General features: G+C 40.9%; 10 protein-coding genes and 1 long non-coding RNA gene across 19 annotated transcripts; 3 read left to right on the forward strand and 8 right to left on the reverse strand.

Moving 5' to 3' along the window:
- Positions 1-474: 474 nt before the first annotated feature.
- TSGA10 (testis specific 10) lies at positions 475-15,622 on the reverse strand. Its single transcript, XM_058825602.1, is given in 15 exon segments — positions 475-538; positions 1,371-1,475; positions 1,800-2,002; positions 6,556-6,623; positions 6,626-6,724; positions 7,300-7,414; positions 9,352-9,451; positions 10,844-10,877; positions 10,880-10,994; positions 13,432-13,509; positions 13,697-13,876; positions 14,222-14,277; positions 14,280-14,372; positions 14,635-14,764; positions 15,611-15,622. Coding segments are annotated over 15 exon segments (1,452 nt in total).
- Positions 15,623-22,380: 6,758 nt separating this feature from the next.
- On the forward strand, positions 22,381-23,733 carry LIPT1 (lipoyltransferase 1). The gene has a single exon (XM_058800357.1). It carries the CDS (start codon positions 22,525-22,527, stop codon positions 23,641-23,643), a length of 1,119 nt encoding a protein of 372 aa, XP_058656340.1. The 5' UTR covers positions 22,381-22,524; the 3' UTR covers positions 23,644-23,733.
- A 1,291-nt stretch (positions 23,734-25,024) lies between these two features.
- On the reverse strand, positions 25,025-29,934 carry MITD1 (microtubule interacting and trafficking domain containing 1). The gene is made up of 7 exons (XM_058825203.1): positions 29,697-29,934; positions 29,443-29,538; positions 28,234-28,370; positions 28,065-28,151; positions 27,344-27,459; positions 26,975-27,035; positions 25,025-26,884 (listed from the first exon to the last, which is right to left on the reverse strand). The coding sequence occupies exons 1-7, from the start codon at positions 29,848-29,850 to the stop codon at positions 26,789-26,791; spliced, it is 747 nt and encodes a 248-aa protein (XP_058681186.1). The 5' UTR covers positions 29,851-29,934; the 3' UTR covers positions 25,025-26,788.
- On the forward strand, positions 29,930-32,346 carry MRPL30 (mitochondrial ribosomal protein L30). The gene is made up of 5 exons (XM_058825204.1): positions 29,930-30,068; positions 30,501-30,581; positions 31,056-31,202; positions 31,999-32,072; positions 32,164-32,346. Exons 1-5 carry the CDS (start codon positions 30,018-30,020, stop codon positions 32,294-32,296), a joined length of 486 nt encoding a protein of 161 aa, XP_058681187.1. The 5' UTR covers positions 29,930-30,017; the 3' UTR covers positions 32,297-32,346.
- A 3,464-nt stretch (positions 32,347-35,810) lies between these two features.
- On the reverse strand, positions 35,811-39,354 carry LOC131572427 (lysozyme g-like). The gene is given in 6 exon segments (XM_058825603.1): positions 35,811-35,899; positions 35,902-35,942; positions 36,718-36,755; positions 37,793-37,960; positions 38,585-38,661; positions 39,348-39,354. Coding segments are annotated over 6 exon segments (420 nt in total).
- A 7,023-nt stretch (positions 39,355-46,377) lies between these two features.
- LOC131554544 (lysozyme g-like) lies at positions 46,378-52,597 on the reverse strand. 2 transcript variants are annotated; one of them, XM_058800021.1, is made up of 6 exons: positions 52,537-52,597; positions 51,240-51,314; positions 50,349-50,438; positions 48,585-48,784; positions 48,227-48,365; positions 46,378-47,470 (listed from the first exon to the last, which is right to left on the reverse strand). In XM_058800021.1, the coding sequence occupies exons 2-6, from the start codon at positions 51,280-51,282 to the stop codon at positions 47,340-47,342; spliced, it is 603 nt and encodes a 200-aa protein (XP_058656004.1). In that variant the 5' UTR covers positions 51,283-51,314; positions 52,537-52,597; the 3' UTR covers positions 46,378-47,339. The 2 variants fall into 2 exon arrangements, with proteins under 2 accessions (XP_058656004.1, XP_058656005.1); XM_058800022.1 differs by lacking the exon at positions 52,537-52,597 and having other exon boundaries at positions 48,585-48,781; positions 51,240-51,311.
- A 7,569-nt stretch (positions 52,598-60,166) lies between these two features.
- On the reverse strand, positions 60,167-70,878 carry TXNDC9 (thioredoxin domain containing 9). 5 transcript variants are annotated; one of them, XM_058824700.1, is made up of 5 exons: positions 70,860-70,878; positions 68,325-68,541; positions 66,045-66,163; positions 63,922-64,176; positions 60,167-61,703 (listed from the first exon to the last, which is right to left on the reverse strand). In XM_058824700.1, the coding sequence occupies exons 2-5, from the start codon at positions 68,511-68,513 to the stop codon at positions 61,586-61,588; spliced, it is 681 nt and encodes a 226-aa protein (XP_058680683.1). In that variant the 5' UTR covers positions 68,514-68,541; positions 70,860-70,878; the 3' UTR covers positions 60,167-61,585. The 5 variants fall into 5 exon arrangements, with proteins under 5 accessions (XP_058680683.1, XP_058680684.1, XP_058680680.1 ...); XM_058824701.1 differs by lacking the exon at positions 70,860-70,878 and adding an exon at positions 70,199-70,414; XM_058824697.1 differs by lacking the exon at positions 70,860-70,878 and adding an exon at positions 70,082-70,209.
- Positions 70,879-72,398: 1,520 nt separating this feature from the next.
- On the forward strand, positions 72,399-108,231 carry EIF5B (eukaryotic translation initiation factor 5B). Its single transcript, XM_058824696.1, has 24 exons — positions 72,399-72,503; positions 85,274-85,399; positions 85,491-85,578; positions 85,943-86,579; positions 87,044-87,264; positions 87,437-87,587; positions 89,212-89,310; positions 90,207-90,299; positions 91,770-91,853; positions 94,038-94,333; positions 94,953-95,060; positions 95,174-95,284; positions 96,130-96,197; positions 97,346-97,487; positions 99,035-99,166; positions 99,851-100,033; positions 100,160-100,321; positions 101,882-102,013; positions 103,305-103,436; positions 103,546-103,622; positions 103,707-103,871; positions 104,848-104,986; positions 105,512-105,673; positions 106,515-108,231. The coding sequence occupies exons 1-24, from the start codon at positions 72,469-72,471 to the stop codon at positions 106,620-106,622; spliced, it is 3,651 nt and encodes a 1,216-aa protein (XP_058680679.1). The 5' UTR covers positions 72,399-72,468; the 3' UTR covers positions 106,623-108,231.
- Positions 108,232-110,372: 2,141 nt separating this feature from the next.
- Positions 110,373-165,064, reverse strand: REV1 (REV1 DNA directed polymerase). Of its 4 annotated transcripts, none has more exons than XM_058824691.1 (23): positions 164,847-165,064; positions 151,395-151,461; positions 150,497-150,629; positions 148,586-148,754; positions 142,820-142,969; positions 140,017-140,729; positions 138,111-138,218; positions 136,484-136,600; positions 131,711-131,840; positions 130,627-130,755; positions 129,813-129,967; positions 128,780-128,899; positions 127,133-127,353; positions 126,007-126,179; positions 123,212-123,314; positions 121,515-121,671; positions 120,932-121,134; positions 118,925-119,158; positions 114,841-114,949; positions 113,593-113,804; positions 113,267-113,426; positions 112,303-112,405; positions 110,373-110,754 (listed from the first exon to the last, which is right to left on the reverse strand). In XM_058824691.1, the coding sequence occupies exons 2-23, from the start codon at positions 151,449-151,451 to the stop codon at positions 110,643-110,645; spliced, it is 3,768 nt and encodes a 1,255-aa protein (XP_058680674.1). In that variant the 5' UTR covers positions 151,452-151,461; positions 164,847-165,064; the 3' UTR covers positions 110,373-110,642. The 4 variants fall into 4 exon arrangements, with proteins under 4 accessions (XP_058680674.1, XP_058680676.1, XP_058680675.1 ...); XM_058824693.1 differs by lacking the exon at positions 164,847-165,064 and adding an exon at positions 149,619-149,676 and having other exon boundaries at positions 151,395-151,443; XM_058824692.1 differs by lacking the exon at positions 150,497-150,629 and having other exon boundaries at positions 164,847-165,058.
- Positions 165,065-193,821: 28,757 nt separating this feature from the next.
- On the reverse strand, positions 193,822-460,277 carry AFF3 (ALF transcription elongation factor 3). Its single transcript, XM_058825605.1, has 21 exons — positions 460,207-460,277; positions 459,236-459,356; positions 454,273-455,121; positions 360,413-360,457; positions 319,581-319,667; positions 314,160-314,196; positions 308,376-308,427; positions 278,463-278,514; positions 264,102-264,142; positions 235,849-236,014; positions 227,678-228,706; positions 226,297-226,421; positions 222,639-222,840; positions 219,981-220,108; positions 207,083-207,146; positions 204,330-204,466; positions 202,167-202,238; positions 199,725-199,818; positions 195,762-195,811; positions 195,422-195,636; positions 193,822-193,967 (listed from the first exon to the last, which is right to left on the reverse strand). Exons 1-21 carry the CDS (start codon positions 460,275-460,277, stop codon positions 193,846-193,848), a joined length of 3,759 nt encoding a protein of 1,252 aa, XP_058681588.1. The 3' UTR covers positions 193,822-193,845.
- LOC131572214 (uncharacterized) lies at positions 439,878-442,620 on the reverse strand. The gene is made up of 3 exons (XR_009276005.1): positions 442,478-442,620; positions 442,329-442,392; positions 439,878-440,097 (listed from the first exon to the last, which is right to left on the reverse strand). It is a non-coding gene; the product is annotated as an uncharacterized LOC131572214 (long non-coding RNA).
- Positions 460,278-555,162: the final 94,885 nt, after the last annotated feature.

Here is a 555,162-nt window from a genome sequence, read left to right on the forward strand (position 1 = left end):
CACAGCAAGCCCAACAGTCCCTGTGCTTGGTCACCAGAGCCAGGGCAGGACAATAATTAAATCCTGCTGTTTCCACAGAAGTCCAAACTGCTTCTGCAGTCAGAGAGATGGGAGGGATGGGCAGGTGCTTTTCCTGGCTGGTAAAGAAAAAGCCAGACTGATGGATGAAGCTTCCTGGTATCACTGTTTTGGTGCCTATTCAAGGTCTGACAATGTTGGCACTTCCACCTCCTAATTTCAGGCATTATTTCATTCTGCACCAAGGCAGTGAATAAGTAGGACTAGTCCAGCCACTGTTATAAAAAGGATAGCACATTCCCTCTTCAAACTAACAACAAACCATTCACTACTCACAGCTGTTGCTTCCATTATCTGCTAACATGATAATATTAATGATAGTATTTTTCTTATATGGCAAATTTTCTGGTTTTCACTTGCCAGTGGCCAAAAAATACTTTGGCTCTGAGAAGCTGCTTAATTTCTTCCCATGAAGAAGATGATCTTCCCAGAGATGTCTTCTTCAGACCCTTCATCCTTACTTATGAGAGAACAGAATATCAACAATTTACTAGTTAAATGAGATACCCCATTCTCAGACCTGTGCTATAATCACATCACTCTGCTTCTTTTAGCTTGCTGTTTTACATATCCAAAATAATACCCAAAACTGTAATATTTTATCCTCAATACATCCATGAAATAGAGAAGTATTGTTTTTTCAAAGATAAGAAGACTATCTTATCTTGGTAAGACACCAAGACTACACGGATAAATTAATGCATGAAGCAGGACAGGGACCATTCTCTGCTGCTGTGGCCAAGTCTTGTGAAATAGTTCCTACATGTTGTTAAACTCTCTTCTTGCAAAATTTAAAAAAAAAAAATATATATATATATAATTGTCATACTGTCATTTGGGAATCACCCATATTCAAGTAGTACCTGGGAAAATGGGGTTGGTACAGGCAAAAATCATTCCAGAGGTGCAGAGAACTAGTAGGATATAGAGCACCTGTATAAATGACTATTCACCTGGATTTTCACTATAAATCAAGGCAGGCATCAGTATATATGAGTGAAGAGAGATGGAAAGTGACCTGCCTCATCCTAAACCAGGCTATTCCAGAGGGTAATCTCACTGTCTCATTCTGTTGGCTACACATGCAACCTACATAACTAATTTAGACAGCATGTGTAACAGCTGAACAGACTAAATTTAGTGACATGAATAGTCTCTGAACACATAGGAGATGTAGAGCAGTGTCAACCCAAACTTTGTTGTTTATCTGACTAATTAGCCTGAGTCTGAGTACTATACTGCATTTCACCCCAATTAGCTGCAGGAAGCACAATACAAAAACATATACTTGCCTATCAGAGTGCTCAGTCCCCAGCTGTGCTTTGCTGATATCCAGTTCTGACTCTAACTGAGCTGCTCTGTTTCTGAGGTGAGTAAAATCTTGATTCTGCACAGCACTCTGAAGCCCATACACATTAATTAGATAGCATCTGTAATTCTCCAAGCATGCAGCCACATGCAATTATTCAAAATCAAAAGGGCAGCTATATTATGCAAATGAGATTAGGAACATTTTTTTGGAGCAAAATATAAAACTATGAAGAAGAGTTTATTAGGGTTTAACTGAGGAAATCCAAAGGAGGTTCTTGGTATCTTCTGCTATTAATATAGTCAAGGCACATTGGCCATTTGAAAACGCAGCTAGACATAAAACTACCTCTGTTTAAATATGCTTGGAAGTTATGAGAAAAACTGCAATAATCTCCTGGTCATTTACTCACAGATTATTTTCTACTAAAGCAAGCTGTTCCTTGTGAACCTGAATTTCAGAGACTTTCCCTTGGTTTGCTCTCTGTGACTGAAATTCCTTCTCACAATTGGACACAAGAGAAGATTCCAGGTTTTTCATAGATGCTTTTTCATTTCCCAGTTGTTTTCTCAGCAGTTCTGTTTCAGAATGGTTTGATTCACACTTGCTCTGCAGAAAAACAAAGATTTTAATGTTTCAGCAGTATGTCTATCAAGCTTACTGGCATTCTAGTGGGGTAATCTTTAAAAAAACGATAATAATTAAAAGAGGAAGTCTGGGATCAATGACAAAATTCATTTTCACTGCAAGATGGGTGGTTAGTTTTATATTTATATTTTATATTTTCCCAGTCAAAATCTTCTGTGAGATTTATAAAATAATCCAATGTACATACCTTAATATAAATACACTTGATACAAATGAGAAAACACTATGAAATAGACAGATCAATGGATTCTGTAGACAGAATCATTAATGAAGAAGAAGGAAGTTTCACATTTTGTTGAGGCAAGAAGCTATTGATTAACTGTTTGCACACAGGAAATAACATGTGATACTACAAACTGGTACCAGCATCACCAGCAGTGTGAGATTACACTTATTTTACTTACAGGAGCATCAAGAATAAACTGGGAGAAAAGGGAAAATGAATAAAATCAAATCAAAGAGATTAAATATCTATATATCTTTGAGGAACCTAAAAAAGAATACCCAAAAAACCTAGTATATTTTACTGTAGAGGGAACAATGGACATACCTGAGACATAGTTACAAACACACATTAAAAAATAATTCCAGAGGCTGAGAATCAGGAAATCAGTATTGGGTCAGCTATAGAGACAAAGAAAACTGCCTGTTTCAATCTTAGTATAAGTAAACTGGATGGTATTTTCTCTTCATCTTTTCATGTATGCATTATAGTCTGACTAACTGAGTCTGGGGTGCTGCAACACTTTTATCTGTATTTTACTCAAGCCTAGTTTACATTAAGCACAATAATGCTCAGCCAAAGGCCATGGGAAATCTATGAACTGGGACATCTTAACAAACTCTCCACCTCTGCAGCACATTTCTCAGAAATTTCAGAAGATAATCATTTGTGTGTTCAAAGGAGGAAGAACTAAGATCATAGGCCAACAGAAGGGAGGAAAAAAAGAAATAAGAAAGATATAGGCAAGAAAAAAGCATTTGTCACTTATCAAAACAAAAGTCTTTTTTTTTCTTTTTACCAAACTAAACTGAAAGGTTTCTTCATTCTGAAAGATCCCATTTTCTATGTCACTCAAAAATCTACTTCCTTTGCAGAGAAACAGTTTTGATATTCTACATTTGCATTTCAGAAAATAAGAACACTGAAAACTGTAGACAGAAGAAGATACAGGAAAATAAACAGTATTAGAAACATTGAGAGAACAACATTATTCAGAATCAGGTTTAGTTTCCACTTCTGAATATAAATATGTTGAAATCTAATAATGTAGATTTTGTGCTGGAATACTGTGTAAAGCAAGAGCCTTATCTGAAGGTTATACATGGCTAATGAAAGACTACTGGTTGAAGATACAGAAAAATTACTGAAAATTTCCCAACTTCTGACTTTTCTCACACTCTCCAACTGCATTTCTGCAGTTTTCTTTCCTGAAACTGCTGCTGTTCTCCACAGTCCCAGCAATCCCCTTCACAGAAGGATCCAGGGAGGCTTAGCCATATTAGATCTCATAAAGTTTCAGATAAATGTCTTATGCTGGAACTCTTTCATATCAAGAGAATCATAGAGGATTTCACAAGGATACAAAAAACATCAGACACATTTGGCTGGAATGCATAACCAACTGCAAACAGCAGCTTTACCCACTCTGCTTCCAAAAGGCAAAAGGTTTAAAGAGACTGCTGGAAGTCTGTAAAGAACAAGAAATTATCTCAGCTGGAGCAGAGGATGGACAGGTCAGCAATAGCATCATACTGAAAATACCTGAATAATCTGAGTGTGTATGAACAACTTTTCAAAGTTTATCCAAACTGAATTTTAAAAAATGTATCACATAATAATTTTGTAGTTTCTGTAAAAATCAAGGTCAGCAAAAATTGATTTTCAAGGGAAATTAAGAAAATATTAAAAGATATTGGTACTTCCTAAATTAGTCAATCATTTCAAAGTCCACACTTAGTTTCATTGCTAACAAACAGCTTCAGCTATTCTGCTTCCCTAGTGACTAGATGTAAAATCCAAGATCTCTTTCTTGAAAACAACAGTAATTTTTAGCCCTGACTTTTGAGTGTTCATAGTAAAACTCTGCAAAGCAGTGAAGCAGTGTCCCTATCAAAAAGTGTTCAACTCATACCCTTTGAGGAGTAAGCCCCTGAGAAATGCCAAATTAAACATTGAAAAAATTGCAAAAGTGATCATTCATAATCCTAAAGTATATTTCGATTAGTTTAAGTGTAATATTAACATAAACTTATTTTTCTAATATATTTCACATACCCTTTCTACCTTCTCTGCTGTGGAAATTAAATCCGAATTTAATCATTCTTTGATTGCATCTACTTTAATTGCAAAGTTCTGGTGTAGATGTGGCATTTTCAAGTACAGAGACACTCTCCTAATGTATATTTTGAGGCCCTCTGCCCATTTTCACAAAAGAGTTGCTTAAGGCAAAAATAGGAGAATTGTATGCTGCTTCTGTTGTTAAATGATACAACAATGCAATATAAAAGTCTACTAAAAAAATTAATTAAAACAGCTTCCAAAATCCTACAAAATATCTCCATGTAATTGTGGCAAATTTTAAGAGGCTACAGTAATTTATTCTAGAGTAAACTTTAAAGTTATTTCTTTAAATACCTCCTGTATACAAAAATTAGAAGAGTTCTTGCTTCTGACATCAAAATTATCTTCTGGCATTTTAAACTATTCTTAGAATTCTACTCCTTTTGCAGAGTTAATAAGGTTGAAAATTCTGCTATGGACTGCATTTTATTTTCAGATGAGATCCTCTCATTTTAGCAATAAAATCTGGCTTTGTGTGTAGATGATCTGTGGATGCTGAGATTCTGTCAGTCATATTTATACTGCTGTCACCTGTAAATTCAGGCATGACTAAGAGATGAGAGAGTCACATTAAAGTGAAGTCCACAAGGCAGCAGCAGCAGGTCTGACTAAAAGCATTAAGAGTTTCGTACATTTCAAATTAACATAACCTAGATTTTTCCTGTTTGAAAAATGCCTGTACTTTGCCCAGTGACATTCCTGGTCAGCCACTTTCAACTCCTTAAGTTTCAGTGGGTGGCAGAATGAGTGGGGGAGGTTAACAGAGCAAAGTGAGAGGTAAGGCGCTGTGATTTGCTTGAAGGATTTACTAGACATGACATCCAAAGAGATTATTTTATGGGAGCACATCACATTAATTCTAGCTCTGTCTCATCACATAAAAAAAGAGCACAAGGAACACAGAGCACTGCTGAGCACATTAAGATTTTTGAATAAAAACTTCTGTAGATACTTGCCTTGCATGTAACTGTATGAACTGGAATATGACATTTGGAATTGACCCAGTAGGTTGACATAGTGCTCATGAAGAGGCCTATTTATTTCTACACTTAATAGCAGGCATGTGGGAGGGATTAGAATGATAAAATATCTGCTGGTGTCAGGCTTGTTGGACAAACTAGAACCATGTACCAGTTTTATTATATCTTCAAGGAATTCTAAAATCTGCCACACCACCCTCCTGTGCTGTTTTGCTACTGCTGTGTTCTCATCCACTTTATGCACAGCAACAGTTTATTTCCTCTAGAGTATCTAATATTCTTGAGTAGCCTTCTGTGGGATTCACATTCTCTGAACCTGAGAAACAGAGAAAAGAATGATCAAAACAATTCCTATCTCATTTACTGCTCCTGTATTGTTCACAAGTGGAATGCATTGTGGAAGATTGCTTACCTGAAGGGAATTGATGATTGGATTCTGGTGTGAGTGTTTTGATTCACTGACCAACTGAACCTGTGTGTGTTGGGACTGTCAGCTGACAGTCACAAGATGCTGTGCAGTAGAGTGCAGTTGAGTGCTTGGCAGATTCAGTTTAGATGGAATGCAATATAATACAGAATAAGATAGTATAATAAATTAATTAATTAGCCTGCTGATAAGATTGAGTCCTCTTCATCATTCCTCCAGGATGCTGGACAAAAATTATCACCGATAGCCCTCAGCAGCTTATGTGATGTTCAGTAAGCACAGATGATCTGCAACAAAAACTGGAGAGCCCCCAAACCATGTTTATATGCTCACAATGTATTTCCAAAGCCAAGCTATGAATTTTTCTTAAAATTCTTCAGATCTTCAAGTGGGAAGAGGCTCTTTGGGACATCTAAAGCAGTGGAAAGAAGGCTAAGGAGCTCAAAGCCAAAAGAGCAGGGACAGGAACGTGACAGATGACAAAGTACTTCATATGATTCAGGTATGCTGAGTGGAGTTGTGTATGACTTTATGCCTTCAGTGATTCCAAACCACAAGAGCATTTAATTTTTTTATTTTCCTTGAATTTTTTTTATATTTTTTTTTCCCAAATGTGACTAGTTGAATTCTAATCATATAATTATATAAAGTAAAATGCATACATTCATGGTGGAAAACCTCCCTGAAATAGAAGTGGCATTAAACATAATTTTTAAATATTACCAGACCATTTCAAAGGTGAACTATGGAAAGAATGATTTCAACTCACTTGCTCCATCTGTGTTTCAAGGGACTCTATTTTCCCTTTCCAACTGTGGCTCTCAGACTGCACTGATCACTGCCAGTCTAACAGGAAAAGCCTGTTTCTGCTTCATGGCATTTTGCTTCCCAAATTTCTCCTTGATCACAGGCTTTGTGATAAGAGCTCACAGTTCTCTCTCCAAACACATAAAGCTTATTTATTTAATAATTTACAGTAAGCTCCAAAAAATAGGGATATTTATAGACCTACAGATATGGTATTGGATATACTCTTTCCACTGAAAATTCTGCCATTTGGTGAAAATATTGAGAGACTCCTCATAAACCAGAGTTTTGTCCAAGATGAGCACATTTTAATGATGAATAGACATCTGTTAAGAATGGTTAGGTTAACATTAGACATACAAGGTATAGCAATATACTGCAGTAATATTTTTTATTATTTTATAGGATTAAAATAAAGAGTTCCAAGTTCATCTATCATTTCCTGTCTGATTTTTTAAGCTCAATACACACACACGTGTGTGTGCTTTATAAATATATATATATATATATATATATATATATATGTATAAAATCACAATGAAATATTCTACATCAATTTTGCACCGCAAAAGCAATAATGAAAATGTGTCCAAACTACTAAAACCAAATTAAGGGAATGCAAATGAGTTTTGGTTTGGAAGCTAATTCTTCTATAGAGATATCTAAAAATTTAATTTTTTGGTAAAAACAGTTTTAATTTGTATACTCATTTTAGACTTCAGCACATGCTTCATCCTGAAAATATCTCTGTTTGAACTCTGGGCTTTCAACTTCATATTATCAAGCTCAGTTTGGTACTTTGCTAGTTTTTTATATAGTACCTATGAAGAAAAGTTTTTTCCATAAGTATTAGGTATACTGCTTGTACCTTAAAAAATAATAATTAGTGTGTATCTAAGGTCTGTGGCTTTATTAACTGGTGTTTAAAGGCTATATGAAATGTAAATTATGTGTATTTTTATAAACCAAATTTTTCATTTGTGAAAAATATTTTTTACTTATAAATAATGCTAAATCTTCTTATAAAGAAGAAAAATGTCTGTAAAGGAATGTAACAGTTGAAAATAAAAAAAAAGATGGTTTATTTAGCATCTAGATTGTCATTAAAAAAACAGCCTGTCCCATTTAACAAGTAGAGCTCAATCAATTCCATTTCTTTTTACATTACAGTTTTTTAAAAGCCTATATTTTTAAAAGTAGAAGACAGATAAAAATTAAGTAATTTAATTATTATGTAATTGCTGACACAGTAATTAATCAAGTGGTTATCTCCCAATCAGGAGAAATAAAGCCACAAGTATTGGGAGAACAGACACAGAACTTCTGAGAACTATTGCTTGAAAAAGTGAACAGAAGAAGGGAAAAGAGCTGCAGAAAGGCTGTCTTCAACTGCACAGTTCAGAAATTTCTTCCGTGCAAAATTGCTAGGAGAATTCAGCTGTAAGAACTGGGGGAAGGTGTGGTAGTGTGGGGAAGGCCCTATGGAGAAACTCCCATTCCTGTTGCAAAAATGCTGTGAGTTACTGAGAAAGGTGTTCTGGAAACTTTCCAGTAAACCCCAGCAAAGAATAATACTTTAAATGTTGGAGTATCACTTCAATTAATGGAAGGGCCTGGAGGAATCAATACATATTCCAGAGGCAATTCTACTAAAAAGTACTTCATCCTATGATACCAAGATTTTTTTGTTTCCCACTGCTTCAACAGGTATCCAAGTATTGCAAAGAAAACCGTGAACCTTTCAGGAGTAGCTGGGAGCACAGGAAGCTGCATTTTGTACCAGCTGACATCATCCTTATAAAGTGTGATTCCAAGAGAAGGTGAAGTTGTCATTCCCTGATGAACCTTTGGCAGTCAAACCCACTACCAACCTCACCTTTTCCAGGAGGGCACTTAAGACAAAAAATTAGTATGTTTGGGAGAAAAGTTATTTAGAATGCAAGTGGTCTCACCTAAACTTTGGTCTCACCTAAGAATTAAACACTTGATCTAAATCCATTAGCTATACTACCTCTATAATGAAGGGAGAGAGGTAAAATTAATCACTTTAAAAACTGGGGTGGGATATCCTGGAGGACTTTTCTTCACTTAAAAGTGACCCTTAATGACTTAGAAGTTCTATACACCTGACATCAGGTACAGGTAATTTGCTCCTTTAAAACTGAGTAGCATTTCTAGAGGAAGAGAAAGTCAAGTGAGCAGTAGAGCAAGTGCACAGATCAAGTACCAAAAACCCAAATGAAGGCAAGAAGCTGAAGAAAAAGAAGAAAACTCAAATCACCTAGAGAAGTAATGAACTCCTACAGGTATTAAGATACATTTCTTGCTGCCTGGAAAACACATCAGTGCAGGAGTATTGTGTGTGCATGAGATGACACTAGAAATATTTTAACTACTTTCACCAGGAACTGCACAGAGATAAATAACACAGTAGATAATGTAAGGCTGTATTATAAACCACTATTTCAAGTATCTTCTATCCAAAAGTAACTCTTGAAGAAACATAAATACGTGTTGTCACTGAAACTTACACTTGCCAGAGCTCTGTCACACAATTTTAAAATGCAAAAAGCTTTCAATAATGAAAGAAAACAAGAGTTTTGCATTCAAAATGTTAAAACTTTCAGTGTATATTTATTTATTTGCATTCAATGCCTTTTCTTTCAACCCATAAAATAATGACTGTAGAATATGAAAATTAGCCTATTGAATTTTATTATAAAAATTGGATCTGTCACTCGCCAGTTTTTTAATCTAAATGCATCATTTTCTCTTGGCTAAGTTGCATTTCAATTTTTTTCTTCACAAGGCTTCACTGAATCTCTGAAACACTAAGTTCTGTCTTTTCATTCAATAAACTGGAAAAGCAGAAGCATTAAACAGGAGAATTCAGACGCTGATGTACTATTTTTTTTCTTTTAGAAAAGTCACTAAAATTGCAAAAGATAGGAAAAAATTGTGATTTTTCTGTCTATTTCAGACTGTTTGGAATATTTTATTAATGTTAAGTTTAATCTCAGTGTATTAAATTGTGTAAGTGAATAATTGTCTAAAGGATTACAGAAAATTAAGAAGAATTCGTTGCAACAGGTGATTATAAGAAAGTCACAAAAATAATTAAAATAGAAACCATCCCCTGAGACATCTATTTGAATGCCTGACCTGTTTCAAGTTATAACCAAGTGATCTGTTCAAAGGTAGTAATAGTCATGATTCTCGCACTGTTCAACAAACTGAAAAGAATCATCAGTTTGGTTTGGGGATGTAAAGAAAGAGATCTTTCAGTAGCAGCACCTAGTTTTCAACAATTCAACAGTGTTCAGAAATCTGACAATTTATTATAAAGCAGCACTCACTGACATATTTTTTATTCCCTAAAGAGTTTGATCGAGTCTAGGCCCACTATGATTCTGAACGTGACTGGGAGCTCCAGTTGAGCAGCAGACAATAAGCCCTACACAATGATTCAGTTTTACTTCCTCTCATGAAAAGGCTGCAAGAGTAAGAAATGGCTCTTTAAAACTAACAACACATTTGCTAGTTTATGCATGTTTACCTATTTTTATTTTTTTTAAATTTAAAAATTAAAACAAAATTATTCATATGATAGTTACCAAAACCCATCAATCCTCATAGTTTCTAATAGAAAGCTCCTAACCCTAAATTAAATTAATCTTACTTTTTCACTGAAGATGGTTTCCACCATATCATGATATCAATAAGACAAGAACATTTACATATAAATAAGCAATAAAGAAAACAATTTCATTCCAAAATGAATGATGGCTCATAAGCAGCTTTCATAAATTTCTTTGCCTTATAAAAGTTACAGAAACCAGTGAACATAGGTGTGGCAGCAGCTCTCTGGCTACAGAGAGCAGCACACAAGTTTCCCAAGCCTTTCTGGGAAAGGCTGTGAAAAGATCAAAGAATGAGAAACAATTTTTACCTTCCCTTGCTGCACCTGTTGTGAACACGTGGAATGTGTTATGGAGATTTGTTTATCAAAGGGTGGTTTCTTAATAAGCCAATGGTGATGGTGTTTAGATTGGAGGACCAATTAGGTCCAGGTGTATTGTAAATGTCTATAAAAGCAATGGGTTTTTAACATAAATAGAATAATAAAGAAATTGATCAGCCTTCTGAGAATCATGGAGTCAATGCAAATTATTACCGGTCAGGGGCCTACTGTGGCAAGACATAGGCTGGTGTTACTAGTCAAATTAATGCAATTACATACTTTTACTTACCTAAGAGAAGCATATTCAGCTTCCTGTCAACTCACTCAGTTTCAGAATCCAGTACTTTTCTTGTCAATCTTTTCATCTCAGTTTCCAGAGAATCAATGGTGTCTTTCATCAGTGCCACTTTAGACATCTGTTCTAACTGTTCACTATCTAACTACAAATATAATCAAACAGTAACAGCTGGCGAAAATAAAAAGAGCTGATTTATAGAATTTATTTCAATTTTTACTGGTTTTAGCACAAATCTTTTGCTGAAGAAGAAATGTCCAAGTATCTCATTTACTCAACAATCAGTTTACTGAAAATAGTTGGCAAACACCTGAAATGCGACTTTCACATCCTTTGAAGGTAAATTGATTTCCCATCTTTTAGATCTCTGGAAGTATTTTCATTTATTCATATACATTTTTGGTTGGTAACAATGCTCAAGGGCAAAAATGTTTGCCATTGATCAACATTAAAAGTTTTCAGTGCAAATTAACATGAAAGGAAACATTATGAGTGTATGAAGGGAGAAATCATGGTTTGGGACACAACATGACCAATAATGGCTTTAGGTCTCTATAAAGTTACATGCTTATGTCAATAACCAGGTAGAGAAATCACTGTAAAACACTTGCATGAAGCACCATGTAACCACCATGTAAACCATCAGTTACCACCATAAGGCCTTCAGGTCTGTAGCTAAAACAAAGAACAGATCCAAAGCCTCCTTCACAGACTCCAACAAAGCCAGTTTGAAACCTTCAGTCTAAAGAAACCTCTATGTTTTTATTAAAATGCTTACACTTAACATTATTGGATTCAATTCAAAGGATTGTCCTTTCTAAATTATTTGAAACACATATTTTAAAGTACAAAAATTCTCACCTCATCGCTCTCTTCCTTTACCAATTTTTTCAGTACTAATTTCTGTGTTACTACAATCAAAGGTCAGGCCTCTAAAGAGCAAGTCTGTAAGCCTCTGCTATACAGTAGCTTCTTCAGTACTAGTGCCATAAATTTCATGTTGATGTATTGCTCTCAAAGGCTACCAAAAGAACTGGAGAAAAAAGATGATGTACCTAAAACAGGGCTCCCAATATCACTACACGTCACATGTAGGCGTGTGATTAAAGTTAATTTACTACTCAGAGCTATTTCAGCCTACAGTGTATTCTTCATATCAGATGCACTCTATTTAATATTATAAACTGTGGTATTATATTTATAAGCTTGGCAGGATTTTAGAAGGCTGAGGTGAAAAAAGAAGATAAACCAGAATTTATAACCATAAGATCTAGAAGAAAGATATACTGCAGAAATCAATGTTAATTTATTTAAAAATCAAGTTCTACCAAGACTGTAAGTAAATTTAGGATTTATATTCATTATATTAATGTTTCCATTTTCTCTTTTAGTGCCATTTGTTAGCTAACAATTGCACACACAAGTAACTTAACCCCTATTAAATCCGACTTGCCAGAAGAGTGCAATTACATTTAGCTTTGAAGCATCAGGTCTTAGTAATGCACAGTCATAAGATAATTCACATTTAAATAGACTCCAGGTCTCTAGTCTGAACCCCTGCTCAAAGTAGAGCCAGCTCTGAGGTCAGGCTGCTCAGCACTGTGTCCAGTCCACTGTTGAAAATCTCCAAGGCTGGGGACTGCTCAACTGCCCTCATGAGAAGCAAGTATCTCCTTGTATTCAGCCTGAACCCTCCTGGCTTCAGTGGATGCCCATTGTTGCTCATCTTTCCACCAAGCACTGCAGTAAAAAGCCTGTTTATGACTTCTTGATGTCATACCTACTGGCAGGTAGGACTTATGTCCCTCTTAAGCCCCTTCTACTCCAGGTGAAACAAGCCAATCCTCACCTGGATATGATCACTGTGGGTAAATCTGACAAAGCTTGGTACAGGCTTAAAATCACAGAATCACAGAATGGTTTTAGTTGGAAAGGACTTTAAAGACCATCTTGTTCCGCACCCCCTGCAATGGGCAGGGACACCTTCCATCCCATCAGGTTGCTGAGTGCTCCATCCAGACTGGTCTTGAACACTTCCAGGGATGGGGCATCCACAACTTCTCTGGGCAACCTGCTCCTCACCACCCTCACAGTCAAAAATTTCTAACTTGTATCTAATCTAAACCTGTTGTCTTCCAGTTTAAAACCATCCCCCTAGCCCTGTCACTACATGTTCTTGTGAAAACCCCTCCCCAGCTCTCTTGCTGGTCCCCTTTAGGTACAGGAAGGTGCCAAAAGATGTCCCTGAAGTCTTCCCTTCTCCAGGCTGCACAACCCCAACTCTCTCAGCCTGTCTTTGTAGGAGAGGTGCTCCAGCCCACTCTGATCACCTTGTTACCATTATATTGGAGACCCCAGAGCTGGACACAGCTCTCCAGGTGGTGCCTTTCCAGAGCACAGTAGAGGGAAAAGAGTCTTGGTAAATAACATCCACTGCTCTCAGCCTGTTTCCTGACAGCAGTCTGGCTGGTGCTGCAGGATTAACCAATAACATCATCTGTATTATATTTACCATAAATATATATTCCATAAATACATATTTACCATAAATATATATTCCATAAATAATTCTTTTCCCTTACATTGTGAATAGTAGTTTAAAGCTCTTCAATTCTCTGTTCCAAATGAGCCCTTTCATTAAAAGGAGTTTCTTGGGAAATCTTTATCAAATAATAGCAGCAACAAAATCCCTTATAAAACAAGTCTCAACTCACCACAGACTTGTAAAGCAATTAATTTTCAGAACCAGAAGAGAAATCCTGAGCAACTTTAATTACACTGCTAGGTAGTTTTCATGTTTAAAAAACCTGTGGGGTGGGGCTGAGGTGGGATGGGACAGACTCAAACCTGTAACTGCTCCCTGAGGCTATCATGTTCTGTAGGCATCCTTTGGCAATCTGACAGGGCTGTATTCCTTTCTGGCTCCATGTGTCTTAATACAGCTTGAGCTGTCACAGGAGTGATGCTTTTAGGAGTCCTGGGGGATTTTGTAACTTCCTGACAAAGCTGGGAAATCTCCTCCTGTGCCTGTTTCTGAAATCAGTAGAATAACAGAAACAGGAATAGATAATCAATATATTACTGGGTCCTGTGGCTGGCTAGAGCATCCCAGAACTGTGTAATATCGAAGATGAAGAAAACATTTGTGCACAGATTCTTTGATTCAGGAAAGCATTTTTAACTCAAGACAGCACTTAAAAACTTGTATGGAACTGACAGATTCAAATCACAGAATTTCCATAACTTTTAAAAAAATATTTTTTAAACAAATACTTAGCATTCTTTCTTTTTTTCTTTCATATGAAGACAAAAATATATTTTTTTTGCACATTACCTTGTTATTTCAATGAATCACACAAATATAAATAAAACGATCTGTTCATAAACACTGAGAATTTTGTCTCTCTCAGCTGTTAAAACTTTAGCTACCATGAATTTCTGCCATGACATTCATTTATTTTCCATGTTGACTCAAGTTTTTCACATTCTCTCAATATTTTCAAGACTTCTGGATCAGAAACCACTCCTTTAAAGAATATGGTGATATAGTGTTAAAGCAGAGAAACAAAACTTGAAACACTTTCTTATTATATCTGGTTAGAAAACTTCTATTATTGGCCCATTCCCATTTTACACGTCCTTCTGTTCACAATCAACTAGTTTTTCTTCCTGGTAGTTGCAGCTTTAGTAGTTTAACATGAGATATATTCTAAAAAATATATTCTTCATCTTCCAGAGTGACTTCCCAAGCTCAGCCTGGATGGATGATTTTTTTTATGCTGCACAAGTAGAGATATACTTAGGACTTGAGAATGTGTTTCCTAATGCCTACAACAAATTCTCAGTCTCACATTTATGGCAGTCTCTGTCCTTTTCCAGTGACTAAATAAAGGCATCATGCCTCAAGATGGTATCCTTGCTTTATTTCATATTCTCTTTGTGACATAACCTGCATTAGCATCAATGAGAGAGTGCATGCATAGAAATAACACTTTTGTAATTATTGATACTTCAATGTAAAATGGATAAATATGCTCTTTAAAATGAAGATGAAGCATATATCTAATTAAAATAAATATCCATATAATACTTTAAAGTAACTTTTGAATGTCTGTATTTTTCTTTCTTTGTTATATTGCAAATATGCCTGAATGTCCTTCTAATACGTATCTAACAGGAAAGAAAGGGACATAAAAGCAAAATGTTAATTAATTTGAAATATATCTGTTCAAAACCAAGGGTAGATTTCTACTGGAATATCTAATGAATTTTTAAATATGATCGAAAGTAGGCCACCATGTTTGTTTAAGGTCCATGAAAGGTGAATTTCTGCAATGGAAATAAAGTAATGTGCAAGTAAGTATTGCTGAAATCCAGGAAGTCATGTAAGAGCCTAAGACAGATTCTGAAGATCAACTGCAATTCAGAAATCCAAAATTGCACATCAAATCCCATTTGTTTAAGAGCAAACTAATGTAATTTTGAGTCAGTACAAAGAGTAATTTCTAGAAAGTGATTCCTACAATCGATTTTGGCATTCATACTAAATAATCACATCCTAGGAGTACCTCTGATGATAAAGACAGCCTAGATATCTATTACAGTCATCATCACTGCTGACATATCATGTAGATTAGGTGAATCCCATCCTAATATACTGTTCTCTCTGAAAGAGTCACTCAGGTTCTGCAGTTATGTGCATTTCCCTAGTCCTAGGGAAGGGAACAGATCACAGCAATCAGCAATTGGCACCTTCAGTACCTCACTGAGCATCGAGGACTCAAATTTACACACAGAGTTTACACACAGTATTTGCTCACTCACAACACTACCTTTACCAACTAGTGAAAGAGCACTTTTTGGAAAACATTATAATATTTATATATCCTAAAATATACACTTACACTACACTTGCCATTTAGTGGTAAGAATTTACTGCTGTGACACATTTCACCACTGATTTGAAAAGAAATATGGAAGATCCAGGGAAACACAGGCCAGTAACTCTTGCCTTGGTACCTGTCAAGATCATGGAGCAGGTCCACCTGGACACGTGGAAAATAAGGAGGTAATTTGTTGTGTTGTTGTGAGGGTCCCCAGGAAGACGTGAGAGATGAGAATTTGACTCCATGTTCTCAGAAGGCTGGATATGGTATGATATGATATGATATTATTCTAAAACTATACTAAAGAAAGAGAGGATACATCAGAAAGCTAGAAAGGAATGATCATAAAAACCCATGACTGACCACAGAGTCTGACACAGCTGGACTGGGATTGGTCATTAATTAAAAACAATTCACATGAGACCAAAGATGCACCTGTTGGTAAGCAACCTCCAGACCACATTCCAAGCAATCAGATAATTATTGCTTTCATTCTTTTCTGAGGCTTCTCAGGAGAAAAATCCTGGCAAAGGGATTTTTCATAAAATATCACAGTGACAGTAATTGGTGGCAGACAACAGGATTTCACCATGGCAAATCATGCCTGACAAATTTGGTGGCCTTCTACAAGGGGGTTACAGCAGTGGTGTAAATAAGCGGTGAGGAAAAAGCAACTGCTATCATCTACCTGGGCTTGTGCAAGGCATTTGACACTGTCCTGCACAATGTCCTTGTCTCTAATCAGGAGAGACATGGAATTCACAGATGGACCATTCTGTGCATAAAGAATTAGATGGATGGCTGCACTCAAACTGGCCAATGACTCAATGTCCAGGTGGAGACCAGTGATGCTCTTCAGGGGCTGATATTGGGCTGGTGCTGTTTAACATCTGTCAGTGATATGGACACAAGCTGGGAGGAGCATGCATGGAGAGCAGCAGTGGGGAGAAGAACCTAGAGGTGCTGGCGGACAAGAAGTCCAACATGAGCTGGCAATGTGGCCTTGCAGACCAGAAGGCCAACCACACCCCGGGCTGCAGCAAAAGAGGCATGCCCAGCAGAGTGAAGGAGGTGATGCTCCCTCTCTACTCTGCCCTCATGAGACCCCACCTGGAGTGCTGCAGCCAGCTCTGGAGCCCCCAGCTCAAGAAAGACACTGATCTGTTGGGGTAAGTCCTCAGGAGGGCTGTGGTGGCGTTTGCAGGGGTCCCAGGACAAGGGAAGAGATCTTGACTCCATGCTTCAGAAGGCTGATTTGTATTGTTTTATGATATATATTATAATAAAAGAAAATTATATACTAAAACTATATTAAAGATTAGAAGAAAGGATTTCATCAGAAGGCTAGCAAGGAAGGGAATGGAATGATAATAAAATCTTGTGACTGACCAGAGTCCCAACACAGCTGGACCTGTGACTGGTCATCAAGTAGAAACAATTCACATGGACCAATCAAAGATGCACCTGTTGCATTCCACAGCAGCAGATTATTGTTTTTCTTTTTCTCTGAGGCTTCTCAGCTTCTCAGGAGAAAAAATCCTGAAAATATGTCTGTGACAGTGGGCCACTAAGCTGATCAGAGGGCTGGAGCATCTCTCCTCTGAAGATGGGCTGAGAGAGCTGGGATTGTTCAGCCTGGAAAAAGAAGGCTCCAGGGAGACTCCAGTACCTAAATGGAGATTAAAGAAGGCTGGAGAGGGACTTTTCACAAGGGAAAGTAGTGATAGGACAAGGGGGAATGACCTTAACCTGAAGGAGGTTCTTCTTTGGAGGGTGATGAGGAAGAGATCACCTAAAAAGGCTATGGAGTCTCCACATCTGAAGGTATTCAAAATTAGGCTGGATGGAGCTCTGAGCAACCTGGTCTAGTGAAAGGTGTCCCTGTCAATGAAAGGGGAGTTGGAACTAGGTGGTCTTAAAGGTCCCTTCCAACACAAACTATTCTATGACTCTGATTTCCTTGAGACAGGAGCTCTATAGGACAGAAACCAAGCAGCTGTGATTGACACACTGACTTCTGGCTCACTACCAGCACAACAGCTTACCCAAACAGCTTTCCAGTAAGCATGACATCTCTGCACTTTTATTTTCTTTACTCTTGCTTTCCAAGATGATCATATTGTTTCTACAGGTGTATATGACTGAAATTCTATAGGCAAAACAAAATGAGAGGTTAGAAATATTCCTAAAAATAATTTTTGAAAAGATGGATTGTAAAATCTTGTACAAAACTATCAGTAAACCCCTTTTCCCATTAATGCTGATATAAATATTTATGACCATTGCATTCATAGAAATTTTAATTATTTCTCTACTTGATTTCATCCTGGGAGGTTTTTGAATAAATCTTATCTATGAAAATTCAACCTTCTCTATCAGGTTTATGATGTAGAGCACAGTTTCTCAATAAACATTACCAAAGTTAAGGAAAGGTGCTCATATTTATTTCTGATTTTAAGTACAAATGAATACTGAGTGACTGGTTCCTGCTACATCTTTTTGAAGAGCTTTTCTGTTGGAGTTAAGCCAAGCTTCTCCTCAAGTGACACAACACTTTTTCCACATCTTGACAGATAAAAAGATGATTTCCTCAAATAATAATTAAAATTCTTCATAGTTATTTGGGGATGGAAACAGGAGGATGGATCATAAATTGGCACACTCAGACACATGCAATACCACCATTCACTGTTGCTTTGAGTGAAATTCTTTCAAAGAATTTCTTTAAAGCACCTTTAACCCAAAGCTCCTGGGCCCACACATGGAGCATGTGATTAATGCAAAAGCCTCACAAGAGGCAGGGAAAGGCAGCATGAGCAATGCTTACAGGTCACAGGATTTCAGAGACAAAGCCAAGCAGCCAAGTCTTGTCAGTCCCAGCCCCAGGAGAGAGATGGGTATTCTGAAACTGCCACAGCTGATCAGGCGGGACTGACAGTGAACTCAGGGAGCTCAGCTGAACACCTCCACTCTAATTAGGTTCATCTCTTCCAGAAACTAATATCCAAGGAGACACTTGCACAGATGAAAACTTCAGCAATTGCCACACAATCTCTCAGGCCTGACAAGAACAAAGCAAGTGTTAGATAAGACTGACTTAATCTTGTGAAAATAGCTTCCTTTAATTAAACCTTATCTTCTATCCAAAACCCATCTAATTAATGTATCTATCTGTAAGACTATGTGCCAGTTGTATCACCCAGAATAAATATTATTCTTTGCACTATACTTGTTCCTTGACAGTGTCAAACATTAGCTTCACACGTATGATAAGCACCAGTCTGAACTCAATCCTGATTTTTAATGCCAGGATAATATATTACTGGTTTACAAACAACATGAAGTTAAAACATCAGAGTATTACAAGGCTAATTAAGCTTTTCTTTATCCCACCAACAAAATAATTTCAGAGAAATTACTTCTTATGTTTCCTTATATCCCAAGATAGGAGTTCTTATTTACAGTACCTCTGGCTGCACATATCTTCTTGGAATAGCACAGACAGGGAGAAGCAGACTGGTGCCTTCAAAGAAACTGATGCAAAAAGGGTAAAGAGGCCATGTGAACCCTGTGACTCCTATTGCCTGCTCATGGCAAGGATACAAACAGCCCTTGTAAGAGGCTGCTTTAGGTAGTTCCAAAGTCAAGCAGAGAAACCAGACAAAATGTCCTCTCTTTCCTGCTGGCCACTAGCACAGGTTTTATATTCTGGAGACAGTGCAGGGTGAGTTACGGGGTTCTTTGGCAAGCAGCCACTATTAAGCACTCATGGATACAGCTCGCCTTTTCAGACATCAGGAGTGAGAAACACCTCTGAAATAAAATCCCCACCTAAAGCCAGAAAAGAAATTGGAAGATTTTAATTTCCAGACACAGAGCTAGAGAAACAAGTATTTTTCTTTTCCCTTTCCCCATCCTAGATTTCTTGTAAATCTTACTTTCAAATTTTGGCACGGTGGAAGTGGAGGCTCTGTATTATCACATTTATCTCCAAAAGAGATGTGAAAATGGCATCTTATGTTTTCACAACTTTAACAAAATTATTCCTAATGAAAATTCATTTTAGGATTTATTCAATTTATTTTTAATTGAATTTATTCTGGTATGTCTAAGGTATCCTCTAAGGGACATAGGGTGAATTATTTTTCATATCTTAATGCTGGTTAACGTTGTGCAGAGCAGTTGCATTGCTTTTTGAATATCAAACAATGCTTCATTGATCAAAAAAGAAATTAAATTCCTATACAGGATTGTTTTCAAAAGTGAAAATAATATTTGGTGTATTTTACAGATATGTGATTTATACAATAGTAGTTGGGACTTAAAAAAACTTAAATGCCCAATTCAGAAGAGATAAATAAATCATGGTGTGCATTTACAAATTCATACTTTTTGCTGATTGTCAGAATATTTCTATATTCTGACAATATAAATAAATCATGGTGTGCATTTACAAATTCATACTTTTTGCTTATTCTAAGAATATTTCTATCTTGCTGGATTTGTCTTCAACAATAGGAAGGCATTTATTGTTGCATGTGTATTTCATCCTTCAGCTTATCAGAAAGTGACCCATGACATTTTTATCTGTCCACCCAGTATTCTGTTCACTTTACGTTTTTTAGAAAATTATAGTTCTAATTGTGAAAACAGTTTTTGAGTAGAAAAACATAGAAAACATTGCAACATCTCTTGGTAGGTTTTTAGGGACACCCTGTGGCAAAATGACACACTGCAAACGTTCAAGAATCAAGTGCCAAAATGGAGACAAGTGGTCCCACATTTTTGGGTGTTTTAGTAACATCAGTTGTCTCACAAGACATTTCCATACTTCTGACCAGTGCTAGAATGCACAGCTTTGTGTTTGCATTTTGTCAACTGCCTTCAACATTGATTTCCAGCACATTTTTATGGACAAACTCCACATGCTTTTTAACTTTTTTAACCTGTGCATTACAGAATAGCTCACCCCACTGAAAAATGATTACCAGTCTAATTCAGCAAAAAGCTCTGTCCATTTAAAATTGCTTTAAAAAATTCTCTTTTTTTTTTAATGTGGCAGTACAACTTTAAAGGTACTGGCACACACATCTCATCAAGCTCCTTTTAGAGTCTGTTTCTCTCACTAATCACCACCAGCACACATGTTGTGATGGTTTCTTACTTGCCCTATTACACCCACACAGTTCTTTTAAGGCAGAATGGAAGACAAAGGTATGTAATGTACCTTTTAGAAATACACATCCATGAACAAGAGAAATACAGCACATATTTGCCCATAGGGATACTACTGTGCATAAAAAACTTCACCTAGCACTGAACATTCTCCCACGGTGTAAGCTTAAGCACAGACAATAGCTTCTGATGAAGAATTATAGCTAAGGTCTGGCAGACTTTAAGAATGACTTAAATGCAAATCTCAAGACAATCTGCTGCAGGCAATACGTCTAGTCTTTGATCACTTTCCAGCTTGTTAATGAATTATACTATTGACATTTTGCTTCTGTATCTTCATGACCACCACAGAGAGTATATTTCACAAGTCTCTGCAATTGCAGTAACTGTCTCCTTGTGAACTCATAAAAGCTTCTAGCATCCAGAATATCCTGCAGAGAGGAACTGCCCATCTGGGTCTTGCAAGAAAAATAATCCATTTTATGCATTGTACACTGGCCTCTTGTTGCCCTGTAAATATTGTGGGAAATGCCCAAAAGTATCTGAAGCAAAGGTGTGAAGAGGATGAAGTCCGGCTCTTCTTGGAGGCGCGAAACAATAGGATGAGAAACAACAGCCAGAAATTGCTGCATAGGAAGCTCTACCTGAACATGAGGAAGACCTATCCTGCGCAGGTGACCGAGCACTGGAACAGGTTTCGCAGAGAGGGTGTGAAGTTTCCCTTACTGGGAATATTCAAGAACTGTCTGGACACAATCCTGTGCCATGTGCTCTGCGATGACCCTGCTTGAGCGGGAGGCTGGACCACATGTCCCGCTGTGGTCCCTTCCAACCCGACCGGCTCGGTGATTCTGTGATCTGGTCATTCCCGCTCTCCCCAGCTCCATCCCCCGCCCGGTGCCGTGGCTGCGCTGTGACAGGCGGGACCCCGGCGCTCACCGAGCACCAGGCCGCGCTCGCAGCCGGCCCTCAGCCCTCACCGCCGCAGCCCCCGGCTCTCCCCGGCCACCGCCACCGCCCCCAGCCCTCCCCGGCGCACGGCAGGCGCAGCGCCCGCCCCCAGCACCTCTCACCCGGGAAGCGGAAGGCGCTCACGGTGCCGCCGGTTCCAAGGAGTCCCCGGGAGCACGGACGGGCGCTGGAGCCGCTCCGCTCCCCGCCGTGAGTAGCGCAGGGCGCCCGGCGGGGCTGTACGGGCGGAGACGCGGCGTCCGGGGCTGAGGGCACGCTGCGCCGGTAACCCCGTGGAAAAGAAGGCAGAAAACCTTAACAAAGCTGGACTACGCAAAGTGAAATCGAATTAGCAAGGCTGCGTTGAGTGAGGAGATAATATACATTACATTCCGCTTTTTCCTTTGGTCTTTCAGGCACCAGGGAGTGCGAGGAGCAGCTGCTGTGACACCCCCGATGTCCTGCGAGGCTCCCGCCGGGTGTGAGCGGCATCAGCGGGGGAGCGCCGTGCCTGGGAGCTGGCGTGCTGCTGTGGGCAGAGCATGAGTGTCTCATGCCCGCCACCCGCCTTTCAGCTCTGTCACAGGAGGCGGCTGCGCTCCTGCCGCATTCAGCATTAGCAGAGCAGGCATTCCTTCTGTGCACTGTGCAGTTATTAAAAACATGGTGCTCCAGTCGGTAAAGAACTGCCTTTGGCTGCCCTGCGTCCTCAGGACTCCAAAAGCTTGCTTCTGGAGCACAGCTGGTGGTGGCCTCATTATCCAGTCTGTTTCTAATGATGTTTACCAAAATCTAGCCGTGGAAGATTGGATCCATGACCACATGGATTTAGAGAAGCAACAGGTCCTTTTCCTTTGGAGAAATTCCCCTGCCGTGGTAATAGGCAGACATCAGAATCCCTGGCAGGAATGCAACCTCAGGCTGTTGAGGCAAAAAAATATAAAACTAGCCAGGAGAAGAAGTGGAGGAGGAACAGTTTACCATGACTTAGGCAATATCAATTTGACTTTCTTTACAACCAGAAAAAAATATGAACGAATGGAAAACCTGAAGCTTGTTGTGAAGGCTCTGAAAGCCTTGCGACCCCAGTTAGATGTACATGTCACTGACAGGTATGACATCTTGCTAGATAGGCAATATAAAATCTCAGGCACTGCTGCTAAGCTGGGAAGGACAAGTGCTTATCACCACTGTACCTTACTCTGTAATGCAGATAAGTTTGTTTTATCTTCTGTGCTAAAAAGTCCTTTTAAAGGATTAAAGAGCAATGCCACTCCTAGTGTGCCTGCCTTGGTGAAAAATCTCTTTGAAGAGGTTCCTAGTTTAACTTCTGAGATGCTCCTGGATGCCATTGCTAAAGAATATGCTATGCAGCACCAGATAGATCACCATATCACCTTAATAAATCCAGCTGATGAGATTCTGCTTCCTGGAATTAGTGACAAAACTAAAGAACTACAAACCTGGGAATGGGTGTATGGAAAGACACCAAAGTTCAGCATCAGCACATGTCTTAACATGGTCTATAAAGATTCTGTTCTTGACGTTAAAGTAAATATGGATGTAAAGCATGGAAGGATTGAAGTCTGTAACATTGATCTGCCAGAGCAGTGGCTGCCACCAGGACTGTACAGTGAACTGGTCAAGAGTCTTACTGGCAGTAAGTTTTGCCCAAACGAAATCACTGCACTAGTGACAACGTTACTAAGAGTGTGTCCACAAGATGATGAGTTGCACAGCAGGTGGAGTCTACTGTGTGAGAATATGATAAGATTAATGTGACTTGCATTTTGAAAATATAAGTTAAATTTCTGCTGCTTTTTTATTTAATGTATTGAAAACAAAACTAAAACAATCACTAGTAAGAGAAAAATTCAGCTTGTAGAAAACAAACTGTTCAATCTTGTGCTTTTATTTAATATTACAATTAAATTTCACACTGCATGCACCTGATGTTCCTAAACTGTAGGATTGAAACCACTGCTGACAAGACATGGTTGCTGCTTGAACCAGGGAAAATGGTGGGGACATCCCAAACTGGCCGTGTAGCAGAGAAGGTACAAATGGCTGACACAGATGGAATGGGTAGGTGTAAAACTGGTGTTGTGCTGCTGCACTGGATGCCCCAGGCTGCATCCTGCTCCTTGTGGACAGTAGCCCAAAGGCTGTGTCACAGCCCCTGAGGTGTGTGGAGAGGGATGTTCCCTGGTTTCTGATTCAGAGTCCCTTCTTGCAGAGTGCTGTGCCTCTGCTGTACAAGCACTGCAGTGAGGTCAGCTCACTGCTGGGTAGGTGCAGCCTGGGTCAGGGCTTTTGTCCATGCACATGTAAGAGCAGGGGAAAATAGCAAGTTCAGTGTGGGGGTTTGTGTGATGTGGACAGAAGAGGCTAACTGGGAGGCCACACGTGCCTCCTCTGTTCCTGTGCCTGGCACAACGCTGGGAGTCCCTGCTGCCATGGGTACTGCTATCAAAGCTAAACATTTGAAAATGCAAATACAGATCTAGGAGAGTTTCCTTATGTTACCACCTAGCAGATTTTCCCATAAAAGGCAACAATGTGACAGTTTTATTGTTAAATAATAGCTCTATATATAGTAAAATTATGGAAAAAAGGCTCAAGATGTATTTCACTGTTGTTGAAGAAGAAGCGTAATGCAATTTTGATTAGGTCAGAACAGATACCTGAAGGGAGGCTGTGGCCAGGTGAGGTTCAGGCTCTTCTCCCAGGTAACCAGTGACAGGGCAAGAGGACACAACCTCAAGCAGCACCAGGGGAAGTTTAGGCTGGGCATTAGGAAATAACTGTTCACAGAAAGAGTGATTGGGCATTGGAATGGCTGCCCAGGGAGGAGGTGGAGTCACCTTCTCTGGAGGTGTTTAAGAAGACAGGATGTGGCACTCAGTGCCATGCTCTAGGTGACAAGGTGATGCTAGGTCACAAGTTGGACTGGATGATCTCAAAGGTCTTCTCCAGCCTAGTTAATTCTGTGATTCTCTATGTTTGAAATTGCCATACTAGGTTAAAAGACACAAAGCTTCACATATGGGAAATTACTGTATTTACAGTGAGACTTCTCCAGAATGTGGCTGGATCTCTGAGGCATTACACAGCTTGCTTGAATTTCCTGATATTGTGAAGAAATCAAACAGATGACTGAAGCTACAAATAATAAAAAATAACATTTATTCCCATTAAAAATAGGCATATATTAGACACAACTGAATAAAATTCACAAGTGACTAGAAACTTCATATCACAGCAGCAAACCAGGAAGCTCCTATGGAATGTTTGGGGGAATGACTAATAGCACACAGCTCTGTGGCACATATATTATTAATTTTGCTGAGGCAACACTGCAAAGCTGAAACATTATTATGAGAAAGGATAAAGAAGGCAGACCACTGGCTAATTGTGACCCAGAAAACAAGGCAAAGACCAGCTCCATTTCCTATTGATTGCTGTGGAATAGATTTGTTATTAAAAACAAGAGGAAAAGAATAGCAGCATTAGATGACATTAGATGAAATAATAAAGTACATTAAGGGGGAAAAAAAGATAATGGAATACACCAACCATCAAGAAAAATAAATACAGGAAACAAAAAAAAGTTCTAGCAATAAACATGCTACTAGAATATAAAGGCCTATTGTATTACAAGGCAGAAAGTGTAAGGCACGTGTCAGTCCTGAGGCTGAAAACATTTTGATGGGACCTGAAAAAGAGGCCACTGCCTGTTTTTCATGTCAGATTGTATGACTTAGGCAGATTCTTGCTAACAAAGAACCCTTGTATAAGGAAAAAAAAAAAGGCAGCACCTCTGGTAATTCCTTCTGGTTTCCAAAGGCTGAAGGAATGACAAGGGAAGACTTTGTCTTTATTCTAAATATAGCATATTGCTAAGAATTGCAGAATATTTTGAGTTGAGGGACTTATTATATTTTGAGGAACCCACAAGGATCAAGTCCAGCTCTTAAGTGAATGGCCCTTACAGGGATAAAACACATGACCTTGGCATTATTCACACCATTCTCTGACCAACTGAGATACTCAGGGTACCCAACTTCTGAAAAAACTTAAATTTTCTTTTTAGGGGACTCCCTTAGAGGTAGCAAAATACTTACTGCAGTTGAGAGTGGCATGAAAAGCCAGTCATTGAGCTTTAGAGACAGAGAGTAAGACTGAGAGGATCACACATCCTTTCCACACAATGCAAAGGATGGATATCAGGTATTTGGTCATGTATTATGGAATAAAAGAACACACAGGGGTGCCAGGGAAGAGATTACAGCTGTTTGCAGCCTTCCCAGTCCAAAATCCATTATGCAGAGACACATAAGACAACCCTAAAATGACTGTGTACTGAACACTACCACATCCATAGGCAAAGAGCTTGGAAATTGGAATGTGAAAATTGGGATTACTAGTAAAGTCTGGGAAATAAAGTATTACAGGACTGACAAAAACCCTGCAAAAGAATAGTCATGACTAGAATACAGGAATTAAAGGAAATAAATAAGAATGCTTATAAAAGGGGACCTGTGGGAGCCCAGCTTCCAATGACTGTTGGGTGGTCAGTTAAAGATATAAAATCCAAAACAGGCTCAAGAAAAAATCAACAGTAAAAATAGAAATGACAGTATAGAGGCTTTTGAAAGACATTATTGAGGGTCTGTTATGAAATCAAGATAAAATTTAGACATGGATGGTAATTAAGATTACAGAAGTACAATGAAGGAATCACGCAGTTTTGTTTCCTCAGACTGGAAAGTCTCAAACATTCTAAAACATATAGATTTTAAAAGCTGTGCTGCACTAAGTACTTAGAAGAGTTGCTTCTGTGGGCAACCAGCTGGACTCAAGCAGTATGTTTCAGTGTTACATTTTTATGCTTATGAAAACACTTATTAAAAGCAGTCATTTCTGATCACGTTTTCTTTGTGTGTTTAGTAAGAATGACATCCACTGTTGTTTCACGACAAGGTCTCAAGTCAAAGTCACAGTATCCAATGCTGAAAAGACCCTGCAGAAATGAACAGAATTGACATGCTGAGCATATACTCACCATGAAGAGCTCATTTTAACTTAATTAAAGAAGTCAAAGCATCCTTACCTTTGGTTTCTTAAAATAATCAAGACCCCTTCCTATCTTAATCATCCACCCATTGTTGAATCTGTTTGAAAAACGCACAATAAAAAGGTTACATCCACATGATGCACAAGCTCCTTGTTTCAATCACAATTATTTCCTAGTATCACCTACACCTGTGTGAACCACAGAAGACACCATTCTGTATAGAGACAACTATTCACAATTAAAAAATACAGAACTACAGAGGGCTGATTTCATCCAGTGAGGGCCAGTGCCTTTTATTTTGTTAACCACAGCCGTAATTATCTCAAAAGTTAACTATTTAACTTTTAGGGTTAAATAGTTTTGAGTTCAAACAATTGCCATTTGGTCATTTTTTATATCACCCACCTGATTTCTCGATCATGTATTGAGGACGAAAAGTTAATATTCAGTGTTACTCCATAATTTCTCAATGACTGTTTTATTTCTTCCAAGGCACTCATCTGTTGACTCCTCCCACTACCCTATCAAAAGTAAAAATAATGTGATGGGGTTTCATTTTCGTTTTTTTAACTATATATTCTATTTCTGGTCACCATTTCTTAAACTTAAACACCTTTCAACTCAAAACATTTTCAGTATCAAAGTAAACCAAAAGAAAGTAACTTGGATGAAGGCAGATTTACAGTTTCAAAGACAGGATAAAAAGCAGACAGTCTACAGGTATATTTGCTGAAGAATGTGGAGGATGAGCTCACTCTCAGCTCTTTGAAACTTGATATGTACTATTTGAGCCAAAGTAAATGCAGTAATAGTTTAAATAAGTGCAGTGGTAGTTTGAGAGATTTCAGCTCATGAAAGCCTCTAAAATAACAAATACAGCTGTTGGAAGAGCAAAAAAAAACCCTGTCTCAACAGATGCTTTGGTTTTTATGACATTTTCCACAACAAAACTTTCAGAGAAATTTCAACTTAAGATTTAGCTTACTCAGAATTTGTTAACCAGAAAACTCTGGACTTACAAAATTACTTATGTTCAACTATCTAGAAACAAGTCTATTTTTATATCTTGTTTTGCATGTGGCATCATCTGAGTACAGAGAATAGAACTCAAAATCTAGACACTTACCTCATCATAGGAAGTGAGGAGGTGGATTGTTTTCACCTTGCACGGCCCCTTAACTAGCATCTCGCAGAATCGTAGAAAGTTATACAACTGAAAAAGTTTTATTTAATTTAGTAGCTTGGAATTTCTCTAGTGGCTATATCTGTATCAGTTACATCAAATATCTACTTGCCTGATGAACCTGGCGAATGTACGGGTCCTCCACCCAAACTTCAGAAACATTCTCAGTGAGGTACTCGTGGAAAAGCTTTTCATAGCCAAAACCTGTTGCATTTTCTTCTATCCTGATTTGCTTATGGTATTTACTATCTGAAAGGAAAGTAAATCTCTGTTTAAGTAAAGGTCAGGACGTAATTCCCATGTTAAACATCTTGCGCATCAAACATTCATGTAACAACAGACATTTAAAAGCAAACAGGTACCTCGGGTACATCCCAGCTCAGGGAATCACAGAATGGGTCAGGCTGGAAGAGACCACAGCAGGACATCTGGTCCAACCTCCTGCTCAAGCAGGGTCATCCAGAGCACATAGCACAGGATTGTGTCCAGACAGTTCTTGAGTGTTATGAGTAGAAAAGTTGCCCATTTATTTAACAGGTTGCAGAGTTGACAGGTTGGGCCAGTTGCTGCCAGGGTGGCGTTCTAACTGTTTGTTGTTATAATCACCTGTTGTTATTGGTTTTTCGTTAACTTCCTGATGTTGATGGTTGGGAATTCCCCTTTTTTGTTGAGTAACACCCTGCTGCTTCCAGGAGGATGGCACCCGGGATGGTGAAGAGGAGGAGACATCGGGGTTGGCATGCAAATGGAGAAGCCCCTCACCAAACCTAGCAAAAACCCCTAAAAACAACGAGCCAACACGGAATTGAGGGATCGAAGTGATGTCTAGACGTGAGGAACAGAATCCAGTGTCCCTTTTTACCCCTCACCCTAACCTAAAAGACGTTGGCAAGACAGAGGACCTCGAATGTTAAATTGAAAAACTGGGAATCTCCTGGTGCTCTCATGAGGACAGAAGCCCCAGCTCTGCCCACAGACCAGCACACAAAGCTGCACTTTTCCATCCCTCCTCCTCCTCCGTGCCACTCCTGGAAGCAGCGGCGGCGTGAGAGCGACCCGTCGGTTCTTCCCACCCGAGCTGGTTTTTTAATAAAGGCATTAAAAAGGAGAAAGTTCTCCTGCCCTATTTATTTCATTGAGTATCTCCAGAGAGGGAAACTCAACACTCTGAACAATCTGTTCCAGTGCTCGGTGAAGAAGTTCTTCCTCATGCTCAGGCAGAACTTCCCGTGCATCAGTTTCTGCCCCATCCTGGTGATTGGCACCACCAGGAAGGGCCTGCCTCCCTCCTCTCGGTACCCCCCAATTTAGGTATTCATACCTTGTTTCTTAATGTGTTCTTTAATCTCCTCGGCTCTGGTCAGGTACTCGGATATCTTCTGCTGGTAGCGGTGCCTTTTTGCCTCATCAGTCGTGGCTGTGAATCACAGAAAGTCACGGGCCAGCTGAGCACAGGGGCCGGCCCTCCCGAGCCCTGCCCGGCCCGGCTCTCCCGGGAAGAGACCGCCAGGGCTCCAGCACTGCCCGTGTGTCCCCAGGGCCACCCCGAGCCCGGCGGCGGCGCCCGCCCGGTACCTTTCCTCGCCTGCAGCAGGAGGTCGATGCCCTCCTGGTAACACACCAGCGACTCCTGGAACCGGGACGCCTCGTCCAGCTGCACCGCCCGCTTCAGCGTTTCCGCCCCGGCCCGCTCCAGCGCGGCAATGCCATCGTTCCTCGCCCGCGACATGGACAGGGACGGGGACACGAACCGGAGGGCTCCCGACGGGAACGGGACGGGGAGCGGGGACTAGGCGGGGAAACGGAGGGGAGGTGCCGCACCGTTGTCCTTCCGCCCGCCCGGAACTGAAGTGCCGCGGCACCGGTGTCCGGCCGGGACGAAGGCTGCGCACGGCGATGGCGGCGGCGGCGGGCCGGGCGGGCCTGGGGCTTGCGGGCACCGGGAAGGTGAGGGCCTCGGGTTTGTGGGCACCGGGAAGGTGAGGCTCTGGGGCTTGCGGGCACCGGGAAGGTGAGGGCCTCGGGTTTGTGGGCACCGGGAAGGTGAGGCTCTGGGGCTTGCGGGCACCGGGAAGGTGAGGACCTGGGGTGGGGATTGGGGGTGTGAGGGAATCCAGGGGGAACGGGAACCCAGCTGGGGATCTGAGCTGGGGCTGAGATTTGTAGCCTCCGGGACAGTGGGGATCCAGGTGGGGTTCCGGGAAAGGGACACAAGGGGATCTCGTGGGGGTGGATCCAGCTGGGGATCCTGCTCGGGGCCCCGCTGGGAATTCAGCGGGGGATCCAGGTGGGGCTGGGACTCGTGGCTGTGTCATCTGTTCGCAGGTGTTCATAGCTGTAAGGAAAGTGCAGACAAGTTATGCCCTCCTCTCCTTGCAGGTGCTGGGGAACAGCCTGGAGGGGATGGCGTCCCCGGTGTGGGTTCGTTGTCTCTTTACCAGGTCCAATATTCCAGACTCGGTATGTGCTTGACTTGCACTTTATATTTTTTACATTTATAGTTTCAGTTTATTTTTGTTTTAGTTTTATTTATTTTTAATTTTGTCTGGTGCCAGTTGACTCTTTTCCCTAAAAGCATTCTTAAAGCCTGTGGAAAAACTTGCCATCCAGAAGCTGATCACAGGCTCCCTGATAAAATGCATGTGAATTAGGTGTTGTGCTGGTACAGGGTGTTGTCCGTGTATTTCTGTGTCATTCTGTGGCTAAACTCTAGAGTTACTATACTTACCAGCAAACCATTATAGCAATGTGTTTGACTTCATGTTATAAAAGCTAAATATGAGGTCACTTTATTGGTGCTTTGACTGCCTGAAAAGAAAAAGATGTAAGAATTTTTACCAAGGTTGAAGTGTGTTTTGGGCAGTAGTGAACTGCAGTACTGATGACTGGATATTTAGGGATAAAACTTCTGGTTTTGTGAACTTTTTATTCTAGGTATTTCAGCCACGGCCTGGAGATCATGAAAAGTATGGAGGTAACCCTGAGGAGCCCCACAAAATCCATGTTATCACCAGAATAAAAAGTGTCATTGGTCGCCCATATTGGGAAAAGAAGATAATCCGTGATCTGGGGCTGGATAAAGTATGATTGTTGTTTTTTATACTTGTGTATGTCAGAACTGTAGCACTAAGTTGGTGGGTTTTATAAAGACCTCCATTTTGCAGTCACAAACCAGAATTACATGTATAGCAGCCATAAAGCAATCTGAGAAGGTGATGATGTGTTTAAGAGTTGAGGGGAATGTTTGTGGCAAATGTGCTTTTAGTGGGAATTCAGAATATCTCTGTATGGTATTGCGCTGCATTGCATGAGGAGAACTTTGCCCTGAGAATTCTTCTAAAATAATAGAAATATGTTTGTAAATACTTTGAATTCAGGTCTCTGCAGGTCATATTATTCAGAAATTGTAGGAAGGCAAATAAAATTCATTTATCAGTGAAAAGGCTTCCAAATTCAGGATTCTAAAAGTTTGTGTCAAAGATGTGTTTATCTGAGTTTTTCAGACCAACTGCACATTATGCAAAGATTTGTCTAGTCAGTGTTATATTACAGAGAAAAAATGTGTGCTTGATCAATTTAAGATAAAACTGAAGAAAGCAGTTTTGCCCCTAAACTCTTGTATTTACATTTATGGTATTTTTAGCAGTTGGAAGGAAAATGCATTTATAGTGAAGTAAGAATAAAGATGGAATTGTTTTTTTACTGGAATCAAGTTTTGATTGCATATTTTTTATGTCTGATCTTGATGAATGGCACTTCTCTAAACCTTACATTTGCAAATGTGGTCTATTTTTGTTCTGGTAGTGTGCAAAGTTCAGTGAACAAAGATTTGGTATTTGGCAACACATTTGTAAAACTTGTTTTATCCCTTACGTAGGCACATCAGCCAAGACTGCACAAAAATATCCCTTCTGTGAATTCCAGACTGAAAGTTGTTAAACATCTGATAAGGTTTGTTAACTATTTATTTGTTTATTTGGAACATTTAATGTAACTCCCTTCTAGTCACAGGAGTTCACTAAGCAAATTCTTTTGCCTGTAGGATTCAGCCACTGAAGCTCCCCCACGGGCTGCCAACAGAAGAGGAATTGTCCAGCACCTTTCTGACAAGCAGAGGAGAGCTTATCATTAAAAAGCGCCTGAAACCTGTGGAGCAGAAAAAAATTAAGGCATAAGGTGTGCTGGGTGGATTTAGATTTTATAAAATAAATATTTTAAATCCCCAGTTGAGAGTTTGTGTATGAAAAGTAAAAATTCTTACTCTGGTATGAATGGCAAAGGTGGTATTGATGCTTAAAGAAGGATTGCAGGTGTACAGATACAAAATTCAACGTTGTTAATAGTTACCTGAAATATTAAATAATTATAGGCTCTCTGTCTTTGTGTTTTAATTTTGTGGCTAGATTGGTGCAGTTTTTGGCTAACTGTAAGTTCTCTTATTAAAGTTTGACTTTATTGGTAAAGTCAAATAAGCAGAGAGGTGAGTAGAATAGTTCTAGCTAATGATGGTGAGGACATTTCACAGCTAGCAGGAAAGATTTACAGGAATACTGCAGGACTTTCACTGCACAGAGGAGGCAATTGGAATTGGAATTGAAAAGCCCTCTGTTTAGTTGTCACATGAGAATTGGAGAGTGATTTACCATGGTCATCCAGATCTCACTCTGCTTGTTCCCTGTTACCGGGCTTGCAAGGGTTCCTCAGGGTGAGAGAGACAGATGAGAATCTTGACTTCATGATCAGAAGGCTGGATTTATTATTTTATGATATGTAATACATTAAGACTATACTAAAAGGAATAGAGAGAGAAGTTCAGAAGCTGCTATGCCAAGAATAGAAAAGGAATGAATAACAAAGGAGCTCTTTCTGATTCTGTCCCAGAGAGAGCTCGGTCTTTGGCTGGCCCTTAATTGTAAACATGGAACACAGGCCAATCACAGGTGCACCTGTTGCATTCCACAGCAGCAGATAACCATTGTTTGCATTCTCTTTCTGGGGCCTCAGCTTCCCAGAAGAGGGAAAAATCCTAAAGAAAGGATTTTTCACAAAAAATCTGTCCATGACAGTTCCCTAGCAAACAGTCTGTCCTCTGGCTTCTTCTGTAGTTTACAAAGCATGTGAACTCTCCATTTGGGAGTTATTCACCTCTTCATTGCTTTCTAATTTGTCTTTCAGGAAACCTGCTGTGTTCATATGTATCCCCTGATCCTAAGTGTTCAGTAAGAATAGCCTGAGAGCTGCAGTCCATGTGAAAGTTAATGCTTTTCCTTTTCTAGAATGGCAGACGTTAGAAATGTGGAGACACTGAAGAAAACCTCTGATGTGAGTTAGAATTATGGGCTGCAAGCTTATAAAATACTACTGTGTGTGTAATTTTATTTACAGTTTTAAGAACTGTGGCCAAAGTTAGCAAGCTGCTGCTGTATCAAATGATAAAGTAGTTTGCATTCCAGTCAGGATAAATTCTGTAATTTAACACGCCGTGAGCCATTCCCACATTAGACACACTGAAGAGGAGTTAATCTTAATGACTGCATGTTGTGAGAACATGAGAGGGATGCAGTCACTGAGAATTAGTGTTTATCCTTTCTGCCTGCTTGCAGAGAAGAGTAAACACCTGTAGGAGTTCAAAGGGGACAGGGATATAAGAGCTGGAGGCACTGTGCAGAGGGAAGAAGATAGGTGTGCTGGTGTTTGAGGGTTTTTAGAATGAGGGGAGAGATGACTATCTTGATTCTATGTGTCAGAGGCTTGATTTATTATTTTATGATATACATTAAAAGAAAATTAGTACTAAAACTATACTAAAAGAATAGAGAGAGGATTTCATCAGAAGGTTAGAAAAGAATGAATAATAAAATCTTGTGACTGACTAGAGTCTTGACACAGCTGGATTTGTGATTGGTCATCAAATAGAAACAATTTCCATGAGACCAATCAAAGATGCACCTGTTGGTAAATCATCTCTAGACTACATTCTACAGCTATCAGATAGTTATTGTTTACATTTTTTTTCTGAAGCTTCTCAGGAGAAAAATCTTAGTGACAGGATTTTCTTAAAATATCATTAGTAACAGGCTGTGGTAGTGGCACTGAGGAGTGCAATGGCCCCTATGGCCAGGCTGAAGCCAGAAATGAGAATTTGAGCTGAAATAAAATAGCATGGGAGAACTGATAAATTAATAACTTTTCAGATAAATTAATCATTTTTCAAATAAATTAATGTTGCTTTTTTCACTTCCTACCTTTCTTCCAGCATCTGCACAGCATCTTGTGCTGCAGTGTGTTATGACTGCAGTCTCTGCAAGGTGTTGATCATATTCCCACAGGGAGGTACAAGCTGGAGTTTGAGCCCTTTTAAAGGACATGTGTAGTGCATCCAAGGCACAAGGCATTCTTTAGAGAGATGGTGCAAGTACTAGGACACAGAAAATTAGGCAAATGGATCTTGCTGCTTGTGGATAGCAAATAATAAGACTTGTGGCTGGATCGGTGTCCCGGAGCACCAGGGCCAGGCTGGGTCAGCCTGGCTGGGGGCGTTCGGGGTTCACGTCCGTGGCGCTGCAGCCTGGGGAGCTTCCAGCAGAGGGCTCTGCCAGCTCCATCCCACACGCTCTGTGTGCTCTGTGTATGTATGTGAGTGTGGATCTCTGGCTTTGCAGCCTACAGAAGTGCTGCAGGGTATCCCGGAGGGCCTGTGTTAATGAAAAGGCTTGGTACCGTTCACAGCTGAAGAAGTGTCTGATAAACTATGGACACTGCAGGCTCCCACATGGAGAGAAGGCAAAATACATAGTAGCTGTTATTTCTGAGTAAGATGCAGCTGTAAGGGATCTTTACAGAGATGTTTAATTGACAAGCTGACAGTTTCAATGAAAAAGAATTTATTTTTTTTAACTTTTTAATATATGTGTATGTTTGGGTGTTTCTGAAATGGTATTTCCCCTAAGGGCCCCCACTCTCCCACAGTTAGTCTGCTATCCCAAACCTTCTCTGTTTGAGCAGAGATTTGCTCTCAAACCCTAAAACCTGAACCAGCATCATGCACAAACACAGTGTCTGCCCACACCCTTTCAGTAACAGAGCTTTGTAATGCTCCATGTAGATCTTTGTGAAGCACAGGTAAGAAACTTTTTGTGTAGAGAACAAACAGACTGACTTAGGATGATTGCAAAATTCAGATTGGAAAGTACTTTTCTGGTCTCTAGTCCAACCTACTGCTCAACACAGAGCCAGCACTGAGGCCAGATGAGGTTGCTCAGTGGGTGTTGAAAGCCTCTGACAGGGACAGCTCAGCCTCTCTCCAGAGCTGGCACTGCTGTTTTGTTCTGCTGTTAGACGTGTATTTACAGATAAAACATAACGTGGGTAAAATCTTGTTAAGTGGTGTTACAACTTCCTTGCAGCATTAATCTGCTGCTTGAGAAACTACAGGCACAGATGAAAACTCTGGATATTCTCATGATGAAAGATAAAAATTAAAGGCAAAAGGCAAGTTACATTTTGGACTGTTAGCTGTGTTATCTTTTAAGTTTTTTTTAGCCTTAGCTGGAAAAAAACCCATTGCAAGTTTGTTCTTGTTCCTGGCTTGTCCTGCCCCATTCTTATTGTGTCTGGAGAAGAAATTCGGAATGTTTTAAATTAGAAGCAAAGTATGCAATCAGGGCCTCTAATCAACACTCAGAGATCTCAATATCCATTTTTCCTATAAAACCTGGCTCTGACATCGCCATCATTGGCATGGTTGTGTGTTCTGCCAATACCCATTTTGTCGTAGGTCTCACAGTGTTAACTCCTGCATTATAAGATGAGATCCCACCCAGAAAGAAGGTGAAAGAAACATGTAAACAGAGGTGCTACTTCATCAGTAAATAATACTTCAGGGTTGCCAGGATAGGCAACCAGGAAAGGTTACTTTTTGTAGATGGGTATAGAACCATAAAACAAATGGGATGGAGAGAGAAGGAGTAGAGCCCACCTATTGCCAGGCTTGCAAGGGTTCCTCAGGGGTGAAGAGATAGATGAGAATCTTGACTCCGTGATCAGAAGGCTGGATTTATTATTTTATGATATGTAATACATTAAGACTATACTAAAAGGAATAGAGAGAAAAGTTCAGAAGCTGCTATGCTAAGAATAGAAAAGGAATGAAATAATCAAAGGAGCTCTCTCTGATTCTGTCCCAGAGAGAGCTCGGTCTTTGACTGGCCCTTAATTGTAAACATGGAACACGGGCCAATCACAGGTGCACCTGTTGCATTCCACAGCAGCAGATAACCATTGTTTACATTCTCTTTCTGGGGCCTCAGCTTCCCAGAAGAGGGAAAAATCCTAAAGAAAGAATTTTTCACAAAAGATGTCTGTGACACCCACCCTTACTCCTTGCAACTGAAAAATATCATGGTATTTGCCAGGTTTCAAGAAAAACCTGCTAGAAGGCTAATCTTATTCTTCTGTTCCTTTTAGTGCATACTAAGGAATATTATTCCACATGAACACAGGGACTGGGATGTGTTTAGCTTTCTGTAGTGCTTACAGCATTATCATGCTTGACTTTATATATGTGAAGTGTTTCAAAGCTGACAAAACTCAACCTCTGAGGTGCTGTTCCTCTGTCCAAGATGGAGATTTTTTCTGGATTTATCATCCTGTATAAAATCTCTGTCTTGTCCTAGGTGCTCTTCAGTGTCCCATGGCTTGCCAAACTTATGGTATGGTTGCCAGCCTGAAAGTGAGACAGCAACATCACCACACCAGATACTCCAGTACTTATCCAGAGCTCTTTTTTGCTTACAGGCTGCTGGTGTTCATTTTGGTCCTCAGTCTCAGGATTTACCTCTTTTGTTACTCTATGGAGAGGACACAAGCACTTCTCATGGCTCAGGCAAAGCCAGCAGATGTCTGAGGTCCCTTTGGACACAGAAGAGGAATGCCAGCCCTACTTCCTTGTCTGTCAGAGTCTTAAAAAAACAGCACAGCTGCTGTTGAAAAGGTGACAGTATGAAGAAATTACTGCAGGATTACTGCCGCTTCACTGTTTCCAGGTGCAAGGTGACTGCCCCTCTCCTCCCTAGCTGAATCAAGGGTGAGAAAATCCATTTCCTATAGGGATCTCCCCTTAATCCATGAGGTAGTAAAGCACAAGTCTGAGGGGGCTGGAGCTGTTAGAAAAACAGATCCCATGCATGCAGCAAATGTTTAGGGATTTTACAGATAAGGCTACAACTTGGCAAACAAGCTAAGCACAAATGTAGGCATGAATAATGAAGCAAGATCCCCCACAACCGAGTCCCCTGTGGTGCATAAAGTATAATTAACCTGATGGTAGTAATTGCAGCCTACAGCATGCTCAGTTTAAAAAGGTGCTTTTTGAAAAAAAAAACTTATTATTTAAATGTGAAATAAGAACAATTAATCTCTTCAATCCCACAGGAGTGCTGGGAAGCAATCATCAGTGTCACAGTGTAAAAGCAGTCTGCTCATGCACTGATGCTCACTCAGGTCCTTCTCTGGTGCTGGGAGCTGACAGCCTGGTCAGCATGGGCTTTAGCCTGGCCAAAGACTTGGTTGAAAAGGCTTAGGGGGTTGCCTTTCAACAGGGTTCCTGCCACTCTTCTGACTCTGCTTCAAAGGAAGAATGAGATTTATGTTTTTAAGAAGGTTGACCATACCTGTGTTAAGCCAAATGCATTCCCATGGTCACTCAGGCTGTCCTTCAGTTCTGTCCCAGCCCTTGAAAGATCACACCAGCAATCAATCACAGCTGGAGCAAGACCCTCACCATTGCCAGCTTTTGCCATCTTGGCCTGGTATTTCTCCATGTTCTTCTGCTGTCTTCTCTAAGGCAGGAACTTCTACAACATGACATGCATGACTTTGCCTTTCATTTTAGAATCCAAACACAGATTTTCTAAAGGTCATTATGGCTGAGCTGACATTTTGAATCCTTCTGAATCTGTTTAGAGTGAAACAAAGATAGATTTAACTAATTTTACTGAAGGATACCTTAGAAATCAATACATAGATGATATAAAAGACTTTTTTCTTCAGATTCAGAGGGCATTTCTCTAGCATGCAGATTGAAAGTGAGGTGAGTCTTGTTTTAAATCTAAGCCTTTGTGTGCTTTAGTCCCAGATTTAGTCCCTTTGAATTTATGAGTATAGTGGAGAAATGTTCAGAAGTTGATTTTCAGGGAAACTCTCAGTGGAGAGAGAAAAGTAGGTTCAGAGGTTGGATGCACCCAGAAGACTTTTGTTTTTTCTGTGATGGTCTTAAATGTCATCTCAAAGTCAACCCTATTCGCAACATAAACTATGTGCCCAAGTAGGGTCTTATTTGATTGATTGTGAAAATATCTGCTTGCTTGGCACTGACTGAGAGTCAGAGACCAGGATCCATAGGAGGCATGAGCCTGTGCATGGGTGTAAGGGGGGAATGAACAACTGAATTAGTGCCTACCTACACAGCTCACACCATCTGCTTTCACAGTTGTCCCCAAAGCACCAGTTGTGTCAACATTCAGTATGTTCCCATAACACTCTGAACAGCCTAAGAACACGTGCTGGTTTCAGCTGAAACCAGCACAGAGCAGTCTTTACAAGCAGATGTCAGGCCAGTGCAATGTGTGACTCATGCTGTTAAAATGCTTTCAGATCTCTGACTGAAACCCATGGCATCCTTTTGATACTAGTGCAGGTGTTTGTGCTAGCAGATGCAGTCATGGTGTGTATGGCCTGCTCTGGAGGGGATTACCTCTTAGTCATGCTAGCTCATGTGCCTTATGAACTGGTGCTTTGTGCCCAATTCATCTCCCCTAATTACCTAAAACTTAGCTGTCCTGGTCTAAGCTTGTGACTTGGGCTGCCTGCATGGCCAGTGGAGGAGGGCATCTCAAAAAGGCAGGTTTTCTATTCCAAAATTTTTTAAAAGTAAAGAAAAAAAAAACATGAGAGTCAATTGAAATCCTACACTATTTATTGGCTCCAGCTTGCTTTTCCATAGCTACAAGAAAATCAAACAGAAACATCCTTCAATTACACCCATTACAGTTTATCTGACTTGCAGATTGTTTGACTTGCAATTTATCTGCATTTATCTGTTGTCTTAACACAACATTGCAGAAGGGAAAACACACAAACATCAACTGAGAGGAACATTTCATCTAATGGAGTACAGACTTTGGTACAGTGAATCATTTACAAGAATATTAGACAAAGATCACAGACCTGACATGTTTGCTGCAGGATGTCTCCCCACATTCTCAATGCACTTCCTGGAGACAAATGGGCTTTGTATCTGCTGGCAGTGTTCTGGAACAGCTGGCTCAGAGCTCTTCCCACCCCCACTGGTCTTACAAGAAACAGAAACACCTAACAACTTGTGCATCCTCCCAAACACAGCAGGGATTCTGTTCTACAGCAAAAGCACAATTATAATTGTAAAAATGAAATAGCTTTTAATTTAATTTTAAGTCCCATTGCTAGGAGCCATGGAGGAGCCTTGTTTGAAAACGGCTGCTCCCCTTCAGTTCTTGGAAGCAGTAACATGCTGACAATGGGAAAATGGGCTTCTGGCTTTAATGACATTTTTGAAGGCAAAGATCCAGGAACAATAACACGACCAGAGCTGCAACTGCTCAGCATTCGGATATGCAGAGACTACACCAGGCCCCTCTTGCACAGGAACAACAAAGGTCGGCAGCCCCAAATTAGCAGGCGGTGTGGTTTCCAAGCTGCTGTAGCTGTGCAGCAGTCAGGAAACAGCCGCTGGATGGCAGAGCTCCCGCGGCAGAATCCATCCTGACCCGCTTCTCCCCCACGGCAGATTTTGAGGGTGTGAAATGCCGTTTTGCTCTTTCAGCAGCTCTTTTACATTTTTAGCGGGGGAATTCGTCCCGTGTCATGGCACTGAGAGATTCTGTAAGTTTTTGCTGTGCTGTTGATACTTCCCATAGAGAATCAGCTGCACAAAGTCACAGCAGCTCATGCATGGGGCTCTTCAAGTTCACAATTATGACTGAGTGTAAAGAAGGTTGAAAAAGGAAAGTGCATCTGACAGGAAGAAGAATAGAACAGATGTGGCTCAAAACAAGTGACATTTAAAAAAATTCAAAAAGCCCTAAAGGTGATTCACAAACCAGTAATCTCCAAGTGGCCTGTGCTACTATTCCCTTATTTCTGGGGCACAAACATAAAGGATGTACTAGTTTGCTTCTTCTGCATCACAGTAATTGAGGCACTCCCGCCATGACCAACTTTACTCCCTGCCCCTATTCTCTATACAAACCTCCTTTGCCACACCTGGACAGTTTCACCTGAATTCCCTGGGTCTTTATTTACACTCAGCTAGCTCTTCAGCCTCCATCTAGAGCAACCTGACAGCTCTACTACTGAAATATTTTGTGCCTGTGGTAAGTGTAGGACATCCACCTGTAGTATATATAACAAGGGTCACAGTGATCCATTCAATATCAGTATCCATGATCCATTAGCAAGCTCTTTATTGATCACAAGAGTCTCAGGGCAGGGACAATTTGGTTTACCCAGAAGCCAGGCTGCAGGGCACTGGGCCAGATCTAGTACCAGCTACTCTTCACTCTTCTCTCATGTGTCTGGCAGGAAGGAAAAATTGCCTCTGGCAATTAAATGGTTCAGGGAAAACATCTGTGGGATAATCTGGTCCTCTATTATGTCATTTATGGCTCAGGCATGCAGCTGTGCCTTTTTAGAGTTTGTCTTCATTTCTAGAGGAAAGGTACAAAAATATGCTGCCAGGATTTTTATTATTATGACAAGAATCTATAAACCTGGTTTCTGTAACTATGCACACACCCAAACCCCTTTAAAAACTTTGTTAGTTTCTTATCTGAATCAGCTAAGGGGTGGCTGAATAAGCAGGGGATTAATAAAATAAACCTGATTTAAAGGACAAAAATGAGTCAAATTTCTCCTTGCCTGCTTTGGAACAAGAAACCTTTCCAGTTCTTGGAAATTGAGTGTTTGTGGAAGACTGAGGGCTGCAGCAGTAGAGTCTCAGGTCAGCTACATTCTCCCTATGTGGGTTTTTTTCATGTTCTTGAACATTTCTTCTAATTGCTAATTACCTGAATAAGAAGTGGGTAAGAAATGAGTGATCCTAGTTATGCTTTCAGGGGAGAAACCAGGCTGACACAAGCTTCCCAAGGCAATCAAGCCCATTTGAGCTGGGGGAGGTTACCCAGCCCGTGTAAGGAAGGCACAGTGCTCTGGGTGCTGGGAGAAGGTCTGTGTCCTGAGGCTGCAAGATGGCCTCATGGGGAAATGCAGGGATTTATAGATGAGTGAGGCATGTGAGGAGCTGGCAAAACATGGATGAGACGTACAGCATGGAAGGGGCAGGCTGCGCCTGAGCTGTAACATAGACAACCAGTGTCACTGGAAATTGAAGGGCTTTTACAGGAACATTTCCACTAGAAGCAGGTGAAAACTGACAAATACAGAGGAGTATCTAGTTTGAACTCACGTGATCTGCAAGGTGAACAAGGCTGATGTTCAGTTTACCTCTGAAAAAAACATGAGGGGAATAAACAGCACAATCACAATATGTGAGAAAGACAAAATAAACAGAATTCAGTGGCAAGTGCAATATTAAGCAACAAAGCAAAGACAAATTTGCAGGTGTTTTTGTACAGTTGCTAGAGACTTCAAAATCAAGCCAGAACACAAATGCCTGGACCAAATGACAACCCTGACACAGAAGGTGTCTCAGAGTCTCGGTGGAGGCTAGAAAACCAATGAGATGCAGCACTGCCAGCCTCACAGGAACCACTGGGGAGGATGTGGAGGTGTGATGCTGTATGTAGAGGGATGCTCTATGTGAAGGATAAAAATGTTACAGCACAAAAATACAGGAAAAGAAAAGCACCCTAAAAACCTGTGGGTGGAAATCCCAGTTGCTACTGATAAAAATGCTGTAGTAGGACTGTACTATTCTTTTTCAGTTCTGTGACAGTGGTCAGTGAGGCCAGAGGAGCAGTAAATGTGGGATGGTGGCGTGAGTGGGAGCCTGCACACTGGCTGGATCAGTGCCTCATCAGGAGGAGATGCAGAAGCAGAATTTTTGGTTGCAATAAATCCTGGCTTCTAGGAGGAGCTGGTTAAGGAACTGACAGAAACAAATGGTAGAGAGAGGCACAAGGATTTTGTGGAGGCATAGAATGTAAGAAAATAAAGATTGTGCAGAAGGTAGTCTCACACCTGAGGAGTTGCAGCTGTACCAATCACCAAAGATTAGGAACAGGCTTGCCCTTAATAGGTCACAGCTGTGTCCAATAAGATGAGTGCTACAAAAGAGTGGGTTAGTTGGGTGAGAGGAGATCTGGGGTTTTGTTGGTTGTGCTGTGAAGGAGTCAGGGCTGCAATCACCGAGAAGGTATGGGAGCTTCACAATAAGATGACAATAGGATTTTGTTTGAGGGATGTTGGTGGGAAACTACTCTGAGATTGCAATCCTACAATGTGATCTCTTTTAACACTGAAATAGGAAAAAGCAGGCCATGTGCATCCAATCTGGGAGTATTCAGTTTCCAGGAAGGCAATTAAATAACCTAAGGCAAGCATTAGAAACAGTCCAGTCACCCCCAGCTGCAGCACTGTCTCCATGGGGATCCCTAGGACCACAGGCTGGTGCCTGTCCTGGGCAGTGTAAGAGGCTCTGTCCTGGCTAGGAAATCCCAGCCCAGTTTTGGAATGAGTAACAAAGCAGAACAAACACAGTTATTCAGCACTCCCTTCATGTGCTGGTGTTTCCCTTTGTTTTCTGCATATCTTGGAGATAGGCACAGACACGTGGCTCAAACAGATCCAGCTGCAGCATTTGGAATCAGCCATCAGAACAATCTGCTCTCCCACGTAGCTTAGGGCTCTGACCCAACAGGGACTTGGTTTTGACAGTGTTTTCCTGCTGCTTCAGTTACTGCTGAAAGAGGGGGTTTAATTGGTCCCTCTGCCTGGTTTCTATGAAAACCAGTCACTGCAGCTCCAGTCTCCAGGCAGATCCCTGCCTGAGCCACGGAGGGATCAGCCCATGCCACCTGCAGCTTAACAAGTTGATGAGAGAAAAAAATTCCACCTCACACTTGCTCTTTACTGTAGGAAGCACATTTAAATAAATTTCCCAGTAGTAACATCAGTTGTAAAACCAAATCACAGGTCCCCAACAAAGAAGGTTTTTCTTCCCAGTCTGCAATTTGTTTTCCATTTGCTGACTGCTGATTCTGATTCAGCAGTGTTAACTTGGAAAGGTCCTTAAACAACACCTATTTTCCCTCTCTGCAAAACATGACTGCAAAGAGAGCAGGTTTAGATTAGCTATTAGGAAGAAATTCTTTACTGTGAGTGTGGTGAGGCCCTGGAATAAGTTGTCTAGAGAAGCTGTGGATGCCCCATCTTTGGAAGTGTTCAGGGCCAGATTGGATGGAGCCCTGAGCAACCTGCTCTAATGGGAAGTGTTCCTACCTATGGAAGGGGAGTTGGAACTTGGTGATCTTTAAGGTCCTTTCAAACTCAAACCATTTTGTGATTATACATGATGTACAGCAACTTTTACATGTTGGTCTTGAATGTTGTTTAAAAAACCCAGGAAGTGTTACATTACTTCATTATCTTGAAAGTTTTTTTAAGTATCCAACAAATCTGCTGCTAAACTCACTGCTATTTGTCTTACCCTCAAGGGGAATGGAAGCTGGTAGGTCCTTGCCCTTTGTTTCTTTTGTATATTAGAAAATCATAACTATGTGCTTTCTCTCTCTTTTTTTTTTTTTTTTTTTTTTTTTTTTTTTCTGGGTTGAGGGGAAGATCTAATTCCTTATTTCCACAGGCTGTACTTTCCATCAGGGTTTTGATTGTCCTGAGCATATTTTTGTTGGTGCAACAGCCTCAAGCACTGTTGCCAAGCCTCACTGACTGACAGCTGAATAGCTGAGAGAAGAGTTACCCCAGGTGCTTCACACACAGTGCTGTAACAAAGATAACCTCACAAATGAGATATTCCTTCTTTTTGATTTCTTCTGTGTTTGGCATCAACTTTGCTTCCCACCAGGATCCCCAGCCCTTTCTGTGGGATGGTTGCTCACCTCCTACACTGCTGCTTGACCTCATCGAGTGTTTTGCACCTGTGTTTATTGATTCCTGTGTTTGGTTCCTAACAGGTTTTCACAGTTTCTAACCACAAGCACTCATGTTCCCTTTCCATGTAGCCCATGGTTAGATAGCTCACGTCCTCCATTCATTTTCTGACTGCAAATTTCAGAGGCACTGCTGTAGGACAGACTTGTGTATCTCCACTTGGAAATCCCATGAGTTTGGCCAGAAGCTGCTGCTAACCAGTGCTTTTTCCATTTATTTTAAAGCCCTTCACATATGAGGGAAATTCATATTTCTGCTGAAAGCATTATTGACCTCATGATATGGCACAACCATGGTTTCTCTCTTGGCCACTTACCCAGTTAAAGATTTTAATTGATCTGAGATAGTTTTTCCCTGCCAAGCCAGGCTGCCAGCACCCTCCTGACAGCTTCTTGCTGCTGTTGTCCTACAGGATCTCTTGAAGGAACCATTCAATCCTTTAGTCTAGCACCTTCTTCATTGTTTCAGGCAGGTGTCTTGGTCTTTGATTCCCTGGACCTTTTTTTCCCCCTCTGATTTGGTTTTTCTCTTTCCTTTCCTGTGCTTCTGCTTTTTCTGATATGTTACTTGGTAATTTGCTTTGCAAAATGTCTGGTTTTTTGGTTTTTTTTTTTCAATAGGCCATGGGTCAAAAGCGTGACCAAGAGTGCGACTGCAGCTGCTCTGTCTACATCAGGCAGAAAAGGAGCTTCCAGCAACATGGACAGAGGTGACCAGAAAAGATCAGAGAGGAGCAACAATCTGAACTCATAATTTGTCAGGAAACCTTTTGTTAAATCTTAAGGCATCATGCTACTGTTAAACTTTCATTGTTTATTTGCTCCTTCCTACCATTTTATCAAGCTTCACCTAATTTTCTGCAGAGATTTCCTGTATTTGCTGCAAAATGCTGATACCCTAAAACAAAATTTGGAACAAAATATGGAATTTCCATAACTTGGAATTTTAAATAGACTTTAAAATCTAAATAATCCTTTGTGGTGATGCTGCACTACTCAGCAGGCAGGTCTGCAGGCTCTTGGGTGTTGCTACCACAATGTGAAGCAGCAGCTTCATAGCTTCAAATTGGACTCCTGAGGAGCTCAGAGATCTGCAGGGTTGGCAGCACCAATAGTGGTGACAAGGAGCTTCTGGCAGCAACGGGGGATGATGTGAAGGCAACCAAAGAAAGATCCACTCTTGTTCACCCTTGGAACTCAAGCCCCAGCTTTGTACACAAAGTCAGCAATGAGATTCCCTGCCCCATGTGAAATTTATACTGATCTACTAAAAATTCTTTCATAGGCTTTACATAAAAGGTTTATGTAACATAGGTTTACATAACATAATGCACCAAAGGCTTCATCCTGTGAATTTTACATAGGTAATGTTAAGTAGACAACAATGTGATACATGTCATAAGTTTGTGTTACAAAGTAATTATTTTAGTAAAATTCTATTAATATAGTGCAGATTTCATTAAGGACTAATTTCAATATCTGTGTTGCTCAACACTGAACTGTTTATGTTAGTCTTAAAAAAGAAATCAGTGACATTTGCGACAACATAGGGTTCCCTCTGGTCTCCAGAGGTGATAAAATTAATTTGCTTGTAATGTATGTTAATCGTGCAGAGTCCTTGCCTTGATGGTAAGCAGATGAGGGACTGGCAAGACAAGGGGCACAGTGTTAAAAGTGCTCTGCTGGCAAAAGCTGCCTCCAGTCCAGCTCTCATGCTGCCAGTGTTGACCCTGCCTGGCAGCCCAGGCACAGGCACAGCACTGCCGCTTGCTGCCAGGCAAGGGCTGCCAGGAGCATCACTGCTGCATCAGCAATGGTGGCAGCTGGAAGAAAAGTACTCTGACGCCTCCAAAATGGTTATTTGAAAGGCTAAATGTGAACATTCCTATTACCATGTTCACAAGTTTGGGTCAGCAGCCAGACTCAAGCCCAGCTCTTCTGACCTATCCAGTCTGCAACACCATTATCCTCTCTCTGTTCTCAAACTGAGTTTTAGACCCCTTCCAAGAGCAGTGAATGGGGTTATTTACTCAAGCTGTACCCACAGCTACCCACTGAGTCCCATGAAACTGAAAAAAATAAACATTGGGATTTAACATTTATCTTTATTTCTGTCTTATTCTAATTATTATTATCTAATTAATAAATTGGCACCAAGAGACCCATCCACTTTCAAACAGACCAGAGCTCATTCACTTCTATTAGAAACTGGGATTCCTGGCACAGGGACAGATGCTGAAATGCTTTTAAATTTGGAGGAACCTCAGCATAAATATGCCAAAGTTAAACCAGGAAAGGCTGTGGGGTTTTTTACCAAAACTATTGCTGTGATATGGCTCCTGGTGTGGGTACATATGGGGCTGACTCCTGCTCCAAGGGCTGCTCACTGATGGAAAGCTGCTCATTTTGCCTGCTCTGGCATTTGCAGTATTTTCCATATAGATGCCACGATGAGGTCCCCAGCTGCACCATGGCCATGGATTCAGGAGACCAACCAAAGATGTTTAGTATTGTTCCCCTGAAGGTTGGCTACAGGAACACTCAACTACTGCAGAGAAGTCTCTTCATTGCTCCTTAGCCAGCAGCACCAAGGCAAGGAACACAGGCTATTCATGGCCTGCTTTGGCCATGGAGAGGAAAGAAGGTGGATGCAGATGGGAGGAGTGCAGCTGATGCCCAAGGAGACCTGTTTGTGTCCACGTCTGGGAGATGCACAAACAGCCCTGGGGTGCAGCTTTAACAGGAAGAGTCACCTTCCTCACTCAAAATTTAAACATTGCTGATGTGTCCCCATCTGCCTTTCAAAGGCCCTGAGCTGGTGGAATCTCATCCCTGGGGATGTCCTGGAAGTCAGTTCTGAGCTTGCCCATCAGTGAGCAGGGGGCTGGGGTTTGCTGAAGCGAGCAAGGTGACATTGGCAATGCTACCAGCATCGGTCCTGCCAGGAGACCTGAGGAACTGCTCTGGGTACTACAGCACTGGGCTGTAGTGGGTACTACATCACTGCTGGGCCAGTCTGCAGAGGGGAGGCTCCGTGGTGGGGTGGGTTTGAGACCTAGAACCCATTTCTTTTAAAGTACTGGGCTCTCCTAATCACGCTGTTGACGTAGTTGTAGTCGCTGCTGCATGGGTCTGCCTCGTAGACCTGGACGTTGCCCATTCTGGCATGGTAGGTGCAGATTCCCCCTGGAAAGAGTTAAGAAGAAGTTTATGGGCTTGTAAGTAAGAAATAGGGATTTAAGAGCAAAAATTTGTAGCAAAAAACCACCATGCATCTCATCAAACAGGAACTGCTTGACAAAGTGCCAATTGTACATTATTGTTGAAAAGTGACTGATTTTGTAAAATCTTTATTGCTGTAGTGAAGGAGGCCATGACTCTCTCCAAATGCAGGTGGAAATGGAACACTGTTACCAGGAAGGGGTGTAATCAGAGGAAAGGAAGGGCAGCAGCAGAGCAAGGAAGGGAGAGTAAGAAATAGCATAGGGTGAACAAACCAGCACACAGCACAGACTACAAGGAAACCTGGATGCAATCTTCCTGGACACAACAGGTTGCCACAATAACTCTGTTGTGTTGTGATGCCTCAGTTTCTGCATTCTCCAGTGACTTTTCTTTAGTTACTTTCTATCTTATTTATCCATCTAACAGCCATTTCTCGTTGCCAGTCTGCTGGTCTGGTACTGCTTCTGTTCAACTAGAAAACTTTGGTTCTGGTTGTTATTTTGGGGCTTTGGGGGTTTATTTTGTTAGTTTGGGGTTTTTTGTGTTTTTTTTTTTTTTTTTTTTTTTTTTGTTTTGTTTTTTTTTGGTTTTATTTCGTACGAGATGCTGTAAAATCTGCCAGATTGATGCTCCTTTTCCCTCAAAAGTGACACCAACAAGCACACAGCATTCCCATCAGTCGGTCTGTCCCTCCCTAGTACAAAGCCCATTCCGTACCTCTCAGCTGCCGGTCCCAGGACCAGGTAGGATGTCTTGCCCGTACTTCATTAATGGAAAGAACCAGGATATTTGAGCACTGATTTATGTGTTCTTCACTATCCCACGTCACAGAAGGTTGCACTTGCTGCCTGCTGATCTAGGAAAGACAAGCAAGAAAACAGGTTTCCCTCTGAATGCCTCCCCCTCTTCGTTGCCCTCCCAGGCTTTGACTCATTGAATGACCTTATTCAGGACAGCCTTGGATACAGAGGGATGGCAATAAAGTGCTCTTTCAAACACAGAACAGTGATTTGATGCGATAAAGCCTGGGGTGTGCACTACATTGCTATTGCTCATGCTTGTCACCCTGCAGTACCTGCATCAGGCCGTACTTCTGGCGCGCGCGGTCCCAGCCGTTGTCCAGGAGCAGGCCCACGCGGCTCTCCTGGGACATGATGGCACCGATGAGCGCTGGATCCAAGCACAGGTTTCTGGCTACTCTCTTAATTGGGATCTCGTATCTCCTCAGGCGTGGCAGGTCTGCCTCAGCCGTCCTCCGTATCATGGCATATCCTGCTGCATAGGAAAAGGCAGACTTACACACAGCCCTGCCCAAACCCCTGGCTTCCCCGTGAGCAGGTGTGTCAAAGGAGTACTCAAATGTTCAAGAAATCGCATCTACATCAAGTTGGGCAGTAGGGTTTTAGGAACAAGCACAGCTCTATTGGCTCTAACTATGGCCAGGGAGCTGCTGTTCCACTACCCACGGATGGGCAGGAAAACAGGGAGGCTTCTTAGGAGGTGGAATGCATGGTCCTCTTCTTCTGCTGCACCTCTGTTTTGCAGTGTGATGTCATGGTTTGCCTCAGATACCCCAGGTTCCTGCCTGATAATTCCCTGCCAGGTGTGTCAATCATCCCTCCTTTCCACACCCTGACCCCTGCTGAGCGCTGTCTGTCAGTCCTGGCATTCCAGAAGGGCATCAAATGATTGGCAGAATTCAAAAGATGCCTTTCACCCCTGGAGAGACATTGGGCCATCCAGGTGTCATTTGTCTCCTGAGACTTCCCCCCTACCTGGCTGGTGGTCCCTCGTGCCCCTTCCCTCCCCCCCTCTCCCCCGGGTTAAAAGGAACAACAACCATGCACTTCAGAGTCCTGTTGGAGCTGTTATTGCATTCAGAGGCCTGCGTGCCAGGAATAAAGCTCTGGATCGAAACCCTCCATCAGAACCAACTCCTTTCCTTCATCCTCGCCTTAAAGTTCTCTGCCAAGGTAAACCTGAGCTCCTGCATGCCTGGACTTGTCCTAAGCGCCCAGCTGCAGCATCCAGCTAGCCAAAGGTGTCTCTGAGGTGAAACCACCACAGTTGCTGCCTTTTGGTCAAGCAGCAAGGGCCAGACAAGCCCAGGCACATTTCATCTGGCTATATTGGTATTATTCCAATACCTCTGGAGTCAGAGAAGTGAAGTTTCAAAATGGATTTGAAAAAATTGAAGGGTGTGTTACTACAGATTGTCCACATTGCAGTAACAGCTATGTTCTATCTCTAGAAAGTGGGGGCTTTTTAAAAGCAAATTTGGAACAGTTTGGAAACAAGCAAGCAGGTTCATATCTATGCTTGAACTCTCACAGTCAGGTGTCTTCCCTGGAAAAGCCTACATCCAAGAAACATGGAGATATCAGCAGTAGGAACGTGACACAGTCAGCTCTGTGCTCACACCAGGCAGTAACTTCAGGCAAGAAAGAGAGAAACATGAAGCACTGGCCAGCTCAGCCAACATGCCAGCACTCAGGACATGCTCTGTGTATCCTACCCTGGGAGCAGACAAGCCCTGGGGCTTAGTGAGGAGGCTGATGCTAAAGTCCTGGCTGATGAAGAGGCTGTTTTAACTGAAAAGAGGTGGTACTATTTCCTTTTGCTTTGAGGCCAAAGATCTTGATTTGGGACATGAAGTTTGTCCTTCCACTTCCCATCAGGTCTGGAGGCTTCACCTGCTCTTTTGGGAGAGGAAGTGTTGCTTTCTCCCTTTTGGCTGTTTGAATAGCTGCACCACATTTAGTTTGGCAATGGCAGGAGGTAAGGCATCTCTCTGTCAGGTACAAACAAGTTGACAAATCAAGCAGTGAATGATACATACCACAGTCAGAGGCTCTTACAGGTGTACAGGAGATCGTGGGGGCTTGAAGAGCACTTATATCACCATAGCAACTGTAACTCAGGGATGGAGCTGAAATATGAAACAGAAGTGTTTGAACACAGAAGGTCTCAGAGCAGTATTGTTCAAGTCAAGCATGAGAGAGCCCAGGCCTGCAACCCACATCCCCTTGTGCTGGCCCTGCTTGTGTGGGGTCCACTGGTCTCCATCAGTAATGTTATCAAAGAAAGATGGAGAACAGAAATTGGCTCTTTTCTAGTTGAATATTGAAGCAAATGGATGTAATAACTGTTTAGGTGAACATGCACCTGCCCTGTTAGGTCTAGAGGCTGGTGTGGGAGAGGAGAACCAGAGCCTCTGCATTTATTTCAGAGGGCAGTTCTCATCCAATGCCCCTCAGTGTTTGGACCCACTCAGATGATGGCTGGTGGTCACTGAGCACCCTGGCTGGGATTGTCTGCTGTGTCCCTTGATAACCTGGTGAAGAATTAATTCAGGAGAATGCTTGCCTCAGTCTGGGAAAATTTCTCTATTTCCCTAGTAACTGAGGGACAAATAGCCACCATCAAACAGATTGCCACTTTTGTGAGACCATTTCTGAGAAGGCAGAGAGATTGGATAAGGTTAGCTGGGAAAACCAAGAGGAGACATGGCTGTGACTCCCTTGGCTTCAGTCTCATCCTGCAGATGGTCTGCTTTAAAAGGCACATGTGGGCAGCAAGCAGCCTCATACAGCAGCTGAGGACCTTCAGCCACACCAGATCTTACAGGGCCATGCAGGAAGGGAACCTCAGGCCTACTGCACTTCCGCTCCAAGGCCCTTCCACAAACAATTCCCAGTCTGCTTTTGACAGCAACCCAAACCTGTCTTACCAACAAGGGCTGAAAGACCCAGCAACAGCAGTGCAGGGATCATGGTGATGGCTCTCCTCAGCTGTCCCAGGAGACCTGGAAACACATGGTTTGCAAAACATGAAGAAATTACTGATGATTTTCAGCAGCACTCTAGCAAAGTTGGCACACCAAAAGCTTCCACCCTGGGGCACCAGACAGGGATGGCATTAGCTGAAGAGGAGTTGGGCAGCAGAGGAATTTTTTCCATTTAGGGAGGTTGGGACCAGGGTTGGTTCCCTGGACTAGCAGGGGCCTTTTTTAGCCCCTGTCATTTGTCATTGCTTGCTCATACAGCCCCTCCTGAAGGCCCATAGTGTGTCTTTATGATGAGCACATCCACTAACTTTGCTTTAATTTTATAGGTGTTTGAAGTCTAATGTGCTATACAGTGCACACAACCCCTGCCTCCCTGTTCAAAAAGGATTTTTTCTTGGCTCTTGGAAAAACTTGTTATCAAAAATCAAGAACTATGATCCTTAATACTCTGCTAAGAACATGCAAGGCAACTCCAACATTTATCTGGTGAAATAATACTTCTCTGTGTGATACTGGCAGATAACCACTTTACTAATAAATGTGTATATTGTGCCTATTAATAAAATTCCAAAATATCATCAGATGATAGCTATCAAATGCAAAAAAAAAAAATTGACTGCATTTGCCTTGCTGATGAACACATTTAAACTGAGCAGCTTTTATGGCTTACAAATATCTGGGTTTTTTTTTCCCAAGAAGATTTCAAACATAAAATACACACAAATCTTGTAGGCAATTCACACTAATCCTGTTTGGCATTATCAGTTAAACATTAAAACATTAAAACATTATTAGTTTTAATAGCATGTGACCATTTCTCTAGAGTGCATTTCTACTGCAAACCAGATTATATGGATGCAGAAACACAAATAATCCACCAGTATCATTGGAAAGACTCTCTTGTCCTGACTAAGCTTTTTCAGGCCAGCAATGCCCATGGCCAGATCAGGGTACACCCAGTAGCTCTGTTTGAGCTCTAACACTAAGGCTAAGTATTCACAAGCCCAGATAAATACAGTTTGATACAACACCTATGAAATCCATCTGTGTCCCCATTGAAAGCTACAGGATGTAGCTGTTTCCACATGCAGGAATTTTTTTCACTCCACTCCCATCACAAAAACCTCACAGACCTTATACAGAAACACCATTGCAATCACAATATTGGCAAAATGCTAAATCAAAACAAATCAAGGCTTCTGGTTCTAAATAAATATTCTGTAAGTGAATTCAGACTCACCTGTATTCAGTTGTCCTTCCTCTGAGGCAGGTCCCTTGATGACTTTTATATATATACATAGGAAAAGGTATCCACCCTATGGGCTTTGGAATGTTAATTCCTAGCTACTGTGATGACTGTTTTAAAGTACACTAAGTAATATATATTAAGAGCTTAAAACTCCAAAGATTTCCTTCATCCAAAGATTTGCACAAAGGGTGGTTAGTCAGACTCAGGACAACTCTGTGAAAGGAAATAAACACTGTTTTTCCTCCATCAATAAGCACATTGATGCACAATAAATGACTTGCAGAAATTATTGAAGTGAATCAGTGGCAGAGGCCAGGCAAAAAACAGATCCACGTGGAGTCCCCTCCTTGCTTTGCATCTGGACATATTTCTGGAAGGATTGTTTTTGTCTTGGTTCCTCAGTGGTTTCAGATAGGCAAGCTTTTAATTAAGTCTCATACTTAATTAAGTATTATACTTTAATTAAGTACCATATGAATTTTAACAAGGACAATTAAGGAAAATCCTCCCACAGCTTCATTGTTTACAACAAACCCAATTCAGGACAGGCACTTGATTACTTTGAGCAGAGGCAGGGTCTGAGTTTAAGATGTGGGGAGCCAGGAGGTTGCAGCAGAAATTAGGAGGAAGAAACTGGTCTCCCATAAACTGGAGTTAGTGGGGACACACAGAGGGGCTCTGAAAGACTTGCACTTTGCAGCCAAGACACTTTTCACATATCTAAAACATCTGAGTTACTCGGAGAAGGAAAGAGAGTCTGGAAGGCTAGTGCCCTTCAATCCTGTTCTGTTTGCCGCATTTTTCTCTTCCCTGGAATCTGCCCAGCATGCATGGAGGTTAGGAAGGCAAAGATTTTCTTCTGGTTGCTTTCTCTTCATTATTTGATACATCACAAATCCATCTATTGCCATTGCTCTTTTGGGACTGATGTGGCAGGTAGGAAATGCTGTTTTGGCCAGTTACTAAAGAGTATGTTCAAAACCAGGCATTGTTACAGGAGGTTTGGTATAAGGGTTAAGGTGAGTGTTAAATACAGACCTCCTACTGAAACCTTCTCAAGGATTGCAACAAAGCTAGGCAATAATTCTTTGTGCTCATATCTGGTATCTTCTGTGGTATTTCAGACTAGACTATCATGTAATCCTTTTACTGGGGTTTAACATTTTGAACAGCAGAAGGTAAAGTTTGATATAATGTAAGGTGCACATCTTTGTGGTGTTGTCCTGGTCTAACACTTAGAAAATAGAGACATCACATGTACAGTGTGCTTTAATCCTTTCAAAGGCAATGGCTACAGATTAAATGCTGGAGGGAAGGACAAGAAGAAGAAGAAATTTTCTGGGAAAAGCTCATACTGCACAGCTTGATGGCAGCAAACCCAGTAGGGGTTTATTCTTTCACATTACTTTGTCCTCTACAGAACAAGACAGTAATTTTGTATTAGAAAGAGATGTATTCTCTCAAATAGATTATAACAATTTAGTTTTAACATCTAGGTATGCTTTATAAAAACAACATCATGTTAGTGACAAAAAACTAATGCTCCTCTATCACTGAGCCTGTGTTCATGCTGATGACTTGGGACCTTCTTTGAGAAGTAGCCTATAATCTTAGGTAAGATTTATTTCCTAATGTGTTGTCCACTTGCTGATGGTCCTTGAGATAAAGTTTTTAATTGAAATACTGTTTGCTTTTGCTACATATTTTTCTCTTTCATTTGTTACCGTGTAATCACATTTTTCTACATTTCACAGTAGTCACATGAATTCTTAATGCCTTTTCTGCATTGCATTGCTCCTTATATACTCATTGAGTAGTGGATATTATGTTTGAAATGCAAGTTTTTATCTGTGCTGCTATAAGCTCTTAGGTCCCTGGGACAGATTCCTTGTATTCACACAAATTCCACTGTAAGCCCAAATAAGAGGATACTTTTTCAGCACTGTTATGGACTTCTTCTCACTCAAACCCTCTTTATCCACACAAATTTTTCCAGCTGTCTTTTAGAGTAAAAGCCAAAAGCAAGCAGCCTCTATGGAAACATGCTCATATATACTGAATGGAGCAGGGCTCTCAGCTAGTGCATTTGTCCAAGGCACCACCACCTAATGAGAGCTGCATGATGTTAGAAAACACCATCCTCTGCTAAAAGGTCTTTGTGGGGCTGTGTAAACACAGAGCATTGAGTGTAGGTGAGCCACTTAATGAGAGTGGGCTGCATCTGTCACTAGTACAGCACATATTTTCATTTTTATGATAGATTTAATTTGGAAATTTTCATCAGGAGGAATGTCAATACCTGTTCTCCTTGTGCTGGGTTTGGTCAGCACAGTGTGTGACTGGGAGGGAAGGGATGGAAAGTCAAGGAAAGAGGAGGAGTTCACTTATCAAATAGTATCTGCATCTTAAATTTAAGAAGCAGGAAAGGTTCCTGGTATTCATGGGCATCCTGGCATTAAGCTGCAGTCAGTGACCACAGACACACTTTCTCTGTGATCTGTCAATGACACTGTTGGTTACATTCAGGTAAAGGGAGAGCAGAGTGGACAAAAAATGTTACCTGACACAATAGCATTTTCCCCTTACATAAACTAGAAGGGACCACAACTGAGATCTAAAGGACACCAAGGTTCACTACCAACAGTTCTTTCCTACTCACAGATTTTCACTTTATATTTTTCCCCCTCATGCCAAGGGAAGTTTTTTACTTTCGGCTTGATGGAGAAGTGATCAAAATCGAGCATCAGTTTGAAAAGGATTACATGCTGCACATGTTGTTCTCCTTCAGGTTCCAGGTTTTAGCATCACATGTCACTGGGTGGTGAGAATACCATCTAAAATTACTTGGAATGATACTCACATTAATTATTGTCTCCATTGTGAGTTTCAGCTTGTTTCATAACATCGACAGGGAGATGAATTTCCCAGGTTGTTCCTTTTGTCTGGGATGTAATTACAGGTAACACCAGGTATTCTCAGACTTTGTAACTGCTTTATAGGGAAGCTGCCCATCATGCTGACGTAGGTTGGATACCTACCACTAGCTGACCAGTTAAAGATGCATCTGTAGCATCATCTCAGACAAATCCTCTACTGTTGTCCTTCCCAGCTTTTAAAGGGACACACCCAATTTAATAGTTACATTTCCATAGGTTTTTCTTTCTAACATCTAGCATACCTGGAAGTAATCATAGAATCATTTAGGTTGGAAAACACCTCTAAGATCATCGAGTCCAGCCATTAACACAGCACTGCCAATTCTACCACTAAACCACATCCCTAAGTAACACATCTACACATCTTCAAGTCTTCAAACTTGTAAGACATGAGGCTGTCAGTTTTCACTCTATTCAGAAGTAAACACGTGTGGAGTGTCCCAATCTTTTCCTTTACCTTGCCTTTCTGAAGAATGCAGATGAGCATTGCAGTAACATCCACCTCTGCATCTCTCTGGCCTTCACATAAAGTATCTAAGGCCAGAAGTGTTTATGAGGGAGGGAAACAAGTGTTTTCCTTCTGTTCTCTAAAATGAAGTTTGACCACAGGAAAGGTGTCCTAGCAAAAAGATTACTGGATTGGATTCTATGAGAGCTTGTTCACATCCCATCTTAAACACAGATCTATCACCTAAAGCAAAGTAATTTGAAGTTTGAGCCAAGTTAGAGTCCTGCACATGGGTGCAATCCCAAGCACAAATATAGGCAGGGGGATGGATGGATTGAGAGCAGCCCTGAGAAGGACTTGGGGACGTTGGTTGACGAGAAGTTCAACATGACCCAGCCATGGGCACTCACAGACCAGAAAGGCAATTGTGTCTGGCCTGCAGCAAAGTCAGCTGGGGCCAGCTGGCTGAGGGGGGGATTCTGCCCCTCCACTACAGTCTCATAAGATCTGGGCTCCCAGAGGAAGAAGGATGGGCAACTGCTGGAGCAAGTCCAGAGGAGGGTCACCAAGGTGATCAGAGGGCTGGAGCACCTCTCCTAGGAAGACAAGCTAGGATTAGGATTTTTCTGGAAAAGGAAAGACTCTGGAGAGACCTTATAGCACATTCCACTACCTAGAAGGGTCAAACAAGAGAGTTGTGGAGGCACTTTGTACAAGGGTGGGTAGTGATAGGACAAGGGGGAATGGCTTCAAACTGACAGAGGGTAGGTTTGGGTTTGATACAAGGAAAAAAGTCTTTGTGTGAGACACTGAAACAGGTTGCCCAGAGAAGCTGTGGGTGCCCCATCCCTGGAAGTGTTGAAGGCCACACTGTATAGGGTTTTGAGCAGCCTGGTTTCATGGAAGATGTCCCTGCCCATTGGCTTGGAACTAAGTGATGTTTAAGGTCCCTTCCAACCCAAACTATTCTGTGTTTTGATGATAACTATTAAGGACATTTCTGTGTGCCTGGAATTAATGATACAAAGCATTGAAGACTGTTAACATTCTAGAAAACAAACAGGAAACCATTTCAGGCTTTTTCTAGGGTGGTGCACTAACAAAAGAAATAATTAGCAAGGAGGAAGTAGATCAGGAAGGTAATTAATTTTGTTCTGTGTATCAATCATCTGATTTTCATAAAATGTCATCTTGGGAAAAGCCAATCATTACTCTGGATATTACATGTTTTGCAAGGAAGGTAAGTTAATTTTTAAACCTTTTTTATAAGAGTCACATGTTGAAGTCATACCACCAGGCGGATGATGCTTGAATGGGCTGTGCTCCAAAATGCAAATTATATTAACACAGATTCAACACTGAACTGACATAGCTACATGGCAACTAGATCAGGGCTGGCTTAGTTTAGGCACCTCAAGCCATGGCTGTAACAATTAATCAAAACCCAAAAAGTAGCTTTAGAATATGCACCTTATGGGCTCTCTAAAAGTAAATTTTCTTAATTACTTCCTTTCCATCAACAAGCACCCAGTATTTCTCAGTTTAGATGCACTTAAAAATAATTAACCAAATTTGAACAAGGTATTTTTGGGTAGTGCTTTGGGGTGCTATGTACTGCTTTAGCCAGTGTGATGTGTTACCTTAAATTGATGAAGTAGGTATGAACATAAGTTGCCTTCTGTAGCATATGATACAGGAACAGCGCTCTGCACAGGGACAGGGAACAAAGAGCAACTGGCAGACCACAATGTCTTGGATCACCACAACCATATTGAACTGGCTGAATACTGAAGGCTCCCAAGCACGATCCAAAGAACAAAAGATCAGAGTAAATCTTTTTTGTGTCAAATGTGGCGCAACTTATCTCTATTTATCCTTTAAATGTGGCTCAGGAGCAACATACTCCTCAGAGGAGTTCTCAAGCAGACTACTGTAACATCAAGCACCCTCACCTTCTGATTCTTAGAGGCTTTTCTTCAGCTCCAGATCATAACTCTCAAACTGTCACATGCAGCTCTTCTAAAGAGACAGATCAGCCACTCCTGACAGAATTTTCCTTTCAAAAAGTGGGTTACACAGCTATTGTATATGCAATGAGTACAAAAGCCATGTTATTTCTTCAGCAGCTAGTGCTTGTTTGTGTATATATGAGAGATAAAGTGACAACATCCCTCACACTGGGTTGAGAACACCAGCTTTACCCTTATGGGGCAGACAAAGGGATTGTCTTAGAAACTGTACTGGTCAAAGCCCAAATTTCTATACAAATTTCTATACAAATTTCTGTAGAAAAGCCTTCATTTTAGTATTTCTAGGTGGGGGATAGAAAAAAGGGGATTACTTGTAACATAGGACTTGACAACATCAATTATCTTTTGAGTTGGCCTCCCTCCACCCCTGTGACACTTGCAGGTAATCCAGCCTACTAATGGGGTCTGAGAGCAGCTACTCAGTTGATGCTCTCTCCAGAACTTTTCTCATCCTGCCTCTTTCTTGGACCAGACTTCTTCACACTCTCAGATCCCAAAGCTCAGCTCAGCACTTCACTTTGGGGTAGATTTTGCTCTGTTGCTAGAAAAGATTTCTAGCAACAGAGCAAAAGCCAGGATCAGTCAGTGATCAAGGAGTGTCCAGCTGTGTCCACATAATTCAGCATCAAGAGCTGAACAACTGAGATCTTGTTTGGTTATTATTTTTGCCTTCTGGTTTCTTTTATTATTTCATACCAAGCATCAGGCACAGACGTAAGCACTAATCATTTTAAAATTATATGCTGAGTTCAGGCATAAACCCCATCACTTCCCAAACTATACCTGAACATTTCTCATCTCTTTGTTGTCCAACAAGCTTTCATGGCTGACACATGCCAGACCAGGCACCATTTTGTAATTGGTCTAAGCTCAGGAATCTTAGTCAGTCATGTCCTGACATACCTCATCCATCTGTGGTAAGCAATTAATCACATAAAACTTGCATTTCTTCTGCATATTGAGAATCATTAGCATCTCATCAATCAGCCATATCACTACTAGATTGCTGTTGACAAAGTTATCTTTCTGCTTTTCAAGTCTGTACAGCTGACATTTATTTGAGCTGGTGTTCTCTGTATTGTGACACTTGTAGCTTGCTGTCCCAGGTCTTATATCATGGGCAATTCATTAATTTAACCTGCATGGCAAAATCATTAAACTCTACCACAGAAGAGTAATTTGTTCCTCGCTACTCAAACGAGATGAATTTCCCATTTCTTAAAGAACTTCTGGGTTTCAGCAAAAAATAAAATTTTTGGGTTTGTTAATCTCAAAGTAATATGCAGGATGGAAGTGTAACCAAGACGACTGTTCAGTAAAAGATTCAATGTTCATTCAAGACAAAATATACAGAAACAAGAAAAGTTTCCATGGAAGTAAAGACTTGAAGAGAAAATCTGTGAGATTACTATTTTCAAAATAAATCTAAACTTACATTACGAACAGTCTCAACTTCCCTTGCTACCCATGTCCGTGGCAGGGGGGTTGGAACTAGATGATCTCTAGGGTCCCCTGCAACCCAGCCCATTCCCTGAGCCTGATTCTACCCAAGCCACACATTCCTGCAAATTCCTTGTATCAGCACTAGAGTATGTGTGGTCATGTTACAAGCCTGATGAAGGAAGAGGTCCCAGGAAGATTAACCTAGAAAAAAAAATCAGCTTAAAGTGACATGAAAGCAGAGACTCCAAGTAGGATTTGCACTGAGTTTGTAATGAGGCTTTTCACGTGTGGAACTGAGTAACCTCCACCAACGCACCGTGCTGGAATCCTGACAAGCCCACACGTTTCCACACAGCACACAGCTGCATCAGAGGTGATTTTATATTTCCACAGCTTATTCAACACAATTAGGGCTCAGTGATGACTCTTGCTAAGACACTTGTAAAAATACTACTGGAACATTGGTTTCCTGAATTTCATGCAACTGGATGCAGGGGAAAAAAAGGGGCACTTTCTAAAGCATTGTGGATTAAAAAAGTGATCAGTGTGAAGCAAGTCTCCTTTATGCTTCTCCTAGATCAATGGGCAGCTGTGCACATCTTAAGTTGATTGTGTTCTCAAGTGATCCTGTATGTTAGGACAGAACTGTATATCACCTGTTAGAAATCCAGAAAGGGCTCAAACAAACTTTCTGATTGACTTTATTAATAAAGAAATTATTCCACAGCACCTAGATCTTCTTTGAAAGGATACAGCAGTCAACATTAGAATTAAAATAATTTTATTTCAATGTACATGAACAGAAATAAAATATAATTTTTTAAACTTAAAGAGATATATTGCTGGGCTGGCCCAATCACAAGTGTTCTCTACTACAAGGCAGCAAGATTGGCTAGACCCATTTCACTGCTATTTGGACCAACTAGATTCAAAGTACCACCTCAAAAGGATCTTTCAGCACAAAGCAAACAATTTTTCTGAAAATGAAAAAAAAACCCCATCAATGGTTCACCTAGCCAGGAATTTTACATTGTGTCCAAGGAAGATCTCAAAAATTCTGTCCATCACTGAAGAACAGTACACAGTATGCGGCACTATATCTAAGCTTAACGATCAAGGTTTCTCCCAAATACTTTTCTCTATTCTACTCTCTTGTACAAAGCATCTGCTATAAAATCCACACATTGACAACCACAGAATGATACAAACCCATGAACAAGGCTCTTTTCAATATGCTTGTTGCTATGTGCTATTGCCTGCTGGATCAGCTCTGACATGCAGCATTCGTAGATGGTAAAAGGGCATTTCTCTTGGCCATCTATTTCAGAATTCACAGAAGTTATGACTGTTTTTACAACTTACAGTGCAATGCAGTTAATTTATTCAATGGCATGATATGGCACCATAAGAAAAGCAATTATTTGTTAAAATGCACAATTTCTTTACTAATAATTTTGTGATGCTTTACTGATAATGTAAGTAATAATAAATATAAAAAGACAACTGGAAGAGGAACTTATAAAGAACAATCTTTTTTAGAAGTGAATGTTACCTCCTTTAATAATGAAAAACAGAAAAAAAAAACTTGTTAGATTCAATGAAAACAACAGGAAGTAGTTCCTCACACAGCACAGTTAAACTGTGACCTCCTTGCCACATGATGTGGATGCCTGGATACTATGAGGATTTAAAGAGATTTTTCTTCTATTATTTTAAGCAGCAAACACTCTCAGATACGGTGTTCCCCAAGCCACAGATTACTTAAACTAGACTGTGGGGAAACATTGCTATCTGGTCACCCTGTTTGCATTCTTCCTTGTGCATCTCCTTTTAGCCACTGAGACCGGATCCTGGGCCAGAGGGACCTTTGGTCTGACTTCATACAGCAGTTTCTAGGTTACTTCAAAACATTTCATAAACTTATACTTAAGACAAAGGGCTTAAGTTCATCACTTGCTACGTCATTTAGTTAGAAGGACTAAGATTTTCAAATTACAAATGACTTCCAAAAGAGGAAAAAAATACCAAGCTTTTTCCTGCTGTGACTCAGTTGTATAAAACTGTATAGAAAAATGAGAATTATGTGCAGATGTAATGAAAAGCAGTAAGCTTTATAAAAATCATTCTTAGAAATGTACCACGCATAAACAAAAGATGATTTACAAATATATTTAGCGGCTCTTCTAGTCATCATCAGAATCTGAATCATATATCTTTCCTCTGATGGTCTTCTTGTCCAGCTTTGTAAAGCTTGTTCCATATTTCTTTTGACTTTGAAAAGGTGGATCCATCAAGTTTCCACTACAGAAAAAGGGTAAGACAAGTTGATTAAAGCCATATTCATCCAGACAGTAAGCATCATGTCTCATGACCTGTTTCTACAGAAAAACACAGTCTAAGAGAACACAATGCCTACTTGTACCCTAAGCAGCACTGTGGTGTTGCTAGCATAGCACATCCTGGTGAAGATGGCCTGGATAACTGGAGTTAAGACAGGCGTGTGAAAGTAAACAGCACCTCTAAGTGGAGCTGTAAAATGAAAAGGCTTTTCCTGCAAACTGATCATGCTAAAGACGACAGTCTGTCAGAGTAAACCCTAAGTAGGGAATTACAGAGAGACTTTTCAAAACAGGTGAGGAAGCACCAGCACAAAAGAAGCTAAAATGTTGCTAACAAGGACTCTGGAGTCAGAACTGGGGTTTGCCAGAAGGCACCTTGTGCTATCCCTGCTATCTCTTCCCTGCAGGAACTCACACCTCAGAGTGCCCCCATGATCCTGCAGGGGCTCTCTCAGCAGCATGTGCATCCATGGGAATGGGCCTGTGCTCCCTGTTGGAAGCAGCAGGTTTCACATGAAACTGGAGCACCTACTTCTCTTCCAGCAGGGTTGTGCAAGGAGGGGAATCCCCTCTGGCTGCTCAGAAATGGGCGTGCCCGGCTTTTGCTCACATGACCTGTGAGGGGTTTGCATCCAAGTGAGTGAGTGAGCGAGCAATTACAACGGTTGCAACCTTCTGTGATTAGCTATAAAGGGATGTTCAGAAATTTGTAGTTCTTTACAAAATGTTAATACTCTTTTACTGATATTAATCCTAAATATACAGCCCACAGATTGCAACCTAATCACATATGTTAACATACCACTTGAATCCTGATTTTGGGCAAATAATTTGACCTGAACAGTTTTTCCCCTAAACAAAGTATACCCTTTTACCATCTGCTATCCTACAGGTTGAAGGAAAAGAACTATTTCTAAGCTCTCAGGAGGCCTATGCCCTTTTCAGGAACTCCAGAGAGAGGGAAGTGGGAACTGTTTCAGAACAGTTTGGAAATGTGGCTTGCATTGCAAAGCCAGGGTCTGCCAAAAGGAACGAAGAACAAAATTCCCCCACTCCACAAGGAGCTAAGAACAAATTCACAGTACTAGTTGAGTCAAGTAGAAATAACATTATGCCATAAGCCAATGTATCAACATTTAGCAAATTCAGCAGTGCTTGATACAACTCCAGTGAAGGATTTTTCCCATAAAAGGCTGTTGCATCCAAGCTGTCTTTGCATATTTGCTTTTCACTGGACTGGGAAATACCAGTTGTTTTAAAATTGTAAGTTTCAGTCATTTCACCCGAAGTTCAACAGCTACCAAGTCAAATTGACTAGTAGTTTCTTTGGCTTTAAGATACAATACTTCTTGCCAAAAATTTACCTCATTAGACATTTAAATAAAGTCAGGTAATGATATTTAAAATTTAAAGTGCACTAAATACATTCAAAACAATAGAGCAAAATTAACCTAAAACAAGAGATGACATTTGAATCAAATTGGAAAGGAAAGCAGAATTTTGGTAAATAATTCTCTGGTAAAGTTAGGCTATTGTGGTGACAGATATTTTCTACTGCCTTTTGTTCTGTAGTCTTTAACAAGGTACTTATGATGATTATATTGTACTGTTACTCAGTTTATTTACACTTATTTGAATTATTTTCCATTTTCAGTACAGTTTGTTGAAGAAAAAAGTATATTCATATACTTTTGTATATGAATATTCATATTCATATACAGTTTGTTGAAGAAAAAAGTATGTAATACTGACTTAGATGCAGTTTAAGGATGACTTGCTGAGTTTTCTCTAAAGTGGACGAAAAATGCTCAGACTTCACTGCATTGCAACAGTGACATGAAGCATCTATAGATGCTATAGGGTTACATTAGATGCATGACACTGAAGCCACATCAGAGCATCACTGCTACTCCATACACCTCATGAAAAGAACTGGGTTTATTTTTATTACTCTACAAAAAGGACAACTCAACACTCATTACAACATCTCAATCTCTTTGGCAAGTTATTATCTTCTCTCCCTTGATGGAGCACACAGATTAAGTAACTAGATTAAACTCTTAAATGTCTTTTTTAGCATACAACATAATGAAGTTACAACCTTTCAGATTCTCCTGTCTGCAAGTTCATTCTCTTTGTACTTAATCTGAAAACAAAAGAATCACAAACCACTTAATTACCTGTAATTAATTACATCTGCACAGCCTAATCTCCATTCTAAGGTTTCTGTAGTGAAGTCATCAGTGTTACCGAGGTCAGTAAAGCCCACGACGTAGTCCTGTGTTTTCCCATCTTTTATTAGTGCTAGAGTGGGAATTACTTTGATGCGCAGTCTCTCGCACAAGAAAGGAGATTTTTCAGCATTTAATTTCAAGAATTTTGTCTCAATGTGCTTTTTTGCCAATACAGTCAAGTGTTTGTCCATTATTTGGCACCTGTGGAAAAATTAACCCAAAATATATAAAGTGTTAGAATGAATAAGCTGACGAATATGCATTTGAGAGGAAGTTTAAAAGGAGCAGTTTAAAGTTTAAAAGAACTAGCTCTATCATGTTAATACTTAGCATTACCTCTGTAATAGAGAATTTAGTTTCAAGACAAACTATGTTTCAGAGGTAGCTGGATTTAATGACTAATAGTGGAACAGCTTGGAGCACCTCTACTGTATAATTATACCATCCCTTTCTCTAATTTCTTCCTAATTACCTTCCGTACACCTGGAAGCCTCGCCCTCATTTCTGGAGGCCTGCACTTACTGGTGACATTTCTTTCTGTTCTTCCAGTTCAAGCTTCACTGCCTGTCAACTGGAAACATTTCTCTATAGAAGATTTCCTCAGAGAAATGTTACAGTGTTCTGGAGTTTTGCAGTCACTACCTTCACAGCTGAGATGCAGTAACTCAGTGTAAGTAAAAAAAAGTGATTTGCATGGACTGCTTTGCACATTAGTGCTAAAGGCAAAAATACTTGGCTTCTGTTGCCATGGAATAGGAGTGAGCATACAACTACTGTTTCTCAGCCATGGGGCAGGGATGTGAACTGCCCAAAATACTTGTCAGACCACAGAGATGCATGGACTCATCACCTGCAATTTCAGCTTCCTGGATTGCCTTCTCTAAGCAGTTTGGTTTAGCTGCATGAACTCTGTGATGTGACAGTCCTTAAACTTGAGAGGAGAGCTGAACAGATCAAAAAAGCTGGACTGGACAAAGATGAAAGCAACTTGATAAGGTGGCTGGTAAACCCAACACATGAGCTTCAACCTGTTTGTCAGCATGACACACTTTACAAAGCACTTTCTCAGAAGTTCCTTCTCCTGTCTGAGCCTACAGACTTTGCTGATTCAAGAAACAAGAACCCAAACCTGTCATAAGCTGCTTCATCTTCAGTGACAGCCTTTCACTCTCTTGAGTAAAAGCTAGCCAAATACAACTGCTTTAAAGACTTATGAAATGTAGGACATGATGGATACCTCACTGCAAAATCCAGCCTTGACCTCTTGCAATTTCTCACATGGAGGCTGTTTCAGTTTATATTCTATACGCTAGGGAGAACATAACACCTTTGGGGAAAAAAAAACCCCCAAAGAACCAAAACCAGGACAAATGGCTCCTCCTTCAATAAACTACTCTACTTTGCTACTGCATTTTAACAGAACACATTGAGAGACCCAGTGAGAAACAGCCTACAACCCAGAACTTCCAAAATTCTTCCAAGGAAGTGGACATCTTCGTTTGGGTTCCTATTCTGAGTCACCACATATTCTCAGATCTTGGTGTCTCACACTCTAAAAAAAGTGACAGAATCACAAAGGCACAGGCACAAAGGGAAAGCAGCTGCAACTGATCCTTTCAAAGTAAAAGGTTAAATTCTCAAGATGCCTAGACAAGATTTAGGGCATTTTTTCCTGTTTGCCAGAACCACCCAGATCTGGACTAACCAAAGCCATCTTTTTGAAAGGCTGCTCTTGTATGCTCTACATTTACAGACCCAACTGCCTCAAACTAAATTAATAATGAAACACAGCAGTCTCTCAAATACTGTCAAAGAGGTTAAACATCTATGATCTAATCAACTATGTAGCAGAATATGAATTGTTATCCAATCATGTTCAGATTAACTGTAGTGGAAAAATACATTTTAAAAATCAAATGTCTTGAAAAGTGACTGAGATTTATAATGAAGCAAAGTGAATACTTCTAAAAATGCTTGTTCATGAGTGGGATTTGAAAGAACAAAAAACACATCTGTTTTTGTAGACATCTTTAAACAAAAGTTTCTTCAGCACAGCTTATTTACTATACCTGAATGTTGTATCTCTATAGAAATGGCAAACCACATTTTTACTTTCTTTGACTTCTTGGAAAAAGTCTCTCTCACTTGGGATTTCTCTGTATTCTCCATGTCCTTTTGAAAGCCACTCCTTGAAAAACATAAAAGCAAATAATTAGTATGGAGGTTGTTAGTCTATCTGTTGTGCAAACTCTACAGCTTTTAGAAAATGGAAGAGGGGGCCTGCAGGGAAAACCCATTTCATACAGTAGTGGAGAAACAAATTACTTCCTCCTCTTTAGTTGTATTTTAAAAATACACAGATAAGGCCACCTTACTTACTTGTAAACACAAATCTTGTACAGAGCTACATAAAATTCTGCAATGCAGCCTCTTAGTAAGACAAGAGTAGTTCAAAGAATACAACAAAAACTCTTGGCATTTGAAAATTTTTATGTACGCTCAAAGAACTCGTCTAAACTTAGTCAAGTAATTACATGAATTAAATACATTTTTAAATTTTTTTTACTCTATGAAAAAAATCTGTGAGAGAAAAAGCCTACTAACTCATCTGCAATAAATGATGTTTACCTATCAAATATACACTGAAGGGATCTTAACATGAACCAGGCTCACAGAAAATCATGCAGAAAACACATGTGCACCATCAGTCATAACACTGATAGAGAAACAGAATGTCACAAGCTAAAATTTAGAGGTAACTTCAAAAACTGTCTGATTAAGTGTGCAAACACAGTTTCCAAAGAGCTAATCTTCCACATTTTCAACAAACACACTTAAAGGAAAAACCCCACAACCTCTACATTACTAAAAGGTAATTGCAGTGTATTTAAACAAGTACAGACTAATCTACATGATTAGAAGTAGTGCAGTATGACAAAAAGTGACAAAAACTTTAACTTTCCAGTGGGGGAAAAATTTAGATAAATCACTGTTCTTAATCTTGCAGTTTTGTCTTAGGAAGGTGACAGAAAAAAAAGGTTTCCAAGCAAACCAAACATATCCTGTAAGCTAAATTAGGATAGAACAAAGACTCTCCTGAATACTGTATACATTAAAAATTCATGGAAGTATGAGCATATGAAGAAGTCACCATGATGCAAATCAAGAACTCAGTTATCCCTCAACAGTGATTATGCATTAATTCCTCTCTCCACAGATTTATTGTGGAATAGTGTGACAGCACACTCCTTTTACTGAGCAGTATCCTACTCCACATTTGCACTTGAAAGTGTGTGAGAACAGCGACTTAAGCTCAAACACATGAAGAAGTTTTTGCATGAGACCTATCACATGTTCACATCCAAGGACATCTAAGTGTCATGACTTCTGAAAAAGGAGAATGCTAGACTCAAATATAAACTGAACTTCTGAAGACAAGTGAATAGTGTGCCACTTTCTCTACTTCTGTGTTTACAGATCCAAAGCTGCTGGTGCTGCCTGTCCTGCAGCACCCCAGCCATGCCATGACATTTCACTGCATTCCCATTTCAAAGTCTGGCACCAGCTTTAAAGGACTCCATCACAGCCAGGCATCTCCTTTCAGCCAAGCCACTTCTCCCCCACCACAATCAATTTCTTGTTTAGGTTAGCTCAGATGGAATAAGCTGAGAAACCTACAGCTTCCTTACTTGTAATTCAGGTCTCACACCATATGTTACCAAAATTATGGTGTAAGCTATTGCTCAAAAAGAGCTCTCAGGGAGCATAAAGACCTCGTTTGACATGAGGTGTCAGGTCCCAAGGGAGTATTTCCTTCCTGTAGGAGGAAATGAGCAGTCACACAAAGCCAACATTTCATTGGCTCAAAAGGAGTCTGACAAATGATTCCAGCCTAGGAACAAGGAAAAATGCCATTTCACCCTTCTACAAAATACCTTAACAAGGGGGCACATATCACATGCTGTAAGTAAAAATCCAGAAGCTTCAGAAGAAGACACTTCAGAAAGAGCCTAAAGCCTTATGGTTAGGTTGGCTACAGGACTTATGCTTCTAGATAGCAATGTTCAGTGAACAGGGACACACTCAAATCTCTGTATGAAACTCCTTATCCTATCCTTACTGTAACAACCACAGAGGTGCTTCTCTCCTTCTGTTAAAAAACACAAAGCATGCACACATGGACAGACACTTACTTTCCTGGATAATTTAAAATTAATAAACACAGAAGGGAGAGAAAGGGAAAAATCCACAAAACCAACCAAACAACCCCAAAACACTTAGTTCACATATACAATTTCCAAAAATTCTGTTACACTCTACACATCAAGAGTCTATACTACAGAAATTACTTGTTTCTGCTGCTGGCTCTTTTTTAGGGCCTCAAGCCTCCTCTGTTTAAGGCGTTCCAATTCATCTTCATCCATCTGGTCCAGCTTCTGTAGTTCAGCATCCAGATGTTCTTCCACAACCTTGGCTGACTGAAGTATTTCATTCTCCAGAACTTTTTGCAGGATATCCACAGAGGTATCAGCAGCCATCTTTAGCTGGAAAGTGGTCTCTTCAGAGCTGTGGAAACAGCGATAAAAGGAATTAACATACAAGGAATTTACACAAACACTTAATTTAAACTCTGATCTCTCTTTGCTTGCAGTTCACACCACAAAAAACCAAAGTTCTCTGCTATTTGAACACAGGAGTAGTTAGCAGATAGTTCTTTTCTTTATTGCAACCCATTTTGAAGAATACTTTCATGATGAACACAGATGACAAAGATATAAATTAAGTCCTATTATTTCAGCCCCAAAGGCAGTTACTGAAAGTGCACAGGAACCTAAAACTGCTTGTTAATATAAAGAAGAAAAATTCATCAGTTCCAAAAGGACACCCATCCTGAGCCAGATGTGCCTACTTTAATAAATATTCTGAAACAAGATGATTCAGTCGGAGAGCTCCAAGCTGCTGGGAGGAGGTAAAGGATGCCTCAGAACAAGTCTAAGCAACACTCAGTATGTAAGTTTGTACCAGTAGTTCAAATGCAATTACTTTAAGCCCCTCAGGCACATTAACATATATAAATCTGAATTAACACTCCTCTCCTCAGCTACAAGAAAGACAAGGGGCTCAACAGCAAATGCTCTAGGCCAATACACTGCTTTAATTAGTTCCAGAAAATTGCTATTGCAAACAGCAACTTATAGCAGCCAGCAAGAGGATTTAAAAGCCACTACCTAATTGCTGTGTGAAGAAACACAGCCAAATAATTTTCTGTAAAGTTCTCCCTGCCCAAACACATCAAAAGACACAGAACACTAATCAGAGTGCATGAAGACTTGTGACAACACAATCGACTCTTCTCCCCAATAAACTTACAGTGCAGAAAATTATCAGTGCAGTGACTGACAGTCCTGAAACAGTGACAGTGCACAGTCACCCTACTGAGACTCTCAACCTGCTGACCACGGACCTGAGGTGCCGAATTTGCGTTCCAGAGTACTCTTGGCTGTATTTCAAAGCAGGCGGTCTGCCAGCGTCACTGGCTCTGGGAACACCGTGCCCACACAGGCCAGAGAAACGCTTTAGGCACGGACGGGAGAAGCTCGCAGATGAGGGCAGCAGCGCCCGGCCCGCTGCCACGCGTGTCACCGCCACGCTCGCTCTGCCTCCCTCTCCCAAAGCTGCTGCCCACAAAGTCTGTCTGTCCCCCACCCTTTCCTATGTTTCCAGAGGCAATGTGACCTGCCGGCGGCGATCAGAGGCCAGCAGGTCTCCAGGCACGGAGAGACCTGGGGCCAGCTGGGGCGAAGGGAGGCTGCTCCTCCAAGCAATCAGCAGGAAAAGCAGCACTGACCCCTGCCAGCCCCCACTGCAAGCCGAGCTGCCCAGCGCTCTCCCGGCTCCCAAGCCGCGGAACCCGCGTGCCAAGAGGCTTTCCCCACGCAGCCGGGAGCCTCGGCGGTGCCGGCGGGGACGCGGTTCCGCCGCTCGGCCGGGAAGCGGCGCCGGGGTCCCGGACGAGAGGGGCGGCTCACGGCGAGGACACTGCGCAGGCGCCGCGCGCCTTCCTCCGCGGGCTCGCTACATATAGCGCCACAGGCAATGCACGCACCCGGCTCAGGAGGACTCTCCAGGGGCGGGGCGCCGCCCGCCCTGCCCCGGGCTCGGTGCTGGCGGTGTCGCCGCCCGCGGCCGCAACCCCGACCCGCTCCCGGCACCCGCCGCTCACCCTCCGCTTCCTCGCGCGCGCCGGCCGCGCCCCTCCGCCGCTATCGCGAGAGTCAGCGCGGGGCGCACGGCGCGCGCGTGGAACTCCCCCCGACGCGCTGATTGGCCGCCAAAGCGGGCACGCGCACCCGCGGAACTGCCCCCGACGCGCTGACTGGCCGCGGGCCCGCGCCCAGTTGGCGCGCGTGGGCCCCGTGCCGGGTACGTGCGAATGTGTGTGTGCGTGCGTGTGCGTGCGTATGTGTGTGTGTGTGTGTGTGTGTAGGCCGCACCTGCGGGCGGGAGCCGCGGGCTGGGGGGGTCCCACCCTCCGCGCCGCCGCAGCTCCGCCCCGAGGTGTCCCCGCCTCCGCCAGCAGCACCCGCCTGCTGGGGCGCTGCGGTTCCTCTCCCGCCGTGCTTGCGAGGGGCAGGACTTGGCCGCGAGAGGCGGGGCAGCGCACGCCACCTGCCTCAAAGGCAGTTTCCCCTCGCGTAGGTGGCTCGGGTGGCTGCTGAGGGGCCGGTGGCAGCGCCCGCTGCAGCTCTGTGGGGGATTCCTGCTCGGGGGTGGGCGTGAGGCCCCGGCGGGCGTGTGGCGGTCGGGAGCGGCGGGGCCGGGCCCCGGAGCGATGGCGTGAGGTAAGTAACGCTGCGGGGGCTGCGCAGCTCCGGGAGGCTCACCGAGAACCGGGCTGTGCCGGCAGCCGCGGCTCGCCGTCTCTTTGCTTCTTCTGCAAGTGCGCTGGAAGATCCGCTCATACAAATAATGGAACATTAAAGCGTGGGTTTTTTTAGAAAAGAAAACAGCAGCAGCAATAACAACAACAACAAAACCCTCAAATCACCAATCCCCCGAAAAACCCAAAATGCAACACACGTGTTCTGCTTTCTTTTTTCTTGGAAATCTCGCTCCCCGGTACTGAAGTGCGAGGACGGGGAAGGTGCGGTGGGAAGATAAACTCGGCCTTATCTGCAGGAGCATGGGAGGGAGAGGCTGATAAGGAGCTACAGCTGTATAAAGGCAAAGGGAAGTAAGAAGTCAGGGTGTTAGGGAGCGAAGCAATATGGAGGTGGTGATCTTGAGGCTGAAAGGTGTAGAGAACAGTGAGCCTTGCTCTGTCGACCAAAGGAGTTACGGTGGCAGGGTGATGACAATAACAGAACACGTGTAGCTCTCAAAGCCTATTAAATAAATACATGAAATGATGTCTGTGCTGCCTGTGAGCGTTGTTATTTCTGCTCCATCCTGCTTTGCTCCGGAGGAAAGTGGCCACAAGAAGGTGAGGTCGCTCCTGAAGCCCCTCTGCCCCAATACGCAGTGCTTGCTGCCTCGCTTCCTCGCTGTCTCTGCGAACATCGGCCATCTCCTCCTGCCCCGCAGCAGTGGGACCCGGGCCCTCTCCTGTGAGAGAGCGCAGCACCTGCTCCCTGGGCTCCTTGGAGGGGAGTGGGAGGGAAAGCATTGTACACTGAGGAAATCTGGCAGCGGGGAGGGAATTACCGTACTTTAAATGCCTGGAGGAAGCTCCATTAGGTGTCTGCCATAAACTCAGTGCTGCCTCCTAGCCCCCCTGCTAGGTAGAAGGCCAGTCACCTCAGGGGAGACGGTACACTGGTTACACTTCGCCTACGAGGTAGGCGGGGAGGTGCTGGGGGTGACGGACCGGCAGAGCCCCGGGAAGGGCTGCGGGACGTGTCCCGGGCATCTCCCGCACCAAAATGATTCCTTGGTCACTGTACTGCTGACTTGCTCCATGAAAACCTCCCCCTTAGCCTCTTCATTCTCCCACTTTGGCTGAGCTATCCCATTTGCCTCCAGGTAAAACTTTTCAAACGTGTTTATTTTGACTATCAGTCAGGTTTCATGGCCAAACGGGCCACAATCCTGCCCGGACGTCCTGGGGCCCCTGGAAAGGCAGGAGGGCTAGAGGGAAACTACAGACTGGGGGCATCATTTAGACATTTCCCGCGGCTCCTGAGGACCAGGAGGGAAGCTACAAGATTCGGGGCGTCACTCAGACGTTTTCCGGGGGCTGCCCAACGTCCAAAGTGAGGCGAACAAGGCCGGTTTCTCGCGGCCGCTCGGCGTCCGGAGCGCCCGAGAGCAGCCGGGCCGGGCCGGGCCCGTTCCCCCTCCGGCCGCCAGGGGGCGCTGGCGCGCGGAGGCTCGCGGGGCGGGGCTAGGGGCGGGGCAGGCGCGTGCGCGGCGCGCGGCGGTGCCATATGCGCGGGGCGGCGCGCGGGGCGGCGCGCGGTCAGCGCTGAGGGGTCGCGCGCCGGTGCCGCCGCCATGGGCAAGAAGCAGAAGAACCGGAGCGAGGAGAGGTGAGGGATCCGGGGAACCCCCTCCCGTTCCCCCGCCTCGCCGCAGGGACCCCCGCGCCGGGCCGCCCGCGGCGCCGTGACACGGCCCACACGGCGCTGAGTCAGGCGCCGGGCCCGGCCGGGGCTCGCGGCCTCATCGCAGGCGGGGCGCGCCAGGCCCGGCTCGGCCTGGCCGTGCGGGTGTTTGTCCGTGAAGGGGCAGGCAGCTCGATTTCCAGCTAGAAAATAGCTGCTTAGTGCAACTGAAGTGATTCAAATGTGCGTTTCTTAATTACTTTTTATCTCTCACTGGGCGTTAGTGCTATAGATCGTGCTGTGACACTCATATCTACATGTTTCGTGCGCTTGCCTAATAAATGAAAATGTTGGATATTTTAGTGGTTGGTTGATAAGAGAGTCCCCTCTGTCGCTGTATTCGTATCGTCGTGGACAATGCCCCATCTGTGAACTTTTTTGTGTCGAAGAGTTTCCTATGAAGGCAGCTGTATTAACCATATGGAATGCTGATCGAATGACATTGTGTATGTATACACTAGCAGGGGAGAATATATTTTTACTTGTCACTATAGAGTAATAATACAAAGAAACAATAAGTTCAAAGAGTGGTTTTAGTTTTTAATAGTGACAGGTAGTTAAATGAAAACTGATGTCTTGAAACGTGTATGAACTGGAAACTACAACGTTTTTTCTTTGAGACATTAAGTGTTTCTCCTCTGGAAGTTCTCCCCATGACAGCTGTGTCACAAAATACTATTTCATCTTTAAGAACTTATTGCTTAAGCATGTATTGATGATTACTTAAGGCTGTTACTCTGTATCACAGTAGGGTATAAACTGTTTCAGTTTCACCGGTCCTTTCTGGGTAATGACTGTTTTCTCAGTGAGGTATTTTCCTTTCTGTCTGTTTTTCCTGATGCCTTTTGCCGTACCATATGTGCTGCTTTTTAGTATCGTTATCATCTTGTTTCACGGGCTGTATTTGACAGGAATAGCTCTGGTGAGGAGAGAGCAGCTCTGGTGAGGAGGTGAGTTGAGTGTGGCTTGAGAAAGAAGAGGGAAGGGTTGGACATTTGTGCCCTAAAGGAAAGAAGATCTAGTGCCCATCTTTGTACGCAGTTTGGGAGATGCCAAATGCATGGAAAAGCCTGTGGGTACTGAAACTCTGCTTCTTGGGGCTGTTTCAGGGGTAGTGGCTGGTGTGCAGGGAGCACTGTGAGAGTCTTGGTTCCTGCTGGATACTTCGTTCTCTCTTCATTCTCTGTGTGAATTACTGAGCACAGGCCTCTCTGATGTGGGCATGTCGACACAAAATGTCTAAAAATGGAAGCACACCTTAAAGAAAAGGTCAAGAATTTCTTGTTAGAATAGTTGAAATCTTGACAGCCGAATTATTATTACATCAGATCTTAATGTTGCAAAAAAGAAAGAATTCTGGTGCAGTTACAGTAGTTGTGCTCCCTGTTGCCAAGTCCTAAGGTCGGTGGTTTCATCCTGGTGCTGGTGTGAGCTGATACAGAGAGCTGTCAGCATCAGGTGTCCTTCACCGGCTGTGTGTGATTGCTCATGGTTGTGGTTTCATCTTCCTCGCTCTGGGATCCACTTGGGATTGTTTTATGTGCTTGGGGATGTGACTTTGCTCTTCACTGGTTATTCCATGAAGCTCTGTGGTTAGCTACCACCATTGGTTAGCTCCACAGTCCATCCACATAAGAGAAAGGCACTGTGTACTAAATACTATTTCTTTCTTGTTTGTTATCCCTAAGGCCAATTTTGTTCAGGTCTGTGTTTCTTTTAGCCAGCGTCTCTCAAGCTGTGGGGCGTCCTGTGCCGGCTCTGTGGAAGCCATCTCTGTTTGTCACATGTGCCTGTGCCTGCTGTGTCCTGTCTCTTCCCTTCCCAAGGCCACTGCTCCCACACCAGGCCTGCATTTCTCTACACTGCATTATTGTTGTGGCCTTGTGATTCTCTCATTCTGTGCAGTGACTGTTTGTCACTGATGCTATATGAAACTGCTTGCAGCATGCCCAGGTGAACAGCAGTAGCACCAATGGGGCATGGGCACCTGGTTAATGGGAGAAACTGCTGTCACAGCTAAATGAAGGAACAGTTGCAGCAGGTCAGGAGTTCAGCCAAAGTAAGCCTTGACAGGCTTTAGTCCCAGTCTTGCCAGTGCAGTACCCTGCTCAGTAATTGCTCCCAGCAGTGACAGGGCTATGGCAGGGAGAGGGGTGGTGAGGGAGAGTACAAACAGGCATGTGTTTGGGAAAACAGGACAGGATGGATACACTGGCTGTGGTTTGTAGCAGGGGCTTTGAGGGATGGAAGTGAGGATGGACCTGGAAGGCCAGTCATGTTTTGGAGCAGGTGTTACCTGCAGAGGTGACTTTCATTTTCTGGGGGTCTTGGTTCTAGGTGACATCCTTGTGAATGTCACGTTCCCCTGGGAGAGAAGATGCACGGCATGTTTGCATCTGTGGCTTGAATTTGGAGCTCCAAAATCCCCCATCAGTCTCCCCTCCATTTCTGGTGAAGTGAGAGAGGAATGGCCCTGTGTAATCAAAGGCTTCCAGCTGGATTTGCTTGCTGTGTTTTCAGCTCTGTGCCATATAGTGCTGTACTATTTATTCCCTCCTTTTACAGTTATGTTACAGGTACAGTCCTTTATATCCTTGTTGGCTGCAGCTCCCAAAGTGTGTGGCAGCTCACGGGCACAACTTGTAGCGCAGAGGAAGCATGTGGGAAGGTGCAGGTGGTTATGTTTATGCTGTGAATATTTGTTTGAGAATCCATGTGGTGACAGGAAGGAGATTTTCTGCTTGACACACTGAGACAGATTATGTAAGGTACAAGTAATCTTTACTCTGCTTTTCTCCCCTCAGCCCCATTTGACTTCTGTAGTGGAGTTTCCTCGTGCCCTGTTTCTGCTGAGTATGGTAGTGGTCATAGCAATAGGTATTGATGTGTGGGGGGAAATGAGGCTGAGGATGAATTTTGTCTCTATGTACTTACACCTGTTTGTGTAATAACAAAGACCCTGAGTGAGATGATAGCTGTGATGAGCAGGAAAAGAATGAAAGGCAAGACTGTAGCCTGTTATGAAAACACTGCAAATCTATACAACAAATCTATACTATGCCAGCACCTCTGTTATGCCCTTCTGCAGCTCTGTTAGTGGCTCCTGCTGCTGTGCATCTGCCAATGAGAACATATTTATCTAGAATGGTCAAATACATGGTGACTTTGTGGTGTGTTAGGTGCTTTCTAAAGGTGGAGAGTGTCTTGGGTAAAAATAGCTCCTAAGCCTGAATGGGGAAGTTGCTTTAATTGTTTCCTCTTCAAAATTTTTGTGTTTGTGGTGATCACTCATTTTCAAATGAAGTTTCATGGGAAGTATTTCAATAAGAATATGAGAGATCTGAGTTTTCAAGCTTTTCTAATTGAAGAGCAGGCTCTCTGATGTACAGTCTAGCTCCTTTTGGGAGGGCTGTTGTGCTTTGGTTCTTTGATATGGTGTAACGGCAGAAGGTATGTCAAGGTTCCATCCTGCTGTCTTTGAAATTTAGTTAGATTTTTTTTTAATGTTTGTGAAGAAAGGCTGTTATAAACCACAGAACTCTGCTTTGAATCTGATCCTCAAATTGCTGCTGCAGACTTCCTAGTGAGTGTGCTATGTACTCTATGTTACAGATTATTGCTTGCCTAGAATATGGATCTTTCCCTTTGAAGGTGTTAGCTTGTCATGTGTTGGTCCTCTTCTCCCAGCTTTAAGTCACCTTCTTTTTCTCTTAATAGTTTTTCTTAGCTTCCAGTAGGTAGTGTTTAGCTGTGTTTATTCTTCTGCCCTTTAATAATGTGACCTGTTGCCTAGGCATTCCACTCTGATCATTCATGCCTATTGCTTTGGAAATTACAGGTGCTGGCTGTGATTCTGCAGCCCAGAATGAACACAGCTGCTAAAATAAGACTCTTACTGATGCTGTGTATTTTATCTGGTACTGTCTACTTGTCAGTCTGGTTCCTTTTTTATTAGTGTGTTAAGTACAATCTTCTCAATGTTGTGTGGGGAAGTTCTGTGAAGGCTAGAACAGAGTTTGGAAACATTCTGTACACCAGTGTCACTGCAAGTTATCTACTTCTCAAAAATATTTCCGCAAGCAAAGGTTTCTGCAGCTCCATCAAGGACAATAGCTGATAAACCCTTGAAATCCCTGTTTTTCAAATCTCATCTGGAAGATTTTGTACTGAAAGATGGAGTAAAATAATGCAAAATAAATTCACCATTACAGAAATTTGTTGTCCTGTTCTATGCAAATGTGTATTTCTGTTTCCCCCAAACTTAGAGCTTTTCATATTTACAAGAAAATGATATATACTTGTTGGATTTTATTTTAAAGCAAAGCATCATTGTAAACAGTCTATAAGGATCATGAAATATTTGCAGTAAGGGCAGCATAAACCAAAAACCACTGCACTACACTAGGGAGATTGTAAGAAGCAGCTTTTCTTGTGGAAATCTTTATTCTTTTCACTATCTTCATGGTGGCATCTAAATCTCATGTGTAACTACTGTTCATGAAAAGTATGACAATAGTACAGTGCAAGCCATTGGGAATTGCAGAACCTGTTGTTTCAGTTCTCTGAAGACTTCTGAAAGCCTGAAATGTGTTTCTTTAAGTACATGCTGTAAGATGAGGTATTGGTTTTAATTACAGTTCATGTAGGTGAGCATCATTTGCTCTTCAGGATTATGGGCAATGTAAAGTGTAGTTCTGAAGTTGTTTTAAATGGTGTTTTTGTGATATATATTGATTTTATACAGTGAGATATGTGGGATATAGAAGTTTTGAAACACTGAACTTGGTGGTAGTTTCTGTTGTCTTTGCACTTTTCTTAAACAATAAAAAAAACCCCAAAGAACTTGTTCAGGGAAGATGGAATGCTAGTTTTTTACTTAGTGTTTCATATTCCATGCTTTTAGTCATCTTATTCTCTTGAGATACAAACACCTAAACTGAACCATGAAGAGAAGCTTTTTATCTTGAAGTTTTGCTATATCTTTGTTTAAATGGGAATTTTAGGTTGTGGGGTTGTGGTTTGTGCTTTTTTTTTTTTTTTCTTTGATGATTTTCTTTTCTTCCTTTTTTGATTGCTCATTTGGTTTGGTGTTTTCTCCTTTTTTTTTAATCTGGGTTATATAAAAGAGACTTCTTATTTTTCTAGAATCTGTTTGGGTTAAAGATGTAGTTCTCTATCTTTTTCTTCAGAAGGTGGTGCTTAGCTGATAGTTATGCTACTTTTTTTCTCCAGCCAAACTTGAAAGAGAAGGCATGACTCTTTAATATTAATAATGGAATCATTGTCTTGGGAGCTTGAATGAAAAGCAATTACCCTTTTAGTCAGATTTTACTTCCTTGCTCTCTCATGTAATTAGGTGGCTTCACCAGCTTCCTTCACCTATGAAAAATCACCAAGGTGTAGTTCCAAGTGAAACTCAGTTCAGTTGGGCTGCTGGACATGCAAGCCCTGTGGTGTTCCTGCTTCCATTGCAGTGCACTCAGTGCTTTTGGGCCCACAGTACAAACCAGGTGTGTGTTTTCATCTGCTGCCCAAAAAGGGTTTTCTGCATGGACTTGTGGCCACTGGCTTGCCTGAGCTGATAAGAGGGGAAAATGTGGCTGGGAATGGGCAAGGAAGTAAATTCTTCCCTCCCCTACCTTAGTGTGAGGAAGAGGCAAGAGGAGGGTGTCCTGTTTCTGGGGCTGAGATTTTATTTTTATTCTTTAAGCAGCACTGCTGGATTGTGTAGCTGGTACTCACGTGGGCACTCCTTCATTTTCTGGGCTGAGAAAGGAGCACAGTTCTTTCTTTCCTGAATTTCAAACTGTCTCAGTCAAATATAAGTTAAATGTTTTCAGTGGAGGTAAAAACAAAACCAAAAAAAGAAGCTTGTGGTGTTGATGTACTTTGATAGGCCAAAATGAGAAAAAGGCTAGGGCTTTGTTTGGAATAGCCTTGCTGAGCCAGCAGATGCCTGCATTTTTCATTTCATAACCCACTTAAAGAACGAATTGGTGATGTGGGGTTTTGAACAATTAAATGAGTACTTCCAAAATGGCTTATGTTTTGGCACTGGTTAAACCAGGTGCTCTAGAAGAACTTGAACTAGCATTCTGTCTTTCAAACAGTCTTAATACTACAGGTGAAAACAGCTACAAGTACATCATTCAGCATTGGTAACTTGCTGGTTTTGGATAATCTTGTATTTAGAAATGCATCTTATTACTGGGTTTATGGCTCACACATGTGGAGGATGGATAAGGTGCTCTAGGGAAACAAGGATAAAGATCTGTCTAGAGGTATTAGTTTTACTTGGTCTAAAGCAAAACCAAACACATGGAAAGAGATGTGTTTATGTAATGTAATGGTTTAGCTTCTCTTCAGTCTTTTTGAAGGTCAAGGACTTTTTTTCTTAAGCAAAGAAAATTACTTAATGACAGTGATGTTCTTTTGAAGGTGGTTAGAAGAGCTGGTGTAATGCAACTGATGAAATATCTCCAAGGTTGCCTCAGCAAAAATGAGTCTTCTGATTATGCAGGAATGCGGGCAGTGAGCTCGCAGCAGTGATGCAACTTTCCTGCTGTGTCAGCTTGCTGACTCTTCTGCCCCTTGCACATGAAAGTTTAGTTTCTTTGTTTCAGTCTGGTGTTAATTGTACAGTGTTCTCTTATGTTTCAACTTCACCTTAACAAAGACAGCTGAAAACCAATCCTAAGTAAGAGATTTTTAGCATGATTTAAGTTAGCATGCTCACTGTAAGATGAAGGCAAGCATAAGTAATCATATTTGTGTTGCTCAGTGCAATGGATCAGAAAGTGTTTGTAATTTTTTAGTCTGTGTGTACACTTTAGTTTTGCTTTCAGCAGGACAGCGTTATCCTGTCAACTTTGTTTGCAAAGCTGGAAGTTGGATTTCCAGTAGTTTAGTCTCATTTTAAGCTGAATTCTTCCATTTATTTTCCTCAGTTTCATTTACCTAATTTCAATAGAGTCAAATTGATATGAATGAGGGCAGCTCAGCTCCTTTGTATAATCTATTGCTCCACTCTTTCTGTTCCTGAATGGATTAGTAGTTTTTCTTTGCCCTTTATCTCTGTTGCCTGGTCAGGATGCCATCTCTGTCCTGTGTAGCTGCACAGTGCCTGTTTATAATGAAGTTTTTCCTCTCTTTGGGGATATGTCTTGTAGGTACTGTAATAAGTGTACTGGAAGTCCTAACTGTGTGTGGCTTTAAGAAAGCATGGGAGGAAAACATGCATGTTTGCTGGTGGTCTTACTAATGTAATGAGCTTGTCTGTTATTAGAGTCTGTGAAATGCTCTTGGTCAGGCTTTCCTGCACTAGAACCAGCAGGGAAAGCTGGAAGAGCTTGTTTGGCAGGGAAAGGCAATTATGCATTTTAGCTGCAGAAGTTCATTGAGCAAAGTAAATGATAAAAGCTTATTAACTCCTATTTCAATAGCTGTAGTACTGTCTTCCTGCATTTGGCTTTGTTTTCCTGGGCAGTGCTGAGGAGGTCTTTCAGATTTCCATGCCCACATTTGTCTGTTACAGAGATTCTGTTGCAGACAGGATCTGTCCTAGGTATGGCAGGTTCACACTATGAAAATCCCTGATGATGAATATATTAACTATGTCAGTACTTGAAGTAAGTTTTTAACTTCCATGGAAGAGAGAAGTGATAAATAGTTGAAATGTACTTGTAACTGTTCTGATGTACTTTATTAGGGAGCATTGCTATTTTTTGTTATTTGAGAATTGTAGGTTTAAATCTTGATTTGGAACATGACAGCTTCTGTTCTGGTGAGTGGTGCACTGATAAACACCTGTAATATTGTTGACTGAAAGAAATGGTGGAACTTCAGAACTTAAAAATAAATCTTGCTAATTGTGAACAAGTATTAGAAACTGTCAACTTCACTGTGTGAGGGTTTTTTTTAACCGAAATGGGAAAGCATGCCTGTAAAAGACTAGAGTAAACCCTAGAATGCGAAAACTAGGACTAATGTTAATTTCAGTATCTGTAAATCAGAGTTTGTGTTTAGGTCAACTCTGGTATCCAGATGGCTTCCCCAGGGAATTTCTAGGTTCTGGTTGTTGCAGGCTATTGCATCAGAAAAAGAACTCCATCCAAAACTGTGCTTGTTTCTTGTGTTTAAAAAAAAATAAACACCCCCTCAGATAAAATAAACCAAACACCTTAAGGTGTTTTTAGTGTTTTTGGTAGATGTGATGTATTAGCTGAGGGGTTGGTTGGTTTGTTTTTAAAGTGTGTTCCTAGTCTTTAATACTGTTTCCTTGCTGTAACAGCAAAAGAAACACAGCAGAAGTTTTGGCTTTTTTTTCTACAGACTCTGCATCTATCAGTCACAAGATTTTTTTTCCCTTTTCTGACTCAATAGCTTGCAACTGTGTGGGATCTTATAAATAGCAGAGCTACTGGATGTCTTTGTACATCTGACTGAGCAGTGGTAGGTGACAGCTCTTTTATTTCCTAGCTGTTTTATTCTTCCCACTGAAAGAAATTTAATACTTGTAGGCAGGATTTGGAATTGTAGCCTTATTTGTTGTTGAACATTTTTGTTTAACATGAGCAGCTTAGGTTGTGTTTTGGGTATCAATTTGTGTTGCTGGCCTGATCTGATGCTTTGTTTGTATGAGTTAGGTTACTGAATTTCTTCTGTTGCCTAAGTCCATCATAAAAATCTCCAAACACTTACTTGGGATGGTCTGGGAATATTTGATCCTAGCTTTGTACAGAGTGTTGTGTTAGGACAGCTTTTAACTTGTGACCCAGTCAATATTCAGGAATCTGTCCTTAAGTGGATTCTCCCATGTAATACAGGTGTTCATTGGTTTGTGCAGACAACCTGTACTGAAACCCTTTTGGGAAACAGTAGAGTTCTTAATGTAGCTTCTAGGGCATCAAGGGAAATATTTTTTCAGTATAAAGTATGTAAATGTTCCTGTATGCTATTTTAAAGATTTACATTACTGTAATCTTGCTTAAATGACAAAAGGCAGTGAAATTGTGTAGGGAAAATGATGAGCACTTTCTTTTTGATTAGTAATGTAATTCTAAAGAAAAAATATTTTGTTTGATATATGAAATATAGTGATCTCTGTGTACATGTTAATGATTACTGCACTCTCCTTTAATTAATGTGACTTGTATTTTCCCACTGCAGAATTTTGCCCTACCTTAGGCACAGACCTCTGTGGAAAAATGTCTGCAGCCATGTTTTTGAAAACTGCTTGTTTAGGTTTAAGTGAAGTACACACACCTAATTCCTGCTGTAATGTAATGCATTGAAATGCTGCTTTAGCAATATCAAAACTCTTTTTATATCTGGCAACAAAAATAGAGGCTGAAATCAAGTATGTGAATAACAGAGGTGGCTTAGGCTATGTCTCTGAAACAAAGGAAAATCAGGGAAGTGACTCCATCTCTGCAGTGCAGTAGCACTTTTCCAGATCTCCTTGAGCCTCTTATGTTGCGGAAATGTGAGGGGTTTTTTTAAGTGCCAAAGCATTATGGCTTGAATGCTCTAAGGTGGTGAGGCTGTGAAATCTGTGTTTGAAGTCTTCATACAAAAGCAGTTTGAGGTCGAAATTGAAAACCTCATGAGCATTCCAGTCCTTTCAGGTTCCTGAATCAAGCCCTCTTAGAGTTGGACCCTAGTAAAGGCTGAATGGGGACCTTAGGAGATCTTGGAGAAGGAGGCTCCTGAAAGAATGTTTGGGTTTCTGAAATGTGTGTTGGGGGACTGCTTAAAAGCCTTTACAAGAAAAGGTTCTGTGATGTATCTAACCATGCCCATAGGAAATCTGAGTGTAGTGGTTCCTTATAAAAAGAAATAAGAATCTCCCAGGAGTGGAGGGGAGCACCTTCTTGATTTTCTTTTCAGCTTTATTCTGAAATCCTAGTGGAATATTATTAGAGTTTTAAAAGTGAAGGAAATTCAAGATCACTATGGGAATAAACTTATAGTCATGGAAACCAGTGTTTGAGTTCCTTAGGTTTCCAATGATATTCTTGTTAGTTCTTATGAGTTATAGCTATGTCTATAATTGCATGCAGCCTTAATTTTACTTCTTACTTCACTGAGGCTCAAATACTTGAAGCTTGCTCTGTCACTTCTTAGTAAATGAAAGTGTAGTGGAAAGTATAGAGGATTCTTTGGTTGGTTGGTTTGTTTGCTTGGGTTTTTTTTGTTGGTTTGTTTTTGGTCAGAAACCATTGACCATTTTTTCAGAAACTAAACAATGAAAGACAAGTTTGGAAAGGCTTTTGCATTGATGCTGATATTGTGACAGCTGGGCAATCTTTATTATTATTATTATTAGTTCTCAACTGTTTTTGCTGGTGGGTGTTAAAACTTAATGTCTGTCAAATGTTTTTTTCAGTGTTTGAGGTCTTTTTTTCCTTTTAAGAACTTTTCTTCTTGAAAGTTTGGTTGAAGTGAGTTGATTTAACAGCAAATAAAACCTTACCCTCTCAAAGCCTGTACCCTGGAGAACATGAGATACCGCATGAGATGTGACATCTTCTTTGCTTGTGTTTTGTGTTTGGACATAACTTTCTGCTGTACTGCATTGTGAAAAGTCAGCCTTGGTAATTTCCATGTGAAATCTGAGCTGTGTAAAGGCCTGGTGCTTTGGCATCTGAACAACCACATGATTAAGATGCTGTAGTAAGGGGAGCAGTGCAGCCTTGCAGGAAGTAGTAGTAGAGCACATGTTTGGTGCTTTAAATCTGCTTCAGGCTTGGGTATGACCCAGTCTCCTCCATTAACTCTTAGAGGAAAAGGAGGTAAGCAAATGTGCTTAATGAACTTGATACTCAGCAATCAATGCAAAAACAAGTTTGAGGGCCTATGTGTAGGCCTGGATGTAATGTAGTTAGCCTGACGTTAGGGCTTTAATTCTAGGTATAGAAGTGAGTGGCGTTTTTATTTTAGCTGTTAGCCCTAATATATAGCCAGTTAAACTGCTTATAAAAATGGCACTTGAATTGCTTAAGCATCAAATCATCTTAGGGTGAGAATGGCCAAAATGTGTATTTTCTCTTGAGGGAGGCAAGGATTACTTTAGAGAACTTGCATTAACTATTTGAGACAAAATTTCTTTTGACAAATGTATTACAAATGAGCACATGAGGAAGTGTTCCTAGGTGTATTTTAGGTGTGTTTTTTCTTCTCTTGACTAAAAGTGTCTCTGGCAATACAGGTGCTGTACTGTGAGGTACTTTGTTGTGCAGCTTTTTATTTGGTTTGTCCAGTCTACCCAGAAGAAAAGATAAGATTTAAAAATACAAATAATCAATCTTGGCCTTTAAAGAAATTACATACTTTGTTGCTTAATTGTGCTGTTGTCACATGTAGACAATTTTGGTGACTTGCATATTCCCAGTATGTCAGCATTCACTTGCAGAAGAATCCAGCCCTTTCCTTTTTGCAAAGAGAACTGCAACTTAGACTTACTGAATTTTAGAATCTGTAGCTGACTAATGAAATACTTGGTTTTCTTTATTAAGATTTAACTTCTGGATTTATAAATTGGCTCAACTGAAGTTTAGAATTCTGGTAGTTTAGAATTTGCTGATATCTTGAAAGTCCTGAATCTGGAAGAAATTTATTTCTCTTATTTTCTGGATATAGTTTTGGGTATTTGGTGAGTCAGCCTTTGGCTGATTTATCCTGAGTGGCTGCTAATAAATGGGACAGTGAAATTGTAAAACAACAGTTTTCTGTCCAGTTATCTAAGAGGCAGTTAAATGAAATATTAACAGCTTGTTGAATAAATGAGTTTTGAAATTGCAAGTTGTGATAAAAGTAGCATCAGACCAGTTTTGATCTCTGTATCGAAGCTCTAAGTGTGAAGCATGGAGTAAATCAGTCTCCTTTCCTACAATTGTACTGTGAGTGTGATTAGGTAAAATGCCTGTACAAAACCTTCTTTGACTTTCTTTAGACCTCAAAGAGGTAATACTAAGGCAAGTGGTACAAATGATTGCTTACCAACTGCATTGGTATTTTTTATTATATGCTTTAAAGTCTGGCTTGGGGCTGAACTCTGTTCATCTGTGAGACTTCTTTTCTTGAAAGATAATAAAATTTTTTGTCTGATGGCAAGGCACAGGTAACTGTTAATGTGAGTTGGAAGCTGTAGAGAACTTTCACTTATTTGCTGAATAACAATACAGCAGTTTTTTTGTTTGCTAGAGGGTGTTTGAAGGAGCAGATAAATATCTCTTAGTAGGATATCCCCTGGCTGTGAATTTGTGCTTTACTTTTACACTTTGATTGTGATGGCTGCTTTTCTATCAATGACACCTGTGAATTGAAGGGCCAAACAACTTATCTTTTGGAGGACCAAAGGCAAACAGTCTAGTTACATTCTTCCAAGAAGTTACATCAAATTGCACAGCTAAACTTTCAATGCTGAGGTTGCAAGAACAGAATGTGTTTTTTTGTTCCACCTCCCTTCAAGCAGACCACATGTGTGAAGGTTTTTTCCTTCCCTTCCTACTGAGTGGAATAAGGTAACAGTGCATAATCGTTTGTTAAACATGGAGCATTTTTTCCTGCATTGTATATGTTTCAGGATTGATTTTGCACTTTGAAATTTTTATTTTTTTTTATTCAAATGGCTTCTACTTATGTAAACCTAACGTTTGAACTAGTGATAACCCTGCTTTCCTTCTTAATTTCAGTGCAAAAGATGATATTGATATTGATGCCCTTGCTGCTGAGATAGAAGGTGCTGGAGCTGCAAAGGATCAAGAGCCTCAAAAATCCAAAGGCAAAAAGAAAAAAGAGAAGAAGAAACAAGATTTTGAGTAAGTTAGGGTTTTTTTTCCACCTGCCTGATCTTACTCCATTGTCCAAAAACTCAGTTACTTAAGTGCCCTAACTTCTTTCTTATTTTAGTGAAGATGATATCCTGAAGGAGCTGGAGGAACTGTCAATAGAGGCGCAAGGAGGGAAAGTTGACAGGGAACAACCTTCTACAGGAAAGGTGAACACTGAGAGGGAGGTGGGCTTTTTAGTAGGAAATAATTAAAATATGAGATACTTCTGTCCCAGAGAACTTCTGGTGTAGTAGAAATGCTATGTGAAATGTGTGGCTAGCATGGTCTTTTAATTATATTTGATCATATTTTCATAGTAAAAAGTCACAAAAAAAATGTCATGCTGACAACTATTCAAATCCAATCAGAATAAATCTTCCTTGTGGGCTGAAGTATGGTACACTCAGCAGGAGTAGTTATTGCTTTCAAACTTTGTGCTCAATAAGAGAGGTTTTTCTTGATGAATCTCAATGCTTAGTTCATGATGGCAAGTAATTTTCATGGCTGATTATTGAATTGTTTAATTACCAGGTTGAAAATGACCATGAAGAAAGCATATCAAAGCAAGATAAAAAAAGGAAAGGAAAGAATAAAAAAGCCAATCTGGAAAATGACTATGACAGTGAGGAAGTGGAAGATAAAGATAAAAAATCCAAAAAAACTCAGAAAGCAAAACAAGACATGCTTTCTGGCAGCGATGATGATGATCATGAGACACAGCTTAAGAAAAGCAAAGGGAAAACTCAAAAGTCAAATAAAAAACACGATTTGTCAGAAGAAGATGAAACTAACATTAAGAAAAGCAAAGAGCGTGCGGGAGGAGTGTCTGCAGGCGAGAGTGGTGATGAATCAGATGAGGTTTCCCAGTCTAGGAAAGGACAAAAGAAAAACCAAAAGCCAAAGTCTGCTCCTGCTGCAGAGAGTGGGGATGATGAAGAAGAACCTTCATTCAAAGTAAAAACAGTGGCTCAGAAAAAGGCAGAAAAAAAAGAACGTGAAAGAAAAAAACGTGAAGAAGAAAAAGCCAAATTGAGGAAGCAGAAGGAGAAGGAGGAATTAGAAGGTGGTAAAGAACCAGCAAAGCCAAAGGAATCTCTAAAAAAAGCTGAAGAGAAGGCTTCTCCTGAAGTTACAGGGGAGAAAGGAGAGACTGCTGCAGGAACAGAAGGTTTGTAACGTGGTTTCTTAAACTTTAAATTAAATACTATAGTTTTCATAAGGCCAGAGAGATGTCAGGCAGTGAGGTTAGTGTGTTGGTTTATTTTGAATTGTGAGTATTAGAAATTTGGTAGCCTTGTCTGCCTCTGTGTTGGCTCACAGGTGGCTGTGTTGTCTGGCTTGTAGTTTGTTCAGGTATATGAGAAAACAAGCCAAATGGTGAATTCTCATTACAGTATATGATTAGAGTTCTCTATTGCAAGAGTACTTTTTCACTTCCCTGTTATTCTGATACTTTAAGACTTCAGGCCATGACATAAGAGAGTTTAATTGTTTTCATTATTAAATGTTTATGCAGTAGCCAGTGAAAATATTCCTCATTTGATGTTATTTATCATATTTAAAACATAAATTGTACTTAGAGTATCTTTGAAATTTCTGGGGTCTTTGAAAATATGCCTCTTCTTTCTGTAGCTGATGACAATGAGGGGGACAAAAAGAAAAAAGACAAGAAAAAAAAGAAAGGTGAGAAAGAAGAAAAAGAGAAAGAGAAGAAGAAGGGTCCCAGTAAAGCCACAGTGAAAGCCATGCAAGAGGCCTTGGCTAAAATGAAAGAGGAGGAGGAAAGGGCCAAAAGAGAGGAGGAAGAACGCATAAGACGACTGGAAGAACTTGAAGCAAAGCGCAAAGAGGAGGTACCGTATCTCTCACTCCAGTGATAAAATAAGGGAGTAACTTTAATCTCTCTGCTTGCTGGTGCAGTTAGTGAATTAATCCTTAATATGTTCTTGTAAACAGAATGTGCTTGGGCAGCTGTTGTGTAAAGCATGCTTTAGGGTTTCTGCATGTTTATTTCTCTTTGTCTAGGAACGCTTAGAGCAAGAGAGGAAAGAAAGGAAGAAACAGAAGGAAAAAGAGAGGAAGGAGCGTTTGAAGAAAGAGGGAAAGCTTTTAACAAAAGCTCAGCGAGAAGCCAGAGCCAGAGCAGAGGCTACTCTTAAACTACTCCAAGCTCAGGGTAAGCAGTAGAGCTTCATAATTATTAAAACCCAACTGAACCAAAAACCCCAACCAAACTTTATATCCATTATGGCTCTGTGTTTATTTTTTTTCTGTCTGGAGCTAGGAGGGCAAGTACTGAGTGATTCCATCTAAAGCTGCTCTGTTGTCGAGAAAGGCAGTGTGTGCCCTCCCTTCCCCTTTATTTCTTAAGCAAATTTAAGTGCCTGTATTTTTGTCTTACACTTTAGATATACAGCTTTTTAATAAAGCTGGATATCTAAAGTGTAAGACAAAAATAAATAAAGTTTAAAGATGTTACTTTTGGAACTTAGGAAAAAGCACTTAAAGAAGTGGTGTAGTCTAAAGGCCAGGAAAAGCACATGGGCTGTGCTGAAGGTCTTGTTAGACCAGTGATGTGGATCTTGTTGAATTAATACACCTGCTTAGTTAGGCAAGTGCACTGTTTTGCGTCAAGAACAATGGGGAAATCCACGGAGAAGATATGTTTTTCTCTGGGTTTTGCCAGGAGTATGTAAGAGCTTTCCTGCTTTTCTGTCAAATATAATCTGTCTCCATTAGAATGAAGTAAAATTGTCCAATATGTTGTAAGTAAAATGTCCTAAATTGTTCTTGGTAACTGGTTTGTGACTAAAAAAAGAAAGTACTTTGTGGGAGCTGAGTGTATTTGTAGAGTACAGTATCTGACACTTTACTGGTAGGTGGATGTATAAATGTAGGAATCTTCATAGCTTGTAAAATGTTTGGAGCTCTTAAACATACATGAAGGCTATTTCTCCTTGGTTGTTGCTGTAGCTAGTAGTATCTTTCTGTTTGTGCCCCTACAACTGCATTTTTGTCAGATTTGCAATATCAAAAAAAACCTGAAAAAAAATTGAATGTGCAGCAGTAAATCAGTTTTTAATTTGTCTTTGCACCAAACTTCTGGTTTTGATGGAATCCCTTCATATATTACAGCACCCACTTTGTGGTGAGGCAAAGATGAAGCTGGTGAATTGAACCTGGCATTATTTTAATACCTGAAATCATCAGTATTGTACAATTAAAAAACCCTTAAAACCAAAAAACAAACCAAAACCCAAAAGCCTGAACAACCAAAACAAATTGAAAAACACAAACCTTCCCTCACAGCAAGAGGGAAAATGTTATCTGCTGAATAACCTTAAGCATTTAAGAAGAGTTCTGCCTGTGAACTGCTCCAAATTGTCTGAAACTAGGACTATTGGCAGACAGGTTTTAAGTCAATTTTTACATAGCAGACCTTAAATTGTTAATCATGACATTTGTGTTCGTGGCATTTTATGCAGGTTTGTGATAACTTCAAACCTACAGCCGTAGAATCTGATTGCTTCGTTTATTTTTTGTTTCATTGCCATTGCCTTCCTCCAGTTATCTGACTTCTTTTTGAGAGCAGTCAGGAGTATCTGAAGAACTATACTTCTTTCAAGTTTTCTAACTTTTGAATTCAAACTTTTAAAAATGATAAAATATGCATTGAACCTGCTTTCTACTCTTTCTTCCTTCATCTTCCAGTTTTTGAAAACATGTTCTTATTTAAACCAAAGTTTATGTTTATTAATTATCTGGATTTTCTTTTTAACAGGTTTTCCTTTGTTTTGCAGGTGTTGAAGTGCCATCGAAAGACTCTGTGCCAAAGAAGAGGCCAATATATGAAGACAAAAAGAGAAAGAAGCAGCAGCAGCAGCCAGAAAACAAAGAAGGTGTAGTTTGCATATAGGGATACCTAATTGATCAGTCACATTTCTGGAATTATTTCTAAAATAAATCAGCTGATCTTAAGCTAATTTCATTTCGGGGTTTAGATTTTCTAAATGTTGGGGATGTACATGTCGTAAAGGCCTTTTACAAATGTGATGTTGAGTGCTTTGTGTGCATATGTACATCAAATACAAAGTAGTTTAAATAATAGTGACTTATAACTAAGTCTGAGTTTGTCCTAGGATGAAAATACATTGATCCTAGTTTTAGTACTTTTAAATTGGAGACAGTTTGTTTATTTGCTTTCTGGTATATAAAACCAGTTTTCAGCTCCTGGGTGCAAGTTGTTCAGAGCAGTTCAAAGAGCTTGCATCTTTGAAACTTTGGAATTCATTGCACTGGTAGTTGTGGGTTGAATGTGTCAGTTTCTTACTTTTGTGGTTTGTTACTTTCCTCCAGGGGATTACTGTGGCTTTTCTCAAGCCTAACCCTTAGTTTAAAAATTTCAGATGTATTTCTTGCTTAGCTGTTTTTTCTTTTTTTTTTTTTTTTTTTTGACATTAGTTACATGCCTGCTTATCATTTATGGAGTGTTTGTAAAGGATTGAAAATTATGCTTATCTGAGTTGTATCATTAATTTTTTTTCTTTTTTTTTTTAGTTTTCATTTTTAATGGAGCAGTAGGGGAGGTGTGGGTAGTTCACTAATATTACTTTGTTTTCTCTTGTCTTTTAAAGAAAATGAGGAGTTTTTAATGTCAATAGCTGACCTATCTTATAAATGTGTTCAACTGCTTAGAAGGCCAAGTGTTTTCCAAATAAGCTGGAGTGGAACTGTCTGTGTAAGTCAGTCAATTTGCACTTTGAAAGGATGTAGCAACCAACTTCCTGTCTTGCAGTTGCAGAAAGTGTGGAGGTAACTTCCCCAGCTGAAGACGCTGTAGAACTGGAAACACCAGTGAAAGAAGAGGCTCCTCTTCCTGTAGATCCAGGTTGGTGGTGATGCTAATAAATTTCAAACATTTAAGCTTGTGTGTCAGTGCTGCATGATAGTTATTGGACCTTGCTGGATAGGGCTGAATGGCCATCTTTTCTTGAGGCAGTTGCCTTTTCTTTTTTTTTTTTCCTCCTTTCTTCAGGGAGGAATTGATGAAATTTTATGGAGTAAAAGGCATGAAGCTTCAAAATGAGTGTGGTAAAGGTTCCTTATTTTGGGTGAACTCCAGTGTTCAGCTCCAGTGTTCAATTGGCTTGATCAGTTATCTCAAATGAGCACATTCAGTGCCTTATTTGTTCCCTTGACTTTTCACTTGCTTTTACAAGTCTGTTTTGTCAACAGTTAGGTGGAGGTAGGGAGGAAGTATGCTGCTTCTAGAATTGATAGTGCAATATTCACAGTGATTGTACACTTTATGCCACATGTTTTGCTTTCACTGGTGCAGAATGAAGAAATTATGTGTTAACTTGTGAAACTGAGTTATCAGCAAGTTTGCTGATCAGACTGTTGCCCTCATCTTTGCCTATACACAGTACTTGCTTGGTCAAAATCATATTGTACTGGACTTCTTTCTCTGCAAGGAGACTGTTTCAATTTTTACCCTTCTTAAGTCAGACAAATACTGACAAAATGTGCAGCTTTTGAAAGCAAAGCTGAATGTGTCCTGTGATTCTAGCTTGACCTAGAAAAAAAAAAAACCACCACGTTGCAAGATTGCCATTCATGATTGCCATTCTATTGCCTTAAGAGAAGGGCTCACTGGCAGAACATTAGTTCCTAGCTAATATTCTAGCAGTGTGGAACTTATTCTTCATTTCCGAGAGCTGAAATTTATGGCACATGCAGCAAACATATGTTGTATAATGCCTCTTTTGGAGAGGGTTGTATGTTTGCATTTTTCCATTCATGTCTTACTAAGACCTGCAGTCTTTTCATAAATGTAACCAAATTCCTGCTGAATTAGTATGTTTAATGCTTCTGGAATCCATGATGTATTTATGTTAAGGCACCTGGTGTCCTTTTTATAGACAATTTGTATATTCTCACTAGGTAAAATTCTATTGTGACTTATATGCTTGTTTCTCTGCTACTTTGTTACACATGGTGACTGTTAATTGGGCAACTCCTTGCAAGGATCATGATTGTGGTGCAGGTTTGTGTGGCAGGCATTATGCAGGCATTGGCATGATATGCAGACAGGAACCAGATGAGTAGGTTTTCTGTCTCTTCCACAAAAGTTTGTCTAGGCAAAGATGCTAGCACTACATGATTTTTGTGGAGAGAATTGGATATTATTTTTTAAGTATGCAGCATCTTTTTATGGAGTGTGGAGATACTTCAAGAGAATTATGGTAAGAGCAAATTTGTGAGTTGCAGTTGTCAGTATGTCAAAAGAAGGAGCATCTAAAAATGTTATATCTTGCTGGACTGACTTTAACTTCAGTATTTGGTTTCTTGGTTTCAGAAGAAAAGGAGGAAGAAGATGACACAGAAGATGCAGGTCTGGATGACTGGGAAGCTATGGTTAGTGATGAAGATGCAGAGAAAGGTGGGCATGTAAATACCAGATGTATGTTTTTTCTGGTTAAGAGGCTTTGGACGAAGTTTTCTGTTTCTATTGAAAACAATATTTTACTTAGATTTTTCCTCTGCTCTGTTAGATAAATTGTGAGGTAAGTATGATGATAAATACATACAAGAACCTCTTCTCAAAAGCAGAGCTTTCAGAAGCCATGGAAATACTGCTTAAGACAACCCTTTGGAAATACTCTTCTGTGGAGTTAGCATCTAAAATAAATGGGTTGTAATTTTTTTGTCCTTTGTTATGGGAGTAAAAATCCTCTTCTCTAATATGTGCTTAAACCATCTCTGTGAGCTTAGGGAAACCTTTTGCCTGCTATTGTATTTCTCTAGTAACAATTTAAAGCTGTAGTATTTTTATTATGTGAATCTGGCAGCATCTAAGACAGTACCCCTGTGAGAAGTTTTCAAAGAAGTGAGAGAATAAAATGGTGTGAAGGTTAAGTGTGCATGTTATAGTGAATTCTTCACAAGAAGAGGCTGAAAGAATTGGGATTGTTCAGCCTGGAGTAGAGAAGGCTCTGGGGTGACCTAACTGCAGCCTTCCAGTACCTAAAGGGAGCCTGCAGGAAAATGGAGAGATACTATTTACAGGAGCTTGTAGTGACAAGACAAGGAGAAATTGATTCAAACTGAGAGTAGGTTTAGTTGAGGAAGAGCTTCTTTACTGTGAGGGTGGTGAGATGCTGGAAGAGGTTGCCCAGAGAAGCTGTGGATCCCCAACCCTGGAAGTGTTCAAGGCCAGGTTGGAGGGGGTTTTGAGCAACCTGCTGTAGTGGAAGGTGTCCTGCCCTTGGCGGGGAGGCTGTAACTAGGTGGTCTTTGAAGTCCCATTCACCCCAAACTATTCTGTGATTCTGTGATATGCTTCTTTGAGAGACAGGTTTAGAAGAAAGGAAGGAATTGCCAGAACATAAATATTCCTGTGCATGTGTGCCAAAGGCCGTATTCTATTTGTACTCAACAGCAATGTGTATGGGAAACTTGGAGCTGTGCTGCAGTGCAGGAATAACTTTCTTCCATTGGTGGAGGAAAGTATTTCTGTGAGCTGTCCTGAACAGGAGTTGGTTACTGGACTTGGTGCCTCCTTAGTGTCTTAATTGCTTCTTAAAGACTATTTATTCATCAAGTACTTGTTACTTGCCTATACTTCTGACACCTGTGCTTTCAAGTGTAGTACTTGACATACAGATACATACTCCAGAATGGATTTAATTCCAGCACAGTTGTGTTCCTCTGGTGCTTTTAAATTCTAAGGCTGTTAGCCTTCTTGAGTGTTTGTTTTAGTCTGTCACCACTGTCCTGGAGGGGACATAGCACTTCTTACTGCTTGGCTTTGAAGGCTCTGCTGATGTGATACAGAAAAAGAGCCTTCCTGGGAATTAGATTTGGTGTTTTACTAAGCTGATGGACTATGAGTGTAGCAAGGAAATGTTACTAATCTCTAGGAGCAGTGAGCCTGCCAGCAGTGTTGTAAGGAGGACAATCCATGATTTTAAAGTGATCATCAACTTGCCTTTTATGATTTTACAGGTGATTATAAATGGGAAGATTTCAAAGAAAGAAAATTACTTATTGATAATTCTTTTGTTTGTTTATTGAAGATTTTCTATGAAAAATGCTCATCTTCTCTGAATCATCTAAGAAAACCTGAAGATGAGATTTTTTTTTTTTTAAATAGGCATAAAAGAGGCCATTTGTTCTGATTATTATGTCTGCTTAAATGTGCCTTCCTGATCAGTAGTGTACAGAATCCATATAGTAATGATTTGGAGTATTTTGGCTTTATTAAAAAGATGTTGGTGCATTATTCCTTTATGAAGGGCACATGACTTTAAAGAATGTCTGAATGTTTGCAAATAATGGTAAACATAAGTGTGCTGATAATATCGTTCTTCACTCCATCCTAAATTTGCTTTCTTTCTGGATTTGAAACACAAGCCAACAACTCTGAACATGAAATACTTTTTTTTTCTGGTTTTTTTTTTTTTTACATTGGAAGTTGAAAAATGATCTTGACAAGCACTTATTGTAGAGCCAACTCTCAGTCCTCATTCTTCTCTGATAGTCTCTTGCTTTTTGGTGCCATCTGCCCCCAGAAGTGTGAACTTTAATAGAGAATTTTTACTTTACTCTTTCTTTTTTTTAACAGAGAGCAAACCTGTCCATATTGAAGTCAAAGAACAAAATGAAGTGGATGATGAAGAGGAGGAGGAAGAGGAAGAGGAGGAAGAGGAAGAAGAGAGTGAAGAATCTGAAGACAGTGAAGGCAGTGAAGATGAGGATGAAAAGATTTCAGATGAGAGAGAGCCAGACTCCCAAGCTATTGGAAAACAATCTATGGAAAAGAAGCCCAGCAAGGAAATTAGCTCTGATTCTGAGTATGACTCTGAGGATGACCGCACTAAGGAGGAGCGTGCTTATGACAAAGCTAAACGGAGAATTGAGGTATGAAGATACACTTGGATTCTTGTGTTGTATAACAAACAGATTAATTTTCAGTTTATTTTGTCAAATTTGTCAAAATGGTGGTTGTGTCAGGGCTAATATTTAGGCAGGTTCAGAAATTGTATTAATTAAGAAAAAAAATACTTGGTTTTGTGTGAAGATGAAGTATTTGTTTTTAGGTAACTTGACCACAAAGGCGGCAGCTTAAGTGTTGTTCCCCTCCACCTCTATATCCCTGCTGGAAAAAGAGGCTTTTGTTTTTTACAGATAGGTATTTTCAAGTTCTAAAAGATGTGTCTAAAGTGTTCAGTGCTTTCATGGCTGCTGATGTTCTTGGTCTCCTCACCCAAGGTGCTTGTTCAGAATGCACCTTCAGCAAAGCTACTGTTAGTGCTTATAACAACTTTGCCTGCTAGACTGTTAGAAAAACCTACCAAACAAAAATGTAACTGTTAGTTAAAAATTTTTGATTTACCAAAAAAGGGATGACAGACCTTAAATTGCCTTGAAAATATAAGTCCTACAACTAACTCTGTGTTTGTGTGTATGTAATCAGATCAAGAGGTGAACTTGTGGTTTTTGGTTTATACTTACCAATTTGTATGTGTCTTTTACATAGAAACGACGAGCTGAAAACAGCAAAAATATGAACACTGAAAAGCTCAGAGCACCAGTTATCTGTGTCCTGGGGCATGTAGACACAGGCAAGACCAAAATTTTAGATAAGGTAAGGTGTGGGGTGTGAAAGCACTGCCTGTACCTCTTGTTTAAGCATTTATTTCTTTGGTTGAAGACAGAAGGAGAGTGTGCTCAAAAGTTTCTGGTCTTTTTTGTCTTTAGCTCCGCCACACTAATGTGCAGGACGGTGAAGCTGGTGGTATCACTCAGCAGATTGGTGCAACTAATGTTCCTCTTGAAGCTATTAATGAACAAACTAAGATGGTGAAAAATGTAAGTTATAGCACTTCAACAACTGCATCATAACAAATATGAAATGTAGAGTAATAAAGGCCTTGTGAGATTTCTTGGCATGGACAGATACTTCCCCCTGCTCTAATTTTGTGGTCTATTGTTTTTTAATTCCTATCATTCCCCCAGCAAAGGGCAGGCTGTCTCATTTTTCATACATTGGATTTCAGTTAATGCATTGCTGTTTCTTCAGAAAAATATGAAGATACTGTTCACTCTGTTCTGGACAGTGCACATATGTACACAGACTGCTTACTTGTCAGTATTTTGATTGTAAATTGAGACTCTGGAAACTCTTGAGTATATTTTGTGTTGAAAACTTACCTTTTGCTGTGTGTACTGAAATTTGGCCAATTTCTGGTTGATGAATTTTATCATGTTACAGACATAGTAACTGTTCTGTATCATTTGTTTTGGATACTATATCCTATTTTGCTTGCAGAAGCAACTGGCTGTAAAGCCTTGGTGTAGTAATGGCTTTTTCCAAGATTTAACTTAACTCAGTAAGCCTGTAAACTTGAGAGAGGAGAAAATAATCAAGCCAAGGATGGTACATCTCACTACCCTGAAATGGCTTTTCTTCTGTAGGCTGCCTTGTCTTACAGATTTTAGCTTAGCTTGTGGCCAGTTGGCACCTGGAATGTGCTGCATCATTTTTTTAAATGTTGAAATGACTGTTGACTGATTTGGTTTATAGAGGGTCCTGGCCTTAAAATATGTGTCTGGATTTTTGAAGTGCAGACTGTCAGTAATGTTGCCAGCTCTTATTTTGTTCTTTTTTCTTCTTGTGTAATTTCTACAAGATGGCTAATATTTTGAAATGTTAGTTTGACAGAGAGAACATAAAAATTCCAGGCATGCTGATAATCGACACTCCCGGACATGAGTCTTTCAGGTAAGGTTTTCTCACAATGTACTTCTCAGAACTGATGGCAAAAGCATCTGGAGATATTCCTAGCCAAGTGTGGTCTTTGCTTAATCCATTGTTTTAGTTCTCACTTGAAAAAAAGTCCGACAAAACCAACTTCAAGTAGAGGAATTAAGTGGATTTGCTTCATTTGCAGGTGCTTTTTATATCTGGTTAATTGCTGGCCTTTTATAGCTGATTAATTTTCTGCCTTCGTGCCAATTGAGCCATGAATATCTGAAAAAGCATGTAAATAAATAGTTAGTGTAAGAGGAAAGATGGAAGCAGGAAGCTAGCTGGAGGAAAAAAGGTGAGGATTTCAAGTGACCTAAGTAATCAAAAAATTAAAACTTTTTTCCTAGTTTCTCATTCATAGTGTCCCAGTTAAGGTAACAGAGTTTGTAAGATTGGAAGTTACTAATTACCCAAGTCATCAGAGTCTTAGCAGAAATCAAATGCATTCTAGGAACACCAGTGGCATACAGGCAAGCCACTAAATCAGCTTTTAAGGGTAAAACATGACAAGCACAACTGAATTCACTGAGGTGAGATCTTGGATGAAATCTCAAAACAGAAGGATTAAGACTTTGATGTGACATTTTTCAGTAAAAACCTCTGTAAGCATTGAAATGCTGTGTTGTGGAGCACTTGGTAATGTTGAGATCAGTACCTTGGCATGGTGCCTCTTACAGCTTCTAGCCAGGTTTTGTTTGCCAACAAAGATGTGATGATAGTCTCTTTACCTTGTATTGTATAAAATGGTGATAGTCTTAGTGTTTATGCAGTAAATAAAAAAAGTTTTGTTCAGGTTTTACACTCCTGCTTTTCACTTTAGCTGTCTCAATTGTTGCTCAGAAAATGATCAGAACATATCTTGCACTGTAAAAATATATAATAATATGAAAACTTTCAGGATAATAATAATTTCTTAGTGTAATAATTTCTTACATTCATTGATGTATTTTGTTAAATGAAAATTACAGTGTCATTTGAATGGTTTACATTTTTGAGGGGAAATAACTGATGAGCTTTAGCTTATTGTTTGGCAGTGTAAGTTTGACATTGTACTTGGTGTTTTTATATAGGTTCTGTTGCTAAATAACTGGTTTTTTTTTTCCTGTCTTTTAATGTCACAGCAATCTAAGAAATAGAGGAAGCTCACTTTGTGATATTGCTATACTTGTAGTTGACATCATGCATGGTTTGGAACCACAGACAATTGAATCAATAAATCTGTTGAAATCTAAGAAATGCCCCTTTATAGTAGCTCTCAATAAGGTAGGATAGATTTTTTTATCCTAATAGTATATTTCTCCACTCTAATAGTGCATTTGGCTTTTGACAATTGTCTTTTTTCTTCCTTGAACTGGAACTTTTTTGGTGTAAAATCTGAAGGAGTAGTTCTTGGGTCCTGTTGTTGCCTTTTTGTGTCCTTGATACCACAGTGGCTCCACGGGAACTTTGCAGAACAATCAGTTCTTGGAGTCCTGACTGGTAAATTTTCTTGCCTTATGTAACTTCTCTATATGATTCACCCTTCTGGAAGTTGTACTTCAATTGTGGGGTTTTTTCCTTGTGCCTACTTACATAGATTTGTGTCCATTTTCTGATAAAATTCCAACACAAGCTTCACCTTGTCAGGTCATACTTTATTTTAGCCACTGATACTGGTCAGTTTGACTTGAAGACAAACTGACTTTAGGCCATGGAGCAGTAACGTTGATCACTGGTGGGAAGTGTTTTGGGCTTTGCAATATTAGATGGAAAATTTACCAGTTCTTTTCTGCCCTGTTTTTAAAATCCTCTGCATGAGAAATTACGCTGCCTGTTTGTGATGACTCAGTGAATTATTTTATATATACAGAAATCATTCATGTCCAATGACTTTGGAAGCCATCTGATATGCTGAGGGAGAGCTGTTAGAAGGCTATTTGTGTGCAGTGTAAAAATTGCAATATATTTCAAAAATGAAAGGAGCTTTAAGATGGAAGGTGGTTGGAACTGAGGAGGGCATTATCTCATTGCCAAAACCAGCCACTTTTTGAAAGAATACAAACAGCCCCTTGGATGGAGAGGTGTCCAGGCCTTGTGGCAGAGTAGTAGAGAGTTCTCTCTTGGTCAGATCTGAAGACCCAGCTGTTATTTGTTGCCATCAAAGGCCTACAGTGAGCCTGAAATTAAATAGCTATGAGCTCTTGCATTTTAAGTTATAGTTGTATTATTTGACCAGGTTATAATCAGTTTTCTTAAGATGTAGTTTTGATTTCTATAGCAAAGATAATTTTGGGCTAAGTCTGTCCTGTTTTGGCAGCTGTGGTGGGGAAGTGTTTCTGAAATACAGTTGTGTCTTTTGAACAACCCCCTCTGGTCCCTTCTCTGTAGCAACATGGGACAGGGTCCATATTTACCAGTAAATTTTAGGAGTTCTTTATAAAACTAGTGTAGTCTCTTTTCAGGAAAAATCACTAACACCTCCATGGTTTTGGGGTTTTTTTGTGTGTATGTGAATCTATAAACATGTCTCTTCTAATGTTTTATTTTAACCTTGGTGTAATTTATGCACATAAACTTTTTTCATATGAAAAAGATTACTATAGCTTGAATTTTTAAAATCTGAAGTATCATTGCTATCCTGCTATCCTGCCTGACATAAACAGAGCTAAATATAGCAGCCAAAGCAAATAAGAACACTTTCATTTGATTACTGGAGCAGATAGATGGCTGGTTAAGTTGGTTGATAAAGTATTTCTCACTGATGATGTGGCATAAGCATAAAGACACCCTTTAGTAAGCTGCATAAGATGACATACTGTTGTGTTTTCAAGATTGATAGGTTATATGACTGGAAAAAAAGTCCAGATACAGATGTAGCTGTTACCTTAAAGAAGCAGAAAAAGAATACAAAAGATGAATTTGAAGAACGGGCAAAAGCTATCATAGTGGAATTTGCAAAACAGGTAGGTTGGAATATTCAATGTTCTTTGCTTAAAAGTGCTAGTGAAGAGGTGTGTGGTGGTGTGGTTTGTTTTGGGTGAATGGGTAGTTTTTGTTTTGTTTTTTTTAACCCGTTCTTCAAAACGACTTGAAATATCAAGAAAGCCGTTGCATCTCTTCTGACATATTGGTGTTAACTCTTATAAATCAAACTTTGTTGCTTTTACATTTTGCATAATTTTAACTGCTCTTTTCTTACTGCTGGTTTGGAGAAAAATAGCTAATTTCTGTGCTTGGTCAATGGAGTTATGAATAGCAGTTGAGTTTTCTGTCACTGTTCTCTTTCTCTTTGGGAATAGCCTGAGAGAATCCCATCTGTCTCTTTCTCTTGGATGCTGGCAGGGTATGAATCACATCAGTTCTGGGAACTTCCTCTGTTGGTGACATAAAATGCTATCTAGAAGCTAGATGGGGTAATTAGCCTTGTAGAATTATGCCATACTGCTTCCCAGTGTGAATTGAGGCTTCAGTCCACACTTGGAAGCAGTATGGGATAATTCTGTTCCATAGCATGCTGTCGGTAACAGTGTTGGCTTTTTAAATTGGGATTTTAAAAATGCAGTGGCATTTGCCTGGGGTTGAATGTTACTGTCAGTACTGCTGTGTATTTGTGCTTTTCCCTATGTAACTGTTAATCCTGATTGCAGGGCTTGAACGCTGCCTTGTTTTATGAGAATAAGGATCCCCGCACTTTTGTTTCTCTTGTACCTACCTCTGCTCACACAGGGGATGGCATGGGCAGTCTGATAGCTCTTCTGGTTGAGCTCACACAAACCATGCTGACCAAGAGACTGGCTGAGTGTCAGGAGCTGAGAGCTCAAGTCATGGAGGTAATACAGCAACCCTTTCTTGAAATTCATATAGAAATTCCTCCCTTCCCTGCATCTCTCCTTCTGGTAAAAACTGTGTGTTTGCGGTGCTTAAATAGGAAGTGAATTTTTCCCTCTTTCATTCAGGTGAAAGCACTGCCGGGCATGGGCACGACCATAGATGTTATTCTGATTAATGGACGTCTGAGAGAAGGAGACACCATTATTGTTCCTGGGGTAGAAGGTCCTATTGTGACTCAGATCAGAGGTCTGCTGCTGCCTCCTCCTATGAAGGAGCTGCGAGTTAAGGTATGGCAGCTGTTACTGTACTGACATTTAGAACCAGGAAAAAATTAAATCAAGCTTTATAAAAAGTGAATGTAGCAGAATGTGGTTATAATAATGGTATTTAAAGGGGGCTTCAAGGGGAATGCAGGGGAAATCTGGTGTCTTTTTTGAGAATGTATTTGTATGTTCGTGTTGGGGTGTGTGTTGTCACAGCAGTGGCAAAGAGATCAGGGAATTACCTTGCAGTGAGGATTAGGGTGTGTATGCTTTAAGAAGGTATTCAGGTATGTGGCTACATGTGAGAGGGAGATTCCCATCTCAAATGGAAACTGGAGTGTACTGGTACAGCAACTTCATGTTTTTTTAGTAACAAAAACCATATACACTTACATTTGAGAAAAGTGAACACATGACTTTTTAGGGCTGGTTGGTGAGTGGCAGTGGCCAGGACTTCTGCAGAATCTGCAGCCTCTTGGTGCTTTCAAGAGTTGTAGGTTCTGCTGCCCTTATTAGCCTGAGGAGAGGCCCTGAATTTAAAATCCTTCCTGCCTGGCTTTCCTTGAAATGAGGAGACACAGAATCAAAAAGCTGTAAATAAATTAATATGTCTATTAAGATTAATGCATGCAGTTCAAAGATGATGAAAAGAACTGCTTTGATGTTTCCTGTGTAAAAGGGAAGGAATAAATGTCTGCACAGACTTGTTTTAAGGCAAAGAAAACCATATAGATAACCTAGGTGAATGTAATAGGATAAACCTTTCAGGTTTGGGAGCCCTGAGCAGGGGAAGTAAACATAGGGTAGCTGTTGGGCTTTTTTGATGCAGGCAGTGAGGATGCATTTTGATTCAGCTTGTTCATGTGGAATTGTCATCTTTGAAATAAGACCCAGATTCTTGGAGTGGAGGGCTAAAGGATAGAGGTTTGCAGGATCAAAGTGCTTATTAAGGAAGGAAGCTGCCTTGCAGTTTTAAGAAAAGGATGGGACATCCAAATAAAAAACTAGGAAACAAACCAGAAAATCCTTCCAACATCAATTTAAAGATCTTCAGAAATAACTGGTTTTGTTATGTCTTAGAGCCATGCCCTGAATGTGACATCTTTGAGGTTCCCCTGGATGGGGAGAGAACCTGGGGAATTGTACATGGAATTAAGCACATGAGAAGGCTGGATGGCCTCCAGTGGGAGAGTGAGACAGCCTTTCCTGCAGAGAGGCTTGGGCTGTGTGTCAGCTAAGCTTTAGTGTTTTTGTTAAATTGTTAACATCTTCCCATAACTTACCTAGGGGGCTGAATTTGTGGGTCTTATTAGTGAGTAGATGCCTATTGTTGCTTGCTTTTTTCTAGTACATGTTCCTTTTTGGCCCCCTTCTCTGCTTTGAGATTTCCCTGTGCCCTGCCCACCTTGGCAAAGGTGCAGGGGGTATCTGAAGGGAGAGGAGCAGGAGGACTGAAAGGCGCAAGTGCAAAGCAAAGACAATCATGATGAAAGTTGGGAGCTGCTGCACTTCACTGCTCCCTGCTGTGTTCTTCTGCTGCTCAGCACAGAACTCTGTGCTAGTGTGTATATTTCTCTTTTTCAGAACCAGTATGAAAAGCACAAAGAGGTTGTTGCTGCTCAAGGTGTGAAGATTCTTGGGAAAGATTTGGAAAAAACCTTGGCTGGTTTGCCATTGCTTGTAGCTCATAAAGAGGATGAAGTCCCAGTCCTCAAGGTGAGGTGGCTGATGTTGAACACACTTGAGGGTAACTTGAGCTCTTTGGTGGTGAAACTCAAATGTGAGAGCTCAGTTTGCAAATAACTGGGTTTTTTGGTTGTTTTAAAAACTGTTCCAGTAACATGTTTTGTGCCGTGTGAAGCTTTGGTGGTTTGATATTTTTAGTACCTTGACCATTAGCGTTTTTCCTGATATTTTGCTGGGGTGTCTCTGCTGCTAGAATAAGGTTTGGAAACAAGTATCATGGCATAGTTTGGCTCTGTGAATTACTGATTGGTATTTGTAGTAAATTATGGATATATTCTAATCAAATTATATTAGGTACATATCTACTAGTGGAGTTCTGCAAACTCTCCTAATTGCAAAGCTAATTCAAGACCTTTGGAATAAATTTCTTTTGTGACTTACATGTTAAAAATGGTAGAGGAAAGGATGTAGCTATCCTAAAGTCAAAACTGCTCTGTGTGTTTTGCTTCTCCGAAGGCAGGAAGTTAGTTTGCTAATTCACTTTTAATTTACATGTTGCCAATTTACATGTTGCTAGTTTACTTTTAATCATAGTCTTCCTTTAGTCTTCTGTCTATTTATTTGTGCCTTTTAAGGGAGGTTAAACTTTTGGGATGTCCAAACACAGACCTTACTGCTGGGTCTGTACGAGTATTTACTTCAAGTGTACTACTGGTAGTAGATATACAATGGCTAAAAGTCAATGGCAAAACTCGTCCATCTGCCAGAGGAAGAGACTTTCGTGTTTGAGGTTAGAAGGCATAGGCTCTAAAAAAATGTGGTTTTTTTCACTTCTCTAAAAGCAACAAATTGGCTTTGCTGCTCTTGCATCCTGTTTGGTACCCAGGCCTAAAGAGTGTTCAGGATCCTTTCCAGCTCGTGGTTTTAGGTGTCAGCTTTTGTCATTGATCTCCAGGCAGCCAAGGCATTGCCACACAATGTGGGCCATGTGTTTGCTCAGCCTTGCCAGCAGAAACTTGTACTGCTGGGGAAAGTGATGTGAGGTCTGCAGAGAGATGTTACCAGCACTGAAGGTGCTCAGTTTTATATGATCATCTTCCCACAAAATCCTCAAGTCTAGTTCAGCTCAGGCTTCTCTAATGCCAGAAACAGTCAGTATCTCACAGGCTGTGTATGATTTACACTGCAGCTCTGTCCCTTGGGACCTATCACCATGGCTGTTGCCTGTTTTCAGCAGCTCATGAACAGGAAGATTTTGTACCCTGAGGCATAAATAGCAATAGAACTAAAACTTGTTTTCTCTCCTTTTTTTTTTCTAAAGGATGAACTAATACATGAACTGAAGCAAACACTGAATGCAATCAAATTAGAAGAGAAAGGTGTTTATGTCCAGGCTTCTACTTTAGGCTCTTTAGAAGCATTACTTGAATTTCTTAAAACATCAGAAGTGCCAGTAAGTACTACTGTGCTTTGTCTGATGCCATTGATTCTGTGTTTAGTCAGTAAATGTTTCCTTTTCACTCAGAGATTAGTGACTTGATTTTTGTGGCTTTCTTCAACAGTATTCAGGAATAAATATTGGTCCTGTCCATAAAAAAGATGTTATGAAGGCCTCAGTGATGCTGGAGCATGACCCACAGTGAGTACCTTTGCTGTGCACAGGCTGCTCTGCTCTGCTCTGCTCTGCTCTGGGGAGCCCTGTGCTGAGCCGCTGTTCCTGCAGGTACGCCGTCATCCTGGCGTTCGACGTGCGGATTGAGCGGGACGCGCAGGAGATGGCCGACAGCTTAGGAGTTCGCATCTTTAGTGCTGAAATCATTTATCACTTGTTTGATGCCTTCACAAAATACAGACAAGATTACAAAAAGCAGAAACAAGAGGAATTCAAGTAAGTATGAGCAGTTGTTTTCTGGGTGTTTCCCAAGTAAGTGTCTCTCTTGTTTTAGTATAAATGAAGCTGTATTTAACTACTTGTTTCCTTATTACTTGGCATATGGTTCTGATGGAAAGGGAGGAGAGGAGGAAGATGGTAGGACAATAAATTGATAGTTTTCAAGAATTCAGTGTTCCAGTCTAGTTGTTTAGGTATGGATTAGGCCTAGTGAGGTGAGAGCTGTGAAAGTTGTGCAGCAGATGCAGGATTCAGCTAGAACTGTTGTGTAATATGGAGTGTTTTTATTACAGTTTGCTTTCTGTACTTGGCTTCTCTTCCTAGATTGTGGCAGATGTGTTAGTCTTGCAGAGTTAAAAAAACAGAACTAAGAGGATTTGGATTCTATTGTTTCATGTTCACGTGATCCCAGTGTAGAGGGTTTAATTCTGACTGCAGTAACATGAATATGTAATCATTCAAAGATTTATAGGGACCCAAAATTAATTTTTGGCATCATGTGTCATTGGGTGGCCTTCAGTAAAATAAGGACAATCAAAATGAAAATGTGTTGAGTTTCATATTGATCCCAAATTGAGTTTGTTTAGCTCAGTTTCTAAATGTATTTGTTCACTTGGCAAAAAAAAACCCTTGACATTCTGGAGTTCAGGCAACAACATTTCTATTCCTGTGTTTATGTGAGGCTATAATTACACTGTAAAATTACTACTCCTTTGGTCTTGGTCTGAGTTGAGCACTCAAGCCTGTCAAATTAAAATCCATGCCAGGCATGAATGATTATTACTCCCTGTAGTTCTTGAAGAACAGGTGTGGACTAGAATTAGCAAGACTGGTAACGAGGTTTTTTCCTGCTTTTCTCCAAGTAACACCCCTGGAATGAATGCCCAAGAAGTGTGGGAGAAGGCAGAGTTGTTAATGATACACTGGAACAGTGGATGTATGTTTCAAAGTGCCTTTTCTTGTCACCTTCCAGGCATATAGCAGTGTTTCCATGCAAGTTGAAAATACTCCCTCAGTTCATTTTCAACTCTCGTGATCCAATAGTGATGGGTGTTGTGGTTGAGGCCGGCCAGGTGAAGCAGGGGACTCCCATGTGTGTACCTAGCAAAAATGTAAGTAAGGGCCTCTTCCCACTGCATGTTTGATTCAGCTGGTACTGCCTGGGATGATGCTCCTTGGAGTGCTTGCATGCTTTTCCCTTGCACAGATTGCTGGTGGGAGATGAGGGTCAGACCTGCAGATCAAGTCTTTCTTCTGGTGCTCAAATATCTCACTGCACTCTGCCAGAAGAGTTGAGCCCTGGAGCAGGGCACAGGAAGTGTAGCTGGAGGGCACCTGCCAGTTCTGTGCTGTGGTATTGAGTAATGGGCAAAATTGTCCTACCTGGTAGCTAAAAAGGGGGAGAACCAGCTCTTGACCTTTTAAGGGCTAACCAGTTGATATCTCAGATGGGCTGTGGGAGGTTGGTGTCCCTCTCCTTCTCAGGATGGAGCACTTGCTGTGCTGTACATTTGGCTTGCCTGTGCTGAGGTGGCCACACTTCCTGCAGCAAGTCTGTGCCTCCAAACAGGAGTTTAGAGAAGGGTGCATGCACAGAGGTTTGGTGGATGTGTTACAGCTGCTTCATTGTATTACAGTTTGTTGAAATTGGAATAGTCACAAGTATTGAAATAAACCACAAACCAGTGGATGTGGCAAAGAAAGGCCAAGAAGTTTGTGTTAAAATAGAACCTATTCCTGGGGAATCACCTAAAATGTATGGACGACATTTTGAAGCAACAGATATCCTCGTCAGCAAGGTAAGAGCAGTCTGTGTTTGTGGAAAGGCCTTAGGACAGAGTGGCAGCTTGCCTGAAGTGAAATGTAGCATGAAGCCTCAGAAACAGGGGAGGAGCCTTCAGTCACAGACTGACTTTCACTGGGGAGGGTGTGTGTGGCATCGTGCAGCCCAGGCCTGTGGAGCTGTTGTGTGAGGTCTGTAGTGCTGCCCCTGCAGAGGCCTGAGGAAGGAGGTGCTGTGGCTGCAAAGACCTTGCAGCTCGGAGCACCTGAGAGGGCAAAATGCCACACTCACTATTGCCAGCTGTCTGTACACAGAGCTCAGCAGTCCCCCAGGGCACCACAGCCTGTCCTGAAATTGCACAACCAGCACTCCTTCAGTTGCTCTGACTGTGGGGCACTGGGCTTGAATGAGGAGATGATCCTTTGCTTCATCTTTTGCTATTGGAAGTGAAGCCACAGCTCTCCACCTTCCCAACTGCTTTAGTCACCGTGTCATAGGACACCTCCTGCCACACACGTGCCAGGGGTGTGTGCCCACGAATGAAGGGCCAGCAGGGCCTGGGATAGGGACAGGCTGGGGTTGCTGGTCCTGTAGGCCCTGGTGGAAGCAGGAGACTCTCCAGTTCCTGCCTTACTGTCCAGCTGCAGCCCCTCTAGCCCAGATAAGGGACATGGTGTGAGAAGAAATGAAGGGAAACAAATAGGTTGGGTCATTCAGCTGCTGGGCTTAATGAAGCAAATGGGGGCTTAGAATGAGTTTAGCTGCTGTGCAGATTGCCCTAACTTCAGAGTACCTGTTTGCAGTGTGCTGCTGTCAATTCCTGTGTGTTTCTGATGGGCTTGTCTCGTGTGTTACAGATCAGCCGTCAGTCCATCGATGCTCTGAAGGACTGGTTCAGGGATGAGATGCAGAAGTCTGACTGGCAGCTTATAGTAGAACTGAAGAAAGTGTTTGAAATCATCTAGATAACTTTTACAGCAATGGGGAGGCAGGAATAAATGCACTCTTCCTGTTACTAAAAAGTTACCAACAAAGTCCTGTATTGAAGACAGTGTTGGATATATGTTTGGGAGGAAAATATGCGGATAAAATGTTTTCCATGAGAAACCAAGAAATTTACACTGGTTTGACAGTGGTCAATTTACATGTTCCCATGGTTCCAATGTGCCTGTTCACCTCTCCTACTACCCTTCCTAATACTGGCTGCTGTTTTAAAGTTTGCCCTTCCCTCTCTTACACCTTCCTTCCACCCTTTTTCCCTCCTTCTCTCCAAAATAAAAGAAATTGAATTTTTATTACAGAACTAAAGCTCTTTCACTTTTATACTGATGAGAGCAGTACTGCAGTATTTGATTAACCAAGCTTCTGCAGACTTTGTGATTCTCGGGACATTTTTGATGTAAGAAATACTTCTTTATTTATGCATACCTCTTTCCTTGACTTTCTTTTCCAACATTCTTCTGCTTTGTGCCTCTAGAGTTTTTTTAATAGAAAATTAGGCAATTGGGTATCTCTGTATTTGCTTTGTGTGAAACAATTGTTGTAAAAGCATAGCTGCCCACCTTTTACTGCTTGTACAGTTCATGGAAGTCAACTGTAATCATTATAATGCAGAGCCACAAATAAAGGAGATGGACACAGCAGCCCATTTGTTTTACAGTTTGCTTCGGTAATCCAGATTTCACTTCATGGGCTGTGGCAGGTGTGGAAAGGCCAGGCAGGGCCCCTCTTGCCTCCCTGTGCTTGGCTAAAGGGCGGAGGCTGTTCCAGCACAGGCGTTTCCTCCAGAATGCACTTCCTGGTGCTCAGGCACGGGAGGGGCAGGCCAGGTGCTTAGCACCAAACTCCCAGGTCAGAGCAGGGATCTCTTCTCCAGCTGCTGCTCAGGGTGTGAGCTCCTGCCACCAGCTGCCAGCCCGGAGCTGTGACTGTGGACCTGCATCACAGCTGGGACGCCACCCGACACCGTGGGACTGACCAGCTCCAGCGTGGATGTTTGTGATGTTTGACCAGGAGCCAGTCTGCAATCCCAGCACTCTCCTGCCCCCCTTCCCCTCAACCTCCCTGCCCGGCATGACAGCTTGATGGATTCTTTCTGAGGCTGTCTCTGGGTAACTCACAGCTCACGCTGATGGGAGCAAAACAAACATTCTTCAAAAGCACAAGCTGAAACAAAATTGAGGATTATTCATGCAGCTGAGATTTTTAGTGTTTAAGATATTTACAAGAGTTTAACATTCAACATGCAGTTTGATCAGATTTCTTCTGTCACTTGGATTACGTTTTTGGTTGAAAAATCTGAATGTTTTGATTGAGACTATGTCGACTCCGTTACAAAAGAACATCTAGTAACTCACCTCCTTTGCAAATGGAATTTAACTTTCTGGATTTTTTTTTTTGTTAGACTTTAAACTTGCCATTGAAAAGGACCGTTTCACTATGGTTGGTGTGTGGTGCAACTTCCCATCAGTGGGTGAACACAATGATCAGAGAGAGGAGACTGCATTTAATTGTTAAAATTTTCTTTTGCAAACTATGCAATCATGAAAACTACACTAATAAAAAGTTCTTCAGAACACAGATGTCAAAAGAGTGTGGTCAACGTATTCTTCTTTGTTCCCTCAAATCCCTAAGGGTGTTCTTCCCATAGGTAAAATCTCCAGGAAACAGATATGCTCCTTTGGCAGGCTCCTGTTGTGGAACTTAAAACAGCCTGACAATTAATGCTGAGTCCTTTTAAAGATGCCAGTTGTACATCTGTCTGAGAGCCAGTTCCTCAAACCTGACTGGTAAACTACCTGCTTGAGTTTCAGCAGTACCTGCCTTGATCTGAGCAGCTATGTGCTGGTTTTTATAAACCAAGGCAAAGAGAAAAGGCAGCTTCAAAAGCAGGAACTGAAGGGGCTCCAAAAGACCCAACCTAGAAACTAAGGGAAACTTGAGAGGTCTTGGCTCAGACAATGTCCATCTCTCTAGACAGGTGTTGATGGCTGGATGCAAGGAAATGAGCACCTTGAGGTGTTTATTCACATGGATTAGCCTCCCCAGCCTGCTCAAGGTCCCTGCTGTGTCAGCCCTCCCCGGGCTGTGGGAGAAGCTCCACTCCCAGCAGCACCACTGGGGCCTGTGCTTGGGAATTGCTCTGTACCAAGGGGCCCAGCACTGAAGGGGCCTCACCAGTGCTGAGCAGAGGGAACAGAACAAGCTCCTGATTTGGCTCCTGGGGATCCTCCTCCTGCAGCCTGGCACCTGGCTGTGCTGTGCTGTGCCAAGCAAGCCCCAGGCTTTACTGCAGAGCTGGCCCCTCCCTCCCTCCCTCCCTGGGAGCAGACCCTGGCACCTCTGTGCTGAACTTCATGGGGGTCCCAGCACCCCCCACCCCCTCAGCCCAGCCTGTGCCATCAGAAACGTGCTGAGGCTGCACCGCCCCATTGCCCAGCTCCTTTACAAAGGGGATGGATAGGATGGACCTGGCACTACTTGGGCCCGGCCCCTAACAGGACATGGTACCACTCACCACCATGCCCAGTTTTCAGTTAACTTCTCTCCCCAGCCTGTTCTTCATCAGCTTCTCCCTGAGGATGGTACAGGAGATCTAACAAAAAGCCATACTGAAGTCAAGGGAAGTGACATCTCCTGCCCTTCCCTCATCTGTCACCTGGCTGTACAGGTTGGTAGCTCTCCCAGTGTGTGGCAGGAGGAAGCCAAGGTCACAACCTAAAGGTAAAACCCTGCTGCCATTGCTGTGAGCTGTGCTGTGCCCCAGCTGTACCGGCAGCTGCTCTCCAGCAGCAGCTCCTGCCCTCTGCTAGGCAAGGTGCTTCCATTTAAGCTAGTGGTGCAAATGCTGCTCCAGGGTTGGCTCCAGCTTGCATTTCTGCTCTCAGTTCTATGCCCAGCATTATGTGGCATACTTCTCACCTTCGCCCCTCGCCACCCATGTTCTTCAGCCAAGATTTTTCTTACCAACTTGGTTTTTGTCAAGTGTTCTTCATTCTCTCCAGGTCCCCAAACAGCCTTGTTCAATGCATTGGGCCAAGTACAACTGTGCGAGGCTGGTGCACACCTGAAAAAGCAGACTTGCCCGAAACATGAACTGCAGAGATGCAAGCAGGGACACAGTGATGGGATGGTTTATTCTGTCTCAGCTGCTCCCCACAATCTAGTTTGTTATGCTGCATGAAGGAAATGTGTGCCACAGGCTGGGGAGAACAGTGGTGCTTTACAAATGGCTCCATCTTGAGTAGGAGCAATGCAGAGGACGGATGCAGGCTCGACCAGTGCTCTGTGTTGGCTACTCCCCCCCCTTTACAGTGCCACTTTGGGGTGACTTGCCTTCCTCCAGAACCACGTGAGAGGGGACAGGACACCCAAGGAACAGCACCCGGGCTTCAGCTGACATCCTCTGTGCTTCAGGAGTGCCTGGGCCACCCTGGCTTGAATCTTTGAAGGATGAAACTGAAAATGAACTAATATTCTTCCCTCATCTTAAAATCTGTAATAAAGTTAGCAAAGAAGAAACAAAAAGTGGCCAGGTGCCTGTACAGCAGCCTCCTCCATGTGCTGAGGCAGTGCCACTGTGTAAAACTGTGAAATGAATCAAAGCTGCAGCTTTAGTAAAAGGGGTTCACTATATTCAAACTGAAGCATCACAAAATAGAATCAGTACAAAAATATACATACAGTTCTTTATTAAACAACTGTAAACACTTCACTGTAAAAATCCATAAAACTTTATAAACAAACATTTTGTAAATAGATTCTATACTACAATAAAAGAATTTTAACACAATTATTTACATGCAATACTGACAAATTTGGCACTTTCTGAAAAGAAATGTACAAAACACTTTGTTGTTTAAAAAGAAATTTGAAATTATAAAAACTCAGGGCATTACTATCATGCACTTTGCAAATACCTCACAAGCACTTATGGCACAGCTAGCAGAGAGCTCCAGGCTCTCACCAAGCTCTTTACTACAAGTTCAGATAACTTTTAATGTGCTTCCGTAAGTTTGTTGTAAAACTACCTGAACATTGTCAAGAATGAAGTCAAATGCCATATTCCAAACTGATTCCACAGATGACTGCATTAACCTGAGGGGGAAAAGGAAGAAGAGGTTTAAAATTACCATTACAGAACCAGTCCTTTTACAGTCACTTTTGGTCTTCACATTGGAAAACAAGATCACAGCAGTTCCCCAGGGATGGAATTTTGATTCAGTCCTGGTAAAGCCCTCCCTCTCTACTTAAACACACCAAGCCTGACTTAACAGCACGAATTCCTGGTGTGAGCAGTGGCACAGCAGCTTGTGAATGCTGGCAGCTGGCAGTGGAGTGAGCCTGTGGATTAAGTGGTGGGTGACCTTCCACCAGCTGCATACTGGGCAAGCTTCTGAATCCTCATCTTTACTTCCTCATCCCAAGACAGAGATGCTATTTCTCTATTTCAAACAAATGCCAAGTGCAATCAACACATTTAAATAATATGGTTTTGGGGCACTATATAATTTTTTATATAATAATTTTTTATTTTTTGTATTTATTGCTAAAAACAAAATCCACAGAGAATTACAAGTTCCGCCTATGATGAGAGTTGCTCTTATGATCAGCAGCTAGAAGAAGTGAATGGAGGAACTGCCCAAGGAAAATAAAGCAGCTCTGTACTCTCAGTGTCCCTTCTAGGTCCCTGTACTGCAGGAGAGCAGAGAGTCCTACACTCAGAGCTTTGGAAGGTGTAACGTCAGCACCACATGGGTGAGTGGGAACCCTCTGGGGAGACACACTGCCATCAGGGCAGATCAACACACAGGGACCAGGAATGGGATATTCTGACAATTCAGAAGTTTTATAAGGAATTTGCTACACAGATTTCATGAAACAGTTCATTACACTGTGTATTTTGCATTTCCCAAGGCCTAAAGATATCGTATAATGCAAAAGCCCAGTGAACTTCCTACACTTCTGTAGTCTTTTTGGTGTTGATTCTTTGTGTGAAACATATTTGCAGATCTAAAACCTAGAAAGCTGAGCTCCACGGTTAAGCTTTAGTTAGTAAGCAAGTCATACATGGATTATAACCCCATAAACTCATGGCAAGAGTAATAGGAGCACAACAACAAAGTAACAGGAATGCATTTAAAGGCTGAAGTGAGACAGAATCTGGATACAGACAGAGAATGAAATCGGGTCTAGAGATAGCATGAAAAAATGAACAAAAACAGGACGAAGAAAAGGGACAGTGCTGATGAGAAGTACAATCTTTGTCTAGAAATTGTTGCCCAGGGAAGCTGGGATTCCCCGTCCCTGGAAGTGTTCAAGGCCAGGCTGGATGGAGCTCTGAGCGACCTGGTCTAATGGAAGAAGTCCCTGCCCATGACAGGGGAGTTGGGCCTGGGTGATCTTTAGGGTCACTTTCAACCCAAACCATTCTGTGATTCTATGAATTACAACTAAATATTACTCTTATTTTTTCACAAATTATCTATTTTAACACTCCAACTCCTTCCCTCAACCCCAGTATTCAAGATTAAAACCACTCATCACTGGAATGTCTGATGGGTTAATGGGGTCACAATGCAGCATCTGGAGGATAAATTCTAACAAAAATAGTCTAAAGTTCACAAATACCAGCAATTAAGTTACCTTTTCATGTACTTGACAACCAGATCTAACTTTTCCAAGTCTTTTTCTTCTATTAGATCAGTACAGTATTTCACAACCTGTAGAATGTCTTCTTCCATAGGATCTGCAATTAAAAAAAAAATTAAAAATGAGGTCTTTTCCCTAAGTATACTTAGAATATAATCACAGAATAATGGGAATACAATATAAAGAAATTCTGCAGTGTCAGCATATCAGGGGCCAACCTGACAATTTCTGTATTCTCACACATCTTGACATCAGAAGCTGTGCATATAACAGGACTGCAGGGTCCTGAAATACCTGTCTTGTAGACATCTTTTTTTTCAGTAAGAACAACTGACAGCAAAGCTAGCAGTAACCAAAGGGAAAAGGGACTGGGTTTTAGAATGCAATGATGTTTGAAACTCTTAGGAGAATAATAATGTCCATGGCAGGAAGGTCAAATTTCCCAAGGTTTAAGGAGTTGCTATTTGTTTGGCCTAATTCAGATCACAATTTAGCAAGAGTGTCACAGTTGCACTGGTTTTTTATCTACTGTTCTTCCCAGCATTTATTTTGACAAAACCCCAAACCCTGCACTCCTTTGCCTCTAAGAAGAGATCTTCACAGAAGAAATGAATTCCCATTCAAGAACTTTCATCTTAGCGTTGCAATATATTGGAAAAATAGAGGAAACCTCAGCCACAAGTAACACTGAGGCACAGGACAATGGCCAGACACATCCTTGAAGAAGGATCATGTTACTTTTCATGATATTAAGCAAGAGGAGCTGACAAAGCCACAGAGTAACAACTAGCAGAAAGAATCAAGTTCTTCCAAGACTGCCACGGCAGTAAGACTTCAAGACTACTGTGAAAAATAACCAGCAAAAGGAAGAGTGAAGGAGAAAGGAAGTACAAAAAGCCTTCTCAAAGCAGTTTTCTTTGTGATGCACTGCAAGATCACCCAGTGTGACATCCCTCACCTGAGATGGTTGTGATCCACTCTTTCAACAACGTTTTCACATCATTGAATTCCACAGCTCCAGCCAGGTTGGGGGCCTGTGGCCTGAAGGGGCCCGGCTGCTGCTCCCTCTGCAGAGCTGATGGGCCCGCAGAGCCCGAGGTCGATGGAACTGCTTCAGCCTGTTCCAAACATGGAATTGGATAGTGCTCAGGCTGACAAATATGGCAACACCATGTACATACACAGCTAAGTGTCAGTGAAGAATCCAGTAAAGAAAAACAGCTACTGAACTCAGTCTAAAGAAGCAGACACAGCTTTACCAAAAGCTGTTTGTGCTAGAAGTACCTGAGCAGCTGTTCCTTCTTGTTTCAAGAAACCATCTATTAGCTTCTGTGGGCTTCCAGATGTAGCTGGCATGTTTTTTGCAGGACTACCAATAAGTTTGTTTTTCAAAGGACTCTGAATCTTTTTCACAGGACTGACTGCATTTTTTTTCCGTATTTTCTTCTTATTTTTCATAGTTGTATGCTTCAGGTGTACAAAAGGATTTTTTGACACTGAAAAACACAGGAAGAGTCAATGGTTGATACATTTAAAATTTAATACTTTTCCATTGAAAGGGGGACTCTACCTCCAACAAAAATCTAATGATCACTTGAGAAAACACAGCCTAGATACAGCAACTTTAATGTACACATCATTTCAAATCTGCAAAGCACTGTTAGACTTTCAGTGTACAGAGGACACTCAGCTATTCATAAGCTTCTTAATGTGAGCATTTCAGTCCTTGAATACTCACATTAAGCAGCTGGTGAAATTGGATTCTCATGGACAAACTGCCTCACCCCAGTCAGAGCACTGCCCCACCAGTGTCAGCAGCAAGCCAGCAGTGTAAAGCCCCCACAATGCTTTTATCACAGTTCATGAAGGAAATCTCTCTCTCATTCCATCATCCTAACTTATATGCATTAGTCCACTGGCTATGAAATCAGGGTGTGATTATACAGTGCAGCGTTTAACTGGCAATCAGGCCAATAACATTTACAATCTATTTTTATGACAAAGCATGTTCACAGGGAATTAGTCTTATTTCTTTCTACTGATTATAAAAAGGAGACCTGGATGATCAGCTCAGAGTAAACCCAGCTGACTGTGAGACATTCAGTGAGATGCAGTATATCTTTCTCCAGCTGCCCCAAAACCCTGCCAGTGCTATGGGTTTCAGGGAACCATGAGAATGCTCCCTGAAAAGAGTTTAACTAACTGAAGAAAGTGCAATGCTTTAAATCACAAGACACATCTAGTTTGGATTCCATTTGGCAAACATATGGATGTGGGGAAGCTTAGTGTCACAGCCCCCATGAATTGAATTAATTACCCATTTGAGTAAAGCTGGGCACCTGTTTGCAAACTGAAACCACAGCTGGTTGTAACTGATAGGCTGCCAAAAATAAATACAGAAATTCAGTTGAACACAGCATCTTTAGAGAAGCTTTGGTTATATTTGCCAGTTTGTTACTTAGGGCTGCATAGCTGTTTAGGTAGCAAACAACTCCTACGCCAGAAGACTATTGCACAACTGCACATTCTCACCTGAAGTGTTAGCAGGCTGCTGCTCTGATTGCTTCTGCCTTTGATCATATGCATCTTTCAGCTCTGCTTGCAACTCAGCAGGTAGTGCAGAAAAAACCTCAGGGTCCACCTGAACAGTAACAAAAGATTCATTTGATTATTTCAGCAGTGAGCAGCACTGCTTGCTTCTTTCTAGGTCACTCACACGAGAAAGGCATTTACATTTCATGCCAGACAAAAATAAAGGAGATATAGCTGAAATACTGTAAAACACATTGCAATTTTCTTTGTAAAGACAACAAAATGTACATTTAATATTACTCTATTTATTAAAATTACTATTATGAGTATACAAAGCATTTACCCATCTAATGATACCCAGTACAGCTGTGTTAAAAGCAGGATTGAGCCTAACCCAGAGAGCACTCTCTTCAAATTTCAAAACACAAACATTGTGACCACCAGATTTTTGTTCCTCCTTTTCTTTTGATACTTCTATTTCCTGCAAGCTGCTATATAACTCACAATATTCTTGGAAATCATCTCAGTTCTTTAAGGACAGCAAAACCCAAGTCCAGCTTGAACTAGCACAAAAGGGTTTAATCCCTTTCTCCCACAGTTGTCCACCACTACCACTTGCTTGACTGATAAGAGCACAGTCCCTTGAAACTGTCCAGGGACTTGGATTCTAGACAGGAAATAATTTGATGCCAATTGCTAGACACACTCATATAAAGTTTCTTGCATTATCAGTTATTTTTTTCTCATTGCATGCCTGAAGTAGCACATCAGTGACAGACACATCTTGTATTTGGAGCTTCCCATTACAACTAAACAGTGTTTTCAGCTCATAATCTTCAAGATCTAATTCAAAGCAAAGATATCATTTAGTGGATTAAATTTGTCAGTGGGAGAGTGCCCTTCATTTCACTGGTAGAATTCAGAGATGAGCAGAAACAACAAAAGTACAACTTCTATTCTAGGAGTACAATGAAATTTCCATCATTATCTGAGATACTGTATTTATTACATCTGCAAAGGTATTAAAATTAACCTCTTACTTTCCATAGAGATTTCTTTTTTTTTAAACCAAAACATGTATGCTATGACAGGGAGGTACAGTGTGCTATTCACACACATGATGTCTAAATAATACAGATCATAAACATCAATGTGCTCTAACAGGTTAGAATTCATCTATTTAGCACAATTTTGTTCCTTTTTCAGAACTCCATGAGTAACACAAAATTTTCACCACAGAACATGCACTAATTGAAGGAGGAGACAGGAAAAGCTCTGACCTAAATTACCATATACATTGTGCAGAACAAAGCACTATAGTGGAATTACATCACAGGTATAAGTTATCTTTTTAAACACAAATTTTACTTCATAAAATTTTTAAAAAAGTTTAGTGCTCTCTGGTAAAGCATTTAAGAGTCAAGGATTTGGAATGCTCTGAATTGACACTGTTTTTGTGTATACCACTTAATTATTGCAGAAATAATGCAGTACATGAACTGGATGCATTTTTGTTATTCCCCCATCACTGCTCTCTCAGAGTGTAACATGGAAAAATTCAATTAAAGGAGCTGAATTCACATGAATTGTCCAATATAACTAGAGTTTCAGGTAACTGCTTGTACAATGTCCTAACATTGTCATACAGGTATCTGAAAGCTTTCACATTATGGAGAACTTTTACAGAGTTATGGGTGACCTCAGCACACAGTTATCAGTATTTCTGATGTGCCTTTATATCAATTTCCTTAGGAGGAATCTGTACCAAGTGAAGACACTGTAAGGGTTAAATGAAAACTTGCCACCACTAATTAACACCATTATTACAAATGTCACTCATTTCTAGGCATCTGTAATCTTTATGTTCTGCATTCTACACTTCTGCAGGATCCAGGCTACAGAGATATACAGCTATTCTAAATTTTAAGATTACTTCAGCAACTAATGGAAAGGAATGCAACCTATCTGGATTCCTTCCACAGGAGAACTTTACCTAACAAAGGAAATTTTCCACATGTTTTCTAATGAATAAATCCCTGTCATCCAATTAGCTTTGCCCCTGATCATAACACAGCTCACACAGAAGGAATGAAGAGCAGCAAAACAAACCTTATTAAGCTATAAAAAGATGGCAGGGCATAATCTACATCTGATGTAGATAAAGTACTCATTTTGGAGTGGTTGGCAGTATTTCTATACCCAAAACCTATCATTGCTCATTTCACTGCTTCATGGGCCACAAAGCAGATTTAAATGTTTGTGTACAGTCATAGCATATACACTACCACAAAGACTTTAAGAGGAAAAAAATGTGTCAAACTATATTTAGAGTAAGATGGTATTTTTGAATTAAGTTCATGTTTGATTTTAACACAGAAAAAAATCCTCCTGTATTAATGAATGGGGTTTAGCCCTTTTTTTCCCACCAAGTCTACAGGAAGCTTTTCAACCATAGTATTCTAGGTATTAAACTTGGACCTAACTCAGAAAATGAAAATTGTAAATATTAGTCCTCTTTTTGACAATAAAGAAAGCTGAATGCCTTTCAGAAAAAAAAAAATCAGTATGAGCATAAGGCACTCTCAAATAGATAGTATGGATATCCTTGACAAATAAATAGGAAGCATTCAATTCTTCCTGAACTACATCTTCAAACAAAAAGGCTGCTCCACTAAGTTGCATTTTTGGATCAAGTAACTGGGTCACAAAATACATAAGTAGATAGAGACAGAAAAACAGTGCAAAAAACTAGTTCAAACTAGGTCCTTTTAAAAAAACTTCAAAAAGTAATGCTGTTTTAAAAAATAACAATCAATTCTTGAATACCTAATTATTAGACAGATAAAGCATTGACAAACTAAAGAGAATTTTTCTAGAAAGCCATATGCAGTTACCATTTCCTCTGAAAAACAGTACTGAGTGGCAAGCCAAGTGTGGAGGGGTGCACTTCATGGCACAGCCTAATTTAACCCACATCTGCTTATGGACAGATGTAACTACAAAATTTCAAACAGCTGGGGCAGAGAGAACTGAGATAGTATGTGCACACTAATCCATAGGGGAAACCAGACTTTGCAGTTCAGGAATAAAAACTGACACAACTGTTTCTGAACCAATGAACTTGAATCAAGGTGAGGAAATTTTAGTAAAAGAATAGACTACACATTTTTTAAAATAGCAATTATGCATTAACTATTTCGTGGAATTTCTACATTATTTTCTCTGTTTTTTTTTTTTTTTTTGTCAGCTAAGCAACACTATGCATTAGAAACAGCAACAAATCTCTATAAATGTGATTAGGTGGTATTACTTCATTTGAGAACAGCAAAGGTGCAATGAAACAGAAAAAAAAATACACTGCTCCATTTTAAATGGTGCAATGCAAGACAATGTATCTCTGGGTAACCCAATCTTTGATTTTTAATTTTTTTTTCCTAATTTTTCAACTACATTTTTCAGCAGCTTCTTGGACTGAAGAGCACACTAACATTAGAAGCATCCTTACTGCTTCCTGCTGCCCTTTCAGGTTCCTATTTTGACAAACATCTCTGTTCTTTTCTCATCCTGGACATGCTATGTATTTAAAAACTATGGAGATAGGCACAACCTTTAGCCATGACTGCCCTTCTCTCAGGAATGGGATACAAACAAACACATCTGCAGAAGAAGCTAGCAGAGGCTGGCTGCACCCCATCAGAACAAGCACTTAAAGCCTCCTGTGACTTAGCTAAGCAGATTTCAGGACTGCTTCAAAACTTATGGTTCATTATAACTCAGCTGCAATACAGAAAAAAAGCTATTTACAGACTGGATTGCAAAGCAGACCATATAAGGGGGGGTCTTGACATTAAACAACAGCAAAAACATGGGCAGACTGATGACTATAATCTTCAGTAAGTATTACCATACAACGTTTCTGACAGATGACGTAACATTTAAAACCAGACTTTTATAAGACATTAAAGGACCATGAAGGTTTGATTGTGGGAAGTCACAGGCTCCAGTTAATGCTGTCTCAAGAAAGAGTTTCTAACTTCCTACAGATGCAAAGTAATTGTTTATTGATGCCATGCAAACATCCTACCTGTGAGAAAGCTGGCAAGGCTATGACATTGATTCCCATATTGGTATTTGGTTCTTGGAGCTCTGGTATTTGTAAAAGCACAGTTCCAACTGGTTGTGACAGAAGTGCAGTGTTGCATCCATTTATTGGCTCTTTTTTGCTCTCTCCACAACTCTCTCCTTGCTGAATGGTGCATATTTGCTCTACTTGCTCTCGCAGATCAGGGGGCAGAGCTTCTAGCACAGACTTATCTAGCTGCAAGTACATAAAAGCTTTTAGATTTTTCTAAGGAATAGGTAACAGAGCTATTTTAGTCAGAACATTAGTTATACAGCTCCTGAATTTTACAAAACCTGCCACATATTACCCTGTGTATGCAAACATCCTTAGGAACCTGAGAGCTACACTCTGAAGGAGTAAAATATCATTTAAGACTAAGCAGCTCAGTAAATAGGAATGCTCAGTTTTATCTTTTCACAAGGATCAGTCTTCTTACCAAAAACCATAGAGATGGTTTCCTCTCCAGCTACCTAATGACAAAGTAGTCTGAATTCTGAGTTCAAATTATACAGGCAACAGGTTGATATGAATACTAAACTGATGACCAGCACAACAGTAAGCAATTAATTTATTTCTTTATACAGTTCTAGGGTGCATGTCACTGATTTACTTTACTGGTATTATGTATGCTTGCATACTGTCAGACCTGCCAGAGCTGGATGATGAAATAAGCTTTTACTTGCTCTCAGTTATTCACTTGAAACAACTGAGACAGCCCCTCAGTGTCCAGGAGCTGCTGTGTACAATGGCAGCTGCACAAGTGACTGAATGAACACAGCTGACAAGCAGATGTACACCAACATTATTCTCCCAAGTAAAACTTGAGCTATGTAGAGAAATGCCAATGTTTGCCTCTAAGTTCTGCTGAGTAAGACTTCATAGCTGTGTTTATCTTCACCTTTAAGAAGAAAATTTGGAAATTATGGATTTACAGAGAAGAACCACAAATATCTATGAAAATCTACATGGCTTGGTAACTAAGAGGTTTTAATGAAAGCTGTCTGTATTAATCACTTCAGTTACTCTTCCATGCTCTGTTGGTATTCACTCATTCCAAATTTGCTGCATATGTAACTCTACAATAACTTCCTGGGAATCCTGGGTGTAAAATACCCAGGATTGCTGTTACTTTCCTAGTACAGTATGCAAACAGCAGTGTGGCACTAACTCTTACCACTCCTTCCCAGCCCTGAATTTTTTATTACATTCCATATTATAATATGGTTAAAAGCAGAAATAAAGATATTGTGCCATAAGGCCACCAAAGTAGGAGCTTTGCTGAACAGCTAGTGTATTTTTCACTTGCCTATACATATTCCTCTTATGGCAGCATCTGAATGTACAGAGCTTCTCATTTGTTCAGTCAAGTTACTTTTAGATCCTGAGCTGGCTTGGCTATTGCATTATAGGAACACATTTCCTGCCAAAAGCATAATTTGCTTCTTAAAATGGGTAAATATTTGAGAAAGCTGTTAAAAAAACTACAGAAATGCTTTTACAGATTTAAATGGCAGACACTTAAATGACAGACTTTTACAGAAGAGCAAGTAAGTCTGCTTATATCTAAAATACCTGCAGAAATCTGTGCAGCTGTCTCATAGCAGACCCTTCTAACAGAGTCTAGTTGAACAGCATATGGGGCAGAAATAATGAAGGCTGTCCCTTTGTTAAAACACACTTAAAAAAAATTCCCCAAATCCCACAGAAATATTCTGCTTAAATAAAGACTGTCCTCCTCTCATCTAAATAGTGGTATCCTGTACAAATGTTAAGTGTGCATCCTAACTTCAACATTATTTATTTTATTAAGGCAAAATATTTTTGCATCAGTAACAGTTATTTACTGTGCACTATACTTTACTAGAACTCTTTTTATTTAAAAAGAGCTCCTTTTGGGTCTGTCCAAATAAGACAGACAATCCTGAGTTATTACAATATCCTGCAGATGTTTCATATTCTCAGGTTTACCTGGGAAGCAGATGGAACCTCAATACTCAAATTGAGCCTGGATTTTACACTGATAGGAGAATGCACACCATTCCACTTGACAGCAAACTCGGTGTTGTTGGCATTAGAATTGAGACCAGGTGTGACATTGGTACCACGAGATGGAAGGAAAGTGCAAGCTCTTGAATTAGAAGATATTTCAAGGTCCATAGCAGCCACAAATACTATACATATGGAAACAAAATACAGAGTGATCATCTGATAGTTAAAAATACTCTGAAGATTCAAGACACAGTAAAAGGTATTTTCTAGCATTATTTGAAGAGTTCATGCAATATGTAGCACCATCATAACACTTTTTATTTCAAAGTATCCTCTATTACTATTAACTAAAAAACTTAACAAAAAATCCTCTAATTGGACTAATCCTATACAAAGTTTTATTAGTAGCATTTTCATTGCAGCAGCAAACTCCACTCTCAGAAATTTTATGTTGCATAATTTACACTGGTATAATATTGAATAAGTATTCCAAAAGGTGATTTATGTGAGGGTCCTTCAGAACTGATCACTATCACACATGCCAAGTGCAAAGCTTACTGACCTTCCTTAGGTTCTTCTTCTGAGTGCTTTTTTGCTTTCTGAACGTGAAAAAGATCAATAACTGAATGTGATCCACCAGGTAAATGTCCAGATTGTACTGTTGGGTGAGCTGAAGTTGTTTTACTGATGGGAACTAGCTGCTGTACCTGAATTCCAACCTAAATCCAAAACATAAATTCATTCATGTAATGAAGTTTAAAGTAAAGAAAATTATTTTAAAATATGTAATTATATCATAATAAAATTCCTCTCTTTGGAATTTACTGCCTGTTGTGGGTAGAGGGGGAGGACAAACAAAAATATATTGAAATACATATAAACAGCCACTAAAAACATCCCGAAAAAATCCCAGGATTACCCACCACAATCCAACAACTAAGAAATTACAAAGGTACTACCATCTGAACTTCTCTGATATAAAAACTGCTGTCAACAGGATCATGAATCAATGTGTTTTTTATGAAATTTCTTAGATATTAACAAATACAGAAATACTGACAAGAATGTGGTTAGTATTAAATCTGGCTACACAGCAATGCTTTTCCCCAAGGACAATCTATACTAAATGCAACACTTCAGTCTACAAATGAGAAAAATCCTATTGTTTCACTTGTAAACATTGTTTTTGCAAAGTCTCAATGGATGAAAGTACTTTGGTAGAAGTAGTCTTTTTTAGATGAGGTGTTCCTCATTTTTCAAGACATCCTAGATTTTCATTTAACTTTTAAATACCAAATCAGTAGTGGTTCAAAACATGACTAATAAGAATGCACTGGTGCAGTGTATGAGTTTATTGCCAATCCTCCATAATTTTAAAGAAGAAAACCTGACACTTAGAAAAAGTCGTATATGGGACTCAGAAAGCATGAAGGAGCCACTGTATGTATTTCCATCAGGTTTTCTTCTATAATTACATAGTAAAGATTTTGTTTATTAATACCTTCTTAGTTTCAATAATGGGATACAACATTTAAATTAAATATTTCCTCAACTCCAAGCCAGGGAGCTGACTTTGCAAGGCAACATTGTGAATCAAAATCCTACTTCCACATCCAAATGATGAATTAATGCAGATTTGTTTTAGAAATCCTCTGTGTTCTATTGTAACAAATGGCTGATGTCAAAATAGCAGCATTGTGGGGGTCACACTTCAATGACAAAACCACTGAGATGGAGCAGGAGTTCTAAAATAAGCCATGAATCAAAAGAGCCAGAAAACCACCTTCACACAAAGGCCAAAACATGGGCTGGTAACTTTTCTTGCTCTAAGACCTGCAGTCTAGAATAAAACTCCTTTTATCTCTATCTTTGATTTGCATTAAAAAGTTATATATTAGTTTATATTAGTTACACAATTAATGTATGGCAAAAGTTTACAGAAAATTCCAAGACAAAATAAAACTTACACATGCTGATAAAACTGTAGAAGATACAGTCTTACTTCATCATCTCAGGATGTTTTAAGTTGTGCATTAATTTATACCACAAAAAAAAAATTAATATTTTTACATTTATGGCTTCGTAACCATGTTTTTCAAAGGTTAGAAAATGTAACTGCATACACTAATTTGCATAAGCTTTGTATTACCTACACTTTTGAATCAGTTTGGTTATCATCTACCATGGGGAACTGAAAATCCACGAAAGACAGAAATAGGCTGATAAAGAGAATGAATTTCATTTTTCCCATGAACTCACCCCTCGCATATCGGATATGTTCAGCTTCATTGTGTGAAACATGTTCAGAGTTTCCTTCCCAATTACTTTTGCACTGTCTGTTGCATGGTCTAGAGTCACAGTCCTAAAAAGAATAAACAAGTATGGTTACAAAGGAAACTGTTTCACAAATCCTGAAGACAAAAATTCTATATTTATTCCAGAGAGGACCTGAAAGGAAGACAGATCATAATTTTTTGGCATATATAAACTGAACACTTTTTATTTGTTTAGTGAGTTCTTTTTAAAGGTAGTTAAAACTAAGCATAATCTACACAAAAAGTAAGAAAAGCAGAATACTTATTAACTGAATGTCCTCAGTGCACATTAAAAGGTCAAATTTAATGTACATATATATATATATATATATATACACACACATGCAATCAATTGAAGCCAGACAAATTTTCACAAGAAGTTTACAGTTTGCACAAAAACACACTCCTGGATTTTTGTCTTTCACTCAAGCTTGGTTCACAAAGTTTGCTCATTATTATTTCAGTTGCCAACTGTCTACAGCAAGAGTTTCAAAAGGAACTCAGAGGGGAAGCAGATGTAGGCATGTGCATGTGGATTACAACAAGCAACAAGGAATTCAAATTAATGCAATTAAGTTGAAAAAGCATTCCAAATTATCTTAAGCTATGGGCAATTTTTTGCAACAGACTCACAAAACAATGTGGCTGTGAGTTTTACAGATTACCATTTGAGAGTATGGCAGGGCAGCAGCAGTGCTTGGATAGCTCTGGATTCTCCAATGGCCTAACCTTTGACAAAATTTCAAGTGGCTCATGAAATGCATGTGAGTGATGTAAAGTCTTCTCACTGAAAAAACTGACACAGTTTTAGCTCTGATAGAGCGGGTGAAATGAAAATGAAGTTTGGTGTTTTGACAGGGTGCCATCCTGACAGCCTACTAAATACTTTGATGGTGTTACTCTGCTTTTGAATCTGTCAGAAACCACCATGAACAGCCAAGTGCTCAGACTGTGAACAATATGAAGATCTACTTAAGCTTTACATGTTAGTATTCTTAAGAAAAAGGAGATCAATGTCACTAAAGGAACACAACATTTCAGAAAAACATTTTAAAAAGGTCTGTCCTGAACTATTATCGTGACTGGGTTTCAGAGATGCAGTAAAAATACCATTTAATCTCAAAAGCTGAGTTTGATTTTAAGTGTGTCTGCAAGTCTGAATCCTTTGTAGTACTATGGTTATCATCCTAGGGGATCTTGACCTGTAGGATGAGAAAGCATAGCAAACCATTCAACTGTGATGTAAAGGAGCAAGAAATGAGTTGTGAGCTATAGCTACAGAAAAAAATCTAAACCTGAAGAGAGAAACTGGTCACTTGGGGGAACACCACACTGAGATTCTAATCCATTTGCTTGGACTGAACTTTTGGAGTTCACCCTTCCACTGCTAAAAAGCTTTTTACTGGGCTGAATAGAAATGCTCTAACAAAGACAAAAACACACCACCTACAGCATAACCTGGATTGACTGGGGTTGACAAGGTCACTGGAAAGCCAGAAGCAGAAACAGAGACACCACCAAACAAAACCCTGGCATCTGAACCGCTTTAGCAATGTGGGAACAATTTTCCATTCTTGGATGCCCCCTGACCTTACTGAAGACTTCATGAATTAGGGAAATTTCAGGGCATATGTACATTACTATGCCTGACCACAGAAAAGGGGTCCAAAGCACTGATATGTTCACAAAAAAGCATTCTGACAATAGCTAAAATATGGGAGGAATAAAGCTCTATCTCAATACACATTCGATACTAAGATATGTTCTTAGGCTGTTAAGAATAAATCTTCAGGTCAAAGAATGCAGGATAGCCAGAAGACAAGAGTATAGACTGAGGGATTTTCTTCTTGCTATATATACCAATTCTAGAAAGCGACAAGCTTCTTACAGTGAAACATGAATTTTGTCGTTTCAGCTTTTATTAGTGCTGAATTCTATGTAACAAGACCACAAGCATGACAGGCTCTATGCATGCAAGTCTTACTACTGAACTCTAACCCTGAAAGAACTCCTGGGCACATGGCTGGTGCTATGCAGGGCCAGCACCTGGACTTGATCCCTGTGGGTCCTTTCCAACTCAGCATATTCTCTGATCTGTGAACTCCAGCACCTCTTTTGTTACCAGCAACACTCACCAAATGACCCTCCAGTTCAGGAGGGATTAGTCTGTTACAAACACCTGAGATGGAAGGAAAAGTAGAAAGACCTCTCATCTCTCAAAAGCCAGGATCATCCTGTACTGAAGAACAACTGCTTTGATAAAGAAGTGCCTGAAGATTATATCCCTGTGTTTTTAGCATGCAAGTACATAAATAATATTCAGATTAAAAAACATTTAGTCAACATCATCCAGTTTATCAATAAGGAACAAAGAATTGGAGTAACAAAGTAATAGGAGGCTGGTTACAGAAATAAATCAATGCTGCTGCATGTGTGCCACAGTGCAGAACATAAATATGTCTTCTTCAAATACTCTAAGAGAACTCTCATCTCCAATACTGTGCAAGCTGGAGAAAGGTACACCAACAACACATAAGCATATATGTATTACTAATAACCACCACAAATGTACAAATCAAATGTACAACCCAAACACATAAGAGTTTTGATAATAATACTCTACTTATTTTGGTGCAAGTTTTATACATAGACAAAGAAGTACCAGGCACTTGGAAATTTCTGTCTTGTCTTCCTATAAATTTTAGATCCCGCAGAAGTGTGCTCATGCCTAGTACTTACCTGGCAATATTATCACAGATTCCATGGCCTCCATACTTTGCAGGCTCTACAGGTGCTCCAGCCTTTCTGACCATAATTTTAAGGGTCAATCGTTTGCCCTTCATACCAGCAGCTTCAAGTCTACGCTGGATTTCTTCTGAGAGGCTCAGAAGGAAAGCTTCTGCTTCCTTAGGCTGAAGGGGAAAAACAACCTGTTTAGATAATTACTACTTTTCAAATTCTGGAAGTAAACCATTAAGTGTTAATACAATCCAGATTGTGCAAACTGAAAAGAGAAAGCTGACTCACAAGCAACTGTCTCATTTAACTTCAAGTGGTTTGTTTTCACTGTAGGTCACTTAATTTAGGCAAAATGGTAGATTCCTGTCCTAATGTGGAAAAAAGTCTTTTAAAAATGTATGTAGAAACCCCAACATAGAATTTCAAGTCTAAGCACAAACCTAGAACATGAAGAGCACAGGATTTAAAATCTTTTTCACCATGAGGAAAGTCAAGCAGTGGAACATGTTGCTCAGAGAAGTTTGCAGTCTTCATTCCTGGAGATTTCTGATGCCAGACTGGACAAAGTGCTGAGCAGCTGATCTGATTTATTAGCTTCCCCTGCTTTGAGCAAAGGTCTGGACTACACAACACTGTCAAACTTCTCTCAAACTCCTTTTTTTCCCTATCATTTCTATAAACACTTAAGTGCTGAGTAATAATTTTGTTAATAACGCTCCCCCCCCCAAAATAAAAAGTAATTGCAAAAAAAATCTCATAGAAATTTTGCACGGGAGCAGCTGGTGATAGTTTCAGGCACTGGCATCTTTGAATAATCAGCATTTAAATGAAAGAGAATGCTAGGTGCTGACAAACCTACTGCAGTTCTCTTTTTCTGTACCAGACTTGTATAACGAATGCAGAATAGCCAGCTAATTTTGAGCAAGCTTCTTTTCAATCCAATACTTTTGCAGTCTCTCCTCCCATTTTATCGTTTGGTCTCCTACTTCTTCATTTTCCTCATTTCTATTTCGTGGCTAAGATGGTGCTCTAACAGATCAAAGTGTAAGTGAAAATAATCAGAATATGAGAAGATTGTTCTACAGCTGAAAGAAGTCACTGGAAAAAAGAAGCAAATTTAATTTACCTGTGTAAACCTTATTCCATAGTTGATTTCTGCTGAAACAGATTTTCTTTCTTTTTCTGTACGAACAGGTCGGTCATCCAAACCGCGACAAAATCTGTAAAGCATTTGTCCTGTTTTTGGACCAAATTCTTTTTGTAGTTTTGACATTGAAGCACACTGCAGATCTCCACAGGTTTTAATTCCCAAAGAAGCCAGCTTAGATTCCATTGTCCTGCCAACTCCTAACAACAAAGCAATTAGTTCTGTTAACTTCATACAATGCAAAGCCAGTTAGGTACTGATTACATAAAATTCTTATTTTTAAACCTATATTAAGTCTTATCAAAGTAACAAATAAATATATGTAAAATAAATTCTGCTACATAAAACATGGTTTAAATGGAAACTTTTGCTGCCACCACCAGTGTATCTTTAATCTGTTTCACATATTTTGTTTAAGATGTCACACTACAGCATGTTTGTTTATTTTTGGGTAAAATATGAATGAATCCTGCTTGGAAACTGTCTGCCTGTTACAGATTATATAATTCTGAATCCCCCCAACAACTCAGTCCAAAACAAGTGTCCAACAAGTAATATGTTTTCCCCTCATGTACATGTGATCTAATCTAAATGAAAACCAACAAATATTTTGACCATTGTTACACTGCTTCCTAGGTAGAAAAATAATATTTCAGGTAGAAGTGATAGCATACCTGTATCACTTGTGCTTTGAATTACCAAGCACTGGAAATTGTAGGTATCCATGGCAACGGCTCATATGTAAGTGTGATAAACTGAAGTATATTTCTGGGTTTTGGAGAGGTGGCCTGTTACTTCCAGAAAATATTAATCCTATGAGTTCACACCACCAAAGTCAGCAAAAATTGGAAATCTTAGGTAATCAGATTCTATTCCTGATAATGTTTCTCTGTTGAGGGGGTATTACTAACACAAACACTACAATGCTTTTACTATGAACATGCAAGTGAATTCTGAAAACTTTAAAACGTTAAAGTCAAAGCACAGTACTACATGAGTAATATTGTGGAGGAAAAATATCTCCTGTAAGTTATGCCAAAGACAAATTACAGCAGAGCTGTGCTGTAAATAGTGTTTGACCACTAAGGGTTACATAATGAGAATTTCTGGCAAACCTGCACCTGTCTATGGATGCTATTTCTACCACTCTTATATTTCAGTGTCTATGGCTGCCTGTTTTTACTGCCCCTCCCTCCTTTTTTGATCTTCAACAGACAAAGATACTATTTTTTATATCTAACACTGAATGTATGTTTATACATGCAGGCTGAAGTCAGCTGATCACTGGAAGCATAAATGAGGGCTTACTCAGCACTTCTTGCACCCTGCCTGTGTCACAGTACACTAACCATTTGTACTAAGTAACAATATACAGTTACATGCCAGGAAATGCTTATGTTACAAACCTTTAAAGTATTCTCCTGGAACAATAAAAAATATAATAAAGCCTGTTTTCAATACAGATGGATGCCATATGCCTTTACTGTCTATCACATTTTGGATCATAAACATGTTTGGATCATAAACATGGAATAGCAGCTAATCCTGTCTGATCTAGAAAGCAAATTTGTAGCTGAAACTGGTTTAATATCAGGAAGTAAAATGCCCTCTAGAAGACAGGAGTACCTGGAAGACTGGTAACAAGTTGCCCTCTGATAAAATCATCCACTTCTTCAGGTTTTAAGTGATACTGTCCATCTGGTTTTGCTTTTCGAGTTGCCATTCTGGCCAGCAGAATATTGGAACCTGTAAAAACAACAAATTAAAGCATGTCTGTGGTAACTTCTCCTCAAGTAGAATACCACAGTTCAACACTTAAGAAAAAAAAATGCAGAAAGTACGGTCAGATTCTTTAACTTTTACCAAGAATTTAATGAAATCTATGCATATATATTTGCAGTGTCTACGTTCAAATTACCAGCCAGCACTTATTTACTATAACAGCAGTGAAACTGTAGTGCTAACTGCAATTGCAAAGGTAATAAGGGAAGAATTCTCCTTGGAGTCATGAAGTCAGCTTGTCTCACAAGCGGATTTCATACACTTATAGACACTCAGTACAAGTATGTACAGATACTCAACTCTACAATTAATTAGGAACAAAAAGAAAGGGGAAAGGAACAAGCCAAGAAGAAACAAATCAAAGTATTTTCAGATGTGTGATTTAATATACAATACCTACAACAAATCACAAATCTTTGCCCTCAATATCTTCTAAGAACTATGCAAGATCATGTCACCCTGTAAACTCTTGCTGCTATCTCCATTAAGGAACACAATCTGTGTCCTTTTTCTATTTACTGGAAACTTTTCTATTTTACTGGAAGTACTTCATAAAAATGAATGCAAGAGTGGAATTTTAGCATAGTGTTCAGATAAAGAAGTGACAGCTGGATGGGCTGTTGACTTAAAAGTTGGATTTGATGATCCTTGCTGGTGCCTTCCAATTCAGAATATCCTGTGATCTCTGTTATGGAAATTTTATACATTTTTGCTTACAACTTTGCAGTTATGAAAATTTTCTTGCATTTTTATTCACACTAATTTAACGTAAATGGTAAAATATTCCACAAACACTTAGAAGTTTCAGCAAACTTAGACAGCTTTGATCCATTAACAAAAGCAGCCTCTGCTTGTAGACAGAAATGAAGTTACTTACCCATCCCAACAGAAGCTGTGCATTTAGTTTGGTCTTTGATTTCAGTGCGGATAGCGTTTGCAAATTCATCAGGAGTCAGTCTGGTCTCTGTGAGGATTTCAGTGATATCTACTAGTGCTTCATCACAACTGACTGCTTCGATGTTATGGGTATAGCTATCAACACAAAGTAAAGCAGGTGAAACACCAGCAACAGCTCACCATCTGTTAAAACAAATATGTAGCAAATAAAGTCTTCTTTTTGGGGCGGCATTTCCCGGCCTATTTTGTATCACACATCACTTAGATACTAAAAATGCTAAAACAGCAAATTACAGTAATATTACTAATGTAAGACTAATTTGAATATGCATCCTGATTTTAATGGAACAGCTGGAGAGGGAGTGGAATAATTGTTTTTCATTCACAATAACAAATTTCCAGTTTTATTTCAAGTGCATTTTAAACCAGAAAGCAGTTTCTAATAGATGTTACTCTAATAATCCATTCTTCAATTACTCAAAAAACATCTCTTGGAAGGATCTCCCTTCTAAGCAGGGATCTGCTTCTCACTATGTGAATCCGTAAAAAAAATTAACAGTGACTCATTTGGAAGTCAGATGTTGATTGTTTATAGCACGTGGCTTCAGGATAAAAGAAGGCTCAGAAGCATGGTGCTCAAAGTAACAAAAATACTACAAAGGAAGACCTCAAACAGGAATAGCTTCACTGAAGCTGAAGAGGGGGAGATGAAAATACAAAATGAATAATAGCAGCCAGCAGTGGCAAACAAATTATGTTTGATAACCTTATCATGAAGATCATGCAAACATTACCTTGCTAGTATTTCATATACTGTCCGTGCAACTTCTTTGTATGCATCAAAATCATATGAAACTGCTTGAAGATTTGGACACAACTTTTTTGCTTGGCCAAAAAACATTCCATTCTTTATGCCAACTTGCCTAAAATTAAATAATAGAATAAATCCCAAGTAAACACAGTGCAAACTTTTCCACAAATTAACTAGGAATACTTTCAATTTAATTATTTATCTTTCCCAACAAAAATGGAAATAAGAACTCAGTCAACAGGTAGAAATTTAAAAAGTTAAAAAAATAACTGCAACTAGAGTATTTGAATTAGTTGTGTATTATTATTAAGCCATGGAGCATGAGAAATTTGCCTTTAAGAAACTGCTAAAGACAAAGGTTCCAGAAAGCACACTTGCTATCTTCTGCTTCCAATTAAAACCACACATATACCACAGTGACTAAGGCAGAGAGATCTTCTATTCCAAGGTGCAAGCCTACATAATTAGGCTCCTGCTAACAAAGTCTGAGATACAAATAGAAGCCTGTCTATCCCAGCAAGCCTAAGAAAGCTTCCAACCAAGGAATAATTTCTGGAGTATTATTTCCATCAGGAAAAACCCCCTGTATTCTGGACACTGTGCTTATATTGATAAAAGTTGTTTCATACTCTAAACCTTTCTAAGTTAGGTCATTGGAGATGGTCAGCAGAGTCTTTCCAAAAAGGGTTTTAATAGTCACACTTTTGGTTTGAAATAAAACCTTCTGAATGTGTTATTAGTTCTACAGAATACTGCAACTTTGATACAAAGACATGATGATAACACGAATTCAAGAGCATCACAGTGAAAGGCACAAGGTTTTTCTTCACAGGCTTTATTTCAACTTATACATAGGAGGGGTTGAGAGCTACTGAGCAGCACCTACCAAGCAGCAGCATCCAAAGGGAAGAGTTTCTGTTAAATTCTAACAACCTATATAATTCCAACTTTTGAACAGAAACTTTTTCTCTAGATAAACTGAAAGACACTAATAACTCCTATTTTTGGACATCTTATGCCTGTCTGTATGGGATTTTCAAGCAGACTACTGGGTAACTTATACCTACCTGGCTTCATAACTACAAGAAGCTATTTCAGCCATGGACAGGACAGTGAGATCAGAGTCAGCTCCGTTTGCATGTGTGGAATCCGTACGCTCCCAGACTGATGAGTCCAAGTGATCAGGTACTCTAATTTCTGTTAAAAAAAAAATTGTCCACGTTATTCTTCCTAAGAGTTCAACAGAATGAATGCCAATAAAATAAAAATTATGGATTTTATTTTATACAATTTCTATACTTTTATCTTTTGACAAAGACGTTCTTAATAATATTGATACATATTGTGGTCCAGAAAAAAATCCAGACCCCTTCCCCAGTATTGCCTCTCTGGATAGGTCTGCATATACTACTGAGAAGAATATTAATAGAAAAATGGTGTTTCCCCCAAAATTACTAGACAGCAGCTCATTGGTGACTACATATACTATACCGTAAAATAAGAATGATCTTAGCTTTACTGACCATAACAATGATCAAACACACCTGGCTAAATGTTAGAACCACATCCTGCCAACAAATACAAGACACTAAAAATTATTTAACAACTGCTCAACTAAACAAGAAGACACTTAGCAATGTTCCTTTTTACAAAATGCACCCCTGATATCAAAACACTGAAATTTCATAATATAAATATAATATAAATCCACTTCATATCATACTTGAAACTATTTTTCTAATAGTCTAGGTACCAGAAAGTGATTTTTAAGAAGTGAAAACCAGGAATGATAATTAGTTGAAATAAAAAACACTAGCTAAAAACTTCTATTTTCTTTAACACTCTTATGGGGATATTAACTGAAATAACTTCTGCTTTTACTTATTAATAATCACTTATTAGGATGTGTCAATTTCTTTCAAGTATCACCACAAACCTATCTTGGATCAAAATGATACAATTATAAGTAATGCAACCTCACACTTTAAATGAGACAGACCTTCCCTCATTCTATAAAACTTTACTACATATTCTTACATAAACTTTAAAGGATCCTCCAGGCCCACTGGGTACTAGGTACTAGACAGAATTCCATGACACTGAATAATGGAAACAAGCAAAAGATTTCTAGTTCTATTTGGGTTTTCACAGTATGCAAACCTTGAAATATGTGCTATACTCTAAATATGAAACAGCTTGAAAAAAATCACTAGATGCAAAAACTACTATGCCTGCCCAAACTCCCATCAGATTCAAAACAACAAAGTATCATATAGATAAAATGCTTCTATTTATTTAAAATGAAATCCACTACGCAGCTCTTTTTCATTACTGTAGTCCATTTAATACCAAACACCTTTGTAATATAATAAATGGGATTTTATTATAGTCCCACAATGAATATAGAGTGCCACAATGCCTAATTATATTTCACAGTGCTAACTTCTTACACACCAACAATCTGACTGAAAGGAAACCTGGTGCTATGTGCACATATGAGTAGCTATCAAACCAGAGAAAGTAGTGTAATGAGTGAGTGGAGATACCAGGGGTAGAGCCTAATTCATGTGGAAAACTCCTTTTATTCAGAATTTCTGCTAAATTTGCGCACTTTTTAATTTCTTAAACATTTTAGTTTGTGATGAGCTCAGTAAGTTACCTAAGATGTCTGCAATTGAAAATTAGAGCAGAATTATGCCCCAAATAAAGATAAGAATGACAAGAACAACTTCTTTAGTCCATGCCTTCCTGTGCCCTGGCCTGAGATGATGCTGTCATCTTGTCTATCTTCACTGGATTCGCCGACTTTTTCCACATCGCAGCAGAGCAGATCCCCCCATGAGTTGATGGAGTCACTTCATGTGAAATTCAGGGCAATGCAGAACACATTGTCCTCAATGGAAGGCAAGGTAGAGAACCTCTCCTCAAAAGCTGGGAAACTAGACAGGCACATGGTGAATGTGGAGCAACGGATGGAGAAATCAGAGGCCAGGACCCAAGTCTGTGAAAAAGAAATCGCTGAGAATAAATCTGTGACTAATATGATGGTTAAAATCTGCTGCTCTTTAGAATGAAAAGGGAGATTCTAGGGTTGAGGGAAAGGAAGTCTAGAAAACATTCACATCTTGGGCATCCTGGCCATGGAAGAGACCCCAAACTATGAATCCTGATTAACATATGTTAATCTTTTATTTTTAGAACATGAAATGTTAAAGATGGCATGTATGTAGAGAAGCAATTTCTACTATCTAGAAAGCCTATCTCCAATTTGAGGATTAAGGGTGAGAAGGGTATCAAGTTTTTAAATTTAAAAGTTATGCATTTTTAGATGAATTAATACAAGAAAAAGAAAGTATTTCATAAAAGACTGAAGATTCTGTTGACACTAGATTTTGTCTAGCAATGCAGATCAAAGTCAGGAACCAGTATCACTAAAGAAGTAATAAAAAAAAAAAAAAAAGAAGTAAATGAAGCAGCAGAATTCAGTATTTTGTCAAAAGTGGTTCACAAGCATTTGGGGGTTTGTGTTTGAGGGTTTTTTTTGTTATATTTTTGTTGGCTTTTTTTTGAGAGGGTGAGGTGCTCTGTTTCTGTGGTTTTGGTTGGTTTGTAATTTGGAACCTTTTGTCAAATAAGCAAGATCTGGAGAAGGCAGTATCAGAGAACAGCCTGGAAAGTATGAAGCACCAAAAATTGAAGTAGGTTCCATGTTGAAGCATGGATGTAAAAATATGCTCATGTTCTGAGCTCCTCCCAACTACCTCTCTATTTCATTTATATAACACGTCCCCATTGTGTCTGTTTTAACAGCCTAATTTACTATTCTGTATTTTTGACATTTTTGTAAAAGCATTTCTGCAGGTAATGCTTGTGCCTACTGCACTGTACTTCCCTGTGGCACGGCACAATTAAACACATGCTGTGAAGTGTGTCACTTTCTAAGATACTGTGATGTCTGAGAAGCCTAATCAGCAATTCCACCTTTACATCTAAGACCATAACTAACTATAATTTCTTTACCCCAAAAGGAAGACAAACCCTGAGAAAAAGCAAGCAGAAACAACGGGTTTGGGTTTTTTTTAATTGGCAAAATGATTGCACATGGAGATAAAATAAACAGAGACTCAAAAATATTATGAACAGCAGCTAATGAAACAGAGACTATAAAAAGAGTGTTTGGAAAAAATCCTTTCACCAAAACAATAGGCTGCACAATCAGCCCAAGTGTCAAGAAAGAAAGAGCTAGCTGCCTGCCTGCATGCAAGCCAGTTGAGACTGGATGCTGAAGTTAAAGAAATGAATGTGTGATATCCAGAAAAAAGGTGCCACAGTAAGAAACTGAGGTTGTTATACAATGAGGTTGAAAGCTGCTGTACACTTAAGCAATCAATACAGCAGAAGAGATACTAATGAATTTGTGAATCAAAAGAACATGCTAGCTATCAGCTAAACTGTAATTCAACCATCTACCTCTCCAAACCACTCAGTTGTATAGTCACATCCTTATCCAGTTCAAGGCTCTAATAAAAGTTAACAAGTCACTGTATAAACTGAACTACCCATAAATACTTCATACACAAGCTCTACTACAGAAAATCCAACTCCATAAAGACTACAGCTATCTCTGGAGCATATTGAAAAGTCCTTAAAAGCTTGTGGGTTCCACAGACATATATTCTACCTCAGTTTTGAAGTGTTCTTAAACTACAGCAAAAAAGATAAATGAAATGGCATCAGTTCCAGTAATACCTTGGTTATATAAATGTCTTCAAAAACGCCCAACAACCTGCCAATATCCAAAGTACTAATGTTTTATAAACAACCATGGAAGAACAACCTGTCTTTTGCCCCATTTTGTCTCATCAAAATAAAACACTGAGATGTAAACTTTATAACAACAGTACTTAGTACCACAAATTTGGTAAAAACTGCATACACAAAAGGGCAAAGGAGAAACTCAACTTCCAAGTCTAAACCAAACTCAAATAGCAGCTACCCCTTGTATATGCACTTTTTACCAACTGTGTGGCAAGAACTACGCTTCTAGATGATTAAATAAGACTGGTACTGGCCACTTAAGTTGCCAGTGTTTAGCAATATACTTTCTCATACTAAATACAGTTCAGGCAGTATAATAAAACCTATTAATACAACTTTGGTTTATATTAGTACGCTACTACCTGAGGACACAAAGTTACACATTTCTAAATTACTGCAGGCAAGTATGGAATTCTCAAACTACAACAGACAACTTGGTTTTCAAAAAACAAAATATTGAACAAACAGAATTCATGTAAATTGCACAGACATTCCGGAGACCTAAAATGCTCTATGGACCACCTAAATTAACTCATTGTACACAGATATGCTACATGTGCAACTCAAAAGCCAACTTCAAACAATCAGTTTCTCACTGGCCATGTGCTACTGTCGCTACGTTTACAGAAAAAGCCTCTGTAGTAGACTTTAAAAGTTATTTTACACCTTCTTTACTATACTTGACTTTCTGAGAAAAAAGTGATCCTGGACAACCTGTATTTATTTTTCATTTTAAATAACTACCAGCATTCTATCTTATATTCAACCTCAAAAAAGTGAGTAAAACCTAAAATTACTCTAAAGTAATTTACCCATCCTGAGCAAGACTAACTAACAAGAAGCGACAGTGTCCTGCTATTACTGAGGCCACAGAGCACTGTGTTGTTCAAAGGTATTTCTTTTCTGAAATCTCCCACATGAAAGAAATAAATTTATCCATGGTACACTTTCTGAATAATTTTAAAGCAAAAGTCTTTCATAACAACAATTTAAAACATACATACAGACAGACTTATCTGTACCTGCTTTGCCATTCAATAGCTTTTTCTGGTAATATTGCTGTTCAAGCTGGGGGTTTGCACCAGGGCGCAGCAGTGCCTTCCCTGTACCTCTGTTACTAGTAACAGCTACTGGCTTTCCTGTGGAGAAAAAATGCATATACTTATAGGTCAATACCTATAACAGCTTACATTTTAATAAAAGCACAATTAAGATAAGATCATATGGACTTTTAATTTACTTTCTGTAATTTCTTTCAAGCTTAAGTGCTATCAAGGCAGAAGGAACAGCTATGAAATGGCCTCGGAATTGTGACAATGAATCTGTGTTAATTGCAGTCACATGTAAAGAAGAAAAGTTTTCCCAAGTGAAAATACAGCTAATACTAGTTTGTCTTTAATAACAAATATAAATGGAAGCTGTGAAATGTCACCAATAACCTAATGATTAATTAGTTTAAGATACAGCAAACACTGGTCTGATTATAAATACTTCAACATGTTTATTAGCTTAAGTAAATCAGAAAAATATACACATGCCAAAACACTTAGTTCCACTTAGTTTAACTGTGCAAACCAAAATTTTTAGTAAACTTTTGACTTTTCTGCATTATCAACACCTCCATAGTGTTTCCAAAGCAAGCTAATTTATGCACTGAAAAGTCTGGCAAACTTTTGTGGAACAGAAAATGTATTTGCAGAAAAGTCCCACATTCTTTATGTTCCAGTAATGCAATTTGAAACTGGGCAGGAAATCAAGTTTTAGAGAACCAAACACAGCAGAAGAACCTTTGATACAGCTGCTCCTGCCTTTGGACAGAAGAGAGCAATGGAACCACATATGCATTTTACTCTTTTCCTAAGGTCTGTGATAGTTGGGAATGTGAGATGGTCTCCACTGCAACAAGTCCTCAAACTCATGCACCCCTGAAGCTCAGCGTTTGCACAGAACTAGAATCTCCACTTTGAACAGTACACTTGAGAAAACAAACCCACCAAAGTTTGCTATGGTGCTCCACTAACTCCCTGTGTCTTAAGGATGATCACACAACTCAGACTTCTAAATGCCAACTGAATTGCTCCTGAATCCTCCAGGTCCTATAATATCTCATGTGTAATAGCTTAGAGAAGAAAGGAAAGGAGAAGCAAACTTCTCTTGAAAAATATGCATCAGGTAGAGACAATTCTCAACCTTGACCTTTTGACTTTTCTAGTTAAACAAAGCAGCTTAAACTACTTCAGGAAGAATATTAGGCTATCCTATTTTCTTAAATTTATCTCTCTTTCTTTTAATAGACAGTGCCCATATGCCACTTTTTAGTATAATTGAAATTTGATTTCCAATTTCTAATATGGTAGATTAAAATCTGAGTAAGTTTATGTACAATGTCACAGAGAATAGTTACTACAGATTTAACTTCTCTCTTCTTACTTTAGATACTGAAAGGAGATAGCAAGGAGAATTCCAGTTCTCTCTTCCACTTGCTTTTGGATTGTGAGAAAATAAACAGGAATATGAAAGTTGCATGGTCTAACTACTGAAGATGCAAGAAAAAAGATTAATATGCCAGATTAATTTTATAATTGTGCAAGTTGGATTTTTTAAAGGCTTAACTGAGTAAACTGTAACACACAGAGTTAAAATACTGACCTTTGAGATCTGGTCTATTTCGGATAGCCACAGACACAAAGAAGCAATCCATATCCACGTGCATTATACAGCTCTGTGGCTTGGCTGAGCTCGCAACAGACACATTACCTAGTATGAAGATACACCAACAGAAAACTTGAACCCTAATTTACACACTTCAGTACTACTCACAGCACTCATCAAGGTCTATTATCAAGTTTTTATCACCTCTAAACCATAAATATTTTTCTTTCCTCTCATCAAGAAGGTATTTAATCTGAGAAGGGTAAATATAAGCAGTAGACAAACAACCTAAACAATAAATTAACTTAGAGTTTCTGGTTTTTATTTTCTTATAATTAACACCTTTTACCCTAACAAGGTTCCCCGAATCCAAGGAGATAATGCATGTTGCTGGCACTGGATCTTACTTGTGCTACGTTAACACCACATCAGAAGAGAATTGTACTCCTTTTTGTTCATCAATCAGAAGACTGCTTCAAAACATAAAAATGTAAGTTTAGCTGCACTACGAGCTACCATTATTCTTCATGAAACACACCACAATTAGTTTTGAAAGTCCCATGCAAGCAGATTTTGTCACTGCTGTACTTGGACGCATGCAAACACTCAGCAAAGATGAGCAGGTAACTCCTCACTGAAAATGGTACATGCCTAAAACACTGGAAATGCTTTCTACAAGTTCAAGTCTGCATGGCTGTGTTGCTGACCTACCAAAGGTGGCAATATCTAACAAAAAAAATTAATTTGAACAACGCATAAAGTGTAACAGTGAAAAAACACTTTAAAATACATCAAGTGAACTGTTCCACTTAACATCTGAATTAATTAACTAAATAATCAGAAAAATATCCTCTTGATTTTAATAATTTACATTTTGAACTAATTTGAAAAATAAGGACTGTCTTATAATGGGTGTATTTACAAATCAAGTGATCAAGTTAAGGAGCTGCTACTTGTCAACTGAATCACAGGCATTAACTATTTGAATACTCTAGGCCAAATCAAAGGGAAAATATAAATATATTAGCTTATACCACATTTTGATTTAAAAAATACACATTAAGTAGTTCATAAGCTAACATGTTTGGTAAGTATGGTGTCCTAGCACAAAGACAGAATCAGTAAATTTATTATCTAACAATTTTTTTGATGTGGCAATTTCTTCTATTTCAAGCATATTTTCATATGATTACAAGTGAATAATTTTACAGCACAGGACTCAGAATCTCTTTAAAGGTACAGAGCTAACCTTTTAATTTAAGAAGAGTGTAAACCAGAGATTCTAAAGATGCAAAATATTTTATCTGTAACATTTTGACTCTAATGAATTCTACATTTTTTCACTTTGGCCCTTGATGCAATGACATTAAATACTTCTCTTCACGCCAGGTTTAAAAGTCTCTTATGACACTACTACCCACTTTAACAGACACAGAGCTATATAAAACTCTAACTAACAAAAAAAATTTAGATTTTAACTCACGTCCAAATGTTACTCATCTTTCAAATGCTCATGCTGAACAGTAAGGATTTTTTCTTCTCTTTTTTTCCCCCCTGCAGATTTTCACAAAGCAACTACAGATTTGTGTATTAGATGTACATAGTATTTTTCTCCCTTATGAATCCATATATCTTGGTAAAGCCAGAAATACTATTTCTACAAGGAAGAATTGAATATAGACCAGAGTATCGCATTAAGTAACATTTTAAGTTTAAAAAACCCAACAAAGCCAAAAGCACGTGCATCCATTAGCGTTCACTGCACCAAAGTCATCAAGTTTTTCCAGATAGTCTGACTATAATATGAATACTCAATACTAAACTATGTAGTCTCATTTGAACATTTAATGTACGGAGATATAAGGCATCTTCTTAACATAAACCTTCTTAAACAAGTATCTACCTGTGTCAGTTTTAAGTGCAGACCTGCCTGTTTTCCATTTTTTAACTTTTTCCCTTCCTGGAAAGACACCGCTGTTTTTTCTCTGCAGGCTGTTGACAAACTCTGTCAATTCACACTTCCATGTTGATATATGATGCAGTCTTGAATGTGAATAAAAGTCAGAAATAAAACTACAATCTGAAGGTTTAGACACAGGTAAGGAAGCTGCCTTGCTAGGAGCAGGTCCAGAAGTGCTTTTTGTGCTTGAAGGCCCCTGAACAGTTGAGTGGTGAGCACCATTTATTTTAGCATTACTGTGCAAAAATGAAGATGAGGATGAGTTACTCATAGTCCTGTGTGGACTCCACGAAAAGTCTGTATTTTTGTTGCTTTGCTGCAACTGCTGCATTGTGCAGTCTCTAAAGTCAACCATGCCTTTGTCAGTCTTCCCCTCCTCCTGCACAGGGCCTGGAGACAACCTGCCTGCAACACCGTTGCCGGAGGGCACCAAGCAGTCCTGTGTCTTTAAGGCACTGGTAGAAGTGTGTGTGTGTCCATTGAAAAGGGCAGCGCTGTCTTTATGAGACTGAATCCCGTTTTGTTTCCGTATGGGAACAATCTCCTCCAGCTCTGTAAATCCAAAATCGTCACTTTCTTCTTCCTCTTCCTCATTCCAGCTGTTAATTCCATTGGGTGTGATTTCATTTTCCATTTCATATTTTTTAATATGATTTCTGAAACAGATATAATAATTAAATACCACATCTTTTATTTTAAAAAAAGGCACATTTATATGTAATTTCAAGCTTTTTCTTATGAACTGTTCTCAATTTATACTTCAGTTACATTACCAAGACAATTATCTCAAATTCTGAGCCACATCCTCTCAACAGCACAAAATATAACACCATACCAAAGATTTTAGAGATTTCATGTAATATTAACTAGGAGTTTACACAGGAGTGACCGTGCTCACATTAGAAAAGCTATTTCCAAGGCCTTTAATCTGGCAGGCAGGCTCCCACTGAATTACAGTAATTATTTGTTTGTTAACAGAACTGTACTGCCACACACAGCATGAATGTTGCAGGAATACACAAACCATCAGAAGGAGCTGTCCTTTTACCAAGAGATGCGATTTTCCTTAATTAGTTATAAACAAACAAAAAGAAATAAGAAAGTATATACAAAGAATTATTTTTTAGGAAATTATTTTAGATTCATGTTATAGATTCATTTCATTTTTTCATCATGAAAAAAATCTATTCAAGCTCTAGAAATCACTTAGCTTTGATAAAAACCACAAACAAACTAATTTTCAGCTTTTAAGCATATAAACCAAAGTATTCTGCCACATGCACACTAGCACAAAGACAAAGCTTCCATTCAAAAAATTAACTCTGGAAATGAAAAGTCTTTAAGAATTCTACACAGTCTTGATCTGCTGGAAAAAAAAACCCACAAGCCCAACCATCACTCCCAGCTCCCAAAGCTAGCAATTTAAGTATACAAAAGAAAGTGGGAAAAGATTAGCTATTCAGTATGCTACTGAAACCAGAAACTCAAGCATGAAAACAATTTGGTTAAGATTATCCAAATATAAATTGCAGTAAAGATAGTATTTTTGAAGAATTGTGTGGTTGAAAATGATATATTAAGTGGCACACACTTAGTGGATAGGCAGGCTTTTAAGGTCATGTTTTTCAGACTGCATTGACATTTTGGGAAGTCTGAATATTCTTCTCATTTAAAAAAATCTTTAACAATGCAATAGTAAGAGGTGATGATGATTTTACCACTCATTGTAAAATATGGGTATGAAATCCTACTTAAGATATTAATTTTTTGAGACTAGTTTTATTTTCCTAAGTGTAGACAAATCCTACTCATGTGGTGAAGTATCCTCAGCATTATGCGTGACTGGATTGTCAAAAAATCAGCAGACTGTGAAAGAACTCAGATCACCAGGAAAAATCAGAAAGTATAGTATCTTGCACAGTATCCTTAGCCCTGCTTGAGCAGTAGTGTGGAACCAGATGACATCCAGGTATCTTTTCCAACCTAAAAAATTCTATAATTATTTTATATATATATAATTATTATAATAAGTTATTATTCTTGCCTATAAAAAACAAACATGTATTTCTGAAAAAGATGCAGAAATCTTTTTCTTATTAAAAAAAAAAATCTGGAAGAGTTCAAGTGGAATGTTCCTTTCCAAATTCCAATTCTTCTGCCAGTTAAAAAGTTTTACTGATGCTTTCTCTTCAAGTCTCCTCTCAAGTTCTTAGGTGCCTTAGGATACTTTCTAATATTGTAATTTCATTTTTCAATCCATCTTCTCTCTCAAGCATGACTTAAACCTTGGTGTTAGCATACATAATGTATGCCATGACTTCCTTTTTCTTTTTTAAGAGGCTAAAGAAAGAGATTAAGCACTAGTATGCATTTATATTCATTCCAAGGCACCTTTAGCAAAAGCAGTCACCAGCTTTTTATTTTTGAAATAAAGACTCACTTTTCAGTGTCACCTATCAGAATTCTTTAATGCATGCCTGTTGCTTCCATACCGATATATTACATCCTAGGACTCCTAGGTCATATTATCAAACAAACTGTGGTCCAAAGACTAGAGATAAGCCTTGGAGTCTTTCCTTAACTATTTATATGGCTATACCTTACTTTTAAATTTCAGCACCTCAGAGCTTACAAAGCAGAAATGCCTCTCACAAAGCTGAAATGAGCTTTAAAAAAGCTATTTACAAATGCAAACTCGTTATGGGTGAATGATGAGCACCTGCCTTACAAAATCAGAAACACTTACACCCTGTTGAGATCTTTAGCTATATTGCTTGGACCTGGCACAGCATCTTCAGGTTTTCGTACGCTGTTAAAGTTGAGACCTTTCTGAACACTTGACTGCTTGGTGTAAAGCTGATACGGAATGTGCGAAAGGAGACGTCCAGCTTTAATGCTGAAATAAAAAAAAAAGGAAAAACCAGTTACTGCTTAAGAAATTTTAAAGTAATCCCAACATTCTATGCTAAAAGAACCCCCGTATTTGTACTTGTAGTGCCCTCCACAACTCCTTTCTCACCCTTAACTGGATTGAACTGAAAAGTAATTTGTGATGTGGTGACTGATGCAACAAAAGCTATTTGCAAAGATGTGCTGGTCAGTAGTCGACATCCATTTCTCTTTCCAACTGACACACACAAACCCCAAACATTTAATTTAAACAAAACAGTCAGAAAATCCTTGCTTAGTGGTCCAGGTTATTCTATCTGAACAATAGTGACTGAGCTTTTTATCATGGAACAAATTAGGGTAGAATCTGAAAGAGGTCAGCTAGGATGTGGTTCACTGTTAAAAATTAACTACTTTTTCCATTCCAAAAGGCTAATTACCTCTTCTTGTAAAAAATTCACTGAGACAAGCTAAGCAGAATAATTTCCAAGCAGACCTACCATAACTACCTACAGCAATCATTCCAGTTATTCCTATTGTGTTCCAGTCTATCTCCCTCTTCTTTTTCATCTTCCACTGAAACTGCAATTATACTCGAGTAACTGCTAAATTCCTTAGGGAAGCCACACACTTGGAAGTGAGACAATCTCAAAAATACAACACTAATCTCCCCACCCCAAAAACTGTGGCTGGCAGCAGAGATAACAGCCTTCCAAGCCTACACTTCACCTCTTCTTTGTATGGAATTCTTCATACTGGCTCAGAGACACTGGGACTTCTTCTAGCAGAGGAACCTCTCTCATTTCAAAGCAGATTAGTATTAGCATTTAGTTTTGAAGATTGAACTGGTGTCAGATTTTAAAGATAATTTAGCTCAGTGTTTTTCAGCATCTGAATGCTTTCTCTTGCTCGAATCTGTACTACTATCAAGGGAGCTGGACAGTAGAACAAAAGCCCTTGGGAGCTTTCTGGCTGCAATTAGAGAGAATATTGTAGGAGATCACATTTCCCAATTAGATAAATTAAAACTAGTTAAGCATATACATATACCTGGTAAGGTTTCTATGGAAATGGAATAGAAAAACAGCCTCAAAAATATATCAATGAAATACTGTTTTATACATTAATATATATCATTCATAAAGGAACATTATTTGCATTAAACATTGCCAAATAGAGTTAAAAATACACCTGGGAGAGTTCCCAAGCTTTCTTGTACACAAAGTGGTAATGCAGCAACTGAGCTTTTACAATGCCTGACTTGACTGTTTCTCAAAACACCATGTGAACATAGGTGCAGAACCAACTTGGTAATATTTCAGAGTAATTGCTACAATTTCAAGATGATTAAACAAACCCACATTTATTTAAGAACTTGTTCACAATGTCACAGTTTTAGCTACTGGAGTAGCTGCATTACTAGATAAACAAACAGTTGTCTTTTTCCAAACTGCATTAATGTGCAGCAATAGGAATCCTAGTTAAGATGTACCATTCAACATCTTTACCCATTTCACCGTCCCTGTGTCACAGAATTCATAATCACTAAAAAATATTAGGTTGGAAAGGACCTCTGGAGGTCCCCAGTCCAAACACTGACCAAAGAGTTATCTTTAAAATCGTATCAGGTTGCCCAGGACTAGAAGTCAACACAAATTTTTACTATCTCCAAAGGCAGAAATTCTACAACCCTCTCTAGGCACCTGTTTCACTGCTTACTCTTAACTATGAAAAATATTTTTCTTATAGTCCAACTTTTCTTTGCTGCAACTTGTGACTACTGCCTCTTGTCCTCTTGCTGTACATCTTAAAGAAAAATCTGTCTCCACGTCCTTTGTAACCTCCATACAGGTAATGAAAGACAACAATTAGATCCCATCCTACTCCTCCCTCCAAGCAGAACAGAACCAGCTTCCTCAGTCTCTTGTAATATATCACATGCTCATATTGGTGGTACTCCTCTGAACTGAACACTGCAGTTGTCAGTACTTTTCTTACTGAAAAGCCCAAAATCTGACACACAACTCCAGATTTAACTTCAGAAGTGTTGAACAAATTGGAAGAATAACTTGCCTTGGTCTGGATTGTGGTCTTGCTAATGCAACCAGCAGCTGTTAGCCTTGATCTCCACAAGGGCAACACTGCAGCTTCATGGCTATTTTTCAGGGTAAGACTTGAGGGTCCTGGTGGATTACAAGGGAGTATCCCTAGCCTGTCTGGTTGCATGGAACTAATTCTGTCTTGCATTCAGGACTCTTCATTTTGCTTTGTTGAATTTCATAGAGTTTCTGCCACCCCATTCCTACAGTCTGTTGACGCTCTCCAAAGGGCAGACCTTCTTTACAGTGTATCAGCTGTTGCCTTCTATATCATCCACAAACTTGCTGAAGCCACTTTCCACTCTATCACCAATGTCCATGTTGTAAGTGAAGACAAACTGCATCTGCCCCAGGATAAACCCTTCAGAGATGCCCTCTGTGGCTATTTGCTGGTCTGACTCTGAACTGCTGACCACTATGGTGACCAAGGCAGTTGGGCCACTACTGACATCCCTCAGCCAGCAGCCCACTATCCAATTAATATCTCCCCAATTTGTCTTCAGTAATGCAACAGGGGACTGTGTCAAAAGTCCAACTGTAGTCATAGCAAATGATAGCTACTCCCCTCTTTTGCATTTGAAATCCTCATCAGAAAACTAGGTGGCATACCAGAATAGGATTTTTTAAAAAGTATTTTAAACTATTTCCTTCACATTTGTACTAGATTCTTTAGGAAAAACATTCACCTGATTTTAAAATCAAAATAAGGAATCCACAAATACTGGTACCTCATGTTAGTTATCCTCAGTCTCTGAAAGGTGATTATAAATGCCAAAGCATGTTAAAAGAATACTCAAATTTGAAAGTCAAGCTCACAGATAATCTGAATTTGGCTTTTACTGCACAACAACCTTTCCACACTACATAATGGTAGTATGGTGTAATGGTGTATTTTTCAAATAAAGCAATACTGACTTAGGAAGGAGGCCTGCCTCTAATCCTCTTCATTTGTTGCAAACATGGAGAGGTAGCAAAAACACACAATAAGGGGCATGCAGAAAGAATGATTTTGTCACTACAGCAACCACACTATTACTCTGCAACACTGGATTTTGCAACTACTGTTACAGAAGATCTCTATGGGATACTAACTAAACCAAAATTGTAGAGCTACTTCCATTTAACAATAGGTTTATTCGAGTCTGACTTTAGACCATAGTTCAGAATATGCAAAGCCTTTAATGCAGCAATAAAGTTCTTCACATGCCTTACTATCCTTGTGCAAGTAACTCTGCAGAATCTTATATCATTTCCATGGCATATTCCAAGTTATGAACATTTCTGGTGTTTTACCTCAATGTCCTTTAGTTGGCTCTCAAAAAAATTAAATTAAATAATAGCCATTATAACGGTGCTATGTTACATTCATTAATCTTTGGAAAGCAGACAGATGCTATAGTGATAAGCACCAATAAAAGACAGGAATTAATTATTCATTTCATTACCAGCAAAGAATTCAAGTCACATGCAATAAGTAAGGAACAGGAGACAAAAAGGAAAAGCCATGTCACTGTATTAGCAGTCCACAACCTGAACTCAATCTTTTCTGTGCAGAGAATGTGGCAGGTGCCATAGTGAAAAAAGATGGCATGTGATCATGTAATTAAGGACTAAATCATAATATATGCACATAAGAAACAAATCAAAGCTCCACAGACAAACAACTTCCTCATTTTGCAACCCTGGGTGACAAGACCAAAGATCTAACAACACTGTTTTACCAGCAGTTTGTGACAGCAACATTTTATGGTAGATTCTTAACCAAACTGAAAAAATTGCAAACCCATCATATTGTCTACAAGAGAACTGCAGAGGGGCTCTTTCCAAGACTGTGTAGTGACAGGACAAGGGAGAATAGCTTGAAGCTGACAGAGGGTGGGTTTTATCAGGTATTAGAAAGAAAGTATTTTCTGTGAGGATCGAGAGGCACTGGAACAGATTGCTCAGAGAAGGTGTGGATGCCCCATCCCTGAATGGATGAGGCTTTGAGCAACTTCATCCAAGGTCTAGTGAAACGTGACCTAATCCATGGTAAGGAGGTTGGAACTAGATGATCTTTAAGGTCCCTTCCAAGTCTGTGAAATCAGAAACTCTACATCTACTACACTAATTTTCACCATGTGATCTACTGAGAACATAATATGGTATTCCATACACAGAGAAGAATTATTTAATCACGGAGTATTCTTTAATACTGTTGAGGAGAAGGAAAACAAAAAAAAGACATGGTAGTGAAATTAGCTTCTATTCTAGATTGTGATATGAACCTGGTTCTGTTGAGACAGTGAATTCCCCCATTTCCTTGTGCTCAAACTCATGTATCTGTCTATACTTGGTTCTTCTGACTTATTCTATTGTATAATATTCCAGAGCCACAATGAACCTGAACACAAAGACACCAGAATAAAAATTTTAGGAGATTTGATATATCAGGTTCTATTAAGTCTCTACTGAACATACACAAATTGATCTTTCCAATCTGGTCAAAATCATAGCAAGCTCTAATGGCACCAAAAAAACCAGTCACATAAATAAAAACCACATAAACCATATTCCAAATAAAACCACACTTGCCATCAGTTTTCCAAGTCCTTAAACACAGGGGCGAGGCCCTAAAAGTGTTGGGAAAAAAAAAAATCTATCTGAAGTCTTTTCCAAACTGAGTAACTAAAAATGTCTAACTAAAGTTCAAAAACTGACCATAAAGATACATTATATGAAACAGCTGAATACAAAGGACTGAAAATCAGCAAACTGCAAAGAAGATTTCACACATGCATTGCAGAACAGTTTCTTGCCTGTTTCTGCTGGTTATCTAGGAAAGAGGCTACTTAAGAATGGCATGTCACCAGCAGGATAATTTCTAGAACATGGTCCTGCCTGTTCTATTTCCTGTGAGTTCCTCAGATGGAAGAGAGATGCAAGCAACATTAACTGCCCTGAGCTTGGCTATTGTCTTGATCAAGGACACTTCAGTGGATTCTATATATTCCAGGCCATGGAGAAACCAAAGAACTTAAATATTTTGTAAATAAAATGTACTTTTTTTTTCCTTTAGTTTTTATTATTTTCTTAGAAAGTCACAACACAATAAATGTTTAAATGGATTAATTCCAATTTTATGTGAACACTTTTCAATTGACACACTTCTTTATATACAGATGACATGAAACTTATGCACATGACAGGAGATTTAAAACAATCACATAGTAGTTATTTAACATCCTGAGATGAAGTCTGGTCAATTGGTTAGCTATTAAATGGAATTAACAGGATAATGTTCAGTTTCCTAATATGTTTAAGACTTTCTCAATGTTCTTGGTGAAGTTTCTTAAAGAACAATCCCTAAGAAGCAAATCTTCAGTGTAACATTGGTATTTCTACTCAGCCGTTCTATGATCGAATTACTTTAAGCTAAACCAAAATCTCAAAATGCAATCTTTAATTTTTTTTCTCTCCAGATTTTTCTTGGTTTCTTTTCCCCCAAAAGGGGAAATCTCCAACTGCAGTAGATGTAAACTTACCTTTCCACGATCCACTCAGGCCGAACTACTTTTTCCCCTTTCAATTCTTTTATTTTGGCATTTGGAAGATTGGTGGCAATAATGTGAGTTGTTTTTGATCTGGAATAGTACACATGGTATTGGCCTCCATGTAACATCATCAGCCGTCTCAATTCATCAGCGGAGGGATCTATAAAATTAAAACCAGAAATATTTCTGTTTAGTGTCAGCAAATACAGTGGGAGAAATAACTTTAATTGATAAATATGATGCCATGGTCAGAAAGAGTGCAAACTATTGTTTTACTGTAGAAAAAAACAAGTTCTTCAAAGAACAAATCAGAAAAACATTTGGCAAAAAAATGCAGAAAACTGGTTTTGAAAACACTAATTCAAAATGCAAACATTCTCTACTTGCTTTAGAGGAGCTTCCCACAATATGTATGGAAGAAGGCAGGAAAAAATATTCAAGTAGATGTAATGTTAAACTATATCAAAAAATGCTTTACACCAACATAATACAAAATTAGATTATCTTTTCACCAGAGTTCAGGAGAATAGTTTCTACCCAGAAGCAACAGAAAATAATTAATATCAGAAGGGTTTAGCAACAGCACAAAATTCCTATTGTGTAATTTCTGATGTACTGAAGCAGTTAACTCACTCGTTCCTGACCAGGTTATTCTTGAGTTGTTACAGAGAACAAAGAATACCTTAAAAACCAACAATTTTTCTAATCTGAATTGTTTTAAAAACAGTACTTATTTTGCAAGCAGAGGTGGGGAAAACAAAAGAAAAAAGTGTTAGCTTTGGAAAATGTTTGCAGTGGCGTCACACAGACACCAAAAGATTTGGGTCAACACAAACACAATGTTTGAACAGTGAATCTAGCACAAGGTGTTGTTTTTTTTAAAGTTGAACAATACAAGAACGAGGAAAAATTTTTTAAAGGATATAGTTACAATTCCTTTCTGTCAACTCTCAAAATACATCTAACATTTCATTATTCTTCTAACTTTTAACTAAAAATAGCACACACTTTCTCCAAGTGTTACCTTTCTTACTCCAGAGCCTCTTGGACAACCATCTTCTAGAACTCTTTTAAGGGACTAGCTGCTTGAAGAATACACAAATAGTGGATTTTCACTAAAGAAAATGTCTGCATTAAACAACCAGTCCAGATGTATTAATGGTTTAACATATCCACCTTAACCTTCTTCAATCCATTTGAGCCTTGTGCTTAAACCAGCACTAATCTATCCCATAGAAGCTCTATGCATCAGTTACATAATAATCACAACATTCCTGGCAGAGATCCCTGAATAAGGCTTCTGGGGAGTTTCCAAAAGGTTATTAAGCTGCTTTACAGAAATAAGAAGAAGCATGAACATAAGCATGGTAGATTAAAAACCTTACTCCAACTGACATGCACCATCAGTCCATCACAGATGGTCCCTACAACACATAAATGTCTCTTGCTCCTCCTTCCATTATCAGTAGGCTCTGTCTCACCCATTATGTCACTCTCAGCAAGAAAACTTTGACATATTCTCCCAAATGTAAATTTAAGGCACACAATCTAACCATCACTAATTAGAAATATTAAAAATTTAATAAGTGTAGGAAGATGGAGGAAATTAAAAGGCTTCATTTCAAATACCAAGATCATAGAAACATGCAAAGATCTACTTCTATTTCTACAAGTTATGTTATGTAAGTGATACAGTAAAGCAATATTTATATTCAGAATCAGATTTTTTAAATTAAATTGAAAACCTTAATCATGAAAAACAACAGAATATACAAAACATATATAGAGTAATTGTCATGTATTTACTTAGCTGCAAATTCATGTGTTTTGCAGTTATTTCCACTCAGGATGGTAAACATGAGAATGACACAATACAGATCCTTAAAAAAAACAAAGGTTCACCTGTCAGGCCATTGACGTAGATGGCGACTCCGCTAAAGATACTTGATGAATTTCCATCCCTCTGCTGCTGTATGGCTGAATCCGACCGGAACTGATCCTCCAACTTCTTAACTTTTGCTGACATGTACCCACCCTAGTTTTTAAATTACAACAAAACACAACCCATGATGGCAGTCCTATTTCCTAATGTTTACATAGAGAAACTGGTCAATTATAAGACTGGAAAGGTAAGGAACATTTCTCCAAAATGTATTTGGTTGACACACAAAAAACAGTTTTTCAAATGAAAAATAGCAAATGCTCCACCATAAACTTATATCTACAAGATAACTGCATCTTGTTATCAACATGGCAGGATTTATTTCAGACTCCTTAATCATCTTCTTACATGAAAAGATTCTGTATATACAAAAGATTCTATATATAAAAAGCTCTTACAGAATAAAAAGAAAGAAGAAAAAAGGTGATGATGCAAATTTGGGTGCTAAATTGGTGACTCATTGCCTAACAAAACAATGTGGTTCCACGTATTTTCAGTTCTTAGATATACACAGGACAGAAGTATTCTAAATATTGATGTAAATTAGGTGCCTCAGTTATTTGCCCAAATGTAGAGTGGTGAAGACAAGTGTAAATAGTTTTCAAATTACTTAGTTTATTTTTTAAATGGTGATTTAAAACTAATCAAGGGTCTGCACTTACTAGTAATGAAATTTAGTGATTATTGTGAACACAGACTTCAAAATCTGCTAATTAAAAAATTTCTTTCAAACTTCATTATGTGTTTTCAAGTAAAGCAAAAGGGTTTCATTTATAGCGGCCGCTTAGCATGTAAAACAAAACTGTAACCCCTTTTTAAGCACAGTGTTTAGAAAACAGCCATAGGTTTAGAACATACCCATATTCCCCAGCCATCGCCATCGGCAGCTCGTTTCCGCCATCCACCCCGCCTCATGCTGAAGCTTCTGCAGAGGAAGAACAGCGCTCGATCAATTAAACGTTCATCAGTGCCATTTCAATGATGGCACTACAGGCCATTTACAGATTAGCACAAAGATTAATTTTTTTCAACCAACTTCACTGAAGTATTTGAGTTTCACACCCAATCTAGAAATGAAAGATCACACAAAAATCTGATTTCTCAGTTTTGCAGCAATGCATACTGTGGTTCCTGTGACATGCCAAAAACCACACACACACCTTTTGCTTTATTCACCCTGAATATTAAAAACTCCTTACAATGTTCACTGTCCATTACAATTTATTAAATTCTTTCTGGTCCTCATACATCTCCTATTAAAAAAGAAATAATAAAAGGTTCTTAAATACAACTGCTAACATCCATGCAAAATATTGTCCGGGTCATAACCAATCTTTTATTTCCTATTTGATACCACAGACATGGTGCAATGCAGGCAGCCACCTCCTGGTATTAGAGACTGGATTAATGGATTTACAATGGAGACACCAATGGATTTACAACTGATTATAAAACATCCAAGCATATGTTGCTGTAATGCAATACATCACATCAAAGCAAAAAAACCAAATGTGATCTTATGGTCAAAGAAAAGCCAGATGTGTAAGTGACCTAGAATGATCTATAGTTAGGTTTGTGATTTGATTCTTTGGGGCTTTTTATGTGCATTGCTTAATAAATAAATAAAGAAATAAACAAACCCAACCAGCCAAATTGCAGTTCTCCTCTATGCAAAACACTTATCCCTGGACCACAAGCTGAACACAGCCATGTCCCCAGATGAGCTATTAGTTGGCTAGAACAGAACTCCTGGATAGAAAAAAGCAATGCTTGGACTGTGGCCAACTGTTCACTACATCCAAGTGATTCATATTTACTATAGCTGTTGTAAAACTGATTTTAGAATATTGATTAATGATGTGGTAAGATCATGAGATCACTGCCTGCTATTACATCACTCACTTTTCAAACAAAATAGTTCTCTAAATAAAAAGACAAAATAGCCTTTTAGGTCTATCAGCTCTTAGAGGATCAGCACAAAACTCTGAAACTATAAAAAGGTGACTGTCTAAAGTCTTCTGTTTCATTAAATATTTAATTTATATTCTTTTATCCTCCCTAAAAACTATGCAAAACTACAGCAAATAGACAGAAGAACAACTATTTTTATTTCCATCCTTGTTTTTGAGTCTCTAGACTATCCACAGCATTGTCCAGTAACAAGAGCACAGAAGCTTCACTCAGCCTCCAGCTTAGCAGAAAGCACATATGGTTGTGGATGGAGATGACAACAACACATTCTGGTCATTTTCCTACCCAGGCCTTCTACTGCACTGTTTTGGAGACTAACTCATTTATAGTATTAACATTCCATTTCTTATGAACGTAGCTGAACACAAGTCCTAGCTTTTGTCTCTTAATTCCCTTTTGTCCTAGAGGACTAAGCAGGCATACTCTGATATGCAGTCAAACCACCTTGGATTGCAAAATACGACACAGCTGCAGAAGTTTTCATAAGTACAATCATTTTCATTGACTACTGCAAATATGCCAGATTAGGCAACCACAGAACTATAGTCAAAGCAGGTAGCAGGTATTTTGAAAAGCTAAGTATCTGTTTCATGTTTCAGGACCTCCACAAACACAGAAAGATAATTATGCACTTGGTTCTGTGCTAACAGTTGCTTGTTACTTGATACACAACTGACATATTCGCTGTTGTATGTGCAATTATGAAGATCAATCACTTATCAAGGAGATGAGCTCTACACCAACATCCAAAACAAAGTAAGACCTTCTCAAATTACTGTATTTTCCCTCTAGGTACCTGCATCTCTTACCCACAGACCTGTTTCCATGACATAAGGCCTTCTGAAATTAATTTTTAGTGGTTTGTGTTGTATCTAATAGATACCACAGAACTCTTAAGAAGCACTGAAGAAAAAGAGAGGGGATGAGCTAGATGACCACTTAAGATACAAAATTGACTTTTTTCCTGCAGAGGACAGTGTATAGCTAAAATGGCTTGATAACTTCTTTCATATGGAAAAATCTGTATTTTTTCATCTGCTGAAGTGTGTTTCACATCTATCACTTCTGGCTAAGAAATTCTTGGAGAAACATAGAAGAGTAAGTTCATGAAAAAAGAAAAACCATTAATAAAAATGTCATCTAGGTTTTTTAGATACTACAGATATCAGTGTATGAGCTCATAAGAGACACTAGAATCTTAACTGATGATTACTTTCCTCCTCTTCATCAAGGATGACAGTCTTAAAGGGTAGCTACAAAAATGGCAGAGGCTCTCTCTTCGTAAGGAGCCACAGAAAACACAAGTGGCAACAGATACAACCTCCATGAGGAAGTTTCATCTTGAAGTAGAAAAAAGTTTTTAGAGTGAGAACAATCAATGACTGGAATGCAGGGACATGCCAGAGTCCTCATGTCTGGAGATTTTCATGTTGCAATTGGACAGGGCACCAGAGAACCTCAACCAGGCTTCCCTACCCATTAAAGATTGGACTAGATACTCTTTTGAGGTCACTTCCAATCTGGGCTGCTCTATGATTCTAAGAGTATTAAAGAAAAAAAACCTCATATAAAAAAACCTCAAACTTTTGCTCTGAAAAAAACAAAGACTGTACAAAATGCATACTCTGAATCACTACAACACCAACCACTGAGAAGACAGGATTTGATAGGTCTTAACTCTGATCCCTATACAACAACATCCTGATTAACTAAAATATCTAATGCCTGATAAACTGAAGAACTGCCTTCATAAGAGCGAGCTTTTCTAAAACCTTGAAACACGTTTCATTTTTATTCGGGACACTGGAAGGTGAGGAAGAAAGATCTCTAGTCTGAAAGTGAAGCCTATAAAATCAGAATCACAGTTACGTGCCTAGTTTGATTACAATTAGAAATCAAACAAAACTACTTAGGTCAAGGTGCTAAAAACATGATGTATCAATTGCTCAGAAGTTATCTTTCTAGAGCCTACAAAACTAAAGAAGCTAGGCTGTAATGCCTACTTAAAACATCTGATAGTGATTTACCATTTCCTTAGCAGATGCAATTTTTGACTCAGTCCACTTGAGCCAGTCCACTTAAATTCTGAACACTCAGGTTAGGAACATGGCACTTCAGTGATTACAAGATGTCTCTGGCTCAAGTCTTCCCTTTCAGGGTCACAAATTATTTTTTTAATGCTAATATGAAAACCTGGGAGACTAGTTTCTCCCTTTATGGTTTCAGGAACTGAATGATGAACCAAGGTTTCTGGACTACAGAGAAACCTCTCTGCTTAAGACTTCTCCTTACAGTGTGATTTTTTCCTTAAAAATGAAGGTAACCTCTTGCAGCTGCCTTGCTGAAACCTAAGGAACAAACGAGCGTGAGAAATACCTTGCCCAAGATATATTAAACCAGAGGAAAAGTTAAGCAAGATTTTAAACATGCTCACTGGTTCATGAAATAAGAAATGTAAGGATGGTATGATGCTCCCCCTACAGGAATCATGATGAAGGGATGAGTAGGAGAAACAGTAAAGAATACATGAAGGTGGGAAGTAGAGGTGTGGGTGGGTAGACATCAAGACAGAGGACTTCAGCCATCACAAACAAGCCAATTTCAGAGTTCATCTTTCCTGTAGTTCTTTCTTCAAGTATCTAACTTGTTTCAGAACAGTTTTCTCTGTTTGCACAAATTCATTAACACAGCTAAGGGACCAACCCAGACCAAAACCACCACAGTATTATGGGGAAAAATGGTTGGGAGCACAGATCTGTGTTCTGCAATGACTCTGCAAGAAGTGAACATGGATCATCATGAGCTTTTTAATTCCACTGCAGTACTACTCCCTGCTTCTGTCATACATTTCAGCAATCTCTCTGCTAAGCATATACACAGTGCAGAGGTGTTTGCTACCTCTTCAAGTAGCCAACTTGAATCTAGCAGAATATAAACTTTATGGTTCTGCCCTACAAGAAAACATATGAACTATTTCCAAAGACAAAATGAGGCTGCACTGTGACTCAACAAATAACCCCGCCAAAGTTGTGTCTAAATGCATCACACAAGTAATGTTCCATCCAGATAATTCGATTTTTGGTAACTGAAAGCTGTATGGAAGTATAACACACTAAAACAGCTAGTCTGCATTTCTGACCAGAGCAGACATCCTGTCATTGTCCTTTAATGCAAAAGAACTTGATTTATTTAACATATTCACATGCCACAAGCCTATATAAAAGGTGTAACTCCAGCAGAAATATGGGCGTCTCGGGCCACCGCTAATGAGTATCAGAATCTTTTCTTTGAACTCGAGACTGAATTCATCCCAGCTCAGCAGGGCTTAGAAGGCTTTTCCCATCAAGTGGGTAGTCTGTGGCTTGTTTGAGTTTCATGCCTCTACATTCCACCTCCCACATCAAACTCACCACTCTGCTTGGCACTAGTCCTCAAGCTCTTTGAGCAAAGAACTATCCTACGTGTTTATACATTTCTAAGCGCAAGAGTCTTACTCTCGGCTGAGTCTTCTGGAAAAGAGCTGCTGCTATAGGGTAGAAAACTAGTTTTTTACCACATATTAAGAAGTCCAGAATCCAGCAAAAAGAACTTACACAAAAGAGCCAAAAGCTTTTTAAAAGATACTATATGCCTAAACGCCTGTGATTTCAGACAATTCAGGGTTAGCACTACTATTCTATACTGAAATTACTAATTAGTACATTGCAAAGCAACTGAATTTTATTCTAGAAGAGAAATAAAGTTTCAGGGTGAAGTTTCATAAGATGTTTGAGTCAAATTGTTGGCTGACTGCTACCAAAAGGGGTGATTCTGCTCTTCAGCCTCTGCTGGCCTAACAGGCTTTATCCCTTCTTCCCAAGCTCATATGACCCCCACATTCACAATGCTGCTATGTGCAGTTCAGTTCACTAAATCAACATAAATTTGACATAATTTTATGGTTTAGCTTTCCCCAAGTTTAGCAAGATGAAGTGACTTACAAAAGCATCAGATAAAGCCAAAGCAGACAGGCAAAAAGAGAGGAATGGATGGGATCTTAAAATTATCTTAGTGATTTCTAGAAATCAACTTTTGGGCCATGACTATCACTAATGGCAATGTAGATACAGAGTTCTAATGAGCTGGCTACTCACTAAGTAGGGCTGCTTATGCTTTTTCCCCTGCAATAAACCAAAGGGATAGGCTACCTTACCTTTTCCACACAGTAAAGGCTTTAAAAAAAAATTACAATCAAGCAGCTCCACATTGTCCCCACAGGATAAGCACTAACTACAAGTGTCTGATGCTACAGGGCCAACCAGCAAGTTCTGTTTTGCAGTTCAATCTTTGGTGATATTTTAAATAAAGAGAAATGAAATTAGATGAAGGACACTTGAACCAATAGCTATCCACAAAAACATCCAACACCATCTCCATGTCCTGTGATTAAAGATCAGAGTGTAAATTAGGAAAGAACAAACTTCAAAATCTGGGGCAATTAAAATATTAGAAAACAGTATGAGAAATTTAGAAATACCATTTTTCTAAAATATGAGCATCCATGGCATCCATACAACTCACTTAAAACATGGAAAAACTTCCAAGTCCTGCAGAAGAAACTCCTCATGAGCAGATAACTATTCTAAAATGGTGTTCTGTGCATACTTTCATTTGAGGTTGACAGCAAAGAAATGATACTCTGAGAACTTCCAGTTCAATCAGTCCCCCAGAAAGAGAACTCTTTGCTAAACTAATCCAGCTTCCAAACTGACTATTTTTGCAACTCAAAATGGTCTCTATTTCAGATCAGTTTCTCATGATCAGTACAATCATGGACTAAATACTTCACACACAAGTAACAACTAAGAAATATGAATTTCTTTTGCTGGCTAAACCTCACAATAATATGAAAAGCAGCTGTACAGCAGATAACTGTAACAACTTTATACCAGAGTTGTACAAGACAAAAGTCTTTATATCCTGTTACAACTAACATGGGAGTCTGGGACAGACAATTGTTTTACTTGTCACAACTTGAGGAAGCCTGAGCATGAGGTCCAGAAACCAGGATCACTGTACAATCCACACCAGCTTTGAACAACCTCTTTTCAAGATATCATTTTTGCTTTCATACATGGCATTTGAGATGGCTAATTCTTTGAAAAAATAGGAAGTCAGATTTAACTTGAAACCAACTGTCAATTTCCCTCTAGGAATAACACTCAGTAACATCTACAGTTCATTTATAGCTTGTCACAAGCAGTGGTTTAACCTGGTTTTTCCTTTTGCTTACAGAAGACTGGCCTCCAGTTTCAACATGTCTGCATTTTTTGGTGAAGTCATGACTTCCCCAGCCCCTTCCAGAGTTCTCCAGTGATGAATAGCTTTTCTTCACGAATGTTCATTGCTGTGTGTAACCAGGCAGCTCAATTCACTTTCTAGTTCAAGTATCACTTCTTTCACACAAGGGTTCTTAGTGCCACAAAACAATGATAAGATTCAGCAAACTTCATCAACTGGCTTCATCAGTTCTTTTCTGTGCTTAAATTCTTTTGGGGCTTCAACCCCAAGAGGACTTGGCCCATTCATAATCTTTACGCCAGCCCTAAAATCCAGAATAAAAACCATTAAGTAAAATCAGAATCAGAAACATGGTTTGTGAAACTAGGACTCTAAATACCAACACAGTGAAGAGACTGTAAATCACCAAAAGGAAATGCTCTTCTGGATTTGAGTATCCAAAACAATAAACAAGATGGTCTTATCAGCTGCATAGTTATCCTCCAATCCCCTCTGTTTAGCTATCTGTAATATTTGAGAAGGGAGAATGATGTCTCTTTTTTCTTTAAAAATGAAGACTGGGATGTTAGTTTTCTACCTAATAATCAACAGAACTTGTTTAGAAGGTTTTTGGTTTGTGCACTCAGTATGACAATCCAGTCCCACAAATCCTGCCTTCCCCAAGCAGTCTATGCTAAGGCATAGGCCAAGAAGTCAGTACGTAGCATAAGAAAACCCATGATCACTACTCCCAAATAATTAGAAGAGTTACTATTGCTGAATAATTAAGAACTTTCTAAGACTTTCCAGGCACAACTGAAACATCCTTGTAAAGCTAAAGAAAAACTTAACAAGGCAGAAAAAGTGGGTAAGTGGAGGTATAATTATTCAAAAATAACTGCAAAATTTTCATGAGGTGATCAAAGCAAGGAATCTGTGGATGCTCTGAATTTATTAACATCAAATTCAGAGGAACTGTGCTTGTGAAAACCTGATATATACTGCTTTCAGCTTCTCCAGACTTCAGCCCAGGAGATGGGTAAATCCTTCAGAAGAGACTGCATCTTTTTGACTGAATTTAGATATTTGACTACACCCATGTGCATGGGTATCTGTATGGATATGCACACACAACAAACTGAGCTTTGTTGCTGACCAGTGTGAGCGCTGGCTACCCAGACTGACCCCTCTGGCAGTAGTGAATGGCACAGAAACAAATCCCCACTCTGGGCCAGCACTGTAAGCAGTGTAATGAGAGGGTACATGTGGTTTAACAAGGCCAAGCTCAAGGTGCTGCACCTGGTGGGGGGCAACCTCTGGAATCAATACAGGCTGTGGAATGAGCAGATGAAGACCAGCCCTGAAGGACTTGGGGGTGCTGATGGCTGAGAGGCTGGACATGACCCAGAAAGCCAATCACACCCTGGGCTGCATCCAAAGCAGCGTGGGCAGCAGGGTGAGAAAGGGGGTTCTGCCCCCCTATTCTCTGGTGAGACCCCACCAGGGGTGCTGTGTCCAGCTCTGGGGTCCCAGCACAGGAAGGACATGGACCTGTTGGAACAAGTCCAGACAAGAGGCACCAGGATGATCAGAGGGATGGAGAACCTCTGCTGTGACAAGAAGCTGAGGGAACTGGGATTATTCAGCCTGGAGAAGAGAAGGCTTCAGGGTGATGGAATTGTGACCTTCCAGTATGTGAAGGGAGAATACAAGAAAAAAAAAGGAGAGAGAATATTACAAGAACAGGTAGGGACAGAACAAGAGGGAATGGCTTCAAACTGAGAGTAGGTTTAAATCAGATATCAGGAAGAAATTCTCTCCTGTAAGGGTGTCAGGCACTGGAACAAGCTACCCACAAAACTGTGGATGCCCCATCCCTGGAAGTCTTCCAGACCAGGCTGGATGGAGCTCTAAGCAACCTGGCCTAGTGGAAGGATTCCCTGCACATGACAGAGAGCTGGAGCCAGATGGACCTTTAAGGTTCTTTGCAAGCCTGACTATTCCATGATGATGATGATGGGGTTTTTTTAGGAGACATACCCAAGGCAATTGTGCTTTATGGTCAATCCAATGTTATCACTGTGCAAGTGTTGATCCTGCCAAGCTTTTCAGGGAAAATGAGACAGAAGGCATCTAGTTTGGAAATGGTAGATGATGTCAGACACTAAGGAGGACTCTTTACCCATGTATGACAGCAAAACTCTAAGACCTCAACAACTTCACCAGCAAAAGCATTGATAACTACAGATTCAGTGTTGAAATAGGTAGATCTTCTGTTCATAGCAGTGTTGAATGACATTACCTAATTTCAACTGACACTGCACAGTCAAGTTCCCAAATGCTTTTCTGACATTGCCTTTGAGAGTTTCAAAGCTGCAAAATCTTTTTTGAAGTAAAATCTTCAAAACATAAGGCTTCTATACTTAGCCTTGAAGCTTCAAGTTTCTACTCAAGTTTTCTACAGCTTTCTTTAGTCCACAGATATTACTTTTTTTCATCAACTCAGACCAACAAGACTAGGAAGCATCAGATGAAACTAGCAAGTGGAGAGATCAAAAGAAATGGAAATATTTTTTAATCTATAGCCTAGTTTATTTGAAGATTATCTGATACTGGATACCAAGGATGCTAAAAGTCCAGATCTGTTCAACAGATAAATGGAATAAAAACATATTCTCTTTTTTTAAAGGCAACAAACTACAGAAGCTCAGAACACAAAGGGAAAGTATTTTAGTGTGTTTGCTTTTTGTTAACAAAACAAACTTCTGATCTGACCCAACATGTTATCAAGTTTCCTCCTAGATTCAGAGAAAAATAAGAAGAGCACCATGTTTCTGTATTTTCCAGGAAAAATACAGGGAAAAAACAAAAATGCTCTAATTCTTCAAGATCATTGAATTTAAACTCAAATCTGAATTGTGTTCTTGGCCTGTACTGGTTCTAAGTTGGTATTTTAAGCACCTCTGACATAAACCCAGCAATGTTACACTGCTGCTTAGTGGAGACAGATCAATACAAAATGGCTACAGAGCAAAAATGGCCTATTCCAAACAAATGCTACAATTTTAAAACTTGGGTTAAAAATCAATAGAGAAGTTACAGGAAGGGGCAATGCTTAAAACTTCAAATCAACCAGAAATTACAGTAAAAAGTCATTACAACCTTACCTCTCCCCTACTACAGGTTTATTAATAGGATTCTTGGAATTGCTTACCGAATAATACAATTAGAAAATGAAAATCAAGGAATTATGACTGAAAAGGCAGTATTAGAGCTGAGTGCTCTAATGTTTCCTGAAAACAACAAGCAGATCCAGAAATTAGGAACAGTATCCTTTCAATATAAATTATTTTAGTTCTTTACTTCAACTGGGAGTTGCATTCAATTTCACAGAATGGTAAAATACACTACTTGGGAAACTGCACTAATCATTTACCTTACATGCCATGGGGTCAGGGGCTTTCCTGTTTGTAAAAATTAATAGCAATTTCATTACTTCCTTTAAAAAGCAACAGCTCCTAGGTTTCCAAAATGACCTCAGTGGAGCACAACCATTTGTTCATGATGCTAACTCATCATGCCCTGTACAAACACCTGATGTGAGCCAGCTCAAAGAGGTGAAGTCATGAACATGGTGGGCAGAACTTTATTTCAGTTTGGACATTCACTGACAACTAGAACCTGACAAAATATACTATCAACAGTCCTCAGGATTCTGCCAAAATACACCACATACCTCACATACCAGAAGATTGCCAATCTCTACGTTAATACGGAGAAACCTTAGAGTAGTTCTTGATCCTGCTCTGCACAGCTTCTGCACTGCTTTCTTGCTTTGGCATTCAAACCAATCCACCTGTGCTTGCAAGAATGACTCTGCAAGGTACCTGAGCAGTGTCTTCTCCTAAGGGAAACCACCTTTCTCTTTTCCATGGTTATTTACTTACATAAATCCAGACACTGAAGAGATGTGCACTACTTGAGGCAAACCAAATAAGGAGATTACAACCAAGAATTCCATTACAATGGGACTTGAGTAAAGTATTTATATAGAGCTGGGAATGGAAAAGCAAAATCAACAGAAGAGTTAACCACAGCATGGCTAAGCTTTACTTCTGCAAGTAACTGAATTTCAAGTCACCAGTTCCAGCACTACCAAATAGGCAGGATACCAGCTGGGAAACCTGAAACTCTGAGATAGGAAAGGAGTTGCTTTAGCCAAGAGCTAACACTGAAATTCAGGGCCCACAGTCTGCCTAGGCATTTAAAGCAAGGAATATGGAATATACAATCCTTGCTATGGGTATACCAAACTAAAATTATCTCCTAGGGGAATTTCATGGTTTCCTTAGCTACAACAGCAGCAGTGCTTAAGTCAATTTTGAAATAAAAGCCACAGGAATGGAAGTTATCATTCCAGCCCAGAATTCAGGGTTGTTCTGCACACTCACCTCTCTTCTGCTGAACACTGAGAAAGAAGCCTTTCCTAATTCTGACTTCTATCTTACGAGCACCAGATATTCCACATGAACTACAGAGTGAGGGGATCACAGACACGGCAGGCCCTCTTCCCTAAAAACATTTGTGTGTCCAATGAAATGCTGTCTGGCTTCCACATCAGAGTAAAAAGCTGCTCTTGGGGCAGAGCACTACAGATACCTGTTAGACAAAGACACTTCCACAAGTACACTGTATGACACATGTCTAAGAATTCCTCACGATTTTTAAGGTTTGCTCTCTTACTTCCAACATTTTCTGCAATTCCATGGCTACTCTCATTTCTACTTGTTTCCAATTTTTTCCTCATTTTGCTATGCTTAGGTAAACATGTGGGACTATCACCAAATGAATCTACATTATATTCTTGATGAAGGGTTTTAACATTTGGATATTTAGCTCCCTTGTTATATATACACCAGGCAAACCTCCTAAGAGCTGACAGAAATCTCAGTGATAATATACCCCTTTAATTAAAAAAGAAAAATGTTGAATTAAAAAAACCCTCTATTTTCTATGAAATAAATAATAGCTAACAAATTAAATGAGGAGAGCACATGGCAGGGTCAGGAAAGTTATTTTTTTCCTGCTTGTCCTGAGTTATTAAAAGAAAGTCTGTGTAATCACATGAATTTTTTTCTACCTACTCAAAACCATATTTAATTATTTTTTTTAATCTCTCTAGTAAATGAAGGGGATGGTAGAAAGATTGAAAATTTGTCATAAAAATTCTTTCAAGAAATCATATGGGTCAAGGGATCAGAAAAAACTAATGAAAAGTGGCACTCTGTTACAGCACACTATCACTGCACCAGAACAGGCTGTACCAGAGTGTGTGTACCATTCAGAAAGATGGACTGGTCCTAGGTTTGAAGGGCTCATTACTAAATAATGTACTAAAAAAAACACATACTGTTTTGTACAACCACTTTACAATTAAGGCTTGAAATATACTAATGAAGTCTTCCTATTGGCACTTTGCCGTTTGAAAAAAAAGTCTTTCTTCAAGTAGTTAAACATGAGTGAGTCACAAGGTAGGTGTGTGCACTGTGCCTCCACTAACACTGTCCTACCAGTGACCTCCAGTGTGACAGCTTGGGATTATTTACTAACAGGGATTTGGTACTTTATCCAGCAGAAGAAATGGACTGAATGAAAGACCAATATGGTGGGAATGGGTAATAACTACATGCTTAGGCAAGATGGCAAGGAATTTGTCAGAGATTTGGATTTCTGTCTGATCTTGGATTTCATTTGTGTCAAATGTCATAAACCTTAGTAAAACAGGATTATTCCGGAAACAAATTTTAGCTGTAACTTCTTGCAACTAATGGTTATCAGGTAACTGCTCTAGCCAGGTCTACTTGAGCAACAATTGCATCTAAATGAATAAAGAATTCAGATTATAAAATTAAAGCCCCCTGGTTTTGCCTCTTTGGATTACGGTGTCAAATTTGAGGTAGGACTGGATTTTAGATCAAGATGCACAACAAACATCAACTCATCTTTTCATTAAGACAGTTATTAACACAAGCAAAGTACTCACAGCCCTGACATTCTGAAGACTGTGATCTTAATTTTAAAGCAGCAGAAATAATGGAATATTACAGCACAAAAACCACAGAGTTTCTACTCAGAAAACCCAGACGTGCTGGTGATACTATGCTCCTCTTCCTTCTTAAGGTTAACATGCCATTAAAGCCCATTTCCCATCAGGGGCTTTTAGCTCAGTATCACAGGTCAAGTCAGTGGTAACTGTAGAGCAAAAAGCATCAAAATCAGAGGGGATGGGGTCAAGATGCGAACACATCAGTCCCTCAGTGTTGGCAAGCACGGGCTTACTCATCAAGCACAGGTCCTCCCTCTTCCCCTCGGCACACCAGTTATACCCAGCACTATTGCTCAGCAAAAGCAACTTGTGACAAACACTACGGGAAACCGCAGACCAGATCGGCGCAGCCACAGCGCGGGGAGCGTTCCAGAGGGCACGGCCGCGCCAGGGCTCGGGCTTCCCCCCTCCTCCCGCTGCAGCCCATTTCCCTGCAGTGACCCCTCCGCGCTGGCACAACGCTGTGGCACAGCCCCGCTCTCCCCGCCTCTGCCTGGGGGACCCGTGTTGTGTCTGCAGCGCAGGCCCCATGTGACACGCACAGACGCACGGACAAGACAGACAGACAGACAGACACACAGGTGCGGGGAGGGGCGGGTGACCCGGACACGCGCACACCTGGCGCGCCCCCGCGGCGCCTCGCGGCGCGCACGGGCTCTGTCCCCGCGTCCCCTCCGCCCTCCCGCGCGGGCAGCCAGGCCCCCGCGCGCCGGTTACATAACGCCGCGCGCCGTTGCCCTCTGCCTTCCCTTCCCCCCGTTCCCGCGCCGGGAACAGAACGGGGAAGGCCCAGGCCGCGGGCCCAGGGAGGGGCTGGGAAGCAGGGCAGCGGCTGCGGGCCCCGCGTCTGCCCCCTCTCCCCTCCCTTCCTCCCTGCCTTCCTTCTCCGCGTCCCGAGCCACCCCCCGCACGTCCCTCCCGCCATGGGTCCGCCTAGCCGTGGGGGGGAAGGCGCCCGCTCCGCCACCGCTCACCTTCTGCCGCGTCCCAGACACACATTCCCGGGAGCGCCGCCGCTGCCTCCTGCCCTGCCGGGCCGTGCGTGTGCGTGTTGTGTGTCTGTGGGGCTTCACATCGCGGCTCCCCCTCCGGCACGGACGGACGGACGGACGGACGCACGCAACCGCCGCCTCCTGCCCGCCTTCTTCCTCCTCCCCAGCGCCGGCCGCGCTCTCTCTCTCTCTCTCTCTCTCCCCTCCCTCCTTCTCTCTCCCCGCACCTCGCTCGGTGTCCCCGGCGCAGCCCCTCCTCCACCCCCACCCCTTCCCTTCCCGCGAGCGCGTCACGGGAGAGTCTCGCGCCACCAACCCGCCGCCGCCGCGCGGTCAACAAACGGCGCGCGCCGGCCCGGGCAGGGCCCCTGGGCCGCGGCGCCCCCTAGCGGCCCGCCCGCAGGGAGACAGGCGCCCGCCGCCGGCGCGCACGTGACGGCGGGGAGGGGCGGGGCGCGGCGCGGCGCGAGACCTCGCGCGCCTCCCCAGGCGCGCGGGCGGGCTGCGGCGGGCGCGGGGCGGCGGCGCCCCCTGGCGGCCCAACGGGAGCGCCGCAAGCAGGGCGGGCGGGGACTCGGCGCCGGGACCGAAGGCCGGCCCCGGGGAGTGCCCTGCCCAGAACAGCCCGGAGCCCCGAGAGCGGCACCGCCCTGCGGCCAGGACGCGGCTGGGGAAGGCCCGAGTGGGATTGTGGCGGTGCTTGCCCCGGTCCCTGACCGGGCTGGGGCCTCCTGGATGAACCGGAGCTGAGCCAGGTTCGGGCCTCGCCACCCTCGCTGTAGAAGGACTTTTTTCCACAGGAGAAGGGCTTGCTTGTTCCACTGGCTCTTCCCATGTGATTCTGCATTTTTAACTGCAGAAGCACAGAATCTTTTAGATTGGCAAAGACTTCCAGGATTGTCGAGTCCAACCTTCAGCCAGCTACCACCTTGTCAACTAAACCATAGCACTGTGCCACATCCAGTTGTTTCTTGAACACCTCCAGGGATGGTGACTCCACTACCTCCCTGTGCAGCCCATTCCAATATTTAACATCTCTTTTCATTAATAAATTCCCCCTGATGTCCAACCCAGACCTAACCTGGCACAGCTTGCCCTGTCAGGAGTTGCCTGGGAGAAGAGAGTGAAGCCCCACCTGGTTACAACCTCCTTTCAGTACACTGGGGATACTCTGAGGTGTATCCATGGGGAGGCTGAGAAGAATGGAAGGCCAAATCTGGGGGAAAACATAGGGTATGTGGAGATTCTTGTATAGGAAAGCAGGTGTAACAGTGGTATGGGAATGTAGGGGAAATAAGAGAGAAACACCAATCTTATACATTGTGCTACTTTATGCAATTCACATAAAAATTACTATTGACTTCTTCTGATTCTGGTATATGGAATTTGTTATATAAATAGCAAATAGCCCCAGTCCTACAATTGTGTCCACATAAACAGATCAGCTAGGAGTCCCCACTGATGCTAGGCAAAACTCCAATTTGGTTATAACCACACCAGTCAGATGGACTCAGACCCAGAGGGATTTAGTTCCAGGGATGAAGCTGTCACTGCAAGACAAGGGCTTATGGGGAACCTTCTTTTCTCCATCTGCACAGCCACAGTTGTCTTGTTCTGTGAAAAATGTTACAATTTCAAGTTTTTTCCTCTACTTTGCGTAATAACATCAAAAACTCAATGAATGTCCAGCCTTTCACCCATATCTAGTTACACACTGCTCAAGATATCCATGCAGGATAAGGAAAACTCAAGTTCAGGTCGGTGTCTCTCAGCTGAGCATCAGCTATTTTAGCCAGACTGGTTGCTGCATTTCACTTTGAGAAAAATTTATGGCTCAACTCTTAGCACCTTCATGAGAAAACCCCAAATATTTGACTTTTGCTCAGTATTTTAATAAAACTTGTCTTCACTATATGGGTGTTTCCTGCCAGAGGGAAGCACTAACTAGAGTTTTGACCAGCTTTAAGTCAAATTTTGGAGACACTGTGGCTGGCTGCTTTCAGTCTAATTTTTATCAGCAATTACATTATCTGAAAAAAAAAAAGTTCTGAAAAATACTGTTTAGAAAATATATGTTATCTAGAATATATCCATTTCACTGGGCCAACATTTTCCAGTTTTGCCAGAAAATGTCTCTACCAATCCCAGTCCTTGCCAGTCTAGAGTAAACTAACTGTTAAAAGTATTGCATGGCTGGATATGTGCATTATTTTTTTTCTTACAGAGCTATTTCTCTAGGGGGCAGTTGTGGAGCAGAAAGGCAGAAAGACAAGTGGAACAGGGATTAATTTAAGTTAGCAAGAACAGCTTTAAAACGGTTAGTCAATGATTGTATTTTATTTTTAAATAGAAACTGACATATAAGCAAATTATAAGAGTAACCAACAATTATTTAGAGAGGCATATGGAGACAGCTATTTTGTTTTGTGAAATATAGCTGGGGTAATAGTTACCAGCGAAAAAAACTGAAACAGCCATTCTATACTTTCAGCAAAGAATAGATACAGTTAGTTAAAATAGGCCAATATTAGTTTAGGAAGAAACAGAAAACAGAATTAATGTTAAAAAGAGGATAAAAATAGGAAAGTCTAGGAAAAGGGCCAAAAAATAACAGTAGTGAGTTATCTTCTGTCTTTTAACACCCTGATGGTGTAACTCATCTTCACCAGCAAGCTCCTGAACTGACAGAGAAACATCTTAGGGTATAGTAGCCAGATTGAGAACTGAGTTTATTGCTTAGTGTTGGTAAGTATTTACAGGGTGAGGCCTGGTTCAAGCCTGCTGACTTCACTAAAACATTCTTGCTGTCTTCCTTGAGTCTGGAATCCAATCTGAGGATGGGGAGAGAGGCACTAGGTGTTCAGTGGGACTGAGGTTTTAGCTGGGCATTTCAATGAGGTGGTGTTGTTGAGCAGCCCTTACCTGTAAATCTCATTTTCTGAGTCAAAATCTGCTCCAACTTATGGAAAGTATGTCTGATGTAATTTCAGTACCTTCAGCACAAAGGTTTCCAGGTGAAACTAGAGAAGTTCAGGGTCATGCTACTTGCAGGCTAATATAGGAGGTGTTACCAAGCAGTGACTATGGCTGCCATGGCACCTGAAGGTTTCAGACCTGAACATCTCATATTGTCGGAAAGGGCACATAAAGCCACCAAGGGAAGATCCTTCCCCATGCTGATATTTCTGTGCATTCTTTCCAGTCTCACGTGTTTCCCAGGGCGATGTTGGCCTGTCAATTACACAGCAATGCAAGGGCCAACAGAGCACCAATCTTCTGCCATTCCACAGAGGAAGAAGAAAACTTGGCCTGTTCCATTGCCTGCTGTTTTGCTGGTCTGCAGGCAGTTATGTTTAAAGGGCAGAGAATTTCTAATTGCTTGGCTCTACCAGAGCCAAGCTGATTGTAGTAGAAGGTGTCTTCGCCACCTTCATCCATTTCCAGAGAGGGTCCATGAGGTGAAACTGACAGCCAGTTGCTGCTCCCTGCTTTACTATGGCAGTCTCAGCCTGCAGCTGCTGTAAGCAGCAGTCCTGACAGACAAATAAACAATTGAGAATAGCTGCAGTGGACTTTTTCCTTGTCATATGGGAGAAAGGTCCTTACTTCTCACTCTGTAGTTCTCCTGGCTCAGGAGCTCTTGGAAGGATCACCTGCATCAAATTCATGCTGGGTGTGTTCAACTCAAACTCAGGTTTAGTTCTCGGCTGTAAATTCGGACGTGATTTTTATTCGGGCAGAGAGGGATGAGAACAGGGGATACTGAATCCATCTCTGTCTCTGGACCCTTTCATACCAACAGGTTCAGCCTTGTAGTTTATTCAGGTGTTTGTCTCCGCCCTAGGCACAGAAGGCTGTTCCATAGCGGTGTCTCCGATCCCCAGCACAGTCAGCCCGGCTGCCCGCGAGTGGCTCAGACCGTGGCCGTCGCTGTGGCGCTGTTCTCGGCACAAACACGTGTTACACACGGAAACCCTGCGGCAGCCAGCCGGGATCCGGGACCGGCACGGCCAGCACAGCCCCGGGCAGCTGCGTCCCGGCGGCAGCGCGGCGGGGGGACACGGCTGCTGTGCGCCCGGGGCGGCGCCCGGAGAGGCGGTGCTGCATTGCGGGCACGGCCCGCGCCCTCTGCCCTCGGGCCGCCCTCCGGAGGGCACCGCCGGCAGCCCCGCTCACAGCCCTGCCGTCTCCCGCCCCTCAGGAGAGGCTCTCCGGACAGCCCCTGCCGACAGCCCCGCCGCTCTCCGGACAGCCCCCCTGACAGCCCCGCCGCCCTCCCGCCCCTCGGGCCGCCCTCCCGGCCCTCAGGAGCGGCTCTCCGGACAGCCCCTGCCGACAGCCCCGCCGCTCTCCGGACAGCCCCCCTGACAGCCCCGCCGCCCTCCCGCCCCTCAGGAGCCGGGCGCGGAGCCGGAGGGAGGGGAAGCCTGCCCGTCTGTAGTTTCGCACGTCTCTCGCAGGGCCGAGGCAATTTATGAACGACAGAGACGCATTTCACAACTCCTGCAATGCTGTAGTAACACAGCCTGCTGTAGTAATGCCCTAAATATTGACATGTAAAAGCTGCAGAATTATTGCAGTAGTTTCCTGACCGAGCACTATTGTTTCATGCTAACCAGTGAAAGGGCTGTTGTAAAATCTCATCTGCAGCGTTTGATTGTAGCATTATTACATATCACTGCCTACACCTACTGTTTAATCATGATGCCTATTAGCTCCTAAACCACAATGCAGTCAGATATTTTGAAGTGGAATAAATGTTTTATTACAATTATGATTAATTAGTTCTACTAAACAGAGCTGCTCTCGCTCTTTCAAGAGTGAAAGAACCTAAGGAAGATTTCTAGCCAGGGATAGAAATCCCTGTTTCTCTGGTATGATTTTTAAACATAACAGAAAAAAATCCCAAACAACAAAAACCTGCTAAACCTCTAGGATAATCTACACTTGCAAACAATCTGCACCATCCCCCCTCCCCCCCTTTAAAATTTTTTCTCAGTATGTCACTAAGAACAGTCCTGAAAGGATAAAATAACATAAAATCAAACCTTGCAGAGAGCAGCAGTCTCCATTTGGGCCTGGCATTAGGGGAAGTGGCTTTGAGGCTCTTTGCACAGAAGGCATTGTCAAGGCAAGAATAAAGACCTAGGTGAAAAATTATGGGTAGTGAAGCAATTATGAAAAACAAACAAACCTGGAAAGGCTGTTGGAAAGAATCAGAGCTAACCTTAGCTTCGGGCATTTTGCTAATGATGGAGCAATATGGTTGTTGAGTTACTACTGCAGATCACAGGACCAGTGCTTGAAGGGAAAGGTGTTACCAATATATATTTGTCTCACGCACTGCCCAGCTAAGAAGAGTAGAACATGCTGGCATGTGGCTTTATTTCATGAACCTACTTTACCCCCCCCAGTAGTCATTTTGGAGAGGTGCACTAATGTCCAGAATGGAGCAATGCATCAGGCGTATTTTACACAAAGTGTTGATTTACTGAAGAGTCTAAAGACATGTTGGTTGTGTCTTCCTCTTGCTCTTTACCGTTGGTGAGTGCAACATTCTTTGCTGGTGAAGATCCTGTGGGCACAGCTGGATGGTGAAGAATCCTCTCCCAGTCATACATCAGTGCTGCATCTGCCCTTGCAACTGGGAAGAATACATAAAAATAAGTTTTATTTTGGTTAATTTTGTGCTGAAGTGGTTTAGGACACTGCAGTAGAATTTATTTTAGATGAAAATTGTACATCTGCAAAGATTTCTACATCATCTCAATAGTGCTCTGGTATCTCCATTTCAGCAGTTCCCTCCATGCAAAATTCCTTGTGTGAAGGGCAAAAATACATTATTGGATTGCCACCTGCAGCCTCATTTTTAATGAATCTGAAAGCGTGGGTCAATACTCAAAGATATTAAGTAAGAGTATACTGTGCCTATTTATATAATGTGTGCCTTTATTCCATTTACCTTTTATTTTTGTAGTCTTCCTAGGCTAATACTCACCGATTCCAAGTTTTGCCTCTATTTTAAAGAGAAGTTGAAGTGGAGACCTTAATCTCGTTTGCCGTGATTCTTACAGTTTCTTGATTGTTCCCAGCTGAGCTTGGACACAGACATTGTTACAGGGTTCTGCCTAAAGCAGTTGCTTGCTACAACACAGGACAGTCTATTCAAAACAACAAAATCACTGTTAGGCAACTGGGAGAAACCTCAAACCAACAACAAAACCCTGGGTAGGCATATTGGATCACAATGACATAAAGAAGCCTAAAGCTGTGTCTCTCACCTCTTTCTCCATATTCAGACATGGATCTCTCTTGACAGTGACCCAGCAGATGGATTCCCTGCTGACTGCAGGACTTTGCAAGGCCCCTTGCTGGCCTGTTTACAAGTTGCATAGGAGGAGGGTTCTTACTCTCTGAAATCTCTTTCTTTGTGAACTCTAGGCAGTTTGTGTTAAGGAAGGGGAAGGATTTTTCTCTTTTGAGGCCAGTTACCTCCAGTTCTTTTCCCTTTTTCTGCTTGGAGACAGTGTTTTCCTTCTCCTCAGAATTGTTTGAGATCTCAGTTATATGGAAGTCCATATATTTTACTTCCCACCAAGATTTTTTTTGTGAGTATTGTAATCAGAGATTTAATGGATGCCATTGACAACATTCAATCAGGCTTACACATTCTCTTCTCTCTGCGCAGAGGGCAATGAATTATTGCTGGGGTTCTTTCTCTCTAAAGCCATAGGAGAGCTCAGCTTCGCCATGGTAGAAATTAGTCAGTGTATTTGTTCTGTCTCTCAGGGTTCCTGAATAACAGGGAATACCAAACAAGTTACAGATTCTAATGCTATGTGCAGTTAACAGACAGAAAGGATCCTGAGGTACTTTGGAAGACAGAACTGTACTCTGGCATACTTTTCTTCATGTTACAGCTTGTGTTATTTTTAAGAATGTAAGTATTGAAAAACAGTATTGACATCAGCAGAGTGGATGTAGTGGATTTAGTGAATGCTGATACAGAAGGTGCAATTTGAACCAGAAGTGAAGGATTGAGTTAATTTCTCCTAATGTAGATACCCACAGCTGAGCAAGCCTTGAATGTACCTGACTATGTGGACTCTAGGGTGACTAGCTCATATGTAAATGGGCTTTGGAATGTTTGATATTAGCTAAGATGAATGTTAGTCACAAAAGTCAGTCTTTCGTATTCTTCTCACTTCTCTGCCATGCATCACAGTCTTCATAACACTTTATCCTTTGGCTGTTCTGAGGTACAGGGAAACTGACAGCTCGTGAGAAAACAGCCCCTTGAATGGATCAGGCCTGTGCTGGCTCTCAGCTCAGTGTGGAGTCCCAGAGAGTCAGAATTGCCACAACACTAAAGAAGGGATAAACAAGTAGAATGTGGATAGTAGAATGGGGAAAAAGAAGACAGCATGTCAGCAAGGATGAAGTGGCATGAGTGTTATGACCATGCTAGTAGTAGAAAGTAGTAGAAAAGGAAAAACATCTGAGCTGAGGCTAAAGGTACAAAAATATCCCGAGGATGTTTGTGAGCCGGAGGAGGAGACTGGTCAGTACAAGTTTGGGTTTTTTTGTTTGGTTGGGTTGCATATAGACAGAGGCCTCTGCAGAGGTTTTGGAGAGAATTTCAATTGCTTCATATTATGATATGGAGCAAATCATACTGTCATTGAGGAACATTGGAATCCTTCCCTTTTTGCAAGATTCCTGTCATATTTTCATTGTATGCAAATTTCCCAGAAGGGAAACCAAGACTGAGGTTCTGGGTGGGGTCCAAATGTTATGGTAGAGAAGGTTTTGAGAAGTTCCAGTGAATTGAATAATCCTAGAGATGCATGGTCCAATCACACTCCTGAATTCCAGGCAGTTCTGTGAGGCTGTGTGCTGCACAAATGATACAGCTGTGATGTACAGAGACAGGTCTAAACCAGCTTGCAGCAGTTTTGCTGTTTAAAAATGCTGAATATTGGCTGTCACTGTTCTCTCAGAATGCTAACTCTTCAGACTCATGTGAAAATCTCAGACAAAGTGAAATTCAGCTTGGAGCTTCATTCTTTTATTAGAGACCTGAGACTAAAAGGAAGACTATGAAAAATCTTACCACTCATGACTGTGATGAATTCCTCTGATTTACATATTAATAAAGAATGCCATGAGTTAGCAAAACTCCCTTTTCCTACTGCACTGTTGTAGCAGAGCAGAGGATGTGAGTGTAGTAAGGAGTAAATGCTAATTTTTCCATGCTCAATTAGAGTTAAAAATTGTTTTCAGAAATGCCAAGCATCTAGAACTGCAGCTGATTTTAAACATGAAAAATTTGAGATAAAAAGTAGTGTCTCCAATCACAAGCAAGGACAAGTTAGTTTGGCTGGTTATGCTGATTGCCTGCCCAAGAAAGGCATGGCACAAATTATTTCCTGTGACGTTCATAGCTTATTAAAGATTTATCTATGTTTTGCAGTCCTAACTCAAATCACCATGTAAAAACACTATAAATGGGAGCAGCAAATGTTTGAAATCAAGCTCGGTCTTTCTGAACTTGGGATTCAGAAAATCAATGAACTGTAAAGAAAAAAATAGATCATTTTACACGTGGACCCTAAAAATGGTGACTTTCTGAATGAACCATTCTGTGGTCATTTTCCACATAAATTACTAGAAAATTTGCAAGCAGTGCACAGATTGTCTAATTCTCTTACCTGAATGTAGTTTGGGTAGGCAACTGCTAATGCATAAAGTGTGTGCAATGCTTTCAAGGGAAAACCAAAAAAAATAATCCTGAACATTGCTCTTGGATCACTCTGGGTGATCCAAGACATTTTTTTCCTTAAATGACAAACAAAATAAGGCAAAGGCAACAGACCAGCAAGTCAGGCTTTCCTGTTGCTGAGACAGGAAAGAATTTCCAAGAGAATGCTGTGTGGCACATGCTTCAGCACAGTGTAAGCCTGCCCATAAACCCTGTTTTAAAAGCATCAGTGCTTAGCCTGCACTATTCTGGTTCTCAGAGCCTGGAAAAAAGTGGATGTCCCCAGCTGACCCCTGATTCTTACACATACATCTGGCCTTCCACACACTGGACATTTCCTGAGGTATTTCAGAGCAAGTTCATAAATTCATCATAGAATGGCCTGGGTTGAAAGGGACCTTAAAGATCATCTAGTGCCAACCCCCCTTGCCATAGGGAGGAACATCTTCCACTAGACCAGGTTACTCAGCCCCTCATCTAACTGGTCTTGAGGGCTTCCAGGAATGGGACATCTACAGCTTCTCTGGACAACCTGTCCCAATGCCTCACCACCCTCCCAGTAAAGAATTTATTCCTAGTATTTGATCTAAACCTACTGTCTTTCACTTTGAAGTCATTCCCCCTTGTTCTGTCACTACCTGCCCCTGCAAACAGTCTCTGTCTATCTTTTTGTATTCTCCCTTAAGGTACCATAAGGTCACAATTGGGTCACCCACAATCAGGCCTTTGTGCTGGATTTTCAGAAATTGCCCTGATGGGCTGAGAGGAAAACGATACTTTTGCCTGTAGGGCTGTGATGGTGCTGGTTTCTGTATGAGTGAAATCTCATCTTGTTTCCATGTTCATCTTTCCTTTTCCCCTTTCCCCATGTGCAGATGTGCACACACAAACAGGACAAGGTGTGAGGAGATGTGCCTCTTCTTTCAGGACACATTATGGGAGCTGTGAGGTGAGCAGTGGAGTACCTGCTGTATCTTGATGTGGGGACACCAGATGAGGTCTCTGAAAGCTGCATCCTGTCTTGGGATCCCTGGTGTAAGAGACTGCCTTGCACTGTCCTCCAGCACAGGGCCTGGGCTTAAAGACATCCTTTAGCTCAAGCAGGCTGAAGCATATGTGAGCCTAATTTTTTCCAAAGGGAGCCCTTCTTTTCTATATGAATGCAGCAAGTGGCAAATGCAGGCAGGATGCTCTGCCCTAGGTGTGAGAAGATCATGTGGTTTCCCATTTCTCTGCTACTGTGCTTCAGCTGAGCACTGTGTACAAGGAATCTCCACTGGCTGGATGGTAAAACTGGAAGCACAGAGAAGCGATAAGGAACAATGCAAGCGGATTCAAAAGGGATTTGGATCATTTAGTTGATGAGCCAGCAGATGGCAAATACTGCTTGGTGTAGAAAATGAAAAGTAATTAGTCTGGGAACAAAGAGCAAATGTAGGGAGTGGGTGTTATATTCAACACACTGATCAGAGGGAGAAAGGGGTTACTGTGGAAAAAAAGCACATAGGAAACGTCACTTCAGTGCACAGCTGCAATAAAAAAGGCAAACAAGACACTAGACCGATGGAACAGTGAGCTATAATGCACCACCAAAGAGGTAATACAGTCCCCTGGAAAATGGTTATTAGGCCCCAGACTACTGCCTGGAGCATGGGTCACTGTCTCAGGAAGGTTATGTTTGGAGAAAGGTGCATTATAAAGCAACTAAACTCTTAATGGTTTCAATGATTTCAGTTCTGAGGCAAAGTTAAGAGGCTCATTCTGAGGGGTCAAAGAGACCTTAAAGAGATTTTAAAATTACAGTAATGATCAGTACAGATACCAGAAAATAGTTGTATTAATACAAGATTGTAAAAATTAAGGAAGTGGTACTGAGCAGAGAGCAGAAGCTTCACAAACTGCTGCACAAGAAAAGGACAGTTACCTTCTGACTCCGTTGAGCTGGCTATGGTGAAATACAGCTTCAGGAGCACATAACTCAGTCAAGTGAATGATGCACAATTGCAGTACATGGAGGTGTCCTGTGGAACAAGCAGGAGGACAAATAAAGACACAGATAAAAGTAGAAAAATCATTTAAGGGAAGAATCTCTCCTCAGGGCCTCAGGGTTTGTTTTTATTTGGATTCTGTTTGTGCAGATTTCTAAGCTGTACCTATCTGCCCGCTAATAGAGTGAACAACCTTTGCACACAAGCCATACTGAATGTGGGTTCCCCCAAACCACATTCAAAGAGGAGAAAAGGGTAGGAGGAAGGTAAATGTTGCCCTGTCTTCCTTCAGGTCTAGTTAAGATAGAGATTGTTGGGCTTGTGAAAAGCTGGGAGATTGTTGTACTGCTTGTGAAAAGCTGGGACAGCAACAGGCTGAATTTGAGGTCAACAGGTAGTTTACCAGGCTAGGGAAGGAGGGAAAAACTGGAAGCAGGAATACCTGCAAAAGGGTATGTATGTAAGCACTAAAACTGCAGTTAAATAGGTTTCAGGTGCCTATGCCTGTCTGGGAAACTACAGGATAGCATAGGAAACTGTCTATGCTTAGAAAAATAGTGCCTGGTTGGGCGGGGATTAGAGAGGCACTGGAAGTAAATTTACTGACTTGTGCTGTGTAATACAGAACTGCTGTATGTGTGGTGTAAATACAGAACTGCTACCACTGCTGCAGGAGTTGGATGGAGCCTGTATATCTTGCTGAGCCCTGAGGTCCTGAAGCTGGTAGACATGGTTTAGAGCACACTGTTTAACTGCATGGACATTGATAGGAGGCCTGGGCTCTTCCATTTAGCACCATGGCCAGAGAAGACAGTATTCAGGGTATATTGTCAGGAAATTAGAGGTTCATTTGCACAAACCTCCCAACAGAGAGCTTGGTACTGGATTAAGCTCAGGTCCTGATCAAGTTTTGCCCCCTCTGTAAGAGGGAATGCAAGACAGTGAAAAGGAGCTGACAAGACTGAGCTTGTCTCTGGGGTGAGGTGAGGGAGGTAGCGAATGCTGTCGCTCCATGTCTGCAAGGCTGCATCTCCACAGTTGTAGCCACACTATGAAAAAGGAAATTGAGATAAAAACACCTTGTGCTGATTAACTGCAGGGGGTGCCATGGCTGTATCACTAGTGAAAAAAGAAGAGTTTGAATTTGCTGACTTTATTGCAGCTACACAAAGCTATTCAGTGCCTCTAAAGCTTATGTGGAAGTGGGAAAACAGAAATCATGTAGTTCATGCAGACTGATGTTCTGGCCTAAAGAGAACAGCATCAACTTCTTGCAAGGACAGAAGGACCTCCAAGAAAGATGTGGGATAATCTGCCCTTATAGAAACCTTATTTTAATTCTCCTGTAGTCAGGTACTGGCTTAAATTCTGAAAGCCTGTCTTTTTACTTTTTCCAAAGTTTAACATAATTGTTCTGCCTGGATATTCCTGTGATCCATATAACCATCCAATCCTTCTTTGAATCCTGCACAGTTCTTGACCTCAGTGCTTCCTGTGGTGATATCTTCCACTGTCCAATTACACATTATGTGAAAGAGACTTTCATTTGATCAGCTTTGAATGCATGAGGTCTTCATTTCATTGAATGTTCCTTTATTCTTGTGTTATGCAGCAAGTTAGAGAAAAATGTCAGATATTTCTTCTCTAGAGTATTTGGTATTTTATCTTACTGTGTGCCTTCCTATCTGCCTCTTTTCTGAGATAAACAAATCTCATTCCTTTCAATCTCTTCTGGTGATAGTCTCCGCCTCTACCTTTACACCCTCTGACCCCAAACTCGCTCATTCTCATTCTCCATTTGTCTCTGCAGGATCTTCTCTGCTTGGGGAGGGGCATGGAAAGTATGCCAGAGGAGAATTCAGTGCTGCCCGAGTAGGTGAATATCTTGTTAGCTGTGTGGGTTGCAGCTGTACCCTGGTCAGATGTCTTGGTTGAGCTGTCTGTACTGGTTTTTAGGCATTTGGTGCTGAGCTCAGCACCTCAGACCTTAATTACTGTAACTAGCTCCTGTCTGGCATCTCCAATATTCATGCTGTCTCATTTCATTTGGCAGATATCTTGCCACCCAGGAAGACTGCATTATCTGATAACCTGACCTTATCTCCCCTTCCTAGACCCTTTTTTCTACCACTTCAAGAAGAAAGGTCTTACCCTTAATTGAAAAAGCCTTTTCAATACTTCCTTTTGCTATATGTCTTGTTTTATGCCATCCTTAAGCTATTTATGACTTCCTTTTCATAAATTAGTAGATTTGACATGCATTGCCCACACTGTCCATGCTGTCTTCACAGTAAGAGCTTTTCCATGCCAATCTACAAGATATCCTATTATTACCTCTTTGTAGTCATTCAGAACATTCTAAAAGTCTAATTTTCTGGTAATATGTCCCAGATGCAGTGAAGGGTAGTAAGGCAGGGTTATCTGGAATTCCATGCCATGCCTGGAAGATGTACCTGGATCTGAAAGCACGAGCAGCACACTGAAGGTGGAGCTCCCCTTGATATTTAGCAGGAGGTGTATCCCTTCCAGCCCACTCAGCCCAGGTTGGTACATGGAGTTGTAGATCTATCAAAGCCAATTTGTGTCTTCCACGTCAAAAGAACCACAACTACTTCACCTTACACATGTTTCACTTTGTGTGCTAAATGCTCTGGTATTGAGGCACTCATTTTCTGGCTGTGCTTTCTTGCTTGTGGGAATTGCTCCTTGGAAAGTCACAGATGATTCATGCAGCATTAGACAGTGACCTCCAGGGCTCTCAGGGGTGCCAGGCACTAAATTGCATCTCAGTTAAATAGATGATCTTCCTGTCCTGTTATGACAGTGCAGAAAGCTTTCTCAGAGTTCTGGAGTTGAAGGTACCTCTCCTGTGCAGCTCTTGTGGGCCATGGTTTTTGTATGGGGGCCCTGTTTGCACCATTCTGTCTTCTACAACTAAAGCTCCAAACAGTCTGGAAGCAAAAAAAAAAAAAAAAAAAATTGACTTTCAAGTGTTTCTTATTTTTTGAGCCTACTTCATACTACAGTGCTATTTTGTTGTGTTAGCTAGATAAACCAAGGTGTCTTTCATATTAATACGTAATTTTGGAAATGAATAGTTTTCACAGTTAGGAAGTTGTGAGTGAATTGGAAATTGAATGATGTTCAGAAGTAATCTGAAGAATATTATCTGGGAAAATGCTGCTGAGGGGGTTCAATGCTGAGGTTGGGATACTTTGTGCTGAAATCCAAAGTTTTTGTTTCTGCTGTCTTGCTCAAAATGGAGCTGTAGTGGAATTAGAATCTGTCCAGGTTATTTTAGAGAGGACAACTAAGATGGTGGAAACTTTGCAACACTACTTAAAATTAGGAAGACACCGGTTAGTGCAGTCTTCTTCTTAAATAATTATGAGAGTATTTAATAATACTTACATAAATGCAATGTAATCCAAATGTCATTTCTTCATTATGAGCCAGTTGTGCCTGACCCACATGTTTTAAATTGGCACCGGTAAGGCAAATGAAAGGTGAATAGAACAGCTGAACTGAAGAAGCAGACCCAGTTGGGTCACTTCTGTTTCTTTAGTGTAAAATTTTCAGAAAGCATGCATTATAAATCTGTAATCAAAAGAGAATTTTGGATTGCTTTCAGCATTCCAACTGCCTTCTATCATCTCAAAGCACCTATTCATGCTTTTACAGGAGCTTTATGAAAGCATGTGAAGTGGGTATCAATTTACCCCGGTCTTATGCTTGGAAACAGACAGGACAGCTTTATCCTCTTCTTTTGGTTTTCTCTGGATGATGATGATGATTTTTGTGAGCCTGGTATAAAGCAGCCAGTACAGAAAAAATTGCCGTGTATACCTCATTTAGAGCATTTAAGCTTAAATCCTCCACTCTTGCCATGTTTTAACTCAAATAACTTCATACACAGAAAAGAATACCTTGTTTTGATTAGAAACTATTAGCTCAAGCTAGTTAGAGACCTGAGCTTAGATATTTAAATCCCTCCCCAGTCAAAATTTATGTTCTGATGAGACAAGAACAAGTTATGTCTGCCTCATCTAAACCTGTTTTTAATCTTTTAGTCTATTCAGCATCATGGAGAGAGCTACAAAAACAATTCACTGAATCCAGACTGACCAGGTTGTCTTCACTTACAGAAGCAGACACCTTGTTTATATTTTGTATCCTTGAAGTTCAATGAACTTTTATCACTCCTAGCTTCCTCTTTTATTTTTTTTCTGCTTCATCAGTGAGTTTAGAATGCCACTAAGTAATACTCTATTAATCACATTAAAGGACCATTGACCCTAGTTAATTTTTTCCTACTAGCTGCTGCTAGTGTTCGATGTGCAAGAATGACATAAGGATGGATCACACTTGGTGTGGTGTAACAGGTCCCAGGCCCTTGGCAGAGGGTGCACTGTGGCTGGTGTTGGGAGTGAGAGTTTCTGCTGATTTGATTTTCTGTGCTCATTTTTCAAACACCAGTATTACAAATAAGTACTTGATCCCAATGGGCAGCTCGGAGCAGGGTCTCATCCTGAGAGAGGGCTTGTTTATGTTAAGTCTTGCTTTCAGTTTGTAACAAAACTCCTGCTGTATTGCCTGCAAATAAAACCCCATAACAAAAAACCAAAACCCCCAACCTGGAACTATGGCCTGGTTCACTCTTTTCCTAAGAGGTTTGTTTGTTATCCTGAGGAACACCTATAGGAATGTACTTTTCTCAACCCAGCTGGATGGAAGGTCTTGTCTGGGGCTCTGCATCAGGTACTGATAATGTAGAAGGGACTGGAGATTATTGCCCTGCTTAGGCACTGCTGTCTGTCTGGATTCAGGAGCTCTTCCCTCAAGTGAAGGTGCATCCAAGTCATCCAGATCCCAGGCACCTGAAACGATGTGTCTGCTAACAATGCTTAAACCATTAAGTGAACATGGCTGCAAAAGCTTGGTTTTAGTCCTTTTTGAGAAGCATGACAGCAGTGAGAAGGCTGGGGAATATCTCTCAGGGAGGTCTTTTAAAGATGGGTATGCTTCCCATAGTGGCTTTCCAAAATGGATGTACTCCTTGTGCTTAGTGTTCATTCTGCCTACCTGCAAGGATTTGTAAATAATGAGCAATCCATAGCACTGTGTGGCTAATACATGTTTTTTCTAGGGAGCAGGAAAAAAAGAAAAGGAAAAGAAAGATCTGTATCTATAGGACTGTGTTCCCCATTATTTTAAACTGCAAGTAGGCATATGTGCTCTCAAGTCACAGTTCTTGACATATGTAACCTTAGCTTCTTATAGCTGATTTGTAACACTGGTGTTTGAAAAATGACTACAGAATATCAAATCAGTTCAAATTCACACTTGACAGGAGTTGCATAAATGGTCCTGGGAGACACTGTAACAGTACATCTCTACTGATTTATAATTCCTTATAGGATGGGAGATTTCAAGCTAATAATCCCTATCCAGGCAGTTGAGTGGCCTGGCTTTCATTTTAAGGGTTGTTGAGATGTGCTGCTGGTTCCTATTTTTAAATTAAAGAAAATTTAAGAATCATGTTATTGTGAATGTGAGCTTGATGCAAATGTGAATGTATGATAACAGGGCCTGCATTTCAGCTGGATTTATTGCAATGTTTCCTTTTGTGTTTTTTCTTGTGGGCTTGCATGTTCAGTGAACAAGATCACAGACTAATTTATTTCAGAATAGCAAATACTACTCTCTATGCATACATTCCTCAAATTGCGAACAGAAACTCCCCTAAATTCTAAGTTTCCCCTTGTTTTTCCCCTTTCAGAACACATATTCCATCTTCAAGTTTTGAAGTTTTTTTGTTTGTTTGTTTTTGTTTTGTTTTTTTTTTTTCTATGACTTTGCAGTTACGACTTTGATACCATTCAAAGTGAAACACTGGGGCAGAATTTTAAGAGCTGAAGAGCTGCAGTAAATTCTTCATTGCTCTGTGTCTTTAAATTAAGACTGGGTGCTTAATAAAAGGTTAGGCTTCTCTTCATCAAGTTATTAGCCTTTCATAAAGAAATCCCTTGATGAAATGTTATGGCCTGTGTTTTCCTGGGAAGTAAGACTACATCATTGTAATGGGCCCTCCAGGTCTTTAGCTCAGGGGTGCCTAATTTCTTTCCTGACCTTGAATTACATGGCAAGAGGAAGTTTAAGAGGAACAAGTCAGGAGGTAAAATTCTGCATATTCTGAATATTTTACAGGATTATGAGCCAAGTGCTGAGGTGTTCAGAGGAAGGAGCAGTGCTAAAAAAAGGAGCTCCATTAACTGGGAGAAGTCAATGGACCTGTGTCTGGTGTGTAGGACTGAACCAGCACTGGTGGGGAGATAGCAGTGGGCTCAATTTGAGCCTTGGTGGGCTTGGAATCACAGCTATGGGGAGCTGTCCCTCTGCGTGTGGTTTATCATCTCCTCAGCTGCTGCAGGCAGTGCCTGGGGAAGTGATCTCCCAGTGCCTGGGCAGACCATTCCTGGCCTGTTCTCCTGTCCCTGCAGCAGCCTCCTGGCAGTGATCAGGAGCAGCAATGCCATATGTCAGCCCATCATGAGTCATAGTCACTTCCTGAAATCCATTCTCCACCATCAGCACCAAAGCTCTCCATTTATGTGCTTCAGCTTGTGATGATTACAGTCCATTGAACACACGGGTTTGTGTATGGTGGTGACTCATCAAAGTGCAGAACATTGTTTGGTCACTTTTTCTGTGCTGCACCTGAGATGTTCCACCTCCAGATGCTGCCTGGAAAAATATGTCTTCTCCAGTAAGAAGTAGGAAAATGTCTAGCCCCTGACTCCACAGGTATTGACGGCGCAGAAAAGAACCACAAGACTCCACCACTTGCCAAACAGCCATGTTAAAAAAGCAGCATTTAAGTTTTGGCCCAAGTATGGAATAAGTATTCCTAAGAAGTGGCAATCCTGCGTGTGAAGAAGCCATAGGAATTGGGAAATAGTTGGTAAACATTGTGTGTGTGTGTGAGGACAGGGGAAGGCAGGCTGGAGAGTGACTTGTATTTCTTGTGGTTTTATTATAACAGTGGCTGTAAATTGTGAAGTGCTGCTCTGCAACTGCTGAAATCATGGCTGGCTTTGGCACCACTTACAGATGTTACTGCTCTTAAGGACAGGGGCTTGTTTCTTACATCTGCATAAAGAAAAGTATGGATTGGTGATGTGCTCATCCAGTGCCTCACTAAAATGTAGCAGTGACTGCTCTCCTTCTCCCTGAGAGCTGCCTCTTTTCACATCTTTATTTTTTTCAGTTAAAACTGGTGTCCTGCTACTGAGATGTGCTGCAATGAAAGAGCCTTTCCTCCTTCCTTGTACAAAGCTTTCATGAGCTCAGCCCGAAGGAAGTGTGGATGAGGGTGTGTGACTTAGGCAGGAACACAGGTGACTGTGATGGGATTCAAAAGCTGTGACACAAAACCCAGCAATTGCTTCCCTTGTAAAAAGGCTTATGAAAGAGACAGAGAGGCATAATTGAGACAGAAGGATGTTGATTTCATGGTTTATTGTCACATTAAAAAAGTAATATTACTGATGAATTAATATTTGCTTTTTATATAAAAGTGCTTATTCTTACAAATCCTTAAGGCTCATTCTGTTACATTACAGTAGGATTTTTCACCATCCCAGAAACTGTGCTACATGAGTTTTACATGAACTGTGGACATAGCAAAATCTCCAAACAGTAAAACAAGCAATTAATAATTTCATTGCCTTTGTATGCATTATCCTGTTTAATTGTGTAACATAATTTAACATGAAAACAAAGCAACATTTTCTTTTATTTTTTAGTTTGGCTTGGAACTGATCCCCAAAATATTTCTATTTATTTTGAGCAAATGGAACAAATACAATTGGTTTTAAATCCCAGTTTTTTACTCGTAGAGCAGAAGGGAAGGAGTGAGACAGAGGAGCATTACAGATGTAGCATTTACCCTATGTTTCTCACTAAAGAGGAAAGGACTGACTACAAAGCACAAGTACTGTTTATATGCCATATATTTATTTTTGTAATGTCCCTATGTTGTACTTAGGTAAATCTCCCACTGAAGCCAATGTGAGTTTTGCCTGAGGGAGGAATAAGACCAGGGCTCTCACGGGGGACATTTTACATTAAGTATTTTATTATATTTTTGTCTCACAATGGAAGAATGAAATAGGTGAAAGTTACTAAAGCTCTTGTTTGTATTGATCACAAGTGGAATATGATTTCTGGCATATACTATTATACACAGATAAGAGTATACCATATTTATTTGTAATCATAATCAGAGCTATATTCGTTGGATGGGCAGTGAATTTGCTATTTCTACTTAAATTTTAGATATTTATTTATTGTATAAACCATTTTTTCAATAATTGGGTCAAAATGTAGCAACTAAAAAATACCTAATGCAAAGATAAAAATAATTTAAAGTATTCTGGAGCAAGGGAGGGAAATGCTAGCCAATCTAATAAATAAGGCAGTTTAAAGCATTTGTGACTGCTACTGTGATATATGTACATACTTTACAGCATAAATTACTGTACAGAATACTCCGTTTATTAACCTGTGTAAACAATATTGCCTGCTGTATGGGGACATACTGTGGGATTATGGTCAGCAGAAAGACAAACTGCTATAGCAGGGTGGGGGAGGCCTCGGGTAGCACATCCTCAGAGAGCAACATGAGCGTTATTTTATGAGCTGCAAACAAAGCCATCTCCACTTGAGTAATTTTACAAAAAAATCCGCTGACGTTTGTTGCTATAAACGAAATATGGAAATGAACCTCTGTGGTTTGTTACAAAAATAACTCTAGTCATAAACTGGTCTCTGCATAGCTCACCTGGCCAGGGAACCTCGCTCAGGAGCTCACTGTGTGAAAAGGGAGATGGGGAAGAGTCGCAATGCACCAGTACCTTGTGGTGTGCTGTCTGCACTGCCAGCCAACAGCTGATCCCACACTGGGGTTGCCACACTACCTTTTCAGCCACTGGTGCCACGTGCAGCATGGGAAATGGGGAGGGAACCCTGTGATTGTTGCAACTGGCAGGAGAAGTAATGACATGTGTAAGCCTCCTGTTATTTCACCCACCCTGTACTGCCTCCCCCACCCATTTGTTTCCCTCACCCATCCACCGTGTGGTATACTTTTGAATTCTGCAAGGTGGCAACTCCAAGGAGAGTCTCTGTAGGATGTCTACTGCAACACAGCACTGGCCAGCAGACACCACTGCAGTCCAGGTTTCCATAAATAATATGGCCAGGAAGGCAGGGAGTTGCCAAAGGCAGTATGTGTGCACAGCCATGATTTGTTACTCTGGCTATCGTCTCCATCTGCCATGGTCAGCACGGAACAATGCCCCTGCACAGGAGGACCAGGGACCATTGCCCAGAGAGCAATTCTCACACTGCCTGGCTCCTCTGCTTTGGCTCCTGCTCCTCCTGTTGCCATCCATGGAAAGAGACAATGGTGCTGTAAGCCCACCTTGACCTGGCTGCTCCCTCAACACACCAGGGCTCTTTCTGCCTCCCCCAACAGTAAGGGAAGCCAGCCCTAGGAGCTGCTGTGGCATTCACTGGTCTGCTGGCAGGCCACGAGCTTTAGGTGTCTCTGTGTGACCTAAGGGCTGTTCATCATGGATGAAATTCCCATTTTCACATAATGAATTGGAAAATGCTGTTGAATTTCCATAAAAAAGAGTAATATTGGCTTCACTTAGGCTCATAGCCAATCTCATCTCTTTCATCATCTACAGAAAAACTTTCTCCTTTTTTAAAGGAGGCCAGCTCTACTTCCAGGCAACATAAGGAAAAAGTGCCTGCAATTGTTTAGTAAACTGTAAAATGTATTTTCTTGATATTTCAGTAATCTTAATAGAAAAAGGTGCACATTCAGTTCTCAAGGATCTACTTTGGATTAGGCCTAGTAAATTTTAGAGTGGTCCAAGTCTGAAATAGATGCTTGAAACATCTGAGAAATAAATGTATTTACCATATGCCTATTTTTCTGCATATGTGCTCCCTCCCAACATGATCTCAGCCCCATCCTGCCTCAGTGCATCCTGAATATTCACCAATTTCATCAGGCATTCCTGTCAGCAACAGGTATGACCATAAACCTGGGGTGGGATTTATAGCACCTCTGTATCTGAGCTCATTACCTAACTCCCTTTAAGCCAGTGGAGGCAAACAAGAATTTCTAGGGTGAGATTAATTGTGCTTGTTTTAGACCTTCAGTACAAGATGAGATGATTTCCAACTTCTGTGTTTAAATCAGAATCCTTTTTCTCTCTTATTCCACCTTCTTTTCCTATTCAATCCCTGTGAATTGCTACAAGGCTGACTGTGTATCCTCCATGGCCTAAGGAATGGCATTGTACAGGCGAGACCACCAGCTCTGGCTGGTTCCACTGCAGGGCCATGAACTGGCAAAGCCCACTCAAGTAGATTGGTAGCACAGTCAGGCCAAGGCATTGGGCCAGGAGATGCTGCTGGCACCCCTCCAGCTGCATTGCTCTTTCACACAAGGTATCTGAGTCACCAGCACTAAGGGCTTTTGGTCCCCAGATTACTGGTCCCTCCCATTTGCCTTTCCCTGCTGAGGAGATGAGATGTCAAAAAACTGTGCATGGACTCATCAGCACTCACTGTCCTTCCTCAAGAGCGAACTGAATTTTCTTGCTGGAAATAATGAGAGAAAGTGGATGCCAGTCCCACAGATGGAGTGGGAATGAGAAGAAAGCAGGAAGGTCCTGAACTGCTTGGAGAGCTCTGTGCTGCCTTTCACCTTTTTCCTGCGACCAGTTTCTACTCTCCCTTGTCCTGCATGTCGCAAGCCAGGAGATGGAGTTGAGGAGAAAAATATCTAGAACTGCAGGAAGGGACCTTGACATCCAGAGAGATCTTGAGAGAGAGAGGACCCTCATGTGAACCCCACAAGGCCCATCAAGGTGAATTTCATGGTCCTGTCCCTGTGTTTGTCCAAGCCCCGGTACCAATACAGATGAGGGATGCACTGATTGAGAGCAGTCCTGCTGAGAAGGACCTGGGGGTGCTGGTGGATGAGAGGCTGGACATGAGCCAGAAACATGCCCTTGCAACCCAGAAAGCCAAAAAAGCATGACCAGCTGGTGGAGGGAGGTGATTCTCCCCTCTACTCTGCTGTGCTGAGACAGCACCTGGAGTGCAGTGTCCAGCTCTGGGTTTCCAATTCAGGAAGGACATGGACCTGTTAGAGAAGGTCCAGGGGAGGCCATGAACATGGTCAGAGGGATGGGGCACATCTCCTGTGAAGACAGGCTGTGAGAGTTGGGGTTCACCCTGGAGAAGAGAAGGTTCTGGGGAGATCTTACGGTGACCGTGGTCTTTTTGTACAAAAAGGGGATTTATAAGAAAGATGGAGAAAGACTTTACTAGGGCCTGTAGTAACAGGACAAGGGGAAACAGTTTTCAGCTGAAAGAGAGTAAATTTAGATTGGATCTAAGGAAGAAATTCTTTACTCTGAGTGTGGTGAGACATAGGAACAAGCTGCCCCGAGAAGCTGTGGATGCCCCATCCCTGGAAATGTTCAAGGCCAGACTAGATGAGGCTTTGAGCAACCTGGTCTAGTGAAAGGTGTCCCTGCCCACTGCAGTGGGGTTGGAACTAGATGATCTTCAAGGTCCCTTCCAACCTGAACCCTTCTATGATTCTATGATAAATCTAAACTGCAAAGGAAAATATAATTTTTTTAAAATAGAGGTGTATTCTAAAATAGAAGTGAGAAAAAGAATAAGAAGGGCCTGTCCTTTGGTAAATGTTATCTGTGCCTAGCTGGTTCCTTCAGGAAATGTTTTCTTTCAAGTCTGTTGACAGGGTAAGAATTCCACATATAAGAATGCCAAGTGGAGGAGAAAAGGATAACTACTTCTAAGAAAGAACTTGTTAGTGTTGATTGAGTAACATGAACCATGTTAGAAACATTTTGTTGATTTGACCGGTGTTCAGTCCTTGGTGAAGGGCTTTATTGATAACTTCTAGGGGTAATGTGTCAGAACAGAGCTGGAAGTCTGCTCTGGGGATACTGTCTAACAATGGTGTGATTTGGGAAGGTCACTCCCACACAGAGTGGGAGAACACTGTGCTCCCAACCAATCTCTGACTTCCCACTTTGGTTACTGGTACTGTGCATCAAAATCAGACACATATTTTGTCACTAGAGACTTTTTTTAAAAAAAAGCATTTTAACAAATGCTTTGTTAAGCAACTAGTTCTCTGCAACGCACCATGCTAAAAGAAAATTTCCATTGATCTGAAGTTATGTGAAGCTGGATTTGGATTAATGAATTATTTGAACACTTGAGGCTGTTTTGAGGAACATACTTTGTACAAATTTCTTTTGCAGATATACAAAGCAACTGAAAGACATAAAAGGATTTGAAACTCTTAGGATGGCCATGCAGCACTTTGTTAATCTATGCTGTTTGTCCCATTATGTACTGTTGTGATTCTTGCTCTCTGCCAGGATCAAAGTCATAGATACTCTGGGAATGGCGATTTCACCTAGACTGTGACACCCCTTGGCTCTAAGCACAAGTTTTATACACTCTGGTGCTTACACCAAGAGCTTATATAGTATTTAAGGATTTTGTGGGTCTTGTAGTTCTGGACTCAGGGGTGAAATTCATCCAGTGTACTTAGCAGTTTTTTCCATAGCTCTTCAACAGCACTTTCCTTCTGAGGATACAAAGTGATTTGCAAACATTAATTAATTCTCATAAAGCCCTATGAGGCAGATAAATGTTAAGTATCCCTGTGTTGGTACATATGAGAAACATGAGACCTGACTGCCTTATCATTCATGCTGTTCACTGTATTTGCTCCCAAAAATGACTAAGTGGGACAGAGGAAATCCCTTTTTCCAGCCCCCCTCAGTTCTGTTGTTTTCCTTGGACCTTCTGGAATCCTTTGAGAGCAGCAGGGACAAGGCTGGGCTTCAAGCTGCAGTGTGTGAAATTCAAGCTATAAAAACTGCAAAAATGAAGGAGCCTTGGTGTATTTGTTGCTGGTTTTGGGGGCAAAAGCCAGGCCCTTTATGCAGCCTATGAGTTACTTGCTCCCTGTTCCAACACCCCACTGGAAAGGTGGCTTGGGCTGCCAAAGAAGGAAACACTGCTCAAAGTCAGGCATACTTGTGGGCTACCAAGAGCAACAGGACTAGACAGCAAGTGGAGGCAGAGGAACTACTTGAAGAAATAGCCCCAGCTGGATCTCACCCATCTCACTGAAGAAAACCATAGCCTTTTGAAAGACCAACAGATGCTCTAAACCTTAGTGTTTCCCTCTCTGTAGCTTTAGTCAGCTTAGCACAAACAGGACCTAAAGTGACTTTCCCAGTTTGTTAATTAACCTTAAGAGCAATTTACAGCTTGGGGCCAGTGATGCTGGAAATGGAGGCTTGGCCTTTTTGAGGGCAAATGGCAAGTTTGTGAGAGATGGTAAAGTAGCTAATTTTTCATGCTAACAATATTGGCTCAGAGACATAGTTCCACATTTTTTGAGACATACCAGACATAAGATCATCCAAATGCTTTTCTGAATGCATTCTGACAAATTTATCTATGGTTACATGCCTTCCCAGGCCTTGGTGCACAGCACTTAACCTAATGTAACAGTTCTCATTATGATACTGATCAGACCAACCAGGCATTTTTAAGATATGAAAACTAGACTAATTCCTTAGTTTCAAACACAGTCGAGTCAAATATGTGATGTAAATGATAACAAAAGATAACAAAATGAGAGGCATGTTAGGTCTGTGCCAGACAGACTTCTGTTGTTACCTTAACAAGTCTGTATACTTCAGGCATTGTTTGTATTTCTATTGTGCCAGGAGATTTTATTCTTTAGTTTGAGGATTCTCACTGTATGGGGGAGGGAAATGTTGCCATTGCTGTGGACAAGAAACATTTCTTTCTGACATATTAAGCATTAAGAGGATTATGTAAAGACAAGGCATATTGCAGAAGGAGATGTTCTTAATATAGCCTTTACCATGAACCCACGACCTGCCAAAAATTTAGGAGAGTTAAAAAACCTATTGCTTTCACAATCTTTTAATTTAAAAAAAATCGTCTTGTAAAAAGATCAAGGAATTCATCCACTGTTATTTACATAAAATTCAAACTTTCTTGCTTAAAATCATGAATCATTTAATGTCACATCTATGGGATATCTAGGCAGACGCCATTAATCCAAGTCATTTTTAAAATTCCCATTTCATTTGGATTAAAAGCTACAACTAAGTCAGTGAATAGCATATACTGTACATGCATTAAGGCTGGTGACTACTAAAGTCTCTTGGGCAGATAAACTAAGTACAGATTAGCCAGGTCTAAGTGTATGTTCTCATCTGGGGCAGAAAAGATAGCCTGACATTTCAGATTTGAAACAGTAGCCATGAAAAATGGTTGAACATTTGTATTACAAAAGAGATACTATGGCACAGTCCCAAAGGTGCATTTCATATAAATTAATTAGCTACACAAATTATTTTGACAACAGCTACTGCACTTCTTAGGTGATATGGCTGCTCAGTGATGAGTACTTGATGATCAATGGTAGGCACTAGTAATATCCTTCATGCTGAGTGACTTTATTACTATTTAGATTTACAGTATATACATATGTGTTTGTATCTACACTTAGGGCTTGATCCTCTTAACCTCCTTTACCTAAGGTCTTCTGTTCACTATAATCTCTTCATTTGGAGCTCTGTTATTTGAACAAAAGAAATAGGCAAACAAGGGTTTGGGTATCCTGCCACGTGACAGGAAGGATTATGCCTGGCTTTTGACCACACTTGAACCTCTGCATATGCTTTGTTCTTACCTGACACTCATGCCACCATGCCATACTATAAAGGTTTAAGGCCAAGGGCTCTGTACTATCTTTCTGCCTGTGAGAATCCTATAGGCTGTTCTGGATTTGTCAAGCCCACCTGCAATACACAGTTCCTTTGCATCCATTCCCATTGCTGTATGAGCTCTTACTGATTGAGGAGTCTCTGTTTGTAAGCAGACTTCTTCCTCCAGGCATAATCCTTCTGGATTTGTACAGAATTACTTCTTACTTTTCCAAAATTGAACCTGAATGTTGCTATGTCTAAAGAAGCCTGCATGTTCCTGGACTTTCACAGCAGATTAAAATAAGTCAGTGTGTTTCATGGAACTGCAAAAAAGGACAGCCTCCTCTGGTCCCATCCAAAACACACAGAGCATCTTTGACTCACAGTGTGATATGCCTAAGACTATTCAGGTTCTTAAAGTGGTGCATATGCTTAACTGGACCAGACCTGAAGTCACATGCACTTTTGCAGACCAGTCCCTAAGAAGATGAAATTAAGTATTTGTTGTCACCGTGCCACATTCAGACATCCAATCAGCAGCAACCCTACAGAGCAAACAGCCTGCACAGAAGAGTATTCTAAATAACCTTGCTAAAATAGTTTAGCTGTGAGAAACCCTATGGAGAGAAGGCCAAACCCTTCAATTCACTCATCCTGTTGCACCACCAGAAATTAAGGCTCAGTGTGCTCATCAGACAACACAGATGATGCCAGCACAGAAACGAAAAATCAGTAAGATTTCCATGGAAGCAATAGTTTAGCTGAGATAACTCAATATGAGAGCAATGTACAGGAAAGGACAATCATCTACAGAGATGCTTAGTACTTGCAAATGTTACAACAAAACACCATTAATTCTTGCATTTCTTTGAAGTTTCTTGACATATTATATCCATACAAAGAGTTCATCATGATTAAGAAAAATATCCCGATCTTAGTAAAATAAACATGCTTCAAAGTTCCATATTTGAAACTCAAATGCCACATGTGCAATAAAACTAAACTCCATTTAAGGCAAGTAATATATGTTACTTCTAAAATTTTTCAACATTAAATATCAGAAAGGGCTCCCAAACCCCCAAACTTATCTGAAGATAAACATCATAGGCACCGTCAAAGAAAACAGAAGCTAATCTAGCTGGAGTTTCACTTTCCTGATCTGAGGAGAAATCCTGCAGTACCTGTGGATGGCATTGAAGCAGCTGACAGAATCCGTTGCTACTAGTCTAGCAAATCCTGACAGACTTCCTTCCACAGCTGCAGATCAAGCAAGTGATAAACAGAAAGGCACCGATCGAGTTCTCCACGATACTTGTGACGAAACAAAGTGTGTTCCTTCTGGGGTGGGTGACAGCCAGGGCTAAGGGTGACAGCAGGACTCAGAGGTCACGTATTTTGTCATTTAAAGGCAAGTACATGTTCTCTCCTAAAGCCAGCCACTTTGTAACACTCAAGTCCGTACTATGAGGTGGCCACAGCCACAGGCATTCTCCTGGGGGGAAGTATCTGAGCACCGATGGGCACAAAAATATTGGCCCAGGATGGCTTGGGGCTGAGCAGTTCCTTGGTGGCTGCTTCAGAGAACACAGTGAATGCTGAGTCTGAGCAATAGCTGGAGTTATGGTGAGAAAAACACAGCTATGTGGGGCTCAGTGTGCTCATAAGCCCACTCTTTACCATGGGGTACATGAAGTCTGTGCTACCAAAGACATTTGACTGAGAAATTGTGCCATATTGTTTGGTATCTTTTCTTCAAAATGCAGCTCTTCAAAAATGGGGGACGGAAAACTAAAGACAGCAAGTACCAATTAATCAACCATTTGTATCAGTGGCTACTTCTACTTGTATCTTCTATTGAAAGTGTGTTTTGTACTCACAATTTCTTAATATGTAAGCAAATTAGATTAGAAAATAACAGTAAAAGGGTTCACTAATGCCTTTGACAAGAATAATCAATTGAAAGTAACTGGAGCTGCTGATTTGAGTAAAGGCAGCAAATCTGATTGCAAAATAAAATATTTCCAATATAGAAAAAAGAACCCCTAAATATGTGAAAACCACTGAAAATGAACAAAAATGCACTGAGTGCAAGCGCAGTTGATATGAACTGGCCTTGACCTCATCTGACCCAAATTAAACTCCAATTATTGTGGGATTAATTCTCTGGCATGAAAAACACAGCCTGTCAACGGGAACTGAAAACATCCCATAAATCAAGAAACGCTAAAGCCTAGTTGAGGATTATGCATGAAGAGTGAGAGGATTATGATAGGAAACAGTTCTTAGCCTGATGAGCAGCAAACTCAGCTTCCCAGATAAAGGAAATTGCATGTAATGCTCCTATACAGGAAGAAAACGTTGCAAGCTTCTGCTAGATGAAAAAGATATGAAAGCCAAAATCTGCAGGATGAAGCCTTCCCATGCAAAGCCAACAACTGTTATAAATATCTGTCTGTGTGTGTGTGTGCAGCCGAAGTTAACACATTTTCCTTCCTAAGTGGATTACTGTTTGCCATATTTTTTCCTTATCTATTTACTGTCAGTAACAGAATGCAATTTTGCGCCATCTCTTTTAAGTTCTTCCTACCAGCACATCTGTTTTTAGGCCTTCCTTTTGCTTGATACTGTAGGTCGCACTATTGGTGAGGAGCTGAATGAGACACAAAGTTATTTAAAAAGACAGGAGATAAAGAAATGCATGCAATTTGTTGAAACTTATTGCACATGAAGGAATGCTGTCTTTCTCCAACTTAATGTGGACTACACACCTCCTCTCTGTGCTCCAGTGGAGAAGTGACAGGGAGATGGCACAACTAATATGGAAACTTCTGTGACGTGTCCATGCTCGCAGTAAAAATTCTCCATGTCTATGATTTGCCCTCATTCATTCCAGTTCAGGAAAGCCCTTGTGTATGTGCTTAAGCTCTGCTGAAGTCATCAGGATTTCAGTATAAGCTTAAAGTTAAGAATCTATTGTGAGCTTTCCTGAATCGGGATCTGTGCTTATTGCACTTGGTTCAATCAACCCATAAGATTTTGGTTTCTGAGTTTTTCAGTACAAGAATAGAAAGGGTATGTTTGTGCATTAAGATCAGTTCTTTGTAGTATTTCTAGTGTATGAAAATGTTTGGAGAGTGATACAGAACAATTCATTCTGAAGAGACATCATTGTATATTGTACCTCTGTGCACATACATGTCTACACTCAGAAGAATTTTGCTCAATATTGAAGAAATATTCACCTTTGTTTGGATCAATGCTGTAGCTGACTATTTCTGTAGCACAGTGTCCAGAATAACTGAATTATCCATGAAAGGGATACTGTCCATGTGAATGGCACACAGTCATTATGACAAGTGAGCACTATTCCGCACCCAGTGAAGTCCTTGTTGAGTGTACTGGACTAAATGCTCCATACTGCTGTGCAAGGTGATAGGTCCCATCAATGCATCCAAGTCATTAAAAAAATCTGCAGGGAAAAAGAATTGCAGGGATTCAGCATCAGAAGAGTGAATCTTTATTTGCTACTTGTCACTCTTTAACAGATTTTATTCTCTTGCAAATTGAGTCAGGCTGAACATTCCATGGGAATGAAAGTTTAGTGCTGGGGAGATTAATTTTAAAGCCCTGTGGTTCATGATGTTACAGGCTGATGCACAGCAATTTTCTTTTTAACGAACAAAGCAGTGAGTTCTTCAGCTTTGCTTTTCATTAATTTCCATTGAGTCTTGATAAAGCAAACAGACTCGGGGCAAGATTTATTCTGAGATTGAGGACAAGTAGATCAAAAAGTTCATACACAAGTGTCCAGTGACACATTTGTGATATGCTAGATATTTAAGCTACCATGACAGAGAAATAGAGGCCTGTACAACATGGCCAACCCAGCCTAAAGAGTAATTTGGCTAACTAGCCAGTCAGGACTTAGAATCACAGAATGGTTTGGGTTGGAAGGGACCTTTAAAGATCAGCCAGTTCCAAACCCGTGCCATGGATAGGGACAATTCTGTTGTCTACTCAGAGACATGTAGTTTCCCATTTACATTTACATGTAGCATCCCCCATTTGAGATGCTCTGGGGGAGTTCATACTTACAGCCTGGACTGGCAGATCTAACACAGGATGTGCAGGAGAGTTCTGGAGTGGCAGTTTAGGTAAGGATACCTCATAAATTGTAGTCCTCTCTCCCTTTTTAGTACACCCTGAGAGGTGTGCTGTTTAGTATACACCTTTCAGGGTGAACTAAACAGCACTCTGAACTGCTGGTGGTATTGAATAAAGCTCCATCAACTGCAATGGGAGATGAGCCCCCCAACTCATATCTACATACCTTCACTTAGGTGTCCTTGTTTTGACTTGGATCTTGTCCATGTCCCTGCCTTAAATACACAAATTAGCCTGAAGACTAAGGAATACTTCACCATCAAGTCAGATGCTGAGGCATTTGCTCATGGAAACCAGTTCACCTGAGAGAAGTCTGCTGCAGGCACCTTGTTCCAATCTGTGTCTGCTGCGGATGGGGGAGGGCTAGGGGCTGTTCATTCCTTCTGCAGAAAGGAGGTGTGCTCCTGCTTTTTGACTTGATCTGGCTAAACATATCCCATGCAGCTCCATGACTTTGGGTGCAGGAAGATGTCTTACCTCCCACAAGCCTTCCTCTCTAGAATGCACAGATGGTAGGAAGTGCTACTTACAGCCAAGTCTGTGACCTGTCTGTCACAAGTGCTGGCTCAGCTCTTCTGAGCAAGACAGCTATCAAAATTGCCTTTTTGGGCTGTTTTGGAACAAACTAGGAGCAGACTGAAGAAAGAAATAATCTCTGCAATCCTACTTTGCAGACAGGTTTCATATCAAAGTAGTTATTTTCCTGATCCAAATCATGTGACAGTCTTCTAGAATAGTCCACTGCCTTGCCTTGCTCACCTCTGTTTTCCTTGGCCAGGTTGTCAGCCATCTCCCAGTAGTCATAGCTGTGCAGGATGCTGTTGGTGATGCTGACGTGGTTGGCGGCCATCTGATGGATGCGCTGCGGGATGCTGATGATAGGAGATGGGGAAGGGGCCCCCGTGCTCCCCTGGGATCCTACAGAACTGACTGGAGAAGGGCTAGGGGACATAGGTGATGGAGTTCCTGTGCTCCTAGAAAGCAGTGTTAATATTTAAAAAGTGTTGGGATTAAAAACACAAGAATATCAGAACATACCACAGATAAAAATATACAATTTCCAACTGCCAATCTGATATAAGATTACTGTGCAACTTACTTTCCACTGGCACCCCAAGGAGATGGGTTCTGGGCAGCTTTTGATGAATTCTGGAAAGGAAAGAGTAATTCACAATGCATATAATTTATATGACTACAAAAGGAAAAGAAAGAAATGTAAAGAAAGTGATGGAATTGCATCTCATGAAGTAATAAACCCAGTCAGCCTAGTTTGATGTTATGATGAAGCAGTGCTACAGAACATTCACAGAAATCCTGGGAATTCAGAAAAAAAAAAAAAAAACAAAAAAACCTGCTGCAGGACTCTGTAAAGTTTGGGCTGGAATTTCTTGTGATGAAGAAAATCAGAAGGATTTCCTCCCACTCTCCTGCCCCTAATGACAAATTTCACTCCCCTAGGACTTGCAAGACTGTGCAAATCTGCTCTGCCTGGCATCCACAGGGATGTGAATCTGAGGATCTGAAGCTCAGGTGGGTGTTTTAACTACCAGGCTCAAAAATCTTGCTCATGATTGCTCCTTATGGAGCTGTTCCCCTTGGTCCAAACATGGCAGCATTCACAAGGTCAGAGAGACTGCCCATGTAGATTGGTGGTTTTCATAGCTGAAGGATTCCCCAGAGAACCCCCAGAAGGGGCCATTTGATCATTTAGTGGGGTCTCTTGTATACCTGGAGTCACTGAGACTCTCTCTGGTATATTCTTAGGCTAAAGAATTTCATTGCTTGAGGAGAGACCACACTACCTTGTGAAAGCACTGTATTTACAAAGCCCGAGAAATTCAGGTGCCAGCAGTAATGGAGATTGGATAAATGATTTTATAATTTAAAAATTATTTTAGTTGTTAAAATTCCAGGAGCTGGAGGGAATTCAGTCGCAGGTTCCTGATCATTTGACCTGGGGAAAAACTCCACCCCTGTCCCAAAGTGACTGATTCAGTCCTAGGGCTGTGAGAAAGAAGTCTAAGAAACCAAGCTTTTTTAGTCCATTTCATCCATGCTCTCACATTCAGCAATGGCCAGCCTGATTCTTCAGAGGAAAGGAACCTCCTTGCTCTCTCCCCTGAAGCTGAACCTGCAAGTAACTGTGTGCTGGAGAACAGCCCTCTCTTCTTGACATCCATGTGGGACCAGACAAAGTCCTGCAGCTTGAGATCTGTTTATGGATACTGTTTTAAATGCAAAGCTGTAGTGGTTGTAAACTGCAGGAGTTACAGGCAGTACCAGCAGTACAAAACCTCTTGGTCTCTCAGGGCTCTCAAGGCGTAGGAAGGAAAATCGTAAACAAGGGGCTTCAGATGTTCGTGGATTTCAAGGCCAGGAGTAATCCTGCAGTGCACACAATCTGCAATGTCTGTTTTCCACCAATCATGGCACTTCTGAAAGAATCTAAATTACTTTTAAAATATTTTCTCTTATTTTATTCCTTCTAAAAAGGACAAATAGCCATATAGAAATTCTTAGACACTATTTATCTTCCTTATTGTTCTTCTTGTCCTGTTCTATGTCTATCGTCTATAATTAGAAAAAAATGGTGTTTCACAGTTTCAAGATTGAATGTTCCTAACTTCAGTGCTATCTTCTGGATTCTGTTGGTCCAAAGCCAGCAAAACGGCATGTAATCTGCAAATTATCAGCTCTGTTTCCATGTACACAATGATGTCTTAACCCATTCAGCACCAAACTGGACAATCCCCTAAGCTTCTCTTTAAAAAACTTTGTTTTCTCAGTTTTGATGTGTCTTCTGAACTGCCTCTTGGGTTTCTACATCTTTTATGTGCACCCCAACACTGGCTGTATTTTAGTAGTGATCATGCCAATATTGTGTGTATCCTGTCATTCTTCCTGCATTTTGACACTGGGTCTTCAATGTCCCAGGTACGTGACATGAAAAATAAGCTTTGGAGTGTCCCACAAGGGCTTCTTCCTTCTGAGGGTTTTCTTTTTCTTTCTTTTTTTTTTTTTTTTTCCTTTTGACAGGAAAAGCTCAGGTGTGAAAAGATAAAAAGGAAAATTTCTCATTTACCATCTTAAATAGAACTAACCTGGGAATCCTCAGCATTTGAACCTGCTCCAGAATAGATTTTTTTTTTCCCCCATTCTTTTCTGATGTCTCTCAGAACTACTTGTCTTCATCTTTCTAGTGCAATGGAAACTGAGTGCCTGTTGTTTACTTGCAGAGTTGGAAGCAGGACAATTTGAAAATTGGAGTCAAGGATACTTCCACTGTAATGTAACCTACCTCTGTCTTACTGTACAACTTCCTACACATCTTTTTTTTCATGTTTTAGGTATATTGCTTCAGTTTCCTCTCAGTTCTGCACCAGAAGGGTGGGGGTAAGGATTCTAAAGAGTGTAATGTTGTAAGGGATTTCTTATACCACTTTCTCTACTGCAACCCATTCTCCTGGTTTCTTTGTTCTCTCTTATGTGCCTGGCCCCTGAATATCTGGACCTTCTTTCTAATTCTCTGCTGCACTTTTTTTCTATAATGGAAATAAATCACCTAATGGAGATTTAAATAGTATTTTTTTATTTTCTAAAAGGAAAATATGTCAAATTTTCCCTGCAAATGTGTGATTAAAAATCCTTCTCTGATTGATAATATATGAGGAAGTACTTAATGCAGTCAGCATTTCATGTCACTTGGTTTTGAAAGCTTTTAGATACCAAATATGAAAGGAGTGGACAACTGGCTTGTTTTCCACTGAAAATTATAGCAAATGGATGATTTTTTCCACTTTTGCTTTTAAAGGTGAGACTACTTTCTAATGTGAAGCTATGCTATCATTGTGTCGGCAGGAGCTCTGCAAAGAAACAAACTCTTCTTGGCTATAGTAGAGTGTAAGTCCATTTTATGTTTGCTGTGAAACAGTCTCTGTCTGCTAGCAGGAGATATTTTACATGGTTGAGAGCTGCTTAATACAGCTATTCTATGAACTGGTCAAGAAAAACAAAGTACTTCAATTGGCACATATTTCTTTCCCTTGAAATCAAGTAATTGTTAGAGAAACCTAATGTGTTGAATGATATACTGATAAATTTTTGAAGCAATTACATTGACTTCAATTTCCATTTGACAATAACAGATCTGTCAATTCTTTTCCCTGTCTTCATGTGTTCAGAATTTGGTCATAAGCATTTGTGCCTGTATTTGAATTTTTTTACTAACAAAATATCAAAGGATGGATGTTTTTCATTTCAAGGTTCTTCTGTCCACAAAAAATCCCCAACAGATGAGCCCTGTGTTCAAAGACAAATGCCTGTTCAGGTCTCACAAAGCAGTTTGTCTTAATGACACTTGTATGTTCATTCTTCTTCTTCTTTTTTTTTTTATTTAGGAAGATAAAGGCTAATTTTTGTGTTTGTACATCACATGCTGGATGGATTGACTGCAAGAAGTTTCACTTTGTCAGAAATGAAAAATGGTAGCAGCAACAGGTGAAGCAAAGCAGGAAGGGGAAGCCAAGGGTGCCATGTCAAGTACGTGACAGGTGGTCTGTCTGCCCTCTGATGCCGCTGTACAACTCCTGCTGAACTCAGCGTGGGCTCTCTGACAGTTCCCTGGGTAAGATGTCCCACTGCACTGTCCTACCTAGTGATGCTGCTGAGTGGAAGGCCTCAATCTGAGGACTGATCTATATCAAAGTCTTCAACTTGTGGGAAGTGTAATCCCGAAGGGGATTCTTACAGCAAAATCTGCAAAACCTATTCACAACAGAGCTGGATAGCACTAGACAATGGACCAAGAATAATCTAAAAATGCCTGTTTGTTAGTACAACAAATTTATCATCCTTTCTGAAGGGTCACGGTGTGTATTTTTCAAAGAAGGACCCTTGTGAAGATAACTGAACTAACTAGAGCTCAGATGTTGCCATGAGAATCTATGGTAAAACATCACTGACTTCACAGGGGAAAAACTAATCCCAGCACAGCTACTGCTCCAGTAAGATGCTGCATCTCCTGTAAAAACATTGATCTACAAACATGCCATAAAAAATATACCTTGAAATACTCAATAAGCGCTTTTGAATACTTGACTGCATGGTCTCTCTTGAGCCGGAACATCCTCCAGTACAGAAGGGCCAGGCAGCGGTAACTGGAATATGAGGGAGAGCAGAAAGTACAGGGTGAACAGAAATCCCACTGAGTATCTTAAATCCTCAAACTAATATAGAATGGAAGGCTGACAGCACCTTGCTTACAGTTTTTGTCACCATTTGTTGGCAGTACTTCACACTTTGCCCTGGGTTCATGAGCAGAGCTAGGTACTACAGCCAGGGCAGGTCATGCTGACAAATGCTACCAGTGAGGTACTAAACAAACCATACTCAGAAGGGTCTGGGCTCCCAGGCCTTCATTCTGGCTTCAAGTCTGCACACTTGATCAAAAGCCTATCCCATGAAAAGAGACATCCTGAAACTCCACATACATCTTTTTTTTTTGTATTTTCACTTGCAAATGCATAAACAGCTTTTTGAGATATCTTATCTTGGGACTTTATTGCAATACTCTGGATATAGTGAACTCAAGTAACAGTGGATGTATTCTGCATACACCCAGTGGTCTCTTCCAGCAGCTGGAGATGGCTGGGATAAAGAGAAACCTTGGATCTGGCACAGATTTCAGTGGCCAACCTTGTCTGTAGGAAACCAGAACAGAGATTGTGTTGGAGCCTGGAGGCTATTCCCAGGCCGCTTGCCTGACTTTTTCCGCAAAGGAAATCAGCAGTGGGTTGAAAAACTCAACGTGCTGTACTGGTACTGTCTGCCCCTGTGCTTCTTTTTAGTCTGCAGAGTGCCACACACCTTTAAAGCTATCTAATTAAATGAGAGTAATGGCTATTGACTATAGTTATGTATCCCAGTAGTCAGTATTCAGGACGCATACACTTCTCTTTGCTAGTGGCTTTAGGTGTACCTGTCTATTTTCTGAATTGAGAATCACCACCACCTCTTCTCAGCAAGGTTTTTAGATTGAAAAGTGTGAAAACTAGGGCAAGTGTGAAAGTGCCCCACAGTTGTGCTGCTTTTGAAGCAAAAACCCTGTGCGATTTGCTTTTCCTTTGGCAGCAGAGGCCTCGTTTTTAAAAGCAGTATTTAGTGTAGGAGCCAAACCGGAGCACCAGAAGGTGCCTTGAGTGTGAACGTGCAGAGTGCTCTCCATCTCCCCGCGGCCAAGGGCTGCCCACACCTCAGCGAACGCCTGGAAATCGGACATTGAATCAGCCCATGCCAGGCAGGGCTGCGGGGGCAGCCGGGCTCTGTGCGGAGCGCAGTCCCGGCCGCGGCCGCTGGAGGGCAGTGTCTCCCCGGGAGAGGCGGGCGGGAGCGCGGGCTGGCAGCCGCCCCCATCGCTCTCCCTCTGTCACCTTCACAGGTACGGCACATATGCAAATGGTGTCAGCTCATCTGCTGGCTGGCAGACGGTGAGTTAAGATTGCCATTCATCGCCCGGAGAAGGCTCCGTCTGCTTTCCCTCGCGCTGACCTTTCTCCTGCTGGAACAGATGCAGCGGCTCCCTGAATTTGGATGTGCCTCCGCACGCACCGAAGCGCTCCGGCAGTTCTCAGCAAGCCTTTGTAATGTGGCTTTATATGTCCTTTTTTAACCGTTCTTGAGTCATTTTCCCACCTAAGCATTTTTAAAGCAATCGCCACTTAATGCATGCTGTGGGCCTCCCCATGGAACAGAAAACCAGTGACAGAGAAAGGGCATTAAAAAAAAAAAAAGCATCTCTGAATATTTTGTTCCTTTTTATACAAATGATTAATTAGGACTCCTTCTTTATGGAGGCCAAAGATGCATTTAATTTGGGTTTTTAACAGATGGTTAATAGATGTTAAAAACACACTTGCTGATTGTAAATGTCCACTTACTGAGACTCAGCAACCATGTAATAGGTATTTTATGTATTAACTACAATGATATTAAATTAAAAATTGATTTTAATAACATTATAGTATTTTACTAGCAATCAGAAACTGTCCTGTAGAATCTAAGGTGTTACATATATGTTTAGAAATCTCAATTTAATAGATAATCCAAGAGGCTTAATTATCCCCATCACCATATTGCCCTTCATATAATATAAATAAAATTTATGATTACTGAGCCTAAAATGTCAGCCACAGAAGAACTTACCGAGCTGTTGGTACAAAAGTACATCACTCATAAAAACAACAAACCATCAGGCATTTAAAAATTAATTACACTGACGTACCATAGCCAAACTGTCACAATCAATAAATAAGTATGAATTGCTTATTTACAGAGACAGAATGCAGACTTGGTACAGTGATACAAGGGCTGGACCTTCCCAGAGAAGAAAGGATTCTCTTAATTTCAATAGAGAACATAATTCTATCTGGCTGCATCCAACATCTGATTTTCAAGAACTGGCTCACTGCAGAAAAGAAGCCTTTTGAGGAAAGCTTGATCTACTAACCATAATGCTGCCAGCTGTTTGTCTTCTGGTGTGGCGTTGGGGCCTGAGTGGGTTTTTAGTCTCACTGCATACCTTAAGCAAGAAGAAAAAAGCCAATGTGAGTTAACTGAGACAGCTTTGTATTACTGATCAGAGAGCTATGCTGGTCAATGTCGTTTGCTCTGCCCCTTTATACATATTTGTTCAAGTTACCAGCAATACATGTGTTTTTCCTGGTTGTGTTTCAGAGTTGTTTTGTCATTAGCAGTGCATCCGTGCACTCTTTAAACAGCCGTGAACCCCCTTGATCATCCATCAGTCCAGAGGGGAGCCTAGCTGGCGAGGTGACACTGTCCTACCAAAATAACCTCTGCTGCTGCAGAGACCCAGTCACACAGAGTTCATGCAGAAAGGGCTTTGGAGCTTTTGAAGGCAGACAGCCTGCCTGGAAGCTGGTGCTGACCTCACCCTGCCAGTTCTGAGTGTGTCTACCCAGATTTGCTCCTCCGAGCACAGCATGGCAGAGGGGGAACATGTGGCTCAGAGCTATTTTTGCTCACATGACATTACATTCAAACTCTATAAATATTAAAGATCCACAGAGGTAGCACTGGTGTTTCAAGAGTGTATGTGCTATGCAAACACAAATTGGTTTCTGGAAATCTCAGCTTCCAGCTGAATACCTGAACAACAGACAAGGTTAGAACAACACACAGTGCTTCTGGGCTCACTTCCAGAAAAATACCTGTTCCCCATAATTAGCTGCTTGTGATTTTTTTCTTACTTTTGCTTTCGAACTCTAATTCTGATATCTGTGCAAAGATTCAGTATGAAAATTTTGCTTCTACAGGCATACCTAGCAAACCAAACCACTTATTTTTCTGAGTTGCAACGAGATCAACAGCAATTCACATTACAACACGGCCGCAGCTATACACATTATTGAAAGCTATGCATCTGCAAGCAAAATTCATTTCCAGAGTTAGGACCATATATTTACTACCATGAGAAAAGACAGGGCAGACAAAGAAAGAGCTTTCTGCCTTTTGGGAAAAAAAAACAAAAAAAAGAAGGGAGGAATTACAGAGATGGGGAAAAAAAGGAAGGAAAAATTGCAGAGATGGAATGTACAATTCTCTTACAGAAAAAAAAGTATTTGATTTTTTTCAATAGCTTTCCAGTCAGAAAGCTGGCCTCAATCCACTGAAATGCATGAGAAGACAGCCTTAAGTGGAACAAAATGCCATTGGAATTATTAACATGCGAGAAAATCTTCACATCAACACTAAGTCCAAAAGAATGCTTTTGTTTTAGAAGCTCTGACTCATTATGGATATGATTAAAAATGAAAATGTATTATTTCCTATGAGCTTAATCCTGACTGGATGGAACTGCATGGTTGAGTGTCCTGAGGAATGATACCATGGTCACTGTCAGTGCAGATGTCTCCACTAGTGTGTCTGGGGTTGCTCTCTTGCAGAGTCCCTCAGCCGCTGCAATGGTTCTAACCTTTGTTTTCTCTAGTAATGACACTGCCAATAATGTTAAGTACCAGCTATAATGGACTAAAGGACTTAAGAGATATACTTCAGAGGGACTGTGGATGGCACTGAATTCTAGACTGCCCTGTTTGGAGAGCCATGAAGGTGACTAAAGGTAGGGGTGGCTCTGAGGTGAGCTGTGCTCCTGACTTCACTGACTACATTAGAGCACACATATCAAATGGACTTAGTGTCCATTTTTCTATCACTGTTCACATCTTCCTTCAGGTAATCTTTAAACAGCAATCTTACATGTGTTGCAATATTTTTCAAGTTACCACTCCATGAAAATGTTTTGTTATTATGGGTTACTGGTTTCCTCCACTGAGTAGTTCAGGATTTATATCATGAAACTCTTGAAGTAATTTGCAACTCAAGTAATAGGAAAACCTCTAGGGTTTTTTGTTCGTGTTTTTGTTTATTTCTTTTATTTTTTGTTTTTTTTTTTTTTTTTCATTCTTGACAGTTACTTGATTTAATTTCCAAAGAAACCACAGATAAAACATATACATTACATATGAATAACCAGGCCCTTGTAAGGAGTTCACTTCTACCCTTTTACTGCACGTACGAAAATAGGTGATAATGCAGATGATCGTGTTTGCACAGAGTAACCCCTGGGGTCATCGCCTTCCTTTCCTACCTGATGAGTTCAACTGTCTCTGAATACATGGTGTAAGGGGATTTGGATTCCATTGGTCCTTGTTCCATTGCATTTCCACACTCAATAAACGATAGTGCTGCTTCTGCATAATTCAGTGCCTTTCCAAATTTCTCCACCTAGAGAGAAAAAAATAAGGACACAGAGATGTAGCATAATCATCAAGATATTGTTACACTTGATGGGACTTTCTCGACAAATACTGTAAACTTGACACAAGTTCATATATCTTCAGCTGCGCTATTTTTCCTGTGAGAAAGCTAATACCCATTAAACTCTGTGCATCAGTGAAAATCATAAGATACAGAAAATAGAGCTAGGAGAGGCTCCGAGATATTATTTGTTCCACACTCTTGTGTCCAAAGAAGGGTCAGCTGTGCCTAGAACATTCCCAACTGTGTTTGTTAAAGCTCTTCCAGTGCTGGAAATTCCACAAACTCATTCTGCCTTTTGTTCCAGCTTTCATCTTTCATTAAAAAGGGTTTCACACATCTTTGCAAGTGTAGTTTTTTATCACTCAACAAAGAACGGTAACAGATATCATAACTAAGACAGGAGAATTAAATACTTTGACTACTAACTCTTATACAAAGGCTCATCTCTGTTCTCCTATCTTCTTTATCCCTACCATTTTCAGCATTGTTCTCCTCTTGTCAGGAATTTGCTTTCTATATCCTCCTCCTCTTTCAGGGACTGCTCTGCTCCCTCAGCATCTTCTGCCATCCTCCTTCCTTGCCCTGTTTCTTCTCCTATTTTTGGTACTTTGTGTGTGTATTTGTGCACTAATGTGCTTATATGTGCCTGTCCTCGGTAACACTGCATATTCAAACATGCATCTAATGTTCATATGTGTACACTTACATGCCACTTATCTGCCCTCAGAATTCCATTTTTGAAGGGAAGAGAGAGATGAATCATACTAATACCTCTCTGTCCTGACTTCTCTCTCCTTCAGTCAGAACTCCTGCGGTACATAAAGCCCATTAATGGACTGGATGCATTTGGTTGAAATCTGATGCACACAGTGAAAGGTTAATGGACCTTATTCTTTTCCAAGGGATAAAGGTTTTAAATAGTAACTTTGGAATGGCACACTAGCTTCAATCTATTTTAGGTTCTTATATGACTCCCACTGCGATCATACCAGAGAACTTCACAAACTTTTTATTATATTTCTCCCCCTGATGCTCCGGTGCGGGTGGAAGTGCTATTATCCCAATTTCACAGATGGGGGACTGAGGAGCAGAGAGACTTAGAGTAATTTTCAAGCTGCTCACTGTGAGTGCCTGTGTCAGGTATGCAGTGCCAAAGTAGGAGGTGTCGAGCCCAGCAAGGTGATTCAAAGTGCCTGGAGGCACTTTGGCAATATGGCATTTTCCCCAGGATGCCTACACAGCCAGGGAGGGAGAGGAAGCACCTGCAAAGGGCTGTTTAAAGGTGTAAGTAAGGTGCTGGTCCACTGTGTAGGGAAGCTGAACGTGGAGGATATTTCAACCACCTGATACTGACAGAAAGCTATTCAAATCGTGCCTAGGTGACTTTCATGCAGCAAACTTGTGGTACAGCAGAGAATAATGCTGGCAACTCCACTTTCTGGGAGTCTACCATAAAAACATTTCTCTCTAGGCTAAGAATTTCCTTTGCATATTAAGTGATCCTTTCCATTCTGTTTAAAGCAACACACTAAAATACACCATTTGTACTTCTCCACAATATTTACTGATTTTAAGACTCACTTTAGGGTAATATGGAACTGAATAAACCACAAAAATTTGTGCTAATAAACTCAGGTAGAGTGTAAAACTCGGTGTTAGTGTTCTAAATTAAGGACCTGTTTCTGCTTCCTTGGCTTTTCTACATTCTGCACAGCTGAGAAAAACCTTTCATCTTTCCTGATGGTATGAGAGCAAAGGGTCTGTCTGACAGAGCAAGACAGGAAAGCAGTTACCCCCACCTGCAACACAGCCACCCTAATGCAGCGTCCCACCCCATATACTGCCATCCCAAAGACCTCATGTTGTGCTGGCTCATCTGTGGCACTGGACAAACACAGCCTTGGAGAGAACTGAGGGACAGCTAAGCAGAGCTCTGCTGCAGCATTGCATATTTTGTTGCTCCCATTTGTTTGGAAAGACAAGCATCTCTTTAGTGCTCTGTATAACCTCAGATTCCCCTTTTTCTTTCTGGCTACATTTTTAGACAGGTCAAAGCCAGGGTGAAGAATCTATTTGTTGCAACAGTACTTTGTGTGCTAGGTGTTCCTCTAGGGTTACAAAAATTCTTTGTGTGCTTCTGATTATGTTGGGAAACATCTGCCATGAAACCAGGATTCTTTTGGCACTGAAAAGCCAAAGCTCTTTAAAAAAAAGTGCAAATACCTCAGCTACCAGACCAAATTTGGAGTGAGATGCAATTATAGGACCTAGCCAGCTAGTTAAACAGAGATGATAGGTATGTGGATCCTTTATGCAGCCTCCATTACTATAGTTACTAATTAAAGCAAAGGGATAAATGGAAAGTTTTATTTATCCAGGCCTTTATCTCAGTAAGTCATTATTTGTTAAGTCATAGTTTATTGGTCTATGAACATTTGATTATATAAACATTTCTTAATTTAACAAGCCTAGCCATCCTTATAATAGATTTTATAATTAACCCAGGAATACTGCACTGATGAAGAAACTGCATTACAAAAATTATTTGGAGCAATGTAACTGGAAAGAAAATGTTCTCACCATTGCATCTGCTTTATGCTTCTTCCGTTTAGCTTCCTGCATAAAGTAATCTGCATTGCGTGGTCTACCAGGGGAAAATAAGAAGACATTTTATTATTTTCTGAAGTGCAGAATATTTTAAGGTTGTTTTTCCCTTATTTTAAACCTGATTTGCAAACATTTTTTATGAAGAAAATACACTTATCGTGTAACCATGCATCTTCTATTTTCAAATTGCTGCCTGTGGAGACAATAGCATTTATGGCTGTTCTCATTCTTTAGAAGTCAGTGATTCAAGTAAAGAAAGGCTAATAAAATGCATTTTTATGGATTATATAAACTGCTTCCCAAATTAGTGCAGTTCTGATCTGCAAAATGGATACAGGCGTTAAGCAGAATAAGACATTCTGTCTTCTCCTCTCCCTGGTGCTTGCTTGCCTCTTTTTCTAGTCCTCTATGTACATTGTTATTTGCCTTGGCTTCTCCCTCCTCTCAAAACAAGTGTGTGTTTAATCTCTCCACTCTGAAAACACACACTGAACCTGCTTGCCTCCACAGCTACATCTCACTCTTGTCCCTCTTATCTGTAAGCATGCTGAGTACTGTTTACTTTTGCTTCCTGGAGTTCATCTCTGACTCAGTGCTGGGCCACCTGCTGCAATTCCACTGGCATTCCTCATGCCAATTTCTCCACTGATTTCTCCTCAAACACATCTGGGAGATTCCATCCCTTCCTTAACCTATCTGACCCACTGACTGCAAGGCACAAATTCAGCTTCTGTTTCTGTCCTCAAATTCACAAGTACGTTTGTAACCAGATTTATCCACTGTCATTCAAAATGGAAACAAACTGATGTCTCTGTGTCACCCCGTCAGTGAGCTCCTCATGGCTGAAGCTAATTTCTTCATCTCCTCCCACAAGTTCTCCCTATGGCACCTTTATAAGTCACTGTGGAGAGCAGCCATTTGCTGTGTCATTTCAGACCATAGCCTTGCATCTTCAGTCATTGCCTCTCATAAAAGTCTTCACATTTCCTGACCCTGCAGATTCTTCCTGTCTCATGTACATGGGAGCTGACCTTCTTTCTCTACTCAGCTAAAATATGCCCTGGTTCTTCTCAGCTTATATTGTGGTTACTACATCCTTGTCTTTCTCAGGGAGGGAAGTTTTTTCTTGCAAAATAGTTTTCTTAATATTGACTAGAGTATCATTCCTTTGTCCTCATCTCAACAAAATGAGATTTTCCCAAGTATTTGGAGTTTGAATTCTGATGTTTTTACTGCTCATGCTTTTAAGAGCTTGGTGTTGTAAACAATATGTTATTATTGCCACTCAGCAATCTGTTGTATGTTAACTCCAATAGGCAGCTCAGCTCCACTCATTCACTCAACTCACTCACTCACTCACTCACTCACTCACTCACTCACTCACTCACTCACTCACTTCCGTGGGATGGGGAAGAGAATCAGGAGAGTAAAAGCATGGAAGAGTAAAGTAAGAAATCTTGCACATATAGATAAAGACAGACTAACAGATAAAGCAAAGGAGAACAAGGAAATCATCTTCTTCCCAAGGGCAGGCAGGTGTTTAGCCACTGCATGGAAAGAAGGGTTTCAATGTGATAAACAGTAACTTGGGCAGATAAATGCCACCATTCCAAATATTCACCCCTTCTTTTTCTTCTCTCAGCTTTATATGCCAAGCATGACACCATGGTGTGGTCAGCAGGGGTCAGCTGTCCCAGCTGTGTCCCCTCACAACTCCTTGTGCAACCCCAACTTCCCTCTTGGAGGTGAGGGGTGAGAGGCAGAAAAGGCCTTGAGACTATCCCAGCCCAAAAAATTCATATTCCTAAATTTTTTCCCTTGAAATTGGGATTTCTGAGCACATGTATTCAACAAAATGTTTTGTGTAAGTCAGAGAAGATGCAGATCTAAAAAGTGAAGTGGGACGGATGAGTAAAACATTTGTGCTCATAGCAGTAAGAACATGCTCAGATCCATAACTGAGGTAAGTGGGAGCATGAGGGAACCTCTTGACAGAAGAGGGGAGCTATATAACCTCCTCAAGAACATAAGGCTATTTGAACAGTAGATTTACTCAGTCTGTTTCCTTCTATTTATGTGCACACGGTTTTAAGGACATTTTATTGCATCAGAGGAAGTTACTCAACCTTATTTTGAAGAGAAGAAATGCTAAATATAACTAGATAGAAATGAAATTCAAAGTCTGGCTAGTTTAGAATGATTTCTGTCCTAAAAACCTTGTAGATATGAAAAGCAGTTCCTTTGTTCCAACTTTCTGTTAAATACTATTCTCCTGCAGAGTGAAATTTCACCCCAGCTTACTCTACCAGTTAGGTCTGAAAGGGGACTAGACAAGTTTGTGTCCTAGTATCTCCTAATCTACTGCCAATGCAAATACTATGCCCCAGAAGACATTCTTAATAAGAAGAACCATCTGAAACTGGTCTTGGTCTATTATAAAATATTACACATTGAAACAGTCTTAGCTTGATGCAGAAAAATAGCTATGCTTTCAGAAACACTGAAAGAATTATTAAAAAAATGTTAAGTTCTGTCTCTCTTTGTCTTGTGCAATGACCTAGGGAGGGTGGTTTACTATGAAGAGCAAAAAGCAAAGCCAAGTAGAACAAATCAACAAACCAAGTCTCATCTCTCTGAAATGATGAAAGTGATGAACTTTTATATGAGCCTGTCAAACTCAGGTCATTGAAATACATCCTCTCAAACATTCCCTCCCGTGCCTAATTTTCTTGTCTGAAACATGGTAAGAGGCTGTAAAAACAAAGTGAGATAACACAATGTAATTATGGTCGACTTATTTATACGTTAATTGTAAAATGGCTTTCAACTTGCAGCAGGATTTATTCTCCTGAGTTATGATTAGCAATGAAGGTATTATTAGCAGGAGATCCTGAACCAAGGAGACTTGCATTGAGGGCCCTGCTATGGGATGGTTAAGCATAACACAGAAACTGAAATCATTGGTTTGTACCAAGCTACTTGCAAAATCTAATATAAAAAAAGAAGCTATTAAAATGCCATTTTAAAGCAAAGCATAAATATATTCTCCATGTGAACATTTAGGTATTTCCATAGGAAAAATATAAGATTGATTTAAAAATCAGGACATGCCTAGCAGAAATTAAGATGCATTGGGAAAAATAGGGTATCATTTTTATTAGCTTCCTAAACAGAACTTGTTCAGTATTGTTAATAAACATGCCAAGTCAAATTCTGATATCTTTATGCCACCTATGAAATACTATTCTTCAATTTATTGCTCCATGTTTATGACCTCTCTATTCAGATAACTGATGTGCATGTTAGGTGCAAATGGGAAGCTGAAATGTCCAATAGATTCAATGTATGTTTTTGTTTCATTTTAGTAACAAAAAGGAGTGCTTAATTTAATTATTTACTGTTTTTTTTAAATGAGAGTTAAAGGGGTTTCAAGTTCAGTTTTGTTTAGCTTCTCACTGCTCATGAACATAATCTGTCTTTTTACATTCAGGATGCTAGTTTAAATTATTATGTCATGAAGTAAAAAAAAAGAAAAACACTCTCTTTTATGGGCTCCTTGAAGATAAGAGGCTGCCCAAGCTCATGGACATATGCAGACACATGAGAAAATTGATGCACAAATTAATTACTCTGGATTGCTCTTTTGCATACTGCATATTTTTATCTATGAAGGTTGTTAGCCATATTCTGATTTTAAAGATTCTGAAGTTATAGTGACCAAGAACCCATGCCTGCTACAAACATGAAGGTCCATGCAAATCTCCTCTGCAGCTTGACCTATTTAGTTATGTTGGTGATAATCTCAGACTGGAGATTTTAGAGGTAATCTCACTGGATGCTAATTTCAGATACTATATGTTATTGATGAGAGGCATTTTGAGGAAAAGTAAGTGTGTTTTCCCACTGATGAGATTCAGAAAGATCTGTGGCTAAAACCTTTTTTAGGTCTTTGGTCTCAACTTTGCAATCCCCCTGCAGATCACAGCCTTGCTATAGCTGGAGAAATGAGTGAACAGAAAAAAAATTCAACCCACGTGCAGACCACATCCTTGCCACAGCCAGAGAACCAAGAGAATAAAAAAAAAAATCTGGTACCAGGCTACTGGTAGAACTGGAGTGCCTATGAGTAGCAGAAGCAGCACTGGAGACTCTTTATGTTTACTGGTCATGAATGTAAACTGAAGTTGCAAGGGAACTTATTCAGTGACTTCTGGTTTTCAGACAATTGGGTCACATTCTCCTCTTTAGTTACAACTATATGAATCTATGGGCATCAGCACTTTCACTCCAGATTTACAAACAGAATTCAGACCTCTGGTTAAAAAAAATTAAAAAGAAGTCCGACTTCAAATTAACAGGTAGAAACAAATGTTTTATCTCTATTAAACTGCACAAGAAAGTCTTTTGTTTGTGAATATCTGATTGTTGGTACTTTTAGAAATATAGTCCTCTTCAACAAAGTCAAAAAGGAGTTCTAATACACTGCTATAATGCATCTCATATATCTCTCTGAATGGCAAGAGAAAGAGCGTAGAGCATTAGAGCCAGCTAAGTCAGGCTGCTGGTGAATTCTCCCTGGGATCAAGTGTCATTATGTGAAACTGGCTGCTCTCGAGGAGAATTTACCCTACTCTGTTGATTGGGGAAAGCAATCAAGTACCGCTGGAACGATTTCAACGCATTCTCAGTCAACACTAGGCAGTCACCTAGGCACTGCAACAGAATCCAGCCTTTTACAGAACAACCCCCCCACGGCTAGATCTGATAGTACAAACAAGGCCAGGCTTCCTTTTCAGCAGTGGCATTCAAACCATTTATGACTTTGACAAGGGCAGCCTCAGTAGCATGGCTGTGGCTGAATCCAGGATGAAATTTATCAAACAATCCACTACTGTCCAGTACTTCTCTCACTCGCCTTGGCACCGCTTTCCCTGGGAGCTTGTTGAAAACCAGCAGGAAGGACAGCGTATCCATTGCTTGTTATGTTGCGCGGGATCCCAGCGTGAGGTGAGATGGCTGCGGGCATTGGAATTACTCCTCTGCCAGAAGCAGCCTTTCAGAATTTCCAGGCTGTTGAGCTCCTAAGAGTGGTGTCACCACTACCCAGGTGAATGCCTGTCTGTGTATGTTTCTCTCATCCTATTTAGCTCCGTGCCATTACAGTTCATCTCCGCCACCTTTGTCTTCTGTTGCCTCCTCTGAATTTAATTTACTCCAGTTTAGTGGATAATTGCAAAAGTGTAAACTCATGCAATAAAAAAATGGGAAGAGAATCAAACAAAGTGAATCAATAAAAGCCTTACTTTGTACAGTAATTTATCAGCATCCTCTGCAAAATCTCATTGGAAGTCAGGAGAGCCACTGGTATTTACAGAGCATGGTGTAGCTTAGACTCCAATATACAATTTTAATTATACTGCATTCAAAACCACATTTTTCATCTAATTTTTATATTTTATATGAACTAAATACTAAACTATAGCATTTTCTGCTTCATTTACATAATCTACCACTTGTACATTATTTCTTACTGTTGTATGGTGCTTTATGAGGATACATTAAAAAAACCTAATAAAAGTTCAATTAAACATCATAAATGCAGCCAAGTGCATATTTTAATACCCTTCAGAGATAATACTGCTGAAGTGTTGTAAAAAAACAAGCTAGTGCTTCCTCAGTGTACAACAATTGCATATAGTGAAAGCAGCTTAAATCATCATTCTAAATATAGGAGCAGTTTCACAACTTTAGTAATCTAAACCCTAAAAAATGAATGTGTTGGAAAGGAGTAGAACAGCAAAATGAGCAACTTTAAAATATGATCAGAGCTAGGGGCAAATCAGAAGAAATTAGCTAGCCAGGGTGAACCCATGAGCAGTTTTGAAGCTGTGCCAGTATGCCCTGAACTTTCTGTCTAGGAGAAGAAAATCCTGTAAGAGCAGGAAAACCACATAACATGAAAGGCAGGTGTACACAGCCTATTTGCTGTTGTAACAGGATGTGTCAGGAGCTTGTTTGACATGCTGGGTCATAAATAAGGGTGTTCATCTTTGGGTGAATGACAGAGCTCAGCAGGTGCTACTATACAAAATAGTGCTCTCCCCTGATGGATCATAGCCTCCTGCCCATTCTACCACTTGAAATAAATGCTGTTTTATGGGATGTGGCACTGCTGTGTCTGAGGCATGGCACACATAGTGGCACACAGGCTGAGGGAGAGCCCACGGCACTGCCAAAGTGGGCACCCAGCTCTATGGAAGTCTCATGGTCACTCTGGCAGACCCAGCAAACCTGGAAGTTCAGCAGAGGAGCATGCAAGTGGAGGGGGCAGGGAGATAAATCTTGAGCCATTTAAATATAGTACTATAGGCATTTCAGAAAGATAGGAACAAAGGATCTGATTGGAGTTGGGCCAAAATGTGAGAAAAATTTACCCAATCACACAATTACACAACTACTATCTTGTTGGGTTTAGTATAACAAGGTCAATAGCTTAGATAAGATGAATAGATGAATAGTACAGATACCTAGAGAGGGAGTTACTGTTGCAAAAAATAGCAGACAAAATTAAAGCCTGGCATCTAATGGAAATAAAATGCAGAAGGATAAAAGTGAGTGGGGACTCCTATTTTGGCAAAAATGCAAAATGCCCCTGACTAACTATGTCAGTGTAGTGAAATACAGGAGAACATGAGAAAGAGTCAAAATCTACTACAAATTCCTGTGCGTGACCCAGATTCATGACTTAAAGATTTCCATGTGAAATCAATATCTAGACTGAAACACACAAGGGCAAAGTGTACAAGTGAACAGAGAGGAATGAAACAAATATTCACAATAGGGACTTGAATAAACTTTCCTGTTTTAAAAGTAGAGGTAGAAAACACTGTTTGCTTGCAGATAAACTACAATTTTGTCTCTTTCCGTGTATGTTAAATAGATGTTCTGATTGAAGCTAATTGCAGTTGGAGTGACAGCCTTTATGATCAGTCCTACAGAGACAGGGCAGTACCACAGTAGTCCAGATCTATTTTGTTTTAAAATGCCACACTTTCAATTCACAAGAAGCATCTGTAAAGCAAAGGCAGAAAGGCATTTCTGGGAGAGGGTCCACCTGATGTTTCCAGCTCTGATGAGGGAGAAGACAAGGTGTGGGTGAAACTGTTGTGTGAGAGTACGTGTGAAGCCTGAGTCACTGAATGGGGTGTCTACACTGAAAGAAGCAGGTGATCCTGGAACAAAGACCCTATCCAAGGATCCTGTCCTGTGGAGCCTGTCTGAGACACTTCAGTACTCACAGGATTTGAAAGAAATCATAACCAGGCACTAAAGACCAGGAAGACATCTGATAAGGATTTTGGGGATTGATGTTCCTCATGTGTGTTAAATTATCACAGCCCCTCTTCTTGTTGCTGGTTCTCAAAATGAACAGGGTATTCCCAGGGTAAAAATCAGTTTGAATGGTCTACCTTTGATTCTCTAAAGAGATTATGATTATTGCCAGTGTAGTTTGTCATCACTGAAAGATGAAAATATCCTTTATATGTTGAAGGAATGATCAGGAAAGCTCTAATGCATCCTTGAGGAATCACAGCCTTTGCACCCTAGGGCAATTTCAGTCTAAAAGGGAAACTTCTGGGTAACTATATTGTTAAAAATGGACTTGAAGCCCATTCTTCAAATGTATGTAAAGTTATTTTCCACTGCCACAAGGACAGCAAAGCTGTCTTGGGAATTAAACCTCAGACAGAGGCATTAGACTACCTTTTCCACATCCCATCCATGAATCCTGGCATTGAGCATGATGAAAACCCACACCATTCTGTGATCCAGCACAAGCAGACAAACCCACAGTTACACTGCAAAGGGCTTGTAGATATTAGTAGAGAAACAAAACCTAAGGAAAACAAGCTCTGACAAGAACCAGAGATGTGGTAGAACAGCAAAAACAATGGGAAGTTAGATGAGACTTCCTCATATTCAGTGTGAGACTTTGACTACACAAAGAGCTGCAGGGTTTGGACTGTCTTCGTTATGCACTGCAGACATCTGCTCGTGGCTCACCATGCAGAGGTGAGGAAAGACTGGGAGAGATCAGTGGAAGAGACTGTTCTCTTCCATCTGTGAAACTCAGTTCTGCTTCTGGAACCTGGAGGAGTGTTTGCTGAGCCTGATTAGAAGACCCTTACCTTGCTTACTGTTATGATTTACAGTGGACTGAATATATTTTCTAGTCAATCTGTAGAGTTAGAAAAAGCTACATTAAAATTAATTGATACAAACAAATTATCTTTCATAAGTAGCAAAATATTCAGAGACTATTTCAGACCCGAGTCTGTCAAAAGAACCATTCATTCCTTGGCTGTGCCTGTGCAAGTGAAATAAGGAGGGCAAGGATATCAGCTTTATCATTTGATCATCCATGCTGTGTAATTGCTAATATTCTCCCTGGCATAGTTTTGAGCTCAGGCAATGCCTGGGCACAGCTTGGGGGCAGCATGGGCTGGGGACTGTTCTCAGGAGACAGTGAATGTGGTTTGTTTTGGGGAGTGAAGACAGTTTAATCATATGAACATAAGCCTGCTGAACCACTTGCCTACAGTAGCAGAGGAGGGACATGTATGCCGCTAATTTCAAAAGAGGTCCACAGCTCTGGCTTTCATTTGATGATAGGGACTAAAAATTCTATACCCTGAAAATCTCCAGCTAGAGCTGATGAAGCATCAGTTTCCCACCAAAACAAGCCCTCATAAAGTGTCCCTTAAAAGGTGACCTGTGGTCTTGCAGAGAGCAGGCAGCTAAATTATCTAATCATGGGAGGCAGTGTCTGGCATGTCTAATGTTATTTTCTCATTGTCAGCACACATGTGAGAAATTCAGTGCCATGAGTAAGAAGGGAAGAAGAGGAAGACTGGGAGGGTCAGACCAAGTCTTGAAATCCCCTAAAGCCAAGAAACTCAGAGCAGTCCACAGTAGGCATATGAATTTGTGAGGAACGTAGTGTCATAGGTGCTGGTCTGACTAGTTATTTTCTAGATTTCTGATGAGAAGAAAGAGGAGCCACTCTTTATTCCTGAACTGTCCTCCTCAGGATGTGTTCAACACTGCAAAAGTACATCCAAATACTTCAGGAATCCTTAAGGCATTTTGAACAATTCAAGTAAGATCACTTCCAGATGTATGAGTCACAACCTAAGAGCACTTTCTTTCCACTTTAAGGACGAATAACAAGGAAGAGAAGACTGAAAATGAGACACTTGGAGTTCAAGTCAAAACAAAGAGATGTGCCAGGAAGTTATTTTCATAAGCTCTATATGTAACACCTTTACAGGTGAATATTTTCTGGGTATGTGGTTTACTGTTTGGCAAACAAACACGAGAATTCTATCTCACTACAGAGTATGTCCCTTGGACAATGAATAGCTGATGGATGTCTGTAGCACCTAAACCCATAGAGGTGGAAGAGACATGCAACAAAATATGAACTTATAAAAAAATGCTGTACAAGATGTATTACCTTGATCCTATAAGGCAAGAAAAGAAGAAAAATAAATGTAAGTGAAGAAAAAGAACACTCCAAGTTTGAAATTATAACTCAAAATTCAAGTAAAAAAATAATCTCAAGGAGCGTGTTCTGATTTAGTTATAAGGAAAGATGGGAAGCTGGGTACACTCTGCTATTTCTTTATACCACATAAGCAGTATTTTGAGGGTGCCCTTGGGCACCCACAGGATGTCTATGCCTAGCACTTCAAGGACAACAGACTTTGTTCCTAAATGCAGTTATTGGGAATTCTATTATTCAGTGAAATCACAGAAGGACTCAATATGCCTTGAAGCATTATTATGTAGCCTTGAAAATGTTCTCTTTATGGAGTCAGAAGTCACCAAAAATCCAGGAAATCTTACTAAAAATTACTACTGGATACGGCATTGATGTCATTGACACATGTGGCATGCTGGGTACCTCTAAGTATATTCAGATTCACCAGCAAACAATGGCAAACCAGGGGAAGGAGACTTTTGCCTGTCTTTTGAAGACTGTTAGCTATATTTACTGTTATACTGCAGTGTATGTGTATACAGCACTCTGCCAAGCAAGATATACTTTTTACTGACCTACTTGTGCTCCAATTTATTGCTAGTGACAGCTGTTGTCAATGATCTGGAGAAAATAAATTGAGAATACAGTAAAGAGACACTGACTGGTCAAAAAAATTAGTTGTTGTTTTAAATCAAATATAAGGGATTTAGTCTCTTTAAAACTTTAGAGTCTGATTAAAATTAAGACCTTAAAGCCATGGCTGGATTACAGTAATTCAGAACTTCATGGATTATGAGATGAAATACTTCATAGGCATCATTTAGGACAAATGCTGCCATTAGGATTACTACATAATTTAGACCTACTGTATTGCATTCCTTCAAATCCTCTGCTGTGGTGATATACACATTTGAAAGGCGCTGGCTGCCATATTTAATTTGATCCTTCTAACATGTGACTCAAATTTGTTGACATTTAACATTTGCAGCCAGTCTAATCTGCTACATTTCAGTGACTCCCCTGCACAGGAATTTCAGAAAGAAGATCCAGTGTAGCTGGTATTCTGGTGGTGTATCCCAGCTACAAGTTGTGGATGACAGCTGTAGTACTTGACAAGCTCCCTCCTCTAGCTAGCACAACTGGCATTTAACTGTTTCTGGCTTTTAAGGCCAAATTAGGACATATTTGCCTCTGTGTTTTATCTTTTTTGCCTTTTTAGACTTTGTTTTAGTGGTCTACAAGTTGCTTGGGGATATTCTACATGGAAGGCACTACACATGAACAGTTTAATTGTGTCTCTCTCTGAAAAGATGAAACAGTTTTATTGGAGATGCTTGCCAGAGGAATCACTTGTAACACTAATGGAGAAAGCTGGTGATAAAAGCCTCAAATGATAGAGATGGTGACCAAAGCAGATCTCCTATGACTATATCCTAGGGGAAAAACAAAACAAACCATTCCCCCCTGCTTTTTTTTCTGTTTGTTTGTTGGCAGCTTGAGGGAAAATCAGATGAAGACACAATAGCTTTGTTGTAACTGTTTCTATGTTTTTTCTAATCCAGAGATGAGTACATCCTCCAATTTTGACTTTTATCAGACACTCTGACACTTTTCTGCCTTGTATGTACTTGTTTAAACTGCAGAAAAAATTGAGCAGTTGCAAGTGAATTATAGATGACAGAGATTTTAAGAGATACGAAGAGTTAGGTAGTACTTATAAACAGTTTCATGTTTCCTCAATGGAGATTGTTGAAAAAGTATACCAAGAGTTAAAAACATGGAGGGAGGTGGAGAAAGAGGGTGAATAAGAATGTATACACAGGGGAGTTTTCTCCAAAAGAGGTGGAAAAAATGATTACATTTATTCAGCTTACATCTGCTTACGACTGCCATGAATATACACAAAAATTAATCTCACTAGTCCTCTTCTCTTGACCATATCCTTCTGAAGTCCACAGGAATTTATACCTTATAGTAGGAAACATGGTTTCTTTTTATGAGAGGCTGCTGTCTTGCTAGTTAGCATTGAGACCATATAGTGTGAACAAGCATAACAACAACAGTAATAACAATAATGATAACGATAATGATAACAACAACAACCACAACAACAACAACAACAATAATAATAATAATAAATTAAAAATCACAATTTTGTTAGAAAGCAGTTCCTAAGGAAACCACATTGTTTGTTATCCCAGGGTTTCCTTTGGTATAAAGGAGTTTGAGATGTCATGGGTGAAAGTCTGGAAATATGAAAAATATGTCAAGGGCACACAGCTCAGAGCTTCAGGCAGTTTGAGGCATACCTTGAACAGAACCTCTTCTACACTACCCAAAACCAAATATCAGTATTTACAGGTCATAACACTACCAATCAAAAAGAATCTGGGTTTTCTAGATCTAGGATTTCAACCTTCAGTTTCACCATTATATTCACTAAATAATACTATGTCCTAAATGACCTTGGAGACAAACCAGCTTTTTTAATTTACCAAAAATAAAGACAGTTAGAAGCTTAGATTATTTTAAGAGGAGGAGAGCAAGGAATATGTGAAGAATGAAGTGGAAGTGGGGAGGGCCAGTTATCCCTCCAGATACTCATGCTAACCCTTGCTGCTTCCTGTTCCCCCTGCCTTTGTGATACCTTTAGCTGAGCAGAAGTAGCCACGACAGCAGCAGCTGCCAAGGCTCAGGGATGACTCCAGCCTCAGGCTTGCCCTCTCACTTGTCTTGGGTGTTGTGGGACTGGACCCCTGCCAGCTGCAATCTCCATCCTGGCTCTTGGCTCCCTGTCCTTTAGGGAGCAGCCACTCCTCACTGCTCCCTGATGCTCAGGGACTTTTGACAAGGGCTTTTGACAGGACAAGTGGAAGTGACTCAAAACTGAAAGATGGTAGGTTTAGATTAGCTGTTAGGAAGAAATTTTTTACTGTGAGGTGCAGTATGGAAACATTGCCCAGAGAAGTTGTGGAGTTATCCCTATCTGTAAGTGTTCTAGGACAGGCTGAGCGGAGCTTTGAGCAACCTGGTCTAGTTGGGGGCAGCCCTTCCCAAGGAGTGAATTGGCACTCAGTGATCTCTAAGGTACCTTTAAACTCAAACCATACTATGATTCCATGATTCTATGCATTCTACTATTCTGTGCTTAGAAACTTAATTTATGATGAAAAATTAATTATAATTTATATAGTATTTCTCATTCATTTCTCAATGTACAGTATTACTGTAATACTGCATGCAATGTCTCAGTTCCTGTTGGACAAATTGTATTTTTCTCTCTTTGAATGCTATTGTTTTCTTTATTTTAAAGTCATATATACTCACATATCATCAAAGATAAGCTTTGTTCTTCTGCAGTCCCTGGGTGTGGTGGACAGAGGTGACCAAGGCTCTGTCTGGAACTGTGGCTTATTGCAGAGAAGAACATTTTCTGAATTGATGTGAATTGCTTTCTAGACAACAAACAGTAGATAAGACATTTAGGAATTGGCTAATAACTTAAAAAACCCCAAGTAACAAAAACCAGAGAGTCTTTGGATTGTGTTGTAAATTGGAAGTTAACTTTCCTGCTATTTCAGCAGGGAGTATGTGTAAGTGTCCTGACATTGATGGCCACAAATTCACAGATACTGCTCAGAGCACTTTGTAAAGGGTTTGAGTTTCAATATGATACACAGCAGAAACTGAGCTGAAATATTAGTAACTATCAAAATACTCTGAAATACAGTAAGTGAAATTATTAAAGAATAGATCTGTTGTCATTTAGAAGATTAAGTTATACCTCTGGCCTTCAGCTTCCAACCAAGCATTGTGCCTTGCTTAGGAGAGCACGGCCAATGTTTGACTCGTTTCACAGTACACTGGTGATGTGCCTGTGCTGGATGAATTTGTAGTCCAGGTTTCTTTGTGCTCCAGAGCTCCCTGATCAGCTTGAAAGGTCACTTCTCTGTGCTGCAGTGGAAGCACATGTCTTTTGGCAGGGTCTCATGCAGTCCCCCAGCTGCAGCCCTGTTGTTCATGTGGCCTCCTGAGCACCTTCATCCCACCATGACCGGCTGTGGGGGCTACTGTGCACTGGTATGGAGCAAAACAGAGGGCACCAGGTGGTTTTGGGTTGATAACCACTGCCAAAAAATGCTATTCCAATGTCAGGTAAGAGGCAGAAAGGCACCAGGGGCATGGGGAAAAAAGCTCAAAATGGATAAATGCCCACTGCGGGCAAGCTTTGCTTGCAAGTTCTCACAGATATTTGAAGGACTACTTGGGCCTGCCAGCTGGATGCCATGCTGGAACATGGGATAAAAGAAAGCTAAGTTTAACATTTATAGTTCATGAGCTCTCATCTTCTATATGGGGCACATTCAGATCAGCTCATCAGGCTAAAGTTTTCAGATGAATAACCAGATACATAAGAATTTTATTGCAAAGGTTGTTAAATGTTGACCAAATGGTGCATTGCTGGGCTATGCAGAAAATCTTAGCGAAATGCATTTGCTAAGGGTGTGGATCATAAAGCAATCACCTTTTACTTTTGATTTCCAGCACATTTGCCTGTGAGGGAATTTGAATTATTTTCAAGATACCCAGTGAAGAATCATAATTATAATTCTGAATGGGTTATAAACTTCTAAATTTATATTTTGCAAGTTAAAACTTTATGTTTTGCGTGTTTAAAACTTTATATTTAATTAATGAAAAATAAATTAATAACTATAATATGTTAAAGGACATTTTACTGGAGTATTTTATGTAATTGGTTTTTTTCAATTTACCAAGAGCATCTGTGAGATATTCTTGGAAAACACAATTTATGGTAACCTGTTTTTGAAAATGTGTCCAAAATTAAGATTATATTTACTACTTCCTCCTCTGCTCTCAAAAAAAAAGTATAAACATATATGCTTAACAGATAAAAGGGGACCACTTATCCCCACAGCAAAAATTGCTGGAAGATGCCACTGCAACAATTCAGGTAGCTTGTTTTCCTAGTTGCTTAGGCACTAATACTTAGGGTTTTGAAGCCTCTTTTACATCAAATAATGAACACAGCAGATAGATACAGAATAAGAAACATTAATGGCTTTTGTAGCAAGGAGAGAAGCATGGGCAGCAGAGTGCCTCAACAGCTTCTCTAGATGCTACAGCAGTGGGCACCAAGATGATGGTATCCAAATTGCTTCTTCTAGGTATTTCACACAAAGCACAACAGTGTCATGGGGAGGAGCTGACAGCAGTCTGCCCTTGATCACCTACTCTCAGTTCTGTAGGCTGGAGGGTAGGACATGATTTTAAAAGATCAGATGAGAGAGAGATGGAAATTCCTCAATAAAAAGAGCTAATGCTGTTCACTCTAGCATTCTAATCACAGAACTCATGCAGAAATGGAGGAAGCATCTACTCCTCTCTCTCTGTGCTCTGAAGGCAGAGGCCACAATGCAGGGTTGTAGTACAGCCTTATCTGGAAGAGTGCTCTGGGCACACTTGGTGTGAGCAAGACTCTCTGATAAGGTTATGAATACAACTCTGATGGAACTGAGCTGTGAGGCTGGTGCTGTCACTGGTATAAGCAGAATCTGAAGAAGTTTGTTCTAAGACAGAAGAATTTGTCTGCAGGCACACCCATGGTTAGGCAGTGGCTGAGTGAGCCCTTATACAGAAGGGGCCTTATGCACCATGAATGTAGAGGGCTTGCATCATGCCTAAGCAATGCTCTGGACGCCTAAAACCATTTGTTTTGGGCCATTAGCTTTTACCTTTTGCTTATGTAGCCTTTGCTATTTGCTTGTGTTACAGCCTGCCCTCTTTTCTTTCTTCTATGCCTTGCTAAACTCCAAACCAGAAAAGCTGAACTTAGAAAATAACATTCATTATTACAACTTTTCTATTTTTTTGCATATCATACTGCAAAACTATCACAGACTGCAATACAAAGTGGAAAATACACTGCTAAGCTTTATATTGTGAACAACAGCATACACTTACATTGAAGTCCCCAGGATGTGGCTGTGACTGGATTTCACCCTTATGTTTTTTGCTGGAAGAGATTGAAGGTAATAGACTGCTGCCATTAGGTCTGCTGGAGGAAGTTAAATCATCGTTGGAATATTTGTGTTTTGATGCATCAGAGAGGGGAGAGACGGGTGACCGAAGCATTTTCTCATTTTTATTTACTGGTATTGCCAAGCTGGAAATGGAAATTACAGTAATGGAGTGTCACAAAGCTGGCTTTGAGAAAGGTAAATGTTTTATATATTACCAAAACTTTGAATTTAAAACCTGCTGGCAGGATAAAGTCTATTGGTATCTGGAAACGAGCTCACAGTATTGGGACCAAGAGTTCATTTACAAATTTGTATCATGTTTCTTCTCTTTCCCTTCAAGGCAAATTGTCATTCCGGAGTTAATATAAAGTCTGTATCAGAGTACTTGAAAAAAAATACAGAGATAAATGGCTACTTGCTCACCATTTCTTAAGGGATAGCTGGAGATGAAGATTAGGCTCTGAAGTGTAAGTTCAGGTTATGGAGCCCTATTTCACCATTACAGGTGACAATTTATAAGCCATGGCAATAAAACCATATGTGAACTAAAACAGGAAATGTGTTTAAAGATGACTGGCTTGTCTTTGTGCTCAGTGCCTAGCCTTTGGTAGCATTGTTTATACTAATCTAATACAGATTTTGAAGATAAAGAAAGATAGGCTGATAATGCAGACAAAAGGAAACATATGCAAACAGTAGACACAGAGAAATGGGAACTGATCTATCACTTAAAGCAGAAAGCTGTAACACTGACAGTATTTTCAGCTTTCATTTATTTGGGAGAAGTTTTGGGTGAGAAGACAGAAACCTTAAAAATATGCCCAGAAATAAACTTCAGATGCATTAATTTGAAGAAAATATTAGCTGAAAGTCTTAAAACAACACACAAAAAAAATGCAAGTTATTTTAAGAAGATAGTTGGCATTAAGACTAAAACTGTGATTAAGGTCAGGAAGACAATTTTAACACTATACCTTTCCTTGTCACATTCTCCTTTATTCAGCCTATTACTTTTTATGGACAATTCTCAGTTCTTTATAGTTACTGTATCAGACAATATACACTTAATGGAATCACAAAAAAGAATACAGTAAAAACCATACTTCATTTCTGCACATAATTTCAGGGAACAGAGCTAATTAAATGTGCTCTTATCATACATTTGTCCATTTATCTGGCAAGTCTTTACAAAGTAGCTGTAAAAGAAGCCATGAATTGTAATTCAGAGCCTTTACTGTTTCAAATGGCATAGTACCTTTAAAACACCATGTCAACTCTTTTGCTTTAATGACCAATTGGTGTTTATGAAAGCAAGACACCGAGTGTGAAAGACAGACAACTGTGCCCCTCTCCTCCTCCTAAGAAAAAGAACATCTTTGGCATTATGTTGAATGTGCAGGCTGATCCTGTCATTTCTTTTCCTCTTTTCAAACATAAACTCATGCCTTGGCTGCCCATGTTTATATATCACTGTCAAAGTGTGGGCCCAAAGCATCCAAGGCAAGCCATGGCTCTTTGGAAGTATACCCAACCCTCAAAAGCTTAGCCCTGAACTTTGAGGAGTAGCTGAAATTTCTACTTGTGCTGCACACATGGCCTTTGGTCACTGAGTAAGGCCCACCTAAACTTAGTGTGAGCAGCAAATCTTATACTGAGAGGCCATGCAGAACAACTTACAGCAGAGAACTGTCAGAGCTGTGATCTGCTGGGAATGGGCAGACTGTGGATCTGATACAGGTGCAAGAGATTGGGGTATCTCTGAGCCTGCAGCCTTTCTTGTCAAACAGGATCTTAGTCTGCCTCTCAGTCTGTAATTCCACAGCAGAAAATACTTATAGCTGAAGGTGGTCTTGCTCCTCTCACTGCTACCAGCCTCAGCTGTGCTGCCAAAACTGTCTGGGTGGCTTTACTGGCAGATGAATACTACTCTGTTAAAAAAAACCCAAAATAAAAGAAGGAAAAAACAGAGAAAAAGAAAGATAAACTAGAAAAAGGGTAAGTAAAAGAGACAGGAGGAGAAAAAGAGAAAAGAAAAGGGAAAGAGAAAGGAAAAAGAAAAGGAGAAGGAGTTTTGGTTTCAAACAAGTTTTTTGAGTGTATTTACAGGAGAACCTCAGAGGCATGGTGTAACTGGAGAGATGTGCCAGCATGAGCAGATTCTGGTTGCAAGAGGACCAGGAGGCACTGCTGGTTTAGTTACAGCCTCAGTAGCCCTTCCTCAGGTGTGGGAATAATCAGCATTTGAAATCATGTCCTACACTGTGGCACAAACCACAGAAAGGTCTTGGAAGCAGAGCACACCAGGAGGCAACTGCAGGAACTGAGAGGCAACTGTACATTTCAGAAACTCTTTGTTCCTCTTAATACACAGTTGCTACTGGAAGTACTAAATATAATGTCAAGAAAAACACAAATTGTTGTCTTGCTTCCAGGAGGCACAGAATTAACCCTGTGACACAGCAAGCTATGACAGCCATGCTAGTCTCTGAAAATTAATGCAACATAAAACATATGACACTGGGGTAACAGGAACAGCATGTCTGCATGCAACCACCCACAAGAAAGGAACTGTTCTGGGCATTGTTTTCACTTCATGAAACATATGTGACATGTCAAGACAAAGAAATTGAATGCATATTTTTGACTAAACACTATATATATCAGTTTTCTTTCGGATTTTTTCCAGTATTAATGACAAGAATTACTCAATCTCATCAAAGATGTGTACAATAGAAAAGCCTACTAAATAAATACAAATATTTTCTTTCTTATTTTGTAGCAGTTTCAACCCAAGAAGTACCCTGATACTACCAGAAAAAAAAAAAAATACTGATAACCAGCATTTACCAAGCAGCATGCAGTTGAACTCTGAAACTGTGCATGTCTAAGTTTGACTGCTGGAAGCCCCCAGAGAAACTCAAGTGTGATTGCTCTGACATTGATAGGGCTCTGTGTGCATAAACCATGCCAGTAAATGCTAAATATTCATTTTTTGTTTCATGCCCTATATCCTTTGAAAATCTCACTTTTTAAAAAGTCTTAAATTCCTTCTCCTGGAATACTTACTAATTACACAGAATGGAATGCTTGTAATCTCAAAAATACTGATTCTCAAATATATTCTGGAGCTGAGTATTGCAGGCATTGTTATGAATATTTTTTCAATCTTTTCCACAGAGCTGATATATAATTCTTTTTATACAGCCAGACTTAAAGCTTGCAACTTGTAAGTAAAGAAAGCAAAGAAAGTCTAAGAAAGGGCTATAAGATGGTTGTATATGTGAATTGCTGCCTACAGCACAGTGTTGGGGAATATGTCTTGGACAATCACACTGCTCTAACTATAATTACTTGTTCCATGAGCCTCACACTTGAGCTCACAACTTCTTTGTGCAACAGGACGAAAATGCAAGTACATGAATGTGTCAGGAGCTACTAATTTCATCATTAAACCAGAAGAACAGAGACTGCAGTGGTTAATTTTTCAACATAAAATGCAATCATTAAAAAATAAAGGAAGGAAAGGAAAAAAATAACACCTAACAATAAACTGCAACTAGTTGTATGATTCAGTGGTAACTAAGAAGGAAAAATCTTACCTATTTTCATTCATATTGCAGTGATTTGCTGTTGTGATGCTTTGGGCAGAGGCAGCTAATCGTGAAGAACTCTCTCGCTCTAAGTGGGTCTTCTTGATGTCTCTGCACTCTTCCTCATTCTCACACTGAGTGAAGAAAAAAGTAATAATTTTTTATGGTTTGGATTTACTACAGATCCAAAAATATTTCAACAACTCAGGGATGGTGTTTTCTGTCATTTTGTTACAAATGATGATACTTTCTTTGAGTATACAGCTAACATGGATCAGAGACAATTGATCCATGTCTTAAAAAACAAAATTTAAGAGGCAGCCTGTAAAGAAAGGGGTACAATATAAAACTTGGTTTCCACTACTTTCCCACTTGAACCAGGGAATTCAGATACTAATAAAAGAAGGACAAAAAAAATGAAGAAAGATAAAACAATATGGAAGACTGCTTTAGATAAATGGTCCTCAAAAAATATACAGATCCATCTGCACACAGACAGTAGCTTAGAGGGCAACAGATGATTGGTTGCACAGCAAAACTGTTCAGAAATTGAGCAGATGGTGATTCCAGTTCAGAATGACTTTTGGGGGCAGATCAGTACAAACAAGCCAGAAAGCCTGGTCAGACCAGAAAGCTTTGGCCATGGAGTGGAGGGGGCTTTCCCCTTGGCCCCAGAAAGGGAGTGGGAGAAGCAGGGCAGAAGGGTGGATGTGAGCAGAGAGCTGTGCCCACCCAAGCACGGTGACAGTGCTGCTGAGGAGGGGGCAGTTAATGGACTGTGGTCCTACTCCTACACCTAGAGCCCCAAGGGAAATGGGGCCACCAAGGGCGTGAGGGAGCCAGGATCCAGGATCCAGAACCAGTCAGGTCCCAGGTCTCTGTGAATCCATCCCTCACAAAGCCAGGGCTCGCGTCTGCCACTGAAGGGCTTGCCTCTCGCTGACCGTCAGAAGGGAAAAAAGATGCTGCCTCTTCTTTTACCATATACGCAGTGGTACTGTGTCGACTACAAGGCAGCAGACAGTTGTCCCTTCGCTGACCTGAGCATCATTTCCAAATGCTCAGGTTCTGAGAGATGCCTCAGGAGACAAAATTATGCTACTATAAAGGCAGTGCCTTCGCTAAGGCACGCAAAGGCACACACACAGCAGTCAAAGCTGTCTCCAAGGAGCTGTGATCCCTCGAGGCCAGGAATTCCATCACCTTCAGGGCTGGCATTTCCTCCGGGGTTTGGCCAGTCCCTGCGTGGGAAGCAGGGACAAATCCCAGCTCTGAAAGGCCAGCCTGGAGAAGATGCTGCCATCGAGCACGGGACGTGGGTGCAAGCGGTGTTAGCCTCCCGCTTGCTGGAGGCTCCCCAACCCCTGTGATCGGTTCCCCAGCAGCTCACCTTGCGTTTCCTTCTAGATTTCGGTAAACCCTTCTCTGCGGGGGGTTCAGCACTACTACCCTGCGGGAAGCTGGCCGCCTGGTTTGCTCCGGCGCTCATGGCCAGCGGTTCTTCGGGCAAACGCTCTGGAATCCTGGACAAAAGAGCCAAGTCAATGTTGACCCACAGCGACTTTACCTCATCACTGTCTTTCAGAGGAGACAGGAGCTCATTCCTACCGAAAGGAACCAGGGTGTAAAACTGTTCCTCCAGCTCCTTTGCTATTTCACTACTAGTCCTGGCATTAATAGAGCCAAAGGCACTGCAGCCGCCGTGGGGTTTGCTGGCGGTGCCGCTCCCCGCGTCCTTGGCACCCCGCGGCTCAGGCCCGGCTGCCGCTGGCACCTTGGGCAGCGGGCGCTCCTCCCGCTCCGACTCAGAGCCTGAGTCGGAGGAGGATGATGAGGACGAAGACTCGGTCTCGATGAACTCCTTGGATTTGGGCGCCGTTTTGCTCGGCCCTCGGGCCCGACGCTTCTCACCAGCTGCAGCCGAGCGGGGCTCCCGGCGGTGCCCCGCTCTGCAGCCACCGCCGCCGGGCCGGGCCCTGGGCGCCTCGCCAGCAGCGCCCTCAGGGAAGCCGTGGCTCCGGGGGGGCTCCTCTGCGCTGGGGCAGGGGGCGCCGTCTCCGGCGGAGTTCCTCTCGGCTCGCCGCGGTGCTTTCTTCCCTGCTGCCCGCCTCGGCGGCCCGCCGTCGGCAGCGAGGGGTGACTTCTGCCGGCTGCCCTTGCTGCCTGGCGCTTTGTTGGCGGTCCTGGGCCGCGGCCCGTCCTCAGCGGCGGCGGCGGCGCGGCTCTCCTCACTGCGAGGCTCAGCCGGGCCCTCAGCCGGGGTCTTCTGTCCTTCTTGCCTCTCTGCCTTCACGCGGCCGTAGTACGGGTGGGCTTCCAGCGCCGGGCCATCGGGGTGGGTGAGGATGGGTGCTTTGTGAGGGGTGACTTTGTTCAGCCACTTGTCCAGCTGCCACTTGTTGGACGAGGGCGGCTCGGGCTGAAAGGGAAACAGACGGCAAAGGGCTTAGTGCCGTGGCCCTGCTGCCCCCGCCCCGGCATCCCTCTGGGACAGCGAAACCCCGCATCCCTCCGGGCACCACCGAGATTTTCTTTCGGTACCCAGAAGAGCCGCCCCAGCCTATGGCAATCCCTCGGCACTGGCCCTGCGTTGCAGGACAGAGCTCGTGCCTTGCAATCGGGGATGTTTTTGGTTTCAAATGGGGTTTGGAGATGACAGGGAGAAGGGCTTCTGTGATGCATCATTTCCAAGGGTGATTGACAACAGCACTACTGCCACTGGCTCTACTGGGAGACACTCGCAAGTTTCCAAATAGAAAAAAGTGCAATGGCGATAGGAAGGGAGGAAGACAAGGCAGGGTACAGCTGAGGCTAGGGGAGAATAGCCGTCAGGAAAGCTAGAGATGTGCGTTGTGTGTCCTGTGCCATTGCAGTAAATACAGAAAGCATTTAAGAAGCATACAAAGTGGCGTGTGGTAGGGAGTTGGAGGGCTAACCAGGCACTTCATGTAACCTGTCTTGTATTGACATTATAATCTACAAACATTTGTTGTGTGTTGGTGCTGTCAAGGGCTCATTTTGTGAGTATTGTGTGGCTGTTAGTTTTTCTTTTAATGTCTGTCACAACACTATCAAGTTATAAGAGCACATTTAAAACATAATGGTGTTAGGACAGGGAAGAAGTGGGATAATCATGATTTCAAATTTAACCACAGCTGAGACAATGTTATTTCAGAACAATGTGTGACTGTTTTCTAGAGCTTGCAATCAGTAATTTGAATGTAATAAAATGAAGAGGAGAGGCAAAAACCCCAGAAAAAAACAGATGATGGAGTAGATGGCTAGCCATAACCTAACTCCACAAAAGCCAAAGTGAAAAATTTCCTTATTTCCTCAGATGGAACCAATATTTGGTTCACTAGGCCATTGCATGTGAATAATCAAAAACTGTGTCATGAGTCGAACATGAAAACCATCAGTGCTCTGGAAGAAAGTTTGCTCAAGAGAGAATATCCACAGTCTCTAACTTAAAAGAATATCTTCTTGTTTAAAGTAGATGCCTGAGGGCAACACAAGTTTCTTGTACAGCCAAGGGCACCTTCAGAATCACCCACTGAGGATTGTATGCACTCTACAAGGAGCAAAGGCTCCTAAAATAAGCAAAAAAATTAGACATTGGAATTCATATGATAAAAATATTCCTTCTAGCTAAAGTGTCTAATTTACTCATTACTGAGCTAACCCAGACCTATGGGAAGTTTGCAGGACTGGCTTACATTTATGTTTTTTAAAGCATACTCCCTAATATCTTACATGAAGTATTTCTTTTCTGAGCTGTAAATCTTGAAAATGGATGGTCAATATTTCTCTTGGATGAAGCTGTATTTTTACAGCCCTTAACTCTTTATCTAAAAATGAACAGCATTTTTTTTATTGCTGTTGAAACTACAGACAGATATGTTTGATGCCATTCACTGTGCACACCCTGAATTTACTAGATATATAATAAAAGGTTCACTATACGTGGAAGTCTTTCCACTGTTCAGAAGTATTTCAGAAAAGGGGATACATCAGAAGCACGTGGGGAAGAATAAACCTCTGCCTGCAAGGGTAGGTCAGAGTGAGTGCTGCTTGGAAGTTCAAAAAAACTTCCAAATTCATCTGTTACATCCCATTCTGCCTCTTTATGTATCTTGTAATTCTTGAAAACGGTGGCTCACAGACTTCAAGGGATGACAGTAGCCAGCAGGAAACACTGATTACAAGCTGCAGCATCATAACCTGGCTGTGCAGGACTTTGCTAGAGTAGTATGTCTGCTATTTAGGCATAATACCTATGGTCCTACCAACCTATCCACCAACTATGAAGTTTATTAAAAGGGATCAACAGTGTTACCAGCTTAACTGGTTTTGTCAGGGTCAGGATTTTCAGGTGCGCTTTTGAGGTTTAGTTAAATAAAAATTCACATCCTTGTGGTTTCTGAAAAAAATCCCCAAGATCCGTCTGCTAAAAAAATCCTTTAAGATTCATCTGATAAAAGTAAAATGTCTGCAGCCTATCAGGTAACTTAAAAGAATCCAAACTTTAAAAATTGGAATTTTAAAACTTTCCTCACTAATTTTGGGCCCTGATACCATTTCTGAATATTTGAGATTCTCAGTGTACATGAGTGATGCCAGTTCATTTTTGGAAGTAATTTATTCAATTGATTGTTCTAACTGAAAATTACTGTACTTTGAGATCACATTAAAAAAAAAAAAGAAGGCACCTTGCAAGAGAACAAATCATGACAGCCAAGAATAGATAGCAGGACTGGTAAAAAAATAGACTGGGAAAATTCACTTGAAAATTTTTGGCCATCCATTATACATGCCTAATTGTAATTATTTGTGGGAGAAAAAGAAAATCCCTAATTTCCGCTCCACGCACCATTCTATGGAAGAAAAGTTAGTTTGTTGAATTGAAAGTTTTTCAGCAGCATGTAAGGATATAAATACTTATCAATATATATCCAGAGTATTGTGATACCACAATGCTCTCTGCCCCTTGGTTTTGATGCATGGAAATATGCTGCCCCTAGGGCCTTTTAGAGAACTGGGCAGTTTTCAACTGGGGTAAAGCCAGTGCTGTGCAGATGGGCACTGGTAATAGGAATACCAGTCTGTGATCAGCTGATTTGCAATTAAATATAGGTTGGTCAGCTGACTTGCAATTAAATATAGGTTTGGCATGAAAACTCAAGCCAGGAAACTTCACAGAACTAAGATACTTTCAGGGAACAACATACCACAGACATACACATGTGCCAGGCTTCATGAAGAAACAGGATGTGACACATCTCCTTAAATATTGTGGGTGGATTCATCTGTACAACACAGACACCTATATCTTAGCTAGTCAACAAGTTCCTTCTCCAGTCAGTGAACTACTCTTCTAGGGTGTGAAAAATTCCCTCTTGAAATAGACATATGAAATAGGCCAGATGAGCTGGGCCCTAAAAACGTCTTTTCCTCTCCACAGACCGTAAAGGGGAGGCTGAGGTGGTGAGCAGATGTAGGTATCTACAGGAGAAGTGTGCAGATTTAGGTGGGATAACTCCCACGCAGCATGTCTATATATCTCAGATCTCTTCAAGGCTGCAAGTGCAACCAGAGGCATGAATGGCATGCATCCAAAAAGAAACTTGTCAAAATCTTATCCAGAAACACTTTCTAGGATAAAGGGCTGTTAAACAATGCCAGTGTAATGGGGTCCCTCTATGCTTGTTTCTGAAAGAGGGACCTAAGGCGTGGCTAATATGTGGTAAACTTGAAGTAGAGCACCACTTTCACTGAGAGATATGAGAGCCCATAACATGTGCATGGACTTAGCCCACCATCCCTGCAAGCTACCCTGCCTATTATAAATCCAGGTACTAATTTACCCTTGTGGTAACTTGCTTGTGCTGCCCTGTTATCAAATACTTCCCTCAGGGCAATGCCCATACAAATGTGGTGCTTTCTCATTATGTTCAAGGCACAGACAGCAATGATGAAGAAGACAATGGTGATGATGATTATTATTACTATTGGATTATATTGCTGCTATTATCACTGCTGATGGTGCTTTAACAAATTAGAACTGGGCATTCCCATGTGTTAGGCACAGCACACATATACTCTAAGAGGTGGTTCTTGGCACAAAGAGTTTTCTGGAGGGAAGGGAGAGTGTAGTTTGCAGTCTTTGTCAATAATAGTCTGCAGGACAGCCAGAACACATGAATCCTGTTTGCAAAGGTTACAATAGCATCTACAGATTTTCTAGTGGTAAAATTCCTATATGTGACTCCTTGAAATGGAGGAAGAAACTAATGGTTGTGAACAGTTGCAACAGCAAAATCTGTAAAGGCCATTGCATCTGGTATATGGGGCTGGTGAGGTTCAGAAAGGGGCATCTTTCTCTTCTGGACAGGTTATAGGTGGTGAGGCCAGTGATCCTTTGTCCCATGGGATAGATTCTCTGCTTCCTTCCTGCCCATTCCCCACTCTTATCCTCCCTCATAGCAGGAATTCATGGTTGTCTAACCAAAGACAGCTTTAGTAAAGGCATGCAGGATAATTCAATGTAACAAAGAACAAATAAACCAAATTTTTAGCTTGGAAATGTAGCTTTTTCTATATACTTGGCACCCAAATTTTTTTCAACCTCCTGAAAAAGGATAAGATGTCATTGTTTTCCAGATTCCTCATTTATGACATTAATTAAGGTCATTCCAAGAATTCATGACTTCAGCAAAGAAACAGGAGATAGAAGTCTCAGTTCCTTGTTCATAATTTTAGGTTTGAAGTCCACAAAGCTTTAACTACTCCCATTAATGTCTGAGGCACCTTAATTTGTCCACATCACTGAAACCAGTCTGAATGTTGTTTCCTGTTCTAGCTCAGCCATTATTCTTAGTTTACTGCAGACATAAAGTGAAGACAGCTGAGCTAGTCACTACTGGCTCTAAATAGTCAATGGAAAGAAACAGACACTTTTAGGGTACAATTCATCTAATCTACTTTATATGTATGCTTTACAATGAGCTGCTTTTTCACTCTAGGCAGCTGCATTTAGACACCTGAGGACAACTTGAAAATCTCAAAATTAGATGAGGAAAAAATTACAGAAGACATGAAATAGCACTTGAATTGCTATATAACCTCAAGTGCAGCAGATGCACTGTCCCAGAAATAAAAATCTTTGAGAATGTGCATATAATGTTTCAGATTATTTGGAGGGGGTAGTGGGGAATAATGAAGGCATCATAATGGTTTGCAGATTTCTACATTAAGTTCCTCCCAACCTTTAAATATGGAGTTTCTGCCTGGCATTGTGCTGGACTGCTCCAGTTCACTGAACCTGAAAGCACCAGTTAATGCAAAATCAAAAACCAAGATGTATTTATTTTTTTTGTCTTAGCCAATCAATTTTAAGACTAAATCTAGAATAGAGTCCACTACTTAAAAGTAGGTGGACATGGCCTCCCTTTAGGGAGCTTCCAAAGACCTGTCTCTTTCCATTTACTGGTTAAGAAACTGGCATATATCTTTAGAAAGATGGCTTCACTGGGTGCATAAATGTATGTTAAAGCATTTATGTAAAGCTAAAAGGACTTCCAGTCAGAGACATCACTTGAGTATGTTTGAACTGGTTCCATCAGTCATATGATAGCCCTGGGAAAGCATTTACCCTTGGGGAAAACACAGGTATTCTACTTCCCTGGGACACCCATATCTGTGTGTGCTGTCTCCTAGATCCCATCAAGGGATGAAAATTGCCTATGAAAATCACTGCAGCCATCACATTTGTGAGTCATTTACATTTGTGTGTAGGCATGTGTCATACAGCATGTCCTAGAAGGCAAACCACACAAATATAATGCAAAGAGACAAGCAATCTGTTGGAGTGGGGCAGCTGTTTCGTGACAATGATCACTGACAGCTCAGGCTCTGTACAAAAGTAGTTCCACAGATCTCGAGAGGATATGCATAAAATGCTTAAGAGGAGGCACTTCCTCCATGTTTCCATGATTTAGTTCTCTGCTGGACTTCATGAAATCCAAGACCTGCCTCAGTTAATTAGCTTTGTGCTTTCTCTGAGGAATTTCTGCTCATGGGCTCAAGCAGCATGGGTATCTGCCTAGATGATAACCACTCCTCCCTTCCTGTGCTTCTCCTCCTTTCATCTCATATTTCCTTCCCCTTTCTTTCTTCTCTTTGCCCATTTTCTTCTGCCTTTTGAGATCCCACAGGGAGAGGAGAGACCAAGAATGAGATCTTTGCACTAATTCCAGCAGGAAATTAAGTAGACAGAGAACAAAGTCTTAACAGGTCAGGTAAGAAAGCTCAGAATGGGAAATAAGACATGGAGTACTGCAGGGAGAGCAAGAGAGACTGGAAAGAAGAGAGAGATGGAGAAAGTGGACAAAGTAAGAGGAGAATTAGCTGGAAATGGGTCTGAAAGTGCTGTGAAGGAAAAACAGAAGATAAGTGTTAAACAAGGAACAAAAGTGACAGAACCGACAAAAATATATTAAGGATGTTTCTGTGAGTACTGCACTTTGCTCAATTGGAAATATGTCTCCAAATTACCAAGGAAAATATGAGGAAAGGTTTGCTGTTTTTGCAGCATAGTTTTTTTTTTCAGAATGAGAGAATAGGTGAGACATAGTTTTGGGGGGAGGATTCTTGTGATTGGATGGTATATGTGGAGTAGGAAAATATACAGACTGTATTTCATGTGTATTTACAATCTTGATGCTAGATTTTGGAATATTTTTACATACATTAATGTGTGTGATGTGTCTGTGGAGTTTATAGTTTAATTCTAAACGTGTGTATTGACCAAAACATGTAAAAATGTCAATCCTGGTAGAAAAGCAGAGCAGAGAAAGCAGCTTTGTTGTGTCTGTTGAGCTTTCTGCAGAGGTGGAAGCAGAAGGTGTCACAGCACTGGCAGCTTAATTGTAGTTTGGCTAGGGCTTGTCTACATGTGGAAATTTTCAGTGCTAGCTTTCCAGATGACTAGTTTGGGCTCAGTGTTTTGCACCATGAGTAATTCAGTTTAGTCCATTTTGGAGGTGAATTGAAAGAAATCACATAAAAGCAGCAGTAGCAGAAAATAATTCACTTAGAGAGTGAGGCAAGGGAAGTGCATGAGTGAACAACTGGTTTCTTTTAAAAATTTAACCTCAAACTGATTTTATAATAGCTTCCCTGTGTGGAGAAGCTGTTAGTTCCCTTGCGGTGCTGGGAGCCCACATCAAGACTTACACACTAAGCAAGCCATTGCTATGGAGGCAGAATTGCATAAAACTTCAGGCAAGCTGTGAGCCTTGCAAGGTGCTCCATTCACCTCCAATTTGAGCAAAATGTAACAGGGATATTTCTTTCTTCATTTTTGTTTCAAATGCTTTAATCTGCCCCAATATCCACTGCCACTTATATTTCACAGCATGCCAGGAGGAAGATCCTTGGGCCTTTCTCTCCCATTTTTTTTCCGTGCATCTCCTCAAAGCCTCCTTGTGTTGGTCTGGCTGGGAGAAGGTATGAGTGTGTGTAGCAATGGAGTGCCACCCCAAATGACAGCAAAGCCCTTACCTCTGGGCTGGAGTAGTGCGAGGCCTTGCTGCCGTCACTCTCGCTGGAGCTGCTTTCGCTCTCGGAGTCGGACTCCGAGCTGCTCTCGGATTCACTGGAGCTGCTGCTGCTCGAGCCCTTGCTGGAGAGTCCCGAGGCTCGGGCACTGGTCTGCGGCACCACCAGGCTGCCAGCCCAACACACAGCCCATGAGTGTGGGACAGGGAGGGAAGAGAAGAAAACAGGAATATAAACATGAAACCCCCACATATAAGAACCGTGCTGTTTTAGGAGCATACTCTGTGAATGCCTGTGAGCTTTTCTCTGCTGCTAATAAATAGTGAAGTGTCTTCAACATTACATTGCTATAACTGGGGGGAAAAGATGGGGTTACTCTCATATCCATTTAAATCCATAGCCTTTGTCATCTTTTTCATCTGGGGGAGAGTCAAGTTTTCACTTCACCTTGTCTCTTTTTCCATTCCACAGATATTTTAGGATATATTAAAAATACTAAGTGTTAAAAAAGCAGTACAGAAAGCAGTTTTATGCTGTCTAATGAACACTCAGCCCAGAGGTGAAAGCAGGAGACCAAAAAGGTGAACAATTGAGAAATAGAGTTGAACCCCACACTACCAGTCATAAGCAGTAATAGCAATAACCATAAAAATAACAATAAAGATACATCTTCACTGGAGCTTCCAACCCCCATCTTCCATTTTGCACACTTCCTTACCTGCCCATAAGTGATGTGGTTACCTGTATATACCATCTTGATTATTGACAATTCAAGATCTAAGACTCAGCCTGCAAAAACTTGAAGAGCTCAGGCTTGTGTTTTGGCATGTCAGCAATGCAGTGCTGTCAGCAGAGCTACTTGCCCTCTTAAATGTTATGTTTGCATGCAAGTGTTTGTATTATCAGGCCTGACAGCAGAAGAAATGTGTATTTTCCTGAAATAGTTGACCATGCATATTAAAAATATCACAGTCATAAAGGCTTGAGTGTGAAATATCATATTAAGTCATTCAGCTTTTTCTCTAGGCAATGCAATATTGCTCCCTATAGCAGGGTGCATTTTCTAGTGAGTCGTCCAATTTGATTTTAAATGACTTGAATGCAGCTTTTACTTTTACCCCTGGGAAACTTCTCTGCAAACTAACCCAAGTTGCCCTTTTAGAATTTATAGTTGTTACTTATTATTTCATCGTATTACTAATAGTTACTATGACAAATTATCCTCCTCCCTTTTTGCTCTCACATTTTTGCAGATTATTTTCCTGTCCTTCTTCAGTCATCTTTCAGACAAGGCCTTACACATTTACTTCTTCTGATCTTTCTTCAAAAGTCATTATCTCCAGGGATATGGGATCATTTTTATGGCTCTTTTCTGAACTCATTCCGATTTGTCTATATCTCTCTGATAACAGGGTGCCCAAAACAGAGTGCAGCATTATAGATTGCTTCTCACTACAGCCCTGCAGTGAAGGGCTATTACCTTCCTGCTCCTTGATGCGCTGCTTCTGTAAACATATATCTGAGCTGTGAGGGAATGTATTGTCCATTAACATCCCTACCTCTCTTTCAACGCTGCTTTCTTCAGAATTCCTCTACTGATAGCTACATGATTATTTGCTACAGAGAGATTAGCTTGCTTTTTTCCTTCATATCAGATCTCATTTTCTTCTTTTACCTTGCAGGATTCTAGCTCCTTTTGATTTATTTTGCTGCCCTCAGAGGTGTCTGCAGCAACTTCTAATTTAGTATCAAATGCAAACTTAATTAAATGGTTATTCACTTCCTTTTCCAGATCATTAATGAGACTGTTAAATAAACCCCACATGAAACACACTGGTACCCTGATAACCATCTCTTCCCAATTCCATTCACCGGTGTTTATCATCACCCTTGTTTATGCTCCATCAGTTCAATATTGTGGCTAATGCAATGTGATCTTGGAGAAGCATTTTGTGAGAAATAATATCTAATAATTAATTACAGTTCTGCTATGTTGCACCTAATGAATTGTCTTTACATGGTAATGGTGTTTTTCATTATGGAAAACTGATACCTGACACCTTGCACAAGCCACATACAACAGGCAATTCCTGAGGCTTTGACAAGGGGCCAGCCCATCAGAGAGGTGGTTTCAACTTCACAATTCCCCATGACTGCACAATTTCTGGCCCTCTACCTGCCTCCCCTAACATATGCCAGCCTTTCCCATCTGGACTAGCTGTCTTTCACAAGCCAACACATTGCCTTTACTTGCAGCATCCCCGCTGCCTTTTGCTAGGAGGTGGCACAGCTGTGCATGGCTTTCTTAGTTTTTGTTTGCTTGGGGAATCCTGACACTGTTGGAGAGCTTTCTGCACCTTTCAAAGCACAGAGGGGCCAGGCAGTGGAAAAAATCTCAGCTGTGATCTCACCTTACTAATTAAAAGCAAGTAAAATAAACAGGAGAGGGGAGCTGACATCCATTTATATTTTTTATCTTTATTCCCATCCTTGTAACTACTACTGGGCAGTAGAGAGAGAGGTGGCAGTAAAAGCTCGTGCTGTGTCAGGATGGCTTGGTGCTACATGCATGGTCACAGTCTGCCAACTCCTGGGTGGCAGGAGGTCTGTCTTCATGCACAGGCATTAAATGCACCAGTTACAAGGAGTGCCTTTAAAAACTTGGTTTTTTGTCCAGCCATGTAGGTGCAGTAAAGACAAGATTTTCAGGCAGCCATTTGTATAACTTCATTAAGGCAGAGAGGTGACAGAAACAGCTGGGAAGCTTGTAAAAAATCTTCCTTCTTGGAGAAGGAAAATGGATATTTTGCAAACAGTTTCAGGACAATGCTTTCCTGACTTGTACAGGTTGCCCAGTGAACTCCAGATTTAGACTCCTCACTTATATTAACAGATTGCAGTTAATGCCTTGATAATAAAATAGTGAGAGCTATATACAAGCCGTTATGAATAGGTTTTGTGGTTTTGATTTTTTTCCTTAAGAAAATGTGGAAAAACCATGAAAAGTTAACTGTCTTTGCAGACAGCGTAGCTTAGGGAATGCCTTTGACAGTGTCTGACTCCGATGGATTTCCAGTCCTCTCCACAACAGCATTGTGACTGAAAAGTTCTTGAGCATCACAAAACATCTGCACATTTATATCCTGCCCTTAGTGACTGTGGTTTTAATTTTTAAACCATCATTTTTATTTGTCATTGACTGAAATATTCAGAAATTGTTATATAGGGGATGAGGGGGAAAAAATCCATGGTAATATTTCTTTCCGGTTGTGACATGAAACGTTTTTCTAGGCTGCTGAATAGAAATTGTTACTACAGACATAGATATAAAATATAACTGTTGGATTCTTTACAAACATCTGGAAATCTATGTTTGCTGTTCTAATGGTAGCCAATATAATACAAAATTAAACATTGCAATATTTTCCCATTTATGCTAACACTGCTGAAGTCTCCTGTCCCCCTTTTACTTTTTCAATTTTGAAATATAGCATATTCTTATAAGGATCCTCATTATGTTATAGTGACCAGGGTAATAACAGTTACATCTGTCTTCATGCATTCTTATTAAAAAGCAACCTTTTTTTAAAAATTGCTAACTTTTATTTTGGACTGCTCTTTCTGAAGGATGTAAGGGAGATCATGCAGTTAGACTGATCTACATTTTAATGACTGTGGCATATAACATTTGAGCATATTTTGCTACTGGTTTATGCCCCAGAATTAATTACCACATCATAGAATTTCTATTTTTATTTTAAGGAATTAAATGACAATTAAGTGAGACCCACTTTTCTTTAGAGCTCTTAATCATAACTTGCACTCTCTGACTTAAGAGAGAGAGTAAATACCTTGTAAATTTGCCAGAAGTTCAGCAATAAGACCATTTAAAAACCAACACACCATTTGAAGTTTCTGATCAGATATCTCCCATTGCCCTGGCTACAGGGGCACCTAATTTCCATGCAAGTCTCCAACAACCTGTTTTCCTGCACTGTCTAGTGGACAACTGCCCTTCTTAAAAGAACTGCTAGATTCCTTGTAGCCCCAATTTTTCTCTTATGTGCTGGTTCAGAAATCCAGTGATTTGGGGAGATTATTACTTCCCCACTCAAACTGACTTGTGATCCAAGTTGAGAGGTGGAGCCATCTCAATCCCTGGACAAGGCCTAGAGGTTATTTATGTGGTACCAGTTGTTAGCCCCATCAGGCTGCATGGCCATGGCCAGCCTTTGAGTGGCACCAAGATGGTTTGAACAGTAATGCAGGAAGGTGCTAGACTTGGCTATTCAGTCAGTGGAGATAGATTCCCAAATGAAATTGCTTTGGTGGCCCTCAGGAGACCTCTTCAGGTTAATCGTGCTGGATCTGAATCCCACTCTATGCTTCATATTAAGCTGCTGCTTACAGCTGCACTGCTTCCCATGATAATAAATCATGGCATTCAGCACTGGCCACAAGAGTTTCCCAGGCTAGGCATATGCTGCATTGCAGGAATTCAGGCTCAAGCACATGCAGCATGGATAAAGATACAAGTAAAACTGATGCAGTTCTTTACCAAACTGCAAGTATTCAGTGACAATATATAGAAAAAAATCCCTCTGATGCTGAAGAATTTGTCATCCCAGTTCTTCACTGCTTTACAATATGAAGGCACTTTACACAGGCATGAATGATTATCAAGAATGCAATGCAAGGGAGAATCAGGCCTTGGAGAAATTACTCAGCCAAAGGAACGTATCAGTGAGCCTCTCAAATACTTTTCCAGCCACAACAAAGGCTATGCAAATGCTCATAGAATCATTAAGGTTGGAAAAGACCTCCAAGATCATCAAGTCCAACCCTTGACCAAATACCACCAGGCCCACTAAACCATTTTACAAAGTGCCATGTCTATTCATTTTTCGAACACTTTAGGTATGATGACTCTACTATTTCCCTTTACCACTCTTTCAGTGAAGAATTTTCTCCTAATATCCAGCCTGAACATCTCTTGGCCCAACTCGAGGCCATTTCCTCTTGTCCTTCCTTGGTTGCATGGAAGACAAGGCTGACACCCACCTCACCACAACCTCCTTTAAGGTAGTTGTAGAGAGCAATAAGGTCAACCCTGAGCCTTCTTTTCTTCAGGGTAAACAAGTCCAGTTTCCTCAGCTGCTCCTTGTGGGACTCATGTCCCAGAACTTTCACAAGCATTGTTGCCCTGCGCTGGACATGCTTCAGCACCTCAATGTCCTTCTTGTAGTGAGATGCTCAAAACTGAATACAGTACTTGAGGTGTGGCCTCAGCAGTGCTGAGCGGGGGGAAAAATGGATCATATTTTAGAGTCCAGTTGGTCTGTGTAATTTCACTTTGCTAGAATTGTATCCAAAGCTTTCTTACCAAAAAGGTCACTAACACTATCAGACATTGTCTGCTGTATTTCTTTTTTCTGTGTCTGGAGATAGGACACTATTTATTCCGTGTCATCTGCACAGCTGTGATCATCTAAACTATTTTTCTTCTAAATCTCATTCTGGTGTGCAACTGCTAAATGGCTGTGACTTCCCAGAGGAGAGAGAAATGCAATAACTAGTGAGAAGAGCCTTTTTGAATAAACAAGAGACATTGTTAGGGATCACATTGTCAACATTGAGAGGTAAGTGTGGAAAGAAAGGCTGTATGAATACTTGGACTATTTGGGATACCCAGAAAAAAGTCTATCACTGTCTAGAAATCAAGGCAAATTGTGGGAAAACAATACTTTGAAACAGACACCAGCCCCCTAGCTAGTATAAACTGTCATAGCTCCATTGACTTCAATTAGGCTACAGTGATTTAAATCCAACAGTAAATCTGACCAAGACTCTGAAACAGTATTTCAAATTTAGTGATGAAAATATATTCCGTGGTTTAAAGGAGCTCTGTTGGCAGAGCTTCTATTTTGATTTCAGATTAAAGTATCTGAAACACCACTTCCTTCTTCCCTCAGAGCCAACCTACTACCCATCGAAGGTCTTTTATGGAAAACTCTTTATCCCTTTATTGCAATAAGCAAATTCCACATGGTGCTTCCTCAAAGCACAGACGGAGAACATTGTGCCAAGATCTGTATAAATATCTCTGCTGCCTGGCACTGAAGATATTGCATGTCTCTCATGCACACAGTAGGGAATTCCTGTCTCAGTAATTGTGAATGGATCACAGAAGCCATGAAAATGCCCATTTCTTGCTGCTGCCCCTGGGTATTTTTCAAATTCTCTTCCAGCAAAGACCTCTGAAGCATGGGAATTATAAGGACTTGAAGATCAGGCCATCCCAATATTGTAACAGAACATATGGGGATATCTTCTGAGGCAAATGTAGAATGCCAAGAAATAACGCCATAAGGACAGCCCACAGAATGGAGGTGGACCTCATCCATTTGTTTCAGGACAAAATCATGCTGAGAAAAGGGAAATGATACCATAAACTCTAGAACTTGCACAGACAACAGCCAGATACCACCATGGCTTCAAATACCAGTACAAAAGTCTCTGTGCACTTAACATTCAAAGATGAGTAGAATCACAAAGCCATAGAAAAGCTTGGGTTGGAAGGCACCTTAAAGATCATCCAGTTCCAACTCCCCTGATATTTAGGGTCTGTTCTAACCCAAGCCTTTCCATGCCTGTATGCTTCTGTGACAGAAAGGCTCTGCTCTAGTTTTAGGTCTGTTCCATTGTGTCTGAATGCCCAAATCCAACGACCATTCCAAGGCTCCAGCCACCATCCCATACACGGGTGTGACTGAACTGCCCACCGTCAGTGTGTTAGATGTCTTTCATTATTCTTTAAAAAGCCCTTGGATAACCTTTTTCTGAAGTCAGTATAGAAGTGACACAAATTTATGGTTTTGTGCCTTTGCTAACTAGAAGCATTAAACCAATTTAATGTCTGAATTCTTTCCAGTTACCAATTACAAAAACCTATCATTCACTAACAGGAGAAGACAGTGAGCCCTGCTGCAGCTTCCTGTTTCAGCCTGAACGCAAAAAAATGAGGCTCAACATTTTCCTTTCTCCCTTTCTCCAGGTAAACGATTTCCCAGGAGTCTGTTAATATCTTTAGGAAACAGAGAAATGTTTTCATACCTCATTCCTGTAATGGATGAGGTATGAAATGGGAGTCATGATGAGTGAGAGTCCTGGAGGTTGTTCGGCTTGTCACAATATATAATGCCTCTGTGAAAGCACTGCATTACCTTAGCTGCACCACCTTTGCACAGCTCGGCTAATAAAGCACAGCTGCCAAGAAGAGAGTTCATAGGCCCCCCCTATATTTTAACACTTTCCCTGGGAGCTTCTTAAATAGTTTGTGCTGACAAGACTACAAGTATCATCTGATAACACAAACTGAAGGCAAACCAGATCCCTCCAAAGAGAGTCAGGTGTGCACTGTGCAATTGCAGCTTGTCAGAATAGTCACCAAAGAAAAAATTATAGGAAAGGCTGTTTAAAAGAACAAGCTATGAAGCTCAGGCACATAAATATACAAAAACCCTGAAAAAAAATCCATTATGGCAAGGGGCATCTAATTAAGGTCCTGTTGATACTGGAGGCAGTCAAATCACAGCTCTCATTGTGAAGGAATATGGTAGAAATGAGAAAGCCTCTAGAAAAAACCCACCTTGAGTGAAAAAAATCTCCTAAAATAAAATGCTATGTAACAATTAATGGTGACACCTCTGTATCAATTGGTCTATCAAGAGGAGCATGTGCTGGGGTATCTGAGATGAAAGGGTCCAGCAGACCTGGAGCAGCATTAACGTGGGGGTGAAGTGATTAGTCAGCAGGCTGACAGCTGTGCTGGGAGCCTGGTGCCAGATTCCAGAGTCTGCTTTCCACTGCTGCCAAGTGTATGCTTGTCGCTCCAGATAAATGGAGCATCAGCAGTGTTTTATTTGACCTGCTCACAAGAAAAATAAAGCAACTCTGACTTCCTTGGTGTGTTTGTCATTGACCTTGCATCAGCTGAATATGAGTGGAGAGAATCCCTGGTCCAGCAAGTTAACTCTTTAGCAGAAGAGGACTGATAAGGTCTTTTTACCTTGGTAGATTAATTAGCCTCTTAAAGTACAGGGACTTGAAGAAATGACTGTCATAGTCCGTATGTCCTATATTGTCCTTGGAACATGGCCTTGGACCAATGGCCTGGAGAATGATGAACAGCTTTGAGAATAGTCCATGAACAGCACCCTTCTGCATCCCCTTTCAAATCAGGAAGCAATCTCTATAGAGACATTTTTTGAGGGGAAGGAGGGTGGGCCAGAAATAAATTGGAACTGGATAAAGCTGTTGAGAAGATTCAGTCATAGAACATTGCTTCTGATCTCCCCCTGAGACCAAGGGCAATGGCTTTTGTGTGTTTTCCTTCATAAGCACCCCAGAACTTTTAATTTTCTTTTCCCACTATTTTGGCCATGTTAGGAACTTTCTATTTGAGATCCCTCTATTGTCTGGTCAAGGTCAGTTTGTGCTCTCTGGAGATTCCTACCTCTCTTGATGGACTTAGAAAGAATCTAAGATCCTAAGGATTGCTTAAACTTTGTGCTTTACAATGCCCAGCACCTTGTGCATTGTAATCTGTGTGGGAAGCCAGGGAGGTTTGCTTTAGATTCTTCTTCATAATCTTCTTTTCAGGGTTCAGTCATCTCTCTCCACTTGTCCTAAGGTAGGGTTGGTATCCAATATGAAGACCTATATCCACTCCCAACTCAGCACTCCACTATTTAATGAGACCACTATCAAAAGCCCTGTCAGATTTAATTATATCAGTATCAGGAACAATTATACCTCTCTCAGGAACAGATCCTCCACTAACATTTTGAAGGTGATTCCAGCAGTCTGGTTGGCTTCAACCCACCAAGAGACAGGTTAGAAAAATAAAGGTAATTAAGCACTGGAACCAGTCATCAATGAAGATAAGGAACATCTCCACAGGTAATGGTAATGGCAATTTCAATACAATTGAAACTAGGCAAAGGAGCAGTGCAATATATTCTGTAGAGTGGCTTGAACCTACCATTTTCAATATGTCTCATCAGGAGATTTTGATACAGTTTCACTGGGTATTAGACTGGGTGTTGCTCTTTTTGCCCATTTATTTCCTAAAATGTGAAGTGTAAATGTACTTCTATCCAAGAGAACAGCCATTTTTGCTTGTGAGTGACAGCTTCATCAAGCCTCAGAAGAAAACCCCAGTAGTGCAGACCAGAAAATCCTCATCTGCACTGGCCTGCCATCACCTTATTTCAAAATTACTATTAATGCTGTGGCTGGCCATCAATACAAACAGCCTTTTGTAGTCTTTAGGCATAGTCACACCTTGCCTCAGCACAGAAATCATTTGCCTCAGTCAGCAGAGCCCTGGGTATGGTTCTGCCTTGCAGGACCTCTCACTGAGCTCTGAGAGTCCAAATACAGATGAACTTGTGCAGATAAAATTACTAACTACCATAATGGATGTCCAAATGGGTGCAATAAATTTCAGCATGAGACAAACTCTCTCAGGTTTCACTGACTCTTAATGTTGCTGCTGCCAGCTTTAGTGTTACTCTTTGACTCAAGCCATATTCTGTTGTCTCCCAAAGGTCTTTTTGGCTCGTCAGCTCTAATCAATATGCTGCCTTGAGAAGAACCTTGTTTTAAGTAGGTTTGCTCACCATAAAAAACCATAAAAAGAACATTTGACTTCTAGTCCTTGTCAGCATATATCACTCCCTATGCAGAACAGCATTTAGATGGTCTGTTATTTGAATCCAAGTGCTCTCTTTTATATGTTTCAAGAAATGACAAATGCCTGAAAAAAATGCATAGTTGTTCTACATAAGACATTAGGCAGGCTCAGGAATGGCAAGCAGAACAGCTAATAAAGCCCAGAATTGTAGCAGAGAGGATGTTAAAAGCTAATTAGTTTGAGATTATTTGGAGACTTGTAAAAGGTTCTTCTGTTCTCCTTTCTGTTGTAGGCATACCCTGTTTTCCATCGTCATCCAAAAATACTTTGATATGTTTTTAGAAAGAGTGCCCAGGATATGCTGTTTACCTATTATTGACATGTTAGCTGGAAATAAAGAATGTTTAAAATGAACTTTTAGCTGTTGAGTATTTGCTTGTGATGCAGCCTTAGGTTTTCAGGGGTCTGAGCCCCTGGCAAAAAAACTTCTCCCATTCTGACCAGGCTCAGATTCTTGACCCCTTATTCTGGTTTAGTAATATCATACTTTACAGCTTGGACAAGAGTACCCAGAAGTGCTCCTGAAGAGCAGGAATAGTCTGTCTACTGGGGGTGTCAGGATCTGACCCACTGTAAATAACCCAGCAAACACAGTGTGCAGATAATTGATGATGGATTTTGAAGCAGAGAGCAGTGTCTACGAGTAACCTTTGCTGTGCCTTCCTTAGGTATAATGTGATCTGTAAAAAACTGTGCAGAAATATGATATGCACAAATATAAATGTTACAAAGAGTAATATAAATTGTCTTTTACAATTCAAAGGAAAAATTGAATGTGAATTGCATCTTTTTGTTAGTTGTTATCCATGGAAAGTAAACTTGAGGTTTACTCATGCGCACACAGATGATGAGGGGAGGCAGAAATAAATTTCAAAGTAAATATAATTTTATTTGCTTTATTAATCTACTATGTGGTACCAATGTGTCTGGACTCAGTGGTTCCCCAGCTGCAACCTCCTGCAGGATGTTATCAATCCTTTATTTCTGTGAAATGTGCTACCAACTACTACAAAAAACACTAGATCTATATGACATTTTAATTAAAAAAAAAAAAAATTGGTCTTATACCATGCTGTGTCCTGATGTAGTTAAACATATATCTTCCAATATACCTTTCAATCCGTATCTCACATGTTTTGCTGTTCATTAACCACCATGCATCTTTTTAGGTTTCCTGTGAATTTACAATATCACTAAAGCTGAGGAGATGCCCTTGTCTATTCTTCAATGGATGTTTTGCTCTCCCTGGCTTTCCCAGTGGGGCAGAAAGGAAATGCACACATGACAGTGGGGAGAGGGCACAGGGACAGGGAGGAATATTGCCAGTTGGTGCTGCTTTCCCCTCCCAGTGCCACAACAAGCTGTTGCTTTTTCCTCTCTCTGCCCCAGGCCAATAGTCCCTTTCTGGCACCGGTCTTACTGCAGTGCCTCAAACATTCCCCTGCCTGCCTGAGCTCCTGCATGGCCTAGGATGTGCTGTGTCAAGTGGTGAGCCTCTTCCGAGCAGGAATGTGTGTTCAGCAGTGTGACCCAGCATGGAGACTCTTAAAGGTGTAGGAGTCAACATGTGTTGCTGCTGGGAGTTCAGTGCCCAGCTGTGAGGATATACATTCAGTGCTTCTTTAAAAGGATATCACATCACCTGCCTCCAGCTGGGAAACAGCTGGGGGAAAGCTGGAGAGTCTGCACAAGAGCTTTCCTAAGATGAGACACAGATTTCCAGGAGAGTATGATTTTCCATAGTCAGTGCAGCATGAAAGTAACTCTTGGGGATTTTTTCTTACCACCCCAACATGACCCTAAGTGCAGCTAGGCAAGCTTCAGCTTGGGGAGAAAGATCAAGTGCTGGGTCTTTGCCATTATCTTAGGCACTAGGGGAGAAAGCTAGATGACTTTGTTGATAACTACTAGCTTGAAGACCCCAGCAGGCCTTCAGACAGTTTTATTAATCATAAAAAGTCATTAAAAATGGCCAATTCCTCAGGGGCAAAGTAAAAACAAAACCTTGGAAGAATGAATCAGAGCAGGCATCTCCCATTCCTAAGAGCACTCCGTTCAACATTCTCTGCAGGAAACTGAAACAGAATATTTAGGACTGATACTCCCAAGCAATATAATCTAATGCTTTCTCAGGGAAGGGGCAAGCCTCCTTATGGATTTAGATTGCAACAAAGAAAAATATTGATGGACTTTGTGTACAGCTGGGAGGCAATGAACTCTCAGTCAGTTGACTCAGAAGTTTGCATGTCACATCCAGAATCAGCACGACAGTTTTCCCTTTTGCCTTTGAACTTAGCCTTTCCTCTTCTACTTTTTTGCTTTCCCCTGGCCTCTCCCAGGATCCAGATCTGGGCTCTGCAGCACAAAAGAGACATAGGGACCAGCAAAATGCCATGAAGGTGATTAAGGGATTAGAGCATCTTTCACATGAGGAGACTGAGATGACTAGGAAAGATAAATACCTGACAGGAGGAAGTAAAGAAGACAGAGCTAGGCTCTTCTCACTGGTGCCCAGTGACAGGAAAAGAAGCAAAGAACAAAAATCCAAACATAGGAAGTTCCACTTCAATATAACAATTTTTTTTTTTTCCTGTGAGGATGGTCAAACTCTTGAACAGGTTACACAGAGAGGTTGTGGAGTCTCCATTCTGGGAGATATTCAAGACCCAACTTTGGCCCTGAGCAACTGTTCTAGCTGATGCTGCTCTGAGTGGGCTTGGGACTGGATGATCCCCAGAGATGCCTTCCAGCTTCAGTCACTCTGTGACCCTGTTGGGACTAGCTCAAGTAGCACAAACTATGGTGCTAACTAATGTGATAATGGGATAACTACGTGGGCACTAAATGGTTCCCGAGCTCCATCTGGCCTCCAGTGTCCCCCTGTTTTGTGTTTAAAGCTCACTCAGATGACAAGTAAGTCATTGCCCAACTCGACTGAAATGCAGACTTGGCCTCAGGCACCAAACCTACAGCTGAAACATGTCAGCTGCCTATCACATGTTTGCAGCTTCACCCCCTTCTCCATCCTTTTGCAGGCTACTCCATACTTGTCAGAGTAAAATGGACTCAGGGAGTGTTTGTGAGGTTCATTTGCTGCATTTGGTGAATTTTACAGTAAGTGAAACATGCAACAGCAGCAGCCACAGGCTGGAAAACTTCCTTCTTCAAACATTTCTGGATCTGTTTCTGAATGTGACCAGCAGTGTCTAAGGTAGCCCATCAGATTAAGCTTTATTTATTGAGCTGTACTTTACAGCATCTCTCTTCTATAAAACTGGGCTGTTAGGAGACTGCTTAACATATTTTTGGGAGTATGTCTCCAGTGCAGTTGTCTAGCATCATTGCCCAGAGCAGCTGCTGACAATGCCAAAGCACTGACAGCTACAAAATCCCTTTTTTCTGAAGCTGGAGTAGAAAAGATCATCATGAAATAATGGACTAATGTGGCCATTCTATCTATGTAGCTCATAAATTACATTTTGAACCTGGCAATTGCAGGGTAATTAGGAGGAGAGTAGCTTTCCTGCAGGAACATATATTTCCTATTCTGCTTGCCTGACACACTCCAGTTTAATTTTTCCTTTGTTCACTCAGCTCAGAGAATGGCAATTAGGAGAGGTGATAGCCCAGTGGCAATTTTTGAATCATGAAGAGACTTAGGACAGAAATGAGGAAAAAAAAGGACAGGTATCACTAGTAATTAAAATAATTTTGAATTAAAGGGACTATTTCAATAATTGCTTTTTCCCTATACTTGTTACTACATAACCTAGCATTATGAATTACTAATACAGTGAAATAACACCACAGTGGAGAATGAGCTTAACAGGTTTCCTTAATATGTTACTTCAGCAGTCAGAGGTAAGTAATATTTGGGTAGACATGTTGAAATGGTAGGTGATGCCACAGCTCTGATCACTAACAGCCCTGCAATTTTTAAGCCCTCCTTCCGCTTTTGGCCATGACAGAGAGGCACAGGAAACAGGGCAGGAATTCCCATCTCAAGTAGCCAGAAGAAGGTTTCACATTATTAAAACAGATGATTTCCTTCATCTAAAAGCCTCTGAGGAGCATAAATTACAAACAACATCAAAGCAAGTGAAAATTTTTAGAGCAGACTGTCAAAGAGGCTGCTGGGGTTTCCTTGGTAGGTTTTCATTTTTAAAGAGCCTCAGCAATTTGCTTTCTTTCTCAAAACAATTCCATATGTCTATGGATTATTTACAGTTATTGTGATTTTTGTTGTCAAGGGTTTTAAAGAAACAATATCACAATTATTTAACAAGGGGAACTAAACTTAGACAGACAGTGCCTTCAATAAGAAATTACCGAGATGATCTCACGGACTAAAACTTTGCAGACTTCTCTGTACTCTCCAGGGTTAGACTAGATACCAAGAAAAGCAGTATGAACAACTGGAAAATAACTGTAAGTCTGATGCTGTATAAATACAGCAGCTAATGATCCATGTTGCCATCACTGATTTTACAGGATGGCAGGATTTTGCCAGTATTGCACAGGAGTAAGGTCTGCAAGATATGTTGGGCCAGACCTAAAGCAGAACTGAGAAAACTTTGTTTAATGATTATTGGAATTCATCTGATGAAAAGCACAAAGGCCAGCTGTGGTCTTAGATTAAAAGTCATCAGGGCAAGCTGTGAACTGATTCGTATTAGCTTCCTAATTTGGGTAAAGAAGTGATTATTATTAGAAAGACATGGAGACACTGTGTGCTGATGAGGTTATTAGCTTGTCCTGAGGAGGTGGCACCTGCTGAGTGTAGGTTTTAAGTGCTTTCCCTGCAGGAAAAGGTCGTCATTGCTGGCTGGAACACACACCATGCAGGAGGCTGCTGTGTCACAGCCTGTTGTTCTGCCTGCAGGGCCATGGGTATATTCAGCAGTGTTCCACAGCCAGACACCAGGCTGTACTGACCACATCCAGGAAAGCAGGCTCCATCTGTGCAGTGAAGTAAATAGGAAAAAGGATGGATCTGTGAAAAGCGTTGCCACTTCTTGGGACCACCAAGCAGGAGATGTCAGTTTTAAAGTCTGTCATCCTGGCCAAAGCTTCTGCTGTGTTGTTCTGGCAGCCAGCAACCATGTGAAATAAAGATCCTTAGGAAGAAAGGATGAGGCTGAACACTTCTTTTAAGGGAAGGATCCCACTTTATTTCACATAGATGCATAGTTGTTTGGCCAAAAAAGGAAAAAAAGTGAAAAGGCACATAATACTTGCTCGCCGGCCTAGCAGCAAATGCTAGATTCTTAGATCCATCATTTTCTGCTGGTGAATTATTCCAGAAGTTATTAATAGTCCTTACCTAGTAATTATGCAAGAAGTATTTTCATAAATGTTACATCAATAATTTAAAAGCTGCAAGAGCATGTGATTTCCAGAGTGACCTCTGACTTGAGTTTGATGGCCAGGCAAGAATTAGAGCAGAAGAACAACCATACAAGATAACTGTATCTGAGACTGATACAGTTATCTGTAATAACTGATAACTGAGAAGGAAATTCTAAACTCTGCATCATGGATGAGTTTGCTCTGATGGCTGGACTTCTCTGGACTGAACCATAACAGCACCAGTCCTCATGCACCACTGGCAAGGACTGAAGAATACTGTACTTGATTGCCTTACTCAGTGCTTGTGTTGACTTGAACATTTGTGAGGAGCTTGGTTGAAATGTGAACTGTTTTCTCTTCAGCTTTTCCTGATGCAAAACTAACTGAATGTAGTTCCAAATCATGTCAAGCTTATCATGTAAAGCTGTTTACCTTCTTAATTGAATGTGTCTGTTTGAAAACTCAGAGCTCTGATTCATTGGTTCAGATCTTGATTGTGACCTTGATTTGATGACTGTGCTGTCCACCGTTAATCAGTGTGTTGTGGTTCTGCTAATATGTGATGTGCTTTACATTTGTTTGCTTATTTTTAGTATACAGGGCTGGCTTATTCATTTCAATTGTAACATGAGTCATGTCAACTGAAGATGTATGTAATTTAAATAACATAATTCCCATGCCTGTGGGCCCGCAACCAAAAAAATAACTCTAGCCCTGACAAGACCATATCAACATTAAAGCAAAGATATTAAAATATGTCTAAGTAAGAAATTAAACAGAAAATCTCGGGGTTGCACTATTGCCTTTAACAAGCTTTTCACCAGCTGCAAGATAAGCCTAGTGCAATTACTTCCTAACTAGGGAAACCTTTGTCTTGTCTTAGCTTTGGACACATGTTGGTAATTTTAGACTCATCATGACCATGTGAATTGAGTGTTACTTCTGAAAAAAAAAGAAGTACATCTTTTGCGGGTAATTATTCTTTTCAGCACAAGTGCAGAAAGTGTATTAGAACACCTCAAATACTCTCAGAAGCCAAGCCTTGACTCAATCACCTTATGACAGCCTATGACAACCTGTAAACAGTATCAGAAAATCTGATCTTTCAGGTATGGTATGGGCTTAGTAAAAACTAATGAAGAGTCTCCTCACAGAGGCTCATCTTTTCTCATTCCAGATTTTACCTTCCTTCCATGATATCCCTTTTTATACCGGCCAGACTACCCACATTGCACCTCTTTTTCATCCTTGCAATTGTTGATTAACCAGAGGAGGGACTGGCACGTCCATACAGTTACAGAGTTTGGAGTTACCAGTTCTTCCAGCTAACCTCCCAGTTCAGCAGATGAACACTGGTGCATGGTATCCCTGTGCAGCTTGACTCCAAAGCAGACAAGGATTGTGACACTGGAGTATGTCTTCTCCATTGGGACAGTGGGAATTGATTTTCCATGTTCCCTCATTTAATCAGAGAGTGTTTTCATAGTTTGTTATAATATATTTAAAAGGCTGGAGTGGTAAATGACTGACATATGAACAATTCAAACCAGATCCACAATTTACTGCTACTGCACAGTGATACCAGATTTTGGTCATAAAAATAGCCCTAATAATTTGGGTATGTCTCTGTCATAATTCCCAGTCTAACCAATCTGTGAGATCTTGCAAAGGCAGAGGACAGCAACATACAGTAGACAATGAGAGAAATTTGTCATGGCTCTTGTTAAATGGCCAATGCTGAATTTTGACCAAATGGAAGAAAATGGATTAAAATAATACAATACATTTCTTAGAAAATAATGTGGCATTGGCTCAGATTAATTAATGACATCAAATGCTGAGGCACTCATCTGCTTCAACAGTGCCCTTTGTCTGCACACATAAAGAATATGCATGGGGATAATTCAAGGCTCCAGGAGGGGGCAGATGCACTTGCAACGCAAGGGAAAAACTCCTGGATAATCAGGTGACAACCTGCTGCTTTTCATCAACATTTAAATCCTTTACAATAATTTAGGAAATATATATACACATTTATATAATACTCATAAACCATCAGCAATCTGAAGTTAAAATTTTGTTGCACTTGACAAGCACATAATATGCTAATATAGAAATGGTGTAAAAAGAGAAGTTGAAACAGAGGTACATCTGAACCAGTACATCTCTATCAATTATAGAGTGATAATCTCAAAGGAGTGTTTAGGTTTTGCTGTCTTCTCAGACTGTTCTCTGGGTTTGCACAAATAACATTGCAGTTGTTGCTTTCCTCTTCATCTTTAACAGAGAGGTGCTGTGCTGTGAGTCCCTCCAGCAGAAGGAGAAATAGGAAAGCTGAGGGTGATCTGACAGCTGGAGAAGCCCAAAATTAGGTTCTTCTCAGAGCTCCACTTTTCAACACCATTATTTCAAAAATGTAGGCTACAGCTTTCATGTCAGAGTACCAGCACTCTTATTTTTCTATACACTGGCACTCTTCCCACAAGTCCTGTGGGAGATATTGGCACTAGGGGTCTTTGCACCAAAAAGTTTCAAACTGGAAAAATGAGTGTGCTTCTTATTAAGTTCAGCAGACTGGGCATCTGCCAGGCTTTTATAAAATTTCTCATTTTCTGAGTCTTAGCTCTTTCACAACTTTTTTTTTTTTTTTTTTTTTTTTTTTTTAATTGAGTACAGGACAAGCTCTATCTTATTAAGTGAAAACAAAAGAGTGAGAAGTTGGAAATTGCCAGGAAGCCTGGGAAAGACTGATATTCAGCTGAGATTTCATTCCATGTTTTCCTGTTGACCTCACAGGCTCTCGACACAAGAGCTCTGAGTACATTAAAGAAAGGCCACAGTCTCATTTGGTCCTGTGAACATTGGCAATATGTTATGGGGACAATATACAAGCTTGAAAGGGAAAAACCGCAGCAATGTCCCCATGCCCTGGAGGTTTTGTCTGGTGCAATGCTGTTTAACCAGAGCACTGTGAGGTTTTAAATGGCCATATGAGATTTATAGTAGGTCATGACCAGATCTCTTTTCAGGGCAAAGTTTGAAAAGTCCATTTGTCTCAAAATTTAAAAAAAGAGTCTGGTAATTCTCCAAGGTTTTTCCTCTTCCTTCAGGCAACTATTTTTGCCTGGCCAGAGTTCCTAAACCCTTCCCAAGAGCCTTTTTAATGTGGGAATTATTGTCCTAGTGTTTGCTATCAAAGAAATAATACTGAAGATACAAATATTTACAAAGGCACTTTAACTCCACATGGTCAGTATCAAGCTTATTAAATTGTAGAAAAAGGGACGTCATGACCTGAAAAGAAGTGGCTTGAGGAAGTCAGTATTTGAGGGCATTATTAGCGGGGCAGAGTGATGGTTACTGAGGGGAGTTGAGTGCAGAGGCTCAGGGTGCAGACAGAGCCCCCCTGTCCCGCTGATGGCGTGGCTGTCCCAGTGTGGGCCGGCAGCCGAGGGCAGCCCTGGCTGGGTGGGTGGCAGTGCCAGCCCCCACCCTGCCTCAGGTGTCTGTGGGGCTGCAAACAAAGCAAAACAGGGCTGGTCCTCTCTACAGCTGTTTCTCCACTGTGCCCCTCCAATGATGGGGGCCACATGAAGCTTTCAGCAGTGGGTGATGCCTGGGTACCCTGCACTGGGCATCACTGCAGACCAGAGGGGTTCGGCTCCTGGGGTTGCTGGAGGAGACTGGTGGGAGATGGGGGCTCCAGGGGAGGATCCAGGCACCCCAGTGGGGTCACAGTGGTTTTGAGGAACGGCGAAAGGGCAACCTGAGCAAGAAACACAGTAAGGGTCCATGATGGGCAGACAGAGAAGTTCTGGGACAAGGTCGCCTCGGGAAATGGCCAAACTCATGGAGATCTGAGGCCACGTAGGGGAAGGTGCATGTGACAGAGGCTGCATGTCTGGTTTTCCTCTTCTCCCTCTAAAGGCAACGTAGGAAGGAAGAAAAGGAAGATGGGGATGATGGGAATGACAAGCAGAGTCCCTTAGGGCTGCTGGGAATTAGGGCCTAGCTGTCCCCTAAGCAGCACCTTCCCTGCCAGCTGGCATCGCCTGCCTGGGCATGAAACAACACAAACCTCCCTGGGTATGCACGACACCAGGGCCACAGCAGAAAAAAAGCATATTAAAGGGTCTTAAAGGATCATTGCAAAGTAATAAATTTACTTGGCAGGTCTCTATGACTTTTTGAGGGGGGATTTTTGTCTGTTAAATCAGAATAATGGGATTCTTTACCCGCACTTCCCTAGATTTTGTGGGGGTTTTTTGTTGTTGTTTTTGGTTGTTTTTAATTTTATTTGACAAACTGTTCATTTAGAGCAGTTATGTTTGATTGTGTCAGTAAATAATAGGTGAGAGGTACTTGTGAATTATTTGGCTTCTAAATTTTCATAGAGAAGGGCCTATTCTCTTCTGTGTGAATGTGTGGGTGAGAGGTAGTGTTTCAGCCTGAAAAAGAGTTCTGTGCCTGCGTCAAAAATGAAAAAACCTTTTAAAATCTTGATAACAATCTAACACAGAAGGTACACTGCTATGCAAAGTAAATTTTTTAGGATATAAAATACCTACCTTTAAAATAAACAACTTTCTTTTTGGCTAAAATGGAAGAAGATTGCAGACCATGTTAAAGATCGCATATGTCATGTTTAAGTCATACATTGTGGAAAAATACCTAATTTAATTTTAGTAATTTCTATTTATTTCTGTCTTTCAAAATTATAAAATTTCCAGGTTAGAAAAATGCAGTGTCTGAACTTAGAATTTTTTATGTCCAGTTTCAATCCAGGCGTAATTTTACTTCTCAGTTAAAAACACATTAGAGCAAACAGTCATAATATGATCTGGCCCCTCTCTGACTGCAAAAAGGGCAGCCTACTATAAATACAGTCCTTGAGAAAAGGAAGGCCTTCCATTTGGAGAAGGAATTTGAAATTTCATGCCATTCTAGTTTGGAACAAAGCCCTCCAATTTTGAACTTACCCAGAAACAGAACCTCAAAAGAAAGCAATAATAATGAAAAATAAAGCAGAAAGTGTTTGGTCTGGTAATTTGTAAAGAAAATGTCAGCAGACAGACTCCCTGGAAATGTTGAGCGAGCAAAAAAAACCCAACCTTGTAACTTCAGAAAATGAGCCATTTGAGATTTTTGGACCTCAGTTTTACATCAAAAAAAGCTTCAATGGTTCCAGAGCCTGAATACTTTCCCTGCTCATCAGGTTGCCAGTGAGGGTGTTGGGGGAGCTAGTTGTGCCCTGCTGGACTGCTGCTGTACCTTCCCACCAGCACATGTGACATAGCTGTGGTAAAAAGCTATTCCACCATAAGAGCTTTGTTTAATTTCACAAACGCTCCAGTTTTTATTTGGGAGAATAAGGCTGTTCAAAGAACACACATTTCCATTCACTGAAATGCAAGAAACCTAGAACAGTATGAACCATTCCTCAGTGGTAGATCAAATCCGATACTTTTCCAAGAGAGAGGAAAGGATAAAAATTTTCCTGCAACTTATATCAAAATGGAGGCAGTCATGAAAAAACGGAGGAGACACCTGGATGGGACTGCATGGGGGAGCAAAGTATCTCAGATCACAAACAATGTGACTCCTTTCAGGAGCATTTCAGGCCTGATCAGCCACAACTAATCCCCATGGAGAATCACAGGGTACCTTATTCTTTGTACTAACTCATGCTATTTTTTTTTTTTTTGCCTGCAAAGAAACTGGACAGAGTTCTGCATCTGTGCAGTATCCTCTTCACCCCTCAGAGAACAAAGGGCCAGCCAAAGCACAGACTTGTTGCACAGTGTTGTCCCTACTGGGGCCCCACAAAGACACTGTTCTGAGGAATCCCTTGCCCGTCCTGAGCACAAGTGTGTCTTTTTCATGGGATTGGCCTCCTGCAGACCCTGACTGTTCTCCCCTGAGCAAGCCAGTCTCCCCTTTCCTTTCTGCCTCCATTGTTGCCAGGGTCAGAACAAAAGCAAGGGCAAGGGGAAAATGCTCTTGAATCCAAAATTAAAAACTACAGAGGACAGAAGGCAGATAGCCTTACCAGTGGCAAAGGCAAACCCAGAAATTTAGCTGAGATTTCTAAACCATCTTTGCAGGAAGGCAGGAAAAACTGACTGGAGCAAGCATGCCATCATCTATGGGGCTGGTGCCAGAAAGCCCTGTTGTGCCTGGCTGATTACTGGACGATTAAAGCTTGAAGGAGGGATCTCCTTCCATCTGCTGCATGGACTGCTGCCTCACTCACAGGGAACTGAGATTTCTGCTTTGCATTGCAGCACCTGCTCTGGAGACTCCCCGAGCTACAGCAAGGATGCGACTCACAGGCACACAGGAGTCAAAAACCCCAAACTCGTGTCATGTAACTGGACCAGGCTGAGGGGCTGCTGCTTGCTATGAATTTTCACCTTTTCTCAAAATGAAGTGGTAATGAAAGTGGTGATTTGTGTGAACAGAGCGGCCGCTGGTTTCCTGCTTTTGGTGCTGTGTAAACCTGAGCTCTCTTTCATCAGACTGCCAGGAAATAGATACAAATGTATTTATAACATTTCACTTTTTGCAGCCTAGCCCTAAAAATAACACAACATGTTACTCCTAGTATGGGGCTCTCTGTTCTCTTATCCCACTGCTGAAATAAGAAAGGCATAATGTTATCAGCTGTTCTCCCACCTGTTTGAAGAAAGCAAGTTTTAGCTACCAGAATTACTATCAGGGTTAAAATCCCTTTTGTTTTACAACATCTTCATTGCCTACAAGGACTTTTATTGTCCAGATGTTCAAACCTCACTGAAATATCATAAGTAGTATCAATAATAAGGTAAACAGAATTTATTAACAAACTTTCTGCCTATAGCTGTGCACTCATGATATATCTAAGTGGTGTTCAGAGCATCAATTCCACAAAACATTAGGTCAGAGCTCCTTTGATCCACATTTATGAAGATGGACAGACAGGTTAGACAAGATTATGCCTCCAAGGGTCATAAAAATGTAGAAGTTTCCCAACTGTGAACTGATTTTTCAAAGAAAATTATGTGCACAATTTAACTGGATGGCCATATATGCCTTCCAGGTTTTATATTGTTAATGTTTCTTTCCTCTTGGATTGTTGCTGTTCTAATACTCACACTTTTTATTTTTTGCCTCAGACACACGCATTAAAAAACCACTCTCATGCTTCTTGTCCTATTTGATTTATTCCAAAGAAATTAAATTACATTTTTATAAGCCTGTGTTACCACAAATGATAGCTGAAGATTTGCTGAAAAAAATTAATTCCTGATCTGTTGCCGTGAAGCGTCCTCGCTAGCACTGCACTGGCTCCATCTTTCAAAACCAGATGGAAGCAGTCCAACAGTATGATTAACTTCTTAGTCCCTGCAATTTCCTATTGCTCTACTTGCCCTAGATTTCAGGATTGACCTCCTGCTTCACTGCAAAATGCACAGTTGCTCAGTTTGATAAATCACACGAATACTTTTTTGATCACAGTTATCTACTATTTACTACATACCCAGCGAGGTTAATCATATGCTGAGGCACTTCATATGCTGCACACATATACACTCTTCTTCCCAATAGCACTTTGCATATTCTTCATGCTGCCAGCCAGCAATGGGACCTGTTTTCTCCTTATTAAATATATGAAAGACCACAGACCTACACCTTGCCTCTTTACTTTCTACATTCATGCTCACACTGTTTCTTAAAAGACCAAGGAAGTCAAAGAAAATATGTAAGACATTACTAGTCAGACTTTTCTTCTGGCAGATAGATATTTTTCAAAATGCAGATATTTCTAGAACTAGAACTGACTGAGTTCCCCCAGATATCTTTGGGGAGCAAATGCATGAGGTTGCCCATAGGGAGGTGGGAAATGTTTGGCTGTCATGATAGCAAAACACTATAACTTCCTTGAAGAGAAAAATACATCTAAACTTTTCTTTTTCTGTCTTTAAACATCAAATGAATTCCAGTATTTAGTAGGGCTCAAAGTTGTTGCATTTCCCTGGGACAGCTCTGTTCCACCTTCTCACACAACAATACCTCCACATCACATCTTTAGTGTTATGGTAGAACAGTTCTAAATAAACACCAGTAATACTCAAGGTATGAGAAAACATCCATCAGCAAAAAGATGAGTGCTACAGGTCTTGCTCACAAATTAAATAGAAGGAGTTTTACAGAGTTTTATCTATTTCTTTTCACTCCAAGCTGTTGACACAGGCTCTTCTTCTAAAGCCCCTTTTCACTAATTGACAACATTTTCCACTACTGCAAAAACTATCCCATATACAATAGGTACCATTACTCTTCCACCTTCACAGTCTGTAACTAGCAGGACTGAGAAAGTCCAGACCATTCCAAGGAGCAGCTGCCATTTGCTACCCTGTACTGGGGCAGGGGCCAGGGAGGGTGCAAGTGTGAGACACCAGCATCTCCAAACAGCCAAGCTTTCATGCAAGACACAAATGATAAATCCATATATTCCCCTCTCAGTGGTAATCTCTTTTTACTCTCAAAGATAACCCAGAAAGTGTAAGCAGTGTGCTAATGCTGAGAGCTGCATGCCTGGCTGTGGCAGCGAGTCCTGTGCTTGTACCCTTTTCTCTGGCCAACTGTTGACTCCCGTGGAGCTGTGATCTCAGTTCCGTCACTCTCTGCCAGGTTCCAGGTCACCTGTCCCAAGCCAAGTCTTCCCCTGGGCTGTCCCTGATTGCACAATGCTGCCACATGAAGCTTTCTGGCCAGCCAGCTAGCTGAGTCACTCATTGGTACACTGACCATGTAGCTTCTGGTGTGGAGAGCTCTCATGGTGTGAAAGGCGATGTTATCAAAAACATCATTCCAACACAAACATTAAGTGTGTGAGTGACATGAAGCACATGAGTGTTTTTGCTAGCTGTCACTGGACTCTTTACTCACTTCAGGGTATCACAAGTTTAACTGCTTTGCATAATCACAGCTGAAGCACATACCTGAGAACAAGAAAACTTTGTCTCTTTTCACAAAAAGTTTTAAGGCTGCTTGGACAGCTGTCTTGCCTGCCTTAAGTGATCTATTAAAAAATCTAAATTGCCTCTTATTGTTTTTTTAATATTTCACAGGCAGTGCCTCTCCAGGCCTCCTAACACAAATAGCGTGTCTCCTTGTGGCTTTGTCTGAAGAAGAGCTGTGCTACACATCCTGCTGGACTAATCACCAATTCTGTGTCTGCTTACAATATCAGGGCAAGGGACTGGGTTGCCCAAGGTCAACCTTTTTGATTTTTCTTGCACCTGAGTGCTAAATGCCTGCATGCAACAATGAGAGGCAGTGCAGCATCACCTCTGCTTCCAAATGTCTCTCCCCACAGATGTGAGGCTCCACTGCTTCTCAGCTGCCCAAACCCTTCACTTCTCCAGTGGGAAAGGGGGAAAATTCATTTGCCCTTCAGGATCCTGCATGCTACTGGCCAGTCCCATCAGGGTAAAACAGCTCATGTCTGGTACAGCCCTCATTTTGGAGTACTAACTGTGATCAGACATGGACAGATGAAACGTGGTTACGTGGAAGTGCAATATTCCTCCTGCCCAGACTGAAGGTTAAGACAGGCTGTGTAGCTCACCAACCACCATGAATGGGGCTTGTCTCCACTGCCAAATGGATGCTAGTGCTGAAATGCCTGCTCTGTCAACAGCAAGAGGTGGTAGATCTAAAAGGTTTATCACAGCCCATGCTTCACAGTACAGGTCTGCAGGACATGTTTGTATCACTGAGGGGCTGAGAGCAAGCTATTGAGCTGGACTCTTTACAGGGCTTATCAGCTGGGAAGGGCAGGGCTGCCAGCACAGCCATATGGCTGCTGAGATGACTGGGCTCAGCTCTGCCTGTACCTTACAGCCTGCACTGAGGTTTTTATGGGCAGAGCTGTGGGTTCTGCCTGCCTCCTGCACTACAAGCACACAGAAAGGAGAGCAGATCAGATCGTGGCTGTAAGTCAGTACATCTCCCAGGTATCACCCAAGCCCTTGGCAAAGGACCTGCCTTTCCCTTTTTACAGCCAGAGAGGAACTTCAGCAGTGGTACCCCACTTTCCTCTAAGTGTCCAAAACTCTTCAGCAGACCCACTTGGCCTACACTCCAGCACAGAGAATTAAAAACAGCCAGGGGAATAAAAGTGCCCTAGGACCACTGTAAATCTTTACTTCATGGAAAATCTTATCTTGCACATGAATATGAGCTGTGAGTAAATTTAATGCATGGATTAAGTACTGTACAGTCTCCCTCATGATGGGCTTTTCAGCCTAAAAAGAACAAAAGAATAATAATGAGTGTTGTGTTTGGGTAGGATTGCAAACAGCTGTTATTTACAGCTGGACGTTCTCCATTGCAAATGTATCCAGCAAGCAAGTTCTCCTGGGTTAGTGGAACAGACTGGAAAAAAAATTAGCTTTTAACTTCAGCCTTAAGGTCAGAGTTTTGGAACCATGGGAGTCAATAATAAAATCTATTTAGCTCAGTGGGATTAAGCAAATTTAAGACCTGGCTTAACCACACTGCTTACTGTTAAATAACAACAGAACACACTGGATATTATAGTTGCAGGCATTTTTCTTCACTTGAAAGCTATTCAGGCAGTGGATATAGGAGACAATTGAAAGTATACCAGCTCTATACCATTAAGGTATATGAGTTAAGTTCCTGCTCTTCTCTGTCCCAGAAAGTGAGTAATCTGTATAGTTTTACCACTTTACTGAAGAGCACAATAAAATTAAAACCAAGCTGTGCTGAATAAACACCGAGGGCTTTTCATGAGAGAATGAAAAGCTAATGGGGCCAGTGCATCTTTGCTGACAAAACAGTCAGTGCATGTGCAAAGCAACCTGTCTTCTGGAAGCAGAAAAGCTGTTTCAGTCAAGCTTCTGGGTCACTAATCTTTGTGTTTGCACATAAATCTGCTGGGGGTTACTGTGTCATTCTGACAACAAGACTGAATGTGATACACTACAGAAATCAATGGCTAGATTTAAAAACTTTCTCTTTTATGTTTGTTTAGTTTTCTTTCTTCATCTTTTAGTTTAGCTGTTACCTCTTTAACAGAACCTGAAAGCAGGAACTGCAAGAGGAACTTCTGGAGAGTATTTTTTAAAAAAAGGGCAAAACTACTGAAAGCTTTATAGTAAGCTGCCATCTCCCTTATTGCTGGGAAGTGCTGGTGTGTGGCTGGGAGCTCTGAGTTGCTGCTGGGACACAACTAATGAGCAGCAGCATCACAGGCATCCTTGCTCTAGCCAAGAAGAGACAGAAACTGCTGTCACAGTGGGGGATTTTGGCCCCCTGCCCTCCCATTTGCTCGCTGAAGTGAGGTCATGGGTGGCAGGGAGGCAAACCCCCAGGGTGCACCCCCAGCCTTCCCAGCTCCCCCTCCAGAAGATGAAGGAGGGTACCCTGGCAGCCAAATTTCTAGAGAGCAGGTTGGAAAAGCTGTAGTCCCTGAGCACGCTTTTAGGGCCAGTTAGGGAAATATTTGATCATAAATCCTAAATCTGAGCCACGATGGCTATTAATACTGAGGCCCTTCTGCTCTGTGGATGAAGGCAGCCTGCACCCAGCTACCTCACCACCTCTGAGGGGGTAGGGAACATCTATCCATCACCAGCACTTTTCTTTCCAGGGAGAGAGAAATCAAACTGCAGGATTTGGGGTTTAATTACCTCCAGGGCCACTCCTGCAGGAATGTTCCACATGCGGCCCAGGGGGAGAATGCTGTGAAAAAAATCCCCATGTTTCCTTTGGTCACGGTATTGTCCCCACCAAGTGCAACATCTGCTTTGCCTTGGCAGTGAGCTTGCACACCTCCAGGGAGAGGGGCATAATGCTGACTCCAACTCCACTTTCTTTTTGCATTCATTCCAGTTACAGCAAATACTTCTGAGCCCTATAACTGCGCCAGCAATTTCACCCACATCCCATACATTTTACTCTGAATTTTTTTCCCCTTAAAGCGGGGCAAAAAATTCTAAACAAAACAGTGTTTGTAAACTTGGAGAGGGAAGGTCAATAATTTTGGCGGTCTTACCCTCCGAGCAGAGAGAAATGTTATTCATCCATGCACAACATATAATTCAGCCTAAGTGACAGGCTCTGCTCTGGAGAAATCCTGGCCTGAGCTGGCTTCCAGAGTCAATTACCACTTATTCCCAGGGAGGCGGGGGGCTGGGGGCCAGACGGAGCAGAAGGGGCTGCCAACAAGACATGGGGAAATTTACTCTGTGTCAGCCTGCATGACACAGTACCTCATTTGTGGAAAAATGTAAATCTGCTAGTTCTTTTTCACAGGCACTAAAATGTACAGTGTCTCCTCCCCCTTCCCTACCCCCTTTCCCAAAACTGGAAAAGAAATCAGGACCGTCTTAGAAAGCTACCTTATATTTCAATCAATCCTCTTTCATAAAAGTCATTTAAGGTAAATACCTGTGCAGACCTACAGCCCAACTATAACATTTACTATGGCCCAAATCCCGAATTCCTCACTCAGGCAAGTTTCTCATTGAAGTTAATGGATTTTTTTGCTTGAAAAAGAGCTGAGTAAAACCTGAACACTAAGGATTTGGTCCCCTGCTTATCTGCCTGGAGCACTGCTGCAGTTCCAGAAGAAGTGAAAAAATTAATTAAATTCCTCCAAAATACCAATCTCTTAAAACTTAAGGGGTAAAAAAGGGCATTGTTTTTGTGCATAAAACATACAGAGAATCTCATCAAAGGAAGAGTAATTCCCGGGGAAAGGATTTGGAAAAAGTCAAAAGAGAACATCTCGGAATAAATGAAGTACTTATTGTTGAGAAATGAGCTCAGATATATCTCAGCAAACTCTAAAGCTCAGAATTTACTGCATCATTCATGCCTTCTCCAGTAAGTTTCTTATCTCTCGTTTGGTATCACAACAAGGGATTCTGCATACTCTGTATGAAATACAACAAGACTGTGATTTTTGCAGTAATAAACTCTACACATGCATGACAAATCCAAGCATGCAAAATGTTTAACATCCCAGTCCACAGATACTTTGGGGACAAAATCCGATTATGAGTTATATGCCACAATAAATAGGGCTCAACGTTTCATAAAGCAATTTATAGTTCATAAAAATGACAAAATGTACCTGTCAGATAGAACGCGGAGAGCAGATCTCTGTGCTGCCTGCTGGAAGAAAGGGCAGAGATGTTTATTTTATATTCTGACTTGAAAATTACGAGCACAATCAACACTTTAAAAAATGCATTACACACATTTTTGTCACATGTCCAAAATGTTAAAGTACGAGCAAAGTAGCAGAGAGTCTATAGTCAAATGGACATTCCAGCCTAGTAAATGTAAGAACACTTTGTTTAAAATGCCAGACCCCAGAAGATTGTCCAAGCACCGCACAGTATTTGAGGTCTGAACTGCTCTATTTAGACAATTTTTTTCTGTAGGTCCCTGAAAACTCGCCAGGGCTTGGTTTTCTGCTTTTCCCGTTCCCCGCTTCAGCACTCCCACTCCTTCTCCTTTACCATTAGTCTCCTCCCATTCTTCCACAGAAACAAACATCACATATTTGGTTCCTCTGCGATGAATTATAAATTTTGCCAAGCTTGCCAGAGCTGCTGCAGGCTTTTCATGAACACTGCCATGTTGATCTGCTGGCAGCATTTGCCTCCACAGTACAGGGTTGACCTTTTGCTGGTTTGAGCTTCAGTTTTTGCCTAGTACAACTCTTTGGATGCGGTGGGGAAACATGGTTCTTGTGTTAAGCACCAGGTCTGGGAATGGAAACTGTAGCCTCTCAAGTTTAATAGGACTGCAAAGCATATCCCTGAGCTAGTCTGCCACTTTACTAATATTATAATTTTATTTTTCCCCCTCCTTCAATCATTTCAAGTGATGATTCATGGCTTTGGCACAGTAATCAGCTGCTAAGCAAAGATGAAATCCATAATGTTTTGAAAATCTGCCTTAAAGACTCCATTCCACTTGGACATGCCCAGAGTGACCTATCCTCAGCTGCACCTGTCCAGGCAGTGCCTCACATGGCACAGAGCTAAGCAGTACAGACAGTCAAGGGGAAGGGAAATTAAAGTTTATTTTCTCATTGCAGTTACCAGTAAATATGTTTTGAAACTGTTCTTCCTGTCTTAGCAGCCTGCTGGGGCCACCATCCCTATTTCCAAACAAGTTAGCTGACTTACAGGCATCCTGCTCAGCACCAGAGAGTATGGATGTAACCCTTCTGGCTTGGCAAAAATGCTGCTGACAAATTGCAAATAACAACTTGAGAAAACCTGACTTGTGGCTGCAGTTATATTGTATTTCACAGAAAGATATGAAATGATCCCTTGAATGGATGCCTGAAGATCTGCCAAGAGTGGGAAGAGTTTCCACTTGATTCTAGAAGCAGGATTTCTTCTCTTGGGACTTTCTGGAATAACTTGTGCCCGCTGGGTTTCTGGGGAGGTGTAGTTTGATGTGTATCACCCACCAGATTGGCAGAAGACACAGTGGCATGGCCCACACGAGAGTTTTTCCTCAGTGTTGACTTTCTGCAGTGGGTAGAGAACCTGTTGGAAGGGTTGGAAGGTCTCAGCAGCTCAGTGGGAGTTTTATCACGGCATGGACATATTGTTTTTAGTGTTAGGAAAATAATATGGCAAGTCTAGTATTTTTCACTGTTTCCAGGAGGTCTTACTATTTCCATGCTCTTGTATACAAAACTATCCATGCCACTGGCTATAGGCTTTAAAGAGTGTGCAGCCACTCTCCAGTCCCATGGGGTGGCATCATTTTTCCTCTCTCCTCTGCAAGGGGTTTGTTAGGACAATGTCACACATTCTCGTAAGTTCAAATTCAGAGGATACTCAAATCTTAGGTTTTAGAATGACTTATAGCTTAAACTCTTTTTAAACACCCAGGGCCCACAGGGGTTCCTGTGCTCCCATGCCTAATCACTCCCACTAGCAGGAGGCTAAGACCAGTTCGAATTTCAAGCTGCCCAGCTTCAGTGCTGAGGCCTGCACTACATTGCATCATTGTCTGCAAAACTCAGGAGCTTCTCTCACTATCTGAGCCATTTTCCATGGCCAAGTTGTGTAGACAGCATTCAGGTCACCTCTTTTTTTCCTCCCACGTCAGCCAGGGCCAGTCTTTCCATCTCACACAGCCACTACATGGCAGTGCTGTTCAAGACACATCTCATGTTTCCCACTCTTGGCTCAGGCCGCCACAGGTGCTCATGTGGCTGTGCAATACAGCAGGTTAGAAAACTGATCCAATCAAAAAATAACAATTTTCCTTCTTTTATTTATTTATTTTTTTTTTTTCTCCTATGTTATTTCTAAGCTAGATCCCTTTTCTGAGCTGCTTCCCCTGGGAGAGGATGTGACATCACAGGGTGCAGTGTGGGAATATGAACAGCACTGGGGGAGGAGTGGAGACCTTTGCTGCTGACATTAGATCATGACCACCAGTAAGGTCACTTCCACCTGGCACTGCTTCCACTCCCTTCTGGAGTGGGTTCAGATGACAGGCAGGGACACAGAAAGAAACGTACAAGTGTGTTTCAGTGAGATGATTCTACTTTTTCAATTACTCTCTCATTTAAAGTCCTTTAATAAACATCCTTCTTCACTGAGGTGCAATGCAGATTGCATGGGGCACCTCAGTCTTCGTCTGGCGGTCACACATTCTCTAAATGAGACTATTGATTTCTTTCTTAGACAGGCTGGAAATACAACTGTGTTGGACTGCATATTTGTGTGACCCCCTGAGTTGGTAATGGCCCCATTTCTAAATGATGGGGAATAAGATCCAGTCACAAGTTTATTCTTCCTCCCTGGAGAAACAGATCTATTGCCTGCAATGAAAGGCAGTTAGCAACTATCCAGCAATTTTAATTCTAGTCTATATTGCTCCCCTCTCCTGGAGAAAGTGAGATGTTGTAATTAAAGGTAGTTAGCAGTTCCCTAGCAAGTATAAATACTTGCAGCCACTAATTACAGTCTGCTCTCCTGTTCCCCTCCTTGCCACAGGACTGGGCTACTCAATTTAGGGGAAAATATCTGCCCTCATCTTCTTGCTAACAGTTTGTGATCCCATTCAAACTCATTCAGGAATCCCCATGGAGGGTTATGACCCATAGTTTGAGGAACTCACAGCTATAGAAACAGTTTTTTGTGATTTATTATATTTTTAATATGCTGGTATTATCTATCTAACAATGTAAGCAAAGGGGTGGTACTTAGTATCATATAATGCCTGCATGACTATTTTTTTAATAGCTACATTTTGATTGCGCTATTTAATTTGCATTTTATTTTACATCGTTAACAACTTTACTGAGGCCAACTCATCATCCATCAAGAAATCTGAGAATATGTTCTACAGTCTTTATTATTCCTGGAAGTAGGTTACTATGCTGGTTATAGAAATTTGGGGTAAGAAATAATTTTGATATTGCTGACAGAATTTAAATATCTCCAAGACTTGGCACTAAAAAGTGCTTTATGGGAAGCTTAATATTCTCTTGATAAGTGGTAGAATGTGTTCACTAGCAAGGAACATAATCTTGAATTTTCAGTTCTTAGAATCAGTGGGGTTACTAAATGGAGGAAGATTCTCCTCAATATGAACATGGATATTGGAGGCCAACTCACCACATAGTAACTTAAATGCTGAGTAGGAAGCAGGGAAGGGAAAAAACCAATCACTCAGATGTCTCAGGTACTTGAGCTAGAGAAACCAGCCACAGTAAGTGAGTATGAATTATGCTGTTTCACTACATCAAGAATTGCAAATTGCAGGACAGTGGCTGGTTAGACTTCTTTGATCCCCAGCTGAGTTGGTTCAGATACATTTAGGGCAGATCTTCATTGATCTGTCGATAGTCTATTAATCATTCATGGAATATTCTAGCTGCACCCAAGACTACTGGGACAAAACAAGTTTTCAGCCAGCAGTAATCATGGTCGGGTTCTTAGCCTCCAGAGATTTCATCTCCTTTCTCCATCCTTTATTGCAATGAGCCAGAACTTGGGAACATATTTAGGTTTCAGTGTGTGTTAAACGAGCTACCAAAATTAGCTTGAAGTGTGACAAGTTGCAATCTGTTGTTGAAGGGAAATCAGAGAGGAAATTAAATACTTTTATTGTAATTGGGACTGAGCAGTGAGCTAGCTCATTGTAATTGGGACTGAGCAGTGAGCAGAACGGGTTGAATACAGCTATTGAGATGGAGATATAGGAGTGTTAAGAGGGTTCCCCAGAAATCCCTCTTTTTTTTAATTTGTTGCAAAAGGATTGCTTCATAAACTGCTGGGCTCACAGGCATTTTTGGATAAGAAACAAATGAAAACTACTGAAGTATGTTCTGCAGGGCTTGGAAGACTGTCTTGGAGGCACTGCGGGCTGACTGTAGATGCATTTTCCTATACCTCACCCACAGCAACCTTTGGCAAATAAAAGCCAATAAACTGGCTGTTGGCAGATTCAGGCATTTTGCTTTCCATTTTGCCTGTCCTGTGGATTAAGTGTTGTTTTTGTGAGAGAGCTCAGTTATAGCGATTGTATGGAGTTACACGAGCTACAGCAGAGACGTCCCTGAGATGGCACAGGTGTACACGTGGTGAGAGTTTGAACCATTTCTTTGGGGACATGCTGCCTGTGCATGAGCAAATTGCACAGCTTCCAGACCATCTTGTTTGTCTTCCCTGGGTGGTAGGTGCTGCCCTGGAGCTGTGCAGTGAACCATTTATGCTCTAAGTCAGCAGCTCTCATATTAGCAACCACCCAGAGTGCTGGATGTCGCCCTGTATTGGACTGCAGTTAATGAGCTGTAGACACACTTTTTCCAAGCCAGGGTTAAGGAAAGATGTCATTACTATATACTGCCATTTGGGAACCAAACCAGGAAAAACACTTTTATATCTGTCTTCTTTCACATTTCACTCTTCACATGTCTTCCACATTGATTCTGTTTTCATTTCTAAAGGTTTTGTTTGTTTTTAGCTTAAATGAAGTTTATTCTAAAGCCAGTGAAGCCAGGAAGAAATTTTTGTCAAGGGCACAACCTGATTGCATGGCGCAGTTTGGGTGATGGGACTCAACAGAGTGGGTTTTTTTTTTCTGCTTCAAACCTGGGTGCTGTTGTGGACCCAGAGCAAAACTTCTGGATAATTCTCTTATTGTGAACCACAAGCAGAGTTTTCCACCTTCCATGCTAAGATGAGTTTATAAACACCTCATTGTGCTGGAAGTTAGACCTGTGCCTGTGAGACAGAGCTGCCCTGCAGCCTCCCAGCTCCTCTCCCTCCCTGCCCAGGTGTTTCCAGGCTGTGGTCCTGCAGCAGCCCTGCTCTGGACAGGCTCAGCTCATCCTGTGGGTATCTTTCACTCCAAGCCATGTTCTCCCAATGTGTTAAGCATCTTTCTCCCATGTCTTGAAATCCTCTCCAGTTTTCAGCGTTCTCCTTGAAGAGTGCAGAGCTGCTCATCAGGGCTGAAAACAGAGGTAATGGGAACCTCCTGCACCCACAGACTTGCTCTGGTTAAATGCCCAGGAGTATCTTGTGGCCACAGGAAGTTGCTCAAGCAGATCAGGTCAGGCAATTTATCATAAGTGATTCCTGACATGCCTTCTCTCACTGCATCATTCTGTACTCCCCACTGCTCCTAGGGGCTTTGCTTGAGGATTGCTTTCCAGTGTGGATTTCTGAGGGATTTAAAATCACTTGTAAACTGCAGCTTGAGTGTTTCTCTGTAAATTTGCAATATAAATGTATGAATGTGATTTTCACTGTCGGGTTCATATTTATTTAAGATTTACAGACTGTAAGAGTTAAAAGGGTCTTCCTTTCTTCCCATTTTGGAGTTGGTTATCATCAGAGCCACATCTTTTAAGAAACTGTAAAACTCCTTCTGGATTTCATGATTTCTCTGAGGCCTTTCAACACCTCAGTATTAATTTTTCACCCTGGAGTTTTATTATTATATTCTTGGCATACATTGTTCTTTCTACTCTGCTTTGCCCATTAATCCTTATTAATCTTCAGGGGCAACACAGTCTAGTGACTTGGACATGGCACCTGGGAGTGAAAGACCCAAGTGCTAATCCTGACTTTGCAGCTGACTTGCTGTGTGGCTTCAAACAAGCCACATCTCAGTCACAGTCTCCCTGTCAGTTCTAGGGAGATAATAATTCTTGCTTAGCTCTACCTAAATACCTCTCAGGGGCATTGTATTAAGTAGTTAATACTTGTAAAGTGATTTGGATCTCTAAATTGCTGTATAATCAGCATGGGTATTAACCATACAGAGAATTTTATAAATCTGTAAATGCTGAGTCTTCTGTCCTGCATCTGCTCAGATTTTTCCTGCAGTCTAGCCCCAAAAAAACCAAGCAAGGTTGCAACACAGATGAGCTAACTTTAATCTTTTCCAGTGGAGATGAGCAGAAGAAAAATCCTTGTTATTTTACATTAATAAAATGGTTAATTTCCAATGCCAGTGTTAGGAAGGTCTCAGTCATTGCAAACAAAGCAGCAGTCACCTTGGAAAACCCCTTCTGTCTCAACAGAAGTAGTCTCCTTATCCAGGAAAAAGTAACTTGGTTGAAGTGCTGCTTGCACTTTAGGCTATTGCAGACAAGAATTGTCAGTGTTGTGCCATGGGCTTTAAAAGATTTATTAGGAAGTATGAAAGCTCAGAAATTAAAGTAGATTTTTTTTTGAGAAGTCCAAATATGTGAAAATAAGGGAAAGACTTAAATTCTCCAAATAGTGGTAACACTTCCCAGGAATATGCTATGTCAATCAACTGTGATGCATTTGCTACTACCCAAGTATTTGCTTGGATTGTGCAAGGAAATAAAAAAGAAGACAGGAGTAACATCCTAGGCTGATTGAAACCAGTGGTTAAACTCTCACTGACTTCAGAGGAGGCAGTTTCCATCCTAGATGCAGGAGAAATTGGTTCCAATGGTTCCTCAGTCTCTTTTTCTTAAATGGTAGTTTTGATGGATTGGCTTCTGAATCTTTTTACTTATTTCTCATCATGTTCTAATATAGTTTCTACTCCCTTTATAATGTCTTTCTCCCCACAATTTATTTTCTTCATTATTTTTTTCCCCTTAATCTCTTTCCCCTTTTTGTGTTCACTTTGTTTTCTGACAGGCTCTCAGCTGCCTCTCTCTATTTCTGCTGTCTCCCCGCTCTGTGCACCACATCTCCCTCACACAGCTCCTCATGCTGATGGTGGTGCTGGCATCACCCCTGCCCAGGCTCAATGGCCAAGGGGACAGAAGTGAGCTTGACCTTCTGCCTTGCAGGGAGCTAGAGGCAGCTCCTGGGGAGGCTGCGAGTGTGTGCATGCCTGAGCGTGCGCACACGTGTGACAGAAACACAGCCTTTAACAGCTGGGATGTTACAAACAGCACTAATTATTAGTGACTGCTGGTTGTTTAACCCTTCTCTTGCAGGCATGCTGGAATGCGCTTGCCTGAGGGCAAACAGAGCTTGGTGGCCAGGCTTGAGCAGGACCAAGGCTCAGGCACAGTGTCTGGCTGCAGTAGGGGCTCTCTGCAGCAGGAGGAAAAGTGCACAGCCTGGAAGGCTTATGAGAGTCATGGACAAGCAAAATCCAGCCTGGAAATGTTGGATCTAATCCTTCCTTATGCCTCAAGTTAGCCAACACTGCTGAATTGATTGCAGTAGGATTCGTTCCCACGCCAGTCAAAACAGATGTTGATGCAGTAATTCTACTTCACAAGGGGAAAAAGTTCTAAGAAAATATTTCAAGAAGATGGGGTTAAGAATATTACATCAGATACAGAAAGAAGTCTTGGAAAAAAGTGATATGAGTGGAAAAGGGCAGGCTTTGGAGATTTACCAAGCTAAAACTTAGCTTAGTCACAGCATCCACATGAAGAGGCAAGGAAGATGCCCTTACACTTTAAATTTAATTTCCTGTCTATTTCAGAGTTTTGCTACTAAGAAGCATGCAGATCAAAGTGCCATCTTCAAATGTCCCCAAATTTTGTGCAGGTCCAAGATCTGAGCAGGTTTTAACTTTTTTCACTGTCATTTATAGTGGTGGCATTCAAATTTAGAGCTTGATCCTGCTTGCCAGCCATAGAATCTGATTTTGTAAGATAGGCAGTGATGTGAGCCAAGTTGGCAGGACAAGACTGAGCTCTTATTTTGTTTCATCTGACAGTTTCAGTGAGGCAATCTTGGTCTTCTTGTCATGCCTTGTGGAAGTGCAAATTTAGATGTCACGGAGATTTTAAAATCAGAGCTGGCAAACTGCAAAAAACCTTGGCTCAGCTGGCTTAAATCTTACTCTAGATTCTAGTTAAGTTGGATACCAAAAGAATTGCTTCTCTAATACACAGGAAATAATGGACTTACCCAAGTTAAGTAAGGCTGTTACACTGCCTATTCCTCCAGTCTGAAAACACACTCACATTATAGGGATAGGGGGCTGAACAGAGCACTTGGATTAAGTAAAAAAAAACACCTGAGGTTCCAGCCATTCCTTTACCCAAAACTTAATTTTTTCCACTTTTGCTTATCTCTGATTTGTGTGGTTTTGGTTGCAGTCAGACTCGTGTATAGCCAGACTTCATGAAATAAGTTTTCTGTGCTCAGTGGAGTGAAAAAATTCTCATCAGAAAGATATTTTCCTCCAAGTTTGTCAAGGCTTTTTTTTTTTGAGAGAAATTCATTTGCAGAAATGATGCAGGCTCTGTGCTTTTTCTCCAGACCTGAGTGTTCTCATCTCCTTTTTCACTCATTTTCCTTTCTGATCAAGGATCAAATATTGCTCAATGAAAAGGTGAATAAAAGGGATTACAACACTAAAATTACAAAATGTGGTTAAAATATTTGGACATGGCATATGTGAAGACAATTAGCACCGTCTAAAATGGTTCTAACAATGAACAGGGCTATGCAGTGTTGTGTTGCAATTTGCCCAATAAAACTTTTCTCTCCAGATATTCCTGCCTTGGGGCTCTGCTCAGTTAATCTTTCACTTTGGAAAGTGCTCTCCTAAGAGGTCTACAGAAAGAAAGCTTTGCTCCTTTATCAATTTGTTTCACAATTCATTACAAATGGCTTCAAATTAGCTGAAATATTACATTTCATATGCAGAAGTACTGTTTATAATGACTCTACTAAGAATCATTTCTTTGGGGAGAAGGTAGATATGTGACTGTTCATTTCAGTATGATTTTCTTCTTTTGTTGACTGTTGCTCCATATCCAGAAGTGAAAGGGAAAAGTCCCACACCAATTGCCATTGAGCACATAGAGGGACTTTTGTCCTGTTGCAGTGTTGTGACAGATTTGGCCTGTCCATAATGCCTGTGCTGCAGACAGTCCTGCCAGAAGGATGCATTTCCAGCAATGCACCTGGTAACCCTCAGCGCGTACATGATGGGAACAAAACGTAGGCAGGTGTGTTCCCATGGGAGCTACTAGGGTAACTCAAATCAGCATCAGTTTTTATGGCTGGCCCATGAGCAGGGTGATGCTGAAGCATGGACAAGTCCTCCAGGGCCAGCAGCCCACCCCGACTGTCCCTGGGCTGCCATGGGTGGGAGGCAACCCCAAGATGCCCAGGAAGGCACCAAGCTGGGTGGGCTTCCAGCACCCTATGGGGCTCCAGTGGCCAGCCAGATCAGGCTGACAAGACTTTCATTTTACTGTGCTAAAGCTGTGAACTTTCTGAGGCTGCTCTTCCCCTGAGGTCTACTGTGAAATGACAAGGCTTTCTGTTCTTCTTGGCTTGCCTGCGGAGGGGCTGGTTTCACTTACACCGCTCACACCCCGCAGGACCAGTCTGTCCTTGTCCTCTCTTGAGGAAGGTGGCCACTTGCAGGCAAATGCTGCCTGATCTCCTCCTTCAGTGCAGGACACATGAGCAAAATGAAGGAACGTGGGAGGATTGATTGCTGCCTCCCTGTGCGCCCTGCAAGGGGGGGGGGCATCTTAAAACTCTGTGGTTGCCTGCTGCCACAGGAGAGTAGTCATACTATTTTTTCTTTGAAAAGAAAAATCTTGTGTCTTCCCTTTCGAGACCAGCCAGGGCTAGAGTGCAGAGCCATGTCCCTGGGAGTGTGTTCTGATCGCTTCTTCAACTTCTGTTTATACAATTTTAGAAAATTTTGGCAGGAATCAAGAGCACATACCAGGGTGTTGGCTTTTATGAATCTCGTGGGATGTGAAAGTCAAGCTGACTCGATGAACTTTGGTTACATATTCCAGACAAGCACAATGACTCTATTTATTCAGACTTGGCAGCCAGAATGCAGATTGACTCTGTGGGTAATAAATTTTCACAGCCACAAAACTTCAGCGGCAACCAACCTGATCCTGTGCAAAAAAAATGCATATGAGGAAGCAGACTTGGGCTGCAAAAATATGTTAGATTATTATTCCATGTATGTGTACCAGTCAGCTAATTTATTTGGTTATTGATTGACATGAATTGCACAAATGATGCCAGGGATCTTTCTCCCTTTAAAGGAATTATTTTCTATTACAAAATGTTCATGTTTTTAAAGGACATGTGAGGGGGGGGAAACAGAATTGTTCACATTACAATTGAAAATCTCCTTTTAATATTTCACCCAAGACTGATTTAAGTTATCCAGTGACCTCTACGGAGAAGAGCAGGTTATTATAATGGGGACTGTTTCATGTGCTGTGCCACACTTCAAAGAGCCAAAAGGCAATAACCACTACAATTCAGTAGTCTGAACAATCTTAAGTACAATTTTGACATCTTCATGCTACAAAGCTTCAGATGCTTTCTAGGAGAGATGATGATGAAATTATTACTTTATGTGTTATAAATCAGAATGAATTGGCTCTTTAACTTGCAGATTTATGTTAACTACCTTGGTATCTGCTAATTGCATGCTCTTCAGATATTGATTGAGGATTAAAAAGTATATTTTCTTCAATCTGTGTGGTGTAAAATATGCCAACAAGAAATTTTCTCTCTGCATATTAGATCCTATGATCACTGCCTGTAAAATTGAAACGATCAGTTTAAATGGATAAACTATGCTCATTAAAGAGGAAAAATACATTTATGTAATTAAAATTACGAGACTAATATGTGTGGATAATATAATTACTGTGGGTGCACATGTACTCAGCTCAAACCCAGCCTCTTTGGCTTCTCCTGCGTCTGTGAATCTCAATACCTTAATTGCTGGTGTTGAGGGAAGGGCTGGGAATGCTTTGCCCACTGCAGTCTCAAAGCTTTTAATCATGCCTCTGTCTTGCATTTGGCCTCCCTCATCCATGGCTCACATTCCTTGGTTTGGTCACAGCACTCCAAACGCCAGCCCTGGGAGCACAGAAGCACCTGTCCCCCTTTGCACCACTTCAGAAACTTCCCATTTGCTGCTCGGCAATTTCAGACTTCAATGCAAAACCTCCTCCAAAGTTTTCAAAGTTTTTCCCCTGAACTTCCCCATTTAGAAATCAGCAAAATTAAAAGCTTCCTAGCTTATGTACTGCTCACCTTCAGCTCTTTGAGAAACTGGACTTCTTTAATGAGTCTGCTAAAAGGTTAATTTATTACATGAGGAATATCTGGGAATCTCTCATGTACTGTTCCTATCCATTAATCTCTGATTTTTTTTTTCTTTCCTGTTTCTGAGCTCAGGAGATATGAGATTAAAGAGCCTCTGAGTTAGGAAGTAAAAGGAAACGAGTTCTGCTGACATTTAAACACAGGTCCATCTGAGCAGTTATTGGAAGAGAGAATCTGTGTTACTCTTTTTTGTGTCTATTTCCTGCAAGGTGGATAGAAAGGCAGTGTTTTGTTTTTTCAGCAGGTATATTTATTTAGGATTGTTCATTAAGCAAACCTGCAGGTCTCAGCTAAGGTTCTACAAAGCATTTCATACAGCAGGAGCCAGCCTGTGCCTCTGGGAGATTTTTGTCTGTAGAGCCAAGTTAGGAAAAAAATTGTGACTAGGAAAGGGGACCAAATAAATAAGTAATTTCCAAAGGCTGTTCATGCAGGGACCTGTGATGATTAGAAGATTAGAAGTGAGTCATGGGATCTCAGCCCTGCTCTTTGCTGTGTGGGTGGTGAGCTCTGTCCTGCTCTGTAGGGCTTGCTGGAGCACTGAGGTGACAGACCCAGCCTGTATCAGCTGCATCTTGGAGCCCTGGTGGCTGAGCAGAGCCCTGGCACAGCACAGAACACACAGAAGATGTTAATAATTACCAATCATAGTGCTAAACCAGAGGTCCCTGTGTGCCTGCCAGATCAGCAGGACTTTTCCACAATCCCTTCTCTGCCTAAACCTACTCATGTTCTTTGTGCACAATAAACACTTTCACATGTCCTTTTCTGCTTGCTATGAAGCAAACCAGAATTTTTCTCTCTGGCTCTCCCAGCCTGTTTCACTCTGACATGCATCACTCAGGATCCTGTCTCCCTGCCTGAAGGACCTCTCTGCTGGCCAGCAGCTCCTGCCTCCCCTATCACCCAGCCCCTGGCTGCAACATCATGGCCCCTTGGTCTGCTTTTGTTACTCTTCAGACATCCCTTCTATCCCTCACTTTACTTTGTCCTATGCTGTCTGTGAGCTCTATTTTAAACTATCTAGACAAGCAGGAAGAGTAATTAAATGTGAAGTGTTTCAGGATAAAATATGTTAAACAAAAAGAAATTGAATAAATATGTAAATAATAGAATCTATGTGCTGCATCTTAACACCAAGAAGCTCAGCTCAAAAGAGATGAGACAATGGTTTAGTATAAATATTTAAAAGTTTTGATTTACCTGTTGTGTGGAATATATTGTAAAATAGAGACATCTAATAACAAGAGTTAAAGAAAATCATGTCTATCCTATGAACCTAGAATTATCTGTATAAGTTTCTGAATTTCAGAAGTCTGGATATCCATACAGCCTACCCATCTAGATACTCCAGCTACCCATGACTGAAATAATCATATTTGAAGCTCACATGGCTTTGCCCCAGCCAGAAACAGTGCCATGCATCTGCTTGCTCACTCCCCCTGCCCCAGTGGGATGGGGAGGAGAGGCAGGGACAAAAAAAAGTTTGTGACTTGATATAAGAACAGTTAAACAGTTGAAATAAAATTAATAAAATAATAATATTTTAAGAATAATAATTGCAGTGAAAAGGGAGACAACAAAAAGAGAGAAATAAATTCCAAAGAAGGACAAGTGATGCAAAATACAATTGCTGACTGATGCCCAGCCCATTCCCAAGCAGTGATTGGTGCCTCCCAGCAAACTCCCCCCAGTTTATGTACTAGAAATGATCCTCTGTGGAAGGGAAATCCCTTTGGCCAGTTTGGGGCAGCTTTCCTGGCCATAGGCTCCCCCAGCTTTTGGTGCATCTGCTCACTGGTGGAGCAGCAGACACTGAAAAGTCCTTGACTTGAAGTAAGCTCAGCAACAACTGAGACATCAGGGACTTATCAATGCTGTTCTCACACTGAATCAAAGCACTGTACCAGCTAGTAAGAAGAAGATTGACTCTGTCCCAGCCAAAACCAGGACAGAAAACCACATTGTATCTGTGAGATGCAGCCAGGAGCAGTACTGCCCTCACATACCCTGGTGAAGGCATGGGTTGTGCATTTTAGGGAAAGAAGGAAGGGAAGGGAGTCTTGGCCTCTCACTCCCAACCAAATCATCCATGCCAGGATACTGAGAGGAGCAGAGCATAGCACTGCCTGGCAACAAGGCACTCAGCTGGTCATGGGAAAGTCAAGCTCCAGCCCTGTTCTACTGAATCCTTAATGATTTAGACAAAACACAACAAAATTTTAAGGAAAAATTGGGAGGCACTTCCTACAGCCAACAAAACCCAGCTCCCCTGACATATGGAGAACATTGGATGGTGTATCTGCTCCCAGTCAGGTAGTTTGGGGTGTTTGAAACACAGTTGCTGTAATCACTGTGTTACAGAGAGAATCAAATGCACAGCCAAGGCTTTTTCTCAGCTTTCTTTAGCTTTCTTAGCAGGCATGGGCCACGCAGAGTCAGGACCAGAAATGCTCAGAGGAGAGGCCAGGGCTGGGGGGATTGCTGGAGGCAGGTAAGAGATAAGCAGCCCAGCAGCTAATCCCCAGGGCCAGCTCATGATTGCAAAGTTGGCCTGAACCCTTAATCCAGAATTCCTGTTTCTCCCCTCCTTGGCCGCTCTTTAAAACAAAACAAATTCAAATCAGAAGGAAGCTGATACAAAAACCTTCTGGGTCGCATCAAGGTAATAAATCAAGAGCGCTGCAGCCTGTTCCCCACCAATCCAGCAGTTAGCACACGCAGGCTGGCTCTGAGCAGCAACATCTGTTACTCCACTTACAGTACTGCCATGTATTTTGATAACCTTTCTGTATGTTTAGAAAAAGCATTAGCAAAATATTTGCAGTAGCTCAGTCTTGACATGAAACATGCTTCAAGTGACATGTTACTTGTCTTGTTCTTACCTGGTCATTCTCCTCTTCATCACTGCTTAACTTGAGGTCATCTTCTAGCATTCTGGAAAGCAAGCAGAATAAATTGTAACCTATCAAAATGCTTTAGATTGGATATTTTCTCAGAGCTACCGTAAATATTTAATAATATAAATAGAAAGAAAATATATTTTATCCCAGGAACTTTGTAGCTGTGACACTGTATCTTATCCGGTTGCTATCAGCTAACTTTTTAATTAATTTCTTACTATTGCTGCTTAAAAGAAAATGTTTGTTTGAATAATGATGGATTTTGCGAAGATTCTTGTTATTACAATCACTGACAAACAATTTTACATTCTAAAAAGAATATTTTTGATGTTGACAGGTCAGTACTTTCCCTGAGAACAAATTTTTGTCCATTTGGCTTTGAGCTTACAAAACAGAAGTAGGTGTTTACATTGGCAATACTGCAGCACAAAATAAGGTTCAGTGATGTATCCCAAAGGCCACTTTTACTTTATTGCATGCTTGTTGTAAAATTGACATTGACTGAAACAATTAAAACTAAAATATATTTTCTTAGTGCACAAGAGTATCCACAGGATTTCACTGTCATGTAAATATAGAAAATAATGCATCTTTTCTAATGAGGGTTTCATCCTGCCTTCCCATATCCTTTCCCCAACTTGATTAAACTGGTTCACAAAGAAGAGGAATCTGGTTTTATCTCCATACATTTTTTTTTTTTACAATCTAAGATTAAGTAACCAGGAGTTAAAGGAGTTGAAGACGTGCAAAGATTTCCCCCAGTGCTTGAAAAGTCTTATAGAAGAGGAGCTATTTTTAAAATGTGCCTCGGTAATAATAGTAATAATTCAGAAAGTTGCTAATTTTTCTTGCACTCTGGGAAAAAAGAATCTGTAATTTCATCTCATCTCCAGAAGAAAGCTTGGTGAGCAATTCAAACACATCCTGTGCCGTGGGTGGTCCCTGGAGTGTAAGTATTGCAAGAAGACATATGTAGTAATTTCAAACCACCTCCTTGTACTTGTGCCTAGATCTTCCAGGAGCGTGCCTGCAGAGCATGACTCCTCCATGGGCTGCATGGTGTGCTGTGGCTGAAAAGAGCCCAGAGCCCAGCACGCCCTCCTCAGCTCCTCGTGTGCGCGCAGCCCCTGTCTGCTGCTGCTGCCACAGCTGCCTCCCCATCTCCCCACGGCACCTCTCAGGGAATGGAGGTGGGTGAGAACAGGGCTGGGGGTTGGAGCAAAAATTCTTGCTAGTTCATCTCTTAAAGATTCTCCTCTTGCTTTTTTCCCCACATTTCCTTCTACTTGTGCCAACGTTTCTCCTCTGTAAAATCAGCCTATCACACTCAGCAAAATGTCTTGGCAGTGCAGACACCTCGAATATACAGGACACTCATTGAGTTGGAGGGACTTGACAATCTCCCAGCAGGACTTGCCTATGTTTTATCTCAAAGTGTGTCCATTGTCAGGAAAAAGCCCTCTCTGCCAACTCCCAAATCAGCAAACCTTTGATGGCCATATCAATGCAAGCACTGACCCACCTAACAAGCCCTGTTGAGAAGTGGGCAAACAGGACAGGTATGATGACACAGGATACAGCTCCTAGGAGAGATACAGCTCCACATCAGAGAGGCAAAACTTCCTGTAAACACCACAAGATCCATACTGGCCTTGGATCTCATCACTTACAGGGATCCAAACAATCTTATAATTGCTCATGCTTTTAATTGGATCTGCTTAGCGATGCCTCAGAAAGCAGTGCATGAAAATAGAAAGCTCAGATCTGGGATTTGGCACCTATGTGATGAAATCTGCACTGATAGTGATTTAACCAGAAAGTGGTATGCTTGTGTGAAAAGGAGAACTCCCAGGGTGTCACTTCCTGCTCTTCCTTGAGTGCATGAATTTCTGCTAGTGATGTGGTAGTTAAGTACATTTACTTTAGGTTTAGCAGTTTAGTTCTTCTCCTAAATGGAAGCTGAAAAACCAAGAGTATATAATGAAACATTCTAGATACCTCTGTGCATTTATCAGTGTCCTGGATTTTTGTATAACATATAAAAAAGTGTTTTGTGAGCTTGTCATTAGAAGCAACTAGAATATTTAGAAACCTTCAGGCTGTGTGGTGGTGTGAGACAAGGACTACAATCCAGTATCATCCACACAAAAGGAATAACAAACAGCAGCACTGATCCTTCAAACTCTCCTTGCTTGTACATCTTAGACCATCTTTATTTTCCCTGTCTGTTTTTCATTTCAGCAGTGCTGCTTTCCAAGAAAAGCACTGCCTGCCTGGGGCTCATGGCCCCTTTTGGAACTACCATCAGACTACAAACATGCTCCTAACACTGGGGATAGGAAAAATAACCAGGTCATCATAAAATGCTTGCTTGCTTGCTTTTTTTCCCCGCCTAGAGAGGGATCTGGCTGATACAAGGCTGTATCAGGTTGCCAGTACATGTCTACCTTGTAAAGCAGGAGCTGTGCAGGTATAACTTCTGTGCCTGAAAGTCTTCACTGGCTCCCAGACAGCTTTCACTCTCAGGTGAGGCCCTCAGCCCTCATCCACAAAGCCAGAGCAGGACACAGTGTCACCTGGCCTGGACTGAGGAGGGGATGTTTATGTTACAGGGATTCCATTTTAATGGTATATCGATTTTAAGTATGGATGTTTTTGAGGAATGTTTCTCCTTAACAGCTCATTTCCATCCTGAAAACAATGGTAGTTTAAAGAAAAATTCCACAACTGGACCACTTGAAGACCCCACTTGAAGAGAGTGAGAACAGAAGTAAAATACTCTAAGCTCACAAGAGGTGTTACATTAAATTGTAATTTATCTCAAAAGCACTTTGACACAGATTCAGCACAGAATGAGCTTTGGTACACCCTGTGTTAGCAGAGCACTTCAGACCATGTTTAAAACCACCCTTGTTTAGGATGGGATTTCTTTACATAGTCTGGCAAACTTAGTGTAAGGACGGAGAGACAAGCACAGACAAGCTCATGTGCAAACACAGCCTTTACACTTTTTTCAGAATGTGCAAAATTCAGGCCAGTAAGTGACATCATGCATGGGCTTTCAGGTTTTTTAAAATCAACCTGGCTTTGATGTATTTGGGCGCTGGTAAAGAGGTAAGTAAATACAACCTTGTAAACAAAAGCCAGAGAAATGAAGTGGTACTCAAAGCAGCTTTGAAAAACACACAGCACCACTTAGGGCTTCTGCACTTGAAAAGGGCACATATGGCCAGGAAGTCACTTTGCAGAACCTAATTATACATTTTAGTGAAATCTCTGTGAGGTTGTGGAGGCAGTGAGGGGTGGGCTCAGGCAGGAGTGCTCACTGCTCTCTAATTAATGCATTTGCTCCTTTCTCTGCAAAGAATGTGACAGGTAGAGCCACAATGAAAGGAGAGGAGGATGGCTTTGGGATATTGGGAAATGCCTCCGCAAGCCAGCTGGTTTCATTCTCCAGGAACAAGGGGTTGCAGCCTGGGGTGATGGGCCATTCAGTTACAGGGGAAAAGGAGGGGCTCTGCAGGCTTACTTATGTGAAGAGGAAAATACAGAGTGGTCTGGAAGGCATTGATGTACAACATCTGCCAATGTCAACGTGACTGTGTGTCCAAATCTCCTACAGCTCTTTAGAAACCCTGACCTGTTTTAATCTGAGGGTTACTCACTGCACTGGTTCAGAAGGACACTGGGGCTGGGGTAGCCTTGTGCTGCACTGCAGAGAGACCTCTGGGACTCTTGCTCATCTCAACATGCCAAAGGGCCAGCACCTGCTCCTGATCAAAATCACAGGGGATATGGGATGGGAGGTCATCACAGGCTGCCAAGGAACCACCTTGCTCAAATGGAATAGTTGAGACTTGCAACTCTGCTGTTTTGCTTGTCTGCCTTTTTACCTGGTTTGTCACTGCAGGAAAGCTAACTCCCTAGCACATGTTATCTTCAGCCCAGCCAGAGTGCAGGGAGTAGCTGGAAGACATCTGGTTTCCCCTCTGGGAATTAACATCTAAGTAACAACAAGTTTCAAGTGTGAGGGTAGAGTCAGGCCTTATGTCAAAGATTTCTGACAGAGCTGGATGATTCTCCTTCTGAGAAGAAGGAGCTGCTGGGGAAGGAGATGTCAATGCAGCAGTGTCTGGAGGAGGTCGTTCTCAAGAGCCAGCCAAGAATCTGTGGTCACTTTTGATGTATGGAGCCACTCTGAGGTGCTTCCAGCATAGCCCTACTTAGGAAGATACCTATTCTCTTTTATAGTGAAGATATGCCTGAATCCTGGAATTATTCTTCACACCTGCTGATGCACATAAAAGAAGCAGCAGGCCTAACACCTTGTATTTCACTTTAACCACTGATAAATTTCACATTCCTTGGCCTAATGATTTCTTTCCTTTCCCCTGCAAATTACTTTCTGAGGCATAAAACTCTCAAAAAATTCCTCTGTGGTTTGTCTTTTTTTTTTTTGCTGATTAGAGAAAGGTTCCCTTTTGGCATCTCAAGAGAGGTTATACAAATGAGGGACACAAAATTCTATGTCCCTCTGGTGGTCTAAGCTACTATACAAGATATGGTCTTTCCCCATGATAATGTTGGTCATTATAATGACCAGAAAAAAAAAATCAAGAAGGGAAGGGAAAAATATTGATAGTAATTAAATCATTAACACTAAAGCTTTAGGAGAGAACCTGCCAATGGTTTGTGAGCACAGGATATAAATACATGTATATTGCAATTGTCATTTAAATAAAGTCAGTAGTTGCTGTCTTTGCAATCTGTAAAATATCTCCTGAACGTGTTAATCTGATCAAGTGTATTGTTCCAGTTTAAATTCTAGGCAACATCTCAGTCAGAATACCGTGTGCACTATGGACTTCTATGATTTCTTCCCACTATGTAGGAAAGGAACTTCAGTAGTGGAAAAATACTTTGATTTTAGCTGAAGCAAAGAGTTGCAATGAAGTACCAAAATCAAATAACTAAGTGCTCTGAGTTTAGGCTACCACAATGTTTTATTCTGAATGCTTTTGGAAAATTATCTTATTTTCAATGTACCTTACAGGCATTTTATTTTCTTTCCCATAAATGCGTGCTGACCTTTGAAGAACTGGGCATTAGTTTTGATATTACCAGAAACCCAGAAAGAAAATAGATATTATTCTAAGTAGCAGTATGCTAGAAGACTTTCAGACTGACCCCAGATGTTTTAAGTCACAACTGATGCACTGATATAGGAGAAGTATTCCTTCACATTATAAAAAAAGCAAAACAAAACCTTCCCGGGGCACAGCACAGTATAAGACCTTTAACTCTTGTCCCCAGAAAAATGAGAGAGAATGCCAGGTGGGAATCTGATGTTCCTACCCAGACTGTGCCCTTATGTTACTGGGATTGTTTCAGCTATGAGTACATAATATGACTTAAGCTCCAATAAGACAAACGTACCTTCAGTTTCTGGCTGTCTTCCATTGCTTTCTAAAAGAGAAATGCTAGGAAAAATATGCCTGGTAAGAAGTACAGAGAATTCATAAGAAACAGATGAACATGTTTCCTTTCTTAAAAAAAAAACAAAAAAAAAAAGAGAGAGAGAGAAAAAGGAAACTAATGTTGTTGCTATAACCTTGGTTACTTGCACGTAACAGATGGGCAGTTATATTACTACTTACCTACAGCCAAAACAGGTATTTCAAACAGCTTTGTTTACTAATCCTAAATATAGGAGTGGCTGCTTTTATACAGTAGTAATTTTTAATTAATTAGATTCTGATTGCTGAAATTATTTTTCACTCTAGTGCTATAACTGATGCAAATGTTTCACTTTGGAAAAGCTCATGCATTTTTATTATCTGAAAAGTGTAGTATTTATTTTTGTTTTATACAAAATAAACTCAAAAGCTTATGGATTAAGGTAAGCAATGAGATCAAGAGGATATTTTATAAGTGCTGTAACAGAGCTTTCAGCAGGATTGTAAGACCTCTGCAAGCACTGCTTGCAGCATCTAAAATTCACTCTGAATATATGATGATGTTTAAGTGGTAAAAATCCCCTAACAAACAGTTTGTGCAAGTTCTGCTGCACAGAAACATGCAGGAAAACGTGATTATATAGAATACCATCAAATCTAATTAAAAACAGAGGGAGAAAGCCAGTAAAATCAGGCTGGTGAAATATTAATGTACTTAATGCTGGAATGAAGCCTATATATCAATGTGAGATTTAATTCCACAGCGTAGAATTTAAATGCCTGAAAAACGGACTCAGTCTATAGAAATAGAATTAGCAATTTCAATAAAAAATAGATACTCTGAAGGAAAAGTTTTCTGTCCTTGGCTTGAATCCATCTAGGCTGGTCTGCACTGCTCTTCAAAACCATTTAGACCAGCTAAATTTTCAGCTAAATTCCCATTACACTGATGGTCTCATTAGAAATGCAAGGCAGTCCTCTCCAAGGGATACAGCCATCACTCTCTCCTAGGAGCAGAAGCTGAAATAAGATTTCTTCTGCAGCAGCTGCCCCTGTGAGCGACTGTGTTTGCCCTGGTGATGTTTTTCCCCTATAAAAAAAGGGACAACAAATGCCATTGAATCATACCCTGGATTTTTTAAGTCCTTGGCAGGGTGGTGAGAAAGTGCCCCACAGACCACAGCACTTTCTGAGAATGGTGTTTGGGCAGAAGCACCCAGAGTACCTCTTGAAAAATTAGAGAGATCGAGGAAAGCAAGAAAACTGTAAGGCTGCTCCCTGAGCAAGAAAGCCACCAAAAAATGCACAAATACTCAGAAGAAGGGAAGAGTGATGAGCGACAAATCAGCAGCTCACCCCTAAGTAGTCCAATCAGTCTGAGGGCTTGCCAAAGTTTCATGGCTAATCATGCTCTGTGTGACAGAGGAAGCACATTTGAGGAATAAGAGTTTTGAATGTGCTGCTTGCAATTTTCTGATCTCTTTCTTGCCTCCCTGCCCCTGCAGCCCCCAAAGCTTCTCTGGGTGTGATTAGCAGTTATTTACTAATGCTCTCCCTCTGATTTCTGAGCCATTGCTGATGCTGCCACCTAAAAAATATTCATTTCAAATGTGAAATGAAGTAAGAGTGCATGAACTGCAGCACTGCCTATGTGTCAGCCATTGTGGCAGAAATCTTGGGGAATTTAATGTGTCTGAGACAGAGCTGCCACTGCCAAGACTCCGAGCTGAATGTGCAGCATCTGATTTTGTACTCAGTGATTATTTCCCTACAAATGATCTCTTACTGCAAATCTCCAGCAGTACAAGCATCTGTCCTTACGCTGGAGTCATCATGAGGGTGAGGTTTACCCCACATTTCAAGGTACACCACAAATGACCCTCAGATTTTGCTGGCCAGTGGTGTCCAGCCGGTGCCTGTTTGGTGACATGGAGGATCTAAGGTATATGGATAGTGCCGTCTAGGGTAGCTGATTTAAAATAACTTATTGTCTCTAGACACTGTTCAGCTTCCTGTCTGTCTAATAGGCAAACCTGCTTTTTCTCATGTAAAAAAAATATTTATTGACTCTAACATTATTACAGCTTTAATACTTCCAGTTAATGAGGGGCTATTGCCAGAATTTCTTTATTATTGTTGTTTTTCATGTACCTTAAGAAACACCATATTCTCATTGTCCTTGAGCTTTTGTCTAGTATTATCCATTCCTTTTATCCATAGTCAGTATTTTACATTGTCGTTTTAGGCTGTTATATTGCATGCATATGTAATCATATTATGTATATTTTAAATTTCATGTCTATTGCACAAATTGCTTTTTCTTTCTAATTACTACTTTTACCTGACCACTGATGCTGAACTAGCTTTTTGTTGGTTTTTGTCTTGATTGTGGAAATGCAGCCTTTTGCTAACGTAACAAACTCTGCTTTAAAAATTTCAAGCTGCCTTGTTTCTAGGCTTTTCTACCCCACCAATTTATGGTCAACAATTTCTTATGCTTTGGGACACCCACCTTTCCTTATTGGGACTGTCCTTTATTTTTCTAGCTTGGACATACTAAAATAATGGTCTGGTTCACAGGCAGCCACGTGCTTCCCATCCACTGACCAGTTTATTCAAAGGAGGGGTGAGAATGTCTGGTAAAAAGTCATCAGTGCTAGAAAAGTGTCACAAAGACCATCTACAATCTTTACTCTGCTTTCAAAGCTGTTTGTGGGGACCTCTGGTAATACCTTCCAAACTAAGACCTCTGCAATCCACCTGATTAATCTGCCTTTCCTTTACAGATTGATGCCAATGGAGCACCTTCATCCCCTCTTGTAACTGAAGTCGATATTCAGTTGATATTTTGTCTCTGGGTTAAAGAAGTTTGTTGGACATCCTGAGCTGGAATTTTCCATGTCAAGAAAGGCTAGAGGAGGAAAGGAACAATTCCCAAAGGCTCATGGCTGACTGGCTGATACAGAGAGGCTATTGCAGAATATATGAATGGCACAGGAACATATGGGAACTATACCTCCTCCATTCCCTCTGCAGCTCCAGCCAGTAGAAGCACATCTGTGAAAGACACACCAGGACCCCTGAAGTTTTCAGCATTTCCTTTCAAATACTTTGCCTAGCCATTTCCTGGAAAGTCACTAAATGTATTTTACTCAGTCCCGTCTGCAATACTTATAGCTTCATTTAGTTTTAATATAGTTATAAATGGGCTGTAGCGGCCTGCTTTTTTTAATAACTAAGTAAATGAAACCCTGTCTGTAATAATAAATGAACCATCCATCTGGGAGGCCTCCAGTAAAAATTTCAACAGGTATTTATTGCTCCTTTATGTAAACAGTACTCTGGACAATACAAGTGATTATACTCTCTGTCAGCCCTGTAAGGAAGGAGACAGTAGAGTTTTGGATGAAGTTCCATAGCATATACACGGAATTTAGCGGTTTATTTGACTAGATGGAGAAAAAAATGATTAAAACAAGAAAATAAACAGACAAGAATTCAGTTGGCTACTGTGAAAGGAAGCATGCCGTTTTATTTAAAGATATGGGCTGTGAGGATAATCTATAGAAAATTGACAGGTCTGTAGTGCTACAGACTTCTCACAACTCCAGATGCTACACAGACAGCTCCCTAAACAACCCCACCCCCTCAAAAGTGGAAGGAGTTTCGCTGTAAAATCAACACTTTACAGAGACTTTAAAATATATTGTGCCCTTATAGGTGCGCATAGTATGGAAGAGCAGTGCCTTGGGAGAATCTCCAACTGGAGTGCAAGAGACTGAAACTCATGCTATCCATCCCTGAGGGTCATCCCTTTCATTCATGGACACTGCTCGCACTCTGGAAAGGGCGAAAGCACGACACTTTTCAAGTAATGAAATTTTAATTTAAAGAAATCTCACTGTGAAAATCATCTTCATCCCACTGTTATATTCTGGCTCCTAATTACATACCATTACATTCACTATTGTTGGAATAATACAATGTCAGAATAAATTGTCAAATAACTAATTCTAATAACTAATTTCACTGTGTGGCAAGAAGGGGGGAAAAAGAAAGAAACAAAAGGCAGAAAGACCTGAAAGCTCACACATGGCCAGGGTGATGTGCTATCACTCGATGCTGAGGAGTGAGGTGTAGGGAGTTTGTGCATTAAACATTCAGGGACCCTTGTGACTTTTGTCAAAATTTCCAGCCCTCAGATTTCTGTGGGAATGGGCTTAAACCTTTCCCATGAGCAGATTTCTCAGAGATTTTCATTTTCAGCCAAGACAGGCACAGGGAAAAATGCATTATTTTTTTCCTTTCAAGGCAGACTCTCTGCCCAACACCAGGCAGATTCTGCTCCATGGGCCAAATGGATTTCTGCTCCTTAGGAGTCCTGCAGCCTGCATGCTCAGCTCAGAGACAGGGAATGCACTGCTTCTGAAGCTGCATCCATGGCCAGGGTGTTTTCAACAGGGTTACTAAGCTTATCAAGCTTAATTTATTAGGAGATGGTGCATTAGTGATAGTGCTCTCTTTATTCCTCTCTGCTTTAATATGTTGGGGAAGAGATAATCCCAACAAGGCAGACATCTCTGAACTGATAGCAGTCCCACCAAAATACAGGAATTCTCAGGTTTGCCTGAGGATGGGCTGAGGGAGGAAGGGAGAGAGGGAAGGAGCTGCTAAGGGAGCTCCAGGACTTGGAGCACAAGTTCTGCAGGGACAGGGAAGGTGGAGGCTGGCACTGGCACCTTGAACATGGCCATGAACTTTGCTGCTGGGGGAACACAACACATGTGCAAGCTGCTGTGGTCAGAGAATTCCTTTGCTTCCCATGGAGCAGCAGTGATGGGATGGGTGCTCATGTAGGCTCCCATCAATTCAAACTGTGCTGTGCAGCTCCTCTGAGGAGGGGGTTTCCCCCAGCTGCCCTGGGGTCTGATGTCGCCAAATGCTTCCAGCCTGCTTGTTTCACTTTGAGATAACCCCTTCTAGGATGCAAAATTGGCTATTTCTCTTTCTTAGAAATAATCTCCTTTGGACATAACAACAGCAAAAATAGTCAGCTGAGGGCTGCTCCTCAGTTGAGAAGAGCTTTATTCCCAGCATTCAGATGCACATGCTGTGCAGAAATACACAACCTGCACTCCAGTGTATATGCATTTAAAAAAAAAGAAAATAAAAAGTCCTCTTTCTAAAAAACACTCTTTGGAAAAAATTATGAATTTAGCTCTCAAACAGTAAACCACACTATATCTCCTTTCTAATGTCTTTTTTTAAATATACACCAGGGAACAACTCTCATAACTCACTTGAAACACACTATCTTATGAGTTATAGGTCAGTCTTCTATGCTCAGAGTGTGTGTTGCACTTCTACACAACCTTATGAATTTTCCATCCCTCATCATTCATATCATGTCAGAATATCTATTACAAACCCTTGTTTGCAAGAAGGGCTTCTATTTTATCCTTTCCTTTTATCACTGCTCTTAAATTTTCTTCTGGACACCAGCTTGGCATGCTGGCAGTATCATACTGGCAGTTTCTGAGAAAAAAATCAATCAAAAATCCTATGTCAGGATTGTAAAGAAATTGCAAAGAAATTGTAAAGAATTGAAAAGAAATAGCCTATTTTAACTAATAGGAATAGTGTATAAAAATGAATTAGACACAATTGCATTCTGATTGCCAACTTCTACCACCCAGCAGTAAACCACCACAACCATCACATAAAAAATATTCATTTGGAAGTCTAAATGATGTCTGATAATGCCTTCTGCCATCCTAAAGCTTTGGAAATGTTGAATCATCTCAAGAAAAATGTCAACAATAATTTTTCACGACGGCTCAAGCCTGGACAAGACTGACAAGAGTCTTGTGTGAGGGATTTAGAACTGAGGGCAATTTTCTAACACCGTTTAACCATGAGGAACAGTGTGAGGACCAGCCAAAATGCTTGGCAATTGCTAGATTTGAGCAATGCTTTTCCCTAAATAACCAAAGAAGTTTAAATTCTATATAAAATTATAAATTGCAACATTTATGAAATGCTGTGCTTTTGTTTCCTGCTTTCAAAAACATTACTTTGAAATATGTTTGTATCTAGTACTGTAACAAGGCTGCCCAAGCACTGTTAGGAGTAAGGTAACCTAAATGAAATTATCAGTCCTGAATGTAGTTCTTTTACATTTTGCTGAGAAAATTAACAAAACTATTTTTATTTTCAGTTACCCCAGATAATTTTTATTGTATTAAACAAAATATCAATTACCCCTGCTGATTCAGAAGCTAATCTAATTCCATTTGCAAAGTTCTAAACCTAGATTTGTTTTGAGTTTCATATGGGTCCACAATACTTACTGGCTTCTTTCATTTTTTCCCTCTCATTGGCAGTTAATTGAAACTTTCAGGGAAATATTTTTTTCTGTCATCAGTTGTCAGACTGACATTAATAGATGCAAATATCCCCAGCAGTGTTGTGAGCAAGTGTTGCAATGAACCAAGCACACAGAATTTGGATTCTCAGATTGCTACGTGACTGAAATTGAAGGATTTGTGTTGCTGGCTTTTTAGTTTTGTTTGTTTATTTTATAGAAACGGATAGGAATAAAGAATACTTGCTTAAATCTACTCTGTTACATATCTGGTTGCTTGGTTTGTATGTTTGTAATTTATGATTATCTGATACTGAGTTCCCAGGAAAAGAATTCTATGTAGGCCCAACAGGATCTACCTATGGATCTACCTTTGAAAAAATGGCTTCAAGTATTATTTAACTTGCTATTACTTGATGTCAGCTTCAGTCCAATCAAAACAATCACTATTATCTCAGAAGTATTTTTGGGTATGAAAATAAAATATGCAGAACTTAATATTGTCAGAGCTGTGAATAATTATCTGTTTGATATTTAAATAAGAATAAACCCTACAGATAATCATACATGAATTTAGTACAAGTGCAAATATGGTGTCTATATTGTGCAATATATATTCAAAAAGTCATATATACAAGGAATGACACTTGACTTTTGAAGAATTCAATTTAGTAGTAACACTGTTAATGGTCAAAAGTAGATCTCCTAAACTAAATGTATTGGGTTACTTTTATCATCAGTGTCACTCTAGTAAAACCAGTTTCATCAGCAATTAATTTAGCTCACTGTATTACCTTCAAGGCAAATGATTTTTACTGATAAGAGAAAAAACTTCAGATGTATGTATTATATCAGGCACTTAAATATTTTTAGTGCTGATGACAGCAGAGATGGCTGATAAAAATAAGAAATAAAATAGGCAAAATGCAGGAGACTGACAATAAAGAGCTTTGAAATATGTAAATTACTTTCCAGAAGTTCTACAAACCCTTAGATTATCTCCAGCAGAGTGTTTATTAGTCTAAAGAAATCACTGTGTATTTTTCAATGTACTACTGAAAGGTTTTTCTTGTTCCAAAAATGCAGCAACCAGCCCTCATTACATCTTTTTATAAATGTCTCAAAAGCTTCAAGTTTATTTGCAATTGAGAGGAGTTCCAAAGAAGAACAGAGAGTAAAAAAAGGAATTCTGCCAGAATTTTCTTATTGATACTTTCTCTCACTCTTCCATCTAGCTGAACACACTTGCTCTTCTCATTACCAGGACCATTACCTAGTATGAAACAGGATCCATCCTATCAAGACCAATTTGCTGGGCTTCATCCTATTGCACTGTTCTCTAGTGAGAGATCTCTGCATAGGTACATTTCCCAACACCCTAAGAAATCAAAAGTGAGCAAACCCATGGTAATTCTCATTCAGCCAGAAAGAGGAAATAGAGGCAAAGAGATTCACTGCTTTTACACAAAGTCACTGTTCAGCCAGAACAGAAACTCCAGGTCCTGCTGGGATGGGCACTGCCTCAGATGTGCCTGTGACCCAACATCTCACGCTGTTCACTCTCCACTTCATCTTTGAGCCTGCACTAGGAGGAGATTTTAAGTGAAAGAAAGCAAAGCCAAGGTGGGGAGGTGAAGAGGTGCTGAAACTGTATCTGCCTCCACATAACAATCTCTCTTCTATCAGAGCACTGGAACAGAGCTACTGGAACAGAATATGTCAACATATTCTCTGGCAAACAGGCATTCCTACCTGAGACAGAGCAAGAGGGTTTTATGTAAAGAATGCATTTATTCATCTGCAGAATATTGCAAATAAAAAACAAAATTGGACTGGACGATTTCAATTTCTTCCAGAAAAACCCATAACATTTGACCTATTTTAGTATTTTAAATCAAAATTTGATTATTTTAAGCTACATGTGAGACATCATTCATTCCTTACAAGGATTTGTTATATTGCTTGTTTAGATTAGGATTAAATATTTTATCACTCTGGGACTGTTAACTCTTGATGTTCTTTACTGCTACACTCATGCAGTTATTAACTCCTAAATGTCTTTGGTTTGGGCTGTAGTTGCTTCTTCCAGTAGTTTTTGTGAGATCTGAAATGCACTCAGAAGTGGACTTTAAATACTTGTTTTTTGGTGGAGTTTTCCCCCATCCTTGTAATAGCTATGACAATTGGCCTGCTAATTATTATGATGTGATATGAAAAATCCATTTCAGCAGAAAGGAGCAGCAGATAGGTGCCTCCTGCAGCCCTGCCTGGGACCACTGGGGCTGTGTGGGATGTCACTGCAGCTGGGGTGATGGCCCCTGACTGCCTGGCTGATGGGGACAGCTCTGCTGCTGGTGGTGCCTCAGGTTTCAACTTTTGTATTTTTCAGATTCTGTACTGCTTTAGTGTGAACTTCTGAGCTTCATATTAGGGGATAGTAAACTCTCTTCACAGAGTAGGTAGACAAAAGAATTCCTTTTCTAGCTGGGGACCAAGGACAAATGATCCAAATCTCAGGCCCAAGAGCATAAACAATGGTGGACTGAAGAGAGGAAAACAAGAAGGATGGGACTTCATAAGCTAAAGCTGTAATTGGACTATTAACTCCAATATGCAAATGGACCAGAATTTATAAAAGTGTGGAACCCCTGTGCCTGGTTGTCCATTTTGTGACCATTTTGGGTTCATCTTGGGTGTAGCCCTGGCTGGGATCTTGTAGTTCCCAAGGTGTATCCATTGAGGCTTTCTAATAAATACCTGCTTTATTGTTTAACTCTGTCTGACCTCTGTTCTGGGTCAGCCTCCACAAGGCATGACCAGCATGGCTTTCTGTGGGGCCTGGCTCTGTCCCAGCCCAGCACTGCCATGGCAGTGACCCTGCAGGCAGGCAAGCACACCAAAATCAGCCAAACACAGTGCCAAACTCAGGGTGTCCTTTGTCACAGTGAGAAGGAGAGGCTGCAAATGAGCTTGGAAGGATGGCCATGCCCTCTGGGGTGCTCTGGGAATGAGGGGAAGTGGTGCCCATAGCCTGCAGCACCTTCCCATGCACAGGTCTTGGGGCTTCTTCTGATGCAGCTGAAACACCAAGTATGGAGACTTTGTCCCACAGCCCCAGCTCTGAGCCTGCAAAGGGTGAAATGGAGACATGGAAGGAGCCCTTCCCCAGCTGCTTGTGGCTCTGGGTCAGTCCCTGAGGAGTTCTGGGATGGCACTCAGAGCTGGACCTAGGGACACTGTCACACACACACCTCAAGAAACCACACCAGGGGCTTAAAAATGTTGAAGACCTGGGCAAAAGCATACAGAACTGAGTGTTTAGCTATTTACCAACAAACAAGGATATTTGGGACTGAAATCCAGGCCACAGCCCCATTTTGGGGGTTCAGGCACAACATGAGCCTTCTGCATCTTTGTTCTGACACCATCCTGAGGTGTGAGTGTCCTCTGACACCCACTGCAGGAGGAGGGCAGGGGGCAGGCACTGGCACACCCTGCAGGGCATCACTCCTGAGCACTAAGGCCACACCAGCCCTGCTCTCCCTCCTCTGAGGACACTGAGCTTTGTGGTTTTAGCTGGAGCATCTTCAGTACTCTTCAAAGATGGTGATGCTGCTGTATCACATTGCCCCCTGGACAGGCAATGAATGGCAGCTGTATAATGTATGGTGAGCATCAGATCACCAACCTCAAAGAGATTTAGGGAAAAAAATAATAATACACACTGAAAAATAAATAGATGCAGACTAGGACATAGAAATATTTTCCATAGAATGCTGATTAATGTTGCATCAAATCACAATAATATAGCTCCCAAGGCTCATTTTCCTATTTGTAAAAGGGTAATAATGATTAGCTTTACCAATGTTTGTAGCAGGCTTTGAGAGGGGTTGTGTGTTCAAAAGAAATATTAATGACCTGAAGAGGTCATTAGTTTAGGGATATTCTCTTGGACTGGCACCAAATCTCCTCTGACTCTACCTAACAAATCATACAGCAAAGAGTGAATTTTCATCTGCACTAGCTTCAGGCATATTTTAAATTACTTAAATGAGTGTAATTGCAAAATAATTTTATTCCACTGTTTTATAGCAGTTTTCCTGTTCTGCCAAAGGCAAGACTGGCAAGCCCTTGAAGGACAGGAGGCTGCTAGGAGGATCATATTTTGTCAGGACTTCTGAGCCCAGAGGACTCACCTCATCTCAGCTAACATCCCATCACACAGGACCAGCACCCTGAGCCCCACCACCGGGCAGGGCACCCCTGATTTACACCATTGGCACTTGGTCTGAGCACCTGATCAGGTGCTAACTCTAACAGGTCTGTGTGACTTGACTATAGTCCTAGAGGTAATTTCCTACACCTTATTACCACATAATAATGGCCTCTTAACAACCAGAGTAACCAAGAATTAATGAGGCACTAAAACACTTTAAGGAACAATGAAGAATTTTAAAAATTTCTCTTATGTGTTTTATTTAAAAAGCAATTAATTTAATAGTTACTGCCCTTACTTTGGAGTCATATAAAAAGTCTTGGTGCTTATCAGATGTATCAGTTGAAAGGTTTTATTCATTTATCAGTTATTTACTTATGTGAGGCTGCACATAACCTCAAGAGAGTAGAACCAGATTTGGGCCCTGTCTGCCTCTCTCATGGAATTCCATTTCTCTGCTGAGGCACTTCCCTGCTCTCACATGGTGAAGTACAACACCAAAACCAGAACAAAGTCAGCACAAATTCACACTACTGCCAAAAAGGGATTTTTTTTTTCTTATGTCTGGAAACCAGAGTATCAGGGATTGTTTTATTTTGTTTTCTTTTGGTGATGGGGTTTTGTGGGTTTTTTTGTTTGTTTGTTTGTTTGTTTTTTTTTCTTTTTGTTTTGTTTTATTGGGGTTTGTTTTGATTTTTTTTGTTTTTTTAGGGTTTTTTTTTTTTTGTTTTTGGGAAGAGAGGGTGCACTTCAATGGGGAGCCATCCTTGACAGAGGTTTTTGAGAAACAGAGTGAAATAAATAGTGGGGAAAAAAAAGTAGGGATAATTTATTCTGCTAAAGGATTTAATATCAGTGACTCCATGCTGAATTAAAGACCAAAGATATGTGCCTTTACCACTAGCCTGGAAGGGATAATCAAAACAAAAACATGTTCAAATTTGACTTATTTTTTAAAACTTCCTTCTGTGGTGTAAGGATGGGGAATATATCCTGGTTTGCTGAGAAAATCCCCAAATAGATCATTCTGTGACAGATAACAGTTATGGTTATTAATTCCACTGCTGACATTGAAATTACACTGATTCCCAACATAATGGATAAGTAAATAGCACATCAGAAATTCTCAGATGCTTCCACACTTCCTATGCAATCAAAAAAAGAGAACTCCCTCATTAAATAATACACTGTCAGAAAAGGCAATTTGATTAAATAAACCTATCTGTCAATCATGCCTAAAGTTATAAAAGGAAAACATTTTGTAGCTAAGTAAAACTTTTCTCCATATTAATCTCTCTCTCTCTCTCTCTGTCTCTCTCTTTATTTTCTTTTTCTTGTGTGATTCTTAAAAGAGAAGTAATGAAAAACTATGTGCCCTGAAGGAAGATTGGGGCAATACCTAGCACCTGACAAAAGAGTTAGAAGTTAGTCTTTACCATTAAACAGAGATGACACAATGGAAAAATCATGGGAGAAAGGAGGCAAATGATGATATGCACTAATCCAGAAATCTGAGCTACTGTGGGTGTATTTTTTGTATCTCTTACTATATACATCTATTTCTTTTCTGTTTTTCAGGAGACATGGAGACATGTTTTGTAAAAAAGAAATAGAAAATGGGAGGGCTCACACAGGTGAAAAACAATAAGAAATGAGGCTGCAGGTGATGAATCCTGACAAAACCAGCAATTCAATGGTAGGAAAACAACACAAAGGTTGAGGCAAGGAAGAAAATGAAGGGAAAAAAGGAGAAGGGGTGGATGGCAAAGGATGGACAGCAAGTGAGAAGGCAGGGAAAGAGAAATCAGAAATCAGTGTGCATTGGGCCTAAGGTGCCCAAGGATACCTGGAGAATAGGTAGGGTTTTGGCGCTGTTCCCTAGGTTTGTTCTACTGGGTTCCCCTCTGCCCATTCACAGTGCCACACTACCAAAGCATCAAACAATACCAAAGCAGCAGCAAATGAGGCCACACATTACCCAGCTGCATTACAACAACAGTGGGGTTAATTTTTCATGCTACCTAATTTCATCAACACTCTGGGCTGGGGAGAGGGGAAGAGTTGTGTAACATGGTGTGATGGGTGGAAAGTCTCTGAACGTCACTGGGTCTGGTGGCCAAAGATGGAAATGGGGTCTGGCAGCTTCCTCTCCTTGGCTTTGGGAGGCAGCAGCTTCTTAGGACATCAAATACTTAATTAACTGAGCTGCAGAATTGTAGGATAAGATTCATACAGGTCCTTCTCTGATGGGAGAGTGTCAGCCTGGACCGTGCTGTTCTTGGTGAGTCCTTAAAGCTAATGCAATTCATACAGAAGACGTTCTTTGAAAATAACCAGAGATTTGTTTGAATAAAAAATCTGAGTGGATGACAAGACCATGCAAAGAAATAAGATGAGATTTTAATTTCTCTCAAGTAGAAAAACATAAGCGGCTTGAGCAGGAGGTATTTGCTTTGCAGCTAGGCACCCGAGCTTTTATGTTCTTCAGTTCTTCAGTGCACAGAAAGAGTTGTTCTCATACTGAATTCATAGCTCTGCAATGTCATTGAGCCAAATGGGATCATGCTAAAGAGATACTTGGCCATTTCTGTTAGATAAAAATAAATCAAAATAATTTTAAAAGGAGCGCTGTTGCTTTATATAATCTTTTCACAAGGCCTGGAGATGATGGTTATTAAGTAATCCACCTACTTTTGTCTGAGGGAAATATATACAAATTTGGAATAATATCTGTATTATAGGTCCTTCTACAAATCCTACTTTTAGCATTCAGCTTTGTGCCCACCTCTCACTGTTTATGCATTATGTATGTCTTTATACTTGTTTAGTCTTATGTGTTACATATAGTAATAGCAACTCCTAAAATCCTGGATGACAAGTCTTCTGTTACCATACCTCTGATCTTCCCCCTTCTCTCTTTATTCCATTGTCTCCCAGGCTTCAGAGCTGGCAATTTGGTCCCTGACTCCTGCCTGCGCAGCATCAGTCACAGGATGCTGCTGTGGGTGCAGCAGGGCTCCTCACAAGAGCTTGCCTGCTGAAGAGTGGCATCACCCACTCCTAGACACTAATGAAATACATGCAGAAGGCTCAGGGAGAGGTTTCCTTCTCCTGAATACAAAGCCTGCAAGAGTACAACTCTTCAGGAGGGGACAGGGCATCTGTCCTAAGCTGACCGTGCGTTTCCTGGCTCCTGGACCGCTCACACACCGGAGCCTGGGACAGCCAAGCTGTGGGACAACGCTCAGGGTGCTGGTGGCAGCTGGGAGGGATGGGCAGGAGAAGCAGGCCTCCACTCTGACAAACACGGGAACCTCTTTTTCCCCCCTGCTCATCCCATGTGCAGTCACTTTGTAGCAAACCCTTTTTTTTCTACACGTGCCAGTCATCCTGCTCTACTGAGGCTGCTCTCAGTAAAGCCTGCTGCTCTCAGGGAAATGCTTTTTAACTGAACTGGAGATGGGCAGCACAGCACAAGCACAAATCTAGGTACTCACAGGAATTCTTGATCTTTCAAACAATACTGAAAGAAGTCGTGCTAAAAGGCATCATGCCTGTCTATAATTATTTATAAGATCAAAATCTTCCCATGTGACAGAGGAAATCCCAAATTTTTTTTAACAGTTTGTGGCAAAAGGCTTCATTGTTTTTTCATAGAAGTGTATTGAAACTGCTGTTGCTTACAGTTATTAAAAGTATTAAAGTTTGTGCCTCATATCACATTTTTTTATGTTATAAGGAAAACATGGATTTTACATGAGCAGGGATCTGAATTGTTTCTTAAGACCAAAAGTTAAAACCAGTATAGACCAGAGTAATGACAAATTGGTTTTGAGGGTATATTCTGTGGTGTTCTGGGGTTCCCAGCCCCAGACCCTTTCCTTGCTCTTTGCTATATTTGGCCTTCATCGGAACTACATCAAGACAGGTCACACATCCGGGTGCCTGCCTCATCTCTCTGGGGGACTTCAGAACAGAAGGCCCCCTCTATGCCCACTTAAATGCCACAAAAATTGGTCATCAAGCCAGGGACAAAAGGGTGATTTGCTCATTCTTTGTCTGTATTGTGCTGTTAAATACTTCAAAGATATTATTTGTGCTGATTTGTCTGCTTTGCTTTGATAGTAGGAAAGCTGATGGTGAATGTACAGGATTTTTACCCATAACTGCAGTAAATTCTAATACAATTAAATATACAGTAAGTTCACATGATTATCAAGTAACAGATCAGCTCTGTTTTAATTTAGTATACCTGATTTATCACACCTCCTGGAGTGTGTCTCCGAAGAAATATGTCAAGAGACTCCTTCTCTCTACCGACAATTGCTTACAGTTTACGCCATGAAAGGGGGAATCAGCACAAATGAATCCTGACAAAATATCTTACAAAACTAATAAAAATCAGCACGCAGAAATGCCGGCTGTAATTGCACTATTTTGCCATAAAAGGTCGGTGGGCCAATCAAACCATGTGGTTGTTTTTTTTTTCCTTTGGAAAAACTTAGCTTTTATCTTTGTAAGTCGGTGGTACAGTTGCCCTGATTTTGGAATGATCAGTAAGTATAATCCTTTTGAATCTCAGGAACAATATACCTCATCCAAACCTTTGTCCTCATTCATCTCCAGCTTTGATAGCTTCAGTGTGTCACCCTGCTCGCTTGTCAAATCTATCATCAGTTCTAAAACTGCCGATAAATATATTCCACATCTCTTTTGGGAGATGAGGCTTGTCTGCATGCTAAACAAAGAACAGAATGCACAAAGCCAAGATACACGCTGAGATATAATATCCTCCCTCTTAAAATACCATAGGTGAAATGATAATGTGGAAATATTCTTACCCTGAGGAAGGCAGACTCCAGTTGTAGCTTAGCAAATCAAAGACCAGAAAACTTGCTTGCAATAACATCCTAACAAATCCAAAGGGTTATTTTTTCCCAGTTAAAAAATATCCACACTCTGACTTTTAATCCAAATCCAAAGATTAAGGCAGAAGAACTTCAATAATTTGTTTAGTTAGGTATGAAAAGTAATTTGTCATGAAACTGCCAGCCTGCCACTATAAAGGTTTAAAAAAATCATAGCTATTCATGGCTGAACAGTCAGACTTTTCCACACAGGAAAATTCATCATTTCAGGTTTCAGTATCTTTTTGTATTTTGCATGGCAAATAAAAAGTTGTCCACCAAGCTTGAAATGTCTCTTTTTTCGAGTTGGTCACTCTGTGGGAGAAACAGGCACTTCTTCAGATTCCTTTAATTTGTTCTTCATAGTCATAAAATAAGTTAATTGCAAAATGAGGGAGCTGCTCATTCAGAATCTCACTTTCTTGTTACTAAAAAATTATATCTGTCTACCAATAAAGTATAAAACTGAGGCACTTCAGATACCAAAATCTTTCCATTCCTGGACGAGCTTTAGTGTTCAAATGTTAATAGGATGCCTGCATTTAGGGGGAAAAAAAACCCCCTAAAAATCTTGGCCTGTATTCAGGCTCAAGAGTCTGTGAAACAGACTTTTTCCATACTATGACCTCAGCCTTAGGATTTCACTTTTGCAAAATGTTAGTTATTTTTCTTGGCAGGTGGCCAGAACCCTGTATCTCTCTTTCCTCCCCTCTCACCCTCCTCCTCTCCCCACCCTCCGGGCGCACACACACCTCTCCTCTTCCCATCACCCACAATTCAGCCCTGAGATGGGCTAACCCCCCCATCTTTGGCTGACATGGTGTGGAGAAAATAATCAGGTTATGACATCCTGGAAGTCTGGAAGTACTGAACGCTCCCAATCATTCTTCTCTTCCTTTGGACCCATTTTGTTTTGTTTCCCTGCCCCAAAGCCCTGGGCAAAGCCAGCAGCCCCCACACACAGCAGTGCTGGTGCCCCCGCCAAGCATCAGCTACGGCGGGTTTCAAGTTGCAGCAGCTTTCGCCCAGGGTAGAGAATTTCCAAAATGTGTTACCCTGGCAACCAGGAATTTTAGCCCAGCAAAAACCAGCACCACGCACACCGCGACTCCAACGTGCGAGACGCCGAGCTTCCATTTATCATTTTCTTCAGAGAGAAAATACAGCGTGGGGTCGGTGGTGTCGTGTCTGCCTTCTTGGAGGCATTGCCAGTGAAACAGGCTTCTTCCCAGCTACCTGCACCTCCTGATTGTCCTGGCAACCCCTCTTTAGCCACTGCATTCTGAGCTAATACATAGCTCATACAAAATTCCTAATTAGTCTCTTACAATTGACAAAGTCCAAGGAAAACAGTCCCTAAGAGAAGAATATGCTCTCAGTATGATACAGGAAAACATTTCCTCAAGCATGATGATATTTTGTCCAGTTAAGTTGGTCAGCTTCACTCTAAATGGCATTTAATGAACATTGGTGATACAGAAACATTTTTTGACTTGGTATAAAATTAGAAATTATGCCCTGCATAATATTAAGTTTTCCAATGGGACAAAAGCTGCTGTTTTGGAGTGAAGGTTTCTCTTGCATAAAAACACTTTCCCCTTCAGCTTTGAGCCAAGGGTGGCGTCAAAATGAGGGCAGCTTCCTGCAACTAATTATTTTTCCCTACCGTGTGAGGAGTACAGATAGATAGTAAAGGTGAAGGTGCTGCATAAGAGGGTCTGTATCAAGGCTACTTTATAAATAAAACTCTGCATTGAGCCATAAGGGTGGTTAGTGCAAGCTATTTGTTATATCTGGTGGAAGAGAGGGATAGCATTTAAAAATAGGACAGTGAAAGCCCTATCTCACCCCATCTAAATCAAACAAAACTTCCCCAGACCTCAGTAGTACTTTTATTTAGCATTCACCTATGCCCATTTTTGTCGAGATCTCAAATAATGCTTTTTTGGTCTGACTCGAAATCAACAGAAGCTCAATTTTATCCCAGGAAAACCACAGCTGCAATTAAGGTCAGATTGGGTTTCCATATGTTTTCTTTCTGAACCCAACAAATCAGCTCCAACTCATCTTCTTTCAGGGAGATCATATTTTTGAGATCTTTTTATGACTTTAGGTGCTATTTAAAGATTATTTTTACTTGTATCACTTTGACTACTGTGTGTCTATATTTTTTACATGGCAAAAAGATGACCAATAATACAAATTTATTCTTTCTCCTTAACTTTGTAGACCTTAAAGACAGATTCAGTCAAGATGTGTGTGAGCAAATGTCTTCCAAAAAAACGTCTTTATAGCATTTGAAGAAAATAGACTTCTTGGTGTCAACTTACAATAGGGTTTTTTTGTGAACTATCGGCAGCATTGTGCTCTGTAAACTCAAAAAATCTGTACTCAGAAAAGGTTAGGAATTGGCAGGAAAGGTTCACATCAGCATTGTGACAATACCACAGTGACTCTGATGCATCCCACAGGTGAAATCACTTCATTTTTGGGGGAAGTTATGGTAGAATTGTATTTTAACAGTCTATATATTTAACACACAGAGAAACACTCTGTACATGGACTAAGGGTAAAATTTCAGGGAAGACAGCAGAAAAGAGGAACTTTTTCATGGAAATTTGAGAGCTGAGGAGGGGGCTTTAAAATTTTATCTGCCCTTGCTTGACTGGCTGAGCCGAGTGAGAATCTGGCTGTGTTATGGGCTAGCTCTGCAAGCTGAGGCTCAAGTAAACAGGTGGAATAGTGCAATGAAACCAGCCTTCTTCTTCTGCCAGAGACTTAGTTCATGGATAAACACCAGACTTTCACTTCTGCAATTTTAAAGACCTCCATCACTCTGAAAAACACTGCCTTCATTCATCATAGTGAGGGGTTGTTTTCTTTTTTTTTTTTTTTTCATGGACTGCATGACTTCTCTCAGAAACATCACAGGTATACATTAAAAGCCATTGACATATTGAAGGTTTTAGAAACAAAAACCCCCCAAAATTATCATAAAGGGTGCTATTTTGTATTGGCTACCATCCTTTGGAAGTTGTGCTTCTCAGCAAAGCAGGGGCATTGGTGGCTCATAAGCAGACTGATGTGCCCCAGGACAGCCCTGGATAGAGCCCGTGGAGTTACTAAAAGAGTTTTCACCAAATCACTGGCTGATGTGTCTGCTGCAGATGTCCTTGCCATCTAAAATGCCCACAAGCTGAGCTGTGAGAGATTAGGAAATTGCCCCAGTATCTTAATCGGAAAGCTGAAAAGTGGATTATGTCCCATAGAAGGGTGTGCAGCCCTCTTTTTTGGAACCAGCTTCCTCACTAGCATGGATTTCACCCCTTCCATTGTCCTCCAGGCCCATCTGTTAGCTATTTTCTGGTTCAATTGACTTGATCCATCATGATTCTTTTGGCAAACAAAGAGAAGGATATTGAAGATGTACCGCTGGAGGGTTTTTTCCTCCACCGTTTGCATGTTTGTCCCTTCTCTATTTGCCATCTCTCCCTCCACTTCAGCAAGACTAAAGCCAAAGTCTTCTAATTTAAACTGTTGACCCTTGTCCCAAGACTGAAACTCTGGGGAGAGGATGGGAGAATGGTGATGGGGCAGGAGCTGCCACTGATCACCAGGTCTGCAGGTACCTGGGAAAGGCGGCAGCTTCTGCTCTCCCTTTCTCCCTACATGTGGCATTCCTCAGGACATTTACCATTCACTACCCATGTGTGTCCTTGAAAACTTCAACTACTACCCATTTCCTTTACTGTTCTGGGTGAGTAATCCTCAGCTTTTTTTACAGGACATTACATTTTTCAACACTTTGTACAAATATTAATGAGATAGTCTTCAGGGTGGTCTAATTATTTTAGCTGGGGAAAAGCCCAAGGTTAACTTAAAAATAACTTGCACCAGGGCTTTCAGTGAAGTGAGGTGGGATTAAGGCTACTCTTCCAGCTCCCAATGTCCCATTAGATTGCAGTTGTTGCCTGAGAGACTTGAGGTCAAGACCCCACGTCAGCCAGATGTGAGAGGACAAGCTCTCTGAGGGCTAAGGGCTGGACGCTGAGCTGGCAGCACCTGCTCAAACTGATTGCCTGTATTTGAGACTGGCTCTCTCTGTTCTCTGCAGGCATCTTGTAACCCCTCTGCCTCAGTCTTCCCATTGCAGAAGGGGGAAGCCAGCAGGTGATTTCAGCTGTTGAAGCCACTCTGAAGATAGAACGGGCAAGACAAGAAAGGAAGAAAGATGCACTGCAACATGAGATGCTCGTGCCAATATAAACGTGTCACATTAAGCAAGAACAGCAGTGATGTTGCTCCAACATGATGTTTCCTTCCTGAAGGAGATTCAGGGTGGTGAGAATGATGAGCAGGTGTTGGATGGGCAAGAAACTGCAGCACTAATGTCTGCAAATGGGCAGCTTAGAAGCTGCTGACTTTAGTGCTGTTAATGAAGATTCCTCTGAGGAAACCATTCTGCACGTGATGCTGGGGACCAGTACATGGAGGGAACAGAGCCAACATCTATTTCTGCCTGGCAAAAGCAAACAAGCCAATACACACACACACACACACACACACACTGTGATCCCTGTGATTCTCAGAGAGTATTAGCAAAGGACAAAACCTGCACAACTGCCATAAATTATAAAAGCCTCCCTCAATCTTAGTTAATTCTCTTGTAAAAAGGGAGGGAAAAATCTGGAGCAGCTCAGCATGAAAACAATGGTGGGAGGGTTAATAAAGAGACAGCACTGAGGTATCTGGTTGCTAGCCCTGATATCATTAAGTAAGTGCACTAGAAATGTCGAGGTAAATGCATAGCAGTGAATCACAGTCAGGCATGATTAACCTTGGGTAGTCTGAACTGGAAATCATTTACAAACACAAAGGTACTGAAGAACATTGCAACAGACAGTACATCAAAAGTCATTCCAAGAGCAGGAGTCACGCTGGGCACTTTGTATATTTGTGCTATTTTTTAATTATTGTCATATTTTGCACGTGGGAAGATGGAAGATCCCAGATCTCCAGCTCAGGGAGGCATTTCTGTGGCCCTGCAAGGTCCTCTGAAACATGTGCACTGGTTGGAATCACTTTGCCTTCCACAGAAGTGTCGTAAAATTTAAAGTTTTAATTACAACCATTTGAGGCTTACTGAAAGGACACACAGATCTGTCAAAAAAAGACTAAAATCATGTAACTGCAAATATCAAAGAACCAAAGGCCACTCTTCCTTCATTCATGCCCATGTCTTAATGCAGCTCTCCAGATTCTGGTGGTAAAAACAGGGGGAGGCAAAGAATTTTAATAAAAATCAGATGTTTTAAACAAAATTTGTGAAAGTTCTCTGACCCTTGAAAATTGACCCTCTGATCACGAAACCAAAAGAACAAAACATCACTAGATATTTCTGATCAGTCCTAAAAGTTTGGAAATGCTCAGCAAAGCTATAACCATATGACCCACAGAGAGCTATATATATTGAGTACAATGACAACAAAACCCCTTCAAATACAGAATTCTCATGGCTTTAAAAGCATTCAATTACAAGGAACATGAATCAACTGGGGAAGACTCCAGACAGCTTAACACTTCTGTATTGTTTGCACCTTTTATTGCTATTCTTTAGTGCCAGCTCAGGTGATTATTGGGAATGCCAAGGCAGTGAAAGCCATAGGAATATTGTGCAAAACGATACAGCTCTGCTTAGATTTCCTTCCCACTTTTACATCAGTCTTATTTTCCTAGATCCATCTCTGTCATCCTTAGGATTGCAATAACTGCCCTTATTCATTTGCCTCATTAGGATGCTGCATCAATTAATATGCATAATCTAATGCCTACTATTTTTTTAATGTTTAATATTATTATCAGTGGAGAGCTATGTCATAATGAGTCTGTCTAGGGAGTTAGACACACAGGAAAAGCCCCTGTGCTTAATGCTGTTCCAAATGATTCCTGTACCCAAAGCCTCTGAACAGAGCACGATGCACTCTCAGTTTGTGTACTCTGGGAGGTTACAGACAGCACCTCTGCTCCTGGGGCTCCAGGTCTCAGGGTTATGATTGTTTTTGAGGACCTGGAACCCAGTAGCAAGGCATGAGGGTTATCTTGAGGGGAGATGTCATGTTAATGCTTGGTTCACAAACGCCTCACTGCCTGATTCAGGAGGGTAATCAACCTGTCCTTTGAAGCTGCATAAATAATGTTTGGATGGAGGCAGTATATCTGCACCGGGGATGAATTAACTGCCACTGAATCATATAAGCTTGGCTAGAGTGTGAGGCTTGTAAAATGCCTGAGGAAAATAAAAAATACATTTTCAAGAAAAAAACATTAATGTAATCCTCCCTATCTTTTCTGTAGTTTTCCTCTAGGCAAACATGACTTTGGGGGAGGTTTTTTGTTGCTGTTTGTTCCTGTTTGACATGGAAACGCTGATTCACGGCGAGGTGCATCCACAGTTTCTCCATGTCAGCCCTGAATGTGCCATCTCTCTCCTACATCAGTGTTGCTCCTTTTTAGCACCCCTGCCAGGAGTTGCCAGCTGGGCTCCTTTGACACTCTGAGAGGAGTGACACCTTGCAAGAGTGATACCTTTTTACCCACAGGGACCCCTGGCAGCATTCCTGCCCCTTGCACAGCCCTGAGGCTTCCAGCTGGGCACTGCTGGAGCTCTTGCCCAGGCATGGTCTTCTCCAGGTGCATCAGGGCAGAGAGCACCCATCTGCAGAGAGACCAGGCTCACAGGCCCATGTGCAGGTGTGCACCACAGCTTCTCCTGGCTGTGCATCGTGTGCGCAGGTGCGAGTTGCTGCAGCCCCAAAAGAGCAGACGAGTTCTGTATTTGTGACTGCCTGATACACCAGGGATAAAAAGCTGTCCTAGAAGGTGGTGGAAAAGAGAAGAAACCCAGGGTAGCATAAAGAGAACTGGGGCATCAGTGTGTGCCTACATATCAGTGTGGGTTACTTTCCTTCACTAACACTCACAGATCCAGCCTTTATTGAGTAACATACACATCTTTAGTTTGCTAATGGCTTTTACTTGTCTTCAGTTTCTGATCTCTGGTTTTCTCTTCTACTATTCCCAGTTTCTTATCACTTTCTGAAAACTTGATGTTTGCAATTCCTTTTCCAACTTAACTGTATCAGTTCCACTTTCCTCCTTATGTTTTGACACAACACTTGTTGGCTCCCTTCTTCTCATCTCCTTTTTTTTCTCCTGCCTCCCTTGCTATAGAATTTCCCTAACTAGAGGGGCCTCTGATTCCTGAATGCAGTAATTTATCAACAGTAACAAGTTGTTTCTGCCACTAAAAATTTTCTGTGAACCAATGTATGCTGTGGGGTAGCCTTAGAACATAGAACAATTTAAAGATAAGCATTAGAAATATACTGTATCTAGTAGACAGCAGTTTCAGAAGGTACCAAGATCTCTTATTAGGCAAGGAACCTTTCACACCTAACTAGATTCTGGCACACTATATCACCCAGTATGTAGTCTCAAATCCAACCCATAACCATATTGGGGTGTACCTCTGAACCCGTATTTTGGGTTCAGAGATACCACTGTTGTCATTCAGAAATCTTACAGGATTTTAATCTAATGCAGAAGAAAAGAACAGTCCTCATCAATAAAATACTAACTAGAAAAAACACTGTGGAGGATGGCTTGTGTTTTACATATTGCTAAATATCAGGAAAAATAAATGTGTTCATTTCTCCAAAATACCTCCAGATGGCATTAAAACCCTTCTTCTTTTGGTCTTTATTGCAATATTATTTTTAAAAATGATAATTATTGAAATCATTCTATTAAATGTTCCCAGCAATCATGCTATCAGAAGGCATAAGGTTGCTAATGCTTAATTCATTTAATAAGTTTGCCTAAATGTGCTTGCATACTATAATTACATTCCACAACACAATCTGCAGGACAAGCCATTTCTTACACCGTGTCAAATCTTTTCCCAGATTAATTTCCAGAAGATTTTTAATGCGTATTTGCAGCAGAAATCAAAACGTCCCACAATAAATCACTGTTATTGTACCTCCTTCTGTGACTACTTTTGGCCATGTAACAAATGGTGACACCTTGTGAGATTTACATGATATAATGCTCTGAATTTAAATAACAGGAATCAGAAAACATAAATTATGGGCCAGATGCACTCTAAAACTCACATGACTGACTGTTACAAGAACTTCTCTCTCTCAAATGGGATTAAAAAGGTGAATGATTTTGCAGAAATTCATAATGCTCCTAACTGGTAGTTATTAAAAGAATTCACTTATCTCGCTTAGTTTGGAAGACTGATGCTATTTTAAAATTTTTTTAGCTTGCAGCCCATCTGTTTCATAGTCTGGTTGATGTTGGCAAAACAATTCAGTCTTTTGTATACTAGAGTAAAAAATGGTAAAAGCTTCTATTGTTGCACTAAAGTGAAGGTGAACACTGATATATTACAAGTGCCTGTTCCTATCTGTTTCTTGACTTCTTTCGTTAATTCAAAAACATCAACAAAATCGTGAGAGACCAGAGATAACTGTAATTGGATTTCAAGTAATTCAGAGGTGAAGCTGCAGACTGCAGTCTTTTAAAATTACATCAGTACATCAAAGGCATATGTGACATGATGTTTTTTAGCAAGTGTGACAAACTCCAGCAGCATTAAGGTAATGTTGAAGTAAGGTTCTAAAGGCCAGCCTTGCCCACCCACAAAAATAATCTCATATCTATTCAGCATGATATGAAGCCATTTCACTTGCAAGGATTGCTGACTTACCAGCATGCAGAAGTTCTAGGAATAATTAATGTTTAGTCATTATCTAAAAAGCCGTTTTACGAAAAGCATCAGTGAAAGAGCTTTATCTTAATGAAAACAAACAAATTCTGTTTTGCCCAACAGATCTGATAAAAACACAGCTGCCTTCTCCAATCTTAAAAGCAAATGTGACTTACGATGTATGGGTTGCGCTTTTCTCTGGGGTCTTTGGCTCTACATCACTTTTCCCTTTAAAAGAGAAGAAGAAAATGACATCAGAATTGGGTCAGCATGAAAACTGCTCAGATGTGACACATCAACGCTTTATTCACTGCTAGCACTGACCACTCCTGCCACACACACAGACAGCTGTGGAGGCAACCACAGGGGCACTGCTGGAGCGTTTGCAAGCAGGGTCTCAGTCCTGACTTGACTCTTCTCGTCACTGACAAGTGCTCCAGAGATGCAGGCAGAGGAACTCCACAAGAGGAGGTGCTTAGACAACACAGACCTTACCAGGGAGAGCAGACCCTGGAGCAATGGAAAGGATTTCTCTAGGGCCCTACAGCTCTGCTACTGAGAGTGTACTCCATACAACATGCACTTGCTCCAGAACCCTGCTCCAGGAACAGTAATTGTTTCATACAAAGCAAAACGGCATCAGCAGGGGACAGTAAGGCAGTGATCAGGGCACAGTTCTGCCAGTGGATATTTTGGTTCAAATTCATTTTGACACATTAAGGATTTGATCTTTAGCTTCTGTAGGTGGGGGCTGGGGAAGCCCTCTTTGCTATGTTTGGCTTAGGCACTCAATGCCAGGAGAATCCAAGTCCCCAAATGCTTGGGAAGCACCAGAGGTCCAAGGGATGCCTCTCCACATTTCGTTATAAATCATGTGGGTCCTGGTATGCTAGCTTGTGATGATCCCCATCCCGGGTCCAAAATAATGTATCTGCCCAACACAACATAGTTACATAGCTCAGACAGTGGGAGGCAGGCTGCTGGCAGGTGGGGTTGTGCTGCTTCTGCTGAGCCAGGCACAGTCCCTCTCTCTCCTTTCTACTGCCTGCCAAAACCCAGCAAGGCTGATGTTTGCTGTAGTTATTGTTCTCTGAGTAACCTGAGAAAGCTGCACTCCAGTGTAAGATTTCTGTGTAGCTCTACCATGGATTTAGAGGGTAAGCTACTCCCCTTGAATCACCTTGAACTTGAATCCTGGACCCAGTGAATGTGCAGATGCTGCTGCTTTTGTGTGTTGCTGGATGCTAATAGCTGTCTACACGTGAGTTTATGTTGCCTAGCAGACAAGGAGGCACAGAGGTTGAATGTGACTGGTTTACTAATGGATGTGTTTTTCTCCATTACCCTATAATGAGCTGTGTTAAGCCAAAATGCACCTATTCCTCCTGAAAAAACCTGAGAAATTCTTATTTTGGTCAGGGTGTTTTGGTGCTGCCTGATGTGCTGTCGTTGGGTCGAGTGGGTGCTGGATACCCAGTCCATGCACATGAGCATTGCACATCATCTGTTTGCTGCTGACGAAGACCTCACCCTGAGTTTCCACAGCGCAGCAGCTGTAAGGGCACCTCTGGAAAACTTGCTCTTGCCTTCAGAAGAGGCAGGACTCTGCTGCCAGTGTTCATCCACTGCTGTACAGAAGGAAGCTGAAGGACACTCTAGACAGTGACCTTCTGGAGGCAGCTGACTTGTAGTGGAAGTTCTGAGTATCTCAAACACCTTGACACAGTGCTTTCAGATGTCATCCTCCCCTCTGGTAGGGTTTGTGTCTGTCCAACTGAGGTGCCTAAACTTTACTGAACAGGATGCGCAAAACTCTGGATGACTTCAAAACCACCAATGCCTACATGAACCTCTAGGAAAGCTCAGCATTCACTGTAAGAGGACAGCTAAAGCCACCTAAAATTTAGGCATGAGCAGGGCATCCTCACAGGATGGAACACATCCACTCCATAATCTCTAGGTCACCCTTCACTTTCAGCAGAGACCTCAGAAACTATATCCAGATAGTGAAGTCACGGGCTAGGAAGCTGTTGCTAAAATATATTTTTGTCAGCCTTCTGGAGCCTGGAGCCCTGGAGCTCATCTGCATTATGGTAATTTGGAACAAGAAACCAACAGTAACAGTTGGCATATATTCAAAGATTTCCTATTTGTAACTTGGGTCTTTTCTAAGTGATGAATTATTACCATGAACACTGGCTTGTTTGAGTGTGAGAGGGAATATGGATTCCTGAGTGCTTTGCCAGCAGAGTTCACATCAGTTCTACTTTCAGCAATGTATGTTAATGCAGCAACAAGGGAAACAGCATACGTACTGTGAGGAAACAGAATGTCTGTGATTTAGCCAAACTGGATATTAATGGATTACCCTACTGTAAGCATTTGTAGCTGCTTTTATGCTAATTGTCACTTAACATACTTCTGTGTGGAGAGGAAGGACAGAGCCTGTACAGATGGTAGAAATGCATCAGTACAGCCTATCAGAGTAGAAAATCTGGCCGTTAATGCTTTCTCTGTTCTTACCAACTTCATTCTCACTTGACTGAAATGTGGAAATTTTACAAATGTGTATAGCCTAAGCATAGGTGAATATCACAGATATGGTACAGATAATATATTTGGATAAGGGTATGTAAAAGGTAATTACCTGTTACAATAACTTGGCTTTTTTTACACTCACTCGTGGCCAAATTAAGATTTACTTTTGATTTTTTCATGTACCTGTCAAATGCATGCAGGTACCATTGAGGGAGGCTGGCATTTGCTGAACTGCTAAATATTCTCTAGTATTGACTGCTTCTTATGGGCAAATTTGTGTGAACCATTGCTTTTCTTAGCCTTTTTGGAATTAACAAAGAACATGCTACCCACCTTGCTATGGGATTGCTGTTAGCACATTTTATTTCAGATGCTAAGCACTGAGCATGTCTCCTGAAACAGGTGTGTGTCAGTGGGTGTATGCAGAAAACACACAGTGGAAACAGTCAGTCCACAGATCCTTAGCCACAGGACTGGGAGGTCTTTGCTAGTTTCTGCCTCATCTCACACAACTTCTTACCCAACCTTTATAGATACAAGCAGAAGATGTGACCAGACTTCTCAAATTTCAAAATAAATTTCAAATGAACTTTTGTAGGATTCCCCTGTTGAATAGTGGGTGGCCAGAAAAGGAGTTTTCTCCTCTTAGTTGGAATTTTGGTGTATCACTCAACCAGATTAAATTTCCCTTTCTGGGTAACAGGGATAAATTATATTTATTGTGATGGAGTTGAATAATTTCAGCTATTATGAGTTTTTAAATGCTTTGATTTCCTTGTGAGGGAAGGATGACAGAAACGCAAATGCTATCCATGAGAAAGACAATGTTGGCAGTTGCAGTAAAACCACTGCAAATGACAGGCTCAAGAGCCACTCCAAAGAAGTCAGGGTGCAATGGGAAAAAACAGCTAATTGGGACTCTGAAGATGTGCACTTGGATAACACAATACATTGACCATTAGAGCTCTTTCTCACAGAGTAATTTGCTAATATTTCCTGGCAGGACCTCTGGACCCATGGAGAGAGAAGCCCACACTGGAGTGGGTTTGCTGGCAGGACCTGTGACCCTGTGTGAGACCCATGCTGGAGCAGCCTGTTCCTGAAGGAACTGCTCCCTGAGGAGGAGAGACTCATCCTGGAGTAGTTTAAGAGAAGCAAAGCCTGTGGGAAGGGCTCATGAAAAGTTCATGATGTTCATGTGGGAGGGAGCGCACATCAGAGCAGGGAAGAGTGTGAGGAGTCCCTTCCCTGAGGAAGAAGGAGTGTCAGAGACCAGGTGTGATTTGATTACCCGACTGCAGCCCCCATTCCTTGGTCCCCTGGACTGCTGGTGGGGAGGAGGTAGAGAATTTGGGAGTGAAGTTGAGCCCAGGATGAAGAGATGGGTGAGGAGAAGGTGTTTTTAAAGTCTGATTTTGTTTCTCATTGTCCTACTTTGATTTGATTAGTAATAAGTTAAATTTATTTTCTCAAGTTGAGTCTGTTTTGCCCATGACAGTAATTGGTGAGTGCTGTCTCCCTGTTTTTATCTCCATCCATGATCTTTTTGTTGTATTTTCTCTCCTGTGTCCAGGAGGGTAATTGAGCAGCTTTGGTGGGCACATGGTGTCCAGTCAGGGTCAACCCACCACGCATCTAAATAACTTTTTCCCAAGTTTCTCTTGAGTTTGACATACATGACTGGTAAAGTCTATATCTCATTCTAACTGTGTTTAATCTGATATCTTATTCCAGCACTTCAACAGGAATTCTCATGGATACAGCTCTCAGAGGTAGTCAGGCTCTCTCTGTGATGTAAGAAAATGTGTCTGGGCACCCAACAGTGATGCTAACTTTGCCACCAATGAAGAAAATATTTCTGCATGGGTCCAGCTGTTTTCCACTTGGTTGCCATCAGCTAGGCAGTACCAAGTGTAGCTTCTGCCCAACTGCAGATTTTACTGAGCAGGATGAATGAAGAGAGGAGAAACTGGAGTATGGGGATGTAGGAGGGATGGGAGAATAGGAAGCGAAGTGGGGTTGGAGACCACAGGAGTAAGAAACAGGGAAAAGTTGTAAGGTTATAGGATCAATTTTGTAATACTCAGGAATTCAGGTTTCATTAAATCTGCAGAACAACCTATTTTATTCAAGTGTTGGAAGAAGGAAATACTCAGCTAGGACCAAAGCTGGCCAACTACTGTGGCCTATGATGTCATTGCAAAGCCCTAAGCTCAGCTAGTGTGTTTGTCATGCTTATGCCTCTGCCTGTGTTTGCATAGCCCTCTCTATTATGGTTCTTTTGTGCTTCTTTCTCTCATTACTGTATTCATTATTTTCTGACAGAATCTCATACCCTTTGCCTTTTATTATTTCCTTAGTGCTGGTACTTGCAGCAATATCAAACCAATGCCAGCAATTAAGTGACACCACTGCATGTTTCTTCACAACATTGTCTTTCTCATGCTGACCTTTCCCCAGTGAAGAGTCACACCATTTTAAAAGCATGTATCTTCCAGTCTTGTCTCTCTGGATGTTTTTTTCCCTCATACAGTGGCTGACCAGACCCTTTCAAAGCCCTATCTATGAGCTCAGGGCATTTTTCACCTTCAGTCACAGCCCTGCAATTTGCAAACTGGGCTTTGTGTTGGCTGACAGGTCAGGAAGCTAGCAAAATAATTCTTCTGGTTGTGATAATTTTATGTGGGAAGTAGGCTAGAATCATCTATTTTTCATATGCAAGACAACATCAACAGCCATCAGAGGTGTCAAGGGAGAGGATTAATATTTTGTTTCGCAGAACAATTCAATCTTCCTGTTCAATACAGATGTTAAGTTTTTTACCACAGTTAAATGTTATAAAAGTGCTACTGATCTGCACCATGATTTGTAAACTGGAGTCTACTGGAAAGCCCTGAGCAGGAGCCACACAAGCACCCATCACTCCCCTACCCACACTGCTAGCCAAAAAGACTCATGGCCATAGGGTCTTTGAAATGTTATCTAGTGTTAGTTTGGCAAGATTTATGCACCTTATTACTGTGCAATAGCCACAAAATATACCATTGTGTATGAAAGATAAATGATTATAAGTTTTCTGCACAATTTTGTGGCAGTCTAGATATGACTGTGCAAGTAGGTCAGCTCTTTTCTGGCTTTCCAAAAAACCCACTCTTTTGCTCTTTCAGTCATTGTCATTTACATAATGGAATAGCCATAGTGAAATGAAAACTTTTTGTTCTCCCCAGGTCACCTAAAGAACTGACATTTTGATGGTCACTCTTCAGTTCAGCTCTCCATATTTGTCCATAGCTGAGTGTTGCCTGCTGAGGCTTTGTGCTGTCCCAGTCTTCCACTGATCCCTTACTTCATCAGCCACTTCTTTTTCTAAGTCATTGTCTACCCCTCCACCCAATGAAGCCAGAAAATGAGTTGGTACTTACTTGTATTGCTGTGTCCTGTAGATCCCTGTTGTGACTCCTACGGTAATAACAGAAAAAAGGGAAGGTGTATTATTTTTTTGCAATTTTTTTTTTGCTGCAATACTTATTGGACATAACCTTAACAGTACAAACAGCACTGATGATTGTTCATTTGGTTTCAAAGTAATTTTAATTTACAAGAATAAGTCCAATATTTATTGGAAAAGCCATTAATTATTAGGCTTGTAAACTTATTTCACAACAACCCCTTAATGGTGCAATTCCTTGTACAGCTGTCATGACTTTCCTGCTCACTATTCACGTATTGATCAGCCAAAACTTGTCCATTATCTTCTACAAGTTCAGATGAGAAGACAGAGGGAAGGCCAATATTGTTTCATGGACCATTGGATTCCTGAGGTAGTAGCACAGCTGGTCTTTTCTTTCCACATGTTCACATTGACAGCATCAGAGAATGAAAATACAGACTAGTTCTGGTTCCCTGAGATTACAAGGTCGACCTTGTATGACAACAGCAATATCTGTGAATGTGGTGCAATAAATCAGACCACTTTTCCCTCAAATGCAAATGTTACCTCACTCTGTTTTACTCACAGAATTTGTTTGCATTCACAAAAATATATATTTTAAAAGCCTAAATACAAATATAAACCATAGCAAAAAGATAATTAAATCAAGGGAAAAAACAATACTTTGCCATGAATGGCAGCAGGAAAAGTATCCCGTATGTAACTCTGCTTCTGAATAACCCAGACACACACAGGAATGCCACCTCATATCCATGCTGCAGTTAAGGCTGCCCAGAGAGGCCAGGCACCCACAGGAACACACGTGGTCTTTTTTGGTGAGGAATTGGGCACTGGACCAGATCCTGATCCACAGACACAGAGGGATGAGCAAAACACAGAGCTCATGGGGAGAGGAGCTGCAGGTCCCAGAGAGTCAAGGATGCTCTGACTTGGTCGGGCTGAGATTGTGCTGCTAAGTCACTCAGGAGAATTCCTCAGGGGCTTGGGGACCCAGGAGCTTTGTGGGCCCTCGAAACAGAAGCTGGCTGGACAGCAGGTCCTGGCATCCTGAGGGCTCAGGTGATCAGAATCCCTCAGTCTGCACATTTTGCTCTGTCCAGACTGCATGAATTTGATCTGTAATTTCAATACCATAGTACACATGTGCAACTTACTTCCATCCTACATACCTGTAATGTGAGTTTTGGGCAAGTTTTCTAGAGTTTCTACCATCTACTGCAATATGAAAAGATCTGTACCATGTTTCACATGCCAAGAATAACTTCTCAGTAATCCGAAATTGTGTACTTTTGACAAATTGCATCAGCTTTTTGTGAATGTTTCTGATGGAGAGAGATTAAAGACCGTTTTTTTCTCATGATTGAATGTAATCTTAAAAAATCAAGATCAGCTTGCAGTGATGATGTAGTGGCATGTACACCTGAATTTAAATGCTATTTTTGTAGCCAACCACACTCCCAATAAAAGTAGGCTTTTAGCGCATGTTCAGTTTCCAAAACAGAGAATTTATGTACCTGGAGAAGTTAAAGGAAATACAGTAATTTTGAGGGGAATTTGTATTTGTAAAAGTGTTTGAAACTTCTAAACAAAGATCTTGCTGACTCTTTTGGCTTTTCATTAACCTCAGGAAGAATGCACCTTCCCCTTTACCTGCTGAGTACAGTTCTTGTCTCTGCCAAAGGCTAGTAAAAATATCTCATAGAGAAATACAGAATGTTCTTACTAAGGAGGAAAAAAAAGAATATAACTTTAAAAAGGTGAAGACTTCATTTCTGAAGATTATTGTCCAGTGCATTTCCTCTAGCTTGTTAAAATCAATAAGAAAGGAAAAAGCAAACAAATTGCACTGGTAACGAACAACATCACTACGATAACTTAGCATCTGCTGAGAATAATCACCCAATAGCTTTGTGACAAGAAACCAGTTCTCCTGGAGTGGCTAAATTAATTCTCAAATAACAAAATGATGGCTGATCCCATAATATCACATATACATAACCAGAAATCAAACACCTGATCAAACTATCAACACAAGAAATCACAGTAAAAATGAAGAAAGAGAGCAAAGAGGGCAGCAGAATTAACAGCATTTTTTTCTGCACAAGAAAGTTAATGCCTGAACATGAAAGCTCATCCACACAAGCATCAAGTGAGCTCTTAGTTACAAATTTAATTATTAATTTAAAGTTTATTTATTAAGATGCTTTAAATAAAATTAAAATCAAGAAATGCCTGATCATTTGTACATAACAAAGTGTGGCAGAGATAGGAGAAAGGAAAGCATACACAGCCTGTCACATCACACATTCAATCAATTATCCTTAAGCTTTGAAAAACAAGAAATAAAGAGACTGTCATTGCCCATTCCAAGTAAATTCAAGAGTACAAATTAATTCCAGAGAGAAAGAAAATTAAAAGTTAAGGATGAAATGGAACTTTTTGCCCTCCATTACATAAAGGACAGGACTCTAGTAGTGCTCCTCCAACAGCATAGTACTTGGAAACCTACTGGGCACTACCACATATGTCAAACCTGACCCAGACTCTCCTCCCATTCTTGTGAATCAATCCAAACCTCCCATGCTAATGAGGACTGATTTCATATAGAACTACAGCATATGCACATCCATCCCCTCCATCAAATGGGCATTTAGTTGTATTGATTGATACATCTACATGTGCAGTTTCAAATATGGAATTCCATTATATTTGTGATGTATACATCTCAGATATTTAGCTTTTTTTTTTTTTACTAGACTGATTTCAAAACCACTCTAGCCAAAGTTGCTGTGGCCTTTGCAACTTTAATAGCCTAATTAATAAATTTCAAGTTTCAAGCTGTCAGATCGCTAATTACTTGAATTGCAGGTTAAAAGCAGTGTGGCGTGAATGCAAACTAATGATGCTGACTCTCAGTTTTTACAGACAGAAAAGTAGTTATGATTTGCATCCTTGTAACAGGGCAAGAGCCTTCTCTTTTCACCATTCCCAAAATGATGAGTATTTTTATGTTTGGGAACTGTCTTCTGTTAAAAGTGGGTGCAGCCTACTTGCTTCTCTTGCTGGAAGTCTTTGCAAATGGATTGAACTGATGTCTTAACACTGCCCTTAAGACTGAAAAGGAAATCATGTTACTGTGCATGACCTGTAATTAAGAGATGAAGCTGTTGCCCTGATTTTAGCCTTTTCAGTCTCTTTATTGGCCTTGGTCACTACTTAACTGACAAACCCATTTATCTGAATAATGTGTGATCCACAAAAGTTTGGTGTCATCCTCAGGTTTTAAAAAATAGGGACAGCTACGTAGCTTACCTGTGGGAAAGCTTTCCAAGAGCTCTGGAGACATTCCCTATGACATCCAATAAAGATTTTACAACATGCATTTGTGAAAAGCAATAGCTAGCTTATGAAATTTTGAAAAACATGTTTGAAAAATTAGGAAACCATTTTTTGCATTTTGGAGTCTGAAAAGCAAATCCTTTCCCATGTCTGTAACTGTACAGATTACCAATTAAGCAACAGAATAGCTTTTAATTATTTTAAAATATTTTAAAATAGAAGTAGCATAGTCATGGCAAGTAATACAGGATTGTTCATAATCTATGGCAAGTAATACAGGATTGTTCCAGGACTCCAGTGAGTTTTTTAAGGTACTTCTTTCCCATCACACACAAAGCACTCTAATTTGTGGCCATGCAGACCACCCAGGCCACAATACAGTTGTGATGTTATTATATGTACAAAAGTATGCTCATATATTACTAGATGAAATCTTGTTCATCCTAAGCTTAAAAAAATTAAAATTTTTCTTTGGCAAGAGAAAAGGAAACCACTGTGGAAAAGATCTTTAAATATGAATGGTAGATCTCTGAAATGGCTCTGCAATTCAAAATAAGAGAAAATTTCCCAGAGAGACGGATGAACAGGCAGAGAGAAGATGAGAAAGTCAATATCAACCATTATTCATGTATCTTTGCTCTCTGCTCTGTGGTTCTCCTATTCCTATATTTATCACAATACATTTAGTTGTGAGGAAGTGGATTCACGATGGCCACACAGACCCACTGACAGGTGCCTTGCCTTGCACATCTGCACATGTGCCACACAAACACATTGTGGGGGGATAATTGTGGCAGGAAATGCAGCACTGCAAGCACCACCTCACTTTGTCATCCCTATCAGGCACTTCACCTGCCTGCAAGCTGCTGATCCACCTCTCTCCTACAGGACTCTTACTCTATTTTAACAAGTCTCTATCTCACCTACCATCTTCAGTCATTTGTCTGCCTTCAACAAGCAAATAGTGAGTTATTTCCTTCTTTTTCTTTCATAACATGCCAGAGATGTCTTGGTTTACACCCCTGATACTTCAAAATCGTGACACTCTCATCCACAGAAAAGCTGTTTTACTGTAGGCAAATGAAGTTTTCTTGGCTTTGTAGTTATAATTATTCCCTGAACTAAATTTTGCAGAATGGACTTAAAAGTTGCCAAACGAGCTTGCTTTAACAGGAGAAAGACTATAAACAGCATCAATACCTTCTTTCAAGCTTGAATGCTGCATGAAATATGCTTGTGACATCTACACAGTATATGGTGATACAATGTGAAATTTATTGGCTCTTGCACAAGATAGCTGATTTCATTCCCTCCTGACTTACCATGTATAAATAATATGATTTCCCCAAGCTTGTGCTGATGAGCTTTACCATGCTGCACTGCATCCTACCGTGGATACATATCCAATGGTGGGGCTGGTTTTAAGGGAGCATCAGCAGGACTAGTGGCTTTGGTCTCTAGGGGGATCAAAAGTTTCTGTGGCAAATGCTTCTGTGGCCCCTCTGGGCATCACAGCACTGGGCTGACTGCCTCTCTAGCAAAGCTGCCCCTCTGAAGCCAGGCTGGTGGCAGAAGATGTATGGCCAATCCTCAGGCCCCAACTAGAGGCCAGTGTACTAGTGAAGGCCTCCTCCAAGATTTCAACCAAAATCTCAGCTGGTGAAGCCAAATGACACAGCAGCAATGGATGCAAGGAGGAGCTCCCTTTGCTTTGGACTTTCCCCTGCTGTCTGTGCCCTAAGGTATCAGTCAGGAGCTTCAGCAGAAGCCCCCCCATCTAGACATCCCACCAGAGACACATCTGTGGTTTTGCATTCCCACGAGGCACCTGTGACCCCCACACCACCTTCAATTCTGCTGCCAAGAGATGCAGACTGTGTAGCCCTGCTGAGGCTGTAAGAAGGGAAAAAACAAGGAATACTGGCACACACACAATAAGAAGATCATCATCAGGGCATCAACCTCAGTGCAGAGACCTCAGTCACTATGTCCTTATGTAGGCCACATTTTGAGATGCAGGAGGAATGTTTCCCCATGATGTTGAATGCCTTACCTTGTTTGGGAAGGGAAACTTGCTTTGTTCTGCCTTTCCTGGTGTGTGAATAGCTGACAGTGGAGGAGGCCATGAATGGGTCATCTCCTGAAAAACAATATTGTTCAGCAAACTGCATTTAGAAAGTCAATAGAAAAGGAGACAATGATAGCATATCAGTAGCAAGAGTACCTGGGCAGTGGAATATTTAAGTTACTGCAGCTTCTAGGAAATGCCCAGTTTTCTTATAATCTAGACAAAACATGAGCTACAATGATTTTTACAGACTCTTGAGAGCAGTTCCTAAGCACTGTTTCATTTTCCTGAATAGATAATTCATCTTAAGTGCAAAAAGTTTGATTTTTCTGACAATCTGCAAATACATTTTAATCACAGAATGTATTCAGGCTGGTGAGATGAACACATGTGCATTTTTTTGTAGATGGGAATGGAAATTTCAGTTCATGACCAGGTAACAGGGTACACACTGTGGACTAACCACAAAAAAAAGATTTCACAGGCAAGGTCAGAATGGTAAATACTTACCACTTGCTAACATTTAGTTCCTAAAATTGCCTTTATTATTGTGAAGGAAAGTTCCTAACTCCAATGTGTTTGTGTCTTGCAGGACACAGAGGTGTGGCAAGCCCCAGACAAGGGGTGCTGCACTCCACCATTTTCTCCTCCCTGTTTTGTCTTGAGGGACATTTTTTCATACCTAAGAGACAGATGTATCTTGACCTGACTTTTATGTAGTCATCTTTTACACAGCTTCAGGTAGAAGGTAGGCATCTGCTCAATACTGTTATGATTCAAGTCTGAATGAGTTGGTCTCCAAAGCAAGGCAGCTTCTGGGAAAGGATAAATGAAACACTTCAGGCAAGAAGTTTGTTCCTCTCTAGTGCAGGATATTAAGGGATGGACATGTTTCTTTGACATGTTCAGCACCAACAGCCACAGTATTTGGCACACAGTAACTTAAGAGAATTAATATGAGAAATAGTGCCAAGCATGGCAACCCTGAAAGTTGGTTTGTATTTTAGAAGAACTGAAGAGCCAATAACATCCTCCCTTAAGCAGGGGATTGCTGACACTATCAAGAGTCTGCCTGGCAGATGCTTTGCTGGGTTTTGCTACCATTAACTGACTGTGGAATTGTTTCTCAGTGATATTCCAGGGAGCCATGCAGAGATCCACAGCCTCCCAAAATAATACTGGCGTTATATTTCCATGACTCATTCCTTTTTAAAGAGAAAAGAAATGTTCTTGTTTGAAAAAAGCGTGTGTGAGTCTCTTGGCCATTCCTCATTAATGCTGACAGAACTGCTTCCTGACCCGGCATGGACTGAGCTGCTGCATTTTTTACATAGTGGAAAGTATCTGGCTGTTCTGCCAATGAAAGGACCAGCCCTTTCAACACAGTTTATTAGCAATAAATGTCACCTTTAAAGCATTCTTGATAAACAGTTTATTTCCTAATAAAAATTGCATTCTTTTATTTTATTTGAGGCTAAAAAGTTGCATGATTTATTATACTTCTGTAATCTATGTGCATACCTCTAATCAGAGCATCATCTGGTTTGCAGTTTCAGTATCAGAATTGCTTTGCTTTTCACTTCTTTGAGACAGATCATTCATCTTATGACTTCCTTATCTGATAAGTGCCAGCAATAACAGTATATAGCAATTTTTAATATACAGTAAAACTTCTTAAAACTCAGGCAGCAAAAAACACAGGCAATCAGATTGCTGTTTGCCTCAAGTATCTGGCACATGTGCTACTGTTTGCAAAAGATTAAGGAATTATGTATTAAGGAATATTCCAACAGTAAGGTGTATGACTATAAATTGACACAAAGGAGATTTGCAATGTGGATATTTAACCCTAAGTCTGTTATCTAAAAAAGTACCACTTTCACACCTGCTCTTCTTACTTCTCCCTTGGAGGACCATTTATTTTCTGAGAAATATGATATTGCATACATAGACTAAAGACGTTTCCACTGCTAAAACCCTGTTCCCAACCAAAGTGTTTTTTCCTACAAAAAGTTGAGGTGCTGAGCCCAAAAAAACACATGGGAATGACTAAGTGTCCCTTTCTTCCAAAGGGCAATGCTTTATGTTATCTCTGTCAATTGAAGAATGGGGGCAGCCAGACTGGGAACATCTGGTGGCTTTGACCTAAAGTTATCCTACTTGTGAAATATTCAGTCCTTGTGATTGCCATTTGCTCAAGAAGCAGTTCCTCCAGGTTACACAATTGGTGACCCCACTGTCACCTTCAGGGAGATGTCTCCTGAAGAGTCTGCTCTGTGCCAGCATGAACCAATCTGTTACAGCAGCAGAGCTCTTTCCTCCCACCTTGCCTGCCCGAGTCTGAAAATGATGCCTTCATCCAGGAAAAGGACCAGAGTGTTGATTAAAAATAAGGGTGACCTTTTTTTTTGACATGTCAGAATCTTTCATTTCTTCTTTTCTCCAACATTATTTTCATCCACACTTCAATGAAAAATAGCCTTAATGGTATTTCTTTTTTTTCCCCCCAACTACTTTCTCTTCTCCTTCTTTACTTTCAGTTGTGGTATAAAATAAAGCTTTCTACATAATTTAAATTTTATGTAACCCTTTCTGACACAAAGATTTAGCAATACTACTGATATCTGCCAGGGTTAATAATTGCCATTATCATGAATAGCTGAATATGAATTTACTAGAATAATATCCTGAGTTGTGTATTATTGTGAATAATACACTGTATTGATATATTGTTTATTTATCTCTACACTTTGAAATTCAGAAAACTATAAAATTAAATAAAATTAGGAAAAAAGAATCGGAAAGCCACCATGAAAATGTCCCAAACAACAGGCTGTCAGCACTGAGGAGTGGTAAGATTTAGATGCAGTATAATGTTTTCTTGAAAATAGAAACATTAAACTAAGCACAGAGTCTTCTTCTGGCTGCCAAAAACAGAGCCTCAAAAATCAGGAGAAAGGATATAGGTGTCCAGAAAATGTCAACACTTTGCAAGATCAAGCAGAAACAAATCCAGAATATGTTCAAGTGTGCCAAGTCTTAGGATTTTAGACTCTCTCTAAAGATATTTGAGACAGATTCAAAACACTAGGAGGGACATATGATTATACTGAGATCTTTCTTTTTGGTACATGGTGTGAAATGTCTGAAAATTCAAGCCTAAATGGCAACTATTTAACTAACTAAACAGAAAAGACTCAACTTTTATTGTAAAGTGAACTTTCATGCCCATCTTCTCTTCTCAGGAAAATTCCCTGTCTTTGAAGTTTGGCATTGGGCAGTACTGCCAAAAGCACCTGATGGACTGAAAACTGTTTGAAAAGGACTGATGAAAATTTAAATGTATTTAAGAGCCTTAGCACCTTCAAACTGGTGATAGAACATTGATTGACACAAAAGGCTTTTTAAATTTGAAAGAGAAAAAAAGTAGGATCTTTTTTAGCAGAAATCAAACAAAAAATAAGTCAGAAACACCTGGCACCAGAAAATGTTCCAGCCACTACAAGATAATGGCCCAATTTAAAACCAATTTATAGTCTTCTTGAAACCTGATTAACTTCATCCTAAAGCCTGAACACTGCCAACTAAAGAAAGTACTGAGAAGACATTTGGGGTCCAGAAGTGGGGAAAACAAAGACTTCTAGATAAAAGAAGGAAGCCCTGACCAGGCTGCTTAAAAATATATGTGGATAATGACATGTCCTGCCCAACTGGAGGACAGCTTGTTTGAGATGACAAGACTGCCCTCCTCCTCCTGCAGCCAGATGCACCAGCCCAAGGAGCAGCTCAGAGACCCTCTCTTTGTTTTGTAACACACATTTCTCCTTGTGAGAGTTGCAGCAATGTTGTTTTGCACTGGTGCTGGTGGTGATGGCAGGTCTCATTCACATGCATACTGTAACTCTACAACCCTGCAACTCTGCTCGTCTCTGCCTGTAGTAAATCACTTTTCAGCAGTCATACATAAATGTCCACGTTTACAAGCTAAAAAGGTCCAAGCCTAGTTAATCTTACTCAACATGCCAACTTGGCTTTTCTTCTCACTGAAGGGAAAACCTACAAATAAAGAAATCTATAGTATTGCATATCCTTGCTCCAAGTTCAGTTTCTGCAGCAACAATTAAGTAACCACACATTTCTTGGGGATTAATGACTGCTTGGCAGTGTTTTGTTTGGAGCTTTTAACCCTAGCTTGTTGATAATTTTTCAGGAAAAGTACCATGCAGAGGTAAATAATAGTACTCACTCTAGATTTAAGGCAATGCTATTTATCTAGTGTCATCAGTCTTGCTGTGTGGCACATGATACCAGGAATGGTTGAACTGATTCAGAAAAATCCTAATTAATAACAAGCAGGGAGATGGGTATCATCTAGATTTAAAGTCTTACCACATGCATAATCTTGCTGTTCACTCAGTGCCAAAACCAGAACTTATCACTGGATCATTAAGAAAACCAACTGTTTAATCCTCCTCTCTGCTTGTGCTCACCTAGCTGATTTTTGATTCATAATATTTTATCTCTCTACACATGATGATTTAAGAAATATTTGTGGCACCTCATAAAGGCCCCTGTCAAACACCTTTCGAAAATTATTTTAGCTGACTCAACTTCATCCACTGCTCTACTGACATGTCACAGGAATTACAGGAGATTTGTGAGACACAATTTTCCTTTGCAAATACTCTTGCTGGTTAGCTCAGGGGGACTGGAGAGGATCTGTCTTTGTAGTTGCCTACACTGAAATGCAGATTTTAGGGAAGCATTAGATATATTTATTCAGCTGGAAGTCAAGGCCATGCAATACTAATGCAGAGCTTTCCAAGACCCTTTAGCAAGTGATCACAAGACACAGTCTGAGAACTTCTGATCTAGTTACTCTTCTATCTTCACAATATTATCTTTTTTTTTTAAACACGAGTCTCCCTTTTTAACTGCTGTCAGTTGGCAAATATCCCTTTCAATTCAATGAAGCTTCCTCGCCACTAGCTGACAACATGGCTATGATTTTAGTGTCAAATATCTAAAGCAAAGAGTCAGACACTGAAACTTTTGGGGACTGTGTTGAAGCTGACAGTATTTCACTGTGGTAAGGTTCCTATCATGTGAAAAGCCAATTTTCTTTTTTCAAAATTGGTTCTGTATCTGTCATTGCTGCAACTTTTCTAACCTAAACCTCCAATATGCACCTATAAAATGGAATGATAAAGCTGTTTCATCTTGTTTCTTTATGATGTCACTTATCCATACTTAGAACTCTTTTTCTACTTCCTCATCAGTCCCACAATTTCCTTGGAGAAATTGATAATTTTCTGCTTACCATGTGAGTATCTCTTAATGGTCATTATCCTTTTGATAACTTGTTATTCAGAACCATCACCACCTGACAAAATACGTCGTAATTTTCCAGCTTCTATTGTTTCCTTTTTCACTTATGTTCTCTTCACTCATTTGGGTGGGTTTTAATTTATAATTAATATTAGCCATGTATGATGCAAAATGCTTTCCAAACTTGAGATAAGCAGCACACATGGCTTCACCCACTAACTGAAGGATGAAATAAGGGAACTAGAGTGAGCTCCCTATCGTGGTGCTGAATTGCAGTAAGGACACTGAGCTGGGTGCCAGTTCAGCACTGAACCTCAGTCAGCAGTTCTTCTGTCTCTCCTACTCCTGCTAAAATGATTTCAGGAGTCACTTTTTTCATAGCAATCTGCTGCAAACACATTCTACCACATTTCCCCTCTGGCACCAGTCCCAAGGCTCTCCAAATGCTCTGCTGCTTTCTGTAATATGAATTCCTTTCATTAGACTTCATCGGTATAATGTCCAAAGATACATGGCAATCCAGGGGCAAGTGCTTGTCAAGGAATATTTTTTGTTCTAAACAAAGAAATAAAGGTAATTGTGTAGCTTGTGACTGTGCCATTTTTGCTGTGCTTGGTTCTTCAGATGTGCACAGATGGTCATCAGCAGAAACTACTTGATAGTAACAGGACTTGGGAGCGTGTGTGTGTGTGTATCTGTGTCTGTGCGTGTGTGTGTGCTCATAGGCATGCACTGGAAGGAAAAAAGAGATATTTGGCCCATGAAAAGGAAAAAGGTAAGAAATTTTGCCGACTGCAGCACTAAATAATGTGTTCAGCATTAAACCTCCAGATATTTGGTATCTACAGAACTAAACCATTCTAAATCATGAGCAGTTGCAACGTGATCTGTGGATCAATTCGCCCTACAGCAAATCAGAAATGCCAGTGCAATAAGTTTCTGTTTGGAATATGTTATCTCTGCTTTAGTGGAACCATCCTGAAAATAACCTCAACACTTAGTCAAGGTTCAGCAATCTAGGACAGATAAATGTAAAAGAAGGCTACAGCTGCTTACTTATCAAACTGACTTATTTAGGTCCTTCATTTGTATGATTATAATTCTTTAACATAGAGGCTTGCAAATTTTTATTCATTTTGGGGGGGAATAAATGAGCCTGTAAGTCTAGAAGAAGTTATGAATACCTAAAAGAAATGTGGTTTCATTCTAAAAACAAGGTAACTAGCTTATAAACCATGTCATGCTCTCTCATATCAGAGTTTAGGACAAAACTCCCTCCCCTCCCCTATTAGGAAAGGAAGGTGTTCTTTTACAGGTAAATCCCAGAACAGCATTAAGACAACTTCCTTATTTTTTTAAAATATTCTTCACTGTAATGAAAAAAAAAAAGTACAATTTCTCCTTTAGTCACAAAGATGAATATCTCCTCCTAGCTAGTGAGCTGTGTTTCTAGATGAATGCATTGAGCCGTATGATACAACAAACTGTCTGAAAACCAACCTTGCTTGGGCAAGCTGAGATGATGTGGTTAATCAAGGTACAATCTTTATTAGTACATTAACCTCCTGCACTCAAGGACTATGGATTCTAATTCCTGAATTGCCATGCAAGACTGATGCAGCTAGTTTTCTAGTCTCAGTTGGCAGCAAGCTAACAGAAGAGGCTAATGAAGATGAATAGCTGCCTCTTGGGAGTGGGGGGAGGAAAAAGAGGAGAGGAAAAGACCTAGGATACTTCAAGGTCCAGATCTCTGCATGATTTCAGATAATAATGAAAAAGTGCATATAGCTGACATTTTCAGAGACTGTAACAAGCATGTTAATTCTTAGGCAATGGTAGTGGCCTCAGAATTGCTCTTGAAACATTTCAAGAAATTAAAACAAAGGCTATTGAAAAAAAATAGCAGGACACTGGTCAGGGTCTTACTCTTGTTTTGATGGATTATTGTATTAATACAGACAAGAAAGCACAGAAAAAATGTTCAAAGCTGAAAACCAGATACATTTAGTAAGGAAAACATCTGCGGTTTAGAGAAGACAGAAATACCATCACGGTAAATATTTATCAATACTGAAATATCTTTTCCACAAATGCATGCAATGTTCTAATATAAACACTCCTTTAATTCAGACAAAAATACACTGCTAAAGGCAGGGAGGTCATTGAAGCAAATTTTGTGGGGGGAAAAAAAATCTATCTTTTTTAAAATAAATTTTCCATTCTCTTATGTTGTGGGAGACTGGAAGCTTTGTGATAGGTACATTAGTGGTCCTGGATCACTCCCTGATCGGATGAAATAATATGTCATTGGTTTAGTCTAATTTGTTCTTAATTCCAATTTCATACCCCTTAAGCCACTTTAAGAGGACTGGGGGTACCATAAAGACTTACTTGGTTCCTGAAAGCCTGGGCCTCACTCAAAGGGCTCTTTTGTGCATCCACAGTGGAGATTCACCAGTGGGTATGAATTGGTATTTTTAGCTCAGCTTGTTCAGCTAACTGATTGAGTATGTCAACCTCTGTGAACTTAGGGGCAACACAGTGATGCCTGTGTGCTCTGTGCACAAGCTGTGGGCAAACACCACACGAAGTAAATGTACCTTGTGCTCTGGGTTAAAGCACAACCAAAAAGCCTTTTGGCTAACATACCTGTGAAGGCTGCCAACCATAACAAGAAGCAAGGAAGCTTCTGTTCTGTGCTACTACAACAAAATTGGTCAGTGTGAAAAGATGATAGAGAGGGTAAGAAAAATCCATAAAAAGGAAAAAGTCAGAATTAGAGTATTAGAAGTTAAAATGCTGTCAAATGTAGCTCTATAAAGTTCCAAGAGGTTTTGCACTTGTGGTTTGTTAATGAAATTAAATTAAATCTGTTAAATTTACAGGTGAAAATTATAGCAGGCTGGAGCCTTGGACTGAAGAGCTGAGCATCAAGACAGAGCCCCTCCTTCCCTTTTCCCTGCCATAAAACAAAGAGGCTCTGCAAGGCAAAGCAGCCTGTAAATCCTTCCTGGACAACCTTGCATGGATGTGGCTGACTGCAATTAGCAGACAATTTTGTTTATGATGCTCTGACAACTTGGGGAATCTGTTCATATACAAGTCATTTATTCTGAATGAGATTAAGAAATCAGTGTAGCACTGTGTGCTTCAGTGTATGTGAATTCAGCCATCTGTTCTCAAGGTTACATCATGTGCCTCCTAGATCTGAATTGACAGAAAGATGTTAAATCTTGCTGGTTTGTATTCTAGAAGTAGCACAGTGGCACAATGCAATGTCTGAAGGCAACAGTTCAGTAAGGGTACAGAGGTATACAGAGTTGAACATAGGTTCATGTCCAGAAATTAGGAACACCATAGACTGGGACACTGTACCCAGAAAGGTGTTAGAGATAATCAGAGGACAGGAAACTAAAAACAAATATCTCACATGTCATACTCTTGCCCAAAGAGCTCAATCCATTGGGGTGCATTGGGGTGCATTTGGATATGGTAGCACAACAGAACTGGTTATGCCAATGCTGTAATAGTGCATTTCCTTGAACACATTTCTTCAGAAATGCTGGGAATTCTGAAGAAGTGGGAAAAAAAAGGAACAGAGAAAAGATCACAGATGAAATCAGCTCTGTTACACTAAGAGCCACTAGGCTTGAATTGTGTAAGCATCTTCATGGGGGAAAACCCCCTGTAACATGACTTCTAGCAAACCTATTTGGAGCTAACTGTGAAGTGTCCCCAGGAAAGGCAGAACCTCTACTCAACACCTTCAATAGGACTCACAAGACATGACTTAAAAAGTCAGGGGAAACTCTTGCCAGTCCACAATAATAGAAAAAGACAAAATTCACTAACATCATTAGGGTTACAGTACACATCTTGTAAGGCAATGGATAGAAGAACCAAATGGCAAGGTGAAGGTAGGGAAAAAAGAACAACTTCTCATGAGCTGGTGGTTCACTGCAGGGATGCAGTGCTATGAAAATGCCTATCTTCATCTCTTCAAGTCATAAGATAAAGGATGTTTTTCCAAATTATGTGCTTCAGCCAAATACAAGATAATAGGTTCAAGACAGGAGTGTGGCTGAAGTTATCTGGCTTGCCACACAGGTCAGAGCATTAGTCATTCTGGGTGATAAGATACACTATTCAGACTCACACCTAAAATGCAGCTAAGTGTGATTTTCTTGTTTATTTTTCAGTCTCTTAAAATCCTCAGCATTTATCATTGTCAATACATACTTTGTAAGTCAAGAAAACACATGAACCATTTGCATTCACATGTGAATGTTAGTACTGACCACAAAAGGAGTGACTGTGAGAAAGGCATGTCCCATTGTGCTTTAGAAAACACAGAATAAGAAGTTTCTTATTTTCTTATGTATCAGTAACCTATAGTCCGTACTTGTCCTCTGCTGCTTTCAATTTCATAAGCTCCTGATGCACCGCAATAAACCCTGGGGATTTGAGTGTGGGGATAAACACAATGGAGGCATTTGCCCAACACTCTTGCTATGGCCTGCAGAAAGACAGCATGGGGCACATCAGTGGACCTAAGATCTGGACCATCCTCTAGAAGAGTGGGGAGAGGGCTGGAGGCCAGTCCCTTGCTGCTGTGCAAAGAGATGTTAGGCTTGCCAGCAGCACTGTGTGTCAGGAGTCCTTGTGAGGGCACTGTGCACAAGCAGGGAGCCTGCCTGGCTGGGAGCTCTGCTCACCTTCCTGTGCTCAGGAGCCAGCACTGATGCTTTAAGGTTTAGCTTCCATATTTTCCAGATTCCATGGGCATGAAACAGCACTTACAATTTCTCCCTGAAACACATGGGGTGGCCTTTGCAATGCTGTCAGAGGCAGGCAGAGCCCCTTTGTTTGCCTCAGATGTCCCTAGGCAATCTGGCATTTCTTGTTAAAGCTCATTTTGTGTGTGTGCCTCTCTCTAGCTGCAAACACAGCCATGGAGCAGTGAAGGGGACCATTCTGTAGCTGTGCAATTTGTCTAGTGCTTATATTAAGTGTGTTCCTCAAAGCTATTATTGTCTCAAGCTCTGTCTGTTTTAAGCCCTGAAACTATTTCGTGCTTATTATATGCACTGGCTTTCATTTGCAAGGTAGTCTGCAAACCTGAATTAGGCATCCCAGCATCCCCATAATCTCTGTAAGTACCATAGAATTATTATGAGTTACAACTCATAAAATTGGAACTAAGGTTGAAAGAATCTTGAGTCAGAAAGTCCCTTAAGAAAACCCTTGTCTTGACGTAGATGGCACTGAGGGTGACAATGCCAATCTGCGGTTCCAGATGGAAAAAATAGTACAGGGTATGAAAATATACATTGAAGATTTCTTTCAACTCTGAAAACATGTTCTGGCTTCATCCATTACATCATTTATTTCATTAAAAAATAGATTAACATCAGTATCTTATGCATTATTGTCTGCATAAGAAATTTGCATCTATTTTTAAAAAAGGCAATGATTTTTAAGCCATTTTAACTAAAATGAAAATCACATTAAATTATTAGAAAGCAAAATAAACAAATCTTTGAAACAGTTTTTAACTGTTTAACTTGAACTGCCAAAGGCCCTGTATGGGGCACAGCAAACCTTTTGAGACAGCATGTCAGGCTGCCTCACCATTTCTAGATATTCTCTGCCGGTGCTGTACCAGATTCTCACCACAGACAGCTTGGTTTTACAGCTAGAATGATATGAAAAATGATGCTAGCAAAAGTTTTTATGACTCTCTAAAAAATTCCTCAATATGTTTGCCAGCAAACAGTAGGTGATTGTGAAATTATAGGCTACATTATGATAGAGGTATGCAAGGAAATAAGATGGTTACAAATGCTTGTTTATTTTTGAGCTCTTAACTACATGATTTACTTATCCACTTTACAATTTAATTAACATTCCTTTGCTGACATTTAAAAATGAGGATGTATATGTTTTCTTTTTTTTAATCTCTTAGAAATCATGTGGAAAAATTAAAGTAATACATAAAGAAAAAGGAAACAGGACATATCTTTACCACTATTTAATTATGTTACCTATTTTTCAGAGTGCAGAGAAACAGAAATAACTGCCTTAGCATTGGAAATTTAAAATACTGAGTATCACAAAAGGTTGTTTCATTGTAGCAAACATTAATTTCTTTTGATTCCTCTTTATAAGAAGCATCAAACTGCAATTCACTGAAATGAGAAGGTTTAGATAATGTCTATGTAGCAATTAATATCCATTTAAGCCTTCAGGGATTTCTCTGCCCAAGCAAAGTTTTCACCCCTGTTGATTAAAATTAGTCCTTTAGGTCAGTTCTTTTTCACTTTGAAAGAGTTTCTTAGTAAAACAAAGCAGTGGATATATCCTTCTAAGCTTTAGCATACGTAGAAGCCCATCAGAAGAAAGACCACAACATAAAGCTTTTTTCCCTACTAGCAATAAAACCATAAATTTCAAATACCCTCAAAATGCAATGGAGTCAGTTGGAGATGTCTGCACTGGTAAAAAAGTACTATAATAATGAACATTTGGGGCTCCTGCAAGAAGGCGACTTAAAATAATCTGCATGGGCAAGGCAGCTACATCCAAAGGATGTAGTTTGTAGTGTGGAGAGAAGAAACAGTGATCTACAAGTGACTCAACTAGTGCAATTCTGTGTTCAGAATACCAGACATAAAAAATACCAGTGGTACAAACCCAGTGCATTCCTAGTGCTGGATTACATCAACCAAAGGGAACTTGTGTTACAGCAAGGCAAAGCACCATGACCTGCCAAGGGTTTTGCAGACTGTTCAGCAAATAGAAGCATTCATAATACTTGTGCACCAGAAAAAGAGGAGTTTTAAGACAGAGGATGTGATAAAGTGAGATGAGAAAAGATAAAAACTGTACTTTCAAATTAATCCTTTAATGCCAACTAGCAGTAAAGCTTTTAGTAGAGTCTGTTCAGTTTTATTGATAGGTTCAATGTGTTGAATCCCTATCCATATTCTAGCCTCAGTGCCTCAACTCACATTGCTGTTGGTTTCTGATGCTTAATCTCATTAGAGCAGCTATTTGTATTGATATACCCAATAAGGTTGCTAACACTACCTTAGCTAAGTGTTATTTATTGTATCTGTATATACAACAATATTAACACAGTCAAGCATCAGCATCGGCACTTGAGGGCACCATTAAATTCTCCCAGTGTTCAGTGAGAGATTTAATGATGGATTTAATAGTATTAAATAGGAAAAAATGCCCTTGGCCTTTACATTCTCATTTAAAAACATATAAAAGAGTAGTAATTCAGGCAGTTATACTTCTTTCAAAGATTTTCCTTTAAATCATGCTCAGCCATAAGAGATCAGTTGTACTTTGGTAGTTATTGTATCTTGACCAAAGACAGCAGCCCCTGGCCTACCAGAATCCCCAAATTGTTGGCAAATTCTGACTCAAGTTCCTATGATAAATATGGGTGAGTTTGCTGCTAAAAAAATACGGACTGGTGAAAAATTAGCATGATGATGTTGCCTGCAATCTACAGTGATGAGGCTTCTGTTAGCAATAGAGGCAAGTAGAGCTGTGAAATAACTGGACATTTATGTCCAGGCTTTTATGCTGACTTTTTCCATGGAATATAAATATGCTAGAGTTCTGGGAGTTTTTGTGCAGTAGTATGCCTGCTGAGTTTTTTCATACCTTTTAGCTACTTTTACCTTGCTTTCTTCCCATCTCCTGATCTCCGTTACTAAATCACAGAATTGCTTATGTTGGAAAAGGCCTCTGAGTAAATAATACTCTGAGATCATCAAGTCCAGCTATTAATCCAACACTGCCAAGTCTACCAATAAACCAGGTCCCCAACTGTCTCCATGGAGATATTTGAGAGACATCTATATGTCTCTCAGACATCTCCATGGATGGTGTCTCAACCTCATCCCTGGGCAGTCTTTTCTGACGGACCTACTGATGCTGTGTAGCCCATCAACAAGAGAATTTCACTTTAGAAAGGCATGGGAAAGGCTTCTTTCCCCTGTCTTTGAAATAACTACATCCTTTAGGTCAAAGAACTAGGACTCAGTATGGACTGGAAACTTTCTGTATACACTGCCTAGCCAAGTCTGTCCTCTTACATTCAGTTTGAAAACACACAGTAGGAGGGAAAAAAAACATTGGGAGACAAAAATTCTCCCTATGTGATCCTTACCAGTGACCAGAGGGTCACCTAAGCACCTGTGACTTCTTAAGCTTGGAAACTGTGGGCCATATATGCAGGCTCACAGTGACTCTGTATGTAGAACCAAATTTATATCACCAGGAATTAACAATTGTTCATTTGTAGGCTTTTTTAAAATGTATTTTCAATGTCTATCATGAAAAGGATTAAACACTTACACTAGCAATATGAATACCGACAATTAAAAAGTGACAGTAAACCCATCATATTTGAATTGAAACCAAATTTAAAAGGCTTTTCTCAGCAATTTTGGCATTAAAAAGAATATGGATCAAATCAAAATTATACTTACACACACATGGGTAATAACACTTAAAACTGGAACCTTAGCAGCAAATAGTGCAAAAAATGACAACAACAACAAAAGCTGAAGTGACTGCTTGTCAGGGAACATTCACATTTTCCTCTGAAATTTCCCTGCTTGTAAATAGTTCCACTGACACAGATACTGGGGTATTTTGAATAAACTCATTTTATAACATCTCTCAATACAACACACCTAGTTTAAAGCATGAGTTACGCAACAGAGACAAAGAAAGGGACAGGCCATTCTCATTTCTTCACACATCCAGGCATGCTGGATTACTTAAAGAGTATTATATAAACGTAGACATGTTTAATTCCACAGTGCTTCCCAAAACAAGGGTAAAATACTGCTGATATTCAGCTACATCACGGGTGGGAAAAAGCCATATAGAGTGCACAGTTCACTGCACAACAGAAAGGGGATGGGGAGTAGGCTAAAGGAAGTATTATCCAAGGATGAGAAGAAATCCTGTTTTTTATCAGACAAGCCCCCAGGTCTCTGATGTCATTTCAGAACATGGGTCTTTGGCTATTGCAGATACAGCTAACATCCTCATACAATGAAACACATGCTTGTCAGTTTATCTGTTTCAGAAAAATGAGTGAAGAAAACCAGGTTCTTCCTTGTACCATTAGAGCCAGGACTCCTGCATCCCCATTCACACAATCATTTTGGTGCATCAGACCTTAGGTGGATACACAGCTAAGGCTTAGTTTATATATTTGCAAGTGTGGTGCATATGTAATATGCACATTTTGCACATTTATTTTGGATAATGAGAAAGCAATTTGCAGTTAATTAAAAAAAATTATCTTAAGTGGTAAGGTTTATTGAGAAAGTACCAGTACAGGTACCATAGAACTGTCTCCTCTTGCAATCTACAATAAGATTTATTTTATTTTTTTATCATCTCTAGCAGCAGGTAATCCTGTATTAGGCATTCTTGAAATGACTTCATAGCACTTTGCCATCTTTGGATGAGATAATTGTGGTGAGACTTTTGGAGGCTCTAAGCTTTACTTCTGTCTGTGGATGCTCAGAGGCAACTTCCATTGAAGTCAATGGGAGCTAAATGCCCATAAATAGTAAGTAAAAGGAATTTTACTAGTGGCAGTAAGGATTTATAAATGCTTGAGTAGGCAAAATCTCTTCCTCAAGCTGGTTGCTAAAATGATATACTTTTAAGAGACTGAAAAGGTTCATCTAAAATTTACTCTCTTGGTTAAATAATACTTACACAGGTTTTTGCATGCCGATTATGTATCAATTATTGTATAATTGCATCATTACTTTAATTAGATTAAACTGCATAATTGGGATGTCTAATTAGAGACTGAGGGGGAAAAAAGGTAACTTACCTGACATTAACTGTGGTTTTTGAAGAGGGGCTTCCACACAGATTTTGCTCTAGGGGCAAGTTTCCAGTGCAGGAGTCACTGGCTTTCTCTACAGTGACAAGACTGAGGTGGCCCCAGGCACACCACCACCACCATCCGGACCCTTGCCAGAGCAAGGGAGGGCATTTGCCACTTGGCACCTTATCAGTGAGGTGTGTCAGAGCACTGGGCTCCAAGTCAGCAGTGCCAGCAGTGAGGGGATGTGGGTCATTGAGTTTGTGTGGAAAACCTTTCGCAGAAAACCAGAGTTAGTGTCAAGGAAGCTGCTCCTCTCTTCCAAATGCTGGGTGCTGGGCCACAGGGACCACGAATTCTTGGTAATGAACAACTGCATTTTAAATAGAGATGCAGGGGGAGAAATCTTACCTAAAGAGCAACAGAGGGACAAGCTGATCAGGATTCTGATTTTCCAGCTGGAAGTGGGAAGTTGAAGAGATACCTCAGCAAATGGAGTCAAAAGAGGTCCCAATGCCTAGAGTATCCTCTGGAGGATACTCATGGGAAATGGCAATAAAGTACAAAATCTACTTGGACAAATCTCCATAGGAATAAATTGGTTTCTATCCCTTTCAGACTGGACATCTGAGCAATTTTGAAGGATCACTTAGAAGTGTCAATCCTATACATGTTAAATGATATATCACCACCTTATTTTTTTGAGTGCACTGAGATTTTGTGAAGAAAACAGGTAGAAGGCTGAACTGATGGAGCTGGAGATGGATGTGAAATCTGCAAAAGTTTCCAAAACTATCTGCAGGTCATGACATAAGCTAAACACTTTTCCAGTGATGAACTTACATTGTGTCAGGACTTTATTGAAAGCTGTCAGAAGAACGAATGCTCCAGGGTAGTGAGGGGATTATAATTTTTTTCCTCCAGATATACAAATTTAAAAGATTCACTTCCACATCTTCATAAGACATAGCAAGAGCCTGAAGTTGGAATGCCCTAGTTAAGGTAGAGGTGCCTTTGGCAGCAATGCCTCATGACAAGTAAAGCTACAGATACATAATTATTGGTAAAGGAGCCCAGGATTTGGGATCTCTCAGAATCTTTTGAACTTAGGAGAGAATTTCAGACAAGGCTGAACTTCAAAGGATGAAGCAGTGGAGGGGGTAACCAACACATTCTGGATCTCTCCCTATCAAAAGCATCATTCACCTCTGTATCCTAACCAAGTGACAGTAACTAAGATGAGGGAAGACCAACAAGGGCCAAGGCATGCATGTTTAAAATACAGGAAAGTAGATGTCAGAAAAATTGTCCCATGGTTGAAGATGCTGATTGGCTCAGCATTCCTTCTGTTTTGGTTCCTTATTTTTTCCCTGGTAACTTGGAGTGAAATAGAAATGGCAAGACCACTTATGGTGACATGAGATGGTGAGATGCTGCTGTTGGGCTCCAACAAGAAAGATGTATCATGACTGAGCTGATCAGGGAGCTGCTGTGAAGCAAACCAGTCCATATAATTCTTATGATCAGCTTTGTAGAGGGTTCTGGCACTAATATGTTTGGAAGAATGTTGGCCAAAAGAACTTGGACTATCAGGTGTTGGCTGGCACCAGGTGTCAAATTTGGCTCTGGTCCTAGGAGACTAAGATTCACAGAAAGACAACAAACAGGGCTGGAAAATTCATCACATTGGACAAACAAAATTGCCTTGATCCTGTTTGTTTGAGTGTTCTAAGAATTACAGGTATCTAGAGAGTCAGTGGGGAAGTAGAGAATATATTGAAGTAAAACATCAAGGGTTTTTTAATGAAGTGCATAGCAAAGAGAAGTTGGTAACATCTCTCTTCCTGGCCACAGCTATTTTTTAATCCATAAAACCCTATAGAGCACTGAAAAACTGAGTTGCTTGGGGCAGGGCATTTTGCAGACTATGCCAGTTGGTGGCAGCCAGAAATAAGCATCGTCTACCTCACCATAATATAGAAACACCCCCTTGTCCCCTAGGCCCAGATGAAGTGTTTAATGAGTGCACTGGCAGAGGGCAAGGCTGCCTGTCATCCCCTGCACAGTCCTGGAGTGGGGCAGTGTGTCCCTGGACAGGGCAGTGTGCAGTTTCATGTCTGCCACTGATCCAAGGAGGAGGCTGCCACTTCACCTCCTGAGCTGACAACCTGCTCATGGACATGATGGGAGGTACTGCTGCAGGCGGAAGAAGAGGCAATCCTGCTGCACATCTGGCCTGCTGATCAGCAAGGACAGCCCTTCTGAAGCAATGGGAACCCATGGAACTACAGTGCCTTTGGAAATCAGAGCTGAATTTTTTATAAACCGGTGAAATAATGTACAACATAGGTATGGGGCATGATGTGGTGTGTGAGTTGGAGTCTCACCGCTTGTTTTGCTCTGGAGTGCATTGTTGAGTGAGAAGCAACAGCTTTTTCAGTGATCACAAGTGTACTCTTGTGTTCCTGTGGCACTGTGGGGAGGAAAGCTGGTCAGGTTGGATATTCATCATTCACTTCCAGCAGGATCAGACAGAGGTGCAGAGCAGAGGAATTGTTGGTGGGAAAGCAGTGCTAAGGTTTTCACTAACTATGCTGGAGGAACGGTGTTAAAGCTGTTGTACCATCCAGAGGCCCAAACATTAAAGGTAAATTGTGTGGTTAGAAGCAATGGAAGAGTAGTGTGAGTCCACCCTGTCCCTTTCCTTGCAAGTCACAGGGAAGTAGGTAGGGTGCAAACGGAGCCATGTGGTTATTCAGAAAAAGTCCAGTGTGTTTCTGGGGTAAAATCTGCAGGTAGGCATTTATTTCAGACTATCTGCTTTAACTAATCAGCTTTAAATCACTGTCAAAATTATTTGCAGGTATTTTTTAGTAAGGTACATTGATTCATCATGAAGTTAAACATTTCGGCCTTTGCAATTTCTTTTCTTTCATTTGCAATTTTATCTATTACAATTTCACAGAATTGTGAAATTAGTCCTGTTATAAATTAATTATTTGCACATTTATCCTTTAAAAAGTAGGCTTTAGAGCATAAGTCTTATACCTATTTTTAAATCTTCTACAGCTTAAAAAGAATAAGAGAATCAACTTCTTTCACATTTCTTTCACTCCTCCCCACCTCTGGTGCACACGCCTTTAGAAATAACTGCCCTGATACCACACCTCAAATTATATCTTCCAAGGGAGATGTTAGACAAAATCCCATTGACTTACTGGTTGTTGTTGTGTGGGTGTGTACCAAGGAACAGCATTTAACAAAGCTTTTAACATGCCAGCTTTTATCCAGAACAGCTTAATTAAAATCAGATATTATAATAGTACCATTTGCCCCAAAATGAACAGTAGGTATACTAACTGCCAGTGCATTAAGTTTGGTTAATGAAAGGAGTTATAATACACTACCAACAAAGGTATGAGGGATGAGGATAATAAAGAGCCATTTGCTGCATGCTGAGGTCTGTGGAAGCCTCCAGTTCCCCCTTGCCTAGTGCTGGCAGCCCCTTCATGTGCCATGGATCCACGTGAGCCTGCAAAAGCATCTGGGGGGTACACGTGCCAGAGCCACCTCTGTGCCTGGGGAGCACATACAGCCCTAGCAGACAGCTCTCCAAGTCAAAGAAGATTGGGAGAAGTGGTAATGAAGGGAATAAATGCTGGAACTCAGAAAAAAAAAAAATTGTTATTTTGTTGTGTGGAAGATATTTGTGAGTGATACTGCCTGTTATTGCCAACTGCATTTTTCTGAAATAGATTTGCCTTCTCCAGGTGAGAATGAAGTGAGGTGATGAAGTCAGCTCAGTCCTATAAAGCCCCAAATCTTGCACAACCTGACCCAAGCAGAGGCAAAACTGTCTCTGGATTTGAAAATGCTAATACACTAGGAGTTTGCAACAATGCTATGCTGAAGTAGGAGCTGCAGATTGTGTTGAAAAGCAGAAGAAATGAGTTTGAAAGGGAATATTATAAGTTTCCCAGAACACCCTAGGTAGTCCCTGTATTTTGTTGTTGCTGCTTTTTTAACCCTAGCTGTCATAGGACATATCTTAAATACACCACCACTCAAATTACTTGTCTGATTTTGAATCCCAAGTGGATGGAAGTGCGTGGCTCCCTACGTGAAAACAAATTGCGATGAAGGTGGAAACTAAAGATTAGCACTAATGCACACACTTTAGGCTTCAACGCCAAATTCAGCTAATAAAAGACCTGTTATATTTCTCCAAAACTTAACGGATGAAACCTCAATCAAAAGATATCTGAGGAAGCAGAATAGGATCAAGAACAGGGCTAATTCTGCAGAATTAAGGAGCAACATGAAGATTTTTAACGAGGAAGCAGACACCTTTGCAATAACTGCACTATGATATGTTGCCTAGCAACAAGATATAAAAATGATGTATAACGCCAGTAACTTCTTTCACATATGAAAACAGCACCCTACCAAGACAGCTTCATAATGTACTCTTACAAACTAAAAATCCATAGAGACCATTAAAGCCTCCATCTTCTGTAATATACTCTGTTAAACAATCATGTGTTTTTGTAAATGCAGTAAAACACTGAATTTATTTAATGATTACCCAATGATACATCAGCAGCAGCAAGCAGGAACATTTCTATTTTAAGCCTGCAGGATCCATCCCAAGACATCACACTTCAACAGAGAACAAATGCAATGAGCCAGACCCGTGCAGCGCCTGGGAGAGAGATGCATTTATGGGGGCCAAATTAAAATCACCTTCTGTCTGATGAAAAAATAGCATTATTGGAATGCACAGAAATGCATTTATTGCCTTTTCTTTTCTTCTGTGGCTTGTAGTTTAACATGATATTGCTCCCAGAGCACCTCCTGCTTCCTGGCTCTGGAAAGGGAGAGGCGAGGAGGGTGTCAGGGCGTGCCAAAGAGTGGGTCGTGGCTGCATAATGTCTGCTAAAAGTGGTACTGTGGAGATGGTTGCACAGGACAGGGTGACAGAGGGGACTGTCAGAGGGTGAGGTGCCAGGTGTTGCTGGGCAATCTGCAGCCTGGGTGGAGGGGGAGCAGCTGGCACTGGCAGACCCAGCCCCAAGCAGAAGCAGAGGCAGCCCTCGCCAGCCTCTGGACAAAAGATGGTCCACAGCCAAAATGAAAGCCCTGCAGCCAGAGGGCTGTGCCAAGACACCAGGTCCTCATCTCTAGGAGGGCTTGTGGGGGAACAGAGAGAGTGGGGAAGCGCCCCATGCCTTGGGGGGACTCACTTTCCTTCTGCAGTATCACACCCAGTGAAGTGATGAGAAGAACAGCCTTAGCAAAACATGGCAAGTAAAGTCAGAGCAAAATGACCTGGAGTTTAGGACTGGAAATGTATTACAAGGCTCACCCAGGACTCATCTCAGACAGGTCTAGTAGCAGCCAATGTCAGGCTTATGGGATAGTTTGACTCAGTTCAGCATTAAACAGAGAGGAAAATCTCTTTCTTATCTGCTGTGAGTGGGGACTTGGCTCAGGTTATCACCTTGCATTGTTCCTGCACATTCAGGGGGACAGGCTACCTGTGAAACTGCCCTGCAAGCCAGTGGCAGCACAGCCCCTATGGGAGAAGGCTCAGTGGTCCATCCCATCCTGTAGTCCCTTGTTGTCCCTTCCCTGTCTCTGTCATGTCTCCCTGCCTCTTTTTTTCTTGAAAGTTATGGGCTGAATATTTCCAAATGCTGGAATATTTCCAAATCTGCAGATTAATTGAGATACATGTTATATATGTCTGGAAATGAAGCAGATGAACACAACACTTAATCCTTTGCTGATCTAATGCCTTGCATTTTAATCTTTGCTCTGCCACTTGCTTTTTTACCTTGAGCAAACCACAACAGCTCTCTGTCCCTCAGCCCACCCATCTGTTCAAACATATCTGGTGATGTGAACCTCTCCAGCTGACCCATATTTTATGGGATTTCTGCAAGTCTGCATTAGCATGTGACTAGATACCAGGACACTTTGAGATTAAAACATTAGCCATGTTATTGCGCAAGGTAAGCACAATGCATTCTTGCATTGAACTTCTGAAAGTATTAAATATTCATAGTGGATGGTATATTCTATGAACTCAGCACTGCCAACAAGCAAAATCCAGATCACTGGGATTTCAGTGCTAGGAGTGTGGTGAATTATAGGATTCCAGGATTTGTTAGGTGCAGACTACAGCAATTGAGTGCCTGGGTCCTGGGTAAGCAGGGAGAAGGTAGCATAGGCAGAGAGGAGCACAAGCAGGCACAATCCTGATCTACTGCCAGGATAATTTCTGCTGCAAGCCTTTGAAGGCAAAGTGTGGAGAAAAATTAAAAAGTCCCATTCTTCATGTAGTACTGAGGACCTGCAAAAGTCCAGTGTCAGGGGACAAATAAGATCAAAGATAAGCTTGTGTGGCTTCCTCTAATCTAAGTGAAGGCCAACTTTTGAGCTCCAACAGAGAATTTCAGTGTAAAAGGTCTTATTCTAAGCAGTTTTGTGGATTAAAGGTAACTGAAAAGATGGAGACATTGGCAAGATATAGAAAAATATATAAATATGTAAATGCATAAAGGGAAGTCAAGTGTGACTCCCTTTCCTAATTGCCTAACACGATTCCCACTAGATGCATAAATTACAGCTCCTATTAACAGCACTATGAATAATAATCAGTTTACTTTCTGGCTTGTATCTAAATATACTTTCTATATGATTTCATCTTTTATTCAGCTGTTTAAAAGCAGAACATCTAATTACAGTTCATATTAGTCTACATTAATTTTTTTTTCCACAGAGCATGTGTGATGACTGATTTCATAAAAACAGACAGAATTTTTTAGCATATGGAAAAATCATGTTATTATTAATACATTCCCACATGACTCTACATTTCAATTCCCTTAATTATTTAGTCATTGCTGATTATGTCTTTTCACAATTCATTATCCCATTTCCTGCAACGTGGGCATTTTATTCATTAAGTGTCAAAACTAAGGGCCTGACCTCCAGGAAGATAATCAGGAAATAAGTGGCAGACATAAAAGGTCTGGGTTTCCCTTAAGTGCTCACTTATTTCGGTAACTGTGCCATGTTTTTAGTAAGCGGTGACAGAAGCGAAGCATTGTTGGTAATTGCAGAAGGCGCGGGGCTGCCAGGCTGCGGGAGCGGTGTGTCCCCGGCTGCGGGAGCTGTGCGTTCCCGGCTGCGGGAGCTGTGTGTCCCAGGCTGCGGGAGCTGTGTGCGTTCCCGGCTGCGGGAGCTGTGTGTCCCCGGCTGCGGGAGCTGTGTGTTCCCGGCTGCGGGAGCTGTGTGTCCCCGGCTGCGGGAGCTGTGCGTTCCCGGCTGCGGGAGCTGTGTGTTCCCGGCTGCGGGAGCTGTGTGTTCCCGGCTGCGGGAGCTGTGCGGTCCCGGCTGCGGGAGCTGTGTGTTCCCGGCTGCGGGAGCTGTGTGTCCCCGGCTGCGGGAGCTGTGTGTCCCCGGCTGCGGGAGCTGTGTGTTCCCGGCTGCGGGAGCTGTGCGGTCCCGGCTGCGGGAGCTGTGTGTCCCCGGCTGCGGGAGCTGTGTGTCCCAGGCTGCGGGAGCTGTGCGGTCCCGGCTGCGGGAGCTGTGTGTCCCCAGGCTGAGGGAGCTGTGCGTTCCCCAGGCTGCGGGAGCTGTGTGCCCTCCAGGCTGCGGGAGCTGTGTGTTCCCGGCTGCGGGAGCTGTGTGTTCCCGGCTGCGGGAGCTGTGTGTCCCCCCAGGCTGCGGGAGCTGTGTGTCCCCCCAGGCTGCGGGAGCTGTGTGCTCTCCAGGCTCCGGGAGCGGTGTGTCCCGGGCTGATGGGCTCTGCTGCGGGAGCTGTGCGTTCCCGGCTGTGGGAGCGGTGTGTTCCCGGCTGCGGAGCTGTGTGTCCCAGGCTGCGGGAGCGGTGTGTTCCCGGCTGCGGAGCTCTGTGTTCCCTGGGTGACGGGCTCTGCTGCGCGGGGACAAGCGCGGGGCTCTGACGCCAGTGCGGGGTCGCTCGTTGTGCAGCACACAGAACAGCGCTGCCCTTCCAGTGCCTGGTGGCAGAGAGAGCGGTGGCAAAGGGGCTCCGCCACCCACATCAACTGCAGCGCTGGAGACTTGGCAAGATCTCACCAGCCTCCAAGGGCTCCTGCTTCTCACGAGACAGAATCACAGAATCACAAGATTGGAAGAGACCTTCAAGATCGACTCCAATCCGTTCCCTTCAACCAAACCACGGCACTGAGTGCCACATCCAGTCTTTTCTTAAACACATCCAGGGATGGTGAATCCACCACCTCCCTGGGCAGAGCATTCCAGAACTTTATTGCTCTTTGCGTGAAGAACTTTTTCATAATATCTAACCTATATTTCCCTTGATGCAGCTTGTGACTGTGACCTTTCATTCTGTCAGTTGCTGCCTGGAGAAAGAGACCAACCCCCAGCTGACTACAGCCATCCTTCAGGGAGTTGTACAGAGTGATAAGGTCACCCCTGAGTCTCCTTTTCTCCAGGCTAAACACCCCCATCTCCCTCAGTGGTTCCTCACAGGGTTTGTGTTCCCAGCCCCTCTCCAGCCTTGTTGCCTCCTCTGGATGTGCTCAAGCGTCTCAACATCCTTCCCAAACTGAGTGCCCAGAACTGGACACAGCACTCAAGGTGTGGCCTGACCAGTGCCCAGCACAGGGGAAGGGTGACCTCCCTGCTCCTGCTGGCCACACTGTTCCTGATCCAGGCCAGGAGCCCTTGGCCTTCTTTGCCACCAGGGCACACTGCTGGCTCATGTTCAACCGGCTGTCAGCACCCCCAGGTCCCTTTCTGCCTGTAGGAAGGCAGCCACACCATCCCAAGCCTGTAACATTGCAGGGAGTTATTGTGGCCAGAATGCAGGACTTGGCACCTGGACTTATTGAACTGCATCTTGTTAGACTCTGCCCATCCATCCAACCATTCCAAGCCTCTCTGCAGAGCCCTCCTACCTTCCAACAGATTGACACATGCTCCCAGCTTAGTGTCATCTGCAAATTTACTAATGAAAGACTCAAGACCTTCAGACCCTGCTGAGTTTTGGGAGGAGATACTGCCCACTCTCTCCTGATGAATCTGGACCTCTGGCAAAGGTAGAAAAAGCCCAAGCCAGCCCAACAGGCATGACGAAGGTTCGTGTTTCCAGTCTATGGGTTAGACCATGGGTATTTCAGGCCAGGCCTGGTGCTTCGGCCTTTCACTGGATTGAAAACAGGTCCACACTGCACCCAGCTGCAGAAGCACGTCTCTGGCCCCCTGCATGAGTCTAACCTCAGCTACTGATGGGTGCACCAGTGTCGTAAAACCAGAATGCTGGTGGAAAAGCACCTGTCTGTGTAAGAACTGCATCTCAGTTTCCCGACCTTTTGCTCAGCCAACACATTCAAAGATGAAGGAGCTCAGCAGACAGGTGTGTCCCTTCTAGATTTTTGAAACCAACAATTTTACATGTGAGAAACAGGGATGAGACATCAGCACTCATTTTTTCCCTCTGCTATAGATTTTCAACAAAGTCTGTCATATCAAAAATAGCATCACAACACAGACAAATAACAATTATTCAGTACACACACACACAGAGTATCAATTATAATAAGAATGTGAGGATGATTTAATTAGCTGCTGATACCTCCTGGTAATTTTGCAAAGTTGTGACTAAATATTTGCGGTATTTATAATATATAATGCATACATATGGGTATCCCCATATGTGTGCATGCATATATATAAAAGGCATATACCATGTTTTATTGATGGGGTTTCTATGAGCAAAAATTAATTTGAAAAGCTTAATTTGAAAAGCTTTAATCAACATCACATTAATAGGCAGCAGTTTCTTAAATAGCCTCATAGCTAGACAAATACTTTGCCTAATGCCATTTCATTTTCTGCCAGCTGCATGTGATTTACTTTTGATCTGGCACACGCTTCGTTATACATTATTAACGAGCCAAACAGCATGCCCCTGGAGTTAGCATCCTGCCCCTGCTTATTTTTTAACAAATTTCCTCTTTTATTTCGTCCCACAGTGATTAATGGTTTCAGCTAACGGCGGCACTGTTTATGATCTGAGTCAGTGACTTCAGACCATCTTAATCTCTTGTTAGGCAGGTTTTAATTTGCTTACAAGTTTTTATTTATAGCACAGTATGCTCTCCATTTCATACAACAACAAAACCAAAACCTGCAAATAGCATTCCATTTCTTCTTTTAATGTTTTTGATGAGCTTTTATGGGTGAGAAAAGCCCAAGCAAGACATGAAATAAAAAATAAAAAGGCAACATGAAAAATATTTATTTTTCAAAATGGTCTTGTTTTTTATCCTGTTATCTGGAGAGAACCTGTTGCTTCCAATGTCTCTCTGCAGCCACATCATTTCTGGTCTGGGTTATTTTGTACCCCATGGCTGTCTGCAAGAGTGCTTTTAGATGACTTGCTTATTAAAGCAGAGTCCTGTGGGGCTTCCAAAGTCCTTACTTGCAGAATTCTTATTTGTGGCATGGTTGGCACAGAAGCAGCTTTGATTCTTCTGTTAATATTATAAATATTTCCAGCTAACTTTAAGATCTATGCTGAAATGCATGACCTCTTTTCTATGTTGTTATAGTAGTTCAAAAGACTCTTTTATTAAGCCAAGTGCCAGATCATTATTGGTTTTTATTGTGCTGTAGTTTTGTCTAATATCAGAAGGAAATTATTTGACGTGTGAGATAAAACACCAAATGGATTTAGTTATCAAAAACTTTATGGTATCTTAGCTACCTGCAGGAGTAGTCTGAATAGATCTTTTAGGGAGGATTTGTATTTTTTTTCTAAGAAAAAATGGTATGCCCATCACAATGCTCTCCATCACATGGGCGATGCCAATATCTGCTTAAACACATACTGAGAGAGGTGGAGACCAGGCAGAATGACACAGAACTGAGGTCACAGCTACCATGCCACTTTCCCAGAGCACTCCCATGCCACAGAGTCCCCCTACAGAATTCCTCATTTCTAATGCCTACAGATTTTATCTTTTGATTCCCTTTTGCACCATAATGAGTTAAACACCGGACTTTTCTACATGGGAGAAATAATGGGCAATATCTAAACTTCTGTATAGGGGAGAGCAAAGCAGTGAAGGTCACAGGAACAGTTTAGGGGATTTGTGGTCAGTTACACAGGGAGGGGGACAATTCTGCACTGCTCTGGGGAGGGAGGAGTTTGAGCTCCTGGTCCTCTGGATGCTGAAGAAATAGATGCCAGGATCCACTTCCTTCCTCCCACTTTTCACTTCTCCAGTATTGTGTTTGCTGTTGTCTTTCTTGCCAGTAATTTTTCACTCTCACTCATCGGTTCCTATTCCTAAAGTCAAAACTGAGCATCCCATTATGACTCCTGAGCTTGTCCCTCTCACTTTGACAGATAGTTTTTCATGTTCTTGATTTGCTCCCAAAGGCAGAGCATCACTGTGGACTGACCATATGTCCTCCAACTACCTCTTCAACATTGTCATCCAAATGGTTGGTGGGTCAATCACAACCTCATTGTACTATTACTTATTTCTGACTCTTTTCCTTGTTGAAAATTTTCCTATTCACCACTTCTCAACAACAAACTTGAATCCATTTTAGCTTTAATTAAAAAAAATAAAATAGCAAAGAGACTGAGATCCCTGTGTAGTCAGTGAGGAGAAAGGCATCTTCAGAGAATAATTTGTCCCATTCTCTCTCCTGTGCCCATGTAGGGAGATTAAAATCCTAACTTAAATTAGATGCCTATCTTCAGATAACAACAAGGTGAGATAAATTCCATCTCAACTCATCGTGTAATATTCACACAGTAAAATAAAATCTTATTTTATGTGCTTTCATTTACTTCAGACTTCAGTAAACCTGTGTAAATCTACACGTTACGCTTAGAACAATGAACTTGTTACTAACCCCACTTTTACAAATTTAATAGTAAACTATCAACTTGTGCAGAACCAGAGAGATGCATAATAAATGTTACAAGAACAGCTTTAGGCACTGCATATTAATAGCTGTGGTAGGATTGACTTGCAGAGCCTTAGTTTTATGATCAGCAACAAGATAATTAGTAAAATTATCCTGCAAATTCATTATCCTCATTCCTTCCATTTGTGCATTTTATTCATTACATATCAAAATGAGGAGCCTTGCCTCCAGACAGATAATCAGAATGTGTCAGACACAAAAGGTCTGAACTTTCTTTAAGTATGCTTTGGTAAATGTGACCTTAAGTAGTCTCCATGATACCAAGGAATTTACAGTCATTATTCCAAAAAGAAGAAACCCTGTAATTTTACAGAGAAATACAGTTGTGCATTTTGTAGGCTTTTTCACACCTTAATTCTATTTTGAGATAAATGACATAAACATTGGATAGTACAGGAGCAGAATAATTTCCTTCTGGCTTAGTCTGAATGCACCTGCAGAGCTGTACTTTGCTTTCCATGCTCTTTGTCTTTCTGCTTCTTAGATCCACAACCCAGCTGAGCTACACAGGGACTCCCTTATACCTATACATCCAGGGGGTTTGGGGCTGAAACTAGGGTGCGGGAAAGTTGTGTGGGCAGGACCCAGCTAGACATGTGAGATCAGAAGGACCTCCTGGCCACCAACAGCTTACATGGAGTCAGATGAACCAACAGCGCTCTCCTACACGAAGCATCTCATTTTGCAGATCTTTATAACATTTCACATCTTGGATTTGAGGTTCTTGCTCAAATCCCTCCTGCTCAGAACTAACACAAAGCATTCAGCTGTCAGTGCTGAGTCTGTTTTGCACGGGGTGCTCACACTGGCTGTGTCTGGCCCTGAACTCGGAGCTGGGTGCTCTCTCTCAGTTCTCATGGACCCAGGGAACAGGAGGAGGCAGCAGCATGAGTGTGATTCACAGCAGGAGCCTCACTTGTTCCACACAGAAAAACTGCAGTGCTGGACACCCTGCACCCAATCCCTTCTGGATACAGGAACAGCACCAGAGCAGCGGAGAGATGAGCGGAGGTGAGCTGGAGAGGCTGTGGTGGATGGGTGTATGATCAGCTAAATTTCCCCTTTTATCTCTGTTGGTTTCAACACTTGATTCTCCTTATCTTCATCTCCAAAAACGCTCCATTTCCATTTACTTTAACACACTTTAAATTGCAGGATTCTTAAAGTGCTTTTATTTTGGGATATGAGCTTCATAAAAATGCATCTGCCAAGCCAACAATGCTTTAAAATCCTTGGTTTGTATTTTAAAGACACCAAAGTTGGTACTTGTAAGATTTTATTTGAAACATGGCCTTAAAAACTTAGCAAGAGTGGCATCTTTTGTGGAAAAACTGAGGACACATTGCAGTAGATCATACAATAATGGTTTCATCACAACTAAGTACTTCTTGCTGGCCCTACATCCTGCATGCTTCCTATGGTGTACTTTGCATACTAATTCAATGGCTCTTGTTCAAAATACAGGCACTTCAACAGCAGAATAAGATGCAATCATGGATCAGCCCATTTCTGCATGTGTTGAGTTTATTAGTACTCACGCTATTTAGCTGCCATGGCTTTTGAATTATCTTTTGCCAAGTGAAGCATGTGAGAAAGGACATCAAAACCAAACACCCTGGGTCTGTGTCTATCTAAGCTGAGAAATCCTTCTCTTGTTCACCCAGGCTGCATGGTTTCTGCTGGCAAAGATGGACAGAGACAGGGGTAAAAAACCAAACCAATCTCCTGTTGGTTTCTTTTAAATCTGAACTCACTGAAATTACCAAAACAAAAAACAAACCAAATAAAACCCCAAACAAAACAACAACAAAAAAAAAACCCCACCAAAACCAAACAAAAATCCCCAACTAAAAAAAAAAACCACAAACAAGAAAAACAAGAAAAGAAAAAAATCCATGAAAGCTTAGATGACAAGATATGGAAAGGTCCATACACCACAGAAAAAAATAACTGATAGGGAACATCTTTAACAGAAGGGAATGTTTGATGATTTGGGGAATCTGCCTATGTATAATTTATGAATTCCTTATGGCTGTTTTTTACTATGTAATGCCTTATACACCATATGCTAAGACGACAAGGAAAAAAAGCTAATATCTGTTCATGAGAAGGTTGATAGCTAAAGATTATCAGCACCTGGAAAGATTTTACCCAAGGAAAAGAAAAGGTTAAGGGCCACGGTTTTATCCCCTGCCTCTCCAGAGGGGTCTAGGTGTGGATAGTGGAAAATCCCAGACAAGTGAAAAAAGATATCAGATACTAATCCTGGGTCTTAAAAAAAATCAGAGAGCCTAAGTGACTCCTGTGAGACTCCAAGGGCCCAGAGACAAAGGCAGCTTGTTTAGGAGAAGAGAGCCTGGAGGCAGCTCTCTGAGCAGAAAGACACCAGGGAGGATGAAAGATGCTGCTGCCTGGGAGGGAAGAGCGAGGGAAAGCCAGGCTGAGCCTGGAAGACAGGGTGGAAATGTCATCTTTGGATTCAAGAGAACTGAAGTGACAGCAAAATATGATGGGAAAATTTAGATAGGAAAAGTGTGCAGATCAGATTGCTTTGGCTACACACTGCTTCTCAATCTAATGGGGAAAAGCCCCAACCACCTTTTTTTTTTTTTTTTTTTTTTTTTTTGGAAAGCCACAGAACCTGCAGTGGTCACAGAGCCTGGACAAAGTGATGATGCACACAGCAAATCTGGGTAGGCTCATTAGGCTGAGGCAGGCTCATTGTCCCTGTGGGACAGATAGCCCACAGATAGCAGGATGGACATCGTCCATGTGCTTGGAAAAAGGCTGAAGTGGCTGAAGTGAAAAACCAAGCTCATGTCTCTGTTCCCATGAAAAATTTTCTTCAAGCATCATCCTTCCTATGCTATGAGGCTGCTGCAGCTTTGAGCTTTCTCATCTGATGAACATGAGAGAGAACCAGCTGCTGCAGCAGCAACTATATTTAGCAGTCTGTTCTGCTATCGATGCATACATACCTGGTACCTATCACCTATAAGAATTATTCTGACAAACCACAAGAACAGGCCTTTCAGGACTCAGTTCATATTAACACAATGTCTGAGGAAAATTACCCTCTTTTTGTCCATGCTGATTATTCCAGCTTTTCATTAATACTCATTAAGTTTTTAAGGGTTGGCATTTTTAGCAAAAAATAGCTTTCTCTGACAGAAAAAAGCCACCCAGATAAATGAAGAAAATGTTTACTCAATTTAATAGGCATGATTTTCTCTTTTGGTGCTCAATTCAAAATCAGGATCTGAAGTCAACAAAGGTTGGATCAGGGTCTACAATTTTTTTAATTGGGCTCTTTTCATTTACATTGGAATACTCTGGAAATGCGGAGTTATAATGAACCATTACATATGCGTACATGCAATATGAGAAAAATTAACAATGTCATGGATTTGCTCAGTATTTATTCACCATTCATGAGTAAACAACAAATAACTTGATAATATTAATGAAAAAAAATCCTGTGGAAAGCCCACACAGCTGGAGAGAAATGTTTTTACTGTGTGAAGCCCTCTTTCTCTCCCACCAAGCTATTGTCATTACTCTGAATAACTTTTTTCCCCTCCAAGGGTAAAGTGACAGGCTTGCAATTTCTACATAAAATTGCATGGTTTTTAACAGAAGCTTGTATGTAAGCCCTTTTATGTCTGGGTGACTTTAAGTTTAGTCAATATTATTGCAAAAAAATGTCTTTTTTTAAATTAAATTAATTCTGTTGGCAAAAATTAGATTTTCAGAAACTGTCAGAAATGTAATGTTTTATCATGTTTTATCACCATCTTCATTATAATCTGTACAGTGGGACTGTTTGGATAACTCACTCATAGGCCCATCATTTCAGAAAACATTAAAAATTTGTACATTAAATAACTGCATTATTTCCAAGTATCTCACTTTTGAAGCCCACATGACAGCATGTTACTTCCTAAGTTACTAAATCCTAAATAACTTTAAGAATGACACAATGCACCACACACAGTAAATGGCATTTAGCACTAATCACAAAGGACAGATATTGTGGCATTTTGGTTGGTCAAAACTTGATTGGTATTTAGTCAGCCTCTCTTAAAGTATGCTATTAACATCACTGCAGACAAGTGGCTGCATATGCTCTTGTATTTCCTTCAAAACCAAATTTTACATTTTCAAAGAAAAACCCAACCCAGTATGTCCCAAGGGCAGAGAACTACAATGGCAAAAACAAAATACATAGAATTTGAAATGTTACAGATTTTCAACCACTTTTTTTTTTTTTTTGTCCAAATAAAATCCTTGAGTTTTGCACAAGGCAGGAAGAAACCACAGAAAATTTGACTGCATCCCTCCTGACACAGCAAGGGGATCACACCTGAGTGCTGGCTCACAGCCATTCATATCATGAAATGGTATTTTCTGACAGCAGCAGGGTTCTGGGGCCAGCTCTTGCAAAGAAAAACCCTGCATGCCTGGGGTCTCTCCCAACAGGCAGCATGGGTGAATCCACTTTGTGGCATGGCTGGGAGAGAGCTTAGCTTTTTGGGCACAAGCCATGCACTGCTGATTAGCCTCGGGCAAAGAGAACACTTATTAGACCATTTCACTTATTAGTACAGACATTGCAATAGAATATTCTTGAAAGTGATTTAATTTCCTTTTATTAGACTCCTCTTTTCTCCCACAATTTCCTTAAAGTCTTTTTGCCAAGTGAAGCTAACTGCTAACTCATGTGTTGCTCCTAAATATGATTAAGTGAGATTAACAAAAGAATATTTGTCCCAAATGAGGAGAGCGGCCTCTCAGACATAAACAGAGAGCTCATGCATCCTGGGTCAGACCAAAATGTGACAGTGGTGGGAGAGTTCCTGCTGCTCATCTCCAGTTGTGGAAAATCAGGCACCACAGAGGAATTTCCTAGATATAAGGCAATATCTACTGAAAATATCAGTGCGGGAGACAGGAGAAGGTGCATGGCCAAAGTACTTGTGCAGTGTCAGCCACTGAAACCCACAGATGAAAGCAATGCAGGTTTTAATGCTCTGTTTTCAGAGACACAGCTTAAGGTGGGGATGGCACCAGGTCTGTCACCCTGCAGGCTCACAGGACAAACCAGGGCTGTGTCCCCAGGTGTCAGGGACTGTGGGGCAATGTTGTCTTATATATCAAGAGTTCTCTTATTGTGGTACAAGGATTTTCATATCACCAGAGTTTCATACCTCCTCAATGTTTCTCATAGGCATCTCCTCTAAGCACTGACTCTTCCTAGTCCTTGCAGCAGTCCTCTGACACCAGTTCCTACCAATCCACTCTTTTATAGCACTGTTCTTATTGGCTACAGGTGTGGCCTGTTAAGATCAGGCCTGCTCCTAATCTTTAGTAATTGGTTCAGCTGACACTCTTTAGGGGATAAGATTACATTCTATACCGCCTTCATTTACCCACGCTGTATCCCCCTACAGGGCGATGACTGCCTGGCTCTGCAGCCCACAACGCATGGAGTATGGGCTCTGCCTCTCCCTCCGCTGCCTGTTTAATCAAGGAGGAAACAGGCTGATGCCTGTTTAATCAAGGAGGAAACCATTGTCACCATAGGGTTTGCTGAAGGGCTCTGCCATCTCAAGTCACACTTCCCTGTGGTTTCAATTTGTTTTGTGTCAGTCTTACCAAGAGGGTAGAAAGTCAGTTTTTCTCTAAAGAAAGCAGCTGAAGGCTCAAGCCCCAGGCTCCCAGCAGTGCAGATACCTGCTATTGCCCAAATTTTAGTCTTCTTTTGTTAGGACTGATAATACAGATCCTTTCTGGTATTATTTTGGTATTAATTTTGTTGGCCTCAGAGGAGCTGTGGCAGGGCTACACAAAATGAGGCTCTATCTGGCCCTTTGCCCCTAATAACAAGGAATCATTTCTCTGTATTGGAACAAGATGGTGATAGTGCTTTTTTCCCCAGCTTTGTGAAAGCACTCTAAACAGAGGAAAAAATTAGTAAGTATTTTACTGGATTGTTTTTGCATAGCAGAGAGGCTGGATAATTCATTCTGGATTCTCTCTTGCTTTATCAAATAACAGGGTATATACACTCGCTACAAAACAGCAATTTTAAAAATTAATTCCACCAAATTAGCACTGTAGTGTTTCATTTTTACACTGACCTGACTTTCCCTACCACAAAGCCTTTGCATATCAGCTATTTGAATTCTAAAAGGAGTATGGGGTCTCTTTTGTCTGTAGCACCCTATTCAGTTCAAAAAAAACACCAGGTTTTGCTGTACTTGAAAATGTCAGTGCCCTAGCACATGAGTGGCTAACAGCACAGAGTGTGCCTCCAGATCCTGCAGACTGAAAGATAGATTACCTTTTGAGTCGTGTTAGTTCTAAGTTGTAGTCCCACATATGAGTTTCTAGCTTGATCTCCTATTTCCACTAACAAATTTATAATTTTTGTCTTTTTAAGGTGGTATTTATTAACTGACATCAAGATTTACTATGTTCAAGTTTTAAATATACAGCATACTTCCAACCTCAGATTCCTTTGAGACAGCATTTTCAACAAAAACAGAGGAAGCAGAAAAAAATCGAAGAATGAAAATTCAAAGGAACAGCTGATGTACAACTAATTTATGGTTGGTTGACATTAAAACTGTTGGTGTAGCATTTAATGCATTTTACATGGGGTTCTGTGCCTCAGACTCTATCTGTTAAGGGTCAGGGAAGCAATATTTACATGTCTAGGTTTAAAATGTTGGCTGTGAAGGTGTATTGACAGTTGAAAACCACAATGTGGGCAATTAAAAGGATGTGCCATGCATGGTGGCCAAACCAGGAGCAGGTTCTATTCAGATGAGCTAACAATAAGTAACAGGTCATATGGAGAGGGACTCTGATGATCTGAGAGAGCATGAAACGGGACAAAATGTGTGAAAAGTAAGCAATCTCCCTCCAGCCTTTTGGAGGGAGAAAGACCTTGGGTTAAGCAGATACATAGAGGGAGTCCAAGGCACCACATACAGAGGGTGTGTCCTGAAATTTTCATGGTGCGAGGAGTCAAGGGGATGGTGGTGTACACAGCTCTCTGTAATCACTGCAGCTTATGTGGACAAAGACAAAATATCTTTAGCTCTGGTACTGCTGCTAATTTTGCTCTAACAGCCCAATGTACCGTATGGACTGCTAATTCTCACTGAGAAGCTGGAGAAGCTCCAGGCAGAGCTTGCTGAAGCTCTACAGTGCTGCTGTCCACACCACTAGCAGTACCCAGGCTGGCTGAAGAAAGCTGATAAAGGCACAGTGACTGCTCAGAAAAGGTTCTGTACAGATGAGCTGGGTGTAGGTGTGGTAAGAAGGGCAATGTTTATAGGTGAGTGCTGCAGGTTGAATTGAATAGCTTGAAATGTGTCTTAGTGTTTCTGGGATTTAGTCCTTGAGTGAAATGCTAGATTTTCCAAGCACTCTTATGTATGTATGATTTTTCATTTATTTGAGCAAGAAAGACAAAAAGAATAATACTGAAGAAATGCAATGAACAGTATACATCACCTAAAATAATGCTTTAATCCCTCTGAAATTTAGGATACTAAGTTTAGGATACTAAAAGCAAAGACATGCTGTGGAAGTTCTTCTGAAACACTGCAATGAAAAAAGTGCTATTTTATGCATCTGATACATTATTTTATATGATTCTGACACTTTGGAGTACTTCTGTGTTCAATGAGACTAATCAAGTGTCTGCAAACTGGAGCTGCTTACAGGTCTCCATACCTTCTCTCTCCTCAACCATCTCTCTTTTTCCTGAAGTTGGTGTGTTCCTCCAGCAACCACCAGGTTCAGTCACAACAGCTAACCCAAATGTCTCCACAAAGGTGCTGCTCTGAGGCTGGCCTTCTCACTTCCCTCCTGATGCTGCCCAGCAGTGAGACTGCAAAGAAACGCTCTGCTGGTGCAGAGACAGCTCCTGCACGAGCCTGTGCAGCAAAGTGGGTCTCACTCCACCTGTAGGGTTTTGCGTCTGCTTTGGAAAGCAACAGGAGTGTTTAGAAATATACTGCTGATTACCATATTTGTGTTCTGTAATTCTTCACATGTCCGACTCCACCAGGAGCTTAACTGCAGCCAGTGGGATCTTAGAGTCATTAACATTTACAAGGCAGCAGTTCACAGTTGTTGAACTAACAACCTACCTCTAAGAAACTGATTTTTCTCCCCTCTAAGTATTGACGTGTGCTCCACTGACTGTGATGCTTATTCACAGTGACAGTGTGTTTGGTAGAATTTCATGTTTTCACAGGATTTGTCTTGTGCAGACAGTTTCTAATTTACCTCTGCTTTTGTTTTAATTCAATCAGCTGATGGAGTGCAGCTGATCTCATGGCACATATGGCTGCTGAGGTTTGGAAAAGGGCTCTGAATATTTGATGGGTCGATCCTTAATGCTTCCTGCTAAAGAATTAGCAAGACTGCTAATGAGCCAGGGATCCCAAGTGGGGAAGGGAAAAGTACAGAATTAGATTCTGTTTACATTCTTTTTTTATGTTGCTCAAATAAGAAGTGCAGTGCTTTACAAACTCTGATTAGATTCACAGGGTGGAGGGAGTCAAGAAAATCACTTATCAAAGCCATCACACTTAAAATGTCATTTTCATAAGTGGATGTCCTGTGGCCATGAGGAGTCACAACCTATTTCAAGGCCATCTGTGGGTGCTTATCCCTCCCTGCACAGGAGGTTCATGGCACCAAGGAGAGCAGTCCTTCACTGGGGCGGATGTTCACAGCTGGAGTCCATGTCCTTTCACTGCCTCCCAATGGCTTTTTCTATCTCCTCTGAAAGAAATTATCTGTCCTCCCCTGCAGACCCCAGCCTGTCTCCCCACTGCTCCATGCCATTTCAAGGGACGTGGCTTTTTCTGTGTTAACTGGCTGTGCTCGGGTTTTCTCCAGCCCTTTCTCTGCATTCCTGTTTCTCCTCCAGCTTCCTGCTGCCTTCTCATTCTGCAGCCAAACACTGTTTGCAGGCCAAACACTCAAACTGTGCCTCTCTCTACCCAGTTCAATGACACTGCTCATGTCAACAAAATATCCAGGGAATTCACAAGGAAGCTCTTCAATAATCAAAAGCTCAGCTTGCCTGTGGGTCTCTTTCCAACAAAGCTACCACAGCTCTAGGAAATCACAGCTAAGACTGTAAGAATAGCCTGATCAATCTCCACTTACCTTGCAAATCAAGAACTGCCTGCACTCAACACACTCCCTTACTTAACTCCATAGCAAATATTCTCAGAGTGCCTCCTATATTGACTGCAACAGTTAACTTAGTGGAGAGGCAGGATTCTTGTTGCTCCTGTTTTTTGAAGGTACTACAGTGAAATAAATGTTTACTTTAAACCCCACCAGTCATAGCAAAATACTGAGTTCCACACACTAATAAAGTCAAATAGAAATCAGCCAAAATTACTATCATAGAATCACAGACTCAATGGTTTGAGTCAGAAGTGGCCTTCTAGATGTTTTAGTTCCAACCCTCCTGCCAAGGGCAGGGACACCTTCCACGAGACCAGGCTGCTCAGGGCCCCATTCAGTCTGGCCTTAAGCACATCCAGAGATGGAGCATCCACAGCTTCTCTGGGCAACCTGTTCCAGTGCCTCCCCACTCTTGGAGTAAAGAGTTTCTTCCTAGTATCTTATCTAAACCTAATCTCTTTTAGTTTGAATCCACTCCCCCTTGTCTTGTCACTATATGTTCTTGTGGAAAGTCTTTCTCCCTCTTTTTTTTAGGCTTCCTTTAGGTACTGCAAGGCTGTAATTAGGTCACCCCTAAGCCATCTCTTTTCCTGACTGAATAATTCCAGTTGTCTCAGCCTTTACTCACAGGAGAGGTGCTCCTTCCCTCTAATCAGCTTGGTGGCCTCCTCTGGACTTGCTCCAACAGGTTGATGTCCTTCCTGTGCTGGGGACCCCAGAACTGAAGTAATCTTTCTTGGCCAGCCTGTGTTTTAGCAAGGAAGTGAGTAGGTTCGCTTTGGCAATGTCTCAGGAACTCGCATAGCAACTGCTCCATGCACGGTGGAACAAAGGGTATTTGTGAAGTCCTAACTTTTATTTTCCACTTCAAAGTTTTCTATCATGTCCTCCATGAACAATGCAAAGCTTACAAGGAATTGCCTTTTAAATCTACTAGCAAGAAATGAGGCTTTTCTCTCATGTTTCAACATTACATCTTTAACTTGATCTTACTGGAGTTATTTACATTGAAGGCTCTCAGAAGTTTCTCTATCCTCAAAGTGTGTGCCTGGAGCTGGACAGAGAAGTCAGCACACTTTGAAGAAGCTGCTATAAATTAGTGCATGGGGTTAGATGAGGTTCAGGATTCCTGCAGTGATTATGAACTCTACAGGAGGCCTTACAACAGCTCCAATCTCAACAGGGTTACTGTCTTGTTAATCAACCTCCTTCAGGACTGGAAGAGGTTCTGTGCTTCAGTACTTGGGGGCGTTCTCTGGAAGTTGCAGTTTTGTGCAGAAGGATCTGTCAGTTTACAAAGTCTATAGAGCTTCGATACATTTGGTAAAATAACATCAAGAAAGGCTAGACTTAAGCTGTGGCAACCTGTGTTGCAGCAGACAGCAAAAAAAAACCTACAAAATCTTGTCACAGTGAGTGCAACATCAGATTTGGTGATTTTAAAGCCACACCTACACTGATTTGCAGCCCAGGTCCAGATGTTAATTCTGGCCATGGCCACATGCCGGAACCAGAGGGTGACAAGATCCATGCACAAACCTGCCTCTTCTCACCTGCTGGGGGAAGGGAACACAGGGAAGCAGATGGAGCAGACGCGGGGCACACTTACTACTGCCCTCACTCTTGACTGCAGAAACATGGACACACCATGGAAGTATCTGTTTCATGGAAAAGCCACAGCCTGACTTGTGCAGGGAACACATCACCTAGAAAGAGGGGATGTTTTCTGCTTTGTGTTGGGCAAGAGACAGCCTAAGTAGGGTGAAGAATTCCTTAAAAGGATGAATTTTAAGCATCTTCTTCCTTTTGCTGATGTTCCATGTATTAGGAGTCGCCCTTCCCATAATAAACACATTCCAGCAGGCCAGTCGTCTTTTCTGAGGGGAACACAAGTATTTCAGCTGCTGTGGCTTTTCATTGTCTGCCTTTGGGCACCTGTATAGCAACTTCATATTTTCTGTTTGAAAAGAAGCTAAACTTTGGCTTTATGATGTGAATAGCACCTCCAACAAAACCATAGAAATGGCATTCCTTATAAACAGTCTGTTTCAGAAAAGTAGAAAACCTGTGTTACAACTTCATGGATCTGCTCAGGACAAAAAGGCGGCATGGAGAGGGATGGAAATATCTAGATGCCAGTAAATTACAAGGTGAGCAGCAAAGGCACATTATTACTGTTGCTGTTTCAGTAATTACCAGTAACAACAACAACTGCAGATCTGGATTTGTATTACGAGAGTACCTAAGCACTGCTTTTGTAATATACAGCAGTTCCTTGACATAAAAAATCCACTTTTCAGTACAAAAGAGAACAGTTGGATATCTGACCTGACAGAGTATTACAAGAAACATTTGGGACAAAAATGTTCAAGCATGAGAAACAGTGGTAGAGCCCCGACCTCATCACTGGTTTTCCACCATCCTTGGGAAAAAAGAGCTTCTTAAGATTGGGAGGTAGCTATGGAGCTGACTGGGAAAGTTTTCAAGGCTCTTCCCAGATCTGATGGGAAGTATTGGAGAAATTAATTGATGCAAAACTTAGTAACTTTTTGACATCACCAGCTAAGCTAAAATTGGGATTTAATATGTTAGCATGGACTGGAGGCCTTAAAATCAGAGACAAATAGCTGTACTTGATGTGATAGAGAAGGAGATGACAGTGGTGAGTTGTGAAGACAGATGTCTCTGGGCAAGATGTCAAGCTAGGAAAATGATCTGTGCAGCAGCATGAATGGAGGTGGGTAACACTGCATTTGTCAAAAACTAGGAAAGGATGCAGCAGCAATCAAACTGTGTAAAGAGAGTTTTGGACCCTTGAGAATAAAGAGCTTCAGTCAGAAAGACTATAGAGTAACAGCCTGGAAGATTTACGTGTAGTCCTAGACACAGAGACATAAGGGCAGGTCAGAATAGAAAGTGATGCCCAGGTTTGCAGACATGGAAGATGGGCAGATTGGTGAGGTTACTCATCATGAAGCTTGACAAAAATATTTCTTGAGGAACATTCCAAAGAAAAAAAAAGAGAGAGCAGCAGCTGTGTTCATTGTTTTGGAGATGCACCTTACTATCTTTAGTCAAACAGTGCATTTTTCTTCTCAGATGGTGTCTCTTACATACCCATCTTCCTCTGTGTGGAAGGAATTGTGCCTCTTCTGCATTTTTGCTTAATGGCATGAGCCAAACTACAGAAACTAAAGGAAGAAGACCAGTTTCTCTGACCGCTAATTTTAAAAGCCTTGCTTTAAAATGAAAATGGGAGCCTAAATGTCACATCACACCATGAATTCATGATATCTGCCACTAATTTGTAACAAACCAGCAGGGACTGTGGCTTAGGCTTGTTGAATATGAACCTAAGTCCTAACAAAGCCTACTTTGTAAATGTTAGCTAAGCAAAAGTTCTGCCAGTGAAGTCCAAACAATATATCATCATCACCCTTCCATAAACTCTTCATCCAGTGTAAGAATTAAAAGCTGCATTTAACATATTGAGGGAGAATGGAGAAATGCCTTTAGAAACAACAGGCTTGATGCAGTGCTAACCTCCAAACCAAATATTTATAACCCTGTAGTTTATAAATCATCGGAAATATTTGGTTGACGGAATATCCAAGAGGTTGAAGCACATACAGTTAACAGGGAGGTTTTATCATTCCATCTACCTTGCTTTGTGTTTCAATCACTATTACATCAGACTTTTAGGCATTGTGAATGATCAAATTATAATTTTTGAAAATGAACCAAAATAACCATGAATTAAAATATTACAGAAATTTTTCACTGTTTATAAATATATCTGCCACAGGAAATAATCAATATCCAAGTTAATTCAAGCCAAGATCTGTCTGGATGTGTATTAATTTGCTCCATGAAAATAAACTAGAAATTACAAAGACAAAAGAAATAATAATGAAATATGGAAATAACTACAGATTTTGCACATTGTCATTATGTAATGGACATAATGAAAATAATGACATTACATAATTAAATCCAGGTGGAAAATGACCTTCCTAGACCTCCCTTCAAAATTAAGATTTTTGACAGTCATGATTAATGGAAACATGCACTTTGCATGGTTTGTAAACCTGAAACATCATTGTACATTTCAGTTTATAATTTATCCCATTATCTGCTTCTCCATGCATGAAGGTCAGCTGTACAGGCATAAAGTAGCAGTGAAATCCACAGGCTTTGAAATGTTGTTCTTACATATTTTTCAATTATTTTTCTTGAGGAAATAATTTTGCCTACTTTTTACTTAGAAAGATGACAATCTAAAAGAGGAAAATTTTAACACCAGTAATTGCAATATTCTTGTTATTCTCTTGTCTTTTCAGAGCAAACACAATTGGACTGGAAAAAATTATTTTTTTAGGATTCCTACCCGCAATATTTCTTCAATGCAGCTGTTATCTCCCGTTCCACTGTCCTGTAAACAAAATGAGAAGACAGTTTGTTTATGTTATAAAAAGAAATAACAAATAGGTCTGAGGACATGGTTGTCACATGAAATATATTCCAACCTCTATTACAGATTCAAAATGAGACCAAGTCTTTCCAGCATCTGAAAAGTTGCGCTGCTTAAAATTCCCAAATTATTCCCTATCAGCACCACAGGAAGATGAAATATTTACTGTGTTTACATATGATTGCAACATATTTCTATAAATTCAACAGACTTTTTTTCACACCACTTTTGGGTGCTGTTCTTGCAGTTTGGACTCTACTGTGTATGAGTAAGCAGAAGCAAAGAAGTTATTGCATGTACATGGATCCAATGTGCATTTATTTCTATTAAGTAAATAACATCTCTCCACATCCTTTGTGCAGCAGAGCTCTGCAGTGAGACTGTGCAAAGGCTGAGGATGTGTAGGGCAGATGTAGATGTGATGCTGAGGGGAGAGCTGCAGGCAGCAACACTGAGCATGGGCACAGCAGTCCTGAGAAGCTATTTCCTAAAATGCCGACTCTAAGGCCACCCCTGCATTGTGGGACTGAGGGCACAGAAGAATTCGACTCTCCCAAGCAGTAGGACTCACTCCAGAGCTACTCTGCAGAGGGGAAATCAGAGATTTGGCAGGGCAGCTGGAGACCATCCAGACAGTGCCTCACCTGCATGCTCAGCCTGGGTGTTCACTGGGACACAAACTTCTGCCAATGAGGACGAGGCAGTGGAGACACACATCCCTTCCCTCCTGCCTGCCCCCTGCCACAGTCTGCTCACACTGCCTGGCACACCTGGGAAGAGAGGGCACACTTGGATGGAGTTGCTGATGCTGAGGGGGTGCCCATCTCCTACAACTCTCCACAAGATACAGGTGGCTGCTGCATCCAGCAAGCTGTCTGGGGATTTCCTTCACCACACTACACTCCCTGACTATTCCCCAAAAAAAGGCTTTCTTCTTTTAGCAGAACAGAACTAAATCACAAAGCAGGGGTTTGAGATCTTCCTGTGTGGGGAAAGGGGGATAGAAAAAAATCCATCTGGTAATTACTGTACCCAAAGAGCTAGCAGAGAGGTGAGCTTGGTCTTCTCTTGTTTTCAAAAAACCCCTGGATGCTCTGAATTTTCAGGTGTGTACCTGGAGATATATCAAAGCAATTCATTTTTCCAAATGAAGCTCTTCTCATCTGGAAAACAGACTTCTCTACTACATCTGTATTTGTGCACAAGAAAAAATCACAAGGCATTTTCAAAAATGCCTACTAAAGCCAAATGATTGCACTGACCAATTTGTGCAAGTCCTGGACACTTTTACCACCACTCCCCAGTCTGAGCTGAGGGACTGAGGACATTTGGATCTTCAACTGCTTAAAGCCCACCAGCTGTAACCAAGGTCAGGAGAACAGCAGCCATGCATATACAGAAGAACAACTTATGTTTTCTAATTTTTGTGACTGTTGTTTCATGCCAATTCATAGAAAGTCCTAAGTGTTTTATTGCCTGCACTCCTGTAAAATCTTTGGTGAATATGGCCCTCAACAAGCAAATTAATCAACTCTTCTTGATGAAACACAGTCCATCAACTTTACAGTTCCCTACAAATTACACCACTGATTTCAAAGGTAAAGGTACATGTGGTGAAGTCAGACTTTGAAGAATTACTCATATCTGATATATGGATGCTGAAGAGAAGCTGCTGCCCTGAGCAGATAGCTGTGTTCTGACCTCAGACCTGCCCCTGAGGAGCTGCACAACACCATTTGTGATATTCTTGTCTCAGGAGCAGGAGTGCAAGTGTTCATGTTGCCAGTGAACCTAGCAAGATGGAGAGACACAACAGTCTCTGTATATTTAATAATTTAAAAGTTAATATTAGATAATTGCTATTTTTCTCTTCTCTATGGGTTTCCATCTATTTCTTCCCCTTCCTTCCCCAAGCCCCAGTTTGTTCACTTGTTATCCCACTAACAGTGGAGAATGCAAAGCCCTCATCATGAGTGCCTTGTTTAGAGAGCAACAAATTCACTGCCATCCTTAAGTTGTCTGTTCGAGTCTATTGCCATCTTACAGAAGGGATGAGATGACCATATGATCTTATGCTGTATAGAGCACATTGAACATATGATAAAACGATGATCTCTTTCTCTGTGAGGATAAAAATACTGAATGTGAATTTGGCAGCAGGCTATTTCAGACTAGGATTAGGAACAAGCGTCTGTTACAAAATTAAATAACTTCCCTAGAAGTGTAGTGAAAAAAGTCTGCAAGTACTCATCAGCAAGAAATTTTGCTTCTACTACCCCAAAACTAAAACTTCAGGTTTTCTTTCTAGCCCATCATCTCTCTGGGCAGGAAGTAAAAGCTTTTCACATCTCCCTCTCAGTATCATCATGCACCATTTCAAAGGGTGAAAAATAGGCCGGAAACACAAAACCAAAGACAAGATATGTAAAACTGATATAATATTTGGGGAAAACTGCCTCAGAAAATGTCTGCACTTTCCTCTCTGTTTTTCACCTCTTCACATCTTGCCAAATGTAAATTTGATTTTTTTTTTTAGTATTTATGAACATCATAACATTACTGTTGATATCAAACTTTCTAGACCATCCACTACACATCTACTGACGTTACAGAGGAACACATGCTGCCATGGAATCTGGCAAACTGAATTTAACCTCATGGCCACAGTTTAACTTGAAAAAAAAACTGCAACAAAAGCTGGCACATGTTTCTTGAAATGTAAATTAAAAGAAGGGATTGCATTAGCTGTAGAGAGCCCTTGACACGCTATTTGCTTGGGTGGACTTCCCCATCTGAGCGCTCTTGCGTTGGTGACGCGGCCCCTGCGTACGGCTGATGTCAGCACTGCTGGCAGGCTCTGCAAAGCAGTCCCTCCACAGGACATTCATGCAATAAATGTTTTCATTATTATTTTTAAAAATTAAAATTAAAACCGAATAAAGGTTTTGAGGCTGCTGCTGCAAACTAAGCTGAGGAGCTGCTCCCCTGTGTTTGGTCTGACACTGATAAACCCGTCTCGTTTGTCTTCCTCTCTGTTTTGCGATCTGTCATAACAAACTTGCCTCACTGAACCTCCAGTGGACCATCATTGAAATACTGGCAAGTCTTGGGGACCTGTCAGGGAAAGAGGGCTCAGCCTCTTTTTTCCCCTGGGATGCTGTGCCCATTGCCCTCGTCCCTCGGTGAGCAGAGCCTGCAGAGTGCCAAGCTCTGCGCCCAGGGTTGGCTGCCGTGCGGGCTGGCGGGGGATGCGCGGAGCTGCCGCCCAGGATAGCAGCAGCGCTGCTCGAGAAATAGCCGGGAGCGTCGTGCTGCTGATAACATGAGCAGCTAATTACCATGCAAAGCACAGAGAACTGTAAGAAACAAGACTGACTAAAGGCTACATAGAATTCTTGGGAAACGGGATGTCATTTCATAAAAAAAGCTACCTCTGTACAAATTTTGTTTCAGAGCATTATTTTTTCTTCCTTTACCGAGAGCTTTCACATGGAGATATGTAAAGAAACCTCTCTGAAAGGAATTGCCTATATTGTGACACTTCTCCCTCCTTTAAATCTTTATGTTGAGGAAAGAAACAAAAATCTTCTGCAAGTATCTATATCCATTTTAGCCCAAGAGATTTTTATGATGCAAGCTTTTGGTGCTGTCATTATTTGGACTGTGCTTGGTGTTTTTACAAAGCGTCCAGAAGCTATCGGATTTTTGTCTCTGGTATCAATTAGGCGTGAGGACGATCTCCAGAAGCCTGAGGTACACACTCATCCTCTTCCCCTCAGTGGGAGCCAGGCTGGTTGTGTCACCTGCAGCCAGCAGCATGACAGTGGCCACCCCATGTCCGCCCCACGCTGCTCAGGCGCAGCACAGCACTGCTCACCATGGGGCTGCAGGATTTCACTGGGGCCTGAAGGGAAGATTCAGGCACGGAATGCTGGCAGGCAATAACCAAAATCCACGATGAAACAAAATAGGAAAAAAGGGGGGGGGGGAAAATCCCACTTTGATGGACCTTAATCTGAAAGCATATTAGAAATGCTTCTTTGCCAGCCACACACACACACACACACACACACACACACACAGAGACACATGCACATGCAACATTATCTACGCAATCCATTTGCTAGAAAGGAATATCCACTACAAAGAAGTAAACTCCTTATCTTTTTACTTATCCATAAGTATGGCTTCTGCCTCTTAGGTTCAGGAGAACCATTACTCTCAAACTTTCCCTTCAATCATTTCTCTAAAGAGATCTTAACACATTCAAGTTGCTGAATTTGCCGAAGTTTAACAGGGTTTTGTGCCTGAGATCTGAGATGTGATTTCTGGGGATTCTGCAGAAATATAGCCAGGCTGTGGAAAGGAATTTTGGGGAAGTGCCATTTGCAGATGTCCAGGAAAGGCTTTTAGACATGCAGGGCTTAAGTTGTTACTGCTTTCCTTACATATGTTACATCCTCCAAAATGCTCTTTATGGAGTGGTTGTGCTGAACCCACATGGCTCTTGAAGAGAAAAGGAAGGACTTTGAATATCAGGAAAGATGGCCTGGTAAAAAGATTTAAGATCTAAAAAGATGAACCTAGTCAAAAATTTACCTTTTTGCCCCTCAGGAAATATCCAATTTTTGTAATGTTTTCATTCTGAATGGGGACCTGGGGGCAGGTTACTTGTTGATTTTACCCCTTTGGCTATGCTTCCATACAAAATGCAATTGTGTCACATCATTACCTTAAAAATGAAATTTTACAAATCATTCTTCAATTCAGTTGAGAAATAAAAATTTGATCAGGTCAAAATACTCAAATGACAAATTTTAAGAAATATAATCTGTAATCATAGAATAAGATATGGCCTAAATTAAGAAGGCATTAAACCAAAATATCAAATGTTTCTCTCCAAATTTTGGAATTTTTTTTTACTTTAAGAAAGCATTTTCTTCAAAAAAGAATGAAAATGGGTTTGGCCAAAATCAACATGGGTGTAGACATTTTCAATTCTGATAATCTGGGATATCCCATAGAAAAAGGACTGAGCAGGAAAAATCAGGACAGAATTAAAAATGGTATTTTTCTTTTTTCTTTCTCCCTCTCTAACAATGATGGCATTTTGATCTTGATGGGTGACATGAGACCTACCAGCAATATTTCCATCTACCTTTGGAGGGATAGACTTCAGGGAGCCATGGCACACTGCAGTCACCCTCATTTCACTGGGTGCCATTAATAATGCTTGTGCCTTCTGTGAAGAAGACTCCTAATCTGTCCCTGAGGAGGCAGGCAAGCAGGGCTGAGCTGTGTAAGGTTACACCAAGGAAATAAAGAGGCAGCTCAGGAAGCTTGATTTTCTGTTCCTGATATTTGAAAGCTTTACTCTGCACTCCTGCTATGCCTTACCACTAATTGGAGTGCCAGTGGCCATGGTCTGTTGGTGCAGGAGTTTTCTCCTGTGCTTGGCATTGCTGTGAGTGGGAGCTGTTTCACTTTTACTATGAGGAATTGCTGACACTTCTTTAGACACAGAGAAGTGCAGGAGGGAGATGGGAAAGAGGAGCTAAATTCTCTTTAAGGTCTGTGCCAGAAAGTGTTGCACTAATTAAAGTCATTAAATCCCTCTATTTCACAGTCACTGTTAATAAACTGTTACCTTTAATAAACCCATCTCTTTTGAAATGGACCAGTCATATTTTTATGGGGATTATTTTTCCTACCAAGGGATCTTGCAACACTGTTCTTGGTTCAAAAGGGAAGAGGAGTAGCTTTTAAAAAGATTTTATTTCAAGAAAAACAAAAAAGATCAAGTGATAGAAGTCATCTAGCTTTGCTTTAATGAAAGTATCTGTACTAATTGGGGGCCTCACTGCAAGTGAAATATCATGATGCCCTAGTCTTGTACCAGGACCAGGAATATGTTCTGGCTAATTAAAGGAGATGAATCAAAAGTATCTGTAGAGAGAGAGAAATGCCAAATGATCCAACAGACTTGCCATGCACACTAGGAAAGAGAAGCAAGAGCCCATTGGGCCCTTGATGAATGACAGAGCAGTGTGCTCAGCAGCTCCCCCACAACTGAGGCAGAACAGCAGCTTTTGGAGAGCAAGACCTTCCAGAAGAAAGACTGGAGTGGAGTTCACAGAGCCATAACCCAGAGTATCACAAGGCTGTGCTGGTCTTGTGGCAGATCTGAGTCCAGGTGAAGATGGATGTACTGTGGATGTGTAAGTAAAGCCATTCACCATATTGTATTATTTTTAAAAGAGCAAGGAAATGATATGAAGAGCATAACTCCTCCACTATGTGCCCATGGCCTGTCCCAGAGCTTGAGACATCATCTCCTGTCCATGCAGTGCCTGGCCTGCAGTAAATGTTGGGAAGCCAGGATGAGGAAGTGAAATGATGCTGAAGGGCTGCCATCTGGATGGCTGCTGGGAGCCACAGCAGAGCTCAGGCTCTACAGCCCAGCTGGGAGGGTATTTGGAGGGGCTGGATCTGGCCATGTGCTGAGATCTTCAAACTGATGACATGGTCAGAGTCCAAGTCTCAGTGTCCACACCACAAATAAAATCAAGACAATTAAAGGCCAAGAATTCTTCTTAACCCTCCCCACTCTCTCCACCCCTAAGGGTCATTGAACAATCAATGACTGGAGCTGCACTGGTAACATTTCATCTAGTAAAGGATGCTTGGTAGCCTCAAATGAAACCTTCTGACAGATCAGCAGAGTGATTTTACAGGCTTTTACATTATATTAATAAAAATAAAATTCCAAACATGCCAGAATTACACTGTGACCCAGAACAATAAAGTGGAGCTGTAATGGAGACGAACTGCATTGTTCTATTAATAAAATATAAAGGTTTTATTGTTATTGGGAAAGATTGATTGCATCAAATCAATACCATGTCACAGTATATTAATGTTTTTCTTCACTAATGAAAAAACAGGGCCTGTTGTGATTACACTCTCTTACTACCCATTTGAAAAATATAATGGGCTGGTGATAATGAAGATTGCACCTTGCAATTTTACTCCTTGATAGATGCTTGATCCTGGGGAAGTGCTAGTAAGTCACCTGTGCTTTCAGAAAAGTCAGCAGGAGAGGAAGGTATCTAACCTATACGAAAATGCTGTGAAAACCCCCCTGAATGGATTCCACAGTCCCTGCTTCCCACAGAAAAAAACTGGAAAAAGCCATTGGGGACCTTTGGAAAAGTCTTCAGCATGCTACATTTTCTGCGGTACTATATGCATGCCCAAAACTTGTCAAGTGACTGCTGCTTTACACAGTGATGTATTTGTCAGAAAGTTTCCATTATGGACACCAGAGTCTTGGTTTTGAAGCATGAAATCCTCTTCCCTGAGCCCATGCAGTCCTTCAACAGCCCACCCAAGGACCCTGCCCTGAGACCAACAGAGAGCAGCTCTTCTCCCCCACAGATACCTGTCCTCCTTGCTGCATAGATGGCCAATTAGTGTCAACTGGAATGTGCTGTTTTTAGTGATGTGGACCTTTGTTGCCTAGGACCTGGACTGAGCCTGATTGATTGCATTTAATATAGTGTCTGTGCTTGTTTGGGGAGGATATGTAACATCTGCATAATGGCAACAGTTGGAAAAACAGGTATTGTGGAACTGTTGATATTTTTGTGAATTTTAACATGAATTTAGCATCAGCTAGTATAACACTGAATAAATTAAATGGATTACTTTGCCAAGAGATCCTTTAAAAGTGTTAATTAACGATAAATCAATAAAAACTATTCAACATGAAAATCAATTACATCCCTGTTTACATTATTTAACTCCAAACATTTCTGTTTTGTGTGCTTGTAATTAGCAAGCTATAAAAGATGCCATAAATAGGCGCATAATGAGAGGAACTGTTTATAAATGATAATTGGTATTCATTCCCACTGAGCTAAAGGTTATGTGATTACAAACTGTTGCACAGAAAGGGTTAAATCCCTTACAGATTGAAGGTTTTGCAGTACACAGCTCTGGAGAAACCTTTCCCACAAAAGGCCCCCAATGGAAGAATGCCCTTGCACATGAGTGCTGATGGAAAGAGTAACATCTACAAGGTGTTTCTTAAAGCCTATTTACATCCATTTAGGAAACATTGGGGGAAAAAATCCACCCTTTGGGTAGTGGTGGAGGCAACAAGAAAAAAACCAGAACCTCGCACGAGAAATTCAATATTAATAAAACTTATGATCCAAACAACATCTCTACAAAGTCCAAAGGAAAGATACTAACATTGAAATGCTACCAAAAATCTGGATGAGTATCCTGTTAACAAAGCTGAGGACAGGACAAATGACACAAGGGTGTTTTCTGTCATGATGGGTAACAAGGATGTTACTCTACCCAATACCTCCTTCAAAGATTAAGACCAAAGGCTTTCACAGTGGGCTAAAAGGGGATAACAAGATCTTCAAGCAGCAGCCAGAAGCCCAAAACACTGAGTAGCAGCCTGTAGCTCCAGAAGGTAACACTGGATTATTTCCTACAACACACAGAGATGAAAAAACTTTCCTGGGGAGAAACAACCTCTCACTAATCCCTAATGCTGAGAGCAGCCTTCTGAGTTTTAGAGACTGAGACTGATCTAAACTCAACAGGTAAAAAACCCCATGATTTGGAGACCAGAGGCTTTCTGCTAACGGCTTTTGCTAGTCTAAGGATGTCACCAACATCTGACAGTTTTGGCTTTGACAGTGTCTCCTCCCCAGGAAAAGAAACCTCAGCCTTTCACTGTAACTGATACTGTGAGGGCAACAAGCATCAAGAACCCTTGACTGAGCCAGTCTGACCAGTGAGCAGCTGGTGATAAGACAGCAGAGTCAAATAACCTATCTGCAAATCCAGAACTAGACCATTTTCCTACCTTGTCTGGGCATAGGTGATACTGCCTTGCCTTGGCTTTCCAGTGATTTAGAACACTTATATTGCACTGCTTTCCCTGATTTGCACAGAATACAACTGCTTCACAGAATAGATGGATCAGAAATGAGTTTGAAAAAAATTATCTATTATGTGTAAGGAAGAGAGCCTTACATGGTTTTGACAATGATAGCTCAGCCTCATTGGAAAGAACACAAAAGCCATATTCTGATCATAGTAATTATGACCTGGACACCTTGGGCAAATGCCCAAGAGGGTTATAATTTGCTATTGAAAACCCAAAGCATTATCAATTAAAAAAAACAATTGTATCCATCTGCATCTTCAAATCAATCCATTGATACCTCTGGTCAGATCAGGTGGATTCTCTTAAAACCCACATGGAGGCTGATAAATAGCACAATTCTTCAAGCTACAGTGAAAACCTTGGCAGAGTTTTATTGTGCTTTCAGGATTCCTGAAAGTCAAAAGAAAAATCCAGGCATACTGTGGTCACTGACAGACTGATGGGAACACATTCACTGCAAACCTACTGAAACCTGTTTTCTAAACATATTGCAGTTAATAGTGTAAAATTTCAACTAAAATGTCAGGGCTGGATGTCTTAGAGCTCACTTAGATGCAGGAACTTACATCTAAGTTCCTTCCAGCTAGGAATGTACATGACACCACATATACATCAAGGTACAAATATATATACCAATGTATACATACACATGCATGTATGTGTGTACATGCCACACAAAAGAACTCTAGAAGTTTCCTGGAAATGCCCAAAGTAACCAAACAAGTGTCAAATGTTATCAACAATAGCCTTAATATGGGAACCAATAAATTCAGCACATCTATAAAGTTGCAGAATAGAGAAATACCTTCCTTATTTTTCCTGCCCCTTCTTTCCTATATCCCACTGAAAAAAAAAAAAATGACCACTGATTGACTGCAAGCCCATATCAGTCCTCTTTTCTGGGAGCTAGGCAGGAGCCAGGCACTGTCTCATGCTCCCTTACCCCCAGAGTGAAGATATCTCCACACCTGTAAAACCATCCATCCCAGGGAATGGCAGCTTCCCAGCACTAGTCCCTGCTTTCCTGTGGGCACCATGAGAGCACCCTACCATTTGGGCAATCACAAAGACCAGGAGCAGGAGAATAAATGATGTCCCAGGTTTGGGGGAGAGCTACTGGTAGTTCCCAAGTAACTGTATTGTACTTGTTAACATTTTTTTATGGAAGTCACACTGGTCCTTCAGTCTTGGAGGACAAAAGGTTTGCTTTAAATGATCATAGTTCTTTTTCTTTTGGCATTTCCTTTTCATATTCTCTCAAGGTATCCACTTTTAGAGAAGATATTGCATCTGAATGTCACAATGCTTTCTGATTTTCTTTTTGCCGTCACTGTTACAAGTAGCAGTGAAATACAGAAAGAATTTAGAAAGAAAAACTCGTCTCAGCTTTCCCAGATTTTCTGTCTGGAAAAGCACATTTGTCCTTCCAGTAAGCACACATTTCCCACCTGCTGGCATTGAGCCCTCCCACACAGCTAGTGGACCACCATGTCTTTAAGGTGTTTGTGAGTTTTCACAGAAAGGTTATGTTGCCCTTAGGTTTGGTTTGGGTTGATTTCCAAAACTTTCACTGGAAAGCTTCAAAAAAAGCCTTTAGGATTTTTTTTTTAATGATCCTCCACTTAAAAACAGGTTATTTGGTCTCTGGAGAAAGAAATGTTCAGTGTAGCCCCATTTAATTTTAAATGGAAGCTAAATGGAGAGAAAATCCCTAATACTGCTTACAGACATTTCCATCTAGGTCAAGTACAACAAATCTGCATTTTTGAGCAGCAGAGCCAGCTCTCTGTCCCTGTTGAGAATGGCAGGTCTTGTGGCACCCTGAATTATAACAACACATACAGAAAACAGGAGTGCACTTGGAAAGCCTTTCAGCTGAGAAGCCACATGCTTCCCTTTTGTTATATGATCTTGATGAATTTATTGCTGTGGCTTTTATTCATGTTTCAGGGCGTTGAATCCTTTAAACTTGTTAGTATTTTCCCTTTTTTATTGTTCTCTGCCGCCCTTTGCTGTTTTATTTTATTCTTTTGTTCCCCGGTGTAACTGAAGGTAATGCAGTTCTGGGCCTATTACCCTCAGTCACTTTGATCTGGCAGTGGATATCAACAAAGAAGTTATTTGTTCTCAACACATTAAACCCTTCTGTGGAGCTTTTTACAAATTCTGTTTTGCAACTTTGATAGGGGCTGGAACGAGTTGTCAGGTAGGAAAGGCAGGGGAGCACAAAGATCTCTCCAAAAGCCAGGCTATGAATGGTGTCATCTTGCTGCTTCACTTTCAAAGGTGGCTCATAGGGGTTTGTTGAATAGGAGTCGTTTGACAGCAGACATCTGAATTTGTATCACAGTCTCTAAGACACCTTTATAAGAACTTTGAATATCTTAGTCGACTCCTGAGGATCAAAGCTTCCTATGTAATAAATCTATCATGGGTTACTCAGGGAGATTTTCAGCTTTGGTAACAATGGCAGCTGATTTGCTTCACATAAAAAGCTACCAATAGAATGTAAGGGTTGTGATCAATACTTTAACTAGCAATATAAAAATCTATCTGAAACCCAGGAATTATATTATGGTCTCATCCTTTACTTTATAAACCATCTCCTATAATTTGAAGACATGCATGCATTAAGTATTGCTTGAAATACATTAAATTTTGATTTTTCAAATCAGAATACTAGAATAGTAAGTAGAATTGGCAGCATAAATGAATATAATGAATAAAACACAAAAAGCTCTTGGCTGGCTTTTGAATATAGCATTAGAAACAGAGAAACACACATTGTTTTACAGTGAACTACATTAAATATATTTGTTATGGGTTTGAAATACTCCAAATTATTTGTTATGTATGAGAGAGGATGCTCTGCATTTATGATAGATGATACCACATTGTCATCAATTGTCATGCTTTGTTTATAGGACTGAATAATTTGTAATCATCAGATTACTATGTTTAGTCTGCACTCTTTTTTTTTTAGAGAGTGTGTATTAAACAGATGTGATCCTTGTATCTTTTATTTATTTGTTTGTTTATGAAGGGAATGATGAGGGGCTCATTCTCCTGAGAATTAACTATTTGATGAAGGGTTTGGAGTTTCAGGTCCTGGTTCTTGTTGGAGAGGAGGGAAAGGCAAAACTACACTTGGGACCTGATTTTTGTGTGCCCATATTGTCACGTAAGGACATCAGGCAATAACACCAGAGAAAAATTAAAATGCAAAAGGATACATATATTCTAAAGGTTTCCTTAAGCTCTGTTTCCCTCTCCCCAGCCATACTTCCAGTAGCACTTCCAGAATGTTTTGTGTGCAGATGCCACTCCAAGCCCCTTGTAGCCCAGTTAGATATTAGGGCAGGGAGAAGATGGGGAAGTCACTCCAAAACACAGATTGTCCTGCACCATTTGCAGCAACAGGTGTTTTGTGAGGAACAGAATAAAATGTTCTTGGCAAAACCCTCTCTTTTTCTGATTCTTTTTCTGCTGGAAAAATACAACTGTGAAACAAGATCCTCTAATAAGGGTTGCAGGCAAAGACTTTTAACTATTTCTGCGCAGGTGAAGGCACAGATCTTACAGTCAAGAATCAGCTGGTTCAAGAGGCAGCTGCCTCTGCCTTTGAGGGTTACTGGGAAAATCCCTATTTAAGAGCAGCTCCTGCCTAGTATAAATTTTATATACATTTATGCTAGAAGCACAATGGGATTTTAAACACCTGCAGTCGGAAAAACAGCCAACAGTTATGGGATGAATACCTGCATCACTTTATCCATGGGGACTGTTTAGACACAGCAGCCTGTCTGCACAGATCACCCACATGGGTCTCGGGCTCTGCTACCCCTCCCTCACTGCCCCAGATGCCTTGTTGACAGCACCTAAATATAAATTCAAGATACAATGGGATTGCTCATTCCTAGAAAATAATTGCAAAACCAAACCACTGCCTTTGAAAAGGTGTGATATTGGTTCATTTGCTACCCAGAATAACTGTACCTCTAAGCTAAAGAAGAAAATAACAGCAAAAATGAGACAGAAGCCAAGCTTACATTTTCATTCTTATCTCTCTGTACCAACACTGTCTCAGAGGTTCCTGCTTGCATAGCAGCTGCTGAATTGCTACAGTTTACTGTCTAGCATATGAAAATAAACTAGCACTGATTTTGGCAATTTGCGTAAATGGTTGATGGATCTCTAGAGCAGAGACAGAAACTCTTAATCTGTGTCCACCCGTGCATCAGACGTCTCAGCTTCTACAAGGACTAACCATGGCAGACACTGCTGTGTGAACCTACCAAAAATCAACCATTGTGTCTCACTAGGGTTCAGAGCTCAATCAAAGCTACCAACACAAGAGATGTAACTTTTGGAAGTGGTATATCCTGCTGTTTGTTCAGAAGGAAAAGATTAAATCCAAGAGTCACAGCCAGCCCTCTGATGCTCTGGACTTGCTCCAACAGGCCTGTGTGCTTCCTGTGCTGGGACCCCAGAGCTGGATGCTGGTTCCAGGTGGGGTCTCACCAGGGTGGAGCAGAGGAGCAGAATCCCCTCCCTTGCCCTGCTGGACACACTGCTTTGGATGCAGCCCAGGATACAATTTTCTTTCTGGGCTGCAAGCTCACATTGCTGGGTCACATTGAACTTCTTGCCAGCCAGCGTCCCCAAGTCCTTCTCCTCAGGGCTGCTGTCAATCCATTCATCCCTTCACCTGTAGTTGTGCTTGGGATTGCCATGAGCCAAGTTTGAACAGGCCCACCTCTCAAGCCTGTCAAGGTCCTTTTCGATGGTATCCCTTCCCTTCAGCACACTGCTACCAGCACCCAGCTTGGTGTTGTCAGCAAACTTGCTGAGGGTACAGTCAATCCTACTGCCCATGTCACCAACAAAAATGTTAAACAGACGTCTCGACTGAAAATAGTCTGAAATAATCTGTACTTTGCATGCAAGCACATTACCATGAAAGCTTGTATAGCACTTCACAATCTAGATAAGTATTGGTGTATATATAACTTTAAATACAAGATATAGCTACAGTTCTATATGGGAAATACAGTATATTTTTAGGAAGGATAACAAAGAATACATTGTGCAGCATAAAGGGTTGGAAGCATTTTAGGTAGGCAGGATGGAACTCCCTCTGAAAATTACAGTACCAAGTGAAACAAGAGAAGTCCTAACAAACTCTAATACACACACATGCACACTCACTCTCAAAAATCTACAATGGGTATTCTGAAATCAAACATAAGGTCTGTCCACAAGATCTCAGCTTTTCAAAATTAGGCCTGCAGACATCAAAGCCTTCTCAGGCTCAGTCCTTCACAAGAGGGAAGCCAAGGCACAGTGCGTACTGGAGCAGCATTCCCAGGGCTTCCACTCATAGCAGCTGGGTCCAGCCAAGGGGAAGAGGTTTGCAATAACTCCATGGGAACTCTCCAAACAGCAGCCTGCACTGATGCCCAGAAATGCCTCTACCACATTTGGGGATGAAAAGTAGCCAAATGTTTCTGTCTGCTCACCCATTACCTGCACAGAGTCATGTAACACTTGTACATGGTGTTACAAAATGTTCCCATAATTTATTTGCCCACAAAATATGCAACAGGGAAAATTTATGGAGTATATTGGAGGCTGATGAGCAATTTCTTCAGAAATAAAAATGATAGCTAAATTTGGGATCTAATGTTTCAGATAATTAGCACCGCCTCAAAAATCAATATGAAATGCTGTAGAATTAGATATAAGAAAATACTTTTTCTTGCACACTCATACTTGCTTTAGCTAGACTTCTTGAAAGGCATAGAGGATGGCTTTGGAAAGGGGAAGGAAAACAAGATCAAACATTCCCACATCCTATCATAATGACCAAACAAATCTGGTTTATATGCTCTCACAAAAAGTTAAAAAGTTAACTGAATAACAAGTGCACTCCCCCAGCAAGGCAAACCAAATCTTTGACTTGTTTCACTCTTAAGGCTGGATATCACTGCTGCTGAGCAGATCTACTACAGGGACAGTGGAAGAGGGAATGTTGGTGAAAGGATGGTTTACACTCATTAAGGGTCTAAAATGTAATAGTTGATACAAAAGCAGTGTGTCTTCTGAGACAAACCATAAAAATACAATTATTATAATAGTGTTTAAATTACCAAAATATTTTGACATTTTTCCAGAGATAGTCTGTTTTCTGATATTTGCATATCTTTGACTCCAGAATACAGGCATATATAAGTACTGAGGAAAAGACAGCAAGTAATTATTTACTGATTAAGGAGTGGATGGGATTGAAGTTTCAAACATTAGCATTCCTATTTCACCCTCATCCTTCCAGATGAGGAAGGAGAAGACATGAAATAGAGTGTTCTCAACTCACAGAGATTCCTAATTCATGGCATTAATGCCATAAACTTCTCTTTGTTCTTTTGACTCACTGCCGTATCCTGGTAAGCTCAGGTCAGCCATGCTCAACTCACATTTACTTTGCTGAGGTGGTAAAGGTTACACAACTCCAATTTTTTTTTTTCCATTTCTAGGAGAAATGAATCCAAACTCAGCTAATTTGTATACAGCTCCAGGCAATATAAACATGGCTGGTTAGAATCATTTATATAGTATAAGCCTTTGTACTCCATACTTCATGGAAGTTAATAAGTAGGTGTCAAACTCTGAATTAAAATTCCCAGAAGAGGACACAGCACAAAGGACAATAAAAATGATTTTTAAATAATCATAGGGATAAATAGCATCCACTTCTGACAAATGTAAGTGCTGGCATAAAATGTTATTAGGCTACAGAGATTTTCTTTTGTTCAGGAAGTATGTTTTATTCTCCAGCAGTGTCATTCATCATCCTAATGAGCCCTCAAAATGTAAATTAAATAGCAAAGACTGATTCATTCAAAAACATCTTTGTGCTGTGTGTAAAACCTTTTTTCTACTTTTTTCTACTTTTATCCTTATATATTGGTCCATTCTTTCATTACAAAATAACCCCTCAGCCCTTGTATGCTTTAATGACCAAGTTCAAGCAAAGCATATTTTCAGTAAACACTGTTTATTCATTACTGCTTTTGGCGCAGTAATTAAAAAAAAATAAAAAACCAACCAAAAAAACCCAAAACCAAAACAAAACAAAAAAAAAACCAAAAAACCCAAAAACCCAACAAACCAACCAACTGACCAAAAAAAAAAATAAAAACAAAAACCCCAAAACCACAACACCTTGTTTTAAAATGTTGTCCTCCTTAAATTATATTTGATTCAGAAGATCTCAGAAACCTGTGTGTGCATGTGGTTTTTGTTTTATTCAGTGTCACTTAGTACAGGGAACCCTGAATGGAAAAGGATTAGTAGAAATTTCAAGCAGCTCTAATTTACTGAACCAAATACATTAACAACTAAGCAAACACTACATTTTTGCTAATGGCAGAAAAAAAGAAAAAAATCCAGGGTCGTGAGCTAAATTAGTTCAGATTTCTTATTATCTGTTGATAAGGACATTACACATTCTTACCAGGAATGTAGAAAAGAGGTTTCATACTTGACCTGAATTTATGCATGAGCACACACACAACAACAAGAGCGGCAAGGAACAGGGCTTCTCTGGAGCCAGTCCAAACAAAAATTGGAAAAAAACACAGGAAAAGCATGCCTGGTTTTGGTGTGATTAATCTCCAGTTATCTTGTTCTCTGCCTCTTCCCTTCTCTTTCTCTTCCTCTAATACTTCTCAAAAACATCTTCAGCTTATTTTGGGTCTATATATGTTTCTGTATGTAAAAAATGCAGATGAAAATATTGAGAGAGGAAAGTTTGCCTGATGACAAGAATGCTGTTATTAAACTGCACGTGGAAGACTTAAAACCCACAATCTTCAGAATAAATTACATCAAACCTCAGTGACATTATGCTTTTATGAGGTCGAAATGTTGGAGTGAGACACAAGGGGTTACAATGAAACCATCCAGCTGTGAATGAGGTAAGTACATGTATGGCGTCTTGCTGCCAGGGATCCAAAAAATGGCCCTAGACCAATACTGCTTTTATTGCAAACCCAAAGAGAGCTGAGTGATGCATTGGCATAATTGAGTTAAGAGAGCTTAGAGACAGGGTTAAGTGTTACAACTTGTGGCTAGAATATCTTTGATGACAGGTGACCTTTTGTAGGGTTTCTTCTGAAAAAGTTAAAATGGTGATTTATGAAAGTTCATGAAAGGTTCCATACTGCAACTGTTAGAGAGACCATATGTAATTAGGTTAAACTCCACTAAGCAGAAAGAAGAATAAAAAAAGATCAGTATTATGGCATGAAATATTATCACTTAAGAAAATTAAGCATCATGAACTCTAGCTGAGAGAGCTTAACAAACCATCTATCATTTATCTTTGAGTGCTGATTCAGAAATCAGACCGGCATTCACAACTGCAGTGATTGATTAAAATAAATGCATACAGTATAGTAATTTATAAATGAAGACAGTAATTTACAAATTAAGTAAAGACTTTATGCCTACAGAATAAGCTGCTGAAGCTGAAAATATATTTGAAGATACTTCAAACATACTCAACATGTCACAAAGAGTCACATGATGCTGCATCATCTGAATTTACACTTTGCTCAACTAATCTTCAAACTCAAGAGTATCTACTAGATGCAAAGCCTGCCTTTCACATCCTTGTGCATATATGATCCACCTAGGTACACTACCTGTATTTTTCCTAACTACCCTTTTCACTGATGGATTTAAATACCTCTTATTACCTAATTTTTTATGCTACAGTCAAAACACCGATCCTTGGATCCTATATACTGCATCAAATTAGAGTTTTTCCAGCCAGCTGTCCAAAACTGAAGCACAAAGCTACAGAGAGTCCAGAAAAATCTTCCTGTTAGACTTTAGTACACCCAAAAAGTCAGAAAAGAGAAAATAAAAAAATAAAACCTCTTTATTCTGACTCTCTATCAGCCAGAAAACAGTGCATTTCATTATAGTACTATAAAAATATTGTAGATTCATGATTTTACAGCTCATCCACAATACCACAATTTTAATGGCATAGTTAGAAAAGAACAGGATGTAACAGCTTTTCTGTTTGCTTTTCTCTTTTTCCTTTTCATGTTTTTCTCTTTTTTTCCTTTCCTTTCCTTTCCTTTCCTTTCCTTTCCTTTCCTTTCCTTTCCTTTCCTTTCCTTTCCTTTCCTTTCCTTTCCTTTCCTTTCCTTTCCTTTCCTTTCCTTTCCTTTCCTTTCCTTTCCTTTCCTTTCCTTTCCTTTCCTTTCCTTTCCTTTCCTTTCCTTTCCTTTCCTTTCCTTTCCTTTCTCTTTTATCAGTGTTGATTTGATTTATAAAATCTAACAGAAATAGCAACAAAGGAAAAGTTAATTGAACTGTTCTGCCCTTGAGGCTTGCTCCCAAAGATCCTGGCTTTCTTCAGTGTCATGGAGGCCTCAATGCTTCCTGCAGCAGATGGAAAGGCTACATGAAAATTAGCTGTTGGTGCCACACAGAACTAACAACCTCTGCTCTTCCTTGGCACCTGCAGCCCTTTAAAACACACCCTAAAATAAATGTTGTCATTTGGGGCCGAGGTATGGTCCTGACACAGTGGACTGTTATGCAGAGTTCATCTTGCTGGCAATGATTACAGTGTTGACAACAATGATGGAAGCAAAATAGATCAAAACACAAAGAAAGTAGCAGAATTAAACTTCTCTGTGGAAAATGCTCCCATCTCCCCTGAGCTCGTGCATCTGTTCCTTGGCTGGTTTCATGTGCTGCTTCTTGTTACATGGGAGCTCTTTGTAAATCTCACTCTGGCAGCAGTAGCTATGGCTCCTTGAGTGGAGGGGTTTCTAGGTTGCACAGACTCCAAAAATCACTATTACAAAGGGAATTGGGCAGAAAAGAGAAGGAGTGAGAAGAAAAAATAATGCAGTGTGTTTAACAGCTTTTGCTGTCCTGAAAGTCACAAACCTCCTCCAAATATCCTTTTTACAGCACAAAGGAGTTAGAAACAAAACCCATCAAGAATGGGTAAAATGTGAATGATCAAGAATAAATAGATTTGGAGAGTGCTGAAGGATGCTAATGAACATTGAATATGTCAGACAACCCTTTTTTCCTTATTACAGTTGACATTGTGCTCAGCTCACTTTGCCATCCTATTCTTGCATGTTGTGAAATGAGTGCTCACAGAATTAAAAACATGGATTCTGCTTCAAGTAACATGCATGTAGTTAATTCAGTAATAAATTACACCTGATAATATATTCCTTGAAATATTTGTAATATGCTTTCTGTCTATACATGCTATTTTCACTGTATCTACACTTTATTGAAGATTTTCCATATGTTGAGTAATTGTATGAATGCCTATATGCATGGTAATGCTTGAGGGATACTGCAAATATGTGTCTAATGATTCTTAGTTCAGTCAAAAAAAATGCTGTATTATTTGAGAAATAGTTCAGGACCATATAATGAAACATCAAATCACAGTGCATGGGAAGAAAATTAAGATTGTCATTAAGATTGCCATTGCAAAATTGAGCTGCTCCTCGGTTCTGAAGAGCAGCTCAATTTTGAGGACTTCATTTTCAAGTAATTTTGTTCAAGAACAGATAAGTAAGCAGAAGGGAAGAAGCAGGTTCTATCCCCAAAACATTTTGCCATTGAAATGGACTCAAGGAACACCATGCACAGAGAGGAACAAAACATACCAGAGTACTGAGTGGGCTGGAGACTGGCTTGGACTTCTAAGCCTTTCTAGAGTTTACTTTTAGTAAATAAACATCTCAGTGGATGCTGCAGGCTAAATGAATTCCCTGGAGATCCTGAATAAAGAAAGAAGTGTGACCTTGAGTGTCATTTCATCACAGTCCATTGTCCACAGTGACAGGTAGAGGGGCAGGAAACACAGTGTCCCCACTGGAGCAGGGAATTCAGCTCACCAGGGACAAGTGAAGAAGAGAACAGGAACAAGCTTCTCAGTGGCTTTGAGGGGGAAAAGAAGAAGTGTAACTTTGATCTGGTAGGTCAGAAATGAGCTGAGGTTGCTGGTGGTCTTCGTGAGGGGTGTTTGCAAGAGCAGAATGAAAATACCTTGCCATGAACCAGGAGATGAGACACAGCAAGGCAGGGAACTGGCAGGGCTAGATGTGCTCTGTGAAGGCAGGACCCTTATAAAGCATGAATCAAAGCAGCATCCTGGCTTGCTCTCAGGTGGACAGGATGAGAGGAAGAGTCAGATTGGTGCTGCAATACTTCCAGCTGAAGCACATCAGAAACATAATTTTTTTTCCTGGCAGATTTCCACTTGCTGCCTGATTGCCCAGGTTTTTGCAATGCAATTACATGATTTAATAAAAAGCATGGTTTTGCCACAGAGCCATTAGCAAACTGAGTCTCTAATATCTCCACCCCTCTTGAGCCACAGGTCATTCATTGGCAAAATCCATTTTCTCCCAGACATGACAGTACACGTGGCAGAATCTGGCCCTTTGTAACGTAACACTGATAAAAGCAGAGGCATTTCTAACTTTGGCTGCAACCCAGTCCTACAGTCATGCTCATATGTTCGTGCATTTCATTAAAGGTGATGCATGAAATCACTTAGTGTACTTGACTCCTTTAAATACCTTGACAGAGAGGTAAGTAGATTATGAGTTATTTTTCTGTATAAGCAAGAGCCATATCTGAATATACACACTGATGTGGCATTAAATTCATATGTATGCAATGAAGAATGATTGTTTTTACAAATTTAATTACATGACTCTTATACTAAATATTTTTCATGAAAAACAGGCAAGAGAATAAACAAAATGGCATCAAATAGCTCACTGCCTGAAGGCTGTAAGAAACAATCTATACAGAGACTTTTAAAAATACAGGCAGTATTTTTGATAAAATTATGTGCCAGTTCAAGGACCACTTTTCTTCTTCAGCACACACAGTCAAGTCTTCTGGAATTCATGACCACTCAAAGCCTTTAATGAAACTTGAGCACATTAGTCAGAATAACCTAATCGCTCTGTCTTTGAAGATAAACTCCATTTTTCTTGCTCGTTCCCACATATAAGGAAATGCAGAAACACTAGAAGTGTCATCATCATGTAAGACACTTGCTATTAAATCTATTCTCTACACAAGGCTGACCTGATGTACGTTTCAGAAATCTTTCTCTTTGTCTGCTCTAATCCATCAGAATCCTTTCATTTATACATCAAAACTGTATTTTTTAAGTAAGGCTGTCACTTTTAAGGCATGCATCTTTTCAGGAAAATGTCAGGGATGTTATACTTGGGTGTCCTTCTGCCCAAGAGGCCAACAGAGCCTGAACAATGAAGCAAACAAGACAGCTAATCAATAGCAGTCACAGCACTATTTTTTATCCTCCAACATCTTCATTTTCGAGTTGGTACACATCATTACAACAGGAAAACAGGACAGTCAATCTCCATTAAGTTCAAGCACTGCATGAAAGAATTAATTTGGCTGCCTTAAAATGATGATACAACTGCATGCCCTTAAACCTTTTAAATTTATACTAAATTTAAAGAAAATACTTGGATAGGCAGATTGGCTAGATATGAAGGCAGGGGGATATTGACTTGTTTTTTCCTGTTGGCACCATGTATTTCTTACAGTGACGACTTCTCTGAGCACTGGAATATATCCTGTAAATTTTTTTTAAGGCTTTGGTATAAAGCAATTTCACAAGTACCTGTGTAACTAATCAGATTGAAGGTTCATGATGCCAATTTCTCAGAAGTATGTCAGTGGCACTGAGTCTTGTTGCTAGCTCTAAAAAATATCCTTTAGATTTGGGATTTTCAAGGAGCCCAGGGATTTAGTTGTCCATAAGCCATTCATATACGAGTGATGGGGTCAAAACTCCCTTTGGCTATTTTGACAAATCCATTTCAAGTAACTACTCATTTTCACATTTAATTTGAGTTCAAAGCAGTCAAAGTTATGATTCTCCCCCTCCTCCACACCGACTGCTTTCCGTATCTGGCACTGAACACTGACCTTATGTCATTTGCACCTGTATGCATATATGCATATGAATACACATGCAAACACATACAGGCAGAACCACAGAAATGGGCTGGCATATGGCAGGAACCCTTGCTGGTGCTCCAAACACACATGCTGGCACTTGCCGCAGAGGGAGTGGGGGAGAAATGAAAAGCATGCAGAGACTTCTAAGTCTCCCTCCCCATACATCTGTTAACATCCTTTTATTTCCTATATTTAATGGAGAATTGCATACACAACAACTTGGTCTAGTACAACCTTTCAGCACCTGACACACTGAACTGCAAGGGGAATATTCTTCACTCAGCCAGCTTCAAAATAATTTTGTGTCCAGGGCTATTTCAAAGTAAAACTGAGTTGTCTTTCAGTTACTAAATTATGATGTGGTTCTGCTTGATCAGACATCATGATTTTAACTGAAAGTGAGATATCCATTAATTTATAAATAGCACCATGTTTCAAAATTTCAGCCAATTTTGAATCTATTGGTAAATAGATTTTTCTTTTGTTTTGAGGAATTAAGCAATCAGTCTATAGGCATGAACTTTGTGAAACAAGACTTAAGAGAAACTGAGAAATGTTCCTGTCAGAAAGTTTACTCTAGATCTGCCAATGTATGCAGGAATTTCTGGTGGTACTTTATTTAAAAATTTCAAAATATATTTGATTCTCAGCAGATTTATAACTGACATTAGAGATAGAAGACAAGCAAATAAGACAGAACTTATCAGTTCTTTGAAGGAGCAGCACAGCAAGAAAGGCCTCTGGGAAAGAGCATTGCAACATTTGGAGAGAAAATCTCCATCATGTAACAGCCATTCTGAACGTTTTTCAGTCTATTTTCTCTCTTCTGTCCTCTGGCAAGTTTTTTCTCAATATTAGATTCAGCATAAAAATACTTGTAGACTGGCCTCATGTACTCTCTTGTTTCTAGCTCCAGGACATTACAATCACATCCCGATGTTTTTGGAACTTCCAGAAAGTTATCTGCTCCCAGATCTTTCTTCAGTAAATCAATTCTCTTCTAGCTTTACAGCTTGAAATAGGCTGGCGGTTTTGTTGGGGTATTTTTGTTTGTTTCAATATTATATATCCCTGACTATGCAAAAAAGTGAAGGTCATGATTAACCTGTTGTCTACATTAAGTTTGTGAAATTACTAAGTTTAAAACCCCACACGTATTTTAGTTTTCATCTGGATCAGAACTTTTAAGTAAAACATTCCTGGTTTTCATATAAATTCTGAAAATGGATTTTAATTACACTGTCTTTTGAAGGGAAGTGATTTTCTGGTTTACACAAATGGAATTAAGCTATGGAATTCTCTTTCTGTGGAGAAAATTAATCTTTTGGCAGGTCTAAAGGAGGTGGAAATGTTCAGTGAGATAGTTCTCTCTGGATGATTTCATGATTATCAGGGGATGTAGCTAGAAAAGAATGAAAAAAAGAATGAAAATAGAAAACATTGGGAGCTTTTTAATATTAGATGGTCTTGTTGAATACTTCAGTACCAGGAAACAGTGAAAAGCCCTTGGAGAGAATTTTATTCACAAAAGACCTCTGCTTTACTGAGTCTCACCATAGTACCTACCAACCTATGGCCAGAGCTTGTGCGGAGTTTACACATCTTTTGGCTCACATCCCAAATATGTACACAACCACTGAGCCTTTTCATTTTTGCTCTTAATAGGAGTGTTGGAGAGAACTACACTTCCATCAAGGAACCATGAACAGACACCATTAGTTCTCACTGGTGGCAGATTGTGTTTCTGAGTGATGCCAATGGAAAGCAGGACAGACTTGTTTGAGGCAAGGATTGAACAGAGTGACAGCTGAAGGACTGACAAACCAAGTTAAAGGACTTGCTACCAGTTATTTTTCTGGTGAATTTTGGTGAAGAATGTTCAAGATTTAAATCTAGATGTGCTTCAAGAACATCAAGGCAGTTCAGAAATGAGCACATTTATCCCAGCAAGAAAGGAACTGGCTGGAAATAGTAACTTTTCAAACTTCAAACTATGGCTTGCTTTTCTGTCAGTTTCTACAAATTTTTTTCAGGTCTCAAATACTCTGCTACTGGAAAGGTCATTCTTCCAAGATAACTTCCCTAAGGAGGTCTGCTCTTTTATATAAAACATGCAGATGCAGGCACCCCTCTACACGTATTTCAAATTTACATTCAATTTTTTCTGCCCAGCCGAATAACATGGGCAATATTCAGTGTTTGGCCAGGATACAAAACAGTGGGAAAGCTGACTTATACCTTGATTTTTCCACTTATCCCCTTCACTCCACTTATCCTCCTTATGCTCCAAAGGGACAGCAGAGTCACATGGAATTTTTCAAGCAAGGTGGTCCAACTATTAGTCCATCTTTGACAAATCTTGGGACGACTATGCCACAACTCAAGGCACATAAGCATGGTAAGGCAAGGCTGCTATAGACCCCTGATGGCCTCCTCCTGTCTCCTTGTGTCCACCTAGGATCAACCTGCACTTCTTGGTGACTGCTAAATCGAGGCTTTCCCAACCATGCCTGCCCCAAGCTGGTTTAGTCAAACCTCTCTTCCAAATTCTGATACAGTGGGCTCCTCTCAGCTTAGCACAACTGAAAAAGTGAGTTTTTCTCTGCTATACAATCCAAACACTGTTTCAGTGAGATTCCCCAGACTGGTAAAACCACATTGCCCTCAGAAACTCCCTCAAATCTTATCTTTTTCATCCAGTTTTTGTATTTTAAAAGCTTCCAGGGATAGAGAGAGAAAATTTTCTTCCTTACATGTGCATAAATCCTGTTGATGCTTACAGGAATTAGATCTGTTCATTGGATGAAATATGTAACCTGTTGTGTGCTATTTTATTTTCTTTCAGGTCACTCATCCCTTTCACCCTTGTATCAAAATAATTGTAGCAATGCATGACTCAGAAACATCTTTGCTGTCATACAAAGTGGATGTCAACAGTATCAGTATAAAAAAAAAATTACACTTTATGTGCTTTCAAATGCAGAGATGGCATGAAAAAGAACACATAGAGATGTGCTATGCATCATTTAAAACCAGATACACTCTTCTGTAAAAATTGTTGTCACTGACTGTGTTAGATGTGTGGTTTTTTCCCCTTTTGCTTTTTAAACTAAAGCATTTACACTTTAAGCTTTTTGGTTTTGCTTTGCAGGTTTTGGGGTTTTTTGAAACAAAGGTCACTTACTTAGCAACAGATAAATAAAAATTCAAGCATCCCCAGAAAAATCAATAAAGGTACTAAAAATCTAAGTTGATAATAAATTTTTGTTCCCCCTTCACATAGCTCAGGAATGTCAGTATTTACTGGAACCACTATAATATCAGATATTTCAGAAGAGTATTGATTTTGCCACTGAAGTGTGACTAAAGGGATAAATAAACTGCTCTTGGGGTCAATCGATTCATTTATCTTTGCTGTTATTTTATAAGAAGTCAAAGAAGCATAAACTTTGATAAATAAATGTTATCATGAAGAAATACTACCCATATGAAGATTTTGAGAACAATAGGAACATATTTGGACTGCTGGCACTGAGCTGAAAAATCAGGATTATATTTATGCTGCTTTGAGTATTAAAGAGGAGGACAAAATATGACTTTCCACCATTGATGCACAATGCCTCGTTTGCAATTCTGAATGTGGCTTGGTGAATTAGGATGAGCATTACCGTATATAAAGTGAAATATAACCCCAAGATAGGAAATACATGACAGGGAAAAGGGAGAAAAGCCTTTATTTTTACATTTGCAATGAGTCTGAATCACAGTTGTACTGATGCATTCTGCTTTAAAAAAATAAAAGACATGTAATAACAGCCAATATATTCAAGTTGATAAGTAATGAGAATGCTCTGAAGTGACTTTATACAGCTTTAATTGCAAGCAGGATAATAGCTACTTCAAGAAGTCACAGGGATATTATAAAAATTACAGTGCAAAAGTCACGCAGAGCCCGCTACATTGTGATTATGATGTGAATTTAAGGTGGTAAGAGACTATTTGAACAAATACAAGGTTTGCCTAAGATATAAGGAAGTGCTGTCTTTGTGAGAAACTAGGAGTCTACTTTTGCAAAGCTATATAGGAAAGAAAAAGAAAAGAAATGCAATAGCATTGAGTTAAAATGACAGAGAAGGTGTGTAGCACATTTTTATATGATACCTAGGTAATAGGTGTATGCTATCCATCTAAATTAAAATTTTTAGAAACTAGACATCTCTGGTCATGGCTAGTCACTCTCTGCTCTGCACACAGTCCATGAAAGGAATCAGACACTTTCTGCAAGCAATTCCTCTTCCAAGATCTTTGCCTAAGAAAGACCAGATGAATCACCTTTTGGAGGCACCTGGTTTGGTCTTTCGACTGTAAAAAGAGTCCAAAGTGGTCTTGAACATGCAAATTTTAAACATTGCAAGTGAAGGGAAATGAATCCTATGCAGAGTATCAGTGATAAGAACGACATCCTGAATTCACTGAAGTGAAAGAACACTAGGTAGTTCAGCAAATGAAGCTGCCTTTCCTGTAATCATCAAATTAAAAAAAAAACCACACACACAAAAATCCCCCAAACCAAATCAAACAAGAAAAAAACCCCAAAGCAAAACAAAAACAAAATGCCCCAAACAAAAAAAAATACCAACACCTACCCAAACAAACAACAACAAAAAACCACAAACATAAGAGACAAAAGCAAAAACCAAAACAACTCATCAAAATCCCAACCAAACGTCCCCAAAAACCCCAAATCAAACAAAACAGGGACACACTGGTGGTTTTAAACCTTTAGATGGTTTTAAATGGTTGCATAAGGTTAAATGAAGTGATGACACAGGAAAAAATCTCTCCATGTCTTTTTTTTTTTTTTAATCCAGGTTTATGACTCCTCATTGGGCTTGTAAGAAATCCATGGAAGAGCAGCTGAAGAGGCTACCACCTTTTAGGCAGTCAGAAAGAACAGGGTTGCTCAGAAAAGTAAAGGGCTCGATTTCACCTCAGGCAGGATAACAATTCTATGAAATACACAAGGCAGTGTCCTGCTCTCCCTTGAAGAGCAAGAATCCTGAGGACTCCTTACCTAAGGTCCTGCAGCTACAGGGGAGGCACAGAAACAAGGAAAGGGAACCTTATAAAGCTTCAGCATGAATGGCTGCAGAAGTCTGTAAGCGGCAGAGGTACTTGCTTATGAAAGAAAGAGGTTAGACACAGAGGCTTTTCAAAGTCTGAAGGACTACAAAAGCACGACTAGCTAAATAAAAGAAAAAAAGGATTGTGTTAGGTGGTTAATGCAAGGAAATGCAAGGAAACTGAAGGGCATGAAGAAAAGAGAGCTAACAAAAGCTGACAGAACTTAATAAACAAGCAAGCTTCCTTTTGGTTTAAGGATGTAAACTTCTATTGAAAGAAATTACTTGACACAGTCCAGGGTCATGTTTTTTAATCTGCATGAAAAAACATTTGATTTGACACATCAATTGATATTTGAGAAGTATCACTGAATTGATATTTGAGAAGTATCACTGTACCTCAGTCTTGCAAGATAGCCCCTACGGCCCGGAGTCCTTCCAGCTCTGCTGCCTAAGGTCAAGGTGAGGCAGCCCTTACATATCCTACAGTCTTGCATAGGCATGACATGGACAGGTAAGGGCAAGGAGAACTGACATCCAAGTTCCTTCTGATGACATCAGGGCTCCACACCCCCAAAATAGCTCCTTAGATGGCCACCTAGAGCCATGGGATATACACCACTCATCTCAGAGACCTAAGTGAAAATCCTGGGAGCTGTTCACCAGATAACTCTATTTTTTACTTCTATCTTTGGTAAAAGAGGCTACAAGTCCTAACTTGCTGTGTAGGCTTTTACACAGACAGAGTATTAATGAAAGCAGCTACTGCTTTTGGCTACCACATAGCAAATTTCACTGGTGTACAGGTGACCCTCCCTTGCCAAGCAGAGATGACTACCACACAACAAATTAATCCAGACTGAGAATTCAGGAGGGGAAGATGATGCTTTACATTTCAATGACAAGGATCTACCAGCTTCAGGGTCTGTCCCAGGCACTCATCCAGGCCCTTCTTGGTGAAACATGGTTCAAGAAAACTCTTCGCTTGTCTGAATCTGCACAGGTGCATATGACTTCAACTTGTTGAATGAACCAGAGCTGGGCACTAAATAAAACTAACTACAGCCAATCTTCATGTATTCATCCTGTTTAACAGGATTACCAAAGAACAGCTTAATGCTAGTTGGAAACACCTACCAGTACTTTACTTCATTCACATTCATGAGAAAGACAAGGAGATAAATATTGTGCACAGCATATGTGTGTTTTACGCTCTGTCCTGCCAGTAACAGCTGCCAAATGGTGATTTATTTGCTCCAGAAAACCATTAATTTTCCAACAGTAACCAGAAACAAACAGAGATACAATATTTACCACGTTCCAGCAATAATATTCATGTATGATATACAAATATTTTTCAGATATCAGAGTATACATTTAGTATAAATATATTTTAGTATCAATTTCTTTCCTTCCTCATTTTTTTTACTTCCCACTGGTTTGTATATGACACAGGGTATGCTTCCTCTGGCCTGGTGCGCTGTTTTGGCTCAGGAACTGGACAGCAATAAAACTCTTCCCCTTCTGTAATGCTGCTCTGTGAAGATCTTCCATATGTCTGGGGAAGACAGCAAATCAACCACACCTCTGAAAGGAAAAATCAGTCCCACAGCCACTATATGTGGTATTACTTCACTGCTGTGCTTTGATATAAACCTGGCTTAACACCAACAGATTGTCAAGTTGTTGTTGCAAAGCTTTGAAGAAGCAGAATGTTTCCGAGCCATAACACATAGGACAGGGAAGGCAAACGACTCAAAAGAGAGCAGAAATCCTGCTAGCAAGGGGATAAAAGGGCCACTGCTGGGCAGAGCTGCACAGATGTGCCCTGGGACAGTGGCTGAGGGATGGTGGGGGGAGGCACGGGTGCAGGCAGGCTCCAGGGAGATTGCCCTCTCCCAGCAACGGGAGGTGAACCTCCCTCCTCAGCAAGGCTGACAGCGAGTCTCTGCTGACTCCCACAGAAGAAGGAGCACGGGCAGTGAAGCTGCCTTGCCTGGCTTGTTTTGACACATGCTATACCCATCAGTTATTTTTAAATCATGTTGTTTGACAAATCTGCTGAATTCATTCACAATTTCTGATTTGTGAGCTGAGTTTCACGGTAACTTCTAGGAGTGTATGCAAATGGCAACATAATGCTTTCTGTTTTGCTCTGTATTTAAAAATCTCTACAGGTTGTGACTCTTCTTACCTATCTACAGTTCTACTTGCTGGCAACTGTTTTCAGCAGGAAAAAACAAGCTAAATAATTAACTCATCCACTTTCTTACACTTTAGGTGATGTATTATTTAAGAGTCCAGGCATTAAATTCTCAATCCTGAAAACATGCCCTTGGGACCATTTCCCTTGAAGTCATCTGCAAAGTTAGGCAGGTATACAAATGCTTGAAGGATCAGATCTTAAAGAAGGTTACCTTTATTATAATGGTGAGCAATAATCATAATGAATCTGTTTGTTATTTTATCATACATTACAATATAGCACCTGTTCAACAGCCATCAGAAAAGTAATTGTATTTCAGTGTTTGTGTTCTTTTCATTTGATAAATGAGTTTGTTTTATACATTTGCTTTATGCAGTGAAAGAATATTAAAGCAGATCTGTTTAACATCATGTTTGTAAGGGAATTGTTCTTTGGGAGGCTTCACTCCTGCCAGTATTAAATTATTATGAAGAGCTAAATGAACATATGGTTAAGCCAATTTAAATGCACTTCTAATGAACAAATGAACACACTTCACTGCATCAGTTAAAAGCCCAAAATCCCTGAATCTTCCCTTCTAGCATTATCTGCCTGTGTTAACATCATGAACACCATCTATGTTATCAGCTTGAATTCTTACATCCCAACCAGCAGAAAATCAATTAATTGGGAGGCCTGCTGAATAATATATATTGTTTTACCAAATAATAAAAAGTAGGTCATTAAGGATCTGGCCTTGCTTACCAGCAGGACAGCAAAAGGCAGAATTTTGCTCTTGTATACACAGACTGCAAAACCCATGGCAAGTATCTGAGCTATTTAGCAAGGATGAAATCTGTTCTTGGATCCACTCAACTGGCCACCGAGAGGTAGGGCTTATTTTGACTCGCTTTGATATGGTTGGTGCTGGTTTTCTTTTAGTTAGCAGCAATGTAAAGGCTGCTTAACTTTTTCATAATACCTCCAGAAACTGAAGGGCTCTTCACTGCTCCTGGCTATGCAGATAAACTCTCCCCTTCTCATCCAAAGAATCACACTATCAGCACAAATTCAAGATAAAATTTAACTGTTACTGATCCAGTTTCCTGGAAAAAAACAGCACGTTAAGGACTCAGCAGATGTTACTACACTGAACAACATCTTGTGTTAAAACGTGAATATTCACAGCACTGTTTCTTCCTGGTCCCAAGCTGATTTCTAGGAATCTCCTAAAGGGCCATTAAAAAGCAATGAAAGTCAGTGGCATGATTCAAGGATTACCGTGCTTTGCACATGAACATTTGTGCAACAGACACAAGAAACTCTGGCTGAACTGACAACAGCTAAGCATTTCAAGGGAAGAACAAGAAGAAAAGCAAAACACCTCCCTCCTCAAAACCCAAACTAGTCCAAAAGAAGTCCAGCATGTAAGAATCATTTTGAAATGCATGCTTCTTCTGGAAACAAATTGTTTCTAAGAAATATAGTGGGAAATTAATCATCAAAACCTGATTTGTTCAGTAAGGTCCCTTATACCTGCAAATCCTTGCTAAAGGGGGAATCATCTCCCCCCTGCAGATGTCACTCACAGGTGGCAAAGACTCACATTGAAACAGCCACACTCACATCATCTTGACTCACATGAATCACCAGCAAGAAATGTGCACTGAGAATGTGTCACTCATCTGGTCTGTCTTAAATGTCTGCCTTAAGTGAACTGAGACCCATGAGGCTCCTTTCTCTCCTGTGACAGCAAGGACAGTCTAGACAATTAGCTCAGATGTCAGCAGTGAAATCTGATCAGTTGAATCCCATCTTTACAAACCACGGTGGAAAAAGGGGAATGAGTTGGTTCTTTGCAGGGAAAGATTTGGGCAATAACTTCAAAAAGCCAAGAAAATCAATCCCTAGCACCACGGAGGACAAGCTGGCTTACCAATTTAATGGTCACAGTTAATGCAAACCCCAGGAAATCCATATGATGTTGCAAGGTACTCATATATTAAACAAATACTGTGAATAAGCATAGTTTAAAAAAAAATTGGCTGCAGGTATACAAGATAATATTGAAATATCAGTTATAAGTATAAGGATTTGATGGAAAAGGAAACTTACTGGCATCCTTAGTGCTTTAGCTTTTCATTCAGAGGGATGAGGCTATAAGCAGAAGTTTGCTTTGGCCAACAAACATAAAAAAAGGCTCAAAAGATTGCCCAAATATCACAGTCTATCTTTTCTGGAGCATGTGTGCCCAAAGTTTTTGTAAGCTGCAAGCTGTCCTCCTCACCAGCCATGCAGGTTCCTGACCTGACATTAGGTCTTTATGTCCCACTTGTAAATCTGCTGCCTTCCAGAGGCATCTATCTGCAGGTGCCAACATACCAACTGACAGCCTGTACTGCTGTGGAGCTGAGGAATTCTGCCTCTCCTCTATGTTATTCTGGTCTGTTTAGAAGATGGGCAGAGAAGACAGGAAATTAACTTTATTGATTAATCTAAGTAATCCAAATAATTTACACAAGTTGAGTAGAAGCCACTGAAATTAATGTATTTTGCTCAGGCATTTAAGCTGTACAAAGCATACCTAGTTCTCCTATCCATGAGAAGGAAAACTTTCAGTTCATTAACTATTCATTAACCAGGTCAGCTGAACACCCTTTCCACATGTGTTCAAGTCAATTTGAGTTAACTGGATAATAACTACACTTTAACCATGTTTGCTGGTCTCAGATTTCATTGAGTCTGGTATTCATAGAATAACAGAATCATTAAGGCTGAAAAAGACCCTTAAGATCATTGACTCAAACCATTAACCTGGAACTGCCAAATCTGTCACTAAACCACATCCCCAAGCTCCACATCTACATTGCTTTACCTTCAGGAACAGTGACTCAACCACTTTCCTGAGCAGTCTGTTCCACTGCTGGACAACCCTTCTGGTGAAGAAGTTTTTCCTAATACCACATCTAAACCTTGCCTGGTGCAATTCGAGGCCATTTCCTTTCCTTCTGTCACTTGTTACCTCAGAGATGAGGCCAATCCCCACCTGGCATTTCAGGCGGTGTAGAGAGTGATAAGGCCCATCCTGAGCCTCCATTTTTCCAGGCTAAACAACCCCAGCTCCCTCAGCTGCTCCTTGTAAAGGTTGTGCTCCAGACCCTTCCTCAGCTCTGTTACCTTTCTCTGGACATGCTACAGCACCTCAATGTCATTTTTGTACTGAGGGGCCTAAAATGGACACAAGACTCAAGGTGAGGCCTCACCAGTGCCCAGTACAGGGGGACAATTCCTGCCTGGTCCTGCCGGCCACACTATTCCTGATACAGGCCAGGTCACCATTGGCCTTCTTGGCCACCTGGGCACTGCTCATGTTCAGCAGCTGTGGACCAGAACCTCTGTTACAGGGCTTGCAAGGGTTTTTCAGGGTGAAGAGAGAGCCGAGAATGTTGACTTCATGTTCAGAAGGCTTGATTTATTATTTTATGATATATATTACATTATAACTATACTATAAAGAAATAGAAGGAAAGTTCTCAGAAGCTAGCTAACTTAAGAACAGAAAAAGAATGAATAACAAAGGAGCTCTCTCTGATTCTGTCTCAGAGAGAGCTCGGTCTTTGATTATCCCTTAATTGTACACATCTAACATGGGCCAATCACAGGCGTACCTGTTGCATCCCACAGCAGCAGATAACCATTGTTTACATTCTTTTTCTGGGGCTTCAGCTTCCTAGAAGGAAAAATCCTAAAGAAAGGATTTTTATGAAAAGATGTCGGTGACACACCTCCAGGTCCTTTTCCACTGGGCAGCTTCCCAGCCTCTAGCACTGCCTGGGGTTGCTGTGACCCAAGGGCAAGACCCAGCACTTCACCTCATTGAACCTCAGACTTGTGACCTCAGCCCATTGATCCAGCCTATCCAGATGCCTCTGCAGAGCCTTCCTGCCCTTCAGCAGATCAACACTCTCTCCCAACTTGGTGTCATCTGCAAACAGACTGAGAGGGCCCTCAATCCCCTTCTCCACATCATGGATAAAAGCAGGTTTGGCCCCCGTACTGAGCCACGGGGAACCCTACTAGTGACTGGCTGCCACCTGGATGAAGCATCCAGTAGGTGCTCTTTCACCTCTCTAATGTCTCTGGTCTCTTTCTTTGCCTTCTCCTCTTCTCTTTCATGCTCTCTTTTCACTTCCTTTTTTTTTTTCCTTTTCATATTTCAAACAGGCTTTCAGGTAGATACAACCTCTACTTAAGGTAAAAACTGCTGAATCAGAAGCTGTCAGGAAATTTTAATTTAGCTTTTCCACATTCTATGGAACAAGCAGAACTATGTACTGACACCATAGCAGAAATGCCAAAACAATGGTATTTATGCCTCTAGAAGCCATGATTCCATAACTCAGATAATACTATACTGTGTTTTTATAATATAGTTTGTCTTCAGCAATGACAGTTATAGAGTTTTGAATAATAATAGACATTTTTAAAGACTATACTAATCTCTTATCTTCTCATTTGTTATTTCCTTGTCCTGCCTGTTACTCTAATATAATGGTCATGTATTATGGACCTAAAAGGCTCTATTCCATCATGAGATGTGCACTTCAGATAGATTATCTACACAAACTCTTGCCAAGCAAATTAAATAGCACAAATATGTCCAGGCCCATAAAACTCCTACTATCCCCTTTCAAAAGTATGACTTTCCTTCTGAACCACGTGGGACCAGTGGTCCTGGGAGCTTTATTGCCTACTGGTGCATACCCCACCCAGACCACAGAGGGCTGAGAGGCAAAAGGCAATGCCCTGGAACCTCAGCATGGGTCATAGCTGACACAGCTGCCACGTGCCATCTTTTCTTCTTATATCAACTATGCTAGAGTAGATAGTCTGGCACCCTGAGGCACATTTCCCAGGGGCCTTGAAATGGACATCTGTATGGAAGACACTCAGGCTCAAATGCTCAACAATTTACATATTGGGACATCTGGGTCTTCTTGGAGTCCATCACATAGTGTACCATGAGACCCAGAAGTGAATCAGTGGCTGGTGGGATGGACAGCAAGCCCTTTACCAAGAGGAGTGGGTTCCACCAGCTGCACAACCCATCCTGCCATCAGCTCAAGGCATGGTCACAATGTCCGTGGTGCAAGCACCTTCTCCCAACTACCCTGCACTCTGTAACCTCTGCCATGCCTACATCTCCCTAAATATCCTTCCTCCTACCTGACTGAAATGCCTGAATAATTCCATCAGAGGCTACATAGCATGTTCCAAAGTCTTTGCAGCTGTTTTCAGTCCATCTTGTTTCTCCCCTGTATCATGGCTAATTAATTTTGTATTACAAACCAGCCACTTCTGAAGGATCTGTGGAGGTTCAGATTAAATGCAAAATCTCAGCCTCCTTCACGTGCCCTTGATAAAGATGATTTTATAGCCTTTATGTCAGATGTTTTGGGCACTAGTCATGCCTTTATTTCAAACAGGTAAGTTTGCAACAATTTAGGCTGGGGTTTTTTTTCCCTTCTGTAAAGTAAATACTTAGATTTTATTTTCTTTTTAACCTTTATTTGACTATATTAGATACAGATTCATTACTGTAAAGTACACAAACAACAAAAAAATTAAGTCCAATTATATAATGATTTTTTGAGCATACCATTAAGCCTGCTAGCAATAGGACAAAAAACCATTAAAATGCATAACTTAACAAAGTGTAATAGACCAAAACAAAGCACAATGACTGGACAAATTAGAATATAGAAATGGAACAGACACAACTAAATGATCCAAGAAGGTCCCCATATTAAAAACAGAGAGAATTTAAACCATCAACAACCCACAAAGAGCAGTTTGTCACTGAGACTCAATCCAGTGTGCCACCAGCACCTCAATCTCTCTATCACATGGGAGCCTAGGATCTTTAGAAAGAACTTTCTGCACCTTCAAGTTACCTGTCCCTGCACACACTGCATCCTTTTCTACTACTGGATGTGCCAAGATGAACAAAATTGGGCTGCTGTGCTCCCCACTTCCTCCCACCACAGTCACAACTATTTCCATGTTCCTTGCCTTGGGGAAAAGGGATGTTGCCCAGTTGGAAAAATACTGACTCCCTCTATCACCCAGTGTGGGCACCAGGATTGCACTGAAGTGGTTCAGACACCTCTTTATTCAGGCTCTGGAGACTTGCACACCCAATACCCTGAGGTAAAGCCCTGCAATGAGCTTCCCAGCCCACTGCTCTCACCATGAGGAGCCTTTTAGTACAAAGCTGTAGAGCTGGTACCACACAACACATGACCTTCAGGAGAATGTTGCTTCCTTTTAGCCAGGGCCTCCATGGCAAGGATGCTTTGCTAAGGTTAAGGAACACAGTGCCAGCAATCTGAAAAGCCACTATTACAGAGAAAAAAACCAAAACAGCAGGGACAGATGTGGAGCCATCTGCCCTTAGGGAAGGAGTGGTAGCTGGCAGAAGATGAGAACATCTAGCAGACAGACAACATGGACTGAAAACCTGTCAGACAAAGGAGAGATTGAAAACTGGCTTCCTCTTTTCCAGGTGAGTGCTCTCACTGCTGACCTATTACTGAAGGAGTGAAGGGGGAAGATAATAACAGGTAGCACCTCAGACAGCTTTGCCTTGGAGGAGTTTGCCAGGGTACCTAGTGGCTTGAGCAAATGAATATGGAGTAGCTAAGTGTTACAGGGACAATGACTTTGATTACCTGGAGTTCCACCTCTGATCAGCCTTCCAGAGTTTCATTCTTGTGGCCACAGATGCCAGCTTCCTGGTGAAGTACTTTACCTGCTTCACTGAAGAAGGATTTTCCTCCCTCATCAGTTTCATCTTCATTTTATGATGCTCTCAAGAAGATGATCAAGCTGGCAGATCATTATCCCATCAACTCCCAGTTCAAGGTGGACTATACAATGAATTACTCGTGTGCCTGTAAACCACTAGATCCAGGTAAGGGAATGTTCATTACCTCTCCAGTTTGTACGTAGGAAGAGGCCCTTGCTCTCCTTTTCCCTTGTGCTGCAGCCCAGAAAACAGGCAGATTATTCCTTCTTTATCAGTTGCCTTTAGATATACTATCTTAGTCTCAGGTATTGCAGCAGACCTTTCATTAGGGGTAGAAATGAGGTAAGACCCAGACTCTCATTTCACAATCTGAAAAGAGCCTCAGTTTATTCTTCTTTACAGCTTAGCTATCCTGTCTCTGACTACAGCAAGCTCCTACTGTTGGCTTCTGTGACAGACTCTGCTGACTATTTCCTTGCTACCTTTGGCCACAGGCATTTACCTGCAGGCTCTAACTCTGTCAGGATCTTTTGCAGCAGCAACTCTGTTCCTTGTTTTGTTCTTCTTTGTGTCTCTCTGGATCATGCCTCCTTCCTTTCAGCTGGTCTGACTCCTCCAGACTCCTCCCTTTTATCACACTTATCTTCATTAGTCACAGCTGCAACTCATTAAGGGCAAGGCTGTTCTTCTCCTTAGGTGATTAGAACAATGTGACTTATCAGGAGTGAGGTCACTTGTAATCCCTTCCTCTACACCTACAGCTGAGTGCCGCAATCTGCAGTCCAGAGTTAGAGACACAAGCCTTGGGGAGGAGAGCAGCCCAAAAGTACAGCCCTGTTTGCAGGATTTCCACATGGACAGCTTTGATAGGACTTCTGGACACTGCTCCCCGACCCATAGGACCCTCCATGGGTTGTGCTACCTAGATGTAATATATTGCTACTACCTTGACAAAACGTGCTGTAAGTTATTAGAAATGGAAAATGCAATGTATACAAAAATGCTGTGCTCTCCTTATTATAGAGAAGTGAACTTTGATAAATGGAAGTCATTAGTCTATAAAATTTAATTTCCTATTTATTAGCTTAACCCAATAACATTGGACATTATTAAATTCTTCGGGTGGGAACCACTATGACCAATAAAAAAGTATTTGCCAGCCAAAGTGCAAATCAGTAGTTCTACCTTTAGCTAAAATTTTATGTATTATGCCAAACACAGCTCATAAATGTCACTTCCTAATTTGGATTACTACAAATTATTAGCAAAGAGTCACAACCCTGTCTTACCACAGCAAAAAAAGCATTAATACTTTTTTCAGAAGCTTTTCAATTTTTTATTTAACCTAATGATCCTGCTAAAAACATGATAAATATTTTTTTTGTTCTAATAGTATAGAGTTTATGTTCTTTAGGCACTATTTAATGAGGCAAAACTTTATAACAGACCAGAGTTTTAAACTCTTAGAAATTAATATGTATATAGAATTATAGAACAATCTGGAACCATCAAGAAATCAGGTTTTTAGATATATAAGATAGCAGAATGAATCTAAAATGTGGTAGATTGAAAATATAAATTTGACTGATCTCTAAAAAATTAAAGGTCATTTTTTATAAATGCTTTTAAAAATTTATTGTTTGAAAGAGTAGTTTCTGAAAAAAAGGGCTCATAGTGATATATTGCTATGCATTCCAGTGTCCTATTTTAACTACTTTCCCTAATTATACTGAAGTTACAGACATTTTCAGTCTCTTACACATATATAGTATTCAGGGCAGTAGCATTTGCAAATTATGTATTGGAAATAGAACTGAACTTCAGGTTCCAGGGAGCACAGTGAACACACCTTAACAATTTTAATTGGCCATGATATCACCAAGAGGTCAGCAGTAAAATCTGTACTCCAAAGTTTATGGCTGTCATTTTATAGATTTTGATTTAGGGTTAGCGCCGGCACCGCAATTACTGATCAAAGCGTGATATTTAAACTCCTGGTCTCAAATGCAGGAGCTCCTCCTGAGCAGTCGGAGACCGTGACAAAACCAAGCAGAAGGTCACAACTTGCTCCTCCGTGCAGTCCCTGTCCCCTCCCTGTGGCCGGGGGCTGTAATCCTGGCGGTGTTTGCTCTGGATGTGCGCAAACACACATCTCCCATGTCCTCCATCTGCCTGCGGTGCTAAGGACCAGATGCACTGTGACCCAGGCCAGGTGCTAGAAAGGGGGGGAGAGAGGAGCTAACTGGGGAAACCTTCTAAAGGTTATGTTCATGATGACAAATGCAGTGCAAAGGGTCATAAATGCACTTTCATGGAAACCTGCAGATAGAAAGGATGTTAGTGAGAGCTTCTTAGGATGGTGCATTCCCCATCATTTAACAGCCGTAATGGAACAGCATCCTCGTATTTCTCATGACACTGTTATTCTTCTTAATGGGGATTAACAGCCTTTCATGTTAGTTCCTGTCTAGATTTCTCATGAACTAACATCCCCACATCAGATACTATATTAGCCAATAATAAGAATAAATGACAGACTGTGTAGTTTCTTGCCTGACAAGGGTGCTGCATTATCCCACCACACAAAGGGTACAAAGAAATTTCTGGGCTTTATTTATTGTTTTGGCTATTACATAAAAATATTACAGATATAAAAACCCTGAAGAACTAGTATGGTGTAGTATTGCTCCAGTCATAATGTGCTAGTACACAATCAATTCTTATAAAAGCTTTTCTCTTTCAGAGTAGTTTAGTTGTCCAAAGGGAATAAATAATTTACTGCTTGTTCAATCTGGTACTTCTCTCCTATTATTTTAAAAAATTTATTCTACTTCGCATTTACCATATAAAGCATTCTTTGTTTACAATCTGACCATTTAAAATCCTTTGCCTCTTTTAGCACATAGAGGAGACCCTTGGTCAAGTGAGCTCACCAAAAGGATGCTGACAGCTTGAGAAGAGTTCAGGTATACATTTTATTTTTCTTATTTCTGAAACCAGTATGGATTGCATTGATTTATTTTGATGTAAATTTTCACAATTTCCACGTTTTCAAATGAAAACCCTATACAGCTTATCAAACACAAGCACATATATAGTCTTAATGCATAAAAAGGTGAGGTTGGATGGGGCTTTGGGTAACCTGGCCTGGTGGAAAGTGTCCCAGCCCATGGCAGGAGGGTTGGCACTAGATGGTCTTTAAAAACCCTTCCAACCCAAACCATTTCATGATTCTGTGATGCTATGGTTCTTAATATAACTGAATACAAGTTGGAGATGTCAGACTGGTTCACAGCTGTCTGGAAACCACCCCACAGAGCGGTCAGGAAACTCAGCAGAGAGGTTGGAGCACCTTGCTGACACTAGAGGTGATCACGTCTAAAAGAGGATCACGTCTAAAAGAGGATCACATGGTGGGAGCCAGCAAAGCATCAACCCTGCTGACACTCTACCTGCTGACAGATGAAGAAAGAAGTTTCTCCTTGCCCTGTTCAGAGCACTCCCAGAATGTCCCCCAGCTTAAGACTTCTTGGAGAGGAAAAACCACAAATACTCAAGTACCTATATTTTTAGCAAATGAGATTGTGTTCTAGGCATTTAGTTATTGCTTCCATCCAGCAGATTTTTTCACATTTTCACCGATGAAGTCTCAGTATTTCTAAGAAAAAATACAATGTTTCTACTGGAGACAGGCCTTAATTTATCATTAAGAAAGAAAAGAAAAAAAAAACCACTCTGCCTTCCCAAATGTTTGCATCTTTCAATTATTTGAGGAATAATTTTGAAAAGATGAAAACAAAAATGAATGCATGAAATAGCAAAGCACTTGTCTCTCTCAGTGGTGTCTTCACCTAAGAAATGCACAATTTAATTTTTACTTTTCAGTTTCTTTTTCATACCAGTTACTGGTGGGGGAGAAGTCAGTATTTACTAGCAGAATGAACAGTACTTAGAGGATCAGATTTCCCGTTCAACTTTTCACTTTTACCTCTTCCCAAGCAGTTATGTAGCAGCGAACCTAAAACCTCATGAGAACAACTGCATGACCCATATAGCCTACCCCTAAAATCTTTAAATTACAGTGTCTAAGTGACTCATTTACTGCCTTCAGAATCACACAGGGATTCTGAACTGCATTGAAATCTCAGATGTGATAATGTTTTAAAATATCATGGTTACTTGATTAGAAGAGGGATCTATACTAGTGCATCACTTTCAAATGGAAAAAGATGCATCAAACTCTCTTCTAAATATGTTCTTTATGTTGGCCCTGCCACTGGTGTGATTTCTTTCTAATTTCTGCTCCAGTGATCGCTGGTGACTCTCATGGTCATGGTAAATGGTCTCCAGGTACATTTGCAGCATGTTCATTGATGTATTTTTCAACTAAAAGTGCTATGAATACACAGTGACCTGTGAATGATTTTGAGGGCTGACACTCAACTGTTGACCCTTAAAACTTTGAAATAACTACATAAAATATTTAAAGACAGGAATGAAAGATAGCTCTCTCTAAAATAGAATTTAATGACTATTGGGAATTTAAAAATAATATGTGTGACCACCCTAAAACACAGTGTCATCACTCCAATTCCAGACTGAATACAGCAAAACCCTACTGCTAGTACTGGAGTGAATACAATACAAGATTTAGGTAATGATTTCCCCATTATATTGCAAAATCCTGAGTAGTGGTTAAAATTCCTGATCGGTTTTGTGGCTTGCCTGTAAGACCACAGGTCAAGGACACTGTGCTGGATAGAACCTTTAAATTACTGCTTTTTTTTGATCTGGGGTTGGTGAAGAGCAATAGAAATGGAGGGATAATAAATTTCATCACCTAAATCCCACAATTTTTCTCTCTAAGAATAAAAACCCGGACTTGCTTTCTGCGGGTTATTGGCAGGAACATCACACTTGGACCATACTGCACAAAGGCTTATGGCTATTCATGCTGTTTCTGCAAGAAAATTCAGCAATTTATCTGTGAAGTCCTAGGAGGCCTGGATCACATTCTCAAGAGAAGAGAGTCAAACTTTTAGTGTAGAAATATTTTACTGAACTTCAAATTTCAATGCTGGCCTTCACAGAACTGTTTATGAACTTATTAAATTGTTTAAGGTGAAAAGAAAATCAGGTATACATTTACATTGACAGCAACCTGTTTACCATTAGCCCTGCTTTCAGCACACAGTATGGATGAGAACCAGCAAATACACTCAGCAACTTGATTGACTGCAAGCAGGGATTTGAGCCTGGGTTATCACACTTTCTCTCTCTGGTTCACTGCATGTTTAAGTAGGGTGCAAAAATGGAATACCTCCCACAGAAGTGACTGAGTGAGCCTGGCCCTGCTGTGCATGTCGCGTGCTCACTAGATGCTCCTTGAGAAGACCAGAGTGCTACATTTAGATCCATCCTGGTCCCGGTAACAGCATGGCTGAACTCCCACTCACCAATGAGAAGATGGGACATATGCAATTTCTTCCTGTTAAAGCTGTTCCACTATTTTTACACTGGATAAGAAAGGGAGCTAGTAAATAACTCCCTTGCTTTAGAGGGAATTAATTCGGGACACAATGCCTGGGCTCTATTCTCCACGCCAGGCACTAGTTTGCAAGGAGAAAGTAGAACAGTGTCAAAGCAAAGGGTGGAAAATCCTTCTCAGTCCTCTCTGAAGTATCCTGGAGGCATGCAGTCGTGCTGTCCTTCAAATGCTTCTAGGTAGAGGTACCTCTGCCGTCTCTTCCTCATCCCATTTCATCAGTCTAATTTCACAGTGGCTTTGCTTTCAGCACAGGTGTGTTCTCTAGCAGCATTTTACCTTTGGGTTTAGGTTAGGATGCTTTGTTCCATTAGAAACAATTTCTCTAGTTTTTGATTTTAATGAAAAAAACCACCGCTTGTATTTTCACTTTCAGCTAATTCTTATACATTTTAATGTACTTTTCTTTGGTTAGAGAACTGAAAGAAAGCACATATTACATAATCAACGTCCTGTTTGCCCTTTTCTTTTTCCTACTGCTGCTGACTGATGATAGTGGAACTGAACCTTCTGAGTTTTAAGCAAAACAAATCAGTTAATGGTTATTTCCTGAATTGATTTCCTGCAATTCATTCCAGCAACTGGCTAAAAGTAGCCTGGGAGCATTATAAATTGTATAGGAGTGGGAGGAGGGAAGGGATTGAGACACTCCAGAGAGGTCTGCTTATCACCAGCAGGAGTTAACATTGGTTCTTCTGACAATAAAAAAAAAGCCATTTTAAGTTCTTATGCATATTTTAAAATGCTTACGATCATACTCACAGGCTCCCACATGCACAGGATTCTCTTGTATAAAGGAAAAGCATGCTTTCCTGGAGGTTGATGCCATCTCAACATAAGCCTCCCTGGATTTGATATTTATGTGCTCAGCTCTGAGTAGATCCCAGCACAGTCAGTGATGCTTGACCTCCCCCAGAGAAGTGTCTCACAGTCAGACATTTATAATGCAATTCTCTGAATGCTGGACTTTGTTTTCTTCTGGGTTTTTTCCCCCTTTATTTTAGAAATTTCAGAAAAATCACCTACCTGACTATTGCCAAACCCAAAATTCAGCTCTGTGAAGTGATGTTCTGGGTATGGTAGAAGGGGAGCACTTGTTGCTGGGACTGAACAGAACATCAAAACATAGACTGAAACGACTGACACAGAAATACTAATATTAATGATATCCTCAAAAATATTCAATATGTTTTCTTAGGTGATGGAAATTTCTTGTTATCACACAATGTCTGGTGTAAAAGTAGGTGCAAAGTTCTCATTACAAGACATGCAGTACAACAAACCCTGTATTTAATGACAAGACAATAACTGTGTGGCTTGGTGGTCATGGCACTCATCCAGTGAAGAATTCCAGTTTCTGATTTTCCTTCCAACAAACAATTAATCAATGGATTATAGGAAAGGATCAAAAGAAGAGACTGTAACACATTTTCTTGCTTTTCCTGAGATATCCTATGAATACACAAACACATATGGATTGAGAATGGATTGAGAGCAGCCCCATGGAGAAACACTTGGGGATAGTGAGGACAAAAAAACAGATATGATCTGGCAACATGCACTTGCAGCACAGAAATCCAGCTGTGTATCCTGGCCTTCATCAGAAGCAGTGTGTCCAGCAGAGCCACCGCACTCTGGTGAAACCCCAGCTGGAGCACTGCATCCAGCTCTGGGCTCCCCAGCACAGGAAGGAGATGGACCTGTTGGAGTCCAGAGGGCTATGAAGATGTTCAGAGGACTGGAGCACCTCTCATGAAGACAGGCTGAAAAAGTTGAGGCTGCTCAGCCAGGAAAAGACGCTCAGGAAGACCTTACCATCTTTCAGTATATAAAGGAGACTTTATGAATGATGGAAAACCAATTTTTATCAGGTCCTGTAGTGACAGGACAAGGAGTAATGGTTCTCAACTGAAAGATGGTAGGTTTTGATTGGATATAAGGAAGAAATTTTTTTCCTGTGAGGATGGTGAGATACAGAAACAGGTTGCTCAGACAGGCTGCAGATACTCCATCACTGGAAGTGTTCAAGGCCAGGTTAGATAGGGGTTTAAAGAACCCAGTCTAGTGAAAGATGTCTCTGTCCATTACAAGGGAAGGCTGGACTAGATGATCTTTAATGGTCCCTTCTAATCCAAACCATTTTATGATTCCATATATCTATTCATGCACATATGAGAGACATATATTTAGATACATATACATACACAAATATTTATGTATCCATTTACATGATATTTTGAAGTGAGAGAGAATGCATCTTTTTAAAATTAGATGTGGATATAGAACCCTCTGACAAAATTTGTTTATTGGTAGTGGAAATCAAATAGTTTTAATCAATCCTGCTCTTTCTGAAGCATCTAAGGAATATTCCAGCATTTCTCCCACAGACTGTCCTACTGGTGGTCACTGATGTAGTTCCCAAGGATCACATATCACGTTATGGTCTCAGAGTTAGTACTTGATTTCTTTTTGACAGCACCCATATGGAAAGATTTACCTGAACTATCCCAGGAGACTGATAGCTCACTAGGGTTTCCCATGTAACACTACATGGATGCCACTCTATGATGATAATGCTGTAGAGAGGTCCTAACCATCTTTTTTTCTCCTCAAATACTGGCTGCAGCCTTACTGGATGTCCCTTCTGATACCCTATAAGCATTTCTGTGCTTCCACTACTGCCTTGCTGCTGCAGCTCTTTAATTCATCCTGTCACTTGCTCCCCTCTTACGGCTTTGAGAGTTCATTTGCTGCAGGCAATGGAGAGCTTGCACAACAGTGTGACATGAAATGCAGTGCTAGGCTGCTCGTGCCTGCTGTGGGTGTGCTGCTCCAGCCCAGCAGCACAGTCTGCATGTGTTTATCTCTTCAGCTTGCCTTTTCAATGTATTTTCCTGGCAATCTTGACAGCTGCTTCTGCTTCGCCACTAAACTGGGGGAGATGCTGAGAAGGCACAACATGACTGAAGCCTGATGATGCTGTACACTTCTGCCATGCAAACTAAGGGTCACTATTCAGAACAACTCTTTCTGTGGTCCTCCTTCTCCCAGTCAAACTCAGCCTTATGGCCATCCATGACAGAAAATGCTGTTAACTATTTTTTATATAAGGGATCCATTTAGCAGACGTCAACAAAAGCTCTCTGCATTCATTAAGGCAGGAGGGGAAAAACGAAGACGAGACAAGCTGTGGGGTTTTGTTTAACCTGGCTCCTCAGGGACACCAGCCTCCTTACAGCCACCAACTCGTAGACCAAGTGCTAAGTAGCTCGAAGCAAGATGGCTCCCTCAGGGAACCAATGGAGTATTTACACAACGAGGCTGCTGACAGCCTGTCTGTATTAATACTGCTTAGAACAAAACTTTAGATGCTTATAAAGCACAGGTTGGCAATTTAGAGGAGAGACCTGACAGTATTGAAAAGAAAGAGAAAACAGAAAATAAGAGAGGCACTCTCAAAACAGTTTTTGCTGAAACACTGCTTAATATCACGAGATTTCAGGGCACATGGAAGAGTGACAAAATGAACTGAAAAACTGCACTTGTTCAAAAATCAGCACAGGACTATTTCTTGTGCAAAAAGACATAAATCCCTAATGGAGACCTAATGATCCAGCAGCCATTGTGACTGCTCAAGGAAGAGTCTTTTGCACCTGTCAAGTGACATTAGCCACAATCGTCATAAATAACTTCACCAACAAAAACTCTGCTGCAGGTGTAGGTGTGAAGGCCCTTCTCTAGCACCCTACCTGGCACTCAAGAATACTGTCATTTTCAGTACTGTGGTCAGAATTTCCTTCAGGGGAGGAGGACTACATTCTAGAGGTGGCAGGGGACACTCTTAGAGAAGATGCATAAAGGAGTCATAATTTTAAACAGCTCTGCTGCAAATATAGCAAAAACTCTGTTATGCAACCACCCTGTCCTCTGAAAAAGAGGAAGGTCTTTAGACCAAGACACACCAATAGATGCCATTAGCTTAGGCAAAGACATTTTTTCTGGGCCTCAGTTTAGTTACTGAGACTAGAAGAGCAGTCTATTTCAACTGGATATTTTTATCTGTTGAGCTCCAAAATTGTTAAACTTATATTAAACATAGAAAAGACAGACAGAGCTTTAAGAAGCACTTGTTTCAAATAAATGAACAATGCTACCAGAAATATGAAGTGTAGCATTTTGAAGGATGCATTTTGAATATTGCATTTCAGTTCCCCTGTCAGTCAGGGATCCTTCATGATGAAAGCTGTTTATAAACTTAAGGCAATACTAAAGTATTATTTTTTCTTCTTTTATCAAAAAGAAGGAGATATTTACATTTATTCTCTTTTGCATGCCTACAAATAAAAACAATATGTATAAATACCATATGGGCTAAGGGGCTATAATTCTGCCACACACTTATCTTTTATTTTGCATAGTGATTTGTGGTTTTTTCCACCAGTTGTTGCAAGCCACTTTATGGGTTTTATGTTGCCTAGGCAATGTTACAGATTTTAAAATTTCCATCTTCTGTTCTGGTTTAAAACTGATCTCATCATAATGGCAATATTTTTTGTTTCACATCTGGGTCATATGTGTCATATGGAATGTACTGTATGATTAGCTAACTCAGTCTAATCTCTGCACTGTTGGGTATTCTGTAATCTGATAAATACACCCTGCACGAAGTCACCATGCTGTGAAGACACCAAGATGACAGCACAAATCTACAATCAGATTTGCTCCATTTCAGGCAGAAGGACACATCTCATAAGGTACAGGTAAAAGATCACCTCTAGTGAGACCTTTATCTCTCTCACACCCTCTGTCTCCCCAGTCGGAAGAGATGAGGTTGGTGTGCTTGAAGCTAATGACCTGCCTTGAAACGTGATGTTTAGTTCTGGGGTGGGTGAGAACTTCTCAGCTCTGAGGTCCCAACAGTTTTGTGTTAACTGGGGAAGGATGCCCAGTTGTGTAACATCCTTTGCTTAGATTTTTAAGCACCACCCCATGCTTTGACTTCTAGAAGAAAAGTAGGTAAGTAGGCAGAAAGGAGGCATCAATATGCTCCAGAAAATTCTCTGACTACTGGGGGATCAGGACTGGGAAGTCCTACAGTTAGGACAGAGACCAAATGAGGACACAGGGAAAAGAGGATTTGACATAACTGGTAAAAATGATAAAAGGCATGGGTGGACTCCTAGATGAACACAGATGGAAAAGACTTGAATGGCTTAGGTGACAGAAGAATGGGTCACAGATTATTCCTGCAGAAGTCAATTGGATGCTGCCATTTGACTTTTCTTGCAATCCCAACATAAGAGAACACTTGAGGACACTGAAGACAGATTTAATTTTTTTTAGGTGAAACATAATTAAACTGTGGCATTCACTGTCACAAGGTAATGAGAAAAGCCTGGAGCATAGCAGGATTAAAAAGGGACAGGATCTTTATGCAGGTAATGAGAACACATTCTGTTACCTTAGTTGGCAAACACAGTTTTCTTAATGAGAAGTATAAAGCCTCACATTCCAGTGTATAAAGCAACTAGAAACCTCAAGACTGTGGAAGCAGTGCTCCCCATCAGCAGGTTATTTTGAACCTCAGTGCCTTGCCTTGAGCCCAGAAGCAGAATGCTGGACTGGAGGCATAGCTGGTCTTGCGAAGAAAGGCAATTCCTACATGACAGTGTTTATATGTAAAAAGTAACAGCTCAGTTATAACCAAAACAAATTTAAGGGAGATAAGTTGATAAAGCAAATCCAATCATAAAGAAGAGAGAAAGTATTATGTGTATGCACTAAATTCTTGTATGGAAAGAAAATAAATAAAGCCAGTTAAAGTAAATACAGGCTAGTAAAACTGAATAATGTCCAAAGTGCTCAGATATAATTCTCACAAATGAAGGTGTCTTTCTGTTCCAGCAGCCTGCTCTGATGCACATTGAGTACAATATTTTCTCTGACAGCAACAAGCAATTGTCACAAGACCATGAGGCATTCTTCTGTTTTTTTCTAAAATCCTTAAAGCAGCAGGTCTGGCCTGGGTAAAAACACTCTTAGCCACAGAAGACTGCTTCCCCAGCCAGTGCAGATTGCTGCAGAGCCTTTGACGTCAATGGAGCCATACTGATTTATACCAGCTGAGAATATTTCTGCTCAGTGAAAATCTTCAGTACGATGGTGTGTCCTCTAACTAATTTTATTAATTCTTATAATTATGTTTATTCTCAAGCCTGATGCTACATTGCTTGAATGTGAGAAGGAATCATTGATATTTAATTTTACAGCTCTCAAAACCCATTTGTTCACATTTTCTGAGTTGTGAAATAGGTTTCACTCTGTTCCTAAGCAGTTCAAACAAATCTGGAAAAGAGAAGAACCATGTACTGTTATCTGTATTTGCTGGCTCACCTTGCCTCTTCTTCTTAACTTACAACTAAAAAATAGCATTGTGTCCTTGCCCCACCCCCTACTTTAAAGGCAAATTTGCAAGTCACTCATCCAGGATATAAGCTCAGTCCTTTGGGGATTCTAGTTATATTTTATCATTATGAATATTTATCATTTGCTCTTTTAAAACTAATTAATAGATTTAAATTAACTTAAATGTGTGCATCATTTTCACTGTCCAGTTCATCTTGAGACTGCAGACATCATTGCCACATGAATCTTCAACAAGCTGTTGCTGTACATGTCTGAATAAAATGGCATAATCTAAACAACTAAATCTTTGAAAAGAACCTAGAACAAGGTAGTGAAATGATTTAACTCTGTTTGTAACTAGTGAAAGGCAACCTTTTCAAGTTGAATTTATACTATATTCCCTCATAGCTTCCTTCTGAAATCACTCTCCCATGTTAACACTGAATGTGTAAAATAAAATGACTTTGTAAAAAGCATATTTAAAATAGTGGTCCATGTCTTCTGACAGCAATCTGCAACTTCAGTTTCTCAGCTCTCAAACTGAGTAAGTGGAGCCTTAGCTGTAAACAAATTGCACTGCAGATTTGTACATCCTGAGATAAATAGAAAGCAAGCAGTACCAAAATTAAAAGGAAGGTGTTGCTGTAGTTTGAGTGCACAGTGCAACACCAACCAACAATTTAGTCCCGTAAATCACATGTAAATAGAGCAGTCAGTGACAGGACCAAAACCAGGCAGGGAAAGATCTAGGTCAAACCCAACAGCTTCCACACTCAGAACAAGAGGTCTGAGGTTTTCAAGAACCCCATGCTTGCTGTCTGCCCAAACAGATCACAGTGGGAGAGCAACTCTTCCAGACTGCACTTGCTTGTCTTCAAAATCGATAAAGGTCAGATTGACTTATACCCTTCCTGGAGTTTGAAAACTGCACAGAACACTATTTTAGCTCCTTACTCATATAAGACATTGGGAAAAAACAAATCCTTGAGCAGCTACTGTCCCAAGAACCATACTGTGCCCTTCAGTGTGCTGCCAGCCACTCCAAGGTGACTCATTCCATGTCACCAGAGCTGCTTCTTTTCACAGTGACACAGCTCAAATTTTCCATGTTGCTGCAGTGCTAATTCACAGGAGCTAGATGCAGCCACTCATGACACACAAGGGGGCAAGTATGCCTCTGTGAGGAAGCTTTGGAAATGAGGGGCTGCCTTATTCCATACCCACCTGCTTGTTAGGATTTCAATGTGATTATGCCATGTAAAAAGTACAGAAACAGGGATAAAGTGTTGGAACATACTTGTACCAAGTTCTGTGTGTTGGTCCTCTGAATGCTGCATAATTCAGGTGCCAGCTAACTGCAAAGCTAGAACATTTGGTCCTTCATGCCCAAATGTGAGCCAGGAGTACTGATGGATGCTCTTGGCACCACTGAGCCAGTCAAGAGTGGTATGGATCCACTGGCACTGTGTTCTTCATGTGGACCATCCGAATGGCAGGAAAAGACACTCCTCTAGTGTGTCTGTATGTCTCAGGAAAAAAGAAAGGCCAGGAGAGGATTTTGTCTTCTCTCCTTGCATGGAGCTGCTGCTCAGGACAGCCAATACTCTGGCAAAACCCCCAGAGTCCTGTGCTCTGTTAGCAGGGGAGGGACAAGGATAGGAAGGGAGGGACATTCTTATGATCTCTATAGCTGCAAATACTCTTCTCTAATCTCAGTGAGAGATCCTCTTCCCTGTCTCAAGGGACCTTGGATGAAGACTGCATTGGAAGTGTAGGAGAAGGCAAGGGAAGGACAGAGGGAAGAAAGTCAGAAAGGTCCAGTACCGAGGGTCTTTTCTCACTGCAAAGGTGGGGAAAGAGATGTGAGAGCAGGGGGGTGAGGGACTTCTGTGGGGCTTCCTGAAGTCACCTCAAAGGAGCAGATGAGCATGGACATCTATGCAAAATCAGGTACCCAGCATCTAATACCTAACATTGCTGCGTGACCTGTTGAGCATGTCTCTTTTATTCAGGAAATTAAGTGGAGAATAAAGCTATTTTATAAAAGATACCAGGCATTTTCAGGCAGGAGCAGTTAGCCAAACTGTGTCAAAAGTTGGTCTAGATTCAGTTACAGATAATCAAGGACAATGTGCTACTTCACAAGTTCAAAGGCTTTAATATTCACAGCTACTATGCAGCTACAATGCAATACGAGTGTAGCCTTAGGGCTTTTGTGTTTCTTTAAAGCATTAGCCATTAATAGGCTAAGTTTACCACTGGGATACAGAGTACTGGCCCAGCAATGCAACCTGAATGTATTTATTTTCCAGTCTATGATTTTCAAGTGCAGCGTATCACTACTACAAGGATTTAATGAGAGCCAAGAGGTGTACTTTATAAGCAACAAATTTCTATTTCTAATGGAGCTCAGTTCAAATCAGAGAGTGATTTATTAGCCTTATCAGCTTTTACTTGTATTTTTCAACAGAGATCAGAAATTTAGATTTAGGGCTAAAATTCACAGAATAGCATCAAGAGCCTTGTTTTCAAAGTCATGATTTTTTTAATCTTAAATTTATGAACATTCCATCCTACTTAAGGTCAGTCATACTGAAGAACAATGAGTATCTGCCAGCTGCTTTGGACATTAAAATGAAAGCATTTAACTTTTTTTAAAAAAACACCATCTAAGTACATATTTAGAGAAAAAGGAGAAGGAAACACCTTTGTCTAAATAAGTAACTCTTGATGAGACCTTTATTACCGTAATTATTGTCAGTAATAACAGCAATAACAAGAACAGTACTATTTGTCACCAGCCAGTGGAACAGGTTCTGCCCTTTGCCGCAGAAGACACAGACAAGTGTCCACCTGTTTGTAACCCAGGAGTTGGATGCAAAATGCAACTGATTCTAAAATCCATGAAACTTCATGAGTAAGTCCAACATGCTGGGTCCCAGTACAGTCAGCTGGCAGCATCAGAAAAGACTGTCTGTTCAGATTAAGAAAAATGGCCTAACATGATCACTGGATCATTCTGAGATTAGCTTTCTTGTGTTGAGCTTGGCAAAGGACTGAAAGGCTGGAGGAAAACCAGAGTAAAGACAACAGAACCTAGAAAAAAGCTGTTTACTATTTGGAAAATTTGCAAAGCAGATGTTTCCTGCAGGTGGAATTGTAGAAAGTTTGCCACAGGTAACAATATTTGACAATTTGAAGCACTATAAAACAAGTTCCCACTGGAATAAATTTTTTAATAAAAGGCCTAAAATAACATAAAAGTTTGAATATTAGAAATATAATGCCACAATGCGCTCTGAATAGTAATTAAAGCCATATTAAAAACCCCACACATCCTCCTTTCTTACAATCTAACTGAACAAAGTAAGAAAGAAAAATGTAGAATACTAACAAATAGCATATATTGGTTGCGATAGACATATTAATGTACTACTTAGTAGTGTCACTTTTCCTTACCCAATTTATTTATTTGTGGTTCTTACATAAGGCTACACTTAACTATGGGAAAAAAAACCCTAAAAATGAGTGAGGCATTTTGAGCTTTTGTCTCTTTCTACAACATCTCCATGAGTTCACTTCTCATTCCTCTCTTCTGTCACACATAGACCTGTTCATTCTCACTGGAAAATCTGAGGACAGTTAGAACTGAATGACTTGAGTTTACATGATCAGATTAATTTTTTCTTTATCTAATAGAAAAGACAGATATTAACTCATCCCTCTCTTTACACAGATTTATTATGTTCAATAATTGTCTGTTATTATTGCTGTACATTGTAATCTATTTCTAATGAATCCCTCTTGGTTATAGTGAAGAAGTCTTGCATAATAAATTCTAATCTGCTAGTCATTATCTTTGTTAATATTTTACAGTCTACATTTATTACTAAGATTAAGAAATAGTTTGCACAGTGCTTGGTATTTTGACTGTTTTTAAGTGCTATCTCTTTGAATTAATGATGATCTCTTTGAATTTGCCTTTGCATACTTAGGTTAGTACCAACCACACTCCACACTGGCAATGACAAAGTTTTCAGTCTTTTTTTTTTTTTTTTTTTTTTGAGTCTTCTGCTGGGAAATACCCAACAAAAAATTCCGACGAAATTTTTGGAATGGGTGTTTCTTCTTGCGCTGTTTCAGCTCATCTGATTGATACTGCTTGGGTCTAAGCCTGCAAGCAGATGCCTGTGACTGGAGCAGACAGGAGCAAAAGTGGCTGCACACAATCACATCTGGGCATTCTCCAGCAATTTGTCTTTCTCAGCTCTGGAAGACAGGGATTTATTTGGGGGAAGTAGTAAATCTGCTCAACTTGCAAAGTTGTTTCCCATCTACTACTCAGAGGCTTAGGAGTGCACCCTCCAGTCTCCTGTACATAATATCTTTTACAGCTACAAATGTCTTGGCACGGAGATAATAACTGGAGAGCTATTATCAGATCTTGTAATCTCATTACAAACCAGCCATCTCTGGCTCAGTGTGAGTTATCCACAAGAACCCACACCGCGTTAAACACCAAGGGACATGGTGCTCAGGCCCCATTTAATTAGATGTGTGTGAGAGTTTGTTTAATGTCACACCCGTGAGCATCACTGCAGTGAAGTGAGGAACAGGGCCCTTTCAGTCAGCTGAGTAATTCCTGAACAGTGTTGTGTGACTGGAGATCTCCCTCGAGGACCTCACTGCACATCCTTATGAGGTGCTGGGTATCTCTGAGCAGGCTGCCTTAGGGGTTGTGTTTGGGAGAAAGGACAAGCAGCACCTCTGCCAAAGCTGTTTGTGTCTTCTGCAGTCTCTGTTCAGGCAAAGGGTTAAGGATGAATGAGCAATGCTTGCATTTAGTGCCCCTAAAAATGTTTATTGGCATTTGGCACTTGGATTTGACAATCAGAGCCGGCTGGTAAACGTCTCATGATAAGCAATGGAAAATGCTGGTATGCTCAAGCTTTTAAAAGGAACACATTGGTGTGGCTTTAGATGGGTTCCTTAGGGCAGAGTGGTAAAAAACCATAATTCTTTAGAGTAGGTGAATAGTTAGGTACTCACTCAAGGCCCCACTCTGATTTATTTGGGAAGAATCTGAATTTTCATATATTGAGAAGATATCTGGTCTGATCTGATAATGAGTATTAGCAAAAGCATTCTGCCTGGAGGGAGGCAAGGACCACTCCAACTCAAAAACCTTTACGAAGTCTCAAAGTAAACCTGTACCACAATTCTGCCACAGTATCTGGAGGATGGCAGGACCCCTCTCTGTCCACCTCTAGGAGCATTCAGTGAGTCATGTAGTCCATACATTCTTTCTCCTGGATGTCTTTCTGAGGTGTGATCTCTTTTTGAGAACCTTGCCTTTTGTCAATGCTTTTAATACTGTGGGAAATATTTTTTTATTTATTTATCTTTTCCTTGTCTCTCAGAAGAGATAATTTTCCTCAGTTTCCACTGCTCTATCTAATATACTGTGTGAAGAAGTTTTTCTTTCAGCAGTTCTAAAATGTTCTTTAACATGTGACCAGTACACAACCATTTCTATTATTCCCAGTGGGTTCTTCATAACTCATACCCAGTGAGCATTCTTAAACCAATGTGAGAAAGATTTTATTGAATACCAAACTGCATTGCAAGTACTCACAGCAAAGTGGAAGAAGCAGGAGTGAGCAGCAGGCAAAGACAGCTTTGAAACACTGGCTCTCCTTCAACATGCAAAATATCTGTCCCCAAAACATGACATGTCAACACTAGTTTACCACAATAAAAAGAAATTAATGAGTGAGACAACTCAGGCCCCTTCCCACACTTCATTGGTGACTCTGATCCCTGATTTATGTGCAAAATTCACTACGCTGAATTCAATCATCACTGAGGGGAACAGAAAACACCTGTCAGTGGAATGCCAGCCTCAAGAAGTCATGAGCAGCTGCCTTGTACTGCACTGTGTTCTAGGCAAATATGCTAGAAAGGTTAGCTTTGAAAACTGCACACAGCAAAACTCTCATTGCAGCCATTTAAGCAGTAGAGCTTCCATTTAAGCTGAATGAATCTTCCTTTCTAGGAATGCAAGACACTCAGGTTATGAAGCTCCAAGATTGATTAAGGCCTTTGGATACTCCCATAACATAAATAGTACTCAGAACAAAACTAGTCACAGCTGCTGCACTGATGGAGAAAGGTCAAACATGGAACCTAGAAAAGCCAAACAAGAGAGACAGCAGATAGTAATGTGTGTGTAGCCAGCAGATTTTCTGTGGATTCTTAAGATCACAAGCTCCTAAACTTGCTGGGAAAAAATGCTTGGTCACTGCAATTCAAATGGTGGTATATTCTTTCAAGAAGAAAAAGTTCCAGTAAATTATTTTCAGTATTTTCATGCTATTGTCATTTCACAGGAAAACTGACAAACATATGAAGTGCACAAAGATTCAATGAAAAGCCAAAAGTAAAAACTATGCCATGAAAAGCCAAAATTAAAAAGTTTCTTTTTGAAAGAACAAAGTAAACACAATTTGCTTACTGAATAAGGAGGGGAAAGATGACAGAGTGATAAAATTGAGGAGAAAGAGAGAGAGGAGGAATGAATCACCAACCCAAACAGAAAAAGTGAAACAAAATATAAAATTATAGAGTTGTTTTATTTCTGAGATAGGCTACACACCTGGTGTAACATGAGACTTGGGAAAAAGGATTTCAGAGGAAGACAGAAGTTTTTTACTCCCTTTAAAGTGGGGAAGAAAGACTGTAAAGGAAAGGGAAAAACATTTTTAAAAAAGGTACAAAGAGGATTCAGAAATAGTGGCAAAAGTCATTCCTAGAGAAAAGAGAAATAAAAGAGGAAAAAGGCAGAAATCCAACAAAGAAGGAAAAGTGAAAATAAGTAAAGAGGAAAAAAGTCGCTCATACATGTGCACAGTGAAAGCCATTGAAAATACAGTTCTAAACTCATGAGAAACATCTATCAGGAGACATCAGAAATGTATCTGTGTAGGAGAAAATTGGGAGATTGTCTTGCAGTTGTGAGATGAGCATGAGGGATATCATTGATAGCCATGGGAAAGAGGACAGCACATGTGTTTCTTTAGTCGTCTGAGATGAGTCTCATATTTCCCCCTCTGTGAGAATAATGCACTCAGAGGTTGCATTTATCAACACAAGAAGAGTATGCAGATGTGTGCACACATGCACACACAAAGTATAGCATTTAGAAATGCTTGGACTGGTTCCAAGATAGTTGAACAAAATGAGACTAATAAAATATAATTAAACATTAATTACTGTAGCTATCAAAAATAATTGACTTGTACAAAGCACAGCACTCCTATTAAAAAGGGACCTGAGGGTAATAAAAAACATATACTATTCTGTATAATAATTGCTATGAAGCAATTAAATTTATAGGCAACGGTTAAAATTCTTTTGTGACTATTCAAACATGTGAGCACTAGACAGATTTGGTCCAAAACTGTCTACTATGAGACAGTCTTGTTATTAATAAGGAATAAACATTACCATTTAAAAACCAATCCAAAGGTGCAATGCTGCTTGAAGCAGATTTGAAGTAAAACTGGATGGGTCTGTCACAAAAATGCTGCTGTGTATGTCCCAACAGGTCCTACTTCTTCCATCAGCTTTTCTTTCTATTCATCTTTTGAGCATGAGAGAGACAGAGCTGGCAGATGAAAGCAGGAGAGTTGAGATCTTCAGCTGGTATGAAGCTATGTCACTTCACTCACTTCCTTATGCTTTGCTGATTTTTAAGTGAAGGGAAGATCTCAGTGCAGGCAGAACTGGGGAGAGACAGACTGGTTACAGAGCCAAGGTTACAGTCAGTGAATGAGAACCAGGATAAAGAAGAGTATTTCACTGACTAGTGGGGACAAAGTGGAGCAGTAGACTGAAACAGCTTGTGCTGAGGCCCCCTACTTGAATTTCTGTGTGTCTTACTGCAGACTAGCACTCAGTCTGCTCCTCAGAGTGCCCATTCGTGTGTTAGGTGTGCTTCTGGAAAACATTTTTGGGCTACTTTCCCCTGCGAAGAACCTAGTTTGCACAGTCTGACTGTTCAGCAAGCTGAACTAAAATTTGGTAAGTGAGGATGACCAAGATGGAATTTGGGTGCGACTCCAGATCCAAAGTAGGGCACTGATGTAGCTGCACTGGAAAGAAGAGTTTTATGCTTTTTAGATTAACTTTTAAGGGGAAGGATTGGTATTTCACTTCCTTGTGGACAGCTTGTTCTCTTAGTTGGCCTGCAAGAAAATAAAAGTTGAGTGTTTACATGGAATGCAGTCTTCTAGTGTAAGGAGCAGGGCTAATGGCAGGGCTTAATCAGAAGGGGACAATAATAACTATGAAGATTGCATGAGTCTGTTTTGAAAAGAGAAGGGACAACAGCAAACTGGAGACAGCACTTCTATGTGTTCTCACTCTGGGAGTCCTTATTCCCTCCTTCTGTGCTACCTTCACTCCTTCTTTGCTTTGGCTGCAGCCAAGATTTACTTGTTATTTGGCTGTTAATTTCTCACCTCTTATTTAATCTCACACATTTTATTAACTCAGAAAAGTTTTGTTGTAGTATGTATAGAAAAAAGAGTTGTAACAGAAACAGACAAAATACAGAGCAAAAAAGTTCATTTTCATGAGCCTATTCTTAATGAAGGAAATGAGAAGGGTTGAAAATTTTAGAAAGAGGAAAAAGAATACATTTCACATATTTCTTAGGCTCTACTCCTTCTCTACTCCTAATGCATCAGGAACAGATTGGTAAGTCAGTGTCTTCAGTTGCTTTGAGAAAACCTTGGCAGTCTTACATAAAATGACAAAAATGGAGTCAAATCCTTAAGACAGATGTATGTATCATTGAGAGTTGGTGGAGATGTCATGACATGAAACATATTTGGCATATGGCACCTTCACTTGTTCTTCAAGAAAAATACTAAACATAGCAAGGTAAAGTCACTTGAAATTGTGAAGGAGAGAAACTGTCATTACTATGAGATATTAACATTGCTATGTTCCATTTACTACAATCCACCAATCAAGCTTAAACCTACCAACCAGTTCAGCTTGTAGGAAATTCATTCACTCATTCATAGAAAATCTGCCATCCCAAGAACAAACTAAAGGGGCTAAATCAATCCTCATTTTGTTTGTCTCTTGGCCCCAGTGCTAAATCATATCAAATCATCAAATCAAATAATATATCATATAACATACTATTAGAATGAAAGGAGAGACAATCCTTTTTTTTCAGCTATTCTTTCCAAATTTTGCATGTCATGCTATGCTTTCTGGGCATGCAGCAGGTTGAGCTGCTCCTATGCTATAAATATTCCTCTTACATAACCAATTAATCAGATAAAAAGCCAAAGAAAACAACTATTTTTAGTATAATATTGCTAGTCATGCTTCTGCACTGTTATTTTTTGCTTTTAAATAAAAGGACTTCTTCATTCTGCAGTTCTTTTCCATCAATGTGTGGGACTGTGCCAATTCAAGCAACATTTCTGTATAAAGAACCCTGATTAATGATCTAAAATTCCAAGCAAGCTTTATTGTCTCAGTGTTGCTGCTCAAGCTGCTTGAAAATTTCTGCTAAAACATTCAAGCAATTCCTATATAATACCTAAAGTGTTTTTCAGGCTCTGGCACTTTCAGCCTAAAAAGAATGAATGAATTGAAGAATTTGGAAGAAAAAATTACAATGTTATGTAAAACCTGATGATTGTTCATTGAAAAATGTTTTAAAACAATTTTTTTCTTAGCTTTCTTTCCTACTGGATATGGACTTGGCTTTTTAAATGTCTTCTGCCAACTAACTGAAGTCAAGAACAAACTGGCCTATGGAGCCAACCCTCAATTACTTCAATCTGGACTGACATGGTTTAATTCAAACTGAGGCTTTAGTTCTTAATTTCAAAATATTTTTTTTACATCTCTGTCTCCAAATACTGTATTAGAAGCAAATCAAGGCTGTGAATTATGAAGCTGCAGTAACTGAACTGCTGTTGATGATGGAGAGAAAACAGAGAGGTAAAGCAAAACAAGTCTGAAAATTCTGAAACCTAGAACGAAAGATTTAATGTTAGATGACTTGATTCACGTAGTTCACCTAGATTTAAAGCAGAACACTCCTCCTGAATCTAGTACACTTTTACCTTAAAGATTATCTGATTATCTGGTGGCAGCTGCAATTGCTGGGCCACTGGATGGCCACCAGTGGGGTCTTGTGGGGAGCTTCTGACTCTCGTTCCAGACTAGCCTGGGTACCACGGATCACACCTGTGTCATATCTGACCATCCCTCAGGGGGGCCTTGCTAAGGTCTGACACTTCACTTGACTTCAGGGGGACCTACATGGGAGCACATTCTGCCCTTACTGGATGTGAAATGGTGGGTGCTCATAGCATGAATCTGTGGATGGAGAGAAGAAATAAACTCTGGGTGACACAACAGGCCCACTCTGGTCCCCAGAGTATGGGGCTCTGACTCCAGGATCTTTTTGTTTCACACCAAAAATATGAGGGTGTTTCATGCCTATGAGGGATGGACACTCACAGGAGAAATGAGAGCACTCTCTCTAACCTAAAAAAATGCACCAGGGTTAGAGCACAGAACCCAATAAAACCCAATAAACCCTACTCATGGGCATCATCTTGTTATTAATAATATCCACATGTACAAAGACACCACAAAATAAAGCAATATTTTTTTTCCAGATTGGTTTGTTTCTTCTCTAGGATACAGATAATTTTTAAGTAAAGGTCTGCTTTTACAGAATGATGTGGTCAGGGAGGCATGGTAGCCTTTTTGCATTCAAGAAATGATTCTCAAATTAAATGTGCACCTGTATCATTCCTAAGTATTTACCTACTACATGACTTTTGTTTTTATAAAACATTATCATACACAACCAAGTGAAGAGAATTTTTCTGCTTTTATTTACGTGCAAGACTGGATTTAGATACAGGAGATTAAGTACAACTGGGGAAAAAAGAACAATGGATGATGACGGCGATGACAAGGGCAAAACAATTGTTTGAAGCTGCAGCACAGTATTTGAAAAGCAGGACCTGACCAAAGCCAGCCTGCAGTTTGAAAAGGATCAAATGGCTCCCGTTAGGTTAAGGGTAACTTTCACACAAAGCAGGATGTGAATGGCAGCGGATTGTGCTGTCTGGCTGCCAAGATTTATTGATGATAAAGGCAACAAGCAAAATCACTTTCAGAGGAAATCCACCTCAGGATCTAGGAAATTCTTGCCATGTCTGATGTGTTTTCTACATCAGAAACACAGGAGATGAGCCAGGGTTTGAAGAACAGAGCAGCCCGTACAATGCTGAGGAAGGCGAGCAGCAGGACACTACGGTAGCCCTGTCAAAACCAGAATTTTCCTGATAAGACAAATCCCATCTGGCAGGCCAGGCATGCACGCCCTCTCATCCTGCCATAACCAACTGAGGCCACAGCTCAAAGACTGTCGTGCCAGGAAATATGCAATTTTGTAATTAGTTCTGTGGAAAAACTCAACAATCAGAAATTCTCTGTCTTCTCAGCAGCAGTTGTTGTTCTTTTCCCAGAGAAACTGGAGACAAATATCACTTTCAGCTATGTTAAATTCTTAAAAGAAGAAGTGAGGCAACTCCACAGAGTGCAATGAAAATGTTTTAAAAATGCAAATAAAGACTGACACACAACAGAGAAAAAGCGAAAAGCTTTTCCCAGGGAACATCAACTCCATTATTGAGTGTAATCCCAACACTTACACATTTACAATAAACCTATTTCCTCAAATAATTCCTCTTCATTTGGAAAGACCTGATTGAAAAAAGCTATAGATCACAGTAGTGCTATATTAGCAGTTGACTTCTCTATGTGATAAACTTAACTGTATTATTGAAATAATTTTAAAATGCATATACTTCCCAGAAAAACAGGGCAATTATAAAACCCCTGTGATATGATAAAAGCCTTGCCTATCTTAATCTTGCCAAATTTAAACCTACTGAACCTAGGTCTTTCCCTTCAAAACAAACAAGGGAGGTTTTTAAATCCATGATTAACAAGAAAATTATTTCTTCAAAACTAATTTATATGACATTACTGCTTATACTGAGCCAAGTTGACTGCATGTTAAATTTTGCCAGCACACCAAAAGTGATGTCAAAAAATAAGAAAAAATACCATCATCATGTTCATTTAATGGATAAAATATGAAGTGAGCAGCAGCAGAGATAAGCACCCTGGAGGCTGTTTGGTTTGTCAGGACATGCACATGCAGTAATCCCTGACAGTCCTTCTTGGTAAAGAGAGTGGGGTTTTTTTCCCTATTGTGGAGCAAAGCTGTGGTGATTGCTGCTTACTAATGCATTGGACTTTTAACAGTGTAAACATGAAGGCAGTAATTCAGAGAACACTAAACTTGAAAGACGTAGCAGACGTGTAAAGTTAATTTGATTTATAGCATAATCAGGAGCAGAATTCTCTTGCTTTCCCTTCCAATCTACATCTGAGCCCAGAAAAATCATATTTTCTTCCCACAAATCCAAGCAGATTCCACTCTCTTGTCTTGTATATATGTAAGAAGAGCCAAATTTGACCCAGACCTCCTTTGGGGGAATAGAATTTTGCTTCACAAGTTGTCTACATTACACTGCCATCACTATTGTCTTCATTTGTTTACTTCAAGAGCATTTCCAATACATCAGGAAGTTTCCAAACAAAAAGCAGATGCTGCCTGGATTTGAGACTCCTAAAGACTGAAGGCAGGAAGACAAACGAGGGGTGAGGTGGCAGGTAATAAAAAATCAAGAATGGTTAAAGCTGGAAGGGACCACTGGATGCAATCTAGTCCAACATTCCTGTGGTATAAGCAAGCATTTGAAGAAAATAAAACAAAACAAGTAATTTCAGTCATGTTACAGCCATAAGCAGTCCGATGATGCTTCTCTCATCATTGTTGGCACCTTCCAAGGTCAACAGCTCAGGACTCCTCCTTTGCTACAGGAGATGGTCTCCATTCCCTATCCCAAGTATTTCCTGGTGGGTTCAGGAGGTCACAGTCACTGCAGGTGATTTCTACATTTACAGTTGGCCCCCACAGATGTGCAGGATCAGGTAAGGTGTGATGTGGAGGCTGGATGGAGAGAGAAACACTTGGTGTGGGTAACAGAGACAACCTCTGGTAGCAGAAGAGGAGGGGGCTGCAGCTAGCCAGCTTGACTCTGCTGGGTGCTGTGAGGCCAAGCACACAGAGATGCAAGCTAGGCCCAAGACTGAAGCATTTTCAGGAAGAAAAATATGAAAACCACTCATCCCTTTACCATGAGCCCAAACTCTCCCCAGCAGTGTGGAGAGAAAGGCACAGGGGGGATATATGGTGGTGTGCTGTCCAGGAGGGGCCTTATCCTGTCACATATGGATTAATCAGAAGAGCTTGTTCCACTGAGCATGGACAATATGAAGCCATGTTGAGGCACACCTGAAGCTCCTGAAGTACAAAACCCACTGCCTTTCTGATCTGTGGTAGAGCACATGCACTGTAGGAAGAAACAGCCTGGTGTTTCTGCTTTTCCCCTTCACTGACCCAACACACCTTTGCCAGTAGTAAATAGTTTAACTGCATGAATGTAAGCTTTTATGAGGCAGATAACATGTGCACATCCTTTCAAATATTGCTGAGATGGTTTACAGGGTCAGCTTTCAAAACTTCTATAGGCAATACCTTGTGATCATTCCCAGGTAAAAAGCTCACCCATCTCCTATTGCACCTGAGGTAAGAGGCACATATAAAGAGAAATAAAGAAAAACATATATCTGCATGTGTACTGTGTGATTACACAGATATTAACAGAAAACAGGATTAAGGCTGGAGGATTTTACCACAGACATGCATACAATGTGGCATAGACTGTTCAAGAGAAAAACACCAGACAGTAGAGGCACTAAAGAGAAAAAACAGAAAATGCAGATATTTTTGTCTGATTCAGAAGCATCACCATGGAGGGCAATGACACTGCTCCAAGGGCACTGTGAGGAGGACAGTGCTGGCACCACTGCCCCACAGGAACACAAAGGGTATGTGGGAGACACAGGGGTCTCCTGAGATGCAAAAGTCAAACTGCTTCATACACATGTTCTTTGTGTGAAACAGAGAAGTGGACCTTGGAGAAAGCTGCCAAGCAAGGACTCTCAGCCTCTGAAACAAACTGTTTATGGGTAGTTGAAGAGATGGCATGAGAAATAAGATCATCATGGAGAGGATCTGTGAGGAGGAGAGTCCCTGGCACAGCAATCAGAAGGAAGCATGAACTGCTGGGCATGCTGGCCAGATGAAGGAGAAGCATTTGCAAAAAGGATCACATCCTTTGGCCAGAAAAGTTTAGTTTGCTATTTGGCGAGAAGACATGACAGAATATTCAGGCAGTGCTTTTAAGACACCATGTGCCAAAGTGGTAGCTAGAGCCTTGCTAAATGGAAGGCAGAAGCCCAGTGCTATGCTCATTAAGCTGTGATAGTGCTATCAACCTCCCTGCCTCTCTGGGCCACCTACAGAACATCTCTCTGGCCCACCAGGCATGTACCACCCACAGCAGAAAGGTGTTGAGAGGGTCAAGTCTCTTCCTGGCTGGGGTGGGCAACCCTCCTGGGGTGGTAACCCTCTTGTGCTGCCCCTCTGCCCACACTGCCCTGGAATGCCATGGGATGTATTCCCACCAGGGAGCCATGTGCAGCATAGGGGTCAGAATCAACCAGTGGTGGGGATGGAATTCAAACGCAAAAGTGGGTCTATCCTTTCACCTGTATCACATCAGCTACAGAGAAACTGTACCTTTGCACAATCCAGAGCAGGTGGTGCCTGGCACAGGGATGGCTCTGGCAGGGAATGGTGCCGCTGGGGGTGGGCAATGACAAAGTGGGGAGGCCAGGCCAGGGAAGGGCATCCCCAGTGCCTCATTTCAGGAGGTGCCAGCAGGCAGCCCTGGCAAAGGCCTGAGCTGCGCTCTCAGCACAGCTGCCAGGTGGGCACAGCCACCTCGGGCAGCAGAGACTTGTTTGCACACACGCACACAAACAGATACAGACACACAGATACACACAGACATACACACACAGACACACACACATAGACGCACACACACACACACACAGAGACACACACACACAGACACACCGACACATACACACACACACACAGACACACACCGACACAGACACAGACACACACACACACACAGACAGACACACAGAGACACAGACACACACACATAGACGCGCACACACAGAGACACACACACACACACACAGACACACCGACACAGACACACAGAGACACACACACACAGAGACACACACACATACGCACAGACACACACACACACACCACACACACACACACACACTGACACAGACACACAGAGACACACACTCAGAGACACACACACACAGACACACCGACACATACACACACACACACAGACACACACCGACACAGACACAGACATACACACACACACACACAGACACACACCGACACAGACACACACACATAGACGCGCACACACAGAGACACACACACACACACACAGACACACCGACACAGACACACAGAGACACACACACACACAGACACACACACATACGCACAGACACACACACACACACACCACACACACACACACACTGACACAGACACACAGAGACACACACTCAGAGACACACACACACACACACAGACACAGACACACCGACACAGACACACAGAGACACACACACACACAGAGACACACACACACATACACACAGACACACACACACACACACACACACACTGACACAGACACACAGAGACACACACACACAGAGACACACACACACATACACACACACACACAGACACACCGACACAGACACACAGAGACACACACACACACAGAGACACACACACACATACATGCACACACACAGACACACAGACACACACACACACACACAGAGAATTATGTGATTTCACAGCAGTTCATGTTTCCCAGCCTGAAGAGAAATGAGATCTCCCACACTGCTGTACATGTGGCATTTCATTCATCAGTTTTTCCACATGGAAGGCTTGTCATATAAACAAAATGAGTGTGTGTGTGTCATTCTACTGCTTCTGGATGCCCTGAAAGAGAAACACAGCAGAGCACACGCTATTTATCAAAGTCCTGATGGGGAGGAAGGTATATTTGTAGCATCTTCTAAATATACTCCATTTCTGCTACTTTCTCTGCTCTTAGTGACAGCAAACATCGTTTGACAGAGACCAGAACATGCTCATTGTTTTCCCATCTCCAAACTAGCTCTTTTCTAAAAAAAAAAAGGTTGAGATTTTCAAAAACATTCTTACTGAATTCCACCTCTCTCTGCTCACAGTTGAGTCAGTGGGAATTGAGGCTAGTGCTGAACCTTTTAAAATTCTTACCATGTATTTACATTACTCTTTTAGAGGTTTACTTTAAATAATAACCATGTATAACATACACCATACATAGCACACCTTTCCTTTTCCTAGCACTGAATTTTACAAATAACGATCCTCCAAAACACTTGCCTTTGTAAAACAAGCAAATGTCTGATACATGGGAATTGTCTGCATTTCATGAAGAAAGGAAGGGAAAAAAGGAACTGGACAGAAACCACACTGTACTGTGGAAAAGGTGATCAGGAAATGGAACAGATGGTTCTGAAGGGTATTGATGAATCTTTAGCTCTTCTATAAAACGCAACATTTTTGGAAAACACTTTTTGAAATAACATGCATTAGGACTTTCAGTGAAATTATCTATTTCAACCACAGGTATCTGACACAGACATAAGTATATTTCAGATTACATTAGCTCACTTAAGAGGAAGCTGTTAGAAGTACATCCATATTTGATAATAACTATGGAGCCAGTTTTATACATACCAACTGGAACGAGGGAACTTGAATTAATAATGGACATTTTGAGCTTCAGCTACAGCTGCAGGACTATCTGAAAAGAGACCCTTTTTTCAGAGTGCTGCAGTCTATCTTGAAATTGTACACTATTTTTGAAAAAAACTGGGAACCTTAGACATTCATCTCCCAAGTGGGGGTTTCCAGCTTACTCCAAGCTGGACTGGTTTCTTACTATCCCATGTAATTTCCTGAAAGGTCTCCCAGCGGGGAACAATGATGCTGAACAGATGAGCTGGGGGCAATCACTACTGGGCCTCCAGATGAGACAGAGACTTTTGGGAGCTGCCTTTACCTCAGCTGGAGGAGCCAGGATATACCAATACAATATTGACTGGGACCCTGAAGGAATGCATAACAAATTTTTGAAACATCAAAACTTTCTGCAAGCTGGAAATTTGTGGTTTCACCTAGTCCTGTCTTCAACCAGGTACACATTTGGTACTTTAACTAGGTAAAAAGAGTCTGCCTTCAGATGGGGATTTTTGTTGTGCCCTTGAAGAATGACTTGAGATTTTCAGATTTTCTTCTTCAGATATCATTGCTTAAGAGGCCAAGCTGATCACTTCAATTGCAATTAACAGAATATTTACTGCCACTTAAGATGTCAAAAGCCACCTGCAATTGCTTTGTCACAACATATCAGTCCACCTGCATCATAATTCAGAAATGATAATGACTGTCATATCTGGCCATGCTACCATTACCCAAATACACCCTTAAAACATCCTGTGAAAAAAATCACATCAGCTACCTGTCTGCCCAGAAAATGACCAGAAGAAAGATGTACAGTTTGCAACCCCCTCAAGTTTCTTGACATACCTCATATATTTTTGAAAACTCTCAAGTTCCTTTGACCTTCAGATGCCACATATTGATTGCCTGGTGAAGTTAAACCTGCTCCTCTCAGCATCCTGCGCCTGCACTCATCCCTGGCAGAACTTCTATCATCTCTTGTCATCAGCTACATGAGCAATTCTCAAAAGTAAGCCCTCTCCACTATTTTGCAGCTTATCTCCACATTAGTATTAACCAAATGCTAACATAGATAAAGGAGGGATTTTTATAGATGCCCTAATAAGAGAAGCTACTTATTCCCTGCGTTCGAGCTTTCTTAAAACAAGCTCTGAAAGGATCATTTCCCCCCTCTCTCTGCTGAAGTGCTGCTAATGTTGCTAATTCAGACTAGATGATTTTACCCTTGCCTGAATCCAGAACAAGTCTCATGTACTTTTGCAGGGGGATTAAAACAGGTTTAAAATGATGTTTAACAAAACCTTCTGACAGCTCTGCTCAGGGAAGGGTGAATTCTTTCAACTTGTTTTTTTTTAGTCCTTTTTTTCTGTATATTCACAGGTTTCAATCTTGTCAAGGTTGCTAGATAGCCTTTGACACTTTTGTATCATTCAATATTTTTTGAGAACACTTCACGATACCTCATAATATATATTCATGATATTTGAGATTTTGAGAACACTTCATGATACCTCAAATATATATTGCAAAAACAGACACTCTTTCAACCTTTTTCTCCAAAGGCAGTCTTGATGAGGCTGGACTTACATGTTCTTAATTACAAATAAACACTGTGTTTCCTCCTTTGGAATTTTTCTTCTTTGCTTTTCTTTGAAATTAGATGTTTCTTTTGTTTTCTATTTATGAAACCTTTTACAGAAAATGATTATTTCATATATGGGTCTTTGGTGGCACATAGAGTTTCAACAGACATTATTTTAATCAGGCTGCTTGGTTCCATTTCCTTTTTAAATGGCTGTGGCAAGGACCTTGTGTTGTGATCTGCTGAATGGGAGGAAATGTCTGCTGAGGATTCTTCTCTTCTGGAAGTAGTGCATTAATGAGACACTTTCTTAATAGCAGCTTCACGTAAAGTCCTGCAATCAGAACACGAGAGACACCCAAACCAGCAGAAACATTCATTAATTCCAGAAGTCACTATTTCTGCATTATGTTTGAGTTGTTATTATTCCAAAAGGAAAAGAACCTTAGCAGTGATGTGGTATAAGAGGGTGTTTTTGTATTACAGTGAGAGAGAGACACAGTTTGTCAAATTTACTGTTTGATACCAGTTGGGTTCCTGTCTACAAGGCCAGTCTTTCTTTAGGAAAAAAAATCCAAACCTGTTAGGTATCAGAATGCAGCGCCTTGGAGTAAAGAAGCAATTTACTACAGGACTTCAAAATTGTTCCCTGATTATTCTCCAGTTTGCCCTGACCAATGCTGAGAAACTAATTGGTGCCTGGCTTTATAAAATAATTCTAGTTTAACATCTGTGAACTCATTATTAAGTCCTTCCAAGCAGAGAAGTAAGTGTGTTATTTAACACTTCTGACACAGCAGTGCCATATGACCACACCATCTCCATCCACACTCTCTGAAATGAGAAGCCTAAAACATTAATTAAAACAAAACCCAGTCATACACCTTATCATTCTACTGTAGCTAGAAGATAAAATCCTCCTGGGAGATCAAGAAACTGATCTAAGAACTATTAGCACAAGTTCCCCTTTCTATGTTCACCAACCAATTGTATTAACACTCCTTATGGAATTGAAAGGAAGTGAAGATTAGACAACTCAGAAAGGCATGCCTGTCTTTCTGGACCTACATGCCATTATTTCCAAAGCAAGAAGAGCATGATAACAGAAATATGTCATCGTGGTGTTATAATCAACATTGGATTAGGTTACTGTATACAAAGATTATACATTTTAATAGATGCTAGCATCCCTACAATAGGTAAAGTAAAAATTCCATTAATTTACCTCAGTATGTCATGAATGGGAGAAGTAAACTATGTTTTTATCATCTGATTTCATAAGGGTGATCTACTTGCACCTAATCAAAACTGTCTCTATAATAATTTCTCCCTCTTGTCAGCTGACAGCTTTTCAAAATATTTAACATTTTGGCTAGAATGGTTCACATTTGGCCTTGTCTGAGAAGTTGTTTCAGTTAAATCCTTTAAGCCATCTTTAAGCCATGGACAAAAGTGAGTAAATATAGTTTACTACTGTTTTCTGAACAGGGAGAAGGCCCTTGAAACACTGGTAAACATGGTGAGCAGTGTTATTGGTGAGAAAACTACAGTGGAAGTTATTCAGAGAGCACACTGAGGAGCAGAATACAGTATTTCCCAAAGTGTATGGTTATCCATCTATACACAAATATTGAATGTCTCATACAGTAAAAAACCCTTAAGTGTAGGGAATGGTGTCTACAAACCCACCTGTAAAACATATTTCTCATCTCTGTAGAAGAGGTGAGCAAGTCAATCAACTGCAGAAAGAAAACTTATTTTCTTCAAGCCAAGTAGTGCCTGTCAGTCTCTCTTATACTCCCCTGCAGCCATCAAAGTTCATTTGGAAAATCTGATTTGTGCATGAGGCATTATAGATCAAATTTGCCAGTGGTACAGAGTCTCCTTTATTTATTCTTCACTGAATAAAATAACTACTGAAATGACCTAGAAGTTCCCTTTCTCTCACTCAAGCAAACTAGATTTCTTGGGAATAATGGGCCTGATTCTCTTTATCACCAAACCATGCCTCTCCTCCTTCATCCTGACAGTGAATTGCTTTACAGTGAGGGTAATAGGTTTTAAATTGCAATTTCTACACTAATTTTAGGGCTTCTTTATAATGGAGATAAAAAGCAAGATAAAGGGTGTTTATCATAAATAAAAATAAGGCCATATATAGTTTATATTGATCCTACTTCTCACCTTTTGGGTTTTTTTCTGTGCATCATGCTTAGGAAAATGTTTTCAAGACTCATTATTTTTAAAATCTGAGTCAGGAAATTTAAAAATTAGACTGTCAAAGCACAGGGGGTCTGGTGGGCTTTGGTTTCAAGGCTTCAACAGAAGAACATCAGGTCAGTGCCTAGAGATGAGTATTTAGTTTTTCAATTTTGGAACAAATTGGCCTGACCTTCACATGTTGATACTGTGCTGCCAGTGTGGATGTGGATGGACCCCTCTGTCCAGCATTTCCTCCAGCCTCATGGACAATGGTGTATCCAGCTTGGCCAGGCAGTGCTGCAGGAGCTGGCACTGAGCTCTCACAGCAGAACACGGACACAGCACCAGTGTGGCAGCCACCAGCGAGGACAGAAAGGACCACCTGAGCCAGACTGGGGCCAGCCAGCAATGCAGTAGTTGGCTTTTTGTTTGTTGGGTTTAATCTTCCCTGCCAGTCTGTCCTTGTTCTTTATCCAGAACACCTGTACTGTGGGTTTACTTCAACAATTTCTCAGCAAATTATCAATAAATTAGTCACTTTCGAACTTCTCTGCAAATTTTATTATTTTCATTGTCACTTTTTTTTTTTTTTTTTAGGGAAAAATTGATGCATTAAATAAAAGAATGTGTCATCAAATGCACACAATGCAAAATTCATCACAGAGACTTTTGACTATGAGAACACATTGATGGGAAATAGTCAATTAAGGGTTTTACAATGATACAGAGCCTAATTCTACAGAATCTCAGATTTCTGATGGGAATACTTCACAAATGAAAAAACTTTTCAATTTAAATTAAATTAAATTTCCAATCAAGTCACAGAGAGCTGTACTCCAGTAGGAAAAGCTACTAGAAATCATATATTCTTGGTCATGAATTAAACATTTAGTGTAGTTCAGTCAACAGTGACCCAAGACAGGAGGACAAAAAATACTTTCTGGGTTCCCCCACTTCTATTTTAAACATGTGTTTTACAATTAGATGTTTCTTGCATCATTTTAAACAAGACTTCCTTCATTATATAGAGTTATATCTGTAAAGTTTACTTCAGAAAACAAATCTGATAGTCAAGCTACTTGTGTCATAGAGTTTGATACACTCATAAATATTTCAGGTATTTTATGCAATACGCCCATCAAGTGACAGGCCAAAATAGCTCCTAAGACTTTACCATGAATTAAAAATGTGAAAATAATGGATTTTCTGGGTTGGTAGCTGAAGTGAAAATTGTAAGAAAAACTGTTGTCATTTGAGCTGAATATTTTTGGTTTGTTTTTTCCTTCAAAAAGGAAAGAAGGAATACTAAATTAATTACACTACATCCATCAAAACAATTTATTTCATTTGAATCCAGATGGTTTGATATTATGATAATTTCATCACTTGAAAGAATAAGAAACTAAGGAAAATTTTTAAATGAGGGAGTTCTTTCACATTAAAAATCTGAAACATTTGACTTTGAAATTTTGGAACTAACTATTTCAACATTTCTATTTTTTTTCCCTCCAGCTAAAGCAGTTAGTTGTCTTTACACCAACTGCTTTGAAGAATCAGAAACAGAAAATTAACCTCACTCTATCAATAACAGGCCAAACTTAAAAAAAATATTGAAGCTCAAGAGAAATTTACCTTTCCCTTCAATGGAGTCAGGACTTCTCTCTTTGTCTTTATCTGCAGTATAAAGATATTGTGCTTTTCCTAGAAAGGGCTGTGAGCAAACCTGGTACTCTGAATTTTTAAGCTACACAGATATAGATTATGCATTGCCTATGAGCAGCATTATGCACTTGCCTATGAGCTATTACTTTTTGAACTGTAGTTCCAGAAGTCAGTTGTGTGAATCATCTGGGAGGGAAAAAAAATCATGTTATCCAAGGAAAAATAATTCCCTACCAACATCTTGCAGAGGTAATGATGATTAAAAGACAACTAACACTGTAGGAACAAGCACACGCCACATGGAGAGGGACGCTGGAGCTGAGTCCTCGGGTATTTCTGTGCAGATCTCCATCAGGAAGCAGAGCTATCTACTTCATCCTCAAATGTCTTGTAATTGCAGGAATGTGGGGTGGTAGGGTGGAGGAGCAGAAGTCCATCAAATGTCACACTTTTTCCTCCCTAGCCATGGGGAACGGTTGCAAAGCTGCTGCTCAGATCAGCAAGGACTGGGCATGGTTTCCTCTCCAAATTCCTGACAGAACACATTTCTTAACCATTCAAGTTTTGAGGTGTTGAGTACAGGGCATCTTTTTCCCTTATCTTGGCTGACAGACCGTAAGTTACCCAGCAGCAGGAGGTGACGTCTAAAATGCACCTTTAAATCTTTTCTCTGCCTCAGTGGGAAGGCCATATCTCCTCTATTTTCACATCAAGTCATCCAGAAGGAGCAAAGATTTTGCTGCCCCAAGTGCTTTGAAATGCCCTGCATGGATCCAAATGCAGTATCAGACCTTTGTTTTTACAGGGAATATATTTAAAATTATTTGCCAACACAAAAGTAAATTTTCTTACGTAATAAGGAACAGGCATAAGAAGTTGGAAGAGGCAGCATTCCTGACAAGATGTCTTTCAAGAAAATTTTGTCACTTTGAAGGGTGATTACTTGAAGCATTATTATAGTGTGATTTCACAGGGTAATTAGTATCATATGCCTCTCTTCTATTAAAGTACCCTCTGTAACATATGCTGAAGTCATAAGCCATAAATCACTGTATCCCATTTAGGATTTACTGTGTCAGCAAATTTCAGTGACATAATGCTACAGAGCAACATTTCTGTATATTTATTGCTGTAATCACGACACTAAAGTGCGAAGACACCTTGCTAAAACCTATAACCTCTTGTAAATGGGGCTTTTTTGAGAAGAAAAAATCCACTAAGTGAATAATATGCAATTCACAGCTACAGACTCAGTGACTACTGTTCAAAACTACAGTAATTATTTAGGTATGCAACATGCTTGGCACAGCAGCAATAGAAAACAGACACAGAAAGTGAGGGATTTATTTGACTAACTGTAGACATCTAAATGTAAGCTAACTGCTCCACATTCCCTTGCTGGTTGATGGAGAGGGTTACATGCTTTTAAGGATTGATCTTATTCTAAATGGATATTTGGGAAGGTCAGATTAATTGCAGCTAAAAATAGCCTATTTATTTCAACTGAGTGCAGCTAGAGCCTTGAGTCACTAGTTCACTTCTGCATTAGAAATATCTAATGGTAGATTAGACAGAAGACAAGAAATGGTCAAAATAAATAGTCAGAGAATAAAAATTTTAAATGTAACTTCAGTGAAAAATCCAGATCTTCCTCACTTCTCCGGTAATTTCATTATGGCTCTTGCTGTCCTCACAACTATACTTCTCAAGAAAACAAGCACATGACATGGAAACATGCATGTGATATAGACAAGAAGTCCAAAATATGCTTTTTATATTCCAGCAGCAATAGAACCTGGGCTTCTTTACAGGAGACAAAGTAACTTCCTGAAGAAAGTCAAGCGTAAAGGAAAATATGGGCAACTGCACAGGTCCAAGGCTGCATTTCTGCATGGGCTAACGGGAACAATGTATGCAGCTCAAAAGGGTAAAATTGGCCATTCCCAGGCATCTTGGAAAGCTCAGAAAAATAAGGAAAACTAGGAGTTTGTAGATGGTAAGAGATGTTGCTTATTGCAGTGATGAGGCCCTGCTGTCATTCCCCACGAAGGCAGCTGCTGTGGCAGCAGACAGGCAGCGGTACCCAAGGCAAGCCCTGCACACGGGCAGCATGCTTTGCCCATCATGGATAAAGTGCTGTGTCCTCCTGCCTACCTACTGTGTGTTTATACCATTCCAGTTCCTCACTGGAATCCACTGTAGAACCCTTTTTCTCCTTTTATGTTTCTATTAAAGTAAACAACTTTAATTAATTAATTCCTGTCCACAACTTACTCGTGGACAGGAATTCCTGATGACGCTCCCACCCTACCCACGTCCATATTCCTACTCTGAACATCAATTCTTATAATGAGCATGTCCATGATATATAAGCTTATTCTTCCACTGAGGAACATTCCATCCTTACAGATTTACTACTTCAGATAGCTTAACTTTGAGATATCCTTTGTTTTTAAGTAAGCTATAGTTTACCTGCATTCTCTCATTTTCTCATGATTTTATGTTTCTTTCAGTTAAATGCAACACTTAAAGGTCAAAAGTGAAAGAGGAAAAGTTGAATGGCAGAAAATAAAGTGAGAACCCTTATCTTAAGTGAAGAGTTACACAATCTGTTGAACGCTTTTCTGTTTGTGGAAGCAAAAGCAGATTGCTTCTCTCAATAAAGAACAGCAAATTTTGCATATTCTTTCAAGAACTATACAGGCTTTCACTATGTTCTGGGGCCAAGTTTTCACTGGTTTCAGTGATGAAGGATAAGGCATCAAAAACTTAACTGAAAAAGAAACAGGGCTGAAATCTGTTTAAATTTAGTGTTGCTTAGATCAAAAGAAAAACAAGGCATAAAATATCGGTGTGGAAACAATCCAGTGTGAAACAGACGATTAGTCTATGATTGTAGGGAGACGATAAATGTTTCATTCAGTAGGCTTTTAGCACAGAAGTTTTAGTATCAATAACTTATGTCTTCTCTTTATTCTGTTTTCATTTGCACTGCAATTTTTGGCCAATTTTTCATTATGCTATGAAGCATTCTTGGTCGTTTCTGCCTTGATTTGCAACAGCATTGCCTCGTTAACAAATTACTGTAAGAGATTGTGTATTCAGAAAGGAGGTTTTATCATCCTTTTATAATCTTCCCACTCTTTCTCACTATTATCAAAATATTGAGGAAATAGAGTATTAAACTGTCTGGCATTTACAAACTTCATGCTCATATATGGAAATGAAATAATTGAGGAAGGAAAAATAAGCTTCCAAAGTGTTTATCAATTCATTATATTAATGCCATCTGTCCCACAGCTATGATGTCAGACTTCTTTCTTCCTTCTTCATTAAGGCATAGTTCGTTTACACGAACTGCTGCTTAAGATACTTGCTGGAACATTTAACAGCTCCCTCATTTGTTTGGTAGTTTTATAGGCCTCTTGTGCTGGAGCAGAGGTACAACAGCTTGCAATGCAGGAAAAGAAAAGATAAAACTACCCCGCTGCGTAGATTTAGTCAATTTTCACTGGCTCTCGCACAGAAAACAAATTGCAACCCCTCACAAAGAGTTCTCTCTCTGCACTGGCAGCCCTGACAAATGCAGACAAAAATGAGTAAATCAGGCAACTTCACATCAGGAGGAAAAAAATGGCTACTGCTCCAACAGCTGCTATCATAATTAAGAACAGATTTCATCACTAAACTCTTGCTGGTTGTATCTGCAGCAAAACAAATACACAGATGTGGCACATTTGCATACTGAAAAATGTGTACCGTGTTACCGAAACAAATTTGCTTTTTCAGCTCTTAAATATTCACTTTTTAATATGAAACAATGGGGGTGGTTTGCATAATAATCCTCTGTCTTTGCTTATCAAATTCATTCAATCAGTATATGACATATAATGCAACACTAATACCTAATAACTCCACATTTCAGTCATGCAATCCAATACCAAAATTTTTTATTATGTCCAATAAGATACAATTTTGAATTGCTTTCTGAACTGCCCTTGGGCACATCTATTTGTAAATGACATGCTTTAAAAGCAAGATAAAAAAGAGGAAAATATGGCAATTACTTCCTTAAATCATGACAAGCACAAAATTTATTGCTCCTTCATTTATCCACACATTTTAAAACGTCACCTAGGATCATTTAGTGGAGAAGAAATGCAACCCTCTCAAAGTAAAAATGGTATAGCATCATGCCCTGTGAAAGCAGGGTGCGATTATTAATATAGCAGTGACTGGACCCCCACAACTGCAGCATGTCATCATAAGCTGCAGTATCTTCAGAGACTCTCTTACAACACAATGACTAACCAGATTGTCTTCTCCTCACTCCAAAATCACATCTTTCCTAGCTATGGCTATTTCATAGCTCAATAACCTCACTGGTTTTGGGCAAACTGTCATAACAGTTTTTTGGAATTGTTTCCTGTCTCTAAATCTGTGATAATTACAAAAAGAATGTGATTATCAAAGTCTATAGATTGTTTAAGGAGCCAATCTGCAGATCTGATAATCTGAAGAACAGTTTCGCCTCAGCTGTATTTTAAGCCATTCAGTCATGCCACTATGCTTTCCCTAGTGAATACATTTGTTCAATTTAAATCCCTCTGTAGAATTAATTTGTTTATGTTAAGTATTGTGCAGGACTGGATGATTAAGTTGGAGCACAGTTTTTTTCAGACAGAAGCACGCCTGATAAAAGAAGCGTGAATACAGCTCTTAGTATAGGTGATCAAACTGCTGTGTCCTCAGTCCTCCTCTTCTGGTGCTCATTCCAGAAGCTGATTCCCTGTGTACTGCAGGAGCTTGGATTTAAAATCTGAACATTTTAGTGACACTCACCTTTAAGTGGAGGGATTGGGACTTGTAAAGTGTTCCTGCAGATATCTGCATGCACATTTTTGCATGCTTACAAAAAAAGGGTTATTGCTTGAGAACAAGTTCCTAGACAGTGGACACCAATATAAGGCAAATAATTAAACCAAAGCATCATGAATGTTGTTTCACAGAAGTACATAACTATCTGCAAATGTTAAATGGCAAGATTTTAACAGCAAAACAGAGCATAAAGAATTCAAATTAAATCTCCATTAAAAATGAGGGGGGCTACACAGCCCGGAAAGCAAAGCAGTGCTAATATGTATATGCTTTTTTTCCATGTACAGCTTATCTGTGTTTGCAGGAAAAGCCTCCAGATGATACAAGAAACTCCATTTAACCTTTCAGCTGCCTCTACCACTCAGCCAGTGTGGCAGCACTGATGAGATGATTTGTGCAGCCCCAATGACATAAGATGAGCACTTTCTATTGCTGTTCTTGGAAATACAGAGAGCTGGCCATGCTTTCCACAGGCATGGGAGATAACCACAAGAAGGTAACAGTACCAGAAACCAAGGTCTCTTGAACCCAACAGGCACTGCATGCAATTGTGTCCTCTGGCACAGGACTAAATGATCCTGCACCAGCCAATCCTGGTTTTTTTCCTTGTCTCACTTGTCCCTTCAGCAAGGGAGATGAGAGGTGCCACACTGTACAGATAGTGTTCTGTTTGAAGACATCTGTAATGCCAATACTAGACCTTACACATTAATAAGCTGTCACTTAAAATAAGATGCACTAGTAGAAGATTCTGTATCTGCAACTTTGCATGAATAGAAAAAAGTGGCCAAATTAGGACTGCTGTAATCAAGGCTGCATCTGTTCCACAAAGAAAATTCTTAGCCATATTACAGTAAGCCCTGAGTTTGAACCATGAAATGCTTTTGCAATGAAATTTGTTGGCCTGATGTCTTGAAATACACAGTTTTCCAGATCTGTGCATAACTTTATTATTTGTTCTTTCATAACAATATTTTCATCTTGAAGAATAGCTCTTAAAAGCAGGTTCTTAAAAGGAAAAAGGTAAAGAAAAATTTAGATAAGGTTAAGGATATTTCCCATTGTAATGGCAAACAACATATAGTAATATGCACAAAAAGAGAAAATAATATTTTGGGGAGAAAACATTATCAGAAGGACCTGCTATATGAATCACCTATGTTTTTGTGTATCTCAGTTCTAGATGTGCAGTGCAAGTGACATAAAAGTATCAGCAAGAAGCCTATTTTTGTGCACATCTGGATTCTGTTTTGGTTATCAAGTCCTCATTCCTGTTTGTCTGGCAGATGTTGTATGTATATTTTTAATATGAGTTTGCAGAGGTTTCCAAGGGAACTTGGAGCCATGGTTTCTTTTTTTTTTAATCTTGTCTGTGGTTCACTTTATCATAAATGTAATATCAGTCAGCTCTTCAAGAATTTTTCAGTTTCTTTTCTTTATTGTTTTCCTTTTTTAGGCAGTTATAAAAAAGATAAAAGAAGCAGCAAGTAATCAGCAAGTGTAGCAAAGGCTATATAATTAGTGAATTTGTTTTCCTTTATGTATTTAAAATTATTAATTTCTTAGGAACCAATAGACTAATATCTGCAAAGCTATCTCCCCCTTGCACTTAAGTACAGTATTTTTGGTTGCATTACAGCAAACAGGACTCAGCAAAAAAAAAAAAAAAAATGGTGGGTTGGTTTTAATATCAAGCAACTGAGATTAGCTCCAGGACACTTGTATAACTATTCCCTAATGCATTCTGCATCAACAGCAGTGTGGGAATTGCTTTATTTTTGAAGGACACAAGCTTTGGGATTTGGGATATGTACAGTATAGATATATAATTTCATGCTGTTTGCATGAAAGTCAATGAAAGCTTAGTTCAAATGTAGTTTTACTAAACTTACTTACAAACTAAAATCCTCATGTTCTTAAAAATATAAGAGTGTCTACACTGGTTATCAGTGCCAAGCTTGCTTTGTCTGCAGGCAAAGAATTAAAGACCAGGGTGGAGGTATGGGTTTGTCTAATCTGAACATTTTCATCAAGCCTCATAATTTATATGCATTTTGAAATCTGAAACAAATATTTGATTGCAAGTTATTGGGTCGGAGGTAGCCTTCAGTCGCCAGGTACTGCTATTATAATGGAAAAATGGCAGCATTAGTTTAATGTATTATAATAGCACAGGGTAATGATCCTTAGCTCAGTACTACTGAAATACCTTGACAACAGCAGTTGAAGTCAATGGGAGCATTGCAAGTGCATATAAAAGTGCAGTCTGCAGACCATTAGGCATAATTTCATCACATCTTTATTGGAATAAAAATTGCACTTAAGCTTCTGCTGTTGTGTTGGCAATTTAGAAACACTCTATTTGTGTACATGAATTTTACAAAGACCCTCTGTTAAAGCAGCGATTAAACTCCTGTTAGGGTGCATGGACACTGGGAACTCACTTGCACCTAGTAAGAGACCAGCAAGTAAAGAGGTAAATGTTCAGTGTTGGTGGCATGAGACCAGTTTCTACCTGTAGAGGCCTTGGTTCCTATTACATGCAAATGAAACATGCCTATTGTAGAGGGATAGAATGTAATAAAATAAAGATAGCGCAGAAGGTAGTATCACACATCAGTATTGGTACAGTTCCAGCTGTACCAATCACCAAAGATTAGGAACAGGCCTGCCCTTAATGGGCCACAGCTGTGTCCAATAAGAAGATGAGTGCTACAAAAGAGTGGGTTAGCTGGTGCAGAGGAGGGCTGGAGTTTGTTGGTTGTGCTGTGAAGGAGTCAATGCTGTGAAGAGCTGGCCGTGAGAAATGACCAAGAAGGTATGCAACTCTTGCAATAAGATGACAGCAGCCTATCTTGAGCATTGATCTAGATACTGCATTTTCAGTATCAGCTCTGACACCCTGACAAAGAAGAGACTTTTGCAGAGATCTGCTTCCCCTTGAACAATTCCACAGGTTATTTTAAGTCTTCCCTACCTATTAGCAAAGAAATGAGATCTACACACAAACAGCCCCCTCGCAAACTACATCTCTAAGGGTACGCTGTGTGCTAACTTAGGTACTCATGTTTTTGCACAAGGTTTAAAAACAGATGCAGCTCTACTAAGAAAAGTCACCAGGTCTCCAAGGTAGTCACATAATTTATCACTGCCTTAACTGAATAGGGAACGTGCCACCTGCTTCTAACAGCAGAGGTTGCAGACATCCCAGGGAATTCCCAAGCTGGGCATTGAGATGCATCCTGTCTCATCTCTGAGGGCAGGCTGTGGCTGGCATCAGACAGCCCTGTGCTGCCTTCCCCTCCACAGAAACCAGTGTATGTGTTTGTGGGCTGATGCAGCTCATGAACCAGCTCTTGGTCTCGAAAACCAACATGAGCTCTGAAGCTTGCCATCCCTTTTCTGATGTTTCATTGGAAATACTTATTTTACCAGAAATAAAACAAGGCAGAGAAAAAGTTTAAGTAATTTACCATTTTTCTGAAGCCTAGTGGGAAATAATGGTTGCTAATTTACTAGATGACTTCTGTGAGAGGCAGCAAATAGAACACCATCCTGAAAGGTCTTAATAAAAAATGTGGCTTCAAAGAAAAACATCTTAATAAAATGCTTTGCATTATCAAATGCCAAGAAGGCAAAGGAAATTCCTCCACTAAACATCCTCATGCCAATGTCAAAAGTCATGACAAGTAAAAATAAAAGAAAATTATGTGAAAGTAAAAGAAAAAGTCTTAGCTTTGTGTGGTCTCTGGAGGAAGGAGAAGATAATTGTCAACATCTTTATCATCTGGACACCAGCTATTTCAATTATGCAAAAAGACAGGGCCCAGTGACCCCAGAATGAAGTATAGCACAAGGCCGTTTCCTTGTCCCCACTACTCAGTGGAGCTATTTTCCATTTTTCTCTCTCAGTAACACAGTTGGGATGTTTAACACCTTCTGCCTTGAGTCTCAGCCAAGACTGTAGCACGGCCAGCCTTGCTGACTTACTGTGACAGGTAACCTACCTCCTGTGAGAAATTACCATTTGCAAGTCTGACATCAGCTCAGGAACAATTACATGCTGTGTGCAACAGGTCAGTTTTATTTAGGGGGAAAAAACACCTGACAAACTCACACCTCAGCTTTGTCTGGCTGATCTTGTAAGAGGCAAAATGAATCCATCAGGAGAGGGTTGTCCAAGCTCCTGAGCTTAGTGCTGCTTAGTGCTCACTGCAATTCTCTCATCTATATATAAGAATAAAATCAACAAAACATTACTAGAGGGCTGCCAGCTCCATGCACAGAAAGTCAAAAGCAGACTTGGTTATGTAGGGAGGCATCAGTTTCTTCTCACATTCACAATATGTCATACCAGTGAGGAAAAAATTGTAATTAGCACGAGCTCCACATCATTTGGTCTAGCACAGCCTACTCAATGCAAATGTCTTCATTTACTTCCTCCCCATGAAAGGCCTCGGGCTCACACTGGTGGTTCCCCTCCTGTCTTATTCTGCACAGCTTCTCTACTCCTTTCCACTGATCTCACACGTGTGACTGAGCCATCCAGCTCAATTCCTTCAATGTCCTGCACTTTTCTGGGACAGAAATGTCCTTTCAGCTCCAAAGAGTGTCCTTCATTACCCTTAAAGGAAATGCAGCAAGTCCTAACTATCTCCTGCCCCTTTGGAGCCCTTTTGTCAGTCTGCATTCTCCAGCAAATGGAGTACCAGACAAATTCCTCCTGTCACAGCTGGGCTGTGCTTTCAGCTTCACCTTCTCCATCCCCTCCTCCTCACCTCACTCTTCCTCCCAAGTGTGGTCTTTGCTCACCCTATTAAGACTTCCTCCTCCCAACCACCATCCATGTTTTTCTATTTGGGTCCTTCTCTCAGCCTTGTCGCTATCTCCTTTCTTCAGGTGAGATAGGTTAATTTACTTTCCAGGCTTCTGTTAACCTTTCCTCTGCCTTTCCACGGCTGATAGGCTCTATCACAGGATACTTCTCACTGTGTGCTTGTACAGCACCTTGCATAATGAATCCCAACCTCAGGCTTTTCAAAAACATTATCACATATTCAAGCTTCTTGTCAAACCCAACAGAAAACCACCCTGCTGTACATTTGCTGAAGAATAAGCAGGAAAGAAGAATATACAGAGCTGACCTGTTCTCACAGCTCTTTGCACCATCCTGCAGTTTCCCTCTATTCTGTGCATTTAACCCTCAGTTGTAATCATGCACCTCCAAAGCCTACCTGAATCAGGACAGTCTAATTTTTAATCTGAGCATATCACGGTTTAATCAGAAAAATTTTGTGTGTGCCTATTACTTGTTATTTAATCTGTGAAATCCAGCCTATAAAACCTGTTGGTGTAAAGATAAGCACTTTATTTAATATCCAATTAAATGTGGTCACCAGAGAAATCACAGCTTATGCAACTTTATCAGAAAAAGATTAATCTATTTCAGGCTTAGCCCAAAATGTCATAAAAGAACTCATGAATTTAGATAGGAATCCACTTATTAGCCAAAGACATTTTCCTATTGAGTAAGAACAGTCTAAATTGCTGCCTATATTTATACTTGGTTCAATCAAATTTCTGTACTCAGTAGCTGTCATTGATTTTCAGGACAATTATCAAACAAAAATGATGAACAAACTGCAGGAACATTATAGAGTCTTTTTCAACTCCACAGTAATCATTAGAAAATGCACAGCCTGCTCATTGATAATGCTTTAATGGCTCACAGGGTGACATCATCAAATTAAAAAGACAGTCACACCCGGAAGGCAGAAGATTTTCTTTTTAGCATTACAATTTACCATTTTAAAGTTAATTGTATTTCACTTGGTGTTTCAAAACACACAAGGCTCCACTGAAAGTTACTTTTTTCACATTGTGTGATCATGCCCAAACCCATGATTTTAGAATAAGGAGGCAAATAGTTGAACTTATTTCTTTAAATTAAGCAGACTTTCTTTCCCTGTCTAGAAACTGATATCCCTCAGTTCATTACCTGAGTTTCCCACAGGGCCTACAAAGGCACATTTCATTTCTATACTGTTTGATTTGTCTAGCTGATTTATTTTAAAAGAAGTAGTCTATATTCAGATTATTAAATAATAGCTATGTGGTATAATATTTCCATATTATTTATTATCTTCAGTAAGATATGTATTTCACAGTACAGAAAACTTGTTTAAAAAAAAAGAAAAGGTGTATAGGTGTATCAGTAGAAGTAGCAGAGCTGCAGTTAGTTGCTGGGGCACAGCAATTTTGGTTTTTTTCTGCTGGGTCAACCTGAGGCAAAAGGTTCAAGTGCAATGGCTAAAAATCAGTATTAAACAATGATGCTAAATGGCCTACTTAAAATTATTTCAGTGATCCAACCCCACTTTGCTGAGTGCAGAAATACCTATCTGTAGTCCATGCATGAAATGTATCATATAGAAAAGCTACATGAGAATAACTCTCACCTGGCTACAGCAGATTTGCTGAACTGTATCTTCCCCTCCATGCTGTGAATTCTTTTGTGGTACTCTACAGATAAGGAGTTCATTTGCAAAGTTTGGCACGGCCATCAATTTTGTATAAATTTCAAAAAAAATATAGGAAAATAATTTACATGGGCATCATCTTCCTGTCACTGAATGGCAAACCTGAGCTTCTCAGAAGAGGCAGTGGATGCCCATTAGTTAGTTTAGCCCTTGCTCTGAATACACAAAAATTCAGTATGAAGAAACCAGCAGCTTTAGTCTGAGAGCCATCTCATGGATGAGAAGATGGGAGTGGGACATGTGATCCACTCCATTTCAAGAGAAATTAATTAGGCCTGCAGCTGGGTGTAATTTAGAACAGACGAGAACGTTGCCTGCGCACCACACCCAAGAATCAAGAAGGTGGGGAGTGCTTCCTACTCTGGTACTGTGCCAAGCCCACAGGCCCCCAGATGCTGGCAGCAGCTCCAGAGGGGCAGATCCCTGTCCCAGCTCCTGCCTGGCCGCTGCCCTGGGCTGCAGGGAGCCACCAGCCCTCCCTGCCCAAGCTCACTCAGCTACAACGCCTTTGCTCAGCAGAGCTCTGCCAAGAAGTGGCAGCAGAAGGATTTGCTTCTCTGTGGACCTTCAAAGATTTGTGGCGGGTACTTTTTAGCTGAACTTCCTCTGTGGCAGCTCTTCATCCCGTGCTCTTTATATAGCAGCAATTAGCATATCTGAGAAATCCCCATTCGGCATGTTTTATGGTCTCTGCTCTGTACTGAGATAGTTCTGTAAGTTATGAGCAGAGATATGCCATAATTCCTAATGTACAACTGTCGGGAAATCACTCACGTAGATTTATTCACTGAACAGTTGGTGAGGAAACCAATTCTGAAAAGGGAGCTAGAAACTTTAATTACACGAGAGAAAAAAATTACTCAAGCACCTCAGACTGCAGACTGGTCAAGAAGCTCCTTTGATGTGCTAAAGACATGACCTGAAATTAATAGATTAATGCACCATAGTGTTTTGAGTTCAAATGCTGGCTTCTGCCCTGATTTTTATTCTGTATTACTATTGCTGACTTTTTTCAAAGTAATAATAATATCAGAAAAAAACCACAAGTGTTACATCTGCACTCTGGAACACAACAAAGGAAGACTGAAGACAAACGACCATCTTCCCTCAAGCAATATCTTCTTGACCAAAGGAAGTTCATGCAATGTAGAATAGAAATATTCCTCCCTGTCAAACCCTGGTCTTGCTACCACTGAATGCAATGGCAAACCCCCTATTAATTTCTAGTGGAAGATGTGCAGTGAATAACTCAGATGGAAGTGGTAAACCATAAGTGACATAATCACTCAGGAACTGTCTCTGCCTCAAGTGACCTAAATGACAGGAAGAAATACAGTGAGAAACAATAATTTGAATTTAGTAAGAAGCCTTTAGTTATGTTTCTGCATTTACTTCCATCTCCAGCGTGAAATTATGGAAGAGCTTCATGTGTCACTCTGTATGGGGTCAGCTGTGGCACAGGCATCAGAACACAGAACTGGGGGTTGGGTCTCTGCACTTCAGCACTCAGCTTTGACCCCAAGAAACCCTGGCTCTACTCCTCTGGGCCTGTGGCCAGCCCCGACTCTGCCCAGCCTTGAGCTGGGAATGGAATAAGGTGCACAATCCAGGTGTGCCATCCTGTCCTCTAGCAGCCTCTCACACAATTTTCCATCTGATCCCTCCACAGGGACCACCAGCAAGTGGGGCCAAGGGAAGCAGGCCTGTTCTGGCAGCACAAGCATCACAGAAGGTGTCCCCATCTGCCTTTACCTCAGCTAATCCCTTTTGCAACCAGATTCAAAATATTGTTTTCAGAGTTGCCATTAAAGCTTATGAAGAGCTTTGAAACTTCTGAATGCAATAGATTACAGTAGTGAAAAACACATAACTTTTTGTTTATTGATAAGAATGCAGCTGTGTATGATCAAAAGCTATATTCCCTATGCTTAGGGGTGGTGGGAAAAAAAGGACCTGCTGTGTTTCAGATGTCAGCTCTTTGTAGAAGTTGTTCACAGATATTTAGACACCCTGTTTGAGCATGAAGTTTTGTCTCTTCCACCTTCCACAGGAGCTATGTGTACCCACAAGCCCAGATTTGTGCCTTTTGCAGTACTGCTTATGGGGGCAAAACAGGTAATGCATTTTCCTCCCAAGACAGTGACTGCACATCTATGAAGGCAGTGATGCCCCACTGTCTAAATTTTTCTTCTCATGGGAGAGGACAAGCTTCTTTAGAAATAACCACAACCATGAAGTTTGATTCTTTTTCAGGGATGTAGTCTGGACATAGGTCCATTCCTACCTGAGCAGAAACCGCATGGGAAGGAATGCTGTCCTAAGGCTTCCTCATGGGAACAAACACACTACAGAAAAACATTAATGTTTTGGGCCCTGCACAGCCATCTCTAAGCTACTGAAAGATCTTGCATGCAGACCTTATCATAAATTATGATTGCTGCTTATGGTGTTTTTCAAACTGTCTCACATTGCACTTGATCCTCCCATGAGGACAAAAATTTAGACCATGACTAACTCCTTTTCGGTGAGTTTCCCAAAGCATAATTTCATTCTTTTCAGTTTCCCACACAATTCTTTTCTCAGATTCCTTCACTGTTATAGAATCCAGTTCATTTTTATGTCCTCTCTATCTATGTATTTTTAACTCTTCCTGCACTCTAAACATTAATGATTTAGTGCAAGGAAGACAATTCATCATCTGCTGATGGCATTTTCCCAACTGTCCTTCTCACAGTGCACTTGGTCCTTCATCCCATGCCTTTTTTCTAGACTTCTGGTCTGGACTGCTACTTCCATGAAATCAGAAATTAACCAGCTAATAGGTTTGATTGTATCACATGTCTCTGATAATATGCTTTCTTATATCAGATGTCCCTGAGATTGTAATTAAAATCAGAAAAGGCCTCTTGGAAATTATTTCAGAACATGGTCATTTTAAACACTGTATTAATACTTTGTTTGATTGTATTTGTGATCAATAATCTGACAGCTGTCTTCCCCTTTTCTAATTCAGATCTCAAAGTTTCAGCAGTCATAGGAAGTTGTACCTACCTCTGTATTTGGCTGTGATTGTACAACTACCTTTAAAAAAATGAAAGATTTGATTAGCAATAGATTATGCTGCTGGTATTTGAATGCTAATAATCGTTAGCATGTGCAAGAAAAAAAAATCACCTTCAATATCTCATTTCAAAGAAGTTACAATACAGAGAGTCTTCCATCCCATCTCCCCTTAAACATCTGTTAGTTATAAGAGCTAACAAGAAATGCTCTTGGTTTTCCTTTCTTCCTAGTTACATAAGCTTCCCTTACAGCCATTTGCAGTAAATGCAGAGGAGTATGAATAGCAATTTTTGGTTCTGAGGGAAGATGCTGGTTCTCAATATTCCTGACCTGTTGGCTCACTGGCTTGAATTATTTTTGTATATTTATCTTCTGAATAAAATGTGGTGAAAAGCAACTTCACATCATGCGTTCATTTCTCAGAGAAACTTGCTGGTGGGAAGGGAAGAAAGTGGGAAATGTATAAGGGAATTTTAGAAAGGAAATACTTGCCCTAAACCATGTAAGGGGCAGCCTCAGCCTTTCTGGTATACTGGTTTTGACCCATGAAATAAAAAAGGTACCATATTTCAGAACATGCAACTGTTATATATGAAACACAATTAAGAGATTTGGAACGACATGAATATATAATGTACACATTTCTTTACAGATGCATTTTTCTCCAGACAGTCCGGTGCCTGCTTTAATTTGGAAGCTATCCATTTTCATACAACGTTAACCAAGAGTGACAGGAAATCAGATGCTTACATTATATATCTTTTCTGAACTTGAAAAAAAAACCCAACCTCCTGTTAATTACTTTTCTAGGAAGCTATTTTGTGATACCACAGGGATAGATCTTCCATATTCAGAAGTGGTACAGAAATGAAAACTTTACAACACACAGTGTGAATAAAGTATGCAACATGCAGATATTTAAAAGTATATTTGTCTTCATTTATTGGTATGTGAATATGTGACCAAAAATAAAGAATTTAACTGCTTCTGGCCGGCTTGGATGAATTAACAGTTGCTGGAGATCTGAACTCTTTAACCTTACACATCAAGTGACACATATCCATTATTTATTTAGCTGGAATTAACAGTGATCATTGAAGCTCACTGTATTTTCCTTGAGTTCTCTTGCTCATCAGTCATATCTGACCCCTGTGAGTAAGTTCAGTGGTAGCACTTTCATGTCATTCTGATTCATGAAAGACTGGGAAACTACAGAACAAAGAAATTAAACACTTTTCATGGATTTTTTTTTAATTTAAAATATCCCAAACTACCTTTACATCCTACATGATCCCTTACAGATTGTGAAGGTGAAGAGTAGACAGAAATGCCCTGCCTTGCTATAATTATTGGAAAGGAGGATGTGAGCTGGTATTAACATAAGTACTGTGCAGAAGCAGCAAGGGCTTGGACTCCTCACCTGACAGAACACTCCAGTGCTGTGCAAGGGGATGTCTGGGAAGTAGAGTCCATCTAAGTATTTCACTGGTAATCTGAACTCCACAGCAAGCCCACCTTTGTTCTCCCTCTGTACCTTGATCCTCTCTTTTGTTTAAGAAGCCCTGAACCAGATGGGGGGAGGATGCTCAGCCAGAGCTCCAGGTGGAGGGCAGTTTCTGTGTTGGTGGGAGCACCGTGCTCCAGCACACAGCTCCTGCAGCCACATCCAGAAGAGTTGCTTTCTCCAGCTGCTGAATACCCTCCAGCCATGCTAATGGGGAGCAAGCCATGCTAATGGGGCCAGAGGTGGAAAAGTGATAGCAATACCGTGCATCTTTTCAGGCACATTTTACAAGGAACATCTATTAGACTACTTTGTTTCTGGTCAGGACGACTTTTATTACATGCAGTTATCATCATAAGCACTACAATGGATTAAAAAAAAATCAGACAAAATGTGCAATTAAAATCTGGGGTTTGTAATTCCAGAAATCTTATTTCCTTCATCAATAACTTTAGTGCTTACCACAGGGAACTAAAGAAGCAATTAAACATGGTTGTGGACATTTTTATGCATGCACTCTTGTATCAGCTCCAGAGCTGGTTCATAAACCAAGCCATCCACTCGAGGAGGGCAGGGAGGGGCAGTTAAAAACTAAAAGGCAAGACAAGTTTCTCACAATTAATCATATTCTTATATCCACTGAGCTTTCCTTACTCCAAAAGTGGCTACTTTTCCAACTTCAGAAAAGATGGAAAGACTAGTTTTATCAAAGGAAGGATCAGACTTACAAGAGATCTGAATTAACTTCTCAAGTATGTTTTCAATAATTAGATAACAACAATCTCAGGGAAATCTTGCAAAAAAAACAACCAGGTGCAAACATTAAGGAATATCCTTGAAAATCGTAAATTTATATCTAATTTCAAGATATTTTTCTCTGATCATAGTCATCCTACCAGTAAAAAACAAAGAGGAACAAGTGATTCACCATAGCAACAGACAGCACATACTATATGGTAATCAATCCATACAGAAAACTTTAGAGGTTATTATTCTATTAAATTCTTTATTTTCAAAAACCTATAGATAAGTTTAGCTAGTGCTGTCCCAGGAAAAAATATACTGACAACTAATTCAAAAGAGAAAGGAATTTGTTTCAATGAGGGTAGGAACAGTAAATTTAGGGATCTCTGAAAGTAAAGTAAAGGTGTCTAAATGGCATTTTCATTCTACAAGAGCTGTCATGGAAGAATAACCAGAGAAATTAGGCCCACTGTGTTCACTGAAGCTGCCCTCACACACAGTTGTTGAGTGCCTTGGAGAGTGCAAAAGGTGAGAAAGGCAAAGGCTTGTGTCATGATTTGAAAACTATACAAATAAAAAAAACCTTTCACATTGCGGTCTCCACTGTGTTTGTTAAGAGCATTTCCAATACCACTCTATTTAATACACCCTTTCTTCACAGTCCTACTCTGTTGAACTCTGCTACATAAATACAGGCAGTAACACACAGCCCTCCCACAGACACACTTGAAGGTCCTGAGTAACTCACCACTAGCAGGGATCTCTGCACCACACTGCTCTTGTTGTGCAGCTCTTCCTGTTTAACGTGGGAAAACATTCTTTATTTGTGGGGAAGGTCTGTGCTACCATTACAGGGATGAATTGATCTGTGTCTCCTTGTAAATGCAGCACGAACATCTGGGAAAGAAAACATCTACAACTGCCTCATACTTACAAGTACTCAAGTGCTGTGATTGCTAACTGGCTTCTCAAGCACTGCAATTCTTCAATGAAGTCAATAAATGGTAGAGGAGTATCAACACACTTAATTCTGTGCTTATGTCTCCAGCCTCTTCGGGCGCATCCTGAAACGGTGCCGGAAGAAGTCTGGACCCTTGCGCTAATGCATTCAATCTCTCCCTCCCTTTTCATCTAAAAGCATCTTTGACTGGCTTTTATTTTCATTTCTGCCTTTCTGGGCCAGAATTAAACACCCTGGGATGTAGGGAAGAAAAGCCTGAATTCTACTCTTACTCCTGCAACGCTTTAACAGGCTCCACCACAGCCAGGGGGATGTGGTGCTGTGCCTCTGAGGAAAAACACTTACTCAGATCTCCTTAAACCTTCTTCCTTCCTCATGAGATACTGTTTCCCCTCTACAGTCCTAGAGATCCAGATATGTGGGATTTCCAGATGAAGTCATGATAATGACTATATTCCCTATTTAGTTTTCACGGACCTTCTGTTCTCAAATGAAATGTAGCAGCACATGAACTTGTATCTTCAGTTTTAAACTGGGATGGAACTGCTTATTATACTTGCATCTCCTTCAAAGAGACTGATTTTGTCCAAATTATCAACACTGAGGCCAAATTGTAGTTTTTTCAGACAGAGAAAAGAGTTATGGGGTGCTTTTGCTTTCCATTAATATGTGGGGATAGAGCTGATAGGCAAAAAAGAGATTGCAGATTCAAAGGACACTTGCTAGAGTGTGTGCCAGATGCTGATAGCTATATATAGCCGCTCAAAGGAGAGTGACTGCAGAGAGTGTCTTACCCAGGAAATAGGAATTTGCCTGAGTAAGAACAGGGCAAAAATAAAAACAATTAAAAAAAAAGAAAAAAAAAAAAAACAACCCCAAACTCAATCTTTAATCTATGGTGCATTACTTCTGCTGCAGAAGTTTTGTAAGTTCACTGTGAAGTAAATAAGAAAGAATATGTCCTCATGATGACCTTACCTACATTTCACATAAATGTGTTTCCAAATTTAACAAAACCAAATCTTCCTTTTTACCATTAGACTCATAGTCATTCTTGAATACAGCCTCTATTTCTTTGCTCCATAACCCTTAAGAGAAGTAAGCAAAGGACAATAGATAAGGCTTCTTCAATGTAATAAAAAAGCAGCATGCAGCCTATGAGATGAAATTCAAAAACAGAACTTGGATATAAAGAACATGATTTGCCACCCTATGTTTTTCTTATTGTTTCACTCAAGAACATTTTAGAAAAGAGAAGCACTTGAGTTCCCTGCCTCTTTTCCTCTGTACTCTGATATCAAATTTTGCTTCCCTTTTATCCAATACAGTGGGATTTTACCTACAGCAATATAATTTCTAAGTAGTTCAAAATGTGAAATACCAGCACTTGAGATGACAAGCTATCATTTCTACAGAGCAGTATGGTAATTTTGGAATGACCAGGAGGTGGGGTATGGATTCTAGTTAACACTGATGAACCTGGCCACTAAAGATTAAATTCCCAAATGAGTAAATGCTACCTTTCTACACACAGGTCTATCCAAATTATTCTCATTAAAACAATTTTAAAAATTTATAAGCTTCACTCTGTGTCAAGTCTATTGAAGATTTTCCAAAACTGATTAAAAATATAAAATGAGTTATTGAACTGCATTAAAAATCAACCTTTTTCATGTATTGAAAAGTAATGGTCTGTAATTCATATTCAAGAGATCTTATTTCAAGCGAATAATAATTGTACGGCGGCCAACTCTGCGCCCTGTTTCTCTGAAAACCTCATGGAATGTACGGAAGAGGGTTTTGTATCCTGCTGCTCACACACACACACACACACACACACATACACACACACACACACTTTGTGTGACACTGCTGCTTATTCTCCAGTCCTTACAGAGAAGCTTAACTTTGTTTCATTATGTGTTTATTTTTCCACTGACGGTTCTTTCAAACTGGTGAACACAAATGGAAGTGCACAGGTATGACAGAATGGTTTGGGTTTGAGTGGATGTTAAGATAATCTAACTTCAACCCCAGTACTGTAGTCAGGGACACTTTCCATTAGACCACACTGCTCAAAGCCCCATCCCACCTGGCCTTGAACACTTCCAGAGATGGGGCATCCACAGCTTCTCTGGGCAACCCCTTCTAGTGTTTCACCACCCTCAGAATAAAAAATTTCTTCCTAATATCTAATCTGAACCTACCCTCTTTCAGCTTCAAGTCATTACCTCTTGTCCTGTAACTACATGCCCTTGTAAAAAGTCCCTCCCCAGCTTTCTTGCAGCTCCCTTTAGGTCTTGGTGCCATAAGGTCTCATTGGAGTCTCCCCTTCTCCAAGCTGAACAGCCTCAACTCTCCCAGCCTGCCTCCACAGGAGAGGTGCTCCAACCCTCTGGTCAGCTCAGTGTCCCTCCTCTGGACCTGCTCCAGCAGGTCTCCATCCTTCTTGGGCTGGGGGCCCAGGACTCATGTTAGATAAACTGATAAGACTCTGGCAAGGGGAAATACTGAGTAAGGGGAGGGATAACCTCAGCAACAATACAGGCTGGGTGCTAACTGGCTGGACATGAGCTCTTCAGTGAAGGACCTGGGGGGCTCTGGTGGACAGCGAGCTGAGCAGGGGTGAAAGACCTGGGGGTTCTGGTGGACAGCAAGCTGAGCAGGAGTGAAGGACGTGGAGGTTCTGGTGGACAGCAAGCTGAGCAGGAGTGAAGGACGTGGAGGTTCTGGTGGACAGCAAGATGAGCAGGAGTGAAGGACCTGGGGGTTCTGGTGGACAGAAGGCTGCCCAGAGCCAGGAAGGCCTCCCAGTGCTTCCTACACAAACCCTAGAGCACAGTGACTGCCCCGCCAGCCCTTCTCAGCCACACACCTTTTGTTTTAGCAGACACAGAGCTTCATTTCACTACCAGCATTTCAGATACCCTACCCCAAGCCCTCCTTCTTTCCTGGCTGCTCTTAAACAGCTTTCTGCCACTCTCATTTCTGTTTCCATGTAGCTTCCAGGCACTGCTGCAGCCTCCTTGTCAGCCTGCTTTCCCTCACAGTCATCCTATATGTCATCTCAGCTCTTCCCACAGCCACTGGGGATACCAGGTCTGTCCTGGCCAACACCTTTAGCCTCACTGAACAACAGAGGCCTCATTTTGCCATTTTGCCTGCAAACATTCACAGGACCATGGCAGCTTTTGTGCTGCAAGCAGCTTAAAACCTCTGGCCCTAAGGGGGGATGGCAAACATTTGATGTAAAGGAGAAAATTTATGAGTTTAATAGCAGAAATTTTTTAAAAGGATGGGAATTCTTACACAACTCTACTAGAAGATTTATGATACAAATAATATAAATGGAAAAACATTTTGGAATTAAAAGAAGTCCAACTGAAAATCAAAAAGCGGGTGGATTAGGCAACACTAAATAAAAAACTTTCAGTCTTGGTCAATATTTCTCCCTGTAGCAATACCAGTGGGTTACCAGTTTCAGCTTGTGCCACTTGGGATGGAAAAAGTTAGAACAAAGAAAATATCAGGATAAGTGAAAAATAGCTGGTCCATTGTCTTTCATTGATTTTTCAGATCTAAACATTGTCTTTCATTAGCTCCAGTTTCAAACCCCAATACCCATAGTACCTACTATTTTTCTTCTGCGAAATTTGTCCATAAATTTTCATAAAATCTTTTTTAAACCACCAGACACTGCTTTTGGTCCACCTCCTTCAACTTCAGTTGAATGTTTATATTCTGTTATCTAATGCTGTTTTATTAACACTGCATCACATAAAATCCGTGAGAAATTGATGAATATTTTAGTAGGTACCCTGCAGTCCACTCTCTCCTACTATAGTCTACATTGCCATCAGTATCTAAACAAGCTAGTTTAGGGGGATCTCAGCTGTGTTTCCTCATCTAGAAACTGCAGTATAAACTTATGCTTATGCAGCAGCATGGATTGCATACAACAAATTAAATCTTTCTTTCCAGAGGCAGACGAATTTGGAATGCAAATGGTAAATCCTGAGTTTCAGACAAACAAATGATTGCCTATCAGAACTCCTTTCCATACTAGTCCTTAGAGTATTCCCTACATGTAGAGGGGGGAAATTTGAACGAGTCAGATAATTGCCACAGGCATCTTTAATTCTAGCAACGCTTCCCACTTGCAGATAGAAGCACAAGTCTGAAAGGGGTAATAACAGCTAAATGGATATTACTATCTGCCGTTACCTGATCTATCTGCACAATTACAGCACTTTGTGAATGTAAATTTGCTTATAAGATCTAGCTTAAGAGCCTAAAACAACCCCTTTTCAGGGACAACATATCACCTACAGGTTGTTTGGAACTGATGGAACTTTCACTTAGAGAAAAATCACAGAAATAATTGCTTCCAGAGAGATTTCTTTCCCAAACCAAACCAAGGGGAATACAAGAGTCAACTCCATTTCTGAAAAGCAGGCGTTAAGAGGCCAGAGAATTCCACCAAAAATTAGATTTTTCCTCTTCTTTAGCAATGCCAGAAACAAAATTTTAAGACTTAGAACATCTCAAGATACACCACAGCTGTCAAAAAAGAGTAAACAATCATTGCTTCTTCTCTGAGAAAGTCACAGTGATTCAGTCAAATAGAGTCCTATAGTTCTATAAATTGTTGAATTCATGGGAGATCTATCAATTTTCAAAAGAGGATGATTGACCATCTTTGTATTGGCATAGAGGCCTGTGAATACATGCTTGAATTAAAAAAACACCCTTTATTCTGCCAAAACAAATCAATTCCTTCCCATCAAAACAGACCAAATAGTCAAAAACAATCACAGGCAAAGTGGTAAAGCAAAGTGTCCTCCTGGCATAAGAGGAATGTGAACTAAATTAATATACAGTAAGTTCAAGCAGACATATTTTATATCTATTGTTGATAAATAAAAGTTGTCTAAAAGCTTTGTCAGACACATTCTCATACTTGTAGCATGGCCAGGTGTATTGGGTCAACCCACTACACCAGGTTTCTACAGATGGAAATTCTTTAAAAAGGAAACCTCAGTCTTCTCATAAATTGGCTTGAAACATAAACCGATAATATTAACTAAAAGGAGAGTCTCATTGCTCTATTCTCATCTATTCCACAGATTTCATATTGTGTAAGTAATTTATTTATATTGTGAAACTACTTTGACATTGAGGATGGTAGAACTATTTCTGGTCACATTCACTTCATTTAATCTTTGCCAAAGAGAAAGAAATCAATGAAATATGAACACCAAGAAGCAATACACCTGCCAAAAAAAAAATTCACATTTTATAAATGAGCACTCTGGAAAGAGCCAGTGAAATAATATATACTACTAGAAAATGTGCCAGTGTAGAAAGTGTTCTGGTCCTGAACACAAAGAGCATTTTGGTGTTGAGATACCTTTAAATTGCTGTGAGGCTGCTATTTGCAATACACTATATCAATGTCACCAAAAATATCAATATGCAAACCAGTATGTTAAAAATATATAGAGACAGGTGCAATAAGACATCATCCATCCATCCATCCATCCATCCATCCATCCATGGGGGTATGTCATAAGAAATATAAAAACATTTACCTCCTCTTGCTTAGGAATGCTGAACTTGGTGATCTTTGCCTTGGTCCTGGCCGAATCAGGCTTGCTGGAAGGCACTCCCCGATATGACTTGGTTGTCTCTGCTGGTAACTTCAGCTTTGGAGACTCATCCGGAGCCTGGTCCTGACCATCCATTGGCCTTACATAGGCTGTTGGCTTCTGCTGGCCCAGACTGGGCTTTGAAGCAAGAGAGGGTGGGAAGTTTTGGACGCAGTGCCCCCCACCGTGCTTTGCTGGCCTCTCTTGGACTTTGGTTCCTCCCTCTGAGCTGCAACTGAGCTTCGCTGTCTGTTGGACTCTATTGGTGTTGTCTCCTAATGTGGCCCTCAGCGAGCTTTGCTGGGCAGTATTGGAGGAGGAGGAGGAAGAGGAGGTGGAGGAGGAAGAGGAAGAAGAGGAGGAGGAAGAGGAGGAGGTGGGACTCGATACATAGTGTTTTAGTTTCTCCAAACTGGATTTTTGGCTGGCCAGTTTGAAGTCACCCTTGTGTGACTCCAGCGACCGGTGTCCATGTTTGCTCGCTCTCTGCTGGCCATCTGAAGTGACATTATGCCCAGCCTTCTGCCAGCCCATTGTGGTACTCTTGCTCTGCTGGGCTGCTAGGGATGCTGGTGTGGAAGAAGTAGTGCTGGAAGTAGGAGGAGGAGGTGGTGGTCTCGAGTCTGAGATAAGGTGTTCATCGGCCTTGGGGAGAGATGTCTGAGGAACCCCAGGTTTTGGAACCCCAACAAGATGGCTCTGGTTTGACCGGTCAGTTAACAAGTCTTTCATTTCATCATAGTTGCCCAAAGTATTCTGGATGCGATTGGAAAGCTCATCCCCCTTGTTAGTCTGCAAAACAAAAATCAAGTGTTCTGTTACAGTCAACATAAGAAAAACAAAATTCCCTGCATGCTTCTGCTCAAATCCATACTGAAGTAAGACTGCCTTATTCAGCAGCAGCGTTGAGGGATGAAATTGAAAATCCTTATTGTCTCTGAAGACACTTGTCAACATCTTAAATCTACCCTGAACTGGAAAAGCTATAAAGGGCCTTAGAGTATATAAAAAAAGAAATCTATCACAGATATCATGCTGTAGTTAAAGTATATTACCTGGAAACTGGAAAATTTATTATTGCAACTGCACAGAATGGTTTGGATTAAATCTGACCATGATAAAACTTTTCCTGTAGCCCAGTGCAAGCTCTCCTTCAGTCATGAATGAAAACACTGCATTCTCAATTTCTTCCTCTGCCTGCCTAAGTTTTCATAACCATCTGGGAGGCCACACAACATCCCATGCAAGCGCTGAATGAATTTGTCAGTCTAAGCCAGCCAAATGCTCTGAGGTGACTTGAAAACAGCTTGTGGGAAATGAGAAAAGTACAGATTATGTCCCTTCTTTAACAATGCTCTGACAGGGTGGTCATTCCAGGGCACTCTCCTCTTGTAAAAAAAAAAAAAAAAAAAAAAAAGGTGAACAGAACCCTTGCCAAATTCTTCACATTTCTCAGTGCTTGCTGTGCATAGCAGGGGAATACAGCCACCCTTCCTCCCCTTCAAGATTAATTATTGTCTTAAAAATGATCCATTTACTTCCTGACTGAAAAGGCAGAAGCTTCACAAAGAAATAAAACAAGCAAACAAAACATGCTGGAAAAGATTGAAAATTCTTGCTTTAAAAAGCCACTGTAAGCAAAAGGGTATATCATTAGCATTTTTACAGCAGAGATTTTTTGAGTCCTGCCAAGATTCAGGCGTGTGATGTCCTTTGCTTTACGTTTTCAGAGGAAGACAGTAATGAGGCAGTGGAGTTCTCCTTTCTCTCTTCCAGACAGACATGGGGTCTGAATGGGAAAACTCCTATTAGTTTCAGAAGGCCAAGCTTTCATCTCAAGACTCTGTTTTAGGGGAAAACAAAAGGAAGGAGAAAGAAGGGAGTAAAGGAAGTGGAGAAGATCCTCTTAAAGTTACATTTAAAAACACGAAAGATGTAGCAACCACATCAGTTAATCTGGAAAACTGGGGGTATGGAAGGGAAGGTATTCAAGAGAAACTCCACAGTTTTGAACCTTTTATTTTTAGGGTTTCCTAAACAGACATCTTATACTGAGAGATCCCAGATAACCACAAGAATAACTGCAGCAAACTGGTATCATGGCATAGGCTGACAACTGGTCTGTGCTGTTTATTCCTGCAAGATTCACTCGGGATAGCTTCAGGTGAGATTTTGTGTTGAGCTGTTCTCATATAGGAGAACTCACCTACATCCTCTTGGGAACATAGTGGGATCTGAGGTAACTTGTTATGAGCTTCAGTTTGTCCTATTATCTTCTCTGAAATATTGCTGGCCTTATTTAAGCATTCCCACAGGGAAAATATGGTCACAAAATGGGTAAGTAGGAAAAGCATTCTGTGCAAACATGTCTAACTTAGAGTGCTCTGATATTCTTCTGCAATGCAAGACAAATCCAAGCATTTGAAGATGGCAACATATAACACTTCTAAAAATAAACCTGACGGCTGCATGGAAGACCAGCAGAATTTTTTTCTTCACTGAAAATACTTACATAGTTAATGGGGCAAGGTGTTCTGTCCAGAAAATATCCAGAACTAATTTCCTACTTTTTCATTCCCCTGTAAAAGAGATTTTATGTAAAAGATACTGGATTTCCTGTAATCCTTCATAGAGGGTTGCTATAGATACTTTGAACAGGACAAGGGGCAACCTGAAGAGTCAGGATTTTTGAGAAAATTTGATGTTACAGTAGTAGTGATACATGTCAAGGTGAGAGAGGACATAATATTTAGAAGATTTCCAGCCTGCCTTTGATTTTCAAATATGGTCTTCTGAATAGCATATCCTTTGACTTTAGCTCATGTTTCTCAAGCTGTGCAGAGGAATACTGAATTTAATCAGAACTTGCAGTGAATGTCCTCTATAACTTCATTCCCCTCTGGAAACCCCTAAAAGGTGAACACGATCTTTAAAGGGACTACAAGTGGGTTTCAGTTTTGCTTTTGCAGAAAGGTTTCCTCTTTTGCAGTTAGGCTCTCTACACAGTAAGATCAAAAAGCCACAGCTCTTTCTCCCTGCACTGAAGGTTCACAAACACTTGACTTAGTTCAGAGAGCCCAATGGTCCATTGCCAGTGTATAAATGACATCCAGAGTATGCCAGTGATAGAAGTTTTGATGTCCAATACTATCAGAAGGACTATCACCCCAAGCAACTCTGCCACACCAACATAGCTGTGAGTTATACTGCTGTTCTGGACTTTGCCTTTCCCCAAGTCTCCTTGACAAAGTTAGCTGCAGGATGTATTTCTGCAGCACCCTCTTTTCACACGTGTTCAAAGTAGGGACACAATGTTTAAAGGTAAGAAACAGGAAAGGAGCCATTACTCTGCTTGCCTCATAGGATACTCTCTGCTTCTAGAGGCAGCAGTGATTTTTCATCCACTCCTGCTAAAGCTGATGGAATTTTACTGTGGTTGCACAGAGGTGCCTTATGGCATCCTAACTCAGAAACTGCTGGTGTGTCCATGGCACATCACATCTGTGCCATGACAGTTAGTACATCAGCACAGAAGTAATAATTGAAGTGATATCCCTTTCATAAGTGATTTGAGCTTCAGTATCACCAACTTGAGGCACCAAAGACAAAACAGTACAGGAGACAGAGCAAAAGGCCAGGTCCTTTTTCTGTGTGGTCTGTTTGACTGGACCAAATGGAAAATCATTAAGTCATCACTGCAGCACAGCCCTCAAGAAATGCCAAGACACAGCTGACTTATGCTTTCCAGGCTTTCTTCCATGGATTAGCCCTTGACTGGTCTCACGGCAGACATTTTCAAGTAGGTCATTGAGGAGTTCAAGACATCTGACATGGTTTCTAAATGCCTTTGTAATGAATCTGAAGTCCGGGCAGCTGGAGGTCAGCTTCAAGGCAGACAGAGCTGTGTTCCTTCAAGGGACATGGTTTGAAAGTGGCAGATCTTTCTTTTTTATTAGGGACTAAATACAAGCAACAATCTGGAAGAAGAGCAAGCTAAAAGCTGACCCTGGAGCACAAGAATTAAAACTCAAGCATGGAAGTCAAAGCAGAAGCCAGGTGCCAGGTTCCAAATAGCTCTCCTGGAAAGAGGCACTAAAGCACCCTAAGCATCAAGGGCAAGTGATGCTTCATGGAGTGAAAGGCTACACAGTGTGGCAGCTGTTACAGTAACTTGGACATTTCTGGAAGGGCACAGCAGAAAATACATGATGATGGTTTGATACAAACAAGTGGTTGTTGCGTAAATTGAGGGAGAGGAGCAGCCCCATGGGACATTGCTCTCTGGTCCTGTTCACCATTTTCAAACTCCTGCAGAGTGTAAAAGGCCCTGCTTGACCTTCTAGTGGGGAGTGATGAAAGACAGTCGTGCCTCATCAAACTGCTGTTACCATGAGGAACAACACAGGGAGTTGAGACTCTTGTGCTATTTCTGCCTTTGGTGGAGGAAAAACATGTATAGCAGACAAATTTTCTTATTATCCTGGTAATTCTTATAGGAAAAAAAAGATATTTCAGTACAATAGCCTTGGCCAGGGCACAGTCTTTACAGTAGTGCTTGACCTTCACACACTAGTCTTACACAATTGTTTTCTTCTAAGTATTGCAAAAACAGGATACTTTCACCTTCACCTCCTAATTTTAATTCCATCTCAAATATTGCTGGGATATTTCTAGTTTATTTCACTCTTGTGTGCTGCTAAACACTAGAAGAAGCTTTATACACATACATAAACATAAATATATATAAAATCTGACTCTCAGGGAATCATGCATGTTCTCTGTGAATTTTGGGAAGCTAGCACTCGTGGGAGGGTGATGAAACTTGGACAGTGCCTTCTGCAGGCTACATTTTTGTACTGAGGAAAAAATAAATAAACAAAGATTCGCCCAGCTGGGAAGCATCTACCTTGTAGGGTTCACTGAAGAGGGAATAGCTCATGTTAAACGCGCCATTGTCCTGCTGGGCCTCCTGGTTTCTCCTTTCCCACTCCTTCCTTCGCAGCACGTTTCTATCTGGCTCATAGACGCTGGAGTTAGAGAAAAAAAAAGATAAATAGTTTTTAAGAGTTAAAAATTAGAGGGCAGCATGTAAACCAGTGTGCATTTAAAAGTTAAGAACTCTTTTTTGCAGACAGATGGCAAAAATAAGCACAAACATGAATCAGATGAATGCCAGTTCAAGTAGGCTGGGGAGGTTCAGGTCTCTGGGAATGCTGGTGCTTTCTTCACACAGAGAATAGATAATTAAATTCTTACAGAAAAATAAAAAAGGAATCACATGGCAGGATCTAGTCTGTACAGAACTTCTCTGCTTGAAATGTGACAAAGGAAATATCTAAGCAACTTTTTGAGAAAGACTAGAAGTTCTCTTAAGGCAGATGGTAATTACAGCTGTGAGTAAACAGAAATTATGAACATGTTCCCACTTATGACATATCCTCTGAGTGTTGTATGAAAATGCTCCTTTTTTCACATCACTGTATTTCTGTAGTGATTCTTTCATTAACTAGCTCCCTAAAGAGCTGTTAAAACTATATGCTATAGTGGTTTCCACAGTTAGGTTGCTTCTTCTGATCTCTGCTAATCAGCCAAGTCGTGAAACTACTACTGAAACAATTCCTCTTTCTGATGGATTTGACACTATCACAACCACAGAACGTGAATAAATGAACAGTGGCACAACAGTGTATGTATGGCTAGTAGAGTGTAGCTGGAGAGAGAATAAAATCACTGCATTACAACAGCATTAATTTTCAGAAATTAACAACTTTAGCTCCAATATAGTCATTCAGAATAATAACTGACTTTTTTTATTTTCAGAATTCTAGTTAAATACATGGCAACATAAACCAGAGAATTCTTATTCCGAATTTCTACAGAACAACACCTTTCAGTTTTACACATTTCAGTTTGTTATGTTTTATTCTCCTCACAAAGGAAGCCAACATGTCTAACAAAGTTAACATGCTATTTCAGGACAAGGTGACAAGTATGCTGATTCCTATTTTGCTTAGCTCAGCTAATGTTTTTCCTCTGACAGAGTAAATCTGTAGAGTAGGAATATATATTAATGTCATGTAAGTGCACGATGTGTTAATAAGATAAACGTTGTCTTGCTAACCAGCTTCCCAGTTAACAAAGCATATGTTGCATTGGCTACCCATGTGATGCTACCTAGTATGCCTCAGGCAAGGCAGCCAAAAGGCCAACAGCTATCTGATTGTAATTCAGGACTGGAGAGAGCTGAAAATACACAGGATATGTTAGATGTTATTAATACTTTAGAACAATGCCTCAACAGTCACTAAATGAACAGAAAATCTTTTGTTTTCTTGTTGATGCTGCTCACTCGAGCAGGACTGCAGAGTAGCCCTCTGATGGTCTGGGGGCAGATGCCAGGGGCCCAGCACGGCTCTCAGACACAGGGGTTTGTTGTGAAACACAGGATTTCAGCACAGCAGGTTCGAGACAGTGTCCAAACACCACCTTGTTTACAACCACTTACAGGTGGTTGAGAGTTTTTGGGGTTTTATCCCATACTTTTCATGAGCAATGCATGTTATTCACCCCAACACCCTCTCCTTGAAAAGCAGCGTAATGAGGAGGCCATCATAGGGATGGAGTTTTGGGCATGGAAAATGCCTTCTTGCAGTAAGAAGGGGATGGTGAAGGCCTCCCCATGGGCTCCTGGGAGTGAGAACACCTCCTGCACACGCTGCTGAGACCAGAGGCAGAGCAGTTGTCATCGACTGCTGTGAGAGCAGAGGTCTCCACTTCATTGTGCCATTGAGCCTACTGCCATCAGCTGAGTCAATTAAGAGCCACCTGTGTCTAAACCAGACTTTCTGCCATGCTTAATAACTGTTGTTAGGATTGCTTTTCCTGGAGTTTTAAGAGATCAGGTTATAACTTCATTGTCAGCTACATTTCCCCATCCAGAATTCTCTGACTCTTTGAGAAGCTTTGCATTTGTACTCTAGCCTGCAGCCAAATAGAGATGGGCAGCTTCCCTGAGATAATTTACAATACTGGTCTCTACCTAATTTCTAGGAAGTGCAACATTCTTCACTAGTCCTCATACAAATTTAAAAATTCACTGGTGTGATAGAACATTTTTACCCCTTTATTGGACAGAGATATATTTGATGAAGTCATACAAGTCACCAGGTCTCTGAACCCCCTTCTCAAATGAATTCACTGCTGGCAAGGCAATGCACAACCTGCAGTAATTCAGAATGATTATGCAAATGTCAGAACTGTGACAATGCCTAATACACCATCTACAAGCAGTAAGTTAGGAAGAGCTACAAGTTGAGAGTTGTGTTCCTTTGGTAATACCAGATGGCAAAATGTCTAGCATTTGTGAAGCTGCTCCTTATTTGCATGAACATTGCAGCAATCACATTTCCTTGAACGTATGTCACCAAATGTATTTATTTGTTTTGGTTCAAGGAGAATACTGCCAACTGCTATAATTGTCTTTATTGCAAACACTTCAGTTAATGGAAAATTATTCTTTTTAATAGATTCCTTCTTTATTTTTTTTAAATTTGCAATCTAAAACAATCCCAGAAGTACCTTTTAATGGTTTAATCTGTGTCTTGTTTCAATAGCTAAGCCATGAAGAACAAGCCCATGAAAACCTCATGACGTTTTCCTCATCGGGGCATGTCTACATATGTGAGTGAAATATGCATATATATGTGTAGTATTCATGATCAGTTTTGTAAGACTCGGAGCCAAAGAATATGCAAACACTCACCACTCAAAAGTCAGTGTCATTTATATTTGTTTCATGCAGGTCAAATTCCAAAAGGTGAATTCAAACAGTTTTTAAATGGTATATTGTTATTTTTTAAATGTTGCATCTGTTTCTAATTCATGCTTAAAGGACATGAACCAGAATGTGAGCAACAAGTCAAACTTTTGCAAAAGTTATGTATGAATAAAGGCTGTATAATAGAAATTAAATTATCTCAAACCTGGCACATTGCTTTTTTGATTTATCTCAGCCCTAAGATCTGCCAAGACACATGCTGGATATACCAATGAATTGAATTGTGCCTAAAGGCCACTATCTCGGGCTCAAAGAGTTTTCAGTGCACCCCCACCACCCCAGCCACAGCATCCCTACCTCCTCTGCTTCTTCCAGATACACAGAATAATTTCACTCCCAGATATTTGCCAGATGAGATTTCCAATGCATTGCTAAACACGTCAGAGTAGGTATGTTTAATGAATTTTGATCTGCTGTGGTACCTTTTGGCAGATTACCTGGATGGTCCCCAGTCTTTGGCCATGCCCTGTGAGAAGAGCCTGCAGAGAGAGCCCAGGCATGCTGGCTCCTGGTGGGAGGGTGGTAGTGGCACTTTCTTCATGCTACTCCTCCCAACAGAAGGAACTGTTTCCTTTAGTCCTTAATTAGAAATAGACAGAGATGGCTCAGGGGACAGCCCAGGAGCAGAGCAATAATTTTACCTGAAAAACCTAGGGCTGGATTTAATCTCCTACAAAGTCCAAAGAGTTATGTTGTCTCAGGCTAGGCTGAAAGAAATCATATAAAAAGCCTAAGTTTTAGGTGTTAAAAAATCTCCTTTTCTTTTCTTTCCTCTTTTTTTTTTTAAGCACTCTATTCCTGACTTGCTCAGATATCACTTTTTGAAGCAACTCAAACTCAAATATAAAGGTCTCATCTCCCTGATAAACAAGGTGGTGACAATGCACCAACATATCCTCCTGTCCTTCAGCTTGGGAACACCCAAATTTGCATTCAGAGGAACATGTCTTTTCCCACAAATGAAGCACTGCACCTTCACAGAGGAATTACATGGTGAGCATTAACGATGCTGCTTGACCTTTTCAGAAGCCACAAAATTGCTGCATCACGAAGGGAGATTCTGGAAGGGTACTGTTATTCTGTTACAAGATCACCATCCTCCTAACAGCTGGCATCTTTGAGGCTGTTAAAGACACAGGTAGGTAAAATGAGGGTGAGATTGCTGGTACTGCCCTTTCTTGGCATCAGTTTATTTTCTGGAAAAGGAAGGGGTCTGTCACCCAGCCAGCTGTACCAGCAGGACAGAGGAAGGTGTTACCACATGTGTACAGAGACCTGGCCACAGTTTCTGAACTTACCATTAGCAGCACCCTGCAATCTTGCCTTCGCCTTTCCAGACCTTCCAATATAATTTTCCAGTCCAAAGACTTAGTTCATTATTCTCTGAATTGTGAGGGCTTTGCCACACCCATATACATTCACATCTTTCTTCTACCTCCCCATGCACATAAATACTGCTAGATAAATTTAGCAGGAGTAGCTTGTTTGTTTGCAGTTAATGTTTACCCAGGAGGCTGATCTCCTTCACCTTGGCAGCTACCTGTGGCACTTAGCACAAAACATTCAGAACCTGAAGTCTAGACATATTAATTACGAAAGCAGAACTGATGCTTCATGCTAACAGGCAGCAATTTCTTAAACTGGCAAACCCACAGTTCCTGGCAGTCCTTTGCTAGGGAAGACCTAGTTCCCAGGGCTGAGCTTCTCTCCCAAATTTTGTCATCCTCCCCACTTGTTCTTAAACTGAGCCTTCTTCTTCCATCAGGAAATGAAGACGCTCCATCAAAATGTCATCAGACTACAGCATCCACTCCTGGTGTCACGGGAGTGACGCCATCCCCAGGCTGCTGGGTGCAGTCCAGATCAGCACAGTGCTGATCATGTTCCAAACAAACAAAAAAACCCCACCTCAAAAACATAACCCATACAGTAAGTGACTAAAAGATATGTGCATTTCAAGAATAAACCTAGACCCGTGAACAAGTTTTCTGCGAGGTCTTATATATCTTTGAAATTAAATTTTAGCACACGGTCATTTTTGAATTATGAACAAAGCTAGAACAGCTTCAAAGCTGTGGAAAACAGGCAATATTTCAAGAAAATAAATTTTAAAATGGTTTACTGATTATTCTCAATATTTCCCCACAAATTTTAATCTGGCACACAAATCAATATACTAAATTTCAGGCTGAAGTGAGGACATTTTCTTAAATATTTAATAGTCTAATTCTCCCCTGAATTACTACATTTATGCTAAAGTAGCTAAATAGAGTAAGTCAAAGGAAAAACTTACACAACACCATAAAAAAGCAACCCAGCCCTGATGCAGGACAGTGATTATGAAACTCAATTCAAAAGAGAAACTGGATTCTGAATTTTAATGTACCCTCATTCCTGTATTTCTTCCATATTTTAAAACTCAAAAGGACGAGTCAGATTGAGACCCTGTAAAGGCAAAAGCCTCAAACATTTTTAGAAAACAGTCTTAACTCTAATGATTTAATTACACCAATTCAAGTTGTCTTGTTTGCTGAATTGCCATGTATAACATAGTAGTGTTTTCTATTTCACTCTTCATGTCCATGGTTTTTGCTGGCCAACCTCTAGGTACCGGTTTCATTTCCAGATAAGTATAAATGGTATCTGCTTGGAAACTCATTGCTGACAGGGTATAGGGAACTCCAAGATATGGCAACCTTTCATTTTTGAGCATTAAATATTTTCCCTAATGATATTTGAACTATCAGTTAAATTATAACAAAGGAGCTGCCTTTGATGAACAAGTGTCATAATCAATAAAATACCTTCCTAGGCTACAACTGGCTTTTTTTAGACTTTTTATCTATCCTAAACAGCAGAAGTTAATTTGAGGATTTTTACAGTATTTTTTCCCATTTACAAACAGGAATGCCGTGGGGTAAAGCAATTACTCTGATTTACTGTTTTCACTTTGATTGAACATAAAGATGTAGCAGGGTCTCAAAAAAGCAGTAACTTAACAAACTGTGCTCCTATCCACAGACAGATAAAGTACCTATTTTGCTATTTCAAAGAGTTTACCTCCAGGCAGCAGCACAGAGCAAACATCAATCAATGACATGTGTCTAAGATGAGATTGATGTTTACTCTCACAGCTTTTCATCTTACATCCAATAAATTATTTTTCCTTCACCAAAGTGCCTGGTTAAATTTCATTTTTCACTTTGCAGTATCAGTTTTAAAACTTTAGCTTCCAGCAATTTTAAAGCTAGGCTTCATTGACGCTTCAGCTTTTGCAGCCTGTTTATGATTTGTATTAGCCATGAAACACTACAGACCAAACATGAATATGATCAGGGGAAGCTGAGCTGGGGCAGCCTCTCACGGTGGCAGGTGCAGGCTAGAAGGTGTGAGATTACTTTAATTATCTGCCTGGAAATTCCAAGTCCAAAACGGGGAGCTGTATTTTCAGGGGCAGATATATTGCATCCACCAAACAAATGAATATATACATATCATATCTGCAAAATCAGCATTGCAGCTTTCAGGTCAGGCCTTCTGAGGGTTAACACTGGGCAAGTGGAAGGAACCAAGGAAAGGCTAATTGTGGGTGCAGCTATTACCTTACAGGCACTCATACTTGACATTCACAAAATAGAAGTGCTTTCCTATGCAACCTGACTGAATTTTAAATATGTATATCAAAATGCTGAGAAGACCTAGGGCTGCAGTTAAGACTGGGACCTAAGCTGTGGAGTCAGAGCATCACAAGAGAGGAACATTAAAAAATCGTATTTAGTTCAACACCTGCTTTTATAAGAGCACCTCTTCCAGTCTCACTATGGACAAAACAAGTACATTTTCTTCCCTCTGTGAAGTTTTCCTCAATGAGAGAAACTGAGACATAATTCTAATTTATTTTTAGTTTCAGGAAAAATAATTTCATCAAATTATAAAAATTTACCAGTCCATAGTTACATTACACATAGATATTCAAAAATTTACCACTTTGTATTAATAGGTAATCCTGTTTTCAATACCTTGTTTTCTTTTATAACCCTGATTCTGCTAGCAAAATTGCCTAAGATGGCTGAAGATCTTAAAACAACACTGAGCCAAGCTAGAAACAAAACATTACAAGAGCTTTGATTTTGCACTGCTCTAACAATATATTCTTTGAAAGTATATTCACAAGTGCAAAATTCACCACTGCTAATAATCTTAGACCTGGAAAGAGCTTCTTTTTCCTCACAATTCAAAATTAAATTTAAAACCTCTAGAAACAGTGAAAATCTTGGCTGCCAAGAAACAGATACTGTAGGTGCGACAAAGTATTCCTTTTGTATCCTCATCCATATCTCTCATAGGTATAGATTTAAAAAAAAATACGACTGAAGAGCATAAACCTGACAGATCACAATAATATCCTTTAATTTCGTTTTGTAAATGTTACTTTTATGTTGTATTTTAAAAACACAACAGCCCACAGAACCACGGAACCACAGAATGACAGAAAGGTGCGGGTTGAAAGGGACCTTTAAGATCATCTAGCTCCAAGCCTGTGTCTTGGGCAGGGACAGGGACACCTTCCACTACAGCAGGCTACTCAAAACCCTACCCAACCTGGCTTTGAACACTCCAGGGATGCAGCACCCACAACTCTGTTCCACTGTCTTGCCATCCTCATACAAAGAATTTCTACCTTATTTCTAACCTAAACCCACCCTCTTTCAGTCTGAAGCCATTCCTCCTTGTTCTATCACTAATGCCCTGGCCAGAAGATCCTTCCCAGCTCCATTGCTGTCTCCCTTTAGGTCCTGGATGGTGGCATGAGGTCTCCCAGGAGCCTTCCCTTCTCCAGGCTGAACAACCCCAACTCTGCCAGCCTGTCTTCCCAGCAGAGGTGCTCCAGCCTCTGATCATCTCCAAGCCTCCTCTGGGCTCCATCCCACAAGCCATCACATCCCAGCTGTGCCGAGGACCCAAGCTGGGTGCAGCACCCTTGGTGGGGGCTCACCAGGGAGGAAGAGGAGCAGAGTCCCCTCCTTTTCCTGCTGGCCACACTGTGTGGGTGCAGCCCAGGGTACAGCTGGCTCTGGGGACTGCCAGTGCCCATGCCAGGCCACACTGAGCTTCTTATCAGAACCCCCAAGTTCCTTCTCCTCAGGGCTGCTCTCAACTGAGAGAACAATTTTTTCTGCCCATCCTAACAGTGCTGAATTCCCTGAGCTGCTGCTACACAAGGCCTTACCTAGCTTGGCCATTCCTCTATCTGATCACTCTCCTCTCACACTGCTTCCCTGCCAAAGATGTCAACACCCTTGTGCCTGTTCTCCTCCACAAGGATTTCTGCTTCCCACTGTATCCTTATGCATGGGAAACTGTTCCAGTTACCAACTGCCAAGCCTGTGCTCTTTCTTCTTCTCCTTTGCATTTCTTCTTTAGGCTTCTTACAGTCATAATTAGTCAAAAAATATAGCTTTTTTTAAAAAATTTTTTCATCTCTGTAGAGAATGTGCACACATAGGTAAATTATACATACAGTCTTGGTCAGACTGAATGGTGCCATTAACTGAATTTACTCTTAGCATTGCCTGATTTCTAGGGATGCTCTGAACTTTTAAAATGTAATGAAAAAATTTTGGCCTTTTAAAAGTCTATTTGACATTTTGCAGTAAGTGTTTAATACTTTGTTTAAAATGTTTGTTGAACTTCCTTTTGGTATGTTTGCTGAAAACTGGATTTCAGTCAATAAAGATTTTCAGTGTTAGTTTCAGTAATAAAAAAAATTAAAACTCATAAAAATTAACCTAATAAAAGTTTAAAAGTTTCCTGAAACTTTATAAAATCTAAATAAATTAAAAAGTGCCCTGAAAAATGTGAAAAATTATGTTTTGCCTCTAGGTCTTTTAGAGTAAAAAAAATCCCTCCTTGCTCCCATTTTTTTTAAGCTACTTAAGTAGCCTGTTTCTTCCAGGGGGCTCTGTACAGTGATCCATCTACCCACAGCTATTTGCAGAACTGCTAAATACTCCAAGGTATACTTCACATGGCACACACAGATTGAAAGTTCTGCAACTGGTAGAAAAATTTTACCATACAATTCACCCTGATATGACCTGACTTAAAGCAGCAAAAGCAAAGATCAGAATCATAGAATTGGACAATCACAGAATCACTGAGGTTGGAAAAGACCTTCAAGATCAAGTCCAAGCTTTGAGCAAATACCACCATGCCAACAAAATCACAGCCCTAAGTGTCACATCCAGTCATTTCTGGAACATTTGACTGCAGCACCTCCCTGAACACCACTTTCCAACCACTCTTAACCACCCTTTCAATGAAAATTCTTCCTGATGATCCAACTTGAACCTCCCCTGACACAGCTTGAGTTCCTTTTGTTCTGTTCCTAGTTCTCAGGGAGAAGAGCGCAATCCCCACATGGACACAGCCTCTTTTCTGGTGCTTGTAGAGGGTGACAAGATCACTTCTGACCCTCCTTTTCTGCATGCTGAACAACCTCAGCTCACTTCTTCACAGGACTTCTGCTCCACTGCTCTTCTCTGGACCTGCTTCAGCACCTCAATGTTCTTCTTATAATAAGTGACCCAGAACTGGACACAGCATTCAAGGGATAGCCAGTGCTGAGTACAGGGGACAATCACTGCCCTGCTCCTGCTGGCCAGGCCAGGATGCCATTGGCCTTCTTGGCCACCTGGGCACACACTGGACAATATTCAGCCACTGTCACCAGCACTCTCAGGTCCTTTTCCGCTGGGCAGCTTTCCAGCACTCTGCCTCAGCCTGCAGCACTGCCTGGGGTTGCTGTGACCCAAGGGTAGGACCTGGCACTTTGCTTTGCTGAACCTCATACAATTGGCCTCAGCCTATTAATCCATCATGTCCAGATCTCTCTGCAGACATTTCCTGCTCTCCCTCAACACTCCTTCCCAACTTGGTGTCATTTGCAACTCACTGAGGGTGAATTCAATTCTCTTGTCCAGATCATCAACTAAGATATTAAACTGGGCTGGCCCCAAGCCTGAGCCCTGGGGAACAGTACCTCAGGCTTTTCCTTGTCCTTGTTACAATGTTCCCCTCCACATCCAGAAAGGATGGAGATTTTTCTCAGCCCTCTTTTTTTTTGTTAATGTGTTTATAAAGACAGGTTTTATTATCTTTCACAGGAGTGGCCAGATTGAATTCTAGCTGAGCTTTTGCCTTTCTAATTTTCTTTCTACATGACCTAAAGACATCCTTGTACTCTTTCTGAGTTGCCTGCCCCTTCTTTCAAAGGTCATACTCTCATTCTTTTCCTGAGCTCCAGCAGAAGTTCCCTATTCAGCTAGGCAATTCTTCTTCCCTGCCAGTTTGTCTTTCAGCACATTGAGATGGCCTGCATTTGTGCCTTTAAGATTTTTGTCTTAATGTATGCCCAGCCTTCCTTTGCTTTTAAGGGCTGTTTCCCAAGGGACATTCTGAACAGTGTCCTGAGCAGGCTGAAGTCTGTTCTCAGAAAGTCCAGGGAGGAGGTTTTGTTGACCACCTTCCTTACTTCACCAAGAAATGAAAACAACATAATTCCATGATGACTATGCTAAAGATGGCCTCTGATCCGCACATCTCCCCCCAGCCCTTCTCTGCTCATGAACAGCACATTAGCAGTGCACAGGGGCACTGCCCCTGCTAGGCTTGCTGACCAGCTGGGTCAGGAAGGTAACTTCCACACACTCCAGGAACTCCTCAGCTGCCTCCTCTCTGCTATGCTGTTTCCAGCAAACATCCTGCAAGCTAAAGCCTCCCACAAGAACAGGGAGCAGAGATCATGTCATGTCAGCCAGTCACAGACCCTTTCATCTGCCTCTTCATCCTGGTTGGACTCCCAGCCTTGTTAGCTTTCCCCCTTTTCTCACCCATGGGCACTCAATCTTACCATCACTATTCCTGAGTTCCCTACAGACAAAACACTCCCTAATGCACAGAGCCACCCCACTACCTCTCCTTCCTTGCCTGTCCCTTCTGAGGTGCTTGCAGCCATCCACTGCAGCACTCCAGTGGTCAAAGTCACCCCACCACACCTCTGTGACAGTGACCATGCTGTTGCAGTTTTCCTGATGCACGATGGCTTCCAGCTCCTTGGGTTTGCTCCCCATGCAGCTGCACTTCTGCTGGGCACTGATTTCACACCAACACTGGCATGCGACCCCTAGGCTCATCTCTATTGAGCCTGATTTTATCCCCTTCCCACTTCAAACCTAGCTTATATCATTAAGCCAGATCTAAGAGCCCTTTACCAGTACAGAGGTAACAGAGTGTTTATTAAAAAATATTCTTGACCTAGAAGCAAAAGGAGGAAAACTTCACAGGATGACAAAGACAAGTAGCTTTAAGTAGTTAAACAATTCTGGTGCTGCTAAGAATCCTTATGAAACAGGAGTGAAAAATACACAAACTCAGCATCTCAATGTACAGATTCTGAAAACTCTTTCCTGTATTTATGTTCTGCTTTTAGATCAACATTCAAAATTATCTGATGTCCAAAGCATACCAAAATACAGACCTGAATTACAGGATGCAGGATTGCAGCCTTGCACAGTATTATACTTTCACAGAAAGCCAAAGGACAGTATTTCATTATGAATGTGTCAGCTGTTAATAACCATCAAATCTATGACTCATGAAAATGTCTATACATGTTTTATTAACAAAGCAACATTTCCAATTTACTTTTACCACAATGGATAGTGACTGAAGGTTCATCAGGGTTAATCAAGAAAATGATGTAAATTTTATACTGCATTATGTTTCACTTGGCTTAAAATGGATCTTGAGCGACAATCTTTTTTATGTGTTTAATCATGATTTACAGCATTATGGAAACCACACAACAGCCCCATTGTGGGAAAAAAAAGTTATTAGCAAGTCAGTGCATAAGTCATCAGATTTTATGTATTCACAGAAAATCACTTCTTAGGATCTTCAGCGGACAAGCACTGAGTCTCCTTTCTGCAAAAATAGAATTAATATGTTTTGAGATGCCTTGTTTTAATTTATCTTTCCTTCAGATCTTATAGACAGATGGAGATCTTATTATTTTATTTTTTATTCTTTTATATATTGGAGAGAAACCATCACTCCATACAGGTAATGTTGAACTAAACTTTAAACAGATCTGTGCTAGCATATCTACATGATAAAAATAAATTTGGAGGATGTTTTTTGGATCATTTTAATAACTGCATAAAGCTAAAACAACCAAAGAAGTTAAACCCCATGCTAATCATAGAGATTTTAAAAAATCAACCTCTGTAAATGCCCAAATAAAAAATCCACAAAAATCCCGACTTTTGCTTCCATGAACACACAAATGTAGCTCACTGTAAGAAGAAACTGTGATTTTTTTAGCAATCATTTGCTTGTATCAGTGTCTCTAAGCATAAAATCTAATTATGGGGAATTATGAAATTCCATCTTCATTCTGCTCAGCTGAAAGCATTTCAACAGAAAATGGAATGAGACACTTATATTTATTTATAAAGATGGCTATATATGTAAATTTATACCTAAATCTATCTCTCTAGAACCTCTGTAGGCAGCTTGCTTTCACAGAACTAAAAGGACCACTGTAATAAATCTGGGTTCAAGAACCTGAGAAAGTTGTGGCTTATACATAACTTCAAGATACAAACAGTGAAAAAAAAAGCTTATATAGAGGGTATTTCACTCTCCTTTCACAAGACACTAATAGTAGCTAAACACTGCACTGTGCCATAAAGCTAATCAATTTCTCTAAAAGACCAGGCATACATTTAAACTAAGAAAAATGCAAATTCCTTCCCAGTTCTTTCTTGTGAAAATGGACAACGTAAACTGGACCTGAGGTTTATGCTTTACCAAATAATAGTATCACCACACATCCTTGGAAGCTGCCTAAGAAAACTGTCTGCCACACAAAACATATGACTTTTTTAGTATCTTATTCATTATATCCTGCTTGTTCTATATATTTTGACACATTAGCCCCAAGGGTTATGCAATCAAAATTAGACAGAGAACTTAGTCAGAACCAGAATACCCATGAATAAAAGAATAATTTGCGTCCACACATGAATAAAGATGCGTACATGTTAAAATGATGAAAAAGTTAAAACTTTTATGCCCTGTGACTGGTGTAATTCATGTAAGCTTCTTCCACATGCCAGTCCCAATTCACTCTGACTGCAAAGATGACTGTATCACATAACTCGTGCTCACCTTCAGAGCTCCACAGAGAAGCATCCATGTCTTTCCCCCCTCAAGTCACACGCAATGGGAATTGAGGTTTTTATCTCTCATTATAGCAAAAAAAAAAAAAAAAAAAAAAAAAAAAAACACCAAAAAAACCTACAGCAAAAAACCCCCTAGCATTTGAATCACAATTTCAGTTTGTGCCTCCCGTAACACTCTGCTTCTGTTTAAGAAGAATGGCCATGCCACAAATCCAAACCAAAACTTGAATACGTCAGAAGCACAAAAGGCTAAATGAAATTTAAGTGAAAAAAAATTCCTATATTTTAACTTGCAGAAATAACGTGACTGTTCAAGTTCCTCACTTTCAAGTAGGTTAAAATGCATTTAGATATTTCAAAATTTGAAGGATATTACATAAAAATGACAAAAAAAAAACCCAGAAGCTTCAGTGGTTGTGATAGATGCAGAAGGCAGAGATGGCCACGCAGGGATGGTGCCAGAGGCAGATGCTGTCATTTGGGGGAATCAGCCTGGTTCCAGGCCAAAGCAGGGAAGCCAGTGACCTGATGAAGTTGGATACATTGCTCCCTCACTCTCTAACAGCTGCCTTGCCCTCACTACTTTTTCTCAGCAAATTTTAGCTTTAGCAAGAACAACAAAAGCTTACAAGAGAGAAATGTTTTATTTTTACTGCATACTCTACGTGAAGTCTGAGTTCATAAATGTATATTTGTGTCACAGTAAATTATAAAGATATTATTTACCTGTATAGTATAAGGTGTAAAATTATTCAGTGTTTCATTTTGAAAGTGTTAAGAGGTATCTAAATTCTATGCATAGTTGCAAAAACACCAGGAAGGATCTAGATTGTATGGCTCATTCTAAAAAAATGTATTTGGGAGATGCCTGTAACATTTCTATTTGAATCTTCCATAGCAAAGATTCCTTTTTGTTGCGTTAGGAAGCTTAGAAATCCTTGGGTAATTTTTTCTACAAATTCCTTAAATGTGTCAAAACATTTGACTTCAGTTTGACCTTCTCTCACTACAGTGCTCAAGAATATCGAATTTGTGTGACCTGTCAGTAAGCCCACTGAAGCTGATTTCATGGGAACAACTTAGAAGGACTGAAATAATTCTCTGACAGGTGGTGCGTTAAAAAAAGGGCCAGAATTTAATTATTGTTCTGTTTCACTGGGATAATAGAATATAATCAAAAGGAGTTAAAGAAAACCAGGAAACAAGACTGAAGGAAATTCTCCTGATTTTTCAGAAAAGCCAACAAAATGCTGATGCCCAAGACAGGAGACCTGCAATTGTTAAAAAAAAAATCCATACATGAGGAACCCATCCTCCTCCTTTGTATTGGCAGATTATCAACCCATGATCCCACAGTTTTCTGCGGGATGGGACAGGACTGAAATAGAAAGGACTCTGAAAACAAGACAAGCTCTGCCCTGATCCCTAATCAGTTTCAGTTCGCTCAAACTCACATTCACCATGCTGAAAATCCAGCACTTAGGAGAAGGCTGACCATCCAGCTTGGATTTAGCTGCTCACATGCTCTCAGGCTCTCCAGGCTTAAAAGTGATAACATTCAAAACCCCCACAGTAGTTACCGAATTCTTGTCAAGAGATAACATTTGAACCTCATGGAAGGTGTTTAACATTTTAAAGACACTGGTAGGGTGACTCTGGTAGATCTAGCAGAACAATTTTTCCACACTAAAAGCTGGTTCCTGGGGTAAGACAAGGGAGCAGTGGAGGAATTCCACAGTGCTGCTTGCTTGCAGAAACCCAGAGCAGCACTGAACAGAAAGATGAGGGACCTGCTTGCTGCTCCTTCCTAACCCTGCTGGATGGGCCCGCAGTGAGGAAAAAATGACAGGTGAGGGTGAGAGAGAGCACAAAACTACACCAATCACCAGTGAACTTGATTTTTATTTCAAACCAAACAAACCAAGGTAAAATTCACACTTGGTAACTGGAATATCCCAGTGCAAAAAATAAACAGAAGCTGTTATTAACAAGAGAATATTTTGTTGCTAACATGCCATGTTAAGCAGGAAACCGCTACTACATTTAGCCTTCCTTAAAATTTCCTAAGCAGCAATGCTGACAGAGTTTCTCAGTGACAAAGGGAATGGCAGAGAATTACTTCCTTATAGGTTATGGAAAGCAAAAAAACTAATGCAATCCATTTGGATGTTTTTTTAATACAAGCAAAAGAAAATAAACTCAGTGAATTTGTTCAAGTTTCTATTTGGGGTTGCTTCTTGAAAAAACTGTGAAATAATTGTAATATGCATGGATCTATTTTGCTGTGAACCAAGACAGTATCTTAGGAACTCAATAAAGATTTCAGAGTTTTGGACATGGTTCTAGAGAACATTTTGCTGTTCCTGATGTGTTCCACTAAATTAAAAAGAATTTAACAGTTGGGAAGACCTAAGTATCAAGCTGAAGATGATATCATTTAAAGCTAAGACAACAAACTTCAAGTGCAATGGGCCCTGGGGTGACCCTGCCTGAGCAGGGAGGCCAGACCAGATGACCCACCATGGTCCCTGCCAACTTCACCCATTCTGTGATTCACCCAAAACTGACCCACATCTGGGCACTGAGGATCCCACACTGGCCTGGGACCTCTGCTGTAGGAAAGATGTGATGCAGCCCAGAAGAGACAGATGGATAAAGGAGTGAGGTATGAAAAAGGACAAATGGAGCTCGTCTGGTTTAGAAAAGAGAAGACTGGGAGACACATGATAATGATCTACCCACCTATAAAAACTTGTTGCAGAGCAGACAATGATGAATTGTGTTCTCTGTCTTTTAAGTCATGCAACTTAACTTGCAGAAGAGGAGATTTAGATGTGATTTCAGAAATGCTATCTAACTTTAAAAGGAAGGGCTGGAAGAGGCTGGCTATCAACTCCACATCCTCCTTGGCTTCTTTATCTCAGTTCTCACAGCCCTGTCCTCACCAGCAGACACCTATTGTTAAGATTGTTCCTTCTTAGACAGGTTTAATACATAAAATAAACCAGAATAGGAAATCTTTATCCACTGAAAAAGACAACATCCTATCTTCCTTGCAGATGAGCAAAACTGCCCCCTGACATTATTACAGGGATGCTCCTCCCTCAGAAATACCTGCCTGTTATCATTTACCAAAGTAAGACTTGCTCTCCTCAACAATGAAAACACTTCTGCGAGGAACATACATCAGAAAGATGTATTCAAAGATTATTTCTGGAGTAGGGACCTATAGAAGCCCCTGTGTGGCTACTCCACAACCCTGAGGGACTCACAGGCACTATAAAGGTTAGATTCTCCTCTGTCAGGCTGCCTGGGTGCACTGCTCCTGACTTAGAGCCAGGGGGTGGAATAAAGGTTCTATGCAGCCCAGCAATTGCAATAATTTTTATTTTGAATAGTTTGGGCTTTTCTTTTAATATATGGGTTAAAGGACAGAGAATTCTTCCTTTTCTTCAGTAACTGAATTCAGAAACTGATCTGTAAGATGTGAGAGTAGGAACATCTTTTCCACAACCTCCAAATCAACCATCTTTAGCTGCTGCAGAGGCATGCAAGGCACACAAGAGGTGACATGCAAAAACAAGTAAGAGGTTTTCTAAAATATCTTGGTTATGAAGAACTTAAAATTATCTCTGACACTAAAAATCCCAGAAGGGGTTCTACTCAGGTCAGTTCTACTTATATTTGCTATTAGAAATTTACTTTTCATTCCTAAAACTCTCTGGTGCACAAAAGATCAGAATCCCATTTTACAACAGGAAAGGTAAGGGACAAGCAAGATGATTTTGTGACCAAACTCAAACCCCTGACATCTTAAATGTGCCCAACAGTGCACATGTCAAGCCAAACACCGAGCACCAGCCATTCAGAGCCAACCCAGGAAGATTCTCATCAGTGTGGGCTTTGGGAACACCCACGAAATGTGGCAGAAAATCATGGCTAGCAAGAAGCTATCTGCCTCAAAAGCTGAGTCCCAGAGCTGAAGTTCACCGTGCACAGTACATTACAAGGACTACTTTCTCACTTTCTCTCAGGATTTGCAACTGTGAGGTAAATACAGTCTAACAAATTCACTTTGGAATAAGAAGTCATGATATTTGAATTCGCCGACCTTGTGTAATTTATGATAAATCAAGAAGACATTGTAAAAAAAACTAAATTAAACAATGATGATTTTCAATTGATAGACAAGCTGAAAAAATTACAACTGCCCCTAATCCCACCAGAAAACTCTTTTTCTACTCTTACAATTTTAGCAAAAAAAAATATCAAGAGAGAAGAGAAGAACTTGTCTGTATGGTGCAGATATATTATACTCTATTTTGGGATCTGATTAGACATTTTCTATAATGTAAAAATATGGCATGTTTTGTCACAAATTGAAGGAAAGCCTTCTTTTTTTAACTAGTTTGGATATTTTTGCTTACCTATTCATGGCATGGCATTCTATTACTTCCATCATAAAAAGAAAATACTGTTGGTGATATTTTCTTGCAGAGACAGACATCAATGCTAAGCACTTAGCAGTATGTTATGTTTTTCTGAAGATGCACTTGGGGGAATCAAAGTATTTTATTGCACAGTAGATACTATTCTGTTTATACTTGCATTTCTCCAAACTTAAACCATTTGCAACATTTTATTTCAGAGCATACATAACCAAGAACACTGACTGGGTCATATTGTTAAGTATTCAAACAATTCCTGCACATCACTTACCAAAAAATGCCTTTGGGTAAATATCTTTGCTTTTTCTTTTTCTTTGCCTTTACTTTGACAGTGCCCTTATATGACATGTTCTAGGAAAAAATGAACCACGTTTGCTCCATTTACTGCTTAACAAAAATAAAATGACAAAATGTTATAAGCTATAAATAAAACCATCTAGTATTTGTATTGCACTAATTTGTCAGGGGTTGAACAAATGTTAATTATACAGCTTTTTAAAAATCGGGCTTGTTAATGTCATTTTTAATTTAGAATGTTACACTGTAAATGTTTTCCATTGTGTTAATTTACACCTGTTATTACAGCCTTCATTATTAGGTTTGTACTGGAACAGCTACTTTGTGCCACTGAAATTTGCTTAAAACAGCAGAAACAATTACTAATTAGAAGGGCATGTTTACTTTAATTATATTTATTTCCTAGTCTACTTTTATATGTAGCACACTATGAAAGTGTATGATTCAATTAGCCAAACCCATTTATCTGAGGCAATTTCTCAAATGACTACTGCTTAGAAAGACAGCAAATTCTTTCAGCACTCCTTTGCCTCATAAATTTCATATGTGACACTAATAAATACATATGGTGGCTGGGTATCACTTTCTATGTGACCTCACTGCTTTCTCTGATTTTTTACTAATGTGTATTCAATAATTGCAGATTACCAGAATGATATTCTGGTTTAAACAACAAGCACAATTGTTTTAATCAAAGATCTTAAACCACTGACATGGTGAACCATCTTTAGCATTCATAAACTCCGGATCAATGGCAGATAAGCCCCCAGCTCATTCAGAATGCTCACACTAGGAAACTCCTACTGATACTCATCCACTGGTATCTAGAGTTAGTCTTATGTATTACAAAGTGCTTTATAAATTTGCAAATAGAGAGCAATTTAAACTTCTTGGGAACCAAAAGGTAATGTCTTTATCCTTTACAAATATGACTCTTTGAGCTTTTCCAGTGGAAGCTGTATTATCTATCTACTCACACAGATAAAAAAGGAAGACAGTCATAAAAATTCTTTACAAATTACTTCCCTGAAGCTCATTCCTAGTGTTATGTTTTAAACCTTAAGTGAGGATTAAAAAAAGGGTTATGTTTCTAATTGACAGTTGCTGGTCCTATTCTATGCAAATTATACTGGCAGGTAGTACAACACAGTGCTACTTTCAAATAACATTATTTTGGTACTTACACCAAAATTCAGCACTCTGAAAACTAAAACTGCAGATAAAATTGTACAAGCCAGGGGGGAAGCCTCAGTGAGTTCCGTGTCACAAGGTGCCCTGTTTCATTCAGCCTTCAAGGTTAACATTTTCACTGTTCCACTGTCACTCCATGGGCACAGCAGCTGCACGGCACCAAAGGATGCAGCTGATGAGCTGATGCTGCCAAAGTGGCTTCCACAGGGCTGCAGCTCCCCAAACAGGGACAGTGGCTGCCTGTGGAACAACGTGCAACAACTGTGCCTACCAGCAGTGCTGCCCATAATGATCAATTACATGAATGTAGATCATCACACTTTGGACTGCTTGGGCTTCATTTGATATCTCCCCACAAAGGGAATTTGTTCCTAGTTAAATTTCTCTTTAACATACAATGCCTAAAAAAAAAGAAAATCTAAACTTCTAGTAAGAATTAATCCATTATCTTATGTGGCCAAAGATCACAGACCTCCCTTCTCCTAACCCACTGCAACACAGAAAAGAAAACAGTGTATAAATAGAAAGCCTGATGTAATTCAGAAAAAGCTGCTATTAAAAAAGTCAGCATTTTAAAAAAAGCTAACAGAGACATATCTCAGCTGAGGCAATTATTTTGTAGGTTAAGAGGAGAGAGATACTGCTGCAATTGAAGATTCATCTTCACAGGGGTTCTCAGGAAAGTCAACGCAAATCAACAGAGGGAATGAAGTCAGTTCCCAGGCAGATGAACATACATTATGGCAGCTTATCCTTCCGCCAGGAGGAAAAGGGATCAACTGCACTGATGTGAGATCCCTTTGAGGACAGACCGAGCCTGTTCATGCAGGGCTCCAACACACTTTAATGTACACAAGCTTACTTCAAGTATTTAATGCCTCCTCTGCTCTGGTGTCACCTTTATCCACCCTGTGTAGTCACTGGTAGCAAAAGCTGACTTAATGGACACCATCTCTGACCTTACACTAATAGCATCCTCTCTTTTATTTACATAGGGGGCACGGGGACAGGAGGTTATACAAAGTGCACTGGAAATTTCTAATAGCTAACTATCTTTAATAACAAAGTGTAGGATAACAAATCTAGTCTGAGTCACAACTACTCAAAATAAATGGGAATTGAAAATAAATGCAATTAGTAAAAATTTCTGATTGGTGTTTTTTTTTAATTAAAATGGAGAAATGCATGTTTTGTAACAAAATCAGCCAGTACACAAGCAACTTCTGGCATAAGCAATTAAAACTGAAATGAAGGTGGTAGCGCTATTTTGTTAAAGTAAGAAATAGATGTACTTGTATGGTACAAGCAGTTGTAATGAATTTGAGTTCTAAAGGTTCAGGATATATACATGCAAAGCAGGTATGTGCCTTTTTAAAAGAGGCCTGTAGTTGTTATATTAAGCAGACTTCAGAAGAATATGAGTTTATAGGAGAAATATATTGATTTACTCTAACATTGTCCCACTGATGTATATCTTCTTATACCCATGGGCTGGTGCTTTCTAGGCTTTTTCAATATGCACCCTCCAACCCCCACAAAGTTTTTTTTAATCTGCAACAATTGACTAAAAGCAATGATATGTGCTTTTCCTACCAACTATTCAACTCGATTTTATTCTTTTCACTCCACAACAGCCTATTTTGACACAAAAAAAAACCCATAGAGAAGCCTGTTTTTTTTTTCAATGTTTGCAATGCTGACCCACCTGAGAGCTTTTTGATTACTTTTAGCCCACATCCAGCAGGTAATAAGCTCGCTGAGTGTAAGGAGCACAGCAGCCTCAGCTCTGCCTGGCCAGCCAGGGGGGCACTCTGCCTTGGTGGTGCAGCTGGGAACCACAGAACACTCCTCCTGCCCATCAAAGATTGAGGCATGACAGCCTTTTCCAAAAGAATAGGATCCTGATCCAAAGATCCAGAAGATAACTGCATCCAGAGGAAACCCACCAGCGCAAACAGACAGATAACACACGGCACAAGTCATATGTTCTTCATTACTCCTAGGAGAAAGTAACACTATTTTAACCCAACGTCCCAGACACAGAGAGCACAGGGAAAATGCATCCATCCTCAGTTCAGGGCTGATGGATAAGCAACAGCTCCATTAAGCCATGCCTGTGATGTGACACTATCTAAAAGGCAAGGCTGCTTCCCGGGGAGCCTGTCTGGTGCCCGCTCCTGCGGCTTTTGTGCAAAAGGCTTCAATCAGTGCTGACCTCAGCATGGAATATTCTCCCTGGGTGAAAATGAAGTACCACAGACTCAGTGCCCTTCTCTCTGAGACTGGGGTGAAACTGTGCCATGGAGGATTCAGCTCCCCCAGGCCCAGTTGGAGTATCATGGAGCAGCACTGTCATACCGACCAAAACAAAGAACCCAGTTTCTTGGCTGTTTGCACTGCAGGGAAGTGCAGGGCAGCGTGTGTGCCCAGGCAGGCTCCCCTCTCAGGCTTGCCAGCTGCCTTGGGGCAATGCTGCTTCCTGCTCGTGCTCACACACCAACACCTCCTCACACACAGGCAGCTGCACGTTATGTACAACATGGGGAAAAATACAGCTAACTAGAAGCTACAAGAGACTGAAAGATATACTCAGGTTTCATGTGGACCCTGGAAACCAAAGGAAATTGCAAGGAAAAAAAAGGGGGGAGGCAGGGGGAGAATATCTGAAAAGTGGCTGTATTCAAGTATTCCCTATACAAACTCTTTTCTTTACTAAAGCTGTTAAATTACCTTCTAAAGACCTTCAGAAACATGGACCTAAATGCTACTGTAGCAAAAGAGAAGCTGCTGAAACACAGCATTCAGGCTACCCAGTCCAGTGTAGTTAAGATTACCTTTGAACCTGCCACCCCACCAAAAAAAACAAAACCAGATTCTTGCACACAGTTGGAGATCACTTTAAAACAGATATATGTACCCATCTTAAAACCATTTAAAAATCTCTTTTCACCATGAGATTCTGGCTAGATGGAAAACTGGGCAAGCGTGGTAGAATCAAATTATTAATAAAGCAAGAATTCATCCGAATCAAAGGTAAAGCAAGCAAAAATGACAAGCAGAAGGAGAAAGCATCTTAAAAAAATTACAAGAGAGCTAGTTTTGGATTTAAAGGCAACACCAAGCCTGCCAGCTTTTCAAAGAGACTGCCAAGAAGCCAGATGCCATAACTGGAAGGATATTATCCAGAGTTTTACATCTGAGTCTCATGAGTGCCTTTGAAAAAGGACAAAAAAGGGATGCTGGCAAGAGTTCAACTGTTTAATTTCTATCCCCACCCTAAATATTTATTTAAAAGTCAAATTGAAACCATTGCAAGAATTAAAGACAGGATGAGTAAATACAATGTTAAGTATTTACAATGACCCACAAGGGCAAACTAGCCCTACTCAAGTACTGGAAAAACCTCAGGGAACACAAATTTAAAAGGTCATCCCAAACTCCCTGTTTGAGCTGGGCTTCAGAGAACACTTGAGTCCCTGAGGAAAGGCTGGTGACGACTGAGTTTACAGAAGTGGTGCCTGCCCTGCAGCCAGGGTGGGAACAGGAGGGCTCTCCCTGGCTCCTCTCCCCGCAGGCAGAGCAGGCACAGGGCTGACCCCACCAGCCCATGATCTGCACCTTAAAGCTGAGCTGCTCAGGAGCTGGCACGGGGTGCCCAGCAAGAACAATGCCTTTGTTCTGGCCATGCTGGAGGCGTGTTTGGTCTGATTGTATCGGGGAGGAGATGCTGACCACCCCTGAGACAGACCACCAGAACAGTCTGGATGGTCTACAGCTTTCTCAGCTCTCACAGCCAAAGAAGCCAAAGCAATGAGGCAGGCAAGCAGCCTGCCAGTAACGAGGTGCAAAAAAAAAACCCAAAAGCAACTGAAGAGTATCTAATCAGTGAACAGATGAAAGGTTGGCCACATCTGCTCTGCAGCAATGTCCCCAAAAGTGACAGGTAGCACTGACAGATTGGATCCAGTCCCTCTAATAAGAAGTAAAGTGATCCTATTTGGAATTTTAGGAAAAGTGAAAGAGCACTTACACAGGGCTCTACAGAACCTGACAGCTCAAACTCTGATTTTACTTCATGTAGCCCCCATTTTGTGAGCACATAAGAACACACATTTAAAATACTTGAATAATTCCATTTAAATCACTGCAGCTCCTCCTGTGCATCAAGTTAAACATTTGCACAGGGTCCATTTAGGTCACAGCCTTGTGCTGTTTATGCAGAAGAAAAAAAATCTGGTACCAGGTTGATTTGTATATCCTGCCATCACTTGGCACTGAGCATTTGTATCCCTTGACGTTAACTGGCATCTGTCAAGTGCTCTCCTATAAAAAAGTTATTCAGTTGCACACATTTGTAATATGCAACTGCATATATTTCTCGGGTAAAGAAAAGGCAGTTATTTTGAATTCTGCCATAAAATACAGCATAAGTGTAAACTATGAACTGCAGAACACAAAAAAATGTAATGACTTTTTCAAATACCGGCCAAGTAAGCAGTATTTTATGAGACAAGAAACAAATGTTCAAGTCAAAACTGCAAATGGAGGTGACCATGCCTGCGCTGGACTTGAAGGAGCACAAGATCCACCCCCAATACTCTACAGGTTAACATCTCAGTCTTTTAAACATGCTGTCTATGTCTCTCCTTCTGGACTTTTTACAAGCTCGTTAGGACTCAATATGGCTTTTGAGGTTTATTTTTTTAAGAAAACACCAGGTAGTGTGCAAAAAAATATTAAATACTGAATTAACCTAAATCCTCCTTTTAGCTATCTCAGGTCTTGTTTATAGTGTGCACAGACCACTTTGCATTTACCATGAGGCTCCTCAATTAGTTCATAGGCAAGTTAACCTTCTATCTCCCAGCAACTATAACTCATGCTCATTTTATACAATGCAGCATTCTGCTGGCTATTATCCATCATTTACAAGTGTTATTTGTCTATAAAAATGACACTAAAAAGTTGAAAAATGATTCTGCTCTGCCTGCTTCTGGATATGTTTTAACAAATTATACCAATGCAAAAGGCTCTAAGTCATGTAAGAAGCAATTAGTCAAGGAAGCCATAAATATTTTTTAAAAAGGATATAAATGATTGCTTGCCAGATAGTAAAAGCTCTAAAGGTTGCTACATAATAAAAGACTGAACCTACACATACATATCTGAGTAACTTTACCCTTGTGTGCAATCCCATTAGGATGACGAAGGTTACTCAAGCAAGTAACATTATCTAGGTGACTGTTTGTCCTAAAATAGTTAAAATAGTGTTCTTCATTATTTATCGTTAATGAAGTTAATCAAATTCAGTGGTACTTACTCATGCATGCATTGAATAGAAACCTGAACATGACATGCATATTTATGGAACAGAGATTGAAAGATCATTATCTGTAGGGAAGAAAATCCAGCAAAGAAAAGGATGCGTAAAATATGTCCATTATCTTATAAGAACATAAAACTGTTTTGCTTTAAACATAAATATTTATTTTAATTAATTCAATTAACCTAAATAATAGCTTTCACACATGGCAGCTATAGCTAATATAAGGAATTTCATGATTTCTGATGGCCACATCCACAGCTACCATCAGCCAACAGGTCTAATTCGATGGAAGTCAATGTAGCTCTACCAATTTACACCACTGTGTGTCTGGCCTGTAACTCCCCACTAAGTGAACTGAAATACAATATACTGCACATCACCAGAAACACAAAAGGGAAAAACAAAAAAACCCATTCTATTTATTTTGCAGTTCACAAATAAGGTGAGTATTTCCCACTTTCCTCGCAAAATTCTGAAACTGCAACTAAGGGGGTTTTTATTTTTAAATTTAGATACCTGTAAACAGGTTTAGAGGCCAGACAGATGAGTTTGGCAATCCCAGAGAGAGAAAGGATGAAAAAACTTTAAAAGTGCAATTATTAAATATTCATGCCACTGGCATTCTGTATCTTCAGTGAAGTTCTTGCTCTATATGTGGAATGAAACCTATGGTTAAGAACATGAATCTACCAGCTATCAGTTTTGAAAGAGTTCATTTTAATGTGGTGGGGAAAAAACCCTAGGTTACTAAATATGCATTAAAATATTTGGAGAAAATAGGGAAAGAAGACATTTATGCATGTTCCTTGGCCTTTAAAAAATGACACATCAATTTTCTTTAAAAAACATTCTTATTGTTCAAACACCTGAAGAAAAAAACAGCACATTACCTTCCATCATATTTTTAACTTCTAAGGTGATTTTATTAACTCCCTTTTATTGCACAGTTTAAATATTCTAATTGGCACACAGCACACTTTCTGTCACTAGATATCCATTAGTCTTTAATGGGTTTGAAATGGTCTACAGTATCACAGAGCTACTGCAGTCCCATTTACAAGGATGCAAGGTATGTGGGGCATAAAAACACAATGGTTAATGCCACTGCAAGCAGAAAAACACCCAACTTCTTCCAGTTCCTCCAGTGTGCATCCTCAGGAGGGTTTTGGCAGTCTCCACAAGTGCTGACGGGCAAAACAAGGTGAAGGAGAGGAGATGAGAGGAGAGGAGAGGAGAGGAGAGGAGAGGAGAGGAGAGGAGAGGAGAGGAGAGGAGAGGAGAGGAGAGGAGAGGAGAGGAGAGGAGAGGAGAGGAGAGGAGAGGAGAGGAGAGGAGAGGAGAGGAGAGGAGAGGAGAGGAGAGGAGAGGAGAGGAGAGGAGAGGAGAGGAGAGGAGAGGAGAGGAGAGGAGAGGAGAGGAGAGGAGAGGAGAGGAGAGGAGAGGAGAGGAGAGGAGAGGAGAGGAGAGGAGAGGAGAGGAGAGGAGAGGAGAGGAGAGGAGAGGAGAGGAGAGGAGAGGAGAAACACTTTTGCTGCTGCCCAGTGTGTGTGCTGGGGCTTCCTTCCACTCCACGAGCAGCATGCCCACCGTAGCTGCTGCCCACATGGGATGCTCACCCAACACATATGGGCACTGAGAGCCTGATACATCTATTCAAGCAAAAATGAGAACGGGGCAGCTTTGTTACTGTGAATGAGAAAGCCCTTCCCACTGTCTCACTGTAGCTGTATAAATGAAAAGGAAAAGGAAATCCAAGTTACATATGATAATTTTAAATTTAATTAATTACCATGCAAGAGGTTTTAAACATCCCGAGTTTTAGGATGCTTAGGAAATATCAATACAAGCCTACAGAAATCTGGAAATCTGTCTGCCACTAGATAAATAATTCCTCTGCCTCCACTTCTAGGTAAGGCATATGAAGATTCATTCCCTCTTTCCCTCTCCCATACCCAGCTTTTCGGGACAATTCAATATGAAGGAATAATCATGTTCCTCAGCAGCCTTCTTTACTGAGTCAAAATAACTGATGCCATACATTTAATCACAGAATTCTTTTTTTATCCTTTAATTATGAACTGGTGCCTGTTCAAATCAAAGCAGCATTGCTTGCAAATATTTTCAGGCACAAAGGAAGAAGCAAAGCCAGAAGCTTAACAATTTGGTAAGAAGGAAGGTGAAAATATCATGAACCTAAGGAACATCCTGTATTTCTGAGTTACAAGTGATGAGACAGTTTTTATTTGGGTGGTTTCACACAATAAATTTTAAAGAGTAGTTGCTTAAGTACATCTAAAGGTTAAACCTTCAAGCAGCTAATCTGTATGTAAGAACAAGTAACTATCAAATACTTGACCTTTTACAGATTAAAACTGTCTGCGTAACAGATGTGAAATCATCATTGTTGTAATTGTCATAAGTAGATATCTGAGCATTTTCTGGAGATAAGATCTCTTTTTTCTGAGCAGTAATTTTATGCCTTGGGTCACTTGTGTGTTCATGGCTGTGATAAAACCACTGCTTTCCATAAGAAGTCATATGCCAGGCCTTTATAACTGTGCACTCCTTCCCAGCACCACAGTTATTGGTTGTAATGGGCAGTTTTAAATTACTATAAAATGAACTCGCAGGGTGACTGGAAATGTTTTATTGTTCAGTTGCTGGAAGTGGTTGTATGAATGAACTTTCACAATAGTATGGCCAGGGCATAGGAGAAGAAAATGCTTCCATTTCTGATATTCTTCAAATGTTAATATACAATATTGCTCTTTGACAACACTGGGTAGAAACACACGCAGTCACTAGAATATGTCTAGAATGCCACTACATTATGTTGATCAGTTATAAGTATTATGGATATAAGAGAAAAATGTTTCTGGTGTAAGTAAGCATGGAAATGGAATTTTTTTCCCTATGTTGCTTATATATAGCTGGGAAAACTAGCTTGACAGCCTTCAGCTACTCTGTATGAACATATGTTCTTACAGGGGTCTATGTTCGGGCCCACATGCTGTAACCAGACCAGGCATTTTCATTTTCAGTCAGAGCAAAAGGTAATCACTAGACTGCCCAGCAACCCAGTCACTTACAAGCCCAGGATGTGGCACTCAGCCCTGCAGGGTTTGAGGGCACAGACTCAGCTTGGCTCTCACTGTGCTGCTCAATATGCTTTGGGAAAGGTGGCCTGCATCAGACTGAGGTCCAGCTTTCACCCTTCTCTTCTCTTCAGCTTTCTGTAGCTTTTTTATCATTTTAGCTGTAAATGCCAGAGATCAGGATGCTTCTGGTTCAAGATGCTGCACAGGGACAGTGGCTGCCCTTCACAGACTCCAGCTGCCTCCCACACCATCTTTCCTGAAAGACCTAAATTACCCCATAAGGAAATTTCCTGCAAGTTCATCTTTTGGGCTCTGTGCCAGATATTCAACCTGCACATTTTTCCCTTCATCTAACAATAAATATGGTTTTGAAACAAGAACAATTTTTTTTTTTCCAAACCCATGTTTGTTTCACAAATTGACATTTACTGCATGGTCAACAAGGTTTCCTTGGAAAGCAAAGCAAATCTAGACTGTGGTGTCTCCCTGCCATCTAGTCCCTCTTCCACAGCTGTTACTTTGAACCTGCTCATTGATTTCAGTCAAATCTGACAGAAGTTTCCAAGAAGTCCTACTGAAATCAGCAGCAGTTTAGTTACTAACAGTGCTAATAACTTGGTCCTTATCCATACCAGCTGATGGTAGCTGGCTGTCCATCAGCCCATGAGCCCTGCTGAGTCCAAGCACAGCTCTGAAACTGCCCCAGACCTGGTCCCTCCCTGCATCACCAGAGGGGAGCACAAGGGAAGATGCCATCACTGGCAAAGAGTTTATGCAGTGGGACTCCTGCATTGCAGCACACAAAACTATGGTGTCATTTTGGTAATTCCACTGCTCAGGAAAGCTCTTCCTTTCCCTATCTAGAATAGTAATACTAATAATACTAATACTAATATTAATACTAAAATACTAATACTAATACTAATACTAATACTAATACTAATATTAATACTAATAATAACTACTGACTTCTATCAACAGTCAGTCAATACCCTTTTGGTATTCAAAGCCCAACCACTAAAAACAAAAATACAGTTCTAGAGAGCAATAAAAATGCCAACAAAAGCAGACAGCCTCTTGCAAAGCACAGTGCAAATGACCCCTTGCACCCCAATTTGTCTGAAAGAGAGATGCAAAACTTGGTGAGTCACCACCATGCCTATGAGAGGTCATTTCCAGGACAGAGTGAGGCAATAGGCACTGCCCTGCACTCTGCATCAATGCAGCTCCCCTACAAGTTTATTTGTGAGCTGAACTTGAGCAGGGAATGCCAGCTGTGCCATACTGTAAAGTGGATTTGTCATGTGGATTTATCTATACTTTGTCCATTAAGTCACCCTTGGGAACGAGCACTAGTCAGAACTCTCTGATAGATGCAAAGGGTTTTATACAGATGAGAGGAAAAAAAAAAAGGAATGCAGTGATTTCAAGAGACTGAAGGAAAAAAGAGAGGTATTATTAGCACATCGATAGGCATCTGAAATATAAATTATTTGAAAGCACATCACTTTACATATCCTGTTAATTACATGGTTAATATTATGGAATCTGACAACTCCCCACAGACACCAGGACTATTGATGAGTTCCATTTTATGTTAGAAATTTCTCTCTTCTTTCCAGAATTACCTCTTTAACCTCTTTCAGTCTAATAAATTCACATTAAAATGTGACCAGGAGTGACAACCTTGGGAGAGGACTAACCTCTCCCTCTATCATGTCATTTTAGCCTCAGACTCAAATTGGTACAGCACTCCCATAGCTATTAGCTCAGCTCTTCTCCTGCCTCCTGAGTAGATGAAGCAGTATGTCTAATTAATTTACAATCCTTAAGTACAAAGGTAGCTATTAGCAAAACTATATTAAAATCAAACTACCAATAAGGTAATTGTAAAATCCTAATTTTCTGGGATGTTTTCCACTAAATACCATCTTAGCTTTGAGGCTGAATGTTTTTGGAAGTTCAGCCTTACAACTACATGAAAGTCAAATACTTCATACATTATAGTATATCTCACTCCCTACAAAAAAAAAAAGAAAAAAAAAAAAAAAGACAGATGCTCTATAATACAATGAAATGCAATTTAAAGCCAAGTCAATAAGGTAATAACCTCTTATCCTCAAATGAGGGCTATGCTATACATCACGGGTTAGAAGTTTAAAATGAAGAGAATGGTTCTTGCCACTCATCATTCAAAGGTTGTTGTCAAAAGCTTTCTGTTCATAGAAATGCTATTGGTTTTATTCAGCTGGCAGAAGCTGTGCAGTATTCTAAGCAGCTCAGACAGATAGCTTTTTTAGATATTCAGTTCAGAGCCAAATTTTCCTGAACAGCATAAGGACTTGATTTTGCTAATGTATACATGTTGCACTGTACCCAGTTCCAGAAATAACCCAAATCCCTGAGTGCAGGCTGGGGTCTAGGGAGGATACATGCTAACAGCCACATTCCCTGTTTTTCTTTGCACTCAGAGAGGCCAGACACAACCAGCAAAAAAAGATTGCTCCAACTAAGAAGCCCTCTGACACAAAGCCCTGCTGCTGCCCAGCTCCCTACCTGCTTTTCAGTGATGAGAAAATACCAAATACTGGGTATTGGTATTTGGAGGCAAGGGCCCCACTGCCACACAGCAGCAATGGGCAAGATCCTCCACTGAGCTCCCATCATCCTCATGAAACGCATTTTTGCTGGAACCAAAGAGCTGAGGGACATGAGAAGCACCCAACCTTCTGCAGGCAGCCATCCTCTCTTCCCCCTCTCGAGCCTGCAGGGAACAGAGGTGAGGTGCAGAATCTGAAGTCCCCTTAAGTCCCCTGTTTTCTCTGGTTGTCAGATGAGGGATGCTTGCCAGCATCCTGAAGGGCGTGGGGAGCCTTTTCTCTTTCTCATTCCCCTGGATAAACCCCTTTCTGCTGCCATGGCATTCCTGCATGGTCAGGGACAGCAGGAGAGGAGCTGAGTTCATTTGCTCTGAGAAGCTGTCAGCATCTCCCTTAAGGAGGGCAGGCTGCCAGCCTCTCAGAGCCAGCCTTGCCTCAAGCAATCCTCATTTCCCACTGTCACGTTCCTGTACACTGCCTGTACACATCCCTTCTCCTATGGCCATTCCTGACCAGCACAACCCTGTCCTAGACTTGGTCCTTTGTGGTCAATGCAGCTCAGGTAAAAGACAGGGACAGGAAGCAGAATGCTGGACCAGGTTCTTCTCCAAGACAGCCCAGAAGTGTTGCAAAGGCACAGCTGAAGCCTTAGGTGTGAAATCTGGTACTGCTTGCTCAGTGTTGTTTGGTGTCAGTGGCCCTAAGGAGTGAGCAACTGCAGCAGGAACAGACAGAAATGTTCCTGCTGACAGGAACAGAACAGGATGCTGATTTGTCCCATTTTCTTTCTGGAGGGAAATTATCTGCTACTGCTAATGCTGAAATCTGTGCATCATGTTTGTGCTGCACCAGGTTGAGCATGAGAGAAGTTGCCAATTACAGGTAGAGGCTGTCTTCAAAATTTGGATAGAAGCTGCTCATTTTGACTGTTCTACCTTATAGCAGTACTTCCAACACTTAAAATCCCAGAATTTGGTACAGGCATTACATTAGCTATATTTTAAATCTATACAAGCAAATTCAGTTAAATAACTGCTTGTATGTATGCAATTTTCCACATATCAATGCCAGCATCCTGCAGACTGTAGAGCAGGCTACTCACTTTAAATCCCCATGTATTTTGCTTGCTCACATATAGGTATGGCCATAGTTACTGATGTTCTTTTAGAAATCTGACCTGCTGTCTCCTGGGAATTATTATACATCTCATGAGAAAATGCTGGATAGAGGATAAATCCTGCATGAGAGCATGAGGACACACATGCCTTTACCCTTCTGCACTGCACATGCCTTTTCCCTAGGCACATACCTGGCAGGTGCAATCCAGACCTTCATTTGTCACTCAGACACCAATAATGGGCTCTCCAGAAATACTCTAAATAGATTAGACTAGATTGGAATTATCTTCTGCTTTTTAGACCATCTTGGCATTAACAAAAAAAAACACTGGATATATTTTCCAGGTAAACATGCTTTCTCTGAAAAACTGAAAGATAGGACAAATGCTCCCATCTCCTCTGAAATAACATTTACCACCTCTTGCTAGAGAGAAGCAGCTGGCTTCAGTTAATCTGGTGGGATAATAATAAACTTAATAAATGTAATGACATTAAAATCTAAACCTTCTTCTAAAATACTTGGGTACAGGGATGAGCTGCACAGCTGCATTCAGAGTTTGGCACCCAACTCTCAAAATGGATCTCAGTGTGCTGCACTGGGTACCGAAGCTCCACACAGGGAAAATGGGGAGAAGCCAGCATCAAAGAGTCAGCTCTTAACATCCAGAAGCTACATTGGGAAGCAAACCTTATGCTGAAAAAAGGAAAATGTCAAGGAGAGCTTTCAGGTTTTGCTGTGATTAGACTTCCCAGTGGAAGCAGAGCTCACAGCTTGAGTGTCACCTATGTGCCCTCGTGGGTATTTAGGTCAGACAAGGGGGACATACCTCCCTTTGAAAAGACAACCAAAGGACACAGCCAAACACTCTGTTTTGCTAACACTCCAGAGTTCAAGCAGCAGCATAAGGAGATGGGAAGCCCAGATCCAAGCAACTCTCCAGCATGAGTTTCACATGCAGAGAGTCAGTCTCAAGGAACACATGCTGCTTACTAGGTCAAAGGCTACTTCTGGATCACCTTCAAAGCCCTTCACCACACTCCCTGGAGCCTGACCTGGGAATGGAGGGATCATGGGGCCAGGAGTAAAGTGGGTGAAACAATCAGCTGCAAAAGGGGAGTCCTGGCTTCCCTGGGTGGTATCATCCCAAAGATGCAATAATGTGTGACACAAAGCAGCACAGACAGCCTGTGGCCATAGCACATCTTGGACCTCTCCAGCCCTCATGCACTGGGCTAATGAGTCTGCTAATCCCCAAATTGCTTCTAGGTATGTGTAGTAGCAAAGCTGGAGCTAAGTCTAAATGTTCTTCTGCCAGAGAACATCATCTTGGGTACCCAGTTCAGCTGTGTGGGGTTTCTGGGTCATGGGGTTTGCTATGTTAATTCTGATAAAACTGTGCACATAACCACTATGTGGCACCTTCCCTAAAAGTGGTAAAACTCAAGTAAGGATCTGCTTCAGCAGCACATCATCAGCTAAATTAATCTCCTGGCATAAACTTGCACTGCCTGGTTCAGTGAACAAAATCAAAATCCAGTCTCCAAATAAGCCAGAGGAATTTCTGGCTGGTGTTGCAATTGCTAGGCACATTAAATGACAGATAAAATCAAAGTGATTTTTAGTGGTTTGGATACATAGGGCACCAGAATGTTAGTCCCTCCATTCAGCTTCCAACATAGGTATGTCTCCAGCCTGCTAACAAGCATCCTTTGTGGATTACTCCTGTACTTTGACCTTCCAGAGCAGCCTAGTTTTGATTTCCACTGAAGACCTAAGGTCCTTCTGTGCTCCCTTAGCCTGTACTCCTCATAAGCAATGTCTCTTGCCTGAACTGACTGAAATTCTCAGTAATCACACACCTTAGATTACAGACTGCAGGTTTAGATGCATCACTGTATGAAATCCTGTACAACAAGCAATCTGCTGACATTCTATCATACTTAGGAAACACAGTCTCACAAATAAGCCTGGCTCACCTCCTCTCTCTTTTTAAGCCTGTAAGGTGCCCATGCCCACAAAGACGGAGTTCATCTGGCTCACATCCTCTGGGAAGCTCTGGGCACACGCACACAGCACAGCAGGGCAGAGATCCTCAAGCTAACAGAGACCAGAGGAGGGCTTGCACATATAGCACCATGCAGCTGTATGCAACTTCTTTGCTCTAGAAGCAGCATAGATGTACTCAAATGATGCTGAGCCCAAAATAATTACCCTTTTCTCCTGCAGAAAAACAACCATGGACAAAGCTGATCAACACAGATGTTTTTCTTTATGAACACAGAACATCACAGATCTGCAGATGTGATGTTCAATGCAACTGGTGCCAAGCATCACACAGTATTACCTCAGGTAAATACAAGCCCACTGTTAATAATAATAATAATCGTGCAATTTGGTTTTATCATCACTCAGTATACTTTTGCACTATCTTTCAATTTATATGGTCCATATCAACTGTATAATTGAGGGTTAATTTTTACACCCTTTCCCTGAAGTATCTGTTCGGCTCTTCTGTGTCCTTGCAATGAATTTTTTTATACCAGAGATTTTCTTAAGATTTTCTTCTTCAAGCTCCTGCTGCTACCTCTCTATCTACAGTATTGCTGAATGTGTCAGATCCAGACTCTACCTCATCCTCTGCTTAACTAGTCCACAGTTATTTTCAAAGATCTTCTTCTATGTCTTGTCATTATTATAGGAAGGTCAGTTTCTGTTCACTTGAGTAAAAATATAACTGATGCTATTTTTCTGTGTTAAAACTGTGTATCACAGACTAGGAAAAGCATCAAGTGTACTCTTTTCCTATCCATAAAAAACTGATATTACAGGTACCAAAAACTTGACCTGAACATGTCCCTTATTTGGCTGCATTACTTTTGCCTGATTGCTGAGCAAACCTTTGCAAACCTAAATCTTTTCAATTACATCATATTCATGAATGTGTCATTGTGCCAGAGACTCATTAAAGATCTGCTCAGAGCTTCCTTCTTAATTTATATTTCTTCTATGAGTTGCTTTGAGTTGAGAAATCTCTTTTGCAAAAGGAAAGACGTCCATAGTTTGGAGTCTAAAAGGAAATGTAGGTGTTTAATTGGTGGATGTGGTTTTCATTATACTTTCTCTCTCCACCGCAAACCCTCTTCATTGCTGTGACAGGTCTGTTGGCAGCCTGCTGTATCAGACTGGGGGTAGCTGACTTGATAAACATGTCACCCAGATGAAGAAAAACACAAATTCCCTCCAACTTTGCTCAGAATTTCCAATCAGCTTAAAGGCAGTGTCCTAAAGTGGTACAGAAAACCACCATGAGAAAGTCCAAAGGAGACACAACATGGTAACTCAGTAGGGTCTAGCAGTATTTTACATGCTTTCTGGTTTATTGAAATCAAGTCAGCATCTTTTCCCTGAATATACTGCTTATTTAAACACAAGTGCAGTGACTTACAGCCCAGTAAAGGCCCCTGCTTCATTTCTATGCAGCCCATATCATGATGGTACAGAAGGTTCATTTCCTAGAGAACATAAAGAAGAAGATGCCTTTATTTTTACAAAATCAGTCACCTACTCTCATAGCACTGAGGTCCTTTCCCTCATTTCCCAAATGAATGCAGAAGTGGGGATGAAGGAAGTACCAATCTGGTCACTGTTACAGTTCTCTGCTGCTATTTCTCAATGGGGTTCGTTACCTCTACCACTCAGACTGAAATAAAATCAAACCCTAGTGTACATACTTGGAGTTTCGAATAACTAAGTGGTAGGGAAGCATTTTCAATAAATAAATTGCATGTGGATACCTTTGTTTACCTTACTAATGTTAAACCTAGTTGCTCCTATGACTGAAGGTCATCATCATGCCTGTCCAGTCTGATGGCCTTCTGTGAGGGAGTTATGGCAATGGTTGACATGGGAAGATGACAGATTTTATCTATCCAGACTTCTGTAAAATCTTTTATATGGTCCCACATGACAGTTGTATCTTCATATTGGAGAGCCATGGACTGCTCAGTGGATAAGGAATTGGCTGGATGGATGCAGACAGAGAGCTGTGGTCCATGTCTCTATGTCCAGGGGGAGGTGGGTGATGAGTGGTGTCCCCCAGGGCCTTGCTTTGGGACTTGTGCTATTCAGTGTCTTCATCAAAGACACCATCAGTGGAATTGAGTGCACTTCAGCAGGTTTGCAGATGGAATAAAGCTGAGCAGTGCAGGTGACACAACAGAAGAACAGGAAGCCATGCAGAGGGACCTGGAAAAGCTTGAGAAGTGGATGCACCAGAACGTCGTGATGTTCAACAAATCCAAGAGCAAGGTGCTGCACCTGGGTTACGGCAATCCCAGATATGAGTGGATGGGGCAAAGAAGTCATTGAGAGCAGCCCTGCAGAGGATTTGGGGGTTATGGGGGATGAAAAGCTGAACATGAGACAGGGATGTGTACTCACAGCCCAGAAGGCCAATGGCATCTTCAGCTGCATCAAAAGATGAGTGGCCAGCAGGTCAGGGGAGGCAATCCTCCACCTCTATCTGCTGTCATGAGACCCCACTCAGAATACTGCATACAGCCCTGGAGTCCTCCACACAAGACTCTTAGAGAAGGCCTGAAGGAGGGACACAGAGATGAGCAGAAATCTTCTCCTAAGAAGACAAGTTGAAAGAGCTGGGGTTGTTTACCATGGAGAAGAGAAGGCTCCAGAGAGACCTCACCAAGGCCTTCCAGTACCTAAAGGGGGCTCATGAAAAGGAGGGAGAGGGACTTTTCAAATGGGCAGATAGTGATAGGACAATGGTTTTAAACTGAAAGAAGATGGGGTTGAATTAGATGCTAGGAAGAAATTCTTTAGCCAGAGGATAGTGAAGCACTGGAACAGGTTGCCCAGAGAAGCTGTGGATGCTCCATCCCTGTAGGCATTCAAGGTCGGGTTGGATGAGACCCTGAGCAACCTGGTCTTGTGAATGGCATCCCTGCCCTGGCAGGAAGGTTGGAACTAGATGATCCTTGAAGTCACTCTGACCCAAACCACTCTATGATTCTATAATTCTATGATTTTCCAGCATGTGAAAGTATTTTGTGCCAAGTCAGTTTGCCTACAGGGCAGGGAGCAACCCATGACCCATCAGTGACTTTAAGTTGACCTCATCTGAACATCCTCTGAGGTGGCAGAACAACAATCATAGTGTGCAACTACAGGCTCCAACCTCTCCCTGCTTGCGATGCTCTGACCTCCATGGCCCTCAGGAAGGTCCTCACACACTGACAGCTCTTAAACTAAAGTTCTCCTACAAAAATAAATATTCTGATGGATACTGAGAGGGCAGTCAGGATGCTGATGCCTTGAAGCTGTACGAACATTCACCTGATACACACAAATCTTAATGTAAAGAAATTAGAGAACAGATTTGAACTTGTAAGAAATTGGGGTATTATTTTCAAAAAATGCCTAAGTTGACAGGAAGAATACCTTTACAGGTAAGGGGTAGCTTATATTTTCAGGCTTGTATCATGGCTTGAATGAGTACAGGCACACTGAAAAATGATGCTCAAGCTTTAGTAACCCCCATATGTCCCCCTCCCCCCTGGACGTGCCCTGGAAACACTGAAATAAAAAGAGAATGTCAGCAGTTTTTGCCAGAACTCCCAGGCAAGCCAGTCACGGTGGAAACCTGACATCCAGAAGACCTGGAAAACAGCCAGTGTGTGCACAGCATGTCCATCCTGTATGCCGGCATTCAGGTGCATCGGATTTATTATGCATGTGCAGATCACCTGATTTATTGCCAGGGTTTATTACCAGGTGCAGCAAGGCCAGCAGCATGCTCAGAAAATGTTGGATTTACTGCACATACCCAGGACATCTGTGAGCACACACAATCACCTATCCCCCTGAGACTTCCTTGGAGGAAATACAGGAACCATTCCCAAACTTGTGTATTCCCTTTGGTTCCATGCTTGTCTGCAGACAGAGACAGACTTCTGGGACAAAGTAAATGCAGCTACCTCAGCATACTCTGAGTGTGCATTGCTAGAAAATTTGTTTATACTTCCCAATCCTCCAGAGACAACTGTGAGCAGATGACGGCAAACTCACAGCGTTTCAACAGAGCTGGCCTGCCTCTCCACCACACAGCAGATACATTAGCACCTAATGAGTTGTGATGACTTCAGCTTTAATAGATGACTTTTCTTCCACCAACCAAACTACAATATAAGCAAGTCTGAAATTTTATTAGTTGTTTTGGCACCTGAATGTGAGTTGAGCAAAGGAAAACACTTGAGCTACTTATTTGTTCAAAAAATCAGAGTACCATTTCCTTTAAGGCTTTCAATAAAGGGTACGTTTCCAAGTAATTCCAGAAAGTGGGAATCAGGTATATCTGACTGGCATCCAGGTCAATGTTCCAAGATTCAGTCTGATCCAAAGCATCAGTACTTAGGAGTACTCCATAGCTGTACTGTAATAGGTATATTTAATTACTTCCCATTGGTGCCACACGTGGTTTGATGAGGTGCTGAAGTGCCTTACAGAACACCCGATAGTTATCAGCATTTCAGTACCAGAACTTTAACACACTGGGATTATGGGAGCTCTAAACTATAATGTGTTACTGAGACCCATCTACTGAATTCTTTGGGCAAGGGCATTTTTCTGCTGCTGTAACTGCATTAGTCTGCACAACTGGATGTCACAGATGAGAGCCAGCTCCAGCTGAGATGCCGCAGCCAAGAGCATTTCCCAGGCAGGGTGCTTTGACTATGAGCCTCTTTTCTTCACAGCTCTTCATCGATTCCCACTTTCCTCACCATGAAGGCCCTTTGTGGCCTGTTGCCACCATTATGAAAAGTCATTGCCAGAAGTTATTAAAATTAGGCTTTCTAGTCTTCTCTTGACCCATTAAGGCTCTCCAAGTTTCCAACTGATCCCCCTCAGGTTATTCCTGTGCTATCACTCATACTTGGGAGGAGTCCTCATAAATATGGCCAAAATAATTTCATTGTTCCTTTTGAGGTTCTTAAAAAGAAAGTTCTCAGTTTTCCCATCATGCTCACACTCATGGATTTGGCAGCACTGTCGGACTGGTGGTTTGCTACAACTGCTGTTTATTCAGATTATTAAAATACTACAGTCTTTTCTTTCTGACCAGTTTTAACTTTTATCCACAATTTACCTGTGTTTTTCACTTTGCCTACAGAGTTTTTATCACTGTGACTGGATTTTTGTCCCAGTGCAATGGTAATGCTGAACAACAACAGCAACAGGCAGAAGGGTAAAATAGCACAGCAGCCACCCTACTCTGGAGCCAGTGCAGAGCACTGAGTGTTCCAGCCCTTCAGTGAAGTATGGCTATAATGGGAACATAAGGAGTTTCACTGTTATTTCTGTTGGGGTACATAGTTAGGATGTTGACTCTTCTCAGAAACTTTCATTGTAGTTTAATTTCAAATCATCAGTGTTTCAGATTTAACTGCAACTTTCATTATTCAATTATTTTTCTTCCTCTTTTTAACCCTTATGATAATTTATTCCTTTTCTTTTTTTAGCTATACATTACTGTGCTCTGTGTGTGTCATAGAACTAATTTTTCTAGTTACTTGGACAAACCTGACATCTTGCAGCTGTTACACATCTTGTGTCAATTACATCTCTAGATAAAAAGAATTCTTAAACCCTGAAGGCTGCAGATGGCTTCCTGGAGAGGGGTTAATGGGTTAACTCCAGCTTCATAATAAAGCCTTTTGGGGGTCCCTTTTCTCGAGCTGTTCTCTTCAGTCTGCTTCTCTTATGCCCTTCTAATTTTGCTATTTCACTTACTATAACTCACATTCCTCCCTGGTCACAAGAGGGGAGCTGAAACAGCAGTGTCCATCCATCCCTGCCCCCGTCCCACCCAAAGGTGTCTGGTGGGCAAGACGAAATATCTGTCACCTGAACCTTATCTCCACATATCATGCAGGCTGCTTATGGCAGGGCACAGCTGAACGACCACAAATCAGCGGAGTGACAATTCGAACCACCACTAATCCCTAATAAATTCTGGACTGTCCCACAGATTTGGGGATCACCTGACAACTGGTGATGCTCTCAGCATCTGGCAAACCACTTGTGTCTAATTGGGTACCCTGAGATATTTACAATGTGCTTAATGGTTACTGAAGAGATTGATCACCCTATTCTTGATATCTATCCAAAAAGGGTATATAAAATCCTTTGATCTTGCTAAGGCAGCAAAACATGTCGAACCATCAGTTATGTAAAGGTGGTTGTTATTAATTTGAATACTGCACAGAGAGGAAAGAACAGAAGTACCATATAATGAGATATATTAAGACTACAAAAGAATTAAGTGAAACCGTTACGATATGAATCATGATTTTATTGTTTAGCAGTCAGCTCTTGATGTAATTCAGATAATAATGAATGGGCTAATTTCTTCCACCTTATTCAGGCAAAACTTCCATTGACTTCAAAGAGGAAGTTGTCCAAGTGAGGACTAGAGATTGCTGCATCTATCCCATTATTTGCAAATGCTTTTCTGAATACAAAGTTTTGCTTTATAATGGGCTATTGCCAATAACACTAACATTTACATAATGTAAACCTCTTACATAAGGGTCTTTCATGTTCAAAAAAGATTTTTTATTTCAATTGCAAACTGCCACATTAAAAGTTCTTCCATTAACCCGAGCACATATTAAAATATAAAAACATACCGACTTTTTCAGCACACTTCAACTATTTTTCCTTTTGCTCAATTTTTAAAATTTCATTTTACCATGAATTTTTTATCAGGAGAATGTGTTATTTATTGATTATTAGCAAAGAGCTGATTAATCATTGCAAATATTTCTCTTTATCACAGAAGAGTGCCAAAAAGGGGTAAATGTGCTAAGCCTTGTTACATTTTAACAGATGCCAGGAGTATTTGAGGAAACAAATTAATATATAGTCATACATCACTATTCCTCTTACTCTATAGTTCTGTTTGTAAGTTATTACCCTATAAAAGTTTTCAAATTGGGAATTTCAAGTAATTTCTAAAGCAAAACCTGGAAAATGTGCTTAAGCATAATACTCTCTGTTTAGATCAGGACAGGTTTTTGACAAAACCAGATATTTTTTTCTCAGATTATAAAGTATGCACTTCCATCTGGAACTTATTTTGACATTGTGAATCTTAATGCCTCAGAAAAGCACACAGAACAATAGATGGGCACTTCTTGATTATTTTAAATTGAAATTAATTAATTATGAAAAAGCTGCAATCATCTAAATTACTTATTTCCCCTTTCAGTGAAAATGAATTTATAGGCATTTGCAACGCATACAAAAATAAAAAAAGAGTCAAGAAAGTCTGTATGAAAGGAAGTCATGTAAAATTGTCTATGATCTGTATTTCAAGAAAGTAAATAATTAATAACTCCTAGGAAGCATATTAGGGATTGCTCATTCTACTTTACAGACACATTGAGCAGCAAAATGCTTTATATCTCAACAACAAAAACAGTACAGAACTCCATAGAATTTACCTTACCAGGTAATAATTTTTTCAGCAGAAAACACCAAATTTTTAACATTAAAACCACAATGTGACTTGAAAGAAGCTTCTCAGTCATTGAATAAAGACAGATGAGCAATGAGTGTTAAAAAAGCTACCAAGGCATCAAAAGATCTACAGTCAAGGCCATTAAAGAATAGCTAATCTGCTCTAGTTTTAATTCTTTGCTAATGGGTTTCCTTAAATGTGCTTTACATCAGCTGTAATTAGTTCAAGATACTGCTACTTATATACTTCTAACAACAACAACAACAAAAAAGGTTTGCATTTATACCACTTGCTATGTAATCATGTTCACACAGCCACGCACCCAGGTTGGCAAGGTCTTGTGAAGTGTAAAGCCTTGAAGTCTGCCATAAAGAGATGGTTTTCTTGGATCTAAAAAAGCTGGTTCAGCTCCAGCAGCAAAAGCATTTATCGTGCTTTCCTTTGTTGGGGTTATCTCAACACCATTTCACCTCAGATGTTACAGAATCATCTGTACTAAATGGCCAGGGATACATTAACAGGTACACATTACCACAGATATTGCTATTACATTCATTTCTGCTACCAATGCTGTGGGTTTCGAACAGATTTTCATAGACACTGGCAGATACCAAAAACCAGACTCAAACCCAACTATAACCCTTGCCCCTTTTACATTAGAGGGTGATTGTGTTCTGAATGGGGTTCACTCCTTAGAAAAAGGAGATGAGAATTCTGTCTTCTTCTAAAAAGAAGACTTTTTAGCACCTTCCAGGACCTAAAGCAGGCTGACAGGAAAGCTGGGGAGACTCTCATTACCAGTGATAGGACAAAGAGGAACAGCTTCAAACTGAAAGAGGGTGGGTTTAGATTAGGTGTTAGGAAGAAATTCTTTACTGTGAAGGTAAAGACACTGCTGAGACACTGACACACTTTACCCAGAGAAGCTGTGGATGCCCTGTCCTGGAAATGTTCAAGGCCAGGTTGGATGGGGCTCTGAACAACCTGGCCTAGTGGAAAGTGTCCCTGTCCAAGGCAGGGGGCTGGCACTAGGTGATCTCTAAGTTCCCTCCCAACACAAGCCATTCTGTGATTCTGTGACACACTTTGAAAGGCTGAGCTCCACAAGCTGCAAACGCTCTGGTGTACACAAACATGCAAGGCAATGTGGTGACACAAATTCAGATCAGTCAGGATCATGGTGGTTTTCTTGTGGGGAGCCTTAGTAAATGGACCAGCACACAAACACCTTTTGTATTAAGAAATTCCTGACAGTCTTCAGGCCTAACCACAAATAAAGCACATTGTGACATTAATTTACTCTTTAAACTGGTGACATTTAGTTAATTCAAGGTCATCATCCTGGAGAAAATGTTACACTCTCTCTGCCAAACACAAATGAAGACATGCATGCTTAGCTTTTATTGTTACTTTGTCCTTTAAAAACAGTTGATGACATGACAAGTTCCCTCCCTATGTCAGAAACAAAAAATATAAAAAAGTGTCTTCTGTTGGATGCATATCAATATAATTATCTTCTCCAGAGTCTCTGTCAACTCAGTCTGTTAATTTTTTCTAGGCTTAGGTACAACCATCTACTTGCTCTTCTAAAGCCAAGGAGCACAAAAACATTAAAGTTAAATCATTCTCTCTGGAAATTGACAGACCTGAGAGATGAACCTTTCTGGTCAATCACAAGTGGTCAATGACAGAAGGAATTAATTTTCTCTTGGTGCATCACTAGGATGTAGACACTATTTAGCATCAGCAGAACAAAAGCTAACATCCCCCCAGAGGAGGTTTAAGACACCTGCCAACATCAATGCATGAGAACAGGCTCCCCAAAACCTTCACAGTGAAAAAAAAAAAAGAAGGCAAGGATAGAAACAGGGAGATGCATGGTTGGAGAGACCACTTCTGGGATGGCTATTGAATCTGAACTCTGCAAATGCATACTTCACCAAACCTTTTTCCTTCTGATCCATCTGTCATATTTACATTTTTCTTACCACCACAGGTCATCAGAACACCTGGCATGCAGACTGCACCATCATGGCAATGCACGAGCCATGAGTTTCTCCCTAACATCAAATCAAAAGTGATTTGTGCAGAAAGAAGTGATCACAGCTCAAAGCAATCAAAACATACTCAGTGTAAGCAGACACCACCTTCATCCTCTGTTTGTACACTCCTGCCATGTAGTCAAACCAGGCTGAGCCACAAAAGACTCTTTCTCTGCTCCAAAACATGTGCAAACAACCACACAGAAAGACTGGGTTACATTAAAAAGTTGTGCAGCTTTGTCAGATACAACCCTCTTGTTTTTAGTTTTAAGTGCTTACAGTTGTGGATCATCTTTATTGAGAAACAAAACATAGCAACAAAAAGCTTCTTAGCAAAGATTTCTGGTCCCTTCTGCATAATTTTAAGAGTTTCCTGCCTGCTGAGACCACCACTGCCGCATTGGAACTAATTTATTTTTTAAGAAATACATAAAGGGTCTCTGAGGCTAAGTTTAAATTGCATTCCTACTGTCATATTTCCCAAGATACATTTGTATCGAGGTCCTTGGTACATGCATTCAGGTTTAAATCTTCCTAAGAGGATAAAATGCAGTCCTCCTAAGTCACTAACACCACTTCTTGTTTGCTTAAGGTACGAGGCAAGTTGAGCTCTCAAGTTGTAAGAGAGGAACACAAGTTTTGCATTTTTACCTTTGAAAAAATACAGAAAACTTTTAGCACAGAATATTAATAATTGTCATTATGTTCATTTAACTGTCACTACAGTTCATTCACTCTTTCTCCTAAGTATAAATTTGTAGTTACCCACAAATTATTCAGAAATTATGTAGAGTATTACCTGAATATTCAACTATAAGCATCCATTATTTCAATGACCAGCAAGTATAACCAGTGTCTTAATACTGATTTTTAAGAGACAGAAGAGTAGCCCTTCTGGTAATTATGTGAATCCAATGGATTGGGCCAGAGCAGAGACCAGCGGCCTCCCTGGGAGTAGTCAGAATCCAGACCCCAGCAGCAGCACCAAAATGGAAATTCCCACTCCCCAGCAAGGCAGGGTTTATGAAGAGTTAGTTCTGTTCAAGAATGTTTGATTACAGCTTTCCCTTTTCCTACTTCCAGTTTTTCCCTAAAAACTTGTGGTTTTTCCCTGGAATTAGCCTTACAGCTAACCAACCATACAAAAAGAAAGTTTCCATGGGTTTCCTAGAAAATGCCATCCTTTTGAAATCTCATTTTTTGATGGGGCCACTTCACAGTTACAATCTCATCAGTCTGTCAGACAAGACAACATGTCACACAGAACTTAACCTCCCTGATTTCTACCTGTATATGATGCCAGTTTCTCTTCATTTCTACAGCTTTTATTCTATTACTCCTATTATTAAAAAAGTTATAACCTGACTATAACGTATCTCTCTTTTTATTCATGCTTTGTCATCTCCTAGTCATAAATATAAAGCAAATGGATTAATTTGTATTATGAAGTTAGAAACCCTTGCAATTAAACAGTTGTTTCCTTTAATGACAGTGTCATGGAGTTCAGTATGAAATTATTGTTAATATATGGATGACAAGATATTCCCACAGCCAGTATTTTTTGAATGCTGATTTTTAATGGCCCATATTTCCTGTCCACTAGTTTTTAGAAATCTGGCATTTTCCTCAAAATATTCAAATATTCACAAAGAATGGGAAATGCTGCATGCATCTCATGCCCTCTTCTGAACCCTTCTCCAATAACCTAGAGTAAGGGTTTTGCCTCAACTTCTGATGAATACATCCCCAGAGGAGGACAAATCTACACGTCTGAGTGTCAGAATGAGAGCCTAAAGGGCCGTTCATCTCTTGCATCACACAATTGGGCATGGGTACTCAAACAGTCCTCAGGGAGACAGATGAAAGCACATCCATTGTCCTACTGGTCTAACAGAATTTTACTTATTAGACAAAAACAAATCACAAGCTTAAAAAACTAATTATTCTAAAAAAAAATACTAAGTACTGTGAATTAGAGATAATAGTCCAGATCCTCATCTGATGTAAACTGGCAAAGCCTTTGGACTCAGTGGAGACTCAAATGAGGAGGATGTGGTATATTACATCCAGCAAATGAGCACAGCAGACATGTTCTTAAAATATTATTATTCAGCTGATGTTTATAAAGTATTTTGAAAATCTTGCTCTTCTTATTATTTATAATGTTTTAGTACATACAATTTGTTCAGTGCTGTAAGAAAAAAAAGCTCAAACAATAAAAACTGTTCCTGACCCAAAGGGCTTCCAGCCTAAAAAACAGGCATCAAGAAGAGAGAACATGCTGTGAAAGCAGGAGAAGGGAACAATCTATAGTTATTACTTGCCTATTGTTTGCTCACAACTTATAATCATCACAGAAAGAGCAAATTTTTAGATGGGATCTCAGTGAGGGGCAGGTGGTAACTGTGATTTGACACTGGGAGGAAAGGAGAATAGGAAACACCACACAGAGAGAAACAGACAAAAATTATTTCAAGCATTATTGGTTGAAAAGAGGAAAGAGGTAAAAAGAAAAAAAATAAGGACCAAAATCCAAGACACAGGCTGGAGTAGAGTTGTAAAGGAGATAAAAGAGGACACTAACATTTTTTTCTTTTTTGAGAGGGAGGTATTATTGCTGAGCATTTTCTGCAAAAAGGTCAAGCTGGTCCAGCCTGTTACCATACTGGGAGAGTGACCCCTCTCACCCCAAAGTAGTTGCTTACTGTTATCTGAAAATAAACATTGTGATCTTCCACTTTGACTGAAGAAGTATGTGTAGAATTAGCTTTCTAAAACTGTCTCCAGTAAACACCATGCAACATAAGAAAAAAATCTTGCCTTACACAAATATAAAATGTAGAGCCTAAAAGCCAGGCAACCTGGAATCAAGAAGTTACAAAAGGTTCATTTATAAGACTGCTGGATGTCTGACCACTTTTTGTTTAATAGCAACTTCCAAACAAAACTCTCATTGACTTCAAATGGAGCAGGAACAGACCCAAAGATAGCAAATGAACTAATAATTCAGTAAAAGGTCTGTAAAACACACTGGGCCATCTTATGCTGTGGCATTTGATATTGATCTTAGCTTGGAAGCTATACAGCTATACATTTTTTACAGGACAATCCAACCCCTACAAAACTGATGTTAATTCAAAAGGCACAAAAGTAACTTGTGGTTACTTTTAATTGGTAACTACCAAATAAACCAATTACATACTTGGCTTCTTTTACCTAAACAAACACTGTTTTGTTTGTGGCTAGCAAACATCTTACATTCAAAATTGTTTTCTTCTTTGGTAGAGCACAGTAAGTGCTTTAATAGATCTGCTAATTGCTTTTAATGAATGGGGAACAACTCTGCCTATGCCTGTATCTGACATCAGCATTTGAGGAGAGCCTTCACTGACCACTCTTCACTATTGCTGTGCCCAAACCAAAGCATGGGATTAAAGACCTGGCTGAATTCTGATCTTGGTTTGTTAAATAAAGCAAATAACACAACAAATGCCTGTAATGCAGAACTAGTCTGGGCACTGTGATTAGGTCCTTTAGTCGGCTCATTTGCTGCTTTCCATCATGTATAGGATGTTTACTGACGTACAGCAGGCATATAAAACACCTCCATGTGAGATTTTCCATCTCTTTTTGTCCTGTATAAACAAATGCAATCCTGTAACACACCGGAGAATCCACATCCTCGAGTCTGGACAAGTAAAACTACACATGTAGCACACAAATAAATGCATGGAGGAAGAAAAACAGGAGGCAGGGCTGTGGTTTGAGGTCATCAGTGCCCTGCGTTCAGGATAACTCTGTTGGTCAGCAGTAACAATACCTTGAGTTAAGTTGGGCTGATCACCCTAAAACGTTCCAAAAAAAGCTTCCCAAATGGGCACAAGTTTTGTTTACACCACAGATTGGTATGTTTTCTTAAAATTCCTATTTGAGTTTGTGCTCAGCTTTCACTATTTGAATTATAGTAGTTTTCTGGAAAGCAGAAGTGTTATTGGCATCCATACAATCTGGAAAAACTACTGTTTAGTAGAAAATAGCTTACAATATTCTACCATTACAGTTTACTAGCTAAATACCGTCTTATAGCCACTACATGATATATCATTTCATTTTCTGTGTTACAGCAAAGCAAAAGACATAGCATGTATTAATTGGAAAGAAAATTCACTAATAGTATAATAGCTACAATCAATGAAAATTGACTAGCATGCCCCTGTTCATTTGGAGACACTTTCTGATTTTCCAAGAACAGCTCAAATAAATAAAACCCAAAAAAAACAAAACAAAACAAAAAAACCCACTTCAGAACAGCACATTAATATTTAATTACTGCACTTCTAAGCAAAATGTTCACCAAATACTTCAAAAAGTGGATTTTCAGTCATAAATTAAGTGCACAAATTGCCATTATAGACACATTCAAAAGAATAAAGGACAACATTTATTCTTGCTGCAGAGACAATTAAGTCTCTTTAAGTGTTGCTCTTTGCCATGAAGTACTTCCTATCTGTGTGGTGTATTTTATTTCCCTTTTTGGCAACAACTGCACAACTTTGAAGGCATTCTCATAAGTCTTCATAGCTGCACATCACCATGTCCAAAAGCTTTTTTTGGCCAGTTTAGTGCAGAATTCACACCAGTTTCTTGAGAATGCCCCTGACTTGCCCCATGGTTTGCAGGCAGGGCAGCAGGAGGGCAGCATGCCACAGCCACCCTGCCTGCAAATGGGAGAATGACCCAGGGCCCCAGGGCACTGCTGACCTTCACAACAGACTTTGGGAGCTTCCACTAAGCCAAGGTAAGCTTTATTTATTACTGTTTGCATGAGTTTTCAAAACTGACTATTCCAAACCACTTGTCAAACAGCTGCTTCGTGATGAACTTTCGGCCCATGATCTGATACTCCAAGCTAAAGCTGGTGGCAAAACCCAGTGCCCCAAAAAGGACTCGGAAACACAACAGCAACCCCCTTGCTCCCCTCTCTAGGCACTGCTCTGGGTATTTGTGGGGTTCAACCCTACAAAGGGGTGAAAGTTTAGCACTGAATGCAGGCCTGCCACAACGCAACGACTTTTAATGTGCTTTTTGGAGACCTTCTGATGAACTCACCTTCTAAACTGCAACAGTTATAGAGGAAAATAAGTAACAAGAGATATGAAACCACAAGATTGCAAGTAATGCAAATACAGATATTTTTAAGAAGGTAATTTAGCTGGAAAACAGTTGATGCCTTTTTGGACCCATACAGGAGTCTTATGGCAACCACATTCATTTGAAAGTGGCTCCACAACAGCCAAGAGGCGTGCTAAAAAGGTTGTGAGAAGAAGCAATGGCCAGACACAGCCTAGATCCCTAATGTCAGAGTTACTTTGTTAGTCTTTCAAACCATTATTAACTCAAATGGCCAGCACAGAGAACAGAGCAATGGACAGCACACTTTTGCTGAAAAAGGAAATTTGCCCAAAGTTTGTCTTCATTCAAGGAGAAAGGAAAAAGCATTCAAATGTATAAAAGTATTCTTTCTCCCACTCTTGTTTAATACAAAAAACATGTAATTTAATTGTAAAACCATGCACACGGACTGTAAACTTAAAATCAGGCCAGAGATAAATGTTATGGTTCGGATATAAACTGAATATTGGTATTTATAATTGAAACGAGGACATAGCCTTAACTTGTGTCACAGGCAGAAACACTATAATTAAAAACTTTTATGGGGCAATAACTAATTTTGTATTATATGCGCTCTTTAAAGTTCCCGCAGCAATGTGAAAGTTTTATTGGGCTCGGTGTTATCAATGTATGCATTTATAAGCACCCACATTATGCAGCGCAAGCTGTTCTCATCATCCTGAGGTCTTTTGTGAGAAGCGGCTCAACTAACGGGACTGGCTGCTCTGGCTCCTTCTGCTACACCTGCCACCGAGCAGAAACGCCGGCGCTGTCGAACGCGCTCCCTACTGACAGAAGCCATAGATCACCTAACACGGCTTAAAACAAAACGCGCACCGGCGTCTGACTGCCGGCAAAAAGAGACCTCAGCTCGCCGCACTCCAGGGCCGGCAGTGCCGCCGCTGCTCCGCGGAGCGCCCCGCGCAGGAGCGCGCCCCGCCGGGGAAGGCGGCACGGCCCGCACGGCCCGCCGAGCCGGGGCTGTGAGCGACGGGGCTCCGGGCGGCGGGGCTGTGAGCGGCGGGGCTCCGGGCGGCGGGGCTGTGAGCGGCGGGGCTCCCGCCACACGCGGCTCCGCACCCGCGTCCCACCGCTGGCTCCCACCGCGGCATCGCCCCGCAGGTCCCGGGGCGCCTCCCCGCATCCCGGGGGGGTCTAAGGGGAGAGCAGCGCTTCCTCCCCCGGGGTCCAAGGGGAGCGCAGCGCTTCCTCCCCACGCCGCGGACCCCAGCAGGACCCGGGGCCGGCGGCGGGGAGCGGCGGCCGCCCGGGGGCAGCGTGACTCCCGCAGCAAACTCCGAGACTTGGCAGAGGCAGCAGCTCGGGGAGGGTGGTGCAGGGGGGAGGGCAGCGCTTCCCACCTCCAGCCGCTAATGACATTTCTAGAAATTGTTTCCCCTCCTCCCTGGCAGCCCCGCACCCGCCGCCGGGGCGGGCAGGGACGGGGGTGTGCAGCGGGAGGTCAAGGGCATGCAGCGGGGGGGGGCGCAATAAAGACGGCCCGGGAGGGACTTCGGGGCGAAGGTGGGGGGGGAGGGGTGAAAGGGGCGTGCAGGAAGGATGGGGGATGAGTCCAACTCGAGGTACCAGAGGTGGGTGGGCACAAGGTATTATTAGAGGGGAAGGGGGTGAGCGCGGGGGGGGGCGGAAGGACGAGTGCAGGTGACCCCTCCAGCCAAACACCACACTCACCTCTCGGATCCCCCCTGGCAGTCAGGGGAGGGGGGCACCCGTCCTTCTGCCCCTGCCGAGCCAGCAATGCTGGGAGAGCAAGTGGCAGAGGAGACACCTCTCTGGGCTGCACCCTCTGCCAATGCACCCGCCGCCCCAGTTATTGTACCCTCGGGTCAGTGCACCCCCCTTACTGCACGCCCACTATTGCTGTACCCCAAATCTACTGCACCTCTCCAGGTAAGTGCACACCCACTCCAAATTACTGCACATCGCCCAGTTATCGCACCCCCTCCAGTTACCGCACATCCCCCGCAGCCCCGTGTCCCCGCGCCGGGGTGAAGCAGCGGCACCACTCACCACAGAGAGTCCAGGTCCCACTCCTGAAGGAGAGCTAAGTCGAAGCTGTCCATGGTGAGCGATGTCAGCGCCGCCGCGCTGCAGCCGCACGGCGTCCGGGGCGCATCGTAACTGCACCGCGGGCAGGGCGAGGGCGCGGAGCACCCCCGGCGCCGCCGCCGGCCGCACTCCGCACACGCGCGGGCGGGGACGGACCCCTCGGCCGCCTTCCTCCCGCTTCCCGCTAGGAAAGAAGCGAGCACCCTGCCCCCAAAAGAAAGCACACGGTGCCACCGCTCCTGTGCGAGCGGCGCGGCTCGGCTGGGCTCGGCTCGGCCGCCGCCGCCGCGCTCCGCTCCCGCCCCGCTCCCCCGCGCCTCCTCCTCCCTCTCTCCCTCTCTCCCTCCCTCTCTCCCTCCCGCCGCCGGGAGCGCGGCCGAGGCGGCGCCCGCCCCGCGCACGCAGCGCCCGGATCCGCGCAGCGCCCGCTCGGCGCGGGGGGGCGGCACAGCCCGGCGGGCACGGGAGCTGGGGGCAGCTTGCACCCCCGTGGGGTGTTGGCCCGCAGAAGTTGGGTCTGGGGTGGGCTTTTCCCTCCCCCTCTTCCTCCTCCTCCTCCTCTTCCTCCTCCTGGCCAGGTACCCCGGGGTGGGACACAGCACCCCGGCTCACCCGCACCTCACACGGGGTAAGCACCACGATGTTCGGCTGAGAAACACTGGGGAGAAATTGTGGCATTTATTGTGGGATGGCGCCGGGGCCGTGGACCCGGCTCTCTGCCCTGGAGCCAGCAGCCCGGGATGCTCCCAGGGGCTCTCTCCGCAATTCAGGGGTTGGGCTGGGTTAAGGCCTTTTTGCGCCAATTCCTCATCAGATGTGTAATAAACTGCACCTGTGCAAGTCTTCATGTCCACACAGTTCCACCTAGACCTGCACAGGCAATTAAAGGTCCCTGGATTGCACAACGCCTTTAAAAATGAGTGATCTCTGGTTAAAAATAAAAGTACCAATCATCAGCATTGCCACCCAAAGCGAGTAAGATGCCTCGCATTGCCATCCAGCCTGTGTGAGGCACCGGCTGTGATATCTGCGTGGCCAGGGGAGGCAGGCGCTTCTGATTTGTAGTTGCTGAATCACATTAAGAGAGGTTAACACACATTAAATACTTTCCAGAATACTGGGCTTTTCAGCTAAGCTGTGAGTAGCTGCCAGAGAAGTGCCATGTCATCGCAGACAGGGAGAAGAAATGTGCAAAATCCGTGACGAAAAGAGGGGGCTATTCATGCAACAGCACCAACGCGGATATCTGCAGAGCGATCCCACACTGGGAGATCCCTGCTCTGGGAGACCGAGCCAAGGCAGCTGGCAGCTGGCTAGGGCACCCTGACGTGCATGGCACCCTGGCAGCCCACAGCAGCGCTCAAGTATTGATGCAGGCTTCTCGCCTGCTTTTGTGGCTGTATGTTATTCGTTCCTGAGTTAGCTTGATTTAATTTAGGGCTGATAACCTTGCACAAGCTGCGGCGCAGCTTAGGCTGCGGCGTAGGCACACTCCAAGGGAAAGGTTTGAAAACCCGTTTGCACGGCTTTGAAAACAGTTCGCACGCCAGTTTCGGCGAGTCATCTCAAAGTCCCAAACCACTCCACAGCTGCTTCTGTTCCCTTGCACAGCCAAGGTGGTGCTGCCTCCTACTGCCAGAAGTCCCCCGACCCTCGGGATGTGGCACATCTTCAGCCTGGAGTGACACCGGAGCCGGCTCCTGTAATGCTTTCCCCAGGGGGATGGAGAAGGGTGTGTCCCGGCTGGGCAGGCTCGGGGCACCCCCTGCCTACCCAGAGCAAATGAAGGTGAAAATGAAAAAAAATCATGCCAGTTCAGATGCCAGGCTTGGTTCAGTATTAATGGATACATAAAGCCGCCTGAAAACAGCTTTTCTGTCAGCTGGGGAACAGCTTACCGCGACAGAAGATTGAGCCTGGAAAGCAGGTAACATTCTCAACAAATACATTACTTATGTGTGAAGGAGTGAAGGGCAGCATATTTACACTGACCTTTTCAAGCCACAGCCTGTGCTGCCTCACTCTTCTTATTTTAAAGGAGGTTGTGCAACCCCCATTGTAGCATGACCCTGATTCTTTCCCTGAGACCCAGCTTAAGCAGTGATTTGCAGAAGTGCTTAAATCACCTCTAAAATGGTACATACAGCAGGGCAAGTTTAGGCTGTCTTTTGGACTAAATCACTAAAGTGGGACCCCCTTTACACCAGTGCTGGAATTTACCCCAGGTCATTCTGTGAAGAGCAAGGTGGACTGCAATGCTCACAAGTGGTAACTCGTGTGGAAACTTGGAAGCAAAATTCCATAGGCTAAATTCATCATACAAACTGAGATCAATAGAAAATGTAAACAAACAGCGTGAACAACACTGAGTGAATTAAATTTCAAAGAGTAATACATAATGATAGGCAGTATGTTTTATGTTTTTAATATGTTTTAACACAAAAAATTATTATTTTTCTTTTACATTTCTTGAATGTGTATCATTATCGTGTTGTTCTTTTCTTTCCCATCATGGCTGTGATTCTCCTCTCATGCAGAGCAGAGAACATCAAGACTAATTGCATTGAAATTAATGTCAATTCAAAATCCCAACTGCTTTGGCTATCTGCTCAATGTTTCCTCTGACCCTGGTAGCATTTTTGAAACTCCTTGTACGTGAGACCTCACCTACATGTTAACCTTCCACCCCTAAATTTGCTTCCCCTGTGATGTGCTTGGCTGGGCTCCTGTGCTGGCTCCTCAGTATAACGCTGTGGTTGGCCCCTGTGGCTAGAGCATCCTCTGTGCTCCATGTCTTATTCATTCAAATCCTTCCCTCTTTCCAGCCACTGAACAGTAAACTCACCTGCTGCTTTCTTACTTAGAAGTGGCCCCTCTATCTCCCGTGGGCTCTATGATCAAAACCACAACATGCAGTAAATTGACACAGACTGTTTAAACAAACCTCAGGACGGTGACTGAAGAAAGTCCTTCCTCACTGCCTGTTGCAACCCACAGCTTTCCTGCAGCCACCAGCAATCCCCTGTCATCCCTTGCTGTGTGACTTGTCAGTGTATTTTCAAATCCTGTAGGGAAGGAAACCTGCCTTTTTATGAAAGCATGGCATTATATAAATAAAAATATGCCATGTGCTACGTAATCCTGCTCATTATACATATATTTTTCATGATTCATATTGACATTACTTGCCCCTTCATTTTGCTCTTTCCTCTGTTAACAACTCTTCATTAAGAATAAGCAAGGAACTGTGCCCAGTCAAGCAGACTTTGTAAGAATAACCTAGGGACAATATGTAATTCAAATCCCTTACATAAAGATTGCATGTAGCAGGAAAGCTGAACATCATCTTAAAAGTTGACATTTCCCTCTTCTTAGACTCTCTGTCTTAAGCGTGGCATAGCAACTGACTGAGGAAGAGTAAAGATAATTTTAATGTAACATAAAATAAGGGGGAGGTGAGAAATACTACATTCCTAGTCAACATCCTGTACGCAAAATACCTCCATAGTATCTCTTTGGTAGCACCTACCTTTAAAACATGTACCTGGCAAGAAATTAATTCTCAGCGAATTCATAAGACCTTAGCTGAATGCTTTCAAAGAACAGAAGAGAGGAATTCTGGAGGTGGCCAGTGCAGGAAATGCTTTAGCATTAGTACAGTGTGTCTCAAAACAAGAAATTCTACATCTTGCCTCACTTGTGACACACCAATGCAGAGTGGTGGGACACAGGCAGAACCTCTGTTTTGCCTGAGAATTTCAGTGGTTGCTGGGGACAGCCTCACAGCCACGAACATGCAGCATGGTCCAGGATGAGACAGTGCATGTCACATCCTGCAGTTTCAGGGACAAAGTGAGGGCTGTTACACCTCACCACATCTCTTCAGTAAATCCATGCCTGCTCTTGTCCCAGCAGCCTAATCCATCAGCAATTCCTTCAGAGGGCAGACTGCTGTACTGTTTGGCAGGGAGGGTTACCAAGCACAGTCACACGTCCCTTGATGTGGATGCATTTCCACCTCTCACTGCAAGGCAGTGCTCCCAGGGCAGCTCTGGTAACTGAGCCCTTGTGAGGCTGTGGCAGGACACACGTGGCTCCTCAGTGAGTGTTTGCATAACACCTAGACACGAATCTCCTCCATGAGATGAAAAACCAAGAAGTATTATTTAGTCTTGCTTTAGCATCTCATCACCATTCTGAGCAGTACCTATTTCTGCTGGGCATCAGCTCCACAGGGGCAAGGGATCCTAAATTAGAGCCAGTTTTGCAGAATCTGTCCCTCAGTGCTTTTGGATGTGTTTTGTTTTTCCAGGGGTCTCTAAAGTAGTCTAATGAGTATACTCTGTAATAGGTTTGCTATTTAAATTCAAACACAGTGTTCCACTGTGGATACTTACACGCTAAAGTGTAAAGAGTTTTCAATGTACTAGTGGGTTTTCATAACCTCATAGTTTATGGCAAAGGCAAACCCACTGGATTATCTAGTCTAGCCACCTGTATATCACAGCCTATCCAGTGTCACTGTTCTTCCCATACTGAGCTCAGTAACTTGCAGTTTGAGCAGTTTCACGGTCCATAGTTTAGTACTCTTAACATAATAAAATGTACATTTGGAAGCAATTTTTCTTTCTAACTAACTTTACTTTCTCTCGTATCTTTATGTCTTCAACCAGATAATGTTTCATTAAATCAGTGCTAAGTTCCAGCACAATGACTGGCGTTGCTTCAGCGGAGAGAGAAATGAGCTCTGAATTGTGTTTCCCTATGTATTTAAACTTGCAATCTGCTTTGAAATTCCTTAGGATGAAACTTGTGTTTATGCCTGATCACTAACATTCGCCTAACCTTAACTGACTCAGCAGGTGTAAGTGCTCCTTGATTCTGTGCTCTTACACGGTCCTTTATTGCATTATTGTATATTGTATTCGTTAGGTAGCTCTTCTCTAGTCACTACAAAAGATGCCAAAAATATTGTGAATTATTTCTCTCCTGTAAATATCATCACAGTCTATTTATGCACTGTAGCTTCTGAGATTTGATAAGACCAGAGTGTAATATGGCATGGATACAGATGCTGTCAAAGTTAATTTAACACAACTTAACTATATAATAAATATATTTCACCACTCTCCCACTTAACATGCATATTACACAAACGGTTGCAAGCTATCACTCTTTTAAAGAAGCAAAATATATGGATTTAATTTTTAATGATTTAACTTGGTAATTAATCCAAACTATTAGTTAACAATAGCTAAAACAGAGAACTATAATGGATTCTCTGGATAATGAAAATATTTATTATTTTAATAAGGTGCATGGCTGGAAGTCTAAGTCAAGTCTTAGTCTACTGGCCACATATTGCTCTTGATTCACACATAATACCCCCACAGAGGTAGGTGGATGGCTGTGTCCCCAAACAAAGAAATATAAATTGCTGTTTCCAAGTATTGATGACAACATCTATCATGTCAGCTGCAGAATTGATCCATCTTAAATTATAAACCAGGGCTGATGGAATTATGCCAATTAGAGAGACACAGATTTTTTTTTTTCATCTTGTTTTTCTCTTTCATATAGTTTTTTACCCACACAAAAGGTTTGGAGACCTATTTATATTATCAAAGTCTTTTTGTCACCTGAGCCCCAAAGAAAGATTTAAAAAGATATGTAATTGCTGAACAGAAGTGCTGTGAGAGCTGTTTCAGGCTCAGGGGAGGGGAAGGTCAAGTTTTTAACCTGGAAACAAAAGGACTGAACCCAGTGCTATGAGTGGGCTTTCCCTGGGGTCCGGGTTGAACAAAGCCCTTTTGCTGGATGGTGGCTTTGTGGTGATGGGGAGGGCACGACCTGCTGGCAATGAGCACGGCAGGTACGCGCCACCCTCCCAACCAGAGCCCATGGAGGGCTCTGCAGGCTGGGGTCAGGCACAGGGGGCAGGGGGGCAGCAAAGAGGGTGTCCCCAGTGACAGCTCCCAATTACACTTGCCAGCCACTCACCCCCAACAGATGTCAGGGGCCATCGCACAAAGTGGCCAAGGGATCAGCGGGTGGACGCTCAAGCTGGTCACTGCTGCTGGCAGCACACAATGCCCCTTGGAAGCAAAAGAGAAAGGTAATTAACCTATCCCTCATCTTTCCTCCAAAGGTTTCTGAATTTGTGAGCGGTGTCAGAGTCTGTTAAGCAATTACTACCTATTTCCTTTTGTCTTACATTTGTGCCTTGAAAACAGCTTTAATAAATGCCATAATTACAATTCTCAGCAGCTGCACCAGTTTAAGGGTGCACCTTTTCTGAGCATCTCTTGGAGCAGTGGCTCCCTGAAGAAAACCTCCATGTGACCGAGGTTGCTGCCTGGCAGCCTGAACAGAGAAAAGCTGGAGACAAAGGCAGTGGTGCACAGCACAGTCCCTGCCTGCCTCCACACTGTGCCAGAGGCTGTGCTTGTTCCACTGCCTCCGCCTCACAGGCAAGCCCTGAGCAGTGGCAGTACTGAGAAATCTCAGAGAGATCACAGTGACATAAAAAATATATATATATATATATGTGTATGTGTGTGTGTATGTATGTATGTGTGTGCATATATGTGTGTGTATATATATATATATATATATACACATATATTTGGGATAATTGCATTTGCAAACCAAAACAGTGAAGAGACAGGTGATCCTCACTGAGCAATCCCAGAGACTTGTCTGCTCTTTCTGGGGATCTCAGGTGCTGCTATGAGCTGGGGTTACGTACCAGCAGCCAGGATCTGCTGTGGAGCATGAGCTGGGAATGGAGTTACAGCCAACATGACATTCCCATGCTGGCTAGTTGTGGTCCCCTGGTCATCTTCTCTGGCCTCTGAAACAGGGTGTCCCTTCTTGCTCTCCTACACAGGTCACTCAAACTGGGCTTAGAGGTTGCTCTTCTCCAAAACTAAGCAAAGATGCTCAGCTTGGGGGGCAGGTCATTTGCTTCCTGCACCTTGCCTTTCACAGCAAAGGTTTATTAGAGTCAAGGAAATCATCCAGCATCATGCCCTGGCAGGTGTGGATGTGGACTTCCCAGGGAAGTTACTCTTAGAAAGGGACATCTAATGGTGAGGAACAAGAGATGACAGTGGTAATGATCTGTCTGGGTGACAAGGTGACTATTCAGGAATAGCAGGAACTTAAAGCCCCACAGTTTAAGGTGGAATTCTTTCATCTCTGGTAACATCTCAGGAGGTGACAAAGGACTTGCCACGGGTGCAAGTTAACCTATCACAGCCATGTGGAAATGTGTTCTCTGCCTTCTAGCAGCCAGAGGTGCTGGTCAGCTCCTGGGCTTGTAAGATTCCTGTTTGGGTCCAGGATGGCCCATCCAATCTTCCCTCATTAATTAGATACTTGACGAATTCTGTGATCAGCAAAGCCCCAGCAAATGCCTCTCAGCTAAAGCCCTCGCTTCTGGGCTACCAGGAGCACCATTCAGGGGAATGTTTTGTTTCATGAGGGAAAAAGAGGACCTTTGGAAAGGTAGTAAGGTGTTTAAAGCATTATTTCTGGATGTTGTGGGGTTTAAATGTACAAAATGTTGTGTATCAAAGTTAAAGGTCATGGACCTTTAGAGAAATTAAAAGGATTCTTTGAAAAGAGGTTAAATATATTTAAAATTTATGAGTGTGCACCCATGCAAATTGGAAAAGGAAATGAAACTATATCTGCAGAAAAGGAAAAATAAATCTACTTACATATGATGTAATTTAGAAAATCAGCTGTAGCTCTGAATGATGTCTGGACGAAGGGATAAAGTAATGCTGAAGAAGGCTTTATATTTGGTCTTGAAAAGCCACATGGGGCCACAGGGAATATAAATGTATACTCATTATGAAGAGTTTCCATGGAATGAAAACTATACCTAGCTGACTTTCAGCTAAGAGAGAAAAAAAAAAAAAACAGAGAGAGCAAGTACAGTTTTTTCAACCTCATCAGTGTTTTCTGCACCAGTAGATCTCTGCTTCACACAACTGATTTGAAAACCTACACACTGATATTTTTTCCTATGTCTGGTTAGTATTTGTGGATCTCTATTTCCTATGCTGCACAAAATAAACTTCTAGTCAAAATAACTGGTCTGAGAACAAAGGAGGAAATGAAGAGAGACGTAAAGCAGAAGGAAATAATTTGTGTGGGTATTTCAGGGAGACACAGAAAACAACAAGAGTAATTCACAATATTTTCCTTTAAGCTAAAGGCAGAAGCTGTCTGTGTTTCAAGCCTGGCATGGCACAGTGTGCTGCAATCTGTCTGCCACATTAAAAGAGCCGGTGATCTCAGCTCAATTTCTCGTGAGGAGCACTCGCCGAGCAATGCCGAACAATTGGGTCCCTGGGTAATAATTTTATTGGCAAGGCCAAGAAGGGAACAGCCCTGGAATTAATATTGCTGCACTGTGCTGTTCCAATTCTGAGGGCGAGAGAGGACTTTGCTTTATAATGCTGACACCGCAAATCCCTTAATGAGCACTAAATTCACTTAACAAAATTCTAACCCCCTCAGATTTCTGATGTAGCTTAGCACGTCGGCTTTACCTTGGAGTTTTCTGCGTTTTGCTGGGCTACGCCATCAACCAGAGCATCCATAAAGCCTACATTCCTTTTTTATTCACTCTACCTGTTTATTCCTTAGTATATTTACCCTTTTATTAAGAGCTTCCACTTGGTTAAGACTTGTTCAAGTATAAGCTCAACAGGAAGCATTTTCCTTTATACTGTAATAACTCTATATTGTTGCCTAGAGGGTGACAGAAAGTAACGTAAGATTCATAAAAATATAACTGTCTGAGCCAAGTAGATAGAATTATGGTAAGCATTAACCAAAGTGTGTTTCTCTGTCCTATAGGGTGAAATCAGAACATCTTAATGTTTTCTTTCTTGGGTCACATAATTCTGCAAAAGTACGTCAAGAGAAATGCCAGACTGCTTCTACTTGATTGTTACATTCTGTACCAGCCTTTCAAACAGGTTTGCAAATAAAATTACTTTATTTCATTATGTGTCATTTTACATTTTGCCCATGCATCACCCCACAGAGACCATTTGGTTTAAGACTTTTTTCGTAAGCTATAAGCAATTGGAGTTTTAAACTCATTTAAACTGTATTCAGGATGCTTCTAGTATCCCCCTTTCACGTTAAACCATTAAACAAGAACAGCTTTAGAAAAAGAAAAGTGCATGTCTTATCTTTATTGGTTTTTTTATCCAAGTAATAGCAAAAAATTCCAAACCTCGAAAAGGCACACTGCTGGAGAAATTTTAACCCCATTGGTACCAGCATGATGGTTACTGAACACGACATTTCTGGTTTGTTTCCTTTAAATTGGATGAGGGAAGTGTAGGCAATGTACCTTTCCCTTCCAAAGCAAGGGGGGTGAAATAGCCCATACATCTCTCAGTCTCCTACGGTGAGGAGGTGGCTGAGCCACGTCCTCCAGATCACCATGCTCCTTCCTCCTGAAAGAGGGGGTCAGCATTTTGGAACTGAAATCCAGTAAAGCCATATGCTCTGTGTCAGCAGCTAGACCAGCTCCATTAGCATCAGCAATAAGCTTTTCCATAATGCTTCACCGTGCTGCAGAAGAGCTACCCAGGTAGAGCAGCTGTCTCCTGCAAAGAGGAAGCAAAATTATAGCAGCAGCAGGATGAACACCGCAGGCAAAGTCATCAAGGTGATATTTGTTAGCAGTTAGCGGTTGCAGGTTGGGAAAGAAAGCTTGCACCTGAGTGACTGAAAGAATAAAGGATGAGATGGTCTATTATAGTATTTTCATTATTTCATTTCTATATTTAGTCAAATTAGCAAGCCTTAAATAAGATGGACCCAGGTAGAGTTGTGTTGAGGAGACAGGTCGGAATTGGAAAGTCTAGGTCATTTTTCACATTTCTAGGTTTGACAGTTCTGATGTTTTCCTTATTCTGGTTGCCTGGTAATAATTTAATACTTTTATTTCTATATTTACCTTATTTCTTAAAAAGCCAAGAGGTGGAGGTATGTTGACAGACTGGAAAAGGAAGCTATTACTAATTAAAATTATTTTAAGTCTAAGATTAAAATAGTGCTCCGGCATATAAATTTGCTTCAATGAGCTGGACCCGCTCTAATGTTAAATCACTGCAGAAATTAGGAAATGTATCAAACACAGTGAATGGGGACTAGATGGTGCCACTGTTCCACAGTGCAGAGACTGTTCTCCCCATATCCTTCCTATGTCCACATGCAGCTTAGATGCCACTAGGTAAGTGTGCGTTTCTGGTACAAATTAAATTCTTTCTCTTAAAAGGGACAAGACCAAAGTCCATGAAAATCAGTGAAAATTTCTGAACTAGCTTGAGGACAAGTTGGACCATGCCCAGAAAGAAACAGAGCATGGAAATCTGGGAGGCAGTGGTTATCTCTATTGTTTGCTGGTAGAGCTGGAAAGGAAATCTTGCGAAGTGTCATGCAGCCTGGTCTTCATTACATCTAACTAAAACATGCATTCACTATCAGAGAGCCTCTGAACAAATCTAGTTTCATCTGAAAAATCAAGCAAGGAGTAAAAAAGCTATGATGGAAGACAGCAAGATATTAATGAAGTTTTGCTAATTTATGTCATTACTCCATAATCACAGTGAGGGGTGGCAGTCTTGTATTCCCAAATATTCAAATTAAATTGTAACACTGACCACTAACAACCCAGCTTATGAAAAGCCATTCTCTCCATCTGCTTGGTGACCTGGAGTAGGAAGAACCAGGGCAGTCTCTGCTACAACAAGCAGAGCCCCTTGCATGGAGTGCAACAGCCAAGGAGGGAGGTTTCCATTGGGGATATATAAATATATATATAAAAACATATTCCACTGCAGCAGCAGTCCAAAACACACATTCCTCTCCAGAACTCGAGTGGGGAGCTATGCCTGGCCCATGCTGTGCTGAGACAGAAGTCAGCAGAGGGACCATTATGGGGGCCAGGATCTGCTGATTTAGAGCAAAGCCTACCATGACTTATGACAGCTGCTCATGATCACCCAACTCTTTGGAGGAAATGGTCTATGACTTCTCCATCCTGTCCTCTTGCTTACAATAAAACACTGTCTGTGCTGAAGTGAGGTGACTTTTCCTCTTTCCTCTGCTGTAAATGAGATGGATCTTCTCTGTGGGAGGGGAAATTGGAGGGTGGGAGGGAATCTGAGCAGTAGGGTCCTGGATCTTACTACTGCACACCCAGCAGTTCAGATACAGAAATCTGGAGGCAATGTGCAGTCTGCCAGACTTGGTAGAGTAGGGTTGCAGGGACCTGAGGCTCACAGGGCTTCTGCAGTGTCAGCTTCTCAAAGAGCAAATGGAGAAGAGAAACCTATCCTTGCTCCTGGTGTGACATCCCTCATGACTATATTTTTCAGCAGAAGTGATCTGTGTTCCCAAATGGTCTGCAGGGCAAGCTATAAAATAAGCCAGAAAAAATCTGAACGAGATGGCAGAGCAGCAGAAAACACTGACAAATGTACCATGGCAGAGCTGTCAGCAAGAGGTGCACCTGCTGCTGCGGGGCTGTCTTTTTCTCCAACACCACACACAGATGCCCAGGCGAGATTAAAAACCAGGAAAAACATTGCATCCTGGCAATGCTGATAAAATGAAGGAGTTAATATTGAGTAGCAGAGGGACTGACTCTTAGTTCATGTAGGAGCACGCATGAAGTAGTTCAATTAAGTTTACACCAGAATATTCCTGCCTTCCTTGTACGGACAAGAGCTGGTGAAGACCTCACTGATATGCATATAAACATTGCAGATATGGAGGTCTATTTTATAATCATCATACTGGTGTGCTGACTGGAGGGGCAGCCTGTTCTGCCCCAGTCTTTCTGTCTCAGCTACTTGTAGAGCAGGCACAGCTGCCCATGATGGAGAGGTGTGAGATAGCAGCATAATCTTTACATTTGTGACCACAAAGCCACAATGCAAGGCAAGGACCAAAGACTTTGCTGCTCCCCTCCTTCCCTTCTGTGGAGGACAGCTGGGACAAGGGACTTGATGAGATCTGTAAGAGCCTCAGGGACTGGCTATCATTTTGTAAGCAGAGGAGTATATCCTCCAAGCTGTTTATTTGTATGACTGCAGAGGAAGAAAAGGATTTGCCCCAAATGCCTTCTTATTTATGTTCTCATCGAACTGTTTTATTATACCTAATTTGTCATCCTTAGAGGATGCCTCTTATCATGTGCAAATTCTTTTTAAATTATTATACTGACACAGAAATAATAGATGCCTGATTTACATTGTAATCTTCAGTAAGAGGGATGTTTTTATTTTTTAAAGTGTTATGATTTCAGTTGCTTCTCAGTGGGGTTTTTTGGCTCATGTTATTATATTGCAACATACAGAAACAAAGGGGAGTTCACCATTCATTAGAGATACCTCACAATGAGATCCCAAAATCACAGTCCCCAAATCCTAGTCCCTGCCTAGGACACTGCAGTCATGAGTACAGACAGCAAACCATTAAAAAGCTCTTAAGTAAATAATGACTGCAGTGATGATATAGTGGGGAAAGGAGTAAAATTTCAATTCACTAGGGTTAATAGTGAGAGGCTCTATTTTCTAAACAAAGATTACTACCCATTCTCCAGAGCACACATACACTTAATACTCAACTGCAACATTAAGTTGAGATAGGAGGTAGATAATACTCACAGCAGGAAGCTCTGTTCAATGCAGCATTTACAGACAAGCTCCCACCACACTGTTTAAACCCTGGGCTTTGGCACGACGGTGTTTAAGCCAGGAAAGCAAATCAGGCCACCTCCACGCCTAAGTGAACCTCAGCCCACTTCGCACAGCACAGCTCTGGCTCTGAGGAAGTTCTCACCTCTCCTGGAACAAATCCAGCTAATGGCTGCTCAGAAAAGCACTTTTTTTTTTTGTTGGGTTTTTTTTTAGCTCTCACAGACCTTGATGTGTAGCAGCTTTTATCTCACAGCAACATTTAAAAGATGTCTTTTGCAGGTGAGGTTGCCTATGCAAATTTGCAAAGGAAGGATATCAATGCCCTACCCAATTCCGTGGTGCTGCCGGGATCAGTATTGGGAGGGAGGACCTGTATTCTTCTTTATGGTATTCAATGTCATTCTGTGTGCTGAGTCCTTTTTTCACCTTGGTGAAGGAGAAATTTACTTGGGGAAATTAGACTCATTTAGAAACACATTTTTTACTGAGGGATCTACACTTTTGCTGGCAGAAAACACATTCTCTTCCTACAAATGAAAACAACAATACTGGAGAGCAAGGGCCAGAATTCAGCCAAAGAGTAATTGAAGATCAAATTAAAGGGCAAATAGGAGAGTTTCATTAATACTCCTCCCACTAACCACTGACCCTGTTGTGCCTCTCCTTCTGCATGAGAGAACTATGGGATGCCAAGGACAGGAATCCCACCTCTTTTTCTCCAACAGGAGATGCATTAAATTTAAAAAAGCAGCAGCAGTTAGATTTTCACTACCAAAAACCCATCTTTTTATCTTTCATATAGATACTTAATGTCCCTCCTTTATAGGCCAGCCTTCAGAATAATGGCACAAATGATTTTACTGGCTATCTGACTGTCACTCTCTTTAACACAGTCTGTGGTTTGCTAGTTGATGATAGCTTAAGCGGAATTTAATTGGTAACATATTGTCAGCTGAATTAGAGGCCATATGATACAGATTTAAACCTTGGTAATTTTTGCATAAAGAACAATCTGTCAACAAATCACAGCAAGAAAAACAGCCATAAATCAGTTTGTCAGGTTTATTAGTAAATGCAGAAGTTTTGTTGTCTGGTTTGACTAGAGCCTCTCTTTCCTTGCAGACAGAAAATATTTCTCTAAATGCATTTTGCTTTGCAGGTGTGCAGATTTTATGCTTCCCGTGCTCAGGGATGTACACAAACATACAGAGGGGCGTATGCAATTGCAGAGCACTGCAGATAATGACCTAGACAGCTCCTCCAGCCCTGTCTTCCTAAATAGATCAAACTGCAGCACCACACATGGATGTGCTGTACAGTTACATCCACCATTATTTAACCATATAAGCTGAGGCTATGTTCAGAGGAGGATGTTGCACTTTTTCTGTGCCTCTGTGTTTCTGCTGACTGATTTTGCATTATTACGCTTCTCCTGATAGATTCACTGTTTTCCTCCAAAGATTCATGATAAAACTCTGCTAGCTCAAAGCTGGGGCATTGACACTGTCCTTTTTTTCTGGAATTATGCAGAAAATCGTGTGCCATGCCAGCTCCATGGCACAATGCAGAGTTAGCTTTATCTTGCAAACCAGGTGAAGTGCAGAGAAGGATGGATTTTGCCATAAGGCCTTGAGGACAGAGAGAGTCCCCTCCACCATCCCCTGGATGCTGTTTCCAGAGATTGCAGAAACACGGTGAGGGGCCAGATCTCCCAGAAAGCCCTTCTTGGGGGTGTCAGAAAGGGGCCCTGTGAATCGCCTGGCAGATTCCCAATATTTTTGGGTTGATACCCCCTATCAGGTATACATGTACACCCCATCCCTCTCCCCTCTGTACATCTACTGACACTAACCTACATCTGCTAAGCAGAAGCTGTCCTCTACCATACAAGTGCACAGGGTTCTCCCTCTTGGTTTGTGTCTAACAGGATTAATTTTTCTTAATTGTGAGGAATTTGTGAAATTAGAGAAGGCAAGGCACCAATTGAACAGATACCCATTGGGCACCATTATGAAAAAAGATGGGAATACACAAAAAAGTGCCCCATTAATATTTCATCTAAAAGGTTGCCTTATGTATTGCGATTACCCTTGGGTGACAGAGACTGACAGAGCATGTCTATCACTCACAATAAAGATTGCAGGATGGTCTGCAGCATCCTTCATGAGCGTGATATAAGGTGCTGTAGTTGTTACAGCAGCATAATGTTCCTGTGCAGTAACAAATATACTGTGCACAGACATGCACATAATTAAAACGACGCTCCCTGGCTTGCTAGCACCGTTTGCCAAAGAATAAGTTGCATGCAAGTGGATTTGCATACAAATGAGATACTGTCAGAACAATAATGGGACTTTGATAAGACCACATACTCATGTCATTAAGTCACTTCAGTAGCTAAGGAATATTTAGTTGGCATTAAACGAGGATAAAAGTTGATCACTTCCCCTTCCCCCCAAATTAAAACAAAAGCCAACAAGGTACATCCAGTTAAAAATATCAGGACATTTTTAAATTAAAAAGATTCTGCCGTTTGTGTCATCTTTTAAAAGTTTTACGATGTACTGTGGAGTGAAAATTGTAATTTTAACACAGAAATGAAACCTTTTTATTGTTAAAAGCTCTTGTCACTGAGACTCCATGTCACCTGCCTGCTTGGTAAGCAGAGCTGTAGTATTGGGTGGGGTTTTTAAAATAAATAGAACTTCTTTTAAAAAGAAATTTAAGTTCATGCTTATTTTATTTTTAGTTTTATGCTAAACTAAAATTTTAGTTTTATGCTTAAGCCTAATAAAAGCAGCATAGATTAAATACCTACTCAAGTCTTCCAAAGAATCAAGAGCCTGTGAATCCTCTTATTTTTTGCAGTACACAGAGACCTCTCATAAATGTCTGAACTTTGGACTTCATCCAGCTATGCTGAAATCAATGGGAATTTTTCCATTGACTTCAGTAACACAGGTCCTCTGGGAACAGTATGAACTCAGATGTAATGCTCTACTTAGCTGCAAAAAAATACCCCAAAACCTTTTGGAAGACCATCTTATGGCAATCTCAAGGTCTGTACATCCTATGTGCTTTATAACTTAACAGCCTTACAGTGATAAATGTAAATATGTAAATAATCAGAGGAAAAGTTAAACAGTGAAGTAAGAAGTTTTCAAAGGAGAAGTCAAGACATTAAAATAGTCTTTTGATGATGGTGGGAGACCTGCTACCCCTGTATTCCTGGAAATGGTCTTGCAAATTTTCTAACTTCTTTCCTAACTTGAAAAATGGTGCAGGAGTCACTCAGAGGAGGAAAAAATTAATATTAATGATTTCATTTTGACAGGAATGAACTCATTACCATGCACATTTCCAACGTTTTTCAACAGTTAATTTTAGCTGCTGAAAAAGACCTCTCTTGCTAAGAGAGAATATGGTAATTTCACATTAAAAACTGTGTATTAAGAAGTCTTTCTTTGCCAAAGTTACAAGCTTGACAGGGTTTTATAAACCACACTGAGCATCTCACAAACTTTCAATCACACATTATGAGAGGACTAAAAAAATCCAAAATTAAAATCAGCTGCCTGATTCATTTTCTGTAATGTGTAATTTTATTTTTTTTAGATATTGCTATTGTGACAAAACAACTGAGGTATATGGAAGAAATATATTGGCCCATAAGATTCTCTACATTTTTTTAAGAAAGAGAATACAAAATTATGGTATAACAACTGTCATTCCCAGTGATAGAAGGTATGCTCTTTTATTTACAGGTAGATGAATTAAAAGCTATAAAAACTAAAAAGTTCCTGTTATAAAATGAATTTATATTAGGATAAATGTGTCCATTTAATCTCTGGCACATTGATTCTTGGACAGTCACTTTTATGGCTTGCTAACAAAACCTGTATTTAGATGCTGGTGAGCTTAAGGAGTCCTGAGAAGCTGTGGGTGATGCATGAGATGCAGTTCTCCCCTTTTTGCTCAAGAGAATCAAACTCGCCTGATGATTCTGAAGATTTTGAAACAGGGCCACAAACAAATTGGCTAATTTAACCTGGAAAATCTTCCAAAGGAGTTTTCAACACTTTTGGAAGGCACAGCATGAAACCTTCCCTTGTTTGCTCTGCTTTCCCCAGGGCAGCTGTAAGGGGTGGGGAAACACACCAAACAATGGGGTTCACTCCTGCAGCCCCAGGTGCATCCCCTCCGCAGCCCTGGTGCCCATCCTCCTGCACCTTTGCTTTCCCCAAATCTCTCCAGACCCTGGGGCAAGCCTTGCAGGAGCCCTCTTGGTGCTGCACTGAGCTCTGTGCTGATAAACAAGGCAAATAACTCCTCGCGGTGCTGTCAAAACCACGACACACACAACCCGCAAAACAAAGGAGATTGCCTGTATTTCCTTCCAGTCTAATCTTCTTCAGGGCTATTTGTAACAATAGTAGGCATTACACTGCCAAATGCAAATATGATTTCCAAGTTGGAGTTCCTTTCAGAAAATGGATTAGTTCAATTTTCCAGATGTCAGACAGGTGTGTAGTTAAATATACTCTGGAATTCACTTTTGGTGATTAACACTCATAATGACTATTTGGCTATGACAATCAAAACCTACCATTTATTTTTCTAGTACATTTGCTTCACTTATAGCCACCAGCCAAATCCAAGATCAGCTAGAAGGAAATTAAAACCGATTTATTATGCTTGCACTATTTGTACAACATTCATCATCACTAGAAGAAAGTGACTGCAAAAGGCAAGGATAAAGAGGTTTAACACCAATACAGAAAGAAATTAAAATGTGTCATTCAATTACATGTGGTAATGTTGGGAAAAAATTAAAAGAAAATGCAATCAAAATTTCCCCATATTGTTTGCATCCCTTGACACTTTGCTCTGCAAAAGTCACTTCCAGATAAATCCTACCTCCAACCCTGCAAAAAGTCCTCACACATGAAAAAAATGCCAATGCCTTGGACTTGGAATTTTACAGGTCAGTATCTCTGAAAGATTGCTCTTGCAATGAAAAGCAAGAATAGTAAAAGAAGTTTCTGTACCAGCTTCTCTGACAAAGCAACCCTTGCTCATGCTGGCTTCTCACACTACACTTTGAATGGGCTGAAAGTGGGCAGAGGAATGACAAGTCAGGACTGTAGTTCTCTCTCAGAAAGAGCAGATGACATTTGCCTCCACATCAGATTCAACCCAAAGTGTTCTCTTCTAAGCATCTCTGCATACCTTCATAATTCTGGATTGACAAGATTATAACTCTTCTATAAAATGATTTGCCTTTATGAGCTAAAAGCAAATCATGTGGAAAAGCAGTTCTATGTGGCCCTGATGTAGCAATAGACTTGGTTTCAAAGGTGCTGCTAGTGTGCTTGAAGTCATATGTGGGACAGTCTAGTGCTGTGGTTTATCTGTTGTCACGCTGGTATTGATCCCTAAAGTATTGTTCACTCACTGCTGCTTAATTAGGTGCTGTTAATAAATCAATATACTGCTTTGATCCTTATTTGATTTTTCTGCAGCAGACATAGTCTGTCTTTAACCACTGTGGGTGGGCAGCAAGGCTGTGACCACGCTGTGCAGCCAGAGAAAAAAGTGTGCTATAGTGGCTGCTGACAATTTTCAGTGTCATAAAGCATGTCTCCATCCTAACAGTGAAGTGAGGGTGAAAAACACAGGACTTATAAGTGTACATAAGAGGAAAACAAGAGTTAATGGGGGTCAATTTGGCTTGATAAGTATGGCAAGTGTTTTTCCAGGCTTATTAATGTTACTGAGATCCTGCTGAGTCTGTCAGCCCGACACAGTTTTAAATCTGCTTCCAGTTCCAGGCAAGCCTCTTCCTTGGGGACTTTCTTGCATGCTTCTCTCTTTCACAAACACACCTACACAACATCTTGCTGGTTGTTAAGCTTCAACGGCCTTTTTTGAGCTTTTAGAGTACTGTTCTCTTTTGTGGATGCCAAAATACCTTAACTTGACCCAGTCCCTCAACTGGTTCTTTTAATATCACCCTACTGACATTTTAACAAGGACCTTTGTATCAAGACCAAGTAAAGACTGCTGTATGTGGTTGTTCCTCTCTGCAAATTTTCTGCCCAGGTACTGCAGTATTCTTTTTTAAAAGTATACCCTTTCTTTCAATGAACAGGTTTGAGAGTTACACCTGACAAAATACAATATGTAGTTTAAAAAAGTGGAATTTCCTTTTCCTCTTGAAAGTAGACATCAGAAAATAACCTCTTCAGCTATTTTTCACTCATTTTTGTTAATTTTTAGGATATTGTCAAATGAAACAAGTACTACTTCTTTTCTGAGTCAGGCTCTGTAAGAGTGAATTAGTGTGGGTGGAACCAATAATAACTCCAGGGAACACTATGAAAGCAATATCATATAAAGGTGCCTCAACACGTTTGGAGGTACATTATGTGTCAGATCTTCTTCCTTATTGTTGCTTCTTTGAGTACCACAAGGAAAACTAGGCCTAGAGGAGCCTCTCCTGACACAGCACTGGCTCATCTTAACCTCTGCTCAAAGTATTGTGTGGCATTTGAGACCCTTGCTGGCCGGGATCTCGGCCCAGCTTGGCAGAGCTCGGGGTAGCAGGACAACCTCCAATCTAACTGATGCAGGGCTCACAGAGAAAATGGATTCCCTCTGTTGAACAGGGACCTGTCACTGGAAAACGTGGGCCGAGGTCTCAGGGATCTTGAGAGAGACTGGAAGCTTGGCCACTTTTCCCGGCTGTGTTTGGGATGTTCAGTAAAAGGCAGCAACTCTCCCTATGACATTCCCTTGCATGGGACACCGTAAGTCCTACACCTGCAGTGATTACCACATGAATTCAGCTGCTTTTCAAACAAAAATGCACTCTTGGGTTGAGATTGCCTCTGGTAAACCACAGGAAGATCTAGCAAACCAATCCATGGCTCCGAAATATCTTCTAGGAATGTGCTGGATTTAGTGTTGGCTAATAGACTGTTTGCAGTCTGTGAACAGACATAGTACTATGAGCACTGATCTTGGGTGTCTTTCCAAACTAGACGATTCTATCATTCTATGTGTGAGGGGAAGGAGAAGGTGGGTTGGAAAGAAGGAAAGGGAAAGGAAAATAATGAAATAAATTTTTTAGCATTTAAATATCACAGCGATGAATATAACCTCGACAGGAGAAACCCATGGGACTCTACAAGTATTTTAGGGTGTGAACCCAATTAAATGGTTCATTGGAACACATTCCTAAATTCATTTATCTCTTTAGCAAAGAAAAACAATGCTACAAATGGAGGGTTTTTTATGAAGTCAAATAATTTTTAAAAGAGCTCATTGTACAAGCTGAGCCAATTATAATCTTAAAACAGAAGGGTGAAACCAGTGATAATTAGCTAGAGAAGGGGTCATCAGGCCAAATTTATATCTCAAAGTGTTACATTATAATTCCATGAGCACTAAAGAAAAATAACCTTATAAATTTTGCAAGCTTCTGAAATACTCGGGATTTGGCAGTTTGGGTTTGTCGTTTGGTTTGGATTTTGGGGTCTTTCTTGAAATTGCACTGACTTTCTCCCATTAAAATCAACTTTTTCACTGACTTTCCTGGAAGTTCATCTTGACAGTTACAATTCTTGTGAAAGTGTTGGAAAACAATTAATCTATGAGGGAGCAGGGCAGAGGAAGAGACTATGAAAATGTAACTGTTCTATGCTACTCTTCACTGCTGTTTGGTAAATAACTTCCAAAGACACAGGAAATGTTTCAGTGTTTCCAGCTGAAATTTTAAAATTAATTCATTAACTAAGGAAGGTAATACATATTCTCATTTTTAAATGGTGTGTGTGTGTGTGTGTGTATATATATGTCTGTGTGTGAGATTAATTTTTACATAGTTGACAGATTGAAATATCTATATCTATATATATCTATATAGATATGTTTCCCCTTCTAAAGTAAGTAAACAATAGCAAGATTCTCTTTGATAGGATGATTATTCAAATTCAGGCATGTTTTTCCAATGCTGTGTGCATTTTGGAGTAGTCCTATTTAGGTACAGATCTGATTTGCAAAATATTTATTATGTTCTTTTGCATCAATTATTTTTAAAAAAGGAAAAGCCTCTGCAGTGAACTATGATCAAATTAAAATGCCAATACTGGTGTTACCATTGAAAGTTGTTTTGCATTAGAAAGTGCAACAGCTTTTCCCTGTTTTCCCATGAGATGAGCTGTTTTTGTAAGATCTCACATTCATTCAAAAGCAGAGTTCAGACACACTAGCTGGCTGACCCAACACCCCATGTACTTTAAACAAAAAAAAGTGTTTTCATGCTTGTTTCTGTAGCTTGAATCTAAGTCTTTATCACTTTGCTCCTTTTATCCTAGTGGTTTATTCAACCTGACAAACCTTTGGGGTTTTTTTCCCTTTTATTCAGTACAGTTGAGAAAACCCTCTCGCAGTGTGTCAATTTTAATATTTGACTTCTTCACCAATACACAAACAAGTATATCAAGGTCTGCCTTTGGGGAAGCAGCAAATGCAGTTGTTGATGCTGTGCCACACAGTGCTTGCAGCAGCCTCTGGGTAGCTCAGCTCAGGCTAATAAACCTACCTGCTCCCTCAGACTATTCTTTCCTCTCTCTCCTTCTCCCTCCTCCTCCTCCTTGTCCTTCTGACAAGAGTTGACATGGCTGCCTCAGTGAGCTGGGACTCATTCTGGTCTCAAAGAAAAGTTTATGGACCAATAAATGTCTGAAATCCTTTCTGAAATAATTCTCCACCCGTTTCCAAAGGGAACTAATGATGCACTGGATAGAAATTCTCAAAAATTAATTTTTAAAAGTTCAGTGTATTTCTTTTCACTACTTGTTGTTTCTATTAATGGACTAGAGGAGGGATTTTCCTTAGTTTAATCTTAGTGCATGAAAACTGAATTTTAGAAGTGCTTACCTTGCTATTTCCCATGGGTGGAAGGGGGTACAGTCCCTTTGATGCCTCGGAACAGAGGGGCTGGTCCAGCTTAAGATGGGTGCCCAAAAACCAAAGAAGTTTAATCTTTCCAAAGAGCACTCAAAAATTTCCTCAAACATAAATAGGGACAACAAGACTTAGCACCCAAGGGGAGGATACATTAAGCAGTGCTTTTTATTTCCCCCTTGAAATTGTGATGTGAAGAGCACTGTAGAAATGCAGAGTGCTGCAGTCAGGGCTCTTCTCAGAAGCAGCAGTGTCACCTGCCTTTCTGCTTTGAGGGAAAACACACAGCTATGATTTGTTTCTTCTTGTGGCTCCTGCAAAGACTGTTGACATATTTTACACACAGAGCAGACATGAGCGTGTTGTTATTAAACATTTTCTTCATAAATTTGCTATGTAATCAGATGCAAATTTAGTACCTAGTCATGACTGTAGCTGGCCCATGTCACTGAGTATTGCCATAAAGATGAAAATTCAGAAAATCACTAAATATTTTGTTTTTGATGAATATTTTGATATTACGGTAATGACTTTCCTATGCCATTAAATGTGCAGTTTTCCTTACTCACTTTCCTTATCTAGAAGTTTGTCTAAAACTTGTGAAAGTATTTCCATAACAGAAGCCTAGATGAGCTATAGTTCTAAGACACTTTGTCTTAGAGAGTATTTCATGTTTTTACTGGTTTATTGTTTGCCCATTCATGTCATAATATCAAAATTACAAAATTAATCCACATTAGCTCAGGCAGAAGAATCCAATGATTTTTAAGAACACTGATGTTTGGCAAAAACTGCTTCTGTTATAGCAAGAAAAATACAGAAATAAAGGTACATGCAAGTCAAGTATGAGGTCTTGCAAGTGACTAATTGTTGACTAATAGCTAGAATACTGCCATCAGTATCTGCAGAGAAGACTCACAATTCCTAGAAAACTTTTGAACTGATGTTGTGGGGCAGATGTGTTATGAGGGACACTGCAGTCAATGGGAAAGCAATCACACATAGTTGTGTATTGTGCATGAGCATCTTTCTGCAGTTATGTACTTGGGAGGTCTGGAATTGCATTTATATAAATACTTGTATAATATCCTTGCTTGTAAGCCTGTCTTTTTTAGGATTTCAGCATGAAACTACTATAAGATAATGGTTTCCTTTTGTCATCAGAAATTCTATGACAAGCATAAAATAATCATTCACAAAATTTTAGCTCAGCTGTAAAATTTTCTGTTGTTGAAACCTTGCTTATGTAGAAATAATTAATTTTGCTCAATTGGATTTTATAAAAATGCTCCTTTTGATTGCAACAGTATGAGATGTTTGATGTAATTTAACTGTGGATTTCTGAGGGGGGTTTTACTGTCTGAGATAGAGTTGCCTATTCTCAAGCAAGCAAACTATTATACAACATTATGTTTTGTGCTACTGTGTAATGAAATGCTATAATTGATATAGGTCTTTACCACACTGACTATCATACAGTACAATATAAAATAAATTACCAGAAAAGAACAGCATTTTTCTAATCCTAGATGCTTATATAAAGCATTTGAATTGTTGCATTTTAAGAAGGTGACAATTACTCTCTCCATGTTCACTTGATTCATGAATAGTGCAATTTCCAAGCATTTATATTTGGTTAACAGTGCTCAGAGAGAAAGCCCCATAACAAATAGTCAAGTGGCTATAAACCAGATCCTTCCATGCTGACAGACTAATTAATCTGATCAGTCTTGAATACCAGAGTTTGCCAGCTTCAGTGGTCACCTATAAACGCTCTCCAGCTGCCCCAGGGCTTCACGCTGCTCTCACCAAAGCCAAAGGCAAAACCTTTACTGATCCCAGCTTTCAGAAAACCAAGTAGCACCAGCTCAGTACCTGCCAGGATTGAATTGTCATGCTGCAGTGTTCTGAGGTCATGCAGTTTGTTAACTGCACCAATTTTTAAGAAAATATGCAAGAAAATCACATTCAATACAGTTAAGACTAAACCAACCAACCACCAACTAACCAACCAACCTGCAGCCAAAAATGCTCATGAAACAAAAAATGCTGTAAATACAGGGGATCTAGGGTTTTCAGGAATTTTCAATTTTCTCTAGTTGATGAACTATAGTTCTAAAACTCCTGGTGCAGGTCACAGCAACAGGCTGGTAATATTTTCCCATTTGAACAAAGTATCATATATTAAGGCAAAAGCAGCTTGTATTAAATTCCTATCATCCTGAGAACACAGAAAATTTCTAGCAATATGATACTGAGAATAATACAAAACCCATAAAATCAAGCCATAAGTTTTGTATTTCTTTATTTATATTGACAAAATTATCATTAATTTTCTTATCAAATTGTGAGCAGCAATTCCTGCTATAGAAGTAACAACTTAGAGCATCAGATATTCTCTGGTGAATCTTTCCAGCCCAAACCTGCTTAGCTTTTAAGATTAGACAAGATCAAGACTACTTTGACAAGAAAGGCCATCTGTTTTCAAGGATCCAGCTGCTATCCCTTCAAACACAACTCACTGTGGACTCCTGCAATTTATTAATCCCAGGATAAACCTCTAAGTCTGCAATATCATTATTTGACTTCTTTATACCATTAGCCTGAACATTTTATCAACCACTGTGCAGGTAACAGTCAAAAAGCTAAGGAGATTTGTCAACCCCCATAATTAATATCTCCTTTCTTTTTAGTTATCAGGACTCCAGTTTAGCACAGACTTAAACACTTTCTGTGTGTGGGCAGTTTAGAGGATAAGATTAAAGACTGGCATGTGTTTTAGACCCTTTCAGTACATGGGACCCATGTTGAAGGTTTTGCCTGTGGTAGTTTGGTTTTGAAACTGGTCCATACATTCACTCACATATACACATGCACAGATGTGTGAGCATGGACTCACACACAACACCATTATGTTATTTTTAAGTTTGTTTCCTCTTCAGAGAGGGGACAGATGAAGACTCTACTCCAGCCAGGTGAAATTGGTTTGAGTTTGCTGGTGGGTTTTTTAAAACAAGGAAGTTTGGAGTTATCTCAGCCCTCAGAATTTATGTGCTGGATTTAAAAGTGAAAAAGGCTTTTTCTCAGTCAGACAACTCCAAATTGGCTAAGTGGCTGGATGGATGTTAATAAAACTTCCCTTTCGTCGACAAAATGATTGTGTCTGGTCCCAGGTGGAGTATGATAAATCAATGTGAAAGCTACTTTTCTCAGAAAGTTGTAAGTGACTGAAAATAAGGGTTTAGGATGTAAGTGCCATGTTAGTTGTGGTTTCAAAGTGTTACTGTTATGATTGTGCAATCCACCTACTAAAGGCATATTTAACAAGATAAATAAATATACCTTTTTATATATGCACGAAAATATATTTGACAAATCCATTACTATTAGTTCTTAGAGTGTACGCTTCTGGGAGGCTCTGGAGTACTCACAGAGGTCATTCAGGTTTCTCACATAATTTTGGGAGTTATCAGACCTTTTTGTCTGAGCAGAGCTGGTGTTTGTGCTCTGCCATGCTCTCTGCCTAGAAGACAGCAGGAGACAAGGGTGGGTTGGGGGGTTCAATTTTCAGGCTTGTCAACTCTGTGTCTTCCCAGATGTCTTTTTGAAGAAATAGAAATGCCTGGGAGAAGAGACCAACACCCACCTGGCCACAAGCTCCTTTCATGTGGTTGTAGAGAACAGCAAGGTCCCACCTGAGCATCCTTTTCTCCAGGCTAAACAGCCCCAGCTCCCTCAGCCACTCCTCACAGGAATTGTGCTCCAAACCCTTCACCAGCTCCATGACTGAAATTATAGGAACATTGTTGTTGCCTGAGTGCCTGGACAGTGGGAATGTCTGACCCAGAGATGTCTGAACCACCTCTGAGCACTACCCAGATACTCACACGTAACTGTCCATTGATACAGTCACCTGACAGCATGGAGAAAAACAACCTCAGAGCTTCCATTGGTGGCCTGGCAGCCCTTGAAAGGGTGGGGTAATACCCAGACAGGACTAAAGAATGTGTCCAACTTAGAAAATAGGTGGAAGGATGCCTGAAGAAGACAACTGCACTATTAACTAGCTTGGTGGACAAAACATGCTTCCTGCAGAATGGCATGTATGAGGAGGAATACCAACAGTACTCATTTAGTACCACAACTTCCATTTACAACTGTCTGGGAAGTGGGGAGGCGAGCTGCTCTTTGTAAGAGACATGTTACAAAGATGATCACCAGAGCCTCAGCACACAGGATGGGTTTTGAGGGCTACAGGAGACCCTTATGGCTGTATGATGATTAACCACACTTTTCCAGGTCCTTTAAAAAAAAAAAAACACTGGGTGATGTCACTGTGAGAAGATAGATTGCAATCTATCAATGAGTGCATGCAAACTTTCTCTCCCAAGTTGTTCCAATGAGTTTGGTATTACACAAGTGATCTTCAGTAGGTGCAAACCTAAGAATTTTTCCACTGTTCAGAATACCTTGATAGGACCTTTAAATTTACCAACTTAGTATCTTATAGATACACCCTGGAAGGTGTTGGTCAACATAGCTCCACTGGCATGCCAAAGCAAAGTTGATTAACTCCACATAAGCATCTGGCTTGGCAGTCCAAAGAGCAGATGCATAATCAACCAGTCTTGCTCCCAGGTAGGTGGTTTTTTGCTACCACTTTAAAAAAGCACTAGGAAAAACTTGTTTGTTTTATCATTTGGTGATTATTCTGTCTGGTAATTGGAAATATCCTGTGTTAAGTCTGACAAGAATTAACTTATGGTGCTTTCCTTCATGCTCCCCCCTGATAAAGGTAGTGTGACTTTGATATTGGTTAAAGTAGTCATAGTCTTTGTTCTTCAGAAAAGATAAAGCATTTGTAATTCTGAGTTTTATAATACTACAATATGGAGAGAAAGATTTTATCTTAATAACATCTATATTATGATAAAGAACCAGCTACATGACAGGAAAGTGAACACTTCAGTTCATCTACAATTCTCCATGGCATCAAAAGACACTACATGTGAGAATGATATGCAAAACCTTGCCGTTATGCAGTTTGGAAACACATATATTTATTCCAAAAGAACCAGTATTGTTTGGAGTAACCTCAAAGGTTGATCTAGATAGTGTTTCACAGCCTGAACTGATACTTTAATTACAGTATAATAAGATACTGATCTAATTTCTGTACATCTTCAAAGATATTTCTCTGAGCAAGATACTGGATGTAAAGATACAAATAATAACACAAACGCTGTCCCTTCTGGCTATGTTTGGACACCCAAACTGTTGTTAGGATTTAATGGAACCAGTGACAAAATAGCATAAACTCAATGAGAAATCTACCTGCAGAAATATGTAATAATTTCTGTGAAGAAATGGAGAATCAGGTTGAACCATCCCTCACCCCAAGGAGATAATTATTTATTATGTAGCATTTATTCTGCATAGAACAACATAATAACCCAAGTCTACCACACCTTCTTGTAATAGAAGATGTGAAAATACAGAGAAGAGACCTGTGAGCTTTTGCTTAATGTGCACATTGATAACTGCATGCTCATATTTTATAAACCCCACTCTCTCACGTTCATTCATATAGATGAAATATATACTCATACATATTTATGATGGGCCCAATTCTGCCTACCTTGCCCATAATGAGAGGCATCTTACTCTGCAGAAGTCCTACTGAAGTCAAGCAGAGATAACCCTCCTTCATAAGAGTATAGGTGGCAGATTCCACCTATATATAGCACATCTATATTTATCTCCATTTAAAGTCATTAATTTAACTCTGTATTGCTGAATTAAATATAAATTATCTGCTAGCACAAAAGCAGCTTGGGAGCAATTACAGCCCCCTATCTTCCCCCCCACCCCCCAAATACACTAAATATCAATGTGTAATATGCAAATCCTAAGAGGTTTGTTTAGCACTAACCAAGTCAAATTCTTAACACCAGACAAGAAGAAAATCATAGCTCAACATACTCCAGTAGATGTAATAAATAATGAACAGCACTAACAGCTTAACATCATAAGGAAACAGATGGAAAACTTCCCTCCAGAGATCATTGCATCTAGTATTAGAGAATGAGTTTCTGGACGTGCACAGGGTGAACAGTTCAAGTCTGAATTACAATGAGGTTGGTAACACTTTTTTATTATAAATGTAGAAATTTCATGTCTTCCTTTTAGAAAGTACTGCTATTATAGCATTCATCTGTTTCACTGAAGACATGAAAAGCAAAAGGCAAAATCTTAAGCTGCTAAAGCGTGCATAGCACAATCAAATCAAGCTCTCTCTCTGGGAGTACCTTGGCTGGGTTTGCAGAATACAGCAGGGCTGCAATGCCATCATCTGTCCAGGAAACGAAACAGAACCCAGGCTGGAAGCCAAGTCCTCACTTGCAGTGTTTATCTACACTACTGAAAAACCTTACTGAGGCTATAGCTGTTGTACTTGTAGGTCAATGACTACTACATATTTAGAGAATTGTAACAAAACACTGCCCAATCTGTTTCACTGATAACATTTCTACATCAAGTGCCTTGGCTGTGAGTTCAAAGTACCTTTCAAACTGAGAGAATGAAGATCAATGATTTCTCTAGAAAGTGAGGCACATCTGTTTAGTTTGAACAAATCACACCAGACAAGTGAACCTTTTATCATATTTTTCATGCATTTGTTTACTTTTCTTTTTTTTTTTAAATAGGTGGCATCCAAGTGACATATGCATGCTAAATCACTGGAAGCAGCTCAGCTAAAGCAAGATGTCTTGCTTGAATCCTTCAGCTACATGGTTCTAGGGGGCATTTGAGCACATGGCATGGCTTCTCTTAACTTTTATTAGGAATTTGTGCATGTCCATACACCATGGATTACAACAGATTCTGGCCTCTCTCATGTGCCCTCAGAAAGGTCTCCAAGAGTGGTGTAAAGCTCCACCTCTAGACTGACCTTCTTTCAAATGTCTATTATAGACACTCTATTTGCTGTGTGTGCAACTACACCCCATATAGAGTTTTGTGCAAAATAATGAAATTTTACAAGAAGATAAAATTTTTCTCCCTGCTTCCTTTATCCATCCTCTTCACATACACCCCCCACCCCCACACCCACACTTTAGGGACCACAAAAGAAGCACAAAAATGAAATGCTTTATTCAAGGTCTCAAAATCCATTTCAGCAGAGCATGCCCAAGACAGCCCAGCTGCTGTCTGCTCTCTCAGTTATTAGATAACACTGCTTCCAGGGTCAGATGGATGCAGAGACCACTGATTTCTACTATGGCTGAAAATATATGAACATCATTGAAACTTGTATTGATTTTCAAGCCAAAATTTCTAAATGACTAAAACTCTGGGGCAACTGTAGGGTCAGCCAGCACACCTTTGGTAATAGGGTGAGGAGCGGAAGCTGATATTCTCTTGACAGACTTGCTAAGCTTATAAATGTCTAGCACTCATTACATTATACACAAGCCTAGCCAATAATTTCAGGCTGCTGTTCCAAGATCCAAATTACTTCCAAATGCAAGACTGTATAGAAATAAATGGAAGAGGTCCAGTATTGGAATGCAAGAGACACCAAAGGGTTACTTCAATAACAAGACTACTCAATAATTTTGTATTGCGCGGTTTGATACTCAATCAAATAACTCCACAGCACCCACAGCCCATTGCAAATGGAGAGCTAGTGATGGACTTGCAGAGACTGGCTATAAAATGATGAAATAAGAAGTGGAAAATAAAAAAAAAAAAAAAAGCCTCACAACCCAAACATCTTCTGGCATGCTGAGACAGCTAAAAATCTCACCCCTGTGTGCATGCCTGAGCAGCATCTGAAGAGGTGCAAAGTTGCAGGGCTGTGGAACAAGTAAGCTGCTTGCAGGCGGAGTTTAGCATTTCCCCCTGCCCTGTCACAGGAGGCAGTGCTGGCAGCAATGAGCTGCAGGCAAGAGGCTGCCAAGGACAGCAAACTCACTGTGATCTCCCTCAGCCCACGACCTCTCCTGATCCAAGCACTGAACAAGGGGACATGTTGTAGATAGGAGGGAAAAGGGACCAAAACTGGAGTTGTGCCACCAGAGTTACAAACAGATGCATAACAAAAGAAGTGGCCCAATTTTTCCATCCCCTCCTCATTCAGGTTTCTATTCTTGATTTCCATCTTGCATTACCCCATCTCCTGCTAAGGAAGTGTCCAAGCACAGCTCCACCTGGGGACAAGAGTCCACCTCAGTGGCTGAGAAGCTTGAAGCCACATCTCCCAAGAGAATGAGAGACTTATAACACAACTTTCACCTAAAACTAAATGCAGTCAGTGAGTTCTGTATTAAATCCTGTCAAGAACATCAAGATCATGTCCAAAATCTTGCAGAATTGATTAGGTTTTGCTTAAGTCCCATTTTTCTTTTGACCATCGCCTGGTTAAAGTAGCACCTTTTCTGTGCTTTTCACTGAAGGCCCTAGAGTAATTCCAGGTCACCATATTCACCACATGCTTTTTGGTGCATCAGCTAACTTTGGATCTCACAAAATCTCTTTACAGTTTTCTCTGGTAGAGACAGCTTTGTCTACGTGTGTGGGATTGCTGCTGAAAACTAGGATGATAGCCAAATAAGCTAATATGAGGGGGAAAAAATCGGAATATGGTGAGAAGTAGCAAACCAGTTTGATGCTGGCAGCCCAGATTTGTTTCTTCCTCATGCTTCCCCTGCATTTGCCTCCATTTGGCACTCTCTCTGTCCTCCTGTCCTCATTGCATTTTTGCAAGGACTTCCTCACGCCCTTGGTAGCTTTCAACCAGAATTTTAAAAAAAATAAATAAACAACAAAACACAAACAAACTCAGAGGTTTTTTCTTTACCCCACTCCTTACAGCTACTTTAATTCTGTTTCTTTTGCAAATTTAGAGGCCAGCAAAATTTTTTAAGTGCACAACTGGGGACTTTGCAAGAGATTCATAAGAAAGTGATGCTTGGGAACTTATCCAGAAACCTTGCTTGGCACAAGAAGAAAAATTTCTCCTGGTGCATTTGAGGTTTTTCAAGGAAACCACATATTTTGCGTCTGAGGTTTGCTCATGACCTTTCTCTTTTCCTTAAGCTATGGCACATTACCTGACAGTGGCTGTATTTGCCATTTATTAACTTAAAGCCCTTTAAATGTGGAACACTTCCTATGCAACTTTGGGAAACCAGAAATGGCCAGAGGGAATCCTAGGCTGAGGGATGAAACAAAAGACTGCATCTGTTATGGGAGGGATCTTGATCCCAAGCAGAGCTTTTATCACCTGACTCACTAAGAAAGTGAGGTTTGAACCACTAACCAGGTGGATTTGCACCCTCCAGCATACATTACATCAAACATGTGCATGCTGTTGGGCTGTGGCCACAGACACTGAGAAAGGCAGGTCAAGGGCCAAAGGCAGGGTCATGCTCATGTGAGCAGCTTGTCCGTGCATGAGCGTCGGGATTGGTTCCTTCATTATTTTGCAAAAAGATGTCAAGAGCCATGAAAGGTTGAAAGAAGTCAAAGGAGAAGCCAGCAACACCAGCACATATTTTTCTTGAACGAAGATCAAATTCGAAGAAATTAAGTGAGCCACTAAGCTGCTAGCCTCCATCATGTGCTCAGGTTGGCTTCATAGACTCAAATCAATTGAAAGTATTTGGCAGCCATTAAGTCACAAATAGACCATACTATTAATAAAAATAACTGCCTACAGGGTTCTCCATTTTCAAAGCTCTTTACTATTATATTATCGTTAATATTAAATATTTATGCCACCATAGAGCCCAGAGGGAATAGTCAGCTCTAGGGCACCAGGCTCCCCACAAGTGCACCAGACAAAATTCCTATATGTATTTACCAGATGTGTTACTTCCCAGCTGTAAGAAATGCCCAGCTGGAGAGTGTAGCAGACTCCATGGAATTGGCTAGGGTCTGAGAGGCAGAAGACAGGAGCTTATTTTGCTGTCTCATCATAACTCAGCAATTCCTGCCTTTAAGCCTCAGCCCTCCATGGAGCCCCTGTATCTCTGTAATAGGTTACTTTCCCCTAATCCCTGCTATTGGACAAGTTTGGATCCCTTTATACCCTATAAAAAGGAGCTGTTTTAGCCCATTTGGCAGAAGAAGAGCCGTCACTGGACCCCTTCACAGATCCCTCAATAAAACCATCGCTGTGGAACCCCAGGATGATTTTTCTTCTCCTCTCTCATGCCTGCTTCCCCAATAGCCTGCCAGGTGCCTTAGCAAGCAAAGGGCTGGAATTTGAGAGAATAAGAGAGCTGATAATCACTAAAAAGCTGATATCCTTTGGGCTTGCTAAGGTGGCCACGGCTACGAGCGGCTTGGGTATTCAAACACTGTCCCCAGGAGGGACTGAGCTATCCGGTCCGTGCTGCCTTGCTTGGGGGCAAAGCCTGCCCTGTGGGCTGAGGGGCGATAGGAGAGGGTGAAGTACCCCCACCTGCACCCCCGCTGTCCATCAGCTGCTGGGCATCTCCTCCATCCCCTCCCGCATCCCTTCTGCATCCCCGGTGTCACCGCACCCCAGGCCCATCTCTGCCATCAGCCTGCCACACTGGGCCAGCCCCCACCCTCCTCCCTCGGCTGGGGGCTCTGCTGCCAGATGCCACGATTGATTTATCAGTCCGGATATCCCGAGGGAGCCCGGAGCACCCTCTGATGCCCCCGAGTCACAGGTAGTGGAGCGAGGTGGGAAAAGCCCATCCCGGGTGGATCCTGCACTGCACTCCCCGCCTGCACCGCTTACCCCACTCTGCCTATGTAATAAATTGTGCTCCAGAAATTTGCTGTCAATGGCCTCTCTCAGATAGTGGCAATGAGTAAGATAAAACCTGCCACTTTATGTCAAGTCACACTCGTCAAATACAGATTTAGTAATAGTAATACTTATCTTTTATGTAGCACTTTACATTTTCCAGTTGCTGCACAGAGATTAATTAATCACTTAGACATATAGAAGCCAGGCCTGAAGCACATATTGGAGGATTGACAGATGCCTGCTCTGCTGTGAAAGCAGAAAGGTGACTGTCTGACCTGCACAGGCACAGGTATATTTAGTTGGAGTGAGAGACACTCTGATCTGCCTGTGATTCTGAGTTTTATAATACTACAATATGGAGAGACAGATTTTATCTTAATCAAATCTATATTGCTCTTAATAACATCTATATATGCTCTGTGAATGAACATGAAACTTTGCATTGTGCCCTCTCATCCACTAAAAAAAATAGTATAAGCAAACACCAACCATTCTGCCATATATCCTGCAAACATCCTTTCTTTCCTCTGGAGCAGTTACTGTCTCCAAAGCAGGGAAATGTGACACAAAGATGGATGGGTTTGTGTCTCCCTTTTCATTAATTCTCACTGCCAATGGTGCCCCACTGAGAGCTCTCTGTGCCACGGCTTAGATACCCTCACCCCGTGCTGTCCCAGCCCTTGCTGGGCATCTTCTGAGATCCCTCTGTGTGCTGGAGAGGGAGGTGATGCTGCTGCCAGGGACACGGGAAGGCCCCCAGCACGCTGCCATGCCATGGGCTGACAGCACTCCTCCAGCAGGGCTGCCCAGCTGCTGCTCCTGCTGCTGCTGCTGCTGCTGCTGAAGCCCTTCAGACACACTTTCTGAGCTAAGCCAAGCCTGGATAATTGGGAGCTGGAACCAACCCAAACATGAGCCAGCAGACGAGGGATGATGTTTGTCTCTGAACTGCCCATTGACAGTGAAGAAAAGCATTTGTGGTGGAGCACTGCTGACATCCAGACAGGAGCACTGGCCAGTGGAGCCGCTCACAGTTTTGAGAGAGCATCAGTTTTTGTCTCAAACTGATTTTATGAGGCTCTTCTTGCCCCAGACTGCCCCTGGGGCTGCACAAAGGCAGACTGGGGACTCACGGTGAGGACGTGCCCAGCACTACATCTTAGCTTGTCATAAACTGAAAAAAAAAAACCCAGAACAACAAACCCTTGTAAGAAACCACTGACATCTTTATACTTAGGGACTTTTTTTTTTTTGACATCCACATTCCTGCTATCTTCAGAGAATGTAGGGAGGCATTAATATGTGCATATGGGATTACTTCTACCCTTATGCCTGTCATATACTTGCTATGTGGAGAAATATCTTACACTGAGCATGTGTAAGATGCTCAGATGAGCTAAAACTGAAGCCTTCACAAAATGCAATGTGGGCCAATTAAGAGTCAGAAGTTTTTTAAAATTAATAAATGTGGAGCTCTTTTTATTTGTCTTTTAGTCTCTGAATCCCTAAGCCATAATTTCAGAATATTTATACTCACCCAAAAGAGCTAGCAGTCCAACTGGTACTTGAAGTGGAAGATGAGATCCTTCCACAATCAAAGGACTCTAGCAACTGAGATTTTTTTAAAGCTCAATTAGCCAGAAGCTTGCAAAAAGACCTGGCAACACTGCTACGAGACATTAAGTTTTCCAATTTTTTACACTGTGTCTGTTTACATTTGTATTTATGGAAGTTTTCTTGCATTTCATTTAAGTGGCACTTCTGTCATCCACAGGTACTTTCCCATCCTTTTTACTGTCACCAGAACCACTCCTGTGACAGAGAACATAGAGTTGCCCCAGGCTCTTAATGGTTCCCAGTGATACTGCTGGTGAAAATATGATTTTGCACTGAAACCAAGGTTGAAGCAGCTTTAACTGTGCTCCAAACACTCTGAGGTACCTTGTCATCTCTGTCTCGTTGGGCAGGGACTGCAGGGATGTATCTCCTCCTCTGCAGAGGCTCAGACTGACCTGCTGTGCAAGCCAAAGGTGTGAGTCACTAAGTTGGCACAACACTTTTGTCTCGGTGTTTCTGAATTCTCCCTCATTTTTGGAGTAAGAAGGTGATTGTATGCTGCTGCAACATTACAAATGAAAAGTTAAGTGCCTAAAAGCCACCAAAAGAAAAATTTTATATTGGAAACACAATGCAAAGTCAGCCTTGCTGTGCCTGGAGTCTCTCCTTGTGTTTGCTTAGCTCTGATGAGGTGTGATTTAACCCTGAGACATGGAGCCTGGCTGTGACTGACCCATGGGCATCTGCTGGCACTTCCCAGGGAGGGAAACACTGCGGGCTGCATCCAAGTTCAGGGCCTGTGATTCCCAGGGAGGCACCTGAGGCATTGCTTTGCTCTGTGGAGGTGAGCAGCTCCAGCAGCCCCAGGAGGTTATCAGCAGTGCAAGTCCACCCTGCTTATCCTGTGTATACTGACTCGTGCTTAGCTCCTGATGTCTGGGAGGAAGCACAAAGGACCTGATTCATGATGTGCTGCATTCACAGGAACTGCTCTATAATATTTTCAAAACTACCAGGTAGCCAATTTTGGTTTTCCACCATGTAAAATAAAAGTGTGCATGCAGGCCTGTGATGTGACATTTTTCCAGAGTCAGATCTCCAAACAGAAACCTCTTCGGCTGTACTCAGAAATGACCCTGTAGTGACCCTTGTTTCATGTACAAAAAATAGCCAACACCCCAAAAAAAAAAAAAAAAAAAAAACAAAAAGCACAAAATAGAAGGGGGTCACTTTTAAGAATATCTCTGTGTTTCAGCTATGCTTAGCAAAAACAAATGTTTCTTCCATCTTTTTCCCCCCATGATGAATCTCCCCCCAAAACTGACAGTCAGATTTTGTAAAGTCCTCATTATCACACTTCACTACATATCAGGATGAATGAAGAGAGCTGTGCAAACACTGCAGATATCTTTTCTTTATTACAGCTGCAGCCACTCCCCAGAGACATTATTAATGTCCACAGTTCTTGTAGAGAGGCGGTGTATGCTGGCATCTGATTGCTATTCAGATCAGCATCCTCCTCTCTCTGTCTGTGAACCAGCACATTAGTAGGTACATAAAGGGCTCTCACTGCGGGCTGGACAAGTTCCTAGGGCCTCTGTCATGAAAAGATAATGGCAGCATGATTGCAAAAATTTTGTGGAAATTGTGCTAAGCCAAATCAAAATAAAACCCAAAGTACAGGATGCATTTTTCCTGGGCAATTTATTATTTATCACTGCTTAGCAAACCCTTTGTTCTTGGGGATGGCAGTTAGTCTCTGTTTATAGCTCACTTGGGTGTTTAATTCAAGAAAAAGAAATACAATGTTTTTAAGAATGTGAGGGTAAGTCTGGTTCCCTGGACCAGATCCAGGCTTGACAAGGGACAGTTATTTGAGAAATGGAGGTTCAAAAAAACCCACCCCACAAAGTGCCCACCCACTGCTGCCTTGAGCTTTCTGCAGGGAGAAACCTGATGCGTGGAGTCAACAGCCAGAAGTATTTCATGGATCAGAGGAAGCTCTGTCCTGCCAAAACCAGAGCTGCCTACCAGTGCTTTTGAATTACACACTGGCAGGGGCAATTAAGCAGCCAATAAGGGCAGCACCCGAGAACAGGACCTGTGTGAGAGTCGTGGGTCTGCTTTTCCTGCAGCCACAGGCTGTAGAACAGGCACCAGCCACTCCAGCCTCCTGCCGGCTGCTTGAATCCATGATAAACGAATCTGTAATAAATCAGGCCCCATAAAATCCTACTCACAAGCCTACATTGTTCTGGAATGAGGCAGGCAGCATGCCCACCAAGTGCCCATTCCAAATGAAAAATATTAAATACCTATCCTGTTATGATCCACTTATATCCTTGGCACAGTCACATGTCAGAGAAAGCAAAAATATATTTAGCAGTGAACAACTGAGCTGGGAGATTTGAGTTCACACAAGAGAATCTGGAAGAGACAGCTGCTTAAGCAAAGAGAAGAATGTAAATGCCCTGCTCTCTTGTTCCCAACCACATCCCAGGCAGCAGCAGATCCCTCACAAGAGCAAACCTCCACAATAAACTACTTCATGAAAGTGTTGTAAGATAAAAGTAGTGCATGGCTATGTGAATGCATCCCACAGACACTAGGAGATGCTCTTGGAAATGCAAAAAGTGAACAAAATTGTCTAGCTAGAGACAGCCCATAGGGATCAACCCAGAAAATTGACTTTTTTAGGGAAATATGTCTATATATGTGAGACATGCAGTATTGTGATGTTTGTGAGTGTGCAGCTGTGGTCCTCAGAGGATGCAGGAGAGGCCCATATCCATACATCTGCAATAATGCACTCAAAATTAAACCAGGCCCTGCAGCTGGAGCAGACAGGAGGAAGTATTTGATCCCTTCTATTGACTGATGCCATGTGCCCATCCTTGAACAGCTTTTGCAATAGGCCTTCAGTGTGCACAGAGATCAAGAATGAGTAAAACCATGATGTGCTCTCTTGTTTGGACCCCCATGGTAAGTGCTAGCCATGATTATCAGCCCGGACCTCCTTGGTGTCATTGATGCACTCAGGAGGAATCCAGCCTCTGGAGCTTGTTGGCAAGCAGTACCTTTGTCCAGCTTTGGGCATCCTGACACCAGGGGCCTCTCATGGTGTAAAAAGCTCCCTGGCTTGACACAAGCACTGCCTTTCCCCTGGCTGCCTGCTTCCATGGCCTGGGAAGCTCTGCCAGCAGCAGGGGAGGTCACATAACACACTGCCAAGGCACCTGCTTGGAGAACCTGTCACTGCCTGGGGCTGCCACTCCTGAGCCCTGTGCAGACATGACTTGGCCTCTCACTTGCTTTCCTTCCAAAGAAGATGGGCAGGCACGTTGCTGTGCACATTTCCTTCCAGCTGCTCCAGACACTTTGCAACAAGAGGCACCATCTCCTTCCAATAAAATGAACCTGAGGATCTCACTGAGCTCTGGCAGTGACCTGATTCTCTGTGATGTGGGCTCTCAGGGCAGAGATGTAGAGCCCCTGCCCCAGAGAAGGGACTCTTGACTCACAGAACATCTGAGATAGGTATCTGTTACAGGGCTTGCAAGGGTTTTTCAGGGTGAAGAGAGAGACGAGAATGTTGACCTCATCTTCAGCCTTCAGAAGGCTTGATTTATTATTTTATGCTATATATTACATTATTACTATGCTAATAGGAATAGAGAGAAAAATTCTCAGAAGCTTGCTAAGCTAGGAATAGAAAAGGAATGAATAAACAAAGTTCTGTGTCCAGGCAGAAAGCAAGAACAGCTCTGCCATGAGTGGTCAGTAAATCCAAACATCCACAGAAGACCAATCACAGGTGCACCTGTTGCATTCCACAGCAGCAGATAACCATTGTTTACATTTTGTTGCTGAGGCCACAGCTTCTCAGAAAGGGGAAAAATCCTAAAGAAAGGATTTTTCACAAAAGATGTCTGTGACAGGTATCTACTTTTCAGAGAAAGCAGGTTTGTTGTTGTTGTTTTTGTCCGCAAACCAAAGCCCAGCCCTATTTTACACCTGTATGAAACTGCCTCTTCTACTCCTCAGTATATGGAAACATGCTCCTGAGGGAATCTTATGAAGTCAATCAGGAAATCTGAAAAACCTGTTTTGTCTGCTTCATGACAAAGATACACTGCCTCTAGATGCCACCAAGAAGTAGACAGAAATACCAAACAGAGAATATTTTCAATTGCATGTCTGCATCATGAAATCACATTACATGAGGAAGAACTTCTTTACTGTGTGGGTGACCAAGCACTGCCCCAGATTGCCCAGAGAAGCTGTGGAGTTTCCTGTCACTGAAGATATTCAAGAACTATTTGGGGCAATCCTGTGCCACATGCTCTGGGATGACCCTGACTAAGCAGGGTGGTTGGACCAAATGTCCCACTGTGGTCCCTTGTGTCATTTCCCATTCTGTGATTCTGTGATTCGGATTAAAGGCCTTGTAAATCTTCTTCCATCCTGATAGGAAGCACAAATGTGACCTTATACCTGAGGATGACAGGTTGTGACAGATTTCCTCTTATTGTTAGTAATGACCAATCCAGGTTTCCTAAGAGCAACAGGCAACACACAGACCAAGGTGTTATTTGCTCCTAATATAAATAACAAAAAAAACCTGCTAAGCCCTCTTGGAAAATGATTTTGTTCAGAGAGCGATGTATTTTCATGGAAAAGTTATATTTGTTAGGCACTTCAGCACAATTACTGGACTATATACAGTGTGGCTGAGTTGCACTGAAAATTGATACTTTCCATAATGGTGTCTCATTACCAGTGATTCATTGGAGAGGTGCTGCTGTGATAATTAGTGTTTTATGGGTGAATGGGCAACACATTCTTTAAGTAGACCAATTCCCTAACAATGATGTATTTAAGTGGCTGGTCTCTGATAGTCATGTAAATGAATACATGGTAATGGAACATAGTGACAGTGCTTCTGTTGACAGGTTTCTCTGTCTTACTGTAAAGCAGCTGAAAAACTAAATCTACATATACAAATCCATAATGGTTAGGGGCTTTTATGTGTTTTTGCAGGAGCAGTTTTGACTGAATGCACAAAAAGATGCAAATTTCTCATCTCCTTCAATTTTTACCTCCCAGGCTGGCTTCAAAGCTTACTTTTTAACTCAGATATTTGGGGAGGCTGATGTTGGATGAATGAGCACTATGTTGTGTGTGTTGACAGCCTACTGCTGTTTCAGAGGCTGGCTTCCCCCTCCCATTCCATTAACACACTTTATCTGGGAAGATGCTGTGCTAGATGCTTTGAGCAATGCCCTACCAAAACAATTCTGTGTGGTCAACAAAAGCAGGGGTTTTAACACTGGCTGTAGTGGGCAGTGGGGCACAGGATGTGGCACATCCTGTCCCAGCTGCTTCTGCTCCAGTGGCTGGGGTCACCTGCCCCAATTACTTGCCACTACAGCTTTGCTGGAAGTTACTACCCCCTGAATTTAGCAGCTGAGCTGCCCGTGTGAAAATGAGGGAGAGATGGTGGGTCTGTGCTAAGTCAGCTTTTGGGACTGACAGAGGTTAGGTGGTGTGCACCAGAGCAGAGAGCTGGCAGGTCTAAGCGCAGCCAAAGCTGGGAACCTTTGTGAGGAACTCCTGCAGGCAGGAAAAAATATAAGTAAAAATTAAAATGAAATTTAAAATCATCTGAACCAGTAGTTAGGCAGTTTTTCTTCCCTGGCCTGTGCAGCCCACTTGGGAGCCCCTCTTGGATCCCTGCAAAACCTCACTGAGGGCTCATGGGACAGGGTGCAGTGAGCAAAGCTGGCACAGCTCTTCCACTCTGTCATTCTCTGATCACCCTGAGACAGCCAAAATAAGGACACATAAGCAGTCCTCATTCAATCAGCTCCAGAAGAAAAAATGCAAATAACCTCAGCAACAACAAAAACCCCAGAATTTTTCTGGTGCAATTATGGTTCCTATAAACACATCTTCAGCTTCAGACTCACAGTTTATGCTGTTAGTTCATATTGCATCTGGAAACTCCCGACACATGAATAATCTCATTGAGCAAAATCCTAGACTCACATAAGCAATTAGCAAAATTCCTTGCCATTTCAGCATGCAGAATTTTGTGCACCATGAGCAGTTTTTGCTTAAATCCAGAATTAAAGCATGAATATATAAAATTAAGATAGATTATTATGGTTGTAATAAAAATATATGCATCTGCTTTCATATACTTAGAAAAAGGAAATAAAGGAAGGATATTTGCTAATGGAATACATAACAGTTTACATCTGCTAGTATAGTTGCAGGGAATTAGAACAGATGTTGAAAGTCTGTCATCTTCTATTTTGAAAGATATTCTTTCAGTATATATTATCTGGTGTGTCAATTAAAATATGTTCAAGAGTAAATTTCTTCCTCAGCATTATAAACTTACTGTGACGGGGTGGCTGAGTCATGCTTGTCTGAATCACTTCAGATTTTCTACATTCCTTCAGCCAGCCTTAATTCCCCGTGGACATGAAGAGAGCCAGCTCCCGGTTGTGCCAGCTGAGAGGGCATGATACGGCTTTCAAAAGCTGGCAGGCAGAGCAGGATGTCCTTCCCCTTAGTTTGTCACAAACCTGTGTTCTCCCCAGGGACAAAAAGCTGTTTCTTCTTGAGGTAAGAATGGTAGCAGGCTCTTTTCATTGATTTTCATTTCCATTTCATTTCATTTTCTTTCAAAGCCTAAGATGTCTGGTGCATGTGCCATGCCCTTGTACTAGATGGAGGACAGGCAGCAAAGCAAGAGACTACCTATTTAAAGAAAGGTTAGATGTTGGTGCCCTGCACTTCAGCTCACCACCAGATCCCTACATGTCTTTGAGAATTTCAAACCACGGGACTCCATACAGCCCATGACTCACTGGCTTCTCCAGAAGACTCAATACTTTAACTAGCATTTGTAAAATTACACCTTGTTGTAACTGTGCCATTTGAGTAACATAGAGATAAATCTTGCAGAAATTTGAAGAGAGGTTCTGACCCAAGCACAGGTTATTGTCTCACTGACCTCCACATAAAGGCATGCATGCACAGGCACATGCCAGGCAGGCAGAGCACAAAGGTCACTTGCATATGTTTCCTAGCTTCCAAGAACAACTTTATGCCTTTCAGCAATGTTTTCCAGAATGCAGAGGGAGCAAGCAGAGTTTAAGAGCTGGAAGAAGGGAGACCAGCTTGGCCAGCAGTCCCAGCAAAATCATGGATGTCTGAGCCCATGTGTGGGTACTGGAGGCCCCTGTGCCACTGCAGCAGAGCTGCTGCCCTCCTTGCAGGGTCACCCACCAGGGCCCTCAGGCACTTGGGGGCTGCTGCATGGGGGCTGCTCCACAGCAAGGCCTGTCTCAGCTCTTCTTCAGCCACTGGTAATGAGGCCTGACAATGTCTCCTGCCTCAGCAAGGGAAGCCTGTATCATGTCTAACTTTACCATTGGTTCAGCTGTCTCCTCCAGGAGAGGCATGAAGGTCAGATTAGCTGCCTCTCCTCAGGCTAAACCAAACCCAGGACTTTCAGACATGGGAAACAGATCCTGCTTTCCTGGCTCTGCCTTTTCCAGGGGTCTCTTCTGCGTTGTTTCCTCATGGGTCTCACCCACTGTCAAGTGCAGTGGCACAAACCTGACAAGAGTCCTCCAGCTAAGGCCATGCCTGAGCTGAACAGAGTTAAAGCATTACTTTGCATATTCTTATGTACATGTAGGAACATGAGATTTATCTTTTTTACTGCAACATGACACAGTAGACTCACTTTAAACCAGTCCACTAGAGTTTTAAATTTTTTTTATAGATTTGTTTATTTGAAGAGCTGATCCCTCTCTGGCATTTGGACTTAGGATACTTTCCTTTTAAATTGAATTAAATTGCTTTGTTTCTTCTTTTTTTTTTTTTTACAAGGACATATCTTAAATACCTGAAGCCTTTTGGAGCCTGCCCCAGCACCCCTGAGGTGCTCACTCCTTGCTGCTGTCCGTAAATGCACCATTCTCATTGTCCATCACGGGCACTGCTGGCTGCACTGCCCAGGACTCTGAGCAATCACAGGGCCACAGCAGCCTCCCACTGAGCCCTTCTTGATCAAAACTTCCATTTTTGTAATGAGTTAATCGCTGTTCCTCTCTGAGCAATGTTTTCCAGGCTGTTTTGTGCCCACCACGCAGTAGCTCTGTCTAGACCACACACTCGCTGCTCTTGCCTGGGAGCGCTCTGTGGGAGCTGCCGTGACCAGACATGCATTTGCTTCTGTCAGCCACATCTGTCACCCTGTCACACAGAGAAATAAGACTGGCTTGACAAGCCTACATTGGCAGCTACTCCTTCCCTGCTCCCTTCCAGGTGTCAGATTATTTGTTTCAGTGTTTTTTGCAGGAAGCAGCGTTGCTCTGATGGGGGTACACTTCCCCAGAGGGCCTTGCCCTTGCCCTCAGCGCCAGGCACCCTCCTCTCCTGTTACAGTCTTCAGAAGATGTGGCAAGAGCTCAGCACTTGTGAATTCTTACAGAAAAGTCCCCAATGGCTCTGAAATTTTAGCACAGTCCCCTCCTCCCTCCCCCTCAGTTCTTTTGAGGATCTTAAGATTTAGATCATGAGGTCTAGACGAACTTGAAAGCACCATATTTATTTAGAAAGTACACGTTAACCTGGTGCTTTGAACTTGGTTGGAGGGCTTGTTTGTTTTCAGCGTTATATTAGTTACATAAATCTCTTTTTTATGTTTCTGCATGAAAACTTTGCTGTCGACCAAGACTGTATACAAAGACTGAATCACTTCCTTTGAGGCATACTATGTTAAAACATGGGATGAGTGTCTGAGATCTCCATTTTGTGGTGAAAAGCTAAAATAAAGAAATCTTCCAAGAGCAGCTGGCAGAAAATATTTGTAATGAGAGCTGCCAACTACTAGAGGAAAGTGGCTTATTTATACAGGGGCACCACTGAGACAGACTGAAGAGACAGACTGTGTTGGGTTTAGAAAATCAAAATCACCCAAGTGGACAAGGCTGTAAAAACTATATGATATAAAAAATGAATCTTATAATGCAGCAGCACCTGCATCTGGCAATCTCATTCACGCCTTCTGCAGGAGATAAACCTTTTTGCTCTATCAAATAAACCCCATAATTACACTGCTTAAGTAGGATATTAAGTGGCATCATATTAAGCCATTACATGACCCTTGTCATCATCAGCCCTGCCAGGCAGTGAGGAGGGCTGTTGCTCCCTGCTGATTACTCTGGATATCTATTTAAACGTACTGTGGTAATTAGAAACATCTAAATAAAGCCTTGCCCAAGGACTACAAGGGCTGAATGAAGAAACCTTTCTTTCTGGTGGCTACAATACTCTTACCTGCTGTTGTTGTGTGTGCACACACATTCTTGGCAATGCCCCTCATTTTGATATGAGCCAAAGCTCTAAGAGGTAAGAAAGCAAAGAGGTTCAAAGGCAGCATCCTTTTCCTCCTCTGATTGATAGAGCCTCTGCCACTGGCAAAGAGAATTTTTCCACAGGGCTTGAAAGCCAAATGTGCTAATTCTTCCTGCTTTACTCTTTTATGCCTTTCTCTGAAGGGAAACCTGCAGGTTTCAGATGCCAGCTTCATTCTAGGCATCCTTCCTAATTACCTGAACTGCCATTGTTATATGCAGCACATATATTGATCACTATCATGAATGTTGCCTTTCTAATATTCAGCAAGTGTGAATCAAACTGTGTCACAGATGTGGACTTCAATCACAAGGTATATCTGAGTGCACCCCACAGATTACCCTTCCTCATAGTAACTATAGGTGAATCAGAAAAAAAATCACTCCAGTTCCTGTTCTTTAGTTATCATCTAAGCTAGCAATATGATTAGCTCAGGAGCATTACAGGGTACCTACCCCTGGAAAAAAATTTCAGCTTTGGGTGGGAGAAACCACTTGCTCTGCATGAAAGGTGTTTGGGAACATACCTCCAGACTGGATTGCCTCCCAGATTTAGGAAACAGATGGCCTAGAAAAGTCTATGTTCATTTTTCAAAGCACCAGTTTTAGCATTTGCCTTTCACTTAATTGTGTTTCAAGAGAACTTTTTTCACTTCCCACAGGAAAATCACCACAAAAGGATTTCCAGCTCTATGCTGTGCTGCCATCCCTGCTTCCCTTTCACTCACAGGATTTATCTCTTCAGTACCTGGGCTCAGATGCTGCTGTGCTTTCCATCAACTGCAAAAATAGTTCACAAGCAAGCTCACAAACAAGCCTTAATTCATGCCACTGTCAAGTAATTATAGTGGCAGACACCATTTGTAATAGTGCTGTATGGAAAGGAAAAAGCCAGATATATCAATGATCTTTGTCAAAAGGGAGGTTTAAAATTTTTAAGATACTTGAGGAGAAATTGAAGTTGTCCACCTCAACCACAAAGATAGCCTTATATTTTATGGCCAAGGGCCAAATCATCATTGGATATTTAGAAAAATTTCTTCACCAAAAGGTTTGCCGGGCATTGGAATGGGCTGCCTAGGGAAGTGGTGGAATCACCATCTCTGGAAGCATTCAAAAAACATGTGGATAGAGGACTCAGGGACGTGGCTTTGTAGTGAACATGGTGCAAGAGCAACGTTTGGCTTGATGAACTTAAATATCTTTTCCAATCTTGCCAATCCTATGATTCTGTGATGGGAAAAACTACAACATTTGTTCAATACTTCCCCTTGCATACAGAATGCTTCTTTTGTGATCAAGAAGGGCCACATGCCACTAAGACTTCTCAGTGCCTGGCCATGTAACATGTCCCCATTATTGTGTAGACAGGAGCACAACTGCACACTCCCAGCCAGCTGCAGGGTGTGGGTGTGTGTGAACACCAGGTTATCTGGTAATCCTCCGGCCTTTTTAGACCAGAATAGCTGTTCCAAAACAAACACAATGCAATAGCTGCGCTGGAATGGCTCATCAGGTGGCTTTGCTTCCCTGAAAAAGATTATTTCCCATGAATAATCATTGCCCTCTGGAAATACATTGGCTTTCCTTCAACTAGCACAACCTAGTGAGAACCACTCCCAAGCAACTATTGGGAGATGATGTATTCTGTAACAGTTATTATAGCAAATTTGCTTAGGTAGAGAAGGTCAGCAGAGGCGTTGACTAGAAATGCTCTTAGACCAACTTGCCCAGAGGTTAAGGAACAATAATGAGCAGAATGGAAGATTTTACTCAGCAGGCTCAAAACTGATGCTGAAAAAAGCAAAGCCTATTTTTGTCTCTTGTCATCTGCACCTCAATCACAGTATAGAATTACTCTGGTCCAGCGACGGCCTGCCCAGAGAAAGGCCCATATTCATTCCACCTCCAGGGTTTCCATTAGCACAGCAGTTACACTGTCATTTGGGCACAAGGCCCGAGTCAAGCACTGCTTCATTTGATCTGCATCTGTCCTAAAGTAATGTCCCTCTGCCCTTTCCATCCTGTTTGTTTCCCTCTGAGGAAGCAGACTGCTGTTTTTGTGAGGAATGGCTGCCTCCATTGGACAGCAGAATATTTTGGAGCAATCACACTAAGTAGGCAACGCTGCTGCTATGAATTATTGTCTACAGCACATTATCCCTACTTTCTTTTTCCATTTCATATGAGGACCTAGAAAGGAAAGGCACCTTTGTCTGCATTATAATCATTCAAATATGATGCTTTTCAGTGATTCTTTCAAGGTAAGAGAAAGCAATTTTGTTCAAAAAGGAGAATGCTCAAATAACAGGGATCCTACTCTCCCCTTGTGTTTGGCATGGTAGAAATTACAGG

Source organism: Ammospiza caudacuta, chromosome 2 (genome assembly GCF_027887145.1).
Source record: "Ammospiza caudacuta isolate bAmmCau1 chromosome 2, bAmmCau1.pri, whole genome shotgun sequence".
NCBI classification, from domain to species: Eukaryota; Metazoa; Chordata; class Aves; order Passeriformes; family Passerellidae; genus Ammospiza; species Ammospiza caudacuta.

Excerpts from the sequence above, each read along its gene's own strand:
- LIPT1 (XM_058800357.1), top strand. The coding sequence starts at position 22,525 with ATGGTGCTCCAGTCGGTAAAGAACTGCCTTTGGCTGCCCTGCGTCCTC.
- MITD1 (XM_058825203.1), bottom strand. The coding sequence starts at position 29,850 with ATGTCGCGGGCGAGGAACGATGGCATTGCCGCGCTGGAGCGGGCCGGG. Across the intron at positions 28,371-29,442 it reads AGAACACATTAAGAAACAAG|ATAGTAAATACCATAAGCAA; the intron begins GTATGAATACCT and ends CTTTCCTTTCAG. Across the intron at positions 27,036-27,343 it reads ATACATGATCGAGAAATCAG|ATTCAACAATGGGTGGATGA; the intron begins GTGGGTGATATA and ends TTTTTCAAACAG.
- MRPL30 (XM_058825204.1), top strand. The coding sequence starts at position 30,018 with ATGGCGGCGGCGGCGGGCCGGGCGGGCCTGGGGCTTGCGGGCACCGGG. Across the intron at positions 30,069-30,500 it reads GGCTTGCGGGCACCGGGAAG|GTGCTGGGGAACAGCCTGGA; the intron begins GTGAGGGCCTCG and ends CTCTCCTTGCAG. Across the intron at positions 32,073-32,163 it reads GTTGTTAAACATCTGATAAG|GATTCAGCCACTGAAGCTCC; the intron begins GTTTGTTAACTA and ends TTTTGCCTGTAG.
- LOC131554544 (XM_058800021.1), bottom strand. The coding sequence starts at position 51,282 with ATGATCCCTGCACTGCTGTTGCTGGGTCTTTCAGCCCTTGTTG. Across the intron at positions 50,439-51,239 it reads GGGTCTTTCAGCCCTTGTTG|CTCCATCCCTGAGTTACAGT; the intron begins GTAAGACAGGTT and ends TTCATATTTCAG. Across the intron at positions 47,471-48,226 it reads CTGGGACCGGCAGCTGAGAG|GGGGAATCTGCACCTACCAT; the intron begins GTACGGAATGGG and ends AACTCTTTCCAG.
- TXNDC9 (XM_058824700.1), bottom strand. The coding sequence starts at position 68,513 with ATGGCTGCTGATACCTCTGTGGATATCCTGCAAAAAGTTCTGGAGAAT. Across the intron at positions 66,164-68,324 it reads AGAGCCAGCAGCAGAAACAA|GAGTGGCTTTCAAAAGGACA; the intron begins GTAATTTCTGTA and ends ATGTTTTTCAAG. Across the intron at positions 64,177-66,044 it reads TATAGAGATACAACATTCAG|GTGCCAAATAATGGACAAAC; the intron begins GTATAGTAAATA and ends ATTTTTCCACAG.
- EIF5B (XM_058824696.1), top strand. The coding sequence starts at position 72,469 with ATGGGCAAGAAGCAGAAGAACCGGAGCGAGGAGAG. Across the intron at positions 72,504-85,273 it reads AAGAACCGGAGCGAGGAGAG|TGCAAAAGATGATATTGATA; the intron begins GTGAGGGATCCG and ends TCTTAATTTCAG. Across the intron at positions 87,588-89,211 it reads TAAACTACTCCAAGCTCAGG|GTGTTGAAGTGCCATCGAAA; the intron begins GTAAGCAGTAGA and ends TTTGTTTTGCAG.
- REV1 (XM_058824691.1), bottom strand. The coding sequence starts at position 151,451 with ATGAGGCGGGGTGGATGGCGGAAACGAGCTGCCGATGGCGATGGCTGG. Across the intron at positions 140,730-142,819 it reads GCTAAAGATCTCAACAGGGT|AAATCATATTAAAAAATATG; the intron begins GTAAGTGTTTCT and ends TATCTGTTTCAG. Across the intron at positions 128,900-129,812 it reads CACAGCTTCTGTTGGGATGG|GTTCCAATATTCTGCTGGCC; the intron begins GTAAGTAACTTC and ends TTGTTTTTACAG.
- AFF3 (XM_058825605.1), bottom strand. The coding sequence starts at position 460,277 with ATGTTGGCTTCCTTTGTGAGGAGAATAAAACATAACAAACTGAAATGT. Across the intron at positions 207,147-219,980 it reads AAGCTTATCTTTGATGATAT|ACCACGCAATGCAGATTACT; the intron begins GTGAGTATATAT and ends TTCCCCTGGTAG. Across the intron at positions 199,819-202,166 it reads AAACAGCTGGCAGCATTATG|TTACCGCTGCCTGGCCCTTC; the intron begins GTTAGTAGATCA and ends CTCATATTCCAG.